The sequence below is a fragment of the Pseudopodoces humilis genome, chromosome 25, assembly GCF_049639895.1.
Source record: "Pseudopodoces humilis isolate 2021_Gansu_Grassland_sample_001 chromosome 25, ASM4963989v1, whole genome shotgun sequence".
NCBI classification, from domain to species: domain Eukaryota; kingdom Metazoa; phylum Chordata; class Aves; order Passeriformes; family Paridae; genus Pseudopodoces; species Pseudopodoces humilis.
Window position 1 is genome coordinate 5,641,442 of NC_142224.1, and position 541,452 is coordinate 6,182,893.

At 56.1% G+C, this 541,452-nt stretch overlaps 32 protein-coding genes across 60 annotated transcripts; 20 read left to right on the plus strand and 12 right to left on the minus strand.

Annotated features, from left to right (window-relative positions):
* Positions 1-210: 210 nt before the first annotated feature.
* On the minus strand, positions 211-27,785 carry DRD2 (dopamine receptor D2). 4 transcript variants are annotated; one of them, XM_014259802.2, is made up of 8 exons: positions 27,163-27,785; positions 10,973-11,276; positions 8,035-8,144; positions 6,842-6,978; positions 6,160-6,350; positions 5,066-5,152; positions 4,090-4,279; positions 211-3,620 (listed from the first exon to the last, which is right to left on the minus strand). In XM_014259802.2, the coding sequence occupies exons 2-8, from the start codon at positions 11,243-11,245 to the stop codon at positions 3,427-3,429; spliced, it is 1,182 nt and encodes a 393-aa protein (XP_014115277.1). In that variant the 5' UTR covers positions 11,246-11,276; positions 27,163-27,785; the 3' UTR covers positions 211-3,426. The 4 variants fall into 4 exon arrangements, with proteins under 4 accessions (XP_014115277.1, XP_005531126.1, XP_087922893.1 ...); XM_005531069.2 differs by having other exon boundaries at positions 4,090-4,429; XM_088066767.1 differs by lacking the exon at positions 27,163-27,785 and adding an exon at positions 26,972-27,086 and having other exon boundaries at positions 4,090-4,429.
* Positions 27,785-56,980, plus strand: TMPRSS5 (transmembrane serine protease 5). Its single transcript, XM_088066724.1, has 12 exons — positions 27,785-28,058; positions 53,201-53,308; positions 53,544-53,666; positions 54,032-54,128; positions 54,375-54,488; positions 54,662-54,705; positions 54,844-55,006; positions 55,249-55,421; positions 55,983-56,081; positions 56,257-56,399; positions 56,608-56,760; positions 56,865-56,980. The coding sequence occupies exons 1-12, from the start codon at positions 27,785-27,787 to the stop codon at positions 56,871-56,873; spliced, it is 1,500 nt and encodes a 499-aa protein (XP_087922850.1). The 3' UTR covers positions 56,874-56,980.
* A 464-nt stretch (positions 56,981-57,444) lies between these two features.
* On the minus strand, positions 57,445-65,391 carry ZW10 (zw10 kinetochore protein). The gene is made up of 16 exons (XM_005531122.3): positions 65,266-65,391; positions 64,801-64,935; positions 64,355-64,456; positions 64,145-64,222; positions 63,887-64,046; positions 63,557-63,706; positions 62,950-63,141; positions 62,598-62,761; positions 62,245-62,427; positions 61,828-62,066; positions 60,985-61,056; positions 59,823-59,992; positions 59,144-59,274; positions 58,762-58,893; positions 58,425-58,627; positions 57,445-58,243 (listed from the first exon to the last, which is right to left on the minus strand). Exons 1-16 carry the CDS (start codon positions 65,380-65,382, stop codon positions 58,123-58,125), a joined length of 2,349 nt encoding a protein of 782 aa, XP_005531179.2. The 5' UTR covers positions 65,383-65,391; the 3' UTR covers positions 57,445-58,122.
* A 637-nt stretch (positions 65,392-66,028) lies between these two features.
* Positions 66,029-67,841, plus strand: LOC102106764 (T-cell surface glycoprotein CD3 gamma chain). Its single transcript, XM_005531072.3, has 5 exons — positions 66,029-66,178; positions 66,470-66,676; positions 67,009-67,140; positions 67,299-67,339; positions 67,635-67,841. Exons 1-5 carry the CDS (start codon positions 66,106-66,108, stop codon positions 67,695-67,697), a joined length of 516 nt encoding a protein of 171 aa, XP_005531129.1. The 5' UTR covers positions 66,029-66,105; the 3' UTR covers positions 67,698-67,841.
* Positions 67,842-68,928: 1,087 nt separating this feature from the next.
* On the minus strand, positions 68,929-74,357 carry CD3E (CD3 epsilon subunit of T-cell receptor complex). 2 transcript variants are annotated; one of them, XM_014259806.2, is made up of 9 exons: positions 74,308-74,357; positions 72,181-72,329; positions 71,988-72,084; positions 70,939-70,959; positions 70,658-70,672; positions 70,332-70,532; positions 69,896-70,048; positions 69,485-69,531; positions 68,929-69,198 (listed from the first exon to the last, which is right to left on the minus strand). In XM_014259806.2, the coding sequence occupies exons 3-9, from the start codon at positions 72,034-72,036 to the stop codon at positions 69,142-69,144; spliced, it is 543 nt and encodes a 180-aa protein (XP_014115281.1). In that variant the 5' UTR covers positions 72,037-72,084; positions 72,181-72,329; positions 74,308-74,357; the 3' UTR covers positions 68,929-69,141. The 2 variants fall into 2 exon arrangements, with proteins under 2 accessions (XP_014115281.1, XP_087923042.1); XM_088066916.1 differs by having other exon boundaries at positions 71,988-72,113.
* An 85-nt stretch (positions 74,358-74,442) lies between these two features.
* LOC102106949 (myelin protein zero-like protein 2) lies at positions 74,443-78,819 on the plus strand. Its single transcript, XM_005531073.3, has 6 exons — positions 74,443-74,575; positions 75,935-76,101; positions 76,435-76,645; positions 76,859-77,003; positions 77,416-77,503; positions 77,977-78,819. Exons 1-5 carry the CDS (start codon positions 74,521-74,523, stop codon positions 77,474-77,476), a joined length of 639 nt encoding a protein of 212 aa, XP_005531130.3. The 5' UTR covers positions 74,443-74,520; the 3' UTR covers positions 77,477-77,503; positions 77,977-78,819.
* Positions 78,820-79,650: 831 nt separating this feature from the next.
* Positions 79,651-85,783, plus strand: MPZL3 (myelin protein zero like 3). The gene is made up of 6 exons (XM_088066827.1): positions 79,651-79,772; positions 80,477-80,643; positions 81,050-81,260; positions 82,074-82,239; positions 82,938-83,001; positions 84,801-85,783. The coding sequence occupies exons 1-6, from the start codon at positions 79,700-79,702 to the stop codon at positions 84,825-84,827; spliced, it is 708 nt and encodes a 235-aa protein (XP_087922953.1). The 5' UTR covers positions 79,651-79,699; the 3' UTR covers positions 84,828-85,783.
* Positions 85,784-87,035: 1,252 nt separating this feature from the next.
* Positions 87,036-93,447, plus strand: LOC106628605 (uncharacterized). 5 transcript variants are annotated; one of them, XM_088066822.1, is made up of 9 exons: positions 87,036-87,182; positions 88,904-88,952; positions 89,121-90,379; positions 90,687-90,909; positions 91,120-91,249; positions 91,582-91,642; positions 91,852-91,947; positions 92,113-92,305; positions 93,119-93,447. In XM_088066822.1, the coding sequence occupies exons 3-8, from the start codon at positions 89,897-89,899 to the stop codon at positions 92,272-92,274; spliced, it is 1,155 nt and encodes a 384-aa protein (XP_087922948.1). In that variant the 5' UTR covers positions 87,036-87,182; positions 88,904-88,952; positions 89,121-89,896; the 3' UTR covers positions 92,275-92,305; positions 93,119-93,447. The 5 variants fall into 5 exon arrangements, with proteins under 5 accessions (XP_087922948.1, XP_014115287.2, XP_087922947.1 ...); XM_014259812.2 differs by lacking the exon at positions 93,119-93,447 and having other exon boundaries at positions 88,723-88,952; positions 90,222-90,379; positions 92,113-92,589; XM_088066821.1 differs by lacking the exon at positions 93,119-93,447 and having other exon boundaries at positions 92,113-92,589.
* A 714-nt stretch (positions 93,448-94,161) lies between these two features.
* Positions 94,162-98,097, plus strand: SCN2B (sodium voltage-gated channel beta subunit 2). Of its 2 annotated transcripts, none has more exons than XM_005531075.3 (4): positions 94,162-94,416; positions 96,876-97,042; positions 97,206-97,416; positions 97,499-98,097. In XM_005531075.3, exons 1-4 carry the CDS (start codon positions 94,347-94,349, stop codon positions 97,696-97,698), a joined length of 648 nt encoding a protein of 215 aa, XP_005531132.1. In that variant the 5' UTR covers positions 94,162-94,346; the 3' UTR covers positions 97,699-98,097. The 2 variants fall into 2 exon arrangements, with proteins under 2 accessions (XP_005531132.1, XP_087923040.1); XM_088066914.1 differs by lacking the exon at positions 94,162-94,416 and adding an exon at positions 94,492-95,910.
* Positions 98,098-104,741: 6,644 nt separating this feature from the next.
* On the plus strand, positions 104,742-109,633 carry SCN4B (sodium voltage-gated channel beta subunit 4). The gene is made up of 5 exons (XM_088066847.1): positions 104,742-104,805; positions 107,888-108,051; positions 108,696-108,921; positions 109,140-109,269; positions 109,350-109,633. Exons 1-5 carry the CDS (start codon positions 104,742-104,744, stop codon positions 109,441-109,443), a joined length of 678 nt encoding a protein of 225 aa, XP_087922973.1. The 3' UTR covers positions 109,444-109,633.
* A 2,287-nt stretch (positions 109,634-111,920) lies between these two features.
* TMPRSS4 (transmembrane serine protease 4) lies at positions 111,921-118,914 on the minus strand. Its single transcript, XM_014259807.2, has 13 exons — positions 118,778-118,914; positions 115,659-115,689; positions 115,465-115,578; positions 115,169-115,321; positions 114,954-115,083; positions 114,160-114,261; positions 114,037-114,077; positions 113,461-113,620; positions 113,166-113,332; positions 112,877-112,972; positions 112,614-112,753; positions 112,323-112,472; positions 111,921-112,192 (listed from the first exon to the last, which is right to left on the minus strand). The coding sequence occupies exons 1-13, from the start codon at positions 118,784-118,786 to the stop codon at positions 112,181-112,183; spliced, it is 1,305 nt and encodes a 434-aa protein (XP_014115282.1). The 5' UTR covers positions 118,787-118,914; the 3' UTR covers positions 111,921-112,180.
* Positions 118,915-121,055: 2,141 nt separating this feature from the next.
* On the plus strand, positions 121,056-123,981 carry SMIM35 (small integral membrane protein 35). The gene is made up of 5 exons (XM_088066725.1): positions 121,056-121,148; positions 122,406-122,721; positions 123,035-123,068; positions 123,241-123,341; positions 123,553-123,981. Exons 1-4 carry the CDS (start codon positions 121,056-121,058, stop codon positions 123,338-123,340), a joined length of 543 nt encoding a protein of 180 aa, XP_087922851.1. The 3' UTR covers position 123,341; positions 123,553-123,981.
* IL10RA (interleukin 10 receptor subunit alpha) lies at positions 123,973-129,418 on the minus strand. The gene is made up of 7 exons (XM_005531126.3): positions 129,225-129,418; positions 128,402-128,522; positions 128,134-128,312; positions 127,709-127,875; positions 127,248-127,398; positions 126,965-127,089; positions 123,973-126,850 (listed from the first exon to the last, which is right to left on the minus strand). Exons 1-7 carry the CDS (start codon positions 129,286-129,288, stop codon positions 125,918-125,920), a joined length of 1,740 nt encoding a protein of 579 aa, XP_005531183.2. The 5' UTR covers positions 129,289-129,418; the 3' UTR covers positions 123,973-125,917.
* Positions 129,419-129,445: 27 nt separating this feature from the next.
* On the plus strand, positions 129,446-141,609 carry TMPRSS13 (transmembrane serine protease 13). 3 transcript variants are annotated; one of them, XM_088066758.1, is made up of 13 exons: positions 129,446-129,643; positions 136,814-136,988; positions 137,231-137,332; positions 137,947-138,069; positions 138,148-138,277; positions 138,492-138,584; positions 138,669-138,712; positions 138,965-139,124; positions 139,208-139,380; positions 139,720-139,818; positions 140,051-140,193; positions 140,278-140,430; positions 140,535-141,609. In XM_088066758.1, exons 3-13 carry the CDS (start codon positions 137,239-137,241, stop codon positions 140,547-140,549), a joined length of 1,227 nt encoding a protein of 408 aa, XP_087922884.1. In that variant the 5' UTR covers positions 129,446-129,643; positions 136,814-136,988; positions 137,231-137,238; the 3' UTR covers positions 140,550-141,609. The 3 variants fall into 3 exon arrangements, with proteins under 3 accessions (XP_087922884.1, XP_014115265.2, XP_087922883.1); XM_014259790.2 differs by lacking the exon at positions 129,446-129,643 and adding an exon at positions 132,317-132,425; XM_088066757.1 differs by lacking the exon at positions 129,446-129,643 and adding an exon at positions 132,319-132,425 and having other exon boundaries at positions 136,865-136,988.
* A 4,172-nt stretch (positions 141,610-145,781) lies between these two features.
* On the plus strand, positions 145,782-155,425 carry FXYD6 (FXYD domain containing ion transport regulator 6). 2 transcript variants are annotated; one of them, XM_088066759.1, is made up of 9 exons: positions 145,802-145,889; positions 151,714-151,947; positions 152,195-152,257; positions 152,443-152,484; positions 152,596-152,670; positions 152,799-152,835; positions 153,043-153,092; positions 153,229-153,272; positions 153,718-155,425. In XM_088066759.1, the coding sequence occupies exons 2-8, from the start codon at positions 151,899-151,901 to the stop codon at positions 153,255-153,257; spliced, it is 345 nt and encodes a 114-aa protein (XP_087922885.1). In that variant the 5' UTR covers positions 145,802-145,889; positions 151,714-151,898; the 3' UTR covers positions 153,258-153,272; positions 153,718-155,425. The 2 variants fall into 2 exon arrangements, with proteins under 2 accessions (XP_014115345.1, XP_087922885.1); XM_014259870.2 differs by lacking the exon at positions 151,714-151,947 and having other exon boundaries at positions 145,782-145,889.
* A 722-nt stretch (positions 155,426-156,147) lies between these two features.
* FXYD2 (FXYD domain containing ion transport regulator 2) lies at positions 156,148-158,505 on the plus strand. The gene is made up of 6 exons (XM_014259872.2): positions 156,148-156,541; positions 157,162-157,200; positions 157,343-157,417; positions 157,979-158,015; positions 158,144-158,174; positions 158,315-158,505. The coding sequence occupies exons 1-5, from the start codon at positions 156,448-156,450 to the stop codon at positions 158,166-158,168; spliced, it is 270 nt and encodes an 89-aa protein (XP_014115347.2). The 5' UTR covers positions 156,148-156,447; the 3' UTR covers positions 158,169-158,174; positions 158,315-158,505.
* Positions 158,506-166,340: 7,835 nt separating this feature from the next.
* Positions 166,341-258,131, plus strand: DSCAML1 (DS cell adhesion molecule like 1). Its single transcript, XM_005531077.3, has 33 exons — positions 166,341-166,457; positions 174,396-174,713; positions 176,977-177,123; positions 229,646-229,792; positions 231,053-231,331; positions 231,981-232,256; positions 232,743-233,039; positions 234,916-235,188; positions 238,221-238,499; positions 238,709-238,828; positions 238,967-239,143; positions 243,475-243,674; positions 243,962-244,058; positions 244,155-244,283; positions 244,675-244,842; positions 245,005-245,075; positions 245,945-246,185; positions 247,102-247,248; positions 247,318-247,473; positions 247,998-248,137; positions 249,255-249,408; positions 249,576-249,693; positions 249,783-249,946; positions 250,116-250,214; positions 251,837-252,025; positions 252,109-252,396; positions 252,483-252,638; positions 252,759-252,789; positions 253,131-253,249; positions 253,371-253,523; positions 253,716-253,910; positions 254,306-254,617; positions 257,677-258,131. The coding sequence occupies exons 1-33, from the start codon at positions 166,415-166,417 to the stop codon at positions 258,129-258,131; spliced, it is 6,138 nt and encodes a 2,045-aa protein (XP_005531134.1). The 5' UTR covers positions 166,341-166,414.
* Positions 258,132-260,545: 2,414 nt separating this feature from the next.
* LOC148182600 (uncharacterized) lies at positions 260,546-263,945 on the minus strand. The gene is made up of 4 exons (XM_088066860.1): positions 263,802-263,945; positions 263,466-263,576; positions 262,785-262,836; positions 260,546-261,447 (listed from the first exon to the last, which is right to left on the minus strand). Exons 1-4 carry the CDS (start codon positions 263,853-263,855, stop codon positions 261,329-261,331), a joined length of 336 nt encoding a protein of 111 aa, XP_087922986.1. The 5' UTR covers positions 263,856-263,945; the 3' UTR covers positions 260,546-261,328.
* Positions 263,946-264,859: 914 nt separating this feature from the next.
* Positions 264,860-293,440, minus strand: CEP164 (centrosomal protein 164). Of its 5 annotated transcripts, none has more exons than XR_015774516.1 (32): positions 293,372-293,440; positions 291,687-291,776; positions 291,248-291,359; positions 290,687-290,936; positions 290,084-290,242; positions 289,281-289,409; positions 288,904-288,981; positions 287,016-287,132; positions 284,785-285,219; positions 283,398-283,481; positions 282,526-282,600; positions 279,513-279,598; positions 276,134-276,358; positions 274,896-275,030; positions 274,502-274,718; positions 273,855-273,932; positions 273,449-273,580; positions 273,065-273,187; positions 272,806-272,949; positions 272,533-272,616; positions 272,137-272,205; positions 271,741-271,919; positions 271,121-271,247; positions 270,663-270,727; positions 270,309-270,516; positions 269,881-269,988; positions 269,128-269,242; positions 268,303-268,647; positions 267,908-267,974; positions 267,552-267,668; positions 266,141-266,739; positions 264,860-265,550 (listed from the first exon to the last, which is right to left on the minus strand). XR_015774516.1 is itself a non-coding variant. In XM_088066811.1 (32 exons), exons 2-31 carry the CDS (start codon positions 291,763-291,765, stop codon positions 266,640-266,642), a joined length of 4,242 nt encoding a protein of 1,413 aa, XP_087922937.1. In that variant the 5' UTR covers positions 291,766-291,776; positions 293,372-293,440; the 3' UTR covers positions 264,860-265,550; positions 266,637-266,639. The 5 variants fall into 5 exon arrangements, 4 of the variants coding, with proteins under 4 accessions (XP_087922937.1, XP_087922938.1, XP_087922936.1 ...); XM_088066811.1 differs by having other exon boundaries at positions 266,637-266,739; XM_088066812.1 differs by having other exon boundaries at positions 264,860-266,739; positions 284,785-285,216.
* A 412-nt stretch (positions 293,441-293,852) lies between these two features.
* Positions 293,853-301,844, plus strand: BACE1 (beta-secretase 1). 3 transcript variants are annotated; one of them, XM_088066843.1, is made up of 10 exons: positions 293,853-294,098; positions 297,303-297,391; positions 297,540-297,756; positions 297,942-298,079; positions 298,161-298,295; positions 298,423-298,524; positions 298,656-298,805; positions 298,886-299,057; positions 299,146-299,420; positions 300,846-301,844. In XM_088066843.1, exons 1-9 carry the CDS (start codon positions 293,853-293,855, stop codon positions 299,385-299,387), a joined length of 1,491 nt encoding a protein of 496 aa, XP_087922969.1. In that variant the 3' UTR covers positions 299,388-299,420; positions 300,846-301,844. The 3 variants fall into 3 exon arrangements, with proteins under 3 accessions (XP_087922969.1, XP_087922970.1, XP_005531136.1); XM_088066844.1 differs by having other exon boundaries at positions 301,119-301,844; XM_005531079.3 differs by having other exon boundaries at positions 299,146-301,844.
* Positions 301,845-302,065: 221 nt separating this feature from the next.
* Positions 302,066-309,454, minus strand: RNF214 (ring finger protein 214). The gene is made up of 15 exons (XM_088066726.1): positions 309,375-309,454; positions 308,894-309,095; positions 308,209-308,268; positions 307,864-308,004; positions 307,456-307,595; positions 306,858-306,926; positions 305,993-306,089; positions 305,677-305,765; positions 305,194-305,284; positions 304,820-304,918; positions 304,184-304,560; positions 303,670-303,805; positions 303,334-303,441; positions 302,934-303,029; positions 302,066-302,321 (listed from the first exon to the last, which is right to left on the minus strand). The coding sequence occupies exons 1-15, from the start codon at positions 309,452-309,454 to the stop codon at positions 302,256-302,258; spliced, it is 1,851 nt and encodes a 616-aa protein (XP_087922852.1). The 3' UTR covers positions 302,066-302,255.
* Positions 309,455-309,589: 135 nt separating this feature from the next.
* On the plus strand, positions 309,590-322,128 carry PCSK7 (proprotein convertase subtilisin/kexin type 7). The gene is made up of 16 exons (XM_005531080.3): positions 309,590-309,673; positions 310,593-311,072; positions 311,474-311,608; positions 312,012-312,177; positions 313,022-313,112; positions 313,596-313,650; positions 314,250-314,388; positions 314,980-315,080; positions 316,914-317,081; positions 318,073-318,180; positions 319,074-319,176; positions 319,880-320,036; positions 320,126-320,220; positions 320,335-320,428; positions 320,666-320,783; positions 320,923-322,128. Exons 2-16 carry the CDS (start codon positions 310,605-310,607, stop codon positions 321,325-321,327), a joined length of 2,403 nt encoding a protein of 800 aa, XP_005531137.1. The 5' UTR covers positions 309,590-309,673; positions 310,593-310,604; the 3' UTR covers positions 321,328-322,128.
* A 386-nt stretch (positions 322,129-322,514) lies between these two features.
* TAGLN (transgelin) lies at positions 322,515-325,682 on the minus strand. 2 transcript variants are annotated; one of them, XM_005531081.3, is made up of 5 exons: positions 325,543-325,682; positions 323,894-324,092; positions 323,617-323,794; positions 323,434-323,536; positions 322,515-323,211 (listed from the first exon to the last, which is right to left on the minus strand). In XM_005531081.3, exons 2-5 carry the CDS (start codon positions 324,071-324,073, stop codon positions 323,070-323,072), a joined length of 603 nt encoding a protein of 200 aa, XP_005531138.1. In that variant the 5' UTR covers positions 324,074-324,092; positions 325,543-325,682; the 3' UTR covers positions 322,515-323,069. The 2 variants fall into 2 exon arrangements, with proteins under 2 accessions (XP_005531138.1, XP_087922853.1); XM_088066727.1 differs by having other exon boundaries at positions 323,894-324,095; positions 325,543-325,642.
* Positions 325,683-326,346: 664 nt separating this feature from the next.
* On the minus strand, positions 326,347-333,209 carry SIDT2 (SID1 transmembrane family member 2). 5 transcript variants are annotated; one of them, XM_014259846.2, is made up of 28 exons: positions 332,846-333,208; positions 332,549-332,670; positions 332,284-332,445; positions 332,131-332,176; positions 331,935-332,036; positions 331,774-331,857; positions 331,489-331,600; positions 331,345-331,410; positions 331,145-331,238; positions 330,962-331,017; positions 330,701-330,712; positions 330,490-330,561; positions 330,334-330,408; positions 330,080-330,142; positions 329,574-329,695; positions 329,427-329,500; positions 329,269-329,335; positions 329,064-329,137; positions 328,820-328,943; positions 328,603-328,720; positions 328,393-328,529; positions 328,209-328,317; positions 328,055-328,131; positions 327,907-327,953; positions 327,515-327,620; positions 327,293-327,403; positions 327,099-327,212; positions 326,347-327,010 (listed from the first exon to the last, which is right to left on the minus strand). In XM_014259846.2, the coding sequence occupies exons 1-28, from the start codon at positions 333,050-333,052 to the stop codon at positions 326,948-326,950; spliced, it is 2,616 nt and encodes an 871-aa protein (XP_014115321.1). In that variant the 5' UTR covers positions 333,053-333,208; the 3' UTR covers positions 326,347-326,947. The 5 variants fall into 5 exon arrangements, with proteins under 5 accessions (XP_014115321.1, XP_087922934.1, XP_014115322.1 ...); XM_088066808.1 differs by having other exon boundaries at positions 330,334-330,561; positions 332,846-333,209; XM_014259847.2 differs by lacking the exon at positions 330,701-330,712.
* A 1,820-nt stretch (positions 333,210-335,029) lies between these two features.
* On the minus strand, positions 335,030-342,735 carry PAFAH1B2 (platelet activating factor acetylhydrolase 1b catalytic subunit 2). 2 transcript variants are annotated; one of them, XM_088066944.1, is made up of 6 exons: positions 342,717-342,735; positions 340,261-340,348; positions 339,890-339,979; positions 338,979-339,095; positions 338,614-338,736; positions 335,030-338,052 (listed from the first exon to the last, which is right to left on the minus strand). In XM_088066944.1, the coding sequence occupies exons 2-6, from the start codon at positions 340,339-340,341 to the stop codon at positions 337,774-337,776; spliced, it is 690 nt and encodes a 229-aa protein (XP_087923070.1). In that variant the 5' UTR covers positions 340,342-340,348; positions 342,717-342,735; the 3' UTR covers positions 335,030-337,773. The 2 variants fall into 2 exon arrangements, with proteins under 2 accessions (XP_087923070.1, XP_014115326.1); XM_014259851.2 differs by lacking the exon at positions 342,717-342,735 and adding an exon at positions 341,376-341,487.
* On the plus strand, positions 342,302-410,392 carry SIK3 (SIK family kinase 3). 5 transcript variants are annotated; one of them, XM_014259853.2, is made up of 25 exons: positions 342,302-342,458; positions 376,810-376,926; positions 378,156-378,219; positions 383,782-383,943; positions 388,994-389,118; positions 389,380-389,503; positions 390,247-390,365; positions 390,696-390,806; positions 390,945-391,088; positions 391,609-391,689; positions 391,799-391,908; positions 392,356-392,509; positions 393,115-393,270; positions 393,788-393,858; positions 396,757-396,900; positions 399,551-399,701; positions 400,460-400,585; positions 400,897-400,982; positions 401,660-401,769; positions 402,380-402,740; positions 402,956-403,833; positions 407,283-407,446; positions 408,175-408,307; positions 408,401-408,568; positions 408,746-410,392. In XM_014259853.2, exons 2-24 carry the CDS (start codon positions 376,885-376,887, stop codon positions 408,556-408,558), a joined length of 3,774 nt encoding a protein of 1,257 aa, XP_014115328.1. In that variant the 5' UTR covers positions 342,302-342,458; positions 376,810-376,884; the 3' UTR covers positions 408,559-408,568; positions 408,746-410,392. The 5 variants fall into 5 exon arrangements, with proteins under 5 accessions (XP_014115328.1, XP_087923068.1, XP_087923069.1 ...); XM_088066942.1 differs by having other exon boundaries at positions 391,612-391,689; XM_088066943.1 differs by lacking the exon at positions 396,757-396,900 and having other exon boundaries at positions 391,612-391,689.
* A 902-nt stretch (positions 410,393-411,294) lies between these two features.
* APOA1 (apolipoprotein A1) lies at positions 411,295-412,906 on the plus strand. Its single transcript, XM_005531084.3, has 4 exons — positions 411,295-411,396; positions 411,556-411,611; positions 411,838-411,991; positions 412,067-412,906. Exons 2-4 carry the CDS (start codon positions 411,569-411,571, stop codon positions 412,662-412,664), a joined length of 795 nt encoding a protein of 264 aa, XP_005531141.1. The 5' UTR covers positions 411,295-411,396; positions 411,556-411,568; the 3' UTR covers positions 412,665-412,906.
* Positions 412,907-413,261: 355 nt separating this feature from the next.
* Positions 413,262-414,289, minus strand: APOC3 (apolipoprotein C3). Its single transcript, XM_005531131.3, has 4 exons — positions 413,962-414,289; positions 413,796-413,855; positions 413,559-413,685; positions 413,262-413,452 (listed from the first exon to the last, which is right to left on the minus strand). Exons 2-4 carry the CDS (start codon positions 413,851-413,853, stop codon positions 413,356-413,358), a joined length of 282 nt encoding a protein of 93 aa, XP_005531188.2. The 5' UTR covers positions 413,854-413,855; positions 413,962-414,289; the 3' UTR covers positions 413,262-413,355.
* A 663-nt stretch (positions 414,290-414,952) lies between these two features.
* Positions 414,953-416,618, plus strand: APOA4 (apolipoprotein A4). Its single transcript, XM_005531132.3, has 4 exons — positions 414,953-415,077; positions 415,192-415,258; positions 415,383-415,509; positions 415,609-416,618. Exons 2-4 carry the CDS (start codon positions 415,210-415,212, stop codon positions 416,534-416,536), a joined length of 1,104 nt encoding a protein of 367 aa, XP_005531189.1. The 5' UTR covers positions 414,953-415,077; positions 415,192-415,209; the 3' UTR covers positions 416,537-416,618.
* Positions 416,619-417,307: 689 nt separating this feature from the next.
* On the plus strand, positions 417,308-419,317 carry APOA5 (apolipoprotein A5). Its single transcript, XM_014259791.2, has 3 exons — positions 417,308-417,732; positions 417,976-418,206; positions 418,363-419,317. Exons 2-3 carry the CDS (start codon positions 417,983-417,985, stop codon positions 419,315-419,317), a joined length of 1,179 nt encoding a protein of 392 aa, XP_014115266.2. The 5' UTR covers positions 417,308-417,732; positions 417,976-417,982.
* Positions 419,318-419,418: 101 nt separating this feature from the next.
* On the plus strand, positions 419,419-423,095 carry ZPR1 (ZPR1 zinc finger). Its single transcript, XM_005531134.3, has 14 exons — positions 419,419-419,568; positions 420,103-420,264; positions 420,413-420,503; positions 420,585-420,655; positions 420,849-420,935; positions 421,012-421,134; positions 421,206-421,259; positions 421,346-421,412; positions 421,611-421,681; positions 421,892-421,981; positions 422,085-422,195; positions 422,299-422,385; positions 422,483-422,548; positions 422,737-423,095. Exons 1-14 carry the CDS (start codon positions 419,419-419,421, stop codon positions 422,869-422,871), a joined length of 1,365 nt encoding a protein of 454 aa, XP_005531191.2. The 3' UTR covers positions 422,872-423,095.
* Positions 423,096-423,330: 235 nt separating this feature from the next.
* Positions 423,331-429,148, plus strand: BUD13 (BUD13 spliceosome associated protein). Its single transcript, XM_014259796.2, has 11 exons — positions 423,331-423,467; positions 423,659-423,749; positions 424,084-424,168; positions 424,314-424,365; positions 424,803-425,734; positions 426,016-426,110; positions 426,288-426,396; positions 426,843-426,981; positions 427,250-427,431; positions 427,758-427,839; positions 428,131-429,148. The coding sequence occupies exons 1-11, from the start codon at positions 423,346-423,348 to the stop codon at positions 428,222-428,224; spliced, it is 1,983 nt and encodes a 660-aa protein (XP_014115271.2). The 5' UTR covers positions 423,331-423,345; the 3' UTR covers positions 428,225-429,148.
* The last annotated feature ends 112,304 nt before the right edge of the window (positions 429,149-541,452 follow it).

Consider the following 541,452-nt stretch of genomic DNA (forward strand, 5'->3'; position numbering starts at 1 on the left):
ACATTCCTGACTCCCCGGGGAGTCATGTTTGCACTGGAGATTTTCACCACAAGAGGTAGTGGCTTTATTTTTCCTGTTTTCCCTTTTTTTTTTTTAATTTTTTTTTTAATTATTTTTTTATTTCAGCAGGATTAGATAAGCTGGTTAGACCTACTGGAGTTAATTTACTCTTCAGCCAGGAAGATAAACAGTTCTGTGGAGTGGGAGCAAGCAGGCAAGCAGCAAATACAGAGCAGGCAGAATTCACTGGCTTTTAATTCAAACCTGTTTGGGGGTGCAGAGAGCCCCACCCAGGGCTTCAGCAAGCTGGGAATCACAGGGAGGGAAAGCAGGAACAGGAAGACTCAATAAGCAGAACTAAAGCTTCGATTATAAATAATGAATCACAAAAGAGGGGCTAGAGCAAGGCCCTGAAGTTCTCGAGGAACAAAGAAATGAAATCTTCTCGTTAAGGTGTTTTTAAAACCCAGCTCAGTTTTAAAACCCTTCCCAGCACGTCCTGCCAGCAGAAGTCTTTGGGGAAGCAGAGGTTTTTGTTTTTCAGAGTGGAAGGAACAGTGAGGTCTGGATTTGCCAGGCTCAGACCTGCGGCGAGAGGCGGCTCCTGTGGGATGCAGGGATCGTGGGGGGCTCTCAGGGGATCCTGAGGGGTTCCTGCCAACAGGACCCACCCCACCACCTCTCCTTGTGCCAGCACACACCGGCCCTGCCCGTGGCATTGCTCGATTCCTTGGGGAGCCAGAGGTGAGGATGAGTTTTGGTGCTGTCTCCGGAAGGGGAAGGCTCAGCTCCGGGATTCAAAGTGCTTCATTTGTTGTCTGGAAGTGCAGGAGTTTGATGGGGAAGGAAAACCTGGGCAGAGATGGCCAGACCTGGCACTGCCACCTTCCCATGGCACTGGGGATATTCCCATTCCCACAATTTAGCCTGGAGTGATGGGAAGGAGCAGCTTAAAATGTCCTGGGGATGAACGATGGGCTGCAGGTAATTCCTCACGGATATTGGAGCTCTGGGAATCACACCTGGGGATTTTTGGTCCACGTGAAGGACAGAGGCCTTTTCCAGCAGCTTTGTTTCCTCCATGCCATTTTGGAAGAGTTTTTCAGGAAGTGGTTCAGGTTGAGCTATAAGGTTCTGCTTCTGGATTCAGAAAAAAATTTGGGAGCAAGGTACACAGCATTGGAGATGAGGATTTTCCTTGGGTTATCACTGGACACAAAGTAAAATTATGGCACAAAGTTAAGATATTATCCACATTATCCTGAGGGATATTATTATTCCACTTATCCTGAGGGCTCACACCAGTACAGGGCAAGCATCACCTATGGCAAACTTTAAAGCTTTTTGTCTATATATGTAATATTTGCTATTTTTGTTCAGCTCCCCACCTGGAAATTCCCCAAGTCAAACGGACCTTTCTGCTTGTAAATACATTCAAAAATGGACCAGACGTTTGTTGCTATTTTTCTGCCCAAAACCCTCCTGCCCTTGCATCATTCTGTGAATGTTGGGGTAGGAGTCTGAGCTGATTCCCACCACTGAGTGAATTTGTTTGGTTAAAACTGTGGGGAAGAAAGAAGAGCTCGTGTGTGCCTGAGATCTCTGGAGCTGGCATTCCCAATTCTGCAGTTTTCAGCTATGAAGAGCCAGGTTCAAATGTTACACAAGGCTGTGGGCTGAATATCAAAACCCCTGGATTCCAGCCCATTCCAGGAGTGCCAGCTTTAGAACAGAAACCTGTGGATTAAGGTGGGACTGCTGTTTCAATTTTAGCAGACAGCTGAGATTATGTGTTAGAGCTGCTTGGCGTAATCTCTTCCTGAATCAGAGCTGGAATCCTACCAGCACGGGAAAGTGCTCTGCTACAGGAAATCAGGGAGTTCAAGGAAACCTTGGCAGATCTTCACCTCATCTGAAGCAGAAACTGAGTGAATATTGCACAAACTGCATAGAGAAAAAAGGGATTCTATTGCTCTCCCAATTGTGTTTTTACTCCTTTAGAAACCCTGGGAGTCTGCCCCTGCTTATGGCTATTGCAACCCTCTGCTGCTCCACAGCCTGCAGGAATTTCTAGCCAGACCTATTTCCACTTTGTTTTATTCACCTTGCTGTGTTTTATTTACAGAGATATTGCAAAACATCATGTGAAGTGAGTACAAGTAGCAAGTACAGCGTGGGTTTGGCAGTGCCAGATTCAGCGTGGTGAAACGATGCTCTTGTGGGGTTTCAATTCCTAGAATCCAAGGAAAAATAGACAGCAGAGAGTAAGGGCTGCTGGAAACATCCAGACCTTTCCAGAGTCCAGCTTGGACACAGGAGCTGGTCCAGGTAGGGGCTTTCTTGGGATTTTATTCTGGCTTTTTCCAAAATGCACAGTTTTGTCTCCTTGACTGTTGATTTAAGTTAGGCACAATGTTATTCTGCACTCTCTGGGGAGAGTCAGAGGCAAATCAGACCCGAGGCTCTCCTTGGGGCCCCTGATTTAGGTGAGAAGAGCCAGCCCTGGCCTGGCTGGCGTGCTCAGGGTGCCTCCCCTGGCACAGTGTCCTCGTGTCTGTACATTCACCACGCTGCCACCCCTCCCCTGGCCTCACCCTGGGCAGAGCCTGGAGATGAGATGCTGGTGGGCAGAAATTGCTGATGGGAGATGAGGGGGTCCTGTTGGATGTACACCATGCAAGACAAGGTTCCACTCCTTGAGTTTCTCTCTCCATCTCTTTTTTTTTCTTTTTTTTCTTTTTTTTTTTTTTTTTTTTGGCTTGGGCTCCAAAATCCATCCTATTTATTCCTATTTACACCGATGGTTTGGCGTGAGACTGATGCCCCCTTCTCCCTTCCACCCACGGCTTGTAGGCTCACACTGCTGCAGGGTCTGTGGGTGGCAGAACCTTCCCAACCCGCCTGGGGACCTCTGAAAGTTTTTGGGTTGGTTTTTATTTCATCTGTGAAGGCTCCAGCAGTGAACCCCCGGGTGAGTCAGCGCGAGGCGAAGGCAAAGCTATTGCACAGAGCTTCCACGGGCCCTGTCTGGCTCCTGCTGCCCAGGAAGGGTGGCCTTGTCTTTGGTGAGAGTTGTGCCCATGACCCAGCGCTACCTCCTGGTGGCCCCGTGGCCACTCAGTGTCCAGTGCGCTCCAGGCCGGGTGGCCACGGGCGAGAACCCAGCGAGAGCGCCTCGATTCTCGCGCTTCCACTTCCAACACGGTGTGAGGGCGGCTCTGAAAAGCGCCCTTGGGACTGGTCCAGAGGTCACCCAGCGGGGTGAGAGACCCTCCCACCTCGTTCCATCCCCACGAGGCGCTTGGGCACTGGGTGGTGCCAACCCAAGAGCTCCAGCCCCCTCCCCGGCTGCCCCGCTGTGCATGGATGGCATCGCTTCCTCTTCCCCCTCCGTTCCTAAAAAAATGCGGGTGCTGTTTGTGACTTTTAGCAGTGGAGGATCTTCATGAAAGCCTTGCGAAACTCGATGTTGAAGGTGGTGTAGATAATCGGGTTGACAGCGCTGTTGACATAGCCCAGCCACGTGAAGGCACTGTACATGGCCGGCGGGATGTTGCAGTCGCAGTGCATGTTCAGGATGTGAGTGATGAAGAAGGGGAGCCAGCAGATGATGAAAACACCTGGGGGGGAAAAAGGAGAGAGGAGGATTTTGATTGCTGAAAGCTGGGCGGATTCTCAGGCTGGGAGAGCAGTGAGGTTCTCTTTGGTAGAAGGGGAATATATTTGCCAGAGGAATGAGCTTTGTGTTTGTGTGCTCAGTGTCCTGCTCTGCCTGGGCCCAGACACTGCAGAAACTCTGCCCTGCAGAGGTGCCAGCTCTGCTCAGCCCTGCTCCCTTTTGTTCCAGAAAGCCCAGGAGCTCTTTCCCCGTTTTGGGAGCTCAGGTGCCCCCGAGAGGGGCAGCTTTGGGCACCTTTGGTGCAGCCCTGCCAGCTGTGGGTGGATGGGGATGGAGGGACCCCTCCCACCGCCTGTTCTCTCACGTGTGAAGGGAAATGGATCTTGAGGGGCCTTGGAACACCAGCCTGCACTGAACTCAGGGACTGGGATTTCTGCAGGGCCCCTGGGGCAGCCAGGGCACGCTCTCACCGAGCACGATGGCCAGCATCTGGGTGGCTTTCTTCTCCTTCTGCTGGGACATTTTCCTCCTGATCACGGCCTTGAGCAAGTTCCTCGTCTTGCCGTTGGGCAGGGAGTGGATCTCGAAGACCCTGGCTGTGTGGTGGGATTCTTTGGCATGGCCATTCTTCTCCACCTTCCCGGGGCTGCTCAGGGGTGCCTGCAGGGTAGAGTTGTTGCCCCGATTAGAAGCAACTGGCACAATCAACTGGTGGTTACTTGGTGCTGTGGGTTTGAGGGCCGTTTTCTCAGGGGGACTGGTACTGGACACCATCTCCATTTCCATCTCTTCTATGTGACTTTCTGCCTCCTGGACAAGAATCAAATGTCCACAACATAATGACAGGTAAATACACAGAGAGGAGCAACGAACATTCCTTACAGAGTGAAGCTGGATGATGTTGGAGAATAGTCAATCCCTCTTCTCCCTCCCTGCGTGCTGCCTGGAGAAAGGGATGTGGTGCTTTTGGGTATTTTGGGCAGATGGGATTGACAGAGCTGCACTGGAGGATTCTCCTTTTTGGCACAAAGAGGCTCAGAAATGGGGGAGACGCTGTCTCCACTCTCCACAGACTTTATTCAGGTTTTCAGAAGGTGAATAAATAAAAATGGATCAACAACCAAAACCCAACAAAGCCAATGCAGTCCGAGATTTAAATAACAGAGAGGAAGAGGAAATCAAAGATGTTGAACAAAAATGTTCAAATGCCGTGGCTTTTAGAGCTGATCTTTAGGTGAGCTTAATCTGGCTTTTTTTGAGCTCTGTGAGCTTAAACCCCCTGCTTCACTCCAAGGAATGGGAAGACTATTTAAATTTTGAGATTGAATGGTAACCTTTGCTCTTAGGTTTATTTTTCTCCCACCCTACATAAATTAACCTCGTGTCCTGAGGGAGAAGGGGAAGGCTGAAGGCTCTGGAAAGCTCCCACTTCTCTTTAACACTCACCACTTTGCGCTTATTAACTTGGAAGCTCCCATTGGACTTCACAATAACTGTGCAGAGCTTGACGTCTTCTGGATGAGTGCATTTGTCCTAAGGGGCAAGCACCAGCTCAGAGGTTACACAGGCAGAGAGAGGTTGGGAAGGGAAGCTGGTAAGGGAGGCACGTGGGAATACAAAGGAATTAATCAGGAATTGGTCAGCACGGCTGAGGTGCCGAGCAGGATGGAAAACTGGATGGAAAACTGATGTGGAGGAGCAGTGGTGGGGGCTCCCCCTGTGCTGTCCACCAGAGGAAGGAGGCCACGAAGCTCTGCTGCTGTCTGTGTGTCCCTGTCTCGCTGCCCCCTTTGCAGGCAGTTTGGAGCTGGAGCCTCTGGGACTGCACATCCCCCTGGCTGTGCTGCGTGCTCTGCCAGAGCCAGGTTTAGAGCAGCGGTTTCACACCCAGCCCGCCCGGCTGGGCTCCCTCACACGCAGGAGAGGCTGATCCCTGCAGAGCTGTCCTTCCCAGGGAGGAGCTGTGCACCCCAGGCATTGCCACCGAGCTTTGGGGACGCCTCACAGCACCTGCAGGGGGGTTGCAGGAGAGCTGGAGAGGGGCTTGCGGTGGTGGGAATGGCTTTAAGCTGAAGGAGGGTGGGTTTAGGTCGGATATTGGGGAGAAATTCTTCCCTGTGAGGGTGGGGAGGCCCTGGCAGCGGTTACCCAGAGCAGCTGTGGCTGCCCCATCCCTGGAAGCGTCCAAGGTCAGGTTGGATGGGGCTCGGAGCCACGTGGGACGGTGGAAGCTGTCCCTGCTCGGGGGCTTTAATGTCCCTTCTGCCCCAAACCGTTCCTTGGTTCTGTGGTTCTGCAGGACTGACTCAGACTGTGCCGCAGCCTCTGGGTGGCCCAGCCCAGCCCAGGGCAGTGCTCTGGGCTCACGCAGCAGCTCCTGCTGCACATCTGCTGCTGGAACAGCCCCTGAGATCCAGGGAGGCCTGAGGAGCACCAGCCGGCGAGCTGGCAACCCAGGACCCCAAAGTGACCCCAGCACCCAGCCGTGGGTGCTCTGGGGCAGGAGGAGCAGGGCAGGGGGAGGATGGAGAACCCTGTACCTTCAGGGGTGCCTGCGTGTCCGAGTCCAGCACGTGGCTGCTGCGCTTGGTGCTGACACGCTTCCTGCGCCGCCGCAGCACGATGTAGATCTGCACGTACACCAGCAGCGTGACGATGAAGGGCACGTAGAAGGACACGATGGAGGAGTACACCACGAAGGCAGGGTTGCCAATGATGCACTCCTTCTCATCTGGAAGAGAAAACCTTTCAGGATTGTTGTCCCCCACGCCCTGTCCCCGCACGCTCCCCTCGGGCTGTAGCATCACCCCAAAATTCCTGGCTACTCCTTGCCTTGAGGCTAAGGACTGCAGATCCCCTGCTGTACCCACCCCAGTGTTCCCAGGAAACTGCTGCCTGAACTGCCAGTCCTTTTCTCTCCTGCCTCAGGGAAGGTTTTGTCCCGCAGCTTTCCCTTTTGTGTGTTTTAATAGAAGAAGGATTTGGAATTTGTAGTGGACAAATGTTAAGGTAGCACAGATTGGTGCTGTGTGAACTTCTCCATCAGCTCAGTTCTGGTGAGTGTGAAACCCTGCTCTGGAGCAGCTGGAGATGAAACAGACCCAGAATCACGGTGCAAATAGGGAGACAAGAGTTCAAACACACCTCAGAGCTGATCCCACCTTCATTCCTGGCTATCTGGGGAGCCAGCCAGGAGCCAGCTGCGGGTGGCAGAGCCCTCACCTGTGTTGTTGAGGCCGAAGAGGAGCGGGCAGGAGATGGCAAAGGAGAGCACCCAGACCACGGCGATCATGACGGTGACCCTGCGCTTGGAGCTGTAGCGGGTGTTGTAGAGCATGGGCATGGCCACAGCCGTGTACCTGCGGGGACACACAGCCTGCTGTCACCCCCAGGGCCACCACAGCTCCCAGCTCGGCACATTCCATGTGCCCTCTGATAGCCACTGCATAGATATATCTCTATAATCTATATATTGCATAACAAGATCTAATTATCGTATAAATACAGTATTATATTATTGACTATTTAATTATTTTTTTATATTTTATATTTTTTTAGTATTAAAATGTATGTTGGATGTATAATGCTAGAAAGCTTTGCTGTATTAATATAGTCACTTTTATTTATGTTATTGATATAACTTAGTGGTGCAATACATATATACCTATATATTTTAAGCTGTAGCATGGTATTAAAATAAAGACTGCTTTTGTTCATATAACCCAAAGACTGAAAAGATAGTCAGAAACACCCCCTGCATTCCTAAATTATCCAGATGAAGACAGCAGTGACCAGAGCTCCAAGGGAGGGATTTATTGAACCTCTGTTATCGGGGAGTGTGAGACTGAACAGAGCCAAGATTGATCTGTTGGGGAGGGGGGAGTTGAAGTTAGACAAAGGAACATCTAAAACTTAAGAGGAATGTTTGAATCATGCATAAGCATTTATGAATATGTAATAGATTTGTGTTTTTAAGGGACAATCCTTTGTTAGTAAGGCGTGCTCTTGGTTGAATTTGTTAATTTTGCTTTATTTCTGTCTCCTGATTGTCTTTCTATAAAACTTTTAAAATCTTATATAAAAAAACGTGAACCTCGTTTTTCACAAGCCCCGAGGTGGCTGCAGCCACAGCAGGAGGGGTGAGGCTGGGCTCAGCATGGCCTTCTCCTTCCAGCCCTTCCCACTGCCGCCTGCTGCACCATCCCAGAACACGAACAGCAGGAGCAGGCTCGTGGGAACACAGAGACAATTCCATCTGCATTCCCAGGAGCGGTGTTTCTGTGCCTCCTGACAGAATTCCCTGCTCACAGCTCATCCAGGTCCTTTAAGCTGCTCTTCAAAGAGCTCCCACAGTTTTCAAGCCTCTGAGTCCCAGGGAAATGTGAGCAGACCTGGGCTTGGCCCCGAGCCCTCACCTGTCGATGCTGATGGCACAGAGGTTGAGGATGCTGGCAGTGCACATCATGACGTCCAGGGTGACAAAGATATCGCAGTGGATGCGACTGAACCGCCACTCCCCAACCACCTGCAAAGAGAGAACGGGGTGCTGAGCAATTCCCTGGGGTGCTGAGCAATTCCCTGGGGTGCTGAGCAATTCCTTGAGGTGCTGAGCAATTCCTTGGGGTGCTGAGCAATTCCCTGGGGTGCTGAGCAATTCCCTGGGGTGCTGAGCAATTCCTTGAGGTGCTGAGCAATTCCTTGGGGTGCTGAGCAATTCCCTGGGGTGCTGAGCAATTCCTTGGGGTGCTGAGCAATTCCTTGAGGTGCTGAGCAATCCCCTGGGGTGCTGAGCAATCCCCTGGGGTGCTGAGCAATCCTCTGGGGTGCTGAGCAATCCTCTGGGGTGCTGAGCAATTCCCTGGGGTGCTGAGCAATTCCCTGGGGTGCTGAGCAATTCCTTGAGGTGCTGAGCAATTCCTTGAGGTGCTGAGCAATTCCTTGGGGTGCTGAGCAATTCCTTGAGGTGCTGAGCAATTCCTTGGGGTGCTGAGCAATTCCTTGAGGTGCTGAGCAATCCCCTGGGGTGCTGAGCAATCCTCTGGGGTGCTGAGCAATTCCCTGGGGTGCTGAGCAATCCTCTGGGGTGCTGAGCAATTCCTCGGGCTCACATCCCATGACATCAGGGAGCACAGGGCTCCTGCAACCCAGAGGGGAAAGTAAAGGAGTTTAAACAGCTCTCTGGAGCATTACAAGGCAGAATGAGGAAGGAAATAGATTAATTTTAATTCTCAAACACCTCAAATTGTACTTACAGCTTTTTTTTTCCCAGACAATTTTTCTAATTACACCCAGCAAAGGTCAGCAGCAGACAAGCAGGAGCTTCCCTCTATTCCTCAGTTTAAAAAATCGGGGTAGGCATTCCTCACCCTTATCTTTTTTTTTTTTTTTTTGGTGAACAAAACGAGTTTAACTCAGAGTGAAAAGCCTTTAACACTCCACACGATGTGCTAAAGACAAAGAACTAATGATAACACTTCCAGGCACCAGTAGCCTTTTTTCTCCTCACTTCTCTTGCTGTTGAAGCTGAACTTTGCCAATTAAGTTTAATAGCAATTATTCGGACTGCTGTGTTTGACATGTGATGAAAAAAAAAGTATATTTCCCTCTAACAAAAATAGAGCCCTACTGCATTTGAAAATAGAATGAATAAGATATCTATTCTTCAGTTATTTCTGCTCTGATATACATAACCATAGGCAGCATAAAGAAGGAAGAATGACTGCATTGAAGCCTGAGTGACAGATGAATACTCAGTGATTAAAAAAGCACTTAAGAGACAGTTACATCAGGAACTTTGAGGAAAATTTGCCCAAAGGCAAAGGTTTCCAGCCAGATCCAAACCTCTGTAAAACCAATTTCCTGAGGGCATGCTTAGGGAGAAACCTGGAACCGCAGCAGTTCTTGGTGCTTTCATTTATGTTGGAGAAATCTCAAAAATTTGGGGTAAAAGATCTGTTTGCACCAAGGCTGGGGGTGTTTTTTTAAGTGCTTCATTTTGATTTTGAGTTTTAGGCCAAGCATGTGACACAAAACCTGGAGAAAATCATCCCAGCAGCCAGATCAAGGCAGCCGTGGCTCCTCACCAACCCCTGAGCGTGAGCCCAGAAAAGGGAGAGAATTTTGCATCATTTGCGGTTTATTCTTCTGCCTCAACATTAAAAAGGGTCTGAGGGATTCTTCCGGCTGGATCTGAGGGAGCAGGAGCTTCTCCCAGCATCAGCCTCTGCCTCAAATAGGTGGTGGGAAGGAAGAGAAGAGAAGAGAAGAGAAGAGAAGAGAAGAGAAGAGAAGAGAAGAGAAGAGAAGAGAAGAGAAGAGAAGAGAAGAGAAGAGCAGAGAAGACAAGACAAGAGAAGAGAAGAGAAGAGAAGAGAAGAGGAGAGAAGAGAAGAGAAAGAGAAGAGAAGAGAAGAGAAGAGAAGAGAAGAGAAGAGAAGAGAAGAGAAGAGAAGAGAAGAGAAGAGAAGAGAAGAGAAGAGAAGAGAAGAGAAGAGAAGAGAAGAGAAGAGAAGAGAAGAGAAGAGAAGAGAAGAGAAGAGAAGAGAAGAGAAGAGAAGAGGACACGAAGGTGCCAGAGGCGCTGCGCTCCCCCCAGCCTGTGGCCGTGTTAATGAGCCTTAGCAGAGGCGTGGGGCTGAACCTTCTCCAGCGCCATGAAAACAATCATTAACTCGAGTGATAATTAGCGTTGTGTCACGTCAGTGCATTTGTTTTGCTTGGCATCAGGATTTAATGGGCTCACTGATGATGGCTCCTTCCCCTGCTCTCCTCTCTCTGTTGTCATTCCCTCCCTTAAGTCAGGGCCTGGAAATGAACTGGAAATTCAGGATGGTTTTGTGCTCAGGGCTGAGGTGTGAAAAATGATCTTCACCCCTATATTGTGACATAAAAGCTGTGGATTCCACATCCTGCTTCAGAAACAAAGCCTTGATTGCTATTTTTTTTCTTTGATTGCTGGGTTTAATGATCCTTGTGGGTCCCTTCCGCTCCACAAATTGGATGTGGTTTCAGTGTGATACCCATGGTGGAGTTTTTGAGCACAAAATTGGGGTCCTTTCCCTCTTGACCCCGAATTTCTGGTGCAATTGGGCTGCCATTTGGTCCTCTGAGCAGCAGTGGGGTTTCAAGCTACCTGCTCTCACATCCATCTCCTGGAGAAAAATGGCAATTTCGGGAATGAAAAAGCTACAATTTCAGGAAGGGAAAAAAAAGAAAAAATGCAATTTCAGGAATGAAAAAAACCTGCACCTCAGGGAAGACAAAACCCCCTGCATTTAGGGCATGAGAAACACTTCAGGGGGAATTGAGGAGGCCTTGCAGGAGCTGATTTCCAGGGGAGCTGTGAGCCCTTACCTCCAGGTAAACCACCCAGGGCATGCAGAGCGTGGCCACCAGCAGGTCAGCCACGGCCAGGCTGACGATCAGGTAGTTGGTGGTGGTCTGCAGGGCTCTCTCCCTGGACACTGCCATGCACACCAGGACGTTGCCAAAGACGATGATGAAGATGAGGATGGCGAGCAGCACGGCGTAGTAGTTGTAGTGCGGCTTCTGCGCCGCGTCCGACGCGTTCAGGGCCCTGCTCCAGTTCCTGTCCCCGTCGTACCACGAGAGGTTGAGGGGATCCATGGGGGTCCCAGTGCCAGATGCCAGCTCCACCCTGGCACGGGGGTGTTGGAGAGGCCCGTGGGAAATAAAAATGGAAAATGAAGTCAGGTTTCTGCTGCCTGGAGCCTGTTCCCCCTGCCCTGGGTGAAATGTTTGGCTGGAAATGGGATGCAGAACTGAGCCAGGTGGGGGTTCCAGGAGTTGGTTTTTATTTCCAGCTCACCCCCAGATTCCTGTGTAGTTACTCTGTGTTACAGGTGGGTCAGGCAGAGTGCCTGGGATGTTCTGTCCCCTGACTTTCCCAGCTCCCTGTTAGGTGTGCACAGCTCAGGGCACAAGGGCCATCACCCACTTTGTTTATTTGCCATGTGCTTCATGGGGCTTTGGGCTCTATTCCTTTTCTTTTTTTCCTTTTGTCTTTCCTTTATTTTTATTTTTTTTTTCCTCCAGCAGCAGAATAAATAAATTTTAAAGCCCAAGACCTGAAGAGTGACAATGATGGAACTTGACAGCAGCAGCTTTGCAGTCAGGGCTGGGCTGTGCTGCCTCTGCCATTGCCCCAGCGAGGTGACAGTGAAGGGGGACACGGTGGGGACATCACTGCTGTCACCCCAGCCCTCAGCAGCTCCTGCCACTGGGAACATGCTTTTCCTGGTTTTCCTTGGAAAATCGTGTCACCCCCACCATTTCCTGGCCGTTGGCCACGTGCTGTGCACTCCTGAAGAGGTAAAATATGAAAAATGATGGGATTTCTGTGGAGTTCCCTCAAACCTATGGAAGCTTTGGTGTTTGTTTAACCCACTGTGAGTGCCTTTTGGACTTTTTCTGTCTCTCTGTGCTGTCACAACATCCTAAAGGAATTTGGCTGCTGGGACAGAGGTTTGTATGTCATCAGCTTGAAATTCAGAGGACAAAATCTCCTCTGTGCCGAGGGAGGTGAACAGCCAAAGCCAGAGGAGGATGTGGAGCGTGGAGGGGAGCTCTGGGTGCTGCTGTTTTGGGGTCTCTCTCTGGTTCAGGGTGTGAAAAGCAAACCCTGTGTTTGCAGTGAGTCCTGCAGGATGTTTGGCCACCAGGGATGTTTTTCCTGGCTGTGTGGGGAGGAAAACTCAGCTCCTGCTCTGGCTGCAGGGCTGTAACCATGGACAGCCCCACACCACACCTGAGTCATGCCTAGAGAAGGGATTTCCACCCAGCAGAAGCAATCTGAGAATCCCCTCAGTTTATAAATCATCCCTCACCTCTCCACAGTGGTGCAGGTTGGGCTGGAAATGCCAACACCCGACTGGGAGCTCCTCAGCCTTGCATAAAAGGCCTCGAGCTGTGCCAGGGGAGGTTTATGTTGGTTATTAGGGGAAAACAAACCCATGGAAAGGGTTGGGAAGGGTTGGAACAGGCTGCCCAGGGCAGTGGTGGTGTCACCATCCCTGCAAGTGCCCAAAAACCTGTGGATGTGGACCTGGGGCTGGGCTTTTCCCACCTAAACAATTCCATGTTTCTGTGGCCTCATTCCCTGCTCAGCACTTCCCAGGATCAAATATTCCATGTTTCCCAAGCTGCATCTCCACAAAAACCACAGTGACTGGAAAACCTGGCCGTGCTCTCAGACACCCCAAACCAGGACCACTTAATTTCCTTAATAAAAGACAAAGTGACTTCGATTTATTAAACCCCGTAAAGTGATCAAAATAGCAAAACATTTGCAAATATCAAATTCACCTGGGAACAATGGTTTCTTTATGTTTCACTGAGCTTTTGTGTGCTTTTCTCATTCAGAGAACAATTTGGATAATAATCCTTGGAAATTTGTTGCATATGGGTCCTTAATAGCTGATAATTCAAAAAGTGTCTGTCTGACAGTGCTATCAGCAGCACTTGATAGCTCTACAAATGTCTTCTTAGGAGCTGTCAAAGTGTCAGAAATTAATTAAATGTTAGCTTCTGTGACTCAGAGTGAAGGGGAAAAAATCAATGCTAAATACAGCAACAGTTTTTTCTCTTCTCCTGTTGCCCTTTCATAATGCAAAACTATCTCGAGGAGGCAGAACCATGCAGAAAATGCAGGGTGGGACACCAAAAAAGAAAAATAAAAAAAGGCAGGGAGATGGAGAAGTGGCTTTGAGGTGTAAAAGGGATGGAAGGGTTTGGGATGGGCAGGATCAGCCCCTTGGGCCTGTGCTGGTTTTTTCTGAGCTCTGACTGCAGGAATAAAATTGGTTTTAAGAAGGAAAGGCCACAGACAGGGAGATGGAATTCCAGCCTTTTCAGGGCTGTTCCAGCTCCCTGGTGGCGTTGGAGGAGCCATTTATAACTCATCTCTTGTGTCCATTCATCAGGAATTTACTCCACGATGGTTAGGGAGGGTGTAAAACTCCCTGGATAAAGTAATCGAAATTTCCTTTCATTTCCTTCTCTATCTTCCCCAAGAGTTGGTTTTTTTTTCCCCTTTAAATGGAACTATTTTCACAGTAATCATTTTTGTCTTTAAAAAGAAAGTTAAAAGTGAATGTTTGAATGTTGTACAAATGAAAAGATTTGGTGTTTCTATTTAAACAAAAAGAATATTTAATTTGGGAAAATGAAACAGAAGAAAAATTCCATATATTTTAGATGAAACAGGGAAACTTAAACACCAAAACCCAGAAATTAAAACTGTGTGATCACCCAATTAAAGGCTGTATCCAGGACACATCCTACAATTACACGGACAACTCTGTTGGTTCCCAACTTTGCAAAGTTTGAGTTTTCAATCCTAAAAACAACCTTCTTTTCTCCAGCCCCAGAGCTGGCATCATTTGGAAGCATTTTTGGTGGCCATTAAGGTGTTTTGTGAGTCTCTCAGCCCTGCTTTGAGGAGCAATTTTGATTTTAGTGCTGACAGTTCCTCAGCAGAGAAGAAAGAAGCACTTAAAGAGGCAGCTGGAAAAGGGAGGGCTTTTCTCTAGGCTTTTCCCAGAGAGCTGCATTTTCCTGGGGAAAAGGGAGAGGGAAGGGATCAAAAGCACAGGGAAAAGGCACAAAGAGCACCTGGCTCTGGCCTTGGGAAAATTCCTGTACAGAGGGGAAAGTCTGAGGGAGAAAGAGTCCAAAAAGGAGCAAATTCCCTTGTGAATTAAGGGCAGCAAAGCCACCCTAATTCCCACCCAGAGTCCCCACAGATTCCCAGGGTGGCTGAGCTAATCCAGATCTGGATTTGCCACAGGGTCAAGGGCAGGACAGGGCTGCAAGGTTGCAGCCTGGAGTTTGATGGCAGCAGTGCAGCAGCATCATCCTGCTGCTCATCCCCCTCTCATCCCCCTCAAAACCTGGCTGGAAGCAATTTTCCAGCAGCTGCAGGGTGTTACATATAAGGAATACCTTACCCCCCTAAAAAAGCCTTATAAAATAGAGTTTAAACCCTGCTGCTCTAGCTAAGCTAGCAGCAAGCTTGTATGTTCTCCTGTAAAAGAATCATGAAAATAAAAATCAGTTAACACAACAATCTGTTCTAGAAAGAAAACCATTCACACTTGGGAAAGTAAAGTCTCTCCCGTAAGAATCCCCCCCAAAAAATGTAAACACCAAAGTAAAGTCTTAACACACACAAACATTTTCTAACCAATGAATTAAGTAGCAAAAAAACTATTGGCCAATTGGATTTAACACAACACCTTCTGAAATTCCTATAAAAATATAAGCTATACAATAAAGATTCAGCTTTTCTGCTTAAAAAAATCGGGAGTGCCATCTGTTTATATCACAACAGGAGGGAATCTGCTGTGTGGCTGCTGGAATTCCCAGGGAGAAGGCAGCCAGGACAGAGTTTGGAGGGCAGGGCCAGAGCTTTGCCCTCCTCTGCTGTCAGTCCTTGCTCTTTTCCAGAGAACAACCTGGAAAATGTTTGTTTGCCGTGCCGGGATTTCTCCTGCTCCTCGTGATGGATCTTGTAATTACCACTGTGGCAAACAAGAGATCTCCCTGGCAAGTGTGGGATGTTCACAACCCAACCAAACCCTCTGGCAGGATCTGAAACCTTTTTCCTCTCAGAAACAGCAAAGGTGTGACTCTCCTTTTGGTTTTTCCTCTGTTTGCAAACACTCCCAGGGATAAAACCCTGGTGGGGCTGATCCTGAGGAGTGTCAGCACCTGCCTGCTACGGATTTGGGGCCAAAACTTCAGCCAGCCTTTGCTTCTGCATGGAACCCCCGTCATTTCAGATGAAATCTGGAGTTCAGGGTGAGCTTTCAGGGCCCAAGCTTTCCTCTGGACTCCAGACACGATTTTGCACCCAAAATTGTGCACCCAAAGGGAAACAGCAGCCAAAGCCACCGGTGGCAGCATCCCCGAGGGAGATGTCCCAGAGCAGCCTCAGAACAGCCTCTCCCTGCTGGCCCCGAGGGATTTTGCCTGCAGATGTTGCCAGATTGATATTTCCTGCTAATTGCTGCTGCCCAGAGGTTCCCATCAGCATCTGAGGCTGCTCAGACAGGTCCTCTCCAAAGGCTTTGCAATCAATGTCTCAGTGGAATTTGCACAGAACACCGCCTCCCCGAACATTGTCACTCTCCTCTGGAGTTTTGCAATCAATGGGCCATAGGAAGCTGTCAAACTGACATCCTTTCTGTCCTCAAGATGTTTGCTGGGCTCCGCTGAGAATGCCACAAAGACATTCCACTCGAAGGAAATAACACCATGCCTTTGGAGTAGAGGGGAGGTGGAAGAGAAAGGGAAGGGGAGAAATGTGTTTGAGGAGCTGCTCTGTTTCCCTGCTCAGGGTGGAGATAAAGCATCTTCTGGAGTAGTTTCACTATTTTTGTTTGTTTTTTGCCTTGCACACAAGCCCAGAATTGCTGTGGATTCCTGGTGGTGGTTCCCTGGAGAGCAAGGAAGGTGTGGAACTGCAGGCACTGAGGAGAAAAGGCCAGGAATGAGGAAAATTCTGTAAATCCTGCCTTGACCTGAGAGCGCTGCTGATGCTGCTGAAAAGCCCCATCCCCTGCCCTGGGCTCCTGCAGGAGCAGCTGGCACAGAAATCACCCAGCACGGTCCTGGTGCCTTTAAATAAACGCGACTCCCCCGGGCACTGAGTCCTTGGTGCAGATGCAGGGGAGGTGACAGGGGAGGTGACAGGGGAGGTGACAGGGGAGGTGACAGCCGTGACAGAGGGCCTGGCAGTAATTACACCTGAGCTCTGTGAGCAGGGGCTGGGGGAGACACAGCTCCGCTCTTTCCACACTCCTCTCTGGTCCCCAGGAGCCGGCAGGTTGCACGACAAGGAGGTTTGGACACCTCTGCACCCACAGAATTAGAGACAAAAATCCTGGCCAGGCCGTGGCTTTTAGGGGGCTGAATTCTAATTTCAGCACTGCAAACCTCATATCTACCAAACCAACAGTTCTGCCATCAGCTCCTTCCAAAAACCTCCTGAAAATCTTCCTGCTCTGCCTTCCTCCCAGCTCCCCATTCCCAGATCCTTTGCTATCCAAGATATCAAAGGTGCATTAATTGCAGCTATTGCTCACTTCTGATTCAGAAACACTCCTGGTTTTGCATAATATCTAATTGGATCCTCGAGCTAGAAAGTGCTCACACGTGCCCCCCGAGCAGCTGATCCCAGTTTTTGCTCCTGTTCAGCAGGGCTCTGTGGATGACAACTCCCGCTGCCACCGCGGCCTCTGACTCACCCACCCGAGCTGTTCTTGCTGATGCCACGATATTTTCTGTTCCCAGCACTTCCCTGCCTGACAATCGCATTGCTCAGAGCTCCCTGCACCAATTCCAGGCTGTGATTCACCCCCTCCCAAGCAGCAGAGACCCTCAGGAGCCTCAGCTCCTCTGGAATGCAGGCAGAGTTCCCTGGCTCTGGGGGAGGGTGGCAGGACAATCCCAGTGCCTTGTGACTCCAGAATTTCAAGGCTGAGCCCTGGTTTTAAGGCGGATTTCTCAGGTCTCCATTTGTGGTGTTGCTCCTTCAATCATCCCTCCTTCCCTTTGGAATTTTTGCCTGAGTTTGAATTTGCATTGCAGGAAGGAAAAGGAAGAAGTTTGTTTTTTTCCCAGAGTGTTTGTCCCTCATCCCTGTGATGGAGCAGAACCTTCCCCAGGACTGTGCTCCTGCCCTCATCAGGCTGGACCCTCTGCACAAGGATGTCCTGAGGCTGAATTTCTCTGGGAATTCACTGCCTGCTGCTTTCAGGCCCTCTGAAAATCCCTCCAGGCTCCTTAGCAAGTCCTCATGGAAAGGAGGAATTTGGTGAAGTCTTCCCTAGAGGGGGAGGGATGCTCCTGTAGCTTCCTTTGACCTGTCCTTGTGCTAATAAAAAGCAGATTCCATTTCTAAAGGAATCTCTAACATTAAAGATTAAGGCCTTGTCTTCATTCAAGACTTGCAACCAAGTATGTTTTTATCAGAAATCCTCCAGTTTGAGCATTTTCTCACTCCAACCTGTTAAACATCCAAACCCAGGAACTTCAGCGAGGAGAGGTCGTAGTGGATTGGTTTGTGTTGTTCGGTTCGGGGTTTTTGTCATCAGTAATCATTTTGGGACCAGTTTGGGGTATAAATAATTCCCCCCAGCAACAATCTCATCCCAGAAAAGCCCAGCGCTGCCCCTGCCCACCCGGAATTCAGGAGAGGTTTGGCTCCTGCTGGAGCAGAGCCTCGCCTTCCTCCTTTCTTTAACAATCTGTGGGTGCAGGGCAAGCTTTGATCTCTGCAACATTTGGCAGATGAGTTTTTTGAGCTGGAGCTGCTCCAGATGCAGCCCACTTGAGCCCTTCTCAGCTGGGTGGAGAGGATGGGCAGAGAAGGCTTTTTAAAAATCATTTCTGACTCTGTGCTTTCAGCTTTGGACACAGCCAGAAATATTGGGCACAACTTGTTATTCAGTGGCTAAAGGGGAAGGATTTATTCCTTCCCTGGGCTCTCACATAGGGATGGTCTCTGTCAGAGGCAGCTCTTCAGCCTGGAAGATATTGGTTCTTATTAAATATTGCATTACTATAGACCCAACATCCTGTTCTCTACAAAAGCCCTTTTTTTCTCCTCATAATTCCTTTATCTGTAGCCTAATGCCAAATCTCTCTGACGAGATCTGCGCCTCTGACTAATCTAATAAATTCCCAGCTTCATGAATGCTGGTGATCTGTATTCCTTTAGAATCTGTGCTGTGTTTGAGATCATCCACCAATGTCTGCAAATAACCCTTAATCACTCACACAGCCAATTGTATTATTTCTGAGGAATTGGAAAGGCTGAATCTCTTCACTTCCCACCCCCCTTAGTTATGTACAGAAGTGGCTGGAACTTGAACAAAATTGTTTACTTTTAAGTGCTGGATAAAACGTGGCAAATATTTAAGGATTTTTTTTTGCATTATTTGTTTTTGTCTGTCTAATGTTCACATTTTGGTGCTTGGCATTTGAAGTGTAAAACAATTTAATTGCAGAAATAAGTTGTGTTAATTCCTGGGCTGAATAAACCCTTTTTGCTTCCCCTCCAGCCAGGCTTTCCATGTTTATGCAGCACCTGGCACAGGGATACTGTAGCTCTTGAGTCCTTCAGCCACACTTTATTAAAAGTAAATAATAATAATTCAGATTGAAGCCATCAAATATTTGCCCTCCACTTATGTCACCGAGCACTCGATGAACATCTGCTCTTTCCACTCCTCCCCCTGAGCTTGTTTGCAAAAATGTTTGCCAAAAGCAGCGAGTTCCAGAGCTCTTTTCTTCCCCTTTCCCTTCCCCCTCTTTTCCTCAGATTTGTGGGAGTTTGCCCCAAACCATTCAGGGCTGGGGTTTGCCAGGGTCGCTTTGAGCAGCTTTGATGAGGATGTGTCAATCAGCACAGCACTGACCTGACTCCCCCTTGCTCCCAGTGCCACTTCCCTGCATTTAAAACTCCAAGAAAACACTTAATCAATTATTGTGCTGTCCCTCGTGGCGAAGGAACAGAGCCAGGCTCCAGTCTCAGAGGGAAGGCGAGAAGTCTCCGAGTATTCCTTGATCCAGTTTTCCTCAAATTTCAAATCCTAATCATCTTTAATCATTTAATCCCTGAGCTAAACCAGCTCAGCTATTCAAATCCTGACCTCCAGCAGCCACCTCTGCCAGCTTTGCAGGCAAAAGGAGAGGAGGAGAAGCCACCTCTCGTTCTGGATTCATCCTTTTCCAGCTGCTGCCCCAGCGTGGGCACCGAGCCATGCAGGAATTGTGCTGGATCAGCAGCTCTGGAAATCAGCATCTGTTATCCTGGAGAATCCTGCAGCTCCTGCTCCACCCTGGGGCCTCTCTGTGACAAGTGTTTGCCTGACCTCCTTGCTCTGACCTTCCTGAGCGGCTCCCAGATGCACAGAACGCTTCATTACCTTTTGTATCTGCAATATTTAATTCCTCCCCGCTCTGGCTTTGCACCCTGCATCATCGTGTCCCCTCTCTGTTCAGCTGGCCCCACCCACAGAGCCACAAATTCTCTTTTTCCTTCTCCTTCTTGTGCCACAAAACCTCACGTTCTCAGAAATATTCTTGCCCCCTGGCACTGAGTTGATGATGCTCAGCCCTGTGGGTTTTTCTGTGCATTTTGGGGAATGTTTTTCCCTGCCTGGCCTTTGGAATTGGTCAGTGAAACTTCCCAAGAGCAGGGGAGCCCCACACAACATTTTAAATTCTCTCATGTTTAGTGAATTCTGGTAGTGGAAGGATTTTGATTCCATCACGTGTGGTACCACCTGTTTTCCAGGTGAAATCATGGATGTTTTCCAGGTGAAATAATGACTATGTCAAGGAGAAATCATGGATATTTTCTAGGTGAAATTGTGTCTGTTCTCCATGTGAAATCATGGCTATTTTCCAGGTAAAATCATGGCCATTTTCCAGGTGAAATCATGGCTATTTTCAATGTGAAATCATGGATATTTTCCAGGAGAAATTATGACTATTTCAAGGTGAAATCATGGCTATTTTCTAGGTGAAACTGTGTATTTTCCATGTGAAATCATAGCTATTTTCCAGGTTAAATCATGGCTATCTTCAAGGTGAAATCATGGCTATTTTCAGTGTGAAATCATGGATATTTTCCAGGAGAAATTATGACTATTTTCCATGTGAAATCATGGCTATTTTCCATGTGAAATCATGGATGTTTTCCAGGTGAAATCGTGGCTATTTTACCCATGCCTGGGCCAAAGTGTTACAAAAGTGGTTTAAGGTTTTCTCTTGTTTTCACTGAACTTCATTAAAATTCAGGCAAGTCCAAAAGATTGGAGTTTCCAGGTCTCCAACATCTTGACAGAGGATCCCTTGCTCAGTTCATGGTTTTGGGCTGATCCTGCCCAAAAAAAACCCCCAAAAAACAAACTTGGAAAGACAAATATTTTCTTCCCATATTCCACAAAACTTGCTGGTGGCATCACTGACAAATCCCCAGCCAGGGGAAAAAAAATGGAACCTTCAGTGCTCCATTTTTTGGCTAATTTGAGGAATTTTCTCTCACTCTGTCCCAGCCCTGGCATCACTGCACACACTCAGCTGCTGCTCTCCTAAATTTTATTTGGCTTTTTCACAGTCAGCAGAATTTCCAGCCTGCTGGGAAGTGCACGCTCCATCCATTATGAACCCAATTCCTAAATCCAGTGACCGGGACAGTGAATTCCATATGATTTCCATCGTCCTTTAATCCACAAAGTCATTAGCAGGGCTCCAGAAAGCCATGAATATTTCCCCCTGCTTGGTAGGGAGCAGATTTTCTTTCCAATGAAGCGTCACAAGGAGCTCTAATGTTTTTAATTAAGGTGCTGGCTACGAGTTATTGTGGCAGATCAGGCAGGACTAAACCCAGGGCTGTTTAATTCATCAGCAATAAAAATCACGGGGTGCAGAGGCTAAAATCGATCTGAAGACAGGTGCCCAACTTGCCGAAGGTGAAACAGGCACAGAAGGCCAAGAAAAGTCTCCTGCAGGCCCTGGTCTTGGTCATCCTGAAAGAAATATTCTCTTTTACATGCTCAGGCACTGCTGCTTGTGGTTTTCTCCAGGAAAATATCCCCAAGAAATCAGTGATGTGATTTGCTCTGTAATCAGGGCTTGCTGCTGTTCCTGTGATTTTGTATTTTCCATAGTGTCAGGAATCAGAGCTGCTCTTAGTGGTCACTGTCTTGTCCCACCTGACACATTAAAGATGCTTTGGAATAATATTTTTTACAAGAAAGCTGAAAGCTGATGGACATGTGCAATTTATTGAACTCTCTCTTTAGTAATTGCTTTTTTTTTTTTCATTCTTTTTTCTAAAGTGTGTTTATTGTCTCTACAAACAATGCCTCTTAAGCTAAATTTTGATGGTTGTGATTCTGAGGCCTCCTGAATCAGAAATTCAATGGTAAAAATTAAATTGCAAAGTGTAGCCCCAAAGAATCTTGACTTCATTTTAGGCCAAGGAGTTCTCAGCCAGCCCTGGCCCTTTCAGCTCTCCAGAGCCAGAGTTGAGGTACCAAAATAAGATGATTTTAAAAGTGCTGCCTCATCCCACCACATTTGCTCTACGTGCACAATTTCTTTGGCAACAAGGACAGGAAAATCTGCCCAGTTCCCTCGGATCTTGTTCCAAAAGTGTTTGTTCCACCCGAGCTCTCACTGGCATTCTCAGAATCCTTTTTCCTCCGGATTCTTTTGCTGTAAAACCCCAGGGCTGCAGCCTCTGTTGTCACACGAGGGGCCAGGCCTGGGACAGGTTTTGTGTGCCTGGAGCAGGTCCCTGCTGAGGTTTCATCCCCCAGCTGTGCTGTGGGTCCATCCCCAGCTCCAGGGAGCCCTGGCTCCATCCCTGCACCTCAATTCCCATAATATTGACCCACTCCCAAAGATCCAGGCTCGGGAACAGGCAGGCCAGCAATGCCCAGCAGCCTTTAGCAGGCAGGGAGGGAGCCCTGGAGTTATTCCTGGATGGAAATCCGTGTGGGTGGGAGCTGTGTGTGACAAACGGGCTGGAGTTTACTCTCAGCCCTTGTCTTCAGTCTGGAAATTAATCCAGAGCCAGGGATCCCCCTGAGCTGGCAGCTCTGTCCCCAGCAGCTCCCTCCGTGCTATCCCTGCAAATACTAAATCCTGCTTTGCATCCAGTTACTAAATTTGAGGAAAAGGCTCCTCTCTCAGCCTGGTTTTCTAGAGAGGAAAGATCAGCAGAAACCTGAATCTCACTGGAGCCTTATGTGCCATTTCACAATAATAATAACAATAATAATAATGGGAATGCTTTATAATAGTAACTGCCGTGCTTTAATAACCTCCAGTTCTACAGCACAGGCCCCAGTCATGGATCACAGCCTGATTTACAAATGAAAATAAACCAAGATACAGGACTCCACTCACATGGAAATTCTGATGTTGACTTTTTGATTCCCTCGCTAGTGAAATAAAGAAAACCCTCTAATTCTTACAGTTTTGCCATCAAAGTGCAAATAAGGAGCTTTACACACATCTGGACATGGTGGGCTGAAATATTCCTGTAGTATTTATTATAATCACCCTTTTAGTACCCACAAACACATTTTTAGAGCATCCATAACCTCATGGTGGTGATGAATGATTCATGTACTGGGACATGAGTGATTCTTCCTGTTCAACAATATGTATGTGAATGTGGGGGGGTGTTTCTATTTTTGAGGGCCTTTAAATTAGCAAGTTCTTTATAATTGTGGCTTTTCAAACCGAGGTGACTAAAATTCACCTCCCAAATCTGTGTGGGGACGTCTCTCAAGGAGAGCAGGAGGCTGGAGGTGTCCTGTCCCCTCTCTGGGGTGGGTTCTGAGGGTGGAGATAAGGCTGGAACCAAAAGGTGTTCAGAGAAAACAGATCAAATGTTGGACATCTAATTCCAGACTCCAGCAATCCCAGAGATAATCACATTTTTCTCAGCTGTCATACAAATTTGCAAAAGCTTGAAATAAACAGATACAAAGGGGCTGGAGGTCAGAGAGTGCTTGTTGCAGAGAATCTTAATTTACTGAAGCTCCAGATTGCCTGAGATGTCAAAATAGGATGGAGTTTAGACAAGTCATTTGCAAGGTGCCATATTTTAGGTAATAGCTCGAAGTTCTCTGCTGGAGAGTGTCAGCTGCAGCGTTCAGGGGAGCTGATTGGAAAACCTGAGCTGCTGCTGAAGGGTTCACTCCTCTCCCTGGAGCTGCAGATTGCACAGAGCACTCTCAGTGCTGTTGATTTTGCTGATCCATCCCCAGCGCTGGCAGTTGGCAACCTGGGGCAGTGAGCAGAATCAAATATTTGTATTTATGTGTGTATTTATCAGTGCCTGCAGACCCTGGCACACCTCACACCGGAACAGCCGAGCCTACAGAGAAATCTGGGATAAATGAGAGAGAAAGGATGCAGGAGGATGCCCTGCCCAGGCTGCAGAGGGTTCCTCTCCTTCAGGTTACTCCACAATTACCTTTCCCCAGGCAGCTCAGTGGGTTTATTTATCTCCTGTGAAATGTGAAGTGTGGCCATCCCCGAGCTGGGGCAGCCCTGCAGGGCTCGGTGCTGTGCTCTGTTATCACAGCTTTTATTGCTCCTTGCAGTCTCTCCCTCTCCCCAGCGCTCCAGAACACATAAGGCTGCATTTACATTTTCTGAATGGACTAATCATGGCTCTCTGCTTTGATAAAGAAAGTGCAGCCTCCCACATAACCACATGGAAACCAACAGGGAAGAGTAAACCAGAAATAAACCCATTCTGGGGGGTTGTGAGAAAAATACCCACCAGGATAATTGGGAGGGATGTACAGAGAAGCAGCAACTGAACACATAGTCACATCTTCAAAAAAAAAAATAAATTACAATGCTAAAAATACCCAGGTGAAGGACAGCGAGAGAAAACATGATTGAAGCGGAACAATTGGGAGAGGAGTTAATAGTTATTAGCAATCACTTCAGATTGAATATAGGTTGGTTTTGTAACAGCACAAGGGATGATGCATCTGACAGGACTTAAACAATTGCCTCCCCCTTCCCCAAAGGATCTCGCTGGCAGCACCCTGGCACTCACTGCTCAGTCTCCCTGCTCCTCTGGAGTCACTGAAAGTTTTTTATTTGTAAAAGACAGCCAAGTTTGATCCCAGAGAAAGCTTTCCAAACCTATATTCCAAGCCTTAATACATTTTAACCTTCATCACACTGTATTTTCTCTTGTAGCCTTAAAAAAATAACCCTGGGAGGCCAAAGTTCCACCAGTCTGGGATCTTTTTATCCAATTTTGCCTTTGCCTGGGCAGGAGTGTGAGAATGGAGCAATGTTTATGATGTTTCTGCAAACACTCCCCCATCACCCAACTGTTTGCTGTGCCAGCCTGGTTTCTGTGCATTTATTAACAATCTGTGGACTTCTTTCCCTTGGAATTGCAATTCCTCAGTGTCCACGGAATCTGGGGATGTTTTGCACCCAGACATCCTGTGGCAGGAGGCTTTACAGCTCAGTGTGGACGTGCTCACTGTCCTGCACCTCCTGGCACTGGAATATCAGCTCTGGGCATGTGGGAAATCCAAAACCGAGTCCCAGATTTCCTCCGTGTTCACAAGGAATTTGTGCACAGAGGGTGAAATTGAAAACGAGTTATCCTGAAAGGATTGTGAGGAGCGTGAGCCAAATCCATCCTGCTCGTAACTGAGAGCTACAAACCCGTGGAGATGAGTGTTTTTCGAAGGGGATTTTGTGGCTGTTGTTTTAGAGGAAGCGTGTCTGGTAATTGTTACACGATGGTTCTCGTGGGTCCCTCCCAGCTCAGGACATTCCCTGGCTCCAGCAGCTTGACTCGAGCTCCAAGGAGTCACCAGAGGATGGGAGGGTGAGGAGCTGCTGATTCAGATCTCAGGATGGATTTGAGGAGAAGAACACCCAGGGAATGGCACTTTCTGTGCCAGGCCTGTGCCACACAGGGGGACCAGCTCTGTCACGGGTGCTCCCTGCTCTGAGCTGCAGAGTGAGGTTTTCCAGTGGCTTTTCCCAGCAGGTTTGTCCCTTCCCAGCTCCCACAGCCTCTGGGGCAGCCGGGGCAGGGCGAGGGGGAAATTCCAGGCACATCCATGGGCAGAGCCCAGCGTGCTGCAGGCAGGGGCCGGCTCTCTCAGCACACTCCGTGTCCTGCACACAGGGTCCCTCTGTGCCCCTCCTGACCCTGCTGTGGGGACAAACCAATGGATGGCCACGGCCAGGCAGGCTCAGCGTGGATCCCGCTCAGCTCAGGGTGATTTGGGATGTGGGAGCAGCATCGGGATGGGCACAGGGGACTCTGTGGCTCATCCCATCCAAACCCTGCCCAAGCCTTTCCTGCAGGGGGACAGTGACACAGGAGCAAAATGTCACAGGGAAGGAGCTCTTTAGGAGCCCGTGTCACCTAAAATATACCCACACTGACTGCTCCCCTGTTTTTGTGGGGTCACAGGCTTCTCTCTAAAGCCTAAAACTTGCACATTTTCCTTTCCAGTGTGACAGTGAACCTGTTTTCCACACACAGTGTGTGTGTGCCCGTGGAAGTTAGGTGGAAATGTGGAAAGCACAGCAGATTTTACACAGTGGTTCATAAATCAGTAGAAAATTCTTTTACAAAACTCTGTTCAGAAATGAGGAAGGAAAGCTTGAATGTAACAGAATTTCTGCAGCACGGAAAAGAAGTCAAAGGTGGGGGGGAATAACAACTGCAACAGTCTTTACTTGATGGAGTCAGAAATATTGCCAAGAGGTTGGGTTTTCTCTAGATTACTATAAGAAATTACTCCAAAAGAGATAAAAAACCAGGGTTGTGAGTCCTTAATAAAACTGTGCATGTAAAGAACAATAATTCCACGAAACCCTGAACACGTAGGAAACCCAGCCCACGCTGTTTTGCATGTGTAACCTATCTGACCAGCTGTATTATAACCCTGGTTATTTATAAAACAACCCAAGCTGTTTTTCTTTTCAACTCGCAGCTCCACTCGAGGAGCAGTGATTCATGTTCCGCTTGCTGGGAACTCTGCAGTTCCATGCCTGGCATGTGGGAAAGTCGGGATGAGAGAGAGAGACGTGAGAATTACCAAGTGGGGATGTGTTATCTTGTGTAGAAACAACAACTTGGACCAAAAATACTCCGGCACTGAGCAGGACCCAGCAGCATCCTGGTGTTTGATCCCCTGCCCTAAAGCCACACTTTCCACAGGTTTCAAAAAGCTGGAGGGAGCTTAGAACTTGGAGGGGGGGGAAATGGGAAAAAAAATAAAATTGAGATGAAGGTGACTGTAAACCTCACATAAAATCTGCTTGCAGCATTCAGAGAAGAATTTCTGACAGGTTTTCTTCCAGGGGTTCTTCGGGAAAGGGTGACAGATCCCCTGTTCTCCACTGGGGAAGATTGTTCTACACCAGCACTGGTGCTGAGCATGAAGTCTGAAAGGATTCCAGTTTTGCCTTACCAGATGTAAAAAAAGGAGTGTGGTAAGAGAAAAAAAGAATGTTTTCCCTCAAATAATTTGACTGAACAATCTTCCAGCTCCTTGGGGACCCGGAATGTACCTACATTATATCCTCTCCACACATCCTCCTCCTCCACTTCTCCCTGTCACTCTCTCCATTGTGTCTATGTGAGAGCAACGTTAAACATCAAACTTCTAAAAATGAGCCGAGCCTCTTAGCAACTCCAAATGCCTCTTTAGCATACAATAACAATTGTTTGTTGCTTTGCAGTGAGTGGTTTAGATGGAGAAATGAGACAGCCTGAATTTCAGTTTGAAAACCCGCTCTCACCTCTTCTCTTGCGGAAGGGAACAGCTTAATGGTTCTTTTTGGTGTAATGACAAATATTTTCCTTTTTCTGCTGTCTTTATTTACATCTCTAGGCAGTGGTGATCACAGCAGCCGCTGCCGTCTGTGTTCCCTCACTGGGATATTCACAACATTTCTATTTCTGGAAGAAAAGCACAACACAAATCTCTTACCTTCAAGCCATACGAATCCCTCGAGCAGAGGTGAGAGTACTTTGCTCCAAATAAATCCAAAACACTCTCCACGGTGGCTTTTCCCAAGCTCTCCCAGGCTTTCAGGCAGACTTTTTGGTATTCGGCATTCACGCACAAGCAGAGGAACAAAAAGAAAGAAAATCACCTGCCTGACCCCTGCCTGCTGGGAGCGGCGCAGGTGGAACTTGCCGTGCTTAACCCCGGGCTGAGGCAGAACTGGAACTTCAGGAGCTCGGGAAGGGGCTGAGGCTCCCGGGAAGCGGCGATGCCGGGGCCAGGCTCCCCCGCCGCAATTCGCTGTCCATCTCCTTCAGCACACCGCCGGCTGCCGAGCCAGCAGCTCCGTCTCCATTTCCCGGCGCCCAGGCTTGGCTAGCGGCTGAGCAGAGCAGCCCCTTCCTCCCACGGACAGATCCCAACAACCTGTTTCCACCGCAGCTCCCTTGGCCGGCCGCGGGATGCCAATTCCCGCAGCGCTTCCCTCTCTGCCTCGCCCGCCGCTGCCGCTGCCGCTGCGGGGAGGGGAGGGGAGGGGGCGAAGTTTCCTCCCCCGAATCCCTCGGACTCACCCCGGCGGGGATGGGCGGCTCCAGCCCCGGGGATGCGGGACCGGGACCGGCCCCGGCACCGGGACAGCGCCGGGCGGAGCGCGGGGCCGGGGCCGGGGGGGCTGGCGGGGCTCAGCCGCTCCCAGCGCAGCCCCGGAGAGAGGAGCGAGATGGGTTCCCACCCCCAGGAACCCCTCGGGGGGGAGCGGCCCTTCCCTGCGGGCTGCCCTGCCCCTCGCAGGCACTCCCAGCTGAGCGCCGGGGGTGTTCTGGCGGGGATGCTGGGCCGGGGATGCTCGGTCAGGGATGCTCTGATGAGGGTGCTCCGTGAGGGATGCTCTGACGGAGATTCTCGGTCAGGGATGCTCGGTTAGGGATGTTCTGATGGGGATGCTGAGCCGGGGATGCTCGGTCAGCGATGCTCTGTCAGGGATGCTCCAAGGGGATGCTCGGTTAGGGATGCTCGGTCAGGGATGCTCTGCCAGGGATGCTGTCCCGGGAATGCTCCGCCAGGGATGCTCCGCGTGCTCCTGGAGCTCTGGCACCCTCTGAGCTCCAAGGTTTGCGCTGTCCCCGCGTGTTCAAAGCTGTTGGCAAGACAGGGAAAGCATGGAGTGGCCCGCCAGCACTGAAAACAGGGACTTCTGTGTGAAATCTGGAGCTGGAGGTGTTTTTGCCACTGTTAACAGCTCGTAAACCTCCGGTGTGAGGGAACAGGGCACCACATCCTTCCCAGTCCCAGCACGTCCTGGGGATTTGCTAAAAATCCCGGCTGGAATTCTCAGCCGTGCTCCTTGTTTAAACACTCCCTGTGCTGGTAAAGAGATCTCTTTGCAATTCAAATACCAAGAGAAACCATTTCCTGAAAGTGTGGCTGCTGTTGCAATATTTTAATATCTTCTTATGGTTTAATATCCCTAACACGAGCTCACTTTCAGAGCATTAGCAGTCCCTAATCTGAAGGGTGTTTCCTAAGAAAGCTCCTCTTTTTCTTCCCCCAGTAAAAGCTCAAAACCTTCTCTCAATGTATTTTTCACATTACCAAGCAGCCCTAGACAAGGAGAGAACAGAGTGAAGCCCATCTCTGTAGCGAGGCTTTAAAGAAATTCAGTTTCTGGGGGGTTTTCTCCAAAAGAGTGGATCTCAAGTGCTGCTTTCAACCTCTCTGGATGGGATGTTGCATTCCTGAATTCCTCTTGACTTTCTGAGTCATCTTCACTGCTAAAGTCAAACTGAATCCTCCTGAACTTTCCAAGTCTTGCTGCAATCATTTCCTTTTTATCCGATCTATGTGAGTTTTGCAATGCCAAGGGAGCCAAATGAGCTTATCACAGAACAATTATTTCTTCTGGAAAGCAGGACAGCAAAAGCACTTTGCTTGCCTCAAAAGAAATATATTTATTTAAAGGATGGACAAGATTTCTTTGAGATGTTTTCACTTTCTCTGAGGCCAAGAAGAACCTGTTCTCTCCTTGACTCCTTGGGCTTCCAGTTGTATCACAAGAATATTTTCCATCCAGCCATCCATAAGAAAATCAACTGCAATGTGAGTCAGGAAAAGAGCAATTTAATAACTGTGAACTGAGCAAGGTGTTAATGGACGAGCTCTGAGTCTCGCTGACTCTTTGCCATCTGCCTCGGCCTTTTGATTTACAGCATTTAACTGCTTGTAAAACTCATCTCTGTTTGGGTTTTTTTTTCAGTCCTACTAAAGAAAAGAAGCATTTATTCATTCCCCTGGAAAACTGTGGATTATAATAATGGCTGGTCTGATGGGAGATGTGCCACAAATCACATCTGCCTTGGCCAGAAATGCACCTTGTCTCTGAGTCTGTAATGGGAAGAGCTGGAAAAAACTGCAGGAGACTTTAATCGGGTGATGGAGATGTCCTCAGGAAGTTTAAAGTGAGATTCATTTCCCTTGCATTTTGTATCAAGGATTTCAATAAATGCCCTGGAGTCAGATGAATCACGGGAGAAAATAAAGCTCAATAACAAGAAAAACTGATGGATAAAAGAAAACCAGCCCTGAACCCGAAGCCAAAACAAAATGAAACTTCAAACCCACAAGTGCAAACTCCTCATAAGGAGCAAAATCTTTTCTTTTCAGGGTTTTTCTGCTTTGTGGAGTGCTGTTCCTGGGGCAAATATTGTCAAATATCCTGAATGTTCTGTATTTCCTTACCACGTGTTCTTTTTTTGCTCCTGTAACAGGAGACTCTGAGCAGCACGGGGAGTGGAAGGGGATCAGGTGTCTCCTGCACTGCACCACGCCACAGGGAAAGGGAAGTGCCAGTGGAATATCAGCCCCTGACAATGAGATATTTCATTATTTTGCTGCTCTGTCACAGGCTGCTGCTGTGGAAAGCTTTGAAGAGAGCAATGGGGTCTTGAGTGACAATTTGATTTCTCTGATGCCAGGAGCAGTTGGCCACAAATGCTAAAGAGGAAAAGTCCCTGACACCTCTGGGGTAAGGCAGAGTCTTTTTAAGGGCCAGTCCTGAGCTGTAGAATGAACTTCCCTGCAAGTTTAGCACAACTTTGTTGCTTTCTGTGTCAGGCCCGTCTCTTTCTGGCACCAACATTCAATAAACACAAAAATGAGGAAGATTTTCAGAGCAAACCACTTCAGTTTGCACTCAGTTCCTCCTCCTGTATAAACAATGCCCACCCAAACCCTTTAACACTGATTAATTGGTGCAAGTGCATCACACACGCTCCTAAATTTTGCTCAGCCATCATGTAAAGTGAGAAAAACCCCACAAACCCACAAAAACTAGCTCAGGACGGTGCAGAACTCGCCCTGTTTCACTACAGGAGCAGGGTGCTTGTTAACTCATGGGAGATGCTCCAAAGCACCTTCGGGCTCCTCAGTTCAAGGGTCAGTGCTGTGCAGCTGAGTGAGGAAAATGCAACAATAAGCCCAGGCCTTTCAACCTTTCCCTGCAGCGCCCACAGCCCACCCCAAATTTAACATCTGAAATGCTAAATCCCACTCAGGGGTGAAAATGCAAGCCCCATTTGCCCAGTTCTGGCCCAGTCTGGCTCTCCAGCAGCAGCAAAGAGCCAGGCTGGAGCTGGATCCTCGTGCAGGGCTCCCCTCCCAGCCTGTGCTCCCTCCCAGCACTGCAGACTCATCTGGCTGCAGGTTGTGCCACCTTTCTTACAAATATCTAAATTAGCATCCCTTGCAGATGTTCCCTCCCAGGGCAGGCCTATATCTGACTCTGGAATAAAAGACCTGCAGCTCAGGAAGGCAGATTAGTCATAATGAGCCTTCTGAACTCGAATGCTCTGCAGTTTTCTCATCTCTTCTGCCAAAACAAGCAGCACTGCCAGCCCCCTGTGCGCACTTGGAGTGCGGAGGGAGCCTTTGCTTTGCTCAGCAGAACAGGCTCAGGGAATTTTGGTCAGAAGTGGCTTCTGGGGGATGATTGTCCCTGTGGGATGGTTCTGTCCCTGTGCCCTGCACTGGGGTGTGGCAGCTCCTCAGTCCTGGAAGCAGCCAGGCCCTGGCAGAGGCTGGCTTTTAACTGCATGATGTTAAATCCAGCCCTGGGAGATGCAGGCTCTGGACACAGATGTGGTTTGAGCCCGTCCCATCATCTGTGCTGTGCTTTTAGTGAAGCCACTGACTCATCAGCTGGGAGAACCAGGGGCTGCAGCAGCAGCTGATGATCTGAGAGCATGGCTTGTGCTTTGGGTGCTGCAAAGTCCAATGAAACGTGTCCCCTTAGATAAGAAAATTGCCATTTTTGGGTCCCTGAGTGGCAGAAAGAGGTCCTGGGAGTGTCCTCCCCTGCTGTGGGACAGGCAGCTGTGGAATGCATCGTGTTTCACCCCGTTCCTGGGTGAGGAACAACCCCGAGGAGGTTTTGGTGCCCCAGGCTTGCTGCATTCCCAGGACCTTTGATCCCAAGCCCAATCTGTTCACACAGCTCTGGAATTGACTGAACCAGTTCATTTCAAGTGCAGGAAATCAATAGTCTTGGGTGTGAGATTTCTTCAGAAGCCAAGATGGGTATTGATATATCTGGCAAGGAAATGAATTCTCCTCTTCTTGCATATTCCCAAGGATGGGCTAGGAGGATGCTGTTACTCCCATGAATCAATAGTGTCAAAAGTGGGCTCAAAATATTTGTTTTTTTCCCAAAAGCAATCACCAGAAAGTTCTAATCCGAGAGGGAGGGCTGGAAAAGGGACCTGACCTACCCATGCCACTGATTTCCTGGGGAGCATTGGGCACATTTTGGACTTTTCTCTGTCTCAGCCTTAAGTCAGAGCTTTGGATTTTCAGGGGTGTGGAGTTGACACATATCTGATACTTTTTAATCAATTGCTTTTATCCTCTAAACTGGCCTGTGCAATCCCCACAGGATCTGACTGGGGAAATGCTTTCAGTGCATATTCCAATGGAACACAATTTGCTGTGGCTGTGTTTCTAGCAGCGTTGGCTGAGCTCTCTGGAGAGCAAACCCAGGCTCGGAGCAGAGAGCCAGGAAGGGTTTGTCCGTGGCTGAAGGGTTGGGATGTGCACACCAGGATGCTTTTTGGAAGCTGAAACACTCCCTTCATTTCCTTGTTGTGCACAAGGATAAAAGATGTGCTGCTGAAAGGGATTCCGTGGCAGGGCCTTTGTTTCTCGCCCTCAGCTCGTCTCCCCAAATGCAATATTTTGCAGGACAGATAAGGACAAGAGGAGGAGGATTTCAAAGCACCTGGCCAAGCGCAGGTTATTAATTCTGATTAAACTTAATTCAGCTCCTCGCTGTTCCAGCACCCGTGGGGTTGCTCAGGTGTTGTCAGAGCCGTGTCTCACCACGGAAGCAAAGAAATGTTAGGCTGTGATGACCCCTAAATATCTGAGTGTCACAAATTTGGGGTCCTAACTAGGTTACTTTAAAAGACAGAAGGAGATGACTCTTCCTGTTCTCCCCATCTCTTTGTCTGGTGCTTTCTCTCTGCTAACAAAGGCCCTTGGGAACCTTGAGTGTTGGCAATCAGCTTGGAAAAATTCACCTGGATTGCAAGAGCCTCTCTTCTGCTTTTTCTGAGGTGGTTTTTCTTTTTTTCCTTGCCTCCTTGTTATTTTTGCAAAGCTCGGCAGCCAGTGAAGACGTGTAATTAGAGTTAATTGTGATTGCTCGTGATGCAACAGCCCCCCGCTGACATCAGGGTGCTTCTGGCTCACAGGGAATGGGAATATTTCAGGGGGACAGAGTCCCCAGAGCCCCAGAGTCCTGCAAAGTTTGTCCTGCCCCTCTGCCCGGTCCCAGAGGGAGGTGGCAGTGACACCTTGTGCAGGTAAGATCAGTTTTCTGTTTGTTTTTGAGGCTGGTGCTGACAGATCTCGGGTGCTGATCAATGCTCCAGCTGCAATTTTTCCTCCCTGAGGCCCAGGGGGAGGCTGACAAGGCTTTGATAGATGATCAAAGCCACTCTTGTCACATCTCACAGCCAAACACCCAAGCCACAGCTGAATCCTGCCCTTTCTAGGACCCAGAACCCTCTGGGAATTTTGTGCCTCTCTCATGATGGGACTTCAGAAGGATCTGCATTAAATAACCTGCCTGCCTTTCTGGGGGGAAAAAAGGCATTTTAAGAGCATTCAAAATCCCTTATTGACATCATTCTGGGCTGCTGCAGTGGCCACACAGTGGACAGACGACGGTGTGACGATGGGGATTTAATTGCTGGATTTTTGGGCAGCACAAACCCCAAATTCCAGCCCCAGCCTCAGGAGGGGCCTATCCTGGGCTGGAATTCTCCCTTTTGCCGTGAGATGGAAAAGAGCAGAGAGGAGGGGAACAGATGGGCCCTTCACACACACACACACACACATCCTCCAGAGCGTGAGGGAAGCCAAACACCCGGCTGGGAGTGGGAATTTCGGGAGCTGGGGAGGCTCAGAGCCAGGGAAAGGCGGCTTCTCCGTGAGAAAGCAGAGCTGCACTTGCTGGGGATTAGTGAAAACCCCAGGGACAGCCACCCACGGGCCACAGGCTGCTGCTGGGAGGCTGCGAGACAAAGCTCTGAGCAGACGACAGCAAATAATAATTCATCACCCCGGAGCTTTCGGGCCCTTCGGCAAATCCCGCTGGAAGCTGCCTGCTGCAGGGAATTTGGGCTGCAAAGGGCGTTTTTGGGCTTCTCTGAGGGAATTTGCCTGTTACACAACATGAATTTGGGTTGTAAAGGGAATTTCTGGGATTCTCTGAGGGAATTTGCCTGTTTCACACCATGAATTTGGGTTGTAAAGGGAATTTCTGGGATTCTCTGAGGGAATTTGCCTGTTTCACACCATGAATTTGGGTTGTAAAGGGAATTTCTGGGCCTCACTGAGGGAATTTGCCTGTTTCACACCATAAATATGGGTTGTAAAGGGAATTTCTGGGATTCTCTGAGGGAATTTGCCTGTTTCACACCATGAATTTGGGTTGTAAAGGGAATTTCTGGGCCTCTCTGAGGGAATTTGCCTGTTTCACACCATGAATTTGGGTTGTAAAGGGAATTTCTGGGCCTCACTGAGGGAATTTGCCTGTTTCACACCATGAATATGGGTTGTAAAGGGTGTTTTTGGGCTTCTCTGAGGGAATTTGCCTGTTTCACACCATGAATATGGGTTGTAAAGGGAATTTCTGGGCTTCTCTAATGGAAGTTGCCTGTTTCACACCATGAATTTGGGCGGCAAAGGGCGTTTTTGGGCTTCTCTGAGAGCTCTGCATGCTGCTGCCAGATCAAACATGAAGGATATTCCTCCCTACCCTGCCCAGCCCTTAATTGCTGCAGTTTATTTCCCCCAAAACGCCTCTTTAGCACTTTCTCTCCCCGACACAGCCAGCCAAAAGCCTGTGTTAATCACCAGGATTAATGTTTATTGCTGCAGGAACACTTTGGGAAGGAAACCAGCTCTGCCTGGGTATTTTGGGATCAATGGTCAAGCAGGCTGCTTTAGCAGGAATGGGTTCCCTTCTGCCTGCTCTGTACCCAGATGTGCTCAGCTCACCAAATCCAGCTGGCTCTGCCTTTCCTGGAGCACAAAACCCTTCCCCAATCCACGGCTCTTCCATGGAGGGCGCTTTCCTGTGTCTTTTTCAGAAATGAGATTCACGAGCTACCTGGATCCTCTTTGCAGTTCGGGAAATAATTACTTTACGCAATATAATTTGCTTAAAACCATGACAGTTTTAACTATAGTTTAAGGCTAAATGACTGCTCAGCAAGACAGCTGGTAAAATTCACCCTGTAATAAGACTGCAGCAATGTAAACAAGCCCAGCCCATGTAGGGCTTTGAGTTAATATAGACGTCAAATACTTTCAATATCTCTAAATTTCCCAAACCATCAGGCATTTCCCTCCTTTGTAAACGTGTTTGTAATTGATCTCATCCTTTATCACCTAAACGTGCAACAAATATCTGTCCTAAATCCATAGAATTGATTATGTTTGAACATAAATTAAATTAACCTCGGAGGAAATATCATCTCGTTTGTTGGAGTGCCACAGGCACTGGTGGCACCGGGAGTGAGGAGCTCCTGCTGCAGCACAGCTGGAGGGAATTCCAGGCTCCTTCTCACCTGGAATGTGGCTTTTTCCAAAGAAAACGCAGCCAAAAATGGCAGTTCTTAACTTTTATGATCAAACAGGCCTTGGGGATTTTCCCTCTGTTCTGTGGGGCTCTTGGTAGGAGCTGTGCTTTGCTTAATTTTAAGATTTTATCTGAGTTTGCTTTCTCGTGCTCAGGAACCTGGAGAGTTCCAGCCAGGTAAGAGTCACCACCAAGCCATGTTTAGGTGACAGACTGAGTTTTTCCTCTCAAATGCTGATAATCTGACCAAGATCAGGCCCAGGACTTGCTACTCCCTCCCTGCTTTGCTTCAGTCCTTGTCAGAGTCTGAACCAGACAGAAAGCAGCCTAGCAGGCAGGTGAAAATTGTATTTCTAGAGAAGCCGAGTCATGTTCCCGAAAATGAACCCCTCTCCTCAGCCTCCCGGCAGGCTGAGCAAAGCCAAACCATCCCAATTTCACTCCCAAGCAGCAGGGAGGGATCTCTGGGGCCTGATGTCCTCTCTCCTGCTCAGTTAATAACCACCATCCAATTGCAATTATGGCGATAAAGCTTCAAATTCGTTCGCAGCCGCTTGAGTTGTGGTGATTTATTGCTGGGTAATTATCTTGCCCAAGTCTTGAGGATGGAATAATCGGCCTGATTTGCATAATCAAGGCATGGGAGTCTTTAGAGCAGGGCTTGCTCTCAGCAGATGGCCCTGGTGTGTGTGGTAGGAGCCCTCGGATTTTATGGCTCACGTTGCATCCCGTCTTGTATCTCTTTGCCTATAGCAAAAGTTTACTGTCTTTTACTAATTAAGTGTAATTTACATTAATATAGAGAGTTCTTTCTGCGCTGCTGTCAGCCTGCTGAAGGCAGAGGCGGCCCTGACCTGCCTGTGTGGCTGAGCAGGAGCTGGGAGAGGCAGGATTTCAGAAAAACCTGGAATATCAGAATGGTTTTGGCTGGGGAGGACCTTAAAAATCATCTCATTCCAATTTCCCGTGGGCAGGGACACCTTCCACTGGCCCAGGTTGCTCCAAGAAGAGCTGATAACTCCACACAACAGGATGGTTTCCCCTTTTAAATCAAATCATTCCAAAAAACCTCCCTTAAAACAGAGCTCTGGTGCCAGAGGTGGGGTTTGGATGTGCCCTTGTGAAGAAGGAACAGGATCCATAGAACCTGAGAGCTTTCCTCTGGAAATGTGATTTCTCTGAGTGCAGGGTTCCTCCAGCTCATCATCAGATTAAAAAAACCACACATGTAAAAAAGGCTTGGAATTGTGTTTCAAACTGAAATTTTGACTTGACATTTCTGAGCTCTGTAACTCTGTGCCTTAAAAATGACACCAGCCCTTTTCATCTGCCTTTAACGTCCGTTTTATACCAATAATTACCAGCAGCGTGTAATTAGCTGAGCGTTCTGAAGCTCTGCCTGTCATCACAGAAATGGGGCTGCTCCCGTCAAAGGGTGAACGTTCATGAGCTCTTGATTTTTTTGCCTGAAGCCTGAGTTTTCCATCCTTGGTTCACATGTTTGTTGGTAAAACCATCACACACGAGGCAGAAATCAATAAAAATTCTAAAGTAGCTCATCAGGGGTGTTTCATCTTAATGATTTTATGCAGGATGGAGAGAAGGAAGGCTAGGTTTGAAAATTCTAATTCCTCGACTTCAGATATTTATCTGCAGTGCAGATTTTTTATTTCAGTTCCATTCCAGATGCCCTGCATTTGTTTCTGCCCAAAACCTCCCTGTATTTACCACTGACACCAACCCAACTGGGTTCAGCGTCCTGGTGCTCCAAAATTACCCAAGAGCAGCAGAAATTGCCTCGTTCCCTGCACTTTTGTGCCCTCACCGTTGAGTTCTGGAGTGTCTAATGAGGGCTGTGCTCTGAGAGGAAATATCTCTGTGACCTGGGTAATTTTGGGCAATAAATGGGGGGAGAGGACACAAAAGGCAAACAAGGGCAGGGCTTGACACAGAGCTAATGCCAATCCACTGTTTTCCGACCCAGATCGGAGCGGGCACGGTCAGAATTGAATTTCCAGGTGTTCAGCTCGCTCTGCTTCCAAAAGACTCAGTCCTGCTTTTAGACCGACCCTCAAAGGATTTTGTTCCCTTAAATGGGTGGGGGGGAAAAGCACAAATTGCTTTATTTTTTTCTTTTTTCAGTGTAATTTTTAATTATGCTTCTAATTAGGGAGAAAAAACTGTCACGGAAATTACATCTTTGAATTGTCACACGCAGGAAGGTGAACTTGGCACTCTGTTTTCTATTGTTAGCTCCTCTCCTTGGAACTGGGATGGCTTTTTATCCACGGGGCATTTTGTTGTGCTAATGTAGCCCGGGAAAAGTTTGTGCTTGGGATCTGGGGATGCTCCGAGGGTGGGAAATTCGAAGCAAACTCCACAAATTGTGTCTTTTTTTTCCCCCAACTGTTTCATCCTTGAGGAGAGAAAAGCTGCTTCTTGTGGATCCGTGTCTGAAGGACCTTTTCCAGTGGAAATCTCCTCCCAATAACCAGCGGGAAAACGGGATAGGGTTGGATTTACAGCGTTTTCTTCTCGCCAGGGCATCCCCGAAGGGGTTACAGGGCCGGGATGCTCATCCCTGGCACCGGCAGCTCCTCTGGGAATCTGTGCAAAGTTCAGGAGGAGCCTCACCTGTGTTTGCCCAGAGCTCACCTGCTGCCATGAGCTCCCGCAGGGGCCGCACAGCTCTCTCCAATAAAAGCAGGAAAGGTCAGCGCTGAATGCCTGATGAGCAGGTTCTGCCCCAGGGACTGCAGCTGACTTTGGGGCTCCCACAGCCCCCAGACCTGGCTTTTCCCTAAGTTTTTCCAAAACATTAAAACCCAGCTTATTCCGGGGAAAAAACATCTCAAGAGCGTTCCAGCCCACTAATTCCTCCCTTGCCAGCAAAGGGCTGTGTCAGGAGTTGGTAAATGGGGTTTAAAAGGCAAACTGACACTGGGAGATTATCTCCACTCTCGTTTTTTCCCTTTTATTTTGAATTCATTTCAGGCTTACCCGCGGAGCCTGCAGGATGTATCAGCGCTGCAATCAGAATCCTTATTAAAAAAAGAGCGGGATTGAGCTGCTAATTCCACAGAGCCATTCTGCAGCTCGCAGCTCGCTTGTAATTCAGATTCAATCAGCAAATAAATATGATAACAGGCTGCTGTTTATTGAACCAATAGACAAGAAAGCTCTGTCTTTAGGAGCTGGTGGCAATGCTGTGGGACTTGGCACAGCTCCTGTCTGGCTGCTGGAATTCGGGAAGCAGGAGATCCTTTTGCGGGGTGTATCCAGGGTGTTTCCGTCACCTCTTCTGCTGCCTGACCTTTCCACTGCATTAACCAAACCACCAGCCCTGCTTTCGTCTGTCCTGTCACCCTGAGCCCATCCTGGCTGTCAGACAGCCCCATCGATTCCAGTATTGATCCCCATCCCAATGTGATTTCCACAGAGCGTTCCCAGCGCGGCCGATCCATGGGGAGGCAGGTGACAGGAACAAACAGGGCTCTGTCTCCAGCCAATCCAGCAGGATCTGCCTGTTCCCAGCTGGGATCTGAGCAGCTCTGGAATGCCCCAGCACCGTCTCCTGCCTCGAGTCTCTGCTCCTGCACCGAGGGAGAACCTGGAGCATCCTCTGCTCCGAGCAACCCCGTGTGCAAACACCAGGCTGGGAGAGAGGAGCTGGAATTGCCTCATAATTTTTTGAAGCTGTGCAATGTCAGTTTAACTCAGCCACCAGCAGCATCCAATCCATTCCTGTTTATTTACCTAACTCTCTTTAAAACATTAAATTTGTGCTTTTTTTTTTCCCCCCTGCAGAGCAGCCCCAGCAGTGCGAGAGCTGCACAAGGCATGTGTGCTCCTGCAGCTCATGACTCCAACACTGTGAGTGACTTGTTCTGTTAGCATGATAAACACATGCTGGAGAGGAACAGCACTAATTATGACCCTGTCACCTTCATCAGCTCCCCACTAATTGTTTTGGCTTTTTTTAATCTCAGTGCTTGGAGATGAAACATGATGTTTGGTTCTGCAAAGGAGTTGAAAAGAAAAGAGAAGAAAGAATTGCATTTTAAAATAGAAGCATCAGGTAGATCTTTCTGTTGGATTTGAAATTCAAATGACAGAAATTATAACTTTTTTGTGTGTTATTAAAATAAGGCATGGGAGGTTTTTAGAGGACTTTTCTGGCACTGCCCAGGTCGAGTCTCAGTCCACTGCTTCACCTTGGCTTGTGCTCTCATGATGCTCCCAGCCCAGGATCAGGGTTCTCTGTGTCACAACACAATAAAACTTCCCAAAATCTCTCCAGATGTTGCCAGACAACTCAGAAACCTGTGATAAATCTCTTCCTCATTTTTTTGAGAATAAAGGGTGATATCTCCTTATTATGGGCTCTGTGGATCTTGGAAGAATAAGGATTAGGATTCAAGCCTGCAACAAAAAAAAGAAAATCCAAGCATCTTTTGTTCCTCTGGCTCTCCAAAACAGCAAGTAAATGGAGCAGAATCTGGATTTTCTGCTGGGCATTGCTTGAGAGTGATGTACAGGTGTGAAGGACTGCATCAGTCCTACACACAAAATACTGAATATTTCACAAAATGAGAACCATGACTAAAGTTTGGGTAGGGGAAAAATCTCCCCAGGTGTTCCTTCACCCCCTCCCAAGGGGCAGATTCTGTGGCTGCACCAAGACCAGAATGAAACCTGCCAGTGGGAGCCACAATTGACTTCCAAGGCTCAGGAATGTTCTGACAATTCAGATTTGTATGAAAGAAGGGATCTCTGAAAACTCCTAGCAAAGCTTGCAGGGTCTTATTGCACCTGAGGAGAGCTCGTGAGATGGAGAAGATTTTCAGCCACCTGAGAATGTTCCATTTCCAATATTCCCAAAGCAGTGAGGGAGGCACAGATCAGTCTGTGGCAGCTCAGGTCTTGTCACAGACTTTCACACAAACTGGTTTTGTTTTTTGTTTTACACAGGTCTCTAAAGGAATATTGGAGAAATCCATGGATCTCTCCCAGTGCTCCATCCTGTCCTCTGTGTCCTCACCTTTGGTCCTTGCTGAGAGCTGTTTTAGTGTCTAGATGTGCATCCCCTCATGCAGAGAGCAGCAGAGCAAAAAATATCAGTGCAAGGCAAGGCTCTGCCCACCCCCGGGAGATTTGGTGTGGAAAATGACTTAATTGGGTGTCCAGGCCTTGGTACAAACACACACATGGAAAAACAGCCGAGGAAATGAAGCCAAATACATAAATATGAATGAAAGACAAAAGTGTGATCAGTCCAGGGTCTGATTTCCCACGGCTGCCCTGAGCAATTTCCACAAGCAGTTGTTTCAGCAGCCTGTGAGAGGAAATTGGCTGGGTAAGAGAGCTCAGGGTTATTCAGTTGTGCAGGTTTCTGTTCCACCACATGTTTATAATCAAGAGCAAATGTCCAGGTCTGCTGAGCTGGGCTTTGTAAACACCTCTCGCCGGCCACTTTTGGAAACATTCCCCTTTTGGTGGAGGATAAAGGAGAAGCTGTGTCCTTTCCCTTCCTGGTGATAAGGGGCACAAAGAAGGTGTTGTGTGAAATATGGAATCAGAGAACTGTTTGGGATGGAAGGACCTGAAATCCATCCAATTCCACCCCTTGCCATGGGCAGGGCAACCTCCCACTGGCCTGGAACCTCTGCTGTGTCAGACTGGCTGCTTTCAGCTGTCCAAAGGAATCTCGGGCTGCTGACCAGGAATTAGGAGCTCCTCTGGATGTGGAGGGAGCATCAGCTCCCCCCGAGCTGGGTTGGGAGGCAGAGTCATGAATAAACATGATTTGCTCTGCGACTGACGCACGGCAATCAAAGGCAAACTCGTTTAGAGTTTGAAATCCGGACTTTAATTGCCAGCCCACGTTTACCTGGCTGTGTAGGCAGGAGGGAGAACTCTTCACCCAGCTGCATGGGGATGCTGGCTCTTGGGAGGGGAGGAATTGCTGGGAGATCTTCTGGGAGCCTTTGTTTCATTTCCAGCTCAAAGCACAAGGACTGTCCTTCCTCTTGCTTGACACACAGAGGTTTAAATAAAGAAAAGACCCTTTACATCTGCAGAGTAACCAAACAGCAGAGCTCAGCTCTCAGGCTTGTGGAGGGATGCTTGTCTTGGTCATTTTATTTCCCAGCTTGCAAATATTCAGATTATCCAGGGTAATCCAGGAGTGGGGAAGGAAAACTGTCATTTGTGGGTTTCTGGCTAATCCAGCCCAAACTGGTACAAATTCAGAAAGCAAAGTTCCAGCAGAGCACTTTCAAGGGACCAGGGAGTTGTTTTCACACAGCCTGGTTGGACACAGCTGCAGTAAATGAGAAAAAGGGCTTTTGCTCTGCATTGTATTTAATAAAATCGATCCTCGCTCTCGACAAAGATCAAAGAAATCGAACCCGTACGGGGAGACACTGAGCCCTGTGGGCTCAGATTAATTCCACTCACCTCATTCCCAAGGCACTGGCAGCACCACTCCATCCCCATGGAAAACCAGGCCTGCTGAAGCCATCTGCAGCTCTGGAACCTCATTAACCCTGCTGACAGCAGCCCAGTCCAGATTTCCTATAACTTCTTTTTCATTGCCCTTGGCAGCCAAGCAGCGAGGCAAACGGACTGTCCCTGAGTGATTCTGTGAGAATAACCCCTTGATGTGTCCCTGCCCAAATCCTGCACAGTGCCCTGAGCTGGGAAACCACCCAGAGGTGCAGGAGCTGATCTGTGGGTTCAGGTGAGGGGGGCTCAGCACCATTTTCACACCCACACTGGCAATGTGTGGGATTTTGGCCAAACTTTCTGCCCCATCTCGGTGTTCTCTGAGGCACCACTGACCTTCCTTCCCCTTCACCAGGGCTTGAGCTGGCCAAGCTTTAGGACCAACATTAATTTTGAGGTCACAGATGAATGTCAGAGGTGTTGATCCTTATAAAATAACTCCTAAGAGCTACTAATGTGACAGCCAGTGAAAAATCAACTTTTAGAAAAAAACATTTAGTCACAACCTGGACTTTTTTCTCTTTGGCTTCTTGTTGATGTTCAGGCAAAACATCTGAGCTGCCTCTTCTCCCAGCTTGCTTCCCTCTCCCTGCTGGCTCCTGGAAAATCGCTGTGGATCAGTTCAGCACCACAGGCCAGCCTCGGGGAGGAGAGGGGAAGATTAATTGAAGGCTTAATTTCTTCTCTTTTCTTTGGATCAGCTAAGTGGGAGAGGTGCTCCTGGAGGCCTCGTGTGGGCCGTGAATCAGAGCCCTCAGGCTGGGTTTGTGTCAGGGTCAGGATGATTTTGGAGCAGGCAGAGCCCGTCCATCACAGGCAGAACCAGCAGAGGGAAAAGCAGCTCTGGGAGGAGTGGGAAGGGTCAGGGGTTAGGAATGGCTCTGCAGGAGGGTGGGGACAGGGACAGGTCCCAGGGAAGTTCTCCAAGGGGCAGCATCCAGCTGGAGCCAGACGAGCCAAACTCGCTGGCCAGACTGTCCTGGGTGCAGTAAATCAGGAAATGAAACGTGCCTGCACGCTCCTGCAGCAAAGCTGGAAAATCCCAGAGCTGCAAATTTCTTTTTCAATTGCTTAAATCTTTGTGATATTTTCCCCTCAGGTTCTCCTGCAAACACACAGATCCATGTCCAACAGGGTTTTAGTTTTCTCTGATAATGGCCCAGAAAATTCTGTTTATAAGTTGAGCAGATTTGTTATCCCAGCTGAAAGGATCCCAGGAAGGGTCAGGCTGGAAGGGACCACGTGGTCCCACCTCCCTGCTCATCCCAGACCACAGGATCATGTCCAGATGGCTCTGGAATATCTCCAGCGAGGAAGGTTTGATGAAAGCACTCCCCATCACTGTTCCTGCTGCAGGAATGTGCCTTTGGGTGAGCCTAACTCAGGCAAAGTCACATTTGCTGCATTAGCAGCACCGTGGATTTCAGAACTGCACAAAGAAACGGCTCAGTTGGGACCCCAGGTTTGTTTGCTTGGTTGTGAGTAGTCTGAGTCGCTGGGATGGGATTTCCACGTGCCAGGGGTGCTCTCAGCAGGCACATTTGGGTATGGGATAGAACATTTGGGATGGGATAGAACATTTGGGATGGGATAGAACATTTGGGATGGGATAGAACATTTGGGTATGGGATAGAACATTTGGGATGGGATAGAACATTTGGGATGGGATAGAACATTTGGGATGGGATAGAACATTTGGGTATGGGATAGAACATTTGGGATGGGATAGTACATTTGTGATGGGATAGAACATTTGGGATGGGATAGTACATTTGTGATGGGATAGAACATTTGGGATGGGATAGAACATTTGGGATGGGATAATGCATTTGGGTATGGGATAGAACATTTGGGATGGGATAGAACATTTGGGATGGGATAATGCATTTGGGTATGGGATAGAACATTTGGGATGGGATAGAGCATTTGTGATGGGATAGAACATTTGGGATGGGATAATGCATTTGGGTATGGGATAGAACATTTGGGATGGGATAGCACATCCTGCAAGTAGAGGGGAGTTGGTGCCTCTGTCACAGCAGTTCCCACTCACCCTCCTCACCTGTCACTGCTCCCACCCCATAACTCTGTCCCTTCACATTTCCAGCTCTGATCAGGGTGTTTTTCCTCTGAAAGGCTCTTTCAGGAGTGCCTCGGGGTTCTCCCCAGGATTGTCTCTCTCCCCGTTTCCAGCTTTACCCAACGGGACAGATTTGCTGCCTCTGCCTCGTTGTCGTGTCCAGGCTGGGAGAAAACAAACCCATGGAAACCCAGAGGAGCTGAGGAGCTCCAGAAACACCAACCTAATGGGCTGGAAACTGCAGACAGACGCTGCCAAGCTCCAGATCGAATCATTTCACATAAACAAAGGCTCTGCCACAGGGGCTCCAAATCCCACGCAGAGAGGACTTGAGAAGATTTTTTTTTTATCCTTTTTTGCTCAGTTTAACTCCTCCCCGGCGCTTTGGTAGCGGTGACATGGAGACAAGCAAGTGTTTTATCTCTTGGAAACCACTCACATCCTCCCTCACCTCCCTGCTCTGTCCACAAAGCTCCAGCCCCATTACACAGACGATTTATGTCTGTGCTTCTCAGCTTTAGGCTGCCGGCAACTTCGGGAGGGTTATTTGTCCTTAAGTACTTGTAATTCTTCCTCTGCAGGAGCATAATCAGTCATTATCAGCGGCAGTTTCAGACTCTAATCATAAAGCTGCTATTTCTGCTTAATCCTAACCTTGCTAAGTATTAATTTGATGTTTAATCCCCCTGGTATCTGGCAATATTGGCCTGTTATTATTGTCGTTGATGCTGTTGTTTATGTGACAGTGAAAAATCAGCACTGTAGGAGTCATATCCTTAATTATTTACCATTTATTTGCCAAATCTCAGTTGCTCTCTAGGCACCCTGAGTCCTGCTGTCTGTCAGGGCAGTGTCACCCCGAAGTGTCCCCATGGTAGAAGGGACAGGTGGCACTTTTAAGGAGGAGGGGACAGGAACAGCACAGCCTCACTCTGCTCTTTTAATCCCTCCACCATCCTTTAAAAAAAACAAACAAACGAAAGAAATAGCTGCAAACCTGTTAAGCTTTCAAACACGAGGTGACAATTTATCCGGCACTGCAGACCTCACCTCGCGAGAAGGAAGGAGCAATTATCAGGAATGCCATCATTAACCTGTAATGACCTGCTGGGATCAATAGAACCATTTCACAGGCTGGCTCCGTCCCCGGCAAACGCTGCGATTTGTCCTAAATCAGAGCAAAAAAGGCTCTTTTTGGTGCAGCGATGCTCTGGAGATGCGGCCTGATCTCTCCAGCTTGGCAAAGCTGGTGCTGAGCCTGGTGAGGAGCAAAATTCCATCCCCAGGGTCCTTTGGGGAGCAAAATTCCATCCCCAGAGTCCTTTGAGGAGCAAAATTCCATCCCCAGGGTCCTTTGGGGAGCAAAATTCCATCCCCAGGGTCCTTTGAGGAGCAAAATTCCATCCCCAGGGTCCTTTGGGGAGCAAAATTCCATCCCCAGGGTCCTTTGGGGAGCAAAATTCCATCCCCAGGGTCCTTTGGGGAGCAAAATTCCATCCCCAGGGTCCTTTGGGGAGCAAAATTCCATCCCCAGGGTCCTTTGGGGAGCAAAATTCCATCCCCAGAGTCCTTTGGGGAGCAAAATTCCATCCCCAGGGTTCTTTGGGGAGCAAAATTCCATCCCCAGAGTCCTTTGAGAAGCAAAATTCCATCCCCAGGGTCCTTTGGGGAGCAAAATTCCATCCCCAGGGTCCTTTGGGGAGCAAAATTCCATCCCCAGGGTCCTTTGGGGAGCTGCTGCTCCAGCCCTGCCCCACAGCATCCTCTCTGCTGCTGCTCCAGAATTCACAGAACTCACTGAATTCACAGAGTTTCAGCCCTGGGTGGCAGCCTGCCTCTCATTTTTATGGCCGCAATAATGAAAATTAAGGCAGGAAACGCCCGTGGGGACCTTCAGGTTAATTTGTACAGTAAAAGTGCACATTTATTTTTATTGTAAATCTGCGGTTTCTACCTGAGGCTGAGGGAGAGCAGCCAAGGCACACAGAGCTGGGCTTTCACTGCTGGGCAGCAATTCCTGGTTTTTCTGGCAGAAGAAGGTGCCAGTTGTGATGTCCCACCGGGGCACAGAGAGCTGGACCTGCAAAGCAGAGAGCTCCGAGTCCCTTTGGATGGATCCTTGCAGCCTCTGCTCTGTTCCCACACGGGGGGGGGGGAAGAAAAATCCCTCGCTCTGCCTAAATTTTCAATGTATAACTTTGAAAGCTTAATCATATTCTTTTCACAAAGCCTTATGGTTTATATATATTTGGGTTTTTGTTACTCTTTTGTATTCACCCTTTTCGCTGTCAATTTTAGCTTAATATTATTAAAATTGCTCTGGCTCGCTCTGCTTAAAATTCTGCAGTTACAGGATTTTTTGGGAAGAAGAAGTGCTAAGTCAAACGCTTTCTCCTATTTCTTGTTTGTCTTTAATGACTCATTAGATCATCACCTCTGAGATGAGGAAAGCCAGGCAGGCAGCTCTGGGGGCTCAGGGCTGTGCTCTGCTTGCCTGGGATGGGAGTTGGGGTTTTTTGGGACACAAATCCCCTCCAGAGGTGGTTCCTGAGGAGGTTCCCAAAGGACACGGGCCCCAGTGGGTTGAAAACATCATCCTGCTGCAGGAAGGGGCAGAATTCTGCTTTCTTTGCAGGGTGGAGGGGGTAAATCAGCACTAGAGCCCCTCCACCTTGCCCAGGAGGGATCAAATTTGACTTTTAAAGGGAACAGTGGAGAGCAGCAAAGCGCTGTGGGTGGGGAGGCAGCACCGGTGTCACTGGGGCGGGGGGAATGGAGCTTCCCGCACCCCTTTGGTGCAGAAATCCCTGTGAGCTGTGGCTTCTGGCCTCGAGGAAATGTCGTTATTTTATTTTATTTTATTTTATTTTATTTTATTTTATTTTATTTTATTTATTTTATTATTTTATTTTACTTTATTTTATATTTTTTATTTATTTTTTTACTTTATTTTATATTTTTTATTTTATATTTTATTTCATTTTGTATTTTATTTATTTTTATTTTTTATTTTATTTCATTTTGTATTTTATTTATTTTTATTTTATATTATTTTATTTTTATTTGTTTTAGTTTCTATTTTCTATTTTCTATTTTTAGTTTCTATTTTCTATTTTACATTTTACATTTTACATTTTACATTTTATATTTTATATTTTATGTTATATTTTATATTTTATATGTTATATTTTATATGTTATATTTTACATTTTACATTTTACATTTTACATTTTACATTTTACATTTTACATTTTATATTTTATATTTTATATTTTATATTTTATATTTTATATTTTACATTTTACATTTTACATTTTACATTTTACATTTTATATTTTATATTTTACATTTTACATTTTACATTTTATATTTTATATTTTACATTTTATATTTTATATTTTGTATTTTATGTTTTATATTTTACATTTTATATTTTACATTTTATATTTTATATTTTGTATTTTATGTTTTATATTTTACATTTTATATTTTACATTTTATATTTTGTATTTTATGTTTTATATTTTATATTTTGTATTTTATGTTTTATATTTTACATTTTATATTTTATATTTTATATTTTATATTTTATTCTGGTTTTTTCCCAGAGGGTGGCAAGCGCAGCATCCCCGGAGCAGCAGCTGCTGCCCCCTCCCCGCGGAGCCGGGCAGGGAGAGGCTGCGGGGAGCAGGACAAACCTCTCAAGGCTTTGTTCTCTGCCTCCCCCGCCCCAGGGTGAAAACCAAACCCCTCCCGGGGGATGGGCAGGGGCAGCCCCGGAGAGGAACCGAGCCCACCCCGGCTGCCAAAAGCGCCCCAAATTCCTTCTGTCCCCCGATCCCGCACTCCCCAAGGCAGATGTTAAAGATAAAAGTGTTTTTCCCTCCCCTGCCTGCAAACCCGGGGCTGACTCATCACCTCGCACAGGAGAAAAGCACCCAATTCCCTGCGGAAAATGATGTTTTTTCCACGTGCAAAGCATCTCCTGACCGCGCTGGGCTGAGGAGCCCAGCCCTGCGCTCCGGCACACGAGCTTTGTCCCGGGGGTGATTTATTTAATTGCTGATTTATTTAATTGCTGATTTATTTAATTGCTGATTTATTTACTGCGATATCGCTGATGTGGGGAGGGGGCTGTGCTGGGGGGGTTTACAGCACCCAAAACCATCCCGTTCTGTGCGGGCCTCTCCATCGGCTTTAAACGGGGCTGAGCCTGGGGCTGGGGCACTGCCCTGAGCCCTGCCGAGCTCCAGATGCTGCAAAATCCCAATTAACCACTTGGAAACTTCAGCCACTTCGTTAGAGGTGCGTCAGCTTTGGAGCTTTATGGACACGCCGAGAGTCGTACAACCCGCTGGTTCAAAAATGAAAAATAAAATATAACAAAATAAAATAAAATATAAAATAAAATATAAAATAAAATAAAATATAAATAAAATATAAAATAAAATAAAATAAAATATAAAAATAAAATAAAATAAAATATAAAATAAAATAAAATATATAAAATAAAAATAAAATAAAATAAAATAAAATATAAAATAAAAATAAAATAAAATAAAATAAAATAAAAATAAAAATAAAATAAAATAAAATATAAAATAAAATAAAAAATAAAATATAAAAATAAAATAAAATAAAATAAAAATAAAATAAAATAAAATAAAATAAAATAAAATAAAATAAAATAAAATGTATTTGGGTTGCTGGGACCTCCTAAAATACGTGGCAGCCACATATAAATAATATATTAAGTATTACTGTATTAATATATATTATACATATATGTATTATTGTAATAATATATATTTTATATATTATTTTAATAAAATATAGTTTTATAGCATAAATATAATTTTTAAAAATAACATTAAATTTATTCTTCAGTCACAGATGGCAACTCTGTTAAGCCAAGCGTCTTCTTAGCACCCCACAAAAACTGCTGGGCCCCAGGGGGTGGCACAGGTCCCGAGGGCTCAGGATGCTCGCTCCCCCATTCAGGCACTTCCTAAATGAAATCCCTTCTATTTTTTCCCCCTTTTCCACTCGGTCCGGGCTGCTTTGCAAAGCTGAGCATTCCCGAGCTGCGGGGAGCTGTGTGCTCCCAGGAAAGCTGTGATTCCCAAACTGCTGCAGAAATGAAACAGAAAAAGTGAAATATTATTTTATTTTTTTGAGCTTTAGGGTGATCCTTCAGGGAGATGTTGAGGCCGCTGTTTTAAAGTGCTGAGGAACTCCCCTGTGTGAATTTATGGGAGGAAATAAATAAGAAATGTGGAGGATATAATTAGTAAAGCTGAAGGAAAGGATACTTTGAACCCTCACTCCCCTAAATGTCGTGCCTTGCAGCATTGCTGCAGGTAAACACCAGCCCCAGGGGAGTTATTTCTCTCTCATTAAAGATGTTTCACTTTGTAGCCTGGAGAAATGAGGAGAATTGCAGGTGGGAAGGGGGTTCCTGGTGCTGCAGGAGGTGTCGGGGTGGGCAGGGGGTGAGGGAGCGCTGCCCGGGCAGGGCTCTCTGAAGCGCTTTTCTCTTCAACCCAATCCATATTTCCTGATAGCTTTTCATAACTTTGTAATTGCAGGCGGCGTATTTATTTACATAAGTAGTGGCTGTAATTACAGAGAATGAAAATGTGTAATTATTTAATTAGGATCCATAATGAGGCTGTGTGAGGGAGCTGGGAGGCAGATGTTTTTGGTGAGCAGCGCTGGCCAAGACTTTGCTCTGTGTGGTGGAGGGGAGGAAAGTCAGCAGCCAGGAGGATGCAAACAGGAGCTGAGAGCCGGAAAAACGCTGCTGCTGGCTGGGGAAACCTTTATTTCTGTCCCGAAGGAGGAGGCTGGGCTGAGTAACCTCTCACTCGAATATCTCAAACCCTGGCAGGAATATTCTGCCGCTGCTGGATTCTTTTCCTTGCTGAGCTGAACAAGGACAGATCTCCCGGGAATGCTGGCGGCTTTAAGGGCCAGCCGAGGCTCCCCGGGAGCGCTCCGAGTTCATTTTATCGGGTCTTTGGCAGCCTCTAAAGAGCGCCCAGAGGCCCGGAGGTCTCGGCAGGTGGATAACTTCTGGCAGGACGGTGATTTCAGCTCCGCTGGACACCTCGCAGAGGCAGAGCCCTGCCGGGGATGTGTCCCCAGGGAAGCGCTGGAAGCGTCTCCAAGGGCGAGCGCCGGACTGGGAAAACCCTGCGTGGATTTCATTGCCCCCTCCAGGAGCAGGGAGTGACAAAATCCAGCCCAGCACCTGTTTCACTGCTGGGATGAGCTCCTGGAAGTAGCAGGGCAGGGGTTCAGGGGTTCAGGGAGAGCATCTGCTGGAGATGCGGCCCCTGGAGCATCCCCCGGGCTCTGCCCGCCGTCCGTGGGCTGGGAGCTCTGTGTGCCGGCTCGGGGCTCTGCAGGGACTCCCGGCTGCTGGATTTGCTGAGCTGGAATGTTCCCTGCAGGGGTGGCACCTCAGCACCGTCACACGCCTGGGTTCCTGCTCAGCCCTCTCAGCGAGGGTGGATTCACCGTCCGTGCCAGTGAAGCCGCTCCAGGCTGGGGATTCCTGCCTCTGAAGGGGCACAGCAGCCCAGCTCCAGCGCAGCTGATGCTGCAGGGTCCCTGCGGGCCCGGGGACATCAGCCAGGGAGGGCGAGTGGCCACAGCCCGGGGCTCCGCTCCCTCTCGGGCTGGCAAACTGCTCCCAGCTGCCGGCTGCCACCCCGGGATGGCTCCCCTGCACCTAAAACTTCTGCTTTCAACGCAGGGAGGAAGGTACAACAAAGCAGAAATGCCATCCAGCCCCCTGAAAAACCTTTTCCTTTTCCCTTTCTGGGATTTGGGTCCTCGGCAACTTGCAAGGGCAAAGGTTCAGCTGACAACTGACAAATAAAGTGTTTGGAAATGGGAGGGAAAAGAGCCTAAAATTAATTTCTCCTTAACAATTATTCTTCTTCTTCGACTCGTCTCCGGGAATAAATCCCCCGGGATATCTTTGTGCTGGAACATGATACAGAGAATGAAAACATTTCATCCCTGACATCCTTTAATTCTCTATTTACTGGGTGATGGATGAGAATCCAGGGCCCAGCCCTCTCCTGGCTGTCCACACTCTGCAGAAACACGAACAGAGGGGCATCAAATCCCTGCCTCTCTCTTGTGATGGGGGAAGGTGGCAATGCCCTGCTCAGGGCGAGCACTGAGGTGTCCCCATCGCAGTCATGGCTCCAGTGGGGTCAGGACATTTCCCCCGGCTCCTCTGAGGCAGGAGAGGAGCGATGTGCCCATTCTGGGGAGGTTGGCACCATCCCTGCAGGGAATTGCCTCGAAATTGTCTCTGCTTCACACGGTGCCAGCTGCCTTTTAAACAAATCACTGTATCAGGCTGCGGCACTGCCTCCATCCAGTTCCTGCCAGGGAGAAAACAGTTTTCCTGAAATTGCCTTCTCGACTCCATAATCATTACCCAGCAAATTATCTCTGAGTTTCTGGCAGATTCTGGGAGGGGAGACGACCTGAACCGGTCCAGCAGCGGCTCCGGGCTGGGAGGAGCAGCCTGGTGAGTCCCTCCCCTCCTCGGTGCCCAGAGGAGCTGTCAGAGGATGCTCGGGCTGGATTCTGGGCCTGGGCTCTTCCCTCCCTTCCCACTGGTGCTCCAGCACCATCTACAGTCCTCCCCAGGATGCTCCAGAGCCGCAGGGAGCAGCGCAGGCTCAGGAAAGGGTCAGACGCCGAGCCAAGGTGTGATTTGGGGGATATTTGCAGCCTTTCTGGCCTAAACTCTAACTGGGACAGGGGGCTTGGAGAAAAAATCCAAACCGACCCCAAACCCCCCGTTTTCACGGCAGCTGCCCAGCACAGGGTGGGTTTGTGCCACAACACACCTGGTGTTGCTCAGAGAGAGCACAAACCCCCACCCTGAACCTGCAGGACAGGTCATGAAACATTCATGGGAGTTTAACATTAAAAATTCATTGGTTCTTGGAGCACCCAGCCACCAGCTGTGTTTGTCAGGGATGGAGAAGAAAGGAAAAAAAGCCTTTATTCCATGGGACAGCTCTTCCAGTCTGTTCAGCTGCTCTTGGTTTTGGGGACTGGGGCAGAAGAGGATGATGCAGCAGCCCGAGGGATTTCTGTTCCACCAGAGCTCTGAAAAATCATCTCCTGCCCCAATACGGCCCAGCCACGGCTTTGAAACTCCTCTTTCAGCAATAAGAAATTACCTGGAGAATCAGGGGCCAGCTGAGAGCGGCTGCCAGACCTCTGCTGCTCCCTGAGTGCTCCAGGCACGCAAAATCCAGCTCCTGGGGAGGTGGGGAGGATTCCCTGAGTGATGTGGGACAGTTCTCAGCTGTCCTTCACCTGTCCCAGCTCGGCTGGAGATGCAGGGATGGTAAAAAGCTGCTCCAGGCTTTTCGCTGATTTTTTTTCCCCACTTTAGAAAGTTTTGATCCCCAAAGGAGTTGGAGCCCGCTGCTGTCAGGGCTGGCTGGAGCTGCAGCCCCCTCAGCAGCTCCTGGGGCTTCTCATGTGGCAGGGAACAGGAGGGGCAAGGGGGGCAGCAGGTGGGAGATGCTCTGGGGGCTGAGACAGCCCCACAGCTGCTGCTCTGGCAGCCCCAGGGAGGGACAGCAGCGTCCCTTGGGACACCTGGGGCATGGAGGGGGAGCTGAGCCACCAGCCCCAGCCCTGCAGGGCCCTGGCAGCAGGAGAAGGGGGGTTTGGGGACAGGGAGTGCCTTCAGCGCATGCACAGGAACCTGAGCTGGCTGCTGGGGACCTGAGCTGGCTCCACTCCTCCTGCCATGGTGAGCAGGGATCCTACAGCTCATTCCCTTCCCACACAGCCAGCCCTGGCCCTGAGCTGATCCCACAGCTCATTCCCTTCCCACACAGCCAGCCCTGGCCCTGAGCTGATCCCACAGCTCGTTCCCTTCCCGGGGACCCAGCCCTGGTCCTGAGCTGCTCTGGGCTCTGCTCCTGTGCCCAGCAGTGTCCCCAGAGCCTGCAGCACGCCGAGGATGCCGCGCACAGCCCCAGGATGGCCGAGCCCAGGAGGGGAGCAGCGGGGACACAGCCCTGCCCAGGGCACGGTGGGTGAGCTGCTCGTGGCCCTCGGGAGCAGGGTGGGTTCTGGGTGCTGAGCTCTGGCAGAACCCATGGCTTAGCCCAGCCCCTCTGAAGGGAAGGAGCAGGCGAGCCCTGGAAATCAGTGCACGACCTGCCAGGGGCTTCAGCGGGGGCTTGGGAGAGCTGTGAGAGCCACAGCAGCCACGCTGAGCCTCTCTGCCTCCCTTGCAGGTCCTGCTCAGGTGTCCCCTGGGGCTCTCTGCACTGTCAGGAGGCTGCTCCTGCTGCTGGGGGTGGCGGGGCTGCTGGCAGGGACAGCGGCTGGGACGTGGCTGCTCGGTCAGTGTCCCCCCAGGACAGCCCTGCTGCCGCTCTGAGAGCCAGTTTGGGGTGCCAGCAGCGGGCTGGGAGGGATGGGGGATCCCTGCTCAGCCCTGGCTTGGGGTGGGGCACTGTGCTCCTGGAGAGGTTCACTCACCTCTTGCAGTGGGCAGGACTGTCCCCAGTTCTGGCCACCTTTGGGTGCTGCCGGGCTGTGTCAGCCCACCCTTGGCACCTTCTCTGTCTCCTGAAGTGAAGCACGTGCAGGAGCCCCAGGCAGGGCAGGGTCCCCCCCAGGAGCAGGACTTGGATTCGATCCCAGCGTGTGATGATGGTGAGGAGGAAGAGCCCGTGGTCCGGGGGGCTCCCAGCACAGGTTTGCACTTTTGATTGATGTCACAGCGGTGGGGAGAGGGGAGCCAGGCATGGCAAGGGCAGAAAAGAGGCTCTTTAGAAATCAGTATCAGCTGCATTTTACAGTTTTGCTTTTCTCTTTAGTCCTGCTGAACCCCTCAGCACCACAGCTTTATTGCACAGAGGGATCCCACAGCAAAGGCAACTCCTTCACGACTCCTTTGCCTGTGACCCCTCTCACTGGGCTCATTTAGAATTTCTAATTCCTCAAGTGGTTTTTTTTCCTGGGGTTTAGGGTGGGTTTTTTCCTTCTTAGGCTGTACGTGACCCTGCACAGCTTGGCTTTAGTGTCTTTCAGGATCAGCACAGTGAATTCCTTGCTGGAAGCACGGCTGGAAGCACATCCTGGCTGGCTCCTGGTGTGCCACGGGCCCTGGGATCCCTCCCTGGGCACCCGGCTCTGCTGGCAGCTCGGGTACCTCAGGTAGGCACGGCACAGCTGCTGCCCTTTCCGGGGGGTGGTGGTGGCACAAACTGCCTGAGGGCTGGGGGTTTGTCAGGGCAGCAGAGCCAGGCTTCACCATTCCCTGGGGAAACTGCAAGAGCAGCTCCAGAAGGCCCTTCCAGCCAAAAGCTCATTCCCAGCTGCCAGAGCTGTGGGATTGTGCCGCTCCCACGGCGGGGTCCCGCTCCTCACCCCTTCCCGGGACATCTCCTGTTGCTCCTGCAGCATGAGCCGGCAGAAGGGGGTGAAGCTGGCCGATGTCCGGGTGGGTGCTGGGCAGCAGTTCCTGCAGGTGACACCCGGGCAGGAAGGCAGCCTGGAGGACACGTGGCAGGTCAGGTAAGGGCAGCTCCGGGGCGAGCAGGGTTTGCTGGAGCCTTTTCTCAGGCTCAGGCACAGAGATGTGCGGGTGCTGCACAGCAAACCTCCCTCGGGAACGGCTGCAGCCGCCCTGGAGCTCCCCAGGGATCTTGGCTGAAGTTTATTCTGACCAGAGCCCTGCTCCCACACAGGAGCAGCTGCCAGTCCGGTCGAATTGTGGCTCTGCAGTGCTCAGGTGAGTGATTCCCTCCTCTCCCGAGTCCCCGGGATCTCTGCCTGGATGCAGAGGCTTCTTTCCTCCCTCTTCCCCTGCTCCCCTCGCCCTCCAGCAGGAAGGGCTGCAGCCGGAGCCTCTCCCCCCTGTTCCTTGCAGAGTGTGGGCTGCAGGCGGGGGTCCTGAGGGTGGTGGGGGGCACAGACGTGTCCCCCGGGCGCTGGCCCTGGCAGGTCAGTGTGTGCCAGGGCTCCCAGCACCGCTGTGGGGGCTCCGTGCTGGCCCCCGAGTGGATCCTCACAGCAGCTCACTGTGTGCACAGGTACCCCGGGCTCCCTGTGCCCATCCCTGTTCCCTGTGCCCATCCCTGTTCCCTGTGCCCATCCCTGTTCCCTGTGCCCATCCCTGGGCTCCCTGTGCCCATCCCTGTTCCCTGTGCCCATCCCTGTTCCCTGTGCCCATCCCTGCTCTCTGTGCCCATCCCTGGGCTCCCTGTGCCCGCTGCTAGCCCACACTCGGTGCTGGTTGCCGTGCCCCCAGCAGTCCGGTCCTGCTCGGTTGCAGGCAGCTCCCAGCCCCAGCCTGGCAGGTTTTTGCGGGCATTGTCACCCAGGGCTCGCTGAAGCCCGAGGCGGGGGTGCCCGTCCGGGACATCATTCCGCACCCGCTCTACAACGAGAGCAGCCTCGACTACGACATCGCCCTGATGAGGCTCCAAGTGCCCCTCAGTTTCTCAGGTCAGAGTCCCTGTTCTGCCCGGTGCTGTGCCGGTGCTGTCCCGGTTCTGTGCCGGTGCTGTCCCGGTTCTGTCCCGGTTCTGTGCCGGTGCTGTGCCGGTGCTGTCCCGGTTCTGTCCCGGTTCTGTGCCGGTGCTGTCCCGGTTCTGTGCCGGTGCTGTCCCGGTTCTGTGCCGGTTCTGTGCCGGTGCTGTGCCGGTGCTGTGCCGGTTCTGCCGTGTTCTCCCGTGGAGTTTTCTGTCCTATCCCACAGGGAAAATCTGCCCAACCCCAGCCTCTTTGAGCCGCTCCAGGGCAGCTGTGGCAGAACCAGAATCCCAGCACGGTTTGGGTTGGAAGGGACCTTAAAGCTCACCCAGTTCCACCCCAGCGTGGCAGGGACACCTCCAAACCCCGTCCAGCCTGTCCCCGAGCCCCTTGCAGGGCACGCAGGCTGGCACGGGGGGTACAGCGTGCCCAGAGCTCCCGGGAGCTGCAGTCCCACAGCTCCCGGGCCCATCACCGAGCCAGGCTGAGCTCCCTGCCGGAGCTGTCCCCTCGGAGCTGTCCCTGTCCCCGCAGGTGCCATCCGAGCCGTGTGCCTGCCGCCGTCCCCGCAGGACCTGCTGCAGGGCACGCAGTGCTGGGTGTCGGGCTGGGGCTACACCGCCCCTGGCCAAGGTGAGCTGCCCCCGAGCCTCCCCCTGCCCTGCCCGGGCTGTCCATTCCAAATGCTCACCCTGCCTTCATCCCAGCCCTGCTCCGGAGGGCCCGGATGCATCCCTTAAGGCAGTCACCTTCCCCCGCTGTCCCCTCCCGCTCCCTTCGCTGTCCCTGTCTCTGTCCCTGTCCCCAGCACAGGTGGCCGGGACGCTGAAGGAGGCTCTGGTGCCCCTGATCGGCACCCGGAGGTGCAACAGCTCCTGCGGGTACAGGGGTGAGCTGACGGCCAGGATGCTCTGTGCAGGACACCTGCAGGGCCGCGTGGACGCCTGCCAGGTAGGGCTGGGAGCAGGGGGGGACACCTGGGGGTGCCTGCAGCCACCCCGGGACACCCTGGGGGGACACGGGCTGCCCTGAGCTTCACACGCTCCCCGGAGAGCTCAAGGCCAGGTTGGACGGGGCTCGGGGGGTGGCACCGAGCAGGGGGTGGCACTGGAGGAGCCCAGGGAGCCGAAGCAGGCTGATTCCCGGATCTGCCCCGCAGGGGGACAGCGGGGGCCCGCTGGTGTGCTGGGATGGAGCCATGTGGCGCCTGGTGGGAATTGTCAGCTGGGGCCGGGGCTGCGCTGAGCCCAACCACCCCGGGGTCTACACCAACGTGGCTCAGCTGCTGCCCTGGATCCACCAGGTCACCCAGGTAAGCCCAGCTCTGTGCACAGACAAATCCCAGGATCCCTTTAGGACAACCTCTCTTCTGGTACTGATGGCTTTTTTCGTTTCCTTTTTTATTGATTTTATTAGATCCACTAGAAATGAGACAAGGACAGAATCCACACAGCAACATTGCCCTTCCCACAAGCGAAGAACAGCCCAGGACCGGCTTCTCCCGTCTCTCTGTAACCCAAACAGACTCCCAGATGTGCTCAGTATAAATAGTTTATTAAAGAAAATAGCAAATTACAATTCTGTGAACAATCAACAGGGGAGAAGTGTTTTTCAAAACAGATGTTTTTTGGATGACTGTGTTTAAGGGGTAGGGGATCCCATGAGATGTCAGTGTTCTGGGAACACTCAGAGGGGGAAAAACAAAAACAGAGGGGTTCTGCAAGGACTGCAGTGACATGAAATCCTCAGCCCCTGCAGAAATGCCTGGAAATGGGAACAGGAGTGGGACAAAAGTGCCAATGACAAGGAGACAACAGAATAAAACATTAAACTCTGTGACTGAAACTCTTCTAAGCACTACAGGGTAGGAAGGACTTTGCTCCATGTGTGCAGCACCTTGGTCTCTGGGCTAAGTTCAGTGGGTGCTCTGAGTTTTTTAATTAAAATAAATGTACAATAACCCAAGTGTCAAACATAGCCTTTTGTGACTTAATGCTGTGAGTGCACCTTTCATTCCCTTTTTATTTTGGTTTACATTTCTCTCAGCATTCCTGAAGGACAGAAAACAGAACAGCAGAAAGACACCACAGTTACACAGGTCACACCCAAGAGAAACCTAAAGGAAGGAGCTGAACTGGCTTCTACAGTTGGGAAAGTGACAATGGAAAGTTCTGAACCAGTTTGAAGATACTTTCTATGAAAAGTAAGAGAATTTTCATACTTGTGAGAAATCCTGTGACCTGATCAATGGTTCATTCAGCACAGGATCTCCTTGCCCCACATCCCTCTCTAAAGTGTCTCTCCCTTGAGGTCTGCTCCTCAGGGGAAGCTGAGGTGGGAAAGTTTGGCACTTCTTGGAGGGATATCAAAAGCTCTCCAAGTCTGTGGGCTCCACGTATGGTTTGAGGGACAGAAGAGGTCACAGAGGGGCTGCAGGTCCCCTGATGTAGAACTGCATAGAAGAGTCCCAGCTGAGCACTGCAAACGCCCAGCCTGAGATGAGGTTACACAAACACCGAGCCAGGAAATGCTCCTTCCCCCCAGCCAAGCTCCAGGAAGCACCTCCCCAGTCCCAAAGTTTTTCAGACCAGTACAAGAAAGGTGAAATAAAAAAAAAAGTTTGCAAGTGTCAGTTTGCTCTTGCTGTGCCACAAGAGGCAGGTGTAAACTGGAGTCACTTGATCTTGGCCAGGGCTGCTGCTCTCCTCTCTGTGTTCTGGAACAAGGCTCGGATCAGACTCTTCACCTCAGCTGCCGAAAACTCCTCTGCCAGAGGCCCCTTGCCATCTGCCCACCTGCATGGGAGACAGGGAGAGCTTTATGTCACCAAGCTGCCCAGAAATGGCACCCCAAACAAGCCTCCAAGGACCTGTGCCAGGAGCTGATCCTGACCCCTGTTAGCAGCTCCCGCCCTTCCTCTGAGCTCCAGCTCCCTGGCACAGGTCTGGAGAAGCAGCTGGAGAGGAGAACACCTACTGATCCACAATTTCTTGGAGGTTGGCCTGCAGGATGATCATCAGCTCCTTGAATGTCATCCACTTCTGCACATAGACTGGAACTTCCTCTTGATACTTCTTATTTTTGTCTTCTTCAAGCAGAGGGGTGAAAACTTGGGGTCCCTCCTCCACCATGATCCTGCAGAGTGAGTACAGCCTGTCTGCATCCTCTGCAGAGATATCCTGGAAGGGGGAAAACATCAACAGAGAGAAGTGAGGTTTATTTTCAGAGTGCATAGTCAAATGAAAAACTGAGATTATGAGAAGAGTTTCTGGAGGTGACAAATGCTGTCCCCAGCACCCCCCACGGCTGTTACCTCCAGGGCAGCAATCCTGGTGACAATCTCTGCCAGGGCTGTGTTCAGTAAGGCCCCCATGGCCTTGCAGTACACGTTCACAGGGAGCACATCCTGCCACACCATGCCCAGCCTCCTCAGCTGGTGCAGCACCTGCAAGGCAACAGCTGAGTGTGACACCAGACAGAACCCTGGGAAAGGCACCAGGGGGTCAGGTGAGTACAAATGGGCAGAAACAATGGAGCAATCCTGCTAAAGACACAGCCCAGGACAAAAAACCCAAACCATCATGTCAGAAAATAGATGTTTTAGCAGTTCCACAGCTGTCAGGGCTGAGATGACACACTGCACCCTCCCCAGGATACCTGCAGGCACTGGGATGGTCTTTCTCTGCCTTCCTTACCTGCTTTATGGCTTTATTTGCTGCACAGTAATTCTCCTCATCATCCATGTTGGAAAAATTCCTGGCACTCGAGAGCCTCTCCAGGATTTCTCCCTTCTGCACTCGCATCTGGGCCAGAAAACACTCTATCCCTTTAGGAGCAAAACAAGCAGAGAAAAGCAATTAAGCAATTATGAAATCTGCTCTGCCTATTTATGACTGTAAGTGCTGAATAATGAACTTGCTACAATGTTTTATTTTTAATCAAGTTTCCAGTCTCCGTACAGTCTCCCAGAGCCAGTTTAACCAGTGAGCTCTTGTGCAGCTTGCGTTGCTACAACACTGCTCGGAAAAAAGCAGAGTAGGAGAATGAATTGTGGACGACTCCTGCTAGCTCACACAAACTTATCTCTGAATTTATTTCTGTAGAATAATTAATGAAAAAGACAGAGCAGCAGATCCCAAAACAAAGTGCTACATCTTGTTGGATACTGAACTGCTCTTGGGACTAAGAAGACACAGGTTTCAAAGAGCCAGAACTTCCTAATTCAGAAAATGTTTTTGCCACTTGTCCAAAAAATACCAATCCACTGCTGGCACTGAGTGAGCAGCCAAACCTCCACAAAACCAGCAGCAACTGCCAGGGTGAATTCCCACATGATCCACAAACACATTTCAAGAGGGGAAGGTGGGAAGTTACCCAGCCTCCTTATGCCAGGCACCAGGTCCACGAAGGTGGCAGCCCCGTTGCTGAGCACGCTGGTGCTGCGGAAGCGGAACTGGTGGCCCAGGGTGAGCAGGTGGTGGGCGATGTACATGCAGTTGTTGTGGTGGATGGCAGCCAGCTGGGGCAGCTTCTGCAGGTTCTCCCTGGCCCAGTAAGAAGGGAAAAAGAAGAAATGGGTTTATTTAGAGCTGGTTCTGGTAAAAAAAGTGGTCGTGTCTATGCTAGAGAAACGCATGGTCTGTCAGCAGATGGTGCTGGCAAGGCCGGGCTGACATCAGAGTAAAAACATTTGACCTCTCACATCCTCACAGGAACTGGCAGGAAAAGAGTCTGAAATGCCATTTGAACCCTGTGTTATCCTGTTGCACTATATTAGGAACATGAAGCAGTAAAATACAGACTCTCTGAGTGTCACAAGACAGCAAGTTTTATTATTCCAGATCTTCTTTTATAGACAGTTCCGAGAAGGTCTGAGAGGTAAAACTCTCGTTGGTCATTAAATCAACACATCACCACTACTGGACAATTAAAAACTACACCCCTTGACTATTTCTTGCAAGAAAACAACAGGGATCCAAACAGCACCTGCAAAGGTTGTCCTTCTCCAAGGACTGCTTGGATTCCTCCTTAAAATTCCTCAGGCCACACTTTCTCAGGCCGGTCTGAGAAAGTTATGTGACTTGGCTTCACACAGGCTCTGTGCTCCCTGCTTGCTTTCAGCATACATATTATCCCACACTGTTTCCAGCCATGGACTTTCAAACAGGAGTAAATTTATTAGAGCAAAGTCACAGTGAGGAAAAGGGAGAGAAGTTCTCTGTCAGGCTTGTGAACTTTCCATCTTCATTGCTGTTCTTTTTTTTCACAGGAAAAACATCATGAAAAACCTGTGCATCAGATCTGAGGTCAAAGCTACATGGCTGGAAACAAACACAGCTGTGTGAGAACTTCACCCAGACCCTTGATGAGAAGACTGACAACACAGAAACTCTCAAGCACCTGCTTTGCACAGGTATGGTTTAATAAGAGACTGAATAGTTGATTTTTGCTGCTGGAGCCCCTGGCTGCAGTGGACAGCTGGGACTGTTGCAACAGGAGTATTGCCCCTCAGAACAGCCAGTATGGACACACTCACCTGTGGTACGTGGGCACCACCTCGTAGAAGAGCTGGAAGATGTTCCTGACACAGTCAAAGAGCTGCACACAGCTACAAGGGAAGGAGGGCTCATGTCAGCCTGGCATTAATGTCCTGGTCACAGCTGACCCTCAACCTGCCCCACAACAAGGTTTTATGAGCAGAAGCACTGGCACAAAGAGGGGATTGTCAGGATCAGTGACAGCACTGTCAACACTCTGGAAAACTCACAAAGGCTGTGGTGACCTTGAGGTTCGGTGTGGAAGGGAGACACGTGAAAACCCAGAACAAAGGGGACACTGTCCCTGCCCCTCCAGGTGTGCAGGAACACTCGGCCCTCTCTCTGCCCCTTGAGGGCAGCTGTTACCTGGGCAACTCTCCTGCTTCAGGGCTGTGGTCTGTGCTTGTTGAAGTTAAATTTGTGTGGATTCTGTTTGTTTTTCCCCAAGAGCCCTGCCAACTGCAGGGCTGGAGCTCTCAGCTTTCACTGGCACAAAGTCAGCAAGAACTCTGCTCACAGTGAGGCCAGCACTTGGTTTTGGGAAAAGGAGATGGCTTTGATTTTTCTAAACAACTGACTTTTCTAAAAACCTGAACTCCAAGGGCTGCTGAACCTGAAGGACCAGCCTGCAGCAGTGTCAGTCTCCTGCCCAAACCCAGGGATACATCCTCCAGCCAAAACAAGACTAACAACTGAGTCTAATTTTTTGGCCTTTTCTATCCTTTAAAGTTCTTTAAACCTATTACCAGATGTTTGGTGCTGCTAGAGGCTGACACACAAGTTATAATCAATATTGATTTGACAAATAATGATAACCAATGATAATGCCAAATAATTCCTACCAGAGATCTGTGCTGGCTGTGGCCTCCAGCAGGGTGTGATAGGCCAGCTCCACGAGCTGCTGCACCGAGGAGCTGATGCGGCAGGTGGGCAGGCACAGGGTGAACGGGCTCAGCCTGCTCTCACTCCCCAAATTCACTGTCCCACTCTGCAGGAGGCTGGAGGGTCTCTGCATTTTTAGGTGGTCTCCTGACCCAGGATCAGGGAGCTCTGGGAGGGCTAGGCTGGAATCAGGTGTGATCTAAGGGAAAACAAGAGGGGGGGTAAAAAAATTTACAGCTCAGAAAGGAGAATCTGCCAAGATTAAAAAGCAATGAATGGCAGAGATTGAAGACTCAAACACAATACCGCAGAACTATTAAAAAATATTTAGAGACTGTTTTCCAGATGGAAAAACTGCATGAGGCATCCCCAGTCACCTTCACAGTGTTGTGTATTTCTGAGGTCATCAGGTTCCTGGCTGCCATGATCACATCCTGGCACTTCTTGTTGGCAAAGTGGGAATCGACATTGCAGGCGTATTTCAGCAAGGCAGTCGTGTCTTCCTTCAAAAACTGCATCTTCTTCAGGGCTTTCTCAAATTCCTCTGTGGATTCGATCACCTGAGGGGAGCAGATGTTTGTTAGCACAGTCCCCTAAAGTCAGGGAACAAAGTAAAATTGGGTAGAAAAGCCAAAAGCAAAGGATGAACGAGGTTTTGGAGGGCATTAACCACTGGAGTGCCATCCCACTGGGCTCTGTGCTCAAACCTGAGGAGGTTTTTGGGACCCACCTCTTTGTACTGCTCCAGTTTGCTGCTGTTGGTTGGGATGGAGTCCACCAGGCAGTTGTGGATGAGGCAGTCTGAGAGCTCCTCCCAGATGAGCTCCCCCAGCAGCTCTGCCAGGGTGACTCTGCCTTCCTTTCTGCCTTCCCCAGGCTGCTCCAGAGGCACATCTGCATCCCAGAGAAGAAAAATGGATTTTAATACAGCTGCTTCCTGGGCCAGAGCCTGCATCGGTTCAATAGCCTTCCCTCCATTTTCCTTGCACATAATGCTGATTAACAATCAAAATTCCAGAGAACTCTCATTAAATGAACAATGTACTGCTCACAACTAATTCCCAAAGAGAGGAACTACCTACTTAGCAGGTGTTTGTGCAGAACTTCAAAAACCAGCTTGATCTTGTCAAACACCTCCACAGGAGAGGACTCGTTCAAGACAAGCTCCTGGGACCTGAACCTCAGGATGAACACATCTGGCTGCTCCTCTGGGACTGGCTCCAGAGATGGGTGTGAGATCAGCGGCTTCAGGATGTACTGCAGCAACAACTGGCCTGAGGAAAGGGAAAAACAGAGGTTTTCCAATAGCAGATTGCTCCAGGGAGGTCCAGCCCTGACTATTCTGGATTTGGAGACTGCAAGAAGTGTAAGGAATAATCCCTTCATCAGTTCTACCAGGGAATTACTGATGAGGTAAAACTCTTCAAGCATCAGGCTATGAAACCACACAGTCATAGATCAAAATGAACCCTGAATTGTCAGGAAAGGAGAAATAATTCCAGGTAGATAATGGGATAAATATTTTCCTATTAATAAGAGCTACAGCATTCACCTCACTGTGAAACACCAGCCAGGAGAGGAAGAAGTCTTCCATTGTCCTGCTGGAGTGAAGTGGATCTCACTATCCATGTTAAAAAAGCCTGAACTATCCCCCTGAGCTACTGGGGCTGTTTCTGAGGTCTGTCTTACCAAAATCTTTGAGCCTGGAGTGCAGCTCTCCCAGGACAGCCAAGGCCTGCAGCACGGCAGCCACGGGTGGGACAGCAGTGTCCTTGTCCTGAGGCAGCACCGTGTGCAAGTGCAGCTCCGACAGCACCACGGCCTCCAGGCTGCTGCTTCCTGCACACAAACCACACCCAGGGCTGTCACAGGGTCACAGAGAGGCAAAGATCTACCCCTCCCCAGAGCAGGAGCTCGCTCAACCCCCTCAGCCCAACAGTTTTACTGCACGTCCCACCTTGCAGGTGAAAACAGGCACTTCAGTAGGGCAGAAAGGGTGAAAAAAAACCCTGTGAGCACCTTTGGAAGGGGGAAGCTTCCACACAATGAGCTTCTGCCACTCCTGCCTGAGATGGTAGATCAAGTTCTGTGTCTGCACCGTGAGCTCCGTGCCCAGGGCCTTCAGGATCTTCAGCTCAAAGCCCCTGCGGGACTCCAGGCTCCTGAGGCTGCTCCGTGCCTGGTGGGGGAGAGCAAACACAGCTCGGGTAAGCTCTGAGCCAAAGCATCCTCTGGAACTCAGTGCATCCACCACCACTGCCAAGGGCTCACTGGTACCTTCTCCAGCTGCTGAGCTGCTGCCACGTACTGCTCCTCCAGCAGGGCAGAGCTGCACTCCTTGATAGAGGAATCAATCTGCAAAGGCCAAGCACACACAGGGGTCACTGCAGCTCTGCCCTCATCCAAACCTGTCAGCCACAGGCACTCATCCAAAACAGAATAATGTCTCACACTGAGGAGCAGGATGCTTCTGCTCCCCCTCCTCACCTCCTGCAGCTTTTTCAGGATGCTCAGGACCAGCGTGTCCCTCTCCAGCTGCTGCTTCAGCTCTGTGAACTCAGCAACAGCAACGTTTAGATCTCGCTGAACCTAAAATAACAACATTTTTCAGTTCATTGACAGCATTTCTTAACTCTTCTTAAATTTATCATTTATTTCTGTTCATAGAACAATTTGGTGAAGAATAAAAAAACTCCATCCTTTTTATTCCTGTGTTCCACCCCCTGCCACAGCCAAGGCTGGTCCCTCTCTCTGAAGGACAGTGTGACACACTTTTCAACCCACATGAGTGACAATCCCTTAATGGCAGCTCCTAATGTACACCCTGGTGCCACCACAAGGCGTTCTTTAGGGCTGATAGCACCCAGGGATCTTAATCACAGAATCACTCCGGATTTGGGATGAAATGGAGCGGAATGTCCCCTGGGAGTCACCTCGTTCTCGATGCCCGCCTTGAGCATGTCGATGTTGTTGGCCAGCCCCTCCACCTGTGCCACCAGGTCCTCTGCGCTCTGCATGCTGGGCAGGAACTCGCTGTACTTCTTGTTGATCATGGTGCACACCTCTCCCTGAGGACAGCGAGCAGCAGGACAGCGTCACCCCGGGGGCAGAGGGACAGGGCCGGGGCAGCCGGGATGGAGCAGGGCTGGGCTCCTGGGGCAGAACCAGGGCTGGGCATCCTGATCCAGCTGACCTGGGCCGGATTCCTGGGGCTGAACCAGGGCTGGACACCCTGATCCAGCTGATCTGGGCTGCACACCCGGTCCAAAGCAGGGCTGGACACTCGAGCTGACCCAGGGCTGGGCACCCAGTCCTGACCGGCTCAGCCGCAGCGCCGGCCCCGCGTCTCTCCCCGCGCCCCCTCCGTTCCCCGTCCCTCCGCCGCTGCCGTCCCTTGCCTTGAGCTCCTCGACGCGGCGGGAGAGGCGCCCCACGCGGGCTCCCAGATGTTCCTTGTCGAGCCGGCCCGAGCGCGCCAGCACGGCCGCCACCAGCGAACCCTCCCGCGCCGCCATCGCTGCGCGCCCTACGGCGGCCGCGAGGGACACGGGACCGCGGCGCGGAGCAAGAGCGGGGGACCCGGGTTCGAGGCTGCGGGGGGACAGCCGGAACCGGGGGGGATCGGGGACCGCGGGTTTGGGGACACGGGAATGCCGGGGGGGATCGGGGACCGCGGGCTTGGGGACACGGGGACCCAGCACCAGTGGGTGCTGAAGGTTTATGGCTTGCAGAGGACACCAGTGGGTGCCGGGGCCGTGGCTATGGGGGACCAGTGACTGCAGGGGGACATAGAAATTCTGGGGGTTCCCTAGCTGCTGCAGGGGTCTCTGGATGGCTGGGGGGGCTGCATGGGTGCTGGGGGGCTCCATGGGTGCCGGGGGGGCTCCATGAGTGCCGGGACACCTGCGGATGCTGCTGGGTTCTGTGGCTGTGCAGGGACCTGGCGGTCCTTGTCGCTTGCGGGTCCGTGGCTGCTGGAAGCCCCTGGCTGCAGAGGGTCCCTGGCTGCCGGAGGACCCGAACCACAGCCCGCCACGTCCTCCCTGTCCTCCCACGGCTGTCGGGCTGTGCTGGGGTGAGCAGGCAGGCGCACAGCCCCCCATCCATCCCCGGCTGCCGGGGAGGGAGGATCAGCCCCCGGCATCCGGTACCTGCCGCAGCCCCGGGCGGGCGGTGCCGCGTGGTGAGCAGCTCTCCCCACGTCCTGCGAGCGGGGACAGAGCCAGCACCGCCGGGCCATGACGAGGGGAAAGGTCCTGAGTGCCTGGGCACTGCTGGCCGGGCTGGCCCTGGCCAGCTGGGGGGTCCGAGGTGAGTCCGCAGGTGTGGGGTCAGCGGCCGGACGCTCGCCGTGGTCCCTGGATGTGCTGGGAGGGTGCTGGGATGGAGCCCCAAGGCTGGGTGAGGTTTTCCAGCAGGGAAGGTTTGGGATGTCGATGGGGAAAAAGGAACCAGTGCAACAAAGGATGGGGGAGCCTGCTTTGCCCAGAGTTTTTTTGGGACAGCCTGATGTGATGCTTCATCCCCGTGAAGGAGCTCTGAGCTCTGCTCTGCTGTCAGTAACTCAGGGGTGAAGCTGTCTGCTCTCTTCTCCTTCCACAGGGCAGATATACGTGAAGGAATTCAGCGGGAAGGTGTTCCTGGAATGTGTGCGAGGCCAAGGCAACAAAAACATCACCTGGTGGAAAGATGGGAGCACTGTTGGGCACGAAGCACAGCTGGACCTGAGCGCGGTTTATGATGACCCCAGAGGCCTCTACGTGTGTGAAACAGGGGGCCAAAGGAAAAGCCTCCAGGTGCACTATCGCAGTAAGTGTTGCACATCTGCTTTTCCAGAGCCAGAACTGCTCGAGGTTTTCACCCAAGCTGAGTCTTGAGGGCATTTCCCCTCATCTGGGAGTGTCTCCACCGGTTTGCTGCAGGTTCTTCTGCGTGTGGTGTCACCATGACAGCTCTGCAGCCTTATTTAGTGCCCTGACCTGCTTCTGTGGCCCTGCACTGGGCGTGGGGGCACGTGGCAGCTTGTGCCACTGCCCTGGGTCACACAGCAAAGCCAGCTGCTCTCTGTTGGACTGGCAGAGCTGGCTGAGCACTCTGGGTGTGCCCCTGCCCTCAATGTCCACGTCCTTTTGGGCTTCCAGTGTGCCAGAACTGCATCGAGGTGGACGCTCCCACCATCTCAGGCATCGTCATCGCGGACGTCGTGGCCACGTTGTTCCTGGCAGTGGCCGTGTACTGCATCACTGGCCACGACAGGGGACACACGTCACGAGGTGAGGGGTGGGAGAGACCTGAGTGCTGGGCCTGACACCACTGGGAGTTGTGTGTGGCACCCAGGGGCTGCAGCCAGCTCTTGGGTTTGTGTGTAAATGTTCCCCACACTGCCCATGGCTCCCCTGATCCCTGACCTTGGCCTTCTTTCTTCCTTCAGCTTCTGATAGGCAGAACCTGATCGCCAACGAGCTCTACCAGGTGAGTGTGGGGACACCCCTGTGTGTGTGGGGACACCTTCAGCACCCCTGTGTGTATGGGGACACCTTCAGCACCCCTGTGTGTATGGGGACACCTTCAGCACCCCTGTGTGTGTGTGGGGACACCTTCAGCACCCCTGTGTGTATGGGGACACCTTCAGCACCCCTGTGTGTGTGGGGGGACACCTTCACCATCTCAGTGTGGAGAGAATCTTGCCAAAGGCTGATCCAGCTCGCCCTCCCAGGGCTGAGCAGGTACAGTTTTGGCTCATCTGCCCTTTTTTTCCTCCTCCCAGCCCCTCAGAGAAAGGGAGGATGAGCAGTACAGCCGGCTGGCTCCCACCCGTGCCCGCAAGTGAAGTGGGAAAACTCTGAGCCTCTGAGACTGCCTTCATCAACGAGCTGGTTTTGCTTGGAGGTCCCTCCAGGGTGGGCTGCTTGCAGCCCTGTGCTCATTCCTTGCACTTCTACATTCCTGCCATTAAAGATGAGCCTGCCCCACAGCCTCCCTGCTCCATCTGTTGTGTCCAGGTCCTGGGAAAGGCACCCACAGGATGGGATCTGGTGTCTTGTAAGGTGCACATGGGATGGGATTTGGTCCCTGCACATGGGATGGGATTTGGTCCCTGCACATGGGATGGGATTTGGTCCCTGGGAAGGTGCACATGGGATGGGATTTGGTCACTGGCAAGGCCAGGTCTCCACTCCCCAGCCCCATGCAGACACAGCTCATGTGGTCTGAGCCCCCAAAACAGGACACAGATCCCAGACAGGGCCAGCCAGCATCACCTCAGCCTTGGAAGGACAAAGAAACATTCCTCTGGTGCAGGGGTAAGCACAGGGGCAGAGCTGTTGCCACTGCAGGGGTGCTGATCCTGCTGAGACAAGGAATGTGTGGGATGGCACTGGCTGGGGTGAACACTGGGGCAAACTTGTACATTGATGTGACCCAAAAATGGTGGTAGAAACACTGGGGTGTAGCAAAATTTAGGGGGTTTTGAAAGCAAAATTTAGGCCCTGTACACCCAGAGCCTGCTGGTGGGCTGAGCAGGCGTCTCTGCAGCAGCGCTGGCTTGCAGAAGGTGAGAACATGGCCCTGGGTGGTTTTGGAGCTGCTGGGGGTTGGTGCTGTGCTGTGTGTATCTCACCATCTCCCTGCTCGGGGTGCAGGGCCTGTTGTGGCAAACGAGCCCAGCTGTGCCTCTAAACCGCATCCTGGCACTGCTGGGCTTCACCTCCCCTCCTGCAGCCCAACCACCCCCAGCTCCTGCTCGCTGCTGCTTCCTCTGCTCAGGGGCAGAAACGGGGCTGGCTCGACCTGAAACAGGCATCAAAACAACCCACGGGCCCTGCTTCGCCTGTGCCATTGCTGCTGGGCCCTTTGGGGGTTTTACTGCCTGCCTCTGCCGCTTCGGCAAATGGAGGTCGGGCTGTGAAGGGGAGAGCAGGACGAGGTCAGAGGCAAATCCCCCTGAGAAGGATCTGCTCACAGCCCAGGGAACCACCAGAAACAAGTGGAGGCCCTCAGGGCAGGAATTGAACAGGAGCAGGGAGAAGTGTGAGGGGAAAAGGAGACCAGGAGCCACGGGGTGAGCCTGCAGTCCTTTAATGAGAAGGAAATCTCTTGCCAGTGTGCTCATTTCTGTTCCCTGATGGCAAACCCAAACACATCCCTGTCCAGTGGCCACCTGGCTTATCCCAAAATGCCAGAGCTTCAGCAGAGCTGCAGAGAGCTGAGAACAAGCTGGGCAGAAGCATTTGGCCCCAGTGCTGCTGGCTTCCAGCCTGTCATCCCTGGGAACTTCAGATGCCTCTGGGCCCCAGGCCTGCATACACCTCCCGCTGGCCTTTCCGGATGGGCTGTGGGAACAGCAGAGATCTCAGTTCAGGAATCCTCACAGTACGTGGAGAAAAGCACAACAGAGCAGGGGCAGTGCACAGGGAGCTGCAGTTCTGCTCCGAGAGAAATCCCTGTGGCAGCACCAGGAGCAGGGCCTGCACTCTCACCACCCTTTTTCCCCCACTGCCAGGAAATCTTGGAGCTTGACTGGATGTTTCTTCAAGGATAAATGACCTGGCTATCAGCCCCAGCCCTGGCTATCCCTCCCCAGCCAGCAGGGATGGAAAGTTCAGGGACAATCCTCACCTCATAGTCCGGGTTTGGGACAGGGGGAGGACGCTGCATCTTCTGGCCTGAAACAGAGGCACAGAGAGGGTGAATCCTTGGGGATTCCTTCCACAAGGAACCTCCAGGCTGATCCCAGGGCCAGGCACACCATGGAGAAACTCCCATGGGTTTATTCCCAGCTCTTGAAGAGGCAGCTGCTGCCAGGAGCTGGAGGGTTGGCTCCAGAACGAGGGCCTGGGAAATGGCTTTGGCACAGCATCCACTCCCATCCCTGCACATCTCCAGCCTGGAGGGCACACGGGGGAATCAGGAGCACTGACTGGGAGCTCGTGGGGAGCAGAGGATGCCCCGTCACGCCGTGGGGAGGAGGGTTTCACTGGGTGCCCCGAGGCTGGCACGGGGAGCAGGGATGTCTGGAATGGCTCTCACCTCGTGGCCGACTGTCCCCACCAGCGCTGGCTCGTCCCTTCCTGCCTTTGCTGAAGTAATAGACCAGGATCAGTACCCCCAGGGTGGTGAGGAGGTCTGCAGTGATGATCCCTGCCACAGTCAGGGCATCCAGCTCCTCACAGTTGGCACACACTGCAGGGTATGAGGATGGGGAGATGCTCAGAGCCAGGGAGAGCCCAGGTCCCGCTCACCTGAGCACTGGCACAGGGCTACAGGCAGCCAGGAAGGGGAAAAGGGCAAACTGAGAGGAAAAGGGAGATTCCTTCTGCCAAAAAATGGCTCTGGGACTCTTGCACTGCCCACACAGAGGGAATGGTCCCAGCAGCACCACATTCACCCACCCCAGCACTGCAAACCAAGTGTCAGCTCCCAAAATCTGCCATTGGCATGTGCGGGGTCAGGGCTCCGCGCTCACCTCTGGCATTCAGGTACAGCTGGCGCTTCTTATCACCCAAGGAACAGCTCAGGTTGGCAGGAGTGCTGTCGTGGTCCTTTATAACAAACTTCCTCTCCGTGGTGTCCTCTGTTCTCCCAGACAGGTCCCACCGGATGCCCTCGTCCTCAAAGGGACACGTGATTGTCACCGTGGTGCCAGAAATCTCCACCAGGAACTCCTCTTGGGAAGAAACACCAATGAGAAAGGAAACCAAAAGCAAAACTCAAACATTTCTACTGTTTTTTCAGTCATTTACAGTCTTTGCATCCCACTAATTACTACAGAATGCAGTAAAATTCACTTACCCTCCAGTTCTTCATCTGCAAAACAGAAAATAAAGAGTGTTAAAAAATCATCTCACCATTGCCTCACTGCTTGGTCTTGTTGGAAATGCTCAACACTGTTGATAATTAGGGACCAATTTCTCCAATCAATAAGATTCCTGCCAGTAAATGAACAGTGAATATTTCTATCCTGAAATATTTACAAAATTCAGATCTTTCCGTTTGACTCTTAGTCCTTCCTCACTTTTGAGGCATATTTGGGGTTTTTAACATGATAAATAGTTAAGGAAAAATACACTTACCCTGCTGAGCTGTGGTGCCAACTGAAAAGAAATGAATAAGAAATATTAAGTAATTGAGCTTCAGATATCACACACCTTTCCTACTGCCAGGACATCCTTTCTGAACTCAGCTGCTTGAAAGAGATGTTTCTAGTCCCACATTCGTGCTGAAGGCATCAGAAATATTCTGGTGGTGAGACAGGATGTTGTTCTGAACTTGGAGGCCATTTTTAACATGGTTTAATGCAGAATGGAAACCTGAATCATTTTCCGACCCAGCTCGGAAAAAGGGTTGTTATTGCAAGAGGTAAAACCTGAAATTTGCTTTATTGTCATGGAGCAAGCACTGCTGGAAAACCCTGCTAAGAACCTCTGTCCTCTGCAAGAGAACTCACTGCAGAGTGGGACCCTGATGTTGATTTAATGCTGTAAAACAGTTTATCTGTGTGGATTTTCTGCCTTGTAAGAAACAGCTTGCTCTGTGGAAAGCTCTGGAGCTGGAGTATTAAAGAAAGAGTTTTTAGGAGCTGTGAATCAGATCTGTGATTTCCTTTAAAGACATTTGTCTTCCTGAAAAAAGTAACACAAGTTAATGATTGCAGGTTTGAGTTCCACAGACAGCGGACTTGGCTGGAGAAAAGGTGACCCGATGCTTTTTTATTTCACACAGATTAATTTAAATCTGAAAAAAGAACTGGCCACTGATAAACCACATTTTCTACCTTCACCAAGATCGGTATTTGCAGCACTTTGGCAGAGCAGTTGTAGTTTTATTGTACCAACTCTGAGTGGATTACCTCGCACGCTTATCTCTCCTCATCACTGGCTCCTTTAGAGCCTTTATGGGTGCTCTGTTCTTCATCCTAAACCAGCGGGGCATCCCAAAGCTCGGGTGGGAGCTGCCACCACACCCCGAGAGCCCGCCAAGCCTCACGTTATTTACCCGGGATCGCAAAAAGCTTTAAGAGAAGTGCTCAGATAAAGGATAAAACCAAAATTAAGAGTGTGGAACCTTTACGGTTCGCTCTGCACCGAGCTCCGACCCAGCTGCCTGAGGTTTGGGGACTCACCTGCACACAGCAGCAGCCCCAGGAGGGGCAGGGACTGCTCCAGCCTCATCCTCGTGTTCCTCCTGCTGCTCCTCTCCACCACATCAGACCAGCGTGGCTGTGGCAGGAAAGAACACGGTGGCTTTCCTAGAAAGAGGCTCTGGATTGTTTTTCCCAGAATTGCTGCGGACCCGAGCGGGGCTGGGGGACTCACACTTTCCAGAGCAGCCAAGGCAGACCCAGACACGCGAAATAAGCCCAGGTCAGGAAGTGCGGAGCTTCAAAATGTCTTCATGGGACGTCACCACCAGCCAGGGGAGGCTGCTCTGCTCTGCAGGGCTCGGGACAGCTCCTGGAGCTGCCCTGGGAGCAGCAGGAGAGAGAAACAAGCTGGAATCAGATTTGCCATCAGGACCTTCCCAACAGCTTCTCAAAGTGAGAGTTTGAGAGGTTCCAACTGCGGCAAACGACTTCATGTGGAATCAGGGACGGGTTGGGTGGGAAGGGACTACAAAATGCATCCCATCCCTGCTATGGGCACCTTCCACTGTCCCAGGCTGCTCCAAGCCCCATCCAGCCTGGCCTTGGGCACTGCCAGGGATCCAGGGGCAGCCACAGAGTCTCTGGGCACCCTGTGCCAGGGCTCCCCACCCTCCCAGGAGCAATTCCTTCCCAATATCCCATCCATCCCTGCTCTCTGTCAGTCTGAACCCATTCCCCCTTGTTCTATTCCAGAGCTGCTGACAAAGAGCCCCTCTCCATGCTCCCTGCAGGTCCCTTTCAGGCACGGGCAGGTGGGAACACAGGAGCAGCACCCAGGGCTCAGCACCCAGAGCCGCTGCACGGGCACAGAACCGAGGCCATCGCTCCCTGCGCATCCCCTGCGCTCAGCCCAGCTCCACGGGCTCTCCGGAGATATCCCAGCAGCATTTTTGGGAGCTTCGGGAGCTCCCCTGGAAGTGACCTGGCCCCGCTAGAGGGGGCTCCTGTCCCGGCCAGCGCCGCACGCCGGGGCCGGTCCCTCCCAGCCGGGTTTGGGGCAGGACTGACCCCCGCGGCACCGGGCCAGGCGCGCCCCAGGCTCTGCTGCCCTCGGCATGGACACAGAGGGAATGTTGCTGTGCCCCATTTCCTTTATTGGGGCGCTCTCTTTGGCCGTCAGGGCTTTCTTTTCCTTATTTGTGTTTCCAAGTGGAACGTCACAGAGTTTGGGTTGCTGGTGAGAGTGTGCCAGGGACGTGTTCCTCTCTTAAAAGCTGGGAGTCCACGTGTTTTGAAAGAAGATGAAGGTTAGCAAAAGTCTGCAGGCAAAGGTGGGAACAGGGGCTGCTCCCAGCCCTGGGCAGACACAGAATTAGGAAGTTACAGCAAATTGGCTGATAAATTTTAAACACAACCTTAACAAAGCCCCAGAGTGATAAATATTCACTGTGGCAAGGGAACAAAATATGTTGGAATAGTAAGTGAGAGGAAATCTGGGGAGATGAAGTGATGAAGGGCTAACACGGGCCCAAATCACTCCCAGGAAAATGGAGATCCTTGGTGTCCCGGAGCTGTTAGCAGGGATGTGGTAGCACACACAGGATTCCCTGTCCTGTTCTGGGGACAATCCAGGGAGCTGGCAGCCTCAGTGCTGTTTTTCCATGGCCAAATGGCTGAAGAGAGCTCCCCAAACACCCAGGGACTCGGACACACTCCCCTTGCACCCCTGAGAAGGAAATCGGCACCAGCCGCAAGTGAGACCGGTAACCTGGGGTGACTTCTTGGAACGGGATCGTGAACCGAACACAGACACTGCCACGGGCAGCGATTTATGGCTCTCGAATGCAAACATCCCCATTTTGCCATCACACAGGCTCCGATGGGTTTCGTACTCTCACAACTTCCACGTGCCGCCTGCAGATTATTGTGTCCCACGGAATTTCCCTTGTGGAGCACGGTGGTGTTTCCCCAGCGGTGCCGGCCGGGCTGGACCCATTTTCCGCTTGATTCTCCCAAAAACTTCCCAAGCTCCAGGCTCCCAATCCTCGGCTGCAACCAAGGAACGTTCCAATCATTTTGGGGTAGGTGTCTGTGTTTGGTGGGACGTTCCCATCCTCTGGATGAGGGCCCGCTCTGCGGCCACCGCCTGTCAGCTTTGGGCTGCTCTTTTTCGGATCGTTTGCAGGTTTTTTTGTCGAGAGAATGGCTCTCATTCCTTCGAGCCACCTTTGAACACCTCCAGGCAAATGTTCTTTTACCTCCCACAAGAGGGGAGTGGTTTCGGGTGGCGGCTGGGAGGAGGAATGATTGCAACACAAAAGAACAGGGGAATATGGGAGGGAGAAGAAATTAATCTTACCTTGGGAATCTCGCTGATTTACGGCAGAGGTGAGCGGGGCTGGGCGCACCTTGGCAAGGAGCGCAGGGCGAGCGCTCCTCTTCCCTCGCCGGCAGAGTTGGGGCCAAGGAATCATTCCCGTCGTGCTGGGAAGACTTTGAGAAACTCATCCTTTACCCGGTCCCGGAGAAGCCGGGGCGGATTTGTCCTTGCAGCCCCGGCCTGGTGTCCCCGATGCGCGGCCGCACCTGGCTGGGCGCTGCGCTCGTCCTTGGGGCGCAGCTCCGAGGTAAGGAACCCTGTCCCCTCTCCTTCTCCTGACCCCTTCAGCTGGCCCTAGGGCAGAGGATTTCCCCCCGTGCTTGCTGCGGTTCTTTCCGTGCGGGGCTCGCTGGAAGTGGCACGAAGCGCTTGAGTTTCTTCCCCAACAGGTTTTGGTGTATTGGAGCGGAAGAACATCCATCTCCTCCTCTGATCTCCTCCTCTGCTCGGGTTTCAACCTTTCCTTTTTCTCTCCTGCCAGGAATCTGAACTTTACTCCCAGCCTTTTTTTTTTTTTTTTTCCTTGTTACCTTTGTTCCTAAACAGTCTGGGATTGTCCAGGAGCCCCGGCTTCAGATCCTTTACACGGCAAAGGTTCCAGACACGAAAAACCCACTTGAATTTTCGGTGGTTTATATCAAAACACCTGGATTTTAAGAATAACACATCCTCCTTTCCCAAATGCATCAGCACACGGATGTAATCTGCCTTGGGAAAAAAAAAAAAAAAAAGTATTTTACTCTTATTTCTCGCTTAGTTCTTTTCATGGAGTTTAAAATGAAAAGATTTGGCACTGAATCCGTGTTTGAGCCACGTGATCCCTGCCGGTGAGGTTTTCCACGTGTGAATACCTTCCATGTTTTGGCATTCCAAGTATTTTTCCCTTTGAGATAATGAATTATGTGGAAGGAAGTATTTAGTCATAAATTATTTACAAATACGTCTTTATTATGAAGTTACATTTTACAACCCTAGATAAGCTTTCTTTTTTTTTTTTTCCTTGAATCACACTGGGCTGAGTTAACTTCCTGTGACAGGATATGGATATTTTCTATTTCCTTCACCAGTAAACCATTAATTTTGCTTATTTTTCACTTTCCTCCTCTCATTTCCTTGCTCTCCCTCCTGCTGGTTGTGCCTCTTCCAGGGGAGCATCGAGTGAGCAATGCTCAGTTATTTTTAATGCAGCAGCCATGATGGTTGTGGGGATGTTTCTTGGAAAAACAAATCCACATTTACCTTGAGGATTTCCTCTGCAATTCTTCAACCTGACTAAATTTACCTGCAGCTGCCCAGCTGGGCTATAAAGCCTCTAAAACTGGCTCTGGTTATATCAGTGAGAGCAGTTTCATCATGGTGCACACGAGGTTGAGTAGAAGGTGTTTAAAGGGAAGTTCCAGCATGGCAAATAGCAATTTCTGGGTGGGTTTCAGTCCAGTTTGAAAGGGTTTTTCTGTATAAATCTGCAGTAGCACCCCACTAGAATGTGCCTGGGACACTGAGGTTATCCCTTGCCAGCTCAATAAGGCTCCCAGGAGCTCAGGCTGATAAGAGCAGTGATGAGCTCAGCGCAGACAGTGATTTCCCCCCTGTGTTTGCCCTGCAGCGCTGTGGCTGGCAGCAGCCGTGGAGGTTCACACCGCCAAGGAGGTGGTGGCCGTGAACGGGACCAACCAGCGGCTGAAATGCACTTTTTCCAGCAGCAGCCCCGTGAGCCAGCAGCTCTCAGTGAGCTGGAACTTCCAGCCCGAGGACCTGAGCGCTCATGAGCCGGTGAGTGAGATCCCCGTGCTCCGTTTCAGGGCTCCCCCTGCCCCAGCCCCCAGCAGTGACTGGCTACAGCCACACCCAAAACCCACGAGTCCCTTTGGACCTTCGTCACTTGCAGTGATTAATCCACGTTTTGTTTATAAACCCTGCCTAAAAAACACGCTCATGTTTAGTTTTGGGTGATCAGGGTTAAAATGTTTGTGGCTTTCCGAAGCTGGATGGGCTGACACCGCAGCCGAGCGTGTCTTAGGTGACATCCTGAACCTGACAAGACTTCAGGAATCTTCCAGGTGCCTTCCAACCCAAGCCATTCAAATGTTTCTGTGATTTTTATAGGTATTTTACTACCTGAAGGAGCCCTACAAGCCCCCCTCAGGAAGATTTAAAGAGCGAGTCACCTGGGATGGGAACATCGAGCGTAACGATGTTTCCATCATCATCTGGAACCTGCAGCCCAGTGACAACGGGACCTTCACCTGCCAGGTGACAAACTGGCCAGATGTCTATGGCACCATCGGGGAGGTGCGACTCCGGGTTGTGCAGAAAGGTGAGAGGCCAAGAAACCCCCCAGAGTTGTGTGGATTTAACCAGAGTGACCCTCTTGCACATCTGGGAAAATTATGGGACAAAAGGGGTTGTAAGTAGAAGGCATGAGGGAAAAAGAGGAGCCCGAGGACAGGTTTTATTCACAGATACAGGATCCCAGCCTCCTTCCTCCTGTGTGACCCTCTGCTCCATTCCTCTGTCTCTCCCCGTGCAGTGAGTTTCTCAGAAATCCATTTCCTGGCCGTGGCCATCGGATCTGCCTCTGTCCTGATGATCATCGTGGTGACAGCTGTGATCATCTGTCGGCAGCGTCGCAGGAAAGCGCGAGACAAGAGGCTGGAGGTGGCAGACACGGAGCGGTGAGGACAGGGCAGGGAGGGCGAGGCTCCTGGGAGGGCTTGACAAGTTTTATCTCCACGGCCTTTCTGAACGATTGGCTCGGACCCTGCTCTGAGCATCTGCAATGCAAAACTGCCAAGCCAATTAGCGGTAATTGGCTGTGTGCAGGCAGAACAGAGCCCCGGGATGGACAAGCTCTGGAGTCCTCGTTTGGCTCTTGCCCTTCTCAGTGGCTCCTCGCTCAGAGAAGGATGCAGCTGCTGTGGTGGTGGGCAGGTGGCCACCCTGTCCCCTGAGCTGTGGTCGCCACACGGGTGGCACACTCAGCATCTCACCTCGGGTGTGCTGTGTGTGACTCAGGACATCCTGCTGCTCAGAGTGACACTGATTTGGGCTTCTTTTCTCTTTTTTCTTCACCCGTTTTTATAACAGTAAAGAAAAGGAGAGCCTGAAGATGGGGGAGGAAAAGGAGCCCATTCCACTGGAAGATTAAAGGCCTTCCCTGGTGTGCACAATGCAGGTACCCATCCAAACCTTCTCCAAGAGAGATTGCCTCGGGTATTTCCCTGCCATGAACAGTCTGAGGCCACAGTCACACTTTGCTGCTGAGGATCCTTCAGAGAGATCTGAACAATCCCTGAACAATCACAGCCTCTTAAATGTACAAGAGATTTCTCCACCCTGGTGTTAAGGAGCATTTGTAGGAAAGCCATTGTTGCTGCTTTCCATGGCATTCCTGCTTTGTAGATGAAGAGGGATGAACTACTTCCCTTTTGTCAGTTTTGAATCTGCTTTTTGATTACTTTAACCTTTATTGTTTTAAAATTGCAGCAGGAAGACTGGCACTGTTTCCATATTCCCTGTCTTTGCTTAAGCGTGTCAGCATAAATTTTACCCACAGTTTCTGAGGTCAGCAGTTGCCTCTATTATTTTGGTTTTTGACAATAACCCTGAGTAATGGATGTTTGTTTTTCTTACAATCTTTCTTCTCAGGTGCTTCCAAAGCAGTTGGTGAAAGCTTGTAATTTGGGGTGTTAGAACAAAGCTGGATTACAGACGCCCCACGCTGCCTCTGCTCAACCTGAAAGTCTTGCACGGAAAGAGGGTGACTGTACATGAGTTGTAAATTCCCTCCAGTGAAGCAGAGCAGGAGGATCTTGCCCCATGAACAAAGAACTTTCCTTCATCTTCTCACCTGCGGAGTGTGAGCACGGCTTCTCTGGAAGATGAAAGTGCCAAGACTGACTGAACCGAGGGCTGGGAGGTGTTTGAGCAGATGCACTCCTGCACCTTAGAAACCACAACGTGCCTTTGTGTTGCCCTGGTTTTATTCCCTGAGAATCCTCCCTGAGAAGGAAGGCTGAGCAGTGATGTCTCAGCTGGTACAACAAACATCCTTGGAATCCTTTTCTACATTAGATGGACAGTGTTAGAGCTGGGCAAGGTGTGCTGTTTGTTATTAGGGGTAACATTCACCAGCCAGGCTGGTTTGCACATCCATCTCTTGCAGCTTTGGGAGGGTTTGGGGGTTGAGGAGAGTTTTCTGTCTGGGTTCAGCAGCTCTCCCCATTCCCATTCCCACTGTCATTATCCCAGTGCTCCCCTCTGTTCCCCAAAACTGGAACCCATGGATCTCTAACAGTGTCTAACCAGCCCCAAACCCATCCTGTCACAGTATGTATCCATCCCCAAATCAAAACCTTGGCCTGTTTGTTTGTAGAGTGTTTTTATGGCTTTATAATGTTCCAGCCACATTCCCTGACTGTTCCCTGGCTGTTCCCTGGCTGGCTGTTTTCATTTTCACTCACCTGTGTTGTAAATAAAGGCACCTTGCTGAGAGCTGTGCTGGTGTGGCAGGGGGCTGTGATCTGACACCTCAGATGAGCAGATTGTTCATCCCCAAAATCGGATTCATTACCTGGCGTGCAACAAACCAATAATTAAATACTTCAGGGAGATGTTGATTATTGGTTTCAGAAGAGCCCAAGCCTGGGTGCTTGGCAGTGTCCCACGAATCCAGCACATCCCACTGGACTTTTACCACCATTATTTATACACAGAATTCAGGGTTAGTAACTTTCCAAGTGCAGCCCCTCTCTGGGTTATTAATTCCCATACAAGTTATGTCACCCCAGCCAATTCTGCCCCTGCTCTGGGGCAGGCTCAACACCTGGCCAGGGTCTTTCTGACCTGGAGGTGTGAATTTTGGTATTATAACTGAGATAGTTCAGCTCTAGGATATATAAACCTTGGCTGTTTTTCCCAGTTAGCAATGTACACACAGACACACATCAACATCTTGATTTATTACATCCCTAATACTTGTCAGGGTGTCCTTGGCTAAGGGATGCAGCTGCTGTCTGTTCTCCTGATTAGGTCTTTTTTGCTGACTGAGCTTGAAAATCTACAAAGATCTCACAGAGAGGAACATCCTGGCTCGGTATAATCCTGACACATTCCTCCTTTTGCGGAAGCACCCATTAAAAAAAAAAAATTAAAAAAAATAGAAAAAAGGAAAAGTGCAGCGAGTGGGCTGGCGGTGACAGGAGCCGCTCGGGAATTTGGGGACAGCCGCTCGTCCCGGACCCAGCACGGGCGCCCAGATGTGCCCAGATGTGCCCAGATGTGCCCAGCCAGGCGCCGCGGCCATTTCGGGGCTGCCCCGCCCTCACCTGCGCCAGGTGAGCGCCATGTTCCGGGGCTGAGCCCGGCCGGGATGCGGCTCCCAGGGGCGGCCCGCGGCCGCCTCCTCCTCCTCTTCCTCCCGCGGGGGGCTCTGCTGCTGCTCGGTAACGGGGGGCTCCGGGCCGGGCTGGGACGGACGGGACGGGAGCGGCGGCGCCCGCGGGGTCCCGCGTGGGAACCGGGCCGGGAGCGCTCGGGATGCGGCTCCCGCCGCCCTGGATGGTCCCGGGGCAGCGGGAGGCTCGGGAAGGGTGGTCCCGTGGTGGTCCATGCTCTGGGGGAGGTGGGAAGCTCGGGAAGAGCCGTCCGGGAGCGGCGGGAGGCTCGGACAAATGTCTTCCCGGGACGGAGGGAGCGGGATCGGCCGGAGCACGGACGGGGCCGCAGCCGCTGGAAACGAGAGCTGGGAGCGCTCGGTGCTGCGGGGAGACTTTTGGCCCGGTGCGTGCGAAATTCAGGCGCTGCGGCCAGAAACACAGGGCAGAATTGCTCTGAAGTACCTAAAGCCGGTGTTTTGCAACCCCTCAGAGCCCCAGCTGATCCCATTTCTCAGCTCTTTGTCTCCACATCTAAAATCCTGCGCTGGTACTGCCCAGGTGTCTGATTTGGAGCCGGTTCCCGTCCCACGGAAAATCCGTCAGGGAAGTTTTCTGCTTTCCTGCGAATTTCAGTGCTGGGGAGGGACTCACTGCTGTGCTTCAGTCTTTGAATTCCGGCTGACCTGCACGTGTGTCGGTATTTTGGGGACAATTCCGCACCTCGCAGGTAACAAGAAATGAATCCCTGCCTTTTGTGCCCGTTCCATCAGGTGTCTGCAATGCTCTCTCCCTGGAAATTAAAGCCAGTCCTAAAGTCCGAGCTTTCGTGGGAGAGCAAGTGCTGCTGAAATGCTCCTTCAAATCCAGCTCCCCCATCACGGAGAGCCTGCTGGTGGACTGGACCTACCGCCCCCTCACTGGGGGCCACATGGAGCCAGTAGGTGGAACAGGGCCAGGCCCCTGGCCATGCTGAAAATCTGAATTTTCTGTTTGCTTCGCTGGGCTGCCGCCTCGCTTTGCGGTTTGGGAGTCTCGTTGTTGCCTTCTTTCCCCTGGAAAAATTCCTTTGGTGTTCTCTGGGTGAAAAGATATTCTAGGGAAACACAAAATAGCATAATAATGATAAAGTAGATAACTGTGGGGGTTTGTCACAAGTGCTGCATTGTGCACTGCATGGAATGACTTTAAAGATTCAGCTGGTAGCTTTATTTCCCTTAAATAGGAAATATTCACCCTGACTTCTTAATGTGTCATTATTTATTTTTGCAACGCAAAACCCAGTTCACTCTGCTTTCTTGGGTGAGTGTTTTATTGCCACAATTACTGCCTTTCTCTCCTTGCAGATTTTTCATTATCAGTCCGTCCCACACCCCACAACCGCGGGGAAGTTCAAAGACAGGATCTCCTGGGTTGGGAATGTTGCTAATGGTGATGCTTCCATCGCTATCCAAAGCCCAGAGCTCAGTGACAACGGCACTTTCATCTGCAGCGTGAAGAACCCTCCAGACGTTTATCACAACATTCCCCAGACGCTGCTGCTGGTTACAGAGAGGGGTAAGGCTCCCTGCCCAGAATTTGGCCTCACCCATGCGACAGAGCTTCTTTGTGGGATCCTGGAATTCTGAGAGTCACATGGAAAAGGCTCCCTGGACTTCCCACGCTGGAGTTTCAGCAGAGGTTACCTCAGCCCTGCTCTCTGAGCTCAGTGCTTTGAGAGCTCGTGAATTGATTTGGGGCAGGAAGGGACAGGGGGAGCTGTGGTGATAGCAGGAATCAAAAGTGTCTCTTTGTTCACAAGTTTCAGCCTCCGCAAATTGCGGCAGAACAAGTTAAACATTGAGGAAACGCTGGCCTAAAAATAATCTCCACATCACAAGAGCTGATTGTCAGTAATAATTTCCTCATCTGCCCTGTGTGCCAGCCCTGCCCCAAATTCCCAGCTCAGCCGCGCTGATAGAACTGTGTCGTGCCCTGCCTTCTTCTGCAGCTCCCTCCATCTGAGCCTGCCTGGGCTGGCTTTGGGGACAGCAGAGCCCTGCAGGTGTGGGGACAGGAGCCCCACAGGTTTGGGGACCACAGGTTTGATTCCAGGAACCCCACAGGTTTGGGGACCGCAGGTTTGGTTCCAGGAGCCCCACAGGTTTGGGGACCACAGGTTGGGGACAGGAGCCCCACAGGTTTGGGGACCACAGGTTTGGTTCCAGGAACCCCACAGGTTTGGGGAGCAGATGACAGGAGCCCCACAGATGTGGAGACAGGCTGTTTCCAGTCTGCCAGCCCTGTGTTCCACGTGGAAGGGCCACCAAGCTGTGCCCTGGCTCAGTGTTTGTCCCAGGGGCTCAGCCAAGCTGTCTCACTGGGTTTCAGGCCTGGCCTTCCAGCTGACCTCAGCAGCTCTGCTGTCCATCCTGGTGTTCCTCCCTTCTGCCCTCGTGGTCATTCTGCTGCTGGTGAGGATGGGGAGGAAATTCCGGGTGCTGAAGGAGAAAGGAAAATGTGGCTACAAGAAATCCTCCATCGAAGTGTCTGATGAGTAAGTCCTGGCTGGAGCCTGTATTTCCACTTTGGGGTGTTGGCCCAGGCACGAGGGATGATTTCCCCACTGGCCTTCAGCACAAACCAACTGCAGTTTGGTCACTGGTGTCTGCTGCTCAGCCAGCAGGCAGAAAGCTTTGGGAGAAATCTCCGTGCTGGAGCACAAACCGAGTGCTGCACATCCCCTTTTCTCTGTCCTTCGCGTGAGGAATGCCAGGGAACTGAAGCAGTTCAGGGTCAGACACATTTCACTTCTGTCATGAGGTTTGTTGGAGCCTGAGTCAGCAGCATGTTTTGAGTGTGTGAGCTTTGTGTGCTGCATTTTGGGGTGAAGGCCCCATAACAGCAAAATAAACCCAATAATGTGGTGGCCTGAGCAGAGATGCCAGGTACTGAAGGAGCCTCAGAGACTGAACTCTCTTCTGCTCAATTCCCTGCAGAATAATTTGTTTTTATTGCAGTCTTTGAATGTTTTGATTGGAGAGGTGAGATTTGCCAGTCAAAAAGCAACTTTTGTTTTAATCGTTGTGGCACTTAAGTGCCACCTTCAAAATGAGGCATCTGGCAGCTTTCAGACCTTTTGGCTGTGCTGAAAAACCTCCAGTTCCTTGGGGAATGACCAGAATTCACAGTCCAGAGGAGGTACTGGAATGTCTGGGGGGAAAAGTCCAACCTGATCCTGTGCTTTTCCTGCAGGCCTGAGCACACAGACACAAGCTGCTGCGGGGGCAAAATCAAGGAGTGGTGCCTGAACTGTGTGGTAAGTGCAAGTTGGAGTTTGGCACAGTTTGGGTGCTCAAAGAAGGTGCTAAGAGCAGCAGGTAGAGTGTCCTAACACCTCTGGCTGTCCAAAGTGTGCCCCAAAGGCTCCTCAGAGCTTCCCAGCTGTAGGGAGCGAGAGCTGCTGGTTGCACTGGTGGGGAAGCTGTCATGGGATGCATCAAACTGATTTTTGATTTGACTTGATTGGAATCAGAGCTGTCATTTTAAGCTGACAAATCAGGGCTGAAGTGCCAGCTGCTGTGGGGTTTCTTTAGGGGAAGTTTGGGGTTGGCAGTGCTGGGGAAGGCAGGCCCCTCAGCCCTCTGTGTTTTTGCAGAGGTGGTGGAGATCTTCCTCCTTTCACCTCATTCCGACAGAGCATTGCTAAACCCTCGCAGTTTGTTTGTTTCTGCTTTTTGTTTGTTGTGCTCTCTGAAGTGGTGGCTGCCCTCTAATTCTGCTGCTTCCCTTCCCACCCCAGCAGCAGCTCCTGTTCATCGGGTGCCTCGTGCTCCAGCTCCTGGGTGGTTTTGCCCTTGCTCTGTGCGAGTCCTGTGAGCTGGGATCGGCATTCCAGAGTAATTCCAATTCCAGAGGGCTTTCCTTCTTTCCCAGTGTCCTACAGAGCAGATTTACCTCAGGGGCAGCTTTGCCTCTCATGTACGCAGTCAGGACGTGAGTTAAGGAGGATTTAAATATGTGTTGCACTCTCCTAATGCCAGTGATTTAAAATGTCCTAAATGCCCAAGCCTTCAGACAGGCGCGTGCTGATGGTTTCTATTAGATACAGGATGAAAAACAGGCAATTACGTAAGTTGTACATAAAATATTTACAGTTCTGCATGAGACGAGGCAGGCACAGAGCTGCAGGGTTGGGAAGGAGGTTTTGGAGAGGTGCAGGAAGTAGGAAATGCCTCCTGCCAAAGGCAGAGTTGCCTCAGGAGGTGGAAGGGCTGTTCCAGGTGACGTTCCGGGAATCTGGGAGGTGCCAGGAGGAGAGACAGGGAAGGATGGAGCTCCAGTTTGGTGAGGAAATGCTGCCAGGACATGTGAGACCTCAAAAACTGAAAAATGTCCTCTCATCCTTTGGGAGGAGTCAAATTGGAATGATAAAATCCTGCTGCTTTCATGTAGAGTGTTTTGTCAGGTTTGATCCTTTGCTGTCTGATGTTGAAATATTTATCTGCTGCCCTCTAACGATTCTGCATTTTTGAGGTTTCTCTAATGCACTTTCTCATGCTTCATACGTGACCAAACAATTAAAATTGCAAAGCCAATGGAAAATCTCTTTAGACTGGAGATGTCTGGAGCGTCAGTGAGATTTTGCTTGCAGAGCTGAGGAGTTTGGGTGAGCTCCCAGCTCGGAGCTGCAGAGCTGCTTGTGGGGACACCACCAAACGAGAGCTGTGGTTACAGCAAGCACAGCCTTCTGAAAGGGGGTGCTTGTCAGCCTGGCAAACAATAATTTGTGCTGCTCACTGCTGTCTCTGCAGGGTAGTGCTGCACTTTCTGGTTCATCTTGAGCTGCTGCTTCTCTTAAAATGCATTTCACGTGTGGGTTATGGCGTGGTGATTGTGTCTGGGAGAAGTCAAAGAGATTTAGTGCTTTTATTTATGTGTATATTTATATTTATACCAGTGTTTTTGTAAGTCCCCTGGCTTGTTCAAGCACAGCAGCATTTTAGGGAAGCATTTAGGCTCTTGCCAGAACCCAACCCATGCTCAGCACTTGGCTGAACTCATGACTTGATACTTTTCTTCACACATAATCTGTTTCTCCTCATGTTCCCTGCTTAGGACACAGATGAGGAAGATCCTTACTGATGGAAGACTGCAGCTGTGGAAAAAGACTAAAATTACAGCACTGAAAATCATGGTTAGATCCTTCCAGAGGCTGCTGGATAACCAGTGCAGATTGATGGGCGTGCTCTGCTCTCGGTGGATTGGAAGAATAATGCTGATGGAATAATTCACTCCTATTTAAGCACAAAATAATGATTTTCTAAAAATCTTTCTAATTTATTGGGGAAAAGAAAATCTCTTGCCCTCAGATGTGCAGGGCCTACAGAAGCCCCAGTGCCTACAGTGCCAATGTGCCTTGGTTTTCCTACAAATTGGTTTGGTTTACTGGTTTGATTTTTTTGGTGACATCCCTCTTTTTCTGAGCCCTGCAAATCCAGCTTTTTGAAGTGAAGGCTTCTCCAGCTCTCTGGGCACTGACAAGGTTCATCTTCAGGTTTTTTGGAACTTACTGACTCACACCAGTTTGATGAAGTGATATCTGGCATCCTCTGTCTTGGAGTGAAGAGAACCTACTGCTTTTGAAGTGTTTTTTTATTCAGCTGCATCACTGGGTGCCTCTCCTTCTTGGAGAAGTGAAGCACAATTCATAGAAAACGATTTTTTTTTCCTTTTTTTAAATCAGAAATGCAAATGGGGACTCTGTTTCTGGGGACACACAACCCCATCTACCTCAGCCACGGACTCAAGCACTGCCCAAAGGAATGTTCTGTTTGCAGTAGTTGTTTTCTTCCTCCCTTCTTCTAGGACCCATTTTAGGGAAATGGTTAATTGTGCAGCATTACTTCCCCTCAATGGAGGGCATTTCCTCTTTCACCAGCCTTATCCAACAATGAATGGCAGAGAGCAGTGGAATTCATTCACTCAATCCCTAAAAAGCTGTTTTCTTTCTGTATCAGTTAAATATTCTCCTTTAACAGATGTGCTCCAGGTTTACTGTTGATTTTACTGTGCAATTACTAATAAATTGCATTATTCCATTCTGGGCTGTGTGTCTCTTTATTTGGTTAAATACAGCTGCATAAAACTGCCTTCCTGATGTGTGAAAATTGTCATGTGATGATGGGTTAAGGTTTTTAGGGAGCAGATTTAACCCAAAAGGGAGCAGCCACCAGGTCCCCCTTCAGCATCTCTGCTGGCTGCAGCTTCCAGGTGTGGTGAAGCTCTCACTGAGAAGTAGGTCAGCTCTAGATCTGGGCTTCCAGATAAATGCATCTTTCTCCTGTCTACTATAAAGCAATATTTAAAATGTTTGTGCTCCCTGGTGACACAACATCTGTCAGCCCAAACTCTCCTGGGAAAGGCTGGTGCTGGGATCATGCAGCCCGGGGGAAGTGGCTTTGCTGTTCCACTCCCAGCACTCACACCCCACACAACTCCCCTGGGCAGCCAAAGGCTCTCTTTGTGCTGCAAAATGTGGATTTCAGCTCTGGCTCCTTGGCCATGGGCGTGCTGGATCCTGGGCAAATATTCCTGGTGAGCTGCAGCCTTGGAGCTGTGAATGGTGCTGAGCTTTCTCTGCTATGGAAACTTCTTGGTATGGAAACTTCCTGGGATGGAGAGCAGTGGGATGCTGGGATGGAGAGCAGAGGGATACTGGGATGGAGAGCAGAGGGATACTGGGATGGAGAGCAGAGGGATACTGGGATGGAGAGCAGAGGGATACTGGGATGGAGAGCAGTGGGATACTGGGATGGAGAACAGTGGGATGCTGGCATGGAGAACAGGAGCTGCTCTGGTGTTTCGAGGAAAGAGGAAGGATGAAAATGGGTGTTCAAAGTGGCCAGGGGGGTTGCACCAGAGGAAAATCAGCAGCTGGTGTGTGTTTCAGAAGGAGGCAGCTGCCCATGCTGCACCAGGCAGGTTCAGGGGCCCTGGCAGCAGCAGGAGGGAGGCACAGCCACGTCACCCAGTGCTGCTGCTGCTGCTGCCTCGCTGGGACAAGACCCAGGTGCAGCAGTGGCAGTTCTCTAAGCAGCTCTGATCCCCAAAAACAAAGCAGGAGGGAGCACAGGGTGTGAGCCAGGAACCTCAGTGTCCTGGACTGGTCATGGTGAGAGGTCAGGCCAGTCCCTCACAGGGACTGAGCCCCAGCTCATCCTGTCAGGTGCCTCCTGAAGCTGCCCCATCGCCCCTGCTTCAGACAGATGCATCTGCAGTTGGTTTCCCCTCTCTGTTGCACATCCTGATTTGTTGTTCTGCTTTCTCTTGCGTGTGAAAGTGACCACCAGACTCAACCTTAGAGAAGGAACCAAAGGCTGCCAAGGAAGATCTTGCATATGCAACCTCAAGATGATTTAGCAACTGTTTCACGTACTCTGACCCAGTCGCTGAAGAGCCCTTCGTGCAAGACAAGCTGACCTCTCCAGGCCACGCTAGGTGAGTATTTTTTGCTGTAATACTTATTTCTGGATGTTTTTTTTCATTTGTTTTTCCTGAGAAGAGGACCAGGGGAGCAGAAGTGCTGTCGACTCAGATGCCACGTGCAAAAGCAGGGAAGGGTGAAGGCCACGTGGTGTCTGTGCCCCTTTTCCCCCAGTGTGCTTGGGAAAGGCGATTTGGATGTGTCAGCACTGGCACACACAGAGCAGCCTGGTGAGTGGGTGCTGGCTCCAGCTGGTGCCTCCCAGCACCCTCTCACTGCTGTGTGTCACAGGGGGAGATCCTGCAAAAATGTGTTCCTGGGCAGGACCAGAAATCCTTCTCCAAACCAGGGCAATAAACCCAGCAAGGACTTGGTGGCAAATAGGGCCCAGAGCCCCAGCTCAGCTCTTGGAGGTTCTGGGTATAGAAATCTCAGCTTTTCACAGCCAAACAGGACTGGGTTTTGAGCTGGTTGCTGCTTTGGCTGCTGTACAGGGGTGCTCCTGGGAGGGTGCAGCTCTGCAGGTTTTGGCAGTGTCTCTGGGAAAGCAGGATGCTGTGCCTGCTGCCCTGAGCTATGCTGCCCTGAGCTGAGGGCCCTGGGGCTGAGCAGGAGCTGTGTTTGTAGGTCGGGTGTGCACCAGCGCGGGCTGTGCAGCCAAGTGTGTCACGGCAGAGCTGCACAGAGCACAGCAAACCACACAAAAACCCAGCCCCAGAGGGGTCCTGTGCTTTGAGAGGCAGATGGGAGAGAATTCCAGAAGGTTTGCTGCCACTTCTCAGGATATGCTTGTGGAAAGGGCAGGGTGATGAAGGTACAAAGCTGTAGTGATTTTCTCAGCCTAGAACTGATCCAAGGGTCCCCAGCAGCTGATTCTGGGCCTGGAATCCCTGCCTGAGGCTGAGCTGGAGAGCCTATCACTTGCACAATGGAGCAAAAAGAGAGAAGCCACCAAAAATGCCAGAGATGACTCAGCTCTTGTCCTTCTATTTCATTTCTGAGGTGTTAGAAAATACGTGCTGGTAATGGCAGCCTCAATTCCAGCTTCACATGAGGGTTCTTCAGACGGGAGAGCTGCTCTCAGTAACTATTTACCCTTAAATGAATGGGACAGGGCAGCAGGGAGGCTCTTGCCTTCCTTTGGACACTGGCTGGCACATTCCTGGTGGTGACAGCCAGTCCTTCCCTGGGCTGCAGGATAAATCTACGATGCACAGAAGGGAGATGTCAGCTTTATTCTGAGAGATGTGGAGCAGGTCAAGCTGAATCCAGAGACCAGATATGGTGCTGCTCCAGCAGAGCTTCTCACCATGTGCAGCACCCAGAGGCAAGGATTTAGGTCTGGGGTAGGGGCTCTGTGTTTTAGGACCAAACTTCTCTGATTCTGTCATATTAAAACCATCTGATTGCTCTGGGGGCAGAGTCAACCTGCAAACATCTTGGCTCAGATGTCAGAGGCTCGACCCCCAAACCACCGGAAAGATTCGTGACTTAGGGGAAAACACGAAGGGGTTTAGGCTGAGCTCTCTCCCCCACGTTCCTCTTCCTTTCCAGGCTCAGTGTGGTCTCACAAACCAGAGCCCCGGTCTCTGCCCTCTGTGCTGTGCTGACTTTCAGCCTCCCAGCCTCAGAGGCTGCACACCAGAGTCTTCCTCTGACCTTGAGCTGGCTGCCAGTCCTTGGTGTCCTGCCCCAGGGGACACTGGAACACTGTCACCTCTGCTGTTCTTTTCAGAGGGAGATGAAGGTGCTGCTGAGCCTGACCCTGCTGCTGACATGGCTGGGTAAGCTCTCAGTTTTATTCCCCTCTGCTTTCCCCTCTGCCTTTGCTCTAAGAGCCATCAGGGTCTCTGCTCCCGTGGTGAGAAGCTGCTCCTCTCTGGGGTGCCAGTCCCTCCTCTGGCCCTGTGTGTTCTGCATCTCCCCTTCCTGCAAACCACCCCTATACACAGGCTGCAAACTGCACTGGCACCCCTGGATGTGTCCTCTGTTGAGGCTCCAAGGCTTCGAGAGAAGCAGGACTGCTTCACCAACTCTAAATACAAGGAGAGGTTTCCAAGGTACTGATTTTGGCTCTGCTCGAGGCAGGCAGCTCCCTTGGTCTTCTCTGCTGGCAAATATTTGTCATTTCCAGCTCCTCGGCTGGTCAAGACCAACAGAACTTGTTTGGGAAGCTGCAGCACTTTGCATTCATTGTTTACAGGGTTTCAGACGAGCACTTGGTGCTTGGCCAGGGCCCAGCCCTCGGTGGCTGTGGACAGGCTGAGCAGAGTGGCTCGGCCACGAGGATGAGCATACCTGTCTGAGCAGCTCCCCGCTGAATCAGCTCAGCAAAGAGCAGCCAGAGCCTCAGCCTCCCCTTGCAGTGCCACTGCAGGCTGAGGCAGGGCAGGTTGAGGAGCTCCAGTGACATTTTCTGCCCCACTCGTTTCAGAGAATCTTTTAGTTCAGATTCAGTTCAGATCCTTTAATCCCCTTCCTGCCGCACTCTGCAGCCCAGCGAGCTGGCAGCCGCTTCGTGCTGGTTGTCAGCCCTGTGCTCTTTGATGTTCCCCTGGTTTGCTTTTTTTCCCACTGTCCAGCTTCTCTAGAAACCCCAAGCTGTGGTTATGTGGCCAGACATGTACTTGCAGCCCAGGTCTGGAGCCTGTGAGCAAAGGGGAAGGAAGCCAAATGGGCAGTGAGGGAGGAACTGAAATTCCTGTAAATTGCCCCTGGCCTGGTACAGATGAGAGCGGCACAGGTTCTCCCAGCCAGTGACTCACAGGCACAGCCCTGCAGGAGCTGCAGGCTTTGGCTCCGAGGCGTGGAGGGCAGGGGTTGTGCTTCCAACTCCCCTTCGGCTGGATCACACGGCAGCAGCCCTTGGTGTGGAGGATGTGCTGCCCCACATCCCAGGCACGCCACGAGCAGGGGTCAGGCACGGGCTCGGCCTCTGCACCGGTCAGGGCTGCGAGCCCCAGGCTTCCCCGGAGAGGAGATAGCGATGGGGACAGGCAGGCTGCACCTGGCCATCCTCCCTGGGCTCATCGTGCTGTCCTTGTCCCCGGCAGAGCGCTGCAGCGGGGCTGCAGGGGTGTTCATGGAGCCTCAGCTCCGAGCTAGGGCCGGAGACTCTGTGCTGCTGCCGTGCCTCTTCCTAGACCCCGAGAGCAGGGGATGGACCCTGCACAAAGTGGACTGGCTGCACAAGGCAGGAGCCGGAGCTCAGGTGGGTCGGGACAGGGGTGGCAAGGGAGGGGACACGCTGTCGGTGGCAGGGGAAGGAGGGTGAGGAAGCCGTGGGGAGGATGTGGGGAAGCCCATCCGCCAGGCCACGAGGAGAGGAAGTTTCCATGAGTGGAAGAAGGGTCCCCGTGTGGGGCAGGACCCCTCGGCACGGCTGCTCTGGGTGCTGCGTCCCGGGGCTTTCCCCGAGAGCGCTCCGTGCGAGGAGAACACCACGGGACAGGGAGAGAGCTGAGAGCTCCTGAGAAGGGACAAGCACCTGACACCCTTCACCCGCCGCCGTCTGGCAGGAGGAGATGGTGTTTTTTTACTACAGCAACCACGCCGTCCCCGCGGGCCGCTTCAAGAAGCGGGTGCAGTGGCGGGGGAACATCTCCCGCTGGGACGGCTCCATCCTGCTGCAGGACCTGCGCGTCCAAGACAGCGGCACCTACGAGTGCGAGCTGCGGCTGCTGCAGAACAGCAGCGTCTTCAAGAGCCGGACGGTGCTGCTCGTCAGCCCGGCCCCGAGAGGTGCGCCCCGCCGCTGCTCCCCGCTCCTCCCGCATCCTCCCGCATCCTCCAGCATCCTCCCGCATCCTCCCGCATCCTCCCGCATCCTCCAGCATCCTCCAGCATCCTCCCGCATCCTCCCGCATCCTCCCGCATCCTCCAGCATCCTCCCGCATCCTCCCGCGGCTCCGCGGCTCCCCGCGGTGCCATCTCTCGCTGTCTCCCCGGCAGGACGAGAAGCAGCGGCTGCCGAGGATGCCGCACAGCCCCCGAGAGACTCCGGGTTCTGGCCGGCGGTGGTGGGCTGTGGCTGCGTGGCCGTGGTGGTGGCGTTCCTGGCCGGGCTCTGCGTGAGGAAGAGGTACCAGCGCTGGCTCTGGGTTTGCGGGGGTGAGGAAGCACCTCCCTGCAGCCCTCCTGCGCTGCTCTCCCTGGCCAGGCTTTGCCCAGGTGCTCTCAGGTGTGAGGGTTCAGCTCCCCAGGTGTGGGGTGCAGCCTCCTGACGCCATCTAGTGTCACCCTGGCCCGGCCGGCGTCCCCTCGGCTCCCAAACCCCCCGGGATGTGCCAGCAGCAGGGGTAGCCTGGCCCAGGCATGTGCAAAGGGATGTCAGTGTCCCGGGAGAGGGAGGGTGGGACAGGAGGAGCAGGTGAAGCTCCTATGGAGGTGACACTGCTGCTGCCTTCCCTCAAGGTTTGCAACCATCACAGCCCTGGAGAGGATGGGGAACAGCAGCAGCAAGAACAAAGCAGAGGTGAGAGCTGAGGCTGGAGGGGTCCCTGGGGTTGGGTGTGTGTGCTCAGGGCTGGGGAGGCCAGGGGAGGGGATCCCGCACTGCCCAGGCACGAGGGGTCCTGGCCAGCTCCAGCCAGGACTCTTGTTGCTTGCCCTGTGACTGGGGTCAGGCAGCCCCTGTGTGTTTGGGGGCTGCTCGGTTCCAAACACCCTGCTCCGCCCCGGCAGGAAGCGATTTACTCCTCAATCCCCGGAGCTGAGGTACCCAAGGCTGAGCAGGAAGCAAAGAAGAAGAGGAGAGCTGAGGACACGTACATAACCATGGTGAGGAGCTGCAGCAGGCGTGGCGGGGCCCCCACATCACTGCCCCCCTCACCAGGGTCGCAGCATCCAGGGACTCACTCCCTGTGCCAGACCAGCGTCCCGTGCCATCCAAACACACCCTGGTACCCGTGCTGGGGCTCACACCCTGCCCCTTGCTCCTTGCAGCACCCCTCTCACAGCCGCGACAACGGAGTCTACGTGGAGCTGGCCAAGAGGGCGATCCCGACGGAATGGATGGCAGAGGGGACACAGGGAGATGGGCAGAGCCAAGAGCCCCCCAGCAGGTCCGGGGAGGCACTCCCCCGGCCTCCAGAGCAGCAGAAATAGCTGTGCTGAGGGATGGCAGCCCCTTGTCCAGGTGTGTCCTAAACACCTTTGTCCCTCTGAGGACTGAGAACCGGTGACATGTCACTGTGTGCCCTGTGCCAGGGCACTGCTGGGGCACAGCCCACCCCAGCTGTCTGCAGGGGACCAGGGGACACCTGTCCCTCCGGCTCTTGCCCCCTGGACTCCGAAGAGAGTGGGCACAGCCTCAGGCTCCAGCTTTGGTCCTGGCCCAGGATGAGGATCTCCAAGGGGGGAGACGCAGCGGGAGCCGTCATGGTATTTTTCTGTAGATAATAAAACTCAGGGAGTCTTCCATCAGTCTTCCCTGATCCTGTCTTCGTTTTACCTCCTGCCTAAGCATGTGATGTCCAAGTGTGCCAAAATCTGCCTGGCCCGGGGCCTGGGAGCCCCTGAACACACGTTCAGCCTCGCACGGGGCACCTGCCAGCTCCAGGCAGGAGCAAAGCCAAACGGGACAAAAAAGGGTTCCCTTGGGAGCAGGATGGGGACTGAGGGAAGCAGGACAAAGCCTGCGGGCCGTGGGGTCCCCCACGTGTGTCCCTCGGCCATGAGAGAGCAGCCGGGTGATGGGCAGCGCTGGCCGGGGGGAGCCCAGCCATCCCCCCCGGGCCCCCGGGGCAGCGCCTGGGCGGGCGCTGGCGCTGCTCCCGCTCTATCTCTGGCTGCTGGGCGCTATCTCTGGTGCCGGGCGCTATCTATAGATGTTTGACACCTCCAGGTGCGGAGGGAGCCGGGACCCTCCACCTCCCACCGCTGCCGGCACACTGCAGCGCCGCGCTGCGCTCCTTGGTTCTCGTTGACACCCTGCTCTCTTTTCCCGCAGGCAGCCGCGGGACGGCATTTAGGAGGAACCAGCCCCCGGAGCTGGATTTGGGGGCTCGGGGCATCCCACAGGGCCTCTGTGGGGTCGTGGCAGTCGTAGCAGCAGAGCAGAGCGGGCTTTGCCTGCCCAGGACGGGTGGGAAAGTGCTGAGCGTGCAGTGTTTGCAGAGCAGAGCTGCTGGGACGCTCCCGTGCTTTCTCTCCCGGCTGTCCTGCCTCCCTCCTGACCCTGGCGAGGCAGCAGAGCCCCTCTGCATCCCTCCTGTCCCGCCCGGGCTCTGCTGCACGGGAACCAAGGTGTGCCCCGGCTCTGGGGCATCACCTGCCTCTCTCCCCAGTGATGCTGTCCCAGCAAACGCCACCACCCCGTGTCCCAGGGCCTGAGCAGCTCTGTCGCTGCCTCTCTGGTCTCCAGGAGGTCACGCCTTGTCTTCCCTGCACCCATCTCTGCAGCTGGAATCCAGGTTTGGAACCCAGGGCCCAAAGGCTTCTTGACCGACGGTGCAAAGGGGACCAAAGACTTTCTCCAGCCCTGTTACTGCTGGGCAGAGCCTCCCCATCCCGGAACTGGCTGAGGAGAGGTGTTATCCTGGGAGAAGATGCTGCTGGAGAAGGGGAAGGAGCCTCCAGCAGATTGGCAGCCCTGGGCAGTGATGGAGCTGTCCGGGAGCGGGCAGGTGACCAGGAGCACCTCCACCTGCTGCAGCCTACCTGAGGCATCCCGGCTGGGCTGCTCGGGCCCCTCTGCTGTTCCCAGCCTGGAGCAGCCCCTCTGCTCTCTGCCTGCCTCTGCGAGGGCATTTCCAACCCTCCCGGGCCCCTCTGGGCTCTCCAGAACGGGAACAGCCGCCGCGGATGGTGCGAGCAGGGCTGGCCGCCAGCCTGCACAGGGGACACAGCTGCATGTCCCCACTGCCCCCGGGGGTCTGGGGGCCGCAGGAGCCCACCGTGTGCCACAGAGCAGGGAGCCGGCAGTGCCAGGAGCTGTCGCCTGCAGTTCAGGGGAAAATTTTTCCGCCCTCCCACTCCGGCGGCTGCAATCCACCAACCACAGCATTTACTGCTTTTTTTCGCCCCAGCACCGCTCCAGCCATATTGGGCTGTGGGGAGAAAGCGGCTCTAATGTTCTATGTCACCTGCAAATAACCCGGGCGTTCGAAAAAGCACCTCCACCACCTCCACAATCCACACCAACACCACGTCCTCTCCACACACAAAAGTCCGTCAAAATGAGCCCGGAAGCCTGGCTCCCGCAGCCCACCTTGTTCCTCACTGGCCTCACCTTGCTCCTCTCGCTGGGTAAGTGTCGGCTTGAGCCCCCTTGCATGTGCCCAGGTGGGGAGACACCCGTGTCCCCGGCCAGGACCCCCCGTGTCCCGTGTGCCGGCCCCGGGAAGCGCCGTGCCGCAGGGATGGGGACGGAGGTGGTCTGGCGTGTGCCCTGCCGAGAGCCACCAGCCAGGGTGACCTGCTTTCGTGCGGGGTGGGGGGTATGGTGCCTCTCCTCCTAAAAACGGCCCGCATCCTGCTGCCTGGCTGCGGAGCGCAGAGCCCTTTGCACGCCAGGCGGAGGAGAGGGCTGCCGTGGGCACGGGGCTGGCAAGGTGCGGGCAGGTGGGCTGTGCTGGCTTGTGCCTGTCCTTTGGGGTGCTGGCAGGTGGGCTGTGCTGGCTTGTGGCTGTCCTGCGGGTGCTGGCAGGGGTGCTGTGGCTGTCCCTGTGGCTGTCCCTGGGCTGGTGGCCGCGCTGGGGGCCGCGGTCCGTGCGCGCTGCCCGGCCCCGCCGCAGCCGCGCTGTGTCAGCAGCTCCGCATCGATCGCGGCCGGGAGCGCACCGCTCCTTTGAAGTGCTGTCCTGGAGCTCCTGATGGGCTGCTTTTCCCCGAGGAGAGAGCCTGGGAAAGGAGGGTACAAAACCTAGTCAGGGCTGCTGTAGAGGCTGCTGTAACCGTACCCCCCCCCAGCCTGGGTGCAGCGTGACGGAGCGTTTGGGAGTCTGCGCAGCGCCGCAGGACGCGGCCTGGACGGTCCCTGGGGTTTCAGGGGTTTATTCCCCCACCTCTGTTGTCCCCCAGGGCTGAGTGCCCGGCCAGTGGCAAAGTTTGGACCCACACACATGGGTGCTCCCAGGTCCTGCCAGGCCGTGGTGTCATAGGTTTGCTGCTGGTGGCACCTCATCCCTCTGTAGAGCCCTGGGGATCCCCAAGGACAGGGGACAAGGCCACTCACCCACCTGCAGGCTCACTGGGCATCATGTGAGGGGCACTCAGATTCCACGCAGGGATCCCCACCAACCATTCTTGCCGGCTCCTGCCTCTTCTCTCCCATCCCTGCAAGGTTTTCTTGGAGGCATCAGAGGTGGTGGCTGCCACTGGGCAACAAGGCTGTGGCACTGGATCAGGACACCTCTTCCTTGGGTGCTGTGACTCGTCCCCAAGCTGTGTCCACCCCTGTGTCCCTGAGCCCTCCCTGCACTGGGGAAGGATGGAGGTCGTTCCCCACGGCTGCCAGCAAAGCAAGGAGCCGTCCCCAGGGCTTGGCCATAGCCGAGGGCACTGCTCTGTTCCCAGGGAGCTTCAAAGTGCTGCTGGTTCACACCAGGCAGTGGGAGCTGGGGCTCAGCAGAGCTGTACCTGCAGCTTGGGAAGGGCTCTCGTCCCTGGCTGCAGAGCCTGGCCCCTTTCCTGCCCTGCTTGCAGGCGGAGCGCAGCGGCCAGCGGAGCAGCCCTGATATGCACCCAGCTTGGCCTCGGGAAGAAGGTTTGAGAGCAAAGAGCAGCAGCCCAAGGGGAGAGGTGAGGTGATCATAAAAGCACCTGGTGGCAGTGTTACTGTGCCTGCCCTGTAGGGTGTCACGGCCCCCCAGGACACACTCTGTCCCTCCCAGGGCTCCCTGTCCCCACGTCCCTGTGCTTGTCAGGGCTCAGCCTCGTGTTTGCAGCCAGCCTGGCTGCACAGGAGCCTGGTCCCCTTCCCCAGCCTGGGGACAGGTGCTGGATGCAGGTGCTGGGTTTGGGTGCTGCTGTGGGGAGCTGCAGGGAAGGAGTGGAGGAGGGAGCAGGGCACACACATTCCATCCCTGCCCACTCCCCAGGTGATTCCTGCCCTGCGAGCTGCACCAGGTAATGCCCCTCTGTACCAGCAAGGCCAGGGATCAGGGAGTGGCCTCGTTTCCCCAGCAGCGACTAGGATCTTGCTCTGGTCATTCCCAGCTGGAGAATCCTTGCGTGGGCACTGCTGGCAGGGGAAAGCATCTGCATTCCCCCCGGAGCCCCTGGGGCCGGGCCTGGCAGATCCCAGCCCTCGCTGCTGCCGTAGCTGTGTCCTGCTGGGAATGAAATGTGATGAGCTCAGCCATAAATTTGCGTGTGGCTGTGGCGCCGGGCCCCGCGTGCTGACGCTGCAGCCTCGCACAGCGCCATCGATCCCGCAGCAGCACAGCCTCGGGGGACGGCCGGGAGCAGGGCTGGCCTGCAGGCAGCAGCGTTCGGCAGCAGGGATGCCACAGGAGGGTCACCAGCCCTGGCAGAGCAGGGACGGTGCTCTTCCTGTCCAGCCAAGGGACGGTGCCAGGGCTGGGGCTGCTCCCCTTGTTCCTGCTGGGCAGGGACATTCCGGTCCTGGCTGGATGCAGAGCGTGTGGATGTGCCTGGAAGGCGATGCCAGGCCCCAGGGAGAGCTCTGTGCAGGCAGGGCAGCACAGGGACGTGGGCTCAGCTGCCAGGATGGCTGCCTGTGACACCCCCCAAATTCATCGCAGCACCCCCAAGACTGGGCATGGAGGTCATGGCCCCTGCCATCATCAATGCCTTGAATGGCTCCTCTGTGAAGCTCTCCTGCACCTTCAACTCCTGCTACAAGGTGGAGAACAAGCAGTTTTCCCTCAACTGGACGTACCAGGAGTGCAGTAACTGCTCGGAGGAGCTGGTGAGTCTCGCTGGGGATCTGCTGGGGGTCCTGGGACCAGCTCAGAGGGTGTTGCTCGGGGTTTCTTACAGGGCAGCACGTGCAGGGAGGGGGTGCCTGGCTGGGAAATGATTGCCCTGGGGTGCCGAATGCTGCCTCAGCTGCTGTCCCCGTGGCTGCCCAGTTCCTGCAGTTCCGCACCAAGATCATGAACAAGCAGCTGGACCGCTTTGGGAACCGCGTGGAGTTCACCGGCAACCCCGCCAAGTACGACGTGTCCTTCACCCTCAAAAACGTGCAGCTGGAGGACGAGGGCACCTACAATTGCTACGTGCTGAACCCCCCGGACCGGCACCGGGGCCACGGCAAGATCAGCCTGAAGGTGCTCACCAAAGGTCAGTGTTCCCCTGCGCTGCAGGGCACCCATGGGTGCGGGGCTTGCTCCCAGAGCCCTGAGCCCGTGCCCTGTGTCCCCAGAGCTCCCGAAGCACGACTCAACAGTGGCCGTGATCGTGGGCGCCTCCGTGGGCGGCTTCCTGGCCGTGGTGATCCTGGTGCTGATGGTGGTGAAATGCGTGCGCCGGAAAAAGCAGCAGAGGCTCAACACGGACGACCAGAAGACAGAGGAGGAAGGGAAGACGGACGGTGAAGGCAACCCAGACGAGGGCACCAAGTAATGCCCCCCTGCCCGCCCCTCCCTCCACTCCCCTGTACAGCGTGACCCTCTTGATGTGCTTCCCAGAGCAAGGATTTCTGTCTCCCCAGAGCATCCCTCCTTCCATCCAAACACCCAACCCAGCCTGGAGCAGGGCGCAGAGAGAAGGTCCCCGGAGCCTGGCTGTGCTGGGCAGGGCTGGGGAGGGGGGCTGAAGCCCCTGAGGCTGAGCTGGGACCAGCCTGTTCCCTGCTCTGAGTGCCAGAGAGCTGTGAGGAGGTGCTGGGGACAGGCTGGGGCGGGTGAGGGGGGACCTGTGCGGTCCCCACGCACAGAGGGACTGGAGTAGGGGGTGCCAGGAGGGGCAGAGGGCTCTGGGCAGACCCGTGCCCCATTGTCTGCTCACTGTCCCGATAGAAAATGCAAGCAGGGGACAGCAGTCTGCCCTTGGAGTCATCCCGAGGTGCTCCTGCTGTGCCTGGGCCACTGGCACTGGTGTTCCCATCCCGAGGGATCCCAATAGCTGCCAGTCTCCTCCTTGCAAGCTCGTGCTCCTCAGGGACTGTCCCAGGCTGCTCAGAAGTCAGTGGCCAGGGCCATGCACCCACTCAGTGTCTTGGAGCTTTGCGGTGCTTTGGAACCATTGACAGCTCTTGGTGTGCAAGGGATGGACCCTTCTGCTTCTCGGGCTGGTTTTGGGTCTGAGCATCTCAGCCCAAGGTGCTGGGCTGATTTTTTTGTGCTCGTTTCCTTCCTGGGGAGGGTGATTGAGATGGAAAATGTCCTGCTGATGAGCCAGACGGAGATGGTGGGGAGTGCTGGGGTGAGGTTGCTGGGGACAAGGAGCTGCTGAAAGGAGAAGGAGCTTTTGGGCACTTGCTGGGAAGGACTGGGCACAACAGCAGGCCCAGAGTTAGGACAGGTCAGCCACCCTGGAGCAGCCCTGTGATGCTGAGACTGCCTCCTCCGGGCTCCCTGCAGGGCACTGCACACTGTAACTGCCATGGCAATGCACTGCCAGCGTGCCCAGCCCCGTGTGCCACTTGCCTCACCTGGCAGCTGAGCTGGGTTCAGGCAGGCAATGACCCAGGGCAGTGTCCCCTGTGGCACCGGGCTTGAGCTTTTCTTCTCCCGTGGCTGCCAGGAGCAGGACAGTGCACAGAGCCTCGGGGGACACTGCCCAGGGCCAGGTGATGGAGGTCCCGTCACAGCAGCACTGCCAGGGAAGAAGGGACACCTCTGCAGTGTCCCTGTGCAGAGAAGGGACACCTTTGCACGTCCCTGTGTAGGTGCCATGCCAGCAATGCCATCGGGCCCCAGGGATGGCGGGACAGCTGTGCCCTCCCTGCTCTGCCCCATCGCTTTCCACCCTGGCCCCACACGCCCTGTCCGTGCCACTCGACCCCGCTGGGCTCCACACCGCTCCCCTCCCATCCACAGCAGGAATGTGCCGTGTCCCACGTGTGGCTCCCTTCCCCTGGGCCCTGCTGCCCGGGGAGGGCCGGGCTGTCCCCACACCCCGCACAGTGCCAGCGGTGCCCGGTGCCGCAGGGCTCCCGCACCGCCTTCTGCCAGAGCCGGGCTGTCCCCGGCTCCTGGTAGGACTGAGCCAGCACCTCGGGGGCACAGAGGCCTCTGAGTGTTGCACATGACCAGTCTTGCATCTGCCTTTCATTTCTTTTCGTGCACTACCCGTGGATTGCAACTTGCCAATGCATCTGTCTGTACGTAGCTGTGCACAGCAGCGAGCCGACAAATACAGATCTGTACACACAGGAGGGGCTGCTGTGGGTCGTGCTGTGGCCTTGGGTGTGCGCCTTCCCCTGGGCTTCTCTTGCCAAGCGCTCTGCCGAGTGTGGGATGTTTTTATTGCTCTTTGTACAGTCAAACAAACAAAAGAACAACAAAACACCGACTTTGCCCTCGATGCTTTTGTGCCGCAGCCTGGAGGGGCGGGACAGGCCCCTCATCTGCTCTGCCTGGGGGGATGAGCCTGCTCCGGAGCGGAGCTTGGTCCTGCTGAGGTGCTTTGTGTGCTGAGGGAGCCCGGGGCACCCTGTGTGTCCACAGCTCTGTCCCTGGGAGCTGCCACAGAGCCAGGGCAGCGCTGGGGGTGCGAGCGTGGCCAGTGCTGCCCCAGCCTTGCCACAGGGAGATTTCAGGGGTGCTCCACACCTACTGTGGAGCCTCCAGGACCCTGTCAGCTTCTCCACCTGTGCTTCTCAGAGAGCCGGGATTGATGGCTGCTCATGGCAGGTAAGGCTCAGCAGGCTCCAGCAGAGCCCAGGGCACGTGCTGGGTGATGGACACCCGTACCCGGCTGTTCTCCCAGTCCAGCAGCGCCGTGGGGATGCTCCCGAGCAGCACGACACAACTGGGGCACAGTTAATAGGCACATCCATCAGTTCACCCACCGTGGAGACACGAGGGAAGCTCTGACAGCCTTGCTCCACCATTCCTCTCCCTGCTGTCCTTCACTCCGGGCTGCCAAGCGCCAGCGCATCCCAATTCCTCACACAAGCAAGGTCTGGCCACACACTGCCCCAGGGCACTGCCACCACCTCTTTCCACCTTCCAGCCCTGCCTTGCCCCCTCCCAGCCCCCTACGCTGCTCAGCCCACCGCTGTTCCCAGCAGCAGTGCCAGTGGGATGAGCTCTCCCGGTGTCCCTGTCCCTGCCCGCCCGGACACCGCACCCTGGACACCTCAGAGTGGGGTCAGCGCTGCGGAAAACTTCCAGCTTCCCACGGCACCTCTCCCTCCCTGAGGAAGGGCACCCAAATCACCTCCAGCGTCCTGCTGACACAGTGCTGCAGCTCTGGGCTGCTGCCGGGGGGTGCAGCCAATCGATCCCTGGCCCGTGGCAGGGAACAACTTTACCGTGCAGGGAGGAGCAGCTCCCCGGAGGAGACGTGGGGTTATCCTCACCCAGCCTCAGGGGGTCAAATGCAGCCGTAGGCAGAGGGGATGGGGGATCCCTTGGCACTTTCAGGCCGCTTGTTAGAATGTTGCTGGCAGAACCCTTGAGGAGAGCAGAGGATCACAGAGGAGACCCCGTGGGACACAACAAGGGTGAGTTCTCCTCACTGCAGAGGACTGAGGACAGTGACAGCAACCCCCCAGCACTGGGGCTTCACGGATTCTCCAGAACCACGGACAGTCCTTGTTACAGAACACTAAAATTTCCTTGGGCCGGGTGGGATTACAGGTGTTAAAGAGCAAGACAGGGGTTGGGAGCTGGCAGGGACCTCTGCCTGATCCTGTGCAGAGTTACAGGGAACTGCTGGGGTGTCTCAGGGAGAGACAGAGTCCCTGCAATGCTGCCCTGCTCCCGGGGCTGAGGAGTAAAGGGGAGCGCCGGGGAAGGGAAGAGCCTGGGGCAGTGAGGGGTGTGAAGGACAGCTCTGGAGGGACAGAATAAGGTGGGTTCGGTGGAGGTGGCCTCGGGCTGTGCCGGGTCAGGATCAAACTTTCTCCTGGGATACAGCAGGGTTGCCTCAGCGATTCTTGCAGATGCTCTGCAGTGGCTGCCGGGGGACACGGCCGCTCTTCCCCTGCGTGTTGGAAGGGGATGAGGAACCTGTGCGCTCCGGAGGGCAGGCAGCTCCGCGGGCGGGGGCGAGCAGGCAGCGGCAGCGCAGGGAGAGGGGAAAGCACCGCTCCGAGGGAGAGCCGCAGGCAGCCGAGAGTTGGAATGACAAAAGCAGCCGGGTACTCACCCGCAGTCTGTGCCCGGGACCTCTCGCTCAGCTTCAGCCCGGCGAGTCCGTCCCAGCCAGGACAGTCCTGCAGAGCCTGATCCCTGCGGTGCCTCCTGCCCACTGCCAGCTGCCGGGATGCCGGGCCACCTTGTCTTTTAAAGGTCACAGCCAGAGGACCTTGCAGTAAATAAAAGGTGCTGATGGGAAGCTCTGTTCCAGCGTTGCCACCTCCTCCTCCCCCTCCATCGGCAGGAGAGCTCTGCCTGCTCCGGGAGCGCAGCATCGTCTGGCTCGGGCAGGTTTGGGAGGCGGCTGGGACTGTCCCCCTGGGGCAGCCCCTGGCAGGATGCTCCAGGGCAGCCGGGGCCAGCGCTGCGCCTGCTGCGTTCAGCTGGGAGCTGCAGCCCAGCTGCTCTGCTCAGCCCTACCTGGTCGGCACCCACGTGGAGGGAGGCAGGAGCCCTCCTCGGAGAGCAGCAGCCTGGCATTTTAACCCTCTCAGCTCCGCCAGTGCAAGGTGAGAGGGACTGAGGGCACACAGACAGCCCCCCGGCAGGCTGTGAGCCAGCTGGCAGCGCCCCTGTAGTGCTTTGGATTCATTTGAGCCCTCCTTCCTGTCCCCCAGGGAGGTGACAGCGTCCGAGCACGGGGTGCTCGCGTTCCCTGAAACCAGACTCATCAGCCTGGCGCTGGGCTCAGCAGAACAAGTTTCCGCTGAGCCGCAGGAATTCCGCGTCCCACGCCGGACGTCTGAGTCCTGCCGAAATCCCAGGGCCAGCTGCTGCCAGTGCCCTTCCCCGGCCACTGGCCGGGCCGGGGGACAGCAGAGCCCTGTCCAGCCCCGCGGCAGTGGCAGATGTCCCGCGGGATCAGTCGGTCGAGGAGACCGGCTGGAGCTGCCAAGTGTGACAGCTCCATCAGGCGCTGGTGACAGGCAGAGTCCTGCTCCCAGCCCCGGGGCTGAGCGGGCACAGCGGCCCCAGCGTGCAGGGGAGCGGGCACGGCGCCAGGCCGTCACCTCTGCGGGGATGCTCAGCAGGGAGATGTGGCTGCAGGGCCACGCCAGCACGGAATAAGCTGGGTGCCCAGCTGTCCAGTGCACCCCGTTTGTGCCAGTACCCACAGGAGCTCTGTCGTAGCCAGGTTTCCCAGCCTTCCTGCCTCCGGAAGGATTTAGGGCTCTGCTGGCAAGACTCTCAGCGGCAGTTTAGCCAAATGCATCCCAACTTGCATCCCAAATGCAAGCAAACTTGGCAGGCACCTGAGCATCCCGGGAGGGGCTCCTCCACACCTCCCCCTGCACCAGGGGAGGGGTGCTGCTGTTCCAGGTCTGCACTGAGCGGGTCCTGTGTGCTGGACGCTCAAAGTCACCTGCACCTGTGCCTCTGGCCCCAGGAGCCACCAGGCACCCCTGCAGGGGTGACAGGCGTCCCTGCACCCCCTCGGATCTCTGCCTGTCCTCTCACAATTAGTGATGCTCCAGCAAACGCTGCGCTCCTCCTCCCGTCTCCACACAGCGCCTGCAGCTCTGCTCCCCTCGCTGTATCCATCACCTCGCTCTATCCATCAGCTCCCTGAATCCATCCCCTCCCTGAATCCATCCCAGCAGCCCGCCAAGGCACCTTCTGCTGCATCAGCAGAGCCGTGCACACCGCTCCCGCAGCGCCGGCTGCCAGCGCTGCCCTGCCCGCTCCGCCTGTATTTTTCCTGCCTCTCTTGCCAGCTCTGCAGCCCTAACGCCTCAACCCACAGGCACTGCTGGCATCCTCTCAGGCTCCCCCGGGATGTCCCCGTGCCCTGCAAAGCCTCCTGCTTTCCCTCTTCTCTGCTGCTTCAGCCGGGAGAGCTGCGAAGGGGGCTGGATGGGGATGGAGTGCCCTGAAGGTGACAGGCTGTGGCACCTTAGACATCCCTGCAGGTCAGCTGCTCTCACACCCAAAAAACAGTCAATCCAGCTCAGGGAGGCCATGCCTGGTCCCTGGGGTGAGCTTTGCCAGGACGCGTGCCCCGCATCACTGCAGCCCAGAGAAAAAGCCAGCGCCGTTCCTGCTCCAGGAGTGCGGCAGCACCTCCTCCCCTTCCCACCATGGCTGTTTTGGGATGCGTCACCTCCCGCAAGCGCTGCTCTCCGCACGGGGCTCGTGTCTAATGGAGCTGGGCAGAGGTGAAGCTCTGCCTGCCCACACCATCCCGGGAGCTTCCATTAGGCGAGCCCCCACCGCCGCCTTTGGGATGCGGTGTGCCGAGGGCGGCCCTAATGGATGCGAGGCAAGGAAAAGGTTGCTGAGACGAGAACCTTTGTGCAGACAATTATCCCGGAAAAAGATCACGGTGCAAAAAATGAGTTCTCAGAGTGTTCGTTTTGGCGCCGGGCGGGTCCCTCTGCAGCCATCGGGGTCTGGCTTTGCATCCCACCCGTGTCTGCTTCTGTCTTGGGGATGGAGGGCAGGGACACCTGGTGTCACAGTGCTGAGGTGCCCCGAATGAGAGCTGAGCCCCTGCCTCGTCCTGTTTTGTTGTCCTGGGGAGCCACCGGCCTGAGTGGTGCTTTGGCCTCTACCCAAGGTGGCCCAGGACAACACCAGCCCAGTGTTTCCAGGCCACCACAGAATCAGTGAGGTTGGAAAAAACCTCTAAGATCAAGTCCAGCTATTAACCCATCACTAAACCATGTCCCCAAGTGCCACAGCCATATGTTTTTGAACTCTTCCAGGTTTGGTGACTCCACCACTGCCCTGGGCAGCCTGTGCCAGGGCTGGACAATCCTTTCAGTGAAGAAATCTTCCCTGATATCCAACCTAAACCTCCCCTGGCACAGCTTTAGGCCTTTTCATTTTGTCCTGTCATTTGTTACCTGGGAGAAAAGCCCGACCCCCACCTGGCTCCACCCTCCTGTCAGGGAGTTGACGAGAGCGAGAAGGTCCCCTCGAGCCTCCTTTTCTCCAGTTTAAACCCCCCTCAGCTCCCTCGACCTCTTCTCATCCGACCGGTTCTCCAGCCCCTCCTCTGGACACACTCCAGCACCTCAATGTCCTTCTTTCGAGGGGTCCAAAACTGCACCCAGGGTTCGGGATGCGGTTTCATCAGTGCCGAGCGCAGGGGAACCATCACTGCCCTGCTCCAGGGAGCGCTCCTCGATGCCCCGGGCGGGCGGATGCGCGGGGCGGGAGCGCAGAGGGATGCGCGGGGGATGCGGAGGAGCTCGGAGGAGCTCGGAGGAGAGAGAAGGAGAGCGGAGGAGGGCTCAGCACAGCCCCGCCCGGCGCGGCCCCGCCCGGCGCCGCTCGCCCTCCGCGGGGGCGGCCAGAGCCGGGCGCTGCGGGCAGCAGGGACCGCTCCGCTCCACACCGCCCCGCACCGCAGCCATGGCCCCGGGCTCGCCCGCCGCTCGCCGCCGCGCCGCGCCGCGCCTGCTGGCCGCGCTCCTGGGTAAGGGGCGCGGGGGGCTGCGGGGACCCCTCCGGGTACCGCCCGCGTCCTGTGTCCCCCCCACCCCAGCTCCCCGGCCGGGACCATGCCCCGGGGAGCCGCGGCAGCCCGAGGCGGGGGTCCCCGCTCCGCACCCAGCCCCCGCACCCCGCCCGCCGCGCCCGGGGATGCCGCCCGCGGGCGCTAACGCCGCTCTCCGCTCTGCAGACGGACGGTCCAGAGCGCCGGGGATAAGTCACTTGGCCAAGGTGACTTCGCAGCCGAGCCCCAGCTCCGAAGTCCCGGCTCCGGCCCCTGCCCTGCCCGCACCGGCGCTCCCGTCGCCAGCGCTTCTCCTGCGAGCACTGCGGCTGCACCCCGCTTTGCCCCGCTCCTGCGCTGCCCGGCCAGCGGGGACCGCGCTGCCTGCCTGCCCGGGACCGGGGGATGGCCGCGGGGAGGCCGTGCACTGCTTCAGCGCCAGCACGCCCGCCGACAGGTCATTGTCTTACAGTTCATTCGGTACAACCACCATTCGCATGTGCTTGTCCCTGGCGCGGGGACCGACCCGCGCTGCAGGGCCGCTGCTTGGAGCATGATGCCCAGCCCCGTGTCCGGGGATGCCCGAGATACCTCGGCACAGGCTGCAGGGAGGGGCTGGCAGCCGTTCCCTCCCCACTGCACACCTGGGGCAGGCTCCAGCCTCCTGCATCAGCTTCACGCACCCGCCGCACTCCTCCTGCTCCCGTGGGTCATCCTCGCGTCAGCCCGGGACCGCGAGCTGGCTGTGCAGCGCTTGCTGCTGGGGCACTCCCGTGGGACGCGTTTTAGAGGGCAAAGTTCTTAAGTTAAAGGATGCTGGAGACTCAAAAAAAGCATGTAAGTACCTGACCCCCTGCGAGGTTTGGGTGCCAGCACCTGAGCTGGCAGTGGGGTGGTAGGAGAGACTCGGAGATGCTTGAGACCACTCGGGGGTCTGGGGTTCAGGGTGTGGAGGTGGGAACCTGGTCCCACAAGTCGCTCAGGTGGGCTGGGAGCTGGAGAAGGCGCTGGGCAGGGGATGCAGGGCGGGTCTCTCTGTCCCTCCGTGGAGGTTTCGGGGATGCCGTGCTCCGCAGGGAGTGGCAGCGGGCTCCTGGCTGCAGCACGGAGCCGCGGCACAGCCCCTTCCATAGCAGAGGTGAGGGCCGTGTGTCCTGCCCCAGAGATCACCGCAGCCGGCTTCGGGCTGGCCACGGAGCTCCTCTCTTTGAACCCCGCTGGAGAGGAGCCCGGCCAGCCTGCCAGGCATGGCTTGCTGCCTGCGCCAGGATGTCACGCTGACTTCTGTGGGCAGTGAAAGTTTTTCTGGAGCAGCTTTGCCACAGATGGCAGTCCGGGGTGAGCACCGTGCCCAGCGAGCCCCTCACTCTGGGGGCTCTCCCTCTGCAAGAGCAGAGCGCAGGCAGCCAAGGCTCCGGCAGCAGGAGTGGCTGCTCCCTGCTTTCCTGTCTCTGGGGAAAGGCTGGTGCCTGCAGGCATGGGAGGGAGCCTGGAGCCCCCAGGGGAGTGGCCCTGAAGGTTGGGGGGCCGGTGGTGCAAAGCAGCTTTGGGAGGGTGTGGAAAAGCAGCGCTGGGAGCTGATGTGCGGCAGGATCAGTCAGCGCTCCCCCAGCGTGTTTTCCTCGGTGCTTTATTTAGTGGTGACATATCAATTTTGACTTCCTGAGAGCACAGGATGACAGGAAGAAGGTCAGCCTCGATTTACCCCACACACTCAATTCAGATTACATTCTAAGGGTGGCAGACAGGTTCTAAAGTGTTACAAGCTGCAAGGAATCATCTTTCCTGTGAGTGAGTGTCCGCTTGCAGCACGCTGCAGGCTCAGACTTACCTGCAGAGCCAGGCATCCCTCCGCCAACTCCTGCTCCAGAGGGACAGCTCCTGTCCCCTGGGACACTCCTGCCTGTGAAGTCCCCTCTGTAGCACCCCCAGGGCTGCTCTAGGAGCCTGACAGGTGCAGGAGATTCCATCTGCCAGGAACCACTCCCTGACGTTAGCTCCGGCCTCTCCAGCAAAATGAGGAGTGCTTCTGTGTAAAGTTAAATAACTCCTCGCCTGCAGTGCTTGCAATGCAGCACTGCAGCAGGGCCCGGAGCCCAGGATGCAGGGCTCTCAGGCTTGGCTCCGGCTGCGACGTGCCTGGGGAGTTGTTAGCACTGGCTTGTGTGGGAGAATAAATCAGCAGCTGAGGCAGCTGCAGAGAGAGGCGAACCCCGGACTGGGCAGTGTGTCAGAGTTAAGGTGTTGGGGCAGCTGGGGATCGGCTTGTAGCTGTGGGAATTTGTGGATTTTGTGCCCAGGGAAAGCTCTGCAGGGGTGGCTGAGGTCTGGGAAAGGGGAGGATGGTGCTTTGCTGGGCCATGTCACATCTCAGCCATGCCACATCACACACAAACGGGACAGGGCCATGGTGGGATGGGGATGGGGAGCGGGGCTGCTCCTCTGGCCAGGACCAGAGCATCCCTATGGTCCCAGAAAGGACCTGTGGTGGCCCAGCCCAGCGCAGTGCCAGTCCCTGCACCCCTGGAGCGCTCAGCTGCCCCTGGGCTCCTACTGCTCCTCTCGCCCTGCTCACAGAGAGGCGAGGAGCGGGAGAGCTCATCCTGCAGTTTGAAGGTCATCTGGCAGCTCCAGAGGGAGCCGGGGCTCTCGCTGCTGGGCGTGAGGGGCTGCTCCCGAGGGCCAGCTGGGGCTGTGGGAGGTCGAGCGGGTGGCAGGCGGCCAGGACAGCCACGCTAATTACTGCTCCAGCTCCCGCCTGAAGAGCAGAGCTCTGCTTCGCCTTGGCTTTCTTCTCCCCTTTTAAGGTCTAGCTGGAGGCCTGTGGATAACATGCAAATCAGGGCTCTCATTTGCACGCTTTGTTCGTGGGGATATTCTGGCTCCCTTTGAACCCACGCTGTCTCTGTGGGTGACCCAGCCCCAGTTCCTGCAGGATCGGGTCCCCTCTGTCACCGAGCCGTTCTAGGGCTGGAGACAGGAGCATTTGACGCCTGGTATGCCAAAGGGGACGAGGGGTGAAAAGCCTTGGCCTCACTCTCTGCTCCCCTCTCCCTGCCAGGTTTGCACACCTTTGCCATCGCCTTCGCCTTGGAAGTGTCAGTGGGGAAGACCAGCACGGTGATGGCTCTGAATAACTCCAATATCCTGCTGCCCTGTACCTTCACCACCTGCATAGGCTTCCAGGACCTGGTCTTCACATGGTATTTCAACTCGACAGAGCTGGTGGGTGGCTCTCTGGGCTCTGCCTCTGCTTTCCTGGCAGGTCCTGTTGTGCTTCCCCAGTGCAGCTCAGCACTGCAGCTCTCGCAGTTCCCTTTCTCCCGGTGCAGGATGCCCTTCTCTCCAAGTGTCACCAGCTCTGGGGGAGCTGTGCAAACGGGGTGACTCAAATACCCCAGAACATCATGCTTTTGGCACAAAGCTGCTCTAGATTTGCTGCTGCCCACAGGCTCATTTGTTTTCATAAATTTGCTGTTCAGGTGCAAATCTGCACTTAGGGCAAAATACTGTTCATTTCCTCCTCCTTCGCTTGCTCTGAAATATGAAATGTTCTGTATAGATTTACTTCCTGCTGGGAATATTTGGCTCCCCAGTTCCTCAGCAGGAGGGCTGGTTTGGAGCAGTTCTGGCCAGCAGAGGAGCTCACTTTCTCTGGGGATCTCTTATTTTTTGCATGGTCTGTTCCATCCTTTCAGGACAGGTCAGATCTGCTGCATCCTAGCAGGATGTTCATCTCCATGGCCTGAATGGGGTGTAATGGGCCATTTGTTGGGGGTGCCTGTGTGTGCAGAGCTGAGCCTGGGCACCTTCAGGAGAACGTGAGCCTTTCCCTCACCCAGCTGATCCTGCTCCCCCTGCCTCTGCAGATTTACCATGGCAAGATAAAGAACAAAGCCACGGAGCCCACCCTCATCTGGCACAACCCGCGGGTGGAGTTTGTCGGCTCCACCACCAAGAAGGACAACAACATCTCCATCGTGCTGAACAACGTGGAGTTCAGCGATGCTGGCAAGTACACCTGCCACGTCAAGAACCCCAAGGAGAGGAACGCCCAGCACAATGCCACCATCATCCTCACCGTGGTCCATAAGAGTGAGTGCTGGCCGGGGCACTGGGGTGGCACTGGGCCAGGGGAAATGCCCACACACCATGACGGGCTCTCCTTGGTTCACTCTTGTGCTGGTGCGTGGAGGTGGCTGACATCCCTGGAAGCCTGGGGTGGAGGAGGTTCTGGGTTTTTGGGGCGGGATGTGCAGCTGGGAGCTCCCTGCTCCCCTCCCAAGCCCCCCTCAGCACCTTCTCTCCCGCAGTGGTGGAGACGGACAACACTGTGACACTCATCATCGTGGGCGTGGTGGGGGGGCTCATCGGCCTCCTCATCCTCTTCATGCTCATCAAGAGGGTGGTCCTGTTCATCATCAAGAAGACGCAGGACGGGAAGTGAGTGCGGGGTGCTGCGGTGGGTTGGCGGTGAGCGGGGTCGGGGGGCTGTCAGCTGCCCGTGCGCTCTCCCTGTGCAGGAAGGAGTGTCTGGTGAGCTCGTCAGGGAACGACAACACCGAGAACGGCCTGGCCGGCTCCAAGGCGGAACAAAAAGCACCACCAAAGGCATGAGCGAAGCAGCGGCGCCCCGCGCCCGCCCCGCTCCGCCGCGGGAGCCCGGGCACGGGACGAGCCTTCCCCTTTTGTTTTCTTTCCGAACTGCCAGCGCTTGAGACATGTTTCTATTACACACGTGCCTGCAACCTGCACTGCTTCTCGGAGAAGGCTGCGGCTGCCGGGGGAACTGGGAGCTTCTCGCGGACTCGGGCTGGGAGGCTGCTGGGGCGGAGGGAGCCGCCGGCTCCGCTCTGAGCGCGGTGCCGGGCAGGCAGGGCAGGGGGCCGGCTGTGGGCACCGGGGGGCCCGGTGGGGCGTGGGGTGGCACGCTGGGTGCTGAGCTGAGGTGGCTGGGAGCTGCCTGCTGCATCCAGGAGGTTTCTGGAGCAGGGCAGGGATGCTCAGAGCTGGCCGTGCAGATGGAGTGGCGCAGGAGGACGGGAGGAAGCAGGGCTGTGATAAGCACACTAGAGAACCAAATCAGTGACAGGCCCCTGGCTGTGTCTCGGTCCCCAGCAGGGCTGGGGGGGCTGGCCCAGGGTCACTGCTGGCCCGGGATGGGGTGAGGTGCCACATTTCACCCTGGCTTTGTCCCCGAGCATCCCTGGGAGCAGGGGCGCTTCTGCCCTGCAGCCGTCCCGGGAGCGCTCCCTGGCTTTGTGCTGCCCCCTCCCCTCTCTCCGGAGCTCGGCACTCGCAGCAGCGATGCTTTTGATGCTGGTGCCAAGGCTGAACTCACTACGCGGATGTTTTTGTACGAGATTCCAGGGGGAAAGCAGCCAATTGCGTTTCCCTTTCGCCGTGGCTTCCATGGCCACGCAGGGAGGGAGCACAGCCGAGCCCTGGCGAGGGGAGCCGGGCCAGGGCTGTGCCTGCTGGGCAACCCTGGGCAAGTTGCTCTGCCTCTCCATGCCTCAGTTTCCCCATCTGTAAAATGGGAATAATAATACTGCTCTACCTCACGGGGTGGGGGTGAGGTTTCCTTGGCTATGGTGAAGTGTTCTGGGATGAGGGGAGCTGCAGAAAGCCAGGGGGTCTTTGTGAGTGGACTCACAAGGATGTGAGACTCAAAGTGTCTACGAGAGACAATTCCTTTAAATTGTGATTTGTTCCCTGTTTCTGCAATTTGTGGGAGTCTGACAGTGAAGCTGCAGGACAGGCAGCTCCCCTGTCCCCACAGTAAATTGGGATTCACAGCTGAGCCATGACTTGCTGTGGGGATTTGTGCCCTGGCAGAGGTGCTGGAGTGGGAGGTAGGCGAGGATTTGGAGGCCAAGGTGAACAAGGAAAGGCTGGGTACTGCTTTCTCTGGAGATGCTGGTGCACAGTGGGCTGGTCACCCCCGGCTGGGCTCGGGGCACCCATTGGAACAGGGCCGTGTGCTCAGGACAGGGAACAGGTACTGGCACCTGGTCCCAGGCAGGTTCCCTTGGCTGTTGATAGGACAGGCAAGTGGGAAACAGGATCCTGATCTTTTCTCTGAGGCTCTGGGGACCTCTGGCCAATCACTCGACCTCTCTGTGCTTTGGTGTCCCCATCTGTGAGCTGGGGCCGGTGAGGCTGAGCTGCCTCTCAGGAGGTGTGAGGTGCCCTGCACGGCTCTACCACAGTCCCGGGGTGGAAGGCGCGCCGGTGCCAGGTGTTGTGACACGCCACCGCCACCTGTGAGAGCCCAGGAGGAGGGTGAGACCTCCCAGTGACCCCGAGAGACCCCCGGCCCGTCCTTGGAGGAGCCCTCCCGCGGGGGAGGACAGCGAGGCGAGGAAGGGAGTTTTTTAAAGAACTATTTTTAGCTGTCCTAACCTGTTGGCCTTTTTTAGCCGGCGAGTGGACGCAGCTCCACTTCCCGCCGGATATGCAATGCTGCACTATGCATGGATTACTCCTCTGGCTTAATGGGAAAAGTCCACATAAGCAGTTTTAGGAACGTAACTCCATGTGCACACGGGTGCTCCAGGGGAGCGGGCTGCCTCGGGGGCTTGTGCCAGCTCCGGCGGGGTCCCTGCTGCCGCCGGGGCTTTGGGGGGGCTGCAGAGGCTTTCCGGGGCGTTTTGGGGAGGGGGCCCCCCCTCGGGGGAGTGTGCTGCCACAGACACGTGTGTGTCCAAGCAAATGTAAAGCTGCATGGGAGGAACCCGCGTGTAAGCACAGGGTGTGTGTGCGCCGGGCTGTGTGACGACTTACAGCACATCTTTGCACTGTAGAGGTTTAGTTAGCTTTGCCTTGAATGAAATAAAGTTTACGTTTACTAGAGAAACTCGCCGTGGTTTGGGGTTGCTGTGGGTGTCTGTTTAGGTCTGGGGGGGACTGGGTAAAGATAACCCCATGAGGGAGCAGGAGAAAGGCTCGGGAGGCTGTGTGAAAAAACAAATCCTTTCCTTTAATGGGAATGAGGGACGCTCGAGACCACAAACATAATTTCTCCCAGTACAGCAGGAGTGAGCTGACAGCAGCTTGGCCCCCCAGGAGCCATCCTGCCACAGCGGGGTCAGCACAGGGCAATAAATTAATCTTTCTCCGGAAGGGAGTTTGAGCCGGTGAGATTCCTTCACGGGATCAGTGGCCGTCACTCCAAGTCATCCTCTGTCTGCTTGGCTGGGCTCTGGAGCCCTGAATCACAGCTGCCAGAGAGGGTTTGGGAGCCTCTGCTCACCTTCCGTGGCTGGGGATCCATGTCCCTGCTGCTGCCAGAGCAAGGGCAGAGGGGTGGGAAGGGAGGCTCGGGGCGAGGAGCGACCTGTTCCGGCAGGTCTCAGAGCTCCGACTGTAAGGACAGAGAGGCACAGAAGGAATTGAGAGCTTTGAAAGGGCAGCCAGAAGCAAGAGGAATGCAGCTGTGTCCTTAGGGAGGCAGCTCAGCAGAAGGGAGCTGCCTCTCCCCCTCGGGCACTGACCCTGCGCACGGCGTAGATCCAGTCGAGGTAGGCACGGACGCTGGTGTAGACGCCGGGTGTGCTGGGGGTCCCGCAGCCCTGGCCCCAGCTGACGATGCCCACGACCTGCCAGTGCCCCCCCGAGTACAGGAGGGGCCCGCCGCTGTCCCCCTGGGAAGGACAGAGCCTCAGGATGGCCCCGCAGAGTGACGGTGCCCGCAGCAGCCGTTCCGAGAACAGCTCTTCCCTCAGAGGAGCCGTGTCAGGGATGGGTACAGACCCAGCCGGCCCTGTGCCCAGCCCAGGCCCCACCTGGCAGGTGTCCACGCCGCCCTGGGGCAGGCCGGCACACAGCATCCTGTCGGTGACATCGCCGTGGTAGGCGGCCAGGTTGCAGCTCTGCTCATCGATGAGCTCCACCTCGGCCTGCTGCAGGCGCTCCGACAGCTTCCCTGGGTGACACACGGCCTCTCAGAGGGACCCGGGGTGAGGAGGGAGCCCTCTGGCCCCTCTGCTCCTGGCAGCAGTGCTGGGGGCTGTGCCTGGTCCCCGTCACCCCATGCTGTGCCACTCACCGTGCTCCTCTGTGTAGCCCCAGCCGATCACCCACAGGGGTGTGCCCGGCACCAGCTCCTCATCAAAGTAGGGCAGGCAGATGGGCTTGGTGCTGTCTGGAAAGGAGATGTGAGGAGGGGCTCACAGGGACAGGGCCCAGACAGGCTGGGGACAGCCACCAGCTGGGCACCCCACTCTCTGCTCCAACACTCGGTGCCCACGGAACGCTGCCAGGCCGGGCACGGCCACCTCAGAGCCATCAGGGGACACCTGTGACTCCTGCCCCCAGCAGAGCCCTGCCAGGCTCACCTGAGTCATGCACAGGGGAGCGCAGCTTCACCAGGGCGATGTCATTGTCCTTGGGGGACACAGGTGTCACCTCTGCCAGGAACACCTTCTCCACGGCGATGGTGGCAGCGCCCGACAGGAGGTCGGAGCCGGCCTTCACCCGCCAGCTCTGGATGATGGGGTTGTTCCTGCACATAGATAATGCTGTCACCACTTGTCCCCCCGCGGGGACAGGCACGGAGCCCCGTGCAAACTGTTCATTCCAGGAGGTTTAACCAGCAGGCGGCTCAAAGCCGGCAGAGAGGCTCCCACTCACTTGAAGCAGTGCGCGGCCGTCAGCACCCAGCCGGGCCCGATGATGCTGCCCCCGCAGATGTGCTCCTTCCTGTACTGCAGACTGACCTGCCAGGGCCACGCCTCGATGGCAGCCGGGCTGCCCCCCAGCACCCGCGGGGTCCTCACGCTCTGCCCGCAGTCTGGGGACAGCAGAGGGGACACCTTGCAGGGACGGGAGGGGCACAGCAAAAGGAGGCTCCCAGGGACAGCAGTGTGGCCAGGCTGCTGTCACCCCTCATCCCCAGGCTTGCTGGAAGAGGTCCAGTCATCCCCTGCCTGCTCCAGGCCCCCAGGATTTAGTTTAATCAGGGTAATTTGCAGGTAAAAGTAAAGCCATGCAGGCAGCCGGGTAAACCTCCCTTAGGCGTTTCATTTCTGGGAGGTTTGTGCTGGCTTAACGAGGTTAGCAGTAATTAAATCCATCTTTCCTCATGCAAACACTGTGGAATGGGCTTGGGATGGAGCCACACTCCCACGGGGCCGTGCCAGGAGCGAGGACCTGGAGCAGGATGAGGCCTCAGTGCCCACAGGGTCCGGCCACCATCATGGTACTTACTGGAACAAAAGAGTGACACAACCAGCCCCGAGAGGCATTTCCTGCAAGAGGAAGGAGAAGAGTTGGATTTGGCTCCTCTGCCAGGCACCACAGGCTCCGGCTCGGGGTCCAGTCCCCACTCACCTGCCTGGCTCAAGCACATGGAGGCTCCCGTTGCTCAGCACGACCTCACGGGGAGGCAGAGGCTGCCCCACGCTCACCTCCACGCCCTGGAAAGTTGGGGTGCTGGAAAACACGGGGGGACAGGGCATCAGGTGTGGGGGAGAACAGGCACCTTGGGAGGCTGGATCCCACAGATAAAGGGGCTTCACTGGGACAGGGATGCCAAGGTAGGGATATCACAACCCTGGAGGGCCAGGCCACAGGAACAGGGGCAGGAGCAGCTGAAGAAGGGGAGTATGTTCCCTGCTATGCAGAGTGAGCAGCTGGCTCTGGGAGAACTCAGGGGGTCCTTGCTGTTGTGACATTTGGCACCTGTGTTCAAAGCCTCAATCACTGACTTTTTGGGCCTGGAAAATGCCAGGTTGGATTCAGTCTGGGCCCTTACAGTGGCTCAAACACCAGAAACCATCTTCAAGGGGAAGTGCAGGGCCCTGAGCCTCCCTCCCAGGTGAGCTGTGCTGTCACTGAGAGCCTGGGCTGCTCTGGGGAGGGCAGGGCTGCAGTGGGGGGATGGAGGCAGAGCAGGAGCAGGCAGGGTGCCCGAGCAGGACACAGCAGGACACAGCACTCTGCTCTCATGGGATGCTGCCAGGACTCCGAGCCAGCTCCTGGGGACTCACAGAGTGCTCTGCGTGCTGGGGATGGACTGAAACCATTAGTGCAGAGCTCTGAGTGCTCCAGAGAGAAGCAGAGCCCCACTCCAGAAGAGCTTTTAAGGAAGAGGGAAGGTGAAGCAGGGGGAAGCAGCCGGGTACCTGCTGTATCCCATCTGCTCGCAGGCAGCTCTGGCCAGCGCCGGGGTGAAGTGGTCGTGGCACACACAGGACCAGGCTCCAGTGTGGCTGTTGAGCACCTGCAGGACGGATCTGTCTTTGGAAACACGGGCTGTAGGCACACACAAAGTCAGTTTTGATACAGGGTGGCCACAGCACCCAGCCCCAGGAGCTCTGGCAGGGTGTCCTGCTCTCACCCCCGGCTGGTGGCCCCTCAGGGACCCACTGGGGACAGTTGGCCTCGTCCTCGCCCTGCAGACAGTCCAGCTGCCCATCACACACTTGCTTCAGCGGCACCAGCCTCAGGGGCTGCTTGCAGAACAGGTAGTGGTGGTCCAGGTAAATCTTCACTAGAGGGAGAGGGGGGCTCAGTGCAGAGCTCCAGCTCCTGGGCAGGCTCAGGGATGGCACGGGGGATCAGCAAGGAGCTGGGTCTGTGTTTGCTGAGCCATGGCCACGGGGAAGGATGGGGAAGAGAGATCAGGAGCTGTACCCAGGAATCCAATGGCAACCAGGCAGGCGAGGGTGAGCACCACGGCCAGGACAAGGATTCCAACCCGCTTGAAGGACTGTGCATCCCTGGAGGATTTGGGTCTTGTGTAGGGACCTGCAACACAGGGGAGTGTGGCCCTGCATGGCCAGCTCAGCCTGGCACCGCTCATCTCTCCCAGCTCCCACTGGTGTTACCTCTGCCGTTGAGCCGCTCCGAGGCTGAGTCCTGCAAACCAGAGAGGAAAACCAGTTATGAGCTGAAAGTGCAGGCAAAAAGCAGCAGGAAGGTGGAAGGGTCAGCTGTAGTGAGGGTGGCTGGCCCCGTGGTGAGCTCACAGCCCAGGGAGGGCAGCAGGGATGAGCAGGGAAACCGCCCAGCCTTCACCTGAGGTGGCTTTAGAGCTGCTGGGAATGGGGGTGGCATGTCCTGTCGTGACAACGCCCGGCTCTGCGGTCACCCAGGGTCACCTGCTGCCTTGTTCCCATAGACACCACCTGTGCAATTCCAGTAACCGGCTCTCCATGGTATAGAGTTACTGTCATTAACACACCAGAGGCTTAAAAAGTCACAGATGTTGCGAAAGAGGCTCTTTCCGATGTGCAGAGAAACCCTGAGTCAAAATACACACGCCTGCGGGGCTGTGGCACACGGGCATGTCACGACGAGGGCTGTGTGCTCGGGAGGATGAGGAGCGGGGTGGCACAGCCCCAGTGCTCCCAGTGCACCGGAGGAACCAGCCCGAGCCAGGGGAACCAGCGCTCCCAGGGCGGGGAGGGAGGGAGGGCTGTGCCGCTGCTAAGACACGGGGTAAACACAGCCAGGGCTGGAGCGGGGATGACTCAGGCATCGATCCGCTTGAGCTCCTCAAAATTATCCTCCTGTAACAAATCCTTGTAGGAGAAAGCCCCGGCGAAGGGAGGGGAGGTGCTGTGTGCCCGTGCTCGGTGGGCGGGTGGGTTAAAGCCCCTTCGGGAGGGTTCAGCTGGGCACTGCCGGTGTCTGTTCCATGTTTTCCAGCCCTGGCTGTGCCGTGACATGGAGCAGCAGTTTGGAAAAGTGCTCCTGCTCCACTGAGCCTGGCCCCTTCCATGCCCTGCCAGCCCCAGTGAGCTCTTCTCTTTTGCTGCTTCTGGACTCTGCCAGCACAGGTAAGACAAGATTTTTGCATGAACAGAGGTAAGGAAGGTTTAAACCCGCTGTGATAAACCCACAGATCCAGGTGCACGATCCAGGAGGGTTTGGGCTGTGGAAGCCTTTGCTCCTAGTGCTGAACGGGTCTGCAGATGATGGTGTTTGTCAAACGAGAGCAGAGGTCCCTGTGCCATCCCAGGGCTCAGAGGATGGACTCGTCAGAGCGATGTGGGGGCACTGGGGATGTGGCACAGCTGAAGGGGGCTGTGCCATGGTCAGAGGAGAGCTGAGCCCTCCCTGCACTGGTCGCTGGGCCAGGGCAAGTTTATCCATGCACACACGCTCCTCCAGCAGGGTTTGACAGCAAGTGCCAAGCCATTATCCCTGGGTTAGCTCAAGAAGCAGGTTGGCTTCGTGAACCAGGAAGTGTTGCCTCCTTTGTCCTGTCCCTGCAGCATGGCTGGAGCTGCTGGTTTTGGGAACAAGAAGTGACCTGTGCAGGGGAGGACTGACCCTGCCTGGTGCCATGTGGCTGTGTCCCAGCATGTTGGTGTCTGGTTCTGTGGAAATGCCAGCAGCCTTTCTCCCACAGCCAGGCTCAGCTGGCACCCGAGTGAGGGCAGCTTGTGCCAAATTCCCCAGCCCTGGACAGGCTCTGCTCAGTTCCTGGGGTGCAGAGCCAATTTCCTGGTGGCAGGGAGCTGCTGGGGGCTGCTGGGAGCAGGATGGGAAGGGGAACCTGGGTCCTGCATCTCCCACCTCAGCTGCCCTTCCTGAACTGCTTGCTGCGGAGAAGGGAAGAACTCCCAGAGGGAATTTTGTAACGCTGCACCAACATCTGCCAGCACAGGCAGCCCAGGGCACGTGGGGCCAGTCCTTCCTCATGCTGACCTCTTGTGTCACCATGGGCCTGGGCCGGGCACCACCTGGATAATGGGATCCTAACGGTTCCCTGCGGGAACGGTCCCAGGTGGTGATGGATCCTCCAGGCCCCACTGCAGCAGCACGGCAGCCCCTCTGTCCCCACGCTGCCCATACATGTCCCCATCACGTCATCCGCTGCTGGGCTCCTTTCCAAGACGCCAGGTCTGGTGTGGATGAAGATGAGATGAGATTATTGGGTCTTTGGTTTGTTTTTTTTTCATTTTCTTCAGTCCATGGACCTCTTCTGTTTCCAAGGGATTCAGAGCTTGGAGATGCCTCTCCACGGCTCCTCTCAAACCCGCACTACGAGCAAGAGCTGCACTGGTTAAATCCAAAGCAAGGCAGGGCCGTGCCTGCTCCTGTGTGGAGTGGAGGCGCATGATTTCCTGCAGAACTCAATGCTACCGGAACTAATTGAGCTCCCTTGCTGTGTTCTCCTCAGAGCACTTCACGTCACCACATTAAGTGACCACCTGGCCGTTCCAGGCTCCAGCTGAGTGCCAGCCCAAGAGCCGTGGAGTTCTGGGCTCTCCACCCCTTCCAACGTGGAATCCGCTCTGGGGGGCTGCAGGTGTGCTGAGCTGGGCTTTGTCCCTCCCTCACGAGCAGGGGGGACGTTCCTTCACCAAACCAAGCTTCGCAGGGTGATCAGGTTCCGAGGTGACTCCTTGGCTGCGGGGATTTAACTCGTGGGTGTGTGTAGACATTGCAGGGAGTGAGTTCCCCACCCTGGAGGGGTTGATGTCCCGGTGTGCTGCTGCTGGAGGTTTTGCAGTGCCCGGCGAGCTTGGTCATACATGTCTGCCCTCTTGGGGAAGTGTCTCCCTCCCAGGGAGGGACTGCATGCCAGGCTGGGGTTTGGTGGCCGTGGCTTTCCTTGCACAGGGTGCTGTAGGTGTGTCCCCTGAGGGAGCTGTGCTGGGGCTGGGAGGGCCTGGCTCTCACCCAGGCGGTGCCCAGGAGTGGGATAAGACCCTTCAGAAGGTCCTGTTCCCCCCTGGCATGGGGGACACCGCCTTGCTTGTGTGCTCCCGGGGCTGGGAGAGGGAAAGGCAGCCCCAGAACTGTGGGAGCGAGGGCTCACGGGGGTACCCGAGTGCCGTATCCAGCCACGGAGGGGTGTGAGGAGCAGGGGAAAACCCTTCCTTGGGCCTGGGCTGTCCCATCCGCTCAGAACCGCTCCGGGCTGGGAGTGCGGCCGGGCACGGGGGGTGCGGGGGCCGGGTGCCCATCCCGGGGGGGATGCCCGGTGACTCACCATGTCCATCCGGCTCCGGCGTGCTTCTCCCTCCTTCAGAAAGCCGGCAAATGTGGCGGTGCGGGCCGCGGGGAGGCTGCGGCAGCCCCGGTGCCCTGGAGCCGGCCGGCGATGCTCCCGCACCCCTGTGCCTGTGCCCACGCCGTGCTCACTCTGGGGCAGGACCGCCCCAGCCCTCCTTAAAACCCACAGGGGAGTTGTGAAACAGGAATTATGGTTTGTATTGTAATACAACACCGGTCTATCAGCAGCACCACCACCTGCGGTAATCTCCCGAGCATCTGCCACTGGAGGTGACTCACCTGGGGCTGCTGTCACCAAACAGCTTATCAGAGGTGAACGGACTAATCATTCCTGCTCCTCCTGATGATAAGAGGATCCACTGCCATCCCGCTCTTTGTCCGGCTCTTCCGCGTTGCGCTGGGCTGTCACAGCGGGGTTGGGGTAGGTGGAGGAGGAAAGGAGGAGAGTTTGTGCTCTTGGGTCACTCGGTCTGTGTGTCCCCGGCAGCCCCGGGTCACGGCTGGCAGTGCTGCCCAAGTTAAAGGGAAGGCAAGTGGGTGCCCATGGAAGAATATCCCAGGCTGCAAGGGGGGGACCACGGGGTCATCTCGGGGATGGCTGAGGCTCATGGATCTGTGATTATCCAGGAATAACCGATCCCTCCGGGAGGGAGTGGTTTGCCTTAGTCTGGCAGGATGGGAGGAAGGTTGAGGTGTGCAGGAGCCAGTGCCCCAGCGGGGTGAGGATGGCCCACGGAGCGGGACTGGGGACACTGGGGACACTGCTGGCTGCCCTCTGCACAGTCGTGTTGGAGGTGCTGGGTGTGCAGGATGTGCCGAGCAGCTAATTACCCCCTTCTCCTGTGGTAATCCAGCTTTCCCAACGGTCCTGCTGCTGCCAGACTGCAGAGCACCCACGGCCTGAAACTCCTCAGGGAGCTGTGCCATCCTTGTGGCAGCTCACCCCTGCCAGCAGGGATCCTGCCCGCTCCCAGAACCTGGCCAGGGATCCACCTGTGGCTCTGCAGGTAAGGGGCACCCTCCCCACACTCACACTGAGGATCCAGCCCCCTTGGGGGTGTGGGGACCTCGTCTGGCTGTGTCCTCAGCCCTCATGCTCCATGTGATGCCCACAGAATGTGGGATGTAGGGTCCAGCCAGAGGCTGTCTGTGCTACTGTGGCAGATTTTGGCTTGAATGATGTTTTGGGCTGCAGCAGGAGGAGCTGGGCAGAGCTTGGGTCCCTGGTGCACCTGGCATGTCCTGGCAGCCTCCCCAGAGCATGCCAGAGCCAGCCCTGCTGCCGTGGAAGGATGTGCTGCACGACAGGAGCAGCTCTTCCTCCTCTGAGGATCCGAAGGCTCTGAGGAAGCAGCTCAGGTCTGCAGATGTTGTGTCACAGCCCCGCGCCTCCAGGGCTTTGCTTCCTGGAGTGCAGCTGCGTTTGCAGCCCTTCCCTGCTCCCAGAGCCTGGCGTGACACAGGTTTCCGAGCATCTGCCTCCACTGGGGTCAGGCACAGGTCAGGCCGGGCTGAGCCAGGGCTCTGAGTGACCACCAGCATCCCTGAGCCACGGACATCCTTGTCCCCTGCACTGTCCGGCAAGGAGCGGTCCCAGGCACTGGGGAACTGCAATTCCCTTTGTCCCCTCTGCGTTCTGCTGGCTCTGCAGCCCCGCAGGCCCCCGGCATCGCCCCTGCTCTTGGCTCCGAGGTGCTCGCCCTGGGCAGGGCTGCTCAGGGCTTGGCTCCTGCCCTGGCTGCCCACTGCCACTGATGTGGGGCACGGCAGGGTCGGAGGCTGTGCCTGGCAAAGCAGCATGGAGAAGGGAGGAGTTTTGCCCCGGATGCCCAGTTTCCAGCTGTTAAGGGTTATACCTGTTTGTCACTTTTCCCTGCAGCCACAGGAGGTGGATTTCCCCCTCTCTACAAACAGGAGTTGAGTCCCAAGTGGTTTGGGGCTTGGAGAAGATGATCAAATAGAGCTGTAAGTGCATCCTTCTGGGACATCTGACTGGGGGCAGCTGGGGACGGCCACCCCTGTCCTTCCCTGTCCTCTGGGGTCCTGCCTGAGTCCCCAAGCCTGCGCCACATTCCTGGCTGCTGGTCTTTGCCAGGAGGTGGCAATGGGAGGACACGGCCACTCGGGCACCTTGCCAGAGCTGCACACACCCGTGTCCCGAGTGTCCCTGTCCCTCGGGCTCCCGGGACTCCCAGATCAGCCTCTTCCAGCAGCGGGAGGGCAGAGCTGCCCACGCAGGCGGGCTGGGCACGGCGATGTGCCGTCTGTCGTGTCTGCCGCAGCTCTTCCGCTTTCTCCCTCCAACCAGTTGGACCAGTGGGCCAGGACTGGTGCCCAGCCTCGCTGCAGTGAGGCAGCCGTGTCACCAGGAGACGAGGGGACAGGCAGGACGTGCCAGGCTCCAGCACACACAGGGCTCTGCAGCAGCAGCCTCCAGCCCGGGATAACCGGGAGCAGCTCCGATGGCACAACAGCGGGACATGGACCCCCGGACAGGTGAGTGGTGGCCTTTTCCCCCCTCAAGGGGCAGAGGTGGGATGTTCACGGCATGGGCAGCGCTTTGGTGACCTTCCTCCCCTCTGCCCCGCCAGCTGGGGCTGGGGCTCACCGCTGCTGCGGCTCTGTGAGCAGCGCTGCTCGGAGCCGTCCCTGGGATGCGGGGATCCTGCTCCCGAGGGTGCCAGGGCAGGGATGCCTCCCACACACGGCACGGGGCAGGGCCTGGGCACGACGCCGTCACCCTCCCACGGGCAGCGGGCGTGGGGACGGGGCAGTTTCGGCAGCCGGCTGATTCAGGGAGGCTGCTCCTCCTGCCCCGCAGCTCCTGCCGTGACTCACGGCTGCTGCAGCTCCCTGAGCTCGCCCACACCGGGGGTCCCGGGGCTGCAGCTCGCCCCTGCCCCCGCAGAAACGCTGAGCCCCGCCGGGAGGGCCGGGTGTAAGGGAGAGGGAGGGCAGGGCTGGTCCCGCTCCTCTGCGATGCTCGGCGGCCCCCGGCTGTTTGTGCATCCCGCCAGGTGGAGCGAGAGCTGCAGGACGCCCTGGGACCTTGCTCACGGTGTAAACACTGTGACCACAGGGGAAATGTTCTCACTCCGCTGGCATCTGCCTAAATTTAGCTGCTCTTAGGTCATCCCTTTCCGCTGTCTCCTCGCTCCCGGTGCCGCATTGAATCCGGTCCCTGTGCCCGGCGCTGGCCGTGCTGCGGGGCAGTGCCCAAAGCCCCCCTGCCCCCCTGGCACAGCCCCGGCACAGCTCTCAGCACAGGAGCCGATGCTCAGCGGCGGTGCGGGGCTCCTCGGTGTCCTGACCATCCCGGGAACATCCATTGGTGCTGGGTTTTGCCAGAGCCCGCAGCACGGAGGGGAGGGATGGAGCGGTGCCGAGCCCGCAGAGGTCCCGCACTGCCCCGTCCGTGTCCCCGTGTCCCTCGAGCTGCTCGTCCTGACAAAAGCATCCTCTAGAGGGAACTGCCAGCCCAGAAATGGCTCTAGCGCCACCAGGAAAGGAGCATCACCCCACGAGGGCGTGAGCGGAACCAGGAGTTAAGGTAGAGCACGGTCAGGGTGGCCACCCCCCTTCCCAGTGACCGTCCCACCTGCCAGCTCACCTGGGGACAGCGGTGCTCTCCGTCATGCGGCTTTGGGGCCCGTGCCCAGCCCTGGCAGCCCTGCCTGCCGTGGGGACAGCACTGGAGAGCTGTACCCCAGCTCCCAGGTGTCCTGTCCCCTGCGGGGGACACCCAGGACCCCAAACCTCCCAGACGGGTCTGTCTGCAGAGCCCCTCCTCGCTCTGCTTTCCAGGACAAGAGCCCATCAAGGTGATCGGGGTTGTCCTGGGCATCGGGCTGGCCCTGATGATCCTGGCGAGTTTTGGCTACAGCTGCATCCGGTGGTACCGGAGGGGCCACTCCCGGCGCCGTGAGTACGGGCAGGGGACAGGGGACAGGGGGACAGGGGACAGGGGGGACAGGGGACAGGGGGAGAGGGGCTCAGAGCACGGGACTGCAGGGACTGGGGTGTGGGGAACGTGGGAGATGGGGTTGGGAGGCTCTGGGCCAAGCTGGGAACCTCCTGAGATGAGGAGGGGAATGCACAGTGATGTCCTGGTGATGTCCTGCTGCCTGTCCTGCCTGTCTCCACCCTGCCAAGCAGACTCACTGCAAAGCAAAGGTGGGTTCATGGCAAGACATGGCTCTGACACCTCTCTCTCCTCTTCCTCCTGCCACCCCAGGGCCCGACTTTGTCTTCAACCTCTACCACTCACGGTGAGTGATGCCCTGGGGGGACCAGGGGCAGGCTGGCAGCTCCCTTTGTGCAGTGCCAAGGTGTCACCCCCTGCTCCCCAGTCCCAAATCCACCCAGTTCTGCTGTTGGCAGGGGGCTGGCAGGGGCTGGAGGGGGACGGGCAGCTTGGTGACCTCTCTGCTTTCCCTGCAGCGGGCTGGGGTCGGTGGCACTGGAGCTGGTGCCACCATTCAGCATCAGTGGCTCACTGGGAACCTCGGGCTACGAGCCCTTCCACAACCAGGGGCCATGAGGTGAGAGCTGGGCTGGTGAGCAGCCAGGACATCCTCTTGTCCCCCTGTGCCCCCCCGTGCTGTGCCCCAAAGCCTCTGTGCTGCCTGTAGCCCCTGGGCATCACGGCTTTCCTCAGGACAGTCCCAGGGTTTTTCCAGCAAAAGTCCTGCCTGTGGCTCTGGGGCTTCAGAGGCTTTCCCTGAGCTCTGGTTTTGGTTTCTCCCCGCACAGGCTTTGGTTTGTGTTTCCTTCCCTGCTGTCCCTGGGATGGGACGTGTGGCCAGGGACAGAGGGATGGGGAGAAGCTCTTGCAGTGCTTCCTCTCGCTGCCTCTCTCGCTCATGGCCTGGCACCAACAGAAAAAGCAACCAAAACCAGCCGGGGAGGATTCCTGCATTTTCACTTCTGCAAGAAACATCTCCTGAATTGGCTGGATTTCAACTGAAATGGCAATGGTGCAGTTTCTGTTGCTAAAAAAGCTTCACAAAATGACAGAATCGCTGTGACCTCTGCAGATCATCTGGACCAACCCTACCCAAGGTCACCTGGAGCAGGTGACACAGGAACACAGCCAGGTGGGTTTGGAATGTCTCCAGAGAGGGAAACTCCATGAATTCCCTGGGCATCTCCTCCATCTGCAGTTCTCACTGGCTCTCTGCAGCCAGGGGTGCACAGGGGGGGCCTGTGGCCAGGGAGAGGGGCCCTGCTTGGCCAGTGGGGGCTGGCGAGGCACGGGGGGCCTTGGGACCATCTCTTTGCCAGTTTCTGTCGGAAGAAGAACAAAGAAAAACTCAAGAGAGCCACGTGGTTGTAGGGAAACCAGTGAGGATAGAGTGGGATTTCCAGAGAGTCAGAGGGACCATCTGTGCTCTCGGCTATCAAAGCTAAACCCTGTGGTCTGTGGCTTTCTCCTGGCTGAAAGGAGATCTCTGACTGCTCATGGAGAGGGGGAAATGCCCCCTCCTGGGGCCTGGGAGCCCTCCGTGGTGAGCAGGATCCAGCAGAGCCCTGCATGACGCAGGATCCAGCCATGGGGGCTGACGTCAGCGGCGTTTAAAAGAACAACAAAAAAAAGCCGTGTTTTTGATGACTCCGTGTTCCAGAGGAAGCTGAAAAAAATAAAAAAGAAAGCAAAAAGCTCTAACCCCCAAAATACACAGAGGCAGAAGAGATAGGGCCAGTGGAGGGGCAGGAGGAGGCTCCCAGTGCCCTCCACATCCCTGTGGGATGCAGGGATGGATCTCAAACGTGAGCAGCGCCACGGGAGATGGAAGAGAAGGAAACACAGCAAGGATCAGCCCCCTCCTCCTGCCTGCACTGGAAAAACTGAAAATAAAACCAAAAACCCTTCACCTGAAAACCACGTTCCCCAAGGAGGGTTTTTGCCAGCAGTTTTACTTCCCACCATGAAGGTTCCCAGAAATGGGGTGCCTTTTGGAAAAACTTCCCTGTGACCCAGGTGACCCAGGCTGAGCTGTTCGGTCTCATCCTGTTTCCATTCTGATGACAACTGTTCACGGCATCACAGAATCAGTTTGTTTGGAAAAGATCTCAGAGGTCATCGAGCCCAGCCCATGACAGAACACCACGTTGCTGAGCAGAGCCCTGACTGTTGTCTTTCCTCCACCCCTGGGTTTGACTTGCTCTGCTCCTGTCCTTCCCTGGTGATGTCCCATGGGATGTGCATCCCTGTGGAATCACTGTGATCAGCCCAGCCCCTTTTCCCTACTGCTCCTCTGGTGATTGTTCCCACAAACCCCCCAGGGAAAACCACCCAGGAACTCAGGTGTGTGAGGAGCTCTTGGAGAGCTGGCTTGGTTCTCCCTTTTCCCAGCTGTGACATGGAAATGCTCTTCACCACGTGAGGCAAATTGCCTCTTGCTGATGGGAAATGTCCAAATCCAGAAACAGAAAGCTCAGCTTGGCCTTAGGAGAGGATGAACAAATGGACCAAATAAATAACAGCATGTTTTTTCTGTATTTACAAATGAAATGCAATAAATAATGTCTGTAGACAGACCATAGTGTGGGTAGGAGTGCCCTGCTCATGCTGGGCTCGTAGGTGCATCCCATATCCTGTGCTGGGGCTGTCCCAAAGGGGCTGGATGCTGAAGGGTCTCTGCAGGGTCAGGAAAGTGTCTCGGCCCATCCCTGTGGGGTCAGGCAGGGCAGCAGCCCCGTGCTGCAGGGTGCTGATGTCAGGCTGACGTCTGCTTTCGGCCTCTGTGTTGTGAAAGGTTGGGAGGGCATCACAAGTGTGGGCATCAGCAGGAGGAGCCCAGCTGGCCCAGGAAAGGGGGAAGTGAAAGCACAGGACTGCCCCAGGCCCTGAGGATGGCCCTGAGCCCATGCTGGGCAGACAAGGCAGAGATGGCCGGTGTGTATCCCTGTCTCCCGTTAGCTGGACTGGCTGGAGGGATCACTGGGGGTGCCCACAGCAGGACTGGGGCCAAAGCAGCCCCACCAGTGGCTGAGCTGGTGCTCCTGGGCCGTGCTGGGCCTGGCACTGTGAACATTCAGGGGTCGGGGGTAGCTTATCCAGTGGCAGACGAGGTAGTTGGGTCAGAGCGCAGGGCTGTGGTCCCCAGGGGACAGGTCACAGGCAGCTGTCCTTGCTGTCCCTGCTGAGCCAGCTCAGGGGCGTGATGGGCAGTGTGATCCAGCTGGAGCTGAGGCTGGACACAGAGGCTGTCCCCAGGAAGGCAGTGTTGTTGAAGATGTTCAGGTTGAAGGGAGTTTTCAGGTCAGGACTGGCTTTGGAGGTCAGTGGATCACCTGGAGCTGCCCAGCTCAGCAGAGTGGGGGCTTGGGGCCCCACCTGGCTGGAGAAATCCCATTCAGGGGCTCCCCATGGAGCGAGGTCCTGTGTGAGGGGATGCTCGGGCGAGGGCTGCTTCAGGTACCCTTTGGACACAGCCAGCTCGGAGCACTCCATGTCCAGCATGGTGTCGGTGCTGCCCAGGCCCTGCACGGACCCTGCACAGCCCGAGAGGGGCACTCCCTTGCCCGGGGCCTGCTCTGGCTCCCCGCTGCCCTTGGACTGCTGCAGGTACCCCCGGAACTCCACATCTTCCTGGCAGAGCCCGGGCTCCCCTGGGCTGGCATTCCCACTGCCAGAGGAGCAGCCAGGAGCACGGCAGGGGCTCCCCAAGCCCACCCCGCTGTCCTCAGCCTTGGGCAGCTGCTGCCTGTAGCCCTGGGGCTCGGGGCCCACGGAGCAGCTCAGGGATGAGGAGGAGGAGGAGGAGGAGGAGGGGATGTGCAGGCAGATGCCGCTGTCAGTGCTGGTGCCGCTGCTGTCTCTGCTCCCCGTGGGCCCCAGCAGGCACAGCTGGTCCTTGGGCCATGCTGGGAGCTTCCAGCCCTGCTCCAGGGGCAGCTGGGCTGTGCTGGTGCTGCTGTCGGGGCTGCTGTCCAGCCGGGGCTCCTTCTGGCACAGGAAGAGCTGCTGCGTGGGGTCTGCATCCAGGCTGCCCGAGGATGGGGGCTCCTGCTCCACCCAGAGCGAGCTCTGCTTCATGAAGGACTTCTGGGAGGGAGAGAAAGAGGGGAGTGAGCTGTGCTTCATGCCTGCCATCCCTGCCTGCCTCTCCCAGCGCTCCCCAAGCCTGCACCCTTGCTCTGGCCCCAAAGGGTCCCTTACCAGGACTGACGGTGTCCTCACGGGTTTCCTTACATAGGTACACGCCAGCAGAGCCCCCAGGAGGCCCAGCAAAAACAGGGTGAGGAAGGAGGAGCTGAGGATGCCCGGGAGAAGCTCTGCGCTCCCTGCAAGAGAGGACGTGACCAGGTGAGGGGGGAGAGGGGACTCCTCAGTGCACACAGCACCGAGAGGCTGCCCTGGCGTGGATCCCCACACCCCCAGGGCCAGGAGGCTGGGGAGGGTCGGCATGCCATGATTCCCCCCTTGCCTGGGTCCCACTTACTGTCCCTGTGGCCGGTGGTGACGCACTGCTCGTCGGTGCGCATGGTGGGGACGGGCCTGTTGGCCATGCCGGGCTCCACGCTCAGGCAGTACTCTGTGAGCCACAGCAGCTCCCCCAGGGTGAACTCTGGGCTGCTCTTCACCACTGTGAACTGCAACAAACAACACAGGCTGGCACCTGAGAGCCCCCAGATCCTGCTTCCCTCCCTCCTCCTCCTCTGCTGTCCCCAGGGGAAAGTCCCCAGGGTGTGATACGATAATGATGACAGCAGCTAGATCCAAAATCCCCACAAGAGCTGGAAACCTCCTCCATAAAACACACAAAGAAACCCCTCTGTGCTGCTGTGGCTGTGAGAAAGGTCAGCATTTACTCCTACAGAAGAGCATGCCTGAACAATCTGGTTTTCGAGCAGCACCGTGTGGGACAGACGGGGACAACACGGGAACAGCAGCTCCTCTCACCGTGTGGTTGTCCCGTGACCTCCTGACGTACACGTGGTACTGGGTCATTTTCTTCTGGAAGTCTGTGTACTCCACGGTGATGTTCCCGCGGTGCAGGAGCAGCTGCAGCCGCACCTGGATGGAGTTGCCTGTCACGGAGAGGCTCTGGCTCGCCAGGCGCAGGCCAGCTGGAATCAAATCAGTCACAACAGCAGGTCAGGGCTGTTTTCTGTTCACAGCTCTCAGCCTGTGCAGCACCAGACTGAGCCGTGACTGCCCCACCATTCTTGGGTTGTCCCATCATCCTGCACAGCCCACCTGCTCTCCAGGAAGGTGCGGAGGGAAATATCCCCGCTCTCACTCATCCCGCAGCTCTTTGCAGGCAGTTTGGCATCCTGACCATCCCCAGCAACTCCAGCACAGGGTGGAGGCACAGCCCAACCCACCTTCCTGTGGGGAGAAGACGCTGCTCCTCTCCCAGGGGGACGTGAGGTTCCCGGACACGGCCCTGACCCGCGCGAAGTAGCGCTGCTCCTGGTCCAGGGTGTAGTAGGTGAGGTCACAGGAGTGCTCCGAGCTCTTCCCACACTCTGGGATGGCTGTCCAGGGGACAACTGAGCCATAGCTGTGGGGAGAAGCACCAGGGGTGAGCAGAGAGCTGGAATCAGACCCCGGGCAGGGCAGGGCCCTCGCGTTGCCCTCGCTGTTACTCACACTTTGTACTCCACGTCATAGCTGGCATTGCTGGGGCAGCCGTGCCCCGGCTCCCACCTCAGCAGGTGCCACGCCACCTCCGCAGCAAAGCGCACGGCCCGGGGCTTCTCCAGCTCCTCACCTGTGGGGCACACGGGGAGCTCAGGTGGGAGCACAGCCCTGGAGCTCCAGCCCCACAGCAGCCTCAGGCCGGCCAGGACAGCATCACCCATGATGGGTGACGTAACAGCGCTGACCACCCGAAACGTGCAGGCCTGTGCCCAGATTTCTCTTTCCAACTTCCAGGATTTGCTCAGCCCCCTGTTTTCCTTCCTCTTTCTTTGGGGACAGCTCAACTGGGGCTGCTCGGTGCTTTCCTGCCCCAAAAGGGAGCCGTATTTGCATCCCTCATCCCCTGCCTCTGTTTGGACTCAGCTTTCCTGTTTTGCTCATCTGCTGCCTGGGTGAAACCAGACTTTTTCACACCTCCTGCCTGATCTCGGTGTTCTCACCTGGCAGAAAAGCCCCGCTGATAACATCTGCCACCTTTCCCTTGCAGGCTGCCCGGGCAGCTGCTGCCTGCCGGCAAGCAGCCAGCCCAGCGCTGTGTCCCCGGTGTCCCCTTGTCCGCTTGTCCCCCAAGCGGGGCTGGAGCCTTTGGGCTCCCAACCAGCAGCGAAAGGCGAGCGCCGAGCAGGGAGCCCCGGCCATACCCCGCTCCAGAGACACCAGCAAAGGTGTCCAGGCTGCGGCTCCAATCTCACCCCATCCCAAGGAACCCACCCGGAGCCGCGGGGCTCGGCCCCAGCCAGCAGGGAGGTGAAAAGCGGCCCGAGAGACTCACCGTGGGTCGGGCAGGGGAGGAGCAGTGCCAGGCACAGCGCCAGGGCGGTGGCACAGGGGACCATGGCCCCTCAGCATCCTCCGTGGCAGCAGGGCGAGCGCGGGCCGGGCTGTGCCCCGGCAGGAGCCGAGCACTCGGTTTTCCCCCGGGGGCTGGCTCAGTGACGTCTCGGAGGCGTTCGAGCTGCACCAGGAAAGTCACTGAGCAGCCACTTCCACTTCTCTTCGCTGTCCACCCACTCACCCCCAGCCAAAGCCTCAGCCTGGGCTGGGCTTTTCCGACAGAGTTTACAAGGAAGAATTCTGGGGGCTTTTCTGAGCAAAGCGGGGCCGTGCTGAGAAAGACAATTACGAATAGAAGAGTGATGTTTCTGCCTTTGCTGCTTTGCTGTGAAAGGAGATGTTAAAAACACAGCACAGGTGAGTGATAGCACCGAGGGTGACCTGTCCCAGGGGTTTTCCCGAGCACAGCCCCGTGTCCTGTCCTGCCAGCAGCTGAATCCAGCCACGTTCTAACCAGCCCTGGAGTCCCAGGGGGGTTCTGGCTTTCCCTTCCTTTGGGCTCAGCCTCCTGCCTCAGCCTGCAATGCCCCTTTCACCATTTCTGGGGCTGAGTGACAAGCTCTGGGCTGTCCTGTGTCCTGCAAACACCCTCACACAGGGGTGACATTGGAAATCCGGCATCACACAGGGGCTGCCACTGTCCCCAGGGCTCTGGTAGCCCCCCAGGTGTGTCTGTGACCCCATGGCTGTGGGGTCTGGCCCCACAGTGATGTCCTGCCTGTCTGGTGATGCTGGCACCTGATTCATCACCCAGCACACTGTGTGTGAGTGCTCTGCTTTGCCTCAGAGCCTGCTTGAGGGCTTTCCTGGGGCCCTCATGTGATGAAGAGTGATCTTCCACAAAAAGAGGAATTTCCCACTGGGGAATTAGTGGAAAGGACGCAGATAAAAAGAAGAGAAACCAGAAGTGCTCTGGACAGACTCAGAGAGCATATAGGTGGGCACAAACCAGCAGGCTCCTCTTTGAAGAACCATCTTAAAGGCCTGAAGTGGGAGATTTCTCCTGTTTTCATTGACTTATCTTTTCTGACAAAGGGCAAGGGCTTCCACAAACTTGCAGCCTGGCTGGAGTACCAGCGGCAGATCCCCTCCCTGCCCTGGGTTTATTCCCATCCAGGGCAGAGCAGCTGATGTTCTGCCACTCTGCTCTTGGCCCCTGAGTCACATCAGAGCTGAGGAGTCCTGAGATGAAGCACAGCCAGTCCCACAAAAAGCCACAGATTGTGTTTTGTGTAAGACAATGACAATTAAAAGCAACAGGACCAAAACACAGGGAAGTGGAAGTTCTGCGGAAAAGCTTTCTGTGGAAAGGGGCTGGCCCTGTGGGTGAGGCGGTTCAGAGCCTTGGGAGAAGAGGTTGGCAATTTAGAGGAAAATGAAAGAGGCTGAGGAGGAACGAGAGTTCTGCAGAATGTTTGGATGGTGAGTGGGACTCGGGCTGGAAGCTGAGCTCTGCAGGGAGGGCACTGCCAGGTGCCACACGAGAGGCTGGTGAGGGGACAGTGTGAGCTGGGGGTGACGTGGCTGACCCTGAAATGCCTCCCTGTGAACACACCACAGAGAAACCCAGCCCAGGAGCGCCTGGGCCTGTGCATTTCCCTCCCTGCTGTCCCCCAGGAAGCTTTCCCAGGGTGACAGCAGGGTCAGACAGGTGATGCTGCACCGAGCAGGGCAGGGATGGGGCCCAAGGGCTGGCTCTGCACAGCCCTGCCGCAGGACAGAGCGGAGCAGAGTGATCCTCATCCCAATTCCCTCGTGCCTGGAGGTCAGAGCAGCTCTCCTGGGCTGGTGGAGCCGGCTCTGGCTGTGTGCTTTAGCTCCTGTTTAATGGCTGGGAGGGCAGGAGGGTGCAGGGAGGGCTCACAGCAGTGTTACCAGCAGGAAAGGTGAGGATTTCACCTGGGAGCTGTGTTCATGCTGACATTTACCATCAGGCTGCTGGGTTCAAACCACACACCCTGCTCTCTGGAACCTGCTCTCTGTAGGTGTAGCCATGAACAATTCCTGGAGATGTTTCCTGAGAATCCCTTTCTGAAGAAGATGCAGCAGCTGAGGAGGGCATGCCTGGCTCAGGGGTGCAGCTCAGGGCTTGGCCACCCCTGCAGAGCCTGCAGTGGCACAGAAAGCAAACAAAAAAACCCCAAAAAACATTCCTGCCTGTGACAACTACTGAGGAGTGCGCTGTGGAGAGAGGGCTGGCTCAGAGCCCCTCTGTGAGCTGGGATCCTGAGAGCAGGAGGGGTCAGAGGGATCCAGCCCAGGCTTTCCAGCCTCAAAAGGAAGGAGCTTTCCAGCAGGGCTCCTCCAAGCTTGGATGTCCCTGCTTGTCTCCTGCCCTTCTGATGAGCAGGTGTGGGTGGGGAGCTGGATGAATAAGGGACTTACACTATGAATAATGCCAGGAGAAATGTGTGGCATTGAGGGTCATGGCTCTGGCTATCAGAAAGCACAGAATGAAGCTAGGCCCTTCTCCAGGAAAATCCAGGTATTTTCACCTGTTTCTACCCGAGTTCTTGGTTAAGCACAGCATCCCCCAGGTTTTGCCTGCAGGGGAGGCAGGAGGCTCCTGGAAGAAGCATCATTCCATTAGCAAAGGAATTAAAAGGCCTCTAAAGAAACTAGAGGAAAATGGCATTTCGTTTCCTTTGGAACAGAGAACTCTTGACTTCTGGGTCACACCAGAGAGGTTCTCCTGGGGCTGGGCATGTCTGTCCATCCCCTCCTGTGTGCTTGTCTGGGCAGGAGAGCTGTGGGTGAGTGGGTGGTGGGCACAGAGGGGAGGAAGGGGGGTTTGGGTGGGCAGGAGGGCAGCGGGGAACCCCGGGATGCTGCTGTTCCCTGGGGCCAGGTCTCACCCTGCAGATTCTCGGCGCTCGGCTGTCCCTGCCCCGCATCCCTGGGCCGGCACAGGGCAGGTGTTTTGCAGGCTGCGCCTGGAGCAGTTGGGAAACCGGCGGCGCCGGAGCCGGGCGGCAGGTCCGACAGGTTTGCTCCTGGCGCTGGCACTGACGTACGAACCCTCTCGCCAAACACCTCCTGGCCCGGCCCCTGCTCGGCACCGCGCTGCTGGCATGGCCGTGCCGCAGCTCTGAGCCCAGCCCAGCCCCGACCCCGGCCCATGGACGGCAAAACCTCCCCGGTAAGTGCGGGCGGCTCCGATGGACCCGCTCCCCTCGGGCTTTGGTGGAGGGACCGGGCTCTCCCTCGGCTCCCCGGGTGTTCCTTCGCAGCAGCCGGAGGGAGCAGGAGCCGGGGGAGCTGCCTGAGGAGCTGCTGCCCCCGGCACCTCCCTGGAGGGAGGGCAGCCAGCAGCATCCCTGCTGCTGCCCGGTGCTGGCAGAGGTGTCGAGGCTCTCGGGTGCTTTGCCACGCCGGAGCTACGAACCGAGGGGATCAGCTGGTGCTGGCAGAGGGATCTGGTGCTGCTTGGCACATTCCCGAGCCCTCCGGCACTTTCCAGCGGCACTGCACTGGTGGGCACGGCGCTGTTGCTCCCCTCGCCTGCTCTCCGGGCAGTTTTCCTGCGCCCTTTTTGGGCTGGGCTGACTGGGACCTGCTCAGCCCTGGATGTAGGGCTTTGCTGAGCATCCTGTCATGAGGAAAACATCCATCCCAGCCGGGCACCGGGCGAGGCAGCGAGTAATTACCGAGCCGAGCAGCGCCGGCCGTGCCAGCGACATCCGGAACGAAGGCGGCGGTGCCGGCGTGGATGGGGCTCCGGGGGAGGCAGAGCTGTGGGCTCCTGTTGGATGTCAGCTGGCTCTGAGGAGATGCAGAGTGGTCCCAGCTCTGGGCAGCCCCAAAGCAGGGTGGCATCACTGCGTCTTGGTGATAGTGGGGCAGGCACTGGGATGGCCACACGCAGAGGCAATTGGCCAATACTGGACAACCCCACCGGGCCACCTTGGCATTGTCACTTGGGTTAAACGGGCCATCAGGAGTGCCAGGAGCCACCCTGGGCTCTGCAATGGCAACAGCGTCTCTTTGTCTTTCCAGGCCTCTGTTTGCCCCTCTGTGGAGTGAGGTGAGCAGTGGTTACACAGCCCTGGAACATTTTGGCTCTGTGGCCAAAGGCTGCTCACAGTGGCACAGGATGACCTGTCCCTGGCCACATCGGGCTGGCTCCATCGACAGTTGGGCACCTGCACTTGCAAAGTGACGCTGGCTGGCTTTGGGATTTCACTTTGCTGTGGGTATCAGGGTCTTGGCAGTGTCCTGTCCCTGCTCTGGTGCTGGGCTCTGTCCCCTCCCAGGTAGGCCCCACTCAGCAGTGGCACTTGAGCAGGACATTGTCACCCAGAGGGACTAGGGGCTCTCACAGGCTGGGGACATCTTTGTCCCTGGCGAGGACAATGTCTCGGTTGTGTGCTGGCTGAGCTGCCCCGCACGGACAATCGGCACTTCACAAGCAGGTGAAGGAGTTCCCAGGCTGGACACAGGGCTGTGAGCAGCTGGAGCCGTGCCGAGCTCAGCTGGGGAGGAGGATCTGAGGCAGCTCCTTCCAGCCAATTTAATCCAGGCTGCCTTGCTCGTTCTCCTCCTGATGCTCTGGATTTTTGGGAGTTCCTGTGTCCTTCCGCTCCCCCAAGACATGGCTGGGCCCTGGGTCTGGTTGCAACACCCAGGTGTTCCCTGGCTTCCGCTTTCCCTCCCACTCCGAAACTGCGGGTGACTGCTGGCTGGTTTCCCTGCAAGCTGAGCCTCCAGCCCAGCCTGGGTTACCTTTCCCCTGGTGATTGTCCTCTGCTGCCGTGGGTTTGGGGGCCTCCCCTCCACACCAGGGTGTGGAGCTGCAGGTCAGTGCATGTGCCAGCTCACGGTGCAAAGGGGATGGGCACCTCGGTGCTGCTGTCCTTGGTTTGGGTGCCTGGCCCAGCTCTGCTCCGAGCCTCAGAGCAGGGACAGGGAGTGAGGTGCTGCTTGCACTCCTGACAGGTTTAGCAAAGGGCTCGTGTTGAAGACAGGCAGTGTCCACTGCCTGCAAGGTGAGCAGAGCTGGCCAGGAGTCCCTGAGTGTCCCCAGTGCCCCTCCTGGGTGTCCTGTGGAAGCCATGGGTGCCCCAGACGGCGGCTGGCTGTGGCCCTCTCCCCACAGCTGCCTCTGGCACGCATCTCTCTCGTGGCTGGTGGAGCATTTGCAGAGAGGCCATCGGGGAAAGGGCTCAAACCACAGCAGCACGTGTGATCCGGGCTCAGCTCTGACTCTGACTTTTACTCAAAAGCCAGCGAAGGATGAGTAAAGGTTTTGTGGGCAGGAGCCATCACTCGTTCACCGGGGTCATGCACTCCTCTCAACAGAAACATCTCTGCAAAACCACCACTCTTTTCTCTGCTGCAATGGCCCTACACTGCTTGCCCATGGCAAGATGCTACCTTCTCTGCCAGGCCCCCAGGATTACTTAGACTTTTAAGGAAATAAGTAGCTGAAAGTTCACCTGCGTGTAAGAAAGGGCATGTGCTTCCTGCTGAGGAGCAGTCTGACCTATGGCACGTTTTGGTGTTAATTTGATATATTTGCACACTGGAGGTGGGAGTGCTGCTGCACCCAGCATTGCTGGCTCCCTGGGGAAGCTGGCTGTGGTTCCTGTGTGTGATGCAGAGGTTTCTCCTGTGCAGGATTGTAGTTCTGCTGGTCTGATAAGCAAAGGGTTACAGCTGCTGCAGGGTGAGATGTGACACATCAGATGTGTGGAGATAGCACACAAATGCCAGGGGAAAAGGGTATTTACAAAACCTTCATTTCTACTTAAGCAGGGGAAGTTCTTTGCCCAGGAAGGGTTCCTGGCATCCCCACTGCTCTGCTCAGGACCTGCCACAGCTCTGGCTGTCACCAACAGCGAGCACTGAGGGTACCCAGGGGTGCCCCACGATGTGAGAACTGAAATCCCATCAGTGTTGGGACCGCTCAGCTCATTAGGGGAGGGCACTGCAGGGCACCCTCCAGCCCTCCCAGCCCCGAGGAGAAAACTGAGGGGTCCTCCCGGGCTCCCCGGCACCTTTGGGAGAAGGCAAGGCTGGGAAATCCGGGTGTAGGGAAAGCTGGAGCACGTTCCTGCTGTCCGGCAGAGAAAGGGTGACAGCGGGGCTATGCAGCGGAACACAAAGTGCCTCTCTCCGCTCCTCCCCGTGCACAGGAGCCCGGGGAGCTCCACACGAGTCGGGAGGAGGCTCCCCATGGCCGGGGGACATTAGCGGTGCCCGTGGCACTCCCGCGGGGTGGGAGGAGGTTTGTGCCGCTGCTGGCCGGGAAGGCTGGCCAGGAAGGCTCCCGGAGCCCGGGGGGCTGTGTCTGTGCCGGGATGAGCTCGGCAGGCGCAGCCCGGGCAGGGCAGGTGTGGCCGCGGTGCGGGGCTCGGGCCGTGTGCGGGACGCGTGGCCACGCCGGGACCGTGACTCACCCGTAATGGGCAGGAAGTCACCGCCAGCAGGGCACAGCCGCCTTCCCAAAGCAGCAGCCTCAGCCACCTGCTCATTAGGGCTCCTGCTTCCCGGCAGGAAACACCAGGGGAGAGAAACGCCAGCTGCAGCTCCTGTGCGTGTCCCCCTCTTCCAGAGCTGCGCTCCAGCCCGAGCGCTCCTCGCTGGCTTGGGCGGGGAAAGGGATGGTTTCTGGCCATGGGGAAAGGCGATCTCCGGCAGCGCGGGGCCAAAAATCAGAGACAGGCTCGCAGGGGGATGTGTCAAAGCCCATCTCTGGGTGGTAAGTGGTCCCTGCAGGGTGGTGGCTCCACTTCCCCCGGGGCTCCCCTGCAGAAGTGCTGTGACAGAATCCCAGAATGATTTGGATGGGAAGGGACTGAAAGCTCACCCAGGTCCAGCCCCCTTCCATGGGCAGGGACACCTTCCGCTGGACCAGGTTGCTCCAAGCCCCATCCATCCTACAAAAAGTAGAGGAAGCAGCATTTATTTTGGGATTTGTTCCTCTCTGGAGGAAAATGGGAGGCTCTGGCTTCTGTCACCAAAGGAGCATTTGGAAGAGCGTATTTTGAGGAAAGGAAACAGATACATATTCTTTTGTGAATTCATGGATGAGGAGTGACACGACTGCAGAGCAGCATTCCAGGGTGCAGGACGTTTCAGGGCTTGGAAAACACCGATTATTAAGTATTACTAAATGACAGCTGGAAATTGCACTGTATTTTTTAAATGGCTAATTAAGGATAGATGCATAAATTGGGGCACTGGCCCCGTGGAACTGGGCCACAGTGTGACTGTCACGATGCCAAATACCCGGCTGATTGCTTGGCTCACAGTGATGGCTTTGGGAAGTTCAGGCACCCGGAGGGGAAAACCCAGTGACAATGAGTTTTTTTTGCCATCCTGGGTGGGATATGGCTCAGGTTCTGGTACAGAGAGAGGCACTGGGGTGGTGACTCTCCATGGTTCTGTGGGGAACAGGCTCGTTGTGATGCCGGGGGGGCTCAGCTCCGTCTGTGTGGTGCTCTCACCTTCACAGCTGGCAGGGTGGCAGCTGGGGGACTCTGGTGGGCAGCAGTCACTGCTGGTGACAGTCCCCTCTGCCCACAGAGCACTGCCTCGCCCAGCAGTGTCGCCCCCAGCCTCCTCCATGTCTCCAAGGTCAGCAGCATCTTTGGTGCCCGACCTCCGCAGCCTCGAGAGAACGTCCTGGGCATCAGCTTCAAACCCTACAGCCCTGAGTCCGGCCCGGCCCCGAGCCCCTGCTCAGCCTGTGAGAGCTCACGTAAGGATGGGGCCCGGGGTGACCGCTGGTCCCTCTCAGCATGGGGAGGGATGGAGGGAGGCAGGGATGTCACAGAAAGCCACGGGGGTGCGAGGGGCGTGGGGGCAAGGGACAGGACAGTGACCACAGGGCAGGCTGGGGTGTGCATGGCCCTGCTCTCCCACAGCTCAGAGGTGGGCAGCAGGGTCTGGGAGCCCCGAGGAGGCAGCTACCCCCTGACCCTGCCTCTGCCCTGCTGCCAGGAACCTCCATGTTCAGATCTCCCTGCATGAGCCAGCGGCGGCTTGCGCTCATCTTCTGCGTCTCCGTCCTCATCGTGCTGCTCGTCGCCCTCATCCTGCTGTGTGAGTGGGGTCTCGGCCTGGCGTGGCTCCTGGAGGGGACCTCAGAGGAGATGGGGGTCAGCAGAGTCTGGGGATACCCACACTGGGAAGTGCCAGAGGGAAACTCCTGGCCGAGAGACAGGGATGTGCTCTTCCCATTCCCTGAGTGTTCCTGACATCTGCTGGAGAGACAGCAGCTGGGGAAAGGAGAAAAGGAGATCTGCTGCCTGGGCTGGTGGCAGCATTTGGGGCTTGCTCTGGTGGGCAGCAGGGAACCCAGCAGCACCCCCAGCTGCCCTCCCCAAGACAAATCATGGTCTGATGGAATCCCTTTAATCCTGGTGACATCCAGCTGCCACTCTGCAGCCAGTGGGCTTGAAGCACTCACAGGCTGAATGCATTTTCTGTGGGTGAAGGGAGAGGGGTTTGCGGCAGCTGGGCAGCACAGGGGGTGTCAGAGTGGCCAGTCCTCTGTCCAGCAGCTCCTCACTCTTGCCTCAAACACACCTCACACTCACACCCGGTGACTGGGAACGCTCCTGTGCCTGGCACACCTCCAGACACCCGCCCAGGTGGGTCACAGCCCTTCACCCATGGCCAGCCCTGGCCTCAGCGTGGTGTTCTCCTGCTTCCAGTCATGTTCTGGCGGTCACAGACGGGCATCGTGTACAAGGAACCAGCAGAGAGCTGCAGGGACAGCGCCGTGCGCTGCGACGGTGTCGTCGACTGCTCCCAGAGGAGTGACGAGCTGGGCTGTGGTGAGGCACTGGGAGCTGGGATGGTGGGAATGAGGGGAGCCCCAGGAGCACCCCTGACCCTCCTGCTCCATCCCACAGTGCGCTTCTCATCCGAGGAGTCTTTGCTCCACGTCTACTCCAGCACAGAGAGCCAGTGGCTGCCGGTGTGCAGCAGCGACTGGGACGAGTCCTTCTCCAGGAAAACCTGCCGGCAGCTGGGATTTCAGAAGTAATTCCTGGAGGATGGGTTGTGCTGCTCGGGTCCTGGAGCCTTGCCAGACCCCTGGCCTGGCTGAGTGCAGGGTCTGCTGTGCTGTTTCCCCCAGTGTTGCGTTTTCCTGCTGGAAGGCGGCGTGTCCAGCGCTGCTCTGGGCACAATGCAGGGACCAAGGGGTCAGTGCCTGGATTGGGGGACCCTCACTGCCTGTCCTCTCCCCTCCCAGTGCGTCACAGACCGAGTACATCCCCCTGCGTGTCTCTGGCAAGAGCCTCACGGTGACTGATGAGCGAGACACCATCCAGCAGAGCCTCAACAGGTACCAGGGTCACGTCGTGCCCCGCCCCTGCCCCGGTGCCACAGGAATGGGGCTGAGCCTGGGTCTCCCTCCTCTCTCCTGCAGCTCCCAGTGTCTCACGGGAAAGTACGTCTCCCTGCGATGCACAAGTAAGGAGCTGGCCGGGACACAGCCGAGGGTGGGCCCCCTTTCCAGAGGCTTGGGAGCACTTTTCCCCCTTCTCAGCACGGGGTTGGGCAAATGGGACATCTTCCAGCAAATTTTCTGGGTGATAGAAAAGTACCAGCATTGCATTCCCTGCAATAAGTGTGGTACCTGTGGGTGGTGGGGACGCTGTGTGTGTCCCCCTCCGTGCTCCCCTTCCCCCCGAGCCTTTCCCCCAGCCCTGCTCTCCCCTCCAGCCTGTGGGCAGAGGATTTCTGGCCGGATCATCGGTGGGAAGGAGACCTCTGTGAACAAATGGCCCTGGCAGGTCAGCGTGCAGTACGGGCCCATCCACATCTGCGGTGGCACCATCATCGACGCTCAGTGGGTGCTCACGGCCGCCCACTGCTTCTTCATGTGAGTGCTGCCGCCAGCCCGGGCACCCAGCCCGGCCCCACACCCTGGCTCTCACTCCCTCCTGCCCCATCTCACCCTGCCAGGAACAGCATGAAGATCCTGGATGACTGGAAGGTGTACGGAGGGGTGTCGGACCTGAAGCAGCCCATGGATGGCATCCCTGTGTCCCAGGTCATCATCAACTCCAACTACAGCGACGACCATGACGACTACGACATCGCCCTCATGAAGCTCTCCAGGCCACTGACACTCTCAGGTGAGGTGTCTCAGCTCACCTGGCCTTGGCTGGGTGGCGCTTGGGGGACAAGGGAGATGGACAGGACCGAGAGGCCGCTCGGGAACCATGGGGTGCGTGGGGCTGCTGCCGGCTGGAGCATCCAACTCTGCTGTGGCCACATTGCTCGTCCCTTGGCCAGGAAGGGTCTGGCAATCGCAGCCGTGGGCTGTGCCACCAGCCCCACACGGGGCGGGGGAGACCGCGCTGGGGTGTGCAGAGAGGAGAGCCTTTCCTGCGCCCCACGCTCCTCCCTGTGACATTTCTCTGCCGGTGACTCCTCCCTCGCTCCTCGCCCGGCTCCCGTCCCGTCTCCTCCAGCCCAGGTGCGCCCCGCCTGCCTGCCCATGTACGGCCAGCGCTTCCAGACCGGCCGGTCCTGCTTCATCACCGGCTTCGGCAAGACCAGGGAGAATGAAGGTGAGGGAGGACTGCGGCTCCCCGCGGGCAGCTCCTGCCCACCAGCACAGCCCTGCTGTGGCCCTCGAGGGCTTTCCCGCAGGGATAACTCTGGGGATCGCCCTCCCAGCCGCGAGGCTTGGCAGAAATGAGACCTGTGAGAAACAGCCGCTTCCTCCCTCGCTGCGGAGGGCCGGGGGGCGGTGGGGGATGACGAGGCCCCCCCTGCCCCACAGCTTTTCCTGCCTTGCAGATAACACGTCCCCGAAGCTGCGGGAGGCCGAGGTGAAACTGATCGACTACAAGATCTGCAACAGCGACAAGGTGTACGAGGGCTACCTGACCCCCCGCATGATGTGCGCCGGCTACCTGCAGGGAGGGAAGGACGCCTGCCAGGTGAGCTGCGCTGCCCGATTTTGGGTACCCGCAGAGGGGAGGTCCCCTGCCTCCCCTCCTCACTGCTCTGCTCCTCCGAGCCAGGGTGACAGCGGAGGGCCCCTGGTCTGCGAGGACGATGGCCGCTGGTATGTGGCCGGGGTGACGAGCTGGGGGACAGGATGTGGCCAGAAGAACAAGCCCGGAGTGTACACACGTGTGACAAAGCTCCTCAGCTGGATCTACAGCAAAATGGAGGTGAGGTGGCAGGGCTGTGCCTGGGCAGGGTGGCCCTGGAGAGGGGCTGTACCCCCAGCCCAGCCCCTGGCACCTCACCCTGCGCTCCTCTCTGTCCCTTGCAGAGCGAGAACGACTAAGAGCGGGATGGACACTCGCCTGGGCTGTGCCTCTCCGGCTGGCACGGCCCGCTGCCCCGGGCTGCTGCCAGGGCACGATGGCACAGCCAATCCCCCACCTCTCTCTGGGCTGTCCGTGCAGCCAGGGACCTGTGGCTGCCCCCGAACTCTGCAAACAGCGCCTGCAAAGTGACCCTGCCCTCGCCTGGCGCCGGGGCTGACACGGTGGTGACACCGGGGGAACACAGCCCATGCCAGCGGCTGGCCGTGCTGGCTGGGGGACACCTCCTTGCCCCGTGTCTGTGGCTCTCCTGCTGTAAATAGACCTGTCCGGACAGGCTGTGCGAGTGCTTCCTGGCGGGGCCGTGGCGCACTCAGCGGCCGAGGGGCTGCCGGCAGAGCACAGAGAGAGAGACAGAACTCTCTCCTTTTGCCAGGTCTGTGCCACCTTGGGGTGCAGGGTGTGCCAGCTGTGTCACACCTCCGGGCCACGCTGCGGCCACGGGGAGCCGCGGGGTGCGGATATTCCACCCTCCAGGAGCCCCGGGGTGCGGATATTCCACCCTCCAGGAGCCCCGGGGTGCGGATATTCCACCCTCCAGGAGCGCCGGGCGCCGCTCTCATGTTTGCGGAGGGATTTAGGAAGTGCCTTTTACGAGCTGTGCCAGAGAAATGCCACCTGTTTTATTTTCCCGTGCCGTGGCTCTGGGCTGAGCCCGCTCCGGGGAGGGTTTGGCAGCCGAGTGGGGCAGCTCTGTGCCCTAGGGTGGCTGCGGGAGCTGTGACGGGAGCCAGCGGCAGCCAAAGACCACACTGCAGGCTGGTTCGGAGCATCCCAATGTGAGGATCTCCCTGCCCTGCCCGAGCAGGGATGGCACAGCCAGCCTCTGGTCCCTGCCCACTCCCCAGCAGGGACACATTTTCCTCGAGGAAACAAGTGCCTGCGTCTCCTGGTGGGTGCTGGGGCGCACAAGGAGATCCCCAGGGCGAGCAGAGGCTGCCTGCTCCCATCTCCAGCCCTGTGGTCAGCTGCAGGGGCGTCCTTTGGAGCCTGGCCACCCCGCACTCTTCTAATAAATGTTTTGGTAGTGCCCCAGGTGGAGATGGCTCTTTGGGATGGGCTGGAAAGGAAGCAGCGATGTGCCGAGGATCCCTGGGGAGCGGGCGTGCGGGGCTTGTGATGGAGTGGCCCTTCCTGCCCGTCACTGCTCGTGGCTGGGAGAAAAGCGATGTTTTAGGTTGCTCAGGTGCTGGGAACGTCCCCTGGGTTCCCAGCACTGACCACTTCCCCTAGAAAAGGTTGTGGGCAGCTGTGGTTTGTGTTGGGATTTTGGGACAGCGTGTCAGCTCCGGTTCTGGGTGTGCAGAAAGCACCTGCCTGTCCCTGGGGCTGGGGCTGCACCTGCCCGCTGCCGGGAAGGGCCGGGTGAGCTCCTGGCTGTGCTGCACTTCTCCTGCATTTGGAGCAGCGCTGCCTGGCTGCCCCGGAGCTGAACCGGAACAAAGGGAGGGAGTCGGCGCCCTTCGGGCAGCACCAAGTCAGCCTGACCTCAAATCCCTTTTCAGAGCTGCAGCCCAGAAACCTCCCACGGACACAGGAGCTGCCCGTGAAGGACGGAGTGTGCAGGGCCCAGGGGACTGTTCCCACTTCAGAACGTGTGACAAGGGCCTCGGCACCCTGCTGAATTCCAGGAGGAGTGGGGGGCTCTGCCTCACACACACTGAGGCTGAGGTGCTGCAGTGACTGCCCCGAGTGTGCAACACGATTTCCACAGACAGAAGCAGCAGCTTGAGTTAAAGACGGGGCCCTGACTTCCCTGCTTTGTTTTGGTCTGGTTAAAGTGGGAATTCCATTAAATCACAGACCCAGCTTAGGTTTGTCCAGAGGCAATCCGGGGGTTTCTGTGGATAAGTCAGAATGAAGCAGCAGCTCACAATGGTTTATTGCTGGAGAAATTGATCTTTTGAAAAGGAATAACCCAAAAATTGGAACCCAGTAGGCGTTGGTCTTTCTGGAGCTGTGTTCCTGGGACCAGTCATGGTAACATTTCAGCACGTGTGGGACCTTCTCCTCTGCTGTGGGTTTCTCCTCCTCAGGGGTTATTGCTCCTCTGAAAGTCTCTCCCATCAGAGAAATGCTTTCAGTCCCTAATACAGATTTAATTTATTTCTTCTAAACCTGCCAGCCAGCAGTGTCTCCCCCCAGGCCCACAGGCAGGTATGCTGTGTTTTCCCATGGGATGAAGTTTTCTAAGCAGATTAGGAGTGAATATTTTCCCGTGAAGCCTGGCCACGGCTGTCGTGCTCTTCCCAAACACCGTGCAGACAAAACAGACGTCCTGGACACTGCTTTGCCTCCACTCCAGGGAGAGCAGAGTCTGGTGGGTGCCAGCCCAGCCCCGAGGAGCTCCTGGGACAGCCCAGGCCATCACCTGTGGCTCTTGTAAAGCTCTTTGCTTGCTCAATGTCCTGCTCCAGAGCATCTTCCCAGACAAGGGGTGCTGAGCACATCTGGCTGGGCTGTTCCCAAGTTCCTCTGTGCTCTGGAAATCATAGGCCAGCATCCCAGGGAGGATTTGTATCCCAGGGGGATACAAATTACAAAAATACAGCCTGGCAGGCACCACGTGAATTACCGCCCATTAGCGGTGGTTTTCTCGATCTCTCCTTTTATAGCTCTTTGTTCTGCTGTGTCAAAACAGATTTGTTTATAGGGTTTCAGCGATGATGTTTCTCTGCAAAAATGCTTTTCCTCCAGTTGGGGATTGGTTCCTTTCCATGGTCAGTAACATCATCGCTTGGCACGGAGTCGCTGGACTTCAGCTGGAGCTGTGCTTGACGGGGCAGTGCAGGAGCCTCGGCTCTATCCCCACTCCTGCAGGGATCCAGGACACAAGGAATGACTTGGACCTGATGGAAAATGATGTTATTGGGGTAAACACAGCCTTATGGCTACACACAGCTTTTGTCACTGCTCTGCTCTCCCTGATGGGGGCCAAGGGCTACGTTGCCACTGAACAGGAAATTTCCAAGCTTGGCATTACAGGGAGAGACCTTAAAATCAGAGGGGAAAGTTCTGGAGAAGTGGCTCCGTTCCTGCCCCAAGCCCACGGGGAGGAGACGCCTGCTCCAGGGTAAGGGACACAGGCTCGGATGAAATCATGGCCTGCTGGAGCAGGCAAAGCTCCTGATCTCTCTCAGATAGCTGAGGAGAGCAGCCCAGCCCCTTTGCTAGCACAGATCCTGCCTGGCCTCTGCATTACTTTTGGCCCAGTTTCTCCACAAGAGAAGCTGGAGCTCGGTACAGCCTCTCCAGCAGCACACCTCTGGGGAGCAGATGTTTACCATGAGCACCTGCTGGAGCTGCTTTTCCTCTTCCCTTCCCACATACTCATTGGGGGCTCTATTCTACATGAGTTTGTACAGGGAAAAAAATATATATTTGCTGCTGATTTTTTTGATTCTACTCACTTTGGGCAGCTCCTTGGGAATTTGTAGATAAAGAACCAAGGGAAGGAGAGCACAGAGCACATCCAGTCACATCCAGCTGTGTCCTGGCTGCTGCTGCATGGGGCATCTGTGCTTAGGCCTCTGCAGAGCCCTGCCGTGCTCACTGCAGCCCCCAGGGCATGGTCACACCTGAATGTTTTACTGTGTGCTGTGGACAATGACAGCCCAGCAGCAGATAAGGTCAGAGGAGCCCAAAACTCGATTATGAAGGCTTGATCCCTGCCTCCCTCCCTGCAGGGTAACTGACAGCCTTATCCTGTTATCCTTATGCATTAGAGGGACTTGATGTTTTCCAGCTCCTCAGTGTTGGTCTGTATCTCTTGACCCTTTGAATAATTGCCTTGAAATGCCAGTGCTGGTTTATTTTCTTTTTATGTTTTACTGGAAGCAGGGAGATGGCTGTGGAACGGTGCGTCACTGCCTGATTTCTATCTCAGATGCATTGGAGTTAACAGGGGATGAGCCAGCTTGGTGGTGACAGCATTGCTGAGGTGTTTTTCCAAGAAATGGCTTTCCAGGGCAGCAGCAGGAGGCAGGCAGGCAGAGGTTTGCCAGTCTGGCCCGGGATGGAGTGGTGCCCCTGGCTCTCAGCTACTGCCTGGCAGTGCCCCCAGCACCCTGCTCCCATCTGACATCCTGAGCTGAACAAGGATCTACCCATCCTGCTCCTCCCAACACTCCTGGCTGTCTGAAGGGAGCAAACTGGGGCTTGCCACAAAGCTCTGTGACAGCGTTTCCAGAGCTTTCCACAGGGCTTTTTGTCCAGCCCTTCTGTCACACAGGGTTTTGCCCTGGCTGGCTGAAGCGTGTCCTGGTTCCTGACCTGCTCTGGGTAACCCCCAAAGGGTCTGGCTTCCTGCAGCTGCCAAATGCTGGTGGATTCAGGGCAGGCAATGCAGGTACCAGGTCCTGGCTGTGCCTGAAACTGAGCCAGGCCAGGCTGGAAGTGGCCCTGCTGCCCACCCTGCCCTGGGTGGACCCTGAGAGTCGCTGAGCGATGTGACTGATGCCCCGTGAGCTGGCCCACCTGGCCTGCCAGCCTGCCAGTCCCTTTCCCAGCCCTCAGGAGCAGCAGGACAGCAGGGCTTCTGTTTGCCAACTTATCTGTGTGTGTTTTCTGCTGGGCCCAGAGGAGCTCCCAGTCTGTTCCTCGTTCCCCCCACACTGGAGCACAGCTCAGGGCAGAGTCCAGGCTGTGGGGAGGGACGTGTCACAGCCAGGGGAGCGTTTCCCCTCCACACCTCAATGGTTTGGGTTGGAAGGGATCTTCAGGGCCATCGTTCCAAATCTCTGACACACCTTCCACTATCCCAGCTTGCTCCAAGCCCCATCCAACTTGGCCTTGGACACTTCCAGGGATGGGGCAGCCACAGCTTCTCTGGGCACCCTGTGCCAGAGCCTCGCCGCCCACATAGGGAAGAATTTCTTCCCCACATCCCATCCAACCCTGCCCTCTGGCAGCGGAAGCTATTCCCTCTTGTCTCTCCAATCCGTCCCTTGTCCAAAGTCCGTCTCCAGGTCTCTTGGAGCCCCTTTAGGCGCTGCAAGGGGCTCTAAGCTCTCCCTGGAGCTTCTCTTCTCCAGGCTGGACACCCTCAGCGGCCTCCGGAGCAGAGGGGCTCCATCCCCCTGAGTATCCCCGCGCCTTCCTCTGGGGGGATCTGGGAGCCGCCGGGGGCCGGGCCGTGCTGGCCGCGCCCCCGCCGCTGCCCGCGCCCCCCGCCCCGCAGGCGCCGCCCCCGCCCCGCCCGCCCGCTCCCCTTTGTGCGGCAGCCCCGCTCCGCGCTCCGCTCCGCTCCCCCGGCACCCCCGGAGCCGCGGGGCCAGCCCGGCTCTGCCCGGCCAGCTCAGGTGGGTCCGGCCGCAGAGGGGTTTCGGGGGGCCGGTGGGGAGGAAGGGAGGGATCGGGGGGCTCGGGGGGCTCGGGCTCCTCCCGGCAGTGCGCGGCTCGGGGTGCCCGCTCGGGGCTCCGTGCCCCGGTACCGGGGTGCGGTACCGAGCCCCAGCCCGCTCCCGCTGGGAAGGCGGCCCGGACCCCGCCCCGCTGCCCCGGGGCATCGCCCCTCGCCCCGACCCGCCCGCATCCCGGCCCCGGCGGCTGCCATGGCAACGGCGGGTACCGCGCTTTCCCTCATCCCAGCGTTGCCTGGTTACCAGCCCCCCGTGCTGGGGAGGATGCCCCGCGGGCCCCACCCGAGACCACCGCGGGGAGATCCCGAGCACGGCCGGGGCTCCGCAGGCTGGCAGGGCTGTGCGGAGCGGGGGGATCCCGGGAGCGGGGGCATCCCGGGGAGCCGGGGGATCCCTCTCTCGAAGCCCTTGGCAGCGCTCTGGCTCCTGCTGTTCAATATTGTAGTAACACCGTGCGTAAACAGCCGAGCGCCTCATCCCGGGAAAGCGTACGGAGGAAGGGAAGAGCGTGTCTCTCGGGGTGTGTAATTAATGCTTCCAAAGAAACGGATTTTGGAGTCCATGTGGTGGAACTCGGATCTCGCAGGGATATTTCTGTGGGAGGGAAAGTGACAGGTGGTTTGTGTGGATGTGAATAAGCAGCATGAAGGAGCAGCCTCTCGGGGAAAGCCGTGTGTGGATTAGAATGGAGCACCCATTTTGGCAAGCCCGCAGCGCTCCAAGATGCTGCTGGGTCCCGTTGGGATTTTCAGTCCCGCTGGGTGGTTTTGCTCCCAGTTTGAAACAAAGACAAACCCGGAGAATCCCTGCTCATGCACAACTGGACCATGGTTGCAAGGCGGAGTGGAGAGCTGCCAGCATGAAGTGCCATGGCTGCCAAGCCAGGCCACCTGTTAGAGCGTGTTTGGGACCTGCTGGAGGATATCCTGTGCCTGCAAGGTGTGGATCAGCCTCCTGGCTCACGCTCACCTGGAAATTTTATCTGCTTTGTCTCAACATACCCATTCAGGTAAAGCATGGTGGGGGAGCCACGGCTTTGCCAGGTATGGAGGGCACTCCCTGGCACAGCAAACCAGCAGCTCTGTGGCCAGCTGTTCCCCTGTGTTTGCCTTTCAGGCTGTTTGTGTGTTTGTAAAGAGGCTGCTGAGCTCTGCAGCTGTTGTGTCCCTGAGCATGGAGAAGGCACGGCTGGCACTGGCAGCTTGGAGGTGTCCTGTCCTGTCCTGTCCTGTCCTGTCCTGTCCCACCCAGGGACCACCTGCCCACCACTCTGTGCCTGGGGCAGTGTTAGTGGGGACAAAAGCCGTGTTGCTGGGCACTGCTGTCTGCATCGTGGTCGCGGCTGATGGTGACAGCAGAGGAGAGAAGGGAGAAAATGTCTGCTCTGATGTGCTGCGGAGCGTGGCAGTGCTGTGGTACCCGCCACACTCAGGAGCCTCAAACAGCTTCCTCCATGCTGCTCTGTCAGGGTGTTCTGACGACCTGGGGTACTCTCACCACCAGGATCCTTCAGAGAACCTCTCATTTCTCTCACCTGTGGGGTTCTGGTGGCTGATGCCCCTGCAGAGCCTGGCCTCATTCAGCCGGTGTGTGGCCGAACGAGGGTGTGGAGGGAGGATGGGATGGTCCAAGCAGGTGCACAGTGAGGTTTACAGCCCCTGGTTCTCTGTTAATCAAATAAGGAGGGATCAGGAGCAGCAGACTCCTGTGGGAGGTGGTGGTGATGATTACTGCCTGCTGGAACCCAGGCTGGGTTCCCTGGCCAGGCAGCCTTCAGCCCAGCAGGGTTTGCACTGGAGGTTTGCTCGAGTGATGGATTGGCCTCGCTGCCTCTTTGGGGCCCCATCGGGGGGTTGGGGACTGTGCTGAGCCACACATGGCTGGGCAGTCTTGGCTGAGGCTCCTCGTGGGGTTTAGGGTCAGTTCCATGAGGCTGGAAGAAGCCCTGCAGCAGGCAAGTGGAATTCTGGGGTACAGGTGAGAGGGATGGTGCGCTCAGAGACACCCCAAACCAGCAAAAGAGACAATGAGGCTGTAGTAAAGCCAGGTTTGTGTCTCCCATCCAGTCAGCCTCTGGATCACCACCGGATTTGGGAAGGGCCATCCATACCAGAATGGCGAGGGCTGGAAATCTCCTCTCCTCTCTCATTTAGAAGCACGAGGCACAACAACAGGCACATTAATAGCCAGATTGATGCTGACGTGAAATGGCAGAAGAGCCCATCTATGCAGAGCTGGAAATGTCCATTCACACATGCACGCTCCTAAACGCCCAGGGCAACGGAGCGCTGCTGTCACGGTCTGGGGGGCTTTGCACAGAAACCAGAGATTTTAACTAGGTCTGATCTTCGGGAGATGCCCTGAGGACTCCTGACGGAAGGCGGAGGCTGCCTGGAATTGCTCTGTGATGGCTGAGACTTGACAGGGCAGATCTATGCAAAACAATGAAAAGGAAAAGGGGACTTGGAGATCCAACAGCAAAACGAATTCACCTGCCTTGCTCTGGCAGGATTTGCTGTGCTGCAGAGAACTGAGCCAGGCAGGAGAGACTGGGTCTGTCTGCCCGGCTTTGCCCCCTCCTCTCCCTCGCCCGGGCTCCGTGCACGCACACACACCAAGCCAGTGGCGTGGAAATGGGCGAGGAGGGATTATCCAGGAGGAAGAGGCTGAGGAGGAGCTGTGGCTGTGCTCGGCATGGAGGGAGTGTTGGCTGTGCTCGTGGCAGGGCGGTGCCGGGGCTGTGAATCATCCGGCCGGCTCGCGTGGGCGCGGGTGGCTTCCATCTCCTGTGCCAGGGTGGCCCTGCCACTGTCACCCTGCCACTGTCACCCTGCCACTGTCACCCTGCCACTGTCACCCTGCCACTGTCACCCTGCCTTGCTGCTGGCTGCGCTGGGCAGGGGGAACCCCCTCACCATGGGGCAGGTGCAGCCCTGAATGGCTCTGGCAGCCCTGGGTTAATCCCCCAACCCACTCCCATCCACATCCTCCCAGAAAACAGCAAACTCCGTCTACTTCCTCACTCTGTGTGGCTGCTTCCTCCCCCTGAGCCTCTCACAAATTCCTGCTGCCTCCTCCTACCTCCGGCTCTTCTCTGGAGGTAGGGATGTTGGGAAGATACCTGGGTTCCATCACAAGGCAGCAGGTTGAGCTGGGATGAGAGGGAAGGGGAGTTCTGGACGCTGCTGTCGGCTCCTGTGCCGCTCCGCCTCTCTCCGTGTTTTGCCGGATCTCGCAGTTTTAACAGGAAACCCCCATGTTTTGGTGCAAGTCACAGGCACTGCCACTGCCTGTGGTGTCCGGGGTGGTGACTCCAAACTTTGTGTCACCACGGGGAGAAAACAGGCAGAGATTTGGGCTGTGGGACGTGGCAGCTGCTGGATTTCCTCTCCTCTCCTGTGCCAAGGCACAGCTGGGTTCAGCACGGGGGAAGGCAGGAGCGGGGAGAACGGCAAACCCTCGGCAGTGCTCGCTCTTCTCACTTTATTTCAGCTTCAGGAAGAAGTGGGTGGGCCAGCTTGGAGCAACCCAAAAAAACCTGTGGCTCTTTGCAAGGCATATGCTTCCTTGGAGGAGAGCTGGGCTCGTTTGCACTGCAGAGCGCCGTGTTTGCCTTCGGAGCAGGGACACTGCCAATCCTGGCGGCTCACCCGTGCGGAGATAAGTTTGAGCGCGCGGAAGTGTGTGAATTCTAGGAACTGAGATAGAAAAACAAAGAACATATGTGTGCTGCGTGCTTGGCTCGGCCCAGCAGTGAACTCTGCCGCGCTACGTGCGAGAAGCCAAACGCTGAGCAAAGGGTTGGAGGGTGTTTGTGTGGCTGGGCAGGGCCCAGCGCCACGTGGAGGGGCTCAGGGCAGGGAATGATGCAAAATTCCCTGATTGTGTTCTTCAGGGAATGATCCAGTAGCAAGAAAACAGCAGCAAAACAGTAAAAATCTGATGAATGATTTGTTTGAGAAATACGGAAGCCAGTTAATATTGATCACGGCACGAGAGCGTGAGCTGGGTCACAGCCCTTGTGCACACACTGAGCCCTCGCAGGGCTAAAATGACTGATTTTACAGCCTCGTGGTGAAGAGATAAAGAATGTGAGAGAAAGGACGTGTGCAGCTCGAAGTGACTGTGTCACCAGCTGTGGGTTCTTTGTGTGTGCTTCTAAGACCTGGTAATTACCCCAAAATCTGCATCTCAGCAAACGAGGGGGTTTGTCTGGGCACACTCCTGTGCTCACAATGGCCCAGCAGCTGCAGCAGAGGGGGATGAAACCCTCCAGTGTTCGGGTAAACACATCGCCTTCGGAATGGCAAACCGTGGAAGGGGAGGGACGAATGGGAGTTATCCTGGGCTTGTTGTGGTGAACAAGGCGGCTTCTGGGAATGGTGGTGGGCCCGGGGCTGCCTCCTCTGTGGGTGAAATGGGAGCTGGCCCCAAGGGCAGCACTGGGAGAGGCCACAGAGCCAAGCGCTGCTGGAGCCAGCAATGGTGGGCATTGCTGAGCCTGCTGCATGTGTGCACAAACTGGGAGCGTGGAGCACAAACTGGGAGCGTGGAGCACAAACTGGGAGCGTGGAGCACAAACTGGGAGAAGGGGCCGTGACAGGGTCCGGGGGGGACCTCGGTGTCCTGGGGAGCCAGCCTGGGGCAGCTGAGCTGCCTCCCCCGTGGCTGGCAGCGGGGCTGGGCTGCGATGGACGGTGCCTCGGAATCAGGTCAGGCTCTGGAGGGGCTGAAGAGCAGCACGGCGGGCTCTGCATCCGCCAGCGAGCTGAATTCCTGCTGTGTCGAGGGCCCCTTCCTTATCGGCACTAATCCAGAGCAGCAGCTGCAGCAGCTCTGTGGCACTCGGCGCTCTCGGGGCTCCCGATAACCCCGCTGGCAGCAGCGAGCCCTCTCTGCGCTCCCAGCCATGTATGGCCACACACGGGGCACGGGCTGGCACCGCTGACAGCAGCAGCAGAGCCCCACACAGGGAGCGGCTCTCCCCTGTCCCCTGGTGTCCCCTGGTGTCCCCTGGGAGCTGGGGAAGGGATGCTGGTGGCAGGTTGTGGGTAGCAATGCCCTCCCTTCCAGCTTGGTCTCAGAGGCAAAGGTGCCCATCCCAAATGCAGCTGGGACATTCCCCCTGCCCGAGCTGGCAGGGAGTGTCACAGCCCGGCCACAGCGTCCTCACACCCGGGAGAAAGGTCTGACGTGTTCCCAGGGAAGGGACAGGGACAGGCTCCGCTGGGAGGGGACACCGAGATTATTTCTGGTCTCTCCTTGATGCTGCAGGGACCCCGGAGGGCAAGAGTGTCTTTGAGCTCACGTCCCACCAGGGCCACTGGCCTCATTGCAGGAGTGTAATTGCGATGCTAATTGGGACAAATCATCATCAGGAGCCCGGCCGGGGGCTGATGGCCTGGTGTCGTGCAGTGCCCTGCTGAGAGGAGCCCTGGGATGCTCAAAACCAATGAACTTCTAAGAACAGATGTAGAAAGAGCAAACTAAAATTGTTCTTCTTGCCTCTTCTTCCGTGGTGTCTCTTAAATCTTCTTGAGAAAGTTTTTAATTGAAACGCACCACATTAAAAAAATAATCCCAAGTGCGAATGGAGTCTGTCCCAGTTTAGGAGGCTGGAAATATTCAGCAAACTGGTTAAGTTATGCCAACTTCTCCCAAAGACAGTGGGATTTAGGCTTGAGTGTTATAGCAAACTAGGGTAACTGTAAATCCAGCCTCATTTCTTTTCTTTTCTTTTTTTTTTTTTTTTGTCTCTGTGAAGGTTTAGGTTGAATATTAGGAAAAGGTTCTTCCCCCAGAGGGTGCTGGCACTGCCCAGGCTCCCCAGGGAATGGGCACGAGGCTGCCAGAGCTCCAGGAGCCTTTGGACAGCGCTGCCAGGGATGCCCAGGGTTGAGGTGTTGGCTCCACTGCCTGCAGAGCAAACTCGATACTGCACTGGGGTTTATGCCAAGTGGAGATGGTCAAAAATACATCACAGAACCCCACAATAAAAGTATGTCTGGTGCTGAAACCCTTCCCTTCCTGCCTTTGAACTGCTGGGCTGGGCGCAGCGATGGCACCAGGTGCCCTGGGTGTTTCCTAGGAGCAGCCTGGCTCCTTCTCCCATGGCATGGGCTGGCCCTGCCTGCCCACACAGCCAGCCATGGGTCATCTGGAGCTCCCCCGTGTCCCCTGGCCTTGTCCCAGTGCCCTCCCTGAGGCATCTGGGTGCTGACACCCTCTTTTCCCCTCTCTCACAGCGGCCATGGAGGCAGCGCTCATCTTCCTGTGCTCCCTGCTGGTGCCAGCGGCCGTGGCAGACGGTAGGTGCCCGGTGCTTCCCACACCCACCTCCGGATAGCCTGGGGATCCCCAGCCTCCAGATGGACCCAAGGGGGCTGCAGTGGGGCGTGGGGCAGCAGCCATGAGAGCCCAGAGCCCCAGAGTTTGTGGGGAGCTGCCAGGGCTCAGCCAGGGGCTCACTCACCCCTTGTCTGCTCATTTCCAGTGGCCACCCCGGAGAAGGAGGAGGAGGATCCCTTTAACTATGGTGAGTGAGCGTGGCTGAGCGTGGGGGTGGGTGTGGGTGTGCCGTGGGCAGCGAAAGAGCCGCCCCCTCCCCTGGCCCCAGCAGCAATGAGCCCTGTGTCTCCCCTCCCAGATTACCAGAGCCTGAGGATCGGCGGGCTGGTGTTTGCCGTGGTCCTGTTCACCGTGGGCATTCTCCTCATCCTCAGTAAGTTGGGGATGTGGTGGGTGCTGGGCTGGCAGGCTGGGGCAGCAGGGGCTGTTCCTGTGCTGGGAGGGCACTGGGAAAGGTCTCATCCCCTTCTGGCCACGCTCACAGTTTCTCTCCCCTTGCAGGCAGGAGGTGCAGGTGCAGTTTCAAGCAGAAGCCCAGGTGAGTGAGGGTGGCCTGGTGGGGAACAGCCCCTCTGCTCTGATCCTCCCGGGCTCCCTCTCGCAGCTGGCACTGCTGCACTCTCTGGGTGTCCCTTTGGGGTGCCCAAAACTGGGGGAGCAGCTCTGCCTGCTCCCAGTGCACCTTCCCAGCCTTCCCACCCCGGGATGGGGCACAGCTGACCTCACCGTGCTCCTCTCCTTGCAGGGCTCCAGGGGACGAGGAGGCTCAGGCAGAGAACCTGATCACCTCGAACGGTAAGGTCACCCTGCTGCAGTCCCTGTGCCACTGCCCCGTGTCACTGCGTGTCACAGTGACAGTGACAGTGACAGTGACAGTGACAGTGACAGTGCAGGGCTGGCACCACAAACCCCTCTGCTCTTCCCTTTGCAGCAACGGCAGCACAGAAAGCAGAGAACTGAGCAGGAGCCAATGCTGTGAGTCCCAGGCCAGGCTGGGTGGGGGCATCAGGATGGGAGGACAGCTGGGGCTGTGTGTGGGGTGTCTGAGGGGCTCTGAGCAGACCAGAGGGACTGGCCAGCTCTGCATCCCTGGGATGGGGTGGGGGCGAGCACTGGTGGGGTCCACAGCAAGGAAACTCGGTGCTGGTGAGGTCCCGAGTGTCCACAGGCAGCCCAGCAGGAAAAGGAAGCATCTGTCTGGATTTTCCCTTGTGTTGCGCTTCCTTCTCTTGTGCTCCCCCACCCCCGAGGGGTTTTGGTTTTAGGGTGTTCAGAAAGCTGGGTGTGAAGCCCCGGGGGTGTCCTGCTCTGAGCTCCCCAGCCTCCTGGGCTGCTTTGGAGCTCGTGCTGGCAGTTTGTGCTGCTGGGGTACATCCCCTGTGTGGGGAAAGCCTGACCCACTGCCCTGCTCCCCACGCAGAGCCAGAGACCCGAGGACAGATGCTCGGAGCGCAGATGGCCGCGGCCTGCGAGGAAACTGAAAGCCCAGCAGCAGGTCCCTCTCAGGAGACGCGGAGCTGCCGTGTCTGTGTCCCCCTCTGTGCTCCAGCACCGGTTCTCTGTTTCCTAACCCGACTAAACTCCGCTCACCGTCCTCTCTGCCTCCCGTGGTGTGTAATGTTGCTGTGAGATGATCATTACCTCTAGGGCTAGTTGTTGCTGATGTTGTAATCGTGACTTTCTCTTCACCTTTCTCGTGCTGTGCGTGTGGTTTGGGCTCTGTAGGACTGGCAGGCTGCTGCCCTTTGGGCCGCCCTCCAAGCCTGGAAACAGGGAGTGTGGGCTGTGGGGCAGGGGTCCACGGCTTGGGGACCTGCAGTGCCCTGGGGACCTGCCCAGCCATTTCAGGACCACCCGTCCCCATTTCAGCAATAACCCCCTGCATGTCCCCAGCCTGAAAACAGCCACGGTGGGGAGTGAGTCAGGCAGGGACATCCCATGGCTCAACCCTCCTCGCTGGGGTCACTGGGGTGCTGGATTCAAGGCTGAAGGGAGCTCTCCTGCCTCTCCTGCTTGGCAGTCCCCGTTTCTGTCCCTGGTTAAACCTGTGGGACGCTGTGTGAGGCAAGGCTGTGGTGGCAGAGAAGCCCGTGGGGTCCCCAGCATGGTGACACTGTGGATGAGGGCAGCAGCACAGCCGTGGCCTCAGTAACCAGCACAAACCAGCTCCTGCCCGCCAGCCAGAGCTGGGTGGGGGACACAGTCTGAGGGCTAAAGAGAAACAGAGATCCTGTCCGTGCTTGTCTCCGGCAGGGAAGGGGCAGCAGCGTCTCCTCCTGGTGCTCCCTGCCCCTCCTGACGCCTTGTCGCTCCCTGTGCCACCCGTGTCAGTGCTGTGTGTTGTCCCGTGGTGGTTCCATGTCACCCCCAGTGCCAGCTGTCCCCTCTCCCCGAGGAGCAGCAGCGAGTGGCACTAAGTGATTGTCGGGGCTTTTGGACACCTGAGCTTGCAGTGTGACAATGTGCTGAGCCCAGAGGCCATCATCACCCTGTGTCCCCTCATGGGCTAGAGGCAAACCTGTGATTTTTGGCTCTTCCCCAAGTCCATGGGCAGACAAAACCTTGGCTGGGGCTAGAGACTGCCCGCTTGGGTGGGGGCAGCAGTGGGGGGTCCCCAGAGCTTCACTGAAACACCTCAGGTGCCATCCCCACACCGGGAAGGGGGTCTTGTCCTCCAGGATGGTTTTGAGAGGAGTTTCTGCTGTGTCCATCCCCCTGTGGTGGCCCTGCCTCAGCGTGGGCTGTGTCCCTGCATGTTTGGCATCGCTTGGTGGCACCGGGAAGCTCTGTCCCATCTGTGCCAGGCAGAGGGACCATGAATCTGGTGTTGTATCCCTTCCCTCGGTCCTGGCTGCTGCAGAGGGCCCCGGGCAGAGCAGACCCCCGGGCCGGCCCCTGAGTGTCACGGTGTGTGTCCAGTCGGAGTGCCCGTGCTGTCCCTCGTGTGCCGTCGGTGTTACCACGAAACAAAGAGCTCCCTGTGGTGTGTAAAATGGCCAAACCCTGACTGTTGTAAAATAAACTGAGCTATTGTGTCTCCTTTTAAATAGGCGAGTGTGCTGCTGTGCTGGAGGGCTGGTGTGCTCTGTGCTGTGACCTAAGGGGAAAGGAATAAAATATCGTTTCTATCGGTGCCTGCCTGCGTTGTCTCGAGGGCCGTGGCGTTCCCAGGGCAGCCTGGCAGCTTCCCACGCCGTCCCATTGTGGCCCGGCTGGGGCCAGGGCGGCAGGGGCAGCGCCCTGGGCAGCGCAGCCGGGCTTTGTGCCGGCCGAGCCCCCTGTGCTCCCTTCTGCAGCTCAGCAAGAGCCGGAGCCCGTGGGAAGGGAGCGCGGGGGCGCGGCCGCGGGCACTTTTGTCCCTCGGCTCTTTGGGAGCCGCTGTGTCGGGCTCTGCTGGCGCGCCGCTCCGGCGATGCTGAGCGCTGCCAGGGCGCCGTGACAGCAGTGAGTGACAGCAGTGACAGCAGTGACAGCAGCGCCGGGCCCCCGCAGCACCCTCCTGGGGCTTGGCTGCCACCCCGCGGGGCCGGGGGTCTGCGCTCCGCAGCCCTGCCCAGGGGAGCGTCCCTGGGGCCCGGCTCCCCCCGCCCCGGCCACCCCGGCGTTAATCGGCTTCTGCTCGTGACTGCCGCTCGCTGATGGCGAGATTAGAGCAAACTGGATCGCACAGCCCTCCTGGCAGCTGGCCCCGCCGGGCCCGGGGCTGGCACCGCCCGGGGAGGGGCACAGCATCCCGGTGCCCACTGCCGGCAGGGATGCGCCGGGGATATCTCCGGCTGCCGCCGGGCCCCGCGAGGGTTCGGCCCTGGCACGGAGGTGCTGACCCGGCCGAGGGGACACCCTCGGTGCCAGGCTGGGAGGACGGGGCGCGCTGCCCGCTCCTCTCCAGCAAAAGGCGGTCACAGCCTGTATTTGAGCCCAACCCTCGGCTCGCCGCCGCCGCAGGAGGTGAAGCCCGGTAGGGCTGACAATGGGAAGGGGAGGAAGGGCTGCGACAAGGACACGCAGCTCGGGGTGCCCAGCCCTCCCCACCGGCTGGAACGGTGGGTGCTGCCCCTTCCCTCCCCTCCCTCTTTCCCAAAGGCGGGCGGGAGCCCTGTGCCTCCCCTCGTGACTGCGATAAACATTACACCGAGGCCATTAATGTTTAATGAGGTTTGTCTCCCAATTAATGCGCTTTCCCGTGGGTGCCCACTCGCAGAGCGAGGCACCCGCAGGACGACACGCCGAGGCCATGGGTGACGGTAAGGACAGACGCCTCCACGGGGACATCTCCATTCGAGGAGCAGCGCTGGTCCCTCCCACCGCGGGGGAAGCTCTCGATGAGGAATTTTGGGTGGGCAGAGGTGGGGATGGATCCCCAGAGCTCCACAGTCCTGTGGCACACCGGTGCCAGCTGGTCTTTGGTTTCTTGGGGCTATTTCTCCTCCCAAGCTGCTCCCAGCAGAGGGCTGTGCACTCAGGTAAGGCTGCAGCGGTGGCACGGTGACAGCTCGCTGACATGGAGGGGGCGTTTTGGGGTGCAGCCGGTGCGAGGTGTGAGCCTGGGGGGTTGTTCAGCCTTGTGCACCGAGGGGACAGAGCCCTTGCTGGAGTCCTGCGGGCAGCGGCACTTCCCGAGGGCAGTGGAGCTGGGTCCCTCCCTGCCTGCAGCTTCCCCTGCAGCTCGAAGGCTCCCGAGCATCCTGCAAATGCAAACCTTCAGGTGCATCCCGTGGATTTGGGGTGAGACGCAGGAGTTTCCTGGCTCAGCTGCGTGCCAAGGAAGTCCCAGCACTCTCGCTCGCATCCATCCTGGATCCTGCTCCCTCCCGCCTCCACATTGTGAGGAGGTGTCTCTCACTGGAATTTCTCCTCTTTTCAGAGCAAGTGCCCGAGCAGGGCCAGGACAGGTTCAGCTACGGTGAGTGTGTGTCCCGGGCAGGCCGGGGGCTGCGGGCAGGGGGACAGAGGGCAGCCCCTGCCACTCTGCCACGGGCTCTGTGCTGCGGGCTCAGCCCCACGCTCGGGCTGGGCTGACACCTCCCGGCTCTCCTCCTCCCCAGACTATGACACCATCCGCAACGGGGGGCTGATCTTCGCCGTCGTGGCTTTTGTGATCGGGCTCCTCATCATCCTCAGTAAGTGCCTGATACCCCTGGGCTCTGCTCCGTGCTCCTCCTCTGGCCGGGAGGGGGCTGGGGGTCAGCAATGCTGCCCCCACAGCACCAGGGGTGGGCACAGCCTGCCCCCGGCGCTGCCTGGGAACTTTCCATCCAGGCACGCTCCCAGCACAGGGCGAGTTGGGAGGGAGACCACGTAAATATTTAGTGTTTCCCTGCCAGCGCCAGGGCTTCGGAGGGAAGGTCACTCATTAAAAATAGCAGAGAAAACTCTGACGTTTCCAGAGAGAGGAACCAGCGTTCCCAGAGCGCTCGAACCTCGGCAGCTCCCAGACTGAGCCGATGCTAAGTGCGCCCTGTGACCCTGCCTGGCTCTGTACCGGCACCGCTTCATGCAGGGTGGCTGCAGTCACAGCTGGTGCAAGGATGATGCCCACTAATTTTCGGGAGAAAACCATGGAAACCGACAGCATTTGCAATCACGGGGCAGCTTGAGCAGGAACCTGTGGCTGGGCGGTGCAGGGGTGGGTGTGATGGGGTGGGGGGAGGCTCAGCCTCAGTCGCTCCTCTCGCCCCCAGGCCAGCGGTTCCACTGCGGAGGGAGGAAGAAGAGGAGGTGGGTATTGCACGGTGCCTGTTCCAGTCCTGCCAGCTGACAGGACCAGCGTCCAGCCCATGTTCCTCCCCTCTCGGCCACGCTGCCCAGCCTAATGGCCACCTCTCCCTTTGCTTTTTGCTCCACAGACAAGGGAGCGAGGAAGAGCTGTAGGCGCAGGTAGGAGGCTGCAGCCGGCAGCCAGGCTCCCTGCTGCTTTGGGGTCCTCGCGCTTCGGGGAAGTATTCCCGGGAATCTGTACCGGGAGGAGAGGGGCTGGCACACACCGGCCGTGTCACACTCCGTCTCTCCGGTTCCAGAGCTGCAATGCCACCGTGGAAGCGGAGCTCCAGCCGAAGCCCAGGAGTCCTGGCCAGTGGCCATCCCTCAACCCGCTCCAGTGGATCCATTACCCCGCAAGGCCACAACGCAAATTACCCTCGTGCTTCCCCCTCTCTCAGACACAGCAAGAGTTCCTTGGCTAATAAAGTTCAAGCTCCGCGAGGTTAAACTGTGTGCCCGAGGCGTTTGAATCGCCCACTCTGCTGGCCCGGCGCCAATCACTTTTCTGCCCTGCAGGCGCTTTCCACCCCAGACCCAGGAAAGGTTCCCGCTGGCTCCTCCGCAGCCCGAGGCACGGAGCAGGCAGCCGCCTCCGCCTTGGGTTTGCTCCGGATGTTTCTTCTCCCAGCTGCAGGTCCTGGATCCTGCGGCATTTGCCTTTCCCTTGGGATGCCCAAGCAGCCGCTGGCAGCACTGTGCGGCTCTTTGTGCGCTCGTGTCTGGCTGGGATGGGGTTAATTCTCTGCCTCGCAGCCCTGGCGGTGCTGGACTGTGTGTTGGCAGCTGGGAAGGTGTTGGGAACACTCCAGTGCTGGCTCCTGCAGCTTCCACAGCAGCAGCGCTGTCCCTTCACCATCCCCTCAGCAGCACTCCGGGGTGGGCAGGATCCTGGCAGGGGACACGGCCAGGACAGCCCCAAACTGGCCAAAGGGACATTCCAGACCAGGTGCCACCTGCTCGGGTACAGAAGAAAAGGGAAAGGAGGAGAAAAGGGGGGTGTTGGTGAGTTATAACTTTTGCCTTGCAGAGCAAACCTGACTTGCCGGGATGGGGCTGGGCAGCCCCTGCGGATGGCAAGCACAGAATTTCAGTCTTCTGGGTTTCTTCCTTTTCCCTTTTCTTGTGCTCACGCTCCCTCTGCTTTCACTTTATAAACTGCCTTTATCTTGACCCATGCGTTTGGGGGATTTTCCTTCTTTTTAATCCCTCCCTGCCCAGCTGGGGAGCAGCAGCTCAGTGGGAAACTGGTGTCCAGCCAAGATCAACCCAGCACAGCACCAGGGAGCGCGATCCAGGCATCCTGCTCGGGCAGGAACGGCGCTGGGATGAAGCACGGAGCTCTGGGTGAGCTCTTGGCCTCTCTCAGCTTCGGATTCAGCCAGAAACGCCTCTTTCAAAAAAAAAAAAAAAAAAAAAAGAAAATAAATTAAAAAAAAAAAAATCAAAACTCTGCCGCTATTGGGCGGTGGGTGAGGAGGGAGGTTCGCTCTGTGTGCAGAGAGCCGGCCCGACACAGACACCTAGTGACGGCAGGGCACAGGGCTGCCTGTCCTGTCCCACTGCTGCCCCCCACCCTGCCCCAGCATCCTCGCCCCTTCCCCTGCCGGCCTGGGGCCACAGGGAGCCTCGGGGCACCCCAAACAAGCAGCGGAGGAGGGGTTCAGGGAGGGATGCAGCGAGGAGCTCACTCCAGTCTCATCAGTCTGGGGGTTACTTGACCAGGGAATGGTTTGGATGAGAAACCCCAACTCAGGGGGTTTCTTCCCCTCACCTGAAGCTGCTGTGGTTGTTCAGGTGTGCAAGGGGCTGCCTTCAGTGACCCCGACCATCCCAGCACAACCGGGATGGAGAAACCAACTCCCTGCGTCCGTTTGGGCTTTGACCGAGGTCAGACATTGACAGAAAAATAGGATTAGCTGTGGGAAGGTTATTAGGCAAAATCCATGCAATTTGTCTAATCTGAGGTGCTTATTTAACACAGTAAGGAGATTATTTAGGAATATAATTTTGACTTGACAGTGACCCACTAATAAAGAAAGACCTGTTGTAGCTTTGCACAGCTCAAGCAGGGACAGGAGTCCTTCGACCGAGGGAGAAAATGGTTAATGGTTAAACTCAATAGTCTTAGAGGTGTTTTTCAAACTAAATGATCCTGAGACTCTATGAGAAGTGCTTGTTCAACAGCACAGAAGGGTTTGGCCACAGCAGAAGTGCCCTGCCCACACCTGGCTGAGTGTGGTGGGGCTGTGGCCCCCAGAAGCAGGAGCTGAAGGTCCCAGCAGGCAGGAAGGCAGCGGGGTGTGAAACGAGCCCGTCCTCAGCAAGGTCTCACAGCCCTGAGCCCCAGGGCTCCCCTCCTTCCCTCTCCCGAGCGTTCCAGGGCTGCAGCCGTGCCCTTCACTCCCCGTGAGCCCCGCAGACGGAGCCCCCGTGGCTCTGGGATTACGGGGAGGGAAAAGCCGTGTCTGGCTCTCATGCGGGATCTCCGTCTCGGCACCAGATGGCATTAATGGCATTATTCTGCACGGCTTGGGGATACCCACGTGTGCCCGCACCTGCACAGCCCCACAGCCCAGCCCGGACTGACGGGGGGCGGTGGCAGGGCACGCCCCAGCACCCAAACCCTTGCTGTGACATTTGGAGGGCAGGGGCTGATCGGAGCTCAGCTGGGAGCAGCCCAGCCCAGTGCTCCTCCAGGATGGGGCCAGGAGCAGAGGACAGGCACAAACCAAGGACAGGATGAACGGGAAATGTGGCCCCTGAGCTGGGCTAGAGGGGCTGCCAGCAGCTCTCCAAGCCTCCACAGTCATTTGTTTTGGATGTTGAGCCCTGGAGCTTTGGGAGAGAGAAGCTGGGGGCACCCCAGGAGAAGGTCACTGTGTCTCCTTCCTCCTGCCTCTGCCCCATGAGAGGGTCCTGCTCTCCCCAGGGTGAGTCATTGTCCCCATCAAAGGGTGTCCCACAGACAAGCCCAGCCCCTCAGCCCTTTCCTTGTGCCCCCTGTGCTCCGTGGCTGTGGCAGGGAGGTGGCACTGGTTCTCCCCTGAAGCAGGCAATCTCGGAGGATTTCTCTCACAGCCCCTTGAGCCATTAATCTTCTCAAAGTAAATCTTTTCTGCGGCACAAAGGAGATTGGGTAAATAATACAGTGGACAACTGGAGGGGTCTTTTCCTCTGGGAAGGCTTCCAGATCCAAACAGATCCTTCCCCTTGGTGCTGGTTATTCCCGGTTTGCTTCGTGGGTCTCTGGATGGGCAGGTAGGAGGGAGAAGCTGTGGCTTGGCCTGTGCCTGTGCTTCATCCCTGACTGAAGGTGAGGAGATGAGGCAGCAGGGCCAGAACCGGAGCAGCAGCAGCCAGGGAGGAGCTGCCAGCACTGCTCCGTGGTGCCAGGGACGCATTTCGCCCATGAGGAAACACGAATGCAAAATGTCTCCTCATTAGTTTAAAGAGGAGAGCAGCAAATGGTGACTCAGGGAGCCAGAGAGGAGCACTGGAGAGAGGAGAGATGGGCTGAGCTGGCGGGGAGCCAGCCACGTGCCTCGTCTTCCCTCTGCTCTGCTCCTGAAAAGGCAGCGCATCCAGCAGCGGCAGCACCTCTGCAAAAACAGCAGCGCTCCCCGGGCTGGAATTCTCCTCCAGCCCCAGGAAATGACATTCCAGTCCCCTTTTCCATATTGCACGTGCCCCAGAGGGGAGGTGATTGGGGAGTGACTGCTCGCACGCCGGGGGCAGCGATGCTGTGGGAGCACAGCCCAGGGATGGACAGGCTGGCTCCTCCCGGTGGGATTTACAGTGGGATTCTCAGCGGGATGTGGCTGGAAGCAAAGGAGGGTCCCCATGAACCCAGCCCATGTGTCTCAGGACCATTCTTTGGAACCAGAGAAGTTGGAAAACACCTCTAAGACCATCCAAGTCCATTAACCAACCCTGCCAAGGCCAGCACTAAACCATGTCCCCAGGGGTCACATCTGTACATATCTGTCTTCTAAATCCCTGCTTTAAATCCCTCCACCGCTGTCCTGGGCAGCCAGTTTAGCCCCATGAGCTTGCTAAAACTGTGCAGAGGCCCTGGAGCTGGCGAGGACAGGGACCCCGCTCTCCCCCCCATCGACGAAGTCCCTTCGTCCCTGTCCTCGCTCCCCCGGACCCCGCTCAGCAACGGAACGCGGCGACACTAGAGGGAACCAAATCCCAGCTTCTTGCCGGGAAAGTGGCTTTTCCTTGGGAAGCCGAGCATCCCGCCTGCCCGCCGAGGGATTCGGGCTGTGGGCACGGGGGACGCGGAGCCCTCCGCAGAGAACAGAACCACAGGATGGTTTGGGCTGGAAATTTCAAGCTGTTCCCCCTTTTCGTGTCACTGGCTGTCCACACGTAAGTGCCAGGGATCCCTTCTGGAAACACAGCTGTTCCTGTAGTGCACGACCCAAAGGGCTCGAGTAGGATGGCATTTTTGGGTACATTGACCTGCTGGCACCTGTTTGTCCAGGGCTTTGCAGCCCTTTACTGAGGCACAAGCCCCTCGCCACCTCCAGGGCGTTTTTCCTCCCGCCACTCCATGTGGCAGCCGCTTGCTCCCCTCTGCCACTGGGGAAACTGAGGCAGGGGAAGGCTGCAGCCACAGGCGAGGTGGGGCCCTTCCCTCCTCAGCACGCACTCAGGGCCAGCCTTGGGGTTGGGGGCAACCGGGGAGGAGGGGCAGGGACAGGTTTTTCCGGAAGGTGCACGCCCAGCACTTTTCCACCCAGGTATATCCAACAATTAACTGCAAGCCATCCTGCAATTACCCCCGCGGTGCTGGGGCTGGGCTGGCAGCGCTGGCTCTGCAGGACGCAGCTCCTGTCTTTGTCCCCGTGGGAGGCCCAGGGTGTCTGGAGAGAGGTCACAGCGGGCTGGCCCGGCTCGGAGAGGTGCTGCGAGGGTAAGTTGGCGATGCGTGGGAAGTGCTTTGCGGCAATCGGCTGGCGGCAGATAAGTAGCCCTGTTGTTTTAATGACCGCTTCCTCCGGGGATTTGTCTGCGAGGGCGGCCGAGGCCACGGGGCTGGGGCCCGGCGGGAGGTGAGGCGTGCCCTGGCCGGAGGGATGCGGGATGCAGAGCCTCTGCCCAGCCCGGGGCACAGCCCGGGACTGCGGGGTGCTGTGCGGACCCTGCTCTGTGCGCCTGCCTGGACAGTGCGGTTTTGGAGCATCAGTGGAAGAAATACCCCACCGACTAACGGGGTGTGTGAGCGCAGGACGCTCACGGAATCCCCGGGGCTCTGGGGTAGCCTGGAGCTGAGTGTAATTCTGCCCAGAGGCACAACAAATGCCAAGGAAGGGGGAGATTGAAGTGGGGGCTGTTTTCAAAGGGCTGTGGGATGCCCCGTGCCCTCAGGAGAGGCAGCAAGACCCCTCCCTTGTGCGATTTCTGCTGCCGTGAAGCGCAGGGGTTCCCTCCTCCCGAAGCCTGTTGGGGCTCAGAGCTGTGCGTGGGCATGTGTTGCTATAATTTCTCCTGTGTCTTGTGCCGAGTTTGGGCCAGGGAATTAATTCCTCAGTGTGAGCTTCACCTTTGAACCGTGCAGCTGGGCTGGCTGCTGGCTCTGGCAGGCTGCTGGCCGCCGGGGAGCAGGACAGTGGCTACAGGGAGTGTGAGACGGGCTCTACTCGCCAGTCTCCGCTGGCCTGGCTTCCTGCGAGCCGCCTGTGCTGCCAAAGCACAGGTCAGCGTCGCCCAAATAACGAGTGTGGAGATTTCCTGCCTTTCCTCAGCACAGCCACGTGAAGCACAGGACAGGTTCTGGTCGGTAGCAGGACACCGGCTTTCCGTGCGGAACGCGCCCAAAGGTGACACACAAACGCTTCCGCTTCCTGTGCGCATCCAAAGCGGGGGCCCTGGGGATGCTCGTGTCCCCACACGGTGGCTGGCTGCTGGACAGGAGCTGAGCTCCAGGTGTGGGCTGGCTGGAGCTCCTGCTCCGGGAGCTCTGGCTGCCTGCCCGGCGCTGCCAGCCCCGCACGTGTGCCCGGGCTCAGTGAGCTGGCAAAGGGCCTGGGCTGAGCGCTCCGCCGAGGAGAAACGGGGCCGGAGCGAGCGGCACAGGCGGCTCAAGGACTCGCCAGGGCTCCCCGAGTGGGGAGTGGGACCTGGCCTGAGCGCTCGCCCTGCCAGCCTTAAGTTTTGACTCTGGCGCTGCTTCTGCCTCGCCAGCAGCTCCTGTCCTGGAGGAAGGGGCCCTTGGTGGCGGAGGTCAGTGTGCTGGGTTGATTCTCTAAGCTGGGGATGGTGAGGAAACTCACGAGAGCTGCTGAACAGCTAAGAGTGAGCTAAAAATGAACGGGTGAGTAGCATTTACTCCCCCTGCTCACATGCCTGTCGCAGAGATCCGTGGGGCCCCGTGGGTGCGGTGCCAGCGAGTGCCCTGCCAGCCCACGCACCCCCACTCCATTCACTCCCAAGTGTAGGAGGGCACCAGTCCCACCTGAGTCCGATGGGTTGTGTGCAGGTTTGCAAAGTGCTGTAGCAGGTTCCGGGGCTGGCAGCTCGCTGTGAGCAGGCTGGGCTGGGCTGTGCTGCCATCCTGCAGCAGCTGCCGGGGAGGGAAGGGGGCAGATGCCTGGCATGTGGCTGGGGCTCCCCAGAGCCCGGGCTTTGCTGGTTGCCTGGGTATGGGCCTGCATACCAATTTCCCTGCGAAGCATCGGCGAACATCTGCACGGCGATGTAGGTGGCGATTGAAATGCCCCTCGGTTCCTGGGGGGATGTGTGGGCACAGCTGCTGCCTCGCCGCCCCTCGGGACGCTGGTGGCGCGGCCGGGGCTGCGAGCGTGGGGCTGGCACATGCCCGCGTGGGACGGCTGTGACACCCACGAGCCGCTGAGGTGGCCTGGGAACCGACTGGGGAGGGGGTGGTGACGGCGCTACCGAGCTCGGCAGCACCGAGGAAGAGGAAGCACATCCTTAGGGAGGAGGAGGAGGAGGAGGAGGAGGAGGAGGAGGGAAGGCTGTGGTGTGTCCGACCCGCACGGCACGGCCACAGTGTTCGCCCGTTTCTGCTGCTGGCACTGAGGGGTTCGGTGGCAGTGGCCTCGCTAAAATGACAGTGTGCGGTGTGTGTGGCCCGGAGCAGGGAGGGGACACAGGGTGGGCGTGGAGCACTCTGCGCCCTCGCAGCTTCTCCGTGTGCTTTGGCCGTGTCCCCCCGCTGAAATGGGAACCTCCCTCCCACGGGTACCCCCTCGGGGAGCTCTTCAGGGGACTTCTAGGTGGGAAGGCTTGCAGTGAATCCACGAGGGCTGGAAATGGCCAAGGGGCTGTTGTTTCCCCAATTTCCGTGACGAGAGTTGCGTTTTCAATTAAATCTAAACAGCGCTTTTTGAAAAATCCAAACGTAATGTTTTTCCTGCTGGTTGTTTTGTTTGAAATTTGAATGCTTTAATCTTTCTTTCTGTTTATTTTCCAACAAATTGGGCTTGTAAAGGCTGTTTTGGAAAGCAAAGAAAACCTGCTATAATCACTTCAAGAAAAGACACTCTGAATGCTCTAACGGTCCAGACAAATTGGCTTTGGTGCGACTAAGTCTTGGGGAGTACAAGCCTCGGCTTGAACTAAGCCGTGGATAAATACACCCCAAAGTAAAGCATTAGCTGGTATTTGTTTGTTATTTGCTGGCTGGAGGGATGAATGTGTAATGAATCTGCTGGCCCTGTCTTGCTTGTGTCCCCTCTCATGGCAGCAGCACGGGCTGCCGAAACTCTTATCTCCCATCCTCAGAAGTGTCCCAAGCCAGGCTGGACAAGGCTTGGAGCAGCCCGGTCCAATGAAAGGTGTCCCTGCGGTCTGTAAGGTCTCTTCCAACCCAAACCACGGTATTATTTTTGTCCCCCGGATGCTGGACGAGCGTGCGGGAGGCCCGGGGAGCAGGACGAGCGCCAGCCGCGAGTCCCGGGCGGCCCGGCCGTGCTGCTGCACCCGCAGCGCTGCGCCCAGGACAGGGCTCACCGGGGCAAGGCTCGGCGGTGCCGCTTTGGGGGCCGGGGGCGCTCCGGCCGCACCGGGGCCGATGGCCCGGGGGCGAGCGCAGCTCGGGAGCGGCCGGCTAGGGCCAGGGGTTCCGCCAGCCCTTGCGCACGCCGAGGAGGAGGAGGAGGAAGGGGCTCGGCCGGCGGGGGCCGCGGCCGCCCCCAGCCCTGCGCGGCGCGGGGGGGGCGGGCGCGGGCGGGAGCCCGGCCCACGGGCGGGAGCGGAGCGGGGCGGAGCGGGAGCGGAGCTGGGCACCTCAGCCGGGCTGGCAGCGGCGGCAGGAGCGCGGCACGCCGGGGCACCGCACCTCCGCAATTGCGCCGCAGCCCGGGGCCAGAGCTGCTCTGTATGGCATGTGGCTGGTAACTTTTCTCCTGCTGTACTCTTTGCCGAAAGGTACGTGCGGACCGGGCCGGGGGGCGGCGGGGGTCCCCGGCAGCGGGACCGGGCGGGCGGCACGGGCTGCGCCCTCCCCGGGGCTCTCGGTGCTCCGTTTCTCGGTCCTACGTCTCTCGGTGCGCCCTCCGCGGGGTCCCGGGGCTCTCGGTGCGCCTTCCTGGGCTCTCGGTGCGCCCTCCCCGGGGTCCCGAGGGTCTCGGTGAGCCCCGCCGGGATCTCGATACGCCTTTCCCGGGGTCCCCGGGCGCTCAGCGCAACCTCCGCGGGGTCCCGGGGCTCTCGGTGCGCCCTCCCCAGGGTGCCGCGCTCTCGCTGCGCCCTCCCGAGTGCCCGGGATTGTCGGTGCGCTCTCCCGGAGCGCTCTCCCCGGACGGCGCGGCGGAGCGCGGGGCTCGCTGCGCGGAGCGGGGCCGGTGGCTGCCGGCGCATCCCGGAGCGGCTCCGCCGCGGAGCCCCCGGGGCGGCGGTGGCAGCAGCGGCCGGGACCCCGCACCGACGGGCGCAGCATCCTCCGGCGGGGCCGCGCAGGGACCGAGCGCTCCGGGTCCCCCGAGCGCTTCTCGGTCTGATCCCGTCAGCCGGCGAAACCCAGCGATGCCTTAAAATTCGCATCCTTCCCCCTAGGAATGCTGTGTGAAGTGTAACCCAACGGCTTGACATCAATCAGATTATAGATAAATCATACATGTGTGGGGGGGATGGGGAGAATCATGGAACGAGCGTGTCAAGGAGACACACGCTGGAAGATTACAGATTAATTTAAAGTTGGGCATTAAGTGGATGCTGCCTACATCCAGCGAGGTGATACTCTAACCGAGTCTCTGCTCTAGATGCAATTAAAGAGAGGCAGGAGCTGCGTGGAGCACGGGCACTTAAATCCCACTGCGTTTGTTACAACAATCGATCCGTGTTACATAAAGGAATTGCCCATTTCCGGATCTGCGGGAATTTTTAATTATGTTTCTGTAATAAATTACCTCTTTGCCCACGACCCGACCTGCGGATGCAATGCTGGAAGCGCCCACCTCTTGGAAAATTGTCTACTCGGAGGATGGCAAATGACATTTGCCCTAATTATCGTCTCTGACATTTGAGAACAGCAAGGGGGAAATTTTAGGAAATGAGGAAAGTGAAAGAAAGGGGACGGAGCTGCTTCCTTGCATGAGACCTCTCTTGCTGCCCATTACATTACCCCGTTAGCTGAACGTTAATCCAATGAAAAATATTTACTGAGCTTTAATAGGGCACCCTGTCCAGTTGTGCGGTGATGATCAATTATTCCATCAATTATTAATTATGGAATTGCTGCTTTATTCGAGCTGGGGTGAAGCTGCTTTTGGGAGCTTTACCCAAAATCGCTATTGTGCTTCAGATCTGCTGAGCTGAACGTGCCAGCGTCTGCTTTGCTTACATTTGCATTTTTTCCTGTGCTAAAAGGAAAAAAACAAACCTGGAAACAAATAACCATCGAGGATGCCATGATTCCTTTCGACCCCCAATAGTCAAAATAATAAAGAGCTGCACTGGGTTATTGCTTTTTGCATCTTCTCAACCCCAGCTTCTTGGAAAAGGGATCTCTTCCCACAGAGCTATCTCTTCGGAGAAGAGCAAATTAAAAGCCTCCATTAGCAGAACTCCTCGTGGCCTCGTTTTACATTTTATTTCTTAAAAAAAAAAAAAAAAAAGGAGAGATCTTCAGCATCGAACAGTCCTGGTGATGCAAAGTGTTAACGTGAAGTGGTTCCAGAGAGAGGACAGCAATACAATGGAAGTTTCATTAGAATAATAGGATAAAAAAAAAATGAATTGCTTAATGCATGATAAACCTTTCAGATACTTAATATTTCTGGGCATCGAAGCACATCCTTTTAACATGCTCCTGCTGTAGAACAAGAGCTCAAGTAGAAACCGAAAGCAGATAAACATTTGATCCAAGGGACCCCTGAAGTTTAGAATTCCCTTGATGGGCTGTAGCTGCTTATTTCTGCCCCTGTTGATAAAATAAACAGAAATAGGTGGTTGGCAAGCTGAGAGTTGAGCAGCAAGATGGTCTGGCAGTGCGAGGGAAAGCAGCCAGGCAGAGGGGAGGCGAGCGGTGCGCTGAGGAACGGACTGGTCACAACTGAGAGGCTGGGAGCCAGGGAAGTGTCTCCCTGCGTGATGCTGCTGGATGGCTCTGCCGCCTGATTTATATTGGCATTATATTTACATGATGTTCCCGCGTTGGGCGCAGCGAACGGTGCAGCTCGCGGTTTCTAATCTCTCCCATCTCGGCCCCCCAGTGTGGCACAGCGCTCGTTTGTCTCTGAAATGAAACATGGAAACCTCATTAAATGCACGGAGGAGAAGCCTGCAGTGCTCAGCTCCTCGCCGTGCCCGGCTCTTGTTTATCCTGCCAAAATTTCCCAGCACCAGGAGGCACCATGGCGGCTCGCCCAGAGCCTTTACCTGCGCCTGGCGTGGCCTTTGGGCTGCTCCTGCCTTGGGATGGGGAGTGGATAAAGGCAAGCCTGATGTTCCTGGTGTTTGTCCTCTGCAGGAAGAGGCTGTGCCTTGCACGAGGGGCGAGTGCCAGGGATGTGCTGTGGAACAGCCCTTCCTAGAGCTGGAGGCAGCCTGGGAGCTTGGGGCACAGCCTGGGGCAGCCGCGGCTCCAGCACCTCGGTGTTGGGGTGCTGGGATCTCAGCCCCGTGCTGGGAGGGGATGGATGAGCAGCGCTCCATCCTTCTCTGGAGCAGCTGGCGAGCCGAGGGCAAGAATAAAGCTGGAAGTGTTTGTGGCAGGAATTGTGACATGGCAGCGCGCGAGGCTGAACCGCGCCTCGGATGCCACGGAGGCACCTGGCAGGCAGGCAGGCAGCACGGTAATAGGTGCGACTTCCATGGTGGGCACGAAGGAGGACGGCGCTCCGTCGCTGCAGCCGTCACGGTGCTGCTGTTCAGGGAGGACGTGCGGTGGCAGCTCTGGGTGCAGAGCGTTCCTTGCCTCTGAAATCTCGGTTATAGCCAGCGCTTCATCTTTACATAATCCTGGGTTTGGGAGTCACCCTTTCACCGCTCGTGGATCCCGCAGAAATGTCCCCCAGCGCACGCAGGCTGCGTGTCGCCGCCATCATCCGCCAGCAGAGCTGTACCAAACACTCAGGAATTCCATTTCCAGGCTGGTGTTCCTGCTTGCTCCCAGCTGCGCCTGGGAAGGGCTGCGGCGGCTCCTGGCCCTGAGAGGGGAGCGAGCACGGCTGGGAGGGGACGGGGAGGAGGTGAGGAGCTGGCAGAGCTGGCCCAGATGTGTTCTGCCGTCGGCTGCATGCTGGGAACCCTGGTCTCCACCTTGCAAAGCCGCCCAGTGGGTTGTGATGCTTTGGGAGCATGGTCTGGCCATTGGGGAGGGAGCCTGGGGCCAGGCGTGCGTGGCCTCTGGTGTGTCCCCTTGCCCACCCCTCGTGCCCACTCGTTTGACCTCCCTGGGGACACGGTGCTGTCACTTTGGATGGGAAATGTCACCAGATGTCCCCTTGGGACCTCAGGCGTTGTGTTCATCGTGGCCAAGGCACAGAGCTGGGCTCTGGAAGAGGAGGGAGAGGCCCTGACCTGTGGTCCCTGGGCTTGTTCCTCACCCCCAGAGCTGAGGGTCCCCAGGCTGGGGGGCTCGGGAGGTGGGGCAGGGCTGGGGGATGTCCAGCTCTGGGTTATCCCCTGTGTGGATGGTGTGGTGGGGCTGGTACCTGTCAGGAGCTGCCACGGGAGGTTCAGCAAGCAGGAATCCAGCCGGGAGAGTTTTTTTTTTCCCAGGCAAGGGTTACAGCCTCAGCCTGGGTGCTGTCGTAATTGCTGGAGGTGGTTCAGGCCCTAATTTCCATGCAGATGCATTAAGGAGCAGGCGCTTGGAGCATGTTTGAGCCATGCCCTCACCCACAGAGGACCAGAGGCGGGTTCTCCTTTGCTCCCTCTTTGCTTTGTCGGGTCTGGAAGGACCGTGGTGCCCGAGCCAGAGGGGCTGTGCTGCCAGGGAGGGTGGGACTCGTGTGGCAGCCACATCGCAGTGCCAGGGCAGGGAAGATGCTCTGGCAGGTACCTGCCATCGTGCTGGGCACCAGCTGAGCGCCCCAGGCCCTGCCTGGCATTTCCTGACACGACTTCCACCCCCCTGAGGTGGGTTCCTGAAGGGCACAGAGTGAGGGAATCATGGCTTTAACCCTTTGGGTGGGGAGGTGACATCCCGGGAGGATGTGCTGCTCTCCCAGGCACCTCTGAGCTCCCCTTGGAAGGGACCAGCCTCGGCTGCTGCCCTCCTCATCCCCTCCAGGGTGCTTGGAAGCGCCACGTCTCGCTCCACCAGCCCCAGGGTCACTCTCTTGTTTAGCAGAGGCTGCTGGGGGTGTCCTGGGATGAGGGCTTGGGGGAAGCTCGTTCCGGGGAGGCTGTTCCGAACGTGCAGGCAGCGTGTGATGGAGTTACTGTCCTCTCTCCAGCACGGAGGAGCGATCAGGACTTGCCACCTACCTGTGATTCCCAGCCCAGCGCGTGCCAAGCTTGGGTTCACTTTCTCCTTGAGCAGGGCAGGTGTCAAACACCTTTAATGAGGATAATAAATGAGCTGCGAGGTGGCCATTAGCCGGCTGCTCTCCTCAGCATCCCCGCAGCCCTCCTCAGCCGGGGGCTGGGGGAAACCCTGGCGGTCCCTCCAGCCCCTTTGGAGCCCCAGGGATGAGGATTTCCCTGGGGAGAGCCCTGGTGGCTCCTCACCAGCCTTGGAGGAGCGCTGGGGTGGGCAGGTCAGACCACCAGCATCAGGGAGAGGGTCTCAGAAAAGTTGCTGCCAGTGGGGAGATGTGAGCTCCAGTCCGGTGCCTGCCCAGGGCATGGCATCAGCCCCCTTCAAACACCAATTCTTCAGCATTTTCCCGGCTCTGTTTCCACCCAGCTAAAGGACCGTGCTCAGCTCTGAGGGACTTGCTTTGGGTGGGCTCGGGGCTGGCTGTGTGCTGCCAGCACAGGTGATGGACGTGCACAGAGAGCAGGAAAAGCCTCTTATCTCAGGAGGAAAAGCCCTGGCTGGCACGAAGCCGGTCCTTGTCTGAGACTGCTCCTAAATCTGCTCCTTCGAAAAGGATGGGCTCTTCCCTGGGGAGTTTTGAGCTGCTGGGCAGGACACACACCTGCACCTCTCCCAGAGAGGGTGACACATCCTGGGGACAGCTTGTGGCCCCTCTCTGGAGCAAGCAGCTGCTTGCAGAACAGCCCAGTGCTTTGCTGTGTCACTGGAGGTGCTGGAGTTTGGGAAGTCCAGCCACCGAGGCTTGTAAATATTCCACAGGGATGATAGCAAAATGACTTGCTTCTCCCAGCTCGAATAGAGATATTAATATTTCAATACCTCTAGGTTGTAATTTACCACAATTTAGGAAGATTGAGCTCTGATAACTTGAAGCACCTGCATTTCAGAGGCAGCCCGAGTGTCCAGCCCTGTGCTGGGCTCGGTGCAGCTCCCAGCTGGAGCCAGGCTGGGCTCCAGGCTGCATTCCCAGCAGAAACTCTTCCATCTCAGCTCCCCCAGCCTCCTCTCTTCAGGTTCATGTGAATTTATGCCCTCGATATGTAGGTTAGGGTCAGCACATCTGACCAGATGTGAGCAGTGATTTCTGGTTTAAAAATATTGCTGTGCTATTTCTAAATTTTTAATCTCTCCCAGTGATTTGGAGACAGTTTTATGAAACATGGAATTAGGATGGTGCTCAATGCTAAATGGTAAAGGAGATTATGGGGATTTAACTCTATACGTCTGTCACATAACTATTGCCAATCCCATAACCTCCATTTTCTATTAAAAATCCCTTTCCCCCTTTGACCTGAAAAAGCTTTATGGGTAATCTGAATTTCCCTGTTTATGAGGTATTTTTCCACTCCTCACCCCAGCCCCTCACCCGTCCAGCTCTGAACCCTCCTGGTGCTGCCGAGGATGAAGATGTTTCCCCGGCTCTGGGTGCTCCAGGAGCTTTCCCAAGCTGTAATGTGGGATCTGGGGAGAGATCCTGGATGGAGCACAGGGCACAGCCAGGTGTCCTTGGTCCAAAGCCAGGCTGAAGGTGGTTTTTGCTGTGCCCTGGCTCCAGCCATCTTCTGCTCAGCTCAGGCTTAGCCACAAATAGCTCTGTGCTGCTCGTGCAGGCTTTGTTTCCCTTCCTCTGCCTGCAAATGTGCGTTTTTTTCCCCTTTCATGTATTTGGGAGAAGCACCGCGCTGCTGGGATGAAGGGAAATGCTGATTCACGACGACAAACCAGCCTGGAGATGTCACAAAATGACATCTGCAGGGCCGAGCGGTGGCCCCGTGGCTCCGCAGAGGCTCGGCTGGAGCTTTGCTCCTCTGTCTGTCCATCTTTGGTGCTTGTCAGCCAGGGAAGGAAAAATAAATGGCTTTGTCTCCTTCCACCTGTGTGTGGACACAGGGAGTTGGTGAGTGGGGAGACAAGGAGATGATTTCGTGACCTCTAAATTGGTTGTCTCGTGTGGTGGCACAGCTGGACCTCGCTGTCAGCTCATCCCTTCTGTGGCACAGAGGGCTCCCAGCGGGCACAGGAGGAAACCCGGTCGTTTTTGGGGATGGTTCCGAGCGGCGCACACAGGGAGCAAGAGTAAGATGCTGGAAGAGGCATGAGGTTGTAATCCAGCTGGGAGAAGGATGGAGAGGACTCTGCTCCCAGAAGGGCTGAGGTGTCTCAGGGTGTCCCATCCTGAGCCAGCTGAGGATTGGGTTGGTGGCCCAGCTCCGAGGCAGGACAGACACTTGGCTGGAGAAGCTTGGCTTGGAGATGGAGCAACCATGGCCATTCAACCGGCTCTTCCCAGGGCAAGTGGCCACCTCCGGAGCTGAGGCGTGCGGATGAGGCTTTCCTTCTCCCCCCTGCTGCCGTCCCCTCCTCCCCAAGTTAAGGAATCGAGGTCAGGGAGGGTCCCCCGTGGCTCGTTCTGAACCGGCGGCACGGTGCTGATCTGCTTATTGGCTCTGCGGCAGCACGGGCGTGCGCTCAGCCGCAGCTATTAATACACCCGCCGAGGGCCCTTCCCAGATCCCTGTCCTTCCGCCCACTTGGAAAGAGTGCAGCTAAAAAAAGAAAGCGGATCTAAGTGACTGGGGCCCTCCTCATCCTTATTTATAGCCAATTTTGCTGGCTTGGGTTGGGAAGGGGTGGTCCTGGAGAGCGGGAAGGAGGGACCGCAGGAGTTGGGTGCGGAGGTCCATTCCCTACTTCCCAAGAAGGGAAGTTCTGTTCTCCAGCGGTGAGAGCTGCTCCTGGACATGCAGGTGGCCACAAGCTCTGCCTGGACTGTGGCCAGAACCCACCTCAGGCCTGTGTGGATGGTGCAGGGATGCCCGGGAGCGGCTCAGGCTGAGGGCAGGGTGGGCCTGGCCTTCCCTCCCTGTGGCTCTGGTGGAGAGGAGCAGCTCTGATCCCGGTTTTCCAGCCCCTCTCCTGGTTGGGAGGCAGTGGCAGGGAGGCAGGGGAGGTGTCTGCCCTGCCTGGCAGTGATGTGCACTGGGTGTGCTGGCACTGCTGTGCTGGGGGTCCCGGGGCTGCTGGCTGGGGCTGCTCTGGGCTGGGAGCTCACGGAATGTCGAGTCTGGCAGGAGGAACAGCGCTGCTGCTTGTGTCCCCGGGGCTCTGGGCCGGGCACCCTGGGGAAGCCTCGGGGGCTGCCCGGGGTGTCCCATGGGCCTGCACAGCCCCCGGCTGGCCACCGAGGTGCCTGTGATGCCTGATCCGTGCTGGCAGCAGGAGCGCTGGCCTGTGAAGGTGGCCTGCGTGCTTCCAGCCGTGCAGGGACGCTCCTGCGCTCCCCTGCTCCGCCGCACGCAGGGCTCGGGGGGTCTGTGTGCCACCAGGTGATCCCTGCGGTGACCCCCCCGCCACTGTGGCCTCTGCTTTGTCCACAGCACACGCTGAAGATGTTGGAACCAGCCTCTACTTTGTGAACGACTCCCTGCAGCAGGTCACCTTCTCCAGCACAGTGGGGGTGGTGATCCCCTGCCCGGCAGCAGGGTCACCCAGCGCCGTCCTTCGGTGGTACCTGGCCACAGGTGACGACATCTACGATGTGCCCCACATCCGGCATGTCCATGCCAATGGGACTTTGCAGCTCTACCCCTTCTCGCCATCAGCCTTCAATAGCTTTATCCACGACAACGACTACTTCTGCACCGCAGAGAACTCGGCTGGCAAAATCAGGAGCCCAAATATCCGTGTTAAAGCAGGTAGGAGCTCCCTGTGGGCTTTGCACCAGGGGCTGGTTTCCCCCTGCTCTGCCCGTCCCGTGCAGAACCAGGGCTGCTGCGTCGGGTTCTTGCAGCAGGATGGAGCAGGGCAGAGCGTTGGGTGTCTGGAGAACACGGTGTGGCTGCAGCCGGGTGGCAGGAGAGTTCCTCTCCCCTTGAACCGGGATGGTCTCACCCAAGCACTTACAGAGGCTTTTTGCAGCTGTGGGAGGGGCTGGGCCACATCTGTCCATGCTGGGGTCCCCCTCAGTGTCCCACAGCCCAGTTCCCACTGAAGCACCCAGCCTCAGCTTGCCAAGGCTTATTAAGAATAAAAAAAAATAAAAAAAAAAGGAAAAATAAATAAAAAGGAGGAATATGGCAAAGAGCTGATTCCAAAAGCCATTATAGTAAATTATTGACCAGGCTGAGGAGGGCTAATAGCCCAGGAATGGCTTCATTATGTAACCTATTAAAAGTGGGGCTAGCAGAGGGAACGTGACAGAAGTGACTACAGGGTTTTTTATTTTAATGCCTTGTACTATGGAGTAAATTGGTATTAACCCCCTTCTGCAGAGTGAATTATTTACCAGCACTCTCAGGTTACCTATAAACCACAGCATGGTGGAGGAGCAGATGGGGTGCAGTAAACGTGGAGCTGCTGCTCTCCTCATGTGGGCACGGTGGGGTTGGCTCTGCTGGGGTCCCAGAGAGGGAATCCTGGCCCTCATCCCCTCTCCATCCAGGACTGAACACACCCCTGCTGTTGGGCTGGGAGCTCAGCCTCTCTCTGTTAGCAGGAGATGTGGATCCAGTGGGGTCTCCAGCATGTCTCCAGCTCCTGGAGCTGCCCTGGCTTTCTGGCAGTGGAAATGGTCGTGGAACGTTCCCCAGCTGCTGCTCCCTCCTGGCCATCCCACATCCCAGTCACTCTCCAGTGCTTCCCAATGGCAGTGCAGCACAGAGAGCCAGTTACAGCTGGAGAAAGCAAGCAATTAAATAAAATGCTGCAGAAACTGAAAATATGAGGGGGAAAAAAAAAATCTCTGGAAGTCTTAGGAAAGCTGTTGGCGACCACATGGAGCAGATTTCTCCAGCCAGGGGAGAGGTTTAAGTGGGCTGGGTGTGGTTGGGTGTTGCCCTCCTGGGGGTTATTCCTGCAGGCAGGAAAAGCCTGGAGCCCTGGCTGTGGGGCTGGCATGGGTCAGGGACACAGTGGGGCTGTGCCCAGGGTCTGCTCCCAGCTGCGGTGCTCGTGGTGGCAGGGAACATCCAGGATGCTCCTCGTGGTCCCTGCTGGCCTTTAAAGCCTGTGAATAAACCTCAGCTCCAGGTGATTAAGGAAGCTTTTGCTGGTTAATCTGCTTTGGCGCCGCAGCCCCTTTCCGCAGCGGCTTCTCGCCGTGCCCTTGTGGCACATCTCTGAGCAGGGAGCCCTGGAAGCGCAGGGAGCCAGGCTGGAAATGCTGCCACGCTCCCACTGCTGGCTCGGCTGTGCCAGGTGTGGGACACAATGCCCACAGCAACTTCCCACTCAGGGAAACACCTTCCTCTTGGGGCTGCTGAGGGCTTTGTTGAGCTGCTCCTGCTCTGGCCAGCCGTCAGATGACAAAGTGAGCGTGCATTTGTCGTGGTGGCAATCGTGCTCGCGTCCTACAGGGCACAGTTATTGTCACAGTAAAAAGGGAGCTTAAATTTCAGGAGTTTGTGGTCTGAGTGTTGCTGGAGCTGGTGACATCTCTTTGTCTTGCTGGAGAGGCTGAGGTGGGTCCACCTCACCCAGCGGGTGCTCCTGGAGCATTGCTGCTGGTCCAGGGAGCAGCACGGAGCTGTCAAAGGGATGTGCATCTCCCTGGGAAATAGGCACACGCTGGGAACGTGTGGCACAGCTGGGAAATTTGTCATCTGCTTGCCTTAAATATCCCTGCAGTGGCTTTAGGAGGGTCCCAGGCTCTGCCTCACGGGCTGTCTCTCCCAGGATGTGTTTTCAGCATCCAGAGGTGAAATGCACATTACAGCTACAAAATGTCCTTGGTCCCCACACTGAGTCTGGCAAGCTCAGGTGGTGTGGTGTCCCTCTGTCCCAAGCCTGGCACCGCGTTCCCCTGCGGAGAATCCCTTCCTTTTCCCGAGAAGGTGTTTGGGAAGGAAGCAGCGTGTGGCTGGGTGGGCTGGTTTGTTTGGGAAACGTGGGATTCTAGCAAAAGGAAGTGTGTTTTCCTCCAGCACTGTCATGCTACCAACCATCTGCTTTCCTCCACAGTTTTCAGGGAACCGTACACCGTTCGGGTGGAGGACCAAAGGTCGATGCGTGGAAACGTGGCTGTTTTCAAGTGCCTCATCCCCTCCTCAGTGCAGGAATACGTTAGCGTTGTATCCTGGGAGAAAGACACCGTTTCTATCATCCCAGGTAAGAGATGCGCACCTGTTCTCTTGGAAATCTGACCTGCTTTGCCATGCGTGACATTTGCTGTCGTGGAGGGTCTGGTTTGGGCTTGTTCTCAGTGCCTGTGCTGCTCAGCAAAGGCTTTTATTGGTGATTTTGCAGCTCCAGGCTGGAGAGCGCTGCTGGTGTGAGCAGAAGTGTGGTGTCCAGGTCTCCTGGCTGCTCTGGCCATGTGTCCCTAGGGTGAGGGGTGCTCTGTGTCATTTTGGCAGCACTCGTGCCTTGTCCTGGTTTCTGCAGGATGCACTGGGTACCTGGCACTGGTGCTTGGGCAACAGGGACAGCACCTGCCTGTGCCACCCGTGCCTGACTCCTGGGGCTGGTGTTTGTCATGTCAGGATGATGCTCCAGTCGAAATTCCGCCTTTCCCTGTGAATTTTCATAACTGATTTGACCACGGGGAAAGGAACTTGGTAAAAATGCCATCATCTCCCTTTTGCCTGTGATGGAACCTGCCTGGCCTGCCTGTCCCATGTTCCTGCCTCGTAGCCTGGTCCAAATCCCACTCAAAGCTGCCCCCCACACGTGGGGAAGGGGCTGTGCCAGGGACAGCATAGCTCACCTCTGCACAGGGACTCTGCAGGCCCAGGAGTTTTTCCCCAGGTATTTCCCTGTGATTTTTTGGCAGGTGTTCCTGCCTGGCTGTGGCAGGTTCTGGGCACAGCCTGGGGCCAGCTCCGTGTCCCCGTGTTCCGGGGTGACCCCGTGGCTCCTCCGCGGAGCCGCTATCGATGGCAGCGCTGGCTGCCCGGCGCAGCGTGTGCGAGCTGCTAGCAAAGCAATCAATAACTGCTTCCCCCAGGGGATCCAGAGGGAATTAAAGGATTTTGCCCAAAGTGAGTGCTCTGCGCTTGATATTTGCTCACAGGTCAGAAAGTCCCGGTGCTCCTCCGCGTCTCAGCACTGCCACGGGGAGCGGAGCCAGCGGGGCTGGGGCTGGCAGGAGGAGCTGGAGGAGCAAAGTGCTTCACCTGGAGGGGGGTGGCCTGTTCTCCTGGGGGCTGTGGTGGCTCTTGCTGGTGGGCTGTGCCCCCTGAGTGAGGCCAGGGCTCTGAGGCAGCACAGCCCATGTGCCTGGAGGTGCCTGCTGGTGGTACCTGGGCAGGCACCCTTTGGAGGGGACGGGCTGGCACCGTGCCCTTGATAGCCTTTCTGTGGATGTGGGAACATGAGGTGGGGTTCTGTGCGCTGGCAGCGAGTGAGGAGATCCTGGTGCCCATCCCTGGGGCACTGAGCTGCTCGCCTGCTGCTCCTGATGCATTTTGGGCAATGCAGGTGATGCTCTGCCCGCTGTGGGCTGCTGCCTTTGATGAGTGGGGCTGGAGGTCCATCAGCAGGACAGCCTGGGCTGTTGTTTCCTCCGTGGTTTGGGAATCCTTTGGTCTGGGATTCTGGAGCGTGGCGCCCGTGTGGCCGGCGGGCTCAGCAGCGGGTTTGCCAACTGAGCATCCGTGCACTCGCGTGATCTTAACCAGACTTGTTCCCAAGTTTGCTGTGGCAGTGGATTTTTTAATATGATGATTTAATTAGGGTGGAACGATTTTAACATTCTAAAGCAATAATTACCCTAAAGACAGAACATATAAATTGTGTTACAGTGCAGAGTCAACACAAGCAAACATGTTTTGCCGTTGGATTACAAATATAGTATCTGCCTGAAGCTTTTTTTTGTTGTTGTTGCTGGTGTGTTAGAGCTAAAATTGGCTTTGCTGTTACCAAAAATATGTTTTTTCCTGACCTCTGCTGAACCTCTGCATCTGCCCTGATTCTGAGTGAGGAGGATGAGGGGAGGGAAGGGGGTGGAGGTGAGGAGGGCTGGGGTGTGGTGCTGAGGTCCCTGCTGCTCACAGCGCTGCTGTCTGCCCGGTGTGACACGGCCGTGCAGGAGGGCAGGGCTGTGCCAGGACTGCAGCACCTGAGCTGTGCTCACAGTGCCCTTCTCTGCTGACTCCAGCACACCAAACCCGCTGCTTTCCCCAAAACTTTGCTCTAGTGCTCCCTGTGGAAGGCTGGGCATCTTCCCAGCAGCTCGAGGTGCGGCAGGGGAGGAACAGTCCTGACGTGCAGAGCAGGGAAAATCTCCATCCAGCTTCTTGGTGGCACAAAGCTCTTTTCAAGTGACTGTTGTCATAGTAAATGTCTTTCCCCCAACCAAACCTGCAGCTGAGAAATAGGGGCAGTGAGTGTTTCCCCTGGGGGAAAAAAAAAACCTCTTGTGGACTCAACCTCTGCCTCCATCTGTGGCTGGGGGGAATCTTTTGTGAGCTTTCTCAGGTTTTAAGAAGACATTCTTCTCTGGTACAGGTTGTCCAGAGCAGCTGTGGCTGCCCCATCCCTGGCAGGGTCCAAGGCCAGCTTGGACAGGGCTTGGAGCAACCTGGGACAATGGAAGGTGTCCCTGCCCAAGGCAAGGGGAAGAACAAGATGGACTTTAAGGTCTCTTCCAAGACAAATTGTTCTTTAATTCTATGACTGAATCATCTTTTTCGTTATTAACTGGGATTACAGGGCTCTCAACTTCTCACATTTTTCCAGCCAAACCTTGCTGCTCTTTTGGTGGGTGCAGAATCTTGGTGGTGCCACGCTGGCAAGAGCCCAGCTGGAGCTGCTGCCTCCCTCACTGGGGCTTGGGTGATGAGTTGTGCTGTTTGGTTAACTTGGCAACACCGTAACATACCCCAAAATCAAAGATAAACTCTTTATGGCAGGTTATCCAGCACGTAAATCATCATTAGTGCAGCTCATTTTTGTTTAGTGCCCACCTGACTGTGCTGCCGTGTGTTTAGAGAAGTCAAGGGTTGCCGAGAAATTACAGGGTTTTCAAAAACGCATTTGCCTTGCTGGTGCTCACATCAGAATCAATCTTGCCTCGTGCTCCAGCCTTGCCACAGACACAGCTGTGACAGGAGCGGGCCTGGGGGGACAATCACACCTCAAACTCAGCTGCTCCTGGTGCATCTTGGTGTGTATTTGAGGTGCTGGGTGGGAGCACAGCAGCCCAGCAGAGAGTTTTACACATCCTTCACCCCTTTTCCATGGAGTGAGAAAATCCTGCTGGAACGTGCTTTAAGAACTTGATGTTGTAAACAGCTTTTCTTCCATTATTTTATTATTATTTCCTGTGGTGGTGGCAGTGTGCAGGTGTGTGGCACTCCTGGGGTGCCTGTCCAGCTGCAGTTTGCAAAAACAACACGGGGAGCTACTCCTGACACCACAAAGTGGGGTTTGAGCGATTTCAGCCCCTCCTCAGCTGTTGCAAGGTGTTCATCTGGGCACTGCTTGGCTTTTGCAACCCTCTGAGCACACAGGTGCCCGTGGACCCGCACCCAGAGCATCCCCCAGCTGCCTCAGGGATGTCACTGTGTCCAGCTGTGCCTTGCTGGGTACAGATGTCGCCTGTCCAGGCTGTGCCAGTGGGAAAAGCAGCCCTGGGGCTGGCGAGGGCAGTGGGATTTGGAGGCAGTGAGCCTTACCAGCCTGGAAAACCCAGAGCTGAGCTGTTATTTGCTGCTTCAGTGTTGTGTGCTTGATAGGCTGTGTTGGAAAAAATCTAAATGGAGCACTTGTCAAGGTACCAGCGTTTCTAAGGGTGCTGCCTTTGTCACCAGCCTAATACAAATCCTCTGAGGGCTCTGCAGATGAGGATGTACTTAGTCACTGGTTATCCACAAAGCCTTTTTTCTGGAAAGCAAAACGTAAAGCTTGCCAGAAGGAAGGAGCTGGAAAAAAAAAAAAATAAAAAATTGAGTTCTGTGAAGTTTTAGAGGTGTCTGTGTTGTGGGCTGAGCCTTTTAGGAGTTTCCAAAATATCTCTGCCTGAGTTAATCTCTTTGTGGTGCTGCAGCTGGGAGCTTCACTTGACCTGCCTGGACTTCTCTGTCCCATCCTCAGGTGTCCTCAGGGCTGGTTCTGGGGTCCTTAAACTCCTCTCAGCAGCTCTTTAGTGGTGTGAGCAATGAAAGGGCAGCAGCTTCCCCTTGATCTCCCCAAAAGTGTTCGCTGTCCTCTGCTGCACCTCGCCACTGCTATGCTTTTTTTCTCTGAAACTGCAGAAGTGGAACTGCACTCAAATCCCACTGTAATCCATCCCAGGACGTGGTGGGCCCAGGGACGAGGCAGGAGGCTGGTTTTCTGGGTTTTCTGGGTTTTCTGGGTTTTCTGGGTTTTCTGGGTTTTCTGGGTTTTCTGGGTTTTCTGGGGTTTCTGGGGTTTCTGGGGTTTCTGGGGTTTCTGGGCACAGCATTTCCCCCTGGGCAGGTGCTGCGTGCCGAGGGGCACGGGGGGATGATCCAGGACCCAGATAATTGGCATTGTCCTTGTGTCAATGGGCTCATTCTGGGGAACATCAGGCTCCCGTTCCTGGGGAAAAGCTGGGACAGAATAAACACGGCGAGGCCAGAGGCTGCCCTTGTTTGTGTGTTTGGCATCGCGGGGAGGTTTGGGGCAGAGAGGGCTTGCTGAAGGTTGGTGTTTTGGGTCAGTTCGGCCCGAGTGTGGTGTGGCCCCGGCTGGTTTATGGCAGGAGCCGTGAGCTGGAGCTTGCCCACCCCGCTGCCGTGTCCCCGCTGTCACCTGCGGGCTGGGCTGTGAGCAGAGAGAGGAGGGAGCCGGCTGCCCCCGCCTGCCCTGCTCCCTCCCGGTGTGTGCAGGGAGAAATCCCCGCTCTGGCACTCCGGGAGGGACCGCTGGGCACAAGGCTCGGCCTTTTCACTCGGCTTTTGTCACTTGTGGCCGGCCGGGCAGAGCCGCAGCGCGGAGCCGCCTGATGTGATGGGAGCGAGCGGCGTCCTGTCCTTCCCTGGCTGCGGGGACAGCAAAACCTTTTCCCCTGTCGGCCTCGAGATCTCCAAAGGTGTCCTGGCTTCTCCCCCACCCCTTGCCACCCTCTCTGGCTGCGACATGTGCCCAGACCTGTTACAGAGGGAAGTAGCTCCAGGCGTTATTCTCACCAAGTGGGGTGAGATTCTGTCTGAAATCATTTCATCCTTCCCCAGAGACTTGGCGTGAATTTTATCTAATCGCCATGGCAACAGATAAAAAAAGGTGTGAGCACATCTCCTTTTGCTGTGATAATTCAGATTTATATATTCAGATCAGATTGGAGTTAGAGATTTTAAAAGGAGCAGATGCAGCAGAAGGTGTGACTGCAAATAATGTGGCGAGAACGTTTGATGATCCTGCCCTTTAAGAGGGGAGAGCGCTTTCCCGCAGGTTTTTTTGGAATATAATTATTCCATCAAATCCACTTTAACAAGGACTCATTATAGCCCTGATAATGCAGAGTCACGTTGGAGACAATCTCCACACGCATGCACACACGGCACACGCAGGGACCACAACAAGTAAACAGCAGCCTGCAAGCAGCCGGGCGCTGCCAGCGCCGAGGTGTCACCTCCTGGAGCCCCGATCCTGCTGGCTCCGAGCCTCCCCAGCCCTGCAGCAGGGCCCAGCTGGGGATTTGGGGACACTGAGGTGTCCCAACCCAAAGCTGTTGGCAGCTTTCGCTGCGCTGTGGCAGCGTCTGCAGGAAAGGGAAGATTTGGCTGAAAGCAGAGAAAGGGATCGCAGACTCATGGGATGGTTTGGGCTAGAAGTGACCTCAGACCATCTCATCCCACCCCTGCCGTGGCCAGGGACACCTTCCACTATCCCAGGTGGCTCCAAGCCCCGTCCATGCTGACACTTGCAGGATTCCTGGCACAGCTGTGCCCTGTGCCTTTAGTGCTCCTCCAGCCCCCAGGGAAGGGAGGAACAGCAAGTTGGGGATGGGATGGATGCCTGAGGGTCTGGAGATCCCACGGGAGGCAGGTGGGCTGTGAATCTCTTCCTGGAGTGCAGAGAGGAGGAGGAGATCAGCTGGAGGGGACACATGGAGGAAGGGTCTGCTGGCTCTCCTGAGTCCCAGGGTGACTCTGCCTGCTGGGATTCACTGTTCCTGTCACACTGAATGGCACATGGAGCTTTTCCAGGCAATGGCCAGGAAGCTGGAGACAAGAGGGAATTCTCCTTGAGCACCCCACTGGTGGCATGGGGAGAAGGGGAGTGATGTGGGCAGGACCATGGGACTGATGGACCTTAGAGCTGTCTGGGCTTCCCTGGAGTCCCTTGGGCCTCGTGCACCCTGCTGAACCCAGGAGCCTCCTGCCTGCCCCCGGAACCCAGCCTGGAGCATCCAGGTCCTTGCAGAATCACAAGGACCGTGCTCTTGTCTCCCTGGTCACAGGGCACTTGCCAAATTCTAATGCTTTTGTGCATTTTAAGGACTTGCCTGCTGGTGGAGAGCTGAAATCCTCTGGGATGGGAGTTTCTGTAAGGCACTGGAGCAGCTCAGGCTGAGGCTGGGCTCAGCACTGCGTGCACTGGGCAGGACAATGTGGCTGCTGGGCACAGGGGACTGGGGGGCTCTGCATGGGGGTGCAACCCATGATCAGCCATGGGCCACCTCACCTGAGGGGTTCTTGGGAGTGACCCCTCTTCCTGGAGTGCTCTGCAGGCTGCTACCAGCCTGATGGGCTTGGGATGCTCCAAAATCCGCTTGGAAATCCCAGAACAGAACAGAAACACAACATCCTGAGCTGGAAGGGATTCACTGAGATCCAGCTCGTTGCTTTGCACAGGACAGCCCTGAGAATCATCCCAGTAAAATGCCAGAGCCAGCTCTGAGAAATGGGTTTGCTGGCACGTGCAGGCTCTCCACCCAGCCCCAATCTTTGTCCTTTTATACCTCTATTTAAATGTCATCCACGAGAGAGAAGCCGCTGCTGGCTCCTGCCCTGCTGCCCCAGGTCTCCCCCGGGAGCGCAGCCTGCCCGGGCAGTAATTGCTACAGCAAAGCCAAGTGATGTGAGAGCTGTACAGGTCAAACCTCTTCCCAAACCGCATGTTTGTGTGAGCCTGAGCCGCCTGCCCCCGGGGCCGGCGAGGGAGAGGAGCTGCAGCCGAGCTGAAGTCACCACATCTCGTGGTGTGCCGGGCCAGCTCATCCCAAAGCGGGCTGGGGGCTCGTGGACAGGGCTGGGGGTGGTGTGGGTGTGCGTCTTCCTCCCCCTCCTCCCCGTGCAGCCGTGCACATCCCCAGATGCAGAAACAATCACGGTCATTATTCCTGCCATGGTGACAGTGACAGTGGCAGAGATGCCAGCTTCCTCACACAGACGGCTTTATTTCATCTCCTCTGTTTTTCAAAGCCTCTTTCATTTTGTATGAGGAGACAGATGTGAAGGGCTGCAGGCTGATAAATTCTGCTGTCTTATGAAAAGAGAGGGTGGGTTTTTGTTGTGGTTGCTGCTCTTCCTCTCTCCCTCCCTCCCTCCCTCCCTCCCCAGCTCCCTCCCAGCCACCTCTTGCTGTCGAGGATGCTCCCTGCTCCAGGCATGGCACACATGGCACACATGGCACACATGGCACACATGGCACACATGGCACACATGGCTGAATCCCCAGGGCTGGGTTTTGGGTGCAGAACCCGGGGTTGTGGTGATGGGCACATGGCTGGAAAAACCTGGTTGGAAGGAAAGGAACCTGGTGGTGCAGCTGCCTCCCCAGACACCACAGCCATGGTGGGGAGCAGCTGCTCCTGGCTGTGGAGCCCGGGCTAAGCCTTCCCAGGGGGTACAACCCAAATCCTCGCCCTTCCTGTGACAGCACCGGGGTTGTGAGGTCAGGGATGGGCTGTGGGATGGGGAGGGAGCAGCCAGCACCCCTTTGTGGGGCTGTTGGAAGTCTCTGCCCCGTTCCTTCTTGGAGCAGTGTGGTTCCAGTGGCCAGTGGAATCTGCCCTGTGTGACACCAGGGGTCCCAGTGCAGCCCCCCTCCCTCCCCTCCTGCTCTGCTGACGATAGTTCAAGTTTAAAAATAAATTGCTCCATCTTTAATTGCGGTTTAAATAACTGCTTCATTTTTATTTAAATGTGGCTCTGCAAGGCTTGGAGAACAATTAGGAGAAAATACAGGGCATTGCTCTGGTGCATGTGTTCAAGCATATAATTAATTTTTTTTATTACACTGATGTTTGCCGAATCTGGAAAAAGATCTTATTGTTCCTCTTGATTCAGTCACGCAGAGAATCTACAAATACACCAGCCGTTTCAGGACTCCATTTCACAAGCCCTGGTGCTGACAGGCTCAGGGGAGGCTCCTGGGGTCCCTGCCCTCGGCCGTGGGGTCTGCAGCCCTAAAGAGGGGTGGGCTGCTCGGGGTCTGGCGCCCGCAGGGCCCCCCTGGTGCCAGCCTGGTGGGGTGGGACTGCTGGATGTGTCCTCAGCCCCTTCTGAAGGATTTTGGCGCTACCCCAGGGGCTCAGCAGGGTGAGGGTTTGTGCTTTTTGGCAATGAGTGGTGTTAAAAGGCCGCTCCATGGCTGGGGGATGTGGAGTGAAACCTGGACAAGGCTCGGCATGACCCAGGAGCAAGCTGCCCATTCAGGACTGTAAATCTCATTCAGAGTCGATAGGGATTAGGTTCCTAAGTGCCCGACATTGCTAAAGTGCTTCTCAAAGTGCTGCTCGTTGAGGGCTGGGAGGAAGCTGCATGTGATCTGGCGGGCTCTAAGCTTATCAGTCAAAGGTGCTTTGCTTGGTGACAGAAGCCACTTGTGGTAAACAAGCTGCTGGCCCTTTGGACCCCTGACAATCTTTTAACCATTTATTAAAGCAGCTATGAGCTCTTCTTGGAAATGAAATCTTAATAGCGAGCGTGGCAGAGATTTTTCACAGATGGCAGCACTGCCAAAAGCAGGCATTCAAGAAAACATTCATCAAAAACATTCATTTCTTTCAAAAAGAAATTGACGTTTATAGCGTAGACAAATTTGGGACTCATTTGCTTTGCCTTTCAGTTTCGGGATTTTTGGAGGTCACGTTTTTCTGCACCTTCGAGGGTTAGAAACTGGTGTTATTTTTAACTGGAAACTGAGATTCTCGTGTGACATGTCACCAGGAAATGGGGCATGTGGAGAGGCTGGGCTATGGCAGGACCCCTACAGCCCCGGGGGATCTGCAGGGGATCACAGAATTGTGGAATATTCTGATTTGGAAGGGACCCACAAGGACCATCAAAGTCCTGGCCCTGCAGAGACACCCCAACAATCCCACCCTGGGCCTGGGAGCGTTGTCCAAGCGCCCCTGGAGCTCTGGCAGCCTTGGGGCTGTGCCCACCCTCCCCTGGCTGTGCTGCAGGGGCTCCAGGCCCTGCCCTGAGCCCTGGGCTCTGTTTTTGCATGCAGACCCTCCCCGGGGTGGGATGGTGCCCAGCTGGCCCTCCCGGCGATGGCGAGGATGGCGGGGCCCAGTGGGAGCTGTGTTCCCTGGCAGGATGAGGCAGGGAGCTTCCACAGGCCCTGGAGAGCACCTCTGGCACCCCACCCCACCCTCACCCTTTGGGAAGGACGGGGGTGCCCTCCCTCCTTAAAAAGCCAGAAATTCCCTTAAGAGGGAGCAATTCATTCGCAGCTCATCTCCATTTCATCTGAAGGCTGCACCACGCTGGGTTTCAGCCTTGTTATGTTTTCTCTTGAGCAATACCTTTTATTTCTGCAGTGTTTAATATTCCTTTCCAGAGCCTCCATTGCCTGTTCTGGGTCTTTCCACTGAAAGCAGCTTTAAAACTATAATTTTTCGTGGCTGAGCATGTCACAACCAGCTGGGTCCTCTTTGCTTGAGTGCTGTCGCCCCTCCCCATCCTCCCCGTGCCCGCTCTTCCCTCCGTGCCAGGCATCCCTAGTGAGGGGTACCCTTCACAGGCAGTCTCAGCTTGAGGAGAAGTGGTTTCTCTTGCCCAAGCCAGCCTGGTGCTCAGAGCTTGGCACTGTGCAGGGCTGTAAATGCTGTCATGGGGCTGGGGAAGCAGATGGTGGTGCAGGCACGGAGATCATCCCTGTGCTGGTCAAGGGGAAGGATGGGATGTGTTTCCCCATCCCTGGGGAGCAAGGGGAAGGACAGGTCTATGTTTCCCCATCCCTGGGGAGTTCTGGTGGTGACTGAGATGAAAACTCCGTGCTGGTCACAGCTTTGCATTCACCAGACCCTGCTTCAGCCCCCGAGCGATGGCTTGGAGCCACTGCTCCCTGCAAGCCAGCTCTCCTTTGCAGCGGGGAGGAGCAGGGTGCTGGGGGCAGCAGGAGCTGGGGGCAGGCTGCAGGTGCCCCTGGTGTGGGATTCCGTGTCCCTGGGACTCCGTGTGCTGTGTGTGGAGCTCGGGGTGCCGAGCCTGGCGCCGCAGCCGCCTTTGGCGCTGCGGTTTCACAGCCGCCTCCCGAGCGGCGCCGATGTTTCTACAGCTTGTTTCACACTCGTGCGGATCCCAGGAGCAAAGCTGTGCCACAGCACGAGTGCTCACAAGCAGCAGGGCTTGGGAAGCACCTCCTGGGCGAGGGCTGGCGATCAGGTGCCCGGCTGTGGGTGTCTGGGTGGGCTTTCCCCCTGCCAGGCACGGTTCAAGCCACACAGCTCCTTCCAGGGAGGCGATTGCTGCCTTCCCCAGGTGAACTCTCTCTGCACCTTGGACCATTTCCATGTGCTCAGCGCTGCTCCCTGCACTCGCTGTTGTATAATCGATCCGACATGCTGGCACGTCCCGGTGTTTGAACAGGAGCCGTGGCTGCTGCGCACGCTGGATGGACAACACGCGCCCGCCGGTGTCAAGAATTAACTTCATAATCATCTCCGTGATCTTTCTTGGCAGAGCTCTGGCATAACCTGTCGTGTCTTATCTGGGAACTGCCTGTGAGTTATAGTTAACTCCGGCCTGGCTCTGCGGGTGAGCCGGGTTTTGGCTCTTCCTGTGCTCTGGGCTCTGGCTGCAGTTTGCAGCTGCATGACCACAGCTGGAAATCCGGCAGGGGATCTCCTGCCTGAGGCTGGGGAAGGGAAGGACCACACCCCTGTGTGCCCCCACTGAGCATCGTTTCTGCACCTCATCTCTGCAGATCTGCTGGTCTCATTTCCCAAAGCTGTTAAAAACACAGGTGTGTTTCTCTTTGCTGCAGAGTTCTTTGGAGATTGGGGTTCTGTTCTAGAGCAGGTTTAACCAAATGCAAATCTTGCAATGCCAGGTCCTATGAAATGGGAATGGCTGAGTCCCTTCTTTATTTATCCAAATATACACAATGCCCCAAACAAGCTAAAAATGATGAATTGTGGCTAATGCTGCTGCGTGATGGAGATAAGACCGTAATTATTTGTTTGGGCAGCTTAAATCAACACCAAAAGCCTGATGGAAAACAAAGGGATCATTTCAATCTCTTTGTGTGGGTCTGGTGGGCTGGGTGACCAAGCGTGGGCCTGCAGCAGGGGCTGTGAGTTCTGCAGGTGGTTAAAGAGGTCACCGTGGTGTCACACTTCATGTGCCACCCTCCCAGCGTGCCTGGGCCTGTGCCCACAGACACACTCTGGGCTCCTTTCTGCCAGGGTTTAGCACCTCCGTGCTGCCTCACTTTGGGCAGTTTGCTCTTATTTAGGAGGATTATTTGTGCTGCAGGTAACAGTGCAGCACATCCTGCCCCTTCCAGAGTGGGGTCCTGATCTCCCTCGAAAGCCCAGCCTGCCCTGGCTTGTTAAGAGAGGAGATGGGTGGGCTGAGCTCCAGCTGCACCTGAACCCATGGCAGGGGCTGTAAATTTTTGCGTTCATTATGTTTGTTTTGCCTGGGTTTAATTAACTGATCGATGAAAGCCTATCAAGCTCTGACCTCTCCTGCAGCTGCCATAAATCATCCCTGGCTGTGCTGGAGTGGGGTTTATGCATGGTCCCAGCTCCTGAGTGCTGTCCCATCCTCAGAGCTGGAATGGCCTGGGTGAGGGCCAGCACAGGCCACAGGGACACCTTCCACCATCCCAGGGTGCTCCAAGCCCATCCAACCTGGCCCTGGACACTCTCAGCCCCAGCTGCTCTGGGCACCCTGTGCCAGGGCCTTCCCAGCCTCACAGGGAAGGATTTCTTCCGTCCAATTTCTTTTCCTGGTGACCCTGGGGACTCATCATTTCCTTGGAAGGGAGATTTGGAAGCCCCAGCCCCAGTTCCGTTCTGCCCTGCCAAGTCTTGCCTCTCCAGCTTCCGCACGCTCGTGTTCAGCTCGTTCTTTTCTGACCCTCTTTCCTTGCTTCAAACGCCCTCCCAGCGAGCTGAGCCAGGCTGAGCGAGGGTGCTCCCAGTGCTCCAAGGGCTGTCCGTGGTGCTGTCCAGTTGGAAGTGGGAGGCAGTAGGACCCTGAGGCATATTCCTGTCATTAGACCCCTCCTCACCCCCATCCCTCTGCCAGGGCCACCCCAGCCTGCCCTGCAGCTCTGTCCCTTGGGGCTTTCCTTCCCTGCTAAATCCAGGGATTCAGCACCCAGGCCCTGGGCATTTCTCCTTTTTCAGGAACATTTTGCCAAAATCTGGAAAAATCGAACTATCCTGTCTTTAGAGTTGTTTCCTTATGATCCCAACTTTCATGATAATAACTTTTCCTGAAGGAAAGTGTTGGGGAGAGAGACAGCGAGGGTCAGATCAGAGGATCCGTGCTGGATCACTGAAGAGGAGGAAGAGCTTTTGCATCTTGCATTACCTCCATGTATTTATATTTCAGTGTAAAGGGGGAAAAACGCACGTATTATCGAATGATGCACTTTTTTATCTTCTTTATGGCTTCTAATGCTATAGCTGGTTTTTTCAAACCACTAAAAGCATAAGCATTAAAGCAATTTTCCAGAGTAATATAGCAAGAGGTCTGCAGCAGCTCTGCAACATTTGATAATAGTTGCCATCTTCAGCTGAAGATAATGATGTTAACAAATGTAATGGGAGTAATGAGTGGAGATTCAAAAAAGCAGCTTTTGTTTAATTTTTTTGTAATGCAAATGAGTTGGGGAATAAAGAAGGAGAGCAGAAAATAATGAAAACTTCATTGGAAATGAGTCTTAATCCTTGCAACCAAGTGCTGGAGGGTAGGAGGGAAGGAGAGGGATAGAAGTTGTGGATCCTCTTTCCCAGGAAGTGTTGGATGGGGCTTGAAGCAACCTGCTCTGGTGGAAGGGGGTGGAACTGGATGATTTTTAGGGTCCTTTCTAACCCAAAGCAGTCTCTGAGTCTCTGGGGGAGGCTGGGCTGTGTGTCAGAGTGGAATAAGGTGAAATTTGCTGTCCTGGCAGGGTGAGCAGGAGGAGTCAGCCACGTGCCAGGCTTTGCTCTGGTCTCACCTCTGGCACATGGATAAGTCTGTCCAGGGAGGTTTGGAGTGTCTCTCCCTGGAGGTGTCCGAGGACTGGATGTGGCACTCAGTGGGTGACCAGGTGGGGACAGGTCACAGGTTGGACCCCATGATCTCAGAGGGCTTTTCCAGCCTCAGTGATCCTGGGATTTTGTGACTCCACAGCCCAGCTCCTCACAGCCTGGGCCTGGGGCTGATGGTTTCTCCTGGCTCAGCTGCTTTCCAGCAAAGCAAAACTCCCTTCCCCTCGCTCCTGAGAGGCTGGAAACCCTCTGCTTTCTGCTCCTGCAGCACCTTCCACTTTAGAGCGATGCCAGCTGAGTTCAACCTTATGACAGCCCAGTGACTCCCTCTCCCCCTCAGAACAAGTGAATTTGCTTTATTTAGATTGACTCCCAGCCCAAGTGATAGGTACGAGGCTGGCAAATGAGCATCCTTGTGATGAGGACTGGCACTTATGCATGTGCAGAAGATTCAGGTCTGTCAGCTTGTGTCAGCTCGCCTTCCACGGAGTGTTTAATCTCCTCACCCTTGGCCAAGAAATGCATTAAGAGATCTGCAGAGGGTGGGAGCTCAGCAAGGGAGGGGTGCTGCTGCCTGCCCCGCTCCTGGAGCGCCCAGGAGCGAAGGGGTGAGGGCAGTGAGAGGAGCACCAGTCAAACCAGCCTGCAGCAGAGCTGGGGGCAGCTGGAAATGGGGGGAACAGGAGGAAACAACTCCTCTTCCTCCTCTCAGGGTGGTTTTAGGGGTGTTAAAGATGGTTTTAGGGAGGGTGTTGGGAGCAGGGCTGACCCCGGTGCCTGTGCCCGGGCGATGCCGCGGCGCTGGAGCCGAGCTGGCCCGTGCTGCCAGCGAGCAGATGGTGGTCACGGCTGCGTGAGTGTCCTTGGGCACGGGGAGCAGCGTCCCCAGCCCTGGGGGGATGGCGTCTGTCCCCTCTCCGCAGCTGCGTGGGCAGTAGGGCTGGGCTGGCATGGCCCAGGCTGCAAGCAGAGCTCGCTCAGATGGAATTTTGGGTGGCTTTGGGGCTCCCCTCCTGCCCGGGGCCCCTCTGGCATCGCCTCTCTGCCAGGTGTCTCTGGGCACCCTGCCACGGTCACAGGGAGGAGGTCGGGACATGGCTTTGGGCTGACCCTGTCTCAGGGGACAGCCACGCTATAAACCAAGAGACTTTCACACTTTTCTCATTTTCCTGGTTTTGGTTTTTTGGGTTTTTTTGTTGGTTTTTTTTGAAGGGTGAAGATGTGAGTTATTGCATCTGGCTTTGCAATTTACAGCTTTTAATTAATCAGAAATTTCAACATAGAGTTTTACGATAAGCAGAGGCATCTCTGCAAGCTGGGGAGGAACCTTAACGATGATCCGAGATGAATCTGCAGGATGAGATATCAGTGCAATAAACAGGGCTATATAAAACAGAATTGTGAAGTAAAAAATGCTGAGATATCAAGGCAATGATCTACAAATGAGATTTCTTTCTGGAGCCCTTCCCTGTTTCAAGAGTGCTCCTTTCCTGTTGGCATTTGTCAGCTGGTGCTTTGGTTGTTCCAGCACCTACCGATGATAAGTGGGCACTCAGAACATCACCAGAGCACCTTTAGGCCAAGGGAGGAGGGATCTTTTGTGTAAGGATGGTCTGGCATGGCTTGGGTGAGGTGCTCCAGTCTAGAGAAGCATCCAGCTGGAGCATCCTCGGTGTTTTGGGCCAGTCAAGGTGTCCGTGGCTTTTCTGTTCTTTCTTGGCACAAAGGGCCACAATCGCTCTCCTGCCCTGGATGCAGGAGCTGAGCTGGGTCTGCATGGTCAGTGCCCACCACGTGTCCATGGCCTGGTGTCACAGGCTTGCTTGGGCTTGCTTCTCTCCCAGTTTAACTTCCTGCAGCTTTCTGAGCTGTGCATTATCCTGTGTTTTCCCTCTCCAGCCACCTAAAGCCTGGAAAATTGCAATAATGAAGGGTAATGATACGGTATGGGGAGCAGGCTTCCATTTGAAGTCTCTCAAAGTTGGATAAACACAAACAGGAAGCATTTGTTTACAAATATTTTCTTGTGAATGAGTGAGGGGGAGAGCAAGCTCCTTTTGTCTCTGGCAGACACATCCTTTCATTCCCTGAGCCTTCCTCCCTGCTCCTTCAGCTGGGCTGAATCCCTGAGGAGAGGGATGGGATGTTCCCCAGCCCCAGGGGTTTCTTATCCCACCCTGAGACCCCAGAGCAGTGCTGGTGGCATTGGTCCCTCCGTGTGTCCCTCCCCCGGTGGCTCCTCAGGAACCTGGGTCCTCGTGGTGTGGAAATCCCTTTGGAGGTGCAGGCGAGGGGCAAGCCGGGAATTTGCTTTTAACATCAATATTCAGAAATAGTGTGTGTGAATAATTGATGGTCCTGTGAGCTGGGGCTTGTCTGTCTGTCACAGCAAAGCAGAGGTGACAGAGTGACAGCCTGGGCTGGGGGGGGACTCCCGTCCCTCCTGGGGCTCCACCACTGGGATTTGCCTGGGTGTTGAGGCTGCTGGGCTGCTCTGGCTGCTGTTGGTGTGAGGGGGATCCCAGCATCGGGCAGGGCTCTGCTCATGGTCCTGGGCAGGGACAGGGCTGTCCTGTCCCCCAGCCCGAGCCAGGGCATTTCCAGCAGCTCTTCCAGCTGCTCTCCAGGTCCTGCTGCGCTGCAGGGGCTGCACCACCGATCTGAACGTTTTAGGTGAAAAATAATCTGTCAGCAGGATTTACCTGACCTTAAATTAGCTCTCACAAGAAGAGCTTAACCCTCTTTGCTGGGTCAGTGTCTTCTCCCTCCCCAAGTTCAACCTGGCTGTGTGCTGCTGTCCCCTCTCCGGTTTAATGTCAGTTTTCACTCTTTCTTTTGGGCATCCTTTGTCTTTAGCGTGATTCCACGGCTCTGTTCTGAGCACAGACTGCCATGTTTGCTGTGAACCACTGGCAATTAGACCAGAATAGCTGTCTCCCTAACGATGCTGTGCAGCATCGCTGCCGTGCCTGCCGCAGCAGGGACACCGTGCCCGGGAAATTTGGGTGCTGCAGGGCTGGGTTCTGCAGGGGTGGCGGTCCACGTGGTGGCCCGGGGATGGTCAGTGTGATGTTGGAGGCAGTCTGGGCCGTGCAAGGGCTGTGCTGCTGGTGCAGGTGGCTTCACCTGCCCCCCTGGAACAGGCAGGTCACTGGTGGGACTCAGCCTCCCGCCAGCCTGGGGCCGCAGCAAAGCCTCACAGCTCCCCCTTCAAAGCCTCCAGCACTCACTGCACAGAGCAGGGGGGGAAAAGTCCTCCCCCAGCCAAAAGTGCAAAGAAAGCCAGAGCCAGAGCCTTTACAGCTGGAACCCTGAGCGGGAGGGAGGAGCAGGGCTGAGCTCCCGCCGCTGCCTCTGAGCCGCTCTACAAAGCAGCTCCCAGCTTGGCGAGCGAGATACAGCGAGAGGTTCGCAAGTTGTGACCTCAGCAAATGTATTAGACGGGAGAAAAGAGCTTTTTTCCTTCCCCCTGTTCTGGTGTCAGCGTAGCCGTGGCTTTTAAACCACATTATACAGGCTTGTCATCCAAGATAAAATGTTATTAAGATAAAATGCTACACAGGGAGCAGTAGGGGACTTCCCACTGCCGTATTTCAGCGCTGCCGTAGGACCGCGCTCTGCCGCTGGCACGGAGCCGTCGCCTGAAGCTGGGGCTGCCGGGGACGGAGCGGGACGGGGATGTGGTGTCCCCCATGTGTGCCCAGGCCGGTGGGCACGGGGAGGCGCTCCCCAGAGTGTGTCACTGTGCCCGAGCATCGCCCTCCATCCCCGGCGGGCAGCCTGGCGAGGGGGAGGCGAAGGCATCAGGGCCGCGGCCTGCGTGGAGCTGACAGCGAGCATGTGGGTGGCCGAGGGGCCTTCCCGGGGCCGCTCCTTCACGGGTCAGGGCACTCACAGGCTGCCTCCCTCTCCTCCGGCCCCTCTGCCGTGTGTCCCCGCAGCCCAGCTCCCAAGGCCACTGTCTTTGTGTGCTGCCACTGCTCCCCTCCTGCCCAGCACCCCACGGTCCCCAGCCACAGCCAGTGCACTCGCTGTCCTGTGTCCCCACACCACTGTCCTGTGTCCCACACCGCTGTCCTGTGTCCCCACATCATTGTTGTGTCTCCACACCGCTGTCCTGTGTCCCCACACCACTGTCCTGTGTCCCACACCACTGTCCTGTGTCCCACACCGCTGTCCTGTGTCCCCACATCATTGTTGTGTCTCCACATTGCTGTCCTGTGTCCCCACACCACTGTCCTGTGTCCCACACCACTGTGGTGTCCCCACACCACTGTTCTGTGTCCCACACCACTGTTCTGTGTCCCCACACCACTGTTCTGTGTCCCACACCACTGTTCTGTGTCCCCACACCGCTGTCCTGTGTCCCCACACCACTTTCATGTGTCCCCACACTGCTGCTGTGCCTCCATCCCCTGCTCAGGGCTGGCACAGCCTCTTTAGCCTTGCTGACAGCCCGTCGATAATATTAATGTACTCCAGCCTCTGTTAATGTCCGTGCAAAGTCTCCTCCTGCCCTTTGCCATCACTTTTCCATCAGCAGACATTTGTGTGGCACGGCAGTGACATTAATCTGCTGAGCTGTGCTGGCAGGCAGCGCCAGTGGCTCCGGAGCGCAGGTGCAGAATTTTTGGGGAGCCTTCCTGGCCCATCTGTCAGTAAGAGGAAGGTGTTTAGGTGAATCCTTTAAAAGGACTTGAAAAGAGCGGTGATGTACGCCCAGCTCCTCGGCAGCTCCGAAAGGAGAGGGCAGGAGCATCTGAGCTGGGGCAGGTGTGTGATCTGCAGGCAGAGCACACACCAAAACATGGAGAGGGAAGAGCTGTTTGACCTGACACCGAGGCAGAACAGAGAGAGGGAAGAAAGGGGAGAGGAGCGAGCTGTAGCTACAAGGCTGGGTAATCCCTCGGTTGAGCCCGGCGAGTGCTGTAGCTGGAGCATGAACTTGTCCTGGCCATGTTCAGCTTGTAAGAGGGATGAATGTAAAAGCAATGCTGTTAGCTGCCTTATTAAAGGCTCGGGTCTAAGTCAATACGTGCATCCCAGGTGGCTCAGGGCTGTAATTCCTGAAGCTTCACACTTCCCTGCCAGCACTGTGTGCTTGGAGTTCTCCCTGTCCATTAAACCCTCCCACCTCTTTGCTGTCCTGGGTCTGCATTCTGTGTGTGGGGAGAGGACTGACCTGGGGCTGGAGAGCTGAGCTGGCAGCACATCTGGCCCTTGCCCTGAGACTCACCCCAGCCCCAGGGTGCTGCTGGAGGTGGCCATGCCAGGTGCCCTGTGTTGTCACACCTGCTGAGACATCTCCAGGTCCTGCCCACCGTGCCAGAGTCGTTTCCAGCAGCGCTGCCTCCTGCTCTGCCTGTGTGTGTGAAAGGGGGCTGGGGCTCCTGCTCCTGACCCCGAAGTGTGGCACCCATTGGATGGTGGCCACAAACAGGTGCCACAACCTCTGGCCATCACACGGCTGCTGACGCCGCCAGAGTGCGTGGCATTGAACGTGTAGGGCTGAACATCTGAGCATCTGCTGTGTCTGCTCTGGTGAGCAAATGTGTGCAGGCAGAAGGAGACAGCCCCTGCTGGTGCAGGTATTTTCCCACCCTGTGCAGCTCCTCTCTGTCTCCCTGAGTGCCAGCCTGAGCAGGGACCCTCCTGTGCTCATGATGCCAGAGAGGTCCCCAGATGAGGAATCTCAGAACTGCCACAGTCTGGTGTTTTCCACACTTTTCTTCCCTCTCCTGTCCTCCACACACTGGCAGAGGTTACCCAGAGAAGCTGTGGCCTCATCTTGGGAATCATTCCAGGCCAGGTTGGACAGGGCTTGGAGCAATCTGGGATTGTGGAAGGTGTTCCTGCCCATGGCAGGGAGTGGAATCGGGTGATATTTAATGTCCAAACCATTCTGGGTGACTCTGTGATGCTCTGTGTGGGTCTGCTCCACCTCTCTGAGCCCTGGGGACCCAGCAGTGGGGTCTGGAGGGGACATGTGAGCTTTGTCGTGGGACACGTTGCCCCATCAATACCTCTGGGCACTCACAACGCAGGCAGCCAGCACCAGACACGCTGTTCTCCTAAGTAATGGGATTTGGTTTTAACCCAGGGACATCCCTTAAAGCTAATGAAAGCCGTGTCAGTGGAGATGCTCCCTCACCAGTGGGACCTGGGCTTGTCCTTGTGCCCGATTCACACGTGGGTGTCCAGGCCCTGCACCCGAGCACCCCCTGCCCCGGAGCTTTGGGGCCGGAGGCTGCGGGGGCAGCTGGGGCGGATGCAGCCTGATGGCTCTTAGGGCTGACTGCACACAGGCACAGCTGGTGCCAGGGAGCTGAACAATAAAGTAGCCACTCTGGGCTGATTGGGCTAATCCGTGCTGCAGACCAGGGCCTGTTCTCATTAGTTTTCCTCGATCAAATTAGATTGCCAGACGACAGATCCTATTAAAGCAGGGGAGACCTCCAGCACGGCGTGTCCTGCTGGTCCTGGGACGCCGGCCATCGCTGGCACCCGGAAGGGAGGAGGCTGCTGAGGATGCTGATGGTGCAGCTCCTGGGCACAGGGAAACCTTTGCCCTTGTCCTGGTAGTGCAGCAGGGTCTGTCACTCCAGGGCACGTGGCTCTGACCCTGGCACAGCCCTGTGTCCTTCAGGAGAGAGCTGTCCTCTCTCACTCCCCACATCCCTCATTCTCAGCACCCTCCCCGAGCCCGCACTGAGCTGGCCCCTGGCCTGTATTAATTTAATTTCGTTCTGCTCCTCGCAGGCAGGGCAGGCCCAGCTGCGAGCTCTGGCACGAGGCTGCTGTGCCAGAACAGCAGATGACACTGCCCCTCATCCCACCACACCTCTGGGAACCCAGCACTGGGGCCTGACCCAAGACACGAGTAATGGGATTTGGGCCTCCTTGGGGCACAGTTCAGAGCAGAGGTGACTGATTGCCCTATTGATGACCTGCTATTGATTAGCCTTACTCTGAGACAGTCAGGCCTCAGCCTGCCCATAACCCATCAGTAATTACTTCATCCTGCCCTGAAATCCGTGCCCACAAAAAGATGTTTGTGGGGCAGGGGGTGCAGCTGTTTGTACTGACAAGAGCATGGCAGTGCCACCAGGCTTTGCCAAGAGCCACTGGCAGCTTTTCCTGGTCTTTGGGATGGGGGTGGGTCAGGATCAATGTCTTTAGAAAGGGTTGGGCTCAATGGGGAAAATTTTGGGACCTCCTGTCCCTATGAACCAAGTCCAAGCCATGGTCCTACAAGTGTTGAGGGTCTGGGACTGGCTGGTTTAGGATGTGAACTTCTGGAACCTGATGGCTTTGACTTTGAAACTAATTTCTTGCCAGTGCTCAGGATGGGGTTTATTTTATGCAGCCAACATTCCTTCTCCGTGGGACAGAGTTCCCAGCAAAGCATAATTAATAGCAATTTTGCTGCCCCCTGCTTATTGATTCGCCGTGGAGTTACCTCTTCCAGGAGGATTTCCATGGAGTTACCTCTTCCAGGAGGATTTCCATGGAATTACCTCTTCCAGGAGGATTTCCACTGTTCCCTTCCCCAGCACACCGGCTAGTTCTGTGTAGGAATAAATGTTTCAGTTGCCCTATAAATAATGGAGCGAGTAAAGATGTTGTGTAAGCGGTGCTCTGGGTTTTGCCAGGAGGGACGTAGTTTGTTGTGAGGGCTTTTTGTTTTGTTTTGTTGTGGGATTTTCTGAGCTTGTGTTTTACCTTTTTCTCTCCCCATTTTGTTTTTATCCCTGGAGTCCAACACAGGAAGCTTCACAGGGGGGACTTGAGGGAAGGGAAGGAGATGAAGGGAATCCTTGTGGGTGTACTGTGCAGAGGTGTGAAACCACTGGTGATGCTGGGGAGCACCCTGTGAAGGCTGGAGCAGCTGGGCTCCCAGGGGAGGCGTGCCTGGATGCAGGGAATGGCCACGGATTCAGGGAATATCGGCTTTACTCTCTGGAAGTGTTAAAGCTGCAAAGCTGTGCTTTAATCATGGATTTAAGGAAGGAGCGGAGGCAGCAGGTCTGGAGCTTGTGAGCCCGTGGCATTTGCAGAAGTTGAAGCTTTCAGGCTGATTCCCAAACCCTGGCGTGTTGAGACCCCCACTCTCACCGTGCCCAGGAGCAGGGCTGTGGCACCTCCAGGCTGGCACGGGCAGGCGGCCACACCAGGCACCGAGTGATTCTGGGGCTTTTTGTTCTGCTTGAACACGCCTCAAGAGCATTAATGAGGGAGAGGATGCCCTGCAGGGGTGACGTGTGTGCCCTGTTGGGGATGTGGAAGCCAAAGGCAGCTGAGTGCTCCGAGTGTGAGCAGCAGCTGGTTTGCAGGAGACCAGGGAAACTGGAGATGGGGGTCTTCATTTGCTGTGCCTGAGGAGAGCCAGCAAGCTCCACCTGAGGTTTAATTTCTAATTCACCTTCATCTTTATTTCTCCTGGTCTGGCAGCAGTGCTGAACAGCCCCGGGTTCCGCAGGGGGTTCATGCCGGCAGCCTGCGGTGCCAGCCCAGCTTCCAGGGGCTGGGCAGGGCTGGTTCTCTGTCCCTGGTGCCTGGGCTGACCCGTTCAGCACTTCGTGGTGCCCTGAGCAGCATCAAAGTGCTGCTGGGCAGGAGCTGGCTGGAGGATGCTCAGGGCAGCCGGGGGAACCGCAGGTTTCAAAGGAAACCCGGCTGGACGAGAGGGGCTCCCCGCAGCTCCTGCTCCTCCTCCTCCTCCCGGGGGCAGCAGGCTGTCCTCCCCTCTTCTGGGGGCCACCCAGCAGCCCCACGTTCAGCGGGGGAGTGGATTAGGAAGGGGCTTTACTCCTCTGCTAGATGAGTGCTTTTAAGCACTCGTGTGTTGTTGTGTGTCCTGCTGAGAAGAAGCCAAATGTTCCGACAGCTGGCCAGACCCTGGATCAGGGGGACTTGAGCTGTAGGTGTTGCAAACAAGGTCTTAATTGATTTATCTGGACACACCACTTTTAATTTTATGGTGGAGTTAAGAGCTTTGCCCCAAATCAGGGGGAAGGGGAGAGAAATGAGCTGATGTGGTGTGTGTGCATTTGTGTGGCAGGAATGCCCTGAACCCCCTGTTCCTCTGGGGTTTCCACTCTGCTTCAGAGTGCAAAGCCTAAAAGGTCCTGGGACAGCTGCTGGCACCTGGATGCAAAGGGCACAGAGATGGCAGCACTCCCTCCCTCCTTCCCTCCCTGATTCTGCTCCCAGGTGCTGGGGAGAGGAGGGGAAGCACTGAGGGAACTTTTCCTGTGAGTGGCAGAAACTCGAATATGCCACGGCTCTCCACGGGCCCGGTGGGAGCCGATGGATGATTTTGCTTGACAAGTGCCACGATCCTGGGGCCTCCCAGTCCCTGCTGCCCTTCCTGAGCTGCCTGGAGAGGCAGAGCTGTGTCACCTGAGCATCCCCTGGCAGTGTGCAGGGCTTTCCCCAGTGCCTCTGCCGGGCTTTTCCCAGCGCACAGAGAAGAGACTGAGGATGCTCAGGATGTCTGAGGGCTCTGGCACGGTGCAGGGAGGGAGTTTAGAAGGAGGACAGAAGGGAGCTCTGCAGAAGAGTGTTTTTGCCCTGTTTTCTGATGCTCAGTTTGGACACAGCTTCCTCGGAGGCTGTCCAGGGGCTGTGGCACCTTGTGTCGTGCCCCAGCCAGGCACAGGACGCTGGCCTCTCTGCCAGCAGTGGCACAGCGGGCACGGGGAGGGCTGAGGGGCTCATCAGGCCGAGACTCGGGTCTGGCCTCCATCACTTCTTGTAGGAAATCACTTCACTTAGGCAGATGTGAGCGTACAGCCGCGCTGCCCGCGGGCTGCCCCGCTCTCCCCGACAAGCCCCAGCCTCTTACGCAAATCGCTTTTCACGCTTCCTTAATTGAAACTGTCAGATGGGCTTTACCTTTTTTTTTTTTCTCTTTTTTTTTTGTGGTGATACAGATGTATTAATTCCACTATGGATATCCCGGCAGCTAGGAGAGATCAATAAAATGAGGTTGCATCTGTGACATATATATTACAGCAGCAACACCAGCAGTATTTCATCAGGAAAGCCGAGCCAAACACACGTGTGCAGAGCTCTGGAGAGCACATTTGGCCATGCAGAAGGCAGAGTTGTCGCCTGGCTGCAGTGGCACTGCATTTCCATGCCCTCTCGCCACCCACCTGGCATGGGAAGGGGGTGAGGAGCAGCTCCAAAGCCCTGACTTTGCTCGTGTCTCTGCACATCTCTTGTCCAGGGTCTCAGTGTGGGTTGGTTTTTTGGCGTGCTCTGAGTTCCTGTCACTCTGCACCTTTGGGTGCCCTGGCACAGTGTCTTGGTGCTGGTGGCACCAGCTCCTGCCACCTCCCGCCCCCCTCCAGAAATCCCCACGGCGGGGATTTGCGCTTTGATTATTTTCAAATACTGGTTTGTGTAAAATTTGATTTGAGGAAACATTTTTCTCCCACATGCTGTAGGATTGAGGGCGTGTAATCCCTCCTAAATCGCCCGGACGAGGTTTGTATTGCAATGCCAGTATCAGAGCTAACAAAAGGGGATTAGACGGGAAAATTCTGCGTGAAAACCTGCCGCTCTTTGAGGGCTTTTAGTACAAAGAAGATAAGATAGGTAGAGCAGAGCCATTTTTAACCCAGATTTTAATGCACTCAGTGCCTCTCCTTCCAAGGCAAAGGAGAGGGGAGATGGCATTCCTCTTAACTCTTTCCCTTCCTCTGTCTCTGAGGGGCAGCTGATGCTTCCTTGTAGGTGCAGCGGTGCAGGGCGAGTGCTCCAAGAGGTGCTGGGCAGGAAAAGCTGCCAGGGAATGGCCAGGGCAGGGGTTTATTCGCTTTCCAAGCAGATGGTGGGGAAGTGTGGAGCCCCGTGGAGCCCCCAGTGCCGGGCTGGGTGCTGAGCTGCAAATCCTCACTGCGCCGCTCAGCCGGGGAGTGAAACACGTTCCCATCTCACCTGCCCGGAGCCAGGCACGGTGTCTGCGAGTCCTAGGGACAGCTTCCCGTCAGGAAGGGCTCTGTCCCGCTGGGGATGGATAACTGTCCTGTCTGGGCCGTGTCACACTGCCCTGTCACATCGGTGTCAGTCAGGAGGCGGCATCGTAACGGAGACAGCTGTCAACCTTTGCGGGCAGCCATCCGCCCGCCAGCGCCTTCCAGGAGCTCAGCAAGTGCCAAGGCACATCAGGCCAGGGGAAGAGATGCTCCAGGGGGAGTTGAAAGGATCCCTTCAGTGGAATTCATGTGGAATAAGCTTTCCACGGGAGATATTTCCCGCTAATCCTCCTTAGCGCTCAGCTGATGCCTTGAAGCATCAGGGGTTTATGTGCCTTTTAAAAATTCATTCTCTCTGCTCTAACAGCAGGTGTGTGTGTTATCAGCTGCCCTGCTGAGGCCCCTCCGATGCAGGGCTGCACCCTCAGACCTGCAGAGTGTCCTGTGGCAGCGTTCCCCGTGTCACCTGAGCCAGGTGCAGGCAGCTGTCTGCTGGCTCCCCTGGCAAGGTGGTGCGTGTCAGGTTACCACAACCACGGGGCTTTGACGGTGAATTTGTGGGGGGGCAAATGGAAAAGCATCGAGGGCACTGAGCAGCTGGTGGGATGGGAAAACACCCGGGCTGCTGCCTCAGCCCCCATCCATCTGCCCCTGCTAATTGCAGCTGGACTTATAATATTCCACTTATCTGGTCAAGGGATCCATGTTAGTTATTACAATTGATTATCACTAAAACCCGTCTGATACCCAGATTTACAGCGTGGCTGGAGAGCCAGGATCTGGCACACTGCTCCAGCCAGAGCTGTCTCTCCACAGGTGTTTGGCCAAGGAGAAGCTGCTTTTCCCTTGCCACTCCTCTGCTCTCTGGGGAGCAGATCCCGCAGCTCCCGCACTGTGCAGTGTTTTACTGCCATGTTTTACGGTCCTGGGCAGGGTGAGGATGATGAAGCTGCGAGAGCTGCTGGTGCCAGGTTGTTTTTATTGTGCTGTCTGTGTGTGGGAGGTGGCGGCTGCCCCTACGCCGAGCCCTGTGGTGCAGTGAGGTCCTGCAGATGTTCTGCTCCCAGGCTGAGAGCGCTGCACTGGGACAACCATCATCAATCTGCTGCAGATTAATCATCACCAGCAGGTCAGGCTCTTGGAGGGGACTTTTCCTAGAGTGTTTCCCTGGTGTCTATGAGACTGAGCCCTCCCAAAGGCTCTGGGAGGTGTGTGGCCTCTCTGCATCCAGCACGTGGCTGGAGCTGCAGGAAGGGAGTATGATCTTGCTGGGATCCTCCTGTCGTGGCCAAGGAATGTTGCTGAGGGCCTGTTTGAGACAGAGGGGAGGTTCTGCAGCACACCCAGAGCTCTCGTGGTCCCTGTGGTGGGGTGGGAGGCAGAGAGGAGCCCCTGCGCCTCCTCAGCTTCACAACAGCTCCGTGGCTGCATGATAAACAACTTGACAAAGTGTTGAAATCCTGAAGGCGGGGCTGGCAGGGGAAGGAGAGGGAGGTCATAATTGCACGGGAAAATAATGAACAGCACTCTTCTTGGAATATGCAGCGGCCTAACAAGAATTGGAAAATTAATTATCTTCTGTAATTAGTGTAATGACCTACACTATTAGAGGTTATTTACAGCAGGAATAAAACTTCCCCCTGTAAATGTCAGGCTGTGCTGTTGAAATACAGAGGCTGGATCAAACCTGTGCTGGGTGAGCAAGGGTCTGGAGGCAGGGCAGGGTGCTGGCCCCCTCTGCTCAGCCAGCCCCTGGCCCTCACAGGACCCACCTGCCCCCGGCAGGGGCCCTGCTGGCAGTGTCCCTTCATCCCTGGTGCTGGTTCTGTCATCCCCCTCGCTTTGTGCCACCTGGGCTTGGCTGCTGGCTCTGCTGCTTTGTGGGGCCTCACCCCCTGAGCTGGATCAGAGCCTGTCTCAGGTGGGCTCTCCCACCCCTCGCTCCTGAGCCACCCCTGCCAATGGTGCCCATCTCCCTCTGCAGCACTGCCCGTGTCCAGATCTTTGCTATTCCCTCCCTGAGCACATCCTGCTTCCCACAGAATCCCCACGCCGGCTCTGGAGAGGCCCTTTCCCTCCCGGAGGCAGGCGCCAGCTGCGTGTGCACGGCTCAAAATGGAGACATTAGCCAGCTATTGTTCCTCAGCCTGAAGCCTTGGTGGCTCCAAACCCGTCCCTTTTGGTGGCCAGGGTGCGTGAAACGGCTCCTTTGGCAGCGTGGGGCACAGGCAGGACGCGTGTCCTCCCCACCCGGGGTGGGTTTGCAGAGGGGCCAAGCTCTGCTCATCCCTTCTCTCACTGGGCCACCTTCCTGCTGCCTCTCCCAGCAGCCAGGCTCCTGACCCGCTGGGGCCGTGCCCCGCAGCCGGGGCAGTGTGTCTGGGGTGCTGCTGGGGCACAGATGGGCGCTGGTGCCCAGCCCTGGGCGGCAGCGAGGACGGGCACGGTGGGGAAACATGGTCGGCGTGGCGAGGGCAACCTGAGAATTGTCTGACATTTTAGCGCCGAGGATCATGGCTCCTGCATTATTAAAGGCGCGGTGATAAAATGCCTTACCTGTCACTGAGAACCGACATCAATAATTTAGTTTGGCACCTGGTGATTAAAATGAAATAAGCACTGGTCCAACTCCCTGGTGCTGTGGCGTCCGTGGCTGCGCTGGAAGCCAAAGGGATGCTTTCCCTGGATCCTGGGCCTCGCCATCCAGGGGAACCAGGGCTGCTGAGCGCTGTTTTCCATGTGGGATCCACGTGGTGCCCGAGCTTCGAGTGAGGATGGGGACAGGGCTGCTGCTGCAACATCTGATGTAAGCTCATTGTATAAACAGAACAGAGTGGGGCTCTTGAAACTTGAGAGTGTATTCCTTCCAACAGACCCTTAATGTAATTTGAATGTACAATTGAGAGTTTTTATAGCTTAATATTCCAGTGTTTGTGGTGCATCCTGGAATTTAAGTGTCTTAAACGTAATTATTGTTAATTGCTCACACGATTCTATAAACTCATCCAATTAAAAAAAAGTTATTAACTTTATAAAATATCGCAGGCATCCCACAGTGCAATATATTTGCAGGAAATAACGGCTGCAGCAGGCAGAGCTGAGCTGCAGCAAGGTAAATCGGTGCCACCTTGTCTCCCTTCCTCTGCTGGAAGCCCTCTGGGAATGTGTTGTCTCCTTGGCTGGTGTTTGTGCAGGGATGTGAGGCCAGCAGGACACCCCAGAAGCTCTGGGGTTGGAAAGGGAATTCGGTCTCTTTGCTACGGGGCTGAGCAGAACTCCACTCCCTGTTTGTGCTGAAACCACCCCAGGGAGCAGCTCGGGATGTTTGGGGGTCTTTGAGTGGGGCACAAAGTGAGCAGCAGCCCCTGGGGAGGGTGAGTGGGGCTGGGAGGCTCTCAGTGGAGCAGACCTTCCTCCCTCCTGGCCTGCTCCCCAAACTCCTTCTCCCTGAGCCAGGACCAGTTGTGGCCAGCCAGGGATGATGATTTTCATCTCAGTCTAGTGCCAGAATTTATAACCAGGGATTTATTGTCCCCTGATTGCTCTGTGCTGCCATTTAACTCATGCCCTGGAAGAGTTATTTAACACGGAGTGAGCGGAGTTGTGCTAACGGTGCCTTATGCACATACATCTTCTCCAGCCTCCTCTTCCTGTTTTCCTCGTGGGATTAGAATCCTGGGCGCCCGTTCGTGTGGGCTCAAGCTCAGTCTGGCTCAGTGGGATTTCAGCTGGAGCTGCCTGGCTTTGGGAGGATTGACCAGTTCTGGGTGCCCCCTGCGTCTCCCCAGCTCCCAAAACATCGCTCAGGTGGGAGCTGATGGAATCCTCCCGGAAAGGGGGAAGCTGAAGGTGTGTATTGGGCAGAGTCCACCTGATCCCAGTGTCTTTTTCCCTTTCCATCTCACTGCTTTTCCAGTAGAGAAACAAACAGTCTGTGGGCAGGGGAGGTTTGAAGAAAGGAAACTTTCTCTCAGATGGAGACAAAATTGAATTCAGTGCGTGACTGAAATGAGAAGTTTCCACAAAAGCTTCATTTTGGCAAAGAAGTATTTCCTATGGGATTGCTTCTATACAAAAGCCTTGGTAAGGAGCTGTTACAGCTGGTCAAATGCTTTCTCTGAGAGCTGTTTGTGACGCTTGCCTTCCCCATCTCCCTTCGCATCCCTTGCTGGAGTCGCTGTCCCCCGTGCAGGGGTCCCAGCCCTGGGGCAGGAGCAGCATCCGGGACAGCTCCAGCTGCCACACGAGGATCAGTGGCAATTAATCCATCCTCTAAGCAGCAGGGTTTGCAGGTAGATTTTCCATCTGAAGTAGCTGCTGATCTAGTGGCTTCTGGGACAGTGACGGGCTGACGGAGAGCACGCATGAAGCGGCATTTGTCAAATTAATGAGGCATTATAAATTATGTCCACAATTTTCTCTTCCATTTCCCGCCACCCCCTCCTGCCGCTGGCAGGGAGAGGGGACCTTGAGGAGCCACTCCCAAGGTCTGTGGGGGCCAGGGCTTTCTGGCAGAGCACCCACCTGGGTCTGGGATGCAGGCTCAGCCCACCTGGCTGGATCAGGAGGAGAAAAATGCCAGCACTTCCTTGTTTTCAGGAGGAAACTCGATGTAACTAGTATTGATCTCTCTATTACCTCTGTGAAGGGCTGCTTCATTTTTCAAGCAAAACAACCTTTGTATCTGAAATATAGAAATTGATTTTGAGCGGGGGCTGCTGGCACTGGCAGAAGGGGTTGGGCAGGGAGGATGAGGAGCAAAAGGAGGAGAGAATCCATCCAAAGTCGGGAGACACATCAGGCTTGTCTGATCATGTTACCTCGATCCAGCGTGGAAATAAAGGGGTTTGAAAGTCAGCAAATAAACTTTGCTGAAGGTGCTGGAAGTAGAGCGAGGAGGCAAGGAGCTGGTGGGAAGGGGGACGGGTTTGGGGAGAGCCTTATCCCGGCAGGGAGGTGGGAAGCGGCTGCTGGCCGATGGCTCGGGCAGTGGTGTCGTGTTCTGGGACGGACTGGGGCGGCTCTGGGAGCACCCACGGGGAGAGCACCCGCACCAGCTCCGCCAAATGCTCGGAACCCAACGAGGCACGGCTCCGTTTTCGGGTTGTTACAGTCCTGCTTAATTGGCTCTCGGGCTCCCTGTGCAAGGCGTCCAGTGCATCTTAATGAGGGATTCTCAAAGACTGGCTTTTTTTCCCTGGGACTAGAACACGGTGGTGTTTAATATTCATGTGTAGCTCTGCTCATTTGAAAGGTAACAAGGGAGTTGGATTCCCTGCTGGCAATGAATCGTAATGGGATCTGGGCTCCTAAATCACCTGCGCATCGCGGAGTGGGCTGGGCTGGGGGCGGAGAGGTCTCCTCCAGAGGGGCAGCACGGGGCTCAGCACGGACAGGAGCGATTCCAGGCCAGCCCTGGCACCGGGAAATACTTTTCCACAGCACTTGTGGTGGGGATCTGGAGTGTCTCGCCACAAGCAGTCACGGAGGTCGAGTTGTTAGCCAAAAGCAATTGGATGTTGACATGACAGGGAGACGCTGCGGAGCGAGAACAGTTCCTGACAGACGTTCTGACAGAGCTGTTAAAGCCTTGGCTACAGGCAGGGCTCGAGCTGATCTTTGACCATTCGGGGCTGGTCCACGTCTGCCAAGGCTGGGATTTTTTGTGCTTTTGTGCCTGGTGTCGGGTGCTGGATGGAGGAGAGGCGGAGGTGTTGAGAGGCTGGGTGCTGGCACCGTCCGGAACACAGATGGCCACAAATATCAGCATACGTGGGGGGGTCTGGAGTGTTTGCTGATGAAGGGGCCGGGGCTGGAGCTGCCTGGCAGTGTCCCCCGCTGTCCCCCAGGCCTCTCCATGGTGTCAGCCGTTCCATCCCTGCTCCCTGGCAGCCCTCCCCTCGGGAAAGAAGGGCATTGCCCCCTCCCCGCACACTGCAGCAGCGTGGCCTTGGAGAGGAAGCATTTGTGATCCCTGCTTGCTGGGAAGAGACAGGAAATAGCCATGGGGAGCAGAGCTTTCAAGGGGTTTTTGCTTTCCATCTGCTCCCCTGCCTTGACTGCCACCCCCATCTCTCTGTGCTTGGGGACAGCGGGGAGGCTGTGCTGGGCATGTGTCAGGGAGGAGCCCTGGGCATCTCCTGCTCACCCAGAGGGTGTTGTACAGCAAAGTGGTGGCTCCTGGAGCCTTCCTGGGGGATGGTCCTGCTGGGGGGACCGCACCAATGTCACCTGCATGTCCTGGCACTGGGGGAGCCCCTCGCTTTCAGCCCGGCCAGGATCATCCCTGGACAAACCTTTGGAGCTGTGCTTGCAGTTCCCATGCCTGGCTTGTCAGAGAATCGCTCCTGTTTGTGGAAACGATGCTTTCCCCATTCTCCTCTTCCTCCCTCCCTCCCTCCTGCTTTTCCTCATTGTCATTTTAGCCTAGATTAAAGAAAATAGGGTGCAGCGCTGTGCGCATGTTCCGAGCGGTGTCTTTTCACAGCACTGTACTGATGCCAAGCAATAATGACAGGTTCAAGCTTTTCTGCATCACAAATGAACTGCATGCAAATGGCTAGTCCTGAATGGAGAATAATTGTCAGCACGGAGAGTCCTGCCTCCGCCGAGCCAGCCCCACCTTGCTTCCGAGGGGAGAAGGCTTCAAACAGTTAACGGGGATGGAGACGTGGAAATAGTGGGGAGCTGCCGTTTCCACTCTGCTAGAGCCTAACCTGTTAGTGCAGAGCTGTGTGAAGAATGTCAGGGATTTGTTCCAAGCGTTATCGAGATGTGGCTTTACATCTGTAAATCCTTTTACGCATCGCAGCTCAGCCGTGAGGCTTCCCCACGTGATGGGCAGCGCTGGCTGCCTGGACCTGCCACACCGGGCAGGGGCCGTGCCAGTGCTGGACATGGCAGAGCTTTCAGGGCCTGTTTTGGGTGAAGCACCCACAGAATGTTGTGGTTTTCACCTCGTTCTGGCTGCAGATCGGCCACAATGTGATTGCTCTCCCGTGCGGAACCGTCTCTCTCTCTCTCTGAGCCTCTCCAGTGTTTTTACATTTCCCATTTGTGCTGTCGCCCTGTCTCGTGCACCTTGATTATCCTCAGGATGCTGCCTGTGGAAATCCAAGGGTGGCAGACCCTCATCTGCTTTCGGCTGACCCTTGGGGAGCTTCTCCAGCTCATGCCAGCTGAGGATTTGACTTAGCGCCACTTTGCTCTCCTGCCACAGTGTTACCGGCAGAACCGGATTTAGCAAATAATTGTGACAATCTCCAGCACCATCAGGAAAACATGCTCCATCATTCACTGTGATGTGCGCTGATGAGGGGAAAAAAAAGGCTTGTTCATCCATCAGAAATTCACTGATGCTGTCTCTAGGTGAGCAATTTGCCAGCGTTACCTGGTGTCACTCATTAGACACAAGATGTAACAGTCTCATTTACTCTTCGGGCTTCCTGTCACTTACTTACTTTTGCATTTGACTTTGCACATGAAACTTAAGCTCGTTTTTAGCCTCTGTTGAAGTCGGCTTTCAAATTCATGCTCATTAAGCCCAGTCCCAGTGTGTGGGCTGCATGCACAGGAGAGGGGTTTTGGAAGCCAGAAAAGTCCCCTGGTGCCTGTTGCCATTAGGCTTTGCAGAACAGTGTGTGTGTTTCAAAAAGCCAGCAGAGGAAGCAGTTTCTGCCCTCCCATCACTAGGTCTGAACTTCCCAAAACACCTGGGCTTTGGCTGCGTTTGAGTTGTATTTTTTATGGACTTGTAACTTTTTAAGACACCTACATTTTTACATTGGATTTGATTGATGCTTGTAGCCCGTTTAGGGCTTTTTGTACTCAGACATAAAAGTGGGTCAGAAAGGGCCAGAATTTGGTTTCCTCTGAGGAAGCAGGACCAGGGCTTGAGCGGGTGTTTCATGGCCAGGGCTTTGCTGGTGTCTGGAGCAGAGACACCAGAAGATGCAGGTGGGGGATGTTTCAGTACTGAACCTGAGTCTTTCCCCTCTGTTTGTCTCTGCTGCTGGGTTTACAGTTTTGGCCGCTCCTCTTGCTGGACAGAAGGGCTGAGAGCAGGGGGAAGGTGAAGCTGTGGGTGCTGCTGACTCAGGGACTCAGGACATGCAGGGATGGGGCAGCTGCTGCCTTTCCTTGAGCTCCCAGAATTTCCTGCAGCCATCCAGGCCCGTTGTGCAGCTGTGGTGGGCACTGGAGTGGCCGTCCCTCACAGCAGGGCTCGTTGGTGTCTGTCTCTTTCCACCCTGTTTCTGTGGACAGGAATGGCCCTCTTTGTTTTTAAGAGAGTCCCTCCCATTCGTCTGTCCCTCGCTGCGTCATCCAAACTTCATCCTATCCTCGTGGTTTGCACGCACTGGATGAATTTAGGATGAATTTCAGCCTTGACACAGGCAAGGGACCAAGTAAATCGGGTGATGCTGAACTGAACTCTGGGATGTAGAAGCAAAGGATTGGGAGTGATTCTGCACGAGGCAGGCTGGGAAGCTGGCATTTGAGAGGGCTTGGTTCTGTGCTGAGACAAAAAATCCTGTTAGAAGCAGTGTTTATATCTCTGCATCACTGCTTTAGTTGTCACAGCTCAGCTCTTTGGGAGGCAGAGGGTGAGGAGCAGTTCTCTACAGCCTGATGGGAGGGAAGGCTGTAATCCCTGGGATGTCTCTGCACGTGGTCCTGGAAAATCATTGTCTCAGGCACCATGGAAGGGGCTGATTTCTTTCCTGGTGTTGTTTAATGTGGTGTAGAGCTTGTGTGAACCACAGTGGAGGGACTGGTGTTGAGATATGCACTACAGTGATAATGCCGCAAATTCCAGAGCATTAGTGTTATTAAAATGTCAGGCTGATATCTTCCTCAGCATTAAAACTCTTAATGTACTTTATCCTTTCAAACTCGTGGTGCTCCAAGTGAAAGCATGAGGGGGAAAAAAAGGTGGTTACAGAGCAGAGGATTAACAAGAAAGGAAAGGGGGATGCCCTGATGCAAGGCTGCCTGTGCAAATTGCTTCCTTGAGCACTTGTGCCTTTCAGTTGGGTTCAAATTCAGCAAGACGTGTTCACTTTTGTGACAACAGCCTGAAACTTGCTCGTGCTGCCCAAAGGGAGCATTAGCAGAAGTGCTGAGCTTTTAATGCTGATGGAAAAGAGCTGAAATGGCCACGGTGGGTGGGTAATCCCAGGTGCCTGCACAAAGTGGAGTGACAGGAGGGGACGTCCCCTGTCCCTGCAGGTACAGAGCTGGCCTGGGGCTTGTGGCCGTTGCTGGGCTTTTGGAATCATGGAATTGTTTCATTTGGAAGAGACATTTAAAGGCCATTTAGTCCAGCCCACCTCAGTGAGCAGGGACATCTTCAACTAGGCCAGGCTGCTCAGAGCCCTGTCCAATCTGACCTTAAACATTTCCAGGGATGGGGCAGCTGCCGCCTCTCCCTGAGCAACCTGTGCTCGCCATCCTCATTGCAGAAAACTCCTCCTTGCATCTACTCTAAATTGTCCCTGCTCTGGTTTAAAACCTCTTCTCCTTGTCCTTTTGTGTATAGGCTGGTGGTAGCTCAGGGGAGAAGCTGTTTGGGGCAAGTGAGGAGCGCTGATCCCCTCACATCCCCGCTCGTGTTTTGGGAGGTTGTACGCTCCCCCGGGCCACCTCGGATGGCACTGCCTACTCCTCATGGAGAGGAGCTTCCCGGGGAAGTCACCGGATCCGTGGGTGGGAACACAGCCGGCAGCTGAAAGGTTCCAGCGGGGAGGAGGAGATGGGGAGCCGGATCCTGCCGGCACGCTCGGAGCCCACGGCCTGCCGAGACTGGGGGGCACCGAGCACCCTCTCCGAGCCTCTCGGAAATAAATGAGCCACGTTTATTAATTAAACAAGGCAAAAAGCCCGGCTTTAGCGGGCAGCGCAGAGCAGGGGCCCCGCGGCCCGGCCGAGCGCTGTCCGCGGTGCTGAGCAGCCCGAGAGGAGCCTCCTCACTTCCACAGCTCGGGGGCAAGGGGAAACGAGCCTCGGGTTGTGCCAGAATAGGTTTAGATGGGGCATTAGGGGAAATCTCCTCACCAGAAAGGTTGTCAGGCACTGGCACAGCTGCCCAGGGCAGCGTTGGAGGCACAAATCTCTGGGAATGTTTAAAAGATGTGGCACTTGGGGACATGGTTTGGGCTGGGCTTGGAACCGCTGGGTTGTTCCAGATGGTTTTGGATGGATTTTCCAGCCTTAAAAACTCTATGATTCTACATTCTAAGCGCAGTCCTGGGCTTTCTGCTGCCCTCAGTACATGCACTTTACACCAAGTTACAATTTTTCCCCTATTTTTCCAAAATGGAACAGGCTCTTCCCCAGTATAACTCATTTCCTGCTCAGTGCTGCTTCCAGTGCCTCTCCTCAAATGGCAGCAGAGAGGAATCCAGTCCCCAGGCAGTGAATTAGGAGGTGGTAGCTGCTCATTTTTCATCTCTGTGATAAAAAAAAAAAAAAAAAAATCTAATGCAATCATCAAAAAATAAAGCTGCGTTTTTCATGTCTTCACCATTAGGAATGTCTCTTGCTACTGCTCTCTTTTCCCTCCTACTCCCAAATTATTGAGGTTTCAGCAGTGTTTAAAATCTCGTGGAAATTTACTTTTGGATGCCAGCAAAGGGGTGGGAGTTTGAGTAATCTCTAGGGCAATAACATTCCAGAAGTGTTGTGTTCCCTTAATAAAAACACTTTTGATTCAGAAACATAAATGTTATTTTTCCAAAGGCACCCTCCTGAACGGGGCTATTCTTTCTTATCCTCTCACTTAAGGCATTACAACTCTTGGGAGATGTTCTGTTGCTTCAGTAGCATAACCTTACATTTATTGCACGTGTGGCCACAGCAGCCCCCTCTGATAATTTTGTTTAGGGCTGTGAAATTTGCCTTCAGCCCTGAAATTGAATCCATTCTCTGCTCTCAGCAGCACGATGGGTTCCTGCATGTCTCTCTTTCCCAAGGATGTTTGTGGTTATTGATGCTGAGTGTGGCTATTTATCACAGACAATACAGAACAAAGAAGAATTTATTAATAAGTCTCCTGGTCCCATATGCTTCCCCGAGGAACCTGAAGCGTGCTATTTTCTCCTTGCCCCATTTGTATCTGGGTGGTTTTGCTGCTGTCCACTCCAATTAAATGCTGGCTGAGGAGAAGGGGTTGCTCCGTAGCATACGGCCGGGTTAGAGCGCTCGGGGAGGGCTCTCTGGGTTATTGGATGGCAACAAACTGGGAAATAATGTGGGAATCCATGAGAATGGCACCAAGATGTGAGCCAGGGGTGGGGGTGAGGACGCTGCTGGCCCCAAGCAGCTCCAGGGCCATCGAGGGTTGCTCCACTCGGCTTTTGGTGTGGGTCAGTTTGTGTCAAATGGGGATGATAGCCACAGGCAGGAGCTGTGCTGTGTCCTGCTGTGTGACAGGGGCCGTGGCGGGGCAAGCAGCACCTGCTGGCTGCCTGTGGCCCTTCTCCTGCCTCACAATAGGATCACAGAATCGTTCTGTTTGGAGAAGATCTCCAAGATTGAGTCCAACCTGTGACCAATCCCGAATTTATCACCGGGCCCACAGCACTGAGTGCCACATCCAGTCATTCCTGGGACACCTCCAGGGATGAGGACTCCAAATCTCCCTGGGCAGCCCCTCCCAACGTTTAACAACCCTTTCTTGACGTCCTCCCTGAACCTCCCCAGTGCAGCTTGAGGCTGTGTCCTCTTGTCCTGCCAGTAGGTGCCTGGGAGAAGAGGCTGACCCCAGGTTCCTGCAAGGAGATCCTACAGGCAGCCCTGGTGGGAACCTGGGAGCTCTGTTTGCCCATCCCTTACCCTCCTCTTGGCCCTCCTGGGACACTGGCAGAGCAGGCAGAGAGGAGGGGAATGTTCTGTGGGAGCTCCTGCCTGGAAAATCAGAGTCTCTGCTGTGGGGACGCAGTGATTCCTGCTGTGCTTGAGAAAGGGAAGGTGCCTAGGGAAGTTCTGGTGGCTCTTCCCCATCTTGTGCCTCCTTATGCACTAATTAAAGGTCAGTCCCATTTGCATTCAGCGCGTTTCTCTCCTTCCCTGGGCATTTGCATTGGCAGAGGGTTGTTTTCCATTTGACCAAGCCGTGGCTGGAGGGTGAGAGTCTCTGCCCCCACCTTTGGAAAGCCAGCAGAGCCCAGGGTGGCTGAGCCAGCATCTGCAGGAGAGAGGAACAGAGCCCCTCTTGTGCCGCTCCCTCTCCCCAGCCCCACAAGACAAGCATTAGGCATTTATAGGTTTTTCTCCATGGATACATAGCTGGGCACGTTGGTAAAAATATACCCGTGCACGAGTATATTTATGTGTAGTGCAGTGAAAGCAGCACAGGCTGCGAGCTGATTCCCTTGGGTGAAACACCAGCCTTCCCTCCGAGCGCTTTCAAAGGGGAGCTGTGCTGATAATTAGTGCAAATATTTTGAATACAGAACTCATCACGGGCCTTTGTCGCAGTGACAGGCAGTGACCTGAGATAGGTTTCTCCTTTCTTAATGCACCCGGAATATGTAATTAAGAGGTGACTAAAAGATTCTTTATCACTCTTTGTTTTCTAACGTGGCAGGCTGTTATGAAATGCTGCCCCCTCCTTCCGTGGCGTTCGGTTCCCCGTGACAAATGCAGGGATGGAGATTTGTTCTGCTCTTCAAATCACTCTGAGCTCCTCCACTTCCAAGGTGCTGTGCCTGCCCTCCGCCTGGCCCAGGGTTTTAAGAGTCAGAATTTGGAGAGAGGGGCAGTTGGCAGAGTAGGGACTTGCCTGAGAGGGTGCAGGGGCGCTGCTGGAAGGGCGCAGTGAGGGTGGGCACGGTGCTGCCGTCACAAGCGCCCAGCAGCTTTGGTGCTGCTGAGAGAAATTTGTGAAAAGAAGCCTGAAAAGAGGATGGAGAACACCTCCAGTGCAGCCTCTCCAGGCCCTGACACCCTGAGCTGAGGGTGTCAGGGCCCAGGGCTGGCCCCACGCCGGGCCAGGCAGCAGGGCTGTGATACACTGCGGTAAATGCGGCGTGACAGCACCTGAGCGAGGCTACGTGCAGAACAGATGTCTCCTGGCTGGGCTGGGGCCGTGGCACAGCGTCACTTCATCAATTATAGATTGCTTCCCTCGCCAGCAGCAGGCACCCAGGAACGGGACTGTTAAAGGAGACATGAAAAGGGTTGAGAGCAGAAGGGAAACTTGTGAGGGGAGAGAAACTTGATCTTCAGGCTTGCTCCCCATCTGGGAGATGGTGGAGTGTTGGCAGGGCCTTCCGTGGCTCCTTGGCCAGCTGTGCTGTGCTCGTCACCTCTGTGCCCTCAGAATCCACAGAATTCCCTGTCGGGGCCCTCAGCCCCCACATCAGTGATGGGAAGGGACCCAGGCTGCTCCTTCCTCTTGTCCTCCTCGCTGGGAAACTCCACCTGTGGGGCTGCAGCAGCCTGAAAACCTCCCAACCCCACCAGGTTTCACTCGCCTGTTGACTTATTTGTTTGTTTAATTGTTCCAGCTCTCCGCCTTTACCTGGCAATCCCGCTTCATTACAGGAAACACGGGGCTTTATTAGGGCTGTGGAGTGTCATCCAGTGTTTTCACTGAATGTATAATTTGCCATGTATGAAAACCATTTCCAGAATTAATTTACCTACTGCAAACAGTTTGTATTAATGAAAATGCATTTTTCATGTGGGTTTGCTGGCAAAGCTGGCTGGAGCTCAAGAGCTCACTTTATCCATCCGGCATGAGTAGGAGATGGAATTTGTTTAAAAATTAAATAAATAACACACCCACCCCCCATTTTTTAATACAATATGGCCCAGCAATAATCTCCGAGGCAGACTGCAAAGGCTGCAGAAAGCTCCATCTGTGGCATTTTAATATGCAGCATTGTCTCCTGTTTTAATATCCCCCCTTGCCCGGCTCGTGTTTGTGTAAGTGAGACGCGAGATGCTGTCATCTTCCCGGGTCACATTTTGCTGCTCAAAATGAACAGAAGTGGAGATGGATGCAGCCATGGAGCCCTTCCCATATTAACACGCATATTTTAGAATAATTGATGCTGAATTCATTTTGCAGCCTCGTTTCTCCTCAGCCTTCCCCCACCCCCTCTTTCATATTTGCATGGAAAAAAATCCTGTGATCCGTCCAGATGGCAGCTGGAGGCTCTCAGCTGAGCTGGGCCGTGCGCTGGCTTTCGGAGGCTCCTCCTGGCCAGGGTGGGATCAGGGGCTGGAGGTGGGATGCTGATGGCCATGGCAGTGTCTGGAGGGCAGGAAGAGGCTCTGGCTTCCTTGTCACCCCAAGGATGCTCAGCTGGATTTGGGGTGTCCTTCTCTGATCCTTGGCCAGAGCTGCTAAAGCCAAGCTTTGTGTCTGGCCAGGCCTGACCTCTCTCTCCGTGCAGGGGACATGAGGTATTAAAACCTGAGACAGCACCCAGGGAGCAGCGTCTCTCTCGGCAGAAACGTGTTCATCAAACCTCTGGGGACAAGCAGAATGAGGGTTCTACAGATACTTTAAAATAAGAAGGTTTGGAATACATTGCAAGGCTAGATTAGGAAAACTTGCTCCTGTTTGGGCATTGTCTTCAATCACTGCTTGCTACCAGAAAACCCACACCAAGCTCTTTTCTGTAAGTGAAAATTCATACAGGCTTGTGGAATTTTTCTTGGGAGAACCAAGGAAAGCGTCTGAAAATGTGCAGATGTGTTTGAGCAGGAGATGGTCTGCAGTGCCTACAGTGTTCTCAGCCTTTATAAAGAGCTCTGGACCAGCTCAGTGTCCAGCCTCAGTGACTGTCCCCATGCTCAGCTGTCATTTCGGTCACACCCCCCTTGCAGGGCTTGTCTCTGCCCTTTGTCCCAGGAGGTGACACTGAGCATCCCAACCCTGCGCCTGCTGAGCCCCTGGTGTGTGCAGCTGAGCCCACGAATAATCCTTTGGAGATCAGTGGACATTTCATGTGCTTAAAGTTAAGCCTGTGCTTAAATTTAAGCCTGTGCTTAAGCACAAGCAGGACTCAGGCTGGCGAGCTGGGCACCCATGGGTGGCGGTGGGTGCCAGGAAAGGGGGGACACCCCGGGCAGGGACAGCTGGGGTGAGGCTGCCTGGAGCAGTGGGCCCTCAGCAGAGGCTGCAGAGCCCGTGCTGGGTGTGCACTGGTGCCCTGAGCCTTGCAGAGTGCAGCTTTTCAGCCATTCCCTGGTGCTCTCCCCGTGCTTGGGGACTCCCTAATCAGGGACATTCCTGAGCACACGTGTCACCTGCCACTCAGCACACAGCTTAACCTCATGCCATGTGTTTATCTCATTCCAGGACGACTGTCAGCAATGCCACTCTAAGCATAAACTTAATTATATCTCCTCGGGTAGCAGCAGGGAAGTGATTTATTGCTGCTTTTTGTTTCCTCCCTCCCCTCACCTCTCTGTGATTACGCTCCCGTTTGCCGCTGTGGAGATGCTGATGCTTGACTGCAACTTTGCTGCAGCCCAAGTCTAAAGTCAGGGTTGGCCAGAGGAGGCCTCTCAGTGGCCACAGAGCTCCCTCTTGGAGGCCCTGTCTTTACACCCACCCCCTCCCCACCAAATCAATGGGGTGAGAGCACATTGGGATTTTTGGATGTGTGGGAACTTCCAGGGCTAATTCTCTATCATGCCTTTTCAGAGGATAATTTTATTTTAAAATAATTGCTGCACCAAGGCAGGAGTCCCCTGGCTGAAGTGGCTCCTTGGGAACAGATGTGCTGGCTCCTCAGTGCTCCTTCAGCTAAAAGCCTGAGGTTTCCCAGCCAGCCCTCTGCTGCTGGCTGCTTTTCCCTGGCTCCATCCCCCATTCTGGGGGTGCTGACGGGAGCATCCCCGCAGGAGGCTCCTGGCTGCTCTGCCCCACTCAGCCTCAGCTCCTGAGGAAAGCAGAGAACTTTGGGAAATGGTTTCTCTTCCCCGTGCCATCCACTAAGGCTCCTGCTCTCGTTCTCCAGGGAAAGGGAAGGTGCTTTAATTATTCCTGCCTTCTGGAAAGCTGTGGTAATTAGCAGCGCTGCAGAGAGCAAGGCCTGGCTGGGCTTCCGAGCGCTCCGAGGAGGCAGGAGCTCCTCGATGCTTTTCACAGACATTTCTCCTCCGAGGTGCGGCTGTGACAGCCCCGGAGCACCTGGAAATGCCCTTGGCAGGGTGGGACAGGGGGGATTTGGGGGTGCATGGGAGCACTGGTTACACTGGGGTCCCTTTGGCGGGTGCCCCAGGTTTTTTTGCAGCATCACATCAGCCCCAGGTTTCAGTATGCAGAGCACAGCCCTGCCATAACGCACTCGGAATTTCTCCATGTGGTTTTGAACAAATTGCTGATTATTTTTCCCCTCATTATTCACCTGACAGAGGAGCAGGTTGAGTAATTAGTGAACGCTCGTGAACTTTGCGGTGTTTTTATGAATAAAACATGTGTGAATTGGCTGGGAACTGGCCCTGCTGCTTTAGCCTGTGCACCCACTAATGTCTGTCAGTGAGGAGCATCCCTGGCCTGGCCTGTGCCACTGTCCCCGTGTCACCCTCCCTGGGACAGCTCAGCTTTTTGCAGTGGAAGTTCCTCCTGCCCTCTGCTGCACTCCTTGGGCAGACTGGGCTGCTTTCCTCGGCGCTGGGGGATGAGGATGTTCTTTGTGTGGCTGTGATGGATGCTGCGCTCACCCCTCCTTGCTCCCAAAATCACCCCTGCGCCCGCCCTTCCCGCGGCTGCGTGCGAGGCAGCAGCTGCTCGGAGCGGTGGCCAGCAAGGCTTGAATAGCAGCTGAAAGGGAGGAATAATTTGCATCCCGTCAGTTTTGAGAGGCACTTGGAGGCGGGATCTGGCTGCAGTGCTGCAGGGACAGAGGGACCCGGGCTGGGGAGAAGTGTTGAGCGCTCCCAGGCTGGTGATGGGGGAGATCTGGGCGCCTGCCCTGGGCAGAAGGGCTGTATCCAGGGGGTCTGTCACCTTCGGAGCTGGACATGTGAGGCTGGATGCTGCGTGCCAGCCAGGGAGGCGCTCCCCAGCCCGTGCCACGCCGTTCCTTTGCACCTCCGTGTCCCCTGCTCCGCTCTGTGCCTGCCCTCCGAGGGGACCGTGGTGGCTCCCTGGGCTGCCCGGCCCTGAGCCCAGCCGTGCCCGCTGAGGCCTCGGGCTGTCCTGGCACGGCCGATGCTGTAAAGGCACCGCTGAACCGTGCAGAGCAGGAGGGAGCCCCGGGCAGGAGGCCAGGAGCTGAGGAGGTGTCCCCCAGGCTGGCCATGGCAGTGTCCGCACTGTCCCCGCTCCCCGTGCCCTGAGCCGGGCTCCCACCTGGCAGGGACACCTGGAGAGCCTTTAATGCTTGCACGAGATGAAGAGAATTCATCCTGAATGACTCTGCAGGGAAGCAGAGAGGAGGCAGCAGCAGCACACAGTGAGCTCAGGTCTCACACGAAGCTGCGAGACGGGTGAGCGAGATGCAGGTCACACTTTCTGCTTCACGGGGCAGTTGTGGAGTCCCAGCTCTCCCTGATCACCCCAAACTGAGTGGGTTACAGCGGGGGCCGTGTCCATGGCTGTGCTGACAAATGGATATTCCCCCTCCAAAAATAATGGGCAAGATGGTGGCAATACCCAAGGGTGCCAAGCCCTCGTGTTCTGCTCCGTTTTCCCCAGGCTAAGCCTGAGCGGACCAAGAGCAGTGCTGGGAGCTGGGGCAGCCCCTTCTGTCCCCTGGACACCTGGGAGGCAGGTGACAGCAGGGTGTGACAAGATCTCATCTCGTTTAAGGACTTGGAGCCCGCTCTCCTGGTGAGCTGCCCCAGCATCTCGTTGCTTGTTGCTAGGAAATCACATCTGATTGCAGGGCTGGATTTGCCTAAGTCGAGCTCCTGGGCCAGGGATGTTGTGCAGTGTCATGAGGACACAGGATCTCTCCTCCCCGGGTCTGTGGTGTCCAGGGAGCTGCTCAGAGCTGGATCCAGGGGTTTCTACTGCATCCCACAGCACCTGACTAATTCTTCTGGCCCAGAATGATTTTTGTGGTCACATTGTGAACTATCAGAGTACTTCCCTGCTGGCTTTGAAGCCTAAACTGCCACTCACAAGTGCCCCAGTGCTCACACGATGCCGGGGGGGAATCATTTTGATGGGAAGGATCCGTGCCAGGAGTGCCTCCATCAGGACTGCCAGGTTGCTAAACAAAGCCACCGGGGCTGGCTTTCTTCTCGGACGTCTAACTAGGTCAACATACATTTGCCTTGTCTTAATAATTATTGATAAGCTGCAGCGGATCATGTGTGGTGCAGGAAGGGGCTGCCCCTCCTCCAGCTGCCGATGCAGCCCCTGCCCGTGGCAGATGCTCTGGAGTGGATTTGTGCCGTGGCTCTGATGGAACACCAGGGCTGTTTTCCCTCGGGAATGTGTGCAGCTCCCCAGTGGCTCCCCGAACCTTTCCCACCCCGGAGCGTGGGTGAATGGGGAAGGGCTCGTGGTGACACACCGGTGGCTTCTGTGGCTGCAGGGACCTTGCTCCCTTCTCACCCCTCTCCAGAGGGATGCTGTGGCTCAGTCCGTGTTTGCTGGTGCTCAGGGAGCGCACGGGAGGCGAGGACAGGGGTGCTGTCCCAGCCCGTGCCTCCCTCCTCTCCTAACACCGCCCCCCATGAGCGCTCCTGGCTGCAGGGAGAGCGAGGAGATGTGGTTTTCTAATGGAGACACCCCTCTAGAGAGCGGGAGACAGGGAGGAAGGATCAGGGTGTCCCCCAGGCTGGAGAGGGTCACTCTGAGCTGCCCCAAGCTGCCTCCAAGCCGGGTGCTGGTGGGGCTGTGCCCACCCGTGTGGAATCTGTGTGCCCTCACAGGGAGCCAGAACTCAGGGTGGGTTTGGGCTCCTTTCCTCGGCGTGGGCTCCTCTCTGTGCCTCTATAATCAAAGCGTGCAGACCAACTCCGAGCGAGGTGAAAGGCAAAGAATAAACCCAGCCACCCTCTCCAAGCCGCTCAGACTTCAGAGCTGAAGAGGAGGTTATGTCCTGGGGATTTTTTTTTTTCTGTTGCTTTTCCAGCACTAATGAGCAGGGAGGAAGTTCTACTCTTTGTTCGAGTGGCGTTGGCTGAATTTTTTTCCCCAGTGAGTAGCAGGGAGGGGAGGAGGGGATGGGAGGCACCGTGCGTGTCTCGTGGACGCGTTGGGAGCGCGGCAGCGAGCGGCGGTGCGGGATCGCTCCACTTCACCCCTGAGTTTCAGGTGACAGAATTTCTTTTGTGAGGCTTTTGGGTTTTCTCGTCAGATCAAAACAAGGTCTTGGCTTCAGCGGGATTCTTTCGGAGCTGGTGCAGGGCAGTGATGTGCAGCTCTCTTGCGGTTTTCCACGTGGCAGAGGGAGCTTCTGTCCTCGACTTCTTCCCACAGTCTCTGGGTAGCTTTTTCCTGGGGAGCCTGTACCAGCCTCGCTCTGTGTGCTGTCCTTGCCCTGCCAAGCACACTTGTGGCTGTGGAAACAGGGGCTGTGAGAGGATGTGGCTGTGGAAACACGGGCTGTGAGAGGATGTGGATGTGGGCTCGGGCTCCTCTCTCCCTTCCAACCCAGTGTTTTTAAAAGCCAGTTCAGAGCGCCCTGCCTGTGAGAGATGCTGGGAGGGAGGGTGGGAAGCTCGCTGGGTGCCCTCGCTCAGGTGAACAAACCTGGTAAAGCTTCCCCCAGCTCTCGCCTTCCTCCTGGGCCAGTGTGGGGCACTGGGGACACTGCCCGGGGGTGACAGTGCCACCCGCCCCCAGCCACCCCAGCGCCCGCTGCCCCTCCACGAGGGCTCGGCACGACTTTATCATAATGCAGCATGAATTTCATTAGCTCATTTTGCCTCTGAGCCCGGAGATAATTTAATCCCGGAGTGGCTTACGAGGCGAAGCGCGGTTTAGTCTGCGGAGCCCCACGGCCCCTCTGGCCGCCAGCCGAGCCGGGCTCAGGGCTCAGGGCTGCCTGGGCTCGGTGGGGCTGTGCATGGGGAAGGGGATGTGGCACTCACACCCTTCCCATCTCGTTAGGCAGATTTTATAGCGTGAAATAACTGCGGGAGCCGCGGAGCGAGGGCTGCGCTGACCAGAGAGGGGGTCCCTCTCACATGCCTCTGATTTTCCTTCCATCTCATCACGGGAAGGTTTACTTAGCAAGCTGAAAAAAATCATTACATATGCTGCTAGTGGCCTGGTTAATTAAGATCTACAGTTCTCTGGGTAGGAAAAGACGACCTATATTTACTGTATGTAGGAAGACATCTGTCAGCTCAAAGCGCTAGATATCCCAGCGCAGGTTTGTCCTGCTTTTGCAGGCTCTGAATTGCAACTGTTTTAAGCTCTGATGCAGACCAAGTTAATTTTAAGATGACTGTTACTATTCTAAACATAAGGAAGGGCATATTTAGCCTCTCAGTACTCAAGAAGGCAAAACCCCCTGCATGTTTCTAGTAATTTTTCCCTAACAGTTTGCACAAAACAACAACAACAAATCCTATTTGGTTTCTGCAAAAGAATATGTTCGAGGGTGATCGTAAAATAGATTATTTTTAAATCTGCAGATGGTTTCCACATATTCCTCCTCAGCTCACTGCAGCTTTCCACCTCAGTAAACTGGTTTGTAATTTAGCCGAGGGCTGTGGAGCAAGCGTTCTGTCGTCTTGTTTTTCTTGTTCGCCTCCTTTACCCCCCCACGCCCCCCTCTGCTTTCTGTCCCCTTTCTCTCCTCTCTCCTTGCTTGTCCCCTGCCGAGGGGCTGTCGGTGTTGGGATGGGTGTGAAGGGACAGCGAGCCGTGCCTGGCGCTCCCCACACCCCGTGGGCAGCCTTTGTGGGGAGCTCCTGGGGGCTGGGATTAGGGCTGGGGGGCGATGCCACGGAGCCCAAACCCCGCTCCCCGCTTCGCTCCTCACTGGGGAAGCTGTGCCTCGCTGGGCAGGGGGTGGCTGCTCCCATCCACACCACCCCCTGCAGCTGAGGGAGTTATCGGGGGGCTTGGGCCACGGGGAAAGGGTGAGGGATGCACAGCCCTGGAAAAGATAATTAGAGGAAGGATGCACTTCGAGTTCTGCAATGGCGGCTCCCCCCTCCCCCCGCTCCCTGGAAGAAAACACTGCTTTTTTTATTTCTTTGTTCTTTCACGGTTCGGCATTATAATTATTGAGATTTCACTGCAGGGCAAAATGATCATTTGACAATGTAAGTGGGGAAAATAATTCTCGTGTTATCCAGCAGCCTCACTCTTATTATAATTATGGCGAAACTCCTGCAGACTGAAGTGGGGGCAAAGAATTTCCTCCTATGTGGTGTTTGGCTTTTCAAGATTTCTCAAGATTTGATTGCAGATGGGAGAATTTTTTTCCCCTCCCATCAATAATCTGAGGTTGGTGATGGATGGCGAAGGACCAGGGTACCTGTTGTTTTCCCCTTTGTTTTCATTAGGCATTTTCCATTTCTGTCATTCTCAGCTCTGGTGATGGATTTTTATGAGCAAATATCTTGGTTCAAGCCATTCGGAATTGTTTGCACAGTAATGTCTGCAGCGGCAGCAAAACCCAATTAAAAAATCAGAGGAAAATTGATGCAAAACTGCAAATCAGCCCCTCTCAAGATGGGGACAGCCACAGCTCGTTCCGTGCTGAGGCAGGCGGGGGTGGTGGTGGGTTCACCCTGGCTTGGCTGGGCAGGTGGGGCAGGGGTGCTGCTCTCGGAGAATCTCCAGATGTGCTTCTTTTGTGAGCCGTCCTTCCCAGTGCGGTGTGGCCACCACATTCCCTGTTCCACCCTCCATCCTGCTCCATCCTGTGCCATCCTGTGCCATCCTCCATCCTGTGCCATCCTCCATCCTCCATCCTGTGCCATCCTCCATCCCATGTCATCCTCCATCCCATGTCATCCTCCATCCTGCTCCACTCTCCATCCCTCACCATCCTCCATCCTGCTCCACTCTCCATCCCTCACCATCCTCCATCCTGCTCCATCCTCCATCCCGTGCCACCCTCCATCCCGTGCTGCCATCACGGTGCCCAGCTCCCCTCACCATCCCTCTCCGGGGCTGGGAGCCGTGGCAGGGAATCACGGTGAGGTGGCAGGGAGGTCTGCTGTCCCCTGCCACCCCGGGGCTGATGGAAACGAGCTGACAGAACACAGGCAGCATTAGCCTAATTATGGCCATACCCGCTACCTCTGCGTGGATTTTCCTTTCTTAGCGACTTCCTGTTTTCCTCTTTGAGATGCAAATTTTTGCACAGTCCTCGATCCAGATTTTCTCCTCATTAGCATGAAATCTGACTAGTTCCGCGGTTTTTTAAATAGCAAATTATAAAAAAAAAAAAAAAATTAAAAAAATTAAATGCTGTGCACAAAGTAGCAGCGAAGCCCCCTCCCTGTGATTCTCGGGGGCAGGAGGTGGAGGGGCTGGTGAGGATTTTTGGGAATCACTCAGCCACAGCCGCGTTCTTCCACGCGAGGCTGCTCAGCTTTGCTCGTGCGTGGCCGAGCGGGATGCGGGAATCAGCACAGAGGGGCCGGTGGGCAGAGCCCCTTCCCAGCCCACCCATCCTGTGCTAGGGCACACACATGTTCAGCCTGCGTTTTGTTTTGCCTCCTCCAGGAAAACGAAACTCGTCGTAACAGGAGGTTAAAAAAAAAAAAAAAAATTAAAAAAAAAAAAAAAGACGCTCCAAAAATCCCTTTTTGAATTGAGTGTTCTCTTGGTGGGGTTTATACGTTTTTATGCCTGCCGTAATCGCAGCGCGCTGTAGCTCAGCGCTGGGAGAGGGCTGGTGATAGAGCCGGAGCAGACGGCACTATTTTGTGGTAAATGTCACTCTAGTAATACTCAGCTCTGCTCCGAAATAGAAATACAACCCTCGCTGGCGTGCGGCGTAGTGAGCCGGGCTCGGGAGCTGCCGCGCTCCCCTGCCAGCCCCGTGTCCCGATGCTCGGGAATGCTTTTGCCTGGCATCGCCCTCCCCCTCCCCAGCTTCCCTGCCCAGCCCCTTCCCCCCCGCTTTCCGCCACATAATGAGTTTGATAAGAAATTGTCTCGTTAACAGGATTAGCCATGGAAATCTCTAGTCCCCTCCTATTCATTTTGTAATGCTCTTCATCCTGTTCTGTAATTTTCTGCTGGTATTAGGCGGCTCCGGACCACCTCGGGAGATTAATTCCTCCTCCTTTGGCAGTGCCAGCGTGGCTGGTGACAGGAGGCTGCTCCACGGGCAAGTCCCGGCCCCGTGGCCCCCACCCAGGGGATTCCTCCTCCTCTTCCTCCTCCTCCTCCTCCTCCTCCGTGCTCTGGTTCAGTGGAAGTGTGTCACTCCCAAAGTCGCTTATGCAAACAAACCCAAGTGTCCCCAAACACTGCTGGGTTTCACTGCCAAGCGCTCCGGTGACTCAGAGGTGGATTAAAACCCGGAGAGGCAAACTGTGCTCTCCCTCATACCCGTGTGAATCCATTTCCGTGGGCAGCATAATTCTGGATTTACTTCTAGGAACATGACTTGCAAGACTGGCCCTTGGGTAAATAATGACTCTTGATTTAATAACTCCTGCCAGCCCTGCAGGATACCTCACTTCCGAGGGAGCTAATAGAGAGAGATCTTTCCTAACATCTGTTTTCCCAATTTTGCCGATTCGTGAGCCTGGATCTGGGAAGCAGCATCCATGCAGCAGAAACTGCCCACTGCCAGTGAGTCCAGTGAGGATGGAAAACATCTGGAAAACACGGTGTTCCCAGTGCTCCACTGGAGCCACGTGCTGCCTGCTCACACCCCAGTGCAGGGAGCAGGACTGGCAGTGCCAGCTCCTGATTATGCCCATCCCATGTTTCTTCTGGTGTGTGTTTTCCTAAGCCCTGACAAGAAAATCCCTGGTTTTCCCTCTCTGCTGCCACGTCAATCAGCACACAGTGTCCCGGGCACCCCGCAGGACAGGGTGACAGTGTTCACTGACGCGTGGCCCTGGTTGCCGTGCTGTTGCAAAAATTTGGTGCTCAGGAATCCCCTGCAGGGATTCCTTTTGGATTTTTTGGCTTGTGATATCCCTGGAGCGCCAGGAGTGGGGACCTGGCAAAGAGCTGCTGGACAGCAGTGTGACAGGGAGGTGACAGTGATACCCTCCTTGTAAACCTGTCCTGCTTTTTGCTTCTCTCTCTTGTTTCACATCTCCCTCTCAGAAAAGCCATTTAAATGTAATTCTGTTCTTAAACCCTCTCCCTCATGCATGCCTAATGAGCAGCCGGCAGAGGTGCCGGAAACGGGCCGAGTAGGATTCAATCTCGCCGAGTGTCGACAAGTCATTTGGAAGGAGCCCTGGGAGCGCGCCCAGTTTTATTACAGCGTAATTAGAAATAAAATCTTGTTGCGGGAGGAGAATGAGAGATGGGTGTTAATCCTGTAACGGGAGGAGATGGAGCCATGCTTATAAAGGAGATTAGGGAGGGGAGGTGGAAAGCCCGTCACGAGTCCCCGATTTCCACCCCTCCTGTGCTGCTCCCTCTGCTCTGACTCCCGCAGAAAGTATCAGTCCTTTTGTCGGGAAAAGGAGGAGGATGAGGAGGAGAGGAGGATGAGGAGGAGAGGAGGATGAGGAGGAGAGGAGGATGAGGAGGAGAGGAGGATGAGGAGGAGAGGAGGAGCCCCTTGGTGCAGAGCCCGAGCTGCTGGCTCAGCTGGCACTGCGCGCATTACAAACAGCCGTGACTGCTCTAGGTGGGAACCTCTGGCTGAGCTCACAGCTCTGCTGCCTTTGGAAGGGCTGGGAGCAGGGACGGCCCTACAGCTCCCCTGGGATCCCCACGGCAGGCAAACACGTAAATAAATCTGTCAGATTTGTGCAGGTCCTATGAAATTTGTATTGGGCTCAAGTTACAGCTCCTCTTTAGCATCTCCACCAGGGAGGGATGCGGGGAGCTTTAATCTCGGCGCCCCCTCTGCTCCCAGAGCATTTGCTGTGGCACGAGCTGGGCTCAGGCTGCTGAGATAAAAGGCAGCTCTGGTGCTCGGATGCCAGCCCGCTCCTGTGCCCTGTGTCCCCTGCCCCGCTGAGCAGGGCTCGGGCTGTCCCGGGGGCGGTGATCAGTGCCATGGGGCGAGCAGGAGTGTCCCTGCTGTCTGGGTTTCCTGTGGGTGTTCCTTGTCCCCAGGCGAGCTCCATGCCGGGCAAATGGCATCCAGGAACAGCAGCCACAGCAGAAAAGTGCCGCTGTGGCAGCGGTGGAAAATTACAGGCTTTGCTCTTTGGGGCTTCCCCGTCCGTGCCTTCCCCCCGGGAGGCGTTTGTCACTTTAAACGTGGCCAGAAATAGCTCCGAACAGTTATTGGATTTGTCCGGGATGCCTTGGGATGCACATGCTTCCAGTATGGCTAATTCATAAACGCTGGCACCTATTGATTCTCCAGCAGTACCAGGGGAAAGTTATCTCATTAGTCTTATGAACTATAAAACGTGCTCCCTCCTGAAGCCCTGACCCCGTTGTTTTGATAAATCTATACTGGATGGAGCAGGAGCTGCTAACCTGCATCGACTGTAATCTTTCTCTTGGAATTGGGAGGCCCTTGGGAATGATGCTGGTTTTCAGGGCCACCACTGGCAGCTGGATGTGGGAGAGGTGTGTGTGTGTGTGTACTCAGCGAGACCACGCAGGAGAGCCCCCCTCTCACCCTTATTGTTTTCCCCAGGTGAGGGGCCTGGGAATTTAGGTAGAATTTAGCTCATGGTGAGCTGTGTTTGATCCAAGGGTTTTGGTGAGCTATCTCCAAAGGCAGCAGCTCAAGTCTAGCTGGAAGAGTTATTAGAGGCACGTTGCTCCAGCCTGGCCACGGATGTGCTTAATCCTCTGCTTCCTGTAAAGCCTTTCCACCTCCTGGCAGACAGAAAGATCTGATTTTACTTGGTGACCTTCGATGTTAATCTGCCTGGCAAGCTCAGCAATAAGTCATAATAAGCCATAAGGGTGAGGTCTTTTGAAGCCACTTACATCAGTTAGAGCCCCACGTCTCCCCTGAACCAGCAGAACATTCCTCGACACAGCCGCTTGTCCCCTCCCAGAGAAAATAACCAAAGGAAGCTGTGCTGTCAGCTTGGGTGGATCTCACACGTGATGGAACTGTGTCTCCACACCGTGCAAGGGGCAGGTGCCTCCTGTCACTCCACGGTGGAGATGTGGATCCTAAACCTGCAGGATTTCTGTCCCTTCCTGTCCCTGGGGTGGCTGTTATGGATGGAGCCCCATCCCAGAGCCTGGATCTTGGGCACGAGGCTTTGTTTCCAGCCCAGAGCACGGCAGCAAAGCCTGTGGATCCCCAGACACGGCCGCGTGTGAGGGTGTGGGCTGGGGCTGCCAGCACTTCGCAAAATACAGCCCCGTTACCATGGAAACCGGCTCCCCCCATCTCAAATTCCAGTGCAGCCAATGTTCTCCGCTTACTGGTTTGATGGGAGATGAAAAATTAATGTTTGATTTGCATGTTATTGCAGTGCTGTGGGACCGCTCCCCCTGCCCCTCCGCGGGGGCCGTACAGATCCCGCTGGCGGTGCCGCACAACACCCGCAGAACTGCACCTCTGGCCCCAGCTGCAGACCAGAGCGGGCCATGTGCTGCCACACCGCTGCTGCCATGCCACAGCATGGAGGTTTTGGCTGAGCTTTTGGCCCAGAACCCTCCAAGCAGGGATGGAGTCACAGGGTTGTTGTGGAGATGTGGGGATGGGGCTGCCAGCTCGTGCTCCCGCTGCTTCCAGGGAGGATCAGCACAGGGTGCCAGCCTGGCAGGTGTCTGTGCCTCTGGTAACCACAGTTGACTGGCATTATGATTAATTATTTGCTGTTTCTTTGCTGTTTGGGGCCCCTCACTGTCTTGTATCGAGCAGTTGGAGTCAAACACGCACATCTGGCTGAGCCACAGCTGGAATGGGTAATGCCAGCACAGCTCGGCACTGCCGTTGCCTTGGCTCATGCCAGGGACACTCCCTGGTTCCCTGGGTGAGGATCTCTGCTTTCTGGTCTGTCACCTGCAGTGCTTGCAGGGAACTGGGCCTGGTGTCCTGCCCAGGGTGTGGGAGCCAGAGTGCTCTGGGAGCATCTGCCTCTTGTCTTCTCACTCGTGCTTATTCTGCGCTCCTGAGTTTGACCATGGAGCTTTCTTCTTGTCTAAATTGAGAATATCCAGGTGCTTCCAAAAGGTGCTGGAAGTAAAATCAGTTGCTTGGCCTCATCATCTGTATCCTGGCTTAGCAGGCATTGTGCAGGACTTGAGGGAGCCATTTGCAGATGTTGCTGATTTACAGGCCGGGTTTAAAGGTTTTCACTCTGAGCATTCAGCTGCACTAAATTACCTTCTGCAGTCCTGGGGTCTGGTAGGGGGTGGTTTGGCTGGCAGCACGGCGCAGCCGAGCAGATGGAGCATCCCATCCCAGCTGAGACTGGCGCTGGAATAAACCCCAAAGCCTCACAGAGCTGGGGGTGAAAGCCTTGCTTGGCATGGAGGGGCAGGGCAAAGTGCTTTCCAGGTGGGCAGGGAGCCTCTCCAGAGCCTCGGCTTATCCTGCTCTCCATGTAGCCACTACACAAGCCTTTCTATTCGTGTTAATTACTGTTATAATTCATGATGAATTGCAGGGGTCAGGAGCCAGCCAAAGACTCCTTTCCCCTGTGCCAGGCTCCAAAACCTGCTGGCCTGAGGGGGCTGCTCCAGCAGCGCTGCCGGGTCTGTGCTGCCCTGGCTGCTCTCCTGCCACCTTCCTCCCGGGGCTCAAACATCAGCCCGAGCCCTTATTTGTTTTCACATGATTCTAAGTAAGTTAAGCTAATTATTAACACAGCGGGACGGATTCACTTTTAATTGCTGCGTTGCCATGGAGCGCGTGGCACCGCGGAGGAGCGGCGTGTGCTGGAGCTCTGTGCCACATGCTCTGCTCACCCTCCTCACCCCGAATCCGAGCCCTGGGAGTCCAGGTGTGTGCAAAGACACCCCAAACCCACCATTACACCCGGGCAAGTGTGTGTGCTTGGCCAGGGTGAGTGATGGAGGGAGGCCGTGCCCACAAACACCGGCGCTGCTGTTGCACACACAAGGTTCCTTCACCAGACAGTGAGTTGTGTCTCACCCAACTTCACCAGCCTGCCTGAAACTTCAGCCGGAGCTGCACCCCGATGTGGTGGAGGTGGAGGAAGGTCCCTCTTTCCCTGCCGCAGCTCCGGTGCCAGCTGGGAGTGCAGGGGCTCTGCCTGACCCTGCTCAGCCTGGGGCCAGGAGAGGCTCCTCACTCTTCTCCTCCCTTTGTGTCTCCAGAAAATAGGTTTTTTATTACTTCTTATGGAGGTTTGTACATATCGGACGTGCAGAAGGAAGATGCCTTGTCCACCTACAGGTGTATCACCAAGCACAAGTACAGCGGGGAGACGCGGCAGAGCAACGGCGCCCGCCTCTCCGTCTCAGGTGAGCCCGTGCGGCTGCCAGCGTGGCCGAGGGGGTCCGGTGCCCGGGAGGGAGCCCAGCCGCCCCCGATGTCCGCTCTCCTGTTCGCTTCCCCGCCTGCCCACAGCAGCCATCCCGCACGGGGAGCGATGGCATCGCCACCTCGGGTCCCCGCAGCGAGGGGACGTGCCGGTGCGGGGCTGGCGGTGCCCGGGGAGCTGGCAGTGCCCGGGGGGCTGGCAGTGCCCGGGGGGCTGGCAGTGCCCGGGCTGTGCCCCGCAGCCCCCCCGAGCCGGGCGCGGTGCCGCGCGTCACCCCGAGCGGGAGGCGACGGGGCGCACGGCGATGCGATGTGACAGCCCGCGATGTGAGCAGCCTGACGCGATGTGACGAAGATGCAAGCGATACTGCGGCGGAGGCAGTGCAGTCCGGAGTGCCGGGTGTCTCGGGGCGCTCCCGGCTCCGCTGACTGCCCAAATTACTCCGCTCGGCAGGGAGGGAGGGAGTTCTCCCGACTGGCGGCCGCCGCTCGGTGCAGCGCGCCCGCTCCCTGCCGTGTGCCGCTCCCATCCCCGGCTGCTCCCGCTCCGGCTCCCCGAATTAACGGCCCGGAGGGCAGGAGGAGAGGCAGGGCTTGCCCAGCCTCGCCTCTCGGGGACCCGCGGGTCCCAGCCGTGCCCGTCCTGCCACACGTCCCAGCTGTGCGTGGGTGTCGCCGGCTGTATCATCCCCAGTCCGCGCGTTTCGAGCTGGCCCGGTCCCCTCCTGGTCGCTGTCATTATTTACACGTCACGGCGTTTTACTTCTGCTTGGGAGTAATGAAAGAGGTTTCTTTCCCCTGGAATTTAATTTCACGCCTGAGACTTAGTGATTAATTTTCTCCTTTCCCAGCTGCCTGATGGGCCCTTTTGCTTGTAAATTTTGAAATGTGCCACAAAATTTGTGTATTTTGCACCAATTAGGTGTCACCTTGAGTAATTCCTCCAGTGCTGAGTTTATTCCTCCCATCAGCTATTTAGGATGTGTTTTTCCTCCCACTTCCCCGCGTGCCTGTTGTCCTGGCTACCAAGGGCTGTGCTGGCCGGGTGGGACAGGGCACCCCATGCTCCCCAAGGATAATGGGGTGCATCCTGCACTCCTGTATGGCAGAGCCACGGGCTCAGGGGAACGAGGAGAGCCTCTCTCATGGATGGTTCTGACTGGGTGCAGTGCTACCGGTGTCCCTGAGGCACCTCACCTCATCCTCTTCCCTGGGTGAGCCCAATTCCTCTCCCAACCCAGACCCGGCAGAATCCATCCCCACGATGTTAGACAGCTTCCAGTCCAGGGAGGTGAAGGCGGGCCGGCTGGTGGAGCTGCCCTGCATCGCCTCGGGCTACCCCAACCCGGCCGTGCGGTGGATCAAGGACGGGCGGCCGCTCCCCGCCGACAGCCGCTGGACCAAGCGCATCACGGGGCTGACCATCAGCGACCTGCGCGTGGAGGACAGCGGCACCTACATCTGCGAGGTGACCAACACCTTCGGCTCCGCAGAGGTCACGGGGACCCTCACCGTCATAGGTGAGAGCCCGTGGGGGGGTTTAGTCCTGCTGCCTTCTGACACGTAAAGCTTTTATCAATATGCAGCTTTAGGGGTTTGTACAGCTGTATAAACAACAGCCTTGTATTTTGGCACAGCGTTTGGCTCGCTGGAAGCCACTGTCTTGCACGTGTCCGACGTGTTGGGTGCTTCTGTGCTTTGCTTTGTTGATTTACATAAAATTTATGTCGATTTACATAAAATAAGCTCTAGCCAAACAGTAAATACCATCTGGGCAGGCCAAGTATTTATCACGTGCTGTTTTCCTGGGGGTTCCTCCTGTCACCGGGATCCTGGCAGTAGCAGAGCCACTGTGCCTGCCTTACCTGGAGCAGCACTGCTGAGCACGGTGCCAGCCAGCCTGCTGTGTCCCCAGCTCATCACTGTCCCTGTCACATGGACCACATCGTCATCCAGCCATCCTGCCACCTCCCCACAGCACCCCCGCCGGGGGCCTGGGGCTGACGTTAAGAGCAGGGGCTGTCAGCAGCGGGGACGGTGGCGGGGCCACCTGCCCGATTGTGCGGTGACATTTAACGCGTAGCCGGGCAGGGGGAGCGGAGGGAGCGCAGCGGGGATGAGCTGCCTTCTGCTGCAGTGCTTGGCCAACGCCTCTCCCCTCTCTCACAGACCCTCTGCGTGTGACCCTCACACCAAAGAAGCTCAAAACAGGCATCGGCAGCACCGTCATCCTCTCTTGTGCCCTCAGCGGCTCCCCCGAGTATGTCATCCGCTGGTACCGCAACACGGACCTGGTGGCGGTGGATGACTACATCTCCATCCGGGGCATCAGCAACGAGACCCTTCTCATCACGGCCGCCCAGAAGAGCCACTCTGGGGCCTACCAGTGCTTCGCCACCCGCAAGTCCCAGACGGCACAGGACTTCTCCATCATCACACTGGAGGGTGAGCCGGCTTCCCGGGCTAGGGGCTTCTTCCTCTGCCCCTCTCTGAGGGGATGCTTTGTGCATGGCTGGGAGGCAGGGACACCCACTGGGGTGGGGGTCCTGAGGCTGCTGCCAGCCTGTTCCTGGGCTCTGCGTGCAGAGCGTGGCACGGACGGGGAAGGACCAAAATAAGTGTTGACTTGCCATCCCCAGCCCCTGGGTTTGCCATTTTCACCAGGCAGCCCTCCCTGATCCAGCCCACCGAGTGTTTGGAGAAGGGATGGCCTCTGCTGAGGGAGGTGTCTCCTCAAGCTGGCATCTATATCAGCCACCGTGTCCCCTGTCTGCATCTCCCTGCCCCAGAGGGACACCAGCACAGCTGTGTGTGTGTCACTAGCAGGGCTCCTGTCCCTGGGGTGGGAGCTCAGTGCCATCCTGCTGGCGGGTGACTGCTGCTGCCTGCGGCTGCCGCTCCCTGACCCCCGTCCCGCTGGGTGCCCCCCAGATGGGACCCCCCGCATCGTCTCCTCCTTCAGCGAGAAGGTGGTCAACCCCGGGGAGCAGTTCTCCCTGATGTGTGCCGCCAAGGGGGCCCCGCCACCCACCGTCACCTGGGCGCTGGACGACGAGCCCATCCCGCGGGACAGCGGGCACCGCTCCAACCAGTACACCATGTCCGATGGCACCACCGTCAGCCACATGAACGTCACCAGCCCGCAGATCAAGGACGGCGGCGTGTACCGGTGCACCGCGCGGAACTCGGTGGGCAGCGCCGAATACCAAGCGCGAATAAACGTAAGAGGTGCCTGTCTACTTTTAAATATCAGAATAGGACTTTTACTGGGCTTTTTGGTTTTGGTTCTGTTCCCCGACGGATCGCTCTTCCTCGCCTCTCCCTCTTCTTCCCGGCCGTGTGGGTCTCCCTGGCTACCCCAGCCTCGTTTCCTGAGCCCTGCCCCGCTCCTCCCACACCTGCAGGGTTGAGCTCCTCTGATGCTTTAAGCAGGGAGTTTAACAAAGTGGAAAGCAGTTCCAGAGGCTCAGAGAACTGGAGCTTGGCTTTGCAGGAGTCCCAGGGCAGCACTGAGGTCCGTTCACCCTGCCTTGGGGTCTACACAGGGTGGGCAGGCACCCCCTGAGGGACCCCATGCATGGAGGAGGAGGTGGCAGGCCCAGAAGTGTCCCAGGTCCCCTGTGCTCTAGCAGCTGCCCCCATTCCCTACGGGAGCCCCACTCCTCGGCAGCCACCAAGGCACCAGGACCTCCGTGACAAACGATGATGAGGCAGCACGTGAAATCGTGGAAAATGAGCTTTGATTTGTCATGTCTGCATTTTCTTTGTCTGCTAAAAGCCATGGCCGCGTTAATCACCGTGTTATTACGGCTGCAGCGCGCTGCTCGGTGTGTTCCGGGGAGCGCTCTCAGGCACGGGGTACGGTGTAAGCCCCTGCCCATTAATAATCCCCAATTAAAGCTCCCAGGCTTACAGGTGGGAGCGAGACAAGATAAGGGAGCGTTTATTTGTCTGCTGAGAATGAGGGTTGAAGGGCTGTGTTTGTCTGTGTCTCAGGTTTGAAATGGATCTAGTGGCTTTTTGGCTGGGATCCCAGGAGAGTCGGAATTTTGCTGCCGTTTACTGCTGAATTTGGAGGAAGTTCATCCCTCAGCCAGGAGAAGCCAGAGCAGCGTTTTCAATGAGGATGTTCCCTTGTCTCCCTCTTTCCCCTCTCTCAGCTCTTGATGGGCTGTCACTAGATAAGATTCGAGTTTCTTTTTCAGTGGCACAGAGCATGTCCCTCAGACAGGCCCAAGACATGGTTACAGAGCGAGATGCTAATTCCTTTCTTCCTGCTCCTTCTCTTAATGTGTCCTAGAATGAGGAACACCGTCCATCAGCTGATCCTGAGTGCCTGTTAAGCTGTTATCCTGCTACACCCTCAGGATGAGGAGTCAAGACAGGGTTAATCTTTAGATTACTTCGCTATTTTATGCAGCGGCTGGGAGAACAATGTAATTATTGATGCATGAAACCTCTCGTTTAAAGGCTCACCTGCAGCATTTTCCCAGTCCTCAGACCTCTCCAAAGCCAGACACAAACTGCTGGCTGTCTGGCTTTTCAGTGACACACAGGTTGGCAGTGGGGGGCACAGAAATGTGGGGCTCAAGGAAGTGAAATGTTTTTGCCAGTGGAAGTCAGGTTCCCATAGAAGCTCTTGCCAAGGATGTTTGGCACAATGCAGGCAGATTCCTCCTGGGAGAGGCAGAGAGGCTGTGATGGTGGGGGAGCTCTCCCCATCTCTCCCATATCTCTGGTGCCCAGTGCAGAAACACAGACACCACGCGACCTCCCGCAATGGGCAGCAGCGGTGCGCGGGCTCAGCTCCCCCAGGCTGGGGTGGGATTTGCTGTTTGAAGTGTGGCTGTGCCCCAGGAGCACAGCCCTGCTGGTAGGTGAGGGAGAGTAGCTGTAGCTGGAGGTCGCAGCTGAGAGCGGCTGTCCCCACACGAGCTGAGCGGAGCCCGTGCCACCTCCTCACCCAAAGCAGGCTGGCTCCCGGCTGTCCTGGTCACCTCCTCTGCCTGTGAAGCTCACTCTGGAGTAGCAGCAGATCTGCATGCAAGCAAGAGGCCCTTCGGAATTAACCTAGCCTGCCTCTCCCTTCCTCCCGAATATGTAGGTCCCCCGAGCATCCGCGCCATGAAGAACATAACAGCGGTCGCGGGTAGGGACACTTTCATCAACTGCAGGGTCATCGGGTACCCCTATTACTCCATCAAGTGGTACAAGGACTCCCTGCTGCTGCCCGATAACCACCGCCAAGTGGTCTTTGAGAACGGCACCCTGAAGCTGATGGATGTCCAGAAGGGCATGGATGAAGGGGAGTATCTGTGCAGCGTGCTGATCCAGCCCCAGCTCTCCATCAGCCAGAGCGTCCACGTCACCGTCAAAGGTGAGAGGGTGGGGACGCTGCCCCTGCATGGCAGGGAGAGCTCACCCAGGTGGCTTTTGGGATCTCCCTGCAGTGGGATGGAGGAGGAGGAGCACCACATGGGGAGCTGTGTGGCCAGGTGGTGGCTGTGCTCTGTAGTCACCAGGCCCATGGGAGCTGGCTTGGCTACCTGGTCCTGCCTGCCGCCGGCAGCTGCCCCGAGCCACGCCGTATCCATTTCCCCTTACAAGTGATGGAGCAAGGATTTATGGTGTAAACATAACGTATTAAAACATCTAACCTTTGCTTGGATCACCTTCACCGATGTTTTTCTGTGTGTGCTAGCTTTTAAAAAAATAATACTTTCGGTCTTCCGAGCACACAGAACATCTTAAAAGCTTCTCCAGGCCATCAATTATTCAGCCCCATTGAGGGAGCTATCAGTCCTAATGAATTGAGCCGGATGCATTCCCTCCCAGTGACTGGCTGAGATTGTGCTGGGAGCGCGCGGTGCTCCCGGATCTCCCGTCCTCGGGAGCTGTGGGGTCGCCTCCACCCATCGCCAGCTCGGTGTTTGCAGTAAATCATTCAGACAAACACGGCGGCGCTGGGGACAGAGCCGGCCAATTGTCATCCTGCCTCTCACCCAGCGGGGGATTGGTGCACTGGATTTACTCTGATCCCCCTCCCTCCCTTCCCAGCCACCATTTTCTTATTAGGAATCAGGTTAGCGAGAGAGCGCATCAAGCTGATTAGAGATGCTACCACTTGATTAGCTAATGCCCTTCTCCAAGGCTTCCAGAGGGGAGAGGAGGCTGTGGATAACCTGTCTGAGGGCGATGCAGGGAGGTCTTTGTGCCCCTGGGGTCTGCAGGGCTTGGCCAGCCCTGCTTTCCTCACATAAATCTCTGTCCATGTGGAGCCCCTGGGCTTGGGAAGAGGCCAGAGAGGTTGGTCGTGTCTTGGGACAACGGGACAGGCAGGGCTGATGGGGGGAGATCACCTCAGAGTGTTTGTGAGCAGTTAAATTGTGGGATTTGCTGGGAGGTGCCCTCAGAGGGTGCAGGGTGCTGAAGTTCAGCTGAGGATTTGTGTATCCTGGGCAGCAACTGCTGCTGAACCCTTCCCAGTGTGGATTTGCTGCCTCGATCAGTGGCCAGTGATGGGCTGAGGTAGGTGAGCAGGCTGGAGCATGGTGCAGCACGGGCCAGACATCTTCATTCCACTGCTGGAGATTTACACCCAGTCCTGCTGGCTGAATTCCTCATTTTCTCTGGCCCTTGGGTAAAAGGCCAAAGCTTTCTTGGAAAAGAATAGCAAGGGGCCTAGAAGAGAGTCAGAGAGTGAATAAACATAACGGTGTAGCACAAGGAGCGTGGAGTGGCGTGGAGCACCATAAAGTTTTTACAGCCCCAAGTGCCTGGTGACCACATGAAATGCCACCAGTGAGTTATGCAGGTCCTTCCAACCATGCAGCAGTAAAAGCTTTACAATTCCCTCTGGCACTGCTCCCCCCAGGAACAGGGATGTGCAGGCAGCCCCAGCCCTGTTCATGAGGGATCATCCCCATAGTGTGCTGAGGGATACTCCTGCCCAGGTGTAGCTGCTCCTGCTTAGCCAGGGAGCCCCAGGATCCCAGTTTCAAACCTTCCCCACTCTGTAGGGCTTTGCTGATGGGGGGTGCAGCTGAGGCTTCTTCCCTGCACTTCCCCAGCAGCACAATCCAAAATCCAGCCTCCCTCCTCCAAGGTGCCCTGACAGCTCCTTATTCCTGCAGACATCTTGGAAGGTTTTAATTAATCCCATGTGGGTTGGTGCCATGCTGGGGCTCCCACACAGCTCTGCTCGGGTGGCTGCAGCGTTTTGGGGAGCGCGGGGCTCACGCAGTGCCGGGGCACTGTGGGGTGATGCTTCACCCCACGGGAAGGCAGAGGCTGCTGGCAGGGTCACCTCTGGATTGGAGCTGCTGGGATGGGCTCTGCCCTGGCACTGTAGGCAGGCTGCTCCAGGCTGTGGCCAAGTGAGAGCCTGGAAGCTTTGGAGAAAGGAGAATCGCGGTGGGAAGTGATCTGGAAAGGAAAAGGGAGTTGTGAGCTCTGTTTGTGGGAAGCTGGAGCAGGGAGAGCTTGGCTGTCGGCCGGAGGGGCGCGTTTGGAGAGGCGTGGATCCACAAGCCCATCCCCACTCTGCAATAGACTGCAGTGCATTCCCAATTAATTATTCATTAATTATGGAAAACAGGCAGCACTGGCTCCATGGCTCTGGCAGCTCAAGCCACGTTGCCAGCAGAGGGACAGGCCAGCCCTGCCTGTACCTGCCTGGCAGTGGCTCCCACCTGGGGGACAGCGACAGCTTCTGCTTGCCGTGCTCCAGACCAGGCAGCAGTGCCAAGGCCTGAGTGATAGGATGGACACAGGGTGGAGGTGGGAGCCCAGGGAAGTGTGTGGGGGTCCAGGGAACTGCCCCGTGCCTGCATGAGAGGGCAGCTCCCTACTGCCGAAGGGACAATTGGCAGGCTGCTAATTTAATTATGGAGACTGCAGAACAAGGATCTCATCTACCAGGTGCTGAGCCTTGTTAAGCTAATTGTCTCCCTCTCTCCGCTTTCTTCCCCCTCCCACATTGCCAGAGATGCTGCAGTTGCCTAATTAAGTTATCAGAAAGATAATGGCTGGTTCTGAATCCAGTGCCTTTAAGAAAAGCATCCATCTAATAATGGCTTTTCTGGGAATGGATAAATGCTGAGGTGGAATTTTGGGTGGCACGTGCTGGGGGTGGCTGGGGCTTTCCCCAATGCAGGGTCAGCGTTTCTCCATCCCACTCTCAGCAGGGTGGCCCTGCCAGGTGGGAGAAGTCTTCCCGCTGTTCTCGGCTTGTTGGCACCTCCTGCTGACCCCTGGCCGTGTTCCCAGTGGAATCAAAAGCCTGTCTTAGTTCCTGGGCTGCTTCTCCTGCTGGGATATCTTCCCCAAGCCCCACTGCAGCCCATCCCCACTGAAGGAAGGCTTTCCTGGGCTGGGCTCTCCAGCATTCTCTGCCTCTCCTCTCCACAGTCCCTCCGCTGATCCAGCCCTTCGAGTTCCCGCCAGCCTCCATCGGACAGCTCCTCTACATCCCCTGCGTGGTCTCCTCCGGGGACATGCCCATCCACATCACCTGGAGGAAGGACGGGCACGTCATCCTCTCTGGCTCTGGGGTCACCATCGAGAGCAAGGAGTTCATGAGCTCCCTGCAGATCTCCAGCGTCTCCCTCAAGCACAACGGGAACTACACCTGCATCGCCAGCAACGACGCCGCCACCGTCAGCCGGGAGCGGCAGCTCATCGTGCGGGGTGAGCCTGGGGGTGACCCCAACACCTGCATCCCACCTGGACCCAGGGGGAAAGGGAGGGAGAGCAGCACAGCGGGGAGCTGAGGGAATTTGGGAGGGTGAGGAGCGAGGCTGAGCCACGGCACCCCCGTGGCCACAGGCAGTGGGGAGCTGTAGGGATCTGATGGGGATTTTCCTGCAGTGACCGTCCTTTCTCCCAAAACTCCTCAGTGCCTCCTCGTTTTGTGGTCCAACCCAACAACCAAGATGGCATTTATGGGAAAGCCGGGGTGCTGAACTGCTCTGTTGATGGGTACCCCCCTCCGAAAGTCATGTGGAAGCACGCTAAAGGTAGGGATGGGTCACAGCAGCATGTGGGGATGTCAGTGCAGACTGGGGAGCATCCCTTGGGCATGGCCAGCCCAGCTCTGAGCCTCATGAGAGCTGCTCTGCCTCAGCTGAACTCTGTGTCTCTGTGTCCCCTCCTAGGAAGTGGCAACCCCCAGCAGTACCACCCCATCCCCCTGACGGGCCGCATCCAGATCCTGCCCAACAGCTCCCTGCTCATCCGCCACGTGCTGGAGGAGGACATCGGCTACTACCTCTGCCAGGCCAGCAACGGCGTGGGCACAGACATCAGCAAGTCCATGTTCCTCACTGTCAAGAGTAAGTGCCCAGGGCTGTGCTGCAGGGTTATGTGGGGCAGGGACCTGCTCCTGGCATGGCCACGGTGGTGACCAGGGGAGCAGAGATGGGCAGGTGACGGTGGCTGTGGCAGAGCCTGGTCTGGTGCAGCCTCCTTCTCTGTTCTGAGGGTTCCAACCGCACCAGCTGTGCTCCAGCCTCGGCTCTGAGCATCCCCACGATCAATGCGGGGCACGGGAGGGCATTGATTCCTCCCCTCCAGGGACCCGCTTCCCTTTTGCTATTAAACACACTTTGTCTTTAATAAAACCAGGCAATCAATCTACATCATCCAGGAGGAAAGGAAATAGCTGGGCTGCTTTGACAGGGATGGGCTGGGAAGTGTTGTTAGACACCGTGTTTGAACTGTGTGTGTTATTGGATTGCTCTCCCGTTGCTATCAGCAGAATGTATAATTGCCAGCTCCGTGTTAGTTATTGGGCTCATTGCTGCTGGGAGCATTCAAACCTCCAAAAGGAGGTGGTGGAGGGGGTCCAGAGCCATCATCTTCATTCCTGCTGTCTCCAGGCAGGCCCGGGGTCAGGATTGGCCTCAGAAGGGCTAAACTTTGCCTTGACCGTGCTGGGAAAATGAGGCAGTGAGCATGCTGTGCCAGAGGGGATGGAGGCTGCTGGTGAAGCCGTGGGAGCCACCACCCCCTGCTTGCCCACCCAGGATGCTGTGTGCAGTGGGGACATGCAGCCTTTTCTGGTCACCACCATGCCCTGGCCTCCCCTCCCTTTCTTCCCCAACACCAGCAGCTGTTTCTCTCAGGGGCTTCTCCCCTCCTCAACCCAGCCTCTGCCTTCCCAGGTTCCTGTTCCCCTCCCTGTCAGCTGTTTAATTTATCCCTCCAACTGATGAATCAAACCCAGCCACTTCAAACAAGGCACTTCAATGAGGTGCAGGTACAAAGTCGAGGCGATTAATCCCGAGTGAGCATGCGAAGTCTGGGAGCCCGAACTGGTGCCGTGTCCCTGCTATCTCCTGTAATTGCATCCCAGGACAGGTTGCTTGCTGACTTGAATAGCACATAACCTTATTATGCGAGTGCTTTTGCATCTCCCGGAGCCCTCGCTGCCTTTGAAAAGGTTTGGATGAATAGGTAGACGAAGCGCCACAGCCAATTAAGCATTAGATGGGCTCTTTGTTTTGTTTCATTTCAGGGTTTTTGTTTGTTTAGTGAAATGTCAGCCCAATTAAAGGGAGATCAGCACTGGCTTTCCCTGAAAGTCAGGCCGCTGCGGACTGAGTTAAATGAGAGTTAATCAGAGCCCAAACAAAGCGTGCTGGCGGTCAGCAGGGGAGAGGGCAGTGCCACGGCCAGCTGGTGTCACACATCCCCTGCCCTGACACCACAGCAAGGGGCTGAGCTGGGACAGCCAGCTCACACTGGACACTGCGTGGCTGAGTTCCATGCACTTGGCAGAGCCAGGAGCAGCTGGATGCTGCTTTTGCCAGGGGATGGTGGGTGGGGAAAGCCACCACATTTGCCTGGGGAATGTCATCCATGGAGCTGAGGCCACCCTGTCCCTGGGTGCCATGGCCCTGGGCTCTCACACCATGGCAGCCTGTCCTTCCTGCTGGGAGAACTCAGCAGCATGCAGCGGGGTGCAGTGCTGGAGTGTCTGAGTGTGCCCGAGGGGACGGGCTGGGCGCAGGTGAGGGGCCCAGCAGCGCGTGATAAATGCCATTTAGCACATGGCTGCACACCTGCACGGGTGTCAGGAGCGTGTGCGATGGGGACAGTCACGTCCCCGAGGCTCCTGCTGGCTGTGCCGGAGCGGCAGCACCCTGGGCACTGGGGAGGGGGCTCCTCCTGCTCCGTGCCAGCACCCCCGTGCCAGGGGTCCAGCCAGGGGCAGGTACAGGGGTCTCTGTCTGTGGTCGTGGCACAGCCCTCTTTGGAAGTTCGCTGCCACACAGCACGAGCATAACTGATTGCTTCCATGCAATTTGAATTAATCTCATGCTTCAGGTGAAACTCAGCTAATCAGTGTAGAAAGGAAGCTGAGACGGGTGCAATCAAATTAACATCACAGAGCCAGCTCCAAACAAGAAAGAGGGGGGCGAGGGAGGCAGGCACAGCCCTTGTCACCCTTGTCAGTGTTCTCATTCAGTTGTCACCAGCGCTCTGCGAAGCGGCTCGTGCCCCAGCCAGCTGTGGGACGGCAGTGTGCCGGTGCTTGCTGGCTTCCTTTGTTCCCAGGCTTATCTGTGCCCAGCCAGCAGGACCAGCCTCTAGTTGTGGCCTTGTAAACAAGGCCGTGGGCACAGGGAGAGCCTGGCTGGGTGGCTGTGCCCTGGTGGGCGCAGAGCGGAGGGCACAGGAGGTGTTGGAGGTGAGCTCTCCTCGAAGGAAGCGTGTCTGCCCAGAGCTTGAGCTGTGGCTGATGGCACATTATTGATGCCCCTGCACTCAGGAAGGGATCACAGGCTGGTCAGGAGCAGCTCCCAGCCACCCTTGGAGGTCCCTGCAGCCAGTCCCAAGCAATCTTGTCCCTCTGCAAGCTGCAAAGCTGCTCCAGGGCAGGTGTTGGGCACCAATGCCCCAATCTGTGCTATCCTCACAGCTGCTTGGGGTTTTCTTGGGGTTTGTTGTGCTCTTTTCCTGCTCTGGACTACGTGCAGCTCCCCTGGGACCCTGGCAATTGAGAGAAGTTGATATGTTTACATCCAAGGAGCTGCTTTTAATCAAACATCAATAAGTGCATTTCAGTGAAGCAGAGCCTGAAACGGAGCTCCTCTCCCGGGGCCTCTGCTGGCTGGGAAGGGGCCGGTGCTGCCGAGGCTGCTGCAGCCCTGTGGGGCTGTCCTGCCCCTTCAGCCCCACGGCCACACACCCTCTGCTGCTGTGCTGAGTGAGTGCAGGGACCACACACCCAGTGTCCCTGTTTGCCACGTTGCAGGGTGGCCCCTTGATGGTTTTCCACGGCAGGAGCAGGGGACAGTGGGCCTGGCAAGGCTTGCCATGGTGCCAGGACTGGGTGCTGAGCGCCTCTTCCAGCTGTGCTGTGCCCCTGTGCTGTGCAGTCAGCCCTGCTTTGGGGCGAGTGCAAGAGCTGTCCTTGTGCTCTGTCCTCACCCCGATGGGACATGGGATGCTGGGGCTGGGACAGTCCTTCCCAGGCCTGCCTCTGTCCCTCTGTATGTCAGGCAGAGGTGTCAGAGCACAGGCAGGCAGCTGGGGATGGGACAGGGCAGAGTTAGGAGAAGTCTTGGGCTGCTTCTTGTAACCCTTGGTGCCCCAGGCTGCACTGCCACAACATCCCTGCTCTTTGCCATCCCCTGCCAGCTCGGGGGTGCCGTGTTCCCCTTGGGGCAGGATTGTCACACGGGCACCAGGCTGGGCACTGCACTGTCCTGCACCCCACACACTCCAGCAGCTCAGGAGGAAAGGTTTCCTTCGCTGTTAATTGAATTACATTGCCACAGAAAGCCGAGGAGTCGTAGCTCATTAGAGCCTCTTGTGTCCCATTAGAACAGTGTGTGTTGCCTTTGTGGATTGTCATTATCATACATTACTGCAGGACTCAGCACTGCTGTTTGTTTATGCATTACATTTTTTTCTGCCTACCCAGCCTGCCCTCGGTCCCCCAGCCCGTTCCTCCTGTGTGGTGCCTGCCACAGCCGCTGCATGGCACTGGGGTGGCACAAAGGGCTTGGCTCTTGGAGCAGGGAAGAGCCAGGCCAGGGGTCATTACAGCACCCTCACAGCACAGATCAGCCTTCCCCATCCATGCTGCACCCACCGCTCGAGCACCTCTGTGTTCTGCACCCCAGCCAGGTGGTGACCACGGCACAGGGTGTCCCCACTGACCCCGTTTGCATATTGGGGTGACTGTGAAAAAAAAAATCATCTCTGGCATCTGCAATGCAAAGGCAGCCTTGCTGATGGGAAATCACACTCTGTATTCTGCCCAGGTTTATACGAGTGAATTATGCAAATCCGTGATGGAAAACATTCTTCCTCTCATCCTCGGGAGTGTAAAACCTTAGTCAATAATTCATACCCGCACGTCTCAGACTGGAGGCTTTCTCTTCATTATAGTGTGCACTTGGTTATTTGTCTTTCACGTTTTATTGTCTACCCCGGTGTAATGCTATGCATTATAAAATTTATCTGCTTCATTATTTTATGATCCTGAGCTGTATAATGCAGCGAGACGGTTCCGCTTCGGGCTGCGGGGCCTCTCGGTGAGAGCCGCATGCGCCGTGTCCTCGGTGGGTCCGTGGGCTCTGTGGGGCCGGGCAGCCACAGGTGGCACCTGCCCGTCCCCCAGGCACACGGGTGACACTTTGTGTCCCCACAGTCCCTGCCATGATCACCTCCCACCCCAACACCACCATCGCCATCAAGGGCCAGACCAAGGAGCTGAACTGCACGGCGCGGGGCGAGCGGCCCATCATCATCCGCTGGGAGAAGGGGGACACCGTCATCGACCCCGACCGCAACATGCGCTACGCCATCACCACCAAGGACAACGGGGATGAGGTCATCTCCACCCTCAAGGTGAGGGCTGGGGGTCCTGCACCTGCCTGGGCTGCCGGGGGTCTCGCTGGGTGTTGGAGGGAAGGAGGGAAGGTGTGGGGAGGGTGTGGTGGTCCCCATGGGTGTCACAGAGCCTGGCGCTGCGCTGGGCTGCCTGAGTGGCAGAGCTGAGCCCAGAGGGGTGGGGTGTTAGGGGTGCCAGGGGAGGGATGGCAGCTCCAGTGAGTGGCTCTGTGGTGGGAGCAGGCAGTGATGGCAGGGGACAGTAGCTCAGTCTGAACTGGCTCCTCTCCCTGGAACACTGGCAGCTGAAACCAGCCGACCGTGGGGACTCTGTCTTCTTCTCCTGTCACGCCATCAACTCCTATGGCGAGGACAGAGGCTTGATCCAGCTCACTGTCCAAGGTACTCCATCCCCCCTGCGTGAGCCCTGCAGTGTAAAGCCCCTGCTCCTGGGGGCCTTCTCTGCCTGTGTCCCTAACCTGCCTGCGTGTTCCCAAGAGCCCCCTGACCCGCCGGAGCTGGAGATCCGTGAGGTGAAAGCCCGGAGTATGAATTTGCGATGGACACAGCGGTTCGACGGCAACAGCATCATCACCGGCTTCGATATCGAGTACAAGAACAAGTCAGGTAGGTGACAGTGATGTCCCCTCCCCAAGCCACAGTGGGGCTGGGGGCTGGCCTGCACAGACAGGTGTGGGACTGCCCCACCTGAGCCTCCAAGGGAATATTCTGCATCCCGGTTCCTTTGATGAAGAAAGGAGAGAGCGGCATTAATGAAATATGGTAATTTCTGCTGGATGGGAGCATTTGAAAGGGAATATGAAAAGAGACAATATTTGCAAAAAGTTGAACCCCAACGCACAGCAGCGAGAGGGGGAAGCAGCGGCACCTCTCCAGGGGTGCAAGAGCTGGAGGTGCCTGGGGAACCTCACCTGTCTGAGCACGGCCCCCTCAGCACTGCCGGCCCTGGACGGGATTCAGGCTCTGACTCTTCTGCCTCGCTCCACCGCTCTTCCAGATTCCTGGGATTTCAAGCAGTCTACACGCAACATCTCCCCGACCATCAACCAGGCGAACATCGTGGACCTGCACCCCGCCTCCGTGTACAGCATCCGCATGTACTCCTTCAACAAGATCGGGCGCAGCGAGCCCAGCAAGGAGCTCACCATCAGCACCGAGGAAGCAGGTGCCACGCTGCACTCTGGTGGGGATGGTGGGCAGGGGGAACACGGGGGCTGCAGCCTGGGGGGAGGCTGGATGAGGTGCAGCTCTCCTAAAGCCAGGGGTTTTCCTGCTGAGGGGCTCCTGAGCCTTCTCAACGTGCTGTTTTGTGTTTGTCTCTCGGCAGCTCCCGATGGCCCTCCGATGGATGTCACCTTGCAGCCCATCACGTCCCAGAGCATCCAGGTCACCTGGAAGGTGAGTGAGGCAGGGATGGTGTGGGGGCTTTTTTTTTTACCACAAGGGCTTGGCCAAATGCTGTCCCAGCTTGTCCTGAGACCCAGCATGTCACCAGTGTTACAAGAATCAGGAAGAATTCCCCAGGAAAAAGGAAAACCTGGAGGCTGGGAAAGCAGCTCACCTTATTGCCTGGGGATCTTATCAATCATGTTTTACAACAAGCTTATTATCTCATAGGGTGTCCGTGGGGGACCATGGGGCAGAGAGGATAAATATGTAAAAACCGAGGTGCTGGGTTGCAAAGTGGTTGAGCAGAGATCAATAAAACTTAGAATTGGATTTATTTTTCCAAAGCTGCCTAATGAAAAATAAAATTGATTATAAAGTTAGAACTTGGGAATGAACTGCTAAGTCAATAAATTTAGGGCTCCAGCTTCTCCCCCCTCCCTCCCCTTAAGCACTGAAAAACAGATTAATGAAAAGTAAGATTCACTTGAAAGATAAGTCACTTCGTTTTAGGAGTATTTCAGCAAGATGGATCGCCCTGGCATTGTAACATAAATTTGCAATCAACCCTATTGATTTCTTAATGCTTCAGAGAAATATTGTTAAGATTGATCTCAATCTGGCCTCTCAGACTGCCAGACTTGGGATTTCTCCTGCTCCAGTTGGGGACTGCTGGTGGCCAGGCAGCACTTTCCTCTCTGGTGGCTCTGAGGACACGCTGGACCTTTTTTATCCCTATTTTTCCATTCAGTGAAAAGAGGGGAGGGAAAACAACTTGAAAGCCTTGAGAAAAGCCACTGGGGAGAGGTGGTTGGGGCACAGAGCCCTGTGAGCCTCCCGTCCCTGTGACACCTCTCCGTCCTGCCCTCGTTGTCCCTCAGGCCCCGAAGAAGGAGCTGCAGAACGGGGTGATCCGTGGCTACCAGATTGGCTACCGGGAGAACAGCCCGGGCAGCAACGGGCAGTACAGCATCGTGGAGATGAAGGCCACGGGGGACAGCGAGGTCTACACGCTGGACAACCTCAAGAAGTTCGCACAGTACGGGGTGGTGGTGCAGGCGTTCAACCGCGCGGGCACGGGGCCCTCGTCCAGCGAGATCAACGCCACCACGCTGGAGGACGGTGAGGATGGCCCAGTGACCAACCCAAGCCCCCTGGTCCCCAGGGCCAGGTCCCACCTGGGGGACCCTCAGTTGATCCCTGCTCTGTCCCACACGGGTCTGGGGTGTGGCTGTGTGTGCCCTCACAGCTCCCTGGGAAGGAACTGGGAGCACAGGGGTGCCAGGACACCTGTGGCACTGGGTTTGCGGCACAGCTAAAGGGCGCAGGGTGGATTTTGGCACTGCTGAAGTGCCAGGCAGGATTCCCTCTGGGACACGGTTGCTGATGGTCTCGGTCGTTTTAAAAACAATGAGGAAAAAGTTTTGCAGTGCGTTTGCTCAGCAGTTTTTCATACTTAATTAAGGCTCTCGTTAGCCTGTCAAACTGCAATCGTTTCCTGGCTGCATTAGCACTCCTCCCGGGGTATTCAAGGGCCCCTGTTTTAGCAATAGTGTCTTTTCCATAATTATATTACCTTCATTTTGTTCAAACGGACTATCTGTATTAGTTTATTATACTCTGTCCCTAATTACATGGTGCTTATATTTTTGCACCTAAGTAATATGAAACAATAATCATTTTCAAAGAGGATCGTTATGGTGATGTATTATCATTTAAATGCTCATAAAAATTAGAGTTACCTCTTGCGGGGCAATGGGATCTAATTACCTCGCATCCAGCCAGCTCTCCCACTCTCCCCTCGCTGGGAAGCATCCTCCCTGTCACCACCAGCACAGGGTTCTCAGCCACCTCGCTGGCCCAGGAGAAGGAGAACTGCATGTTGGAGGCACAGCTCTGCTGGGCAGGACTGGCTGAGGGCTTCCAGCAGCACAGCGGGCTCTGTGTGGGTGCAGTCAGGGTGCGGCTGTGTGGGACACGGCTCCTTCAGCCTGGCATCTCTGTCCTCCTGCTGATTGTCCTCCTCGTCCCTCCCCAGTTCCCAGCCAGCCCCCCGAGAACGTGCGGGCCATCTCCATCACCTCGGATGTGGCCGTGATCTCGTGGTCGGAGCCCCCGCGCAGCACCCTCAACGGGGTGCTCAAGGGCTACCGGGTCATCTTCTGGTCCCTCTACATGGACGGAGGTGAGCACGCAGGGTGACACGGGGGACGTGGGGGCACAGGGAGGGGCTGACAGGCCCTGTCTCCTGCAGAGTGGGGCGAGATGCAGAACATCACGACCACGAGGGAGCGGGTGGAGCTGCGGGGAATGGAGAAATTCACCAACTACAGCGTGCAGGTGCTGGCCTACACCCAGGCGGGTGACGGTGTCCGCAGCAGCGTGCTCTACATCCAGACCAAGGAGGACAGTAAGTGTCACCTGCCCCTGCCAAAGGGCTGGAGAGGCTGCTGGGGCACAGGGGAAACCCCCCGTGTACAGCCATGGGCAGGGCATTCCCCTTTCCCTTTTTTTCCTTAAGTGCGGATATTTAAATATTTACACCCCGCCTGCCCTACTTTAATGCCATTAGCTCTCTAGCACAGCATCCCCGGGCCTGTGTCCTAGGAAGCGCCAGATGCTGGGAGGGAGGCCCAGCTGGGCAGGGCACGGCTGACAGATTAAGGAGATGGCCATTAAAAGCCAATCATGATTTCTAAAGCAGAGCTTGGGCTGCAATTAACCCTCCTGCCTCTGGCTCACGTGGGGCCCAGAGCCACCCGTGGAGAGGTGTCCTGCAGGCAGACCTGTCCCTGCCTGTGTGTGACACCACCACTGCAGCTGCTCCCCAGGGTGTGGTTGGGATGCCAGCCCCAGGATGCTGTCACATCTCCCAGCTGGGCAGAGACCTTGGAGACCTCCTGGCACCAGCTCTGCCACGCTCTCCCTCCTCAGTTCCAGGTCCCCCAGCTGGGATCAAGGCTGTGCCGTCCTCTGCCAGCAGCGTGGTGGTGTCCTGGCTGCCGCCGGCCAAGCCCAACGGCATCATTCGGAAGTACACCATCTTCTGCTCCAGCCCCGGCTCGGGACAGCCGGTACGTGATGGGAATGGGGCTGGGAATCACCGCAGTGTGCCAGGGAATGCTGAGCTGGCCAAGCAGGAACGGGAGGGAGAGCTGATGCCAGGCAGCAGCCGCAGCAAAGACCTCTTGGGGTGCACTGCGGAATTGTCCAAGGGCATCCATGGGCACTGTGCTCGAGGGAATGGTCCCATCATCTCTCTGTTCCCATCATCTGGCATCTGCCCTGCTCAGCGCTTGCTCCAGAGGGGGAAACATGCCAGCAGCTGACTGAAAATGAAATAGAAATCCAACCTGGCCCCATCCTTCCTTGGTGAGGGAGAGGTTGATGGGAGGTCTGCAGACTAGTGCTTATCAAAAGCTCCTTCTCAAACTCATTTCACTATCTGAGCCTCTGGTTTCCAGGGCAACATAATCTTTTCATCAAAGCAACTGGTAAAACCGCTGGGATCCGATATTGTTTTCTTGGCATCTTGTCAAAACTGTCATTTGGGTAAAAAAAAATAATTTATGTATACTATATGATATTCATATAGGTGTGTCTGCTTTGGGGTACGCTGACATGCATGTCCCTGCAAGGGCACGTGTGTGCCAGCAGTGAACACGTGGGTACCTGCCTGGTCACACTCAGATACACAGGTCACACCCCTCCTGTGCCTCGGGGGCCTGGAGCCCCATCCCTGCCCTCTGCAGTGCGGGGCAGCCTTGCCCTGGTGCTCGGGGCAGGGTGACTGTCCCCGCCGCGATGGGGACTGGCCCCGGTGCTTGCACACAGCCAGCCCTGTCCGCAGGGCCACCGCGGGGCCGGTGACACGGTGACCCCACGAGGGCTTTGGGGACCCCTTGGGCTCTCGCTGTGACCGCAGAGGGTTTGGGCCAGCCCGGCTGGGGTTGCCTTCAGGCTGGCCCCGCTGCAGCTCGGAGAGTGCCAGGGCAGCGTCCTTTCCCAAGGATGTGTTCCTTGGGCTGCAGCCCGGCTCCCTGGAGGAATCACGACACCAGCCGGCTCTCCCCGGCATTGAGGGATGTGAGCGGGGCTGAGCCGCTGCTGCTCGGGACAAACCCGGAGCACCACGAGGGCTGGGGGGGGTCTCACAGAAACCTCACCTTCTTCCCGTGTCCCCCTCCGCAGGCTCCCAGCGAGTACGAGACCAGCCCGGACCAGCTCTTCTACCGCATCGCCCACCTGAACCGGGGGCAGCAGTACCTGCTCTGGGTGGCCGCCGTCACCTCCGCCGGCCGCGGCAACATCAGCGAGAAGGTGACCATCGAGCCTGCGGGCAAAGGTACGGGGGACTGCCAGCCCGGGGGACACCTCCGTGCTGTGCCCTGCCCCATGGCTGCGTGATCCCAGGGCAGAGGAGGGGCAGCGCTGGGGTCCCGGGTCTCCTTCCACCTCGGGGGGTCTGCACACGGGCCCTGCCCCCAGGCTGACCTCTTCCTTGCCCCCAAGCCCCCGCCAAGATCATCTCCTTCGGAGGCACCGTCACCACGCCGTGGATGAAGGACGTGAGGCTGCCGTGTAACTCGGTCGGGGAGCCGGTCCCTGCCATCAAGTGGACCAAGGACAGGTATGGAGGTGACTGCCGGCCACGCTGGGGGCTGGTGCCGGCCCTGGCCGTGTCACACACGGCTGATGTGTCCCCTCTCGTCCCGGCAGCGAGGACTCTGCCATCCCGGTGACAGTGGACGGCCACCGCCTGATCCAGGCCAACGGGACGCTGGTGCTGCGCTCGGTGAAAGCCGAGGACTCCGGCTACTACACCTGCACTGCCACCAACACCTGGGGCTTCGACACCATCATCATCAACCTGCTGGTGCAAGGTGAGGGGTCCCACCTCCGTGTCTGCCCTGCACGGACACGCTCCATCCCCACTGACCAGCCCCCTGCACCGGGGGCTCGTGCTGGCCCAGGATGGGTGCCACGTCTTGTGGGCACAGTTTGGGGCACTCTGCATGTGTGAGGTGCTCATGGGCTTTCCCTCCTCCCCAGTGCCGCCGGACCAGCCCCGCCTGACCGTCTCCAAGACCTCGGCATCGTCCATCACGCTGGCCTGGATCCCTGGGGACAATGGGGGCAGCTCCATCCGAGGTAGGGCTGCTGTGAGCGATGGGGCTGGTGCCAGCAGCTCATCCCAGAGCCATGACTGGTTCCATTCTCATGCAACACGTTTTCAGGCACACTGTGCCGCGTCTTTGTGTCTGCACCTCAATTTGCCCCTCTCCAAAATGCCTCAGAAATGCTGCAGAGTAAGGTTGATGCCTCTGAGCTCCTACCAGGGGCTGCCAGCCCTCATGAGGGATTTGTGAGGTGTTTTGGACAAGCTACTGGGGTAGCTAATGAAGGGCACATCACTGGGTGCTAAGGTGCTGGTGGCCAGCCCCAGTGCTGCTCTGTATATCGTGGCATTGGTGCCACTCTGAACCCACCAGAGCAGGAGTTGTCCCACATCCCTGACAGACTGGGGACTTTGGGAGGGCTCCAGGAGCATTCCAGCTTTCCCAAGTCTCCTTTCTGCTCTGATTCATCTCATGAATTATAGGTTGAAACAGCTGCGTGCGGAGGGGGGAGCAGGGAGCGAGGAAGGAGACCTCGCTTACAATTAATTAAAAGCATGAAAGTAATTACAAGCAAATCTCCCCAGCCAGCAGCCTTTCACTCCAGCGGACTCTGTTGATAAATTTGGTTATAATTGGATTAGAAATATTAAAAACACACCGTATGTACAAAATAAATAAATAAGCAGTGGCAGGCACCGGGGTGGGTGTGTGGGTGTGTCAGGACTGGTGTTGGCACTGCTGGGAACCATGGCCTTGGGAAGGTGCTGGTGTCACATCCCATAGGGAATCCTTGGCGGTGGGAAGGTGTGAGAAGTGTCCCCAGTGCTCTGCCTGGGCTGGAGCTGGGTGTTCACAGAGCTCCTTCACGTGAACCCTCCGCTACTGTTGGTACCTGGGTGGTGTTGGCACCGGGGCCATCCTGCCAGCTCTGCCTTGTGCAGCTCATTATGCACACAGCAAGGCAGGAAGCCTACTCTTCCCTACTATTTTTATTTGAGAATTGGCTAAACATCCTGCAAAAATAGCCAAACCTATCGGTGCACCAGGAAAGTTTGGTCGGCAGGGCCGGGGCAGCAGGGATGCGCTGTCCCCAGATGCCCTGATGCCCTTGGGGCTGTCCCCGTGTCCCTGTGCTCTCCCGGGAAGCCCAGACCAGCCGTCTCCAGGCGCCTCGCTGACAGCAGCGTAACAGGTTTGCTCATCTAGGACACAGTGTGCTTCCTAATACTCTTCATCACGGGAGAGGAGGCGGTGTGCAATGACAGAAGCAACTTCCCTGCAGCCTCCCGAGGGAGCTGCTTAATTCCGGCTTTCCCTTTATAGCCTCGCACCAGTCAATCACAGCGTGCACTCCCAGGTGGAAATGAGCAGCGGGGCCATCCTGGGGGTGCTGGGGGCAGGCGAGGTGTGACCAGGGGTGCTGGCAGAGCTCTCAGGAGGTTCTGGGTGTGCCCACGCTCCTCTTGTCCGTGGCTCCCGTGCCGTGGGCAGAGCAGGCAGTTTCCACTGCTGCTCACGAGAGTGGAATAGTGCAGGAACTGGTGTGTGATGGCACTGCAAGGCTGTGCTGGGCTTGGGCACGGGCTCTGTGCCAGCCATAGCCCCTTCCCCTCGCCCATGTGCCCAGAGGTGACCCCCTCCTTGCTCCCACAGGCTTCGTGCTCCAGTACTCGGTGGACAACAGCGAGGAGTGGAAGGACGTGTTCATCAGCTCCTCTGAGCGCTCCTTCAAGCTGGAGAGCCTCAAGTGTGGCACCTGGTACAAGGTGAAGCTGGCGGCCAAGAACAGCGTCGGTGCCGGCCGCATCAGCGAGATCATCGAGGCCAAGACCCACGGCAGAGGTGAGCCTGGCCTGTGGTGTCCCCACCCCGCCGGGGGACACGGGGGTCCCCTCCCCAGCCTCCTGACAGCTCCTCTCCCGCAGAGCCCTCCTTCAGCAAGGACCAGCACCTCTTCACCCACATCAACTCCACGCACGCCAGGCTGAACCTGCAGGGCTGGAGCAGCGGGGGCTGCCCCATCACCGCCATTGTGCTGGAGTACCGGCCCAAGGGCAACTGGGTGTGGCAGAGCCTGCGCACCAACAGCTCCAGCGAGGTGTTCTTGACCGAGCTGCGCGAGGCCACCTGGTACGAGCTGCGCATGAAGGCCTGCAACAGCGCCGGCTGCGGCAACGAGACCACGCAGTTCGCCACGCTGGACTACGACGGCAGTGAGTGGGGATGAGGGCTGGGAAACACCACCAGACCGGCGGGGTCCCAGCGTGCTGAGTGCCCACCCGCCCGTGCTCTGCCCTAGGCACCATCCCCCCGATCAAGTCTGCCCAAGGGGAAGGTGATGACGTGAAGAAGCTCTTCACCATCGCCTGCCCCGTGATCCTGGCCACACTGGGAGTGGCCCTGCTCTTCATCATCCGCAAGAAGAGGAAGGAGAAGCGGCTGAAGAGGCTTCGAGGTGAGATGGGGCTCAGAGGCACAGCACACGGGATGTCAGGTTGTGTTCCTGGACTGCCTCATTGTGCCCTAAACTGCTCCCTTACAAATAAACTTCCTGTTTTTTGTGTCTCCTGCACAGATGCGAAGAGTTTGGCAGAAATGCTGATCAGGTGAGTCTCACATCTGCCTGTGGCTGGGACTGGGTGGGCAGGCAGGGGAATAGGTGGTCCTGGGGGTGGTCGTGGCTGCTTTTAAGCCCAGGTACAACCCTCACTCAGTTTCAGACTTTCTCACACACCTGTGAAGGTTGTGGCAGTGACTGTAGCACAGCAGCCCAGAGCTCCTGGCTGCTCCTGCCTGCCCGAGGGTCCCAGCACTCACACTGGAGCTTGCCTGGGCAGAGCTGAGCCCTGGGTGGGCTGGCTGGCGGCAATCCCCAGCCCGTGCCAGGCTGGAGCCGCCGGGGCTCTGTCCGGTAATGGGCGGGTCTGCGTCCCCTCTCACCTCACAGCAAGAATAACCGCAGCTTTGACACGCCGGTGAAGGGGCCCCCACAGGGCCCCCGCCTGCACATCGACATCCCACGGGTGCAGCTCCTCATCGAGGACAAGGAGGGCATCAAGCAGCTGGGTAAGCACAGGCAAAGCTCCCATCCCCTGCTGCCCCAGAGCGCTGGGGTCCCATGGATGGGCTGAGTGTGGGCCAGCAGTTGCCTGGCCAGAGAGGTCTGAGCTCCAGCTCCCTCCCACAGGGGATGACAAAGCCACGATCCCGGTGACCGACACGGAGTTCAGCCAGGCAGTGAACCCCCAGAGCTTCTGCACGGGTGTGTCTCTGCACCACCCAGCCCTGATCCAGAACACGGGGCCCCTCATCGACATGTCCGACATCCGCCCCGGCACCAGTGAGTGGTGGGCTGGCTGTGCTGGGGGTTGTACACGGGGCAGGTGTGGGGAAACTGTCCTCCAGCACTGGCCATGCCCTAAAGCAGCTGCTGGGAAGGCAGAAGGGGTAGGCAGTGCTCCAGGGAGAGGGGACAGCATCCTGGCTGGGAGTGGAAGGGACCCACCGTGACCTTGTCACCTTGCTGCCGTAGACCCCGTGTCGAGGAAGAGCGTGAAGTCTGCGCACAGCACCCGCAACCGGTACTCCAGCCAGTGGACACTCACCAAGTGCCAGGCGTCCACCCCTGCACGGACCCTCACCTCGGACTGGAGGACAGTGGGCTCCCAGCACGGCATCACGGTCACAGAGAGTGACAGCTACAGCGCCAGCCTCTCGCAGGACACAGGTATGCAGGGCCCCAGCCGCCCTGGTGCTGCTGCTGGCAGGAGTCTGCTGCTTTGGGGCACACGGACCCCAAGCTGTGAGTTCAAGGTGACTGCAGAATTTATCAGTGGGAATGTGGAACTGTGACTTGGTGGTTCTGAGCAGCCAGGGCCGTGCCCAGCTATGGGGACAGATAGAATCATTAAAAACAAAGTGGTTTGGGTTGGAAGGGACCTCATTGCTCATCTTGTTCCACCCTTCCAACTGGACCGGGTTTCTCCATGTCCCATCCAACCTGGCCTTGAGGGTGGCCAGGTGTAGCCCATCAGGGACAGCCTGGGCATTCCCATGAGGTGGAAAAAGGCATTCCCGTGGCAGGGAGAACTCGCAGGTAGGTGACACATCCTCTCCCCACAGACAAGGGGCGGAACAGCATGGTGTCCACGGAGAGCGCCTCGTCCACCTACGAGGAGCTGGCACGCGCCTACGAGCACGCCAAGCTGGAGGAGCAGCTGCAGCACGCCAAGTTCGAGATCACCGAGTGCTTCATCTCCGACAGCTCCTCGGACCAGATGACCACGGGCACCACGGACAACGCCGACAGCATGACCTCCATGAGCACCCCGTCCGAGCCCGGCATCTGCCGCTTCACCGCCTCCCCGCCCAAGCCCCAGGACAGCGAGCGGGGCAAGGGCGTGGCCGTGCCCATCCCACACCGCGCCAGCAAGAGTAGGTTCACATGGGCTCCCTGGGGGTCCTGCCCCGCCTCAGCACCCCAGAGCTTCCCAAAACCCTTAGGAGGCCTTCCCAGTCCTGTATTCCTTGGCATTCCTGGTATTTCTCCCCTTGCTGTAATGTTCCTTCTCCGTTGCTTTATGTTGTTCCCCATTTCTTGGTATTTCATCCTTTCCTTGGTATTCCACCCAATCTTTGGGATTTTTTTCCCCACTTCCTTGGTATTTCTCCCCATTCTTCAGTACTCCTTCCCATACCTCAGTGCTTTTTCCCCTGTATTTTACCGTTCCTGCCCATTTTTCAGTATTCCTTCCTATTGATTATTATTCCTTACTGTTTTTTCCACATCTCTTGATGTTTCCCTGTGTTTTTTTAATTATTCTTTACCATTTTTCAGTATCCCTGCCTACTCTTTACTCTTTTTAGCATTCCTTACTGTTCTTTCCTCATTCCTTGATATTTTTCATGATTTTTTTTGTTATTTTTAGTATTATTTTCCATTCTTTAGTGTTCCATCCCATTTTTCAGTATCTCCAGATATTCTTTTCTGTTCCTTCCCATTTTCTAATATCCCCGACTATTCTTTACTCTTCCTTCCCCTTCCTTAGTGTTTGTCATCATTTTTTTATATCCATCAGTAATCCTTGTTATCCCCCCCACCCATTTTTCAGCACTGGCCCGGACCCTCAGATCTTTGGGGTTCTCAGTATTTTCCTGCCTTGTTTTTAGTATTCCTCAGTGTTTATCAGTATTTATCCCCCTGCTTTAGTGTTCATCAGTTTTCCTTGGTATTCCTTTCTTCCCCATCCTTAGTGCTAGAACCCCTAAAATCTCCCACCCCCCATGAGTTTTATTACCTCCAAATAGAACAATACCTGGAAGATATTAAAAAATACATAGGTGGGAATTGATAGTTAATTTATTTACTGATTATATAACACACAATATAAAGGGATCATCTTTCTCTGCAAATTAGACCACATATTTTTATGGCATAGTTAAGTAGCATAGAGTGTGTTCAGTATAACACCACTGTAATCTTAAAAAAAATGGAATTTACAGAACCTATTACAAAGCATACAGGATTTAAGGCAATAGTGCTATAATAACACAAATATAACACCTGTAAGACACAATATAAGAATGTGGGGCCTTAAATATATATAAATATATTTACATTTATATATAAAATATGTTTAAATAAATATATTTCTATTTATATATAAAATATACAAACTTTTATATCTTTAACTATATAATTTTATATATTTTATGAGAATATATACATTTATATAAACATATTTATACTTAAAATTTTATATTCTTGATATCGATTCTTACACATTGATATATAAATGTCTATATTTTATATAGAAATTTCTATATTTCCATATAAAAATTTCTACATTTATATATAGGTTTATGTATACTTATATGTAAATTTTTATATATTTATAGAGAGATTTATGTATATATCTATATAGATTTTTTAATATTTTAATATAAAATTATATGTATTTATATAGATTTATATACATTTTCAAATACAAAGTTATATTTTTAATGTATGATTTTTTTATATATATACACATAATCATAACTCCTTAAATTCAGGTACTAATACATATAATCCCATATATATATATATATATATATGTATTGTGTCCTATATTAACACCACAGATCCTGCAATACATTCCCTGCACATCCTGGGAAGAGAGGAGAGTGCACAATATATACAATTAAAGGAGTAACGCTCTAGGTCTAGGGGTATTATATATTGCAAATATAAAAGGCAAACTAATAACAGGCTTTTACATCTATGGACATATAAATCCTTAAATTAAGGCCCTGCAGCTGGAGGTGATGCTGTAGAACACAAAGGGACCGGTGTAATAGTACAGAAATAAAACCCTATAACACCAATAACAGCCCATATAACAACACGGGGTCTTACCCATCCACAGACATAAAACCCTTAAATTAGGGCACTAACTATGGATGATGCCATAACAGCACACAGCAGAGTCTGTTGTTTATGGCAGCACAGCCACTCGCCTGGGCAGAGTAAAGCTGGGTGTAGGACACACCACATCCCTGGGTGCTGGCGGCACACAGAGTACAGGGAACATTCCTCTTTATGGGACAGGATCTGTGCCTGTCACCTATCACAACTTCAGCATCACATTGTTACTGTTACCGTATTACCCTCTCCATTCGGTGTTACAGCACGTTACAGTATTTATCACTGTACATTTATAGAATTACCACTATTACATCATGATCCGTTACAGGACACCGTGTACAGCCTTGAACGCTAGAGCTTGGCGCATCCCAGGCGGTGCCTCGTGCGGAGCGGGACAATTTTGGGATGATGATGTGACACATTATTTATAGCACAACACATTCTCTCTCAGTAGAACAACACGTTCTCTGTAGCCCAACGCATTCTCCATAGCACAGGTTCTCCATCACAGGTTCTCCATCACAGGTTCTCCATCACAGGTTCACCATCACAGGTTCTCCATCACAGGTTCTCCTTAGCACAGGTTCTCCATCACAGGTTCTCCATCACAGGTTCTCCTTAGCACAGGTTCTTCGTAGTCCAACGCATTCTCCATCACAGGTTCTCCATCACAGGTTCTCCATCACAGGTTCTCCATCACAGGTTCACCATCACAGGTTCTCCTTAGCACAGGTTCTTCGTAGTCCAACGCATTCTCCATCACAGGTTCTCCATCACAGGTTCTCCATCACAGGTTCTCCATCACAGGTTCACCATCACAGGTTCACCATCACAGGTTCTCCATCACAAGTTCTCCTTAGCACAGGTTCTCCATCACAGGTTCTCCATCACAGGTTCTCCATCACAAGTTCTCCTTAGCACAGGTTCACCATCACAGGTTCACCATCACAGGTTCTCCATCACAGGTTCTCCATCACAGGTTCTCCGTAGCCCAACACGTTCTCCATCACCCAATGCCAACGTGTCCAGAGGGTGGGGGGCAAGAGGGTCCCTGCAGAGCCTTATGTGCCTGCTCTTCCTTCGGCAGGTGACTACTGCAACCTCCCGCTGTACGTCAAGTCGGAGGCGTTTTTCCGCAAGCCGGACGCGCACGAGCCGTGCCCGGTGGTGCCGCCGCGGGAAGCCTCCATCCGCAACCTGGCCCGGGCGTACCACGCACAGGCCCGCCACATGACGCTGGAACCCGGCGCCAAGCCCCTGGGGCTGCCTCCCCCAGCCTCCGCCGCAACCACCTTACCTCAGAGGACTCTCCCCATGCCCGGCCCGGCCGGCCCCGCGGCCGCGCCCGCCGCCAGCGCCGCCCCGGCCCCCCCCGTGGCCACCGAGCCCCCCGTGGCCGCCGCCGCCGCCGAGGCGCGGGTGCCCACGCACTCCAAAGTGGGGGGCTCCAGGGACTCGCTGCTGGAGATGAGCACGTCAGGGGTAGGCAGGTCTCAAAAACAGGGTGCCGGAGCCTACTCCAAGTCCTACACGCTGGTGTAGGGCCGCCGCCGGATGCTGCTCGTTTCCCCACGCCGTTTATATTAAATTAACAAACTTGTACATAACGGACTCTTTTGTATAAATGAAGCTATTTTCTTCTTCTCCGAACAGAAAAAGAAACCAGGGCACAAAGAATTTGATGTTACAGATTTAAAAATATAATATATATGTAAACATATATATATATTTCACATCATTTTGAAAGGGGCACAAGGAAAGACTCAGCGACTTTTTTTTTTTTTTTTTTCTCTCCCTGATCTTGTCGGTGGTTTTAAAAAAAGGAACGTCTCCGAGACATTGCATGCTATTTTACTGTTCTGAAAACAGCAGGAGTTGCTTCAATTTGCAAATGCTTATGTGTTAATACCTTTTTCTATGAAAAAAAACCCAGCGCTGTGTGCAATAAAGGTTATGTTTATACATGGGGCGTTTGTGAAGTGAGCAGGGAATTAGGCAGAGCAGGGCTGGGGCAGGAAGGGCAGGAGGATGGAGAGGGACAGCCCAGGGAAGCCAAGGTACAGAAATACTAAAACAAGGGCTTAAATATTACAGAATAATAAGGCAGGTACCCACCTGCAGAGCTGTGGGGCAGGAGGAGGGTCAGGAACATGAGCAGGGTCCTGGGAATGGTTCCATGGAGCAGGACAGAGCAGTCATGAGCAGACTGTGCCACAGCAGTACCGAGTCCAGCTCCAAGGACAAACCGTGGTGCCAAACAGGAACCCTGGTCCAGCTCGTCCAGAGGGGTGAACGGCTTCCCAAACCCTCGCGAGGCACGGCACAGCTCGGGCAGCTCAGGTAAGTGCAGGGTGGCTGCAGCATCGGAGCCAGCATCCAGCGAGGCACAGCAACTCCTCCAGGCAGGGTCTTGTTCCCTGGGATGTGTCACAGCCCCGCCTGGCAGCAGGGGAAGGAGCACTGCTGTCCTCAGCCACAGCTGGAACACGGCAGGGTGAATCCAGCACAGAGCTCTGACTCTTCTTCTTCAGGTGTCTCTGCCTCCCTGAGTCGTGGTGATCATGGCTCACAGCACTGCACAGGTGTCCCAGGACATGGGACAGCACAGAGACCCACAGGGAGACCCAGCACCGCCTCACCCCGTAACTTGTTCTTATTTTCCCCTTAGTTTTCACCACCAGCCACACCAATGTCGGACCAAAAGAAATGCAGATTCTACTTTTCCCCTCTCATACAAGGTTGTGAAAGCAAGAGCACTTAGAGCCCTGGGGCTGCCAGCCCTCCTTACCTGCTCCAAAGGCAAAAATATAGCTCAGGCCATTATTAACTCTTGGTTTAGTTACCCAAAGTAGAACTTCACATTTCTGAGGAGCTCCTGGTGCTGAGGTCTAATTAACTAACTGCACTTTCCTTTTTTTTCCTCTAATTTATAAGCTCAAGTTTTCATTACTTTCCCATTCATGCCTGCTACCAACTGGTTCCAGCCCTTTCCTTACAAACAGATACATTGCCTATTTTAGCTCAAAGCAGTTGGAGTATCTACACACAGATTTGTACAGTTCTCTTTTCTTTTTTTTTTTCTCTCTTGACAGGGATTAATTCATCAGCTACAATCAAGCACTGCAGAGGTCATTTTTTCAACCTCTCTCTCTCCTTGATTTTTTTTTTTTTCTTTTTAATTGAAGTACCCAAATTAAAATGACATGCAAATACAGTGATGTTACTGCAGCTTCCCCGTGCAGCTCTGCAGTGCCCTTCCCAGCCTGCTGGCACACTGGTCAGCAGATCCTCCTTTGCCATCTGGTTCTTCCTAACTGAGGTAACTCCTGGAATCCTGCAGAGCTGGAAGCGCCTTGGCCAGAGCCTGGCAGCTGTTCACCTCTGGGGCTTGAGAAACAAGCTGCTAAGACAATTCCTTGTCCCAGATTTTTATGATTTTTGGCCATTATTCAGGTACCACTCAGAGCCAACCTCTGTCAAGGAATATTCCATATGGAGAGGGGCACCCTTCCCAGCCAGGCTGGTGGGAGGCATCAGAGCATATAGCATTTATAAATCATTACATAATACAGGTTTTAAAGGAAACCAAGTGCCCAACCACTAAACCAGGGTCACAGCCAGGCAGCACCTCTGAAATACCAAGCCCAGGCTTAGAACAGAAATAGAGGGGGAAAAGAGAATTAAAAATAGAAGAGGAAAGAAAAGGCAAGCATGTTCAGCCGTGAGAGTAAGAAGATTAGCAAGATAAAAAGAGGAACAGATTAACAGAGATTAACACAACTTTATTGGAATTGGCTAGTACAGATTTCCTTCTACATCCCAGCAAGGATTGCCCCCCTTCCCTTCCCCAGCAGGAACAAGCCCTGGCCTTACAGAGTTTAACACAGCCCAAATTTTCCAGCACTCCCCCGTGAGCCCCCACACCCCCCTGCCCTCAGGGAGCCCCCTGCCCCTCACCACAGCAGGATGTGAAGGAGAAGAGCCCGTTCAGGCCATGCCAAGAGCAGAGAAGAGGCCATCAAGCCCAGAAATGCACCAGAAGAGAGGCCAGGGGGCTGGGTGGGCTCCAAGCCCAACACCAGCAGCACCAGGGGTCAGCCTCAGGACACAGAGTCCCAGTGCCTGCTCTGGAACCAGGACACCCCAGCCAGTCCTCCCCAGGAAAAGGTAAGAGCATCTCCCAGCTCAGCTCCTGCTCCCCTCACAGCCTGCAGCACATTCCCTTGGCAATGTCCTGCTCCTGGACACCGCGCTGGTCACTCTGCTCTGGACACAGCAGGGGACAAAGGCAGCTTTTCCACCCGGCTCCAGAGGCAGAGTGGAGGAGGTGGAGGCACAGGGGAGAGTTCCTGGGGTGAAACAAGCCCCGGCTGGGCAGTGACCAGCCTGCACAACCAGCCTCTGCTGCACAGTACCCCCTCCCACAGCTCCCAGAGCTGCTGGGGCTCACAGCATCACCCAAGGGCTGGCCAAGGCTCCCAAATGTGCTGCCACACCTGTGCCCTGTCCCCAGCAGCCCCCCAGCAGCTGTAACCTGGCCCACAAAGTGATGCTGTCCGGGGAAGGACTGAGCAGGACAGAGAACTCCCTGTGAGCACCAACACAAGGGCAGAGAAGCTACACCTGCACCAGGAGCTACGGATCGGGGGCACGGTCACAGCCACCACAGCCCCAAATGTCTCTGGGGGACAGAACAGACCAACAGGAGGAACAGTGCAGGCCACAGGGGGCTGCTGTGGCTACTTCTTCTCCTGCTTCTGCTGCTGGTACCTCCTGAAGTGGGTCTGGATGGTGATGGCTGCCCTCTCAGAAGGGTCAGTGACCTTGCTCTCCTTGCTGGCATCAGGGGTCACATCACCTGGAGGGGCAAGAGAGCATCACAGTGAGCACACAGAGTGCCAGCAGCTCTGAACAGGCTCCAAGGAGCAGGGCAGGGCTCTGGCATCACCCCCGTGGGGTCAGTGACCTCCCCATTCCTCAGACAGGACAGCTGTCCTTGCTGCAGAGCTCACAGCATGAAACCACAACTCCAGCGGCTCACAGGGACACCTCCAGGGCAGAAGGAGCAGGGAACGGGAGGCAAAGCAAAGCCCAGCCTCCCTGGCAGTGCTAAGCCCTCTATTTACACAGCTCCACTCCCCGAAGGCCACAGCTTCCCCACGTTTAATCACCACGTATGATGCTCACTTACTTTCGCACACACAAATAAGATTAGAAAGAAAGCCCGGCCCCGCGCAGCAATAAAGCTCTCACGCTGACAAATGGGAGCCCTCCCCACTCCTGCTTAATGTGGCATTAGGGAAGTATTGTGAAATTCAACAGGAACTGCATCAAAGCCACTCAGCAGTGCTCCTCTAAGCCAGTGTGTCACTGCTAAGCACCCCCCGAGCAGCCATCAGCAATCCTGGGGCCAGATGCTGCTGTATAAACTCACCGCTGCCACCTGAACCCATCTCCCTTCACTGCCGAAAAGAAACTGCAGAGCAAAAAGATAAAAGGAGCGAGTGGGCTCTGCCCTGCCCTGCCCTGCCCTGCCCTGCCAGCTGTGAATCCTGCCCAAGGGCAGAGGCTGAGGACAGGCACTGGCAGGGTGAGCAGCTCTGCACAACCCCACCTGCCCGAGGGGCTCAGCCCCTGGCACCCCCAGACCTGCCCCCATTTGCAGTGGAAGCCCCAGCCCAGCACCCAGACAGGGCAGAGCAGCTGGGCCGTGAGGAGGGATGGCACCCCCAGCCCCCACTGCCCGTTATCCGCTTGGATAACGAGAATAGAACAGCTCAAATCCTCTTTGCTGAGCACTGCAGAGCCTTGGAGACAAGAGAAAAGAGCAGAGGGGGTGAATGCCAGGTGGTTTTCCCAGAACAAGGAGAAGGGGGCTGTTCTGTGGGACAGCATGACCCCACCTGAGTCAGTGGGGCAGGTTTCCTGGGATGAGCAGGGGTGTGCACAGACACACGTGTGGGGTTATTTATTCAGCCCTGCAGCACTGGGACCTTCACTGGCTGATGCCACACACAATAACAAATATCTCATCATCAAATACCCCTTAATAATGTCACAGATTTGTGGAGGGAGAAGGATGTAGGTACTGCAATGCCTGCTCTTCTGCTGCATCCACAGTGGCAGCCATGAGTTCCACTCATTACTTGTGTTGACTGAGGGTTTTTATTGCCTCCCTGCCTGTTCCACACTCACCTTTCTCTCCAGAAAGCGAGTAGATGCTGTTGTGCCGGGAGTTCCTGCCTCTCTAGAAAGGTAGAGAAATAAAATGGAAGTTAGATCTATCCCAGGCAGAGGCAGTGAGGACAGTCCCTTTCCATTCTCCATTCCCTTTAAGAAATTGGAACATGCTTACTGTTGCTCCCCTAAAGAGTACTGATTAATTAATCTGCATTTATGAAAAGACCTCCAAGGAGAGGCAGGAAATAGGTTTGCATCCAAACTCAGAGCTGTGAGAAGCTCCAGACCATGGATGGATGTTGGCACAGGCTATCCTCACTGGATCTGCATTTCAAACCAGTAAGGAGACAGCCCCTACACCATGAGCCTGCAGCTCCTGGGCTGCCAGGTCATCCAGGGGATACTTCCATTTCTAAAAATAAGCTTCTCTACAAATTCAACATTTTCCAGCTTATCCTGCCCTCCTGGAATTACATTTCCTCCCTGCCTACACCTGCAGGCTGCCTGGCTCACAGCTGCCCCTGCCATCCCTGGAGTCAGCTGTCCTGGCAGTGCCAGCAGCCCTCACCTCGCTGTCCTGGCAGTGCCAGCAGCCCTCACCTCGCTGTCCTGGCAGTGCCAGCAGCCCTCACCTCGCTGTCCTGGCAGTGCCAGCAGCCCTCACCTCGCTGTCCTGGCAGTGCCAGCAGCCCTCACCTCGCTGTCCCGGCTGGTGCGGCGGCTCTGGGACACGCACTGGATCTGCCAGGGCAGGGGCTGATACACCAGGTAAGGCAGGGGCTCCTCACGGAACAGGTTGGTCCCCAGCTGCACACAGGGAAGGTTTTTCAGCAGGGAAGAGGACAGGAGAGGAACAGGAAGAGCTGCTCAGCCACAGTCATCAGCAGAGATCACAACCCTCCCCTGCCACTCGTCGTGGCAACCCCGAGCCCGCAGAGCTCCCAGCCCTCCTGCCCAGGGTGCTTTAGGAGGCACAGGAGCCATTCCCAGCCCCAGGCAGGTGGGAGCAGCACTGCAGCAGTCAGGGCTCACCTGTCTGACCGCCCTCACCACGAAGAACAGCGCTGTCATCAGGGTGCCCAGCATGGCCGGGGTGCGCAGGCTCTGGAGCAGCACTGCTGGATCCAACAGCCAGCACTGAGATGTCCCTCCTCGGGCAGGCAGAGGCCAAGCCCCTTAATGAGCTTACAGCCCCTGCTCAGCTTGCTGAAGTAATCAGGCACTGCCCTTTTGCTCCTCTAATCGAGTTTCGCCAGGGGACGCAGCTCTGGCATTCCAGGAAAGGCAAATCCTCTGCTCCAAGCACAGGGAGCACAGCCCAGCCCAGCCTGGGACACACCTGCTCCGTGGGGACCCACCTCAGCAGGGGCACAGCGCACCCAGGAGGATCCCACACTCCAGCTGGGATTTGGGGTGTCTCAGAACCGCCCTGAACACACTGACTGCCACCACAGCTCCTCCAGGAGCTCTTATCCTGCTCCAGAGGGAAAAGACACACGGGTGCAGCTCAGGCACAGCAGCAACTGGGGCACTTTCTTTTCTTTTTAAGGACGAAACTACCAGCCTCCTTGTGCACAAGCAGCTGATGCACACCCTGCTCCCCCGTGCCTCAGCAGCCCCCCCAGCTCCCACAGGCTGCTGCCAGGAGATGGGAACAAGTCATGGGAAGAGAGGAGCACGTCACCAACCCTCCCCAATTCCTGGTGAGAGCGTTTACTCAGCCATCCCACAGCACCCAGCACACTGCTGGGGCAGCTCCTGGCTGCTCCCAAAGCCACGGGAAATCAGCAGGCAATGTACAGCGAGGCATTTTTCACAGATCCCAGGCTGCCAGAGCCAAGCCTTGCTCTCATTTTGTCGTTTTGGTTTTTATTTTAGCTTTCTTCTCTCTGCCTCTGCATTTGCTACCCTGCCCAGACACTTAAAAGAATAATGGTAACAAAGTCACAGCGAGCTTAAGTGGTCTTGGGAACTGCCAGAAACGACCTTGACAAGACAAAACATGAGGGAGCCCCGAGACAAGGGGAGATGTGAGAGGAAAGTACAGCTGGATATCCAGCTACAACAAAACAGAGTGACAACCATCACCATCACACAAAACAGGCTCATGTTGATTTAATTTATACAAAACCAGATACAGCTGCAGTCCCAGGTTTTAACAGGAAAAAGGAGCGTGTTTCAAACCAAGTTATTGTTAAAAAAACTGGCATTTCCCTGCACCACTAATGCACGCTTCTCCCCAAATACAGAATGGGCTCAGTGATATGGCTTTGGCCACAGCAACCTCAACTGTGGGGTCCCTTCTAAATCCCCTCACTGCAAGGACTGCCATGTGTCCTCTGAGTATCCAGTAAACCAAAAGCAAGAGCCCTACAGGAAGGGGTTTGTGCAATCCAACAGCAGATGGGATACCCGTGTTTTGATCCCTCCTTCCCTAGGAAGGAATAAGGCTGGTTGAGTAATTACAAAAAAGTTCTAGGAAAACAGCAAGAAAAAAATAAAATACATACATTCTTAAGAGTTTTAAAATTATGTTCATCAAAAATATATTTCTATTTGCATGTGCCAGGCTCATGGCACCAAGGGAGCAGAGCAGGGGGCTCTGCCTCCTGCCACTGCCCACCCGAGGGGCTCACACAGCACGGGGGGTGTGGGGCAGCAGCTTCCCAGCCTCCCCCCAGCAGCTGTCTCAGGAGAATGGCTTTGAAGAAAGTTTCTCACAGATGGGCTCCCTTGAAGTGCAGAGTCCTCGGCAGCCAGAACGGGCGAGCGGCTCGACAGCTTTTTAAAGCATAAAATATTTAGAGTCAGCTCGGAGGAAATACTGACAAAGACAACCAAACACCACGTTCCCATGAAAGCCTGACCCCTCCCCGCTGGGTAGAGTGAAACCCCTGCCAGTTCCAAGCATCCCAGCAGGCTGGGACACCCTCTGGATGTGGCTTTTCCAGAGGAACACCACAGCAGCCGGTGAGCAAAGCCATGAGCCTCTGTGTCACAGCTGAGAGCTGCTCATCCCAACTCCTCAGCCGCTCCCCGGTGTTCCCACGGCCCTGCTCCCACAGGATCCCTGTGGAGCTGCAGCAGGAGCATGGAAAGAGCTCCCAGCTGCTCTGTGTCCCTCTCCCCAGGGCACAGAGAAGGACTCAGCACTCACAGGAGCTCCTCAGCCGTGCCTGCACCAGGCCCTGCCCGTGTCCCTGCCACCCCTGCTCCCGCTGCCACCGTCCGTGACGGGCACAGAGCTGCTCTGAAGCACAGCTCTGGCCAGCCTGGCATGAGAGGAGCGGGGAGGGCTCATCCAGATCTCCCTCAGTTCCTACTGCTTCCACCCCAAATAAGCAGAACACTGCCCATGAGCCAGAACGTACCATTCCCTGATTTTATCCCCAGACTCCGCAGCCGTTCCGCTGCTCCCACGTGCCAGAGGCCACCTGACATGGCCCACCTGCCACTGAGCATTTGCTGGGCATCAGGGCAGGCTCATTTCCTGACACATTTCCTCCAGCAGAGCCTCAGCTGGATTAACATCCTCCCCCTTGACCAGTTACTCAAAGTCCTCCATGATTCACAGCTCTGCCTCGCTGTCGCTGGAATACTGATGAGGGAAATGTTGATTTATTGAAGCCCTGATATGTCACCGCTGGATTAAACAGTCTATAAAGTATATTTGGACACATTACAGGATTAGAAGAATCCGCCTGGGAAGCTCTCTTCCTCCTTCCTCCACTCTGTTGCAAAAACACCCAGTCTCAAGGACGTGGCACACACACACGGTGGAGGTGCCTGGGTGGGCATCACCAAAACCCAGCCCATCATGAGGAGACTGCACAGCCCCCCCAGCATCCCTGCGGAGAAAAACCCCACCTTTCAGTAGTGGTACACCTTGATCTCTCTGTTTTCATCCAGTCTCAGTTGGAGCAGGCTGGGGCTGCTGCCTGGGGGCTTCTGTGCCTGCAGGGAGAGGGGTCTGACAGGGGGGTGAAGGAAAAGCCTGGCCCACAGCAGGAAGCAGCACAGGCAGGACAGGGAGCAGTACTGAGCCAGCCCTGCACACACAGGCTGCATTAGCCTGCTGCATCCCAGTCCCATGGAATTAGAGGGGGATTAGGGAATTCAGAGGCACACCATGCTCAGGACAGCACAGAGGCCGCGGGGATTTGCTGCTGATTACAGCGAGCCCCAGCACAAGGCTGGTACCACACAGCCTGGGAGCACCCCTGCTCACAGCACAGACAGGTCCTGCTCTCTGGATCCAGCCCCATGCTACAAGATTCCTCAAAGTAGCGCTGGAGAGAGCTCTGGGGGAGCCCAGCCCTCCCTGCCCCACCACATCCCCAGCCCACCCATCTCCAGGTGCCCTCACCTCCTCCCAGGCTGCTCAGCAGAGCCTGCCCGTGGCCAAGGGCTCCACCCACGGCACCAGAAGCAGCCCTGCAAAGCCAGATCCCCCTTCCTGCCTGCCCCATCCTCCATTCTGCACTATTTGGCCCATATTTTTAAATCCTCACATTCCCAGCTCAAGCTGCTCCTTTACAGCTGAGCAGCATCGCTAAAGAGCATCACAACTCAACCAGGGGAACTTCCTCAGTCAAGTACAGCTCAGAGAGCAGCACACAGATCACTCCTGCTCCATCAGCTACATTCCTCTGCAGAATCACTGGAATAGAGGCCAAGGCCTCGAAATTGCTGCTCCATTCTTCATTTCACACCCCTCCTGCCACCCTCCTCCTCTGCAGGAAGCTGGAATGCAATTAAAGCCCAGACCCAGGTAAAAGATACACTTTGGACTCCTTCTTGAAGCCTTTCAGCCATTTCTTGCTGCTCTCAATCATCCCCTCAATATTCCTCTTCTCTGGCTCACTGAATTTGGAATGCTGGAAGAGCCGGATTTGTTCACTGCGGCAGTGAGAGAGAGAGAGAGAGAGGGTAAGTGGGGAAAAAGGAGGTCTGGGAAAAAATTATCCCAGAGATGAGAAAGTGATGGGCTGCTGAAGAAAAAAAATACCTCCTCTAATATATACACTGATAGTTCACCTTTTCTCCTTAATTAGTAGTTCATAGTAATTATCAAATTGTTATCTACTTGTTACATGGTAAATGACCTAAGTGAAACATCTCAAGGAAGAAGCCCTTACTCTGCAGGGACATATCCCAGCTTGCTGTCCAGAGGCTCAGGACTCCCACTGAGTGACGAGAACCCACCTGGAAAACAGACATTAAACACAGAGCCCACAGAGCCCAGGGATCTGGCTGTGCTGGCTGCCCCTGCCAGGACTCCAGGGAAGCAGATGGAGATCCCTACGTGCCACTGGGAGGGGGCTGGCTCCTCTTTTGCTGCTTCCCTGGGTGTGGATTAAAGAGCAGGATGACAGGAGCAGCCACATGCTGCACTTCTGGAATGAGCTTCTCATCCCTTACCCTCTTGGCACCCGTCCCAGCAGCAGCACCCACCCTTCCCAGCCCTGGAAGCGTGAGACAAAAGCAGAAGTTGCAGGCAGCAAAGCAGGTGGAACAAGGCCAGGAGACTCACCTGGGAAATACCTGTGCCATTTCTCTGCCAGCATGTTGTCCACTGACTGCCCTGAGGTGGAGTAAGTGGAGCTGAGCCCGCTGCTCCGGGCCCACTGGTCCAGGGGGGACACCCTGGGGGGGTTCCCCAGGGAGCTGCCCCCCCTCAGGCCTCCCAAGGAGGGATATGTGGGAAGGAGGACGCCCTCACGGGCTGTGGAGGTGAGGAGAGGAGACTGGTGATGGCTCAGGGAGTCCAGGAGCCCCAGGACCCCGTTCAGCTCACTGGTGATGCTCTGCACCGAGTCCCTCAGGTGCTGGATCTTGTCCTGCTGCAGCACGGGCCAGAAATCCGTTCTCAAGTCAGCTGAAGGAAGAAAGGGGAAGAAAGGGATCACAGACAAGGCCTAACACGAGCAGCCTTTGTGCAAGCAGCCCGAGCCTCCTGTCTGCCTGCCCTTCTTCCCCCAGCACAACTCCAGTCACAGCCAACCAAAGCCCAAGAAAAAGCACGAGCAGCAGAGAGGGAATTGCAGCAGCTTCTCCTGCCATGGATGTGAGGAAGAGGAAGCCCAGACTCCTGCAGAAGAGCAGTACAGATCTGCAGGATCTGAGGGAAATCAGAGATTTTATAATCCACAGAGATTTAAAAGGCAGGTTCACTCACAGATCCCATCCCTCTTATCTGCCACTACAGGCAGGAAGCAAGTTTTCACAATCAGGTGTGGTACACAGAGCGGTCCCAGACCTGCCTTGGACACAGCTGAGCACAAATGAGAACAGGGAAATCAGAGAGATGAGAGGGAAAGGCAGAACAAGCCTAGAGCCTCACATGTTGGGCACTTACGTCTAGACTGGCCCAGATGCACACTGGACGTGCTGTTTGTGTCCTCAGAGGTGCTCAGATCAAAAGTCACCACCTTCTTGCATGCAGAACTCTTCAGTGTATCTTCATCTGAGAGCTGGTCAGGAGGAGGAAAACAATGCCAGTAAATCCTGCTGTATCATCCCAGGAACATAAGAGCTACTGGAAATCTGCCTACAGCTTGTCTAGAGAGCTGGACTGCAGTCAGGCACAGGTCAAGTGAAGGCAAACTTGTCTTCAGCCCCTGACAGTGACATCTCAATGTCCAGAGACTGCTCTGGCTCTGGAAGTGCAAGAGGCCAAAGCCAGCAGCCACGTGAACCAGCCCTTCCTGCAGGAGTCACCGTGGCTTGTGCTGTGAATAACCTCACAGCTCTTGCAGGGCTGGGTTCTCTGCCCAGGGCCACGAGTTTGACCATCAAAGGTCTGGTTCTCTTGCATCTGCTGCTCCCAGGCACAGCCAAAGATTCCAGGGTTTGCCCTGGCCAGGAGAGCAGGCTCCATCCCAGCTCACACGAGGTGAACTGCCCTTGTTTTCTCCAGGCTCAATCCATGCAGCTTTTCCAAGCTGCTCTCTACAGCCACACACTCAGCAGTCTGGTGCTCTCACAGAAAGTGTCTCCAAAACCCAGCTCTGCTGGCAAACACCAGCTGAACACCACGAGCCCCTCACAGCCCCCTGCCTGGGGGAGGAGGCCAAGAGCTGTGGGCAGGGGGAATGCAGCTGGAGTTTACCTCCTCCAGCAGCGAGGACTCCAGCTGGCTGAGCTTCTCCTCCTTCTTCTTCAGCAGCACCTGTCCTTTCTGCATGGCTGACTTCATCTTGTCCAGCTCCTTAGCCTCCTGCACAGACCAACAGCCATGCCGAGGAGGGAAATTCAACAGGAATGACAGGAAATGATCCCCACAGGAGCTGGGGTGACTTTCATCACCTCCTCCTGCCCAGCACGGGGAGTGCTGCTGCAGTGAAATGGCTCCCAAGCCCTCCAGAGTGTGGGAAGGGGGACAGTGAGCAGAGCACATGGCTCAAAGCAGATTCAGCCCAAGGAAAAGGAGGTTCTACTTCCAACCCCACAACCAAGGGCTCACCGAGCCCACATCAAGAGGACCACGAGCCAGGAGCTGAAAGCAGGGCTGGGGGAAACACCCGAGCACAGGCTCACCTCCTCCAGGTTGCGCTGCATTCCCTGCAGGAGCTGGGAGCTGTCGGGACCCTGCACGTCCCCCTGGGCCCTGTGCAGCTGCTGGTGCCACTGCAGGCTGGCAGCCCGGAGCGCCGAGCGCCGCTGGCGCAGGGAGCGGCTCTGGCGCAGCAGGAACTCCTTGGCGCTGCGCAGGGACTGCCCCTCGGCAGAGAGGTAACTCCGGACCCTGCGGGGAACAGGCAGGGCTGGCCTGGCTCCCTGTGCTGCTGCACACCCCACACAGCACCCCAAAAACGGCTGCTCGGTGCCCGCTGTGCGAGCCCAAGGCAGGGAAGGCGGAGCGGAAAGCGCTCCTGGCACGTGGACGCTCACCCATCAAACTGCAGGACGCTCTCCTCGGGGCTCTGAGAGGCTGGGGAGGGCTCTCTGGACGAGTGCTGAGAGGGTGACACAGTGCAAAAACTGAGAAATAAGTATGGGGGAAACAGAAGCCCAGGGCCCCCTAAAAATCCAGTGAGGAGCAAAAGCTTGGAATGACATCGCCATGGCACTGCCCAGATCCAAACACAGCACCAGGGTGCTCTTGATGTGACTTCCGAAGGTAACAATGATGTTTCTATCCTGAAACGAGCCCTGCTTTTGATTTGAGTATCCCACACTCCTCTCCACCCACTAATAATAGACAGACATCTGCAAATACTACTGAACACACCAGCAAAGAGAATTCCATCTCTGCATCTCAAATGACTTCACACAAATGCCAGGATTTTCAAGGGAGTTTCATTCTCAGATCTCACAAGGCAAACACCTTCACAGGCTGCTTTACTCACAGCTTGAGGAGCTTCTCTCAGGTCTTCAACACGGAGCTCAGCTTTCTTTCTTGGAGATTCCACACTTTCTTCTGCCTCCAGTTCTTTCAGAGCCTCCTGTTTGCTCCTGATTGCTTCCTCCAGCTCTCTGCCACGGGAAAAAGTAACAGCAGAGGCACTTGATTAACCTGCAGTGGTGTCCAGAGTGGCCTCCAGATTCCAGCAGGGAGAGGGCCACAGGTGTGCAGAACAGCACCAGGGCTGGGGCTGTGGTGTTACACCGAGTGTAAGCCCTGGCTGGGCAGGGAAACTGCTTCCCACCCTTCCTCAGCAGCTCAGCCACCTCAGGAGAAGCTCTCTGCATTTCAGTGCCCCTCTCACAGCACCTCATCCAAGGCAGGAGTGGAGGACACAAACAAACCTGACATGCAGAGCTGAAGGAGCAAATCCAAATTCACACCCTGAGTTAATAAATCTGGAACCAGCCCCAGCAGCTCTGTGTCCTCCATGGTTCACCTCAGGGAAGGAACATGGCCCACCACGGAGCTCAGAGGTCAGGGAGAGGCCCAGGCTGGGTTACAGAGGTTTGTCAGGGGCACAGGGCAGATGTTTTGGTATCAGAGGGAACTTCTCACACTCACCCAATGCGTTTCTGCAGCCTCTGGCTCCGGCTCTGCAGCAAGTCCACCTGGGCCTCCAGCTCAGCCTTCTGGTCCTGCAGCTCCTCCAGGGACCTCCGCAGCTGCCGGACGGACTCCAGGAGGCTGGAATGCTCCTTCCTGCTCTCCTCCAGCCGCAGCTGAGAGGCTAGAGCAGCTTCCTGGAAGAAAACCACCAAGTCCCTCACAGTCATTTCCCCAAGAGTGAAACAAGGGGCACACAGCTCACAGGGTCCCAACCCTACACAACCACACACCAATGCTGGGAGGACAGGGCTGAGAGCTCAGAACTAACCCACCTGCCAGCACTTTGTTTTCCTAAAGCCCCAGTCCTGAGGTGCTGCCCTCAGCCTCTCTCCAGAGCCCAGGTGTCCGTACCTCTCTTTCCAGCTGCATCCGTCCGTCCTCATCCAGCAGCAGCTGCCTCCTCCTCTGCAGGGACTCCTCCTGTGACAGGGGAGAGGGCAGTGTCAGAGCCAGGACACTGCTGATGCTGAGCAGCACCTCAGGCCTGAGTCTCAAGACCAAACACACACAAGGACTGTTGTTTGGATTTGCTTTATGACTCCTCACAGCCACTCTCTGCCCTCCAAACCCAGAGCTTGAACTTTCACCGGCACCAGGAATGCTCAGCCCTGCTCTGACTTGTGACACAGTTTTAGCTGTAAGTGGGATGGCAGCAGAAGCCCTGGCTGAGCTTTCCTGAACACTTCCCCCTGCGGAAGCAGCCAAAGGACTGGCACAGATCAGGGGAGCTCTGTGGGCCCGGCTCACCTGGCTGAGGAGCTGCTCCGATCTGGCTTGGATGTTTTTCATGCGGATTTCAAGCTCTCTCTCTGAATCCTGGAGCTTCCTTTCCTGCACAGGGAGCTGAGTTAAAGAGAAAGGCACGAGCTCCTCCCTCACCAGGGGAACACAAACTGGGAAGCGTGATCTGCCACTCGAGTCTGTCCCCCTGGGCTGTGCAGGGTGGCAGGGGACAAGGTGTGGAGCCTCCAGGCCATCCCTCAGGAGTCCCAGGGGCCAGAGGCAGAGCCTGCTGCTCACCTTCTCCCTGTGCCTGTGCTGCAGGGCAGTCAGCCTCCCCTCCAGCTCTGCCTGCAGCCCCTTCACGTCGGCGTCGTGGAGCTGCCGCAGCCGCGCCGCCTCGCTCCGCAGCCCCTCCAGCAGCTCCGACCTCTGCTTCCGCTCCTGCCCGGCCCAGGGACACAGGGAAACACCTCTGAGAGACACAGGGCTCCCCAGCAATGCACACACGCTCAGAACTCACTGGAAACCCGGCCCATCACACCCCCACCGGCGGTACCTCCTCCTGGTACTGCTCCTGGACCCTCGCCAGGGCCTCCCGGTGCTCCTCCCTCATCCTCTCCATTCTCCTCTCGTGCTCTTTTTCCACTTCCCGGCGTTTGTCGCTCATCAGCTCGCTGAGCTGCAGGGGTGGCAGGGAAAGAGGTTTCCCTGAACTGCAGCACTGCACCGGAGTGGCCTCCCTAAAACCAGCCTCCCACCCGGGCCCAGAGTGGGGTCAGGGATTGTGTCCTGGGGAGCACCAAGCCTCGCCCCGGGGAGGTGACACTGAGGGATGTCCTGCCCTGAAGGCAGGGCTGTCATGGGCAGGGGATGTGGGCTCTCAGAGCTCACCCCACGTCTGAGGAGAGCGAGGAGCCCTCAGCACAAAACCAACGCTCACCTCACGCTCGTATTCCTTCACTTTGAGGGCTTTTTGCTGCACTTTCTGATCTGCCCTCTGCAGCTCCTCACGCAGCTGGGCCTCCTGGCTGCTCTGTGCCTCTGCCAGCTGGGCTTGCAGGCTGGAAATGACCTGCCAGGAGAGCCACCCACAGAGACTTGTCAGCCCTTCCCGCAGGATCCGTTCCATGCCCTCGACAGAGCACGGCACAGCCTCATCACCCCCCGCCTGGAGCACGGCCAAACACTGAGCCAGACCAGAACCACAGCCAGGGAGGGGAAAAGGATTAATGCCACCATCCCTGGCCACCTTTGGTGACACCTGGATTAATCCCTGGCCACCTTTGGTGACAGCGTGAAATAAAAATAAAACCCAACGATTGACGTTGTAAGGACACCATCCTCACCTCGTGGTGCTTCTCTTCTGCTGCAGACTTCAGCTGCTGGAGCTCACTGGCAAACTGTTCTTCCAGCTCCTCTGCTGCCTATGGAAACACAAAACAGTCTGCTGGGAAACCTCTGCGTGTGGGGACAAGGTGCATTTGCAATTAAATTCTAAAGCATCAAAAAGCACAGCAGTAACCCCTCCCCTTCCAAACGGGATCACTACAAGGTGCCTTTGCTCTCTCTGTGCTGTCCCTCCCAGGGGATCTGGATGGATCTGTCATGCTGTGCTGGAGGGACTGGAAACTGGAGCCTATTCCATGGCTCCCCAGGTCCCTGCAGGAATAAGGCAGCAGCCCAAGAGGTGTTGGGAGCTGATAAAGTGGCTCAGTTTAGTTCTGATCTGATAACAGGGTTTAGGCCAGACACCCAGAGATCCTTATCTTGTCTTCAGATGCAGAGTGGCCATTGAAATAATCATTAGTTAATCACCACTGTAACAACAACTGGGAGAGTTCTCCTGCCCAGCCCAGCTGGCACCTGCCCTTGGTGCTGTAAGTGAGCTGTCACTGAAGCACTGCAGGTGTGAGCCAGCCCCGACACTTGGCACTGCCAGCCAGGCCAGCAGGAACAGCTCCAGGCCGGCCCTGCCTGGCAATGAAGATCTCACCTTCCTCTTCTCCCTGTCTAACCTCTCCCTGAGCTTGCTCAGGAACTGCTCCTTCTCTTGTTCCAGCTCGCTCATCTCCTTCTGCCTGGCTTCCTCCACTGCCAGCTTCATTTCCTCCAAGGCAAGCTGCTGCTTCCTCTCCAGGCTCTCCTTCTCCACCAGCTGCTGGGATTCCCACTCTTCCCTCAGCTTCTGCAGCGTGGCCTCCTGCTCTGCCCTGGTAGGTTTGGAACAAGAGCACAGCAATCAGATCCAGCACTGGACACTCGGGGCTCGGAGCTGCTGGGGCCAGAGAGGCTCAGGAGCTGCCTCTGAGCAGCTGCTGGGGATGTGCCTGACCCTTCCCCCCAGAGCAGCGCTTCATATCCCCAGGAACAGCAGCAGAACCTCTCACCTCATCCTCTCCTCCTCTGCCTCCATCTCTGAGGCAATCTGGGCTCGCAGCTTTTCCAGTCTCTTGGCTTTTTCCTCTCTGACAAGCAACTCTTCCTCTTCCTGCTCAGATTTCGCCAAATCTTCTTCTGGGGTGCTGAGACAGAAAATAAAAAGGGAGAAAATAGGTTCAGGAGGCTCAAATATCTCCCAGTCCCCTCTCCAAGGGCTTCAGCTCAGCTGGGGATCTCACTGGCTGTGGTGACATGCATTTCCTCCCCACAGCTGCAGGACCTGCTGCTGCCAGCCCCAGCACCAAACCTGAGCAGTGTGGGTTTAAAACTTGCTGTATCATCATAGCTTACACTTCTTTTTGGTTGTTTTTGTTTTTGTTTTGCAGGTAAGTGAAATCAACTCTCATTAAATGGATGCAGGCTCCCAGGCAAGGTTCAAGATGCATTAGCACATCTGGAAGCTCCATATTTCCATATTATACCTTTTGTACACTTTTTTTTCCCCCTTCAGGCACCGTTTCTCCATCTTGTTCACACCCAGACTGCATCCCCACACTGTTTCATGTCAAGATGCTGTTTCTGACTGCTCAGAACACAAGCATCAAGTCCAGCAAGCTCATACAGAAGCCTCAAGAGGAAAACTCCCCCAGGGAAAGGACACAGCTCCCAGGGCTGTTCCATCCCCTGCACCGCTCTCACATCCTGCTTTCCCACAGCCATCCCTGTTGCTAGAAGCCTTGTCTGGAAGTCCCTCTGTAAAACATCCCCTATCAGAACTCCAGATAGCTCCTCTGGAGCTCCTCATCTCCTCTAAAGCTCCCATTTCCCATCCTGTTCCCACCATTTAGCCCAGGGTTTGAACATCTGCCAGGTGGGAGAGCTCCAAGCACTGAGCGGGAAACTTCTCCCAGGTTAACCATAACTGACAGCTCTGTGTGTGTGGGAGCACAGCCCATCCTGCAGGATGCTCTCCTGCCCCTCCTGTCAGGCTGGGAGAGCCTGAGCTGCCAGTGGAGCACTCTCCATCCTGGGGTTTGCACATCCTCACACAGAACTGTCTGTGCCAAAGACTGTCCTTCCTCCTCCTCCTCCTCCTCCTCCTCCTCCTCCCTGAGAGCCCTGATCCTGCTCCTTCCCCCAGCACCACTCCCCAGGTGCTGGCTGCAGCAACACGAGTCTGTGGCCAGCAGCAATGAAATCCCACCTTGGAAAGCCTCGGAGGGGATGGAGTAAAAAAAGAAAGTACCTGAGGGGTTTTTCTTTTTGCTGATGAAGCTTTTCAGCTTCCTCCTCCTCCTCCTCCTCTTCCTTCTGCTTCATCTCCTCCTGGAATTGCTCAATTTTCTCCTCCTTTGCTTGAAATAAATGTATTTCCTCTTGCTCCAGCTCCGTCTCCACCTCCTTGACTATTTCCTCCAGGGATTCATCATTAGGCTGGTTCAAGGACTGCTCCATTTCCTTCTCAGGTTGCCTACCAAAGAGAAAAAGCTCCTTTGGCAAAAGAGTGACAGAAAACAGAGTGACATAAAAGGAACAGGAACCTCCTCCACAGAGCATCACCTCCAAACCAAAAATCTCAGAGCCAGCTACTCCAAAAGCTTCACTGCTGGCCTGAGGTGGATCCTGAGGATCACTGGCAGATCCTCCTGGTGACTCCCAAAGCATCTCCAACTGATAAACTGATAAACTGAACCCAGCCCCAGCTGCACTCCAGGCCTAAATAATTCTGATTTTGGCCCACCAGAGCTCACCTTGTGAGGTCAATAAAATCTCACTCGGTGAAAAGCCCTGGCCAGGCAGCCAGGCACAGGAGCAGATGCCATCAGTACCTGCTCCCAGCCCAGGGATTGCTGCTTCTCATGGACCAGGTATTTTTCCGCAATTGCAACCTAAAGTGTGCTGGGAATTTGACAGCTCCAGGCAACAGAAAGCCCTCAGCATTCCAAAAATTCAAACCCAATCTGGTTCTAATTAAGTTTTTTTTTTTTTTTCAGACAGCAGCAAAATTATAAGTGAAGCTAAAGGGAAAGGAGGGGAAAATTGAGATTAGTCTAGGAAGAAAGATTTTTCTTCTTTGCTAGTGAAGGCTGGAGCAGGAAGGTCTCACCATGCTGTGAGACTGGCAGTGCAAGGCAGAGGGACTTGTGCCAGGAATCAGGGAAATAACAGCCCCAGTTATTCAGCCTCCAGTCAGGAGAGAAAAGGTCATTTCTGCAGCCATTAGCAAAAAGAGCAAGACAGAGGAAAGTAGTGGGGTTCTGGAACAATCTCCCTTCACTGGTGCCCCCCACACGACACCACCTGCAGCAGGTGTCCTTCATCCTTCTGCAGAGCAATTCAGCCACTTCCACCTGGTCACCTCGTTGTTCCTTCTGCCCCAGGTTTTGCTCCAGAGGAGACCCAGGCAGCACACACACACACACACACACACACACACACACACGTTCACACAGCAGCACAGCTCCTATCAGAACAGAGACTCCCTGTCCTCAGAGACACGCTGCCTAATTTCTTCCAGCTGCATCTGCTGATGTGTCATTTGTGACAGAACGCAGAGTCAGCACGCTGACATTCCCTGAGCCCCCGTGTCTCGGGGAGCTGCAAACACCCAGAATCCACAAACACCACCCGTGGGGCAGCACAGAACGGCAGCTTGGGCAGGAGCCCACTCTCAACTCATTGTTCCCACGCCACCAACGTGCCCAGAGGGTGTAAAATGGGGTGAATCGATGGGGTTTTACCCTTCTCCACCTCCAGCTCAGCACCACTCAGCAAGTTCTGTGTGGAAGCAAAGGAGAAACCGCGTGGAATCGCAGCCTCGGCACGGGAAGGCTTTCCAAAAACAAAGCAAAGCTCTCCCTCATCCCACGGAGCCCTGAGGCACAGACCCCGAGGGCTGAGCTGCTGCCCTGCCCTGCCCTGCCCAGCACAGGCTGCTCACCGGTGCCAGGGAACAGCTGCTGGGATGTGCACACGGAGCTGTGCCCAGAGCGCAGCTCCCGCTTCACACGCCACCACGGGGGACAAAAGCTGGCACAGTCACAGCAGCAGGGACTGACACGAAGCCCTTACACGCTGTGTGGGGCAGGAAGCTCCTCGGGATCCACCAGGCTATCCAGGGCTCCCTCCTCCGGCTCCGCAGCCTCCGCCCCATCGGGATTTTCTAACCCGAAAAGCTCCACTGGTGTCTCACAAGCACTGAGATCCCTCTCACTTGGCAGCACAGAAGAGGGGACAGAAGATCAGATTAGCTCAGGTCAGACTCAAGTGGCTGCTGCAGGTGGACAAGGACGTGCAGGTGACGCGGGTGGGCACCAAGCCATGCCTGCCAACAGGACCTGCCTGGCCAACACGGGGCTGCCAGCGCCACGGGGACGCTCCACACCGTTCCCACCACCTCGTGTTGGACTAACAGGCAGCTGAGGATACGATGGACATCAGCCTCAGAGTGCTGGATCCCTTCCCTGGGTTATCCCGCTCTTTCCAGGCCCTCGGAGAACGTCCCCAAGGTGCGCCAGCCCTATCAGCCATACTCACACTGCTGTCCAAATTACAGATGGAAGTGTTGGCAGGCATGCTTGTATCTACAGTCCTACTTCATCTCAGAAGCACAGAGAGGAGAGACAAGGCAAGCACGAGCAGCTTCACAGGCAGAGAGAAAGAGGATGCTCAGCTGGGAAGCAGGAACCAAGTGATAAGGAGACAATTCCTGCGGGCAGAACACGTTTTTGGAGACCCTCACACCAGCAGCTCCTCCAAGAACAAGGCTGCAAATCCCACCAAGCCAGTCATTTAGATGGACTGCAGCTTCTGCTCATGAATTTTCCTGGCACGGGCAGCGGCTCCTTGGTTCCCAGTGCCCTGGAGAACGTGTTGCTCTGCATGGAGGCCAAGAGCTTTGACACAACTCATCTGTAAATGCCAGCCTGGGGCTCTCCAAGGAGGAGGAGCTCGAGGGAGCACAGAGCTCGCTGCTCAGAACAGCATTCCAACTGTTCCAAACAAATCCCCACAAAGAGGCTGAAAACAGCTCCCCTGGACAGCCCGTGGTAAGTGGGGTGTGGAAGCCAGCGTTCCCCTTGGGATAACAGCTGGTGATCTGCCCACAGGCCAGGACACAAAACAGCTTAATGCTCACACCTGCTCATGGCCACCTCTGTGGAAGGAAGAGAACTTGCTCCCATCACAGCTGGACTCTCCTGGCATCAGGAATAGACACCTGAGAGCCTTTAGCCACAGGCAGGACCATGGCTGGCACCAGGCCATGGCAGGGGCCACATCTGCCCTGTTTGACAGCCCAGGGCCCCAGCACACGGCATGAGCAGGCTCAGACCATCCTGGCAAGGGCACTGCCAGGGAGACAGAGGGCATTGCCAGAGCTGGGGCAGCCCCAGGGAAAGGCTGGGCAGGCACTTTGGCTGCCCAGCCAGGCAGAAGCCTCTGAGACAGGGCTGAGGAGGCAGCAGGAGAAGCGAGGGGTTCAGTGGGACAGCCCCTGTGAGAGGCTGCGGCACCTGGGGGTGCAGGGCAGGGCACACCTGGACAGGCTGCAGGGAGCACAGCAGGGAGGGCAAGGCAGGAAACTCTGGAGCTGCCCACGTCTCCTCCGTGCCTTTGTACCATACCTCTCAGCAGCTTTTGGTCTTTTCCTTTGCTCTTCCTCTACACTGCCTTTGCTTTGGTCTTTTCCCTCTTCTCCCAGCTCCTGGGCCTGCAGGTAAAAGCAAACAGGGTGGAGTTTGTGGCTCCTTCACCATCAAAGACCTCAAAGGAGTTCTGCTGATGGAATCAGCTGGGCCAGGACACTGGATGTGCCAGGCTCCTCTCCTGAGGGTACCCAAGGGTCTCCAACCATCCCAGGAATCCTTCCAGAAGCACGAGGGGAGGCCTGGGAGCTCAGCATTCCCAGGATAAAAGATGAACTCCCTGCCAGCACTGCAAACTTGGGACACAGGTTTGGCTTTTCTTTCCTGAAGGTCATTTTACCATCCCAAGCCACACTGAACTCTCTGGAAAGCACAGGAGAGAAATCTCCTAAAAGAGAAATGTCACACACAAAGTGCTGTGGCAATGAAGCAAAGGATGCATTGTCTGGGACCAAAAACCATATCAGGACCCAGCCCTGCCTCCCATCCAGGCTCTGGGGCAGGGTGTGATGGGCTGCACAGATCCACCAGCCCAGGCATTTCTGACTCCTGGATCCATCCCCCTTGGCAGCACACCGAGCCTTCAGTTGGCTCATTTATGGCATAGTAAATACTTGAAATATGAATAGGAGATATTTGAATGTCAGCTGCTCCTTTCCCCACCTGCCAGCTCCCAGATCTCCCTGTCCTTGCAGCAGGGCCACCTGAGGGCCACTTCAGCCCCACAGGGAGGGCCCATTCATAAATTTTTGGGGCAGCCAGCAGGTGAGCTCAGCCCCTGCGTGCGTGGAGCAGGGCCAAAACGGGGCGGAATTAAAGCCACGGTAATTCACGCAAATGTTCACTGGAGCAAATGGCAGAAGGATTCCCTGCAAGTGCTGTCACCTTCCATCTCATCAGCCTGGGCACAGCCCCCCAGCCCCCTCCTGCCCCTGTAACTGATGACTCCAATTCCCCAGAACTGGAGCTCAGCAAATGTTTCCTCGCTCCAAATGGGCTCTGTCACCACTGCCCGGGAACGGGAAGGAGCCAGACAAGTGGGGAAGGAGATCACCTTGGAGAGAGGGCAACTCCTCTGAGCTCATGCACAGGGCTCCTACTGCCCCTCTGCCCAACAGAGGGCTGGCAGGGATTCCTCCTCCAGAGGAATCGTGGGCTGCAGGAACCTCTGGACATGTTTGGAAGGTGAAGACAGCCCCCATCTGCAGGGAACGAGGGCAGATTTTAAGCCTTGTCCGCGGAATTATCGGATCCTTGCCCCTCCTGCAGCCCCAGAACCCCAAGCAGCTCGGTTTTCCACCCAGCTGCATCCCCGGAGGACACTTCACATGCTCAAGCCACAGAACCAGCTGTGTGAACACAGGGATGACAGATAAGGGGCCATCTCCTCCCTCTGAACAGCCCAGATCCCAGGGGACATCTCACATCAGCTCAGATCATGCTGCAAGGTGCCAGCACTGAGCACTTGGGACAGGTTTGCCTTTCTCCTGAGGGCCAGGCACTGCCCAGGGAATGGTCACAGCCCCGGGGCAGTGACAGTGAGCAGCTCCAGGAGCACTCTCAGGCACAGGGTGGGATTTTGGGGTGTCTGTGTGGGGCCAGGGGTTAGACCTTGATGACGTCTGTGGGTTCCTTCCAACTCGGGACATTCTACGACTCCAGGTTCTGCATCTTGCACTCCCTGGGAAGGGAAGGGAGGAAGGAGCAGCCTCCCCTCTGCCAGGCCCAGCAGGACACATCCCACACCAACAAAACCCCAATTCTGTGCCCACAGAGCTGCCAGAGGCGTCTTTTGGTTTCTTTTTGTTGTTTCTTTTTTAACAACAGAATATTTCGCCAATATATTCAAAGCAAGGCAAGCTCCTCACATGGAAGGAGGCACATTCCTACAACCCCGAGCCGTTCCAGACGAGCCTCTGCGCACAGACACAAAAGAGCAGCTGCAGTTCTGCAGGGAGCACCATTTCACACCCACCTCTCCCCAAACAGGGCTGTAATAAACCCAAGCGTGGCTGCTCCAGCAGCATTTGCATGCGCGGTGCCTGCGCTGCGGGGAGGGAGAGGGGGAGCACAGCAGGCATATGTTTTGTTTTCCCTTCACATCTGATTATGCTCATTATTAGGCACGAGAGGACAGGTGTATTCTCCAGACACAACCTTGCAAACAGGATTGCTCCTCTCTGCTGGACAGGTGGGGAGTTTGCCACTCAGGCTCTCTCCTCCAGAGCAGCTGATCCGCTCACAATCAGGGCAAGGCTGAGTAACCCCAGCTGGATCCTGGATCCTGCCTCCAACCCACACAGAGATGGAGCGGGAGGGCTCCAGAGGAACGTGGGGCTGAGCAAGCCAACTCAGAACCATGCTGAGAAGACAAGGATGAAGCAGAGATGCACAGCAATCGTCAGGCAGAGCTGCCTGTCCGGTGCTGCACCCCGGGCTGACACAGCCATGTGCACACGTACACTCCATGTGCCACAGACTCACTGAAAGGAGCCCCTTTCCCCCCTACATTAAAGCAGGCAAGACAACCAAATGCTTCAAAATAAGCTTCCCTCTACCAAAATCTGTCAGAGGGAGTTAACCTCCTTTTCTTCCCATTGATTCTATCATGTTCTGCCACACAAATCCTTCCCATCTGCTTAAGAGAAAGAAAAGGACAAATATATTCACAAAAGAAGAAAGGAAAATAGACTCTACTTCCTCCATTCCCCAGGAAAGCCATTTATTGGCTCTCCTCCTGGGGCAGGGAGAGCACCCAGGAGCCTGCCTGTGTACACCCCTCCAGCCACCTCTGCTCAGGGTTTATGTTCTTTGTGTAGCCACCTGCACCTCCTCTCTGCAGAGAAAACAAAGCACTGGCGGTGCTGCTGTGAGCCCTGGCACTTCATATAACCCCTGCTCACCTCTGCAAAGCCTTCAGTGACAGCACCCCACCACAGGACCCCAGCTGCCTGCTCACAGAGCACCCCTGAGTCCCTCACACAGCACTGACCTTGCTGTCCAAATCAGGAGACACAGTCCCCACATCCAGAACCTCCTCGGAAAGCTGGCTCTTGAAGCCCAAGCCCTAAAAACAGAAAGCAGAAAGGATCAGTCTCTGACGAGCAACCAGAGATCCCGAGACCAATATCCCAGGGCAGCTCAGCAGCATTTCCCTTCACTGGGCCCCTCCCTGTGGGACCAAGGGACATCAGTGCCACACATGGAGGGCACTGTCACTGTGCCACCCACCTTAGCAGCTGAGGGTGGAACATCCAAAGGGGGCACATCTTCCCCAGCCCCTACTGCTCCCCTGTGTGCTACTGCTGCACATTTCAGGGATTTCTTTCCTCACAGCCAGCCCCCACAAGTTATTCACCCCCCGAGACGCTCCCCGCTCCTGGCAGCCCCGCACACACGTGCCCACACAAGGCACGGCCACTCGCCAGCACGGGCTCGTACCAAGGCATAAATAATGATATTCTCAGCCATTTGCTGGCCACGCTGCCTCTGCTCCCACTGGCAGATGGCAGTGGCAGCTTCCCGTGGAGATGAAGAGATGCTGATGGGCATCTCCCCCCGAGGCAGGGCCGCCCTCCCGCTGCTGTCCCGCGGGACCCTCCGCAGCGGGGTCTCCAGCCACGGCCCCCCTCGGCTGAGCCCCTAAAGCACAATCCTTACCGTGCTCATTATTTGCCTTTTTGCAATTATCCGAGTACACTCTCAGCTCTACGTGACCTACTTGTGCTGGGATATCACCTCACCCACAGCCCCAGGCTGCGAGGTGCAGGGGGCACTGCTGGCTGTGCAGCACTGCACCCACTGCTCCATCCCAGAGGGACACAAAGCCCACACCCAGGGAAAAAGGAGCTTTTGGTGACTCACCACAGGCTGAACCACCTCGTGGTCGGAGCACTTGGAGACGGGCAAGTCCTGCTCACAGCTGCTGACCCCGGATGCCTTTGAAAGCTGAGAGGAAAAACACATTTAACTGTACATGTGCCACCCCTGCAGCTCCACCTGGGCATTCCCAACACGGCAACTCCGACTGGCAACAAGTCTGGCCTCTCTCGGGGAGGAAAAGGTGACTGAACATCGTGGGGAAGACACCGAGGATGCGTGGCCCACAGGACGAGCACAAAACACCACTTCACAGGAGGGCAGGAGGTGGGGATGGGGAGGGCAAAGAAGTGCTCTTCAAACACCCCTGATAAAAGGCACTTGCTTCCTCTCCATCTGCAAGGATCTCTGCAGCTCTCAGAGCTCCCAGCCCACCACGCAGCACAGCACTGGAGCCATAAAAGCACTTTAAAATTCCACTTTGCTGTGCCTAAGTGCAGCGAGGGCTCCTGCACTCCATTTGCAGCTGCAGGGAGCTGCTGGATGGGAACACCCTGTGGCCCTGCTGACTTCAGCAGAACAACTCAGGTGCACAAAGCACACGGACGAGCTTGGGAAAGCGACGCCCTCAGCTCCTCAGGACAGAGCGCGTTTTCCAGGCTCGGTTTTGTAGTTTATCATTTCTTACAGACATTACGCATCAGTGAACTTGAGAAATCATCAAAATCAGCAGGAAGGCAGCCAGATTGGAGAGAGATCGTTCATCAGATCCCGTGTTCTGGCTCGGCTCCTACTCTGGAAGTGAACACGAGCGGACAGCGCGTGTGTGGCAGCCCAGCTGTGGGGCCAGGCCAGCGTGTGACACTCAGCCCAAGCCCCTGCTCCTGCAGCGTGGCCAGTTCTCCTCCCAGAGCGGGAGGACTGGAAGGTTCTGCGCTCCCAGCTCCAGAACCAGCCCTGAGGCTCCGTCCTTCCCGCTCCAACCTCGCGCCTCGCGCGGAGCCGCGAACGCGGCGCCAGGCAGCTCCTGACACGTCTGGCCCAGCTCTGAGCAAGCTGAGAGAAACAACAGAAGGAGAGAAACAAAGCAGCACGGACAGCTGGGCTCGGCGTGAGCTTCATTACCAGCCCAGGACAGACGGCAGCACTGGGAGCTGAGGCTGCTCCTCCTCCCAGACCCCAAACACGCGCTGGCTTTGGGCAGCGCTCGCCGTGTGCAGGAGGGAATGACTGCCCAGCTCCGTCCTGGAGATGCCCATCTGGGAATTCAGAGCACTTGTGCCCCCCCCGGGAATGGCTGCCCTGCTGACCAGGAAAGCACTTGGACTGGCTTCACAGAAAACCAGGCAGTGCTCCAAGAGCTTTCCCGAGTCAGGGCCTGAGGAGATGATGGGAACAGCCAACACCAAAACCACACAGGCAGATCTCTTACTTTGCCATCGCCCAGCCTGTCCTCTGATTTTGAATCAGCTGCTGCTTCTTCCCTCTCTTCCTCCAGCACCTTTTCTGCACAGGACACGGTGTCAGCAGTGGCAGCCAGGCTGGCCAGCTGATCTGTGCCAGCCCCTGCTGCAGCCGCAGAGGCGGCTCGGGGCTGCCCGCGAGAGCCGGCCACGTCCGGCCCTGCTGCACTCCTCTCCCCCTCGGACCGAGGCAGCTCCTCAGCTGCAGAGACATCTCCTTCCACCTCAGCGTCTTCTTTGTGCCCAGCTTCATCCCCAGCAAGTTCCTGCTCCTCGTTCTGGGCAGACAGGCTGCTGTCAGCATCTCCGGGGAGGATGTGAACCGGAGACGGAGGGCACGCAGCACCAGAATCCAAGGAAGACTCTGGCACTTCTTCAGGATGTCTCGATTTTAAAGACTCCTTCTAGGCAGCAAGTCAAACACAATTACTGACCCAATATTCTCTCTGGGGGATGCAGGAGTCAGGAACAGCACAGGTTCTCCTACAGCAAGCAGCAAGATCACAAATCTTTGGGTGACTTCAAGACCTGTTTGAGTTCTTTTCACACAGTCCCATTCCAAGGCAAGGGACTCCATTGACATAATCTCATTCATTTCTTGGGCTCTGACTTTTTTTGATCTGTTGCTTTTTTATTCCCAGGGTCTCAGTGGATAAGAGTGGCTGTGCAAGGCCACCAGCCCCTGAGAGCACCCGACGTGCCCCACAGCAGGCTCATTTATGCTTCCACATTGGATCTGTTCAGTGAGAGATGGAAATTTGTAAGAGACCATGACAGGACATTTCACTGCTGCCTGACATTTCAAGCAGAGGAAAGCAGGCAGGATCACCATCCCACCTTGCAGTGGGACAGGTTGGAGGGTGGGCACTGACTGGAGGCACCACTCAGAGCTCAGAAAGAGCCCGTGACTAACAGAAGAGGCTGAGAGATGGGGGAAGAACAACCCCAAATTAAAGCTTAGTCACCCAAAGGTTCAACTGCCTCTCCCAGCAGCGGGGAGGCCACAACACTGCCCATGGAGAGGGGAATGGCCAGGAGAAGGCTCCCTCATCAGCATGCAAACAGACCTGCTCGCACGTCCCACTTCCTCACTGTTTTATTAATGCCGCGGTGTCTTGTCAAACATTCCCTGCATCCTGTGCACGGCGTGTTCTGTACACTGAGCGCATATTTTAGCGGTGTATTTTTATCAGAGTGCCTCTGGAATGCTGTCAGCTCCCAGCCCGGGGCTGCAGCACGTTCTGAGTGTGTCACTGCTCTGCCAGACCTCCCTGGGGCCGGGCGAGCATCCAGCGGGATGGAGAGGACAGAGGAGTCCAACTCCGGGCCCTTCCCAAAATCCCTGCAGCTCTGGGCCTCTCCTGCAATGTGCTGGTACTGACAGCTCACAGCCCCTGTCCTGCAGAGGCTCCCAGAGTCACCAACCAGCCCCTGGCGACAGCAGGGCCCAGAGAAACGAGGGCAAGGGGAACTTCTTTAGTCACCCTCGTGCTTCTCCTTTATGGGGATCAGGGTGGCTGGGAAGTTATGCCCCTTTTGGACAACTTGCTCCAGAGTTCTCCTGAGGACATCCCACCAGGAGACCTGGCAGCGTCCAGGATATCCCAAATGAGGCCAAGCAGGATTCTGATGCTTGAACACAGGATCACACACACTCCAAAATATATCAATACACCAGCAATGGTGTGCACACAAAAGGACTTCTCTCCAGGCAAGTTCACCTCAGCTACTAAAATATCCCAGAATAATCTCTTTGGCTGGCAGAATCCTATTTTAATGGCAATTACAGGCAAACCTTTTGTCAGCATCACACCTTGATGATCACAAACGCAACTCTGCGAAGAGGGAACTGTGCCAGGCACACACACAGCTGAAGGAGGAGGGAGGTTTTTCCTCCTGCAACAACAGACTATAGATTTTCTAGGGATTTCAGAGCTGGACAAGTCAGCTGGGTTATAACTGGCTTGGGGTGATCTTTTCACAATCTGTAACATTCTACCTGCCCTCAGCGGCTCTAACTGATGGGAAATTCCTGCCTATCAAATCATTACTTCCAGTGATCAGCATTAAACTTTAACCAACAACAGAAACAAGCCAAGCAGCTGCAGACACACAGCACGACACCAGAAGCTGCCTACTGCATGCAAAGCCTGGGTGGCACCGTGCAAGCAGGACGGGGATGCCAGGGAGCCACTGTCACCTCTCCCAGGCTGGCAGCTTCCTCCTCAGGGCTCCCGTGGGGCTGGGGAGCAGCTTCAGCAGCATCAGCAGCAGCTGATGGGCTGCCACGGTCCTCCTGCTCCTCCTTGCTGTTCTCCTAGTTGGGGGGACACAGCCACTTGCAGAATTCCCCACACCCAAGTACTCGCCCACCTGGGACAGCTCAGCACCCCCCATACCCACCCCTAGAGCAGAGAGCTCTCCAGCTGAGCAGCTTTCCTGGGAGCTCGGGAGCTCACAGACCCAGATTCCCAAGCATCAAGCAGTTGGACGCTTCACTGCTGCTTTTCCTGCTGGCCAGCTCCATGAACTCCCTGCTCCTCCAGACTCTTCCCAGCTCCGGGCTCCCTGCGAGCTGTGTCTGATGCTGCCTCCACTCCACCCAACACCCCGGCTCAGCAAGTGCCTAAAGCCTCCTATTTCCTTTGCATACAGGCATTCAGCCCTGACCACGGGCTACATGAAGGCAGTTCTTTCATGATTTCACCCATTACTGCTGAGATTTCCCCCTCAGGACTTGCTACACAAACCCTTGCCTCCTGTTTCCCAAGGAAGCTGGAGAACGGCTCGGGAGCAGGCTGAGGCTCGCTCCTAGGAATGCTTTACTACTGCCATCTCATGGAACTACAAAAGAATTCTGTTTTCCAGTCAGGGTACTGCTGTCTTATCAGGACTAGGCTATCACCCATCTGGTTTAACAGCCTGGCTGTTGGGCAGCAATTGCCATTCCATAATAGATTCCCCAAGCCCCATCCCCGAGGCACTGAAATGCCAAGACAGCTCTTTGTTCCTGCACACATTAACATTTCAGTGAGGAATTGAGCCCCCACAGGCTGCTTGTTGTCTGGAGATGAGAGAGTCAGGGCTCTCTTTGTCACATCCACTTTAGCATAAGCCTTTGCAGATCCTGCCCAGCACCGTGAATAGGTTCTCCAGCAAAGTACTTTACAGCTTAATTTTCGTGTGCTGTGAAAAGGATGAGGGAAATACTCTAAAACACTTTAAAAGAAATTAATTTGCCTTTCAGATACTGGAACAGGATTTTCAAAGCGGTGAGAAAGGATTAATGTCAGCACAAACAGTCGGGCCAAATCACCAGAGCTGCTTACGACGCACTTCCCATTGTGCCCTTGTCATCTTAAGGCTGATCCCAGCTAAGGAAGCGCAGGGAAAGCACAGCGTCTGCACAAGGCCCTGGGTGCACTGAATGCTCTGTGTCTCAGCCACGGGATTTATCAGCAGGGCAAGAAGAAAGAAAAGCGGGTTTTGTGTTGCCACAGAAAAGCGGCCACGTGCAGCCCACGTGAAGATTCCCGTGGAAGCGAGTGCGAGAGCATTCCCACGGGATGTTCCCCTCTCCTCTCCCCAGGGCCAGCACTGCAGCTTCAGCTGACAAGGAGCCTTCCCTCCACATCCCTGACAAACACCGTGCAGAAGGGAAGTGCCTCTTCCTCATGGAGCCTTCCTCCCACACCAAGGGCAGGGGCACCTCTGACCCCAGACCCTTTCCCTGCAGTTCCCGGGAAAAGCAGATTTCCCCCTGCTTCACCTACCTGCCTTCATTGTTCCTGTCTGAGGATGAAGCAAAGCTCCAGCCTGTGCAGAGATGTCCCCTCGAGTCCCAGCCACCAAACCACAACCACTCCAAGCACAAACTTCCCTTCAACGCCCACCCCAGTGTCCCCTGTGGGCCACGTCTGGCTTCTCACAGCCCTGCTGCTGTGCCTTCCTCTCCATCACCCTGCTCCAGGTTGTTCCTGCTCCTATGTGACGCAGGAAACTCATCCCTCTGGCACCCTTCCTGTACCCTCATCCCCTGGCAGTGCCACAGCTGCTCTCCCCTGCCCATCCCATCCCCGTGGTCCTACCTCAAAGTCAAAGCTGCCTGCCAGGGCTTCAACATTCAGGTACACATTTTTAAACCGTCCTGAGGTGCCATGGAAACTCTGAAGGATTAAAAACAAAAAAAAAAGGAAATAAATAAATGGCCAAAATTTAGTTCAGACCTCTGCAATGCCACAGGAATGAAATTGGGCAGCAGAGCCAAGGCAATGCACCTACAGCCAATTTATCTTGGAATGACACCGTGGCAGATGTTCATTTATAGGGAATGCCATGTGGAAATAGGATCAGATGCTTTTTGGGGACCAAACAGCACAAAGAAAAGAGAGCACAAATGAAAGCCAGGGGAGCTTCAGGAGGCTTCAGCACTCTGGTCACAGCAACAGCCAGGGCACACAAATACCTCATTTTCACTGTCTTCCTCTTCATTTCTCCATTTCTCTGGCACTGCCACATTCAAGGAACTTTTCTCTTCACAGATCAAATCCAGCAGATTCTTGGTGCGGCTGGTGGGTCTCGATATCTCTGCAGGCTGTGGAGGTCAGAAGAAAGAGAAGTGAGAGGTCAGAGAACAGGAGAGGGGAGACAGAGACCCACTGGGACAGGAGGCAGCTGCTGGGTTCTGGGAGGGAGGTCACTTTCCTACCACTTAACATGTTTGTTTATTTTTGAAAGTGTTTATGTCTATGTATTGTAAATATTTTGCTTTGCCTTCCTTTAAAGGATCAGTTTCTCACCATTTAACAAGTTTTATTGATCCCCTAGGTCACTTTCTAGTATAAATAAATGAATAAAGCCTTCAACGTGGTTGTTAACCTTACATTCGTCAGGACAATAGTTCTTTTAATTTTATTCTCAAACAGAGAAGCATGAAAATAGTTTCATATTAAATTGTATTATCTGTATGGTTTGTCATGCTTCATTTGGACACCAAATTCTACTAAAATTTAACACACTTTTTTTCCTCTGCAACAATTAAAGAAACAATTCTTTCAATCTGCTAAACACGGCAAAAGAAAGCTCACCACTAATTTAGCACTGGGCTCCCTATAAACAGAAGAAGAAAAGAAATACAGGTTTTTTAACATAAAACAGTATTTCAAAACTGACAGAAGATCACAAATCCTGTCATTTAAGTGTCCCCACGCCTGTGACCCTTTGCAGTGCAATTCCCAGGGCACATTCCCAGGCAAGAGGGAGCCTCACCAGAGTTCCTTCCTTGGGGATGAGGCTGGAGTCCACCACATTCCCCAGGCCCAGGTTCAGGGACCCACGAAGGGCGATGGATGAAGACGGGGTGAGGCCACGCAGAGGAGAGAGGGTGCCCAGGGGAGGCTGGATGGGAGCCAGCTGGGAGCCTGGGGGCTGGAGAAGCACAGGGAAGTCATTGGCAGGACAGCACAGCTGTGCAGCTCGCACCCCTGACCTTGGAACGGGACAAGGAGCCCCCTGGGGCAAACAGGGGCTGCGGGAGCAACCCTGCTCAGGGACCCCACACCCAGCAGGCACCAACACACGGGACAGGTAATGAAACAGGGCATGATTCACTCACACATTCTGCTTTCCAAATGCCCATCTGAATGGGTCCTGAATAGTCCTCCCCCTCCCAGACACACCAAGAGTGTGTGTTCACCACACAGTGTCTTCTAGCCAAAATTCAAGGTGATTCTGTACTCAGTGTTCCCAGCCCAGCTGATTTGCTGCTCATCACCCAGGTTTGGGCTCACAATGCATTTTGTGTCCTTGAAGCCACGTGGTCATCCTCTGCCCAGCCCTCCCCAGCAGCTCTGCAGGCAGTTGCCTACTCACAGGCAGTTGCTTCAGGAACTGCTTCTCCTTCTTGTCCTTCTTCTCTTTCTTCTCCTTCTTCTCTTTCTTGTCCTTCTTTTCCTTCTTCTCTTTTTTCTCCTTCTTTTCCTTCTTCAAGCTGCCCCGTGCCAGCAGCTTCTCCCTCTCCCGGATCACCAGCTGCTTGTAGTGCTCATCACAGGGATGCTCCCACGTGGAGAGCCCGTTTTCAAAGTTGAAGAAATAGATGTCACCACCCGCAATATCTTGGCTGCACGGCAAAATCAGCAGGAAAAGGTGAAAGAGCACGTTAAAAATACAGCTGTACAGGCCAGAACATCTTTGCAGACGGTGTGAGCACCTGAAGCTCAGGGAACAGGACTGTGATGTCTCCAGGAGGCCAAAAATTCTCCCAGTTCTCCCAGGCTGCTCATATCCAGCTTCCCAAGCAGTTTTCCCCCTTCTTCTGCCACCCCAAAAAGCCCTGAGCTCCTGATCCCCCGTCTAACCCAATTCTCTGCCAGCAGGAAGCCATTCCCCTTGTCCTGTCACTGGGAATGCCCCAGCACCCAGAGCTCTCACCAGGCCTTCCACTCCGGGGGCATCGGGGTCACCAGGCACTCCCTGGCCAGCCACAGCAGCTCCGACTCCTTGTCGGGGTCAATCCCGATTGTCGGCGCAAAATCCCGGATTTCTGGGGGAACAGAAGAGGAATCTGGGAAGTTGCTCCACCCACCAGAGCCACCCTCCTCAGCTACCGCTGTGGGCACACCGGGAGATCCTGAGCCCAAAACAAAGCTGTTCAAAGCCACCACTAAACTCCTGTGTGCCTGCAGAGCCCATCCAGGCTGGGGACACGGGACGTGACATCCAGTTGAAATTTTTAATTCACGCTAAAATCCCGTGAATTCTACCTCTTCATCCACTTCAGAAACCAATTCCTGTTTTCTGAATACACCTGGAAGTGACCTGCATGCCTGAATCCCTTCTCCCAGCTCCTGGGAAGATGGGCCATGCTCACCTTGCTCCATAGGAACGTAGGATTCATTGTATTCCTCTTCCAGAATGAGCTGGTCCCCAATGCGCACGGCTCCTGCCATGGATCCCACACCTGGCAGCGGGGAGGAACCAGCACAGAGTCACAACTGCCCTCAGAAAAGAAAATTCCTTGTCCCCAGCACATGGCAGAGCCCTTCCACTGCAGCACACACAGCAAAACCGAATCAAAGAGCTTCCACACACACTTCCAAGGCCTGTGGAAACAGGGAGCAGAGCTGAAGTGGCACAAAGTCTTAATCAGATCCCCCAGGCCTTCCAGTTTCTACAGGAAAAATGCTTCAGGCATTTTTTAACCAGGTAAAAAAATAAGGTGAAATAAGAAAGGGAAGAAAGAGAAAGCAAGCAACTTTCCCAAAGCATTGCTTTGTGATTTAACTCACGGACTCACACGCCTGGGCCCTTACAACCCATCCAGCAGCAGTTCACGCAGCTGGAATTCACCCACCTCACCCCAAACTTCCTCAGCTGTGGCTTTGTGTGGCCACATTTGGCCAGCACAAGCCCTGAGGGACCACGACTGCTGCTCAAACACACAGCTGAATGCCAAGGTCAAACATTTCAGCCTAACCTGCCCAAATTCTCAGTGCAGAAAGCATTCCTCATGAGACCCAGGGGGTTGTGGTACCTGCCAGGTAGCCCCAATGATAACCACCCAGAGCAGGATCACCACCTGTGACACGGCCATCACTGCCCTCTCCACCTCCCTGTGTCCTCAGCCCACTCTGTATTTATAACTCTTATGTAAAGAACATCTCAGAAGCAGCAACTAATCCTGGCAGTTTCCAGGCAAAGATATTCTCAGGACATCCAAACCAAACCAGCAGCACGGCGCTCGCACCACTCCCCCTCCCAAACGTCCCCAGTTAAGAGCTTTTGGATGTGGGCAACTCGCTCAGGGCCTTCTGTTCCTCTTTTCCTCTCCCCAAACTATCCCAGCCCAGTCTCCCATCCCTGGCATTGGCACTGGGGGATGAATTACGGGCTCTCTCCTCTCTTGGAGAATCTGCCTCGCCACTGATGGGGAGACCTTAGCGCGACCTTTCAGTACTTGAGGGGCAGCTATAATCGATGGGGACATGGGGGAACGGCTTTAAACTAAAAGAGGAGTATTTAGGTGAGATCTGCGGAGAGAATTCTTTCCTGGGAGGGTGGAGAGGCCCTGGCACAGGGTGCCCAGAGAAACTATGGCTGCCCCATCCCTGGAAGTGATAAAGGCCAGGTAGGACGGGGCTTGGAGCAAGCTGGGATAGTGGAAGGTGTCCCTGCCCACGGCAGGGGCTTGAATTGAATGATTTTCAGGTCCATTCCAACCCAAAAACCCATTCTATAGCTCTATGTAAGCAGGATCGAAGGCTCAGGGCAGCCGCCGCCGCGCCAGCCCGGAGCCACGGAAAAAGCGCGGCTGGCAAGGAGGACAAACAGCTTTGGTTAATAGGGTATTTTTTAAAATGGGGGGGGAAAAGCCGTTTTCGCCCTTATCACGACAGCACCCCCGCGACACACGCGCGGCCAAGAGCCGGCAGACCCTGTGTGGGGGCGGGAGGCCGGAACCGCGCGGCGCGGGGCCGCTCCCCGCAGCCTCCGCTCACCGAGGGGGGGCTCCCCGGGCCCAGTGGCGGTGAGGGGCCCTCCCCGCCCGCCGCTCACCGTGCCGCGGGCCGCGTCCGCCGTTCCGCGGGTGCCGCCGGTTGCCGGGAGCGCGGGAGCCGCGGCGGCCGCTCCGCCAGGGCCCGCCCCCTGGCCGCCATTGGCCGGCGGAGAGATGCTCGCCATCCCATTGGCCGCCGGGGAGGAAGGATGCATGATGTCACCGCGGCGGGGCCGCCGGGGGCTGCGGTTGTCATGGTGACGCGTGGGTACCGCCCGCGGCGCGCCCCGCCTCGTCCCGGCGGGGAGGGACGGGCCGGGGCAGCTGGACGGGGACGGAGAGGGGGCCCGGGAAAGGGCCGGGGGCACCGGGCAGGGCCGGGGCGGGTCTCTCGGTGAGCGCTTCCGCCGGCGGGCGGGCTTTCCGGGGCGGGTCCGTGCGCGCCGCCATGCCCGCCGCCGCCGCGCCGCCCGCCCGCCCCGGCGAGGCGCGGGGCGCTGCGGGCCCGCTGACCGCGTCCCCCGAGGGCTCCCCGCGGCCATGGCGCCCTCCTGGCCCTGGCTGCTGCTGTGGCTGGGGGTTCTCCGCGCCCTCCCGGCCCCGCCGCGCATCCGGCTGCCGCTGCGGGGCGGCGCGGCCCCGCCGTCGGGGCTCCGGCAGCGCCGAGCACCGCTGGACACCGAGCCCGACAGCGCCGGCAGCTTCGTGGAGATGATCGACAACCTGCGGGGCAAGTCCGGGCAGGGGTACTACGTGGAGATGACGGTGGGCAGCCCCCCGCAGAAGGTGAGGTGGGAGAGGATCTCCGCATCTCTCACATCCCCCGCATCTCCCTCATCCCTTGCGTTCCCCGCAGGCTGCGGGGCGCAGAGCAGAGGCGCTGCGGGTGCCACCATGGCTTCGCGTGGCTCTCGCCGCACGGCTCGGGCAGCATTCCTGCTTCTCATCGCTCTGGGGATGTTTTTCCTGCTGGCTTTCGTCTAAAACTGGCCGCAGGCGCCCGCCGAAGGTGACCCCAAGCGCTCCCGGGGCTGCCCGGGCGCTCCGGGCGGGGTGGCTGGTGCTGCGTGTGCCTCTCCGTGCGGGCGAGCCAGGCTGCATCCCTCCATCCCTCCCTTGTCGCTCCCTGCCTCCATCCCCGCTCGCAGCCGAAGGATGCCGCTGGAGCAGGTGCGGGCTGTGGGCGGCAGGGGGGTGGGATGTGGCTGCACAGCCCCGTGCCCGCCTGGAGCGGGCACATGCAGGCTCGGAGGAGCCCACGGCCGAGCCGTGCTTGGCAGTTCCTCCCAGCACAGCCCCGGGCGCAGCTGCTGCCTGGCTCCCCGTGCTGCTCCCGGCCGGGGGAAATTCTCCAGAAATGCTCCAGAGCTCGGTTTTCCCGGGGACCTCGTGACGGCAGTGGCTGCGCAGGAGTTGTGGCAGCGTGGGGAGGCAAAGTGCAGGCAAATGGGATGGCCTGGATGGAGAGGGGGCCCACGGAGCAGGCGTTGGTGCGTCACCAGGCTCTGCTCCTGCTCCATCTTTTTGTCAGTGTCCCTCACACGCTGCCCAGCTCATGTCGCACCGTGTGCCTGCGCGCTGGGGACAGGGTGAGTGCTGAGGGCCAGGTGCCACTCAAACAGCACAGGGCGACCAGCTCCTCCCCTCTTTTATGGATGAGATCGGGGAGGTTCCTGCTGCTAAATCCTTTTGTGCCCATCCTGATCCCTGTTGTCACCAGCAACAAGTCTAACCCGGGGGTCGAGCTCCGTGATCGAGGCTCCAGGTTCCTCCCAGCCACATTCCCCCATGCCTGCCATCACCACTCTTTTGGGTGCTGCCAGAACAGCCAGCACCCACACAGGCTCTGAAATAAAGGCTGGCTTTTCCCCACGAGCTGGCTGTGCTCTGTGTGCGTGGTGGGGGAGAGCGATGGGAGCACGATGAGAACGGAGGAATGACACCACTGCCGTGGAAGCTGGATCTCTGGGAGCACTACTGTGGGCCTGGGATTTATTGCCTGTGCTGGCAGGGTGTGTTTAGGGGGAAAAGAAAAGGGAGGAGATTATTTCTAAAATCTAGTTTTAAATGTGATTTCATCATCTCCTGCCTGCCACGTGTCGCAGCTGCCAGATAATTTCCGTGCGAACCACCTGTTCCCAGGCACTCGCGCATTCAGGAGCCAGTCACCCTTTTGGGCAGCATCTTCCAGCCTTGGATTGTTTCCAAATGCAAACGTGGTGCCTGTGCATGTGTGTGTGTGTGTGTGTGTGTGTGTGTGTGTGTGTGCTGGAGCAAAATCCCTCCAGACATTGCAGTGGAATGAGAGGATTCATATGAAAGAGTCTGGCTGTGCCTCTGCAGGAAATTGGGAGCGTGTTTGCCCCGGGGGGGTGCGTGCATCCTTCCCAAAGGCTCACACGAAGCAGGGAGATGGTGATCCATCTCCTCACCTTTCCTTTCACCTTCCCAATGCTGACAAGGAAGTTTCTGTATCCCCTTGTGCTTTAATCTTGGTTCTGAGCCGTGCTGCGCTGCCAAGTCACCGTCAGCAGCTGATTGCTCACACATTCCATGTGTCCAAGCATGTTGGTTTCCCTGGCTCCCCAGAACGGGCTGATTCATAAACACACAGGGGAGAGGGGCGAGCCGAGCAGCAGGAGCCGGTGTTTTGGGACAGATGGCAGTGCTTGGTGCCCCAGGAGCAGCACACAGCTCTAGGGACACACGTGGCACAGAGCCAGCGCTGCTGCCGAGGCGCCTGGAGGGGCTGTCACTTCCAGGGACAGGTTTCAGGCAGTGTCCCTGCCACACATGTCTTGGCCTCGCCAGTTCACGTGCCGTGTCCTGGCCTGAATGGATGGCTGGGCTGAATCTCAAGGATCTGGGTCCTCTCCACGTGGGTCCTGTGCGTGACCCCTTCAGCAGGATGGAGCCTGCAAGAGTAAAAGCCCTCCCTGCCTCCTCTCCCTGCAGTGTCAGCTCAGCAGGTCCTTCTCCAGGGAAACCGTTTTCCTCGGGGTGCCCTGGGGATTGGAGATGAGCAGTGTGGAGCAGGTGGCCCCCAGTGACCCACGGCAGAACCGGGAGCAGCCCTGGGAATGGCACCAGGCTGTGTGCTGGGGACTGGGGGGTGAATGTGCTGCTCTCATCTTCACCCACGGCCTGAAACCTTCCCCTTGGTGGGGAGGGGGAGCTGGGAGCTCAGGACATGCCAGCCCCTGTAGGGAGAGCGCTTGGCAGCTGCAGCCCCTGCTCCTGCGATTAACACAAGCGCATTAACCTCCTTCCTCTCCCTCTGACTCCACAGATTAAGGGCTGAAGCCCTGGTGCTGCTACCTGGGGTAGTGCTGTGAAGCAGCTCCTGGGTCTGGGGCCAGGGCTCACCCCGAGCTCTGCTGCCCAGCACAGCCAGGAGGCTCGGACAGCCCTGCTCCCACCCCAGCCATCCCACCCCGACCATCCCACCCCGACCATCCCACCCCGACCATCCCACCCCAACCATCCCACCCCGCTCCCTGCCGGGGCTGCAGGCACGGGTCAGCTGAGGGCAGGATCCAGCTGGCCCCGCTCCTGGCCCTGCCAGTGGGATGTTTGCCAAACCTGGTAATCCTGCCGAGGCAGGAATGAATCGGGAGCGGGGCTCGGCATATGGGTGGTGATTAGCGGGCGCAGGGATCCGCGGGGGCTGCCCACCAGTCATCCTTCCCACCGGCTGTGCCAGCAAATCTGCTTTCCTGGCAAGGGGAACCTGTGCACCCTGTGTTCCTGCTGCTGCTCTCCGGCCCCGAGTGCTGCCCGAATCCTGCCTGTGGCTTTGGGGGCTGAGGCCAGGCCGTGCTGAGCGAGGAGCTCGTGCTGTGTTTGCACAGTGCTGGATGGTGTTTGCTTGTTGTGCAACTCCCTGATGTTGCTGCCTGCTGCTCCACCGCCTCCTTCTCTCCTCTCTGGGCACAACAAAAGAGGGTCCCACGGCATGCATGAGCCTTCCTGTCTTTCTTTCTTCTCCAGCTGAATATCCTGGTGGACACAGGGAGCAGTAACTTTGCTGTGGGAGCTGCACCACACCCCTTCCTCCGGAGATACTACCAGCGGCAGCTGTGAGTATTCTGGGGGGACACAGAGCCCAGCCACTCAGGCACACTCCTTCTCCTTTCGGGAGGTCTGGCCAGACCCTGCCAGGTACAACCTGGCCTCTGGAACAGCAGGATCCACGAGCCCTGACTCGTCCCTTGGCCGCCCTTGCAGGTCCAGCACCTACCGCGACCTGCGGAAGGGGGTGTACGTGCCCTACACCCAGGGCAAGTGGGAAGGGGAGCTGGGGACCGACCTCGTCACCATCCCCCATGGCCCCAACGTCACTGTCAGAGCCAACATCGCTGCCATCACGGAGTCGGACAAATTCTTCATCAACGGCTCCAACTGGGAAGGGATCCTGGGACTGGCATATGCAGAGATTGCCCGGGTGAGTCCTGGCTGACAGTCCTGGATGTGAGCACCAAAATGCTTCAGTTGCCTTTTTCCTGGTCCCTGTTTGTCCCCTGGGGCACAGCAGTGCTGTTGAGGGGAGCTTCCCTGGACACAGAGAGCTCTGGAGAAGGGACAGCACTGACATATCCCTGTCCTGCCTCTGCTTTCTCCTCCCACCAGCCCGACGACAGCCTGGAGCCCTTCTTTGACTCCCTGGTGAAGCAGACACGGGTGCCCAACATCTTCTCCCTGCAGCTGTGTGGGACAGGCTTCTCTCCCAACGAGACAGAGGCCGTGGCCTCGGTGGGAGGCAGCATGGTGAGCACTCCCCGAGTGCCTGGGGGCTCCCTCGTGGCACTGCCAGGGCGTGGTGGCAGCGCCGTTGTGTCTCCTGTGCAGATCATCGGCGGCATCGACCGCTCGCTGTACGTGGGTGACATCTGGTACACCCCCATCCGCAAGGAGTGGTACTACGAGGTCATCATCGTCAAGCTGGAGGTCAACGGGCAGGACCTGAACATGGACTGCAAAGAGGTGGGGGGGCACCGGTGGAGCTGCCCCACGGGCACTGGAGACACCCACCATTGGTCAGAGGAGGCTGGGTCACATTGGGGAGTGGGCTGGGGTTCTGCACCTGGGTCACTCCTCTTCTGTTCCCCAGTACAACTACGACAAGAGCATTGTGGACAGCGGGACCACCAACCTCAGGCTGCCGAAGAAGGTGTTTGAGGCTGCAGTGAAATCCATCAAAACGGCATCTTCGGTCAGTGGAACCCATCCCTTCCCCACAGGGCCCAGGGCAGGGCTGTGGGCGGTGTGGCTGCCCCTCAGCAGCCTGGCGTCTCTGCTGCCTGCCCAGCTTGGCCCCGCTCACCTTCCCTTTCTCTCTGGTAGACGGAGAAGTTCCCGGATGGCTTCTGGCTGGGGGAGCAGCTGGTTTGCTGGCAGGTCGGCACCACCCCCTGGCACATCTTCCCGGTCCTGTCCCTTTACCTGATGGGGGAGGCCACCAACCAGTCCTTCCGGATCACCATCCTGCCCCAGGTGAGCGCAGGCAGGACCGCGCTGGGTGGGCGCAGCTGCCTCCCCCGCCCCCTCCCCTGACGGCTCCTGTCCCCCCGCAGCAATACCTGCGCCCGGTGGAGGACGTGGCCACCTCTCAGGACGACTGCTACAAGTTCGCCATCTCCCAGTCGTCCACCGGCACCGTCATGGGCGCCGTGATCATGGAGGGCTTCTACGTGGTGTTCGACCGCGCCCGCAAGCGCATCGGCTTCGCCGTCAGCGCCTGCCACGGTGAGCTGGGCCCGCGGGCGGGGGAGGACGGCAGGGCCGCAGGGGACGGGGGTGTGCAGCGGCCAGAGCCTGCCTCCCCCGCCCGCAGTGCACGACGAGTTCCGCACGGCCGCGGTGGACGGGCCCCACCTGCACTCCAACATGGAGGACTGCGGCTACAACATCCCGCAGACGGACGAGTCCACCCTGATGACCATCGCCTACGTCATGGCGGCCATCTGCGCCCTCTTCATGCTGCCCCTCTGCCTCATGGTGTTCCAGTGGCGCTGCTTCCGCTGCCTGCGGCGGGACCACGACGACTTCGCCGACGACATCTCCTTGCTGAAGTGATGGCGGAGCGCGGGCGCAGCCCCGGGGCCGCAGGTGAGGCAGCAGGGCGGGGGCCTTGCTCCAGGGGCTGGAGTGTGGTGGCAGCGTGGGGAGCTCGGAGCCGCTGCCCGGAGCCTGGGGACTCGGTGTCCGTCAGGGCCAGCAGCCGGCGGAGCCCCAGGCCCGGGCTCCATTCATCTGGGACCTGCAGCAAGAGCGTGGCAGCTGGGCAGGGGGAGAGCTCAGCTGCCCCATCCTGGGAGCTGGGGGCGGCTTCTCTGTTCCAGCACCAGGACAGGACCAAGCTCTCCCACCCAGCCTTGCCTGGCTTGATGGAGTGACGCTGATGAGCCGTCCCCTGCCTGTCCCCTTCCATCCCTGTGCATCCCTTTGCAGCTCACCCTGCCGGGAAGCTGCCAGCCCAGGCTCTCTTGTAGGGAGCTGTGCTGCAGCTGTGCCTCCCCTGTAACTCCCTGCACTGAGCCAGACTCCAGGGATCATCCTGGAGCCATCCAGCCTCTGGTTTTTCCAAGACAGCCCTGCAGGGCCGGCCTGGGCTGCCCAGACAGGGCTTTCCCTCCTACCCTGCTGCCCTTACACCGCTCGCTCTGACATTTCCCCTGCATTTTCCTCCCTTCCCAAGCCGTGCTCCTGCTGCCGCTGGCCCCAGGACTCCCTGCACCCTCCTGGGACAGGCAGGAGCAGGCACCCATCCTCTCCCCACATCACATGGGATGGGAAACTCCCTGCCCTTGCTTCCAGCAGCGGCTGCCACGCAGAAGCCGGTGCCAGGAGTGAGGTTCCCAGCCCACCCAGCCCTTCGAAAGCCATAGGGGAGCCTGGGCCCCCCCTGCAGCCCCCCAGCTCAGCTCAGCGCATCCCACGGCACAGCAGCTCCTCTCTGCTCACTCCACACGTCCAGGCCTGGCTGTGGGACACCCCGGCATGCTGGGGACAGGCGGCAGCTGTGGGAACTGCAGCATTTCTTGTTTTTTTAAACACACGGTTGTATTTATTTTTGGTTTTTTACAAAGCGTGTCACTGGTAACGCAGCTGCGCGTTGAGAGCGTGTACAGAGCCGGTCCCACGTGTACAGACCACGGCTGCCTCTCACCTGTACAATATATCCATATATCTCTATTTTTAATTCTAGCCCTGAAAGCCACTGTTCCAACATTAGGGGTCGGTCCTGTTTTGTTTTGGGTTTTTTTTAAAATATTTTTAGCCTTCTGTTCAGTCCTTGGCCACTGTGGCCACCACCCAGGGCCAGGGCTCGGGCCACAGCCGCGTGTTTGGTGGGAGCACGTGATGGTGAGGGGGTCCCAGCTGGCTTGAGGAGAGGGTGCAGGGCTGGAGCACACAGAGCAGTGGCTCACAAGCCCAAAGGACCCTGAGCACAGGAGGCACCTCTGTCCTTGTGGTGTTCCTGCAGCACGGGGAGGATTTTCCAGTGTGTGAGGACTCCTCCCTGTGCCGCAGGATCACCGTCCCTTCCCCAGAGCAGACACCTGTGACCCTGCAGGCAGTGGTAGTGCTGTATTCCCTTGCTTCTCTGCCTCCAGCCTGGATAGGAAAGATCCCAAACACGGAGATTCCACAGTTAAAAGGCATCACTTCTCCATGAACAGAGGGGATACCTGCAGTGTCAGGGCTGAGCTGGCGGCTGCCCCGCAGAGCCACCGAGTCAGGCAGGGACAGACTGAGGAGCCACAGCAGTCACCGAGCATAAAGCTTGTGAACTAAATCCTGCAGCCAAAGGTTTCTTCGGGAGAGCAGCGAGGGGAGCCAGGAACCGCAGGCAGCGTAGGAGACCAGCCAGCCCTCGCATGGGGCACTGCCACAACAGCCCCCACGCTGCCCCTGCTCACCCCCACCGCGCTCACAGAGCCCCCAGCCTCGCTCCAAACCCGCACCCAGCCGCTCCCTGCAAGAGGGAAGCGCTCTCCCCCCACCCTCGTGCCTGCCCAGGACCCCCAGGACCCCAGAGACTCTGTTGTGGACCACTGCCTTAAAACGCCGCGAGCGTGCTCGCCGGAGGAGCCGGGCTGCGGCGGGTTCAGCACCCGGGGCTGCTCCCCTGCCCTCCTCCCGGGGCAGCAGCGCCCAGCTCCTGCCGCAGAGCGCGAGGAAGCCGGGGGGGAATTTTTAGAGAGTCATTGCAAGATTTTCAGTGGTGCTGAGCACCTCGCAATCCCACCGAAATCCATGGAGAAAGGGTTGGTGCGTCAGCCCTGCTCGAGGAGGAAGTAGAGGAGAGGGGAACGCAGGAATTTTGCCAGGTTGGTTTATCCCGAGCTGCAGCGCAGCCGCGTCCATCCGCTCCCTCCCCAGGGCCCGGTGACAGCAGGGGATGGGACGGGACGGGACCATGGGCTGTCGCTGGAGGCTCCAGTACTCTGTAACCCAGTGTCTATGTAAGAACAATGAATGTTAACACGGTAAATTATTATGACATTAAAAAAAAATGACCACAAAAAATTGGCTCTTTTTCTGCAATTCGTTCATTGGCAAGAGGGGAATAAAGCCAGGTGATGACTGGCAGGGATGTGGGGGTGGTGAGGTCATGAGGAACGGCCCTAGGGAAGGAGCTGATGGGATCCAAGTGGGAAGAGGCAGTTCCCAGCAAAGCAGGGAACACTGATGCTCATTTGGAAGAAGCCAGCAAGGGTGCACACTAAGAAATGAGGAGCTGCAGCAAATCACTGCATAATATACACACTTTATTTATGAATTTGTATGTTTACAGACTTTCTATACACACATTACCTATATAATAAAAATGTACATGTGTATACATGATCGTATAAATATAGAACTGTAGAAATCTTAGAACTGATCCTGTCTATTCACAGCAACTCCTCCCAGGGGTCCGTGTTGTCCCAGCAGCCGTCATTTGAGGCTTGGGCAAAAAGGGCAAGTGTCATTCGTGTTGGTTTGTGCCCAGAATTTGATGCACTGGAAGAGAGAGAATTGGTCAAGAGCCACTGGCCCAACCCAAAGGTGCCATCATTGTCCACAGCGCTCGCTTCAGGGATGGTTTCCTTTGCCCCTTGCAGCCTCCATCACAAGGTCACCATGGGGAAGGAGCCCTTGTCACCCCTGCAGGACTGCCAGGCCCTCCTCAACATGAGTTTCCATTTCCTTGAGGGGCCACTGCTGGAGGCCCCAGAGCTGTTGGGATGGGGGGTTGCCCACACAAGTGACCCACTGCCAAACCCATGGATAGGAAAGTCTCCTCCTCTTCCCAAGAGCTCCTGGCATCCCCAGCCCAGATACCTGGGCAGCAGTGGCAGCTCTCCCCTCACCCTGTGTTCCAGATCCTTCCAGACTGTCCTGCTCCAGCACCTCACCCTCCCAGACACAGCACAGGCTCAGGGACACAAGGGCAGCCTGTTCCTAAAGCTGCCATCCACTGGCCACGCAGGCTGGCCCAGCCAAGAGTACGGAAAGGATGGGATGACAGGATGCAGGGAAGCTGTTTATTGATCATACCCCTCTCCTGGCAAGGTGTCAGGACAACAAGGACTCGGGAAGGGTCGCTTGGAAGGACCAGCAGAACACACTCACCTCCTTGTGCAGCACATGTGAGCAGGCCATGGGGTGAAGGTCACCGGGCTGCACGAGCTTCTGGCACATCAGACACAGCTTACAGGCAGCTGGGGTCTGGAATGGGCAGTGAGGGAAAGAAAGCAGGCAAGGAAGTCAGACACACAGCTCTGATCAGATTCAGCTGAAAGCCGAGGCCACAGGCTGCCCAGTCCCCTCTCTACCCACAGCCGTCACACCCTGAGAGCCACCATCGTGTCTCTCCGTTCCAATGTGAAACACAGCATCTGTGCCCCAATCCTCCCCTTCACCTCAGCAGTGGGTAGCTGTGTGAGGAGAGAGCTCCCAGCTGCACGGGCTCATCCCTTCAGGCAGCTCCCAGGCAGGCTCCCCCCTCCCCAGGGAAGCCAAGCAGCCTTACGTGTGACGCTGTTCCCGGGTAAGCGACCTGGGCCGGGGGCAGGAACATGGGCGTGCTGATCTGAGGCAGTGGAGCAGAGAACATGGGGGCCCTGATCCGGCCCAGAGGCTGCAGCAAGGCAGAGGAGGCAAATCAGAACAGCCCGGGAGGAAAGGACAGAGGAGTCGCCCCGAGTCACCTCGGGGAAAACCGTTCCCTGGTTACGCTGCAGTCAGCAGGACAGGGAACCCAGGGGACAGCCCTGACGCACAGCCCAAGCTCTGTGGGGAACCAGCAAGCAGAGGCAGCTCTCCTGATCCCCAGGGCCCCCTTCCAGCAGCCCCCACGCTGACCCACCTGAGCTCCAGCTGCTGCCCGCTCCTGCTGCTCTGCCAGCTTGGCCGCCACCAGCTGGTTCAGCTCCTCCATGGTCAGGCCGGCCATGGTCCTCCGGGCAGTCTTGATCTGCTGCAGGATGTTGGTGAGCTGGGCCCTGTGTGGACAGCAGCCTGCTAAGAGTTCCCAGCCCTCACAGACCGGGATCCCTCAGCCACCACTGCCTGGGGGAAGCCGTGTGCTTCCCCTCCACCCTCCAAGTGAGGAGAGTGCCGTGCCGAGGAGCCTCCCTCTCCAAAACACTGGGGAAAGAGCAGGGAACCCCCAGAGACAGGCTGGGGGGCTCCTGGCTGTGCCCAGATATCCTGCAAAGCTCCCAGTGATCCCCACTGCCAGCACTACAGCAAACCTGATGGAGACCTTTACCTTTGCCTGCCTCACTTCCCACAGACCCCACTCACACCCTTCCCCTGATCCCAGCTCCCACTCCACGCACAAGCCCCGGCCCTCCCTGAAAACACCAGCAGACCCTTACTTGTTGCACTGTGGAAACCGAGTCAGCAGCTTCTCCAGCAGCTTCTCCAGCTTGTCGGCCGGCTGGGGCCGGTGGAACTCGGGGGCGACGCTCACCCCGCCCAGGCCGGGCGGAGGAGGGATGGAGGCGGCGGGGGCCATGTGGGGGCTGTGCGTGCCAATGAGCGATGCCACCACCGGGCTGTTCCTTCCCTGGGAAGCGGGCAGGGGTGGGGAGGGCTGGTTGGGCCTGGACATGGCGGGGTTCAGCAGAGGGAAGGACAGCGCCCGAGGATCAGCGCTCGGCATGACCATGGGCACGGGGACGGGCCCGATGGGGAAGGGGAGCCGGGGGGTCAGGGATGGGCTGGGCTGGAATGCCGTCAGCATGAAATCTGTCTGAGAAAGAAAAACAGGGGAAGAGGGAAAGGCTGGTTAGAGTAAGACCACCTGGAAGCAGAGCCGAGTGCGCTCTTCTCCAGCCAGAGAAATGGGAACTGCGGGCACTGGCAGCTGGAAAGGGAAGGAGACCCTTCCCCTCCTCTCTAGTAAGCCCAGACAGGGAACGGGCCACCCCACACACGCACAGCAGCAGGCAGGCTGTGCCAGGGCCTGGCAGCATGGAATGCCCGTGCTGTGGGGCTGGAGAGGCACTCACTTCCGAAGGCGGAGGAGGCAGCGTCGGCGTCGGGATCTGGGGGAGGCTGCTCAGCTTTGTGCCATTCCTCACCATCTGGATGTGGTCGTTGAACTGATCCTGGCAGAGAGGGAAGAAAATGGGTGCATTTATCTAACCTGAGCAAGTTGGGGGCACTCTAAGCCAGGGGGTGGCAGGCACTGTTTGGCTCCACAGAAGAATGGAAGAGGAGCTGAAGGGAGGAACACGGTGTGTGTGAAGAACTGCTCACGGTGTGTGTGAAGAACTGCTCACGGTGTGTGTGAAGAACTGCTCACGGTGTGTGTGAAGAACTGCTCACGGTGTGTGTGAGGAACTGCTCACTGCTAGGCTGGGAGAGGTCAGCAGGAACTTACTCGGACACTTTGCTTGGTCATTCGTATCCTGTTCAGCCTCATCTCCCACTCCTGCTTTGGCCTCATGGTCTCCAGCGTGGGTGGCGCAGACCTGCAAGCACAGCTGAACTTTCCCACTTGCAACTGTGCTCTCACTGGCAGCAAAGTGAGCAAGCAACCCCCAGAGCCCCGTGGCTTCCCCTCCTCCAGCAGGGTGGGAAGGGCTCACCCCCAGGTGAGGCACCCCACAAGGAAGAGGGACTGATCTGGGGACACACAGGAACACCATAGTCAAACACTGGGCCTGGCAGATGAACAGTGACAGGGGATGAGCACAGCCCCACTTGCTGTGTGACATTATTGAATCACATTGATCCAGTAAGAAAACCACAGGAAATCTGAACTATTCTAGTCCAACCTCCAGCGTAAGCAGAGCAAGAGGAGAAGGGACACAGGGACACCTGAGTGACCCTGCCTGCCACTTGTGACACAACACAGACTCACTTGAGGTAGGTGAGGTGTAGCTCTGCTTCTTTTTCTGCTTCTTCCAGCTTCAACACCAGCAGCTCCTTCCGGCTCTCCAGGGACAGGATCTATGGAGACAGGCTTGGTTTTTGTACTCCCGTTTCTTGCTGCCAGGCCAGGCACTGGGCACTGCTCCCCACTAATGCTCACTGCACCGATACTTGCTCATCGTTCCTCTTATCCCACAAAGAGGGACTTGGCCTTGCCCTCAACTGCTCCTGATTTCACAGAACTGCCCATTAACCATCTGGAATCTCAAACCCATCACTTTGCAGGGAAGAAGTCAGCTGCTCACCTCTGCTTTCCAGGCTCGTTCCGTCTCCTCAAGAATATTCCTGTTGATTTCATTGTGCTGATTCTTCAGCTTGTCCAGCTCCATCTCCCACAGCTGCCTGCACACAGAACACAAGGAGTCCCCTTGGGCTCAGGCACCGGAATGGCCGCAAAGGGATCGATCTCAGGAGCTCTGGATGGGGTGGAGCCATGGAAGATCAGCAGCCTGGAGCCTCAGAGTCTGGAGACTGTGACACCAGCCCCAGCTCCCTGGGCTGCGTGAGTCAGAGCTGTTCCAGAGCACACAAACACGCTGGGCAAAACGAGGGGAATTCCCCTCGGCAAAATTCAGTCCAATCCCAGGGAAGATCTGAAGCAGGAATCAACCCAAGCTGCAGGCAGAGCTATGCTGTTCTGATCCTGGAGAAGTGTAAAGCTGGGCATTCCCACCTGTGCTTTGGGAACACCTGGATCTGGAGCATCCCTGCCCAGCTTTAAACACCCGAGCGTGCCAGAGTTTAGTGTAGCTGGACAGCTGTGGGGAACAGACAGGGAAATCAGCCTGCCCCAGTTCTGGGGAGCTGAAATTCCATCAGAAGTAGCAGTTACAAGCTGAGTCAATCCACCAAGCACAAACTCTAATCTTACGGGCTCTTCATGTCATAAGTATCCAGGAGTCTGCTTTGTCTGGGATCAAAGAAGATTTAATCCAGAGCCCTGATGCTGAAAGAGGAGATAAAACCTCTAGAGCACGTAACTGGCCAGCACTGCTGGATCATTGTCTCTACTCTGCCCCAGTCAAGAGCACTGGATTCACTCTGAGGCACACTGACAGGAAGGAACAGTGCACTGGGCAGCATTAATCAGGTGAAGGATAAGAGCCTTACTTCTCATCAGACTGTTCTGCAATCAGAGAGGCAATCTTGTTTTCCTTCTCCTCCTGCTCCTTCAGCAACCTGCACAGGAGAAAAGGGACAGTACAGCTGGAATCCCAGCAGGGCCCACATCCAAACATCCCCAGGCCTGACCACACACCACGGGCTGGGGATGGCTCCCTGCAGTGTGGGTGGGAAAACGGCTCCAGCAGCCTCCGGAGCACAAATCCAGCTGTCTCATGACACTGCACAAAGGCTGTGGCACAGAACCAGGCTGGCTGCAGGCAGCTGGGCTGCTCCCCCAGCACGTGCTCTGCCATGGTCCCCTGGGGGAAAAGGGCTGAGCACTTGGAGCCATCACTGGAGGAGTTTTACCCAAAAACATCGCCAACCCCTCAGAATAAAAACCAGACCTCTATGACGTGACAGAATGGCTCCATAAAAGTGCCAACTCAAATACAGGGCCTATCCTAAATTCATCCATGTAAAGGTCTGACCCAAATACTCGCTGCTTCCTAAAAGCTTAAATCTCTTTGCTTCATCAGGTTTATATCATGGTTAAGCAAGGCCTTCTTCCCCAAAAATAAACACTTTCTTTTCTGTAAAATACCTTCTGCCTTTCTCACAGAGTTTCTCAATTTCAGCTTTGAGATCCTGCTCTTTCTGCAGGAATTCTTTCTTTTCTTTCTCCATCTTTTTCTTAGTCTCTTCTCGCTTGATCGTAACATCCTGAATTGCTTTCAGGATCTCCTGGAGTAAAAGAAGCATCACACAGATACAGAGCAAAATTACCAAGTAATGGTTTTGATTTCAAATCCATTATTTTTTTTTGATTATTTGATTAATAAGATTACACAGCAAACCCTTTCTTTTTAGCAGATACAGTCAAGATATAAATTGGTTATCATAAGGAAGCTCAGGAGGCTGATGTCTGGACTGCAGGTTCTCCTGACTCTTCATAAAAAATTTAAAATTAATTACAAGGCAGGTTAAACAAAAACAGTTGTTCACCAAATACCTGGTGGTTTTTCATCTCCTCTTCCCTCCGCTGCTGGAGCTGCTTAAGCTGGACCTGCAGCTGATTCTCCACCTGCCTCTGCTTGTCCAACACCTCCTGGTAGCGCTCCTTCAGCAAGGCCCGCTCAGACATCATCTTGTCCTGCAGTGGAGAGCAAAATCCCTCTGTAACAAGGACAGCCAAGGACTTCAAGGCTGGTATTTGATGGTCTTGGAGGTCTTCTCTAAACATAATGATTCCATGATTCTATTTTGTCAGGAAAGGAGTGGGAAGAACAGCTCCAGCTCCTTTGTCTGGGAGTGTGAGTGGCAGAGCCCAGACCTGAGTGCAAGCCTCGATACCCACCAAGTTCTTCTCGATGTCCTGGTCTGTGTTCACGTCCGTATCGGCCGCCTTGAAGTCGGTCTGTGAAAGGAAATGATTGAGATCAGACCCTGCAGTGACCAGAGAGGGACTCCAGGCCCTCCCTGGGCACCTGTTCCAGTGCTCTGCCACCCTCCACGGAAAGCAGGTCTCTGTCATGCTGAGATGAAACTTATCATTTTCGTTTATGGCCATTGTTCCTCACCCTGCAGCTGGGCACCCACAAAAAGAATCTGTCACCATCCTCTGACACCCCTTGGAGATATTTATATGCTCTAATGGGATTCCCCTCTCAGTCTTCCTAGACCAACCAGGCCCAGCTCCTGCAGGCTCTCCTGATAAGAGAGATGCTCCAAACCTCTCATCATCTTTGCAGCCTCCGCTGGAGCCCTCTTCAGTAGCTCCTTGTCTTTCTTGTACTGAGGAGCCCAGACCTGAACACAGCACTCCAAATGTGGCCTCATTAGGGTCAAATTTTAATTAAAGATTAATTGAAGACTGTTGAAAGCAGAGGACTGGGCACACAGCCGCGGCTGTAAAGCTGCAAGTATGGATGTGTTTTACCCCCCCAGTCTCGACTGATTCAGTTCTTTGTCCTCCAGGTTCTACAAGAGCCTTTCATGGCCCTCGCCCCGCACAGCACAAACCCCGGGGGAGCTGCACCCACCTGCACCGCGATGTTCTGCGACGGCCTGGCCGGGGCCGCCTCCTCGTCGGGCTCCTCGGCCGCCGCTCCGCTCTGCCCCGCGGCCTCGGCGCCGCCGGCCCCGGGCTCCGCCTCGCCTCCGGGGCCGGGGGCGGCCGCGGGCTCCGCGTCCCCGCCGGGCCCGGGCTCGCTGGGGCTCTCCGGGGCGGAGAGCGGGCTCCCGCTGCACCGAACGGGGACATCGGTCAGCGCTGAGCCGCGGCTCCATCCCGGCTCCATCCCGGCTCCATCCCGGCTCCATCCCGGCTCCATTCCCGCTCTCACCCCGCTCCATCCCGGCTCCATCCCGGCTCCATCCCCGCTCCATCCCGGCTCCATCCCCGCTCCAACCCCGCTCCATCCCGGCTCCATCCCGCCTCCATCCCCGCTCCATCCCGGTTCCATCCCCGCTCCATCCCGGCTCCATCCCGGTGCCGCTGCCGCCCCGCCGGGCCCCCCTTACCTGCCGGGCGGCGCGGCGGGGCCGAGCTCGCAGAGGCGCGGCGGGTCAGGGCCGTCGACCTGCGCCTGTTCCAGTGCCATGGGGGCGGCTGAGGGGCTGGGCCGGGCCGGCGGAGCGGCACCGGGGGGCACCGGGCGGCACCGAGCGGCACCGGGGGGCACCGGGGGGCACCGAGCGGCACCGGGCGGAGCGCACGACCCGCGCCCCCGCCGCCCCGCCCCTTCCGCCCCGCGCCCCGGGGGGTGTGACGCCCCTGTCAGCGGCACCGGGGTTCCGGCGGCGGCGGCGGCTCATGCCCGGTGGGCGCTGCGGGGCGGCAGCGGCGGCCGGCGGGGTCCGGGCGGCGGGATGCGCACCGGGCCGGGGAGCTCCGGCCGCGCTGCGCCCGGCTCCCCCCGGGCCCCCGCGGGGGGGGCGGAGGGGAGCGGGGGTGCCCTGCTCTGCCCTGGGTGGCCTCCGCGGTGTCCCCGGTGCCGGTGCCCGGCGGAGCGGGGAGCGCCGGGGCTGCCCCGGGGCGCTGCGCGGTGCCGCTCCCGGGCTGCACCGAGGGAAGCTTAAAGGCCGACTTTTAGGGAGAGAAAGCTGGAGCTCGGTGTCCGGCAGCAGCAGCGGCGGCTGAGTTGTGTCAGAGGGAAATGGAGAAGGGCCGGGGTGCGAGCTCCGGGCACGGCCGGGGGATCTCGGAAGGTTTTGTCCCCGCTCTGCGCTGCCGTGGCTTTTGGAATGCGGGTTGAGCCGGGGCTCGGTGGTGATTTCTGCCCATGCCAGGGAAAAGCAGGTTCCTCTGGCAGTGGAGCAGGTGAGGAACGAGTTCGGTGGGGCTCCTGCCGAGGAGGAACCGGCTCCCGGCTGCCCACGGAGCACGGCGTTGCCCGTGGTGTTTGTTCCGGGGAACTGTGCATCAAGAGTTTCTTTATCAGCTCCTTACCAGAGGCGAGATGTGGATGTGGCTCCTCCTGCCAGCCCAGCGCGGCGTTTCCTGGCCCGGGGCTTGCCACCCAGCTGGCAGGGCAGGATTAGGATCGATCCCAGCCCAGGCTGGGTGTGCCTCCAGTTCTGAAGCGCTGGGAAGGAGCCGCCTGGGCTGGGGTTTCGGGGAAAGGGGATCTGCTGTGCGGCGGGCTGGTGCCCGCGGGGCTCTGCGGGACCTTCAGGTGACCCTGGCCACCGTGTCCCTCACCAGGAGGGGTTCTCACCGCTCTCCCCCGTGTGTTGCAGCCCGCCTGTCTGATGCCGCACTGGAGGCGGGGAGCGCCGCTATGGAGTGCGGGCATGGAGGCCACGCTCTGCATCCACACGTGCCTTTGGCTGAGCGCTGCCTGGATCCCCCTGGCCTCGCCGGCCGGACCGGCCTGCGGCGGACAGCGCGCTCCGGACACTGAGGGCCGCCACGGGAAGCTGACGTGGGCGGTCAGCTTGGATGCACCCGAGGAGGAGCTGGAGCAGCGGGCAGAGGAGCTGGCCCAGACTGCGGGGCTGGTGAACATGGGCCGTGTCGGGGAGCTCAAGGGCCATTACCTCTTTGCCTACCAGCCCGATGGCCACGCGGCCACTGAACACGAAGCAATAAGGAGGTCGGTGGACACTTTGTTTGCACAGCACGACAGCGTGCGGTGGCACTCGGAACAGAAGCTTCTGAAGCGCTCCAAGCGCAGCCTGCACTTTAACGATCCCAAATATCCCCAGCAGTGGCATCTGGTGAGTGCTTTCCCAGCTCCTGCTGCACTCGCAGGCTCGGGCTGTTTGTGTGGCCACGGGCAAGCTGTCATGCAGGAGGCAGAGCAGCCTCTTTCTGCTCTTTTGTGAGGAGCTCACTCGCTGGGAGCTCGCCCTGCCTGCCCTGTGCTCTGTGATAACGGGAGCAAGCAGCTCCTACAGCTGGTTGTGCGCTGGTGGCACTGGGGCGGGCAGGGGGGTTTGGCTGGAGCACACTGTGCCCTCCACATCATGGCTCAAGCAACTGCTGCTCGCTGTCAGCCTCAACCCATCTCAGCCTGTGACTCCTTCCTGTGCTGGCCCCAGCCCCACACGTCGTATCCAGGGCACCCAGGAGATCCCTCAGCGCTGAGCCTCCCCTCACTGTCCTTTTTGGTGCTTAGAACAACCGCAAGAGCCCCGGGAAGGACATCAACGTCACGGGCGTGTGGGAGCGGAACGTGACGGGGCGCGGGGTGACGGTGGTGGTGGTGGATGACGGCGTGGAGCACACCATCAAGGACATCCAGCCAAACTACGTGAGTGCCTGCGCGGGCTGGAGGCCGGGCAGCGTGACAGGAGTGTGTGAGAGCTCAGAGTCCATCCAGCCTGTGCCATCACCTTGGGCTCAGCCAGGGCGGAAAGTGCCAGCAGCAAACCTTTCCTGAGAGGTTTTGCACCTGGGTTTTGGGGTTACCTGCCTTTGTGCAACCCGTGGGAGGCAGCTGGTATCCCTCTGACCTGCAGCAGTGCCTGGAGCTGCCTTGGTTGGTCCCTTCCCCACAGCAGCAGATAGTGTTGAGCTGCAGCCCTGTGAGGAAGCAGCCTCCAAGTTCCCGTGACTTCCAGCCTGTGTTTCAGCCCATGTTTCATTCTCTTAACTCCTGCTTTTCCCAGACTGAGGAGAGCAGAGCCCGGTGCTGACTGTGGGTCTGTTTCCAGAGCCCAGAAGGCAGCTATGACTTGAACTCCAACGACCCTGACCCCATGCCTCACCCCGACGAGGAGAACGGGAACCACCACGGCACCCGCTGCGCCGGGGAGATCGCGGCCGTGCCAAACAACAGCTTCTGCACGGTGGGAGTCGCCTACGGGAGCCGCATCGCGGGTAGGTGCGGGCTGCCAGGCAGCCCCAGCGAGCCTCACCTCCTCATCCCTGGGGTGGGACACGGCTGCCAGGCAGCCCCAGCGAGCCTCACCTCCTCATCCCTGGGGTGGGACACGGCTCCATGGGCTGCAGCGCCTCTGAGTCAGCGCTGCTGTGCTCAGGCTGGTTGGGCTGTTGCAGGGAGGGCCTGGTGCCTGCCTGAACTCCTCTCCAGAGGAGCCGGTTCCTGGCAGCTTTTCCAGAGTGTTCCTGGCTTCCCTGGGTGCCAAGCTTTGGGCAGAGCAGCTGTGCCGTGCTGGCTGTGCCACGATGTGCCCAGGCTGTGTCTGGAAGCTCTGGGGCAGCAAATCGTGGCCAGCCCCTCTCACTGCCCTGGCCCCTGGTCTCAGCTTTGCCTTGTGGGATGGACAGGGGTGGATTGCAAGGCCAGGGAACGTGTGCTGTGCCCCAGCTGTCTGCAGAGCTCCTGAGCTGCTCCACAGAGGGAGGAGAGGTCTCTGTGCCGTGCAGGACATGTCCCTGGCAGGGCAGGGGACAGCGGTGCTGGGACGTGGTTCTGTCCATACCTGGTCACAGCACAGTCCCTGGGGTGCCAGGGGCGGTCAGGGCTTGCCCAGGGCACAGCAGGCAGAGGCTCCCAGCTGGCAGAAGCAGGGATGAGCTCACCATGTACCCACAGCACAGGGAGCGGCGGGGTTTGCTCCGGATCCAGCCCAGACCTGGTGCTGCTCCCAAAGCTGGGCTGGCCTTGCAGGGTGAGCCCAGCGGGGCAGCCTCGAGCCAGGAGTTTGTTTGCAGCTCCTGTGAGCTGTGTTAGTCACGTTCCTTGTCCTCTGTCCTGCAGGCATCCGAGTGCTGGACGGGCCCCTCACGGACAGCATGGAGGCCATCGCCTTCAACAAGCACTATCAGATCAATGACATCTACAGCTGCAGGTGAGCCAGCTGCAGCTCTGCTCTGCCTGGGGACAGCTCATGGCTGAGTGCTCACACCAGCTCCCATCCTCCTGTGGCTGCAGTTAGCCTTGAGGCACCAAAATTCTGTTCCTGGAGACGAATCCCAGGCTCTGCACAGCACCTACAGTTGTGAGATCTCCCTCTGTGTGCCGCTGCAGTTCGTCCCCTGGGCTGGCTGTGGTCAGGCAGCCCTGGCTGAGCCGTGTGACGGGGACTGGAATGTGTGAGAAGCTGCTTGTTAAATAAAAATCAAACATTTTGTCCACTGGAATCTGACCCGGGGACACAGCGCAAACACGACAGCGATGTCCCAGCAGCGAGGGGCCATCCTGATGGGTGGGAAAGTGCAGCGCTTTGCAGTCCCAGTCGTGGTGGCTGGTGGCTGCTGGGAGCTGGCTGTGATGGCAGGAAGAGCCGCCTGTGACTCCTGGGGCTGTCACCTCGCGGTGTCTCTCTTTGCAGCTGGGGTCCCGATGACGATGGGAAGACTGTGGATGGCCCCCATCAACTGGGAAAGGTAAAACCCAGCCCCAGCATCCCCAGGGGAGCCCCCAGGGCTTGTGGCTTCTTGCCTGCCCGTTGAGGCGGGGAGGGACGTTGCTGTGACACTCTGCACGTCTGTTTGTGTCCCTCGGTGCCAGGAGAGGTTTCCCTGTCACTGTGCGGTGGGAGGGCAGCGTTCAGGCAGGGCAGGATGAGCTTTCCAAGGAGAGGCTGGTTCCAGCAGGGAAAGGCTCTTTCATAGCCCGTGGCATGGTGCTGACGACTCGTGCAGCCCACAGGATGCTCCCTGCCCGGGAGCTTTCCCTGTGCCCTGTGGTTCTCGAGGCAGGGATGGTGCCTCGGATACTGGGGGTAAATAAGGTGAGTGGGATTGCAGTGGGAGGAAGAGTCAGAGCTGAGGCTGCTCCTTCCCAGGCCATTAAGGTTTTCTCAGAGCTCCTGTGCTGCAGAGGTGCTGCAAAACACCCCAGGGTGTGGGGCTGGGCACTCACAGGGGGCCGTGGCTCTGTGTGGGGAACCCTGATCACACTGCTGGGCTGGCTGCTGTCCCACACCACCGGGGTCAGTCTGCAAGGACCTGGGAAAGCCGCCCTGCCCCGTCCCTGTCCGCAGGCTGCCCTGCAGCACGGGGTGATCGCCGGTCGCCGGGGCTTCGGGAGCATCTTTGTGGTGGCCAGCGGCAACGGGGGCCAGCACAGTGACAACTGCAACTACGATGGATACGCCAACTCCATCTACACTGTCACCATAGGTGAGCCCGGCTCTTCTGTCTCCTCCCTTCCCAGCCTGGAGCAGCGAGGTCATCCCCACAGCACAGAACCTGCCTGGCTGGGAGCTGGCTGGATGGTGGGAATCTGTGGGAAAATGTCTGGGAACAAGTGTGGCAGTGTCTAGGGTGTGCTGGGCTTCAGCCCCCAAGCCTGCAGTTTGCTTCTGACCTACAGAGCAGGAGGAGGCCAGAGAAATTCCTGCCCGTGTCCAGGCCTCCCTCCCAGGGCTGTGACAGGCACTGCCATGTTCAGGGAATGACCTGGAATGCAGCATTCCCATCACTTGTGTTAGAGAAGAAATGTGTAATCCACGTTCCCCAGAGCAGAAGCTGCATGAGGGGCAGAAGATCTGTGTGATACTGAGCACAGTGAGGGATTATTTATCGTGGCTGCCCTTCCTGTAGATCTTCAGGTGGGGAAAATGCAGGCTTGGCTCTGATTTCACTGCCCAGCTCCCAGGCCCTGGAAGAGCACATCTGGCAGGAGAGGCTCTTAGGGGATGGACACCTTGAAATTCCAGCAGTTGAAGCAGAGCAGGTTTCACACAGTTGGTGCCTTTCCTGTTTTCCCAGGAGCCGTGGATGAGACGGGCTCCATGCCCTTCTATGCCGAGGAATGTGCCTCCATGCTGGCCGTGACCTTCAGCGGCGGGGACAAGATGATGAGGAGCATCGTGAGTACCTGTGTCCCCTGTGCCCTCTGGGGACACAGCCAGGACATCTCCGTCCCCGTGACTGCCAGGCTGTTCCTCTGTGAGCCGGGATGTGCCTTTTATCCAGCCCTACACGGAGGGAGGGTCCTGTTTCTCAGCCCTGTGGGAGCTGCCATGGCCAGCCCGCCTCGCTCTGCTCCCAAGGGATGCTGGAGCACAGAGGGCAGGGAGAGCATTGGGCTCCTGGAACCACTTGACCCCAGCTTCTCCTCTGTTCTGGCACGTGGGCCTCTCCCAGTCGATTTTTTAAGAATATTTTTATCAGCTTTTGCCAAAAAAAAAAAAAAGGCTTCTTGTCAACAACACGTCCTTTCTGCCTGAGCCGAGCAGCCAGGGCTGTTTTCCCCCCTGCAGGCCTGACCCAGCCTGTCCCTCCCGTGGTGCCAGGCTGCCCCCACCCCTGTGGTGTGACCCCTTCCTGTCCTGTGGGGCCAGCAGGGACTGTAGGGCCCACCCACCCCAGGGCAGCTTGGGGGAAGCATCACTGGCTGTACTATTTAGGGCTGGGTTGTCCGTGTTTGGAGGATCTCCCACCAGGACAGGTGCTTCCCAAAAGCCCTTTGCTGTGGCTCTGTGCGTGCCACAGAGCAGCTGAATCCAGGCTTGTCAAACAGGCTTCTAAACCGGGGCAACAGGAAGAGCCTGGGATCCTCGGGCACCTGGCTGGGACTCAGCAAGCTCCTCCTGCAGCCCAGAGCCAGGCAGGGATCTGTGCCCAGCCAGGGCACGGCACAGTCTGCCACAGGGAGAGTAAATCCCCGAACGGGGCTGAGTTTTGCGTTCAGAAATCACTCCGGTTGTCCCAGGCTGGTTTGGAAAGCACTGACACTGGGAAAAGGGAGCCAGCAGGGCTCTGCTGCATTCCATCAGGAGCTGCAGGCTCATGGGTTGGTCTGGCTTCCCCCAGCGCGGTGTGAGTGCCTTGAGGGTCACAGTTTCACGTTCACCGGCTTTATGGGACACCCAGGGGAGCTGGCACTCCATGGGGCAGCCAGGGTGAGAGCCACACGTAGCCTGGGAACAGCCTGTACCACAGTGGCTCCTTCAGCCAGCCCCTGCCTTGCTAAACCCCACACAGCCCTTTTTCAGGAGCACAGTCTGCTCCTGGACACCCTGGAGCTCGCTGCAGTGGTGCCAGAGTTAACTTCCCTGCAGCCATCTGCTCCAGCTTTCTTTTTTTTTTTTCCTTTTACCAGACCATAAACTTTGTGTGGTTTCCTTAATGGGAAGAATTTAATATGGCTTCTGGCACTGGATGTGCTTCCTGCTGAAAGTTTGTGCTCTCGGGGTGCTCTGTGTGGGACACTCGGAGTCCCAGCGTGAGCTGGAGCCACTCACAGCTGGAAAAATGGGATGGAGTCAAGCAAAACCACAAAAAACCCTTCAGATTTTGAGCTTTCTCCCCGTGGGGAGCAGAGGGGGATGAATGCACTTGCTTTGCAGTGAGGTGGCATCATTTGGGAGCCTCCTGATGCCTCTCAGAGGCTCTGTGTGCTCTGCACAGCCCGATGTGGCTCCCCTGCAGTCTGGCTGTGACACTGTGAGCAGCACTGAAGGTGAGGAAGAACCCAAACTCTATCTGCCAGGAGCTTCCCACAGAGTTGCTTAGTTAGGGCTGGCTCCTCTCTGTCTCCAAAGGGAACTGTCATGGTTTCCCCACTGGGATCCCTGTCCCTGCAGTGGGGCTGTCCCTGGCCGGCTGTGAGCAGGGACAGTTGTGTCACAGGCTGAGCTTGGGCTGGCAGGGACACGGCCCAGTGGCCTGACAGAGGCCTGCCTCCTCTTCCTGGGCAGGTGACGACAGACTGGGACCTGCAGAAGGGCACGGGCTGCACGGAGGGTCACACGGGGACGTCGGCTGCCGCTCCCCTGGCCGCGGGAATGATCGCGCTGATGCTGCAGGTGCGGCCGTGCCTCACCTGGCGCGACGTGCAGCACGTCATCGTCTTCACTGCCACCAAGGTGAGGGGCTGGGCCTCCCCCCTGCCTCCCCCCTTCCCTCTGCTCCCCCCAGGGATGCTGTGGGATGGATGGCCTGCTGTGCACATCCTTGTTTGTGTCTGCTGCCCCTCCATAAATCTCTCGCTGGTCTGGCTCCCGACACGGGGATTGCACTTTCCTCTCACCCCGTGTTCCTTCCAGGAATGTGGCTGAGGCATTTTCCCCTGTCATGATAATAAATGGGTTATTTGCCTCAGGAATTGCCTCCATCTGCCAATGTAGGGGTCTTCCAGGGGCTCAGCAGCTTCCAGGGCTCAGCCCTGTGTGCCTGCGGTGGGGCTGGCCCAGCCCAAGGGCTGCCACCTCTGCAATGTCACCTCATGGTCCAGGCAGTGGGAAAGTGAGGAGCTCTGGCCTTTCCCGGGCTCTCCAGGGAGCTGGGCTCCTGGAAACAGGCACAGCAGAGAGCTGGGCAGCAAACACAGCCCTTCGCTTCACCCAGAGTGGGAACTGACTGGAGGAGTGGGGCTTCTTCCACCCCTCTGGGGAGCAGGAGTCTGTGTCCAGCTGATGCTCTGCTCTCTTTGGCATGGGACAGTGTTTTCCATAACTTCCAAGACAATGTTGCCAGAGCAGTACAACCCAGTACGTGATGGGACCCAGATCTGTCCTGCCCTAGCTCTTGGTGATTTAAAGGACTCTGTTCCTTCTCTCTGAGGCTTCTGCCATGCCACAGGCAGTGGTTTGGGCAGCAGGGAGCAGCTGGGATGTTTCAGAGCAGAGGCATTTGTGCCCTTTCGTGCTGCTCCATTTCCTTTCTGAGGAGCTGGGAAGCCACTTTGTCCTGGGATTTGTTTCAAACAAAGGTCAACCTGTTCCTTTCTAATAAGGCCATGTGGGTTTGCTTCCCCACCACTGTGGGATGTGTCTGGGCCTCCTTCCCTCGAAGCCTGGGCGGGTCAGGCTGCTGCTGTCCCCCCAGGTCAGCGGAGCACCCCGTGTGTCTTTGCAGTACGAGGACCGGCACGCCAAGTGGGACACGAACCAGGCGGGCTTCAGCCACAGCCACCAGCATGGCTTCGGCCTGCTCAACGCCTGGAGGCTGGTGAACGCTGCCAAGGTAATTCCCTGCCCTCCCACAGCTGTCCCTGGGCAGGCAGAGCAGCCCAGCCCCGTGGCAGGGACAAGTCCTGTCCTGGTGATGCTGTGGGGTGACACTGCCGCCATTCAGGGCCAGCACTTTGGCCACCATCCTGCTGGCCCTGGCTCTGAGGCTGCTTTTGGTATGAGGTCATGAGGCTCCCAGCAGTGCCTGAAAGCTGTCCCGAGCTGCTGCTCTCCAGCACTATATATAGCCATGGCGAGGGCCCTGATTCACACCACAGGAGCTTGGCCAGCAGCACCTTCCTCCCTCCACAGTGGCTGCAGGGAGGGTGTCCTGCCCCGGGAAGCAGGCTGTTCTCAGCTGGCAGCTCCAGGGGAGGGCTGTGCTCACAGCAGGCAGAGGCATCCCCATCTCTTCCTCCTCTGGTCACACGGAGCCCAGGGCACATCCCTTTGGCGCTGGGTCCCAGCTCGTGTGTGCAGCTGTGCCGGGTCACTGCCGCTGCCAGCCGTGCCCCCGGGGTCACAGGGACTTCCAGGCTGCTCCTCTTCCTGCAGGCAGTTGTGTTCTGCTGTTCCCTGTCCCGCTGTACCGGGGCCTGGAGTGGAACGGCCTCAAGACACCACTCAAAGCCGCTGTGACAAACCCAGAGCTGGAGAGTCCCAGACCCTGATCAGCCCTTCTGGCTCCCAGTCAGTGACTTTCGCTCCTTTCCTGGGCATGTGGGCCCTGCTCCCATTCCTGGGGTGTCACAGCAGCCCGTGTTTCCCAGAGCATCATCAGGAGAGGCCCCTTGGCCTGGGCCCACATCCAGCACAGGAGCAGCTTGTGAGAGCTGTGGGAGATGGAGGGATGGATGTGCAGGGAGGGTGCAATCCATGCTGAGCCCTCTCTCCTTCCCCTGGCAGATCTGGGAGTCCGTGCCCTACCTGGCCTCGTACGTGAGCCCCGTGCTGAAGGAGGGCAGGAGCATCCCTGTGCTGCCGCAGGAGCTGGAGGTGGCCTGGAACGGTAAGAGCAGGTGTGCCACGGAGAGCAGAGCCAGCCCTGCCCGTGGGGCACGCAGGGCAGGACCAGCCCTGGGCTGCAGGAGGCCAGGAAGGGGTTAAGTGCTGGGCTGCCTGGGCTTTTTCCGCTGCCCATCCCCAGGGGATCTGCCTGCTGCTGCATCCCCTCCCCACAGCCCTGTCCCCTGTCCTGGTGTGTTTGGGGAGCCAGGCCGGGCTCAGGAGCAGGGCTGGGCAGCGGCCAGAGCTGTGCTGGCTTTGACCATTTTAGGTAATGCTGCAGCTCCCGACTTGGCCAGGCCTGTCCGGAACAGCAGCTCCGCTGCTACCAGCGGGAAGGAGAGCTCGGCCCCAGCCCTTCCCGGCCCCCCAGCAGGGCCTGCACGGGGGGACACTGCTGGCTCTGTGAGTGCCTGTCCTGCCATGCACCCATGTCCCCCTAGCAGGGGCTGGGAGCACCCACCCACCCTCAGAGGGGCTGTGGTCAGCAGCTCTGGGGCCGTGAACGTTCCTGGAGCTGGGAACAGTTTGGGATGGGGTGGGCCAGCCTGGACACCTGGCTTCTGCTCCCGGTCCCACACAGGGCAGACGAGGCAGAGACAATGTGTGCTCCCGTTAAGTGGCACCGCAGCCCAGCGGGGCTGGCTGGGAGCGGGGACTCCATCCCAAAGCCCCCAGCCTTGAGCAGCCCCCCTTCCCTTTCCCAGTCACCCCTGCCGACCTGGAGCTGTCGGGGATGAGGACCCTGGAGCACGTGGCTGTCACTGTGACCATAACCCACCCTCGCCGTGGCAACCTGGAGATCCGGCTCTTCTGCCCCAGCGGGATGATGTCCCTGATCGGGACCACCCGGAGCATGGACTCGTAAGCACCGAGGGCACTGGGGCCACGGCCAGCCTGGTGGCTCAGGCTCTGAGAGCCCTCATGGGTTGTTTCCCTTCACCCCTTGGCAGGGACCCCAATGGCTTCTCCGACTGGACCTTCTCCACGGTGCGGTGCTGGGGTGAGGAGGCACAGGGCAGCTACAGGCTGCTCATCAGGGACATCGGTGAGTCCTGCCCTCAGCAGCGCTGCAGCCCTGTGCCACATGCCGGGGAGCTGCCAGCTCATGGCCAGGTTGGCTCAGAGAGTTCCCCACCACACCAACCTGCCTCCTCCCCAGGAGATGAGAGCCTGAGGCCCGGCACCTTGAGGCAGTGGCAGCTGACCCTGTACGGCTCCTCCTGGTCCCCAGCAGAGATGAAGGAGCGGCAGAGGTAGGACACCACGTTCCCAGCTTGGTGGGAGCCAGGAGAGGGAGCTGAGGGGTTGGAACTGTGTTGGGCGTGTGGCAGGTGAGGCCGGGGCTGCCCTCACACCTCACAGGGCAGCCATGGGCTGCAGAACACAGCTCTGTGTGCTGAAGGAGACGCTCCAGACCCTTTGTGGGCATTTTGGATCCTCCCTGGAGCCCCGCTGCCCATGGGACCCTCACGGGGTGTGTCTGTCCCCAGGCTGCTGGAGGAGGCCATGAGTGGGCAGTACCTGAGCGGTGACTTCTCCCTGCCCTGTCCCCCAGGGCTGGACATCCCCGAGGAGCAGCGTTACACCATCACAGCCAACACCCTCAAGGTGAGCCTGGGAACCCTGCACCCCCAGGATGGGCTGGAAGAGCAGGACCCTGCTCAGTACTCTGTGCCCTCTCTGCTGGGCAGTGGGCAGGGCCTGAGGTGGTTGAGAGCTGTGTTTTTCAAGGGGTTTCCCTCTGCAGACCCTCCTGCTCTTGGGATGCTTTGCCGTGTTCTGGACTTTCTACTACATGCTGGAGGTTTGCCTGACGAGGAACGAGGTGGGGCTGGACCTGGCGTGCTCCAGCCCCACCAGCTGCAGGTGGTACCAGCAGGGCAGCAAGCACCGAGCCCTGGAGAGCGGCCTGGAGATGGAGTCGGTGCCGCTGTACCGGGAGAAGGACGTGGAGGAGGCCGAGATGGAGTGTGAGCACCTGGAGCCTGCCCAGGATGGGGAGGAGGGGTCCTGGACCCCCACCCACCCCAAACTTTCCAGCAATGGCAGAGCTGTGAGCTTCCATGAGGCAACCCCCGCTGGAACGGGATTCCTGGGCCGGGAGGCATCGACTGAACTCCTGGGGGAGGACAGGGAGCACCAGCCCTGCTGACTGGGGCTGGGGCTGGGCTGGGGCCCTCCCTTGGTACGACCTTCCCGGGCTCGGGCAGCACAGACTCGTTCCTGAGCCTCCATGGATCCACTGTGACCTGCGGGAGGTGGTGCTGGACGTGGCTCAGGAACAAGGACAGAGTGCCGGTACTGGAAAGGGAGCTTCCCTTCCCTCCTTCTGGAAAACAAAGCAAGCCTTAAACCCTTTCCTGGTGGAGCCTGCCCTGCCGGACGCTCGGGGCTCCCCGTGGTGTGTGCAGTGCCATTCCTACGCTGCAGCAGGGCCAAGACAAAGTGTCACTTGGTCCCTGATTTCTGCAGAGCGAGCCTGGAAAGTGAGACAAGGCCCCAGCAGCCACCTCTGCAGGCAGGGACCCCGCAGCACTGGTGTTTTCCCCGGCTGGCAGCCGGCCCCTACCCACCAGTTATCCCAGTTTAGAAGCAGGGAGTTACTTCACTCATCTCCAACCAGCGCTTCTCCCTGCCCCCCCGTGCTGTGATCCTGCTGATTCCTCCTCTCCTGTGGGCACAGAGCAGCTGTGGGGTGGGGGAGGCAGGGACCAGCCTGTTTGGGGGCAGCATGGGGCTGTCCCTGTGTCACTGGGCACGCTCTGGTAGCAGGTAGGCCTGGTGTGGGCTGGGCAGGGGAGGTTCAGTTGCCCTGGCAGTGGCTCGTCTGAGCAGGGTTGGCTTGTTCACATGGCTTTGGGTTCCGTGGTTTATTTTTTTAACGCTGGGGTTTGTTTTTTTAATCAGCAAAGCCCTTTTGTGTAGCTTTCCAAATAAAGCCTGAAAAACCCTCCTCTCCCCCATCCGTCACTCTTCTGCCCTCCCAGAGCTCCCTCACTGTGGAAAGATGTGTCACACAGGGGCTGGGGGACTGCGACTGTGGGGGCTGTGTGCCCTCTGTGCCCTGGGGTAAAGGGGGATGCTCCAGGCAGGGGGAGGGAAGGGCTGGGCCAGAGCATTGGAAGGAGCAGGGACAAAAGTGGGTGTCATGGTTCAGGGGGAAGAGGGCAGAGTTTTCCAAGCCAGGCAGGGAAAATCCAAGCTCCAGCTTTGGTTTTCCCAGGTTTGGAGCTGGCAGAAGAAAGAGCTTTAGCCTTTTAGGGAGTAGGACTTTGGCTTTCCAGGTGCCATCGGCCAGCTGCAACAGGGCAGGCAGGAGGAAACCTCGTCAGGCCACGCTAGATGAATATAACCTTTTAATTTTGACAAAAACGAAGTACAAAACCGAGGCCAATTCTCTCTTCTCCCCGTTGGCAGGGATCTCTGCGGCAGTGAGGCAGGACCGGCGGGGCAGGACCGGCTGGCAGCAGGGGTGCGAGGCCGGGGGACAGGGCATGTCTGGGGACAGGGGCTGTCAGGGGGACAGGGGGTGTCCAGGGACAGGGGTTGTCAGGGGACAGGGGATGCCCGGGGACAGGGGATGTCTGGGGGGACAGGAGATGTCTGGGGACAGGGGCTGTCAGGGGGATAGGGGCTGTCCAAGAACAGGGGCTGTCCAAGAACAGGGGCTGTCCAAGGACAGGGGCTTTGCAAGGACAGGGGCTGTCCGGGGAACAGAGGCTGTCCGGGGAACAGAGGCTGTCCGGAGCACGGCGCTGGGGGCTGCAGCCGCTGGCGGGGCGATGGGGCTGGCGGGCGGATGCTCCTCAATAAATACCAATGGATTGGCGGCGGCGCTGGGCCGGGGGGAGCGGAGACGGAGGTCCCGGAGGGCTGGGGGCGGCGGGGCCGTGCCTAGCTGATGATCTGCCGGGGCCGGCCGTAGCTCATCCCCGCCTGTGACGCTCCCTTGTTGGTGCCCATCTGTAGCCCGATGATGTTCTTGCCCTCCTTCAGCTGGCTCTCGGTGAACTCCCGCTTGTGCTCCTGCGCTTTCCTGCGGGGCACAGCGAGAGGCCGTGGGGCACCCGCACCCCGGGCTGCCCAGGAGTCCCACCCCGATCCCCAGGAATGCCCCAGCCACCCTCCCTCCCCAGCTGAAAGTTTGGCATCCCGATTCCATGTGCTCCGGGACGCTTCCAGGCAGAGGAAAGAGCCAGCTCTGAGCAGCCGCAGGACGAGGGAGCCCCCATGCCCAGCTCTGCACTCCCGCACTTACTTCATGAACCAGTTGGGATCCCCGTGGTAGTTCCCGTCGTTCTTGGTGACTGCCAGGCTCCCCAGGGCCATCAGCGTCCTCTGCACCGCTGCCATGTCCTTGGCTGCCCGGGGAGAGAGTGGCACGGTGAGGACGAGCACAGCAACCCTGGGACCCCCAACCCCGACTGCCCCCCTCCTGCACCTTCAAACAGGTCCACGGTCTGGAATATGTCTGTCTTGACCACACCGTAGTCCTCGGCTGCCTTCAGGAACTGGGCAATCTGCTCCATCTGCTTGAACACCATGGTGGGTGGCGCGTCGGGGATCTTGACGGGCTTGGAGCCATCGGGGTAGAGGCTGTTCACCAGCCTGCTGAGCACCTGCCACAGAGGGGAGCCTGGGTTTGCTGCACTGCCCTCGGAGCTCCCTGCACTGCCCTCGGAGCTCCCCGTGTTGCCCAACCCCGGGGCCCCACTTACGATGCCGTTCTTCAGCCAGACCTGGAAGCCCAGGCGGCCCCGCTCGGGACGTCCCACGGCGGCCCCACACTGCGCCACGATCCATTCCACCAGCCTGTCCTCCAGCTCATCATCGTACTTCTTCTCGATCTTGGACTGCACATCCCTGCTCATGCCATAGGCTGGCCCCTTGTTTGCCATGGCTGCGGTGCTGCGAGACCTGCTGGCCGACAGGGACAGTCAGGCTGTGGAGATGCTGTCTCCTATCCAGGGACCCCACAGACACCATTGTGTCATTTCCCTGCCACTCTGCTGCAGTGGGGACAAGCCCTTCTGACTCTTCCCTCTCCAGGTAACAGCCCTTCATCTCCATCCAGATCTGTTTGGAGGAAAATTCACCACCGTGACCTCCAAAATCTGCCCAGACAGTCAGTTCGTGTCCTGGCAGAGGTGCCTGATCCCCAGCTCAGACTGTGCACGGGAGCAGCTTCATCCTTGTCCCTTGCCAGCTCCTGGTTGGCACGGATGTCCCCGGTGTGAGCCATGCCAGGACCCAGGTTGCAGGGTGACGTTCAGGCTGGCTGGCCACAGTCCGGTTTGGTGGCCATGGCACAGCAGGGTGCCCGCGGGGTGGCCTTGGCACGGCAGCTTCGGGAGCCGGGGAGGAGCGCGGGTGAGACGGGAGCAGTGGGAGCCGTGCCCGTGCCCTTGTAAGGACATGCTGCGGGCAGTGATGGCTGGTAGCCGGCTGCAGGCAGGGCCCGAGGGTGCCAGGGAAGATGCCAGCAGGGAGAGACCCTGGGAGTGGCAGCCAAGCCTTTGGTGGAGCTGGCATCGCACCTCCCTGCCCGGCTCCTTGCTTGGCATGGAGCCTCCGGGTGCCTCCAGGAGCCGTGTGGATGTCCCACATTCCCACCCGGCCTCCAGCGGGCTCATCCTGACCGCTGGGCACCCTGGCTCCTGCGGGGTGGGCTGAGACATGGCACAGCAGGAGACGACACCGAGCCCGCTCACTGCCACCAATGCAGGGGTGCCCCACGAGCCCCGTGATTAACGTGGTGATACCCCACGAGCCCTACGGGCAGCCTGTGCCCAGACCCCGAGCACTGCTGGGCACATCCAGTGATGCTACAGACAACACAGCCAACCCCGCTCCGTGTCCCGGCCCGACCTGGCACGGAGGGGTCACACACGGCTCCCTCGGCCACGTGGCATTGCCACCAGCTGTCCCCGAGCCCCCCACCCCGTGTCCATCTCCCGGGGGGCAGAAACGGGCACTGGGGCTGGAGCTGCCCCTCCATCGCCGCTCCGAGCCCCGCACGGCCCCTCCGGCTCCCGCGGGGACCCGCAGCTGCTCAGCCCCGCCGGGAACGCGCTCCTGAGGGGCAGGAGCAGCACAGAGACCCGGCAGTGACCCCAGCCCGCCCAGGGGAGCCTGACCCTCCTCCGGGGAGCAGCGGTGCTGTCCGAGCAGCGGCATCCCCGTCCCGGGGAGCCGCGTTCCGCCCGGAATCCGCGGCGTGCAGGGAGCAGCAGATCGCAGTCCCGGCAGCGGCTTCGCCATCCCAGGTCCGGCGTCCCCATCCCGGGGAGCAGCATCCCCGTGCCGGAGGCTGGCGTTCCCACCCGGGGCACCCTCCCCGCCGCCCCCCCCCCGCGGCAGGACTTACAAGCGGCTGCGGACGGAGCGAGGGTGATGCTCGGCGAGGGACCAGCGCACTGCCCCGCGGGGACCCCGACCTTGTGCTAAAAGGCGGCCGGCGGGACGGTGATGTCAGCGGGGCGCGGAGCCCGGCCCCCCCCAAACCCTCCCTCCCGGGGCGCCCGGCCCCGCAGCGCTCCATGACTCCATCCCAGGCACCATATTTGGGGAAAGACTCCGAAAACCAGCGACGACAGCCCGTGCTCGAGCATTCCCCGCGTGCCTCCGCCCCAGCGGGGACGGGGCCAGGGCGGAACCGGGCCGGGGGCTGATGGAGTAAATCCTTTTATAGCCAGGCGGCAGCGCCGAGGGCTCCTGCCCCGACTTCACGGCTGGTTTTCCCGTGCGCTCACCGCCGGGAGCCGGCCCGGCCGCGCAGGGTGTCCCCGCGGGGATGCTGCGGGGGCCGGCAGCGAGGCTGCGGCATCCCGAAGATCCCGGGATTCCCTCTGCCCCGCGGGCACCAGCTGGAGCGGGGCACGCAGCAGCCCTGGCACCGCCCTGCGAGGATGCCACAGAGGGCCCCAGCCCTCAGGGAACTTTGCTGCCCGTGAAGAGGGACCCCCCCTGGTCATCCCTTACCCACCCGTGGGGCTGCCAGTCCTCCCATGACCCACGGGCCACCCTCATCCTCCCCACACGTGCTCTCCGGGGCAGCATTTCCCAGCCCCTGTGGCATCTCCCCTCTCCCAAAACCCCGCGGTGCCACAGCAGGGCCTGGCTAACACCGCGTGGCCGTCGCCCCGTGGAACCCCTGGCAGGCGGCAGCAGGCACGGGCAAAGTGCAGACACTTTAATGCGAGTCCCTTCCCAGCAGATCCACGCGTGGGGAGCGCGGCACCTCGATGGGGAGCGGCCACGGGGGCCCTCTGCGGCCACCCCCCTCCCGGGACGCTGGAGGAGACAGGAGTGGGGCCTCTCCGGCCACTGCCCCCACCGTGCTGGCCCCACACACCCCCCACCTCCCACCCACTCGACTCAGGCACTGAAGAGAGACCCACACCCACGTGCTCGGGGGGCCACGGGGCTGCTGGCACGGCGCTCGCCCCAATCCCCCCACTGTGCCCAGGGGCACACGGACACGGAGCAGCAGCAGCACCTTTTCCAGTGTCACTTGCCACCGAGGACGGATGCTCCGGTGGCCCCCCAGCCCCATTTTTGGCTGTGACGGGCCCAGGGATGGGCACAAAGTGCCTGGAAGGACCCGGCTGATGGGGAGGAGGCAAACCAGGACCCCCGGGCTGTGTGGGGAGGGGGACGGAGTGGCTGGCAGGAACTGCAGCGCAGACATCCCTCCCCAGGGGTGGGTCCCCCTCCCGGGGCTGCAGCCGGGTGTTTGGCACAGTCCCAGGGCAGCGGGTGGCTGCAGGCTCCTAGAAGACGTAGATCTTGTCCCGCTGGACACAGTCCAGGTCATCATCCAGCGTCAGCAGCACCTGTGGAGCGAGGGGAGTGAGGGGAGCAGAGCACTGGGAGCTGGAGAACCGGGGACAGCGGCTGCTGTGCCAGGGAACCAGCCCCTACCAGGAAGGAGCCGAACATGGCGATGGAGGAGAGGAAATGCCAGATGTCGTGGTCGTCGAAGAAGTCGAGCAGGATGCAGTCACGGTTGTGCTCCCGGGATTCAGCTGGAGTTTTCTGCCGGGCACAGAGCCAGCGTCACTGCCTGCCCATGGCCACCCTGCCCACCCCGCTGCCTGTGCCACCCTCCTGCTCACCTGCCAGGTGCTGAGCCCCTGGAAGAAGAAGAAGAGGGCGAAGCCCCAGACCACGGAGGTGCTGATGATGCAGAGCAGCGGGATGAGCTTGATGCGCTCGCCACTGCGGAGCTGTGGGAGAGGCTGGGGTCACTCTGCGGGCAGGAGCTGGCAGCAGTGCCCATCCCTGCCTTGCCCTGCTCTCCCTGCTGGGCTCATGGGGGCCCAGGGCTCGACTCCCACCTTCATGATAATGTAGAAGGCGAAGTAGAGGAGGAGGTTGCAGATGCCGATGGCCAGCAGGTAGGAAGCAAAATCATTGGGGCGGACAATGAGGCCGTAGGCAGCGCTGGGGAGGCAGGGACAGGCAGTGGGGTCAGCCTGGGGGTCCCCCTGCCATGCCTGCTGTCCCCAAAGCATGTCTGCAGCCCCCAGGAGATCAGGCAGCACGTGGGGACTCCGGGGTGCCACAGCTGCAGAGGGACCTGTTGTGATGGGCTGACAGCTGCCATGAGCTGCCTGTCCTCGGCCCAGCCCCACGGAGGGACAGCAGTGCCGCAGGAGCGGGGTGGGGGCAGCAGCAGGGCTGGGGAGAAGCAGGATGGGGTCTGGCACGTGCCCAGCTCTGCACTCACAGTGACCAGTTGATGATGTTCCCCATGACCAGGAGCACCATTCGGTCCTGCAGAAGAGGAGGGGGCTGTGAGGGGCTGCAGGTAGCTGCTCTGGGGGGCTGCCAGGGAAGGTCTCCACAGAGCCAGGGGCCCCAGTGCCAGCACTCACCACATACATGGGCCCGCTGCACTGCCGGACGCAGTCCGTGTACAGCACGTGCAGGATCCTGCGCAGGATGCCAGAGTCTGTGGGGAGAGGGGAGGTGACACCACGGGGCCACCACATTGTCCCCACCCACCTCGCTCACGGAGCCCCCCCTCACCCAGCTTCCAGCGCCCCATGTAGTACAGCTGGGTGCTCAGCAGCAGCGTGGCCACGATGTGGATGACGGAGAAGACGATCCAGAAAGCCGTGTTCCCCTTCCCAAACACCTGCAGGGAGAGCGGGGTCGGGCAGTGGGCTGTGGGGACAACCAGCCCCCCTCCCTCGGTGCCCATGGTACTCACCACGCCCACCACGGAGAAGAAGATGACGAGGGCCAGGCAGGCGTAGGCGCTGTAGGCGCTGGCGTTGATGTCCGGGTGACGCTTCTGGTAGAGCTTGAGCATGCAGAGCCCCGCGATCATGTACATGAAGGAGGTGTCTGGGGGGGCACAGCGGTGAGAGGGCTGTGGGTGGCCCCAGTGTGGGTGGGGGGAGCCCAGGGGGGCACTCACCGAACTGGAAGTTGGTGTAGTTGGGGCAGACGTGGTAGCAGGCGCTGAGCAGCCCCTCCATCATGAGGGCGGTGCCCATGGCGTAGAAGAGCCCAAAGTGCTTGGGGATGCCACACTCCTGAGGGGCAGAGGAGAGGGAGGGAGGGGAAGTGGGGGATCCCGGGGGGCTGAGCCCTGCCAGGCAGCCCGAGCCCCCCCAGACAGCCCCGTCCCTTACCAGGGCATGGGTGTCATTGCGCAGGAGCGCGCGGTTGTAGTTGATCTCGCGCTGCAGGATGATCAGCAGGAAGAGAAGACCCAGCAGGACGTAGCCCAGGTTGCTGAGGATGTTGTTGAAGGCGCTGCGAGGGGCCAGTCCCACTGTGGGTGCTGTGGAACTCCCTCCCTCCCCGGGGTCCTGCTGCAGCCCAGCCCTGAGCACAGGGGACCCCCGGGCACCCTCCACCGTCCCCCCAACACACCTGAGGTTCCCCAGGGGGTGGGCGCACAAGAAGTTGTAGTAGCAGATGTCCTGGTTGCCAGTGACGTTCACCACCTGCGGGCACGAGCAGGGTGAGGGACACAGGGGGCTCCCAGGGATGTCCCCATCATGCTGGGGAGCACGGTTTGGGACTACAGACCCCAGAGCTCCTAGGAGCCCCTCACTGCTGCCCTGGCCACACTCACCGTCTGGTAGGTGATGACGAGCTGGATGACGGGGAGGGCGTAGAAGACAGCGATGGTGGCGATGTTCCTGGGAGAGGGTGGGGCTGTCAGGGGGTCCCTGCTGTGCGCCCCAGGCTGGGACACTGTTTGGTGCCCCCTCCCCACTGCCTCCCACTCACCAGAAATAAATCTGGTACTTCTTCCGCAGCACCCGCTTGTCCTTGCGCGCCAGGTCGGCCACGCACAGGTATTGCTGGAAGGAGAGGGGGGTCAGGGCCTTGCCTGGCCGGCAGGGAGCAGCTGGCAGGGCTGGGGGGGACATGCACCTTGGTGCGGATGACATTCTTGTCGTAGTCGATGTCGGCCAGCGTGTCGTAGTCATCCTCCTCAACAGAGCTGAGCGAGTCCAGGCGTGGCCGGCTGGCCACGTTCTCCAGTGACCGCTCCCCTGCGGCCGAGCCGGGGCCGTCAGCAGAGCCCCTGGGCCAGCCCGCCTTGGTGCCCAACCCGCAGAACCCCAATCACCCCCAATTAACCACTGAGCTGCCTCCCTGCCAACTCACACTGGGGACAGGCTTCAGCTCCCTACAGCCCTGCCCTGGGGACAGGTGGTGGCTGTGCCCACGCGGGCAAGCATTGCCCCGTGCCTGTTCCCCAGGGCTCTGCCAGCTGGGGAACACCGAGGGCCAGGTGGACAATGTCCTGCTCTGCACCCCTCAGGTGCTGCCCTTGCTCTGAGGGAGGAGAGCGGAGGTTCTGTGCCCTGGGCACAGCCTGGGGCTGGGCAGATTTTGCCCTGATTGGCCCAACCCTGCCCGGTACCAGCATCTACCCATGGCAATGCTCAGTGGCCTCGTCGGGGCGGAGGGCGTGCGCCGCTTGAACTGCTCCTGCCCTTCAAAGGAAAGCCAGAGTTACTGGAGCAGAGCTCCCTGAGGTGTGTCACTGCTGGAGACCCCACTGGGGGCTGCACCGAGGGGCCGGCAGCCCCAGGACCCTTCCCGGAGATGGAGGGGGCAGAGCCAGGATGCCACCGGGCAGGAGGCTCTGCAGGGCCGCGGCCACACCAGCGGCCCAACAACTCACCCACATAACTGTAGGAGACTTCTGCTGAGCCCAGGCTGTCTGTGATGCCCTCGGTGCTGCTGGAGGAACCGTTCCCTGCACGGACAAGGACAGGCAGAGGGTGGGCCCAGCCCATGGGGAAGGGGTGAGGGACAGGGGACAGTGTGTGGCACTGACCGAAGGAGCCGTAGCCGTAGCTGTCGTAGGGGCCATGGTTCAGGAAGGAGCTGGGGATGCTGCGGGAGTGACCTGCGGGACAGGAGGGTCCCTGTCACCCTCAGTGATACCCCTGTCCCAGGGCTGCACGGCCACTGGGCACAAAGCAGCTCCCACCACCCCTGCCCTGGCACTGGGCGAGCTCAGAGCCAAGGACAGAGCTGGCACCTACCCAGGAGCGATGCTGGGAGTCCCCGGAAAGCCACGAGAAGAAAGAGACAGGCCTGGTGAGATGCAAAGCCCCAGCACAGCCCAGCCAGCCCCACAGCAGAGAAGTCTGGGACCTCCCTGTCCCCCCGACACTGGGATTTATCCCCAGGAACTCAGGGGGATACTCCTGCAGAGGCAGAGGCTTTGCCACAGGCTCAAAGAGGGCAGAATAAAGAGGAATTCCCCAGGCAGACCCCTCCATGGTGCTGCCTCCAGCCCTCACCTGTGTCCAGGCTGGGTGAATCCATGGCTGCCAGGAGCCCCTTCTTCTTGTGCTGCCTGCCGAGGGAAGCAGCTGTCAGCCCGTCTGTGCCCCTGCTGGGGCGAGGGGACACAGCCCCAGGGCCCCCCCCAGGACTGTGCCCATGGGCTCAGCACCCAGAGGTGCTGACACCCGGGCACTCACCGGCAGCTCTCCCAGCAGGCGATGAGCAGCGTGAGGATGTAGAAGGAGAGGAAGATGCCGAGGCAGAAGAGAACACTGCGCACGTAGGCCTCGGCTGTAGAGCCAGGACAGGCCCTCAGCGGAGGTGGCACCTCAGGGGACCTGCCGTGGGTCCCCACAGAGCCCAGCACCCCCAGCACCCCAGCCCCTGCCAGACTCACAGGTTATGGCAGGTGACACCATCACCTCCAGTGTCTTCTGCCGGTTGTGCTGATCCACGGGCTCATCTGGAAGAAGGCAGGGACAGGGCTCAGCTCTCTGCCCTGTCCCCACACACAGCCCACGGTGGCAGCCCCGCTACAAACCTGGAGAGGCATTCTTGGAGAGGGGATAATAGGGCAGAGCCCCCCCGCACACCTCGTCCTCTGTCTTCACCACCACCACCACATAGAAGCTATGGCTGGGGAAATCCTTTTTCTGCAGCAAGAGATGGGGGTCAGCAGAGCCCAGCAGGGGATCTCCCATGCCAGAGGTTATCCCAGGGATATCCTTTGTGGGCTCTGGTAGCCAGCGGTGCTTGGCAGCACCAGGGAGGGAGCAGGAGCAGCTCAGCCCCATGGCACAGCCCCACGGCACAGCCCTGTGCCCACCTGCACCGTGATGGCCGCCTTCTTCGTCATGGTCTGGTACATCCCGATGAAGGCCACGTTGTTGTCCAGGTCGTAGACGGGGCACTGCGGGGGCAGAGGGGCCGTCAGCCCTGCCGGGCACCACGGGTCACCCAGAGAGGAGAGCCGCTGCCCAGACCTACCAGGATGTCCTGGATGGAGATGACGGAGCAGGGGAAGGCCATGGCTGAGGTCACCTTCACGATCACCGAATCCACTTCCTTGGGGAACTCGTACTTGAAGTACTGTGGGGAGAAAGGGCCCATTGCTGCCACGGTGGGCACGCTCCCCTCCTGGGTGCAGAGCCCTCCCGTGCCACGCCGTGCTAGCTGCCCTCACCTGCGGCTGGGCGGCCGTGGCATTGAAGCTGAACCTTTCGTTGGTCCTGCAGAGAGCACAGGAAAGGTGATGGGTGCTGAGGGGAGCCCACAGCCCCCGCAGCCCCACAGGCAGCAGGCAGGGAAGGGGACAAGGGCGCGGGGCTCCCCTCACCGCAGCACAAAGTTCTCCACGCGGGTGACCCGCAGCTGGTAGGAAGTGTTGAGGGAGAGCGTGGAGACATCCACGTAGAAGTGCTGGGTCTCCACCTCGGCCTTGGTCTGCGGCTGGCAGAGCGTGCGGCTCACCTCCTGGTACGCGTATTTCCGCTGGTACCTGGGCAGGGAGAGCCGTGTGTGCCCGCCCGACCCCTGCACGGGACATCCCAGCCCGGGGAACTCCTGCACGGGGAATCCCTGCCCGTCCCGCTGCTACTCACAGGCCCCGGAGGATGAGCGGCACCTGGAAGGAGACCACCGCCTCCTTCTGCCTCACCACGAAGAGCACGGGCTGGTCCTTGTGGTCCGAGAGGACATTGACGGACACCCGCACGCCCTCGGTCTGCGGGGACAGGGCCAGGTGAGGTGTTGGCCGGGCAGGTCGGGCTCGAAGCGAAGGCTGGACTTTGCTCGGCCGCCGTGGCAGAAGCTGCCGTGCCCCGCACACCCCGCACCGCCCGCACCCCTGCGGACACTCAGCCCGCGGGGGACGTGGCGGGGTGACCACCCCGGCTCACCCTGTTCCTCCGGACGCTGTGGTTGAAGGCGTAGATGTTGAGCAGGTTGGCGTCCACCCAGTCGATGTAGGTGGTGTTGAACTGCGCTTCCTTCTCCTGCACCTTGCGGTCCCCGTGGGGCAGGGGCTGGGGCCGGACGGGCGGCGGGGACAGCAGTGTCCCGGCCAGCAGCGCCCAGGCCAGCACGGCCGCGCCGGCTCCCGACATCCCGCCAGCATCCCCGGCCAAGGTCCGCGGGGCGGGACGGCACGGACGGGACGGGAAGGGACGGGAAGGGACGGGAAGGGACGGACGGGGCGCTCAGCCGGGGCGCGCCCGGGCGCGCTGCCCCATGGCCGGGCCGCTGCGGTACCGGGGGCGGTGCGGGCGCTGCTGGCGGGGCGCGGAGCCGCTCCCGGTGCCCCCCCCGGTGCCGCTCCCGGTCCCGGTTCCTTCTCCCCTTCCCGTTCCGCACCGCGGTAAACACGGACCGGCGGTGACGTCAGGCCCGTCGCACGCTGAGTGCCCGGCCGGGGAAGTGACGCGGCGGGCGGGGCGGGGGGACCGGCCCGAGCCCCGGGGGGACCGGCCCGAGCCCCGGGGGGACCGGCCCGAGCACCGGGGACCGGCCCGAGCCCCGGGGGAACCGGCCCGAGCCCCGGGGACCGGCCCGAGCACCGGGTACCGGCCCGAGCACCGGGGGAACCGGCCCGGCCATGGGGCAGCGCGCCCCGGCTGAGCGCCCCGTGGGGAAGCCCGGCTGCGTAGGGAAGCACACACACAGGGATGCCCTGTCCTACAGGGGTGCCCCTGTCCCATATAAGAACCCATGAGGGAGCCCTGCTCCGTATGGGCGCCATAGGGGAAGCCCTGGTCTATAGGGGAGCCGCATGCCCTTGTAGGACCCCGGCTCCAAAGGGGAGTCCCTGATCCATCCGGGATCCTGTACAGGAAGCCCAGTTCCCTGAGGAACCTCACAGAAAATGCTCTGGTCTGTAGGGCAGATCTGCCCTATACAGAACGCTGTAGGGGAGCCTTGTCCAGTATAGCACCCCATAGGGGAGCCCCTGCTCCTTAGGTCACCCCACATGGACGCCCTGCCCCAACAGGGAAGCCCCGGTGCCGTGCAGCACTGCAGACAGCCACCCAAACCCCTTGCCCAGCCTGCCCGCCCCCGAAGCCCATGAGGACATGGAAGAATCCCGTCAGGGAAGGAAGGGGTGGGTCTGCCCCATCCCTTTCTCCTGCTGCTCTCTGGATTCCCACCGGGGTTCCTGCAGCCTCTCCGGTTTGTTGCACCCTTCACCACCAGAGATGGAATAATTCAAAGCAGCTTGGGAGCTTTCCCATGCTTGGGGGAAGTGGGAGTGATGCCACACTGCATTTTTGGTGTGTCTCCCAAAACACCCCCCCATCCCAGATGTTGCCAAGCCTCCTGCTTCCAGCTCTGTGGCCTTTATATCACATTTTATTTGTCTGCAATTGGGGGTTTTGATTTAAAATCCCCTCACTCAGAGCCACTTTCCCGGGCTGGCTCTGACATCCAGGACCGCTGCCGCCGGTTTCCTGCGCTGCTCCACGGGACAAACGCCACGACACAAGGCACTGCTGCTATTGTGCACTTTATTTCTCCGGGCCCTCCTGTCCCCGGGGATCCCACAGTTTGGACAGTCTGCCCATTGTTTCCAGGTGCAGGTGGTGGCGCTGGCGGCAGATGGGACAACCCCAGGGACAGACATGCGGGAAGAGAAGCAGAATTCCGGCCGACTCCTCGGCTCTGATGGAACTCGAGTCGCCTCTTGCAGGAAGGCTGTGAGCGGGATTGCGTGGGGATGTGCATTCCCTGCTTGTTCCAGGGCCATTAGAGAGAAATCGCTCGGGAATCGAATACAAGCCGATGTCCTGTCGAGGGCCAAAACAAACCAGTCCCCTTCACCTGCAGCACTGTGCTCACAGGTTTGGGTGCAGCACCCAGATCTGCACGGGGAAAGGAGGAAAAACAGACAAAAACAGCCCCAAATGGAGTGGGGAAAAGCAGGAATTAAACGAGGAGCAAGATCTGGCTGAGCACAACTCCCAGAGCTGGAAAGGACCCACAGTGGGAGGTTTGGCAGCACCTTCCCGGCCCCATGGAGACCTCCAGGAGTGACCGAGACAGGGCAGGAGACATCTGGGCACACACACACACACACAGGCTGCGACACGGTGGGTGAAACATTGACATTTATATCGAAATATGCACTAACAGTGACTTCTACCAGCCGATGCATTTTTGCCAAAGCAGAATCACAATGGTTGTGTCCCGGGGAAGGCTCGGGGCAGTGAGGGGAGGTGCGGGGGCCTCCCCGCTCCTGCCTCACCCTCCCCCGGCACCTCACAAGACTCTGTCATTTCACATCTTTTGTTTGTTTTCCTCTCTGCTGCATAAACACAAAACTCGACACGCTCACTCAGAGGAGGCCACAGCTCCAGCCCAGCCCCGTCCCGAGGGACATCCAGAGCCGGAATTGAAGTTTTCTCACAGGAGGCACTCGGATTTCAGCACTGGGTGAGCAGGAGGCAGAACCTCTCTTGCCCACGATACCTCTCAGGTGAGCAGGGCAGTTTCCTGCCAGGCAGCAACAAGCAGAGCCGAGAGCACTGAACCAGCACAGAGAGTGGCACCTCAGCAAGCCAAGCCTAAGCAGAGCCAGCAGAGCCTCCCCGGTGACGCCGGAGCCTGCCAAATTCCCCGGGCCACTCGGCACCCTGCCCACGGGGCTGGCTCACAGAGCGAAGCCGGAGCTTTACTGCAGAGCACATTCCTGGTTAGCGTCTCTTCAGCCAAATGCAGCAGCAGCAGCAGGGAGGGAAGGAAGCAGGGATGCAGAGATTAAACTAGCACACGGCCTTTTCTCGCAAGCCTGGAGATGGAAAGCTGTCAGGGAGCAAAAATGGGTTTTATCCCAGCTCCCTCAGGGGGCTAGAGATGGGATAAAGCCCTTCCCCAGGAACTTTCCACTGCACTGTACTTTTAAGATTTGATTTTCCACTTGCCCTTCCCCAATATTTCCAGCCAGAAGCCTATGGGAAGCGTGAGCAGTGTTCCCTGAAAGCCTGCCCTGCAAGGCCATGGAGCTCCAGGGAGCAGCACCCCTGGTCTGGATCATGGGGGTAGGATGTGATCCCTTCTCTCCCATGGCACTCTGCAACTCCCTGCATCTGATCCTGGCCAGGGGAACGCTTCACCTTTCCTTCATCTGTGTGTAGATCACATATACTGGAAACAAAAACACACACTATGCATGCAATCCAGGCAGGAATCCTGCTATGATCAAATCTACAGGAGGAGGGGGATGAGGTGGGACGTTAGGGGATTCCTCAACGCTAGGTCAGAGTTACACACCAGCCCTTGGCTACAGCAAAGGGCAGACAGACTATGTACAGTACCTATGGCCTTCAGCAAAGCCACCTGACACCTGAACACCCCTCCCTTGGAGCACGGAGTGAAGCTCTCTGTTCCTCCCAGGTTTACCTGCCTGGAATCCTGCGGGAAGCAAAAACCCAGCGTGGAATCACTGAGCTCCAGCTCCAGCAGGTAAGGCAGGGAGGAACAGACTTGGTTTAAAATAGGTTATTTTCAAGTTATCAATTCATCTAGGGCTCTGCCTCTCAGGTCCAAACCATTTATTTCTGGAAGAGAAGTTCTCAGTTTTAAATGAAAACTTGTTTCACTACAACCAGCCCTCTGAACTACAAACCAAACCAAAACCCCACTGAGCCACAGCCCTTTAGGAGGGCACCTGCCCCTCTGGCTCCCTTGCTAGAGGTGAGGAGCAGTGTCCAGGGCAGAAGAATCTACTTTTTACTCTAAGAGGCTGTAGTTGCTCAAATAAAATGTTTATACAAGTAAACCAGTAGTGATAAGGAAATATACACCTCGAAATCTGTAAAGCTTCAGAGTGATTTAGGCCTTGCAGCCAGGGGCTCTTCATGTGGGTTTGCTTTAGAAAAAAAAGGATGTAACAGTCATATGTAATAAAAAAAATAGAAAAAAAAACTGCAAAGAGCCCGGGCACCTCAGAGGCATGTCTGTCACTTCCAGAGGAGAGAGGAAGTGACTGCAAATTACTGGATCATTAAAATCCTACACTGAGCAACTGCTAAAAGCCAGCAACATCACGGGCAGCAGGAGCAGGGGCCAGCAGCAGCACCCAAATGGGAGCATTCCCAGGACAGCTGTGTGGGAGGAAGGGAAGTGCCCCTGGGAGAGCTGCGTGGGAGGGAAGGTGCCCCTGCTAGCAGGACTGGGGAAACGAGCACGAGACAAGCACTGGGGAGTGTTACACGAGTTCAGGTAACTGTTTGCTTCTTTAAATTTCTGAATTCCAGTTTCGACCTGCTTCAGAAAGGAGTGAGAAAGCAACACGTGTCATTTAACCCCCCCTGGGTAAAACAAACAAACAACAAACAAACAAAAAAAAACCCCAAACAAAAAACCCAAAACCGCCTAAAAGGTGGAACCGAGTTTGGAAAAATGCATCTGTTCTGGCTTTTGCAAGTGGAATGTGATTCTTGTTCCCAGGCAAATACACAGAGCACGATGGCTGCAGCCAGGAACGGTGAGCCAGGAGCGGGCTGTCAGACAGGCTACAAGGGGTCTAGGACAACCACAGGGCAACAAGACATGAGAGGGGCACAGAGTGACAGTCCTGTTCTCGTTTTAAATGAGGAATGGTTTAAAAGTAAAACTCTTCTTCAGCTAATTTCCTCCTGCAATAAAACCAACCCAGCCGGCCCTCGTATGTACAAGACCAGTTAAACGTGAGCCTTCCCCCTCAAAACACTAGGTACGGACATCCGGTATCATTCTACAATGGAAAGTGCTTTAAGAAAGAAGGATTCTGTAGTGCCAGTGACAGAACTGATCTGATGGGCTGGATGATGCTCTCCACGCTGACAGCAGCGACTCAGGCCAGGGCAGCTCGTTTCTCCTCGGGGGTCTCCTCCAGCAGCTGCATGATCAGTTCGTGGAGGGGCTTGCAGACCTTGGCGTAGCCCCCGCCCGTCAGGTGCAGGAAGTCGAACATGTCGTGGTAGGAGATGGTGCCATCCGAGTGCACGAAGCCCACGTCCACGTCCAGCAGCTGCACGTTGGGCAGTTTGGGGAGCGAGGCTTTCAGCAGATGGTTCACCTTGGCGTTCTTCTGCCGCAGCGGGTTTGGCTTCTCTCCACGAGGTAGCAGGCCCTGGCAGGAGAGGGAGCAGAAAAGAGCCTTGTGTGACTCTGATGGCATCAGGAGCCCTGCTTTCCCTTCCAATTCAGGCTGCCTGTCAAGATTTAGGATGTCTGTGACAAGAGGAACTATCCCTTGAATCAGAATTTGTCCATTCAGGCCTAATGTGAAATGCAAGTGAAGGAGCCAGATGAGCTACAAGCACTGACTGGCACAGAAATTGCTTTCTTTTGTTTTTCAAATGCATCAGCTTGTGCTCTTTCCATACGCTTTCAGCTCCTCAGCAAGACAGGCAGCAGCTTCCTTAGGACAAGGAAGCCAGCTAGGATTCCCAATGCCAGCTGGAATTTGAACACCTATTTTCCCCTCACAGGACTTCCTCAGCAACATTAGTAAGTGGGATAGTCACTGGAGTGAGTCCACCCAGCTCTGGAAGGGCTAAAGGAGGGCTCCTGCAGAGCCAAGCCAGCGAGGGGAGGCACAAAGCAGAGGGCAGATGAAGGGACAGCCCTCCCAGCACCGCCCAGTGACTCCCAGTAAGGCAGAGGCACAGCCCAGGGAGCAGGGACGTACCAGCACAATCACTTTGGCCTGTGGCTGCTGGGTGTTTATCAGGCGCACGATGGCCTCGATTCCCCCTGCGACTTCTTCTGCTGTGTTTTCATGGTTATTTGTTCCAACCCAAACAACAATGACCTGCAAGGAGAGAAAAATGTTTGCAGCTTCTCCAGAGAGAGTGGCAACAGGGCTGATGACCCTGAAATCCCTTCATAAACATCATCTGTGGCCAGAGAGCTGCAGGGAGAGTCGGGCTTAAGAGTTCAGCCCCAGGGCTGGCACTGCCCACTGCCCTCAGGGAAGGCACTTGTGCCAGGCCTGCAGCTGCAGGTGACCTTCACTGCCCACCTGGATACCCTCACTAACCCTGCAGTTCATACCTTGGGTTTAATGTTCTCCAGTTCACCGTTCTTCAGTCTCCATAGAACGTGTCCCGTGGTGTCTCCACCAATCCCAAAATTCAGTGCATGGAGCGGTGAGAAGAGCTCTCGCCATATCTGCAAGGAGAAACCCATGTGCTGCTTCAGAGCAGCACCCTGGCTGTGCAGCAGAGACACCACACCATGTCCTCAAGGTCACTGAGAGCAGCCAGGTGCCCTCCTCTGAAAACTCGCTCCACAAAGGGCATTTACACAAGGCCTGAGGTTTTATTTGGAGTCAGAAGAGATGGAGCTGCTGAGGTTCAAGCTCTCAGACCTGGCACAAAGGAAGGAAAGATCTCTGGAGCAGTGATTTGCTGAACTCATCAGAGCCCCAGAGTGCTGATCTGTTGCAGACCATGGTGTCCCTAAGCACAGGGCCTTTGAAGAAGTAATCTGTGACCTGATTAAATCCTTCTCGTCCCTAGGTAACAAAACTAGAACAAAGGGAAGCAGCTCTTGCAGAACACAGCTGCTCAGCTGCCACCACAGCAGAAGAGAACTCTTCTTTCCCTCAATAATTTTAGGGAAGAACCAGTGGACCAATGCCTCTGGCACCCTGAATTCTACAGGGCTAACTGTGCTCTGGCCATGCCACAGGGAATTCAACGGCCCTCAGGAGGCTGGAATCCGAAACGTGAGCCAAAATGCAGGCCCCTGTTCGGGCCTCAGAGAGGGAGGCAAAAGCAGCCAGGTAAAGCAGTGTCCAGGCACTGGGGAGTTCAGGAAGCAGGGCAGGAACGCCCCAGGAGATGGCAGGAAAAACGGGAACAGTGGAAATCATCAGTGTTACACGTGACCAGCCACTACTGGGTTAGAGAGAGAGATGCTCCAATTGCTCTAATCCATCCCTCCCTCCCCGTTATCCCTACCTCATACTGCTGGAGCAACTGCACCATGGAGTCCCCCACGAAGAGCACGTCGGGCTCCTTGTCTTTGCAGTCCAGGACAAACCGATTGTGCTGTCAGAGAGAGCAGCAAGGTGAGCTCCAGGTGACAACTGCTCCTGGGCATCCATCCCTGCTGCAGGACAGGGACAGCTGCCCAACCTGTTTCCCCTGCTGCCATGGCCTCCAGCACCCCTGCCTGCATTAACCCCTGAGCTGCTCCCAACCCCACAACCCCATGAGGATCCCTCCTCAGCTGCCAGCTCCAGGCTGTTGTGACCTCAGGTTCCCAAGTGTGGCCTGGGCAGCACTGGCCCAAATCCCCCCAGTAACAAGGATCCACCTGCCAGCCTTACCTGTGACATCCACCTGTCATCTCCCTGAATGTCCTCGGCGGCGTGTGGGACCGCTGCCGGGTTGGAGTCCCCCATGCCCATCCTGTTCCTGTGGAAAGAACAGTTCACACCCGCGGCTTCCAGCAGCTCCCACAGCAGCAGGGCTGGGCAAGGGCTGCTGGAATCCACTGCACCGCAGCTCCTGCCTGTTCCTGGCTGAGAACAACACCACGGCTGTTGCTCCATGCCGGAGTGACTCTGCAGCAGGCACTCCCCTGGGGCCAGGCACCGACGGACATCCCGGCATGGAGAACCAAGCACAGCTCCAGGGATGCTCTGCAGCCCCACACCTGAGCCACACGGGGCTTTAATAACTCAGCAACAAGCACTGAGATTCCGAGGATAAGTCCCTCTTAGCGCCCAGAGATCCAGCTTACAGCTGCTGAGCTCCACGGTCCAGGTGGATAATCTGGCTTCGGGAGCAGCGCATCGTGGTGGGATTGATCCCAGAACCGTTACAAATTGGGAGGGATCTGGAGATCATCCAGTCCAAGCCCCTTGCCAAGGCGGGGTCCCCTGGAGCAAGTGACACAGGAATGCATCCAGGTGGGTCTGGAGTGTGTCCAGAGAGGGAGATCCCACCATCTCCCTGGGCAGCTGTTCCGGTGCTCTGACACCCTTCCTGGAAAGAGGAGGGTTCCCCACGGTGAAGCGGAATTTTTATTTTAGTGTATGGCCACGGCTCCTTGTCCTGCTGCTGAGCATCACTAAAAACAGTCTGGAACCGTCCTCTGACACTCCCTGGAGATATTTGAATGGATCGATAGGATTCCTTTCTCCAGACTGACCAGGCCCAAGCTCCCAGCTCTCTCCATCAGAAAGATGCTCCAGCCCTTCATCATCTTTGCAGATCCCGAGGGATCTACAGCGGGAAGAGCAGCGGGATGATGCTTCCCGCGGCCGCCGCCTGCAGCCTGGTGGGCGCACACCGCACCCGGAGCCCATCGCGGCGGGCTGGGCTGAGCAGGGCGGCTTCCCCCCGCGCCCCCCTCCCCTTCTTCCTCCCGCTGCCCCCGCGCTCCGCGCCGGCGTCCCCGGGCTGGCGCGGCCCGGCCCCGCGGTCCCCCCGCACTCACGGCTGCGGCTCCTTCCCCCGCGACTCCATGGCGGGCGCGTCCCCTCCGCTCGGCCCCGCGCCTGCGCCGCTTCCGCTTCCGCTTCCCCGCGCGCGCCCCGGCCGCCGCTTCCGCCCCGCGCCCGCGGAAGTCCCGTCTCCCGCCGTGACGTCACTGCACATCTCCCGTGACGTCATGCTGCCCCGAGTGGAAGCGCGCGCCGGGTGGGGGGTGATGTCACGAGGAATCCTTTTCGTGTTTATCGTTGGTTTCACCCTAAAACCACAGCGCCTCCCGCCCCTCGCCATGATGTCATTCTACCACCCCGACGTCATTCTGCCCCCAAGATGAGGTGTGATCTCCATGTGCGGGGGTGTCCCCGCAAGGAGTGACGTCACAAGAACAGTTACCCATGGGTTTTGCCCCAAAACCGGATCAGCTCCCTGCCGCCGGGGAGGCCACAGATGGGGCGGTGTCACCACGACATCATTCAGCTATCCCCATTGGGGAGTGACGTCACACTCATTTCCCATACCTCACTGGTTTGTCCCCAAAACCCAACCGCCCGCCGCAGCCCTCCTCCGTGACGTCATTCTCCCGTCCCGTGACGTCATTCTCCTCCCGAGGTGAGGCGTGAACCGAGGTGTATGCGGGCGGGAGGTGGTGTTCCCGCCGGCGTGACGTCACGAATTTCCCGTTTCCCGCGGGTTTCTCCCCAAATCCGCAGCGCCTTCCTTTCCCCGCTCCGCCGCGCGGGGGCGCCCGCCGCGGTCCGCGCGCCGTGACGCGAGCGGTGACGTCAGAGCGCCTCCCCCGTCGCCATGGCAGCCGCCCGCCCCCCGGCGCCCCCCCGCGGATGAGCTCACGCGGTGCCGCAGCCCCGCGGGGGGGTTCGCTCCGCGCGACAAGATGGCGGCGGCGGCTGCGGCGGGAGGAGGCGGCGGAGCGGGGGCTCCCCCCGCGGCCCCCCGGCTCTCCCCGGCCCCGCCGCCCCCGCGGCCCCCCGGGCCCGCCCGCATCGGCTACTACGAGATCGAGCGCACCATCGGCAAGGGCAACTTCGCCGTGGTGAAGCTCGCCACGCACCTGGTGACCCGCGCCAAGGTGAGTCCCCCGCGGGGGTCGCGGCGCTGCCCCGGTTAGCGGGGAGGGAGCGGGGAGCGGCCCCGAGCCCCCCCAGCCCCGAGCGGGCGCTGCCGGGGAGCGGGGCCGCTGTCACGGGTGACACGGGTGTCCCCGCGGGTCCCGTGGCACCGGGATAACCGGGAGGTGGAGCGGGGGGATGCTCCCGTGGTACCCGGGGATGCTCCCGCCGTGCCGGGGGGGACACGGAGGGTGAGCGGGGCACAGGTCGTTTCTTACCGAAACGGTGAGAAGCGATCGTGGCCGAGTCCTCAGGGCCGTGGGAAAGCGCAGGGAATAGCGCGAGGAAGGGCCTCCCGAGGGAGCGGCGAATCCAGGTGGATCCAGGTACGGCCGCGCTCGCAGGTGAGCCCCGGACACACGGCACGGGATCCGGCTGGATCCGGGCACGGGCGAGCCCTGGAGCACGGCAGGAGATCCGCGAGGAGCGGCAGGATCGCTGCTGCACTCCCGATGGTGCCCGTGACACCGAGCTCCCGGAGAGCCTGGTGCTGCATGAGCAGAGCTCCAGCGGGCTCTTCGGGAGCTGCGGCAGGAGCGGGGCTGCCATGGGCAGGCAGCAGACAGGCCTGAACCAAAGCCCTGCGCCTGCCCTGCTCTTGGCTCCGTGCTGGCTCCTTGGAAGCGCTGCAGAGGGAGGATGGTGTTGGCTGGGCTTGTCCCTCTGTCAGTGCCTGGGCTTTTCCCTCTGCCAATTCCTGGGGCTGTCCCTCTGTCACTTTCAGGGATTGTCCCTCTGTCAATTCCTGGGGTTGTCCCTCTGTCAATTCCTGGGGTTATCCCTCTGTCAATTCCTGGGGTTGTCCCTCTGTCACTTTCAGGGATTGTCCCTCTGTCAATTCCTGGGGTTGTCCCTCTATCACTTTCAGGAGCAACATTGTTTTGAAACAGGAGGAGAAATCCACCATCACCTTGGTTTGTTGGAGCTCTGGCTTTTTGCCCGGATAATAAAGTGAAATTAATTTCAGGGGCTATTTAAACATCAGTTATGACACCTCCTGGACAGTTCTTTTCAGAGCTGGGCTGTATTTGCCTGCCCTGACAGCTATTTTGTGTCTGCAAGTGCTCAATGCCACAATTTAACCTGCACTTGAGGTGTTCCGTGCTGCTGTTCTCCCCATGATAAACCTGAACCCTGCTGAGAGAAACACGGTCATGGGTTCGGGTGCTTTGAGAGCAGGAGACTGACCCCTCTGAGTGGAGATTGCTCCTGGAAAAGGAGGGATCTAGCTCCAAGTTGCTTTCCTGTTCCTGTTTCCAGACTCCCTCCTTGGGTCAAGGTTTCTTCTCAGTGGTGCTGACTCTGAAGTTTGCGAAATACCAAAGCAGAGACCATCTTTCGTGCGGGGATAGTTGATTTTGTCCAAAGACTGGCAGAATATGTACATAAATTTTGCCTGGAAATTGTGTTCCACGTTTACAGGGCCAAGGCTGGATTTTGAACATTGGCTTTGGGTGATGGAAGGGGATACTAAGCTTGGAAAGCTTTGCTTTATAGCAGTGTACACTCATTCCTGCTGGCCTGGAGTGACCAAGGGTGGCTTGTGGGCTCCAGGAAGCTGCTTTCTGCTGGGATAGTGAGGTGCTGGGGGCTCTGGAGCAGCGGGTTTGACCTGCAGCACATTCCCTGCATGGAGGAGATCCAGTCCCTGTCCTTCTGAACTCTGGGGGCTCCCCGAGCCTGGGGAAATACCTGTGCTGGAACAACTGCCATCTGTTCGGCTGAGCTGGGATAGCTTGGAGCTGAAACTTGACCTGGAAGCTTTCTCAACTCTGAGGTCAGGTTTCCTTTCAAATCCCAGCCTCTGGAGAGGAGTGGGAGTGAATGGATTGGATTCTGCTTGCAGACCCCGAGCACTGCGGGTTCAGTACTTTTCCTTTGCTGACAGAAAGTTGCTGTTGGCTCTGGGAGAGGAGTGGGGAAGGAGAAAGGAACTGCTCGGTTCAGGCTCTGGGGCTCATGAGGTTAGAGGAGAGGTGTTGATGTAAATGCATTGGAAAGGGCAAATCCTTATGGGGAAATGATTTTGACTGGCAGCAGAAATACAAAATAATGCTACTGCGAGCTTGTCTTCATCACAGTTGCACTTTTAACACTTCGACTTAATGGAAACAACTTGGAAGTGAGTAAAACCTTGGCAAAATGATCCCATTTAGGGATCTGAAAGAATTCTTTGATCACGAAACGCAAGCGCAGCCCAGTTGCTGCCTGTGCTGGCAGCCCCTTCCTGAGGTGATCCTGCTCTCCCAGTAGTAGCTGCGTAAGAGAACCGGGCAGTTCAAATATAGCCACCAAATCCCTGCACAAACTTGACCCCATGTCACATTCTGTTAGAGAAAAGCGGGTTTGCTCGTCACAACCCTCCTTGGGAACCGCGCTCCTCCACCGTCTCAGACGGGATTCCATTGTGAGTGTCTGTGTGAGCTTGGAAATAAATGTACCCCGTGATTTGGGGCCTTTTCCGGAAGGTGAAATTAGTGATGGTGTTGGGCTGGTGTCCATTGCTGAGCCTGGAATTAGAGGTGGTCTGTGGATGAGTGTTGGATCCTGTTTTCCTTTCCGACGGACATTTACCAGGTCAAGTGGACTTTGACATGACAGCTCGAGATAGCAACCGGAGCATTTCTGGCTTGTGTCCCCTTTTTCCCTAAAAAGAGAAGTGGAGGGTGCCTGGTGTGATCTTAAAGGACTGGGATTTTCCTGGCCCTTGGAAAGTTGAGCACTGCATTTATTTAGAGAGAGGAGCAGAGCACCCGGCCCTGCTGGGCTGGCACGTTCTGCTGACACCAAACATTGCAGTTTACATAGAACTGCATTTCAGGAGCTGAATGTGGGTCAGCAGTGCTGGGGACACTGAGGAAGGGGAATGTTAATCATCCCAAAGGGCAGGAGGCCTGTATTCATAATTGTCTCTGCTGGAGCCGATGGAATAGAAGGGAACAGTCGGCAATTTCCGTATTAACCAAGGCAGCAATTTACATTCAGTCCCTGCCCATGCAAAGTTGGGCTCTTGTGCTCTGTCAGAGCTGCTCTGATGGCTGGGCAGGAGCTGGAGCCAGTGCCCTGACCAGGATGAATTGGGCACCTGGGGGATATCTTGCTGCATCCCTCCTTCTGTCCCCCTTCCTTTTTGTCTCTTCTCATCTTTTACAAGAAACCCTTGTTTCTGTGCTAAAAATCTTGAGAGTGACCTGCTGAATGAATTGTTTTCCACAGAATTTCCATTTATAAATCATCCAAGTGACTTCATTAGAATTCCAGCTCTGCTCAGGCGGTGGGGTTGTTTTTAATGCCACATTTTTTCACAAGGTCTGGTCAGGGAATGTTCATGAGTGTGCCAAGGAGCACATACCTTATGTTCCTGTACCCTTTGGATGTTGTGTTTGAGCCTTCAGGAACTGGTGGGGGTGAGGAGGACAGAGGGGGATGCTGGGCACTGCTGAGAGCTCTCTGCCGTCCTGGTTCCATCCCTTCCATCAGCTCCAGGGGACCGGAGGCACAGCTGGAGCACGGAGCAGTGCGTACCTGCCGTGGCTGCGCTGCTCTCGTGGAGTGTTTCACTGGGAGATGGGAGTCACTTCCACATCCATCTTTCTCTTGAGGTGGAATTGACAGTCCTGGGAGAACACAGCCCTTCAACCAGCACAAGCACAACTGCAGGCTAGAATTGAGCTGATTTTTTTCTAGGTTTTTAAGGAGCTAAGCCTTTTCTGGAGAATGGGAGGCAGCTCTGCCCTCATTGGGAGAGGACATTCCCTTCCCTGGGAGAACAGGCTTAGTTTCTGTGGTTTGTCTTTGGGCGAGCTGGAGTCATCAGTGGAACACATTTTTCACCAGAGTTCTTGGAGGTGGGCACTGTGGCTCTGGAAACCAGGATGAAAAGCGGGCTGGCAGACTTTGTGGAGAGTTGGGCTTTGCTCTGGGAGCGCTCAGGCTTGGTTTGGTACACTCTGGTCTCTGAGGACTTGCCTCGATTTCTCTCCTCAGATGCAAAGCGCTCTCAGCCCAGAGGGTGGAAAGGTCTTGGTGCTGCTGTGTCCTGCTCCTGCCGTGCTGTGCCGTGGTGAGGCACGTGGCTCTGGGCTGACAGAGGGCTGCTCCTGCAGCCAGCGTGCCTGTGTGATGAGCCCCTGACTCATCGGCCTCGTGTCAGATGGGATTGTTCAATACCGGCGCCGCACGTTTTGTAATGACCCACGCCTGGTCACCTTTCCTCAGTCGTTTTCTTTTGCACTGCTTGGTGGTGCTGCACCTGTCCTGCTTCTTGTTTCTCCTGGCCATAAGGAAAGCTGATGGCTGTGGATGGCTAATTCCTCAGGCAGCGTTATCCTGCTGCTCACTGGGTCTTTGTTCTCCTCGCTTGTGTGCTGCAGGAGAGTTGTATTTTAGTTCTCATTTGGTGGAGAGATTTAGCAAAAGCCTGAAAGCTGGAAATGAACTTTGGCTAAGCAGAGTTGCCACGGTAGGGATAAGAGGGAATATTTCCTAAAACCTCAGAGAGCCATTGCCTGTATCAACTGTGGGCTGAAGTACTGACATTTTATGTTTCATTACAATGTTTTTCTTGCTATAGCAAATAACATTTGATTACCAAGCTGTTAATGCCAGAGCGTGGTTGAATCGGAGGGCAGGCTGCTAACAGGTAGAAACAGGAGAGGCAGCTGTCAGTGGGCAGGGTGAGCTAGGGGTCCTGTGGCATGTCCTGAGCCTTTCTGGGCAGGGAGAATATTCTAAGAGAGCCAGGATAATTAATACCTGCTTCTCAGCTGTGTGCCTCTTAGCTTATTTCAGGGGTGAGGTGAGTAGAACTTCTATACCTCTTCAACCTGGCTGCTTCCCACCTCCTGTCTGGAGTCCCTTTCTCCGAATATTTGCTGTAGCAGAGCTTTGGGGCAATCAACACCTGATGAATGAGGTGGTGGCACCTTTGGGCAGGTACAGAGGCTGCCCCTGAGAGGAAAAGCCACTGACAGGAGGAGGAAGGGCTGTGACAGACAGGGATGGGTGTCTCTTTTCCGGGAGGGTCTCACAGAGGTTTGGTGAATGCTGCAGGGGACTAATGAGGGTTTCTAGAAGCTGTCTCCTCATTTGTGTTTGAGGGAGGAATTACGTGAGAGGGAAATAAGGAAATGGCACTGTGTTGCTGGGAGACTGGGCTCCTTGGGTATTAGACATTTTCATGGAGAAGCAGCTGTAAGCTCCTTTTTCCCACGTCCTGTCTCTGGGTCCTGTATCAGCCCTGTGCAGTGGCTGAACAGGGCACTGCCCTTCTTGTCCTCCCCAAGACGATTGCATAACAACTCTGTGCTTTTACCCATGAAAGTAACGCTTTGGGAAGTTGCTCCTGCATTGCCAGCAGAGTAGAATTCACAGTTTGTGGTGGAAGTTCTCCCTGGCTGAAAAGATTCTCATGAGAGTTGTGACTTCCCTGTGTGACCATGGTCTCGTGCATCAGAAAGATGTTGCATTTAGCTGAACCTGCATGAGCAAAGGTTGAACTGGCTTGGAGCTTGCACAGGTTTAAGGAGAGCAATTTGGAGATTCTCTAGTTAAGCCATTGTATTCATTTAATGCATTCAGGGCCTTTCTGCTGATCCCAGGCCAGGGGTTTAATATGCTGTGTTAACACTTAAATGAAGAAACCACTGAAGGCTGATTCATTGTTAGTCATTATGTGTCTTTTTCTAGTAATTCTGACCCCAAGTCTCTCTAGTTGAGGCTAAACCTCGCCCTCTCTGCTAAATGGCCATCAAAAGGGTTCCATGAAAAGGGAATTATGTGGCTTCAGCCAAGTTTCAAAGTAGTCGAATCATGCTATCCCACACAAACAAACTCCCACAGCCAGTGGAACTGACACGTTGAGCTCAAAAATAGCCCAGCGTGTGTGGGGGGAGCCGAGCTGAGCTCTGCTCTGCACATCAGAGGATGGGCAGGAGATCCTGGGACAGCACAGCAGCAGAACTGGATCTCACTGGAGCCTGGTGGACCTGGCTGTGTGTGATCTTGAAGCATTGGTCCCCTCAGAGCATGTGGTCTGATCCCAGAGAAATGTTGCTGATGCTTCTGGTTTATTCTGCATCCAGTGTTGAGGACAATTTCCTGCTGGGGCAGCTGCAGCTTGGAAGAACTGTAGGAAGGAGCTGGTCCTTGTGCAGTGCAGGTGTGGGAGTGACTCCAGCATCCCTCTGTGCAAGATGTGGAACATCTTGAGGTGGGGAGATGGGCTTAGACCAGCGCTTTGTGGCTATAGCTCGGTGGCAAGAGTGCAGATGCTCTTCTTGGAAGTGCTTTGGCCATGGAAGGTTTGAAATGAAGGTGTAAATGTGAGTATTGTCTCGTGCCCCTCAGCTGCAGCATGTGCAGGAGTGGCTGCCTGCCTGTGCAGCTGGGTTTGTGACGGCTGTCAGAGGCGAATGCAGCACTGGGAAACCTCCCCGTGGGATTTGGGAGCTGCGGTTCCTGAGAACCTGTCTGAAGGAGCGGGTGAGCGAGGTGGGGACGCAGATGCTGAAAGCAGACGTGCTCTGGCACGGTGCAGGGCGCAGCAGCCGTGCTTTGCCTGGCCTGGGATGGCAGCGCTGGGGTTGGCGCGTCCGGAGGGTGACTGAGCACTGCCCGCAGCAGGTCAGCTGAGCCACGGAGAGACACCGGCCGTGAATTCCCAGGGACTGGAGTGGGAGCTCACCAGCTTCCCAAACGCTGCCTTGGCTGCCTGACTGGGGCCTGCTGCAGGAGTGACCTGGTGTGCTGAGCTACCGCCGTGGTTTGCAGCTGGCTGGAGGGGCTGGCCTGAGCGCTGCTCTTGTGCAATGCAGGAGATGGCTGCTCCCGACAGCCCAGCTGGGTGTTGCCACTGGAGTTCGGGATCTCCTCCACGTTTGCCACTCTCCTGTATGGCTTGGCTCTGCCTTCAGCTCCTTAAAGCGTCGGCTGCAGTTATAGGACATTAATTATAGTCCATTTGGAAGATGGTTTAGAAGAAAAGGAGTCTGTGGGGTATCAGCGTGCGACTGCGGGCCCGGAGCTGGAGGCCAGCGTGGTTTGACAGGGAGCCAGGCCCAGGACGACTGTCAGAGCTCCATTAGCTGAGCACACGCCTCGGCACTACTGGGAATACAGAGAATGCGGGGCCGCGGCAGCAGATTAAAGTGTTTCAATTAAAGTCTGGATTTGGAGGCTGTGTGCGTCTGCTGCCTTTCAGCAAGCAGATGGATGTTTCTTGTCTCCTTCCAACAACTTTTAAAATGTGGTTGGTCCTGTTGGAAGGAGTTCTGAATGAGAGGGACGCAGCGAGGTGTTTTTAAGGCTGGGAAAGTGTGCGTGGATTTCTGCAGCAGAAGGGAAGACACATTTTTTCCAGGTTTTTCCTTACCTACACAAGTCAGTCTCAGCTTGTCCTGGCCCTTCGGCTGTCTTGGGCTTTCAGCTGTGCCTTTTCCTGCGTAACCTCTGTCCTGTGCAGAGAGTATTAACTGCAGGAATACCATTGGAATGTGTATGGAGGATAGCAGGGATGGGTGTGTGACAGACACATGGCCATCGCAATGTGGACACAAGGGGAATTCTTAAGACTGGGATCTGCTGTCATGTAACCTGGAGTGTCTCTGAGTTTTTTGGCTCATCAGGTACTTCAGGTGTGTTTCTGGCCCCTCTCAAGGGACAGTATCTTTGGAGCCCAGAGGCTTCTTGCTGTTGGGTGAAGGCAGCTGCATTGAAGCCGATGCCTAAAAACTAATTGTGGCATTTCACAACATGAGGTGTTCCTAATGGAAGGAGTACGTTTATGAGCCGTGTGTCATTGTGTGTGAAGTGTGATCAGATAACACGCTGAATTGCAGCACTGAGCCTAGCTGGAGCTGGTTCCTGTGTGTGGAATGGAAGGATACAGGCTGTTCAGGTGTCGTGCTGCTCCTGCAGGCTCGCAGCAGTCTGGAGCGGTGCTGATGCTCAGGGTACCCTTGCCAGGTAGGCAGAGCCAGTTAGATTCTGCAATACAGTCTTCAGTGACAGTGAAGAAATTAGGGGAAAAAATGCCTCTTGTCACATGTATGTCTAAATTCTTAAAGATGTTTGTGCCCCTTTCAGCTGAAATAATTAGTGCTACAGGAAAGGGTTTGCTTTTGTCAGTCACTGTGACAGTGTGATCTCTGCGTGCCCTAAATTTTCAGTTAAGCTCACAGCACTGGCAGCAACCAAAGATGAAAAGTATTAGTCTTGGTACTTAGTCCTTCCTCTCTGGATGTGCTTGTAGGAAATCCTTGGGCTGTAATCTTGCAAGTGGCTCTGTCAAGGTTATCAGCCTGGCTGGAGTGCCGCTGACAGACGGGCTCCGGGCAGCCTGCACCGCTCTTCCCGGCTCCCACCGAGCCTCCGCTGCTGCCGGGAATTGTCCCCTGCCTTGGACAGAGAAAGGATCGTGTGCTGGATGATTGATGGCAGGTTTCTCGTTCCCAGGTGGCCGGCAGACAATGGTGCTCTTTTGCGGGAAGCTCCTGCTGGAGCCCGTGTCCTCTGCAGCCCGAGGCTGCAGCAGCTGGGGCTGCTTTCAGCAGTTTTGGAGGTCGGAGGACTCCCCCAGCAAACTGATTATGATACAGCTTAGCTCATGCTCTATTTCTTTGCACATGTAGATGTGCCATTAATGAAATGGAGCTGCTCCCCAGCAGCCATGGAGGAGCATGTTCTCAGCTCTACAAAGCCCATCTATGCTCTCCCATCTCTCTGGCACAGTGAGGGGGTTGTCAGCTGTACAGCAACTGTTTGTTTTCAAGCACAATCTCATTGGAAACCAATAAAAATCATTCTGATTCATTCTCTGTACAAGGATTTAAATACTTGGCTTCCACAGAGGCTGTTTTTCCCCTGAGCTGCTCTGGGAAGTGTAAGATTAAAAAAATATCCAAAGACTTTTCCTTTCTGCTGGTTAATTCAGCTGGTTTATGTTAGGAACAAAGTGCAGAATTGGTGGAGAAGGAAATCACGGTTGCTCCCTCCCCCTTGCAGCAGCGTGGGTGTAAGTGTGCCCACTGCCCTGGCAGAGCTGAGGTACACGGGGAAACCTGTGCTTAGTCAGAACAAAATATTCATGTGTTTTTCATCCAAGCTGAGACTCCCATTACACAGTAAAATGACAAGTGAAGGCTGACTATAGGTATTTTCCCACTCAGTGGGTGCTTGTGCAGTTTCTGAGTCATCAGCTGACAGTGTGGGCCTTAGTCTCTGCTTTTCCTCATGTGTGTGTGCTGCTGGTCCCAGTTTGGTTCCACAGACACAACTGGATCCTTGTTTTCACTTACCATTGACACAGTTGGGAATGAACTCAGTCCCTTCATGCGAACCCAGAGGAAAATGTGGTGGTTTGGTGACTGCAGTCTGGGATTTGAAATGCACCACCTTCTTTTAAGGTAAGGTGGGATACAGCCTCTAATTATGAGGTCACTGAATTGTCTAATTCCTTTTTGAGTGATGGTCAAATCCCTTGATCTTTTTGTAGGGCTTAAAGGCAGAGGGGTTTATGGTATTTAGGAGGTGTTACTAAAGTTGCCTGGAACAGCGCTGTTGGCAGTGACCAGCACGTGGTTGGATCTGCTCCCTGTTTCTGGGGGTGTCGGGGTTCCTTGTTGCTGTGCCATGGCAGTGAGGTGCAGAGCAGCAGTCGCTCTAGTGCAGCAGGAAATTAGTGGGAAAACTAAACGTGTCAGAGCTTTCACCATGGCAACAAAGCCCGGCTGGCTCACAGCACAGCAAGACAAAAGCGGGTCAGGTCTGCACACAAGGTGGGAGCCTTCTCCAGGCTGAGTGTCTCCAGAGCTGCCCCTTTTCCTGGGGAAAGGGCTGGTAAGGTGACCAACGTCAGGATTTGGAGTTGGGGATTAGAAGTGTGCTCTACTGATCTCATTCTTATGTCAGCAAAGCACCTGACTTGGGAAGTGCCCGCAGCCCCAAGGCTGCAGGAGCTGAAGGAGCATTTGGACAACGCTCTCAGGCATATTGGGGGATTCCTGGGGCTGTCCTGTGCAGGGCTAGGAGTTGGGGTCCCTTCTGACTCAGGATACTCTATGATTCTGTGCTTTTTGCAGTGGATGGGAATGTTTTCTAAATGCCATACAGTCACTCAGATTGTTTCCCTTTCCTGGAACTGTTTGTAAATAATAGAGGTTGTAAGTCTGCCTTGTGTGACATGCCCAGACATAGTTGCTTAATTCCTCGTCTCTTTCTCTTGGATTGGTGAGCAGCCCAGAGGCTGCACGAGCACTAAGTCACGTTCTGATGGCACACCATCAGTTTGCTTATCTGTCTTCTCATCCGTGCGTTCCAGCGTTTTCAGCTCTTTGGTGAGGTCAGCACAGAAAGGGTTGAGAGCACCGACATTGCCAGTGACAGTGGAAGGGCTGTCTGTGCTCTGTCCCCCTGACAGTGTCTCTCAGTGTGGGTTTGCCATCCCCAGCCAGGCTCAGCAGCAAGGAATGATGCTCCTGCCATGCTGCTGCTCAGGAGTTGTTTTCCTCATAATTGAGCGGGATATTAAAAGGTTTATGGTTTACAGTTACAGGCGTTGCTCCGGCCGGAGGAACGTCGAAATCGATACGGCAATTACTGCCCGGCTCGTCACGGGTTGTGACTCTCACATGCTTGGGGAGACAAAAGTGGAAGTGGCTGGAGGAGTGCCACCAGCGGGGTGGCCACAGGCTCGCCTCCAAGCCAGGGCTGGGGTGCTGGGCAGCATTCCTGAGATGGGGACAGGGTGCTGGGCAGACACCCAGCACCTGCCTGCCCCGAGTCCCTTGGAGGCACACAAGGAGCTCACAATTGGACTGTCAGTTTTGCAGAGCACAAATATTAAAAAGAAATAAAAAAACAACTTCAGAAGTACTCTAAGAGCGAGAGTATTTGATACAATTTTCTTGTTCTTGTCATCTTCTCTTTGGATTTGTCATCCAGGCTGGGAGCACAACTAGAAGAGGGCGATGGCAGCAGTGACCAGGCCTGGGTGGCCCTGGTCGGGAAGCGCCGCTTCCTGCCGGATTTGCATCCCAAGCCCTAAGTCAGCACTTCGGGGCCGTGTGTGGTAGGGTGCCCTGGCTTGTTGGAGTGAGTCATCATTCAAATAGTCACCAGAGCAAACGTGCTTGTCCAAACAAGAGCAGCTCTGCTCCGTCTGAGGTGAGCAGCAGAATGCTTCTTGTTTTCCCACCTGCAGGTCTCCAAAGTCCCAAACCTTGCGCAGTGCCGTGTGGTAGCACCGCCTTCCCCGCTGCCTGGAACAAAGCTTGCTTCCTGTGCTCCCAGGTCAGATCCTATCGCCTCGCAGGGAGCCGTGCTTTGGGCCTGGCAGATGTTTTCCTCGCCGGGTCCCAGAACAAAGAATGCTCTGCACAGTCTGCCGTGGTGCCTCCTGCCCATCACTGGTGCAAACCTCAGCCGTGCATCCGAGTGTCGGGACTCAGTGCTGGGATGGATGCTCTAGTGGTTTTGTTAGAATAGGAATATCAACTCCCAGTTAAAATGGTGATTAAGATAGCTTTTTGGTTTTTCCTAGGCTTTTTTTTTTCTTATATGTGTTTGAAGATCTCGAACGGCAATTCCAGTCCTCTGTTTGCTTCGATCCTTTGGTTTCAGGAGAGGCTGTGAGCGGCTCTGCAGGAATGGCGTGTGTCACAGGAGCTTTGTTTGAGTTCTCAGAGCCCTGTGCTCCTAATTCAGGGCTGGACTAAGAAATGTTTATGATGTGTGACTTGAGTGAGTCACCTGGAGTTGGAGGCAGCTGTCAGCCACAGCAACCTGCACAGCCCAGCCCATGTGCACTACAGCTGGCTGTGGTTATCCTGAGCTGGGCACCTCGGCAGGCTCCTTCTGCCTCACACAAACCATTAAAGCCGTGTGAGAAAAGCACTGTCACCTCAGCTGTGTTCTGCCTCCTGCCCTGCTCCTACCTTGTCATCTTTGGAGGGATTCCTCCCCCAGATGCCCTCCCAAAGGCCAGGAAGAGAGCTGTGCCCTACAGAAAGGTGCAGATCAGCTCCTGCTGGCATGGTCCTGCTGCTCTGGCCCTGGCAGCATCCATTTCGGGTGACAACACTGAGCTCCCAGTGTGGGAATCCTTCTGTGGAGTTCATTTTCCTCATTGTTGGCAAATTGTGAGCCAAATGTGTACACAGTTTAGAGCAACAACTTCCTATTGACAGTGCTTTCAGAGGAGCTGTTGTTTATAACGTGAGGAATTTCCAGCTTTGTTTTTCTCTCTCTCTCCAGTGCAGAGTAAACTCTTGGAATTAAATGTTTCATTTTTTGACGGCTTGATAATAGTTGGATTCTGCTGCTGTTGGTGAAACCCAGAGGCTGAGGGGAAGGCTGAGCTCTGTATTTTGGATGTTTCTAGATCTATATGCAGTGGAAGTCCTCAGCAGATGGATGGGATCTGGGTAACAAAAGGTGTGTCGATGGGAAACACAGATGTCCAGCTGAGCACTGCACCTCGGCTCTGTGTGGTATCAGTAGAAAGGTCTGGACACAGGCTCTGTCTGTGTTCTAGCCGGAAGAGAAATGGGAGCAAGAGGAAGAAAAGCAGGAGAACAGGTGTATCCCTGCAGTTTGGTCTGTGTGTGTTCAGCACCGAGGGCCTGAGCATGTGCTGCAGTGCTGTCCCATGTGCTCAGACTCACTGCTCAGCTTCTTAATCCAGGTACTGCAAGGGCATTGCCAAAAGCTTTGAGGGAAATGAAGGAGTTGGGATCCATTTAGCTCCTATCAAGCTCATGTGTACAAAGTACCTTTTCCTGCCATTGCCCAGCCAGTTCCATCTGGGTGAGCGGGGCGAGTTCCTCTCTCTGCACAGTTGGGCTTCACGCCAGGGTGTTCCATCTCACACACACGTATGAGAATGTTGTAAAAACATAAATCCCTAAGCCTCTCCTGGTGATATTACTGTCATTACTCTGCTAGGAGTTTTCAGAAGTTAGGGTTTAAGTGGTTCCTTGATTTCTGTCCTCTCCTATGTCTCAAACCACCCCTGGAATTAGTGCCAAGCGCAGTGGTTGGAAGTCAGGTTGAGTGACGCCTTCGGCAACCAGCTCAAGATCAGCAGGAGGAGATACAAGATACTCGGGTGCTGTTCGAGCTGATAGTGCCAGAGAAATATTTAGCACATAGGTGACACTTCTAATCTTTAAAGCACTTCATAAACATTGGCTAATCCCACAGTGCAGTCTTGGTTGGCAACCTATCTGTCTTCCTGGAGAGAACAAACGGCTGGAGGACTCTGGGAAGCTGCAGTGCAAGGCTGTGATAGAGCTTGAATTTCAATTGCATTTTTTAAAGTATAATTCAGGCTACAGGATCCGCTGCTTGTGTGACCTGAAGCCCATGAACTGCCTGCACTTCACTCGTACCTGGAGTAGGGATTCCCTGTCCTCCTTCACGGGACACTGGACTGAGCTGTGCAGCCAGGCAAGGGAGGATGAGGAGAGGCTTCAGTTCCCCTGATCCCTTCAGCACACCCTGGGGCTTGGCCAGGCAGGTGCAGGAGGTGCTGTGTGAGTACCAGCTGTACAGGAGAGTCATGAGCAGTCAGGGTGGGAGTCCTGAAAAAAATCCTGTGGCAAAATGCTGTTGTACAGCTGCGATTTGCTGTGAGGGGAAAACCTGAATGACTTCTGCTCTTCAAGAACTTGACCTTTTCCTTCAGCATCCTGTTCTCATGGGAAGGATGCTCATGGAGCAAATCCATGAGCGGGGAAGGTCAGTGCTTCTGTGGTCTTCTGCAGCCATGTCCTCCGTGGCAGATGAGCACTGTACCCTGTGGGTGAGTGAAAGGGAGCTGGGGAAGGGCACTTAGTGTGATACCAGGTGAGGCATCTCCTCGAGCCTTGGGGCAACCCTGACTCCAGTTCTGAGTGCCCAGATCCTCAAGCTACCGGTTGAGGAGAGGGAGGAGAGGCTCTGCCTCTCATGTTGAAACCGGGGCACTGTGTAGGAAGGAACGTAAGATTTGTATCATCAAAGGGCTGAAAGCAAGAGGGAACATGATTTTGTAGCCTAGTGATGAGGGAACTCCCCTGGGAGGGGATAGGGATCAGCTTCCATCTGTGCTCCAGGGACTGTTTATGTATTTTGTGTTGAGAATTGCTTGCTGGATGAAGCACATCTCGAGCAGCAGTGAGTTACTGAGGAATAACTGGCGGCTGTGCTGGGCTGCTGCCTGTGCCTCACCACCACTGGGGTTCTGCACTCACCCTGGCTCTTTTAGCCTGTTTTTAGGACAGGGACCTAACAGCTGAGTTACCAGAACTTGGAGAAATAATAGACCTCATCCCACAGCCACAGGAGTACTACCAGTCTTCTACAAGGAAACTAAAGTGTGTTTGTTTGACCTCCTTCAGACCCCTGAAGGTGTAAAGATAATGCCGTGTGTGTAACAGCTTGGACCAGAAGATGGTGGTTATCAGGAGCTACGAGGTGACGAAAACCAGTGTTGTTTAGATCTGGTGATTAAGAGCCTTCCTTTCACTTCTGATTTACTGCTTGAGTATCTAAATTGCTTAATGAGAGGGAGTAATATGGAAAACTAGCAAGGTAGGAAGCCTGGCTTCCAGTAAAGCTTAAACCACAAGGAGTTTATCAGAACCTGGTGGGGGGCAGTCCTGCTATGTATTAATAAAGAAACCAAAAGGGGTGTCTTCGCTTCACAGCTTAGAAGACAGAATATATTTTTCAATTTTTTCAGGCCTTGGTTCATAAAAGATGGTAAAAGGTAGCCAGGTGAGGTGTACAGAACTAACTGCTCGCTTGCTACCGGGAGTAGAAGCTACAAGGGCGTTGCTGCACCAAACAAGCCTGGTCCTGTAGCATTTTGTTTAGATAAAAGATACAGAGAACCCTGGGCAGTAACCTGCAGTTATTTCCAAGTGCTTGTGAGTTAATGAGCCGGTTCTGCGGGGCTGCCGGGTCAGGCAGCACAGCTGGGAAGGTGCTGGGGCAAGGAATGGTGTGACCCTGGTGCCAGGAGAGGGTCACACCATTCCCTGCCCCAGGGTTTGGGGTAAATGAGTGCTGATCTCTGCAGATTTTCTCTGCAGGATCAATAGGAATGATAGAATTCCCCGTGAGCTGGCAGTGGGTGTGGAAGTTGTTTTGATTAGCTGCATCACCCTCGTGTGTGCAGGGATGAGTGTTTTCCTCACAAACACCAGTCACCCCGTGAGGAGACTATCAGCTCGTGTGGAAGAGGAAGGGTCTGAGCTTTATATAATCTGTTGGCTCAAAGACTTTTCAGAAACAAATCTTGTGACTGAGCTAGAGGCTAATGACAGCAATATGTCTGCTGGCAGCCAGCAGTGATTCAGAATAGCTTTGGATCTATCCATATGCTCTTTTCCTTGCGTTACTTCTCAGCAGAGCTGAGTGCAGTTGAGGAGGGGTTTGAGGAGGGTGTGTGGCATGGGAGAGATTCCAGCTTTCCTCCTGTCAGGGTGAATCCACTGCCTGTCTCCCAGATTTCCAGAGGAATGGGCTGTGTGAGGGAGTCATCTGCCAGTGTGCTGTTACCTCTTACATGATAACATGTCATGGCCTTGTAAATAAACCCCTGCCTTGTGAAGAATGGGCTGTATTTAGAATTGCTGGGGTGCTTCATCTCTGTAAATTGATGTAGTTAAGCAGCCACTGCAAAAGCTCTGATCTGTGACTGGATGCTCTTTTGGAGTGCGACTTTAGGAGCTCAGAGAAGCCTGTGTGTAATGCAGGGTTCCTGCTGGTTTCAACCAAGACTTGTGAGTCCCATCATTCCATGAATGTCTTGGGATGCTGTGACAGTGGGGTAGAGCTCATGTCACCCACTCAGAGCTGCAGTGGTGAGGAGGTGGCCCTGCTGCACAAAGACTCCTTACTTTAGGGGTGGTTTAGGTCTTGCTTTCTGCTTTTTATGGCTCCGACCTGGTGGTTTTGAACTGCAGCTGATAGGTTACTGATGCTGCTCATCCTCCTTCCTGCACACCTCTGCAGGGATGTGCAGCCGAGGCAGGGATGAGTAATGCCTTTGGAAGAAGTGTTACCCTAACCTTTTGTTCTGGATGCGTACATTGAACACTCCAATCTCTACATTTTCCATTGCATTGGATGACTGTACATTCCTATCGAATGATTCATTGGATTAACATAACTTTTCTACAAAGCAAATTATCTCCTCAGACCCTCAGAGCTGAAGGGATCTTTAGCAGATGCACTGTTGGATGCTCCATGTGTGCCTTCCCCAGCCCAGTGCTGTGTACACACAGGCTGGAGTGTGAGGCTGTCCTTTCTCTCCCCCTACAAGTGCACTTGGTTCCCTCACATTCCATTTCAGTGACGTTGGAAAGCTTTTTTTCTTTCTTTTTCCCCAGAGGGACTGAGCAGAGCTGTTTACCCTCAGCTCGCCAGCTTCTCCTCAGAGAGCAGGACTGATGAACACAAGGGGGAAGGACAGGAGAGCACGGGCAGAGGCTTGCGGTGGGAGCAGCTGATCCTCACCTGCTCAGGTGCTGTGCTGCTGCTGCTCACTCTGCTGTAACAGCTGCTCTGCAGCTCTGCCTGGGCTTTCAGACTGCTTTGGCATTGAGCTGTGGGGCTGTGCTTGGGGCTCGGTAGCTGCCTGTGCCTGTTTGTGGTGCGGTGCCATCCCTGCAGCGGCTGCTGGTTCCATCCCTCGATAGCTGCTCCTTGGAGAGTTGCAGGCTGCAAAGCTGCTGCCCAGAAACGAGGCGTGTTCAGTGTGAGCAGCACATGTTCGGTGTGAGCAGCACAGCTCAGCCTCACAGCTGCCAGAATCACAGCCTGGGTGGCTGTGGTATGGCTGTGGAGATGAGTGGATCCCAGAAGGTTTGCAGGGAGATAATTCCAGGCTGTTCCTCGAGACTTGCCGATGTGGGGTTGATTTTTCTCTTGGTTGTTGTGAAAGTGCCCTCACTTGTGTGCACCTTGCCTCAGTGTCACCTGTCCTGCTCGTGAGCAGCTGTGTCCTGCTCCTCCTGCAGCACCGTGCCTGCTCCCGGGCTGCTTTCCAGGGCTGTTGATCCGGGCGCTGCTGAGCTGCAGTCCCGGACGAGTTGTTCCTGAGCAGTAAGCTGGGAATGATTTCAGCTGGGCAGTGCTGGAATGCTCTGTGCCCATGGGGAGTTGTGCACTGTGAACCATTGGGGTGTTATGTGTGCAGTGACCTCGTGTCCTGCTTTTCTGGTGACGTTCAGTTCCTTGATGTCCCCTGGCTCCGGTCACCTCTGCAGCCATTGAGCTGTTTGGCTCCACCACCCCTGTGAGCTGGCTCTGCAGCTGTATTCACCTGTGTTGGGGTGTGAAACTATTGTTTAAACACTTATCTACTCTTAATGTGACTTTTTTTTATATGTAAGCATTTCCAAGTTGTCAGTCGTGCTGGAATGATGGCCCTGTGTTTTGCAGCTCCCCGGGATACACAGGCTGTGTGATCTGAGGGTGCAGCTAATGACTTTATAGCAGCTTTTATAGTTTGACCTCGGAGCCTGCTGGTTGTGTCTGGGAATGAGCAGAGGAATGTGGTGCATAGAAGCTGTGGCTTGTAGGAAATATGTTTTTGTGGAGCCTTGCTGATGGCAGTGACTTGTTCCCCAGCAGCCTTGTGGGCTCTTTACAAGGTGATCTTATTGCTCCTGGACCATTATAGTTATCTCAGATATCACATTTATTGTCTACCACATTCTGCGACCAGGGGAAAATTCTTGGTTTTCCTCAGGCAGCTGTTGCATTTATGGAATTTTTGGTACGTGCTAGAATAGAAACTCATTTTCATTTTGTACCTGAATCATAGAAAGTCAGGCTAACACGACAGAGCTCGTTGCTGCAGAGACAAAAGTTCTCCTGCACCACACAAATCTCTGGCTGTGCTGGCTCCACTCAACTCTTCCCTCTCCTCACTACCCCAGCTTAGCCCAGCTCTAACTGCACAGAGCAGACACCCAGGGCAGATGCCTCGCTGAGGATGATTTTCCTGGAAAAGTGACAGCACATGCTGTGGTTTGGGGAGCAGCACCCCCTCACCCAGCTGGGCTGAGCAGGAACAAGACTCTGCATGCTCCACACAGGCTGTGGAGAGCAGTCCTGGCCTGAGCACTCTCTGAACAAAGTAAAAAGCGATCCTTGGGCATGCAGGATCTCCTCTCTCCTGGTGGTTGATGTCTTCCTGCATCCTGGTGCTGGGATTGAGCTGAAATAAGCTGATCTGGTTGCTGGCACCGAGAGCACCCATCAGTTAGTGTGGCCAGTCCTGCAGCTGGTAAATAAGCCTTTGTTTTCCTCTGCATTTGAAGAGAGAAAAAGTACTAATCAGCCTGGTGAGACAGCACCTTTAGTTTCTTTCTGCCATCGCTCGAATTAATAGAAATCTCATTTATCTCCTTCTGGTGATATATGTCCCTGGAGAGCAAGGTCATGGCAAATGATAGAAATGAATGAATAGGGGAGATGGGAAATATGATCTGAAATTCCTGCAGGCTCACTCATCTCGCACCCTCCGTGTGTCAGGGGAGCCTGGATTTACGTCACTGTGCCTTACATAAGGATCTATAATGTGATAGCTCCCGAGGTTGTGTGGGTCTTGGGAGGCTCCTGTGTAATTGGTTCAGTATGTGCTCAGCAGAGCTGCACAGCTCTCGTGGACGGCTCTGCAGCCGCATGCAAGGCTTGCTGCTCAGGAACCTTTATCCAGCCCTAAGGTCTTTTTTTCTCCTATAACATCACTATTTTCTTTGGTGTTTCAGCTGTTGCAGGTGTCTTAAATCGTTAAAAATGCTTAAGGGGGAAAGAATACAGTTAAGGTGTAAATCAGCTCTCTAAAGCTGAGCACTCGATATTTCATGGAATCCCAGAATCACTGAGGTTGGAAAAGACCTCCAGAATCATCGAGTCCAAGCTGTACTGGATCCCCAGCCCAGAGCTCTGAGTGCCACATCCAGTCCTTCCTTGGACACCTCCCTGGGCAAACCTGCCTAGGTTTGACCCCCCTTTCCATGGGGAAATTCCTGCTGCTGTCCACCCTGAGGCTCCCCTGGCCCAGCCTGAGGCCGTTCCCTCTCCTCCTGTCCCTGTTCCCTGGCAGCAGAGCCCGACCCCCCCGGCTGTCCCCTCCTGGCAGGGACTTGTGCAGAGCCACAAGGGCCCCCTGAGCCTCCTTTGCTCCAGGCTGAGCCCCTTTCCCAGCTCCCTCAGCCCCTCCTGGGGCTCCAAACCCTTCCCAGCTCTGTTCCCTTCCCTGGACACGAAAGCAAGTAAGTAATTTGCGTAAATGTTGATACCAAGCATGAATAAGCAAGGCAGTGTTTTTGGATTGCTGCACTTTTCCATGTTTTCTTGTACAGCTGCAATAAATCCCTTGCCCAGGACTGGTTGTTAAATCAACTTCCACCTCTCCTACTCCAGGCACTCCAGATGTGCCCTGACCAGTGTGCATGTCCCCAGATAAGCAGAATTGCAGATGAAGACTCGATGCAGAAGGTCTGTGCTTGATCCCTTGCAGGTCCCGAGGCACACTCTGTGTTTTGCCTGCAGGGCTGGGAGCGAGCAGGCGCTGCTGGGCCTGACATTTGTGTAGTGGTCTTGTGATAGTCCCGGTTTAGAAGGCAGGCAGCTTGTTTTACTGGGCATGTCACCCGAGAGCCGTACAGTATGAGCTGCTGGCTGCAGTCCCCTCTGACTGTACAGCCCAGGCGTGAGGCCTTCAAAGCACTCGAGCTCTGGGGCTGCGTAAAAATCCGTGTGTGAAAAACCCACCCTGCACCAGCCTTGTGTTCACAGGGATGGAGCAGCCTCGCTCCGTCACCCTTCGGATAAAAAAGAGTCACTTCAGGTTGTGTCTGGACTTTGAATTTTATTGTGGTTCTGTGTGGATGTGCAGAAAGAACAAGAACTGCTTTCTAAGTGACACTGATGTGCTGGAGCATGTCCAGAGAAAGGCAGTGGAGCTGGCGCAGGGTCTGGAGCTCCAGGAGCGGGCGAGGCTCTGCCTGGAGAAAGGGAGGCTCAAGGGGGAATTTCTGGCTCTGCACAACTCCCCGACCAGAGGGGACAGGCGGGTGGGGGTCAGGCTCTGCTCCCAGGGACAGGAGGAGAGGAAACAGCCCCAAGTTGTGCCAAGATATTAAGGAAAATTTCTTCACCGAAAGCATTGTCCAGCCCTGGAACAGCTGCCCTGGGCAGTGGTGGAGTCCCCATCTCTGGAGGTGTTTTACAGCCCTTGGGGACATGGGTTGGCAGTGTCATTGGACAGATCTTAGAGGGCTTTTCCAGCCTAGACAATTCCACAATTCCAAGGCAGCAGGACAGACTGAGACCTTTATTTGCTGAGGCAGGGGTGATGGTGGTCTGTTCACACACAGCACCTTTCTGGGCTGCCATTTCCAGTTAAGAGTTCTTAAGACAAAGTCCTGTAAGGGAAATGAAGCCCTGCCTTGGCAGCCCTTCTGTCTGATCTTTGGTAAGTGCAGATGTGCATCTTGGAACAATTTACTCCTGGTTGTGTTTAGGGCTACCAGAGTGACTGTTTATTCCCACATATGGAGCATGGTTTCAGGAGGTAATTTAAACAAATGGAGCGCCACTTCCAATTTTTCAGGCTTCTAGTTTAGGAGCCAAAATTGTTCTCCTGGCTCCAGCTTGCCCACCCTGGCTGTATCAGTTCCCACATGGCCTGCCAAGTTTGCAGAGAGCTATCTATGGTCCCTTTTCCCTTCTGAGGAGGCAAAATGTCCCTCGGCTGAGAGTTTTGGTGGGACACGGAGCAGGGCAGGGGTGGGCAGGCTCTGGGCAAGCCCCGGTGGTCAGGGAAAGCTCTGCCTGGGACTGCCCCGTGCTGTTCCTGAAGTCACAGGGGTTTTGTGAGCCCCAGCTGTGCCTTTGCCTGTGTGGGGGTTAACAGGAGCCGTGGTGTGCTCGGAAGCACCGCGCTCCTGGCTCCCACTGGATGCTGCCAAGCAGTGTTGGTTCCTCCTGCTGCCCTTTGGGAAGGGTAGTCTGGGATCAGAATGTGCCATGGGCTGTGTGGACAAGGAGGACACACCTCTGTTTTGTGGCTGTTGGCCCTGGAGAGTTACCTTAATACGTAGTTCTTTTGCTGTTCCATGGCTCTCACTGGACTGTTAGGTCTAGGCTAAGTGAAATGATTTAGTAGCACATCAGCTTGTGCTTGTGAAAGTAAATATTTTTGTTCTGCTGAAAGCAAATGGAAATGTGTGGTCAGTATCCTGGTGCATTAAGTCCTGACCTGCTGCTTGGAAGAAGTAGGAAATCCTGTGATGAGGGAAAAGCGATGTATTTTGAGCTTGGTGGGTGTGTGTGGAGGGGAGCAGTGCTGGTCAGAGGCACTGGTGCATTCCCAGAGATGCACAGCAGTTCCCCAGGGGCCCATCTCCTGTGTGCTGCTGTTACTCAGAGGTCCTGGGAGCTGGGAGTACTCACTGCCTGACCTGGGCTTTGTACGTGTGGAACTCCTCAAATACCCAAAATTCAGACACGCCAAGCTGTGTGCTGCAGAGTCGGTTTAAGACCCCCAAACGGATCTGTAGGTTGGCTGTATTTGTTTGGTTTTTGTTTTCTTGCAGTTTCTGCACATATAAAAGAGGCTTTGTTCTCTGTGGGCCCTGAATTTCCCATGTACAAGGAGAGGCATTGAGAGAATTCCAGGCTGCGGCTTTGCTTCCACGTGCCCCTGCTGCATTTACCTGTATTTAGTGTGTGTCTCTGACTCAGTGTTTACTCTCCAGTATTTAAACATTCCCTAGAAATTAAATCTTTTAAGAACATTATTCTTCACACCAAGTGCTTGTAGAAGCCCAGTTGTGCAATGCCTACGCTCATGTATTGGCTGCTGTCTTACTCCCTCGGAACAGGATTTATGGTGGCAAAGCAAAGCAGCAGCCACAATTAGAATTTGGGTACTACAGAGCTGAAGTGCTTTCAAAATAGCAGTGTCTGTGCTCCCAAAATACTCCATTGTCCCCTGCTTTGAGAGCTGGTGACAGCCATGGTTACTTGGTTACATGGTCACACGTGAGGGCCGTGTTGGTGCCGAGGGCAGGATCTCCCTCCGAAGTCTCCGGGCACCTGAGCCCTTGGTGCTGCCTCTTGGCACCGGGAGCGAGTTTGACTGGCATAGATGGAGCAGCAGGGATCAGAGTGGCACCCATTGCTGTTTGATCTTTGGTCCTGTGCCACGTGCTGTCACCAGCCTGGGGCTAATGGCCGTGTGTGACATTTGGGAGCCTCTCCGGGGTGATGAGTGGGGAGTGGGACGCTCCAGTTGCCCCGAGCAGACCTGAATTCACTTCTCAGAGTGCAGCTTGCCCAGAAAGTGATCCGTGAGCACGAGGTCCATCCTCTGCCATGGAGCAGCAGCCAGGCTCTGTCACAGGTCGCTGCCCTGCGTGTGAGCCAGGCTCCTGGGCTGGCTTTGGCAGCCCTGGCAGTGCCTGGGTGCCCTTTTGCTCTCACCACGCTGTGCCACGCAGCCCTGAGAGCCCGCGGCTCGATCAGTAGGTTTTGAAGTAGGTTTTCAGCTCCTGAGCGTGTAATCTGTGGGTTTAAGTCATTTCTGCTGATAAGGGAAATCAGATACTCTTGTTGGAAGTGGCTTGTAGGCTTCTCTAGTGTTGTAATTCAGTTCTGTGCCCAAGTGAAAGGTGATTCTTTAACAAGTTGGTCCGTGCAGTTATTGCTGTGGAACATTCTTCTGCCAAGCTTGCTTTGTTATGAAACAAATTCAAATTTCAAGCAAATCTTTGTGGTTTTGGGGGGAGCAGAAACTTCCTGAAGTTCCAAGAGGCAGCTCCTGTGTTGTGACATCACTGTCTTAGTGGAAATGACTGCAAGGGTGTTTTGTCCTCAGCAAGGTGGAATGAGATTCCCTGAGTGAGGGAATTTCTGCCTTCACTCAGGTAATACCACTGTAGAACATCAGTTTATTTTAAGCCAGACTTTATGATTGGACCCAAGCTGCCAACGTTTCATCTTCCTTCGTGCTGGTACAGACTGTGCTGAGGGCAGGCACAAGGTTGGAGGCAGCCAGTGCTTCTCCCACCCAACTGGGGGTAAATCCATGCTACTAAAGCTGGCACAATTTGGTTTGCTGCTCCTGCAAAGCCTGGGCAAGATGAGGGTGAGAAAGGGACTCTCCATGGCCTGGACGTGGTTTATCTTGGTTGTTGAGGGTTAATGTGTTGAAGCCTGCATTCCTCACAGTTTCACTTTTGGCTTCTCTTTCTAAAAATTTCCACTCCATTTCATAACAGTTCTGGAGTGAGGGGTGGTGATACTCAGGAACCTTTGAGTCTGAAAATGTTCTGTGTAATCGGGGGCTGGAGGCAGCCACAGTTGTTTTCAGGCCCAGGGGAACCGGTCTTCCTGACAATAACATTAACCCTCCCTAAATCAGCTAATTGAAGGATTTTTAATTAACTTAAGGGGTGGGGATGGTGAATAGAAGCAGTGGTTTTGAGAAGAAAATTGCTTTCTGCTGTAGTCTTGTGACTGATGAAAATTCTGATGTTTGAAGCTAAAAAATAGTGTCTCACTAGTTTGATCATTTCTGTTACTTTTGGAGGCAAACACTCCAGTGACTGGGTTTTGTGGCATGTAACAAACATCTTTATTGATGGAGGAACGTCTGAGAGGCAAACTACAGCCTTCCAAAGCTTTATGTGCACACAAAGGCTGGACTCAAAATTTTGAGTGTATCAACTGCACTGACTTTGTACCGAAAATACTTGGGGTGTATCCTGATAGTTCTGCCTCCCAAGCTGATAACCCGAGCTGGAGTATCTTTGCCAGGCTGCACTGCAGCACAAGAAACTTTCCTGAGACTCAGTGCCTTCATCAGTGTCTCTCCGAGACATCTTGTGACAGGGCCACTGCTTGTTTGTTCCCATAGAAACTGCCATCTGATCGTGGCAAACTGCACAAAGGCTCCTGCTGCAAACGCAGCGTCTAAAAATTCCTCGGTGCATCATCTAGATCTGGCATGGTGCTTTATCCCTCACTTCCCTGGCAAAATCTCAGCCCCTCCCCACTCAGTGTGCTCCAGGTCCCATAGAGTTATTGGCACCTTGAAAATAATCCTAAAGGTGATGGTCACCTCCTAATTGTGATCTCAGAGGTGCTGTCAAGGGAGCAGTGTTTGCAGCCTCTGCCAGCAGCAGGATGATGCACGTGGAAATCATAAATACAGAAAAAAAGGCATTTGATGCATTTGAAATCTTAGATTTTGGGGAAAAAAATCCTTTTTTGCAAGTGTGTGGCTGTTGCTTTTGATTTGTTTTGAATACCCAGCTACTTTGACTTTGGTATAGAAAAGGACCCAGCGCTTACAGAGTTAGGAAAATATCTGTGCAAGTCTTTTTCAGAGTGCAGAGTCCCATATTCCCAAATGGACCTGATGGCATTTGAAGAGGAGCGGCGATTCCTTCCATCTCAGCTGTCACTTTAGGTGCTGTGTGGCGATCCCCGCATGATGCTGAGCGCTCCTGCAGCTCCCCGTTGGAGCAGGAGCCGTTGCAGCGCTGGATGTACGTGCACAGTGCAGCTCCCGTGCATGCCGGCGCCGCTGCAGCGCCCGGCCTCCTCCCTGGAGTGTGGGCAGGATGCGGAGCAGAGCCCAGCACGGAGCCACCAGCACGGGCTGCGGCGAGGAGCAGGGAACGGGCTGCTGGGGCTGAGTGAAAGGGATTGTTATATGGGATGACAGATTCCTCTGGAGCTTGTTGCTGTTTGCAGAAGGGAAGCCAAGACATTGGTGTTTAATATCTTCCAGAAGTCCTTGGCTTTAACCCTTAGGGAGCCTCAGGAAATCCACTGGAAGCCGGTGCAAAGGCTCCCTGTGGCTCTGGCAGCTTCTCCCAGGCAACCAGCGGCAGGATGGGAGGACGTGATAGCCCCAAGCTGTGCCAGGGCAGGCTCAGGTTGGACATCAGGAGGAATTTCTTCACAGAAGGGGTTGTTCAACATTGGAAGGGGGTGCCCAGGGAGGTTTGGAGTCCCCTTCGCTGGAGATGTCCAAGGAATGACTGGATGTGGCACTCAGTGGTCTGGGCTGGATGAAAAGGTGGGGGTCAGGCACAGGTTGGACTGGATGATCCTGGAGGTCTTTTCCAGCCCAAATGACTCTGTGATTGTGCTGCACATCCTGGTGCAGTGCCAGCTGCTTTCCCAGGGTGCAGTTTATGGCAGGAGGATTTCTGTGGTGCAGGGCAGGCTGGGCAGACCAGCCAAGGGTGCTCCTGCTGCCTGTGTTGGGTTGTCATTACAAAATAACCATTTTTTGTCATTAAAAAATAATTACTCTTAACTTGTGCTGCACCAGTGCTGGGTGTTCCATACCTGTTAGACAGGAGTGAGGTGAGGTATTCCCTCTCCTCTCAGGAAACCTCTCAGTCCGAGTAGTGTTCTTTGCAGGATAAGCATTGCTTAAAAAAATCCGAACCTTAACGTACAGAGTGTTCTCAACACGTCACTTCATGCACAGCAGCTTCTAAATTTCCTTATTTCTGAGCTTTGTTATTTTATAATCCAGTAATTCAAACCTGCCTCTGACTGCACACTCTGTACCTGAAATGCACTATTTTTCCCTGTCACTTGCATTTTTAGGTCACGACTGAATTAGAGCAAAATGACAATTCAGGGAACTTTGTATAACACTTTCAAAACCTGCTTGTTGTAATATCCTGGCAGCTTTTTAGAGACTTGTCTTGATGTTTGAGCCAGGCCTTTCCAATGAAACCTGGCAAGTCAAGTCGATGTCTCGTGGCCCCTCTGCTCTCAGGGATGGTCTCCATCGGAGCTCTGCTCCACAGCAGCATTCCTGATGCATCTCCTGCTGTCACAGATTTCTTCCTGTGTGCTAATACATTTCCAAAACTCTGCTGCTAAGCAACTCTCTCCAAGGCTGGAGAGCAAGGCACGAGGAGCAGCTGAGGGAGCTGGGGGGGCTCAGCCTGGAGAAGAGGAGGCTCAGAGGGGACCCTCTCATTCTCTACAAATTCCTGACAGGTATTGGCAGGGGCTGCCCAGGGAGGAGGTGGAGTCCCTGGAGGTGTCCAGGAAGGACTGGATGTGGCACTCAGTGCTCTGGGCTGGTGACAAGGTGGGGATTGGGACAGCTTGGACTCGATGATCTCAGAGGGCTTTTCCAACCTCAGTGATTCTGGGATCCTTTAAATGATTCAAGGGCAAACTCGGGAGAGGTTTGGAGGTAGAATCCTGCATGGAGGTCAGTTGCAGTGTTCAACTGACATCTCCTGAAATAATACTGACAAATGGGTATTCAAGGTGTTGGTAAACTGAACTCTGTTTGTTTTCGTGGGATGTTTAGGCTGCAGTGCCTAAATTGAGGGGAGAGCAATTAAGCAAGTGTTTTGAACGGGCAGCCTGGACTGGAAGGGGACCAAAGTGGGCAAGTGTCCTCCCAGAACTGGATTCACCTCTTGGCTTTGCTGGTCTGCAGGTGGCTGGGAGGCCGAGCTGTAGCTCAAGCAGGAGTCCAGTCAGGCCTGAGCAGGACTGCAGCGTTCCCATCTGCTGTCACCGAGGCTGGAGCTGAGCCTCCTTGGCCAAACAGCCGAGCTTACGTGACCGGGCTCTGCTTTTTCACATCACATTTGTTAGTTAACCGGTTTGCATGGATTTAAATGCACCTCCATGAGCTCCTGCACTAGTTTAAGTGCATTTACAAACCGGTTTTAATTATCAAGTGCAGTCTTTGTGTAGTAAGTGCCAAGAGTTTAATTTGCATGGAAGCCATGGAGGTAGTGCTGCAGACTGTCAGCAGACCGTGGGGCTGCACCACAGCCGTGTTCAGAGCTCAGCCTTCATTCCTTCCTTCCAGCATTGTCCTGCTACATCCCATTAGAATTCCTGCTAATGCCACAAGCAGGAGCTTTTACAACCTGCCTTTTACCTCAGCCTCTTTTCCTTTGGCTTGAGCTGATTTTTAATACTCATTCTTAGATATTCTGCATTTATAATCCAGCTATGGAGGACTTTGATGAACTGAGCTCCCAGGCACGCAGCTCTTGGTGCCTGCTCTCTGTGGATGTACATGTGGACGTGTTTCAGGGTAGCAGCACTCACTGTAGGCTGGCATTTGTCCCTGTGGTTTGCTCTCTTCCCTCACCAGGATAAATAATTTTCCATACCACCTCTAATTCATGTTCTGACTCCTGTGAAGTTCTCAGCCTTGCATCTGGGAAGCATTACAGGAATTTTACAAGGCTTCTGAACTAAAAACAAATTACTGGCATAAATGTCAGCTGAAGCTGTTGGGGCTGGAGGGGTTTTCTCCTGTAACAGAGTGCGAAATGAAAAGCCAGGGAGGTCAGTGGGAACGCAGACACGGCACGGTGTGAAGCCAGTGGAATACAGCAGACAGGAATGGTGTGGCTATCCCGTGCTGTGTTTGAGGTGGTTAGGTGTGGCTACCTGCAGTCTGCTGTGCTGAGACTTGCTCTGCCTTCGGCTCAATCCCATGGAATCTCTTGCCATTGCCCAGGAGAAAAAGGCAGCGCTGGCAGGGACCAGGAGATTCAGTGTCTGACCAGAACTTTAAAAAGCTCTGGAAATCTTGTCATTAAGAAGGATAAGGGCTAGAAGTAGATGTGGTGTAGCTTAAGGGATTCCTGTGCTTAAGCTGTGGATGGCTGACCTGCTTGGTCCTCTGAGTCCTGGTCAGCCTGGAGCCCAGGGAATGTGCTGAGCTGCCATCAGGTTTTGGGGGGGTACGTGGTAATTCCCAGCCCTGTGTGCAGTGCTGTGGCCTGTCCTTGTGCTTCCCAGGTCTGTGTTTGCAGCCCCAGGTGATGATTCATGGAGCTCGCCCTCGCAGCACCTCCCGTTTGCAGCGGGAGGTTCTTGCACCAGGATGGTTTGTTTATCTAATTGGCATCTCCAGCGCCCTTGCCCGTGCCTTTCTCTGCAATCCCAAAGGCCTTGATGCTGTTCAGCATGCTCTGATGTAGTGTCTGTCAGCCAGGGCAGGGAACTCCAAGCCTCTGTTGTTTCCCGCTGTTGCCCCAGGTGATGAAATAATGAGGAGAAGCTCTCCAGGAGAGTTTGGGACCTGGCACCTAGGTGAGTGTGACAAGTGGAGCTCCAGCAACGTGACCAAGCTTTCTCGTGGCTTGCAGGACATTACTTCTCCCTTGTGCTGAACATGACAGAATTTACCTGTCATCCCTCGCAGCTTCCAGAATGGGAAAGAATTTGCATTTGGGATTAAGTCCCCATTGAACTGGCACTGAGGCTGCTGCTGTGAAGCAGCAAGTGTTGGGTGGGGGGCACTCACCTCTTGGACCTTTCTGATGGCTTCTGTCAGAAAAGAGAAGCTGCAGCTGCTGCAGGGCTAACGCAGGACTGGGAAAGGAGGAATGCAACGTGGATAAAGGCTGGGATCTTTGGGGGTGCTGTAGATGAGCTTCCTGTCCTGTGACATTTGTAAGCTGCTGGACATGCCCTGAAATGATGAGATTTTCTTCCTGGGTGTAGCTGGTTCTCTGAGCCGTGGGTGTGAATGTGGGGTTTGTGCTTTGGCCACTGAAATCCCGGCTGTTCCCTCTGGGACAGGGAACGGTCACGGCAGAGCGCGGCGCTCACACAAGCCGGGTATTAACATCGCAGCCGGCCAAGAGGATTTGAATGTATTGACTTTTCTCGTAACACCATCCGTATTTTCTTCACCTTGTGCAAGACACAAGTCCCTGCATTGATTGTGCAGAGGGATGTGGACGAGGTGAGAACTTCCTTCCTGAGCAAATGCAGCTTCTCTGTGCACATCTTCGTCCACAGTTTCCTGCTTTCAGTTGCTGCCAATATTTGCATTTGTGCCACCTCCAAAAGCCACTGATGTTGCTGCAGACTGGCCTAGTTTTATTTGCTGTATCACTTTGACTTAGGTAGGTTCTGCTGGTTAGTTAATTCCGAGGAGGAGATGCCCTTGTGTTACCCATGAGCGTGCCAAGAGCAGTCTGGGAATCGGCAGTGTCGGTGCTTCCTTTTTGTCGAGCGCTTTCTTACGACTAAAAGCTGTGCAAATTGCCTATTTGCATGGAGAGAGCTCGCTTTTGGTGACCCCAAGCACACCAGCAGCCTTGTGCTGACAGCTTGCCTGAGAAACATGTGCCTCTGCCACCCGAGCGTCCGTACGGAAGCTGGGCGTTGCTGTGGAGTGACATCCACCCAGCTGAGCTCCCGAAGAGGACACGACCTGCAGTAGCCTGGAGTTCACGATGTGTTTTTATCGCAGCAGTGTGTCCATATGCCAGCTGAGAGCCTCTGTGTGTGCCTCATATACGTATCTCCAGTGTGTTCTTCCTTATCCCTCTGCTTTTTCCCCCTTCTCCGTTGTAATTCTGGTCTCTGCTGCTGGACTTCTCCTGTGCAGCTCTGGTATCTGCTTACAGGAGTGATTTTTACCCCTCCAGCAGCTGCTTAATCCAAACAGGCCGTGTTCCCGAGCTTCCCAAGTGTTTGTGGCAGGCAGGAGCAGCTGGGAAGAGCAGCCCCTCTGACAGCTCACGTTGTCAGCACAGGAAGGCTGCAGGGACGAAGAGGAGGGGGCTCCTTTGCTAACCGCAAATGTAGGAGGAATTGGGGTGGATGAGCCTCCTCCAGGTTTATTCATTTATTCCAGAGAGCCTCTCTGTGTCAGCTCTCGGTGTGGCTGCAGTCTGCCCTGGGGTGACACGGGACCGAGCTGCAGGGACACTGCCATCCGTGGCAGAGGACACCCAGGCACTGTTTACTGAGCGTTTTCCAGGAGGAATCTGGGGCAGGAGGACTCCCCGGGACAGTTCTAGGAAATGTCTTGCTCCCAGATAAACATGTTGATTTTCTCAATGCAGTCGGTTTGCCGGTGCCATCTGTTGGCTCCCATTCCGTGGAGGAGATCCGTGCTGATTTACAGGAATGCCACTGCCATAATTACACTTTTACAGTGATCACTGATCAGACTGAGCACATGGGCTCCTTTTGGAAAAAGGGGTTTTCTGATTTTCACTCAGGCCACTGCAGAAGCAGCTGAACTGAAAGGGAAAAGGAGATTTCTTTATGGAATGATCACTCATGCAAGAAATTTTATTTATCATTCCATTATAATTAGATCCAAGCAGGATGCATGGCATGAAGGAGGAGATATTAGCCCAGGCCAGGGTCTCTGGCTTGTTCCTTTGTTCACAGCACAGAAATAAAAGGAAGCAGTGTCCCATGGCTCCTTTCCACTGAAAACAGACTGTGCTTCCACCTCTTTCTCTCTCAGAGCCTTTCCAAGCAGCTGGAGCAGTGCAGGGCACAGTGGCTGTCCTCTCCCTGCCCATCCGCCTGGGCACCCAGCATTCATTTCCCTTCCTGTTGGCAGGGCACTGTGGATTCAAGGAAGTCTGTCTGGATTATCATCCACACTCAGCTGAGAAACAAGACTTCCATATAAATTTTAACTCCTGCAAGTTGATATTCTCCTCTCTCCTGTTCCAAGCCTTGTGCCTCATTTCAGAGCTCCTCACCTTTGGCATATTTAGCTCTGGTGGCTGCCAGATTTGAAAATCTGGTATCTCAGAGCAAAATAGGACTTTACATTGTTGTTTATGTTTCACTTTGGGAACTTTAGGAGAATCCTGTGAGTCTGAGAGCAGGAATTGTCAAGGTTTCATGTGCTGGGCTGAAGGGAGTGGACGGTGCTCCAGGCAGAGGAGCGGCCTGGGCTCCTCCCCAGGAGCTCACATCTCTGAGCATTTTGGGGTGCACTGAAGCCAACTTGTTGCCTTGGCCTGAGTGTGCCTTCATCCCTCCTGACCTGCTGTGGGCTGCACAGGGGTGTGCTGGTAGCAGGGATAACTGTGTGCTCCCTTTTCGCCTTGCAGAGTTTCGGTACCCCTCCTTCCATTCCCCTTCTGCTTTCATGTGGTTGAAATTTCCACCCCTCCCCACAAGGCTTTTGCCTGGCCTGCACAGGCTCAGCACTGCTTTAGGATCACAGGAATTACAGAGCACTGTTCAGCTGAGGTGCACCAGGAGAAGAAAAACCTGGAAAAACAATGGGCGAGCCACCAGGCTCCGGAGAGCAGGGCCCCCAGAGCGACCTGCAGGTGTCACTTTGAACACCTTACCTGCTCTCCACCAACTGTTTTTAACAACTTGTCATTTCTCCCAAATAGCAATTCCTTCTTCAAATTACTAGTGCAAGTTTTACTTGGATGCAAGAAGGAATAAATGAACTGTTTACAAGTGGCGGGAACATTTTGTTAATTGGTAGCAGCATGCATGCTCCAGGCTTGGCATTTATCCTCCTGCCTGTAAGCTTCATTAACTTCTGATAAAAGAATAGTTAATTTCTCAGACTCCTTTTTTAGAGTAATTCATTGTTTGAGAATTTAGATCATGGTTTTCTTCTTCTTCTTCTTCTACTTGTGCCTGAATTTGTGCTTTACTTAATGATGTTTAGTCTTCCTCTCTGTTTTATGTGGTGTTTGTAAGTATGAGGGAATGCACTCAATTTTGGGGTTCGGGGTTTATTTTAACTACCTGAAACTGATTCTTTTTGCATAAATAATAAATCATTTATATATGTCTATATTTGGAGGCAGGACAGTTATCGCCCTGGCAAGGATTTTTATCATAAAATATGAAGGTTAGTTTTCATGTGCTTTAGATTGTTCCCTTAAAGATCCTAAAGATCCTTTTGTTTGCTTGTTTTTCTCTGATTTATAATCTCCAATAACTAAATAAATTATAAAAGAAAGGGCTGAATTCCTTGTGGCCATCCCTTGAGCTTTAGATGGAGTCAGTGTGGCTGGTGCGACCCAAGGACCTCAGCCAGTCCCTTTTCTGCTGAAATCCCAAATCATCTTCCGAGGAAAGGGAGAATGTTAGCCAGCTAGGAAATGCAGGAATGGAGAAACCACCTGGTCTGTTCTGGAAAACCTTTAAACCAGTCCTTCCCTCTGGAAAAACATTGATTCTCCAAAAGAACCCAAAGAGCCCCGGGTGGAACATCCCTGAAATTCCCTGCGTGTCCCTGCTGCCCAGCGCAGAGGGGATTTCCTACTTCCACCCTCGCACAGTCCTGAGGAAGCTCTGCATTTCCTGAAACCAGAGCACAAGGTGGTTTCCCCAGGATTTTTCAGGAGACTTTTGCCTTTCATGTTGCATCAGTTGCTGGAGGCATTTGTGTGGAATGAAACCATTTGGAAGAAACCCCTTCAGGTCTCTCCTCCGCGTAACTCCCGGGGGTGGGTTTGGGTTTGGGGCTGCTTGGCTGAGCTCGGGATGAGCTCCATCTCAAGAACATCTCCCGAGTGCTGTTTGTCTGGCTTTGCTCCCAACCAGCTATTGTGTGTCTTGTGGGTGTGGAGTTTCACTCCCCACGTGTAAACCCCACAGCGTCACAAGGGGACAGGGGAGCTGGCAGCCTGGAGCTCCCTGCCCCGGGTTATCAGGGAGAACCAGAGGAATTCAGCTCTGTTGTGTCTGGCCCTATTGACCAATTTGGGTGCAATCAGATGTTCTGCATACCTTGAACTTGGCCGAGAGTGTCAGCTCGAGCCATATAATTTAGCTGGGAAATGAGAGTTCCTTAGAGCAAATATAGAACTGGGAATGAGTAAGGAGCTTAGGAATACTCCAGATCTGTGGATTTTCATTTACGTCTTTGGGCCCGAAAATGACTCATGTCTCTGGGTAGACATCTTGGCTTTGCTCTTGGAGGAAGCGTCTCTTAGCTTTTATGTATGTTTATGCTCAAGCTTCACAAAAGCCCATTCTTGCAGGAAAACCTTGGGTGAAAAGCATGTGGAGAGTGCTTCCCAATCCCCCTCTGGCTCTCTCAACTTTCCCAGCCCGCTCCTGAGCGCTGCGCTCGGATCTCCCGCGCTGGGCAGGTCCCGGGGCTCCGCACCCCGTTAATCACAGCCCCGGTGCCTGGCAGCCCCTGCTGCCGTTTCACCTCGTGCCTGGGCTCCAGCCCCGCTCCTGCCAGCAGCTCCCAGCGCAGAGTGCCAGACCTGGCTGCCGTTCAGCTCCCGCTCCTGCTGTAGGAAGCATGCTCAGTGACTTGGAAGGCTGGAAGCGTTCCTGCGCTCTGAATTAAAGGTTTCAAATGAAAGAAACAGCTTATTGTGCTTGGGCGCCTTTTCGGCATTCTGCTGGGTTCTGCTCACATGCAGGGCGGTTATTGCTCTGGCAGGGATTTGATCATAAAATATGGGGCTTAATTTTCATGTGCTTCAGATTGTTCCCTTAAAGAAAGATTCCCTTAAAGGATCTAAAGCCGCCTTTGTTTGGCTCTGTGTGTGCCTGTGAGAGCATCCCTTAGCCCTGCCCTTGGGGCTGGCACTAGGAGAGGGACATGTGTTTGGGTCGTGTGTCCCCGTGGGGTTGTGCCCGTGGTCCTGGCACGCTGCTGTGCACAGAGCACTTGTCCTTGTCCCCACTGAGCTCTGGGGTCTGGGACAAGCCAAGCATTTCTGTGTCAGATCTTTCTGGCTGTGCATCCTCAGCGGTTTTTGTGGCAGTGCTGCTTTGCATGCCCTTCCCCAGGTCTTTGCAGCTGCAGCTTTGCTGGGCAGGACTTGTGTAAAGTAGGCTCTCCAGCAAAGCAACCAGGAGATTTGTGAAAGCAGTTTTTTTTCCCAGGGAGAGCCATCTCCGAGCGAGAAAACCTGCTGGGGGATGGTAATTCATCCCACAAATCCTGAGACTGGAGCTGCTTGCTTGCAGGGGTGTTCCGTGGTGGGGAGGAAGATACTTAAGGCTGAAATTTGATTTAGAAGCAGCAGGGCAGATGTTCCTCTGCCAGGCAGAGCAGCTTTTCTCTCAGCAGTTTTCTCCATCAAGGAGAAACACTCTGCCTTTTCTCTCCTGTTCATCCCACCATTGCAGAAAAGATTCCCTTCCTTACTGTCTGTGTGTGGATGAAACAGGATGCTCAGTGGACTTGAGGACAGGTAGTTCTTAGCACAGAAGTGTCTCCACCTTTGGAGTCTGGTGGTTCTGCAGTCCATGCCCAAAGGAGCTGGGAGCTGCCAACACCAGGGAGGTGGAGGGAAAATCTTGGAGACTGGAGAGCAGCTGACTGGAAGCACTTAGACTTGTTTAAACTCCATTAGTGTAGCGTTACAGAGCACTTCTGATTTAAAACAGATAAACAAATACCTCAATTGTTAGAAGGGTGACACTACCCCCCATTCCCTGCTGGGGTTTATCAGCCCTGGTGCAGGGAGCTGCTGTGTGGATAATGCAGCTGGGTCAGTAACTTCTCTTCTGTTTCCCCTCTGCCAGGTTGCAATAAAGATCATTGATAAGACTCAGCTGGATGAAGAGAACCTGAAGAAGATATTTAGAGAAGTTCAGATCATGAAGATGCTTTGCCACCCACATATCATCCGGTTGTACCAGGTAGGAGCGCTCTGCCGTGGAGTTTCCATCCCTTGGCTCTGCACTGTGCAGGAGCACTTGCTCCAGGTATCCCTCCATTCCTTCTACCTGGAACTGGGAAAGTCCTTTATGTTTTTGAGGTCTCAAAGTGCTTTGATTGGAGGGGCAGGGGGAAAGTGTAGCTAATCCTTCTCTTTTCTGGGACATGGTGCTTCCGCTGTGGGCTGGCCTCCTGCCACTTGTTTATGGCCATTGTGTGCTTCTCAGTTTCCCAGTTGAAACCGGATGCAGGTTCCCCTTCTCACTTTAAGGGAGGGAGTAAATCTCACCCAGGAGCAGGACTGAGCTCTCCTCTCCCTGCCCAGCTCCCTGTGGCCCCCAGGCCCCGCTGATCTGCTCAGCCCTTTCCTGGAAGGGGATCAATACTGGCAGCAGACTTGCTTTTGAATATTGTTTGCAGACTTTTTTTTCCAGCTTGTTTGACCTTTTTTTTTGTCTGCAAACAAAACCCCCAGAGGCAGAAGCTATGATTTCTGCCCATTACACAGGTAGCTGCTTGTGCCCCTCTGTGAGGAGCGTGCTGCAGAGTGATGGGAGCAGAGGAGTAAAGGACTCTGTTTCCCATCTGTGCTTGAGAGATAGGAATATTTACTTGGACTCCAAAGAGTTAAAACTGAGTAGAAGTGGCAGAGGTTAATGTTTAGCTCCTTTGGCCAAACCATGTGTGAGATGCTTACAGGGACTCTGGCACTTTCAAGGTACTCAGGGAGTGCTTCTTCACAAACCTACTCCTAAAACCTTTCTCTTTCTTTGAGCCAAAAAACCTTTTTAAGCCTGCTTCATTCCATCTAAAACTCTTGATGTGATACTGAAGAGGTGACACTTGTGGCTGGGCTTTGTTTAGGATGGGAGAAGAGCAGGGTAGCAATGCTGAGAAGTCTCCCAGACTGCTTAAACAGGGCAAGACCGGGGTGTAAATGCTAAAGGGAGGGGAAACAGAGCAGGAGGAGGAAGGTGCAGGTGAAGTGTTATGTGTAATACAGATTCAGTGTTTGAAACTTGCTGTTTCATCCTTACTGTCCCCAGTCACTGCCCATTCCTGCACATGGCTCTGGAAAGCAGGGGAAGGTTACAGTTTGCACCTGATGAGAGCAGTTACTGTTTACAGAAGGAATAAAGGTGCTTTTAGAGCTCTTTCTCATTGCACTCAGCAGTCCCTTTATGTGTCACTTGTCTGTCCTTGTGTGCAGGTTATGGAGACGGAGAGGATGATTTATCTGGTGACAGAGTATGCCAGTGGAGGGGAAATATTTGGTAAGTACATTTATTGCATTCTTTAATCAGATAATGCACTTGGTCAACTACAGTAAACTGAAAATAGCTGCCACACTCTCTTGTTTCAGCCAAGAGGTGCCCTTCAGCCTGCAAACTTTCCATTGACAAGAGGAGTAAAGGAATAAATGAGACCAAGTCGATGGAAAAATAACACCCATAACCTCTGTTTCTTCTTTGGGTTTCATTGACAGATGGTGCTGCTCCTCTTTCGTGCTCACTTTGGGATTAAAGATGTTGGAAATAGTCATGCAGTCGGATTTTCGTGTTGCTGAGTGCTTTGCTTCCCGGCAAGTTATATGAACCTTGTTGATGATAGTGGAACTGTTGGGGTGTGTCAGTAGCTTTCAAAGAAACAGGCAGTCCTGCAGTTCTGGAGTGTTTTGTGCTCAAAACCGTGTCTTGTCCTTTCTTTTTGATATCTGGTGTTATCTTAGCAAGCATTGGTTATATCCCTTCCAAGCACCATTGTCCCAGAGAATTTTGGCTGAGTGTTCTTGACCACAGGAGCTGTCTTGAAAGGGATAAAAGTATCTGCACAGCACAGCTGAAAGAACTGTGAGCTGATTTATTCATTTGTTTGGTGAACAGTAGCAAAACCTATAGAAATAGGAATTTACTTATACACTGGAATTTTGTGCTGGGTGATGGAGTCAGGATTTTGCAACATTGGTCTGTTCTGGCTTTGCCAATATGAGCCTCCAAAAAGGGGGAAAATCCTGTGTGCTTGAATTAGCCTCAGTCAAGGAAGTGAGGACAGTCACACGTGGCCTGTCAGCTCCTGGGAGACAGCACTCCCCTGTCCTTGTCAGTCATTGCTGCAGATTCTCTTTTGATTTCACTTCTCATTTCTCTGGAGGAGAAGCTGAGTTGTAGTAAAAGACGAAGCTTTTAGTGAAGCAAAAAAAGCCCCAAATTAAGGAAAATAAAAGCTGAAAAGTGCTGTTTTCCAGCCACTACAGACTGCCACCAGCTCCTCAGTACCTCTGTAGATGGTTGCCATGGCTTCTTGTCAATATTGTCCATGTCCTTTGGATTTCTCCCTGAGAAGGTGACAGCCGAAGGGGAAGCAAGTGACAGCTGATGTTTGGGAAGTGTGGATTGCCTGGTGAAAAACTGACTTGCTGAGCCTTCCAGTTGTTTATTCAAATATGAATCATGGTGCTGGACACACTCAGCAGTTCCAAAGGCTTGTGAAATTCACCTTCCCATGCACAGCAAAATCACCTGCACATGTCCTGGAGTTGGCTTGGGTGTGTATCACCACAGAAAAGAATAAATCTCTTTTTACTTTTTCTCCCTCTTCTGTTGAATTTGGCAGAGATGGGCTCATCTTTTTTTAAATCCAGAGCTATGTGCAAGCTCATATACAAACTTGGAATGAATTCTTTGGTTACAAAAATAGCCTTCTGCGTGAGTCGAAGTGAAAACCTAATTGCTTTCTGAAAGATTTTCTGCTGTAGTAAATTCAGCTCATTAGCATGGCTAATTTCCATGCTGCTGCCCAGCATTTTATCCTCACTGATAGCTGGGAGCAGCCAGCTCTGTAATAGTGTGAGGCTTCTCCAGACCCAAGCCAGGAGGTCGTGCCTCTCTACCCAGTTTTGAGGATTTTTGGGCACTGCCCTCAGTGCGAGAGCAGAGAGGGGAAAACTCAAGTCTCAGCTTTTTGTATTCAGAGTTTCCTGAGGAGCCATTAAGACTTTGTTCTAACAGCGGAAGCAATTTGCAGGGAGGAAGCAGGAGCCCATTCTGGGGAGGTTTCCTTGCAGTCCTTGCATCTCCAGCGCTGAGGGGTCTCACGTCCTCGTGTGGTGGAGACAAAGTGGATGGCAGCGTGGGCAGCCGGGCTCTCCTGGTGGGTAAAACCTCACCTGCCTCACCTCAGTGCCTGTCCCTCCTGGGGCAGGTGAGTTTGTTGGGAATGGCTGGATGTGCTGCAGGGATGCTGTGTGAGGAGTGTGTGGGCAGTGCAGCCACTGGGGATTCTCTGTGGAGTGGGCCTGTGCTGAGTCTCTTTAGCCTTTTTTTTGGTCATGCCTTAACACCTGCATGACAAAGGCTTTAAAATGCAGTGCTGGAGAGTAAGGGGGCTGACAGCTGTGGTTTTCTGGATGCCAAGTGCCCAGAGTGAGGCTGAGTGCCACCCCATAGAACCAGAGTTACAGCATTGTGCTGTTCTGAGCTGCAAGGTTTGGAAAGGAACACATCTTAAGTTGCTTCCCTGATGCTTTCAAAACTTCCCAAGGCTTAAACGGTACCAAAGAGCCGTCAGTGTTTTGCAGGCAGTGCTAGAGGTCAGAATTTTCAGCAGAAAGAGCGATGGTTTCTCTAAGTGGCCGCGGTCAGTCAGTGCTGGCCGTGTGTCTGGCCTGTCCCTGCCTGGCTGAGCTCCGCAGGGATCCCAGCTCAGCACCTCGAGGGCTGCTCCACCTGTGTATCCAACTTCCAGTAAAAGGGCTGAGGCTCCTTCGGCAGGCAGCCTGTACCGTAAGAGGCTTTGATTCATCTCTGACTGGAAATGGTTTGATAATTCACTTTGTTTGCGTAGCGGCGCGTGGGGACCAGGGACAGGCCTTGGGTTTGCTGTGGGCTCGAGCAGCCAAATGTAAATTGTTATTTTTGTCCCTGTCCGTGTTTCGTGTGTGGTTGGGTCGCTGGTTTGACATTATGAAGAAATGAATGTCTCCTTTTAAACATAGGGTGGTCTCTGTTCCAGATCCCTCGAGTGTCCTTTTCTGAGGTCAGATGGAATATAGTCTAAAAACTGGTCTGATTTCAGCTGTTTACTATGAAAACTGTAATCCCCAGTCTTCACTGACTGAATTGGGCTTCTTGGTTGATTAACAAAAAAAATCACAGGAAATTTAGAAAGTAATCATCTGGTTGATGTGGTTGCCACGTCTGCCCTGTCTCCCCACCTCCCGCCCGCTTGTCCTGAGCTCTGTGAGCATGGACTGGGCAGACACATTAAACAGTGTTGTGGTGCCCGTCTTCTAGAAGGTCAGACTGCTTCTGACATCACAAGGTCACCAGATTCACTGGAAATGTGACTTAATCCACCACACAGAGGAGATGTGAAGCTTCATCAGTGTTTGTTTTCCAGACAGAAAGCAGCTTAAAAGCACGAGGCGTCTGTCCAGAGGCGGGGAGTGGAAACTTGTGTGTCAGTGCTCTCTGAACCGAAGGTGATTTTTCCTCAGTGTAGGATTGGATTGTTTTTTAACACAGAGAGCAGCGTCAGGTGCTTTGTGTAAGTACAGAGAGCAGTGAGTGATGTCTGTAAGGGTTGTGCAATGAAATGATGTGTTCCTTCCCCTCTGGAAGGCACCCAGAGGAGCATCGCCGTGCGCCGGGGAGCGCGGTGACGCCGGCCCAGCCCCGCCGAGGCTCTGGGTGCTCCGGCACGCTCAGAGGAGCAGGGTGCTGGCTCCCAGCTCAACACTCAGGTCAGCTCTGGAACCTCCACTGCAGGGGAGGTTTGTGCAGACTAAGCTCTCAACGGTTAATTTTGGCGTACAGTTGCCCTTGGTGGTATGTGAAGCATTCTGTAGCCTCATTGTTTCTGTCCTTCCTCTGGAGCTGCTGCAGAAATGTCAGTGGGCTCGGCGCGCGCTGCCTACGTGCAGAGCCTGGGCCTCCGCTCCCACTTCTTCATCAGAAGTGAGATTTCACGCCTCACCTAAAAAGGGTTTTTTGCAGCCTCAGCAGGACTGGCTGGGCAGAGGGGCAGCAGAGTTTTCTGGGTGAGAGGCAGGGGGCAGGGGGTGCCCCAGGTGCCAGCACTGAACGCGGGTGTCACCGGCTGTGCCGGGACTGGTGAACGTGGCTTGGGCAAGGAGAGCCTTGCAGAAAGACACCTGCTGCAGTAGCTGGGTTTGCTTTCTTGCCTGCAGGAGAATTGCTGAAATATTTGGGAAATTGTTGAGAGATTGGAGCCTTGTTCTTGCTTTCGAGGGCACTTTCTGTATGGACAGGCTGGATCCCAAATCCCCGTGTGGCAGGTGTGAAGGACCTCATTTAGGAGCTGAGCTATTACCTGTTGATCAGTGGCTTAAATTGGAGCAGCCCTTGCTGTGCTCTGCTGTCAGTCTCCGTACAGTAACAAATTTATGACCATGCAAATGCCTTAATGAAATACGACGGGGCAATTTGAGATGGTCACTTTGAGGGTCAGATTTGACTTGGTGATGGTTTTCCTTCTCCAGCCCTGGTTCAGATTTGCTTATGGAATAAGTTTGTCCGATGAACAAGAGTTAATTGACAAGTTATTTGAAAAACACCTCGAGTCTGTTGCACAACATGAGTGGGCAAAGGCAGAAGTAGGTTGCTGTGCAGTCAGGAGCAGCACAACTGCTTTGATGGATCTTGGTAATTAGTATTTACTGCGAGTCAATTATGTCGCAGGTATTTTAATGAATGGGTGACTGGGGAAAAACACAACCACCTGATGAGAAACCTGCACAAATGATTTATTGTTATTATTTTCAAGAACAGATCTCTGTATTGAGCTCCCAGTTTAATGGGGATTAGGGAGGGATGTGAATCATTTCAGCCTAATTTTGGCCAGAGATGTTTTGAGGCCAACTCTATGGCCCCACCAAGGAGTTACAATCTCCTGAAGTGAGGCTTCCCTTCCCTGCCTTTCCTGCTGCCTGTCTCCTGCCTGTCTGTCCCTACTCACAGGACAGTGACAAGTGGCTTCTGTGAGTCTGGTGCTTGCAGTTTTGAAGTGGATTGACTTCAGCTGGGTCACTGCTGTGTGCCTGCCTTTGTGATCTCTTGGAGAGGCTTTTCCTGTCCGTGTGTGCAGTGCTGGCTTCCAAGGAAAGCCCAGCTGGCAACAAACACTACCTTTGAGTGAGAGTACAGGCTTTCAGCAAAATATTTGGGAGTGCTCAGATTTCTGTAGTGGAGGCCAGCTCCATTTTTATAATGAAATGCTTTCTTGGATTTCACAAGGATGTTGTTGCATCAATACAGAGAGAGGGAGGATGTTAAATCCCTCCTGCAGCTGGTGGTAGCTGTGCTGGTTGGAGAGCTGAAGTGAGCAGTTGTCTGTGGCTGTGACTACCTGGGACCTCGCTGGTTCCAGCAGGAGTTACCTTCGAGGCATGTTAGAGCAAAGACGTGTTTCCTGTGGAAAAGCAGGGGAAAGGAAGGATGGCACGTGGCCAGGACATTGCACCTCTCTCCCTCGAGGTGATGTGGTACAAGGCTTGGGGTCTGACTGAAGGCAAAAGCTGGAAAAGCTTCATTTTCATTTTGACGTAGAAAAAGATTTTAAAACCTTCGCACTTGTGTACAAAAGAGTTCTGATTTTCCAGGCATCCCCTCAGCTCTCCTCTGTATAAAATGAATTTCAAAGCCTTTCACTCAGAAAGGCAAGGACTGGTTGGCAGCGGTGTGCCTGATCCCTGCTTGTGCCTCTCCCATGTCTGCTGTTGGAGCTGGAAACCACACTGTGCCCTCGTTGTTCCCACCTCCCCAGCTCTCTCCAGAAGCCCCTGTGTCCATAACCCTGTGTTCTCCTTCCCCTCACAGATCACCTCGTGGCCCACGGCCGCATGGCCGAGAAGGAAGCCCGGAGAAAGTTCAAGCAAATTGTGGCTGCTGTCAACTTCTGTCACTGTCGTAACATAGTCCACAGGGATCTGAAGGCAGAAAATCTCCTCCTGGATGCAAACCTGAACATCAAAATAGCAGGTGAGCTAAGCTGAGCGGTGTGGGAGGAAGGCAGCTGCTTTCAGGAGTTAATAAATGTAGGCACTGGCTGCTTCCAGGTATTCAGGGAGAAGGAAACGTGCAGCTAAAGGAAGCTTTGGATTTCTGTGTGGCCTGCTGCCCAGAGCTGAAACTGCCAGGTTGTAGCCAGGAGATTTATACCTCCCTTCAAGTAGTGCAATGTAAAACAAGAGGGAAGAAAAGGCAGGTTTGGCTTCCCAGGCTGCAGACACTGTGGTGTTCACTCCTCTGGGTGATGGGTGAGACAGTACCACAAAACCAACCTTGCTGTGAGTCCTGCTGCTGCTCAGGGCTCCTTCAGAGCAGGTCAGGCTAGGTGAGAGAGCAGGAATGGCAAAGCAGGGATGACAAGGTGGATGGTGGAGCAGTGAAGGGGAAACTGCGCTCCTGGAATCACTCACAATGTGTGTGACAGAGCCAGAGTGGCCTCAGTGCTTTGGGGGTTTATTCCCTGCAGAGAGAAAAGCTGAAGCAGCCAAGCACACAGGCCCTCACTGCCTGCTCCCAGACTTTTGCGGGGCAGAGGGAATTTTTTGTCACCAGCTTTCCTCCCCGGGCATTTCTGTCCTGACCTAACACAGAGCTGCGTGTCTGTGATCCTCTGAGCATGAGACTGAGCCTTGGCTGATCCTGGGGGACACTGACTAGGCTTGACTTGGTTGGGCTTGGTGGGATTATGACCAATTGAACCAACAAGTTGTAGCACTTAAGAGTTGGGCTCAATCCTCGTGGGTCCTTTCCAACTCAGAATATTCTGTGATTCTACCCTGCCCATCTCATTTCATGGACTTTGGAAGTGGCAGAGCTCGTACTCAGCATTTAATTCTCCCAGAGCCTAGAGCACAGCAGGGCACCCTTGGAAAACACTTGGTTGCCCCCTCTCCCTGCACTTCCTGGGTGAGCTTGTTGTCTTTTGCAAGGGTTTGTAACTTGATTTTTTTTTTTTTTAAGTGCTGAGGGCTACAAAACTTTGCAGTCTGAGCAATTTTACTTCTGGGAGGTGGGAAATACTCCTCAGTCTTGACAGCATCTTGAAAAAAGGAGCCAGTCCAGCTCATTGTTGCTGTTCTCTCGTGTACCATCCGGAGGTGTGGTGTGAGATTAGAGTTCAACACTCGGTTTGTGGTAAAATCATCAGTAATTTCTTCTGTTTCCCTCATACTTCATCTGTGAGGAGAGAGCAGGGAAGGAATAGGAAGGAGAGATGAACTTCATGGTTTCCCTCTGGTGCTTAACAGTGTGAGCCATGTCCTCCTTGGCACAGGGATGATAACCTGCTCCTCACTCTTCTGGGAGCAGGAGATAAGGGAGACACATCGCTGAGGAAGCAGGAGTGCAGCTCCTTGGAGTGGGAGTGGAGAGGTTGAGGAGCTCAGGGAGAGGCTGCTGGGGAGGTCTCTGAGCAGCACTTTCTGGTGTTTTATGCAAAGGCTGCACTAATGGTTTGAGGCCATCTTGTGTTCAAGGGAAAAATCCGCTCTGTGTGGAGGGGGAGGGTGCCTGGCAAACAGCGAGAAGTTAAAAACTAACCCTGGTGGAAACTGGAATTCAGCTGGATTTGCTGGAGAAATGTCCATATGCGCAGGCTGAGAAGCTCTGGAAATTGTGGAAACTTTTTTTTATCTAAGGGAGTTGGAAACTATTTTCCTTCCAAATCTGTGCACCCAGAATGACTCCAGGAGATAGTCCCCACCCTGGTGGTGGCAGTATTTGCCTTGGCAGGAAGATGCTGTAGTGCTTTGAAAAGTAGCCTGGAAAAGCTGATTTATGGTATAGGATTTTCCAAGTATTAAGTTTTCTCCCTATAACTCACCAATTACAACTTGACACCAGTTCTTCCATTGTTTCAAGAGAAAAAAAAACCTAAAAAAAAAAGAAGTGATAGCAACAGATCTGCTCCATACCAGACCTCCCAGGAGAAATGCTACAGAAATGCACACACCAGTTACACTGGTGGAGAACCAGCTGAACCTTCACTGCCAAACCCATTAACCATGTCTAACTCAAACCTCAGAGCTTTTCATACTCTCATCAGTGCAGGTTTTCTGGCACTTTCCACCTGACGTCCGTTTGCAGCTTTAAATCCTTTGCCTGGCATTAGGCAGGTCCCGGCTCCCAGGCTGCAGCCCCGGGCTGGGCAGGGCTGCTGCTCTCCCTGGGGCTCGCAGTTTGGGTTGATTTTTGATTGATTGCCGCTTTGCTGTTTTTCCGTAAACAGCGAGATCCCCGTGCTGTGACCCTCGCTCTCATTTTTCCCATGGATGCTTTTTCTCCAGTGTACCTTCTCAGAGTGTGAGTCAGTAGCTGCTGGCACCGCGTTCCCTGTGCTCGCAGCCGCAGAGTTCAGCCAGGAGTTGATGATTGCTAAACACCCCGGCCTTGCCGGGCTTTGGTTTCAGAGAGGAATCCGATCTATGCATCGCTTTGCATTCGTCTGCAGGAGTCGGCTGCTCCTTCCCCTCCTGAGAATGAAATCCCTGTTGGGCAGAGACTGAAGCCACTCCCTGAGCTCTGCTCCAAGGAAGCTTGAGGGACTGGACCCAGTGTTTTGTAGCAGAGATGTTTGTTTTAAATGTTTTCCCTGTATCACATCACTGTGACTCACCTTGCTGTTCAAAAATTCCTCTTTCCCTCTGCATCTGTTTGTGGAATGAGACCCGATTGCTCCCTGAGGATTTGGATTTATGCATCTCCTTGGCCATAGATTTTAAGAAAGTTTATTTAAGTTGTAACTTGTGTTTTTGTTTGGTTTAGATTTTGTGCTTAGTTGCTCTGGGGTTTTCAAATCCTCCCGTGAACTTTCTTTGGGTTTTTAAAGCCCTGCTGTTTTCCCCAGCCTTGACCTCAGTCCCACAGCGCAGGTGGGATCTGGAAGCCGTTTGCAGCCTGGGAGCAATGTCCCTGTCCAGGATCTGCCTGGCTCCAGCTCCCCACAGAGCCCAGCATCCTGGCTGCCCTGAGCCCGGGAGGGGCTGGGCAGAGCAGCATCTGCACAGGGAGAGCGTTCACCCCGAGATCCGGGGCAGCCGCGGGGCGAGCGCGGAGCTCTGGGACCCGCTGGCCCCGTTCCCTAAGGACAGACTCTGCATTTTCCCTTCTCCCCACCTCCTCTCCCCGTCCAAAAGAGCTGTGAATCCCTGGATGAATTTCAACACGATGTGGAAGGGGTGAAGTTTCCCAGCTGACCAATCTGCAGGAAGCAGAGGAGGGTGCAGGAGGCAGCTGTTGCGTGTCTGTTCCGAGGCTGCAGTGCTGCCAGCTGGCATGGCACGGCCCTGGAATGGCATGGATCTGGAATGGCACAGCCCTGGAATGGCACAGCCCTGGAATGGCACAGCCCTGCCCCTGCTGCTGACACTGGCTGTGACCTGGGCAGCACAGTGGGGAGCACCTCGGGCCTGTCGCCTGTGCCGTGCACTCCTTGGAAAATACAGGCGGTTCCCCGGGTGCCCAAAGCCTACTTGTGCACTTACAAGGACAAATAAAAGCAACTAAACCAGGATAACTTGCTCAATATATGGGAAGTGCCAGAATTCCACGGTCATGAGGAGTTTATGTCTAACCCTGATATGAGTGCTGTGTGTTGGGAAATACATCCAGTGCTGCAGCATTTATTGCCAGCTCCGGTGGCTGTAACTCGGGCACTTGTTACCCATCCTGCTTTGAACGTGAGACAGCAGCTCAAAAGCGTGCAGAGGTGGAAGAGACAGTTGTGCAGCTGTGTGCTATTTCCCTGGAATTGTCCTCCAAAGGCTGACTGGAGGTTTCACTGCCAACAGTAAAAACCCAACAGACATGTAAGTGCCTTGTTTTGATACCACAGTGCCTTTAAAGAACATTTACCATCTCTGGTAAATGGGGTTGCGCATAAACCGTCTCTGAGGTGGGGTTGGAGCAGCCTGGTGTGTACTCCAGGTGTTTCCACAGGAACAGGCTGTGTCAGGTATTCTCCACGTGCATTAATCATCTCCCCAGTGAGAATTTCCTCCCTGCGAAGGGACAGGGAGAAGGAATTCAGCTGTGCCCCCTGGAGCTGAGCTGGCAGGAGCAGCACCAGGTGGTCTGCTGGGCTCTGCAGATACTGCACAAGAGAGGAGAGGAGTCACCTGAAATTAGGTCGTGGAAAATCCTGTAAGGAAAGCAGCAAGAGGGAGCACAAACTCATCAGTTAGTGCATTCTGGGATTTGCCTGCCTCTGGCCCAGAGCTGTTGGCCATCGCTGGTGATCCTCACTTGGAGTTCAGTGTGGAACTGGTAATGAATTGGTAATTAACTGGTAATATTGGGTAATCTTGAATCTGTTAGAAAAAACCTGTGGACACCTCAGAACTCCTCTCTGGGACTGTGATTGCTTCGATTCAACTGAGGAGAAAAAAAAGAAAGGAAATTTAGTGAAGAGTCTTTTTATAAGAACCAGCTCCCTTCTCTTGGATCCAGACTGGTTTCCTTGCCCTTTGCAGTGCAGGTCCCAGCTGTGAGCCAGTGGGAGGCAGGTTAATTAACAGAGAATGCCATTAGTGCCCACTAAGCTGATGGTTGGCTGCCTGTGAGGTGAAGACCTTTCTCTTTCAGGATTTGTTATTTGCTCCTGGTGCAGGATTTAACTGTGTTTGTAGAGCTGCCCACCATAACCAAATTTTGCAGCCCCTGTAGTGTTTTCTGGAAAAATCAGAATTCTCATTCTTTTTTGCTTTGCACTCTGTCCATGCTGACACTGCCCAGAGCTCAGGGCACCAGGGAGATGCCACCCCTGGAGGTGTCCAGGGAAAGACTGGACATGGTACTCAGTGCTCTGGGCCGGTGACAAGGTGGGGATCGGTCACAGCTTGGACTTGATGACCCTGGAGGTCTTTTCTAACCTCAGTGACTCCATTTGCAGTGCCTGTGTACCAGTTACCCATTACAGGATTGTCCATGACTTGGCCAGACTCAGCAAGTTACTGAAATGCCATTTGTTCAGGACAGTCCGAGTGAATCACATTCCTCTCATCTGTTCTCTTTGTTCTTGCAGATTTTGGGTTCAGCAACATCTTCACCCCTGGCCAGCTCCTTAAAACCTGGTGTGGGAGTCCTCCCTATGCTGCTCCAGAGCTCTTTGAAGGCAAGGAGTACGATGGGCCAAAGGTTGATATTTGGGTATGTGATGAGCCTCTTTCTCTCTGACTTTGATGTGATTTTTGCTCTGTTTGTTTGGCTTTGCTTCCTGAGTGCTCAGTACATGTCTTGGAGAAAAGCCCTGACACAGCAAAAAGTGTTTTCCAAAGAAACGCTTCCAGAACTGCATTCTGGCTACTACGTCCTGTATTTTCCCTCTGGGGAGGTGCCAGAAGCATGCATTACCCAGAGAGGGATTTGAATTCCGGTTGGCATTGCTGACTGGGTTTGTTTTGGGCGCAGAGCCTCGGCGTGGTGCTGTACGTGCTGGTGTGCGGGGCCCTGCCCTTCGACGGGAGCACCCTGCAGAACCTGCGCGCGCGGGTGCTCAGCGGCAAATTCCGCATCCCCTTCTTCATGTCCACAGGTAAGGGGGCAGGCACCTGGGGACACAGGGCTTTTCACTGCACCTCCTTCAGTTTTAGCTTTTTACAGCGTTGTGGGGCACTAATTCCCAGCAGCAGCCCCGTCAGAGATGAGTGTTTGTGTCCTGCTGCTGCAGAAACACTTCAATAATAAATCTTGGGTGTGAAAACTGTGATTAATTTTCATATAAAATCAGCTTAACAAAGAGTCATATGTAGGTACTTGGTTGCCTGCTGTCAGGTTAAGGAGTGATTTTGTGTGGAGTTTCCCAGGTGAAAACTTCCTTGTTTGCTGTCTTATCTGGGGAGGAGGTTTTCTCCATGCAGAAAATTCTGCTAAAACGTGGAGCTTTCAAAGCAAAGTTAGAATCCCTTAGATTGTGCCAAACAGGAGAGCCTCAGCAGTCCCTCTTGGTGACAGCACAGGTGTAATCACAGGAGAAATCACTCACAGTGAGCTGTTGAGTGGAGAACATTCTACAGGTGCTTTGCTCTCAGGCTCCAAAAGCCACTCACATCAAGATGGGGAGGAGCAGGGTGACAGGGTGGATTCTCTCCTTCCTAACACAGGGAATCAATGTCTGCAGCAGTGTGGCACACTGGGGGCCCAGCAGGTGCAAAGTGCAGAGGAGAAGCAGTATTTCTGTATTTTTGTGAGGTGACTTCCCAGAGGGGAGCCTGGAAAGGGAACACTGCAGCAGCCGTGTCCCTCCCCACGGGTGACCCAGCCTCTCTTCCCTGGCAGAGTGTGAACACCTGATCCGCCACATGCTGGTGCTGGACCCGAGCAAGAGGCTCTCCATGGAGCAGATCTGCAAACACAAGTGGATGAAGCTGGGGGAGGCTGATGCAGAGTTTGACAGGGTGAGCAGCAGCGAGCAGGGTCTGCTCAGTGACTCGAACGGGCTCTGGGCACTGGCGCTGCAGTGTTGGTTCTGCTCTTTGGGAACACTCATTCCCATGCGTGGCCTTTCCCTTTTCAGCGTCTCCTGGCCTTGCTTTCCACATCACTCCTTATCCAAGTACATTTTTGTATCTTCCCCCGTGGCACTGGGAGCTGGATTTCCGATGGCTTGCCATCAGACTTCATGCCAGCCGCAGCCAGAGCCCGGTGCTTGGGCTCTTGGGAGCGCTGTGACTCATCAGTGTGCCTTTGGGAATGTCAGCCCTGACTGTGTGCCTGTGTCCTCACAGCTGATAGCGGAGTGTCAGCACCTGAAGACCGAGAGGCAGCTGGAGCCGCTCAACGAGGACGTGCTGCTGGCCATGGCGGACATGGGGCTGGACAAGGAGCGCACGGTGCAGGTGAGGCCTGGCGTGTCCTGCCTGCCCCTCTTGCTGATCAGTGGCTGTGTTTGGTGGCAGCTGAGCAGCCTCAGCACAGTATAAATTGTATTTTATCCCTGCACAAGAAGGAGTGACCGCTCTTGCTTTGCCTTGCAGTCGCTGCGAACCGACGCGTACGATCACTACAGCGCGATCTACAGCCTGCTCTGCGACCGCCTCAAGAGGCACAAGAACCTGCGCATTGCCCCCTCGCCCAGCATCCCACGCACCATGACCTTCCCCACCTCGGCCAACATCCAGGTGCATCCCCTTTGCCAGTGTTCTTCCAGCCCTGCAGGGCCAGCCAGGCCCTTACCTGCTAAACTCAGACTTGCTGGCAGGTGTCCACACCCTGCTGGAGTGTCAGAACGTTCCTCGCCTGAGAACTGGGTGTGTGTTTAGGGTGCCCTACTCCGGAGGTTAGGAACAGTGTGTGCCTTGCCTGAACATCCTTCAGACAGTCCCCTGCTCACTTAGAGGGGAAGGAACTGAGGGAGTTGTTGGGAGCTGGAGTTCCCAGCCCAGGGCTGCTGTGTGATGCTTCTTTCCCACCTTGTGCTGTTGTTGGAGCAACGAGCACTTGCTTTGGGAGAGGCCAGGTCATAAGGAAAGCAGAAGAGATGCTGACCCTGCCTGAACAGAAGGAAGGGGGGTAAACAGGCAACCTCTTGAGAATAAACAGCTCTTCACTGGTTCCAGGTGCTTAGGGCTGGTGTTAATCCAGCAGTGTTTGTAAAGCAATGCTGCGTTTGTGTCTTCTGATCCTGGTCTCTCCACTCAGCAGACGGAACAGACAGGCAACACCATGAACATCAACGTGCCCCAAGTCCAGCTCATCAACCCTGAGAACCAAATTGTGGAGGTGAGGCACACCCCCGAGACCCCTGCAAGCTCTTTTTCTGGCTCACATTGAAGCCTTTCCTTTGATCCTGGTGTTGCATTTCAACATGTCCAACGTTTGTCCTGCCCAGACCGATGGAACAATGAACTTGGACAGTGATGAAGGGGAGGAACCATCACCCGAGGCTCTGGTCCGCTACCTCTCCATGAGGAGGCACACAGTGGGAGTAGCTGACCCACGGTGAGTGCTGCCCTCTAACCTGGACATTCACTCCCAGCATGTGACTTTGGTCCTTCTGGGTGTTCCTTTAAAGGTCCCAGTCCCCCTGAACAGCTTGGTCAGTATTTTAGATGGGGATCAGGTACTTTCCTCCTGCTCCTCCTGGAGTTCTGGGTAAGTTGTGCTTTTGGTCAAGGCAAGTGTCTCACCTGAGCTGCACTGCTGTCATGTCCAAGGTGAAGTGTTTGTGATAAATGCCATTGAGGTTAATGCCAAGAGCTAATTCTGGCAAGTCTCAACGTGGAGGGAAAAAAAGGGATAAATAAAACCAAAGAGTGGCTTGGCTGCTCTGTGTGACCATTTTCCAGAGCAGTAAGAAGCTTTATGTGAAGGGAAGCTGGGTGTACTGGGTCTGTGAGGGGTTTCCTCACATCATGCCTAACTCCCCTCTCCAATGTGATTGTCCAGGACGGAAGTCATGGAAGACCTGCAGAAGCTCCTGCCTGGCTTCCCCCGTGTCACTCCTCAGGCTCCGTTCCTGCAGGTGACCCCGAATGTGAACTTCATGCACAATGTGCTGCCCAGGCAGAACCTGCAGCCCACGGGGCAGCTGGAGTACAAGGTACTGCCCATGACCCTGCTGTGCTCTGTGCCCTGCCAGCTGGGAGGGTGTTTGTGCTCACACTTGCTCCCTCTTTGTCACTCCTTGGACAGCATAAGCCTCAAGAATTACTCTCTTTATGCACGATTCCAATTGTTTGGTTCCAATCTAAAGTAGGTTTAGATCAAATATTAGGAGAATTTTCTTAACTGTGAGAGTGGTGAGGCACTGGATCAGGTTGCCCAGAAAAGCTGCAGATACCCCACTCCTGGATGTATCCAAGGCCAGGCTGGATGGAGCTCTGAGCAACCTGGCATAGTCGAATCCCCCCATGGCACGGGGATGGAATGAGATGATCTTTAAGGTCCTTTCCAACCCAAACCATTCTGAGATTCTGTGAAAAAGCTGAAGAATGAAAGAGCAGTGCAATATGAAATTAAAAAATGGGCTGGGGAGAAACAGGACTGTGCTGCCTGGCTTTGAGCTGCAGCTTGCAGCCTGCCTGCCCCTGCCCCACATCACTGGAGATGCTGGTGACATCCCTGAAGCCCAGAGGGTTTGTGTTCTCCTGCAGCGTGCCCTGGGGCTCTGGCTGGGGTGGTAACGCTGCTGTGTGTGTGTTGCAGGAGCAGTCCCTGCTGCAGCCCCCCACCCTGCAGCTGCTGAACGGGATGGGCCCGCTGGGCCGGCGGGCGTCGGACGGCGGGGCCAACATCCAGCTGCACGCGCAGCAGCTGCTCAAGCGGCCCCGGGGCCCCTCGCCGCTCGTCACCATGACGCCAGTGAGTAGCAGGGGACGGCAGAGTGCTTAAAAATATCCCCTCCCGCAGGCAGAGGCGGCTGTGCCCAGGTCACAGCGGGCACAGCCCTGCAGGGATGTGCCTGCTCGCTGCCAGAGGTTCCCCTGCTCCCCCTCGCAGGGCTTGCTCGCTCTCCTGGAGCTGGCAGGTGGGGTTGTAGATCCCTCTCTGGAACTGACGGTGTTTGTGCGCTTTTTAATGGTTGCTTTTGTCCTTTGCTGATCCTGTGGAGAAAACTGGAGTGTCCATCTGAGGCATTCAGGCGTGTTCTCGCTCCCTGGGTGCATCTGTATCAATGAATTCTCCAAGTAGCAGCAGCCCTGCCCAGGCAGTTGGACGGGGGAAGGAATGTTGGAAGGGGTTCCTGGCCAGGTTTCCTTGATGCTGCAGAGGAGCCAATACACACCCCTGTGGAAGCTCGTTTGGGAAGATCAGGTGTCCCCTGTGCAGAGGGGATGGTGCTGGGTGTCCTCCTGAGCTGCGGCTTCTCTCTCCGCAGGCTGTCCCAGCTGTCACCCCTGTGGACGAGGAGAGCTCCGATGGGGAGCCGGATCAGGAAGCTGTGCAGAGGTAACTCCCACTCCGTTAACATTTGCCCTTCCTACCTCCATGAAGCTCACCTTGGGCTGTTCAAGAGCTGATTCAAACACAGCCACCTCGTCAGGGCACCACTGCTGATTTTACAGCGAAGGCTCAACACTTCTCCTGTTCTTGTGGGTGTTGATTACTGTAGGCAGTTACTCCTCTGGCACTACTGGGTGCTTGCAAAGCTGAATTCCCCTGAAATGGGTAGCTGATTGAGCAGTAGTTTCTCCAGAAACTCTTGGAACTGCTAAATTCCTTTGCTTAGTGTGCACCAGCATGCGATCCACACTAACCTGCCAAGTGAGTGCCAAGGGATTCCCCTCCCTGCTGGGTGCTGGAGGTGGGAGGATCTCCTCTGTGGCCTTGGGTGCCAGTGCAGCAGCTTTTGTATCAAGACATGCAGTAAACATCCAACTCTGATGCCTCAAACAAAGTGAGCTTGCTGGAATTACGGGTACCTCTAGCTGCTAATTTTAGCATCAGGCCTTAAAATAGCCTGCTCCAACAAGGAAAGCATTATTAGCTCCCAGGCTGGGAACTTCTGTTCTCTGTGTCTGCTCTAAACACATTGTAGGAAGTGGGTAGAACGTGCTTGTACTTTCTCAGTCCATGAACACACTAACCATGGCCTTGCTAACATTTTCTTAGGAGCTTTTGCATAGTTTCTTCTCTGCTAACCAGCTGGGCACTACGTGTGGTGGGTGCTCCTGCTTCTTACCTCAAACTGGAAGAGCTTTCTGGATCCCCCCTTTGTACAGGTCATCACCTGGGTAAGGGAGTGGCTCCTCGGGGGCTCACAAGGGTTCACACTGGGGGTTGTTGCAGGCAGGGTGACACTGGGTGGGTGCAGATCATGCTCCAGAGCCTTGGCCAGCTGTGCTGCTCTCAGTGCTCCCAAGGAGCAGTGGGTGTGAGCTGTGACAGACTGCACTGAGACTCTTTTTGCCTGCCTCAGCCTAGAAAGTCTACTTGTAGCCTCAGTAATAGCTTCAACAGCCATTAACAGCTTTAATGTAGGGCCAGTAATGTCCTCTGACAGCACCTCAAGCAGCAGGTGGTCTTTTTGGCTGTGCAAGCATGTTAAATCTCATTCCTGGCAAGGGAATGCCTGGACATCTTACCTGGGCAGATTTTCACTACTCTAAACCTGAAGGTTTCAGTTGAGCCTTTAAAGCATTAGCTCAGCTGGAAACATTTTGAAGCCCCTGTGCAGCGTTTTGAAAGGCACTGAAATGTTCAGATCCCACTGAAAACCAAGTCCCCTTGGACTCAGAGGTCACTTCGCTGCTCTCGACAGTGCTGCCCTTAGTTCTTTCACAGCACATGTTCTTCTTCCACCAGATGGCCTTGAAAAGGCACCATCCAGGTTGAGTGTTAGCTTGCTGTCCACCCCCTTGTGTTGCGACATGTCAGTAGTCATCAGAGGAGAAGGGTAAATAGCATTAACATCAGGGACAGATGCAAATATTTAGCTTCTCAGAACACTGCCCCAAATACTCTGTTTGCAGCCACCAGTGAGCAGCTTTTGCCCTCCTTAATCTGACCTTGAAAGCAGAGCACAGTCTTCTCTCTGTTCCAGGGAACAGTCACATCTCCTTTGAGCTTTGGGAAACTTCCTTCCACCCGAAACGCTGTTAGAGCTTGTGATTGGATTGTTCCCTGGAGGGCTGAAATAAAATGATCTTAGCAAACCACAACAGTAAAGCTCTTTGGGAACCTTTCCCTGTCTGCATCAAATGATTCTTAAACAGCTAATGGCACGGGCTTTGGCGGGGCACCATGGCACTGTTAACCTGCTTCTTCTGCTTAAGTGGCTTCAGCAGCAAAGAGAGGCTGGGTTTGGGCAAGTCTGTCTCGCTTGCTGCTCTTTCTGCTTCCCAGGGCAGTTGCAGGGGAAGGAGCAAAGGTGAGGATTCGCAGGTGTCGCTGGCCGAGTGGCGCTTGGCTCTGGTTACCAGAGCAGGAAGGGTTGAGTTCAGCCCAGCGGCCTTGAGCAGGCACAGCCTGGGAGCAGTGCCAGCCCTGGGCAGGGGCTTCAGGCCCTCGCTGCCGTGCCCTGGGCTCGGCTGTGCCAGGAACAGCAGGCAGGCAGCAGCTCAGCACTGCCCGGCCCTTCCTCACATCCTTGCCGGAGCAGAGGCTCCAAGTTCCCCCGCCCCGGTCCTTGGGGGGGTTTCCAGGAGACCTGCAGCTCTTGTCCAGTGCAGAGCGGGCTTTTGTTTAAGGTGTTGTCTCCCAGCTCTGGTGTGAGAGGCAAGCCCAGCCTTGGTGCTGGTGGCTCCAGAGGGAGGGACCCTCTTGCAGCTCAGGTTCTGTTCTCTGCGCATCCCGGGCCATTCCCGACTTTCCTGCAGCGGAGCAGGGACTAGATGGCGCACTTGGACCGGGCTGGCACAGCCCTGCCTCAGCCCAGCCCTTCCTCATGCTCCTGGAGCAGCCTGGGGTGCCCCTCGCACCCTTTCCCTGCTGGGCCGGGGTGTCCCGGGGTCGTTCTGAGGAGTGAAGGCTCCGCTCTGTGCCCAGCTGGGTTCTGTCTGCCCTGGCGCCCTGGGCTGGCACAGGGGCACAGCTGCCCGAGTGAATGCTGTTCCCAAAGGGACACACCAGCATTCCCCTTGAGGTGGAACGTGCCTTTCCTGCTGGGAAGAGCAAACAGCTCCTCTTCCCTTCCAAGGCTGGCAGTGGAGCACCAGCAGCTGAAGCTACACTTGTCCCCAGAGTGCTGGTGAGCCAGTGCTGTGACAGGCGTGGGCAGCGTGTCTGTGGCGTGTTCTGAGCGCTGCACAAGCTTCTTCCTTCCCGTTTTCTCTGGCTTATCTAACACTCCCTGTTTTTGGAGTACTCCCATCAGTCTCTTATAAAATGTGCTCCTGCTTGTTGCAGATACTTGGCAAATAGGTCAAAAAGGCACACTCTGGCCATGACCAACCCTACAGCTGAAATCCCTCCAGACTTGCAGAGGCAGCTAGGACAGCAGTCCTTCCGACCCCGGGCTTGGGCTCCACACCTGGGACCCGACCAGCACCGGTGAGTAACGGCACCGGCCGGCCGGGCAGCTTGCGCCAGGAGTCCTGCCCAGGTGGCCCTGGAATGGAGCACTGAGGACATCCCGCTGGCAGGGAGGGGTGAGGAGGAGGAGGAGGAACAGGGACAAAGAGCAGACCCACAGAGCAGAGGGTGTCTGACTCCCTGGCTGCAGGGACCAGCAGGAATCGGCTGGCTCTTCCCTCCAGTCCCACTTCTGTGGCTGGAGATGATTTGCTGGAATGGCTGCCGTCACAGAAATATTGGGAATAAGCTATTTTTTTTAGAGGAAAGCTTTTCCCTCTGTAATGGTAGGCATCAAGGTAGCAGATTTGCTACACAACATTTTTGGAGGCAGATGAAGGCAAAAGATTGCACCAAGAGTCATCCACAGCAGAGCTTAAAACCCTCATTGTTCTGCACCAGAGTTGTGTGTTCTGACTGCAAAGTCTCTTTGCAAAGCTTCTCAAGGGTAATTTCATTTCTCACCTGAACCCTTGATGGGAATGATGTGAGAAAAGGAAGCTGGATGGGGAAGGAAAACAAAATCACCATGTCTGGGAAAGAGGAAAGCTTTGGATTAGATCTAAACACACTCAGGATGTGTGGGAGGGACAGTCCTGATGGAGAGGTGTCAGTGTGACAGAGTTGTTGTCACAGCAGCCAAACGGAGATGCTGATGCCACAGAGGGAGCTTAAATTCCTCTCAAGAAAAAAAAAAATCCTCCTAAAAATGCTTTAAAGTGCTCTGACCCCTTGGTGCTAGGAGTGAACCAGCTGCACACTGGAGTTTGCTGCCCCTGGGGAAAGCAGTGGCTGCCAGGCCAGGCTGGTGCTGGTGTTCAGCCCCTCAGGCAGCTCACACTGCTGGCTTGACAAAGCCCTTTTTATTGTAGCCAGAGACCTGCTGAGCTGAGCACTGATGTAATCAGCAGGGACAGGTGAACTCTGAGCAGACTGAGACAGTGCTAGTGCCACGCTGGAGCTCCGGAAAACCGAGATAAACACCTCTGTGCCCTCAAGTTATTCCCTCAGAGGTGCCTGGGGGATGGAAAGAGCAGGAGGGGAAACATTTCTAGGGCCTCAGTTTGATAGGAAGAGCAGTGCTGCTTGCAAAACAAGCAGAATGTGCTGTGTCCTGCTTTCAGGATTGCTGCAAATCCTAAAGGTAAGCCAAGTCCCTCATGCACAGCAGGAATGGAATTTTTACAAGACTTAAACACACTTACCCTGTAAACAATGTTGGTGTCACCTCTGTCTCTTGGCTCTGGAATCCTGAGGCTGTTGCATCATGAGCAGGGTGGTATCTGCTCGTTCCACTCTTGGTGTTGTAACGTGCTGTGAGCCTGTTCTGTGTCTTTCCTGTGAAATCACGGAAATTTCATCTGACCATGGTCTAAACAGAGTGTTCCACAGTGAGTTCATGACATACCTGGCACAGAAATTAGCAGTCATTGTGTAAATAAACCACATTATTGAATGGCAGGTGGGTTTTATTTTAGCCCTTAACCTATTTTAAGCCATTTTATGTATCTTCTTATGTAGCCCCTGGTTTTGTCACGTTGAATATCTGAAAGCAGAATTGAAGTACAGCTGTACAGGGAAGTGCAGCTGTTATGCCTTGCCCACATGGGTTTCAAAAACTCAGTATGATTTTATCTGTAGCTTCTACTTTCCATCAATGCAGCAGGAGAACGAATGGATCAGGATAATGGATGGGATGGCTTCAAAAGGCAGGACTACAGCTCTTTCCTTGAAAGGAAACTGAACTGTGTCCTCCTAAGGCAGAGACAGTGACAAAACAGAACCCAGCCTGCTGGAAGTGGTCCAGCATCAGTCACCTTGTGACAAGGGGAGCCTGGAACAGGCCCTCAGAGTGACCTCTGGAGCTCAGGACCACTCCAGCTGCAGCCAGGTGGGCTCTTGCTGGGTTTGGTGTCAGAGGTGCTGTAAAGAGCACATCTCCATGACCTTCTCACAGACAAAGGCTACTGCTGGAGCCTGTGCATCAAGTGTTGCTTGCTGGGTTCTGGAGATGGCATTTGCAGAATCTTCACAAAAGAAATCCTTTACTGATGGGAGAAAATCCTCCCTGTGAGGCTGGGGAGGCTCTGGCACAGATTGTCCAGAGGACCTGTGGCTGTCCCATCCCTGGAAGTGTCCAAGGCCAGGCTGGACAAGGCTTGGAGCAAGCTGGGATAGTGGAAGGTGTCCCTCCCAGCCCTGTGATTCTGTGATTTGCACAGAAATCAGGTCCCACCGATAGCACTTGCCCGGAAGCCCTGAGGGCAGGCAGAGCCCCAGCAGTTTGCTGTGGGGCACATTGTGATGAGTGTATGCCAGGTTATCTCTGCTCCTGATAACACAGGTACCACCTAATGGCAGGGCAGGAGCTCAGTGATAATGGGGAGCCCAAACTTCGGGAGAAAACAGCTTCCTGAAAAAAATCTGGTTCCCTCGGATGGCAGAGAAACATCACAGTGAAGGGAAGGTGCTTGTGGTGCCTTGGGCACAGCTTGGTTCAGAGGTGCCCGTTCTGATTGCCCTGTGTGGAGCATCCAGGCAGCTGGGAGGCTGCTGGAGATGGAATGTCAGTGCTGGAGTTTGTGTTTTGGCTGGTGTCACGCCACTGACCCCTTCCCCCTGTGTTCAGTTCTATTTACAAGGACTCCAACACTCTGCACCTCCCCACCGAGCGCTTCTCCCCGGTCCGGCGCTTCTCCGACGGGGCTGCCAGCATCCAGGCTTTCAAAGCCCACCTGGAGAAGATGGGCAATAACAGCAGCATCAAACAGCTTCAGCAGGTGAGAGAGGGGTGGGGGTCCTCAAAACAGCCTCCACAGGGAATTCTTACTGCCTCAGTCCTGCTGCTTCAGGAAGCAAAAGAGGAATCCTTACACGAAAGGCTGAGGGACACAGTGGGGACTTGGCAGCTGAGGGTTTGTTCCTGCCCTGTGTGACTGCAGCAAACCCTGAGTGTCCTCTGCATGTATGAGCTGTTCACCTGCAGCTGGGCACCGGGGCGGATTCCTGCCCCCTCTCTTCTGGGCAGAACCATCATGCTGTGCCCACCCATGGGCATCCTGCCTGTCTCTGCAGGGCCCACCAGCACTGTCAGACTGCAGCTCCTGCTCTCCCCCATTTCCTCTGGCAGCAGTTTTGGGGCTGTTCCAGGGTCTCCCAGGAAAGGGGAGTTTGGAGTGTATTGTGGGATATTCCCTGCGCAGCCAGGCACAGCTTGCCAATGGCTGGAGCGGGATTTGGCCCCAGGACAGGCCTTTCCCCTCGCAGCACGGCACAAATGAGATGCTCTCCTCACCTTGAAGTGTCATTTCCAGAGCTTGCTGCCTGCATTGAGGGAAAACAGCGGTGCCAGCTCAGTGTCACGTGCACCCATTGCTTTCCTGGCTTTTTGCCATGTCACTGCACACCTGATTCTGTCAGAGGGAATGGATCAGACTAGTTTTGCCAGCTATTCTCAGAGGGGTGGGCTGCAGAGCGGGGCATTCCTCACACAGCAGGGTGATGTGCACCATTTATGGGACGTGCTGGGTTCTTGCAGGAGTGTGAGCAGCTCCAGAAGATGTACGGTGGGCACATGGACGAGAGGACGCTGGAGAAGACGCAGCAGCAGCACATGTTGTACCAGCAGGAGCAGCACCATCAGATTCTTCATCAGCAGATTCAGGTAGTGCAGCCCCAGCCAGAGCTGCTGAAGGCTTAGCTCTGTTTTCCTGTGTTGCTGCAGACACAACTCGTGAGCAGGTCCCGGGGGGATTGAGGGAGGGGAGTTTGCTGGGCTTGCTGTAGCGGGAAGGCTGAAGGATTTCAGCAGAAATGTTTGCACAGCTGCTGTGGTAGCTGTGGCAGCCAGGGCTGCAGTCAGGCACTGACACTCGGTGAATCTGGATATGTCCTGCTTCACCCAGCAGTTTCTAAATTTACTGACTGAGACATTGACTGCAAACACTTCTTGTTTTCTTGTGGTGCCTGGTTCAGGACTGTATCCGGCCTCCCCAGCCATCTCCACCCTTGCAAGCTCCATGTGAAAACCAGCCAGCTCTGCTCACTCACCAGCTCCAGAGGTAAAGAAATGGATTTAGGGCAGCTCTGGGTTTTACTCTTCCTGAAGCCCAGGGATGAGCTGACACACTCAGGAGAGGCCAGGCTGAGTTGGAGGTTTATGGAGTCGGAATGACACAGCCAGTTCTCAGGTGAATGTGCCTGGTCCTTTGAGCTGGATTCTTTGTGAAGGACTTTAGAATCAGAGAAATCTGATTCAAAGGCACAGACCTGCTTTGAGCAGAGGATTGACAGAACTGCCTTTTGAGTGGCTTGAAGCTGCCACTTCAGCAGCCAGGCTCTCTCATGCTTCCTTAGGTGTCTCACACCTTTCCAGGCCCTTGGTGAGCTCAGCCTCCTTCCCCTCAGCATCCTGACTTGTAGGTGAGGCAGGCTGAGTTAGGGGAAGTGAAATCAGGATGTCTCAGCAGGTGCAGTGAGTCAGGAGGTGAGCCTGCAGTGTCCTTGTCCCCAGGTTTCTATGGAAGCCACCAGGTCATGCTCACTCCCTGCGTGACTTGGACAAGTGAGGTGGCTCTCAGAAGAGAAGCCAAGCTGCAGAGACCTTGGGATCCCCAGCAAGGGCTTTATGGTGTTTATTTTGAACAAGACACGCGGCGTTTGGCATCAGTTCTCACAGTTGAGACAGCATCTTGACAAGGAGCAGGCATGGTGAGAAGGTGCTTGTTTCCCCACGTAGGTTACGGATCCAGCCATCCAGCCCGCCCCCGAACCACCCCAACAATCATCTCTTCAGGCAACCCAACAGCAGCCCACCCCCCGTGAGCAGCAGCGTGCTCCAGCCCCATGGTAAGCGGTTCTGGGAGCTGGGCAGGGCCATGTGATCCCATCAAACCCTGAGGAAGCACGAGGGGTTTGCCAGGGCTCCATTCCTCACCCCAGCCCAGGCCCTGCACAGTTTGCTGATGATGTAAAAGATTCTCCATCTGGCAGCAAGGGCTGGTGTTAGCGAGAGCTCGCGAGAAGCTGCCAGCTGGAATGTGCTGTCGGGTTCCTTGTCACAAGATCCTTACTTATCGCTCCCGGGGGTGGGGAGGAAGGGCTGATATGCTCAGGTTTATGCAAATCACTGTCAGCTCTGCAGAGTTTCTGTTTTGGTGCAAGGGGCTCCGGCTCTGACCTTTGCACACTGGCACAGCCTGACAGAGCACCCATACGGACACGTACTGGGCTCCCGGCCTGGCCCACAGTCACAGAATGATTCATAGCATCACAGCCTGGTTTGGGTTGGAAGGGACCTTAAAGATCGTCCTTTTCCAGCCCTCTGCTACGGGCAGGGACACCTTCCACTAGACCAGGTTAATCCCAGCCCTGTCCAGCACTTTGGGGAATGGAGCAGACTCGCTCCCAAGCCTCGCCCTGGGCTGGCAGGGGTGCTGAGGGTTTTTGTTCCTTGTAGGTGCTGCCTCCCAGTCCCAGTTCCAAGGGATGCCATCCCACAACACAATCTTCCCGCAGTCGGGTAACTGTTCCCCTCCCCCGGCCATGGGGCTGACGTGCCTGGCCCTGCAGCAGCAGCAGTCGCAGCCCCAGCAGGTCACCATCCAGGTGCAGGAGCCCGGGGACCTGGTGGGCAGCAGCCTCCTGCCCGGGGCCTCGGTGGGCGGGCAGGGCCTGGCGTCCCACGCACGGGGGATGTCCCTGAGCCCCAGCGCCAGCCAGATCCAGATGCAGCACCGCGCCAACCTGATGGCCTCCCTCAGCTACGGCCACCGGCAGCTGTCCAAGCAGCTCAGCGCCGACAGCGCCGAGTCGCACAGGTGAGGGCCCCTCCCTGCCTGCTCCCAGAATCTCAGCACGAGACCTGCTGTCCTTGCCAGTCTGCCCTGTGCTTGCTCCCTCCCTGTGCTGGGAAGGAGTTGCTGAGCCAGGCCAGGACTGCTGTCCCATGTGCCTGGGGAAGCCCCTCCCGTGCAGGAGCAGCTCTGGCTCCCACCAGCAGCGCGGTCACTTGTCCTTTTCCTTGTCCTTGCAGTCTGAACGTGAGCAGGTATCCCCCCGCCAACTACGACCAGGTGCACTTACACCCCCACCTGTTCCCGGAGCAGCCCCGCGTTTCCCCCAGCAACTACAGCCCGCCGGGAGGGGTCGGGTTCCCTGCAGCCCAGCAAGCTCTGAAGGTCCCGCAGCTCGACCAGTACCCCAGCTTCCCTCCGAACGCACATCAGCAGCAGCAGCACTACACGGCATCGGCACTACAGCAGGCACTGTTGTCCCCGACACCTCCCGACTACAGCCGACACCAGCAGGTACCGCACATCCTCCAGGGACTGCTTTCCCCCCGGCACTCGCTCACGGGGCACACGGACATGCGGCTGCCCCAGGCAGAATTTGCACAGCTCATCAAACGGCGGCAGCAGCAGCAGCAGCAGCAGCAAGAATTCCAAGAGTTGTTCAGGCATATTAGTCAAGGGGATGCTGGGAATATGGGCACCAGCATGGGACAGAACCTCTCGGAGCGCCAGTCGTTGTCTTTGCCTTATCAGAGTGCTGACACGTACCACCCCCAGAACAGCCCCCAACATCTCTTAAAAATCAGGGCGCAAGAATGTATCCAGCAGGTCCCTGCGTCCGTGCCACCGCCGCAGGGATACGGACACCAGCCAGCCCTGTTCCACTCGGAGAGCATGGAGGAGGACTGCGCCTGCGAGGGAAACAGGGACAGCTTTCCTGACAGTAAGAGTTCAAACACATTGACCAAAGGTTGCCACGAGACCCCTCTGCTTGTAAACGCAGGAGGGCATGGGGACCCCGAATCTTTGCTAGGAACTGCTAATCCCGCGCAGGAGCTGGGAACGCACCAGTACCGGCATCAGCCAGCACCTGGATTCAGGAATAAGGTGCCCAGCAGAGGTAAGGCTCCCTGCTGCCCGTGCAGGCCAGGTGTCCATCCGTGCCAGGCGCTCACCTTCCTGCCCAGGACACCGTCCCACCCGGCACACCAAGGGTTTCCTGACATATTCTGCATAGCACAGAATTACCGAGATTCTTTCTGGCTTTTGTGGCCTGAAGTAAATTGCAGGCACGGCCTCTGTAATAAACAGGGTTGAATAAGGAAGGAGCCTGATGGGCTGCTTGGCTTGGGAATTTGACCTACTTCTGCAGGCAGGTAAAGACCAGGGCCCAGCTTGCTGCCATCTTTTTGGGGGTGCTGCATGGTAGCCACAGATTTGTTCTTGCTGGTGATGTTGCCCATCCCCTGAAACACTGGATAGGAGCATCTCAGCTGCCAGCACACCTCAGCTGTACACCTCAGTGTAGTCATTTATTGCTGCTCTTAAGCACAGACCCTCAAGTCCAGGCACTGCCAAAGCTTCCACAAACACACACAGTAACAGTGTTGGTCAGTGTCCTGTGGCTCCAGTAGCCTTGCAGCTTTTCTGGCACTTTGGGAAGCAGCTGCAGCAGCAAGATTCAATCCCTGCTTGAACTGGGAAGGGTGGGTTCTGGAGAGAGTGAGTTTAGACTTGCCATTAGGGTCTGAAGACCTTTCCTACTCCTTGGAAGCAGCTGCGCCTTGGCTCCTCAGTGGCTGCTCTGGCAGCGCTGGGCTGTCAGAGAATTCCTGCCTGAGCTGTAATTACAGGCTCCTCTGCAGGAAAACCACCCTCGGAGCCCCTCGCTAAGAGGGCTTTGAGGAGAGGCTGAGTGGGCAGATCAGTATTCCCTGCAGGACTCAGGGTGCTGGGCTGGAGCCACCAGCTTGCCCTCGGCACTCAGGGCCCTATTGCAGAGGAGCTGTGTCCAGGGCACAGGAGGCCCAGCTTTGTTCAGGGACACAGCACGGGTTTGTTGGGAAAGTATTGGGCTGGAATAGGCTGGCTCGGAGGGCTGAGTGGGGCTGCCAAGCCCTGACCCCCCAGAGCGTGGGCGGGGGGCAGGGACAAGGCTGGGCTGTGCTGAAATCCTCCTAAATTCTCAATTCTGTTTGCTCTCAGAGCTCCACTTCCCTGCTGTGCTTGGAGTGGGGGAATCGCCCCAGACTCAGCGGAGGCTGGGAGCTCTGGAGGGGGTTTGGTACGAAGTTGTGAGTCTGAATCCTGTCACTGAAGCCCGTTAGATGGACACTGAGGTTTGGTGGAGTCAGAAGCCAAACCTCGGCCCCCGCACTGCTGGTGCAAGGACTGGTTACACAAAGGAGAAGAACTTTAGACTGTAAGGCCTTGTAAATGAGTAAAAGCAAATAAATGTTTACAAATAGGCTTGTGTAAGCCCTTCTGACAGGGCTGTTTGTAGTAAACTATGTCCTGGGATGCAACTGCTCGTACCATTTTCCTTTATGACCTCCATAACCCACTTGGACTCAGGCCTGCACTGCTTCGGGTCCAGGCAGAGTCACCTCAGAGCTTCTCAGGTACCTCTACCTACAGCAAATCCTACATCACTCCATTTTCCCACTATTGATCTACACCAAGTCCTACATCCCTGGCTTTTCCTTAGACTGTGTAATGAGGGTGCAGTTTGAGGGGTATCTTCTCTCCCTGCCTCAGCTCCCCAGATGTGTTTACCCTGGAGCAGAGCGTGACTTCCCAGTGGCTCGGGGGTGTCTGTGCTTCCACGGGCGCGTGCTGACGCTGATCAGAGCTCTGGATGTCTGTGGAGCATCTGCCAGGGATGGCAGCCGGGGACCTTGAGAGCCAACCAGATCTGTTTGGGATGTGACTGAGCTGCCTGTGAACGGCCCTGCTCCAGTTTTGCTCCAGCGTAGCTGTCCCGGGAGCGCTGCCCGTGGGAAACCTGCCTGGGCTCGGCACGGAGGGAGCCGAGCTGGCGGCAGCGCCGTGCCAGCGTCACATGCCACAGTGACACAAAGGATGTGGGGATGAAAGGCTCTCCTCTGCACGTCTGGGGGGGTGTTTTTGGGGTGTCTGTCCCTTGGTCCAAAGCAGCATCCCCAGAGGTGCAGTGCTAGCTTTGGGAAGCAGATGTTTTTTGGGTCCTGGCTCTTGCAGGCTGAGGGAAGTCATCACCTGCAGCGCAGGGACTGGGGCCGGGGCTGTTTGTGGAGCTGGAGCAGCAGGCTGCTGGCCCCAACCACTGTTCCCATAGTTGGAGCAGCATCCCAAGCAGTGTGTGGGTGGCACTGATCCGCTAACATCTGTTACCTCATGTTTTCCTTCTCGCTTTTCCGGGAAAGCTGACTGTTAACCGCACGTAACCCCACGGTTGTGCAAAGGCAGGGGGAGGCTGCATCTCTGACTGCCCTGGGACAGGGCTCTGCAGGAATGCCACATTCCTGGTGGAGGTGCTGTCCATGCTCACCTGGCTGTGAGAGGCGTGGGGGCCGCATGGGATGGGGTCTCACTTGAATTCTGCTAAATTGTGGGCAGATTTTGGGACTGCCCTGTGCAGGGCCAGGAGTTAGACTTGCATGGTCCTTGTGGGTCCGAGTGAGGGTGTTTGTAGGATTCTTTGAGATCTCTTTGGGGAGCAGTTTTGTGGCAGTTTCAGTGCCAGCTGGGCTGTGCTCTGTCCCAGCACAGCAGGACATCACTTCCCACTGGCCAAAGCCCTGGGAAAGCTCTGGCTTTGTGAGGGATGTCCCTGCAGCTGTGTCGCCTCGGGGCGGCTCCCCAGCGCTCGCAGCCCTGTCGGGTGTTGGTGCTCGGCAGGGTCTGTGCTCAGCGAGCTCAGCCCCGCTGACAGGCTCCTCCATGGCTCAGGACTTCATCCAAAACATCGTGTACTTGATGACGAGAGGCTTTGCCTGATAGGAATGTGGCCTTTGCCCTCAGTCACAAGAGCTTGCAGCGCAGATGGACTTTGCCAGGCAGAGCGCTGGTGTGCTCCCGCAGCCAGATTGTGAGAGGGCAGGGAGAAGTCATCTGATAAAAGTGAAGATCCTGGCCAGCTCATCCAGCAGGATTATGTTGCTTACAATTGCCAAGGGGCCCTGCTGGAACATCCCGTGTTGGAGGCTCCCCCAGCCCTTGTGTAACCATGTGAGCAGGCTGAGGGTCGAGCTCAGGCTCGAGGGGAAGGCAGAAGTGGGAAAGGGTCTGGTTCCTGTGCTCCTGCCCCAGTGCCTCCAGCTTTAGGCTGCCTTTGTAGACCTGATGGAAGGCAGCTAGCATTGGGATCCTTTGGGGATATATATTAATGCTGGAGGGAGAAGCCTGTGTGAGTGCAGGCAGGGGCAGTGGTGCTGTGCCATTCCAACTGGAGCAGCTGGGGATCCTGTCCTGCCAGCAAGGAGTGTTTGTGTGTGGCATCACATCTCAGTTCTGCAGTGGCACAGGTGGCTGGGAGCTGCAGGTTCCTTGTACTAACCTGTCCTTTTTCTGTCCTGTCTGGTTTTCAAGAGTCCATCGGAGGGAACTGCATGGACAGGAGCTCCCCTGGCCAAGCCATGCAGGTGCCTGACCACAACGGCCTGGGCTACCCCGTGCGCCCCTCGTCCAGCGAGCACCCGCGGCCCCGCACCCTGCAGAGACATCACACCATCCAGAACAGTGATGATGCCTACGTAGGTGCCTTTTCCTCCCAGGTCCCTCCTCTGAAGCAGCCTGGCCTGGCTGTGGCCACACAGGGCTCTGCAGACACATCTGGCCCAGCTGTGGGTCCTGCAGTGCTGTGGTGGAGCTGGTCATGGTAACCCAGACCTCAGTGCTCTGCACCCTGTGGGGTTTGGGCTGCTGGGAACTGTCCTGCCCAAATCTTAGTGTGTGCTTTGCTCCAGCTCCCTCCTGCTGTAGATGAGAATGTCACCTTCACTGGTTCAGTGGTGCCTGGTGACAGGATCAGGAGCAATGGCCAGAAACTAAAAGACAAGTTCCACCTCAACATTAGGAGGAACTTCTTTCCCTGGAGGGTAGCAGAGCACTGGAACAGCTGCCCAGCGAGGGCCTGGAGTCTTCCTCCCTGGAGACATCCCAAAACCACCCAGATGTGTTTCTCTGTCACCTGCTCCAGGTGTCCCTGCTTTGGCAGGGGTTTGTGCTGGATGATCTCCAGATCTCCCTTCCAGCCCCAGCTATGCTGTGGTTCTCTTGGTTCAGAGGGATTTGGACCATTCAGTCCATCACTCTGTTGAAGGGACAGGCTGCACCCAGGCTGTGCCTGATGCACTTCTTGTCTTTCCAAACCCTTGCTGAAGGTTTGCAGAGGCTCCCTGGGCACCCTGTCCATGGGCAGATGGGGAAGAGCAGGATCCTCTCCTGAGCTCCCCATGAGTGTGTCCTGCCACCTCCACAGGTGCAGTTGGATAACTTGCCTGGAATGAGTTTGATGGCAGGAAAAGCGCTCAGCTCAGCTCGGATGTCGGACGCCGTGCTCAGCCAGTCGTCGCTGATGGCCAGTCAGCAGCTGCGGGACAGGGACGGCGAGGGTGAGCCTGGGGCTGCCCAGGTGGCAGGGGGTGTGGGCAGCTCCTCGGGGAGCTGTCACAGCGACAGCTGCTCAGTCACCTCTGCCCTTACAGAATGCGGGGAGAGTTTGGAAGGTCAAGAGCACGCGAACCTGGGCGATGGCAGCCAGCACCTCAACACCTCCTGCTACCCCTCGACGTGTATCACGGACGTCCTGCTGAGCTACAAGCACCCAGAGGTGCCCTTTGGGATGGAGCAGGCGGGGGTGTAACCAGGAGGGAGTGAGTATCCGTGTGTCCTCTCGCCACTCCACACCTCGGGCTGCCTCCACAGCCTCGCTTCCGTGGGTCGCCTTCCCTGCCCATTGCTCCAGTGCTGGGGCTGGGAATGCTGGAGGGCTGTGGGAGGAGATGTGCCGTTCTGGTGTCCCCTAACATCTCTCTTTCTCTCTCTTGCAGGGTTTGTGTACAGCTTTGAAATGAAAAGGTCCATTTTAAACCAACAGTATCTAGCAGCATTGCGCCAAATTGCCGTAGTATTTCTGACTAACTGGAATACCATGGCCCCTTTCCTCATCCTCACTTCATCCAGTGTGTCGTTCCTTTGGGTTCTTTAATTTCTGCCACACTTGCCTGTAACTCCAGCTACGCCCAGAGCCCTGAGCCCGACACGGAGGATCGGCCTCGGCAGCGGGGGCTGCTCTGGGGGCTGGCCCTGCCCGGGGCCCCGCGCCGGGCTGAGCCTCCCTGAGCCTGCCCTGAGCAGTCCAAGGGGACGGGAGCCGCTCCTGGATGGAGGCCACGCTCTCCTTCCACTCTGTCCCGCTGCACTGGGGGGTCTGGGCCTGGCAGCGCTGGCGGGGGCCCTCCCCACCCCGGTGCAATCCAATTCTTGTCTCACCTCTGTCTGCTCTGTTCCCTCTCGTGTGTCGGGGTGCTGACAGGATCACCCCTGCCCTGTCCTCCCTTCCCTTTTCTTTCCAAATCTGCCACGACTTGGGGTTTTTTCTTTTCCTGGCTAATGTAGGGCAGATGGATTTTTCTTTGTTTCCTTCGCTTTTCCTCCTGATCACGTAGGAATTGTTTTTTTTGGTAAATGTTGTTTTATTATTATTGTTATTAATAAAAGGCAAAAGGAATTTCTGTTTGAGAGAAATTTTTAACTAGATTCTGTTCTATATGAATTGTGACTTGCACCTTTTGTTCAAAGTATTTTATTTCTTTTAATGACATTGTACTTGTGACTGGTTTTCTCTCGTGCCAGTGGCGACAGTGGTAACTCTCCTTACACAGCTGGGACGTGCAGAAGTCTCTTCTTTGTCCCTTTTCCATCCTTTCCGTGGTGGATAGAGCGGGAGGCCCCCCCCGCTGGGGCTCAGGAGCACGTGGTGTCACCCTTGCCTCTGGGACTCGACGAGCTCCAGCTCAGATCCTTCTTACTGACATTTTTTCTGGAATATTTTTTAAAACTAAAGGAAACATCGACCCAGCCCTCCTGACTTTGCACAGAAGGAAGTGTGAAACCAGCACGGCAGAGGTGACTTTGCTATCCTTATCCCGTGCCTCTTCCCGGCCTCCCCTTCTCCGGGAGAACAACGCTGATGGCTCTGTGATCCCGAAAATCGGAGAGGAGGGGAGCTGCACATCCCGGCCGCGCACGGGCTCGGGGAGCCCGCCGCATGGAGCGGGAAGGGTGGGAAACGCTGAAAGCCTTTTGCTCTGTCCCTTGGGTTCATTTTCCTTTTGTTTACATGACACTGTATCCTGGGAGAGTCGCCGGGCCCCCCCCAGCAGCAGCCGGCCCGCAGGGCCGCGTCACCGTGCCATCCGCAGTATCACACTTTTTTTATCATGGCTTTGTATTGTAGTAATCAATACGCGCAGTATATGTTGAATGTATATTAATATACTTTGCTATTATTTCTGTTTTTTGGAAATGTCAGAAGTATTTTTTTTTTCTTCCTCATTTATGTTGAACTAAAAACGAACAGGAAAAAAAAAAAAGGTTTCAGTAATTCTTCAGTCCATTTTTTTGTGGGTCACTTGCAACTAGTCAATTAGTTGGACAGTGGGATCATAACAAATAAAACCATGATTATGATCTTCCCCGGGCTCTTGTTTGCCTTGTTGCTCAACGCCAAAGTTCAAGGGGCGGCAGCTGCTGTGTCCCCAGTCCATCCCTGGGGCTGTCACTTGCCCCGTCTCCAGCAGCCCCCCTGTTGGGTTTCCCAAAGCCCCCCCGGTGTCTGCTGCCTTTGCCAGCGGTGGGCAGAGTCTCGGAGGTGCAGGGAGCTGTGCCTGTGCCTCCAGCGCCCTGCAGCACCTGGGCTGGCAATAGCCTTGGGGTGCCGAGCCAGCCGCCGCGGGCTGGGGCTGCAGGGAGCCGGTGCCACCCAGAAACAGGAGCATCATTCCTCCCACTGGCACTGCCAGCCCTGCGGCCCCTCTCTCCCTGTCCCCTCTCTCCCTGTGCTCAGCCCTGTGCGCTTGATTCGGGTGCATCCCTGGGCTGGTGACAACGGGACAGGGAAGCACCAGGGCTTGGCTCCGGCTGAGGGGACTTTTGGGGTGGCCGTGCCAGTGCCGCTGCCTGCTCTGGGCTGAGCCTTCGCTTTGCCCAGGTTCTCAGCGAGAGTTGCCGTGGGCGGGCAGGGGCGCAGCTCCCGGGATCTCTGAGTTGGGGACACAGCGGGAAAAGGGGGTGACGTGAGCGGCTCGGTGAAGGACGGGGCACAGACCCGCGGCCGAGGCGAGGGGTCCGGGTACGGCAGGCCAAATCCCTGCGGGAATAAACCTTGTCCCTGGGCCGGCGGCCAGCCCCTGGGGGCTGCGAGGGGGCCCGGCAAGGCCGCAGGGCCAGCGGGAATCTGGGTCACCGGGAGCGTAAACAGCTCCTTGGCCGGCGAGGCGCGTCCCGCGGGGAGCTCCTGTTTGCTCGCCGCCCCTGCCAAGCCCGCTCCGCTCGGCGATGCTGCGCGATCCTTGAACCCTGCGCGCCGGGAGCGCTCTCCGCGCTGGCTTATCTCCGCGGAACTGCCCCTCCGGCATAAATAGCGGCCGCGGAGCCCCGGCCGCTCAGACGGGACGAGCAGCAGCGGCAGAGAGAGCTGGTAAGAGCCCGGGCTCCTCCGCAGGACCCGCCGGGACGGAGCGGTGCCCCTCGCCCGCCGCCCCGGCGGGGACCCCTCGAGCCGGGCCGGGGGCTCAGCCCCCGCCGGGGTCGGATTTGCCGGGGCTCCCTGCGCCCAACTCTCTTGCTCTGCCCGCAGGTCCATCGCGAAGATGAGAGCCGTGGTGTTGACCCTCGCCCTGCTGTGCCTGACGGGTAGGTGCGGACGGGCTGCGGGTCCCCGCGGGATGGGGCAGCGCGGGCGGGATGGGGCGGCTGAGCCCGACGCGAGCTCTGCTGGAAGCCGCCGCTTGCCGAAGCTCTTTGCGAGTCGGACAGCAGCCAAGGGGCTCCCCGGTTCCCCCCGAGCCGGGCAGGTCCCCGGCAGGGCTGGAGCCGTCCCCGGGAGGCGCGACCTGAGCACACGCGGCTCTCTCCGCAGGCACCCAGGCCCGCTCCTTCTGGCAGCACGATGAGCCCCAGGCACCCCTGGATCGCCTCAAGGACATGCTCGATGTGTACCTGGAGACAGTGAAGGCCAGCGGCAAGGAAGCCATTGCCCAGTTCGAGGCCTCCACCGTGGGCAAACAGCTGGAGTAAGTGGGAGGCGTGTGGCGGGGGACTGGCGGGGGGCCCCGGGTGCCGTGTGTGACCTCCCTCCCCTCCCGCAGCCTGAAGCTGGGCGAGAACCTCGACACTCTGGGCGCAGCCGCCGCCAAGCTGAGAGAGGATGTGGCCCCCTACTACAAAGAGGTGCGGGAGATGTGGCTGAAAGACACCGAGTCCCTGCGCAAGGAGCTGACCAAGGACCTGGAGGAGGTGAAGGAGAAAATCAAGCCCTTCCTGGACCAGTTCTCTGCCAAGTGGACGGAAGATCTGGAGCAGTACCGCCAGCGCCTGGCACCCCTCGCCCAGGAGCTGAAGGAGCTGAGCAAGCAGAAGGTGGAGCTGCTGCAGCAGAAGCTGACCCCGGTGGCCGAGGAGGCGCGGGACCGTCTGCGCGGGCACGTCGAAGAGCTGCGCAAGAACGTGGCCCCCTTCAGCGATGAGCTGCGGCAGAAGCTGAGCCAGAAGCTGGAGGAGATCCGGGAGAAGGGCATCCCCCAGGCCGCTGAATACCAGGCCAAGGTGGTGGAGCATCTCAGCAACCTGCGGGAGAAGATGACGCCCCTGGTGCAGGACTTCAAGGAGCGCCTCACCCCCTACACCGAGTCCCTCAAGGCCCGTTTCCTCACCTTGCTGGAGGATCTCCAGAAGACCGTGGCTTGAGCTGCCGGCCGGCGCGGCCAGGGACTGACCCCAGCCCCGCTCCGCAGCCGCCCCGGGTGCTCCCTGCCCTGCCCCGGGCACTTCTCCTCAGGGGGCTCTGGGGACAGGCTGCAGGAGTCCCGGGCCAGCCCAGCCCTAGGGTGTCCTCCCCGGAGACCCCCTCCTCCCCTAGAATTCCCTCCCTGACCCGGCGTCGCTCTCAGCTTTGCCTCCCTTTTGACAAATAAACTTGACTTAAGTTATTGGAGCTCGCTCAGTCTTTGCAGTGGATGCTGGAGGGGACAAGGGTGCTCTGAGCTGGGGCTACTGGGGGACCCAGAGGGAGTGGGGGGACACAGAGCTGGTGAGGGGCGCCCTGAGCTCGCCCAGTACCGAGTCCAGCTCTGCCCGGGGTGCAGCCGCGCCCAGCCCCACACAGGGCGCTGGAGTACGGTGGCGCTGAATTTAGAGGAGCTTTTGGAAGCAGCACCCGGCTCCTGCCACCCCGGGCACCCCGACACGGCCGTGTGTACCTCAGTGCTGGTGTCTGTCCCAGCCCTCCCTCTCCCCGCGGCTCGCACTCCTCCTCTCCAGCCCCCCAGTGATGCCAGCACAGCGTTTGCGTCAGCCCCGCTTTATTGAGAGCACCGCGACAGCGGGTGGGCCCGGGTGGTCCCCAGCCCCGACAGTCCCCGGGCAGCCCCTGGCGAGGCTACGCGGCCGGAGTCTTCTTCCAGAGCTCCGCCAGCTGCTCCTTGAGCCACACCAGCCGCTGCTTCGCCAGCTCCGCGTTGTCCGACAGCCACTGCCTGCGCGGGGAGGGGAGGGCAGGGGGTCAGCGCGGGGCCCCGGCCGGGCTCCCCGCCGGCACCGGGGAACGGGGACAGGGACAGGGCTGGTGGGGTTCGGGGGCACCTGGCTTGCTGCGCCGCCTCCGACTCCCGCACCCTGCTGAAGGCGTCCTTGGCCATGGCCGTGGCTTTCTGGGCCAGCTCCTGCACCTTCTGCACCAGCGCCTTCGGCTGCTCGGGCGCGTCGGCCCCTGGAAGCAGGAGCCCAGTGGGACTGGGGCCGCCGGGCCCCGCGGCTGTGCCCCCCGTGTGAGCCCCCCAACACCCTGAGCCCCGACCCCTCCTCCTGCGCAGCCCTTACTTGCTCCCAGCGCCAGGACGGCCGTGCAGGCGAGCAGGAACAGCAGAGGCGCCTTCATTGCTGGGGAGAGAGCAGAGCGCAGGATGTGGGGCAGCAGGGGGGGGCACGGGGGTCCCGACCCCGTGTCCTTCCCAGCACGACCCTCACCAGGGATGTCCCCACTCACCTGTGCCGGGCTCTGTGACGCGGGGGCAGCCCCGGGCTCTCTCTTTATACCCTCCCCACGGCCGCCCTGGGGGATTTGTGCAAAGGTCAGGGCAGGGCGCAGGGGGGCTGCAGGGGCGCCGCGTCCAGCCAGGAGTTGGGAAATCCCTCGGGGCCGGAGCCTGCTGGGGTGTCCGTGTGCGCGCACAGCCGGGCAGAACTGTGCGTGTGCACACGCGTGTGCGCAGCCATCCCGGTGCCCGCGGCAGGGGACAGCCCTGGGCACACGCGGCACAAGGGTGACATCCAGTGGCCCTGTCCCCGGGCACGACCGCCTCGGGCACCGCGAGGCTCTTCGGACTTGCCACTGCCACTGCCCGGCTGGTCCCTGCCCCTGCCCTTTGCCCGCTGTGACACATCGCCCCCGGGGCGGGGGTGGGCTGGGCCGGGGGCTGCCCAGGTGTGCGCCGAGAGCACGATGCCCACGGGCAGGGACACGCCCGGGTCTCTGCTCTGTTCCCAGGCACCGGGGGGCTGCAGTGCCCTGCAGCGTCCGGGCCTCTTCTGGGCCAGGGCTTCCTGCAGGAGCCTGGGTTGGGAAGAAACGATGCCATCCTGCCTGTGCACAGCCTCGTGTGTCCCCCAGCTCCATCAGAGCGTCCCCCTGAGCCCGTGTCCTGCCCCGCTGCCCAGCCCAGGCACAGCACAGCCGGTGGCAGAGCTGGGAGGTCCCTGCAGCATCCCCAGCCCCCGTGTCCTGTCCCACTGCCACCCATCCCACAACCACACATCCCAGGTACTGCACTGCCAGAGCTGTGGGGTCATTGCTGCACCCACAGAGCCACGAGGTGTCCCCTCAGCCCAGGGTCGCTGTCCCCGGGAGGGGCTCGGTGTGTCCTGCGCGCCCCCATCGCAGCCTGTCCCTGTCACCCCGCTGGGGCTGGCGGGGCCGCGGGTGGTGTCCGGGCTCTGGGTGATGTCAGGCCCGTGCGCACGTCAGGCACTTCCACGTTGTGACCGTGCTAAAGTCCAAGCCCTTGCTGTGTCACAGCCCGCGTGGAAGCCGCAGAAGCACTCAGGCTGCATAAATAGCGCTGGGAGCACCGGCTCCGCAGGTACCACAGCCGTGGCAGCACAGGTGAGCAGCTGCAAGGGCTGGAGGGAGCCAGGGTCTCCATCGCCTCTGGCAGGGGGCTGGGGGGCTGCTGCTGGTCCCTGGGGCTTCCTTCACCTCCCCTCTGTGCTTCCACAGGAGTCCCCAGCGCTCAGGATGGCGCCGAAGGCGGCCGCCCTTGTCCTGGTTCTCCTGGCGATCTCAGGTGAGGTGGCGTGAGGGTCCCTGGCGCCAGCAGGGTGCTCCCGGCCCGGGGCAGGGATGGGGAATGTCGCCGCTGTCCCTGGGGAACGGGGCTGTGTGAGCGCTGATCCCAGCACCCCTTGCAGGCTCACGGGCTGATGTGAACCCCGACGAGGTGGCCAGCGTGATCTGGAAGTACTTCACGGAGCTGGGCAGCAATGCCAAGGACACGGTGGACCAGCTGCAGCAGGCTGAGATCAGCAAGCAGCTCAAGTGAGCCGAGCCACAGTGCGGGGGGCTGGGGGGCTCCGGGGGCGCCAGGCAGGGCCGGGGGTGTGGGCGCACGGGCCCTGACGTGTCCCCTATCTGCAGCACCCTGCTGAAGAGCAACCTGCACAGCGTCAGCGCCTACGCCGAGGACCTGCAGGAGCGGCTGGTGCCCTTTGCCACCGAGCTGCAGGCGCGGCTGGTGCAGGACTCCCAGCGGCTGAAGGAGCAGATCCAGCGGGAGCTGCAGCAGCTGCAGGCCAAGCTGGCTCCCTACGCCGACGAGGTGCACCAGCAGATCGGCACCAACATCCGCCAGCTGCAGGCCAAGATGAGCCCGTACGCCGAGGAGCTGCGCTCCCGGGTGGACAGCGGCGCCGGGGAGCTGCAGCGGGCGCTGGAGCCCTACGCGGCCGAGCTGCGGGAGCGGCTGAAGGACAACGCCCAGAGCATCCAGGCCTCCCTGAGCCCCTACGCTGACCGGCTGCAGCAGCAGATCGACGGCGGCGTGGAGAGCCTGAAGGAGCGGCTGTCGCCCATGGCAGATGAGCTGAAGGCGCAGGTGGAGCAGAGCGTGGCCGAGCTGCGGCGCGGGCTCAGCCCCTACGCCCAGGAGGTGCAGGACGGCCTCAACCGGCAACTGGAGAGCCTGACCGTGCAGATGGAGCGGGCGGCCGAGGAGCTGCGCACCCGCCTGGCCACCAGCTCCGAGGAGCTGCGCGCCCAGCTGAGCCCGCTGGCACGGGAGCTGCGGGAAGCGGCGAGCGGAGATGCCGAGAGCCTGCGGCAGCGCCTGGCTCCCCTGGCCCAGCAGCTGGAGCAGAGCGTGGGGCACACGCTGGAGACCTTCCGGCAGCAGGCGGCTCCCTTCGGAGAGACCTTCGGGAAGCAGCTGGTGCAGCGGCTGGAGGAGATGCGCGACAAGCTGGACTCGGGCGCTGCCGGCGTGGAAGATCACCTGGAGCTGCTGGAGAAGGAGGTGCGGGAGAAGGTGGCTGCTTTCCTCAGCACCGTCCCACCCCCAGAGAATTAAGCCACTCCAGGCCGCCATCCACACACATTACAAGCGCTCCTGGCCGCTTCCAGTGGCAGAAATAAATCTTGTGATGCACGTGCTGGTCCGTGTCCTTCCTTCCCACAGCATCCCGCTGTCCTACCCCGGGATGGGATAGCTGGGGCACCCTCTCTTGCTCTGAGAGGGGAGCATCGCCCCGAATTTGGGTTCTGGGGCACCAGGGAGAGGGAGCAGAGGTGAGGTCGGGTAGGTGGGAGGTGTCTGTGGTGGCTGCAGACGGTGGCAGCCAGGTGAGCCCATGGGCCAGCCCGGGGCCGGGGCCTCGCTGTCACCTCACACAGCCGGGGGCACCCAGGTGGCTGCAGAGGGGCAGAGCCCCGGGATGCGGCGAAACATCCGCGCTGCGGTGGGGATGCCACGAGGGACGGGGATCTGCGGGGGGTGACAGACACTTCGTCCCCGCAGCGCAGCAAGGGAGCTCCGCGGATCAGTGACAGGGAAAGGCGACTGAGGCGCTCTGCTGGCAGGATCCCGGGCCGAGCTGAGGCACGGCCAGCGCTGCCTGGAGCGACCTCACGTGTCGGCCCAGGCGAGGGAGCAGAGCGGACTTTGGTGCCGCAGCAGCGCTGGCGACTGCTCGGCGTTTCACCCCGGGAGCGCCGGACTTCGCCCCCACCGCAGGGCGCCCGCGTTCAGTCCCGGTAAAAACCGGCGTGCAAAGGAAAGGACACAAGCACGGCGGGCTGGGTGGCCGGCGGGAGCGCAGCCGCGGAAAGGGAAGGTGCGCTCCCGACCCGCTCATCCCAGCCCTTCCCGCACAGCCGGAGCTCGCCCTCCCGCACCCATCCCGCGGCTCCAGCTCCGGGGGTTCCGAGCTCCCTTTTCCCCCCGACTGGAGCTGCAGCCGCTGTCCCCATCCCCATCCCGGCAGCTCCATCCAGCATTCCCTCCGGGGTGCGGAGATGGGCGGCGGGGCAGGGCCAGCCCCGTCCCCCGAGCCCGGGGGGCAGCGGGCAGTCAGGTGGCCGGCCCCCAGGTCACCTCCCCGGAACGTGCTCGGACCTCCACGTTGTGTTTACACGGAGTGAGGTCCAAAAAGCCTTCCCGTACCAAAGCCGCCTTATCGCCCGCTCCTCGGCCGCCCCCCGAGCCTATATAAGTGCGGCCACCGTCCGCCTCCGGGCGGGAGGGACGCGGGAGGCGACCCGAGACAGGTGAGGGGCGGGGGGCTTCAAGTGTATGCGGCCGGAGGAGCTGGGTGTGGCTCCAGGTGCACAACAGCGGGGTTGCGGGGGGCCCGAGGTGTTTCGGGGAGCCCCAGGAGTTTTCAGGGGAGCTCCGGCCGTCAAAGCGGACCCCAGGAGCGGGGTCCTTGCAGGCAGCAGCGAGGGGGCGTGCAGAAGACGCGCCAGCACCCCGTGAGCGCTCGGACAGCTCCTCTCCGTTCTCTCCTGCAGCCGGACCATGCTGCTGAAGGCTGCGCTGCTCCTCTCGCTGCTGGCCGGCTGCCCAGGTGGGTGCGGGCACGGGGGCAGCAGGGCAGGGTGGGCGGCAGCACAAGCCCCGCTCCCGCCCGCAGTGTCCCCGGCCAAGCCGGCGCAGAGCGGCCTCTGGGAGTACCTGAGCCAGCTGACGGGTGACAAGGACAGCCTGGAGCACGGCCAGAGCAAGCTGGGCAGGGATCTGACGTGAGTGCAGCGCCCCGCGCTCCCCAGCACGGCCGGGACCCTGCTCCTCCCTCCCCGGGGACACAAGGGAAGGGTCCTGGACAGCTTTTATTGGGGGTGTGCGGGGCACAGAGGGGTTGTGGTCACTCGGGGGTGTTGGTGACTTGTGTCGTGCAGGAACCTGAAGGAGAGCATTCAGGATGGGGTCAGCTACATGGGGGATTTCCTGGAGAAGCTGTCGCCCCTCAACAGGGGCCTGCAGCCGCCGCTCTACGAGGACTCGGCCAGCCTGCGCAAGGCCATCCGCAGGGAGCTGGACAGCCTCAGGGTGAAGCTGTCCCCGTACGTGGACGAGGTGCACCAGCAGGTCGGGAAGCACCTGGACGAGCTCCGGCAGCAGCTGCGGCCCTTCACGGAGGAGCTGCTGGAGCAGGCGTCCCTGCGGGCCCGGGAGCTCCGGCGGCACCTGATGCCCAGCCGGGAGGTGACGGCGCAGCTCCTGGACGGCGCCGACGAGCTCCAGCGCTTCATGGCTCCCTACGCCGACAAGATCGCGTTCCACACGGACCAGGTGAAGGACATCTTCCAGCCGTACACGGAGCGGCTGCTGACCGAGATCCGCCGCAACGTGGAGGAGCTGCACCGCAGCGTGGCCCCGCACGCCCGCGCCAGCCCCGAGCAGCTCAACCAGCACATCCAGGAGCTGTCGGCCAAGCTGACCCGCAACGCGCGGGACCTGCACCAGCAGATCCAGAGGAGCCTGGAGCAGCTGAAGGCGAAGCTGAGCCCGTACCCCGGCAGGCTCGGGGCGCGGCCCCGCTCCCGGGAGGCGCTGGCGCGGGAGGTGCAGCGGCGCGTGGAGGAGTTCCGGCAGGACACGTACGCCCAGATCCGCGCCTTCACCCGGGCGCTGGACCACGAGACGGAGGAGATGCGGCTGAAGCTCAGCGCCCGCCCGGAGCCGCCCGAGGAGCCGCTGGACGCGTCGCCGCCGCCCCTGGAGGACCTGCGCGCCCGGCTGGACGCGCTGTGGCGGGACCTGGCGCTGAGCCTGAGCGAGCGCGGCGGGGAGGGCGGGGAGGCGCGGGCGGGCCCGGCCGGGGCGGCGGGGCCGGGGCGGCTCGGTGGCTGAACGCAAATAAAGGCGCCGCCATCGCGGCCCGCGCGCGTCACGTGATCCGCGCGCCATCGCCGTGCGTCACCGCCGCGCGCCGTGACGTGACACGGAGCAGCATGTCGGCGCTGGGGGCCGTGGAGGCGGCGGCCGGGCCCGGAGCGGGGCCCGGAGCGCCGGGGGGGCCCCTGTTCCGGCCCCTCAGCGCCGAGGATGGCGAGCAGCAGCCGGCAGAGATCGAGTCCCTGTGCATGAATTGCTTCCGCAACGTGAGGGGCCCCGGGGGGCCGGGCAGCAGCGGCCTGCGGGGATCGGGGGGCGCTGGGCCCGGCGGGGAGTGCGGGACAGGGGAGTGCGGGGGTCAGGGTGGGCACAGGGGAGTGCGGGGGTCAGGGTGGGCACAGGGGAGTGCGGGGGTCAGGGTGGGCACAGGGGAGTGCGGGGGTCAGGGTGGGCACAGGGGAGTGCGGGGGTCAGGGTGGGCACAGGGGTCTGCGGGAGCCAAGGAGGGGCCTGTGGGGTCAGGGGACGCGCCCCGGTGTGGGTCGGGCTCAGGACACAGCGGTCCCCAGTGGCTCCAGGAGCGGGCAGGGGTCGGTGGGGGGTTCCAGAGGTCTGGAGGTGATGGAGGAAGCTGCCGGGGGCCACAGCTGGTCTCAGAGCAGGGGGCACTGGTGGGGTCGGGAGGGCGTTTCCAGGAGCTGCTGGGGGGTGAGAGCAGGCTGCGGGCAGGACATGCCCGTGTTGGGAGGTGATGGGAGCCCCCAGCACTCGGGTTCCCACGAGGCCCCTCGCTGCCGCAGGGCGTGACGCGGCTCCTGCTCACCAGGATCCCCTTCTTCAAAGAGATCATCGTCAGCTCCTTCTCCTGCGACAGCTGCTCCTGGTCCAACACGGAGATCCAGTCAGCGGGCAGGATCCAGGAGCAGGGCGTGCGCTACTCCCTGGCTGTCACCTCCCGCCAGGTGCGCTGAGCCTCCCCGCTCTGCTCCCAAAACCTGCACATCCCGAAAGGAAAGGGGGCTGGGGCCAGCACCTCTCTGTGATCCCAGTGTGTGGGGAGCCCCTGGGTCTCTTGGGGATCCTCAGGCTGCTCCCTGGCTGTGTGTGCAGGACATGAACAGGGAGGTGGTGAAGACCGACTGTGCCTCAGCTCGAATTCCAGAGCTGGACTTTGAGATCCCTGCCTTCAGCCAGAAGGGAGGTGGGTAAACAGGAGCAGTTCTGGGGGTGCTCCCTGGATATGTTAATGGTGTCATCACCTCTGTCTCCTTCCCTTCCCAAGTGCTCACCACCATCGAGGGGATCATTGACAGAGCCGTGGCTGGCCTGGAGCAGGACCAGCCCACCCGCAGGGTAAGGGGCTGGGAAGGGATGGAAATGCTTGGGATGTCCATCTTCTGCCCGGTGGTGGGGAGAGCGCTGGGGCTCTGGTGGTGTGCTGTGGTCACCTTTGTCAGCAGCTCTGGGCTGCCCCTGCCGCAGCTGAATCCCATCTTGGGGGTCTTTTCCATTTTAAAGGATTCCGTGATTCTGTGTCCTCTTCCAGGCGACAGACCAAGAGGTGGCAAGGAAAATAGACGAGTTCATTGGTAAACTGAGGCAGCTGAAGGAAGTCAGTTCTCCCTTCACCTTTGTGAGTGCTCACAGGAGGGCAGCCATGGCTGGATGAGGGCTGCAGGACGGCTCCCTCAGGCCCTCTTGTCCTGCAGATCCTCGATGATCCCTCCGGGAACAGCTTTGTGGAGAACCCCCAGGCACCGCAGAGGGACGAGGCCCTCGTGGTCACTCACTACAGGAGGAGCCCCCAGCAGTGTGCCATGCTGGGACTGGAGGTGACAGGGTCAGCCCCAGGTTCCCCAGGGCACCCCAGACCAGGGAGCAGCAGTTAACCCTTCCCTTGCAGGGACAGGAGGTGGATGCGAAGCCGCCGGACGCTGCTGATGACCTGAGGGACGAGGTGGGTGGTGCTGCAGAGCTGAGGGACGCTCAGGACAGCTGCCCTGGGCTGGCTGGGACATTCTGGCTGCCCTTTCCCTCCCCCAGGTGCTGCAGTTCAACACCAACTGTCCCGAGTGCAACGCCCCAGCCAGCACCAACATGAAGTTAGTGCGTATCCTTCGAGGGTGGGCACGGGCTGGGGGTGAGGGGCACTGCATGGCCCTGGGCTCTCCCTGCTGCACCACAGGCCTGAATCTCTCAGCCGGGGCCTGCTGGGGTGCAGAGCTGTCTCAGGCTGCTCACAGCTCCCAGGGGGGCCCTGCCTTCCCTCGGTTGCTGCTTTGATGTTTCCCTTGACTCCCTGCTCCAGAAATCCCACACTTTAAGGAGGTGATCATCATGGCCACTAACTGTGACTCCTGTGGGCACAGGACCAATGAGGTGAGCTGGAAAGAGGCAGGGGCAGGGAGTGGTGTTCTGTGCCTTTGTCCCTGAGCACCGCTTCCCAGTGGGGCTGGTGGGAGGCAAACCGGATTTGGGGCTTTGTCAGGAGGGGCTTTAAGCTGGGTGCTGAGGCCACTGTCCCAGGTTTGGAGTGGCCTCTGGGCTGCTGGGACAAGCCCTGTGGAGCTCACTGCCAGCTGTTCCCAGGTGAAGTCTGGAGGAGCCATCGAACCGCAGGGCACCAGGATCACCCTCCGGATTACGGATCCTTCCGACATGACCAGGGATATCCTGAAGGTGCAGCGCCCTGGGATGCCTGCCCTGCCCTCCTGTGGGGTGTGGGGAGTCTGGGGGCCCCAGCTCTCCCTCCATGGGGCTCACGGAGTGCTGACCTTTGCAGTCAGAGACGTGCAGCGTGGAGATCCCCGAGCTGGAGTTTGAGCTGGGCATGGGAGCTCTGGGGGGGAAATTCACCACGCTGGAGGGGCTGCTGAAGGACATCCGTGACCTGGTGAGTGGTCCTGGGCCAGCCTGGGGGGCTCAGCCCCCTCCCTGTCCCTCCTGGGGCTGGCTGGGGGGCTGGCTGCCTCACTGCTGCCTCTCCCGCCTTGCAGGTGGAGAAGAACCCCTTCACTCTGGGAGACAGCTCCACGCCCAGCAGGACGGGGAAGCTGCAGGAGTTCATTGGGAAGCTGCAGGAAGTGAGTTTCCTCTGGGTTTTCCGTGCTTTGCACTGGTGCCAGAAGTGCTGAAGGATTAGGAAGAGCTTTAATGGCTGGATGTGCTCTGTTCCTTCAGATCATCGAGGGGAAGGCCCAGGCTCATTTCATCATGGATGACCCTGCAGGCAACAGTTACCTTCAGGTGCAGCCTCTGCCCTCGGCGTGGGCTCCCTGAGCTGTCTGGGGGGTTTCATTTCCCTGGCCCGTGTTGGAGCTCTGGGCACGGCAGGTTGCTGAGACCCCTGCTCATGGGTGGCTGCAGGGCTCGCAGCCTGCACCAGTGCCCTGTGGGCAGAAGGGAGTGCAGGAGCTTTCCCCCTGTCCCCACAGAACGTGTACGCCCCAGAAGAGGACCCGGAGCTGAGTGTGCAGCGCTACGAGCGCACCTTTGAGCAGAACGAAGAGCTGGGCCTGAACGACATGAAAACAGAGGGCTACGAGCCAGAGGCAACCTCGGGCCGATAGCAGGGACGAGCCCAGCCCTCCCACCCCTGCCCCAGCTGCTCCAGGGACCAGCACTTGTGTGGGGCCAGGACTCTCCTGCCCTTCCCGGGGCCGGGGGAGCTGTTGTCACCCGCGGGCAGCGGGCCTCGGGCGTCCCCGGGGGAGATGTTGTGTGCGGTGCTGATGTGTTGGGGCAGGGCGTGGCAGTAGTGCTGACTCCCCAATAAAGCTGATCAATAAAGTGATTAATTGGTGTCCCGCTGTTGGCTTCATTCATAACCGCTGCCGCCGTGTGGCCCCGCCCATAGCACCATTTATGGTGATTCCGTGCATGGCCACGCCCATTTCCCGATACAAGAGCCCCATTTATGGTAATGACCACGCCCATATATCGGTGGAACTCCATTTATGGCAATGACCACGCCCACCTCATCAGACACTCGGGGCCAGGCCCCGCCCCTTCCGGCCGGCGCCGGAGTTTTGCGTCAGAGCGCGATGGCGGCGCCGGGGGTGTCGAAGGCCGAGTACCTGCGGCGGTACCTGAGCGGCCCCGCCGAGCCCGCCCAGCCCCGCCGCCGCCGCAGGAAGAAGCCGCCGGGCGGCACCGGCAGAGCCGGGTGAGTGGCGGGGGAAGGCGGCAGCAGGAGCGGCCCTGTGCCCTGCCCTGGTTTGGGAACCCCCGCGAGCTCACTCCCCTCTCCAGACCCTCCTTCCGAGCCCCCCCGGGGCCGGGACGCTCCCCAGGGCTCCCCCCCGCAGATCCCCCCGTTCCGGCGGGTCCTGACCGCAGCGCCTCTCCCCGCCCCAGCATGCGGATCGTGGATGACGATGTGAGCTGGAACAGCATCGCCGCCGCCCCGGAGAAGGAGGAGGAGGACGACGAAGGGGACATGCCTGTGGTGAGCGGGGAGTCCTGTCACACGCGGTTTCACCCTCAGTCTGTTCTTACGGCCACCTCGTGTTTCCCTTTGGGAAGAACTTGCTGAAGCGCCTCTCCCCGCCCCGTGTTTGGTGCATTCTGCCTCTGGGATGGGTGAGATTCCTGCTCGGAGCTCTGGAGGGACGAGGGAGCTCCCTGCGGATCAAAGCAGCTCGTTCTTCACATAGCAGGGGCCAGCCAGGGGCTCTGCTGGAGCAAGGCCCAGGGACTGGGGCTGCTGGGCTTGCGTGGCTGTGTCAGGAGCAGGAATTCTGCCTTTTTGCGAGCCCCTGGTGCTCCTGTGCTGTTTGCAGGTGGCAGAGTTCATTGATGAGCGCCCCGATGAGGTGAAGCTCATGGAGGAATTCCGAACAAACTCCAAATGGAAGCTTCTAGGAGGTGAAAGCAGCCCCTTCCACCCTCCCCTTATTATAAGGATATGATAATATCCTTATTATCTCAAGGATAATGATCCTTGAGGTGCTGGAGGGCTGCTGAGCTGGGCAGAGCCCCAATAATGGTGATTCCAATTGCTTTGCTCCAGATGAGGACTCGCAGAGTTCGGATGTTTCAGGACCTGCCAAGTCTGGCTCCAGGTATGGGGGCTCCAAGCAGGAATTCTGCTCTCGGTTCACCCTGGTTTTCACCGACTGGTTCTGTGCCTTCCAGCTGCTCTGCTGGGAAATGTGGGCATTGCTGGATACCTTTCCCTGCTGGATAACCCCTGCCTGAGGCAGGGGACTGGCAGCTCTGGGTGTTTGTGACACTGCCAGGGAGATTGGGGTGATGGTCCCTGTCAGTTTGAATGATGGCCATGGTGGAGACGTTAATATTCCAGCTGTGCTGGGATCCAGGCTGCCTTGGGGGGCTTCTGGGATCTGCCCTAGGAAGGCTGGGGTGCAGAATCCAAACGAATCCTCGTTCACAAAGCTGTTCCCAGCCTTGGCCCACTTCCCAGCTCTGCAGGTCCTGCTTTGCTTCCAGACAAACAACCTCATTGTCACCTTCTCTGTCACCTTCTCTGCCCTCGCAGGCGGCGGCGCCACGACTCCCCAGAGCCCTCGCCCCCAGCAGGGAAACACAACGGCTCCTTGGAGCTCTCTCCTCCGAGACGGCAGCGCCACGACACCCCTGACCCCTCACCTCCCAGGAGAAGGCGTCATGACACCCCTGACCTGTCACCTCCCAGGAGACAGCGCCACGACACCCCTGACCTGTCACCTCCCAGGAGACAGCGCCACGACACCCCTGACCCCTCACCTCCCAGGAGACAGCGCCATGACACCCCAGACCTGTCACCTCCCAGGAGACAGCGCCATGACACCCCAGACCTGTCACCTCCCAGGAGACAGCGCCATGACACCCCAGACCTGTCACCTCCCAGGAGACAGCGCCATGACACCCCTGACCCCTCACCTCCCAGGAGACACCGCCACGACACCCCTGACCCCTCACCTCCCAGGAGACAGCGCCATGACACCCCAGACCTGTCACCTCCCAGGAGACAGCGCCACGACACCCCAGACCTGTCACCTCCCAGGAGACAGCGCCACGACACCCCTGACCTGTCACCTCCCAGGAGACACCGCCACGACACCCCAGACCTGTCACCTCCCAGGAGACACCGCCACGACACCCCTGACCCCTCACCTCCCAGGAGACACCGCCACGACACCCCTGACCCCTCACCTCCCAGGAGAAGGCGTCATGACACCCCAGACCTGTCACCTCCCAGGAGACAGCGCCATGACACACCAGACCTGTCACCTCCCAGGAGACAGCGTCATGACACACCAGACCTGTCACCTCCCAGGAAAAGGCGTCATGACACCCCAGACCTGTCACCTCCCAGGAGACAGCGTCATGACACACCAGACCTGTCACCTCCCCGGCGGCAGTGTCAGGATTTGTCTCCTCGGAGAGAGAAGCCGGGGTCCCCAAGTGGGAAAAGGAGCCGAACGAAAGGTGAGTGTCACACGCTGTGTCCCCCGTGTCCTGGGGGCTCCCTGGGATCCACACTGCCACAGGTGAGTGCTGTGGGCTGGTGCTCTGCTGGCACATCTGGCACATCTGGCAGTGGCAGGTGTCTGTCCCTGTAGCCACAGGTGGCTCTTGTCGTTGTACACGTGCACAGCTGGGCGAGAGTTTACCCAACCTGCAGCCTGGGCTGTGCCCGTAGTGATTCCCTGAGTGTGATCATCTCGGAGGAATCAGCAAATCCTCACTCTCTGATTTGTCTCCTCCAGGACGGGCTTCCCCTGCCCAGAAGGACCAGCACAGGTCACGGAGTCCCCCAGAGCGCTCCCCACACCGCCGGGATGCCAAGGGCTCTCCCAAGAAGGTAAAGGTTGTCTCTTTCCCTTCCAGCTGTGGAAGTCAAGTGATTGACAAACTGGGGAAGTTTTTGTACAAGTGGCTCTAACAGGGCTGTCCCTGTGGTTTGGGTCACCCTCGTTCTGCGTTCCCTGGCTGTGCCCCTGACAGCCGGCTGTAGCTGTGGGATCTGTGTGATTTCCAGGCTGACACGATGGCATACGGGGTCAGAGCTGGCCTGGTGTCGGCCGATGTGCTGCAGAGGGAGAAGCAGGAGCTCCGGAAGCACGAGAGGAGCACCAAGCACCTGGAAGGTGAGAGTGGAACATGGCCCCAGCCCCAGCTCCCCTTCTCCTCCTCTGCTCGCTCAGGCCCCGGCACAGGGATGCTGGTGTGGAGCGTCCCTGTGGAGCTGCAGCTGGACATGCTGCTGGAAGCCTTGGCCAGGGCCACTGTTCTGTGTGGGGATTTAAGAGCAATGCCAGGGAAATGACAGGGAGTGTGAAATGCTTTTCCTCTGCAAATCTGAAGGAGCTGAGGGATAATCAGAGAGCTCAGGGTCTGTGTGGGGCAGCTGAGAAAAGCAGGAGCTGAGATCCTGCCTGGCTTTGGGTGACAGGCTCTTTGGGAGGTTAGGACAAACAAAAGAGAAGTCACAGTTAAAGTCTTTTTCGGACTTTGTCCAAATCCAGTCCAGTCCATTGTCTGGAGGTGATAAAATGTTCCAAAATGTGTGACTTGAGGCATCTGTCCCTGCCAGAGGAATCCCGGAACGCTCAGACCGTGTACCGAGACAAGTCCGGCCGCAAGAGGAACCTGGCCCAGGAGCAGCTGGAGCAGAGGCTGAAGGCTGAGGCAGAGTCCAAGAGAGAAGAGCAATATGCCAAGTGGGGAAAAGGGTGAGTGAGGGACTCCTGAGCACAACCCTTGGGCCTCCCATCTCCTGGTTTTAGTTCAGATCTGCTGCCAGACTGGTGTTGCATTTCACTTCATTCTGAGGTTGAGCCTGGGACCAGCACATTTTCCATGTGTCTGGAAACCCCTTCCTTTGCTGCAGGTGCTTTGGGAATGCTGCCCAGGCAGTGGGAGTTTGGTGACCCATCCTGCACACTGAACAAGTCCCAAGGAGTGATGGCTTGGGTTTGGGTGACACTGTGTGTTTTCCAGGCTGGCACAGGAGAGGCAGCAGCAGCAGAACGTGGAGGATGCAGTCAAGGAGATGCAGAAGCCCTTGGCCCGTTACATCGATGACCAGGACCTGGATCGAATGCTGAGGGAACAGGAGAGGGAAGGAGACCCCATGGCTGCTCTCATCAAGAAAAGGAAGGCCAAGGAGAACAAGGAGAAAGGTTTGGCTCTGGAATACCCCTGTGTGTGCTTTAAGGCGTCAGTAAATAGCCAAAGGCTGCTGGAGCAGCTGAGTCCTGGGACTTCTGGACTCTCTGGAGTTGCTGGCTTGTTACCAGGAACAGTTACATGAGCTGTTGGTGGGAGAGCAGGGCCTGGTGACTGAAAACTCAGCAGTTTGTCATAGTGAGCCTTTGGGAGCTGTAGCTGGCTGTCAGGAGCCTGTGCTCTCTACCTGTACCCACCAGACCCAGGTGCAGACACCTCCTGGGTGGGTGAGGATGTGACCACTTGGCTGAGAACAGCTGTTCTGCTCTTTGTGTTCCAGAAAAACCCAGGTACAAGGGACCAGCACCTCCACTCAACAGGTTTAACATCTGGCCTGGGCATCGCTGGGACGGTGTGGACAGGTACTTGTTCTTGTTGGAATAACAGTAAAAGTAAAGGAGTTTTGTTTCAGGGAGTTCCCAGTGTAAAGGTTTCCAGTTTTGGGATGAGTGAGGTTGCTGGCAGTTGGAATGTTGGTTGGATTGAGTTACAAATGGATGATGGGACAGATGGGACAAGGGGAGGTGAGGAACTTCAAAGGCATCAGCTCTTGATAACCACAGGTCCAGGTGGAAACTGAGCCAGAGCGAATTAGTGGAAAATTTGTAAAGCTTGTGCCCAGCAGCTCCTGTCACCTGGGTGTTCCTTTGCAGGTCCAACGGGTTCGAGCAGCAGCGCTTTGCCCGCATTGCCAACAAGAAGGCGGTGCAGGAGCTCGCCTACAAGTGGAGCGTCGAGGACATGTAGGGAGAGCTCCTGCAGGGACCCACAGGCACCACCCACAGAGCCCTGAGGAATGGCCTGCTCTCCCTGGAACAAGCCCTGTCCTCGGCATTCAGCAGCCCACTGGACCTCCCTGTCAGCCAGAGCCTCCAGCTCTCTGGGGAGAACACCTCTTCTTGTTTGTTTTCTAACAAACTTCTGTTCCATGCCAAATGCTTTGACCTCTGAGGGTGGTTCCCAAGTCTTCAGGTGTCCTAAATCTCAGGTGAAAATCTGCTGAACACTTGGGCTTGGGAGGGTTCCCCTCGTGCAGTGGGTCAGACTGCTCCAGAACTCAGGTTAAGTTGAACTTCTGAACTTTTGTTAAGTTTATGCAGTTATTTTGCCATGCAGATCATGCAGGAACTTCACCAACGTGCAGGAAAGCTCAAACTCAGCTTCTCCTGACCCTGTCCAAACAGGAAACCGAGCAGGGAATGCTCTGGCACTGGAAGAATGACCTGCAGTGCTGCATTGGGCAGCAAGATCTTCAGGAGCCTCAGCAATTCTTCAGGGGTCCATTTCTAGTGGAAGTAAATGTGTAGAGAATCAGGACTTAAGACCTGGAATTGCTTCCCCCCTGGTTTGGAGCAGCTGGTCCCCCCCAGACCCCTCTGGATTTGGGGCTGATCTCAGCACTTCCCCCACGCTGCTGCCTGGGGCTCGCTCGGGGGGGACGTGTGGCAGCCCTTCTCCTGTGATCAGATTTGTCAGTCTCAGAGCTGGAGGCCAGGCAGAGCTTCCCTTGATCCCTGTGTGCCAGAAGGCACTTGTGGAAATAAGTACAGTTGTTCTTGTTGAGGTCCCAGGGAGCAGGGATGAAATGCAGGCAGCAGTTTCCATGGAGATGCCTTGGCTGCAGCAGTGGGCAGGGGCAGGGCAGGATCGCTCTTTCCAGGGATTCTCCAGCGTTGGGAGAGCTGTGGGTGGGAGGGGTAGGAGTAAAGTCTGCTCTGGAGTGCCAGACTCTTGGGACTTCCCTGGTTTTCATCCCTTTGTAACATTCCCAGCAGCCCTGGAATTTGTGTGTTCACCTGTAAATAAAACCTTTCCTTTTTTACTCAGTTCTGCCTGTGGTGGTTTTTCCAGGCCAGGTGAACCATTCCCAGCCCTGCTGCACCTGCAGGGCAGGGAGATGGTTTGGGGGAAGGGGGTGGGAGGTGGCAGCACATTTCCAGACCGATGCTTCCAGTTGTGCTTCCCCCTTCTGTCACCAAAGCCCTGTTTCATTTCCTCCTGTAACCTGAGGCAGCTACAGCCTCGACAAGTGCAGTTCCACTTGACACATTTGTTTTTGCTCTCACTTAATCTGAGTGCTGCTGGAGATGTGAAGAACCTGCTGTGGAATGATTGGATTTGCCCTGGTGAGCAGAGCTGGATGCTGGTACCTTCTTCACCTGCTTGGTGACAGTGGCTGCTCTTGCAGAGCCACAGATGCCAGCAGCTGGCTCGTGTCACACTTGGGACTGTAAGCTGCTCTCAAGGAGGAAAAGCACTTTTAAATGTTGGTACTAAACAAAATGTGCTTAGGACCTGAAAATGGCATCAGGTTCTGCTCTTGCAGCTGATTTTGAAGGCTGGGGTTTTAAAATTTGAGAGGTACTACCCTCGGGACCTCTTTGTTCATCACAATTCTGGATTTACACATCTGTTATTTATTACCAGACACTTCATTTTTAGGAGATATCTGTGAGGAAAGGGGGGGCCTCATGTGGTGAACATCTCCCTCCCTGATCCCATCCCCGTGCACTGCCTGGGGAGAAGGGAGCTGGGTTTGTCCCTGTGCCCTTGTTCTGCATCCCACATCCCCTGTCCCAGCCGTGGCCTTGTCTGAGCAGTTCTGGCAGCAAAGCAACTGGAAAACACTGCGGGATCCTCTGGGATGAGCTGGGTGATGGAGATGGAGCAGTGACACCCGCACTGGATCTCTTCATTAGTGCTTCTGGAAGGGCAGAGCCCTGGTCTTGGCATCGAGCAGCAACTTTGATTAGCTTTAACCCAAAAAAATGAATATTAAAATCTTAATTTAATTTAAACCACTGTCATTCACAGTCATGGCAAACAGCAAGCAGAGTAATTATTATGCAAATGAGACAGATAGAAAAATGATTAATAATTGCGCAAATTAAAAATTATTGTAAACATCCTGTGACTGGTGATAAGTCGGGGAGGAGCGTGCGGGGGAGGCAGCGGGGCTCAGCCACCTCCTGCATCCCGATTTCCTCGTTAGTGGGAGCAGCAAACGAGGAGCCCCGTGGTGCTTGGGGGAGGCTGGGCCAGGCTCGGAATCTGCTCCAGCTTCTCTTTACTGGGAGAAAAGCTGGTTTTAAGTCATTTTCCCCCTTTTTGGAGTCCCTGGGCTCCTGTGTGTCCCTCTGGAGCCTGCAGCAGTATTCCCCATACCTGCTAATGACCCTCGGAGCTCCCCCCAGCAATTACCCAGCTGATTTGTCTGCTGTTTCTCTGCTAATTGCACAGCCATATTTTTTCCCCCGTTTTCCTTTCATGCTTTTTCCAGGGAACAGGATCATTTCAATCCCAGGCTCTCACTGGCTCCTGGGCTTCCACGGGCGCTGCTCGTGTCAAGGACGAGCAATTAAGCCCGGCCTGGTGCAGCGTAATTAGATTTTTGTTGATGAGCTCGTGGCAATGTGTTTAGTTTAGATTACGAGGCTAACTGGTGGGGTGTGACAGCGCTGTCCCCAGGAGCCCTGTGCCCAGGGGAGTGGGGCTGCTCGAGGGGACCCTCGGCCCCCCTGCCTGTCCTGTCCCCACAGAGGTGAACGTGGCCTCTCCCCCCAGCTGCTGTTTTTTTAACAGCCCCAGCAAAGTGGGTTTTGGCAGTGTTGTGTTATTGCTCCGTTTCCTGCTGAGTTCTATTATTTTTTAATTAAAAAGAGCCTGAGATTTGTCATTTAATGTCTCTCTAACTGGCAGCAGCTCCAGGTCGTGGGTGCTCGGCAGAGCTGGCGGCTCCCTAAATCATCCCGGGCTTCCAGCAGGGAGCACCTGGGCATGGGGGCACAGCGGGGTCCCCTGGGCACGGACACCCCCGTGGATTTTTGGGGAAGAAGAGTTTTCCCTGGTGACTCCATCCCACAGCAGGGCTGGGAATGAGAATCCCTGAGACTGGCAGGTTAGTGATTGTATATGCATATGTGCACTTTCCCTAATTATGGAATAATTAGGGACACGCAGAGATAAAAATTACTAATAATATTTACTCTAGACTCTATTTTTTTTTTTCAATAACCTCTCTCTCTTCCTCCTTCACCGAGTCTTGGTGGAAATAACTTTGCAGATCCCAGCTAATGAATATTTGTAAATGCAAGAACATTCGGCGCCGGAATATCCAGAGGGCATCCTCTCTCTGCCTTGTAATTTTTTTTTCACCAGATATTTAATATTTATGGTTCCACAGCCTCGTGAATAAAGAGCCACACGCAAACCCCCAGGAGCTCGGGGGCCGGGATATTTATGGTGCTTCCTCTTTTCCTTTTCAATTACAAAGACACCTCACATAATTAAGTGCTAATAACCTTGTTAATCTAAAATTGATACTCTTTCTCCTGGCTATCTCTTAATAGAATTAAAAACAGATTAATAATGGAGGGTAGGGGACTTTGCACAGGATTCAGGGAGAGGGGGCCACGCTCCAGCCCCTCCAGTGCTCCCGGGAGCTGGAGCCAGGTTGGGATGGGCAGTACCAGCAGAGGGGCTGGCAGGGAGGTGTGCTTTCCCCCCTGCTCTTTACACAGCTTAAATTTTTAAGACAAACAGCCATGTAACACCGTCTCCTAATGAAACTGTTTCATGTTAATTAATTATGTATCAAGGCTCATTTTCATGCGCAGCCTGGCTCCGCTTCCCCTCCGCCGAGCCTTTGATCTGTCAGAGGCTAAACGGGAGATAAATAATCAAATTGAGAAGCAGCCTGGATGGAAATAAACATGTTTTAGATGCGTTATCTGGAGGGTAGAGCAAGGCCCTGGGTGATGGGGCTCACAGTTCAGCCACGCTCGGCTGCACACCCCGGCCGTGGGAAGCTTCCCGTGCCTCAGTGTCCCTGCGGCCACCCCTGGGGACAGCTCCGTGTCCCCGTCATGGAATGGGGTCTGCTTGTCCTCCCTACGAGCAGGAGGCTGCAGAGGACCCTCACTGCACTAAACTGATGAGGATTTAAAACTCTGCAGCGTTTCTTTCTTCCAGCCCATGGAAGGTTCCGGCAGCTGCAGGCCACAGCCGCCCGTGCCTGGGATGGTTGGGATGCTGGCAGTGGACACGGTTTCGGCACAATTTAACACAATCTCTCCCAATTTGTTACACCTAAGCGGAGGCAGATGTGCATCCATATTCATTTTGGAGGAACTTCAGGAATTACAACTTCATCAGCCGGGGCTGCCCGACGCCGCAGCTCCTGTGTGGTGCAGAAGGGGAGGGTGGCAGCGCCTGGTCCCCTCAGCTGTGGGGACAGGGATTGCAGGGCTGGCAGGAGCGGGGACCCAGCCGCTCCGGGGTGCCCGTGGGCCCATCCCTGGTGACCTCGGCTGCTCCTGGGGCTGTGGCACTGCTGGCTCAGGGCAGGACCCTCTGCCTGGAGGCAGCTCCGCTCCAGCTTGCTGCCCTGCTGTAAATCAGGTGGTGTTCCCCCAGTAAGCACCCTACAGCATGAATTCCAGATTATAATTGTGGAGTGCTTTACAGCCATAATAACCCAGCAGAGTTCTGGCCCGTGTGTAATTAGCAGCTAATGGATTTCTTCCTAAAGGGCTGAAGGCAAAGAGGACCCAGCGCTGAGTGCTGCATCATCCAGGGCTCTGCCCATCCCTCGTGGGACCCTCTTCTGATGGGGACATCGATGTGGGACCTGGGAGCAGTGCTGGCAGCAGGGATCCCAGTGCAGCAGGAATGAGAACTCCTGCCTGCAGCCTTCCTCATCCTCCCTCCTCCCACTCAGCACAAACAGCTCCTCGCCCCTGGCTGTGCTCTTGTTGGGATCCCAGCGCGGTTTATGCCTGCAGGTTGTTCAGTTAGAGGATTAGGAGGGAGTTTATTCCCTGCAGCAGCTCTCGGGGGTGTGTGCACGGTGATGGGGTTGTTTTCTCTCCTGGAGCCGTGCCGGGACATTGGCCAAGCCCAGCCCTGCTCGAGGGCCACAGCCTGGAGGAGAGTCCCACTCCGGGCACAGGCCATGGGAACAGCGCATCCCTTGTGGATCTCCAGCCTGTGCTGCTGCTGTGCCGTGCTGGGCAGTGCAGGGGAGCACCTCGGGTGCCTCCCCAGGGCCATCCTGGCCGGGACAGCAGCGTGTGCCCGGGTGGCTGTGCCGGCTGCGAGCCCAGTGCGGTGCCCAGCGGGACCAGCCGGGGCTCTGGCACAGCCAGGTGCCACCAGCCACCAGCCCTGGCCGTGCCTGTCACCATCCCCAAAGCCACAGCCCCTGGCCAGAGCACGGAGCAGTCAAAGGGAGCGCTCAGAGAGCCTCGTCCCCTCCAGTCTTGCCCCGGGCCCTGCCTTTGGGCTTCTGAGGGCTCTGCTCCAGCGCTGTCAGTTCTCATTAATCCACACATCAAAGCCAGAGCAGCCAAACATCCTTGGGAGGCTGTGGGGATTGCTGAGCAGCGTGGCAGGCGGGGAGGCAGGGGTGCAGGGGGGGCTCAGGGCACAGCAGCATCCATTGGGGCAGGGGGGCTCTGAGCCTCTGGCCTGTGCCCACAGAGCCCGAGGGAGCTGCACAGGGAAGGTGTGGGATGTCCCTGAGCAAGGACATAAAATAACAGGACGTGGCACTCAGTGCTCTGCTCTGGTTGACAACGTGGTGATCACTCAGAGGTTGGACTTGATGATCTTGGAGGTCTTTTCCAACCTAAATGGTTCTGTGGTTCTGCAAAGGCCCTCCTGCAGCAACATCTCCCATGTGTCACACGTGTGCAAGCAAGGAAAAGAGATTTAGCGAGAAAACACAGACAAAAACAAAGCAGAGGAGGTGCTGCTGCACTCTGTAGGTGGAATTTGCCTGCCAAGATCCCCTCTGTGCCACTGTCGCTGCAGACTGGGATTCCCTGCTCGGCTCTGGCGTGGCTCAGCATCCTGCCGGTGAGCTAATCAGGTCAATGCATTTTTAACGGGGCATAGGAAATCTTTATATTTTTTTGTCAGGCTCATTCTTCTTCCCCAGTCTCTCTGTGGGGGCTGAATTATTTAATGCTGAATCTCAAGCAGGGCTGGTTTCCCTGTGCTGGCTGCTGACGGTGCATTTCAGGGCTGCTGAGATTGGCAGGTGGCTGCGCTCCGAGTTGGGCCCAGGGGGAACCCCCTGCAGCAGCAGATTACCTGCTTGCAGCCAGATTTATGGAATAACTTGGGCCCTCCTGGGCATCTGAGCTTGCAGGATAGGTTTGGAGAAGGGATGAGCAGTGCCAGAACAGGCTGCTCACAAATCACACCGTTCCCTGTCTCCCTAATCCACCTGGGTGTGCAGCGAGAACATCAGCTGGAGTTTGGGTGTTGATTTCCATGCTGGGAGAGCAGAGCAGGGCGCTGGGGGTTCCAGCAGCCTCAGCCCTGCTTTGGGGCACCACGGTGGGCAGGGGTGGCCTGGCACAGGGTGACAGGGAAGGTGGGACAGCGGGCACAGGCCGTGCGTGGCGAGGAGCACCCGTGGGCACACAAACACAAAGGGCTGGTTTGTGTATCGGGGTTTATCTTTCCCATTAATGGCTTTCTAAATTGGTGGCAGTGGAGCAAAAAACCCAATCTGAACTCGGAGCATGCATGATTACTATTGTAATAACCTTGGCTAATAAGAATATGATGTGGTGTTAGGCTGGGAAAGAAAACACATTTCTCATTAGCTTTTTGATTAATTACTCCACATAATTTCCTAGGGGGACATGCCTGGGACTGATTGCCTTTGCTTTTGACGCGTGGAAGTGGTTTACCTTAAGTTAATAATTTTCTCTGTGACATTTTAATGGCAGGCCTCAATTAATCTCCAGTCACTGGGCAAAGGCCAGGCCCTCGCCCTCCCCTCAGTCCCCTGGGGGTGCTCTGAACCCCCTTTGCCCACCCTTCTCCAGGACAGGTCAGAGGAGCTGCCTGGGTGAGTGTTAAGGTCAGTGTTGGGCAGCCCTTGGCAGAGAGGTGGGCTCCAAGATCCTGGTCCTCTCTGCCCTGCCCCACACGTGATGCTCCGGCTTCTTAGGGCTTTAAATACCTGGGAATGCAACAGCTGTGCAGTCCCATCCTCTCCTGACGCTGCCAGGGATCCAGCTGTTCCCAGGCATATGTTTACATGGCCTGGAAGCGACCGATTTCCTTCCGTGCGTTATAATATAAATATTTTACAGGAGCTAAAATATTCAACACTCGTTTGATGTTGCCACATGGAGTGGGATCAAATGAGGGTGGGAAGGAGGGGAAAACAGGAGAGGGGAGCAAGCAGAGACTCATTTGTTTCCCTGCCTGGAAATGGAATGATGTTGCATATTTCTGCATCAGGAAATCACCCAGAACAGTGATCTCTGCTCCTGGAGCAGGTGCTTGGCTGGGCCATGTCTGATGTGGCCGGGCTGGGACTGTCCCAGGTGCTCATCCTGCACCTGGGATGTGCATCCCGTGTCCCAGGTGCATCCAAAATCCTCCCTGCACTCTCCAGCCGAGCCCGTGCTCTACACAAACTTTACAACATGGGCAGGTCCAGCCAAACTCCTACTAAATGAGATGTCAGGGTAATTCCAGGCCTTGCCTGGGTGCTGGGGAGGAGGGATGGGGATGTGGGTGGGCATGTGCCCCTGGGCACGCTCACCTGGGGCAGGTGCTGGCTGGAAGGAGAAGAGCCAGCAATATTTATGTTTCCATCCAAATGCATGGATCAAAGCTGACACTTTAATCTGTTCAACAACATCTCAAGGATAAAAAAGTTGCAGGCAAATCACGGGCCTAAATTGGTAATATATTTCTGCTTGTCAGTTGACAAATCACTTTACAAACCCCTCTGCATCTTCCCACAGTCCCTGGGTGTGCTGGTTTGGGATGTGCCAGCCTTCATCCCTCGGTGTTGTGGGGTTTGTGTCACACTCCTCCTCAGGAGGGAGGCGCTGGGAGCTCAGGGCAGGGTTTGGCAGCAGTTGGGTGAGTTGGGGCTGCTGGTGCTCGGGTTTTCTCCCTAGCCCAAACCAGTGTTTGTTTCACTCACATTTCACTCCCGCCACAGCCATGGCTGGGGCCGTGCTCACTGCAGCCCAGCTTGGAGATCAGGGCTCACCATCCCTGTGGATGCAGTCCAGATTCCAGTGGAGCAGCCGAGGAGTCTCTGCCAGACACGGCTCAGAGCAGAGGGATCCTGCAGGGACACAGCACTCAGTGCCAAGGGGTTTTTCTGCCTTGACTTCTTTTTATTGAGTTTCGTCTTCTCTTCTTTCTCTCTCCTGGCCAGTGCCAGGCCGAGTTGATGAATTATCCCAATATATATTCTGTCTGGAAAGAAAACACATATCATATATATCTTTGACAAGTTATTATTCTTCCTTATCAGAATATGTGCGCATCCAGCCACGCCATAACTCACCCTCGGCTCTCCCGTGGATCCGGGCGGGAGCAGCGCGGCAGCTCTGGCTGGTCCCGAGCCCCCAGCTCTGCCCTGGCTGGGTGACCCCTGGTGGGATCATCCTGTCGGGATCCTCCTCCTGTCGGGATCCTCCTCCTGTCGGGATGCTCATCCTGTCGGGATCCTCCTCCTGTCGGGATGCTCCTCCTGTCGGGATCATCATCCTGTCGGGATCATCCTCCTGTCGGGATCCTCCTCCTGTCGGGATCCTCATCCTGTCGGGATCCTCATCCTGTCGGGATCATCATCCTGTCGGGATCCTCCTCCTGTCGGGATCCTCATCCTGTCGGGATCCTCCTCCTGTCGGGATCCTCCTCCTGTCGGGATGCTCCTCCTGTCGGGACCATCCTCCTGTCGGGATGCTCATCCTGTCGGGATGCTCCTCCTGTCGGGATGCTCATCCTGTCGGGATGCTGCAGGGACAGGCAGGGCGCCGCGTGCCTCGGCCTGCCAGCCGTGGAGGGGGCCTGGGCGGAGGCAAGAGCACCACGTCGAGCTAATTCAGCGCCTGCCTCACCTCCAGCTGATTGCTGCAAATTAAATTTCACGCCAATGAGCCGGAGGAGCCGGCGTGCGGTGCGGGGGGAGAGGGGCGGCTGGAGCGGGCACGCTGCAGAACTGGCACGGCTCCTTCCTGGTGTGGGGGCACTCGGAGTCCCTCCTGCCCCTGGGCTGCCCTGAGTCCCCACAGCGCTGCCCAGGGCCTCTCTGCCCGTGCCCCGGCCACGGGCAGGGCAAAAATCAGCACACAGATGAGTGAGAGAACATTCCTGGCTGCTCCTCCCCAGAGTGACAGCCTCAGCCTCTGGAACGGAGCCCAGCAGGAGAGCAGCCGTGCCCCGCAGCGGGACCGCAGGGCACGGAGCCGGCCCCAGGGTGCTCGGGGCACGGGATGGGCTCTCCACAGGTGGGAGGTTTGGGATCCGTCCAGGTGTGCTGTGCGCGCCTGGATGCAGGGCAGCGAGCAGCGGGAGCGCTCCCATCCCCGCTGCAGCGCCTTTAATGTTGCACTTATTAAGATAATAACTGCTCCATCTCTGCCGGTTTGAAACATGATCTAATAGGACTCTTACAACAAAAGTTGCCAAGCAGCCAGGCCAGGATTTACTAATAGACTCTGAGCGTGCTGTAACTGAGATGGAAATTAATTTAGTGATTAGCAGATTAATAAATGGAGCAGAGCATATCCTTTCCTTTAAAGGCCAGGAGGAAGCATTGGGATGCGGCATTCCCGTGGTGCCTTCATGGGAAGTGTTCAACTCTTTAATCTCGACGCTTCATTCCAGGCTCTGGGGCGAGGCTGCGCGAGAAGCTGTGCTGCCTCATTTTCTGTTAAATCCCATCTTCTTCCCCAGGTGTTTGTTAAGATTCTTTTGTCTTCACAGACATCTGAGCCGGACACTTGGGGAAAAAAATCCCAATCCACCCCCTCACGTCCAAGCTGCCTGAGTCCGGGCAGCACTGGGAGCACACGGAGGGAGGGAGCGGTGCCTTGCAGCCTGCCCCTCTTTATTGCCGTTGGTTCTGTTCTGCGGCAGCTGTGCATCCATATTTATTGAGGGGAAGGGAAGGAAAACTGTCGGTAATCCCAGGGAAGTGGAACATCTTGTAATTATCCAGGTAGCTCGGCTGGCGTGGGCACACGGGGCTCCCGGGAGCTGCGGGTGACCCTGAAGGGCAGATGGGAAAGGTGGGATGTTAAACACGCTCTGAGCATTTCAGGGGGAAAAGGGATCACAGGGGTGACCCAGGGACAGAGTGGGGAGCTGGTGGCGTTAGAGTGCAGCCAGGCTCCAGGACCCGCTCCCAAACTCGAGGTGCCGCATTTTCCCAGTGGGAAATCCACCCTCCTGCCCTCAGGGAGTGGAGGTGGGCGGACAGCATCCCTGCTGAGGACGTGTTTTCAGTCCATCCCTGCTCCCCAGCTCCTGGCACTGGGATGAAGGCAAATATTTGGAGAACGGCAGATCCCGGCTTGCTTCAGACAGAGCCGGCAGCCTCTCAGAGGCTGGGATTAATTTGAAGGAATTTACTGGTGGGGTTTGTGGCAGAGAGAACAGTTTGCTTATTTCACACTCGTATGGCCACCTGCTACGAACTGTTTGTTCAGTTTCAAATTCTTTAATTAAAATCAACATAAAACAGATTGAAAACATCCCAAGAAGGGGATGCTTGATTTGCTGGAGGATATTGCAGCAAACGAGCCAAAGCACTCAGAAGACACGGGATCACGGGAAGCGCCCTGGGCGGGCACTCGGGTCTGCCTGGGCCAGCGGCCTGGGGCTGGGGGCAGGTGGCCCTGGGGCATCTCAGCTTCATCACCGAGGCGCAGTGGACGAGCTGCCTCCCTCTTTATCAGGATTCCCTGCCCAGAGTGGCCGTCCCGGCAGTGCCCGGCGCGGTGGGCGCAGGAGCCTGGTGGCGGCTCAGCCCTCGGCGGAGCTGATCAGAGCCCTCCTCCAACAAACATCAAAGCTTCAATTAACAGGGGCCGCGTGCGACCCTTTTGCAGAGCGCAGATAAGAATAGAAATTTCCCTTGGAAAATGGATTTGTGTTTAGCTGCGTGTGCCAGGCGGTAAATGACCTGCTCCGCGCGGCACCGGAGAGGGGCCGGGGACAATTACGGTGCTCATTGGGAGCCGGTTATCTGAAGGAAACAGGCGCGCTGCTATTTAGCTGTCTAATATCCCAGTGGGAGGGGAGGCGGAATTAAAACCCGTCTCTTTTCAGAGCCATTTCAGTCTGAAGGATTCTTCCTTTATGCGGTGGCTTTTCATTTCAAGGGGCTTCTTCCTCTCTCCCAGGCCCTGATTTGCGTGTGGCCGCCTGCAATGGAGAAGGACAGCGAGGGGAAGGAGGGCTTGGCTGGGGCTGCACCCTGACACGGAGCCTCGGGATGCTCGGGGAGCGGCCTCTCCAGGGATTTCTCCCAGCTCCGGCATCTCCCGCTCCGATCCCGGCGAAACAAAAACAGCCACGCGGTGCAGAAAGTTAATCCAGAGCCAGACGGGCGTTTTAATCACTGGAAAGGTTGAAACGAGCCCTCCCCGGCTGCTCACGGGCTCCCGCCAGCTCCCGCGCTCCTGCGGGCCTGGGAGACCCAGAGCACCATGACTGTATTGATTCAATTATTCTCTACAATGTAATACTCTGCATTTGTGTGATAGCAACAAACAGAGTTGAAAGACATACAAAAATAAATGATCTGAAAGTTAATATGGCTGAATGAGCAGCTCTGAATGAGGGCTAGAGCGCTTTGGTTTTACATTGTGGAATCAATGGTGTGCAGAACAATGTCCTCCCTTCCCCGGGGCCTCGGGGGCCCTGCCTCAATCGATCACTATGCAAATTAATTGAATTCATGAAACCTGCATCGCTGGGTAATTGATGCTTCTTATAATTACCTCCGAGTTATGAGCTTTTAGGGGATTTCATTGATCCCTGCTCAGGGCCAGGGCTGGGGCAGGTTCTGGGGGTGAGGCTGAGGCACTCGCCGGGATCCCGGGTGTGCCAGCCACTGCCCAGAGCAGCTGGGATCTCCAGAGCCTGGATGCTGGGCGGATTTATCCCCTCGGGAAAGCGCCTTCCCCTCCTCAGGGACCAGAGGGATGCAGAGGTGGCCGTGACAGGTCACAGAGCACGAGGCCAGGCCAGCTGTGCCCGGCTGCTGGAGCCTGGGAGCAAACAGGTTGTATCCAAAGGGATAATAGGCTTATACAGCGCATTATTTAAGAAAAAGGGACAGGCAATTGAGCTCTGCAGACTAATTAGATTAAATTGATGAGCTCATCAGTATTGTGTGTAATTAAGATCAGAGCTAATTGCGGCTGTTTGATGCCCCGCGTTACCCGAGGTGTCCCTTGCCCAGCTAGGGGGAAGTGGCTGGGCTCCCTGGGCTTCTGCTCCCTCCAGGGAAGAGCAGGGGACATGTGGCTGTGCCCAGGTGGTGCTGAGCTGGGGGCCAGGCAGGAGGGAATCTGGAGGTTTGAGCAAAGAGGGAGTGGGGTGGATGGAAAGTTAGAGAAGCAGAACCAGCCCAAGTTCCAAGGGAACTGCAGCCATTGCTTCCTCTGGAGGATGGACAGGGTTTATCCAGACGGACACCACTTCACGAGGTGGACAGTTCTGGCTGTGGTGTGGCAGCCGGAGCAGCCTGGCTACAGCTTTTATCCGTGCTCTTCCCTGCTCCTGTCTGATCTTTCCTCTTGCTCCTGCACCACCACCTCCTCCCTGCTTCTCTCCCTTTATCCTCCCACCTCGCTTCTCTCTCCTGCTGTCTCACCTGCCTCACCCTCCTGCTCCCCCTCCCAGAGCCGTTTTCTGCCCCTCCAGGCCCTCCACGGGCTCCATTCCCGGCCTCCGTCCAGCTTTGGGAAGGGGCTCCCACCGTTCCCTGCCGAGCCCGTGCGCGCTGTTCCCCTCCCCGCCCCGGCACTGCGCTCCCTCCGCTTCGGGCTCCTTATCTCCGTCTCCAAGGTTACACCAACCGCTTCCCGCTCCTCTCCTGTGCTCCCAGCGGGATTTCCCCGTGCTGTTCACCAGTTGAGTTTTGTTCCTCACTGCCTTTCCCGCACCTTTCTGCATCCTGCCAGCGCATCCTCCCTTGGAGAGCGTCGCTTGCCCCTGACTGAAGGGAAGGCAGGACTTTGCAGCACCTTCTCTCCCGAGAAATTCCCCCGTAACTCAGGGCTGAGCATCCAGGACCTCTCCAGGGCTTCCTGGCTGAGCTGGGGGCCCTCGGGGAGACCCGTGTCAGCTCCCCCGAGGCGGGGTGGGTCCCCTCGGGGGCTGCATTGGGAGAGCTGCTCATCCTGGTGGGAACCCGGGCAGCCGGAGAGCAATCGTGAACACACAGCATTTATTTCTTTATTGCCGGCTGCGGTGGCAGCTGTGGGGGCAGGAGCAGGCTCAGCCCCCGGACAGGAGCCCTGCGGTGCCTCTCTGCCTGTCCCCTTGTCACTGTGGGGCTCTCCAGGGCTAGAAGGGGGCTGGGAGTCCTTCCAGCCAGTCCCGCAGCAGGTCTCCCCACGGCAAACCCCTTCTGGGTGAGCATTTAGGGTCACTGCCGCGAGATGATGACAGAGAGGTTTAACTCTAATCCTTTCTGCGGGGCTCTTCGGTTCTTACAGCCTGGAAAGTGACTGGGGGTGGGGGAAGCGAGCAAACCCCAAACCCCTTCCCAGATGTACGAGCCGCCTGAAATATCTCTGGCTTCTCTCTCTGCAATAACTGCAGGGAACAGGAGCAGATGTTTATAGGTCACGCTGCTGGTTTTTCCCTTTCTTTTCGACGAAGTGTTTATTTTTCTCCAGTTTCTCCTGCTAGTGGGGATCCGCGTCTCAGTGTCCCCTTTCCGCGGTGGCAGCACCGGCCACCAAAGCCCCGCCGGTGCCGGCAGCCCCCGAGCTGAGGGGATGTCCCGGGCACAGTGGGCCCCGGCAGCCGTGCAGGGGAGAGGGGCTGCGAGGGTGGGCGAGCCCCGGGTGGGGGAGCCCCGGGTGGGCGAGCCCCGGGTGGGAGAGCCCCGGGTGGGCGAGCCCCGGGCTGTCCCCGCGGCGCGGACGGGAGGTGGCACTGCTGCACCGGCTCAGGGCCCGCAGCCCCGTGCAGCCGCTCGCCCCACGGAGCTGCGATTAGCCGGGGGCTCTGCTATCCCCAGCAGGGCTCCCGGGGGCAGTGTCCCCCCCGCCATGGCAGCCTGGCTCCAGCCAGCTCGGCACTGGCCGTGTCCCCCGCCGCTGGTGACACTGCGGGGATGAGGATGCCCTGAGCGTTGGCCCCATGGGCTGTCTCTGTCCCACGCTGCTGTGCCGGTGCCCCAAGGAGCTGTGGCAGCCAGAGATGGCCCTGCAAAGTCCTCTTATCTCTGTAGGAATAAAGGCTCTTTCTGCCTTCTGATGGATGCTCAGCTCAGCCACACGGCGGGATGCAACAAGTCACAGTCCCCAGTGCTTTTGGGGATACGGCATCCTGCCCTAAACATCCCCAGTGCTTTTGGGGATACAGCATCCTGCCCTAAACATCCCCAGTGCTTTTGGGGATACAGCATCCTGCCTTAAACATCCCCAGTGCTTTTGGGGATACAGAATCGTGCCCAAAGCCAGCCGGGGAGAGCCTGGTCCTGCCCACACTGCCGGGGTTGTTGCATCCTGCTGTTTCCACCGGTACAGGAGAGAGACAGGAGGGCTGGTCCTTCCTCTGGGGGCACGTTCCCAAAAGGAAGGTCTTGGAACAGGAGAGAATTCTCTCTCTTAAGGCTGGTTATTTTTTTCCCTTCTCTTTTGAAGGGGGCTGTTTGGAGCAGAGGAGAGTTCAGACAGATCTGATTCCCCTATCTCAGACAAACACACTCGCCTTTTCCTGACTGCAGATCAACAGGACATGTTCCAGGGAAAGATCATCTCGAAAGAAATGGATTTTCCCCCTACTGCTTTGCCATTTTTGCTTGTATTTCTGAAAGCCGGAGTGACGGGTTGTGAACTTTAAGGAGCGATTTCTATTCCTTGCTCTCGCCTGACATGCGGGCAGTGGGACTACGAGCCTGAGGAGGAGACAGGGCTGAAACAACTCGGGGGAGGATGCTGAAGGTGAGGAAGCAGTTTCCTGACTCCCAAAGCAGCTTCTCCTCCGAGTGCGCCGCAGGAAACTTCGTGCAGGGCGGGAGGTGGTGCCGGGAAGGGGCAGGGGGTGCTCCGTGCGAGGGGCAGTGCCCCGGCAGTGAGGGCTCTTCGCTAATTGCAGCGAGCAATAAACACCTAGAATATCAATAGAATGATGGCATTTAATTAGTATCCAATGGCTCGTATGGATTTCTGCGTTAGACCCACATTAACATGAGATTCTCTGATCCCGAGTAATGTTAAGGAACAAATGCTTAGGGATTAGTTCAGGTGCAGCCATCCTCGCCGTCTCCAGGGACGGGGAGGTTCCCGCAGCTGTGTTGGGATGGCATCTGTCCCGTCCTTCCCCTTCCCTGGGCTTCCTGGCTCTTTTCCCCAGCACAGAGCTTTTCCAACAGGTCCTGCCCAACTGGGCTGGCCGCGTCCGCAAACAAAAATCCCGAGAAATGGAAATGAAGTTTCTGAGCTCCACCCAAACCCGGCGCCCTCCACATTAAGTGAAGCCCCCCCACCAGCCCTGCAGCCTTTTGAGTTTTGTATGAAACACTCATTATACCTTTGGTGTGACAAATGATTGAAAAGTGTAATTTGAAAGCTAAGCTCCCCATCACACTCTTCCCTATTGTTTATTTGCCAGCTCCAAACGGGTTGGCTGCCAAGGAAAGTAATCAGAAGGTAATAGCCTGATATCGGATGAATCCCCAGAGCTGCCAGCAAGCTGGAAAACTACAATCTCGGTGCCGCCTGCAGTATTGATGCACTGAAAATAATTGTGTAGAACAGCAGAGCTGGGATCAAACTTGGGCTGACACTCGGCATTGTACGGCTCACGTTCGGCACGGTCTGATGTGGTTATTTGTGACTGGCTCAGGGCAAGGCAGCCAAAAGTGTCTCAGTGAGAGCTGCTGCGCTCTGTTTGCCCATGTAGATGAGAAAACACCTTCCCAAAGCAAAGTGTATCTCTTTATCTCCATCCCTCCCTCCCTGCCTTGCCTCTTGTTTCCCCTCTTGCTGCGATCCCGGGAAAGCGTTGATTTTATTGAGTGTGGCAAGTGGCAGTTCATTAAAAAGTAGGAGCAGATGGGGAAGGGATTGTAGAAGAAGATTAATGATGCGCACCGACAAGTAAATCGGCCCAGGTTCTGGAGTAAACACAATCACGCCGGCTTCCTGGGAGCGAGTAATCCTCCTCTGTCAGCTCCGGCCTCGTTAGCCGGCTGCCGGGGCCGGCACTAACGAGCAGGGACACCACGGCAGCGCCCGCTGCTCGGTGCCGGTGCCAGCACGGACCGGGAGCCGCTGCTCCAGGCCATCGTGGTGCTGCCCTGCCCGGGAGTGGCCGAGCGAGCACGGCAGCCTCTCCTGGGGATTGCTGGCACGGTGTGTTCTCGCCGGTGCAGGGTTTCTCCATCCCTCCCTCCCTGCCAGCCTCCCGGCTGAGCTGTGCCCGTTGCCTCTGACAGCGCCCGGGAGCCAGCTGGGAATCGTGGTGATGGGTCTGGGGTGAGAGGGAGCCCCGCTGCCCTGGAGCGCTGCCCAGCTCCCGCGGGATGCTCGGTACTCTGTCCGGGATGCTCGGGATGGTCAGAATTCCCGTCCGGGATGCTCGGGGTGGTCAGAATTCCCGTCCGGGATGCTCGGGGTGGTCAGAATTCCCGTCCGGAATGCTCGGGATGGTCAGAATTCCCGTCCGGGATGCTCGGGATGGTCAGAATTCCCGTCCGGGATGCTCGGGATGGTCAGAATTCCCGTCCGGGATGCTCGGTGACGCCGCTCGCCTGGGGGAACGGAGCTGTCCCGGCAGAGAGGATCGGGGCAGTTCCTGCCCGCAGCCTCCGCCGTGACAAAGCTCACCTGTCCTTCCCTGCCCCACCTGTCCTGTCCCGGGGGCTCCGTTCGTCCCCTGAACCTCTCGGTGCGCTGACGGAGAGGCCGCACACGGGCGAGAGCCGGATTTAAACACAGGCTGCGTGCGTGTTGCAGCAGGACTGCTGGCTCCCGCCAGCCTCCCCTCCGGAGGACAAGCCTTTCATTATGGATGGGGCTGTAATTTTGCTGCAATTTCCACAAAAGCGCCTGACTCCGTGTTTAAGCAGCAGCGGGAGCGGGACAAGGGCATGGAGCGTTCGGCGGTGACGGGGGCACCGAGGGGCCGCTGCTCCTCGCTGATGTCGCGGGGATGTCACCCCCGGGGGGCTGCAGAGCAGGAGCCAGGCAGGACGGTGCTCTGAGGATCCTCGCAGGCTGCCATTGCTGCTGACGGTGGCTGTCACCGCCGCTGTCCCCCCCTCACCCAGCACCGCGGCCACCCGGCACGGGGGGATGCTGCCAGCGAGGGCCACTGCCCAGCTGAGCCACCGCCAGGGGCATAAATAATTTAATAAAGGAACTTTTGAAATTATATTGCCCTAAATAATATAATAAACCCTAATTTACTCACATTTATCTCCCGGAGTTTTTTGTGAAAGCAGTAATCTTGCATCTTCTACAGTGATGGATTAGCAGGAAGGAAACTCCACTGGGGAATAAAAACCCACATCGTGTAGTTTTTGACATGTTATTATTCAGTTTTATCTCGGGTTGCTCATTCCTGGGCCATTACTCATGTTCACAGGGATTTTTCTCCCCCCTTATTTATTTATTTTTATCGTGACCAGAAGCAGAGATGTCAACAAATCATCCCGCCTTCCCCTGCTCCGTTCGGAGGGGACGGTGTGGAGCGCCTGGGGGGTCCTGGTGGCACCCAAACCGGTGGAGGATGGTCCTGCTCCCCTCCCCGCAGCACTGCGCCAGTGGCAGTCAGGGAGGGACACAGCTTAATTAGTCCATGAGTTTCTAAGAGATCCGATGGATGGAGCAGATCCGAGCTGCGAGTCCTGCCCGTGCTGAGGGTGCTTGATAAAATGAGGCAGGAGGGGAGCCGGGCTCCGGCAGGGCAGGGTGTCACAGGGACAATGCTCGGGCAGCCACAGGAGGGGTGGCACCGGTACCACTGCTCCCCTTCTCTGTGCTAGGGGGCTGCAGTCAGCACCGAGGACACGGGAGCTCTTGGGATCTTTAATTATTCCTAAAGCTCAGCCTTTATTGCTCATTAGCAGTTGGAGCGGCAATGCAGGATGTGGCGCCCCAGCGTCGTGCCCTCGGAGGGAAGGATTTTTGGCCGCCTTGCTTAAGTCACAAGGAGGTTATTAAATAACTGCAATTACACGAGGAGTGCCAGGATGGTGCCTCTCATTTATTAGCACTGCTTTGTTTACTCCCAGCCTTGAAAGAATTGGTAGAATTTGGAGCAGCAGCGAGTGCCCAGCAGAACCATGATGGCATCAGAGCAGCCCATCCCAGGGGGATCTCCCAGAGAAAAAATATTGGGAAAAAACTCTTTACTTTGAGGGTGGGCAGGCCCTGGCACAGGTGCCCAGAGCAGCTGGGGCTGCCCCTGGATCCCAAACTTTTCTATGACTCTTTGATTCTACAAAAGCAGTCCCCAGTGTGGGGTCTGCAGAGCGGGACAGCCCCAGCTCCGCTCCCACCCGGCTCTGCCCCAGCCGGGGACGCGCAGCGGCCGGGAAGTGTTTCCTCCTCCTGTGTGCACAAATGCGAGAGCTCTGTTTGTTTGTGCTCGCTGCGAACGTGCCTGCTGCATACACACACAAATATATAAATATATACACACACGCACAGGGGCTGGGCTGGGAAGCACGCGGCTCACAGTGGGAAGGGGCTGGCAGAGCAAAAAACCCTGGAAGCCATCCAAAATACGGGGATGATGGTACATATGAGCGCCCTGGATGACGGGGGAGGCAGGACTGCGTTCCTTTCTCCACCACCACTGCAGGTGCCACCCGGGGGCTCTGCCAGCCCCTCCTGCTGCCCCCCAAACATCCTGTGCATCATCCCAGGGTAGGAATCGAGCTGGAAGAAGCAGAACGCCCTGCGGGGCTGAGCTGGAGGGCTGCGGGGCAGGCTCGGTGATGCTGCGGGGGGACCCACAGCCCAGAGCCCTGCACAGCCCGGGGTTTGTGGCACAGCTGTCCCGCAGCAGGGACCCTGCAGAGCCGGCCAGCAGCTCGCTCTTTGCCCAGCTCTCTCCGAGTTTGCTCAGCTCGAGCCGGACGGCGGTGAGCAAACGAGCGGCTGTTTATGCTCGCACTGAAGAGCCGAGAGCCGCCACTAACGACTTGAGGAGGACGCTGGGTGCTGAGGGCTGGTGGACAGGACAGCGTGTTCTCCAGGGAGCACCCATTCAGCCACCATTCCAGCAAGCCCAGGCTCTCCGGTGGCACTGGCATCTGTTTTCTCCCGTGTCGGTGCCTGTCTGGCTGCCCGCCCTCCTGGGGCACCAGGAAATCGCATCTATAGCAAGCAGTGATGTTATTGAGCCAAGCAAGGAGATGATCGGGGCCTCCTGGAATTGTCAGTGCGGGATGTTTAATTAGAGCTCAGCCAACACTCCTCGTTCCCCGCCTCTCTGCGCTGATCCCGGCTCCGCACCCCCGCGGCTGCCCCAGCGCACGGAGCCGGCTCCAGCCCCTCTCCCTCCTCAGGTACCCGCTGCTCCCGGCTCTCAAGGTGGGCACCACGGGGGTCAGCCGCGCTCCAGCGCTGATTACAGAGCCGGCAGGAGCTGCTAAGATTTCTAATTAAGATTAAAGAATGCACACAGCTTATAAATGCTTCCTAGGAATGTATAATTTGATTTTCTTGTTTTCTCGTGTCTCCTGCTCCCGAGGCAGCTCAGATTTTTTCCTGGCCACCGGCTCCAGACGCCCCTCGCCCATCCCAGGGATGCAGAGCCAGGGTCTGCTGCCTCTCCCGCAGCATCCTGGGCAGGGATGCCATGGAAAACACCTCGGTGGAGGTTCTGCATGTCACAGGGGACAAGCAGGGCCCCCTGGGCAGGTGCTGTGCTGCTCTGGATAAGGAGAAGGCACAGTGAGCCCACGGCGCCTTGAAGGGGAGCTTGGATGCGATTCCTGTAGCAGGAGAGCCACTGGTGGATCCCGGTGTCCCCTGTCCCAGCACTGGCTCCATTCCCAGCCCAGCCACCGGCCCAAGGCAAGCCCGGAGCAGGCACGGACCTCTCCAGCACCGGTACCTGAGCGGGGGGACAGCTGCGCATCAATATTTATTCAAAACTCCCAGGAAACCTGGATGAAGTGTAATTATCTCAGCTCAATCAACCAGGATTAGCATAACATCCAGTCACCCATCAGACGGGGGTTTGATTTCTGGGATCAAAGCCGGCTGTAGCCGCTGATGAGGTGGGTGCAGGGGAGGCGGGAGAGGGGAGCTGTGTCCGCTCTTCCCGGGGTTCCCAGTTCACTTTTCCCTCCCGAGCCCCATCCCACCGAGCGCCCACCACGCACTCCTCGCTCACAGCATCGCTCCCCGTGCAGCATCTCACCCTCTGCTCCGCTCCCCGTAATTAACAACTAAATATAGATCTTAATTAAGGCGCTGATGAATTTAATTTGGAGTGGCATTACTGCCTTAACTTCCAGAGCTCAACGCCTTGTTTGGATAATGTATAATATAAGCTAAATGAGTGCTTACTTGTTACCACCATAAATAATTCCTCACAAATCCCTTCAGATATGTCTCAGTCACTAATCCATCTCCTCCTACGGAATATTCACCGGCACCAAGCCTCTTCCTGCGGATTTTAACATAAACCTTCAAGCCTCATGGCAAATTCCCCCCTCTGAGCCTGGTGCCTGGTGGGGAGGGAAAGGGGAGATGTGGCAGTGCGGGTGGAAGGATGGAGAGTTTGGGGTGAAACCATCTCAGCCCCCAAGTCCCCTGTGAGGAGCCTGGGCTGAGGATGCCTGGCAGCTCCCAGGAAGCTCCAGGGGCATCCTGGTGGATGAGGAGTCTGGGTGGGAGCAGGTCCTGCAGCCTGGCACTGGCACGGGATCCTGGCTGGGGGTGCAGGTGGATCTGCAGGTGAGGGAGCTGGAGCGGGGCACAGGAGGCACTGCACGGATAGCTGGATTAGAGGAGGTGGGAGGGAGGCTGTCAAGTGCAGCAGGAGGTCGGATAGTCAGGAATCAGCTCCTGCCTTTGATTAAATAACTTCCACAATCATTTTCCTCTGCAGAGCAAGTCCAGAGCTGTGCTGGGAAGAGAAATAAACCCCTGCGTTTGCTCTGCACTCAGCCCCGAGCCACAGTTGTGTCTTGCTGCTCAAAGGATTTCTGGGAAAGCTCCACCACTTTCATTCCTTAAACACAGAGCAAAACAATCAATGGGGTTTTGATATCGCCTAAGCCCTGCCAACCTGTTCATGGCAAGCAACGGCGAGTGAATGGAGCTGCTAGAGCCTGGAAGGGAGCATGCACAGGAAAAGCCACAGCTGGAATTCCCAGTGCTCCCAGCTGTGCAGATGGAGCAGGGACACTGCACTGCCCGTCCCTGGGGTGCGGCCTGGGAGGACCAGCTACGAGCCACCCTCTGCTCCAGGCTCCCATGGATATGGCAAATGGATCCCTTTGCTTTCCCAGCCCCGTGCCCATCATTTCCTCACACAGCTCATAACGCTCCACAAGGGATTTTGTGCTCTCTGGCTTTTGTCACTACAAGTGTGTGAAAAACAAGTCTGAGACCCCTCAAGTTTGTTCATCGCTGAAAGGAAATAAATGCTTGAGATCCTGCCTAATAAAACCATCCTGGTGACAGACACAATGTGGCTGTGTGCACGAGGGGGTGACCTCAGGGAGAGGCCAGTCCTTGGATGGCCGGACAGGGAGCGTGCCAGGGGCTGGGTGACACCATGGATAGCCTGGCTGCCTTCCCAGTAGGTCACAGGCAGCCAGGCAGGGCTCAGGGAGGGACAGGAGCCAGAGCTGGGCCACCACCCTGCTAATGACAGCAGCCAGCCTGGGCACTCAGCTGTGCCCTGTGTCCTGTGCCCTGTGCCCTGTGTCCTGTGTCCTGTGCCCTCTGTGCTGTGCCCTCTATGCTGTGCCCTTTGTCCCAGCTGTCAGCGCTTCCCTGGAAAGGATGTGGCCCAAGGCAGTGAGATAAAAGCTGGTTAACCCCATGCTGGGGGCACAGGGCCATCGTTTGCTGCTGGGAGAGGACATTGGCATGCTGTGCCAGCCCCGGGCAGGAGCACGGCCAGGCTGGGCACCACGCTCTGCCCTGGTCCTGCTCTGCCTGTCTGCTCCACTTCCCTGCTCCCTGCTGTCCCGGTACAAATCATTTGCTCAGATAACAGATGACGTGTTTATCCCAAGGGATACAAGCCTGAATATTAGGATGTCAAAACCAGCTGCATTTGCAATACGTTACTGTCAAATGGAGAATAAAAAGGGAGTTGCAGTTATTTAATTTGGTGCCAGCGCAGGAGAGCGGGAGCAGGGGGAGCGGTGGCTCTTTGCCGAGCTGGGATCCGGAGCCCTGGGCCTGGCAGGAGCTGCCTGGGGGTCTGGGGAGGGCAGGGGGTGGTGGGCTCACTGCTGGGAAGATGCTGCCTTGCTGCCTCTCCTCCCCCTCACACCCAGCCCAGGAACGGGAGAAGCCAGGCAGGTCACGGGGGGCACATGGCAGCTCATTCATCCGTGCCAGAAAAATTTGTACTTGAAAAAATTTGTTGGGAAAAGAAAGGCTTTTTTGAAGACAAACATCCCAGCTCCTTGGGGAAGGCTCTGAGTTTGCAGAATACCAATTAAAAATATAAAAGTGCTTTTAAAAAAATAAATCTGTAAAGGCGAGTTCTGAGATGGGGAGAGGGGGCTGGGGGAGGCTGGCACACGGTGTCCTTTGGCAAGAACAAGTGGAGGGGAGGACTGAGAACAGTCCCTGCTGCACATCAAAGGCAGTGAGGTGTTTCTCCAGGTGTTCTCCTCTGGCTGCCCTGGTGCCGGGGGGAGCTGCCACCTCCTCAGGGCACCACGTGTTCAATGGCACCGTGTCCCTTTTGCCCCTCCTGAGCCTCCCCATGGCTCATGGCAGCACCACCTGCCCCAGGTGACCTTCACAGAGGTGGCAGTGGGGCAGGGGACACTCGTCCTCTGTCACCTCAGGGCCCGGTGAGTGACAGCCCGCCCGTGGCAGGGACCAGAGCCTCCCTGCTGATGCTGAGATAATGCACTGGGTAATACTTTCTGACATATTTCATTGAAATATAACAAAATATTTGCATAGCTTTATTAGATAAAGGGGAGCTGACTGGAGGCAGAGCTCGTTTGGAAATACGATGTGAAAATTCATTTAAAATGAAAGAATCTGGAAGCTTAAGTTTATGGTAATAGATTGATCGCCCAGAGTAGCTAATGACTCCCAACAAATAGATCTCAGCAGCTGCATCCTGTTCCCCTGCTTGGCTGCTGCCCTGGAGTTAACAAATCCCCGTTTAGGGGGTGCAATGGGGCCGTGGGTGCCAGTTCTGACCCAAACTGGGAGCACTGGGAGCCTGTGGTGCACGGGCAGTGGGCGCAGTGGAACGGGAGGAGGAGGGAAGGGGCTGCGTGATTCCGGGATAAACGCCTGGGTTTAATTTCCATCTCCTGATGCTAAAGCAGATTGAAATGAAGGCACTGAAAAGCTGCAGATGAGAGGTGGGGAAATTAATAATGTCATAGTAATAATAGTAATGAGTGGCTGTGCGTGTGCTAATTAGTTTGGAGCCCTGTCTCCAGCTCGGGCGCACCTGTGCGTGCCGGGCTCCTCGGCTCGGGAGGAGCTGCCAGGTGGGAGCCAGCCCTGCTGCCCATCTCAGCTCTGCTCTGCTCTTAGAATCAGGGATAACTGGGCTCATCCAGAGCTTTCAAACAGGGGGAGCAGGGCTGCAGGATCCCGTGCTGCAGGGCTCTGGTACAGGGTGAGACCTGTGCCTGTCCTGGTGGCTCCTCCTCAGCAGCCCACCGGGACAGGGTGGTCCTCAGGGTGCTGCAGAGTCCCAGACCCTCCCCAGCTGTGCACTGGGCACATCTGGGACAGGCTGGAAGGGCCCTGAGAACTCATTTGTTCCCTGCTTAGAGCAGAGGCTGTTGCCTGAAATTACATCAAGCCCACAAACAGCCTCAGCTCAGAGCTTTCTTCAGCCACCACCTTCCCGTGGGCTTCTCCCGGCACCTGCTCCCCCAGTCCTGGCATTTCCCTCCAGGGGATGGTGCTCAGGAGGCTGAAGAGAGAAACCTGCTACTCACAAGGGGGGAATTGCAGATTTTTTCTGCACAAAACTGCACCTGGGAAGAGCAGGAAGAGAGTTTGCTGGAGACAGTTTCCTCACCAGTCTCTCCTGTGTAGATGCAGCTCCCATTAGTATTCGGGGCTGGTCAGAGCAGCCACTTAGGCCTGGAGACAGCTCTGCACAGGCACGGTGGAAATGTCTTTATAAATGACCGCCGGGTTTGAGTGACGTGCCCTTCTTAAGCTAAATAAAATGAAAGATAAACCTTCTAAAAAATACATGAGCTAAACATCCCTTCCACGCTTCATTATGCAAATGGCTCTGCCCATTGCCGCAGCAATTAGCTGCTCCCTCGAGCTGGGGCTGAGGAAACCCGGCCTTTCTCCTCCTCTTCCTGACCGGGAATGGAGGGGAAAACATTGGCTGCTTGTGAATCTGTAATGCTGGAGTGGAGTTTTGGAATGTTCTGGTGTGAACGGTCATCTTTGGTGACTGTGATGGCTGTGGCACGCCCTGGCCGGGCTTTGGGCAGCCAATATCCAGGGGAAGCAGCTGGAGAACAGATGAAACCTCTTCCCTCTCTGGCAGGGACATCTCCCGTGGTGTGGGGGGCTCTGGCTCCTTCTCTTGGGAGCAGGTTCAGGTCGGACACCCGCAGGAGTTCCTCATGGAAGTGGGGTCAGGAGCTGGAAGGGGCTGCACAGGGAGGTGGTGGAGTCCTCCAAGGAAGGACCGGACTCTGGGTAGGGGACAGGCTGGGGGTCAGGTTGGATTTGGTGATCCTGAAGGTCTTTTCCAAGCTCAATGACCCTGTGAAGACCACGGTGGGTGGTGCTGCACTGGTGAGAGGGGAGGAGCCATGGATCCAGCCATGGATCATCTGTGGCTCCATCTCCAGTTGCCTCTGTCCTTGTCACCACTCTGTCCCTCCCTGCACTCCCCTCACGAGTCCCTGCTGCTGCAGGTACACGATGCAGCTTTACAAGTTATCAATCTTGCTCTGGAGCTGTTCCATCGGTGAGATCCCTCCCTGTTGGTGCCCGTGCTCTGCCAGGGCCCCTTATCAGGTTTGCAATTTGGGATCTGCGTTAAGTGCTCAGAAATCAATTTTCAGCTTATTTTGTGCTACAAAATTTGCCATGCCTGGATCTCTGATACTAATTGAACAAGAGCAATTGATGTTTTAGTAGTAATTAAAGATGGTAATTATTACCAAATCTCCCCGTGGCCCTGCATGTTTGCTTTGGACTTGTCAAAACTGAAGGCAGGTGGAATCAATCTTAATAAAGTTGGGACTTGAAAGCTGCTTCCTGGTAATGGCTTTCCACAAGGTTGGTGAGGAGTGGAAGGCAGAGATGGAGAGAGAGCCTTGAGCCTTGTAGAGGGCAGGGACATTAATGGGTGCTTTCTAATTAAATGAATTTTAAAAATCTTTATCCAGAATGAAAACTCCTCATTGTTTTTTCATCCCTGTGGCTGGAAATGGGGCTTTGGAAGCTGCAGGGATGCGAAGGCTGTCCCAGCCCTTGCTGCTGGCCCGTTTCCTCAGCAGCAGTGGGAGGCTCCTGTGCTTGGCTGTGGCTTCTGAAGTCACTTACGGGACCGAGCCAGCCCCGACAGGCCGTGCTGGGGGATGAATTGCTGACCTATTTATCAGCACCTGCTTCACCGGCATCGTTCCCTCTGCTGCCAGAGCCCAGCACCCCCTCGGGGGATGCGAGCTGAGGAGACAGCCCGCGGGGATGCAATCTGGGAGGGGGAAGGAGGAGAAGCCTCTGCGCAGGGAGGCTGGCGGTGGCCGGCTGCTTTTTGGGGTGGGTGTGGAGATGCTCCAGCCCACAGGGGCAGGTGCAGAGCCAGGTATCCTTGCTGGGAATTCACCTGCTGCCGCTTCTCGGCGAGGCCAAGGCACCCTCCCGGCTGGGCTTTCTGCAGGATCAGGCCTGCGAATCGCTGCCTCCGTGTCCCCATGGAAACAGCTGCGGGATGCTGCAGAGAGAGCTCCTCGCAGCCCCGGCCCTGCTCCTCAGCCCCGCTCCTGCCACAAGAGCCCTTGAGCGGGAGGAGCCGAGCCCCAGCTCCATTTTCCCTCGGGAGAGAGAGACCCTCTCTTCAGGGGGAAATGGAAATGTAATCAGATCGGCTTGTGTGGAGCAAATAGAAAATCAGTTTTAATAAAGGCAGAAGAAATGCAAAGCAGCCGCTTGTGACGGAAATGGTGCTAAATAGACACCTCTTTAAGGAAAACTGCTCCGGGGATGTTTATCGGGAGAGGAGCAGCCCTGGGCTCCCTCCTGCTCTCTCTTGTGATCCTGGGTGGCAGCAGGAGCAGCTTCCCTGCTGGGAGTGGCATTGGGCAGCAGCATCCTCCGAGGAGAGGCACTGGGTACCCCCATCCCTGCACCCTCCCGGGGCAGCCCCTGCTCAAAAAACCGCGGGGCTCAATTATTGCTCAGAGGAGCCTCTTTGCCTTTATTGCTTTCATTTATTACCCAGGGGCCAGTGCCTGTTTTCTGAGGCAGCTATCTGGTTACATCGTGGCCGATAAGCAATGCTGGTCTGTCTTTATAAGACAGCCAAAATTTATCACTTTCCACTTATTTATTTATTTGGTGGGGCTCTGGTGGTGGCCTGTATTTTTCTTCCAGTGACGTTTTGAAAAAGGCTTTATTTTCCCATTCAGCCCTAGGGGAAAAAAGCAAACCCAGCCCAAAAGAGGAGAGAGCTCCATAATGAACCCCATGGGAAGCGAGGGCAGGAGATAAGTCTGTGTTGGGGCCCCATGGAGCAGCCACACTCACCAGCCACTCTTTGGTTTGATTTGCCAAATGAGCTCTTGAGCTGTGCCCGGGTGGCTGAGGTGCAGGATGAGGGGACAGAGCTGGGGCTGGGATGGCTTTTCCCAGTTTGATCCCCTTCCCAGTGGGTGCTGGGCTGTGGAAGTGCTGGGGAGGGGCTCCCGAGTGGAGCAGACAGTGTGGGAGAGACCTGTGGGTGTCTGCACGTCTCTCCCTTCCTGTGGCAGGCAAAGCTCTGCTTTCAGCAAAATCCTGGCAGCGAGTGAAGCAAAACAAGGAGGAATTTAAGGCATGGAGGCTTTATGGGGGCCCCGAGGAACAGGCTTCCTGCAAGTTTCCCTGGATGAGATTGCAGGAATGGTGCACTGTGTGTCTGCTGGGCTGCACAGGAGGGTTCTGAGCCTGTCTGGAGTTGGGGGCTGTGGGCTGTGAGGCTCCTGTGGCACCACACTGAGAGTGGCCTTCATTGTCCAAGTGTCCCTCTGTGACAGCCCCCTGAAAAGGCCATTGTGGGGTCCCACAGACCAGGGCCAGCTGTTCCAGAGCCACCTCAGGGATGCAGGGGCTGGGGCTGGCACCCCTGGGCATCCTCAGGATGTTCCTTGCCTGGTGGCAGCAGGGCAGAGCCCTGGGGTAGAGGATCCACAGGAGCCACCATCCCCATGCTGGGGACACGTTCCCAACAATTCCTGCTAGGAATCAGTGCATTAAACACCTCAGCCCTTCACTTTCCTCACTCTGTGCTTTTTCCCTCTGGGAAGCTGCTCTAGAGACAAATGGCAGTGTTTCCCCTTCTCCACCAATCTTTCCAGAGGGAAAGGGTTGGGTGTTTGGAGGGGCAGGAGGAGTGGGAAGGCACACAAAGCCAAGGCAGGATCAGTAATTGGCCAGCCGTAATTTCATAATTCATCTCTGTGAAACACAATGAAATTAAAAGAGTTTAGATTCCAAAGTGTAATGATCATCAATTAAATTCTGCCGGGGCTGAGCTTCCCTCTCATTTGAATTTTATTTTATTATTATGACTTCTCTGTGATTGCGAGAGGATGAAAACAAAAGCTGCTGCTGGAGGTGGTGGTGGTGGGGAATTAGAGCCAGCAATTACTGCTGGGTGACAGAGGAACCGAGGGAGAGGCGGCGGCTCCTCGGCCCGCACCAGGCACAGGCAGGGGCATCCATCATCCTGAGCCTAATCAGTTAATGCTGATAAACTGCCAGCAATAACTGACAATTGAGCTGGGGGCTCTGAGCTCGGGAGTTCATTCATTTTGAAAGTGCCATAACTAACCCATTAAAGCCAGGAAAGCACAAAAGCAGAGCCCCGGCCCCTGCCTGCTGCCCTAATGAAGGCTGCTGTTGATTCTTTTAAGCGTGGATGATGATGTGTTTAGTGGCTATTGATGCCAGAGGTTTAGCCCGGGCTGGAAAAGCCGCTTGACGCTTTGAAGAAAGGAGCTGGTGTTTATCCGTGGCAGCTCCTGCCCTGGTGCCGGCTCCTGCGGTAATCCGGGGCTGTGGGATCACACAGCAAGGTGTGGTGGCCATGAGCTGCTGCTCCCTCGGGGAATTGCCTCCGAGGGATGGAGTGCGAGGGAAGGAGCCGGCCTGGAAGGTGAAGCTGGCAGGAGGATGAGCAGACACACCCGCACTGCTGAGCTCCTGCACGGAAAGGTGGCCGGAGCTGCTGGCTGGAGCCCAGCCTGGACTCGCTCCAGCCTCTCCCAGCGCGGGCAGAGAGCGTGGGGAAGGCTCTGAGCCTCGGGACACGAGTCCCAGGAGTTGATGTCCGCAGGCAGGGAGCTTGGGGATGCCCGGGATGATCCACTGCCCCAGCCCCGGGGTCACTCCCAGCCACACGGCCTCTGCTCTCTCGGCTTCCTTGGCTTCCATCAGCGCCCGGAGCCTCGGGGACAGCGGTGTCCTGATTTATATCCCCAGGGCATCTGCTCAGCCAGCCCTCCACAGGAATAGCTTCTCCCATAAATTACACAGCCTGAGAGTGGCTGCTTAGCTGTCCATCCTGTGGGACAGGGACTGGAGGCACCCTGATGTGCTTTTGCTCTGGGGTGGGGGGTTTCTTCCCGAACACCCTGCAGTGGTTACAGCATTCCAGGTGCTGAGATGTCTTACCCAGCTCCTGATGTTTCATCCTCCTCAACCTGGTGCTTGGGCTGCATTCATCCGGCTCCAGCTCCCAGGCACTGGGGTTTTTTCCACCTTTGTTGTTAGACTGAAGAGCCCTCTATTATAAATTTTTTTTTGTTCTCTGTGTAGGTATTTAAAGACTTTTATCAAGTCACCTCATCACCTTCCCTTTGTTAATCTGCAGAGACTGAACTCCTTGAGACTTTTGCAATGAGGCAGGAATTGTGCCTCTGTGTCCCTTGGCTCCTTTGAAATTCCCAGCCAGAGAGTCGAAGGTTGGGCACCTGAAAACGAGAGGGTACCTGGAGAACTTGCCCCATCAGGGCTCTGTGCTTCTCGCCTGCGTTTGCAGCGGGCTTTGACACTGTGCGAGCGACTGTCGGGAAGTTTCTGATCGCATTTTTCCTTTTTTCTCCGGTGATGGATAATAACTCCTTCTCAGAAGCAGATTTCCCAGGGAAACGCTGTCTCTTCTCTGAGTCCTCCCCCCGAGTGTGCTCTCTGCCCTGAGCCAGTGTCCCCATGCTGGGATCTGTGGGGTCTGTGTCCAGAGGAGCTGGGGAGCCGCCGCTTCTTCCCATCCTCCCACATCGCGCTCTCCTCCCGCCCTCTCCCTCTCGGTGCCGCCGGGATGCCCGGTGTGTGTTTGGAGAGGTGGGAGAGCAGCACCTGGGAATTATCTTCCTGGAAAATCTGTGCTTGGCTCTGGACGCTTTCGTGGATGGGTCCAGGAGGACTGGCTTTCATCTGGACCCGGCAGACCCCTGTGCACGGCGCTTTCAGGAGGTTGAACGGGCCGGCTCCAGGGAAGCCTCCCGGGAGCCCACTAAAGCTGATCATCAAAGGTGTTTAGTCTTTGCAGGAAGCAGGATTGCGGAGAGACTAAATGATTCTGAGAGGATGTTTCACCTCAAAGAGGACTGTTTTCCAGCCTGGCTCTGCATTTCAAAGCCCTCGCTGCGCTGCGGGCCGGGCTCGGTCTCCAAAGGACCAAAGTGCAGCGTGTTTGATGGATTCCAGGCCTGGGATTGCCTGGGCTGTGGCTGCCAGCTCCACAGCAGGGTGGTGGCTGTGCCAGACGCTCTGCCCCTCGTCCCCCAGACCCCCCTGGCTGTGGGGATTCCTCTCCTTGGGTGCTGCTCGGTGCTGTGCTCACCCTCCCTCGAGCCCACAGGGCCTCCCCCAGGCTCCTCTCCCCAGCTGCCCCGGTGTAATGAGTTGTCAGGATGGTGAGGATGGACGGGGCGCACCGGGTCCTGATGAGATGATACAGCAACAATTCCATTTCATCTCGAATTTGACATTAAAGTTTAATAGTCTCAAGGACAAGAAGCCAAGAGATATCAGATGTAATGAGATAAAGCAAAGTTTCTCTGACAGCAAATTTGATCACAAATGGGCTCTGAGATTGCTTCTTTGATATAAATGAAACATAATTCATCTTTCAGTGCCTTGAATGGGCTTTGAGGCCATGTATAATAACAGTGTCGCCATTGCTGGCTCTGACAAGTGCCAGCGTGGCACGGGCAGGAAGGGCCCCGAGACGCTGCTCGTGCTCCTCCCTGGCCCTGGCTGGGCCATGGAAGTGGCAGGAGCTGGTGGAGGGAGCCACAGGGAGGGACAAGCAGCAGCGCCCTGCTCCCCAGCACGGTGGGCAGAGGTGCTTCCAGCACGCTCCTGGAAAACTGGGAGCTGCTGGTGTGTCTGGGATGGGAAAAACCCCTCTCTGGGGGCTGCCCACCTCCCCAGCCTGGCCGTGCCACCACCAGCTCAGAGCTTGCCCCTGTCACAGGGACTGGCATTGGGACACAGATTGGTGGGTACGGGTAAAGGAGTGAGGACAGACTGCCAGGTTCATCTCTAGCACTGAGTTCTGTGCTCCCAGGGGCTGTGTGGGTCACGCCTGTCTGTAAGAACCCACCAGGTGAACTCCTGTGCTGCATGCAGGGGTTTCCAGCCACCTTTTCATCTTTCCTGGTGCCCCTTGGCACAGCACTCGTGGTGGTCCTTGTCCCCAAGGGGTGCAGGGGAGGAGGAGGAGTGCAGGGCAGGATCAGGAGGACTTTCTGTGCAATTTCACACACTTCAAATATCTGTGGAGAAGTTAACAGGCCCTTTTTGCATGATAAAGAAGCCTGAAAATCGAGGATGGCAGCTGCTTCATTTCCTGTTGGTTTTTTTTCTAATTTTTATTATCATTAAATTGCTTCCAGTGACCTGTAATATTTTTGTACAGTGGCAATTACAGCTCTTGGAGGATTAAACTGTGTTCACACACACACACAGAGCCCTCTGGCTTCATCTAAAGGGCAGAGCCACGGCTCCCTGGTGCGAAGGCGGCCGCATCCCCATGGCATAGCCCCTCTCCTGCCTGCCATTCCCTGCAGCGGCCTCCAGCAGAGCTGTGGAGAGGAGAATTCTCTCCTCACTGCTCCTCTCCTGGGCCAGGAGCACAACAGCAGTGTGATCCGGCGTGGCTGTGCAGCCGGAGATTCCTCATTGCCTGTTCCCCCCGCGCTGCATCGAGCTGGAGCGCAGGGGTTGAGCGCCGGCGGCTGCCGGGGTCCTTCCTGCCTCCAGCTCCTGGTGAATATGAAAAGTCGAATTGATTCCCTCTAATAAATGAAGCAGTTGGATGTCTCATTTGTAACTTGACATCCAGGCCGGCGCTTCAGCTGCTGCTCCTCACCCCTGGCTGGGAGATGCACTTATTAAGATGGTTTTCTGCAAAGCTATTGCCGCTTGCCGGCAGCCAATCTATCCGCAATCTATCGGTGTCGGGGAGGAGCTGCCGGCGGGGGCAGAGCGGGCTGAGGTGGGAGAGGGCTCTGGGGGCTGTGGATGGCTGTTTTCTGCCCAGAGACCAGCGTCTTCTCCATCCACCAGCACCGGGAGAGGCTCTCCCCGGCTGGGCAGCGGCTCCGGTGCTGTTGGTGCCACCCGGCTGTGCCGGGACTCGGAGAGGGGTGGCTGCTGCTGGGCTGGGGGGTTTGCAGGGTATGGGGCTGCTCACACACTGCTGGGCTGGGGGGTTTGCAGGGTATGGGGCTGCTCACACGCTGCAGTGGCCACGTGCCAGGTGCTGCCCTGGTGTCCATCTCCAGTGGATGTGATGGAGGCCGTGGGCTCTGCCCCTGGGAGGGCGTGGGGCCGGTGCCACCCTTGTGCTGCCTGGTGATGGAAGGGGCTGTGCCCCCTTCCCTCCCCTCCCCTCGCTGCTGCCGTTCCTCCACAGGCTGAAAGCAACCACGATAAATCAGAAACCTTCCCCTGGCCTTGGCAAGGTGCTGGGAACTCGGGATAGGAGTTTATCCATCCTAAATAATAATGCACTGGAGCTGCCAGCTCCCTGCTGGCTCCATTTGCATGATGCTAAAAATCAATGACCCGGGTGACTCTTTGGTGGTGGAAAAGAGTCCGGAGGACTTGGAGCTGGACTGTCCAGGGACTCCGGGATGCTGGCAGCCATTAGCAGTGAGCACGGGCTGGCCATGCCCTGGGTTTCACACCAATCTAACAAAGAGAGCTGGATGCTGCCAGTGCAGGGCTGGGGCTGATTAAATCTTCGTTTAAGAGCTCCAGAGCTCCATTACCTACATCAGGAGGGAGTTAATTAAACAGGGAAGGTGGGAGGTGGTGGCTGAGGGCATTTCTGTGGAGGCACAGCTCGGGAGCAGCACGGACAATGTGCCAGACAGGAGCCAGCCCTTGGCACCACCGTCTGCTTGTGCCACTGCCAGCACTTCTGGGGGCAGCTGGAAAACTCCAGTGTGGTGCCACCTCCTCCCTGGCCCCTGCTTTCCCTTTCTTTTCCCTGTGGAATCTTTGGAAAATGGTATTTTTCTCAGGAATTCCCACAGAGCTCCTCTCCAAGGCCTGTACAGCTGCTGCCTCACCAGGCCTTCCATTTGTTTTTGGGATGCTGGGCAGCCTGGAATTGGTTTCCACTTCCCTGTCAGGAGTGGGAGGCTCTGTGGCAGCCACCCCGCTGCCTGCATTCGGCTGTGCAAGGCCATAGATTAGATTCCTGTTTGCTTCATGGAAGATCCCTGGTGATATCAATTAGATATGTCAGAGGGACCCAGGGGAATGTTTCTTCTGTTATTTATTTATTGGCGTTGGAGACATTGCCGGCTCCCAGAGCGAGACACATAATGCCTCTCGCCTTTCCTCACTCACACTCTCTCTCCTGCTTTTTATGGCTCCTAATAAAGCCCAGCAAAGGTTATTTCCAGAGGGGAGAGGCTGCTGCGGGGCCGTGCCGGATGGAACATCCCTGCTCACAGAGCCAGGCTCGTGCTCACCCTCCCTGAGCCAGAGCACGGATGAATTGTGTCACCTCTGCCCTCACTGCACACTTCCAAGAGCCTCGTAATTCCCTCCCCAGCAGAGCTGCCAGCTCGGTGTGTCCTGGACAGCCCTGGCACCACTCAGCCCTGGCAGGCCCCGAGCGCCGCCGGCTCCCGCTGCAGGTGCCAGTGAGAGACACTGAGCAAATGTAATGAGATACGTGAGAAAGTGGTGCAAATAATTAAAATCTGTCAGGGCTGGAGGCAGAGAGAGGTGGGGGGGATGGAAGGATCCTTGGTGATTCCTGGGTACATCCACAGTGCAGGTGCTTTATTGTGGTGTCGCGGCCCTGGCCAGGTGCAGGGACAGGGAAATGTCACTTCATGATGTCAGATTCTGTGTGGCACCTTTGGGCAGCCTGTCCAGGTCCCTTCTCTACTGCAGGGAGCTGGGGGATTAGCAAAGTGAGGATTGGCTTAAGAGGAAAAGGTTTAACCGGCCTGAAACTGAATGTTTATCTCTGAAGTGCCCAGGGAGGGATGCTGGTCCCCAGGGAGGGACACTTAGGCCCAGGGTCTGCTGAGTTGCTGCCTGCACACCCAAACCCCAAGAAATTGCCCAAAAGGTGCAGTCCTCCTGCTTTAGATGAAGCTGCTGGATTTTGCTCCGCAGTGCTGGAGCGTCCCTCTGAGTTCTGTGGATCCTGCAGCCTGGCTGCTCTGCAGGGCCCATTAATCTGGTGGGGATAAAATACCACTGGCTCCTGTCATCATCCGTCTCCTCTTCCCCCCGAGGTCAAGTGGGGCCCTCCCGTCCATCCCAAAGAGCAGGGCAGCCCATAAAACATGTTTTATGAGTTCTGCCTAACAAATCCCTCCCCTGAGGCATGTGCTGCCAGCACGGGGCTGGGAACAGCTCCTCTCCACCCTCTGGAGCAGATTCCCTTGGGGCTCTGGGTGGTTTATTCCAAAGCAATTGGGTTTCTTAGGAGGGGTCACTGTGTGCTTTAGTTGTCCCCAAGCTCTTGCTGGGGTCCCTCATGTGGAAGGCTGGGGATGCTCCTGTGTCACCCCCACTGTGCTGCCCGTCAGGACTGGGGGGTCCTGCCCCTGCCACCCCCCTGGTGCCAGGCTGAGTAAATCACTGCACCCGCTCTGGGAGCTGCCCAGTATCAATGCCCGGGTTACTCCAGCTCCATCCCTCGGACTGAGTCCCATTTGAATGTTAATGCCTCCAAGATGAAACCTGGCTGATTAAATTTTATACTTGCAAATGGGTTTGGTAAATAGACGTTGGGAAAGGCAGGATGGAGCTGCTGCCTCATCGGAGATACGGCAAATAGCAGCTCTTTGTGATTAGGTGTGAGATTCACTCTCACAAAATGGGAGTCTCCAGGGGCTCTTTTCTGGTGAGAAATCCTTTAAGTACATAAATTTATGGCAGTTTTTATTTCCCCAAACAAAAAGAGGGCCCAGGCTGTTGTGGATGGCTGAATGGGCAATAAGGGAATGAGGAGTTGGAATGGATGGGAGCCCTGGCTGGGGCCCGGGTGAGGTGGTGGCCACTCACATCCCACCCCAGCACTGGGGGGCAGTGGGACAATGGGTCACAAGGCTCAGGGGAAGGTGATGTGGGAAATGCCTCTGAGGCTGGGATTAAGCCATCCTTGGCTGCACCCTGAGGCTGCTGCTGCAGTGAATGCAGGAATTACAGGCAGGCAGGGAGGGATGGAGCCTTCTGCTCCTGGGGAAGCACTTGAGCATCATCATCTGTGGGTGGGAAAGCGGAGGCGGGGAGCAGAGATGCAGCTTGGCAGAGAGATCCTTCCCTCCTGCCGGCCCTGGCAGCAGCCTCCGTCTCAGTTGCAGCCGAGGATGGATTATTCCAACTTGGCACACGGGTTTCCTTTATTTTCCCGATGAAAAAGCAAGCCTGGATTTGAAACACCTTTAAAAATGCAGATAGTGGGGCAAACCGCCGTGACCCCTGCACACGATACCGAGCAGGACTTTAATGAGAGCCTTGCATTCATTCTTATCTGGAGCGCTGGGAAATACTGCGAGGAAGGCAGACAAAAGGAAGTGGTGAAGCTGGAGCCTGGATTTAGCACATATTAAACCATTTGTCTTTTGCTCCCCTGCTGAGCAAGAGCACATGGGGCTGCTGCAGCCCCAAAATCTGGGGAGCAAGCCAGCAGAGGCAGGCAGGGTCGAGGGGAGAGGGCTGCTGAGCTGCATGGCAGAGCACAGGTGCTTTCCTTGAGCTGCTTCCCTCTGGCAGAATCTTCCCAGCCTGCTGGGATTTTTGCTTTACACTGCTCTTGAAGGCCCTTTGCTCGGCACCTCTGCCTCGCTGTCCCTCTGACCATCTCCATGTCCTGCCTGAGAGGACGCTGTGGCCGGGTGGGAGACACTGTCCTCTCCCAGGTAGCACAAGAAGAAAAGGCCTCAGGTTGTGCCAGGGGAGGTTTAGAGAGGAGACTGGCACCTGATATTTAACTGAAATTGTGGTCCAGCTCTGGAGGGATTTAAAAGTCATGTAGATGTGGCACTTGGGGACATGGTTTAGTGGTGGTCTTGACAGCGTTGGGTTGGGCTTTTCCATCCTAAACAATTCTATGATCTCTCTCCCTGACCCATTGCTCTGCTGAGCATTCCCTGGGGTTGGATTCCGGGGCTTCGTGTCCTGGCCTGCCCTTCTGCTGGGGAGCCGTGAACATCCACGGAGAGGCAGAGTTCTGATTTACCCACCCGAGACCTCCATTGCTTTCCTTGTTCTGGATATTGAAACATTCCTCATCCGTTCATTACAGAGCAATCTCCAAATTATCCTGGCTCTGAGTGAACACGGCTGCACTCGCTGGGCCGTCAGCAGAGACTGATATTTCCTGTGCCCACTGCAGCTCTCAGGGAGCTCAGGGAGGGACGTCCCACCTGCAGGAGCGCCAGGAACACCCGAATTTGTGCGGTGCATGAGGCAGGAACAGCTTGAGATGGGGCTGGTTCGGTGGGTCCTGGGCATGGAAAGCACCTGCAAATCCATGGATGTGGGAGGGCTGTGTAGGGACAGCTGAACGGAGGCGCCTGGCAGAATTCCCCGGAGGAATGGATGGAGCCAGTGGGATGGCGGCTGCCGGCCGAGGCGGGCAGGCACCGTGCCAGGCACCGGCACCGCCAGGCAGCACCGCAGCCCCCAGCCCGCCATCCTCATGGGCACAGCCCGGGCTCGGCTTGACAGCATTCCTGGGAAAGGATTTTAAATAATACATGAAGTTTCCGTGCAGCTCAAGGCTCGCGCGCTGGTTTACCAGCAGCTGCGATGTGTTCCCGTCTGATAAACACGGCTGTTATATATTATGTATATCGCATCCCGGTGCCAGATTCGCGGGGAGGTGGCTCCGGTCACACAGCTGGGCTGTTTGCCGTGCATGAGGATGAGGCTGCGGGAGCATCCCCGATGTAAACACTGCCGGGAAGCTCCGCTCGGAGCCGCCCCGCCGTGTAGTGAAAGAGAGTCTAATCGCTACATCTAATTACTGAGACGGGGAAATCGATACGGAAGATTTCCAAGTGTCTTAAAATATCCTGAATTCCCTCCCTTTCAGGCGGCTGCTGGCTGGCTGCGGCAGAGCTCTGCAGTGTGAGGGTGATGAGCTTCAGGCTGCGGGGCTTGACCGGGTGTGGGAGAGCAGGATTTGGGATGGAGGGAGGCTTGGCTGCCTCTGGGCCATGGGCAGCGCTGACAGAGAGGGATGGAGCTGGCTCAGTGGGCTGGAGAGCATCTGGACCTCTGCTTTTGGTGGCAAAACTTTCAGCCTGGGGCCTCAGCTCCTTGGGTGGGAGTCTCCCAGCTAGAGGTGGGGACCAGAGGGAACCCATCCAGGCTGGTTGGGGAGGAGGACAAGGAGGAGGAAGCTGTGTTTGGTTTGGTTTTGTCTCAGGCTTTTCAGAACACAGGAACAAACATTTCCTACATCCCACAGTGAATACTCGGGGCTCAGATTTAATCTCCTATTAATTCACATGCTGATGAGGCCCTGAGCATCCCTTTCCAGGAGCTGTTGTCTGAGCTTCCCCAACCCCTTTCTCAGCCAGAAAAGCCTGGTAGAGGCTACAAGTGGCCTTGGCTGCCTTCCTGCCCTGGCACCAAGGACGTGGGCCTGGGAGCAGGGGGGTCAGTGCCCCTCACATCCGATCCCCATCGCTCCCACTGCAGGGTCCTCCACCAGCTCTTCATTTGCGTGCTGTGGGGAAGCGAGCCGGGCCCTTAATGAGATGAGTTCGGGCTCTTCCCTCGCTCGGCAGCTAATTGAGGTGTGCGAGCTGCTCTCCCGTTAGGCAATCACCGGGAGTTTGTCTAAATCCATCGCGGAGCAGCCGCCGGATCAAAGGGCCGGGCTCTCCAGCCTGCCATGCCCGGGCTGCTGACAGTGCCTGCTGCCACTTCCCTGAGTGACTGCTTGACACAATAAATCTGTGGGAGAAGGAGGCAGTTCTGATCTGCTGTCATCTTCCCCAAATGCTCCTGATGCATTTTCTTTCCTCATTACACATGAGATGTCAAGTCCTCACCTGCGAGAGTGCAACTCGACATCTCCCCTGCACGTCCTCCTCCCCCCAGAAGGCTCCTGGCTGACAGGGTCCCTGCGGAGGAGGCTGCTGGGGGGAGCTGCCCTCACCTTCCCGGTGTTGTTCCTCAGCCTGGTGCCCTTCAGAGTGGCTCCTGCCCCGTGCTGTGCCCCTCTACCCCCGTGGATGACAGGGTCCAGCCTGTTGGGGTGTCCCTTCAGCAGAGGCCGGGTTGTTGGCTGGCTCACCCTCCCTTTTTTTGGGATGAGTCTCTTTGGTGCCTGCAGGTGTGGGATCAGCCCTGTCCCTGGGGATGATGTCTGGCTGCAGGTGCAGGAGCCCCGAGCTCTTGTGGGAGCGAGCAGGGGCTCAGGGAAGGGCGGCAGAGCCAGTTCACCTCCAGCCTGCCTTTGCGAAGGAGAAGGAGCAATTAGCAGTCTGATAGGAAGATTAATAGCAGATGCTCATAATTAACTCACTATGCATGTAAGCAGCTATTGTCTCCATTTTACCCTGCGTGGATTGATATTCAGGAGTGACTCATTACAGAGACAGAACCGATTTTGCCTGCGGAGCGCAGCCACCAGAATGGAAATTGCAATTAGAGTTGGCTGTGTCCCTGCCAAAAGCTCGAGGAGCAGGCGCTGGGGTGGGACAGGCCCCCCCTGCCTGCCCTGGGGGCTGTCCTGGGCCCCTGAGCAGTGTCCAGGGCTGGGTGCTGCCCCTGCTCCCAGCTCATCCCAAAGGTTTGTGGCTGTGGAGCTGCCGGGCTGGCCCAGCCTCTGCTGAACGGAAAGAAGAAAAATGGCTGGAGAAGCTGGAAAGTGGCCAAAAACTGCTGAGAGTTGCAAAGGGAAGCAGAACAAAGCGAGGTCAAACGCTGCAGTGCTCTCCAAGCCAGAAAAGCCTTGTTTTTCACCTAGAAATGCCATCCAGACTGGCCCTTCCCGTGCTGCTGTGTCGGGTACCCTGAGGCAGCAGCCATGGGGACTTTGCAATGTGTGACCCCCCAAGAAGGGCTTTGTGTGTCTGTTAAAGGATGCAAGAGCAGCTTCCCTGTGCCTGGTGCTGGTTTTGGGGCAGGAACTCTCCGGGGTACATGGTCTGTCCCTGCCTGCCCCGTGTGAAGTGCCTCAGCCCCACTGGGTATCCAGCACATCGATCCCATCAGGGCCCTTCAGCCTCTCTCAGGGCTCCCGAAGAGCCCAGTGCCAGCCAGGACATCCATGTCTGACCCGAGGCATCCACTGATCCCAGGAACCTCATCCAACCCTGCTGAGAGCCGTGGCTGGGAGCTCTGTGAGCTGTCTGTGCTCTCGTGGCTGCTGAGCTGCGGGGACTCTCTGGCCAGGCTCCTTTGGACATCCCTGTAATTGCCTGTGTCAATTCGCTTCCCCGGAGCAGCTTCTCTGAGGACGGCCCTCCCTGGGGAGAGCTGGAGAGCTGCTGCTGCAGTCTATCTTTTGTGTGGTTTTTTTCCTCCCTGCTCACCATCACCTCACAAAAGTGAGATTGAGGCAGGAAAGGTTTATTTGTGTAAGCCTGTGAAGTATTTTCACTCTACAGACACGAGCTGTCACAGCGGGCAGCAGCTCCGTCCCTTGGCCCAGCACCTGGGGGCAGGGATGGGGGTCCTGCAGGTGGGGATTTGGTGGGGGACCTCGGGGGCATTGTTATAGCACCAGCACCAGAATAACCACTCATGGGCCTCTGGAGAAACGCTGTGCTCTGTTAGAAACCCATCATCTGTGTCTAAGAGCAACTGAGTTTTGCTGGAGAGGTGGGATGGAGCTGGAGGGATGGATCCCAGGAGCAGCACTGCCCATGGGGAATGAGGGGAGGGATCCCTGTCCGTGCTGGAATGCTGCAGTGGATCCACATGACTTTGCTGTGGATCTTGTGGCTCTTGGTGTGTTCTTGACGCTTCAGATTTGATATGAAATAATGAACCAGTGGGGAGCCTTTGTGGCAGAAAGCATTGCTGCATTCCCAGCCTCCACCTTGGTCCCTGGGGTGTGCAATACAGGTCTCAGCAAGGAGATGATGAATCCGTGCCCAACCCACTCCTGTTCCCCTTTCACAGCCAAGAGACCCCGACTGTCCCTCTGGAGCCGCCTCCTGCTGTCCCCACATGGGCTGAGGCCGTGCCCAGCTGGAGGCAGATGCCAAGTGCTGGAGCTGTGGGGCTGGGTGAGGGGATGAGGCAGAGCTGGAATTACTCAGCACAGCCTGAGAGCACCTTGTCCCGTTTGTGCAATCCCTGTGGCCCAGCAGCCCGGCAGGATCAGCCCTTTCTGGCCATGTCCTGCAAGGGGAATTAGGCAGCCACGGTTGGGCTCTGCCCTCTGGCAGCCCCGTGCCCGCTGGGTGGGGGAGCACAGCCCTTGTTTTAGGGATGGTATCCTTGGCACAGGGACAGCGTGGGGTCCCTGCAGAGTGCCGGGGTGAAACCTCTTCCCTTCTGGCCTGGAAGGGGCTCCCTCTCTGGGAACACACAGGCCCTGTGCCGGGCTCTGCTAGGCTCAGCCCGGGCAGGGCGATGGGCAGAGAGCAGGAGCAGCTCCACAGCTGCTCATTTCCGTGGGCTCTGGGGTGCCAGGCTGGGGTGCCAGGCTGGCAGGGAAGGAGCTCGCTCTGCTGAGCCTCAAGCTCTTTGCTCCTGCATCTCCTCCCTGGCTGGCGCTGCCTCCGAACAGACCGCGAAGGCGCGGCCATATGGTAATGCATATTTAACTGGTATTTACATTCAACAGTGTCTCTCTGCAGCTCTGTTTTCCTTCCCAAATGCTCTAATTCCTCCCGGCTCCCAGCTGGGGAGGCCGGGGGAAGGCGGGCGCCCTTGGCAGGGTTGAGGGGCTGAGCTGGGCTGGTGCTGCCTGCGGGCTCCTGCTTGGTGCCTCCTTTGCTGGGGCAGCTTTCCTGTCTGGAGGGGCAGAGATCCCAGTCCTAGGCTAGGGAGCTCTCTGAAGGGAGAGGAAACCCTCCAGAAAGCTGCTTTTTGGGAGAAAATACTTGGTGTTTCCAGGAGAAAACTGTGTTTGGGTCTGCAGAGAGCCAGGTTGGATGTGCTGGGTGTCCTGTCCCAACCTGGCTTCCCCCTGGGCTCCCACCCACCCCTGCCCCTGGGTGAGCATCCTGCTGTGCCAGGAGAGGCAGGGTGAGCATCCTGCTGTGCCAGGCTGGCACAGGGAGGGCTGGACCTGTCGTGGTGTCTCTCTCCAGCACTTTTAGCAATGGCTGAGAAATGTGAAAACCAATTAAGAACAGAGGGGAACTGTTAAGGCAAAAAAACAAATAGCTCCTGTTCCAATTGACTTTGCTCCTTAATCCTGGTGCTTGGAAGCTATCGTTATTCCAAACATACCAGCATAATAATTAAACATAATTACTTGTAGGTTCTGGGCTGGTGACTATCTATACCTAATGAAATTTCTATTAAGCACACACCGACTGGTTAATAAATAATAACAAGGCCTCAGTGCCTGGTCAGGGAAGGGCCCTGGTGTGTCCAGGTGGGGAGAGGGCTGGGAGCAGAGGGGTGTGGAGCAGCATTCCTGTGCCATCCCGTGTCCCCTGGAGAGCTGCCGGGAGGTGCAGGAGCCCTGAACACCCTGCAGGGCCTGGCTGCTCCATCCTCACCAGCCGTGGGGGTCCCCAGCAGCTCCTGGCCCTTAAAATGCAGCCTGGGGTGACCTGTGAAAGGCCCTTCAGGGTTTTCAGTCTATCTGTATTGATGTAAAAAGCAAACGTTGGGTAATGAGAACGTTGTCGGAGCTCCAGAGAGAGAAATCACCTGTTCAGCTCAGAACATTTTCCTTGAGAATTAATCCTAATTTAGGATCCAATTATAAACATAGAGGGTAATATAATGGCCTGAAACATTAGTCAAGGCAAATTCTATAATTGATGAGTGCTAACGTGAAACAGTTGGAAAATGAGGACGCATTTTGTTTTTAAATCCTCCCTCCTCCCCCTCCTCTGAGAAATCCTCGGCTTCGGGAGCCGGAGCACTTCAAGAGAACAAAGACCCTTTGAAAGCTCCTTTTTTTCCCCCTTTCAATGCTTATCTGAAAGGACATCTCTCTCCCCTTAGTTGCTGTAATCATAAAAGCACAGGTGACAAACTGCTTCGTACCAGGCATCATCAATTCCGAGCTGGGGATTTTATAAACACGTTTGTGTCTGTGTGTGTATGTACACACGCAGCAGAGGCAGCAGCAGCACCGCTGCTCTGTGCCAGCAGATGATTCCTATCAGCCTGCCGGGGGAGAGCCAGCCAACAAACTTTTAAGGGACAACTTTAATCTCGGTCTCCCCTGCGGTGGTGATGCTGCTGCGGTGCTCCCGGGGCAGGGGACAGGCTGCCTGGGATCCATTGGATCATACACAGAGACCTCTCTGCCCTCGTGGTGCTGACAGGAAAGCTTTGCCAACATTCCACAGGCGAGTTTTGCTGTGCTTGTAAATACTTTCATCCGTGTTGTGCTTTGTTACTGTGGGAAAGGAAGATAAATTTAATGTCAGGGCTCAGAGGTGGTCCCGCACAATGTCCCTGGGCAGCCAAGGGACGTAGTTCTGAGTTTCATCAGCCTTATCTTGATTTTTCCCCCTGTCCAGCCCACTCCAACACAGCTCAGAGTTTGCTTGGCTCAAGGGCTTTGCTGTGATCAGGGCCGCAAGCCCCCTTATGGACACTGCCCACAGCACTGGGGAAAACACATCTGAAAGACACTCAGCTGATGAAAGTGGATGATGGATCTGCAATCCATGTGTTATGGGGAAAGGAAGGAATGCACCCACCCCCCAGGTCTGTGAATCCCTTCCCTCCTCAGAGCTGTGGGTGAGAAGAGGCTTCTTAAAGACCAAGCCCGGCTCGGATCCTGAGGCTGGAGCTGCCCGGGGGATTCTCCCTCTCCCTGCCCGCAGAGGTGCCGGGACCCCCCTGTCTGTGTCCAGCATCCTCCCGCTCCACGGCAGCATCCCCCGGGGCTGGGCAGCTGCTGACGCCGCTCCCGGCTGGTTTCCAAGGTGACAATCGCTTTCCGCAGCCTTTGAACTCCGAGGTGATTTCTTGTCTCCGAGCAGCACCTCGGAGCCGCCGGCGTTTCCCGGTGCTGTGCCAGGATGGCTCTGCTGCCCGGGCTCTGCTCCTCTGTCTGATCAACAAAGTGTTTGGGGCAGATAAGGCTGGCTCGGGTTGTCACACGCTCACAGAAATAAATATCTGTCTCTGTAACCAACGTGCTCAGCGCTGCTGAGAAACTTCCTGGGTTTTTCCCACCTGGTGTTCTCCTTCAGCTCAGCCCCGGGTGGGCAGAGGTGAAAGCGGAAGGAAATAAATTCCCTTGCTGGGCTGGGGGCTCTGGAAATGGGTGGGGGCTCCTGGCAGCGGTGGATGGATTGGGAAGGCAGTGGAATGCCACGGGTGGAATCAAGCTGAGTACCCCGAAGACTCAGGGGAAAAATGGGATGGGGGGAACCTGGTGCTGGTCCGGGGGTGTGGGGCAGAGCTCTGCCCCTCGCTGCACTCACAGACACCTTGGCTCAGGCTTTTATCTCCAGTCTTTTGTGAATGCTAAAAAGCAAAGGGAAAGGGAAAAGAGAAAAATCCGAGGAGGTTGAAAGTCGTCCTTTGAGGACAATTTTATTGTTGCTTTGCGGTCTGAGTGGCTGGATCCACTCCCAATTCAGTGCCAAGCAAACACCTGAACTGCAGGAGCTCACGTAGCTTTGATCCCGAGCACGAGTGGAACAGCACTCCTGGCCCGCTGTGTCCCTTCTCCCAGGGCTGCCTCCACAGCCCTCGGATATCTGGCACTGCTATTCCAGGTTTGTCTGCTGCACTTCCACTGCAGGTGGGTGCCCGGGGGCTGCTCAGTCCCCACATCCACAGCTGGGATCGGGGGCTTGTGCCGCATTCCCGCAGCCTCTCCCTCCTCCCTGCCTCCCTGGGCTGACAACGATGCATCCCAACCAGGGGAGTTTGTCTGGAGCAGAGGGGTGTGATCCTCTGGATTCCTTGGTTCAAGGACAGGTCTTAGCGTTCTTTCACTTCACTTTTTGTGTCCATCTATCAGAATTTTTGTACTTTGGTCGCTGCCGGGTGCTCTCGGGGATGAGCCTGCAGTGCCTGTCCTCTCTGGGCTGGGAGGACACGGCACATCCCGAGGGGGGAAGCTGTGCACGAGAGACTCAACCTCTAAATCTCTCCTCCTGCACCTGAAATCGCTTTGTTCTTGTCCCCTTGGGCACACGCAGGGCTGTTTGTCCGTCTGACCCTGCCATGGGGGAACCGCAGCTCCCGCTGGAGCGGGGGCACAGACACACATCCCCCAAAGCATCCAGCTCTGGGTGTCCTGCCCACACCTGCCTCCCCACACGAACAGAGGGACTCCAAATCCTCTCCCCTGAGGTTTGCAGCTCTTCCCTGCACCAAGGGAGGCTCAGCCCCACCTGCTTTTCGCTGCCCGTTCCCCTGGCAGCCCCTGGTGTGCAGCACCGCCCAGCGCTGGAGCATTCTGCACTGAGAGGAGCTCTTGGCTCCGGCTCAGGACTTCAAGAGCCTCAGCTAATCCAGGGAAGCATCCGAACAGGCTGCCCGAGGCTCCAGCCAGCCCCGTGCTGCGGATCTGCCATCTCATCTCCCTGCTTCTGGTGCTCCAGCCTCAGTGAGACCCTGGCCAAAAGCGCGGCTCTGGGGGAGGATGCTGAGAAAATCCCCCTTTGGAGCCCCGTGGAGCTTGGAGGAGGGAAGGGGATGGAGGAAGGGGTCAGGCAGGGCTCTGGCGAGGGATGCTGGTGGCAGGTGAAGCTGCCTGCTCTGCGGGGAACCCTTGCAGCACACGGTGATTGCTGTGGTGTCAACACTTCCCTTCCCCCTCTGTGACATCCCTTTGTGAGGCGGCTTCAAAGACGCCTCTCCCCCGTCCCCTCCTTTAGGAAGGTGTATATGAAACTTTAATTACAGTAGCAGAGTTTAAAGGGGTGCTTACAGCTGCTGAACAGACAGCAGTCACAGGAGCACACGGGGGAACATCAGGGTGACAAAACTTTGCTGCTGTGATCCCAGTGTGTCAGCTCCCCCAGCATCCCATTTGTGAGGGACATCAGGCCGTGCCCTCTGATAAATGTTTAACTGGGGCGCTCAGACAAGTCAGATGTGGAGGAAGGAAGTGATTTATCCCTCTGTAGCAAAGTGTCCTGGCACAGCTGCCAATAACCCTGCAGATGACAAACTCCTGTCCCTGAGTGAGCATCGCTCTGCTCTGTGCCGGGGACAGGGGAGGGGACAAACCAGTGCTGGACTTCAATTCCTGCCCCAAGAGCACAAGCCTGTGCTTTCGGGGGCTGGGTTTTGGGGGTTCTCACATTCAGCTTCCCCTCTCCCTCCTTTCCCTGCATCACCAGGCCCCGGGTGGAGGCTGGGGCCCCCTGCCCAGCTTTGGCAGTGTTCACTTTGTAAACAGGAGGGTTTTACACAGCAGGAGATCAAGGGACGAGGCGGGGAGTGACTGGCCCAAGGTGACTTGGGGAGCTGGTGCTTCGTGCCTGTCCCGAGGTGGGTCCCAGGCACGGTGAGCCCTGGAATGGCTGGCAGGGCTGGCACCAGGCTTGGCATTGTGGTGCACAAAGTGACATTTGAGGACAACGTGGCAACTTATTGCTGAGCAGAGGAGAATAAATCTGCAGTGTTGGGGTGGAGGCACAGCGCTGTAAAGCAAAGAGCCAATATAACAGTCTACATAACACCATTAGTCTGGGAGCGAGGCAGCTGATATAGAAGGAGAGATGGCATGAGCCAACAGGTCCCCACTTTATTTTTTTCCCCATGTTTAATACAGTGTTCTGGAGCTGCTCTCTATGCTCAGCATGTTTTATTGTTTTGCTCACCCTGAAAGAGGAACTGCTGGGGCTTTGATAAATGGATGGAAGTGCTGGGCTGGCTGTTGCTGCAGTTTCTCTGGGTGTTCTGGCCCACAGGGCTGGTCCCTGGGCACCCCCTTCTCTCCTGTCCTCTTCCTTCTGCTCCTCTGTCCAGTGCTCATCCTGAACTCTGTTGGCACCCAGGATGGCATTTGGAGCCTACCCAGAACTTCGAGTTAATTCAGTTAATAATTCTGTAGATGAAAGGGAGCCGGGGGACCGAGGAAGGGAACACAGGTAGCAGAGACATCCACTTCCCTGGAAGGGGCATGGAGCCCTGAGGATCTTCCTTTGGTGCTGGAGCCCAGGGCTGGATCTGCCTGGGTAACCTTGGCTCAGTGTCCCCATTAGTGCCTCACCCCTCCGAAAGGCCCGACAGGCGCTGCTGGAATCTGAGGGATAGTGAGGGGTCCTGGGGTATCCCTGGGCTCTCCCCTGCTCCTGCCTGCCTTGGTATGGGGGTTCAGACCCTGGGATTCATCTGGGCTCGGCCAGGGGTTCAGCGTGCCCACGGCACGGAGCCGGAAGGAACGGGAAGGTTTGCAGAAGTGGCTGAACAAACCCCGCGAGAAAGAGCTGGGGAAAGGCGCTACCGACTGAGAAAGCAATTTTGGAAGACAAATGTAATCTGCAGATCTGAATATCCACAAGTGAAATAGGGGGGAAGATAAAAGGAGCAAGAAGTCAGGGAATCCAAGCAGCGCCGGGTGCACTTCAAAGGGGAAGGGAGCTGGCTTATAGATTTACCGCCAGTCGCGGCTGTGCCGGCGCGGAGCAGGGAGCCAGCATGGGAGAGAGCCGGGCATGCAGAGGAAAGGGAATTTTAAAAGCAAAATTTCAGACGCCTGTTTCCCCCTGGGTGAAATTACACAGAGAAATATTCTGGCAAAATACAAAAGGGACTGAGATGAAAGCAGAGCCCAGAATATACATTGCAAATGGCATCTGTCCGGGAGGGAGGCTGTGCTCCGGGGGCCAGAGCCTGCATTTCCAGAGCTGGCTGGAGGTGTGGAGGCCCACGGGGGCATCACCTGTGCTCAGGTGCTGTGGGAGAGCTGATAACTGCCCGTTAGACCCCTCCAGCTTCTCCCGGGGCTCTGAGGGTAGAGATTAGAGCTGGACAAACCCCACAGAAATGGTCTGGGGGTGCACATGTGAATCCGGGGTGCAGGAGGATTTGATGGTCTCCAGCTGGCTGGGCCATGCCCAGGGAATTTGACCCTCCTGGCTGCAAGGGACATGGGCAGGGTGGGGCTGGCAGTGCCCTGCGTGATGCCCCCAGCTGAGATGGAGGGGGACAGTGGGGACAAGCTCTCTGGAGTGTGACCTCCCAGTGTGAGTGCCCAAGCGAGGGAGGGCTTGGAGCAGAAAAGCCGGGAGCGGGTGGAGAGCAGGAACAAAGGCACCCCGGTGGCTCGGGAAAGGTTGCCTTTGCTTGCGGCTGAAAGCGCCGGGCAATAATAATCAAGATTTATCGCTTGGCAATCACCATAGCAACATCAAAACACAAGTGGGAGAGAGATGCTCCCCGGGGGGCTCCCTGCATCTCCTCCTGCTGCCGCTCAGCCCCAACCAGGAGGAAGCAGAGCCTGGCAGGAAGGGAAGCGGGGTTTGGTGGTGGAGGAAGGAGCTCTCCCAGCCGCCATTGAGCCCTGTCTTGCAGCAGGAATGTCGGAGACAAGGGTTATTCCCTGTGCCACCGGATCCAGGTGCCTGCTCCATTCCCAGCCAAGGGTGCTGGCTGCTCCTCGGGACACTGCTGTCCCTCGCCATCTAATTTTGGGTGCCGGCCAACTGCTGGGTGTAAACTGTGTGGGAAGAAGAAAATGCTGCATTTCCTGCAGTGGTGTTGGTGGCTCCTTGTGCTGCTCCAGAGGGGGAGCAGGCGCCTTCCTGGCACTGGGACTGGCACCAGCACTGTCCTGCTGCCCCTGGGCAGCTCTGAAGCGAGGAGCGCTCGCCTTGCTGGCACCATCTCCAGCCCTGTCTCTGCTACCAGAGCTGCTAAGCCTCCATAAATATGCTTTTATTAATCAAGCAGTGTTTGTTTAGCATAAACCAACTCCCCTGCTAAATGGCTGCAGGAGCAGCACGTGGTTCACAGCCATGACTCAGGGCTGCCAGTGCCGCTGCACAGGGCTGGGAGGGCACCATCCATCTCTGCTCCTCAGTGCCAGCTGCCTCTGGAGCCCTGGGCACGGCGGGCTGGCTCCATCCCGGCTCCTCCCTTGGGCTCTGGGTGCTGGGAAAGGCTCCCCAGGGCTGTGTTTCATCCCTGGAGATGTGCTGAGAGTGGGATCTGTCCTGTGAGCACATCCCTGCTGGTGTGAAGGTGGTGCCCAAAGCCCCAGCAGGGACCACTGGCACCCCCTCTGTCCCCAAAGGACACAGCTACAACTGGCCTGACAGACCCCGAGCCTGGGGCTGTCCCTGCACACGAGGGAACGGCCATGGCCAGGTCCCTTCTCCGAGGAGAACACAGGAGAGAGGGACCCTCTGCAGGGGCTGGGCCTCAGCCCTGTTTGGGAGCTTATGGAGAGACTGGAATGGAGGAAAAAGCAGCTCCTGCCTTTGAAGGGGCAGCCTGGCAATATCTGCTGGGAGAGGAGCTGCAGGCTGCCGGCTCCTCCGCTTGCTGATCCAGTGCCAGGTTGCAGGGGCTGAAGCAGCCTGTGGAGTTAGCAAAATCCTTTATTTTACATTTGATATCTTGTTCAGATCAATAAGGATTCCTTGAGCAATTCGGGGGCTTGTAGTCTCCTGATTAGCTGTCCCTTTATCCAGTTAGATTTTTCTTATCTAGAGTAATTGTTGTTCCAGAGAACATCTACGGCTGCAACATGACCTTACCGGCAAGGGTACGGCTCCCCGAGAAATACAGCTCCCCACGCCGGGCCCTCCCTGCCAGCCCCTCCGCCTTATCTCCCTATAAATTGTTGCTGCAAGCTTTTGTTGCCTTCCCAAGGTGAGCCGGGGCGATCCGGAAGGCAAATAAATAAATCTCCATTGCTGAAAGGCCCCGGGGTGGCCGTGGGGGGGGAGGAGGAGGAGGAGGAGGAGGAGGAGGAGAAGGAGGAGGCAGGGGGATGTTTGCTGCAGCTGCTGGCTCTCTCCAGCAGACCTCTTGTCCGATGGACTTTGACAGGAGTTTTTTATTAACCACTGTGGCTCCTCCATCTATTCCCAGCCCCAGCATCTTCGGTGGGTTTGTGCTCCAGCCTCAGATTGGAAACGAATTGATGGCCAAAATAAAACCCCTCTCCAGATGGGAGGGTGATGGATGAGGAGGGGGATGGGGATGCAGGGAGGTTGCTCTTTCCTTGAGTTGCTGCTGAACATCTTGGTTTTGTCTTTGGTGGCATGGCCAGGGATGTTCCTGGGAGCTGGGCACTGCCCTTTGCCAGAGGGGAATGTGTGTCTTGGGTCTTCCACTGGGGTTTCATCTCTCCCTTCTGATGGGATCTCTCGTTTTCCCAGAACAGTTAATGGTAACTAATGCAGGGCTGACTCTAAAGGAGAGCTCGACACTGGTCCCTCAAATGCCACCTGACACCGGCAGTTCCTGGGAAACAAACAACTCCATTAAATCCCCTGCATGCAGAGCGCTCTGGAGAGGCTGTCTCCATGGAGCACCTGCCTGCTGCTCCTCCTTGTCTGCACTGGGAGAATCACAGCCACAGGTTTTTTCTGTGGGATGCCCAGCTCCTGAGCACTGTCCTGCCCAAACCCCTGGGGATGCAGCTGGGCAGCTTTGCCCAGAATAAATGACAAGGAACCAGAGAAGAGGTGGACTCTGGAAAGTGGGTGGTGGCTGAAGGTGTGGGCGAATGGGTGTTTTTCCAAACACCTGGCAAATGAGCTCCCCACTGACTCTGTGGAGGATCAACACTGCTGAGACTGAATGTGGCAAATAGCCCTGGCCAAGATGATGTGGAGGGGAAAATTATCAACTCCCCCAAATGCTTCAGCATTTCCAAAATAGACTTGAGTGCCTTTAGGTTCTGACTCTGCTCCGGTGTGATCCTGCAGGAGGGAGGAAAGGACAAGGATGGTCAGGGGGGTGGAAATGCCAAGTGGGAACAGGGACAAGGACAGGCACCATCTGTGCCCTGGCTGCTGCAGCAGAGCTGTGCCCAGGGAGGGTCCTCACCCAACCATCACCAAACCACCCTGCACTGGACACCCATCTCTGTGCCCCAGTGGGAGCTGCCAGGATGCACCTCCTGCATCCTTGGAAGCTCCCAGGAAAGTCAGTGTTGTTTATTTGTGGTTTCCTCCTTGCCTCTTACTCCCTGCTGTGTGCAATTCGCCTGCAGATTTTGGAGAACCCTGACTGCATTCAGGTGCCGTTCGAACCCTTTTCCTGCTTGGCCGAGGACAAAGCCCAGGGCTGATGGAACCACAACCGCATCCCCTGTCCCACACCATCCCCTGTCCCACACCATCCCCTGTCCCACACCATCCCCTGTCCCACACCATCCCCTGTCCCACAGCATCCCCTGTCCCACACCATCCCCTGTCCCACACCATCCCCTGTCCCGCAGCATCCCCTGTCCCACAGCATCCCCTGTCCCACACCATCCCCTGTCCCACAGCATCCCCGGTCCCGCAGCATCCCCGGTCCCGCAGCATCCCCGGTCCCACAGCATCCCCGGTCCCGCAGCATCCCCGGTCCCGCAGCATCCCCGGTCCCGCAGCATCTCTCCTGTCCTGCCGGCGCCCCGGCGCTGCCGCCGGGAGCCATGAGGGGGAGCTCAGCCCATTCCTTCCCTCCCCGGCTGCGTGCAGGGCTGGCCGGGCTTTGCCGAGGGTGCCGGTGGCACCGGAGCCGCTCTCACCCCTTCCCGGCCCGCTGGGGGCACCGGAGGGGGTTCACAGCCGAAACACCCGCTGTGCTGAGCCCGGTGGGAGCGCAGGAGCCTGGGCAAGGCAGGAGCGCTGCCCCTGGGGAGCCGGTGCCCACCCACAGCATCCTCATCCTCGTCTGCAGCCTCAGCCTCGCCTCTGTCCCCGCAGCCCGTGTCCCCACGTGTGGCACAGCCCCTGTGAGCTGGCACCCGTGTGCCCACCTGCCGGGCACAGCTGGGTTAAAGGAGCCCCTCGGGGTCTCACCCAGGGGTGCAGGGAGATCCCCCACTTGCAGGGAGCCTGAGGCATCCCCTTGTCACTCCTGGCTGACCCCTGGCTTGTGTCAGAAAGAGCAAAAAGGACAGAAAATAGGGGAGATTTTCTGTATTTCAATTTCCTGAAAAAAGGAGAAATACCATCCTATGTCTGCAATTATTTTATTATGCAGCACTAATGAAAAATACACTTGAACATCTAAAAAAGGCCTATGGTAAAGAGTTACTTAATGGAATAAATCACTCTAAATTAAGCAATTATCCCTTTGATTTTTTTTTTAATTTTTTTTTTTTTTTTCAATTTAAAACACCAATTGGCCAAAGGTGCTTCAGTTGTGTGAGATAACAGCTGTGGGCACAGTGAGGGCACATCTCCAGGGAGAGCCACAGCCCAGGGCTGCTCCAAACCAAGGCTGGGTGTGCTGGGAGCCCATGGGCTGCTGCAGAGCTGAGGGGGTGTGGGTGGGCATGGATGGGATGAGGGGTGCAGGACACAGGGTCCGTCCCAGGCCCCTCTGCACAGCGAGGTCCTTGCTGGCAGCTCGTGCCAAGCCTGTGGAGCCTCTCCCCATCACAGCTCAGGCAGCTGATGCAGGCAAGGGAGGGAGAGAGGCAGTAAATAAATAAGCTAAATGAATAGCTGGGCTCTTCAAGGGGGAAATCAGGGCTGTAAATTAGGCAGGGATAATCTTCTGATCCCAGGAATGGAGCTTCCTGGATATGAGCAGTCTAACGTGCCCTGGGGCAAGGGAACAGCTCTGCAGGGCCAGGCACGGCTCTGTCCTGGGCAGGGGTGCTCCCAGCCAGGAGCAGCACCTTCTCCTTGGGAGAAGCCATCCCCGTGGGGCTCTCAGCCAGCCCTCGGGAGCAGCAAACAGCGAGATCCCTGTGCCATTAGCATCTGCTCCCAGCCCCAGCTCTGCCACCAGCACCCAGCCCCATCCCCACCAATTCCACCCTCCCCTGGCTTATTTGTTAAATACCCTGTAATTATAGAGAAATAAAAGGCTCCTACAGATTAGGGGGTAATTATACTTAATAGGAACAGAATGAATATTCCTGGTTAACCATTTGGGCTTGGGAGGCAGATGGCACATAACCCTGTGTTTCCCTGGGAGCGTGGCAGCCCTGGCAGTGCTCTCATTAACCAGTTCTCAATGAACCAAAGGCATTAATTGGTTAATCACTGGTGGCATTGCTGATGAGTGATCTGGCCTTGTCCTTGGGCTGGGATTCCTGGATGGCTCTGGGGAGGCACTTTGGGTGCCGGCCCTGCCCCGCTGTTCCTGGCGTTATCCCTCCAAGAGGTGCGTGCCCCACGTCCCTCAGAGGCTGCTGGTGGCAGTGTGACAGGTGACACCCATAACTCTGGGAACGCTGCACACAGGCAATCACTCCCAGCCGAGAGGAAGAGGCTGCTGTTATCTGGAGCACTGTGACAGGCACCGCCAACACACGGCCTGGGCACGCGGCGATCGCGGCGATTTTGTCATCTCGGGCACGATGGCAAAAGCCCGGAGAGAGGTGGCTGCTGCGTGGGCAGGAGGTGATGGGAGCCAGGGGTCTCCTGTCCAAGGCAGGGCTTGGGGAAGAGCTGCCCCTCAGCCTCTGGGCAGGGTGGAGTCCCGGGGGCTCTGGACTGGAGGCACCTGGACAAGATCTGTCACTGCTCTTGGCAGCCCCCTTAACACAGGCATTGTGGTGTGTTCAAATAACATTAATAAATGCAGCAGCAGCCAGGGAGAGCTTGGTATTTACTGTAAATTCAGCATCTAAACAGAGACATCGTTTTGTCTTCTACAGTTTAACACCATTCATAATTCCTTGTTTCAACAGATTTCCCCCAGGGCCCCGAGATGCCTTTTTTATTGGAGGCTATTCCCAATTACCTGCTGTGCCCCTCCAGAGCTGGCTGCTGCTGAGGCACACTCAGGGCTGCTGGGGCTGAGCCACAGAGGCTGTGCTGTCACCTGGGGCCTGGTGTCCCATCCCCTTCACGAGACCCTTGACCCCCTGTGCTGCTGGGGATTGACCGGTGCTGCCGCCTGGGCCCTGTGCACCGGGCTCTCCTCCGTGTGTGTACAAACAAATATGTAAAAATGGAAATATAGAGAGGTATGATTCATCACAGTGGCCACAGAGCCCCTCTCCTCCTTGGAGAGCCTTGGCAGAGCAGAGCACTCGTGTCCTCTCTTCTCTCATTTGGGAATACCCACCCAACCCTGCAGCTTCTTGCCCCCCATTAAAAAACTGTGAAAAATTCATTTAGCCAGGACTAATCAAATTGTGCTGGGCAGCTGCTGTCATTTATTCCCCACAGGGGCGTGGTCCCGTGGTGCTCTGTGAGAGATGAAAACAAACCTGGGACTGAGCTGTGCTCGGTCCTTCCAGGTCGGAGCCGCCGGGCTGGCACCAGCCCTCTCTGCTGGGGCCCAGATTGGGTTTGAACTGTCAGGGATGAATTTATTTGGGCTTTTGCCATTCTCCTGCTTTTCCTGGAAATGAATTAGAGTGCCTGGAATGGCAGGTGGCTGCAGGTGGACAAAGGGCAGATCACAGGGAAGGTCTCATGAACAGAACGAGCCGCAGTTGTGCCGTCCCCTCATTTTGGGTCCTTGGTGCTTCCACCCGTTCTGAGGTGGGGATGCTCTGGAGAGCCTCACTCCACTCTGGGCTGCCAGGAGCCTCTGTCCTTGCTGGGGCAGAAATCCCCTCCTCCCCATCATTATCCAGCCCTTCACTTCCCTCAGCTCCCAGCTCCGGAGCTGAGCATCCAGCCGATAAACCTCTCTCCCCTCTGCTCTGCCTCTCTCCCTCTTTTCCTCCTTCCCCGGCCACATCTGGGGGAGCCCCTGGGCCTGCTCCTGGCCCCCCATCCCTGCACTTTTAGGGCTTCATGTGGGAGAAGGAAGGTTTCGCCACCTAATAAATTTAGATTTGATTTGCAAGTGAAAAAGAGCGTTTTCTTTTGTAGCTGATGCTGCAGCCCAAATGTCTGAGCTTCTAGGGTTTAAGTCTAATTAACTGCATTTCACAGCTTATTTAAAGAAAAGAATGGAGGCATTAAAATTGTAAAATCTAATTTTTAAGTAAATCTTTCAGCACAAAATGAATGTCGCAGTCTCCCAGCCGCCTTGGCAATATATCTCTTGTCTTCAAATTTCAACATGAGCTTTTGCAAACATGAAATTATTCATTAGACCGTCTGGTAAAAGGATAAATAAGTGTCGCTTCACATCCAAGATCTCCCAGTTTTCCATTTAGCAAAAGATTGGTTTATTCAGGATTATGCAGGGAGGCCGATGGGAGATGGGAGGGAACGGATAACCCGGTGGCCACGTGCTCTGGTTGGACTCTGCTGGGAGGAGTGGGCAGTGAATCTCCCTGGAATTTTGTCCATTTCCCTGGAATTTTGTGCCCTTTATTTTGCCTGGTGCATTAAAGGCCAGCATCACTATCCCACAGCCCTGGCCTTGGCTGTCCCTTCCACACTCCTCACGCCATCGAAGGGAGCTTCTTTCTGCCCTCCTTAAAAAGAAATGGATTCTATGAAATTGAAACTATTATTTTAACAACTCCATATTTTTTATCACTTTTTAAAACCCCAGCGATTTGTGGTTTGCTTGATTAAAGCCACAATTAACAGTAGGAGCGAGGTGTTCAATGCTAATGCTGGCCCTGGCTGGATGCTGAGGCTCAGTCTCGGTGCTCCCGATCCCTCTGTGCCCTGGGCAGCGGCGGAATGTTCCCGGGATGTTCCCGGAATGTTCCCGGAATGTTCCCGGGATGTTCCCGGGATGTTCCCGGGATGTTCCCGGAATGTTCCCGGGATGTGCCCGGGATGTTCCCGGGATGTGCCTGGGATGTGCCTCGGGGTGTTCCCGGGATGTTCCCGGGATGTTCCCGGAATGTTCCCGGGATGTTTCCGGGATGTTCCCGGGATGTTCCCGGAATGTTCCCGGGATGTTCCCGGGATGTTCCCGGGATGTTCCCGGGATGTGCCCGGAATGTTCCCGGGATGTTCCCGGGATGTTCCCGGGATGTGCCTCGGGATGTGCCTCGGGATGTTCCCGGGATGTTCCCGGGATGTGCCTCGGGATGTGCCCGGGATGTTCCCGGGATGTTCCCGGGATGTTCCCGGGATGTGCCTCGGGATGTGCCCGGGATGTTCCCGGGATGTTCCCGGGATGTTCCCGGGATGTTCCCGGGATGTTCCCGGGATGTGCCTCGGGATGTGCCTCGGGATGTGCCCGGGATGTTCCCGGGATGTGCCTCGGGATGTTCCCGGAATGCTCCCGGGATGTTCCCGGAATGTTCCCGGGATGTTCCCGGAATGTTCCCGGGATGTTCCCGGAATGTTCCCGGGATGTTCCCGGAATGCTCCCGGGATGTTTCCGGGATGTGCCTGGGATGTTCCCGGAATGCTCCCGGGATGTTTCTGGGATGTGCCTGGGATGTTCCCGGGATGTGCCCGGCCCTGCCAGCCCATCCCCAGGGCGTGCTGCTGCCAAACCACGCCGTAATTAACAGTGGGGTGCGGGACGCAGCAGAGAACTAATTAACAGCTGAGGAATGCACGGAAAAATGATGCTCATTAGCACACCCCACGATCCCGGGCTGGAAAGGGGACGTGAGGATGTGGGGATGTGGGGATGTGAGGATGAGGGGATGTGGGGATGAGGGGATGTGGGGGATGTGGGGATGTGGGGATGTGGGGATGTGAGGATGAGGGGATGTGGGGATGAGGGGATGTGGGGATGTGGGGATGTGGGGATGTGGGGATGTGGGGATGAGGGGATGTGGGGGATGTGGGGGATGTGGGGATGTGGGGATGTGAGGATGAGGGGATGTGGGGATGAGGGGATGTGGGGATGTGGGGATGTGGGGATGTGGGGATGTGGGGATGTGGGGATGTGGGGATGTGGGGATGAGGGGATGTGGGGATGTGGGTATGGATTGGACACGGTGCCAGGGTCAGGTAGTGCGGGGCTCTGTGGGGTTTGGGGGCATGGGAAGGGGCTGCCCACTCCCCCTCCCTTACCCACACACCAGCAGCAACATCAGGGGATGCTTCACCAGGGATTTGGGCAGGAACCTCATGCCTGACCCTCTGGAGCGTGTGGAGATCAGCTGGAGCTGGATGAGCTGTGTCAGTAGGAGCGGTGCTGGCGCTGTGTCCCCTCTCCAGGGGACAGCCTCATCTCCTGCCCTGCACTGTGGGACAGCCTGGAGCTGCCTCCTGGATGTGGGGGCATTCCGGGGAAATAACGACCCACACAGGGGCCAGCCTCAACTCAAATACCCCAAAAATGACTGGTGACGTGGGACATTTCTGTTCCAGTCCCATTTTGCACCAGTGTCACACAAATGAAAACAGAGGAGTGGCTGGAATCTCATTCCAAGCAGGGAATTGAAATCCAGGGAGCAGCATCAGCCCTGAATCCAGCTCGTTCCTGCCAGTGCTGCCCTGCTGGGTGCTGAGGGCTCCCTGGAGGGATGGATCCTCTGGAATGGGGGCACACGGGGCCCTAGAGAGGCATTTGCCTCCAAGAGATCGAGATCTGAGCTGATCCTGGGAAGCAGAAGCTGATTTTTCCCCAGCCAGGGCAGTCACATCTGATGTCTGTCGATCTCGTGCCTCTGAGCAGGGCAGAATCCTGCCAGGATGGAGACAGGACTGGGAGCAGTGCTTTGGGTATCTCCTTGCAGTGCTGCTATTTCTTGTTGGTTTTTAATTCTGAATTACAATGTGTTTCTGCAGGCTCTACTGTATGCCCGGAATCACGCTCTGTGCTAAATCAGTCTGTGGCAATCAATGCTTTTCTAATGAATTCTGAATTCCTGATGTCAGGACATTGTGCTGCTGCTTGTTTTCTCCCTGCCCTTCTTTTTCCTCTGCGTTATTCCTGTGAGCTGCAGAACACATATTCCATGTATATATATATATATATCCATAGCTATACATACATATAGATATGTTATTTTTTTATCCTTCCTCCTCTCTGCAGACCTCATTGGCAAAGTTAATGGTGTGTTTCTGGAGTAATTAGAATGATTTAAATGGTCTCATAACAAAGTTCTGCAGGAGCAGAGGCTTCTCAGCCTCTGTATCTGTCATGTCTGGGCTGGGAGTGGTGGTGGAGGGAAAATGTGGTGGGAAAAGGAGGGAAGCAGCCCCTCAGCCAGGAGATCTGGGTGTGGGCAGCTGGGAATTAGTTATTCATGGTCGGCAGCTCGGCAGGATTTGTTTGTACACCGGGAAATCAATGGCAGCGAGGGGGTGGCTCTCGTGGGGATGGCCCCTGTGCCCCTTCCCCTGGAGTAGCGCTGCTCTCCCTCTCTCCAGAGCGGGCTGGGGGTCCGTGGGTGGGTGGGACTGGGAGGATCCTTGCCAGCACCAGAAGATTCAGGAATATCTGAAGGCTGAGATCCTGGCCGCAGGAAGGTGCTGGAGCTGCAACCAGCGGTGCCTTTTGGAGCCGCTGCTGCCTGCAGCCGTCTGCTGTCCCTCTCCTGCCGGCTGCAATCCCGCACCCGCTCCGGCCAAAGCCAGCCCAGGCCACCCAAAGGGGTGTGAGGAGGAGCCCATCCCCATGGATGCTCCCGGCCCCTGCACATCCAACATCTGTATTTTGGCCCCAAGGGGTGTTTTTCCATGGCAACCACCGGCGGTCCAGCGTCCCCGATGCCGAGGGAGCAGCACCGGAGGCAGCCCGGTGTCACCGCAGCCCTGCGTGGCCGTGCCGGGATGGAGTCTGCCTTTGGAGTCTCCTCTTGTGCTCCCAACAGCGCCTCAGAAATTAAGAATCAATCCGATTATTCAAGCCCATAAACAACATCATAAAAATAACATCAATTTGCACAGAAAGGCGCTGCATTAATGCGCCGAAATAATGATGCACTTTTACAACATAAATTTACAATCAATCTTGCTTTTAACACCGTGAAACAACAGTTGGAGGAGGATCAATCCTTCGCCTGAATTAGACGCTTGAGTCAGAGATGCTTCGGGGGTTATTTTTGGAAGCTTTTAGCAGCGGCTCTGGCAGGGCGGTCGCTGTCGGCGCTGGCTGCGGGACACCGGGAGGGCGCAGCAGGAGCTGTGCCTGCCCTGCCCTTCCCGGAGCACCGGGCTGCGAGCGGGCTGTGCCTCGGGAACGGGAGAGAAGGGATGTGGAGCTGCCAAGAGCAGCCTGGGCTGCGGCTCCTGCAGGCTCCAGTCCCCACCGGGGGTGTGAACACCGGGGATCCATCCCCGGGGCCGGGAGGGAGCGTGTCTGACCCTCCCGGTCCTGCAGAACCTCCCCAGCCCGGCTGCTTTGTGTCCCCGGAGAGTGCGTGTTCCTGGATAAAGCCAGACAGCTCCAACTCTGCGCCAGCCTTGCCAAAAAACCATCCCTGTCGTTTTCCCCACTTCCTCTGTCCTGGAAAACACAGCAGGAGGCTCAGCAGTGACCACTGCTGCTGCTTCCCAGAGCTGCATCCCACCCACCTAGTTTTTCCAAGTACCTTCCAGTACAGGCTCTGACTCTCTGGACCCCAGGCCCTGTTGCCACAGCTTTTTAGCACGGCTTTCTATTTTTATTATTTTTACTTATAAATGGGCCCCAAAATGAAATCTCTGCTTATGGAGAGATTGATTAGTGAACCAACTCAATTATGTCTTTAGCCGAGAGCTATATTAAGTAATGCAGCAAAATTATTGCTGTGTGCAGATCCATTTTGTTAAGCAGCTGTTCACTGGCCCGAGGAGGAGAAGATGGAGGTTAAAATGTTTTTATGGTTCTGGAGACACCCAGGGACCCCAAAGCCACGGGGTGGCCGATCCCAAGGGAGGCAAGGGGAGAGTGTGAGCCCAGGCTCCTCAGCTGAGCTGGGATTGCTTCCCCAGGAGGGAATCAAGTCCAGCCCTGAGGCCAGGCTGTCCCTCTGTGCCCTCTCCAGCTGTGAACCTCTTGGAATTCCCTGGGTTTTGGTGCCGGCCTGGCTCTGCCACAGCAAAGAGTCCACAAAGCCAGAGCTCTGGAAGGGATGGAGCAGCAAAAGGAGCATCTTTATTGCTTCATTTCCTTGCTGCCATCATCAGCTTTGGTGTTCCTTGGTGTGGATTCCCTTCCCTCGCCTTGTCCTGCTCCGCTGCTCCCCGGTTTATGGCAGCACGCCGTAAATAAGAGTTGGGAGACAAATACATACTCTGTGTCCTGGCTTATAAACAGCAGGGATGGGGAATGCTCCTGGGTGAGCCCTGGCTTTCCTGCTAAAATTTTTATGGCTTCCAGGGAGATCCAGCAGCTCCAACAACCTCTCCCTAGTTAAAAGGAAGCTGCACTTATCTTCTCATTCTGAGTGTCTTTTAGAATACAATTAACTTCCACACCACATTTGTACTTCCCAAATCTAATTTAGTTGTACAAGGACAAGGGTGTTCCTGCCGAGAACAGGTACCTACAAACGCAGGAGGAGCCAGGTCAGGCCTGGCCATAATTAAAGATGAATTCCCTGTGCTCAGGAGCTTTCACACTGCTCTGCCTGCAGGTGCAATCCCAGACGCCTTGGCATGGAGAGGGGAAAGGGCTGCCTGCTCCTGTGAGGAGCTTTCTGTGCCAGCTGGAGAACTCTGCAGGTGAGGCTGGAGCAGCCACCTTCCAGAGAGCCTGGAACATCAAACAGGAAAAGCTTGGTGTCCTTGCTAATGCCCAGAAAGCACCACGTTATTCACGAGCAGATGCCACCAGTGTCCTCCCCTGGGCCAGCAGGAGCCACACTGTAAACTCCTGAGCCCCCATTTCCCAGTGTGGGAAAAGCCAGTGGAGCATTTCCCAGGATCTCCCCTCACTGCGCTCCTGGGTGATGATCCTCATCCTCTGGAGGAAGGCAGGGAGGAGGAGCAGCTGTGCTGGGGGGATGGCAGGATCTGGCTGCCCTGCTAGCGATGAGTGTGAGCAGAGGGATCCAGATACCTGCTCTGTAGGTGACACCTGAATTTGGGAATTTCCTCCCCAGATCTCTGTCAGTGCTGGTTTTCCTGCGGGATGCGGATCCCCAGAGCCAGCGCACCCCAACCCCTGCCGTGCATCCCTCTGGCTCTGCAGGGTGGTGTGAGGGGCCCTCGTTCCAGCCCCTCATAAAAGTGCCCGACGGCTCGTTATGACCTGCAGGCTCAGGTGAAATAATGAGTTTTCATTGCCGTGCCATAAACTTTATGGAAGTTGTAAAGGAATGGAGCTCCGCGCCGGTGCACGCCGGCACCTGGCAAGTGCAGGGGAGGCGGGGGGCTCGTGCACCCCCTGAGTGGATAATTGGGACAGTGGTGGGCATTGGTGCTGAGCAGGGGTCCCCTGGCTGGGGCAGGGGGCTCGGGGGCTCTGTGGGGCTGTGTGGTGCCGGGAGGGACGTGGACACGTCCAGGGAGTCCCTGAATTAAACCCCAGCCCAGCCCTGTTCCAGCTGCACATACAGGTCACACGTTTTATTGGCTGTGGCACCGTTCCATCTGTTCCAGCCTGACATCTCAGGTCCTTCCTCCTCCTCAAAGCTTTGATTTTACGACAGCTCAGCTCCCCAAAGACAGCTTTTTTTCTCCCTCTGCCTTTCCAAACCTCCAGAGGATTTCTTTCCCTGCATATGCTTAAAGCTCCTCCTGTCCCACAGCCTGCCATGGCAGGGACACCTTCCTCTGTCCCAGGCTGCTCCAAGCCCCGTCCAACCTGGCCTTGGACACTTCCAGGGATGGGGCAATCACAGCTCTTCTGGGGACCCTGTGCCAGAGCCTCACCACCCCCACAGGGAGGAATTCCTTCCCCATATGCCATCTAACCCTGCCCACTGTTAGTGGGAAGCCACTCCCTGTGTCCTGTCACCACAGTTCCTGATGAATCCTTCCCATGAAATTCATCCCAGCCTCGGGAGAACCTGACTGCCTGTTCCCGTGGGCACAGGGGGTGGTGGCAGGCTGTGGCACTGACTGGCAGCCTCAGCATCCCCCGTGAGCAGAGGGACAGCCCCGGCCCAGCAGCACAGCCCGAGAGCTGCGAAGTGCGCTATTAAATATTTAATTCAACTTAACAAGTCAATAGAGCCGGCGCTATCGGAGGGTCGGGGGCTCGCTCACAGCCTGCTCTGATTAACAAAGCACCTGGGCAGGCAGGATCTGCTGATCCAGCCAGCCAGGGCTGTTACACAGTGCTCGATGCTGCCGGAGAGGCAGCATTAACTGGGAAGCATCGATTTCGACATTAGCCGGCTTTTACATTCGAAAGCAGAAGACGCAAGGACCTTCAATTATCTTCAAAGCAACTGAAGGGAAGGAAATTGGTCTTAGATGTGGTAAATAGACTCCACAAACTCTACTGAAGCATGCAAAGATGTACACAAGGGAATTACAGATCCTCGCCTAACTGGCTGGAGTTTACTCAAAAATGTGATTGGAATTCTCCGGATTTCACGGGAGGATGTTTTGGCACTAATCTGATCTGGGGCCTTGTTAATCTGATTGGGATTATTGCTGCAGGAAGCAATAATGTCTGTGAGTTATTGCCAGTCAACCCACCTGGTCTGGGCCTGCTTTGGTTTTTTGGGGAGATTTTGGTTGGTTTTTTCTGATATCATATTGGTTGTCTGCATATGCGGGACTGGATTTTCCCAAGAGCGCTGGAGCAGCTGGGGAATGTTCCTTTGCTCCTGAATAACCAGCCCCTGTATCCCTGCAGGTGCTGTGGGCCCTGTAGGGCAGGGCTCCCCATTGCCCAGGGAATCACTGCACCCCGAGCTCCCCAGCCCTCGGCACTGCCATCCCACACAGGGTTCCCTGGCACAGGGGTTCCCTGGCACGGGGGTTCCCTGGCACAGGGGTTCCCTGGCACAGCTCTCCCCCCGTTTGGCACAGGGCTGCTGAGCCCAGTGCAGGATCCCAGCCGGGCTGTGCCCCCTCTCCCGCTCATCCAGGGCCTTGTGTAAAGCACATAAAGCAGCATTTTCCCACTCACCACCCTCTGCCTTTGCACGTGGGATAGCGGCGTGCCCGGCTCCCCTCATCTCCCTCGTGCCCAGGCCCTGCTCCTAACAGGTGATTAATGCTCCTGAGGAGCAGCACGCTCCCTGGGAGCCAGCACCGCTCCCCTCTGTGCCAGGCAGGAAACAGCAGCAGGAAAACTCCGCTCTTATTGTGCCGAGGCTTAAATAAGGAAATCCTGTGTAAAATGGTTTTTTTTTTTCCTCCGAGCCTTGGTGGTTTCCTCAGCCCCAAAGGTTGCATCGAGCAAACACACCAGATCTTTCCAAGGAGGATTATTGACTGGGAGTCACACACCGTGTAAACAGGGCTGGCAGGTTTGATCTGCAGCGCAGCCGTGTCAATGCTCCCATTGATCCGAACGCAGGGAGCTTAGAGCCCCGAGGAGATGGGGCTCGCTGTGTGGGAGTGGGGATGGCACTGCCTGGGGAGGGGCCCTGTTCCCCTGGCGAGGGGGGAACAGCTGGCACGGGCTCCCAGGGGCGATGCAGGACTCACAGTCCGTGTGCTGAGCCCAGCCCAGCAGGATTTATCTGCATCAGGTCAGGCTGGGTTTGCTCTTGCCATTGCTTAGCAACACGGCAGGGCCGGCAGAGCCGGAGAGGAAGAGGAGAACCACAGGGGGCTGAACTCAGCTTTGGCTGTGCTCGGTCCCTGCAGTGTCAGAATCTTGTCCCTGGCCCCATCCTGGCCTCTGCTGTGGGCTGCTGATGGAACTGAGCTCTCTGGGAGTCTCAGACCATGCTCATTCCTGTGTTTGTTTTGCATTGCTGCTGGAAGCAGGCTGGGATATCCTGAGTTGTCTGCTTGGCCTGGTGGAGTGCTGGCACCTGGAACATCTCTCCCAGGTTGGGACAGTCCCCACTCACTGTGTATAAATAGCACAAGCACTGTGAGCTGCTCATGAGCCAGTGGGAATGCTGTCCCATGGAAGCCCGTGGGCTGGGCTCTGTCCCTGCACCAGCCCCAGGCAGGCTAAAGGATGAGGGATGTGATTCCAGCAGCTGAGCCTGGCCTGTCAAGGAAACTTCCCTCGAAACCCTGCGTCTCACGAGCTATTTCCAAGGAGCAGGGTGACTCTCTGGCTGTGAGTCAGCAGCAGCAGCAGGCTCGGCACCGATGGGAGAAGCAGAGCTGCTGTGACAAGGGAACGGTGCTCTCCGAGGGACACGGGGGGAAGGAGCTGCCTGGGTGGGCAGCGTGGCCGGGAGCCAGGGAGATTTGTGTGGGGGATTTGTGCAGGGAGAGGGGAGATGGACGGCAGCGGATCCCCGGCTCCAGAGCTGGGAAATCGCTCATAGGTTTGGATTAAATACAGAGCTCCACAGCGGTGAAAAAATCAAAACACAGCCTTCAGACTCTCAACCACAACATGGGGCATCTGAAAGCCTCGCTCAGGGTTTATCTCCTCTGGGTACGGCTGCTGGGCTGCAATGAAGTGAGGGACAGGTCCAGCCATCGATGCTCTGAGCATCCCCCAGCCCAGGCTGGTGGGAGCAGCCCTGGGCAGTGCTGGGCATTGCACAGGGCTCCCCAGAGCTTCCTGGAGAATATTTTATGTTTTTACCCCCCTCACTCTGTAATTACCCTTCTCTAGCCACATTTTCTGTTCTCTGGTTATTAAATCAAGCAGCACAAGGGCAGAAATACCTCGTGAGCTCCACTCTGGCGTTGCATCAATCTTGAAGCTGCCAATGCCTCAGTTTTCCTGCACAGCCTCCACACCACTCATTGGGAACAGACTGTTTAATTTCATTGCCCATCTCCCGGGGCCTCTGGGGCCCTGTGCCAGGCTGTGCCAGGGGCTGCTGCTCCAGGACAGAGGTGCTGGCTCTGCCCAAGGGTCCCCACAGCATCTCTGAACCAGTGGGAGCCAAGGGGAAGGGCTGGGGGCTCAGTGTCCCGTTCCCCTCACCTAGAGCAGGTCAGGGTGTGCAGGCTGGCAGCTCCCAGAGCCCCTGCCACGGGCACCTGGCCCGGACTCTGCTCTGCTTGCCTGGGATGTCCTCCAAACCGTGTCCAGTCACAGGGAATTTTCAGCCTGAATGGTGATTTGGCTCTGTCCTGGAGGTAGCAGAAGGTTTCCCGTGCTGCCGGGGGACTCCAGCAGCTCGGGCAGGGATTGTGGTGCGTGTCCTTTGGGCCGGAGGGTGTCGGCAGGGCAGGCGGCCGTGCTGGTGCGAGGACAGGTGCTGGAGCTGGGAGAAGGATGGGGACAGACTGGGATAACCAAATTCCTCTGTGTGGCCAGAGCCAGGGCCCCTTCCCGGGGCAGGGATGCTGCAAGCCGGGAGCACCCGCTCCCGAGGCAGCCGTGCCCGGAGAGATGGGCGCTCCTCCTGCCAGAGCTATTTATCCTGGGAGAAACAGAGGAATATTTTGTATCTTTGACAAAGCAGCACTTTACAAGCCGTTGACACTTTATTAACTAATCTCTGATACTTGAGTAATTTATTATGTTTAAGCTGGTGCCATCAAGTCTCTCAGCAGTGTCCGTGTGCGCCGGGAAATAAATTAAAGACTGTCCAGAGATACTTGGCTCATCGCTGTGATTGCTGGGCTGGCGAGATGGAGGGCTAAGGTTCTCTCCTCCTGCAAATTGGAAATTAGGAATTAATAAGATGACAGGCCGGAGAGCCCCGCTGGCTGCGGCTGGCAGAGAGCTGCTGCTGGGGGAGCGGGCACGGCGCGGGCACGGCAGCTCCGGGCACGGCGCTCGCTGCGTGTCCCATCCAGGGAGGCTCCGGGAGGCCTCGTGGTGTGGCAGCATTTCCATGGAGCCAGTGGGATAATGTGGGTAATTACAGCCCTGCCAGGCGGCCATCACTCCTGGGCAACGTAATGGAAGAGCTGACGTGGGGCCTCGTTAATAAAAATTTAGAGGAGGTGATACAACAAATGCCAGTCAGCACGGGGTGTGGAGCACAGCCCTTGCCAGACTGATGTGGGATCTTTTTGATTCGATTGCAAGCTTGCCTGATAAAGGTATCAGTGCTGATGAGGCGCTCCTCGGCTCCGGGAGATGGCCCAGTTGGGCTCCAAAGGTTTGGGGTGTAGGCTCGGGGTCCCCTGTGGGCCGGGGGGCAGTTGGCAGCTCTTCCCGCAGCGGTGGCACAAGGAGATGCTGAGCTGCCCCATCCGCCCGTTTCCACGGCAACACACGATCGCTGGCTGAGGAAGGAGGGAGCAGCCCTGGCAGGAGATGCTCTGCTGCCGGCGAGCCTGCCCTGGGGCTGGGGCTGCTTCCTCCTGCACCAGCCACGGCCCACACCACTGCTTGGGCACAGTCCGCGGGTAATTAAAACGTGTGTCATTAGCAAACAACGACCGAAACTTTAATTACTCAGTCTGCACCTGGGTTTCCCCCTCCCCAGACTGCCCAACTCATGGAGAGAAGCAGGAGTAGGGAAGGAGGCTGAGGGCAAAACCTGATTACGTTTATTAAGCCAATACAAAAGCTTGGTGCTGTCATAGGAATTACATTAATTTAAAAAGTAATTTGCTTCCAAAAATGGGATTTGACAGCTCATGGGCTGCTGCATGGGTCCAACAGATAAAGTGGGCAGGGTGCAGCCCCCACCCTGACCCCCCCACGGTGCCCAGGTCTTTGCTCCAGGGTGTTTGCTTGACTTGCCACACACCCGGCAGGATGGATTTTGGGGACAGACACAGAGCTCTGTCCCGCCTTTCCCATCTTGGCTTTCCCCTTAAAGGCAGGTGAGCTCTTCTTGCTCTGGAATGCTGGGATTTTTTGGGCGAGATATGCGGAGGAAAGAGAAGGGAGAGGCAGAGGAGAAGTTGCCAGAGGGATATCTCCAGACCCTTATCACATCCCATTGGATGCCTGCACTCTGTAACCTGCCTGGTGCCAGTCAGGGGACGGTTTGTGACTTTGTTGAAAGTGAAAAATCATCTGCTGAAAGATGAGAAAAGTGCTGGCTTGGAAGTGACACGTTTTTGGCCCAAGCTGCTGGGTCTGGAAAGCTGCTCAGAGGAAGCAGATTGCTTTCAGCCAGAAAGGGTTTGATTGAAAACCTTGTTTTCTGTGGGTGGGAAAAAGTTTTGACAAAACGTTTTTATAGTAACCTGGGCTCTGTCTCGCCGCCGGCTCTGGAAGTCGCTTTCTCCTCTCGTTTGAGCACTTCCCCTCAGCAGCAGTTGTGCTGAGGATTTCATTGTGAGGATGTTTTTGCAGCCAGGCAGAGGGTGAGGACGGGGCAGCACCGCTGGGTCCGGTTTCCCCCGTGCTGCAGAGGGTCTGACCGGTACCCACGGTGCTGTTCCCAAATTGCCTCTGGCTGCTGTGCAGAGCAGTGGCCTCTCTGTTTTCACAGCCTGCTGCGCTGTATTTTACCATTTTACCTCCTTTAGTAAATGATGGAGGTGGCTTCTGCCATGCAAAGTAGGTCAGAACCCAAGCAAAGGGTTTTCCAGGTGCCCTGGATTGGGAAGTGGGAAGCGCCGAGCTCTCCTCTCTCCCGTCCTGCTCCTTCCTCCGGAGGCATGCTGGCATCTAACCACTTTTAACCACTGGGTTTGAGCAGCAAATTATAAGTTAAATTATAAGTAAGGCTCAGCTCTCACCGGGCTCTGTCTGTTCTGCCAGTGCAGGAGATGCTCCCCAGCCCTGCTCTGCATCCAGGCCAGCGCAGTCATTATGTCTGCGGGGGGCCAGGCTGCAGCCCTGGGCCTGAAAAATGCATGAGCGTGCTCCTTCCCTGGAAGCAGGGCAGCTCAGCCTTCATCCCCCTCCTCAGCATCCTCCTGGCCCCAGGAGCAGGGCAGTTCTGCCTTCCTCCTCCTCTTCAGTGTCCTCTATGGCCCAGGAGCAGCAGTGGAGCCGTGCTGTGCCTGCACGGGAGAGCAAACCCTCCCACTGCTGCTCTTGCTGCAGCCGGCAGTTTCCAGAAAAACCCTATTTTACCCCAAGAAATGATCCCGAGAACAATCCCAGGGGGTGTCCAGCCCCCCTGGAGTGGAGCTCGCCCCGAGTGCTGGGGCAGAGGGACGTTGCTGTGCCCGGGCTGTGATGCTGCTGCGGCTTTGCCATGGTGCAGCTGATGGGATCCAGCAGGGAGGGGACCCAAAACCTCTGCAGCTCTTACGGGGGCCTGCAGTGCCCGAGAACGGTGGGCATCGAGCAGGGGACCCCTCCTCTTGGGCTGGCTGGGGACAGGGCAGATGGAAGTGCCAGTCGAGCTGTAGCGACATAAAAGCTCCAGGCACACCACAGAGAGGATTTCTTAACCCAGCAGGAGCCTCCCGGGCAGGTCTCGGGGAAGATGAGAGAGTTGTGGAGTGCTGTTCCCTGAGCTGAGCAGAGGAAAGTGCTGGCTAAGCTGCTCCTCTGGCTCACCCCGCGCTCTCCCCGCCGGGTTTCCGTGCAGGTGTAATGGATGGAGAAGAGTGGGATTGAAGGTCTTGGGGGCAGAGAAGACAGCGTGTGAGCCATCAGTCAGGTGCAAAAGCAAAGTAGTAACATTTCAGGGCAGTAATTTTTAATAATTTATGAGTTTCACTCGGTTCCCAGAGTGTTATTACCTCACTTAACATCATTTACAAATTACACATGATCCCATCAATTGTAGTAAAGTGAGGAAGTGTCTGGGAGACGCTCAAAAATCAAACGCTATAGAGCAAATGAGGATTTATGAACCCGAACGGGCTGCAGTGGTGGCAGGGGCAGCCATGCAGTGCCGGGGTGTCACCCAGCCCAGCGCCGCTGCTCGGTCCCCTCACCCCCGTGTCCCCGGGATGCTGTGGTGGCTGCAGAGGGGGAGAGAAGGGAAGGGGGATGAGCTGTGGGACCTGTCCACACTCATGTTCGGTCCCTTTCCTGCACGGAAGGCAGGCAGCAGGGAAGCTCCGGTCCCGCTCTTCCCCTGGTGGCTGGCGCTGCATCCCAGGCGAGCTCCTTTGTGTCGCCGGTGGCACAGAAACCTTCTCCATGGCAACCCAGCCAGCAGGGCAGGACGTGGCCGGCTGGGATGCTCCTCCAGAGGGGGACTGGGCACCCGACGGGCAGCACCAGCAGCGAGGGCTTCAAGGGGCTCCAGCAGAGCCCCTCGAGGTCCGGAGGAAGGGAAGGGATGCCCAGCAGCAGCAGCCCGTGGCAGGAGCGGCTCGCCGCGTCCCCTGCGGGATGCTGAGCGGGGCTGGGCGCCTTGGTGTGGGATAAACAAAGGGTTGGGAGGAGCATCCCTGGTCTGCTTGGCACGGGCAGAGCTCCCTGGATGGGGAGCGGGGGTCCCCAAATTGCCAGGGATATTAGTGGGCTCCGTGGCCAGGAACTGCCTCATCTACAAACAGATTATTTTTAAGTGAAAAGACAGTAGCAGCTGCTTAAATGCATTGACTTGTTGAAAACCACACAGATTTGGATACCGATGGCACCGAGTGCTATCGCTGAGGTGTCTCGGCCCATCTGCGTAAAGTAACTATTGATTTTGGTTGATATGCATCGATTCTAAGAAAACTGCCCTGCTTTGAAAATGAACTTCCAGTAGTTTCAAGGGAAGAGGCAGCGAGCGGTCTCTCTCGCAGGGCTCCCTCGTTTCGTTGAAGGTGGCTCCTGCATCTGAAAAACAGGAGCGAAGGCAAACAAATAGCTCGGAGGGAATTAAAAAGCATCGATCCTCGGGGCAGGGGATAATGGCCTCCGCTAAAAGCTTTTGGAGACGTTAATACATAGCTTTGAATAAAGATCTGCTCTGCCCGCTCGGCCCGCGCCGCGCTGGGGCGGGAGGTGCGGAGCGCACGGCTGTCCTGGTGCGTTCCCCGAGGTCCGCAGGGGCTGTGCCACCTGTCCCTGGCTGTCCCTCGTGTCCCTCGCTGTCCCTCGTGTCCCTCTGTCCGTCCCCCTCCTCCTCGCAGGCATTTTAATTGGCAGGGCAGGGCAGTGTCCGGGCAGCGGGTGCCGGGCAGCCTGACCTGGCAGAGCTGCACCGTCCAGACCAGGCAGAGTCCATCTGGGAGAGGCAGTCCGAGCGCCTGCAGCAACTCCTCTCTGTTAATTAAAGGCATTAATTGGCACGCAGCCTGTTTATTTAAAGAGGAAGCCGCCACTGTGGTGCCTGGCAGCAGTTTGAGCTGCCCCGAGATCCGGGCGCACGGAGAGCAGAGTTTGGGAGGGACTTCTGTCCCCATCCCTGGGAAGGACAGTGCTGGGAGCCCGAGGAATGCCCGAGGGGCTGGATCTGTCCCTGCTGTCCCAGGTCTCCTCCCGACCCCTCTGTGCACCCACTGAACACCCAGAGCGTTCTGTGAGTGAGACCTGGTGCAAGCAGGAGAGTCTGAATGTCAGGAAACACATTTTGGGTGAAAAATGTGTTAGGTGAAAGATGTGCTTCCTTCCTTTCACTGACTAAGCTGCAGGAGGGATGCCTTTGTTGCTGTATTTCACGGTCATTCCCGAGCAGCCTGGACACTGCTCCTGCACCCCAGGAAGGGGATGGGGTGCACCACTGGCGCTGGCAGAATGCCCTGAGCGAGTGGGTGACAGCTCCAAGGCTTCAGACGCTCATCCCTGACCCTGTTCAAGTCCTCACACTTCCATTCCTGAGCGTAGTCTGGGAGCCACACGAAAATTAGATCTAATAATGAATGATTACAACTTCCAAGGTAAGTCTAGTTGGTTGACTAATCAATTTGGTTAAGTGAAAATCCATAGCAAATGAGGCAGCCGCAGTACAACATTTCTCCATCCAATTTAAATTAAAACACCAACCATAATAATTTCACAATTACTCTGGGAGGATCCACCAGGGACTTGCCCCTGGAGGAGGGAAATGTCAAGGACTGCAGGAGAGGCCCCAGGAGCGGGCAGGAGCAGGGAGCAGCCTCTGGCATGGCTGCCTGCCCGTCAGGTGCCCGCAGCTCCCAGGAGCTGGAGAGGGGAACCTGCTCCTTCCCATCCAGTTGTAATTTCTCTGCTCTGCTGTGGCAGGAACGTGAGGGACTGGAACATTAAATCCCCTGGAAAGTTGCAGCCGCAGCAGCCTTTAGTGGCCTGAATTATTTATGTATGTACAGTTGTGCTATGAGCCAAACTGTGCCCAAAATAAACAACAGCAGTTGCTGGGGTCTGCCTTGGGCACGGGGGCTCCAAGGGATGGGGGTCTCCTCCATAGCAGCTGGTGGTGAGGTGGGGGTCTGGAGGGGGCACCAGCACTTCCTGGTCCTGTTTTTGGCTGTCCCTTCATCAGTGCCAGGGATAATGAACAATCCATCCCCTGGCTGGCTGCCCGCAGTGCCCGGCGGTGACGTGGCACAGTCACCACCCTCCCCCAGGGGCTGGGGCCAAACTTCGTAGGACCGTGCTGATAAATAATGGAGCAGCCTCTTCTCCCCATGGCTGTGGAAATACTCCAGCCTGGCGCGGGAGAAGCCTTTGCTTCTCTGTAAAAGGGTCAGGCGCCGGTGAGTGAGAGCCAAGAGACATTTATTTCATGCTGGAATGCAGAGGTCCCTGCGCGGGCACTGGCTGAGGAGCAAGGCGGATTTCAGGGCGGTGTCTCCTGATTCACCTTTCCCAGCCTGGGGAATGGGGGGTTCATGCCTGAACACACAAAATGGTCTCCACCATTGCTGGAGGAATTGTAGCATTTCCCCTTGGAAAGCTACAGGGAAAAGAGATGATCAGATGTGGCTCATGTAACAGATGGATTTATGGATTATTTGGAGCCTCTTGTGCTAATTTTGCAAATGCTGTATGTCTGCAGGTTCTTAATAGCTGCATTCCTGGCTAAATGGATAAAGAATATGTCCTGTGGGGACTGCAGGATCTGGGGAATAACTTATGCAAATTCTCGGGGCTGAAGGCAGGTGGTGATGAATTCCCTCTCAGGACACTGCAGACCTGCTTGGTGGGACCCAAAGCCCGAGGAGGACAAACCTTCAGCCAGCTTGGTGCTGGCTGGCACAGCAGGGATGTCAGAGATGCTGTGGGGATGGGACTGCTGCTGCCCTGGGATGAGGGATGCGTGTTCCAGCCACATCCCTGAGAGGTACCTGCGGTGGGACCAAAGGATGGAGCTCCTGGGGTCTTGTTTCAGTGCCAGGCCTGGTGTCCCAGGGCTATCCGTGCCATGTCCCCTCTCCAGCCGAGCATCCCGCCTGCCCCCGGGTTTAGGATGTCCTTTGAATGTTAAGGCTGTGGGTTTATTATCACTTTAGCTCTGCCTAAGAGGGAGAGTGTGGGCAGAGCTGCAGCCCAGCTGGAGAGCAGGAGTCGAGGTGTTGGAAGATGCATTCCGAATGCAAGGTGGAGAGGAGAGAAATTATTAAACTCTCAGATAGCAACAGAGCTTCCTTTGTGAGCTCTGGAGATGGGAAATTATGCTGAAGCAATGCATTGCAAATCACTCTCTGAAAGGCAGAGAAGGGCCTTTTATCCTGCGGCCCTGAAGTTTTCCTGGTATCTTTGTATGCAGAGGCATTCCTTCAGGGGAGAAAGAGAAGCCAGCAATTTTGTGCCTGATTGGCAGGCTGTCCAGCGCTGGAAAGATATTTGTTTTTTCAGAGAAGGGCTCACAGGCTGAAATCTCACTCTTGCATTTTCCATTACAGAGGAAAATGAAACTTGGAAGATGTTCTCGGTGAGCGCTGCTTGGCCTCGGAGTAATAGTGGTGCTCCAGCAGCTGGAGAGGAGGGCTGCTCATCCCCGTGAGCCGGGGCTGCGCCTCCTCCTGCCAGGCTCCGGGGTGGATCTGGGGCTGCTCAGCCCCAGTCCCCTCCACAGGCACTGGGCAGGGTCTGGGCAGAGCCCACCAGCCCTGGCCGCCCCGTGCCTCTCTTGGCTCCTCCATCCAAGGCAGAGAGGAGGAACATCTGCTCCCACAAATGCCTCCCGAAGCTCTCCGTGCCTCACGCTCGGCATCTGCGCTGAGCGAGCTGCGCTTGTGGAGTGGAGCATGCTGGAGTGGGTTCAAGAGGCGCTTCGGAATCAGGAGTGGCAGGGAAGAGCCTCCAAATCTCACTTTCTTTCCTCACTTCAAGAAAGACACTGAAGTGCTGGAGTGGGTCCAGAGAAGGGCAGTGAAGCTGAGGAAGGGTCTAGAGAGTCAGTGCCATAAGGAGCAGCTGAGGGGGCTCAGCCTGCAGAAAAGGGGGATCAGGGGGGACCTTCTGGCTCTGCACAACTCCCTGACAGAGGGGACAGCGGGGGGGAATCGGGCTCTGCTCCCAGGAACAGGGACAGGGCAAGAGGAAATGGCTTCAAGTTGTGCCAGGGGAGGTTCAAGTTGGACACCAGCAGGAATTTCTCCATGGAAAGGGCAGTCAGGCTTTGGCAGGGGCTGCCCAGGGAGGTGTCCAAAGAAGGACTGGACGTGGCACTCAGAGCTCTGGAGTGGGTGACAAGGTGAGGATCAGGCACAGGTTGGACTTGATGAACTTGGAGGTCTTTTCCAACCTCAGTGACCCTGTGATTCTCTAATCCTCAATAAGGCACCAAGTCAGAACTTCTGCCAGGCCTCTCCTCAGTGCGTGGGGATGGGATTCCATCATAACAAACACCTTTGCAGCACCTCATTAAATCACGGCGTTTCTGAAGCACAGCGGGACACTTGTGTGAATAAATAGCGCAATCTCCCCGGCTGAAGTATTTTCACATCTGAGTTATTTCCTCTGCATATGATCAGCTCCTTCCTCAGGTTTGTTCGCTCCCCCGGCTCTGCCATGAATGATTTTCACTGATGAGCACAATTAACAAATGAGAGACAAAGTTGAAAAAAACACGTCAGCCCCCCCAGCCTGCCTTTAATGTTTTAAAGTTTAACAAATCGCCCAGGAAAATGGAGCGAGGAGAGATTGCTGGGGCTGATCACAGCACAGCTTCTCCCTCCTTCTTGCTGCTTGTCTTTGTAGGTGACAAAATGACAACAAAAGAGAAAGAGAGAAAAGAGGGTGGCCAAAAATCCCAGTGGAAAGACAGATGGGGTGTTTATGGGACCACTGTGTTTGTGGGTAGCAGGGGATCAGCAGGGCTGTGAGATCAGGGCTGTGAATTGGATTTAAAAGTAAAGTTAATTTACTTTCATAGGGGTTGCAGACTGTAAGAGCCGTGTGGGAGTTCTTCTACAAACAGAGGGGTGCCCCAGCCTCAGCCTCAGGGTATGAGCCAGGCTCCGTGTGCCCTGGGGGTGGTGGGGATGGAGCTGGGCTGGGGAATGCAGCCCCCCAAGAGATCCCAGAGCGTGGATCCCAGGGGGCTCCAGGTGTCCCACTGCAGGGGTCGGGGGGCTTCCCACTGTGGGATCCTGAGGTACTCCCTGGGTGCCTCTTGCCAAGGGCTCCATGTCCCCAGCACGTGCCCGGGGACCCTGGCACACCCCAGAGCTCCCCAGTGTCCCCCCTTCCACAGGAGGTGTTTTCCAGCGCCGTCTGATCACCGGCTGAGTAACGGGCCCTCCCTCGCAGTTAATGTGTTCGGGAGCTTTATTACCAACAGGAGAGAGATGACACGGAAGGATATTACACACGGTGTTGCTGGTAATTATTTTTATGGCTCCGTGTGAGGTTTATGGTGCCGCCGCCTCCCCTTTCGGGGTAATTAACGCTCCCCGTGCCCGTGGGCGGCGGGCAGGACGTGCCGGGGCCAGGGGCTGTGCTGGGCACTGGGCTGCTGCCAGGAAAAGGCTCTGGTGGTGCCAGTCTGCTGCCTGCACTGCTCTGCCTGCACTCCCATCCCTCAGTGCCGTCACCTCCACACTTGTTCCTTTCCCCTCTTGCTGTCCCAGCCCTCCCTTGGCAAAGCCAAGCGTTCGTCTTGGCAAACAGCTCATTGCTCCAAAGAAAATGAAGGGATATAAACATCTTGAAAGGTGATGAATTCTCGTAGCCTTTCTCTAGTGAGTTTTGCTTCTGTAAATCTCTCCCTCTCTCTCTGCATCTGCTAATTGGTCTTAGCATTAATTAATCTGATTTCATTATATTCTTTTTAATTTGTCAAGATATCATTTCTTTCTTGGGTGAAGAAACGCTTTAAAGGGTTGTCACAATTGTAATAATTCCCCTCCCCCCTTAAAATTACCAGAGAAGTCATTATCAATTAAGCTAATTTGCATACACATTAGAGTAATCATTTTAGCTTAGCCAAATTTGTGAAAATTTACACAGTATATTGACCTTCCACTCTTTCACTTAAACATATAAAGTGCAAGAGGGACTTGCACAGGCCTGGATAGTGAAGTGGGGTTTCTTTTGCAGGGCTCTTCTACTCAGAGAGGCCAAATTAGAAGGAGTTATTTTTTATTTCAGCCACAGCTACAAAACAAATGGGTTCTTGTGCACTTGCTTCCCTTTTCCTCTGCTGAGGGGATGTTGTCAGATGTTGCCAGAGGGGCCTGCTGTGCTGCCCAGGCCTGTGGACGTGTCTGTGTGCCTGGTGGATCCTCATGGGGCACAGCACCAAGAGGGACCCCCAGGCCAAGCAGGGCCAGGCAGGGCCTGAGGCCTCCCGGCACAGATTGGTGAATTCCCACCCCTGCTTTGAGCAGGAAAGAGCAGGAAAAATCCTCCTCTCGGCCTTCTAACCGAGCAGCCCTCTTCCCCCACCAGCACACATTTTGGCCTTGAGTGGTTTTAACAGCAGCCTTCATGGTTTGATGGAGGATTTTACACTAATGCAAGGCATTACCTAGTTAATTTGGCCAGAATAGAGTGTAATTTTGCACGGTCAAAGTCATTGCTGCTTGAGCTAAAACTTCCATTACGGCGCCCTGCCCGCCCCGCCGGGGGAGACGAGCGGTGCTTTATTGCCGGTGTCCTCGGGAGCCCAGCGAGGGCTGGGGGCTCCCAGGGACAGCAGGGACAGGAGCTGAGCTGTGCCTGGTGCTGCTGGGTGCACGTCCCACGGCCCGGGCTAGCGGGATGGCCGTGCCACACGTGGGGTGTCGCTCCTGCTCGGCTCCCATCTCTGTCCAGCCCTGACAAGTGATGCTGATACAAGAGTACTGAAAAATGGGGGACACAGGAGCTGGATCCTGGCTGGGGCTGGCCAGGGCTGTGCCCCAGGAGGGTCCCACCAGGCTGAGATAAATCCCCTGAAAGTGCCCTCTCTTTGGGTTTGCAGATCTCCCGAATTCCCTCCTGCCATCCTGCTGCTGAATAAGATGAGCTAGGATGTCATTCAGCCTTGTTCAACCACTGGATCCCCCGAGCTGTGCTGGCTCCAGCAGAGCTCTGCCCAGCTGCTCTCAAAGCCCAGCTCATCTCCCTTCCCTTCCCCATGGCATTCCTGGAATGGGAAAGGGGATGATAACACTTTGGAGCAGCTACAAAGGCGCTGGGGAAAGCTGTGCCATGGCGGGGAGCAGCTGGTGAGGATAATCCATTTTCCAAGTGCGTTCACATATCACAAGATACATAATTAAGACTTGTGTCGAGGGGGGAAGCAAAACAAAGCAGTGCACCTGTTTGTAGGATCCTGGTGATCAATCCTGCCCAGGATCTCCTCTTCCAGCATTAGGATGCTCCTTAGGCCACGTCGCTGTGGTTTCCCAACGATGCCTGGGAGACATTAATTTTCACTATTTGTGATTCCATTTGCTGTGTAATGAATCCCAGGGAAGGATCCCACTGACTGTGGGGAGTTGTTAACCACTAGATCTGATCATGATCCCTTTTCCTTCTCTGATTTCCAGCATCTCCCTTTAAAGATCTGCTCTGCCTGACTGAAGCAGAGGCAAGGCGTGCTCGGCCCCGCAGGGCTCTGCAGTGTTCATGCTCCTGGAAAATCTGCCCTAGCCTTGCCCGAGGTTGGAGTGGGAGGGTTTGAGGCATGGGCACGGTGAGCTGGATTCCCTGCTCGTGTCCCAGGCTCTGGCCAAATGTCCCCTTCACTGGAGTGCAGGGGGAGCAGCCGCCACCTCTGCTGTCCCCAGCTGGGGCTGAGTCAGCAGAGCCAGCAGCTCCAGCAGCCGAGCCCTGGCTGCAGCACAGTCATCAAAAACATCAGCAAAACCACGGCAGGGCAGGAGGGGCTGAGGAATTGACTCCAGCCCCAGGCAGCCACCTTGCTGTCACACACCTTGTACAAACCCAGGCTCCTTGATTAAACAATGCATTCCCCAGTGCATAAAAATAAATAAATGAACACTGGCCAGGGCTGAAAGCAGCCCAGCTCTGTCCTGTGTCCATTGGGATGCTTTTGTTTGAGGTGAGGGATGCTCCACGGAGGCTGGGGGCATACAGCTGCCTGTGACTGCTCGAGGGAAGGGCAGACACTCGAGAAAACACCTATTTCTGCTTGGAAAAATCTGGCCACAGTCTGTGATTAGACTTTAAGACACATCTAGCACCAAACCAAGCCTGTTTGACACCTCCAGATGAGGTCTGGCAGCCGCTGCCCCATGGGGGTCACACCTCTCTGGGAGGAATGGATTTGGGGGGAAGGCAGCGGCACCTGAATCTCTGCGTGGAGGTGATGGAGGGCTGTGCTTGGGCTGGGTGTGAGTGCAGTGGTCACTCAGGCAGGGACACAGAGCATTCCCAGCCCCTCTGGCTGCACAGCAGTTCCATCCTGTCAGGACCCACACAGCTCTGGACCTGCCTAATTACAGCGAGAGAGAGGAGAGGTGTCTGCCGAGGTGTCAGGAGAACTGTCAGGAGGATGAGCTCTCCCTGAGTCAGAGGCAGAGACACAGAAACTCTGCAGGAGAAAGGGAATAGTCTTGATCAGAGGGGCAGGTGCTCTGCATGTTCTCCGAGAGGGCTGCGTTTGCCCGGGGCTGTGCCGAGCCTGGGTGGCAGCAGGGTGCTCATCAGCCTGCCGTGCCCCTGGGCACTGCCGGCCACCGGCAGCACCGGGCCCTGCGCCTTCTCCTCCCCAGCATCTTCCCCAGGCCAGCCCTGCCTTTGCTCACCCCTCCCTGGGCATGGGAAGGGTGAAAGGTGTGCATTGCCTGGGCTCAGCCTTGCCCTGCTGCTCTTTGCATCTTCATCGCTTCCTTATCAATAATAATTGCAGGATGATAATTTTTGGCAACAATGCAAATCCTTCACCAATGCAAAGGGTGGGATTTTTCCCATCAGGAAGGATGCAGGAGCTGTCCACCCACCTGTGTAGTGTTTCTTGTGCCTGGTTATAGATCTTTAGAGCCTTTGTTAGCAGAGCTGACTGACAAGGGGAGTAGATGAATATTAGAACACCCTGTCAAAAGTGGTGAAAAAGCTGGATTGATTTTATGGGGAGTTTAGTCAGAGCTGTGTGTAGAGCCCTTGGGTGGTTCCAGTGCGCTGAGCAATCTCCTGTATTAGTAAGTCCCTGTGGGAACAGGCAGCTTTGCTGTTTATTGCAGCTGTACTGCCAGCCCTCCCTCCCTCCCCCAGACCCCACTGCCCCAAACCTCAGCCTCAGGGCAGGGTACCCAGAGCTGCTGGGGCTCCCCCAGACCCCACTGCCCCAAACCTCAGCCTCAGGGCAGGGTACCCAGAGCTGCTGGGGCTCCCCCAGACCCTGCCCCAGCGCTCCTCAGGTCTGACTGGGGCTGGGAGGGGCAGAAGGGCAGTGCACACCGGCAGCTCCGTGCCAAGGAGCCAAAGCCAGCCAAGGGCAGGGCCTGGGCTCACGAGTCCCCTTGGCCATCACTGTCCCCTGCCCCACTGCTCTGGCAAACGCTGGACCCTCCCTAATCTGGTCCATTTGCATCCTTCCCCTTCCACCTGCACTTGCTTCACTTCTCCTCTGCACAACAGAAATTCCTGCCCTCTCCCCCCATCCTCTGCTCCCACTAATGCTCTTCGCTTTCAAATGCTAATAATCCACAGCACTAAAAGGCTCAGAAGTGGTTCTAGATTGTTTGATCTTTGCCCTGTGATCTACTTTCATCTTCCAGCTTTCAAACATTGCTTTGGGTTTACTTTGCCCCATTAACGCTCCCCAGATACGCAGGCAGGCACTTTGGCTGGGTTTTGGCAGCAAATCCACCCAAACTCTGATGGAGATGTGCAAAGTTAAACTTTGGGACGTTGCCTTTTCCTGGAAGTTCTTCACCCACTGTGGCAAACACAGGCAGAGATTGATTTAATTGATTTAATTGATGCTTCCAGAGGTGCTGCCTGGTCACCCAGGAGCAGGGGACATGGTGTGACCCTCTGGGGACCTGTGCCACCCCCTCTGCCTCCCCTCAGCTGCAGGGCCCAAACTGCAGCAACTGTTTAATATTTAAACCCAAGCAGTTTAATATTTAAGCCCAAGCAGCTCAGGCAAAGCTGCTTTTCTTCTTTTTATTTATTCTTTTAATTAAATGCCAATTAGAAAGGAAGAGAGAGGGAAAAAAAAGGCATTAAACACTTAAATACACACTACACCCAGGTTGCTCGAAGTTGCTACGAGCTAATTAGCTACTTAAGTGATCATTTGAAATTCCATATCAAACAATTCATAATCTGCTCCAAAACCTGGAGCTAGCAAGGAAAATCACAGAACCACAGAGTCACATGATGGTTTGGGTTGGGAGAGACCTTGAAGATCATCTCATTCCAACCTCCCTGCCATGGCCAGGGACACCTTCCACCAGACCAGGTTGCTCCAAGCCCTGTCCAGGAGGCTTTTGCCAACCTTGGCTCCCTCCAGAGCCCGGCAAACAACACAAAAGGACACTGCAGCCCTTACGGACCTAAGGGCCAGGAAGCCCAAATACCCCCATTTGCAGACGGGCCCTGGTGGTTTTCAGGTCTGTCAGCTGCACTGGGGATGGCTGCCTGATTTCCTGCACGCTTTCCTTTGCCGCTGCTGCTGCTGGAGAAGCTGCTCTGGCGAGGCCTGGCAGAGCTCACCTCGGCAGAGCTGGCATGAGGAGGGTCAGAGCTGAGCTGCTGAAGCTCAGCCTGGGTCATTCTCCTTGCAGAGCAGAGCTGGGTTCTGCCCTTAGTTAAGAAATGTGCTGAGGGGCTTTTTGAAAGTCAGTTTGCCCTCGCCTGCCTGGGCAGGGGGACTGGGCAGAGCAGGGGGTGCCAGGGGCTGGGATGGAGCAGAGGGCACCGGGAGCAGGGGCAGGGCAGGGGCACGGGAGCCAGCACAGCAGCGTGGGGAGCTATTTATTACTATTTGCATGTGCACTAATAAGAAAACATCATTCCAGGCTTCAGCCCTCATTTGCCTGCCAGCAAACAGCAAAGCAGCTCGAGCGGGAGCGGCGGAGGGGGAGCGTGTTGTAAATGCGCCGGGGAGATTTCAAAGGCACTTTAAAGCGGGAATGTGGTCTGGGGAAGAGGCTGTTTTCAATGCAGATTTGTTTTTGTTTGAATTAGTTGATGCTTATTTTAAGCTCCTGTGGCACACTGTCATCTCTGGATTGCTTGTTTTCCTGTGCCAAAGTCAACCTTAATTTCTCCCCTCCTTTCAAGAGGGAGCGGTGATTTTCCCTCTGCTGCACTGAGCATCAGATGGGCAGGACAGAGCCGGGCTCTCTAAGCGATGCTGACAGGATTACCTACTGATTGCCGGAGTAAAACCCTGCATTCCAACTACGGCTGGGGCAGATGGCGCAGGAAAGCACTGGAAACTCGTCTCTAATTCCTAGTGAAGGACAAACCTCGCAGGGACCGGAGATTCGCTGCGGATAAGCTGGAAAACTTCTGCTGCTTTTCTAAAGCTCATCTGGCAATCCTGTGCATCCGGAGCTGGGCAGCACTTCCCCGGGGTTGGAAAGCCTCAAATTTGTTCCCGGCCCCGTGTGGCTCAGGGGGAAGCTGAGGGGGCCCTCCGGAGTGGTTTCTCTGGGAAAAAGTGAACATTTGGCTGGGTTTTGCAGGGAAGGGAACAGCCAGCACCGGCACAGCCTGGGCTGGGCTCCGGGGATGTGCTGCCGACAGGAAGATGAGGATGGTGAGAGTTTTGTTGTCTGGGGGCATCCTCTGCCACCCTGGCACCTACAGCTGTGCCAAACCCGCTGCCCCCGAGGCCTGTCCTGGGCCAGGGAACACCTGCACAGGTGCCACCCCCGGGATCACCAGGTTTGTCCTGGGACAAGGGCACTGCCCCTCCCTGAGGGTGGGGATGGCACTGCCTTCAGCCAGACCCCAGGACACAGCTCAAAGGATCAAATACTAACTAATTAGCTAATTCATTTCTTATTAGCAGCTAATGGCCAGAAACTTCTCGGGCACCTGCTGCCGTGGCAGGCAGGTTGGGTGGGTGCTGAGGGGGCTGGATGTGAAGGAGGGCACAGAGCTCCCACCCACCCACTGCCCAGTTTGTGACACCTCTGTGGATGTGGTTTAGTCCTTGGCACCACTTCCTTTGATGATGGGCACCTCATAAATTATTAAAGGCGAGAAGTAAAGCTCTTGACCTTTCCTTGAGCTTGCCCCAAGACGCTCTCCTCCTGCGCCCGGTGGTCTCCCAGCTCAGCCCTTCCAGCACAGGGAGCTGTGGCTAACCCTCCTTTGTGCTTTAACAGGATTTCTGCAGCCTACACAGCGGAGGCCAGGGCTGCTCCTCACCTGCTGCTGTAATCTGCGCCGCTAAGCCTCCAGCTCTGTGCACAAAGCTTAACTTTGCTCTGCTTATTTGCCTTCTCTCTTCCCCTGCATCCCGTGGCCATATTTCAGGGAGGAAAAGTTAATCTGCTTCCCCTTTGGCTCCAGAAAAAGACATTTGGAAGGAGATACAAATGGCTGTCTCTGAGCCCCAGGTGGGACAGGGCCGCTTGAGGAGTCCCCAGCAGAGGGGAGAAGGTCACCTGCACAAGGTGCTGAGGCCTCACACGCTGGCTTTCAGCATTTCCAGGCACTGCTGTGGATTAAACAGAAAACAGCTGGAGAGTGGAACATGGCTCATGCAGCGACACTGATGGGGCTGGGGAGGCCCCTGAACCCCCAGCCCTGCAGTGAACAGACCCCTGAGCATCCCTGGAAGGGCATGGCCGTGGCTAAGTGTCCCAGGAGCAGGCTGGAGGCTCCCTCAGCTCCTGACTCAGGAGACAAATGCCCAGCTTCAGCTGGAGGAATGCTCTGGTGAAACTGCAAAATTAGAGCTGTTGGTTTTGGAGCTCCCTGCAAAGGAAACCCGAAATGACCGAGATTAGATGGAATTAATATGTGCGTTTCTCTATAAAGATTTCCAGCACAAGCATTTCATAAAAATGCAAATCTCAGCTGAGATTTATAATTAGGAGGGATATGTGTGGAGCTAACAAATGATCAGCACAGCCCAGCTCTCCATGGATAATTGCTCGGGGTCCCACGGCAGCCTCGGAGCCCCGCGGGGAGAGCGGGTTCTCCCGGGAAAGCAGCCAGAGCTCCGCAGGAAAGAGGGATGTGCAGGGATGTAGTGAAGTGTCCAGAGCATCCTCTGGCACTTCCCTTGGATGAGGAGGTGGGACAGAGTCTCCCAGAGCACTTGTCCTCAGCAGAACAGCGATCCCAGCGCCTCTCTACACTGCTCCTTCTCTGAGCTGTGGATGTTTCCACGGATGTGGGAACAGGACCCCGCTGTGCTGGGAGCTGCAGTCTGGCATGAGAAGCAGAGAGCTGTGGCAGTCCAAGACGTGGCAGTCCTGTTCCCTCTGGAACGATCCCTTTGGAAGAGATGAGCTGGCACACATTGATTTTCACAACATTTCACAGTTTTGGGAGCATCCCTAAATCCCAGGCCCCGGCTGCCGAGTCAAAGCACTGCCAAGGTTTTGGGGAGGAGGTGGGGTGGGAAGGGGCAGGAAGCTGCTGGAGGAGGGCTGCTCCCCCCAGGCAGTGCCCCACACCTCACAGCAGGGCTTCATCTCCCTCCCCTCTCTGCCATTCCCTCCGGAGGCCAGGAGGAGACCCTGGTGGAATATTAACTCCACAGTGGCCAAGTGATTGTTTATTACAACCATTGCTTTCAGGTCCTTTGACTCCTCTCTGTTAATTAGGCTGCAGGGTGTAATAAAGGTGATGGAAAGCCGAGGGAGCTGGAGCAGGAGGAGCTGCCACATCCAACCTTGGCACTGGGCAGGAGGGCAGAGGGGCCCTCTGGGCTGAGCTGCTCATCCTGGCCCCACTGCCCCGAGTGCTGCCATCCCCTGCCATCCCCTGCCATCCCCTGCCATCCCCTGCCATCCCAATACCATTCCAATGCCATCCCCTGCCATCCCAATGCCATCCCCTGCCATCCCAATGCCATCCCCTGCCATCCCCTGCCATCCCCTGCCATCCCAATGCCATCCCAATGCCATCCCAATGCCATCCCAATGCCATCCCAATGCCATCCCCTGCCATCCCCTGCCATCCCAATGCCATCCCAATGCCATCCCAATGCCATCCCAATGCCATCCCAATGCCACCCCACTTCCCTGGCACCCCAGGGCACAGCCAGGGCTCGCTGCCTGCAGGGATGGAGGATGCTGAGCACATCCCAGGCACAGGTGGAAGCTGGGCCCGAGGCAGAGCTGTCCTGCCCCTGCCCTGCACAAATGTCAGGAAAGGGAGGTGAAACCAGCTCCTTTAAATGACATTTGGATCCCCTGCCCCAGGGACTCCTGCTGAAGCAGGGTGTGAATGGAGTGGCTGAGAGCTGAGAGCAGCTCTGCTCCAACAGTTATTGAAAATTTAAACCCACAAATGAAACAGATTCTCTTTGATGATGATGGAATCCATGGCCCAGGTCCCCCAGCACCTCTCACTCCGTGCAGGGGTTCCTTGGACACTGATGGCAGCTGAAATGTTCACTGCAGCTCTGCCCTCCAGCCAGCTCCAATGGATTCTTTGGGTCACCAGCTGGCTGCTGAGTAAGGCACCCTCTGCTCCCTGGGGATTTTCCAGTGTGGGGAAGAGGTGAGAGAAAAGAGAAACAGGAAAAAATTCAACATTGTTAGCCCTCCCTCTGGGCAGCCAGCCCAGGCTCTGAACCCACTTTGGTCAGGAGGAATTCTCTATTGGCACCTTTCCCCACAGACCCAGGGGATTCATTAGATAAATAGGCTGATGAAATGTGTCTTTTTCTCTCCAAAGTTCCCAGATTTGCTGCAAAAAGCCAAACGCCACCAAGCGCTTTCTTAACCTCCATCACTCCCCTTCCAGCTGCCCACGGACAATATTTTTGGGTTATCAGGGTCATCTTTGGCAAAAACATGTCAGTCCTTTGTTCTGTCCCTGCTGTTTTAATGAGTACTTGGGGCTATTTAAAGAAACCTGACAGTTTCTAGACCTGAATCTGTGCTGTGAGGTCGCTGTGCAGCATAATTTCAGCAGCTCATTGTCCTCCTCTTCTTCTTCTTCTTCTTCCTCCTCCTCCTCCAGCTCCCAGCTCCGTGACACTCGCCAGCACGGCCAGAGGTGGCTGCACTGACTGATTCCAGAAGTAAAGGCAGGATGGGAGCAGCACTGACTGATTCCAGAAGTAAAGGCAGGATGGGAGCAGCACTGACTGATTCCAGAAGTAAAGGCAGGATGGGAGCAGCACTGACTGATTCCAGAAGTAAAGGCAGGATGGGAGCAGCTCCCTGGCTCCTTCCCGGGGCAGTGAGCTGGCTGGGAGTTTGGGAAAAGAGATTAAAAAGGATTTGGGTCTCAGTCCAGGTCTCTGGTGCAGCGCAGGGCAAAAGGGAAAGAGGCAGAAAGATCACCAGAGAAAAGCTATTTCATTTCAGTGCAAAAGTATCCACTTTAAATACCCTTTTTATTACATTATCTGCATAGTAATACTAATAATAGATCTTGTTGGCAGTTCTAATGAGGCTGGAGAATATAAAGTTTCCAATAAAGTTAATTGTTGCCTTTAATACTCTCATACATTTATACGTGGTAAATCTTTAAAGAAAAAGCACTCGTTTCTTTTCCATTAACCACTCAGGAGTGGCCCAGCCTCTGGGGGCCCAAAGCTCATGTGCTGCTGGGTCAGGGACTGCCAAAACAGCGGAGTTATCAGCCAGAAAAGCTCTGGCCAGGAGTGAAGTGGGAGCAGGCAGGAGCAGAGGGGATTTTCCTTCCCTGAGGCTGGCTCCTGCCTGGGATTGCTGCTGAGGAGGGTTTGTTTGCCCTGTTCGAGTCTCCAGGGACTCCCACAAGCAGCTAATCCTTTCACTGGAAGCTCTGTTAGGCATTAGCTTAGAAAAACAACCGCCAAACACGTTAAAAACCTAAAGAGGACCTTTCCAGCAGGAAAACAAACATTAGGAATTGACCTGCGTTCCCTGGATGCCGGGAGCATCCCCGGGGCTGGGGGCTGGGAGGGGCTGAGCCCCGGGCTGCGGGCAGGGTCCCGGCTCTCCCTTCCCGCAGCATCCTCGGGGGAACGCACGGGGGACGCCGGCGCTGGCGCTCCTAACAGGTGGTTGGATAATTAAGTGTGCTTTATGCACTGTTTTGCTCAGTGTAATTGCAGACTCCGTATAAATAATTCACATGGAATTATTATACCGAGGACATCACCCGCCTCCTCATAATTTGTTTAACTGCAGCGGGCTCCTCCATCACCGGCAGTGATTCGCTCCAGGACTGTGCAGCCACCGTCCCTCGCGGGCTGGCTTGGGGGAGATTGCTGTAAATTTAATTAAGGGGTGCAAATTGTTTGTCCACTCTGCACTGGGGCAGTCAGCAGAAAGGGGCGGTGCTGATAAGAATAAATTAATTGGACACAACAATGGTGACGGATGGCAGGGGAGCCCCGTGGCCCTTGCAGGCTCAGGAGGGACCCTTGGGCATCTCTGGAGCCCTCCTGCCCTGTTCCCACCACCCTGGGGCTGCCTCTCCATATCCCCCAGCTCAGGGGAGGCTCAGGCTCTGTCTGGCCAGCACAGGAGGTGATTTTTGGGGCTGATGTTCTCGTGCTCAGGCCCGGGGGATGTGCAATGAGAACACGGGGATGTGCAGCACGGCCCTGTCTCACCCCCTCATTCCCTGGCCCAGGGCACCCAGGGGACCAGACCCATCCTGGCACTGGCTGTGGCACCTCGGAGGGGTCCAACTGCCCCCACAGCCAGAGCTCAGCCCTCCCACCCCAGGAGATGAAATCACTCCATGAACATTAATTAAGAAGAGGTTTCACACCCACCCTGGGCAGCAGATCCTGTGATTATCCCCATTTTACAATCCAGGAACTCCAGCTTGACTGAATCAGCGACCTCTCCAAGGTCACCCAGCGTGTTGGTGACAGAGATGGATTCAGAGCCCAGGAGGGGACTTTAAAAAACATCTCCTTATCTTTATTTTTTATTGCATTTAAAAATAAACCACAGTTATTAAATATCATAATACCCATAATAGATTTTAAACTTGAACCGCTTCCAGAGATGCTAAATGATAAATACAGCTATTATCAGAGGGAGCACTCAGAGAAATTGATAGCCAGCATTTGTTTAATGAGTGTGTGTGTACACACATGTGTGTGGGGAGGATTTGGGATGCCGTTCCAGAGAGGGTGGCTCTTGTGTCACAGCGAGCTGCCAGCTTGGGCTGCTGAGTGTCCCAGGAAATCGTGGGGACCCAAATGTGCTGATGCAGGTGCTGCCAGGGCAGCTGTGCCAAGGTTTCCAGAGGTGACTGGTGACTTTTGGGGTGGTTTTTGTTTTTCCTTGGCAGTGCAGGAGCCTTTGTGAATGCAAAATGCCTGAGCTGCAGGGCACAGGGCAGAGCCGACACTTCATGGGCACCACCTCAGGGTGCAGGGGTGTCAGCAGAGAAGGGGCTCCCTCTCCCTCAGCTTGGAGTCATTCCCCACTCCTGGAATGCCTGGTAAATGGCCACTTCCTTGCAGTCTCCCTTCAGGTACTGGAAGGCCAGAATTGTTGGGCCTCAGGACTTCTTTTGTGTGCAGGATCTATCAGAAAAGTTCCTTTTTTGAGTCCAGCTTGTCTTCTCTCTTCCTTTGGCTGAGCTGAGCAACACCCCCAGCTCTGAATGTGCTTTGGGAGTGTTTCTGCTCAGGGGGTGCCCCCTCCTCCCTCCACTCCTCTGATGTACTGACTGATGTTTCCTCTCTGTGCTCTCTTAATCTCATCTCCTCCAGAACTGCTTTGCCTTTACTTTTCCAGGCTCTAAATATCTATTTGCATCCCTCCATAATGCCCTGTTTCAGCTGCTGAGCACTTTCAGTGCAGGAATTGATGTCTCTGAGTTGTGATAGCCGCAGGGATCACAGCTTGCTGCAGCTCTCCCGGGGGTCCCTGCGATTGCTGGGGGCTCCTGGGTGCACCCATGGCAAAGCCAGCCCTCCTCTGCTCAGGAGCTGCTTGCCCTGGGTGACTCGTGCTCTTTGGCAGGTGGGCAGCAGGGATGGGGAAGGGGTGTCCCAGCCTGCACCTCCCACCAGAGGTTTCTCCAGCAGGGACCCGGCGCTGGTGGCAGCAGGAGCAGCTCCGTGCAGGCTCTGCAGTCGCTCCCCTGTCCACCCTCGACCCTGCCCCTGCTTTATTTATTTATGTTTCAGCAGAAGCATAATACAAATAAAGCAGGGCCATAAAAATGTCAGGGAAAGTTCAAACCTATTCATTACCCATTTCACTCCGATTAAAATTTCCATCAAGGCTGCTTGGTTTTGACTTGAGTTGCTTTCCTTTTAATGAGCTTGATCTAGAAAGTAAAAGATGCTAATTCATCCTTACATCTCTATCATCTCCTGGCTTTTGCTATATAAAGCATCAAGGTCGCATTCTGGGGAAATGTCTTTTTACCAAAGGTGCCATAATAATAATGAAGCAGCAATTTGTTTCAGCAAACTGCCTACAGTAATGAAGCTTAATTATAACCGTGTTATTAATACTGCTGCTTAAGGTAATTCACTTCTGAGCGGGGCGCAGAACAGTAAACTATAATTTAAACAAGAATCGAGACCTAATTTAAATCATCAGATCTGCTGTGGAAAAGGCAAACAGAGCTGGAGCTCTCCCTCTGCTGCCTCCATCACCACCCGCTCCCCTCGCAGGGCTGCAGGAGCACAGAGAGCAGTCGGGAGCAGCTGATGGCTCCTCCTGACCTCCAACGTGCCTGTAAAACACAAAAAATTCCACGTGCCCTGTAAGAAAGGGGGTGATGGATGTGCTCAGATGTCTGTGCCCGTGGGGGCCTCCCAGAACTGCTCCCTGCCAGGCAGGAGCATCACCCTCCAATGCCCAGCCTCTTGGGAAACCTACGCAGTGCCACTCTTGGAATTATATTTTTATGTCTTTCTTCCACTCTGTGATTTTAGGGCATGTGCCTGGAGGCTTGGGATCCTTACAAACTCCCAGCGCTTCCCATCCTGCTGCTGTCCCCTCCTTCCTGTCCCCAGCTCTCTTTTCCAGGCTGTGCATCTCCAGCCAGGCCCGTCCCTCTCCCGCTCCTCCCTGCCAGAGGCACGCAGCCTTCTGTGGATGCTCTTGGATGCTCTCGGATGCTCTTTCCTTTCTTTCCAGGCCTCTGCTCCCCCTTTCTCCATAACAAGCTGCCTTCCCTGAGCACAGCTGTAAGCCCAGACATCCTCCTTCCCTGAATCCCTCATTATTTCTGCCTCTTCCCTGCACTCTCACCTCGCAGCCTCCTCCCTCCAGCATCTCCCTGCTGCACCCCTCGCATGGCTACCCCGGCTCCGTGAAGCCAAATGACACGAGATGATGGCTCTGCTGTGCCAGTAATAGCGTTTCCTCACACAGCCCGCTTCCCCGGGAAATGGAGTGAGGAGCTGCTGCCTCGCCATCCCTCTGCAGGGCTCGCTGTCATTCCCCCAGCCCAGCGTGCGGCAGCTCTTCCCCCCTGGAAAATGCTGGGGGATATTATCCCGGTTTCCTGGCACTGCCAGCTGTGGCTGCGCTCAACAGGCTGGCAGGGAAGAGGAGGAGGAGAGGTGCGGGAGAAGTAAACAGGTAGAACGTTTCTTCTTGGGAAGGGGAAAAAAAGCCTCCATCACTGTTCCACTTGACTGCAGCCTCCCGCAGGCTGTTTCATCTCATATTATCTAAGCGCCAAGGGGGTGTCCAATTTGAGGAACAATAACTATAAAGTCATTTTCGGTCCCCCGCTGTGGCGCAGCACATGATAGCCTGTGTAAAGCAGCAAACAGCCTCGCTGGCCGGGCTGGGGCCGAGCGCAGGGGAGCCGGAGCAGGAGCGGAGGGACCTGCCGGGAGCCAGCGGCTCTTTCGGCACCGACAGCAGCCAAGGGCACTGCTGGGCTCCTCCGGCTCCTGCCGGCTCCTCCGGCTCCTCCTGCTCCTCCGACAAGGTCACCGGGCTGCCTCGGAGCTGATGTGCCACCGCTGCCCGGCAGCTGCGGAGCTCCGGCCTCTCCCTCCCCATCTCCCCGGCGCTGCCGAGGCTGCAGCTCTGCGAGGAGCCAAGCCGGGCTGATCCCGCCCGTGGAGCTGGACCAAGGGCAGGAAACGGGAGGAAACGTGACAGTTTGGTGTCCTGGCCCCAGCAGTGTGCTGGAAGGGCTCCCAGCTCTGCCTCGGGAGGGGTGTGGGGGTGCCGGGCTGCTGGCCAGGGTGCCAGGGCAGCTGCGGGCAGTGCTGGGTGAGCCGGGAGCTGCCTGGACACGGGGATGCAGCTCTGCTCCGGCTGCTGGACTGGACCAGGATCCACCCCCTGGGCAGAGGGGCTGCTGCTGAAAACACGAGATGAGGAACTGGGTTTCCCTTGTGGATGGAAGAGGGTCCCAGGCCAGGAGCCAGGTGGGCTTGGGAGCCTCGTGCTCCCTGGAATGGCTCCCCAGCCCAGCAGGTGCAGGATGAGGCATCCACCAGCCCCATCCCTCCAAAGGTGGATTGAGATGAGTATCGAGAGAGCAAATAATAGTGGATACACCTGGTACATGGGATTTGGAACAAATCCTTCTGCAGGCACACTCTTGCTAGGGCTGCTTAAAGAATAAATGGAGTCAAAATGAGGAACTCCATAACAATTTATATGGATGTTCTACAGAATTCAATACTGGGGGAGAAGGATGAACCTATTACAGTAATTAACTTGTTGCACATCAAAGCAAATGTGCTAAAGCAGCTTTTCTATGCAGCAGTTCTATTCAGTGGAGAAAGAGGTAAAATAGGGGGAATGAAGTGTGCCCTTCCTGCTGTCACTATCCTCAGGGACCTTTCCCGAGCGATTTTAAACCTGTGACTGGCTGCAAATCCCTCTTTAGGCCCACTGGGACTCCTATGAAAGCCCCCGTGGCTGCAGGGAAGGTGGTGGGCAGAGCATCCTCATCTGTTCAGAGCAGTCCAGTCAGGCTGGATCTAATTTAAGGCAGAGTTTGAGAAGGGGAGAAATAGTAGGTGCCAGGGACTTTGGGAAGAGCAGAAGTTTTAATTGGGTTTTATCTATTAGTTAATCAGGAAGTATTTCGGTGACAATTAGGTCACAGCCTCTGGCATATCTGTGAAGCAGCCATCCATCATTAGCCCTACCTGGGCTTGCAAAGTGGTATTTATGAGTTTCCAGCCGGTGAAAAAGCCCTTCTAAGAAATTAAGGTGAAAAGCACACTCTTGACCATGGGGGGAAGGCTGTCAGCTGTGATTGATGGCTGGGAGAGGGGAAGAACAGATGTTTATTGGGTCCAGCAAGGCTGCAAACCCTCTGTCTGTCGGCAGCAGCCGGTGCTGGGTTTGTCCCGCAGGGCTGCCCGGGTGTCCCGGAGCGAGCGGTGCTGCAGCCTCTGCCCTGCGTGCCACCCCACGGGAGCAGCCTGCCACGGGGCATGGCACAGGGCTGGAATGTGCTGGCTCCAGGGCCCAGGAGCTGCTGAGCCCAGCTCTCCGCAGGCTGCTCCAGGCTGCTCCCGCAGGTTCCCGGAGCCGCTGTGCGCACACATCGCTCTCAATGAGTGTTCTTTGCACAGCTCTGCCCCAACATGCAGAAGTCCTTGACACTCAGGCGGTTCTTGCTGTTGTCATTGAGGAGGGGGGATGGAAAAGGTCAGTGTGGGTGACCCTGCTGTCCCCCTGGAGCTGGGGCTCGGGCAGAGCTCAGGACAGGAGAAGCGGTCCCTGGTCGCTCTGTGGGACACAGTGATAGCAGGGAAGCAGTGGCTGTGTGAAATGAGCCTGTTTCTTTTTCCTGGCATGACTCTGATAGCAGAAATGTTAATTGGGCATCTTATAAACAGTTTGTTCTCATCCTCCCAGCTCAGCAGGGTGGATGAGGGATGAGGCCAGCAGTGAGCGAGGAGCAGCCGTGATCCCAATCCCCCGGGCTGGAGCCGGGTCTCCTTGGAGGCTGGAAACAGGCAAGGGAAGGACAGCCTGAGCTGAATTACCGAGGAGTGAATAATCACATGGAAATTGCGGGTGAGATGAGGCCGGCTTGGCTTTCGGGCGCCGTTGAGAGGAGCCGGCAGCCCTGGGATGAGCTCAGGCACACGAGGTTCTCCTCACTAAAACAAACACTCGGCTGCCGAGGCCAGGCAGGCAGGAGCCCTTCTCTTTTAATTATCTGCGGTGGAGGCTGTTCAGTTGCGAGTGTATCGAGCTGCCGGGCACGCTGGGTACATCCCTCCTCCGGGTTAAGTGGTAATTACACCTAATTAGGAGCAAATAAATATTTTATATGCTTTGGACTACTGCAAGTGACCAGCAGAAAGCTCTGAGTGGTGGAGAACACCTCACCAGCTGCAAATCCTTGCTGCAGCCGTCCCGCAGGGTCCCCTCAAAGGACACCACGGTTCTTGTCACTGATGCCTGTAAATCCTGTGTGCACACCCCTGGAATTGCTGCTGTCCTCTCTGTGTCCCGGGGACTCCCGTGCCTCCACCGCTGGCTCTTCAGGGTGTCCTGGCAGGGAGGAGAACGCTGCACCGCAGCTTTGCCTTGATTACGTTGTGTTCTGCAATAAACAGCACTGAGTGTTCATTATTATTTAAACACCCCGTGCTTCCCGAGCCTTATTTGGGCGGCGTTTTTCCACAGCATATGTTGGAATTTACAGTAAGTGCAGCCGCTCTACAGTCAACATTTGGTTTCTCTCACCCACAGACTGCAGTGCTAATTAGGGGAGGTTTCCCCTCGTTATGCAGGGGAGGTCAAGCGCAGCAATTTGCATTTTGCAGAGCCGAGAGCAGCGGTGGCCGAGCTCATCCGGCCGGAACGAGGCACAGAGATCCCGGCACGGGGCACAGGGGGCTCAGGAGCCCAGCACAGCCTCGGTCCCCAGGAGCTGGGGATGGCCGGGCTCCCCCAAAGGATGCCACATGTTGAGAAGGAAGAAGGGGAAGGAGTGAGAGTCTTCATCCTGGCTGGAGAGATCACAGAGCCACAAAATCATTAAGGCTGTAAAAGAACTTCGGGTCCAACCTCTGACTGAACACCACCATGTCACTAAACCGTGCAGATCTTGTTCCTGAGCTGTCTCAGCCCTCCCGAGTCCTGCACGTGCCCCTCCAAAGGGAAATGCCAAATTCACTGCGAAGCTTGGTACCCACACCAGCCAAGGAAGGGCTGGCAGGGCTGTTGTGGATGCCCTTGATCATCGGCCCTCTGGCATCATCCCACACTGAGCTCTCAAAGCATTCCAGGCTGGCCTGGGAGCAGGGTAAATACGGGCACTGGAGCCTGTCCCGCTGTGTTTGCAGAGCCCACGGTGCAAAGCTTCCAGGCTTGGGGATTGCAGAATCAAATGCAACCTCCTCCCCTGAGCCGCCTCTCCCCAGGGGCGATGCCAGCTCAGGGGGACACAGAGCTCCCTGTCCCTGGTCACTCTGGCTGCTCCAGCAATTCCTCCTCTCTCTGTGGGCACACACAGCCCAAGGAAGGCTCCTGCTGAGCAGGGTCAGCCCTGTTCCTTGCTCCAGATGTGCTCTTGAGCTGCTCTCAAACTCTCTTTAGGTATTTCCACAGTAATTCCAAGGAGAAGGGCTCAAAAGTTCAGAATGGGAGGGAGGGATCTTTGATGTAGGAGGCTCTTGTCTCTGAAAAAAGCTTTATATTATTATGTAAAACATAAAGGGCATTCGTTAGGAAACTGGGCTGCTTAATTTAGGAACTCTGTCTTCTCAGGCTCTTCCCCCTCCTTTGTTTAATGAGCGAGGGGGAGGCAGCATTGCTTGAGAAATGAACTTTTTACTCCCAGGCTCCAAGTGGGGGACTTGTTGTGGAAGCAGAGGTGACACCACAGCCTGGTCTGGCCCTGAGCAGCTGGGGACATCTCGAGCAGGAGTGAAGGTGGTGAGGGGGGGGCTGGAACCCATCGGTGCCCATCTCTCCCAGCCCTGGGAGAGGGGGCGATGCCTGGTGAGCATCCTGTGTGCACCCCCACCCTGCCAGGCCACCCGAGACCCCTGAACTGCACTCCAGAGCCGCCCCCTGCCAGGGCCTCCCGCCCCAGCCCTGCTAGCGCTGCTGCCAAAGGCGTAATGAGAAAAGTACACCTTCCCCCCAAAATCAATAGGGAGACCTGGGGGGTCACCTAATTGGAGGCTGCTCACCGAGCGCCAGCACAGCCTGAGCCCAACCGCAGCACTTGAGGCTGGCTGTGAGATCATAAATCACACAAAGCACAGCCTCCCCTGCGTCTCGGTGCTCCATCGATCCGGTGCCGCGGCTCCCGCTGCACCAGGGAGCAGGAGAACAGCGAGGACACGGGAGCTGAGCTGGGCTGTGCTGGGCAGGTGCTGCTCCAGGCTCCCAGCAATTGCCTGCAGTTGTTTTCCCTAGCAAGGAAATAGTTTGCTTTTCCAGGAAGGAAATTCACCAGGGTTTGCCGCTTCATTTGCTTTGTTTGTTTGTTTTGGTGCTGGCTTTGGAAACACTCCAAGGATGTTGGCAAAACAAAAGCTGATCAGCTGGTGGTGCTTGGCTTTGCCTGGCCACCGTGGGGCCGTGCAGCTGGGGGGAGTCACCCTCCTCACCCTGCCTGTGCCTGCTGGGGCACAGCACCCACTGGCACGGCACAGTCAGCTCCAGAGCCCTCCTTTGGGCTCGGCCTGCTTTCCAGACACGACTCAAAAGCCTGATTCAACAGGAAAAAGCTGTTCCAAATGAGGAACATTCCTGTGCTGAAGGAAGGAGCCCTCCTGCCCCAGGGCTGCTGCCTGGCCGGGCCAGGCTCTCCTGCCATCCCCAGCCAGGTCCTGCTTCATAAATCCGATCCCGAGTGATTTGGGAGCGGCTTTGCCACCCCTGCAAACTGCCAGCACACCGTCTGCCCCAGGGGAACACTCCCGGCTGTCCTGGGGGGAAAGGGAGCAGGGGTGATGCACGTTCGCTGCTGTGTCCTTGGAAAAACACCCAGAACTTGCTGGAGAGCCCGTGTGCTCCTCAGATGCACCCAGAAGGATTGCTCGGAGAGGAGCAGCAATAATCACCACAACCCAAAGACAAAAAAGAAAAAAAAAAAATAATAATCAAAGGCTAATCCTAAAAACTGTCCTTTAATCTTTGGGCTTCCAGATGTCGTCTCTCTTTCATCTAGGACTTTGCTGTTCACTACAGTTACAGAAACCACAAGGCTGAAAGAGGGGAGGAAAAAAGAAGAGATTAAATTAATGAGCAGGTAAGCGGGTTTATCATTTTGTCTGATCCTTCCTTCCTTCCTGCTAATTTCTCTGAGCCAATTTGGGAGGCAGAGCCTGATGGTAACTTTGTCACAGACTGTTGTATCCCTTTCCTTCCTTACATCATTTATCCCAATGATGATAATGTCTGATTTGTGGAGCCACTCCGAGGGCCAGTGCAGCGGGGGGTGTTGGCAGAGAAAAACATTTGCCTGCATAAAGATAATGAAATGGGTACTTTGGGCTTCTGGTGGTTCTGTCTGGCCTGTGCTGTAATTGGGCCGTAACGAGCAGGGGCACAAAACTGGAAATGTGGAAAGGGGTGGGAGAGAAACACGGGAGCGTCCAGGTGCTGAGCCCATGCTGGATCTTCCTGCCTTCCAAACGCCGGCTCTCTGAAGGTGTCCTGAGCCCTTGCAGCCGTCCCCAGCTCCCCAGCACAGTGCCCAGGGAGCAGGGTGGGCTGCCAAGGGCACTCCACCACGGGCACGCGGGGCTGGAGCGTCCCCTCAGGGTCACCCGCGGGCAGAGAGGCCACGGCGATGCCGTGGGGAAGAGCACGCTGGCACATCCTGGATCCCACGGCTCGTTAACCCAGCGGGTGAGGAGCCAAATGTGAGGCCATCCATCAAGGCTCAGTGGAAGCATTTTCTGCCCAGGGCTGGGCTGCTGCCAGCCTGCGAGCGCCGCAGGAGGAGCGGCCACCGCGCACGGGAACCAGGGTGGCAGGAAATGAACCCTGGGGCTTTGGGGTGACGTGGCCATTCTCCATCACCCCTGGGATGGGGACAGTGGATTCTCCAGCGGTGGGGCCTGTCTGGCTGGCTGATGAAGCTTTAGCTCGTTAGTTATGGGCTGGAACAAGGAAATGAGCTGGTGCCAGGTGTGCGGATGGCTCGTGGCTCTCTGCCTTCCTGCACCAGGGCAGCAGCTTAAATTAATTGTCCTGGGGGCCCTTGTCACCCTGTGGGGTGAACAGTGAATGAACAGTGGTTCATTCCTGGTCCATCCAGGTTCATGTTCCTGCTGTCCCTCCCTCCCCGCTCCCTCTCCTGCTCTCCCTGCCTGTCCTTGCACGGCTGCTGCCAGGAGGAAGATGAACGCACACTTAGCAAAGCATTTACCAGGAGGGCACTTCACCACCAGACAGGTGGGTTCATAAATCCTCCGGCCCCTTCCAGACAAGAGCAGATTACTGCCTGCCCTCCATGAGTTTTGCTCAGAATTGAATTACAGGCTCTGCATGAGGCCCTGTGGGGACAGGTCCTGCTCAGGGAGCCACCTGCATCTTCCCATGCCACGGATGAGCTTCTCCCCTGCTCTGGCAACATCCCCTGAGCCCCTGCAGCCCCAGGCAGAGGCAGGAGGAGAGGCCCCAGCCTGCTGATCCCGGCTGTGCACACAGGCAGTGCTGGGGGATCTCTGAGAGCCGCCCTCTACTTGGATCTAGTGCTCAGGACCAGCTCCTCTTCCTCTCCTGAACTTCTCTTCCTAATGATGTTTGCTCCAAAGCTGTTTTCCCCTTGGTTCTCTCCACCTGCCGCCTCCTTCCAATCCAATTAGTGCTTTGTTGGTGGTTCCTTGAATGTCAGTGGTGGTGTCCGTGTGCCCCTGGCTTTGAGGTCGGTCCCTCAGCCCCCATCAGGCACTGTCTGACCCATCCCTCTGTTTCATCTTCCCTTGCTGGTGCTGCCTGGGCTGCTCTGAAGCACTGGAGCTGACTCCAAAGTAGAAAGTTTTTCAATTAAGAAACTTTTATTTTTTTAGGACTCATTAAAAGAGAGAGAGAAAGAGAGAGGGTTATTTTTTTATTTCTTTGTGGTAATTATTATTAATGGCCTTTCTTTTTAGCAGAGGTTTGTTACCCTCGTGCAGGAGGGGAATGCTGGCAGGCTCTGGCACGGGGGGGAGTAACTGGAAGTGACGGGGAACGATGTCTCCTACATTATTTCATTAGCAGGAACACATCTGAGGGAATGCGCGATTCCAGCTGCCGGCAGCTCCCGTGCCGTGCACCGCTGCAGGGCTGGGGAGAGGAGGAAGCTGAGAGCCGGGCACGGAAAAGCCTGGCCATGCCTCCCTCTCCCACTTCTCCTCCTTATCTCTGGAAACGGCAATCCTCACTTCCAGAGAGCCTTTAGCCCCGGGCAGCCCTGCCAGCACAGCACAAGCTGCCAGCACCTGAAGTTGACCCTGTCCCACAGGAGCCGCGCCCATCCCTCCCTCCTGGGTCCCGGCCTGCCCCTCTCCTTGTGCCGGTACAGCCCCATGTGTGACCCACTTCTGTATCCAGAGCTGCTGTTTGAGTGCTCATCGTGCTGATCCAAGCTCCCACATCCACCCAACAGGTACGGCACACCCCGGCAGGAGCCCAGCGCCGGGCTCCGTGCAGGGGACGCGTCCTCTCCGCGGGCTCCCCGGCTCTGCCGGAGCAGAAAGCAGAAAATGGGACACGTCTCTGGGAACTGCAGCTCTGTGCCTCGGCCCCGCCGGGAAATCCAGGCTGGGCAGGATGCCAGCTTGTGCCAAACGTGGGCAGCTCTGCTCCTCGAAGGGAAGGGGGCGAAGGCCAGCGTTGGTCTGCGGGGAGAAGCGGCCCGAGGCTCCTGGGGAGGAAGGAGGTGCCGTGTGCTCTCACAGTTCTTCCTTGTGGTAACCCCGTGGTTTTGTTCTGCTTTGGATAAATCCCATTTTCTGAGCCAAATCTGCAAAATGAGGCTGCACTTAAAGAAATTAAACCCCTCCTGTGCCCCGTGCTGCCAGAGCGTTAAAAGCAGTGACGGTGCCATGGCTCTTCGGTGGCTACAGCTGCAGAATCCAGTGATTGCCTCCCCACCAACCAACGGGGCATCCCCTGCCCACCCCAGGCTCTGGCTCTCCTCATCTGGGGAATCCTGGTCCAAGCTCTCTGCAAACCCAGGTGGCATCAGCTGCCTCAGGATGGCTTTGCCACAAGTGACAGCAGAGAACTGTTTTATTATTCTACTTTTATGATCTTTTTAATGAAAGCTGAGGCTCTGGAGAAGGATGGCAAGGCCTTTCCCTGACCCCGCCAAACTCCCCCATTGCCCTTCAGGGATGGGCAAACAGCCAGTGATAAACACTTGGCTAATGGGCAGGCTCCACATCATAAACATCACCTCCCGCTCGCACTAATTGTCCTCCTTGTCACTGCTCCTTGCACAGTGACAAACGATTTGGGTTTAATGGAGATCGGCTTCCCCTGTCAGTCCTCAGTCATCCCTCACCAGGGATCAGTCACCAGGAGAGGCTCTGGCGTGCAGGGGAGCAGCCCCTGACAGAGCCTTCCCCGTTCCCTCTCCACCTGTGTTATCCATAACAGCCAGGCCAGACCAATTTTTCCCCACGGCATATTTTCCCAGCCAAAGCCACTTTGTTTCCTGGAGTAGGAGCAATATTTATCCTTCCCTGTGCTGTGAGATCAAGCGAGCGCTTGATGGAATTAAAAGGCAACTCATTTAAAAGCAATGCAAGAGCAGCAGTTGGATTACCTGGGAAATTCATGGCTGCAGGGTCATTTTCCGGTAATAATTTGCTATGGACTTAAAATATGACCTTGTGTTACTTCTGGTAGAGCAGAACCTGGCCAGACTCACAGGGTTCAGGAGATGGATGGTCCCCAAATGGTCCCAGAGTCTGGAGTCGTGTTTGCAGGGCTCTTGAAAGGAAGTATAAAGAAAAAAAATCGAATCCCAAGTGTTCAGCTGAAGATAAGGAGAAAAAATCCCCAACCTGTTACAAACTTCAGAGCTCTGGAAGAGGAGAAGCCGAGCAGATGTGGCAGTGAGAGCAGCAGAAAGGAAAGCGGTGACCTCTGGCCTTGGCAATAGCGAGGATTTCTTTAGATATAAAGAAGAAAGAAAGACTGTGATTGCTGGTAATGTGCTGTGAAAGAAACATTTCTTCTCAGCCTCCAACCCGCCAATTGAAGCGTGAGCTGAGGAGCAGGACACGGCACTGGGAGGCTCCGAGCTGCTGCTGCCCCGGCTCTGGCAGCGCATCCCGTGGGAGCACGGCACCAGCAGAGCGGGCAGCATCCTCCAGCCACAGCCCTTGCTGCCCCAGAGGAGCCCCTGGATTTGTCATCTGCGTTCCCCAGGCTGGGACAAGTGTGCTGGTCTGGCAGGGCACGGTGATTGTCACATCAGAGCCTTTGTTCTCCCCTGGAAAACAAGAAAAGCACCGAGATTTACCTGGAAGGTTTGTCAGGAAGGAAATCAAACCAACTCCTAACAAAGCTCTCTTCAGAAATTATCTCACTGAGTTAATGATGTAAGAAGACTGCAAGATCCAGCTGGGTGAAGAAAATCCTCCAGCTGAGATTCTCTAACAGCTTCCCGTGGTGAGGAAGTTATTAAAAATCCTGCCCTGGAGAAGGGCCCCCTCTCCATGTTACCAGCTCCCATCGCCCAGGTGATGATTCAGAGATTTTTCTGAGGTGTTTTCAGTAAAGAAAACTGATTTGTAAAAAAAAAACCAACCCTAACTTGGCTGCTCTGCATGATTTTCCCCAGTCTCCATTTTTCCAGCTGAAGCTGCAGTAAAACAAAGGAGTCATTTCCCATGTTTAACCAGCAGCTTTCATGTTGGGTGCCTTTGGGATACCTGGCCTCCAAAATATATGGAATTACAGAAGAAAAACAAGGGAAAAAGAGATGGGAAGATGGCATTTGGCCACTCCAAGGACACCAGGGAGGGCCAGAGGAAACCAGCTGACCAGGACTGGTGTAAGATCTGCAGGTGCTGCTGGATGGCTGCAGGAGCAGTGCAGGACTGGCCACCGAGGGAGTGCAAAGAGCCTCCAAGGCTGAAGATTCTTTTCCCTCAGCGCTGGGGTAGGGGTTATGCTCCCCACGACCCCCTCCAGCCCTCCCTGTCCTGCAGGCAGGCATGGGAGCCATCCTTTCCCACAGCACACCCAGCCCTGGCCTGGATCCATCCCCTGGGAAAAGCCAGCACGTTGTGATTGTGCAAAGCTGGTGTCACCCGCAGCCAGACCATGGAGACACCTGAAGGGGCAGCCGGGCTGTGCACAGCTGGTGCCAGAGCCCACAGACACAGCTTTTCCCTAAAAAAGCCGTGTCTTTTCCCTGAAGCTTGCAGACGCGCGTCTGGCAAGGCTCCCTGGCTCCCTGGCTGGTGGCTGCAGCTCATCCCTGTTAGAGCATCCCAGCGATCCTGTCGGGCTGTAAATCGCTGCCTGCTGAGCACCCAGGACACGCAGATCCGAGGTAACTTTACTCCAGAGAGCCAATTAGTGCAAATCTGGCCTGGTAATTACCGTGTGATCAGATGCTGATATCTCCGGGCAGATAAGGCTGGGGAAGCGATCTCTGAAGGCAATGGCAGTTTTGATGGCCTCACCTCCATCCCCAAAGCCTCTGGGAGGCTCAGCCTCAGGCAGGGAGCAGGGAAGAGCTGTGGCTGTCCCTGTGGAGCGTGGGCAGCTTCCCTGTGCTCCAGCCTCCCCCCGGAGCTGGACGTTCCTCCCTGGCTGGCAGAGCCCGGTCCCGCTGCTCCTGGCACGGGCAGATCCCAGCGGGCAGTGTGAACCTGCTGGGGGTTTGCACCGGCCCTGGTGGGAGCCAAAGGTGCTGGAGGAGCACGGGGGATGCTCAGAGCCCAGGAGGAGAGAGGCACCCAGTGCTGGGGATGTTCTGAGCCTCTCGGTGCTGCCTTTGGCCATGGGGGCGGTGTGAGTCTGTGGTTTGTGCCTCCCTTGATGGGGAGGGAAGGGAGCAGAGCAGATTTGATGGTGGAGGAGAAAAGAGGATTTTGGCACAGGACAGAGTGCTGGGCGGGACTGTCAGCCGCCTCAAACTGGATCCACTTCCCTGAACAGGAGTGAAAATGGGGTCAGGCACTCGCACACGTGTTAGAGCTGCTCATGCCTGTGCAGCTGATGCCTCTGAGAGCAGCACATCACCCCCCTGGTGAACCTCAGAGTGGTTTGCAAACCATCCCAGACGGCTCCCCTTGTTCCAGCCCCCAGCAGCAGGATGAGATCATCATTCCCACGCTACAAAACCTGAAGCTGGGGCTCGCTGGGTAAGTCTGGACTCATTCTGAGGAGGCCAGGGGATGTTTGGATATAACTGGCTGGAGTCATCGTTATGAAACCAGGAGCCATATAACACCGGGAACAGAGCAGTAAAGGATCCTAAACCTCCCTGACGGTTGTGGTGGCTAATGTCTGCCTGTAGCTTAATTACACCATCAATTCCATTAAATAGCACAGTAACAACCTGGAATTTAATGAATACATAGAAAAGAAAAAATTGGACTCACAGCATAACTGATATTCCTTTATGGAATCAGAGGAAACTGAAACAGAGGTTCAGTTTCTTTTTAGTGAAAGTAGAGAAGGAAATAAATTTAAATTAAAGGTTTGAGCTGTAGCTGTAGCTGTAGCAGTGGCTCCAAACCTGTGGTGCCTTGGGGTGGCCCTGCCCAGAGGCTGTGACACCCCATGCAGGGCATGGACAAAGGCAGAGGCTCCCAGAAAGGGGCACGACTGTGTCAAAGGCAGCCAGACCTGCGCACTACCCCTTCCCTCAGCTCCCCCAGCATGGAGCTGACTGTCCCAGCACTGCCAGGGTGCTCCTGATGCTCTCACAGGGTACAGGCACATCCCTTCCTTCCCTTGTCTTCTTTAGCTCCACGTGTCGGTGGAAGGTGGAAGAAGTGTTTGCTTTTTTTTTGCTTAAATAACCGCACACTGTTTGCTCTCGAGGTGTTGAAGCACCCGGACAAATTTCCCCCGTGTTGACGAGGAGCAAACAGTCCAGCAGAACAAGCAATGTTTGCGGAGGGAATCCAGAGGTGTTCCGGTGCGTTCGGAGCTCCAGCTTCATGGAGAGGGAAGCGCGGCCCCGCTGGCTCCGAGTCACGGTGAGCCCGACTGGAGCAAGGGCTGTGCCTCCTCCTCCTCCTCCTCCTCCTCCTCCTCCTCCTCCTCCTCCTCCTCCTCCTCCTCCTCCTCCTCCTCCTCCTCCTCCTCCTCCTCTCGCCCCGAGCCGGCGGCTGCTCCCATGTGGATGTACTGCACATCCCTGTACAGGCAGGGATGCACCGCTGTGAGCGCCGGGCCCCTCGCAGGGCCGTGGCTCCGAGCCTCCAGCCCAGCCTTCCCCAGCATCAGCCACGCTCCAGATGATCGCAGCCCCCAGGGCAGCCGGGCAGAGGCAGCGGCGGTGCCCCGCTCCCCGCCCGGCTCCGCGCATCCCCCGGCCCGGGGCTCACAGACCCCCCCAGCCCTGCCCTCAAAGCGCTCCCGGGCTGCTCCTTGGCAGATAACACTGGGTTTTTGCCCTGGGAAGCCGGCTGCGCTCGGCATGTGCTCAAGGGGATGCGCGGCTCGGGGCCGGGGGCAGCCCCGGGGCTGCGGGCACCGGGCGGGGTCGCGGCTCGGCAGCTCCTGCCTCCGCTGCCGGCTCTTCCCTGCCCACCCTGGCAGGAGCTGCAGGCAGGGGAGAGGCGTGGGCAGCACTCCCCATCCCTGCTTTGCGGGGATATAATATCCCTCTTTGCTGCGTGCCTGTGGCGAGGCGGGGATGCGGTGACCGATGCGAGGGGCTGATTGCCTGTATGGCGATGCTGAAAGGGGTCGCGACTCCCTAAGTGCTCGTCAGGATGAAGGATGACAGCCTGAGCCAGCGAGACACTTCCCTCCTCTCCCGCAGCTAATGAGTGCTCTGGCGGCCAGGGCTGCTGCTGCTGCTTTTAGTTTACTTTCTCTTTATTATTTCTCTCCCTGTTTATTTGTTTAATTAATTTATTTGTTTTAGGTTTCTCCCTCCTTTCTGCCCCCGACCCCCTCCATCCTTTCCCTGCTTCCCCTCTGGCTTCTGCAGCTATTTGTGTTGGATCCCGAGCAGTTAGCACTCTGAAAATTTAATTAGGCTTTTGGATGGAGCCCGAAAGCTGAGCCTGTGCTGGAACCGGGTCCCCCTGGCCCCTGCCGCTCTCTCCCAGGGCCATTTAGCAGCGGGCAGGGGGACACAGGAGCCCCCAGGAGCCCTCCCAGCCTCCAGCAGAAAACACCTCTTGTTCCCGGTGGAGGAGCCAGGATGGGGATGGAAGTGCGTTTGTCACAGAGCCTCTCTCCGGCTGCTTTTCCCCGGAATTAGCTGGAGGGAAGGGGATGCTGATTTCCCTTCACCATCCACGGAGATTCCTTCCAGCCGCAGCGCAGGATGGAGAGGGGACAGTGCCGTGTCTGTCCCGGCCGGTGCACAGGGGCTCGGGGACGTGATCCCGCATCCTGAGACATCCCCAGGGAGCTGAAGGGAGGATGAGGAGGTTGGCACAGATGCCGTGGTACCCGGGCAGAGCCAGAACTCCCCAGGAACCCCCATCCATGCCCTGAGGAGAAGCTGCCCCAAAGCAGGGAGAGCCCATCAGCCCCTTTTCATCTCCTATTAAACAAGTGAGCGCTTGAGGAAGTGCTGCCTTCCCTGGATTTGCACATAAAGGCTTGGAAGTGTAAGCAGGCACTAATAAATTACTCGATGGATTGACAGTTTGAGGCTTTTTTTTTTTTTTTTTTTTTCCTACTGTAAAACAAGTAAAAAATATGCCAGGCTCATTCTTGCCTCTCTCTTTTCTTTTTTTTTTTTTTTTTAAAGGATCAGTTAGACACAGGGACTCCAGAGTGAATAAACTGGGATTTATGTCCCCGTCAGTCGGATCCTTAAACTTCCTAAGTGCTTAAAACATACACATTTTAACTTGAAAAATTACCAGGTTTGTCTAAAGGAAAATTTCAACATAAAACAGGAAACTCATTTGAAGGGAGAAATTCTCCAATGAAGCGAACCCAGGCAGTCATAAAAAAGTTAAACCAGGCATAAAGGGAAATGTCAGATGTGTGGGAGAGCCAGATGTCTCTCTATTTTTCCTCTTTTTTTTTTTTTTTTTATTTTTATAACCTAGATCAGATTATAGGAGAATATATGAATGTATCTCGCAGGGAGGGGGATGCAGCGAGACGAGGAGGATTTCGTTGCCAGCCTGTAACTTGCTGTAACGTGGAGCACTCTACAAAGAAAAACATTTTTTTATTTCTAAATAAAGCACTTTAGAGTGACACATTTATTGCTGGCAAAGAATTACTCAAATAAGAGACATTGTCAGCTATTTATTTTAAAAGCTTTTTTTTTTGAGTTTGGGGAAAAAAGAAAGATCAAAACCCCTTTCCATTCTTCACAATATTCCCTTAAAAGCTTTAAAATAAAGTGGATTTTTTTGCTCCTGGGTTGCCTTTTTGGTGTCTCCAGGGCTCTGCAGCACGGGGGAGCCTGCAGGGAGCTGGAACGTGGCATTCCCACTGGGAATGGTGGGATGCAGCCAGGGCTTTGCTGGGGGTTGTCCACTCTGCTCTTGGCCCAGCTGCTGCAGTGGCGTTCTCCAGGGAGAGGGAGAAATGGGAATTGTGGGATTTCCCAGGTGGGAATGCAGCAGTCTGTACCTAAGCAGGAGCTCCCAGGGCTCTGCCATGGGAGAGGCTCCGTGGGTTTATCCAGAGCAGTCCCCAGAGCTGCTCCCCGTGCCCCACCTCGGGAAGTCTGGCTGTGGAGAGCAAGGGGAGGGAGATGCTCCTCTCCTGGGAAGGTGCCAGGAACTCCATGGGGTGGGACAGTCCCTTTGGGTCCGTGCCGATGGTTTGGGGCTCAGGTGTGGGATGAGAGGCTTTGGGAGGTGCAGGCAGGGTTGGGAAAGGCGCTCTGGGTGCCAGACCCCAGAGAGAACGCCCGGCCTGCAGCGTTTGGAGCAAGGCCAGGAAAGTGAAACAGCTCATCACACAGCTCTGACACCGGGGCCTGGCTGCAGCCAGAGCTTGCAGTGTCAGTCCCTGCGTGGAGCAGCACAGCATCAGCACACCCGGCAAGGCTCCCCGCTCCACCTCTCTGCAGGCGCAGCTGCAGCGCCTTTCTCAGCCTGTGCCATGTTTCTCCTCTCCCTCCTGGGAAGAAAAGAGAAGGGAAATTGATCTTTCCATGCCAGGCTGCAGAGAATCTCCCTGGCAGATCTGGCTGAGCCCACAGAAGGGCACCCCTGGATCTGCAGTGGGACCAGGGCAGCCCCTTTGTGCGATGGAACCCAGTGGGGGCTCAGGAGCCAGCCAGGGGGAAGGAGCCTGGACCAGCTGGAGATGCAGGAAGCCGAGGGATCCTTGCCTTGCCCTCCTCTCCCTGTCCAACTCCAAACCACCTTTCATTTGTCCGCATTGCTTTGGATTGTTTCATTAGCTTTTCATCTCAGCTACTTTCTTTCCCCCATAGATTATTCTATTCCTCTTGCTTTCCCCCTTTTCTGTTCCTTTTGCTCTATAATTGGATCATTTGCAGTTTATAGGAAGGATGAGAAACAAAAGGTATTGACAACATGAGCATTCAAATTTATATGTCAAGCTCAAAAAGGAGATGAAAAGAAAATCTGGATCCTTTTTCTTTGCATTCTGATTTCTGAATCTGCAGAACTCATTAGTTTCTTGTGATTGGGGCTTTTTCTGTGTCTGTGGAAACCAGAAACCTATTTTTAAGAAGAGCTGTAGTTGGGTGACTCCAGAGATGAGAAACAGCAAAGTAAAAGCCCATGGTAAATGCTCAGCATTATTCTCTTCTCTCTTTTCTCTTTTCTCTCTTCTCTCTCTTCTCTATTCTCTCCTAGTTTTGCATCCAGGCCCAATGTTTTTCCCACTGGCCCCTGAAAAACACAACCAGATATTCTCTGGAAGAAAACAAATGAAGTTTTTCTTTGTGGATCCCTTCTATTTGCCAGCATCTGTCCAGCAGGGTGGCACAACACAAACCCCTTATTCCCTGAGAAATGGGACTCCCTGTAAACCCCCAGCTGCAATTCCCAACTTGCAGCCTCATTTCCTGCTGCCAGCTCTGCCCGGCTCTGTCTCCAGCGCTGCTGGGGCTCCGGGAGGCCGGGCTGGAAGGCAGGGCTGGAGCGCGGTGCTGGCTGCGTTCGGGACGCCCTGCCAGCGCCTGACCAAGGCTCAGACCAATTACTGCTGGCGTCAGCCCAAGCCATCCATCTCAGCAAATTTCCCTCCTGGGGCCACCCCATTAGTAGCAAATAACTAATTATTGCTGTCAGCTTTAATAAAAAAACCTTGGTTGAAAGATATCCCCCCCCTCCCCAACTTTCCATTGCTGTATAAATTACAGGAGACAAAACTAACTTCTAAATTGAGTAATTCCAGACATTTGTCAGACTCCAAGAAATGCTTTAATTAGCGTTGGTTAATAAAGTGTTTAGGTAATTAGGAGAACATTTGTCCTGCCTGTGCAGATTTTTTTCCTCTTGCTTACGACAACTCAAAAAAAAATTAATTGGAGTCCAGGCTTCAGGAATTACAAGGCTTTTTTTGGTGCTTTCTTGGTGAGACCGTTAATGATTCTAGGGGGAGTTGTCTCTAGTGATCGTGTTCTGGAATTTTTCCCTCCTCTGTCTGGCTGTTTTGTCTGACGTGGGGAGCAGAAGCTCTCGGGGGACGGATCAAACCCAGCCCCAGCAGCTGATTCCCCGCGGGGCGTCGGGCAGGACGCGCTCAGGGAGCTCCTCAGTCTGCAGCACACGCGGCCATGCCAGCGACAGCATCGTTCTGGCTCTGATCCTGGGCCGAGACGCAGGAGCTGAGCTGAGCTGCCAGCCCACAGAGCTGTCACCCTGCCAGAAACCAGCACTGAAACCCCCGGCCCCCACCCTGCTGCTGCCACTGACAGCTGCTGCTGTGGCAATGGTCCATGGCACACCCTGCATCCCATCCCTGACACACCCTGCATCCCATCCCTGACACACCCCAAATCCCATCCCTGACACACCCCAAATCCCATCCCTGACACACCCCAAATCCCATCCCTGACACATCCCAAATCCCATCCCTGGCACACCCTGCATCCCATCCCTGACACACCCTGCATCCCATCCCTGACACACCCTGCATCCCATCCCTGACACACCCCAAATCCCATCCCTGACACATCCCAAATCCCATCCCTGGCACACCCTGCATCCCATCCCTGACACACCCTGCATCCCATCCCTGACACACCCCAAATCCCATCCCTGACACATCCCAAATCCCATCCCTGACACATCCCAAATCCCATCCCTGGCACACCCTGCATCCCATCCCTGACACACCCTGCATCCCATCCCTGACACACCCCAAATCCCATCCCTGACACACCCCAAATCCCTTCCCTGACACATCGCAAATCCCAACCCTGGCACACCCTGCATCCCATCCCTGACACACCCTGCATCCCATCCCTGACACACCCTGCATCCCATCCCCGACACATTCCAAATCCCATCCCTGACACATCCCAAATCCCATCCCTGACACACCCCAAATCCCATCCCTGACACACCCTGCATCCCATCCCTGACACACCCTGCATCCCATCCCTGACACACCCTGCATCCCATCCCTGACACACCCCAAATCCCATCCCTGACACACCCTGCATCCCATCCCTGACACACCCCAAATCCCATCCCTGGCACACCCTGCATCCCATCCCTGACACACCCCAAATCCCATCCCTGACACACCCCAAATCCCATCCCTGACACACCCTGCATCCCATCCCCGACACACCCCAAATCCCATCCCCGACACACCCTGCATCCCATCCCCGACACACCCTGCATCCCATCCCTGACACACCCCAAATCCCATCCCTGGCTCACCCCAAATCCCATCCCTGACACACCCTGCATCCCATCCCTGACACACCCCAAATCCCATCCCTGACACACCCTGCATCCCATCCCTGGCACACCCTGCATCCCATCCCTGACACACCCTGCATCCCATCCCTGACACACCCCAAATCCCATCCCTGACACACCCCAAATCCCATCCCTGACACACCCTGCATCCCATCCCTGACACACCCTGCATCCCATCCCCGACACATCCCAAATCCCATCCCTGACACATCCCAAATCCATGGCACCCCCTGCACCCCCTCCATGCCGTTCAGGAGCCGAGGCAGCCCGGGCTGCTGGAGGAGCGCGGCTGTTTGCCAAGGGCAGGACTTGCAGCAGGCTCAGGCAGGCAGGAATTAGGCCCTGCTGAGGCTATAAAAGGGCTGTGCTGGGAGCACTGGGGCTCTGAGTGCTGCAGGGAGGGCAGGAGCAGGGAGGAAGGATTTTTTTTAGCAGTATTAGATAACAGGGCCGCAGAGAGGTGGCTGCTGGCTGACCTGCAGCAATTCCTCTGGACAAAACCACAGGGCAGCGAGTCAGCCCCGAGGTGAGCACAGTCAGGCATGGAGGTGAGGCTCTTTCCTGCTCACCGAGTCCAGACTCCTCTTCGGGTTTCCACCTTGCACTTGTTCTGCAGGAAGCTCTTCTCTGCTCTTGAAACAGCTTCTTCTGCCTCTCTGTGCTCAGCGGGCTCTGGCACAGCTGCTGGAGCAGCCAGCTGAAACCAGCTCCACTCATCGGGCTGTGCTTGGTGCAGAGCAAAGGCACAGATGCTCGTGCTTCAGATGTTAAAAATTTAAGAACTAGTTAGTCTTGCAGATGTCCTCATGGAAAGGTCTTCACATTGTGAGTTTTTAAAAAATCCCATGTAGGTGTAGCTCACATCCTGCCAGCCACTTTTAGCGGGAGCTGCATCCTGCTGTGGTCCCGGGGTCGTGTCCTCACCAACTGCCTGGCATCAGTTCCTGCATCTCATCCAATCAATGCATTAAGTGACTCTGCAATTAATTTGCTCGTCTGGGTTACAGGAGTGTGGGAACAATGAGAACCATGCAATTTTCTGGTCTGCTTTGGGCTCATCACAGAGGGCTCTGTTTGCACTGTGCCCTGAATCCCGGCAGGCTCACAGTCCTCAAGCTCCCTCTGCACAAAACCTGGGCTGTGCTGCCTGTGCCTCTCTCCACGGAGGAGCCCTGTGTTCCTGTGGGGAGAGCAGGGCTCTGAGAGGCTGCTTGGCTCTGGGATGCCTGATGGGTATCCCAGCTCCAACACTTGGGTTTGTACACAACCCAGAGGACACACCATTGCAGAGTCCTGGCAGGGAGGGGCAGGATTCAGCTTCTGGCCCCTGAACCAGCTGGGCAGCACAAAGGCTCCATGGGAATCAAAGCCAGCACTTTGCCATCCTTTAACCCGTGCTGATGTGTCACTGATCAGCACATTGGTTCTAATAGCTCCCCAGGTAGATTTGGGAGAGCAACGAGTTGAACATAAAAAATCCCTTTATTATTGCCATTTTGCTTTTATATACCCATCAAGCTTTCATATTTAATCTCCTACATCACAATAGCTGATCATTTTTAACATTTGACATTGATAAAGTGCCCACTGCTATTATTCTGACATACTATAAAACATTACACCCATTTGCGATAGAAAAGGCAAAGAATCAATACTCAGCCCCATTTTCCAGTGCAGCAGTAAATCATGGGGAGACTAACAAATTGTTTTAAATAGAAGCACCTTCAAGACCAATAAAGAACCCAAGCCATCCCTGTCCATTGTCACAGCTGTCAAACATCTTTACTGCTAAATGGCCATTGGGGGGTGGCCCAAAAGAGCTCAGCCCAACCCCAGGTCCCCCGGGAGTCAGACTTTGGGGGGCTCTGGTTGTGGGATGTGCTGTGAGTTCCTTTGGGCAGCTGGAGGTACCGGGGCTGCCTCCCAGCTCAGCTCTGGCGAGGCTGCAGGTACCGAGGAGCTGAACGAGGTTCAGGAGGTGAAACTCCTCGCCCCAGCGGTGCAAAGAAATTTGCAGCTCCCAGTTCTCCCCAGCCCATGGCAGGGCTGCGAGGTCAATCCTTCCTGGAGGCGGCACAGAAAACGTTCCCAGGTCGCTTATTTTGGTGAGCTGCTCTTGCTGGAGAGCAGCGACCTTGCTGTGGGCGAGGGCAGCCGCGCTTTCCCCGGCTGGGGGTGGTGTCACCACGGCGTGTCCGTGTGTCCGGGGCACCCCTGGGCACTGCCAGCCCGAGCCAGGGGGGGCTGAGTCCCTGCTGGCACCGCTGGGAGCTTTCTGAGCCCTGGGGCTCACCCTGTGAGCTGCTGTGTCCCTGGGTGACCTCCGCCCATCCATCCCCTCCCCTGCTGCCACTTAGTCACGGGAAGGGAAAGCGAAAGGAAAAAGTGAATAATTTTATGTCTGAGGTGACGTAAACCTTGTGTGCATAGTTTAAAAATGTCTCTGGCATGTCTGCTGTCAAAGAGCTCCTAAATAACACGGTTTACCTGGGCTGACTGATTTATAGGAACGGGGCTCCCAGACCCCAAGGATGACATTTTAAACACATCTTCCTTTCATTTGTAAGGGATTAAATGAACATGTTTTGACAAGATTGATCAGATGGAGGTTCAGACGATTTTTCTTTGTGGCTTCAATCTATAGCTGGTAGAACTGAGAGAATATTCCTGTGTCTCATTACAATAATGCACGGCTGGCACCTCTGGAAATGAATGTTCAGGGAGTTCCCCGTGCCGAGGCTGCCCTGGAGAGGCGCTGGCAGCGTGGCTGATGCAGACCCTCGGTTGTCTCCTGCCGAGGGAGGTTCATCTGCTCCATCACTGCACATCTCTTTCACTCCAGCTCCTGAGTTCTGTGCTCCGAGAGCATTGCTGAGCCACACCGTGCCACTAACAGCAGCTGGGAGCACGGGGAGGTTCCAATTCCTGTTTCTCCACAGGAAAGCGTTCCCTCCTCGGCTGGAATGCTCGTGTTGTTCCCACCAGGAGCTCCATCTCGAGGGGCTGTGTCTGTGCAGGTGGGGATGCCCTGGAGCCTGGCTTTGTTTATCGGTCCCTCATTCTGCGAGGGAATTCTGCGAGGCTCTGGGCACTGAGGCTTGATGGCAGGGACAGCTTTGCCCCTGCAGGATGAGGTTTTTGGAGTTTATGCTCTTTGTTTCAAATTCAGTGACTTTGTGACTGCTGGCCCTGTGTGCCCTGCATAGCCTTAGGAAAAAATAAAAGAATAAAAACCATCTTTGAATCCAGGTCAATGTCTCCAAGCCCTGAAGCCTTGGAAGACCCAAACCAGCTTGTTCTTGCCCCAGAAACACTCAAGCCTTGCAGTGCCTTGCACAGAGGGGCAGCAAATCACTGGGTGCTTTACTGGGGGTTTGCTGATCTGGCAGAGGCAGAGGCTCAGTGAGGAATCACCAGACCTTGGCAGGGCTGGGCTGCTCCCGGTTCTTCCCACCCAGGTTGTGGTTTCCCCTTGCTCAATCACCAGTTGTGATGATGCCCTTAGGCCCTTGGCCAATCGGGAATGGGAAAGGAATTCTCCCCCAGCCTGTTCTTGGCTTGGAGGCATGATTTATATCCTCCCTGCCTCCTTCCAGGCTTAGGAATCCTTTACCCTTGGATGGCAGGGGAAGGCAGCAGTTGTCTGGGCACTGGCTGGCAATTTGCATTGCTGCATTATGCATGGGCAGAAAACACAGGAACGGAGCACGAGGAACAGGAAATCACTGCGGTGATTTTAACCTGGAAGGTGAGATCGAAGCGCTGTTTGTAGGCTGCCTTTAATGGCCCTGGATTGGCAATTAGTGTTATATTATCACATATCTTTAATAGAATATTGATGCTGTTGGCAGAGATATAATCCCAGTGTCAAGAGCAATTCCCCTCTTTCCAGCCTGCTGCACTTATTACGTGAGAGCCCAGTGGAGCTCGGCCGAGGCGTCCCTGATCAATCAGGATCAGCCCTTCCACCAGTGACTGAGGGCACGGCAGGGATGCATATTAATGATTATTAATGATTATTAATGATTATTAATGATCTGCATGGGGAGGGAGGAGCTGGCCCGCTCCTGCCAGCTCCAGGGCCGGACTCAGGGAGAGCTTCAGGGATCCAAGGTGCATCCCAGATCCCGGGGATCTTCCTTGGAGCCACAGCACAGCAGAGCTCTCTGCTCATTATTCATCTGCCTCGGGTTGCCATTGGAAAGCAGGTGAAGCAATAATAAATACCAAACAACAGAAGTTAATCTCTATCCACAGTGCTGTAATAAATGGGAAGTTAAACAAAAAATCAATGCAGATCTGTTAATTCTGGGCACTCCTGGGTGTGCTCCAGAGCAGAGTCCAGCCCTGGTGGGATGCTGCAGCCAGATCTCCTCTTGGGCATTCCCGCAGCATGGGGTTATTCCCACAGAGCTGCTGAGCTGCACCTTCACAAGGGGCTTTTCCTCTGCTGGAAACCTTTAACTGCTCCTTCTCCCCAGTCCCAGAGTCTCAGCAGGATCCCTGGGGGGCTCCCAGCCTTCCCCTGCCGGGGTGGTTCTGATGGATGTGGGAAGTGTCTCATCCCAGCCGAGCCATGGGAGCGTGTTCCTAAATCCCCTAATCCTAATGCCAAGGATCAATCACGTGCAGAAATGGGCTGATGGCAAAAGGCACAACAGAAGAAGGGGGGAGAGAGGAATTGCTGCACTAATCCAGACCCTGAAAGGAAGCTGGTGCCCCCTGAGCAGGACCCTGCTGCAGAGCTGAGCCCAGCGGTGGCTCCTGGGGAATCTGGAATTCCGTGCAACCTCAGCACTTCTGCTTCTCACCAGGATGAAAGAATTTGATTGCTGCAGAAACCAGTGTACTGAGACAGCTGTACACAGCACCCCGCCCTGGAGGCTGAAACACGGATCCCCAAACCCTGGGAGCTTCTGGATTGGTAAAATGGCTTCTGGAGAGGACTGTGAGCACTTCTCTTTCCATTGGAACCCAGAAGTCCCTTTCCCAGTTTTGGGCAGGCTGTCCCTTGTCCCCCCACTTCCCTCCACCAAGGGGAGCTGCAAACCCATCTCAGAAGGGAAGATGGTTCCAGCTTTGGGCTCAGGCTGGAGCTCCGGGTGTGGTGACAGCAGCACTCCCCTGAGGCCAACCCCGCAGCCCTGGCTGTGCTCCAGCCTGAGCCTGCCCCAGAGCCGGCACTGCTCACTCCCTCACCCACAAACTCTGCCCTGTAGAGAAGCTGTGCATGCTCCTCCCTCAGCCACTTGGGGCCACCTGCAGGAGCCCCAAATCCACTGGAGCTTGGCCACTTCCATGTGTGTTCTCCCTGATTCCTTTCTCTTCTCCCAAAAGTGCCTGCAGCCCCAGCTGAGGGTGAGCTGTGCTCCAGCCCTGGTGCCATGGGATTTACACCCTCCTGCTCCTCTTCCTGCACAAACCCTCTTTCAGAAGATTCCCTCGTCTCTGTTGCTTTCTGCAGGACTGGAGGTGCGTGGCCTCAGCTTCGCATGGAAGGGAAAGCTGGTGAAAGCAGATCCAAACTGGAATTCAGCTGGCTGGAGGTGCCTGTGCAGCAGAGCGGGGCACGAGCCATGGCACAGCATCCCACTCCCATCCACATCCAACAGGACCCAGAGCTCCTGGGAAACTGGATTTGGAGTCTTTAAACAAATCCTGGAGATGGGCTATGGTGGAAGGGAGCCACTACCAGATGATTTCAGCTTCAAAGCCTGGATGTATTTAACTTTTAGCAAAACACCAGGATCTGAAATCTTTCCTTGGAAGGCACAAACGCGTCTGCAGCGAGGGCTCCCGGATGGTGACGGAGCAGCACATTAGCATAAATTTTCTCGGGAACTGAACTGTCACAAGGCCAACCTTGAAAGCTATTTGGAGTATTTACAGCTTTTATGAAGCCCCCCGGGAGAGAATAATCTCAAAGTACTGCAGACACTGCTTGGAAGAGCCGTGAAATGCATTCCATAGAGGAGCAGTTTTGCCTGCATCTCTGTTTTTTGTAAACCCTCACTCCCACCACCAGTTCTGTCCCCACCTGGGTCTCCTCTGCCAGAGCAGTGAGTCACAGCAAGGTGATGATGGTGGCACAAGCAGAGAATTACGAGATTGGGCAGGGAAAAGGCAGCAGTGGGTGGAAGGCTTCGGGGAGGAAAGTGATGTCTCTGTGACAGTGTGAATCTCAATTTGGAAATAAGAAACAGGGAGAAACATGGAGGAAGATGAAGCAGCTGAATTGTCTCAAATCAGCCTGCTTTTCCTGCTTTTCCTGCTTTTCCTGATTTTCCTGTGTTTCCTGCTTTTCCAGTAGGCATTGGTGGGTTTCTTAGTCTACCCAAACCCATGTGTCTCCTGTTACCCCATCCTCAGGATCCTGTAACCATGTCAACCAGAAGAGAAGACATAGAAAGCCAGGGAATAAAAAAAAAAAAAAAAAGAAAAGAAAAAGAAAAGGAAAACTCGGCTTGAAAGCCACTCTGTTTTGGATTATGCAAGCACACGAGTACCTGATCTAGCTCCCAAAATTACAGGGTTGCACAGTGTACTGTTTACAGTGGGATGTCACAGGCTGTAATGAGCTGCTGTGTCATTATGGGAGCAGATGCCAAACAGATCTCAGCGTGTTTATGGAAAGGCTCTCTCTTGCTGTAGAGCTGTGCAGGGGTTTCAGGCTTCTGGCAAGTTCAGAGGACAGGGATAATGTTTGTCCTGGGGGAGTGGGCGTGCAAACACAGCCCAGAACACGGAGCTGCATCCCTGGCACACAGGGACAGGCAGGGCTGGAATATCCATCCCATCCCAGAGCTGCCTGCTCTGGCCATCGCATTCCAGCTGCATTG

Bases quoted from the DNA above. Each gene is read 5' to 3' on its own strand.
- PCSK7 (XM_005531080.3), top strand. From the start codon at position 310,605: ATGCCGCACTGGAGGCGGGGAGCGCCGCTATGGAGTGCGGGCATGGAG. The intron at 320,037-320,125 runs GTAAGCACCGAG...ACCCCTTGGCAG, and splicing joins ACCACCCGGAGCATGGACTC to GGACCCCAATGGCTTCTCCG. The intron at 320,784-320,922 runs GTGAGCCTGGGA...TTCCCTCTGCAG, and splicing joins TCACAGCCAACACCCTCAAG to ACCCTCCTGCTCTTGGGATG.
- FXYD6 (XM_088066759.1), top strand. From the start codon at position 151,899: ATGCCAAGTGGAGATGGTCAAAAATACATCACAGAACCCCACAATAAA. The intron at 151,948-152,194 runs GTATGTCTGGTG...CCTCTCTCACAG, and splicing joins CACAGAACCCCACAATAAAA to CGGCCATGGAGGCAGCGCTC. The intron at 152,836-153,042 runs GTGAGTGAGGGT...CTCTCCTTGCAG, and splicing joins AGTTTCAAGCAGAAGCCCAG to GGCTCCAGGGGACGAGGAGG.
- LOC102106764 (XM_005531072.3), top strand. From the start codon at position 66,106: ATGACGAGGGGAAAGGTCCTGAGTGCCTGGGCACTGCTGGCCGGGCTG. The intron at 66,677-67,008 runs GTAAGTGTTGCA...TTGGGCTTCCAG, and splicing joins CCTCCAGGTGCACTATCGCA to TGTGCCAGAACTGCATCGAG. The intron at 67,340-67,634 runs GTGAGTGTGGGG...TCCTCCTCCCAG, and splicing joins TCGCCAACGAGCTCTACCAG to CCCCTCAGAGAAAGGGAGGA.
- LOC102106949 (XM_005531073.3), top strand. From the start codon at position 74,521: ATGCGCGGCCGCACCTGGCTGGGCGCTGCGCTCGTCCTTGGGGCGCAG. The intron at 74,576-75,934 runs GTAAGGAACCCT...TTTGCCCTGCAG, and splicing joins CCTTGGGGCGCAGCTCCGAG to CGCTGTGGCTGGCAGCAGCC. The intron at 76,646-76,858 runs GTGAGAGGCCAA...CTCCCCGTGCAG, and splicing joins ACTCCGGGTTGTGCAGAAAG to TGAGTTTCTCAGAAATCCAT.
- APOC3 (XM_005531131.3), bottom strand. From the start codon at position 413,853: ATGAAGGCGCCTCTGCTGTTCCTGCTCGCCTGCACGGCCGTCCTGGCG. The intron at 413,686-413,795 runs GTAAGGGCTGCG...TCCTGCTTCCAG, and splicing joins CGTCCTGGCGCTGGGAGCAA to GGGCCGACGCGCCCGAGCAG. The intron at 413,453-413,558 runs GTGCCCCCGAAC...CTCCCCGCGCAG, and splicing joins GAGGCGGCGCAGCAAGCCAG to GCAGTGGCTGTCGGACAACG.
- DSCAML1 (XM_005531077.3), top strand. From the start codon at position 166,415: ATGTGGCTGGTAACTTTTCTCCTGCTGTACTCTTTGCCGAAAG. The intron at 232,257-232,742 runs GTGAGCCGGCTT...GGTGCCCCCCAG, and splicing joins CTCCATCATCACACTGGAGG to ATGGGACCCCCCGCATCGTC. The intron at 244,284-244,674 runs GTAGGTGACAGT...CCGCTCTTCCAG, and splicing joins CGAGTACAAGAACAAGTCAG to ATTCCTGGGATTTCAAGCAG.
- MPZL3 (XM_088066827.1), top strand. From the start codon at position 79,700: ATGCGGCTCCCAGGGGCGGCCCGCGGCCGCCTCCTCCTCCTCTTCCTC. The intron at 79,773-80,476 runs GTAACGGGGGGC...CCGTTCCATCAG, and splicing joins GGGGGCTCTGCTGCTGCTCG to GTGTCTGCAATGCTCTCTCC. The intron at 82,240-82,937 runs GTAAGTCCTGGC...CTTTTCCTGCAG, and splicing joins TCCATCGAAGTGTCTGATGA to GCCTGAGCACACAGACACAA.
- RNF214 (XM_088066726.1), bottom strand. From the start codon at position 309,454: ATGGCACTGGAACAGGCGCAGGTCGACGGCCCTGACCCGCCGCGCCTC. The intron at 309,096-309,374 runs GTAAGGGGGGCC...CGTTCGGTGCAG, and splicing joins CCCGCCGCGCCGCCCGGCAG to CGGGAGCCCGCTCTCCGCCC. The intron at 303,806-304,183 runs GTAAGGGTCTGC...CTGTCCACACAG, and splicing joins CGGTTTCCACAGTGCAACAA to GGCCCAGCTCACCAACATCC.
- BUD13 (XM_014259796.2), top strand. From the start codon at position 423,346: ATGGCGGCGCCGGGGGTGTCGAAGGCCGAGTACCTGCGGCGGTACCTG. The intron at 426,111-426,287 runs GTAAAGGTTGTC...TGTGATTTCCAG, and splicing joins CCAAGGGCTCTCCCAAGAAG to GCTGACACGATGGCATACGG. The intron at 427,840-428,130 runs GTACTTGTTCTT...GTTCCTTTGCAG, and splicing joins CGCTGGGACGGTGTGGACAG to GTCCAACGGGTTCGAGCAGC.
- TMPRSS13 (XM_014259790.2), top strand. From the start codon at position 132,405: ATGGACGGCAAAACCTCCCCG. The intron at 132,426-136,813 runs GTAAGTGCGGGC...CTCTGCCCACAG, and splicing joins TGGACGGCAAAACCTCCCCG to AGCACTGCCTCGCCCAGCAG. The intron at 139,819-140,050 runs GTGAGGGAGGAC...CCTGCCTTGCAG, and splicing joins CAAGACCAGGGAGAATGAAG to ATAACACGTCCCCGAAGCTG.
- BACE1 (XM_005531079.3), top strand. From the start codon at position 293,853: ATGGCGCCCTCCTGGCCCTGGCTGCTGCTGTGGCTGGGGGTTCTCCGC. The intron at 298,296-298,422 runs GTGGGGGGGCAC...TCTGTTCCCCAG, and splicing joins TGAACATGGACTGCAAAGAG to TACAACTACGACAAGAGCAT. The intron at 299,058-299,145 runs GTGAGCTGGGCC...CCCCGCCCGCAG, and splicing joins CGCCGTCAGCGCCTGCCACG to TGCACGACGAGTTCCGCACG.
- SIK3 (XM_014259853.2), top strand. From the start codon at position 376,885: ATGAAGATGCTTTGCCACCCACATATCATCCGGTTGTACCAG. The intron at 391,690-391,798 runs GTGAGGCACACC...TGTCCTGCCCAG, and splicing joins CTGAGAACCAAATTGTGGAG to ACCGATGGAACAATGAACTT. The intron at 403,834-407,282 runs GTAAGGCTCCCT...CTGGTTTTCAAG, and splicing joins GAATAAGGTGCCCAGCAGAG to AGTCCATCGGAGGGAACTGC.
- CEP164 (XM_088066811.1), bottom strand. From the start codon at position 291,765: ATGGCAGGAGCCGTGCGCATTGGGGACCAGCTCATTCTGGAAGAGGAA. The intron at 289,410-290,083 runs GTGAGGCTCCCT...TGACCTCCACAG, and splicing joins TCCCCAAGGAAGGAACTCTG to CCTGCAGAGATATCGAGACC. The intron at 272,950-273,064 runs GTACCGCCGGTG...TGGGCCGGGCAG, and splicing joins AGGAGCAGTACCAGGAGGAG to GAGCGGAAGCAGAGGTCGGA.
- TMPRSS4 (XM_014259807.2), bottom strand. The intron at 115,579-115,658 runs GTAACACCAGTG...CCTGTGTTGCAG, and splicing joins GGAGCGGCTCAACGGCAGAG to GTCCCTACACAAGACCCAAA. The intron at 112,473-112,613 runs GTGGGGCCTGGG...TGTCCTTCCCAG, and splicing joins GCGGCGTGGACACCTGCCAG to GGGGACAGCGGCGGGCCCCT.
- TAGLN (XM_005531081.3), bottom strand. From the start codon at position 324,073: ATGGCAAACAAGGGGCCAGCCTATGGCATGAGCAGGGATGTGCAGTCC. The intron at 323,537-323,616 runs GTGCAGGAGGGG...CTCCCCGGGCAG, and splicing joins GACCGTGGACCTGTTTGAAG to CCAAGGACATGGCAGCGGTG. The intron at 323,212-323,433 runs GTAAGTGCGGGA...TGTGCCCCGCAG, and splicing joins GATCCCAACTGGTTCATGAA to GAAAGCGCAGGAGCACAAGC.
- ZW10 (XM_005531122.3), bottom strand. From the start codon at position 65,382: ATGGCGGCGCGGGAGGGTTCGCTGGTGGCGGCCGTGCTGGCGCGCTCG. The intron at 64,223-64,354 runs GTGAGGAGGGGG...TGGCCTTTGCAG, and splicing joins TCCTGAAAAAGCTGCAGGAG to ATTGATTCCTCTATCAAGGA. The intron at 59,275-59,822 runs GTAACTTCCCAC...TTGCTCCTAAAG, and splicing joins GCCTGGCATAAGGAGGCTGG to GGATAGAGTGTTTTCTGGCC.
- CD3E (XM_014259806.2), bottom strand. From the start codon at position 72,036: ATGAGGCTGGAGCAGTCCCTGCCCCTCCTGGGGCTGCTGCTGTGTGCA. The intron at 70,960-71,987 runs GTGAGTCCCCAA...ATTTCTTTTCAG, and splicing joins GGGGCTGCTGCTGTGTGCAG to TTGGCACCACAGCTCAGCAG. The intron at 69,532-69,895 runs GTGAGAGCCATT...CCTCTGTTTCAG, and splicing joins TGGGGACAGTCGGCCACGAG to GCCAGAAGATGCAGCGTCCT.
- PAFAH1B2 (XM_014259851.2), bottom strand. From the start codon at position 341,404: ATGGAGTCGCGGGGGAAGGAGCCGCAGCC. The intron at 339,096-339,889 runs GTAGGGATAACG...TTCTCCTTGCAG, and splicing joins AGTTGCTCCAGCAGTATGAG to ATATGGCGAGAGCTCTTCTC. The intron at 338,053-338,613 runs GTACGTCCCTGC...CTCTCCTGCCAG, and splicing joins AGGCCAAAGTGATTGTGCTG to GGCCTGCTACCTCGTGGAGA.
- SCN4B (XM_088066847.1), top strand. From the start codon at position 104,742: ATGGCCCCGGGCTCGCCCGCCGCTCGCCGCCGCGCCGCGCCGCGCCTG. The intron at 104,806-107,887 runs GTAAGGGGCGCG...TCTCCCTGCCAG, and splicing joins CCTGCTGGCCGCGCTCCTGG to GTTTGCACACCTTTGCCATC. The intron at 108,922-109,139 runs GTGAGTGCTGGC...TCTCTCCCGCAG, and splicing joins CCTCACCGTGGTCCATAAGA to TGGTGGAGACGGACAACACT.
- LOC106628605 (XM_088066822.1), top strand. From the start codon at position 89,897: ATGAGAGCGGCACAGGTTCTCCCAGCCAGTGACTCACAGGCACAGCCC. The intron at 90,380-90,686 runs GTGGGTCGGGAC...GCCGTCTGGCAG, and splicing joins AGGCAGGAGCCGGAGCTCAG to GAGGAGATGGTGTTTTTTTA. The intron at 91,643-91,851 runs GTGAGAGCTGAG...CCGCCCCGGCAG, and splicing joins GCAGCAAGAACAAAGCAGAG to GAAGCGATTTACTCCTCAAT.
- FXYD2 (XM_014259872.2), top strand. From the start codon at position 156,448: ATGAGGTTTGTCTCCCAATTAATGCGCTTTCCCGTGGGTGCCCACTCG. The intron at 157,201-157,342 runs GTGAGTGTGTGT...CCTCCTCCCCAG, and splicing joins CCAGGACAGGTTCAGCTACG to ACTATGACACCATCCGCAAC. The intron at 157,418-157,978 runs GTAAGTGCCTGA...TCTCGCCCCCAG, and splicing joins CGGGCTCCTCATCATCCTCA to GCCAGCGGTTCCACTGCGGA.
- APOA4 (XM_005531132.3), top strand. From the start codon at position 415,210: ATGGCGCCGAAGGCGGCCGCCCTTGTCCTGGTTCTCCTGGCGATCTCA. The intron at 415,259-415,382 runs GTGAGGTGGCGT...CACCCCTTGCAG, and splicing joins GGTTCTCCTGGCGATCTCAG to GCTCACGGGCTGATGTGAAC. The intron at 415,510-415,608 runs GTGAGCCGAGCC...CCCTATCTGCAG, and splicing joins GAGATCAGCAAGCAGCTCAA to CACCCTGCTGAAGAGCAACC.
- SCN2B (XM_005531075.3), top strand. From the start codon at position 94,347: ATGAGCCCGGAAGCCTGGCTCCCGCAGCCCACCTTGTTCCTCACTGGC. The intron at 94,417-96,875 runs GTAAGTGTCGGC...AATTCATCGCAG, and splicing joins CACCTTGCTCCTCTCGCTGG to CACCCCCAAGACTGGGCATG. The intron at 97,417-97,498 runs GTCAGTGTTCCC...CTGTGTCCCCAG, and splicing joins CCTGAAGGTGCTCACCAAAG to AGCTCCCGAAGCACGACTCA.
- IL10RA (XM_005531126.3), bottom strand. From the start codon at position 129,288: ATGGTCCCCTGTGCCACCGCCCTGGCGCTGTGCCTGGCACTGCTCCTC. The intron at 128,523-129,224 runs GTGAGTCTCTCG...TGTGCCCCACAG, and splicing joins CCTCCCCTGCCCGACCCACG to GTGAGGAGCTGGAGAAGCCC. The intron at 127,399-127,708 runs GTGAGAGGAGCT...TGTTTGTTGCAG, and splicing joins GGTCACGGGACAACCACACG to TTCACAGTGGTGAAGAGCAG.
- APOA5 (XM_014259791.2), top strand. From the start codon at position 417,983: ATGCTGCTGAAGGCTGCGCTGCTCCTCTCGCTGCTGGCCGGCTGCCCA. The intron at 418,207-418,362 runs GTGAGTGCAGCG...TGTGTCGTGCAG, and splicing joins AAGCTGGGCAGGGATCTGAC to GAACCTGAAGGAGAGCATTC.
- APOA1 (XM_005531084.3), top strand. From the start codon at position 411,569: ATGAGAGCCGTGGTGTTGACCCTCGCCCTGCTGTGCCTGACGG. The intron at 411,612-411,837 runs GTAGGTGCGGAC...CTCTCTCCGCAG, and splicing joins CGCCCTGCTGTGCCTGACGG to GCACCCAGGCCCGCTCCTTC. The intron at 411,992-412,066 runs GTAAGTGGGAGG...CCCCTCCCGCAG, and splicing joins ACCGTGGGCAAACAGCTGGA to CCTGAAGCTGGGCGAGAACC.
- ZPR1 (XM_005531134.3), top strand. From the start codon at position 419,419: ATGTCGGCGCTGGGGGCCGTGGAGGCGGCGGCCGGGCCCGGAGCGGGG. The intron at 420,936-421,011 runs GTGAGTGCTCAC...CTTGTCCTGCAG, and splicing joins TCAGTTCTCCCTTCACCTTT to ATCCTCGATGATCCCTCCGG. The intron at 422,549-422,736 runs GTGCAGCCTCTG...CTGTCCCCACAG, and splicing joins CAGGCAACAGTTACCTTCAG to AACGTGTACGCCCCAGAAGA.
- SMIM35 (XM_088066725.1), top strand. From the start codon at position 121,056: ATGTGCCGTCTGTCGTGTCTGCCGCAGCTCTTCCGCTTTCTCCCTCCA. The intron at 121,149-122,405 runs GTGAGGCAGCCG...CCCACCTGCCAG, and splicing joins TGGTGCCCAGCCTCGCTGCA to CTCACCTGGGGACAGCGGTG. The intron at 122,722-123,034 runs GTGAGTACGGGC...CTGCCACCCCAG, and splicing joins GAGGGGCCACTCCCGGCGCC to GGCCCGACTTTGTCTTCAAC.
- SIDT2 (XM_088066808.1), bottom strand. From the start codon at position 333,052: ATGTCGGGAGCCGGCGCGGCCGTGCTGGCCTGGGCGCTGCTGGCCGGG. The intron at 328,318-328,392 runs GTGAGTACCATG...CTCTCCCTGCAG, and splicing joins TCTTCTCCGTGGTGGGCGTG to GTGTTTGGGAAGGGGAACAC. The intron at 327,954-328,054 runs GTGAGTGCTGGC...CCTCTTCTGCAG, and splicing joins GCAGCGGGCCCATGTATGTG to GACCGAATGGTGCTCCTGGT.
- LOC148182600 (XM_088066860.1), bottom strand. From the start codon at position 263,855: ATGCTGGGCACCCTGATGACAGCGCTGTTCTTCGTGGTGAGGGCGGTC. The intron at 263,577-263,801 runs GTGAGCCCTGAC...CCCTGTGTGCAG, and splicing joins TGGTGAGGGCGGTCAGACAG to CTGGGGACCAACCTGTTCCG. The intron at 262,837-263,465 runs GTGAGGGCTGCT...CTACCTTTCTAG, and splicing joins GCACCAGCCGGGACAGCGAG to AGAGGCAGGAACTCCCGGCA.
- TMPRSS5 (XM_088066724.1), top strand. From the start codon at position 27,785: ATGCGGGACCGGGACCGGCCCCGGCACCGGGACAGCGCCGGGCGGAGC. The intron at 53,667-54,031 runs GTTTGCACTTTT...CCTTGCTGGAAG, and splicing joins CCGGGGGGCTCCCAGCACAG to CACGGCTGGAAGCACATCCT. The intron at 55,422-55,982 runs GTCAGAGTCCCT...CTGTCCCCGCAG, and splicing joins AGTGCCCCTCAGTTTCTCAG to GTGCCATCCGAGCCGTGTGC.
- DRD2 (XM_005531069.2), bottom strand. From the start codon at position 11,245: ATGGATCCCCTCAACCTCTCGTGGTACGACGGGGACAGGAACTGGAGC. The intron at 8,145-10,972 runs GTAAGGGCTCAC...CTCTCTTTGCAG, and splicing joins CCTGGGTGGTTTACCTGGAG to GTGGTTGGGGAGTGGCGGTT. The intron at 4,430-5,065 runs GTGAGTGTTAAA...ATTCTTGTCCAG, and splicing joins AAGTTAATAAGCGCAAAGTG to GAGGCAGAAAGTCACATAGA.